At 35.0% G+C, this 450000-nt stretch overlaps 7 protein-coding genes and 1 long non-coding RNA gene across 11 annotated transcripts in view; 5 read left to right on the top strand and 3 right to left on the bottom strand.

Annotated features, from left to right (window-relative positions):
- The window catches only part of LOC136027510 (uncharacterized), a 43864-nt gene extending 26578 nt beyond the window's left edge, over positions 1–17286 (top strand). For both annotated transcript variants that reach the window (XR_010617614.1, XR_010617613.1), the window contains one exon: positions 16817–17286. This is a non-coding gene — a long non-coding RNA (uncharacterized LOC136027510). The remainder of the gene's footprint in view (positions 1–16816) is intronic.
- The window catches only part of LOC136027509 (neural cell adhesion molecule 2-like), a gene marked incomplete at its 3' end in the record, with an annotated part of 154758 nt that extends 65122 nt beyond the window's left edge, over positions 1–89636 (bottom strand). Inside the window, 5 exon segments of the mRNA XM_065704824.1 lie at positions 14453–14596; positions 33615–33749; positions 45707–45846; positions 70234–70402; positions 89492–89636. Of these exon segments, the coding sequence (XP_065560896.1) occupies positions 14453–14596; positions 33615–33749; positions 45707–45846; positions 70234–70402; positions 89492–89516 (613 nt within the window).
- A 36710-nt stretch (positions 89637–126346) lies between these two features.
- On the top strand, positions 126347–219256 carry LOC136027508 (serine/threonine-protein kinase OSR1-like). Of its 2 annotated transcripts, none has more exons than XM_065704823.1 (11): positions 126347–126371; positions 170617–170889; positions 177442–177554; positions 183192–183442; positions 188164–188329; positions 190479–190714; positions 195891–196110; positions 198463–198540; positions 202261–202391; positions 206009–206192; positions 214374–219256. In XM_065704823.1, the coding sequence occupies exons 1-11, from the start codon at positions 126362–126364 to the stop codon at positions 214449–214451; spliced, it is 1740 nt and encodes a 579-aa protein (XP_065560895.1). In that variant the 5' UTR covers positions 126347–126361; the 3' UTR covers positions 214452–219256. The 2 variants fall into 2 exon arrangements, with proteins under 2 accessions (XP_065560895.1, XP_065560894.1); XM_065704822.1 differs by lacking the exon at positions 126347–126371 and adding an exon at positions 168833–168930.
- On the bottom strand, positions 208091–211697 carry LOC136027507 (uncharacterized). The gene is made up of 2 exons (XM_065704821.1): positions 211054–211697; positions 208091–209148 (listed from the first exon to the last, which is right to left on the bottom strand). The coding sequence occupies exons 1-2, from the start codon at positions 211301–211303 to the stop codon at positions 208151–208153; spliced, it is 1248 nt and encodes a 415-aa protein (XP_065560893.1). The 5' UTR covers positions 211304–211697; the 3' UTR covers positions 208091–208150.
- Positions 219257–235674: 16418 nt separating the features above from the next.
- On the top strand, positions 235675–380476 carry LOC136027505 (chloride channel protein 2-like). Of its 2 annotated transcripts, none has more exons than XM_065704819.1 (18): positions 235675–235821; positions 251697–251973; positions 272105–272230; positions 290901–291191; positions 295163–295288; positions 305992–306076; positions 306844–306945; positions 313138–313240; positions 319097–319234; positions 336105–336264; positions 341461–341691; positions 344410–344547; positions 350993–351113; positions 362376–362640; positions 367541–367704; positions 369969–370092; positions 374460–374681; positions 376446–380476. In XM_065704819.1, exons 1-18 carry the CDS (start codon positions 235762–235764, stop codon positions 376695–376697), a joined length of 2985 nt encoding a protein of 994 aa, XP_065560891.1. In that variant the 5' UTR covers positions 235675–235761; the 3' UTR covers positions 376698–380476. The 2 variants fall into 2 exon arrangements, with proteins under 2 accessions (XP_065560891.1, XP_065560890.1); XM_065704818.1 differs by lacking the exon at positions 235675–235821 and adding an exon at positions 240930–241068.
- Positions 380477–384213: 3737 nt separating this feature from the next.
- On the bottom strand, positions 384214–413960 carry LOC136027506 (exosome complex component CSL4-like). The gene is made up of 6 exons (XM_065704820.1): positions 413795–413960; positions 403868–403989; positions 400042–400116; positions 395817–395990; positions 387754–387835; positions 384214–384360 (listed from the first exon to the last, which is right to left on the bottom strand). The coding sequence occupies exons 1-6, from the start codon at positions 413820–413822 to the stop codon at positions 384236–384238; spliced, it is 606 nt and encodes a 201-aa protein (XP_065560892.1). The 5' UTR covers positions 413823–413960; the 3' UTR covers positions 384214–384235.
- An 8365-nt stretch (positions 413961–422325) lies between these two features.
- Positions 422326–422865, top strand: LOC136027750 (uncharacterized). Its single transcript, XM_065705207.1, has one exon. It carries the CDS (start codon positions 422326–422328, stop codon positions 422863–422865), a length of 540 nt encoding a protein of 179 aa, XP_065561279.1.
- A 15406-nt stretch (positions 422866–438271) lies between these two features.
- LOC136027504 (protein BTG2-like) lies at positions 438272–445527 on the top strand. Its single transcript, XM_065704817.1, has 2 exons — positions 438272–438461; positions 443198–445527. Exon 2 carries the CDS (start codon positions 443274–443276, stop codon positions 443817–443819), a length of 546 nt encoding a protein of 181 aa, XP_065560889.1. The 5' UTR covers positions 438272–438461; positions 443198–443273; the 3' UTR covers positions 443820–445527.
- The last annotated feature ends 4473 nt before the right edge of the window (positions 445528–450000 follow it).

Here is a 450000-nt window from a genome sequence, read left to right as displayed (position 1 = left end):
TTGTTCCTGCTAATTATGTTTTCTAGTTCTTTTTTCAGCTAAATTGGTAATTTAGTTTTTTGCACTTTTCATTCTTAACAAAGTGTGAGATAACTTAATAAAGAGAGTAAAGAATGAAGCTTTGAACATATTGGGATGGAGGAGGAGTGCTCACAATTGTTTTGACCTCAGATAGGTTTTTTCCAGGATTAGCTGTCAATAGGAGTATTATTCAAGAATAAATACCAAGTTGAAACAATAGGGAAAAACTTTTCAAGACAGTGGAAATCAATTCTGTGAATATTTTGGCCCTATGCTCAAGGGCCGTCTTCAGAACAATACGAGAAAGAGAGAGAAAAAAAATGTATATATAAATAAACTTACATTAGGATGCGAGAATTAAAATTAATAATGTTTTTTTTTACAATTTTAAAACAACCCTAGCGTCCTTACTTCAACGAAGTTCAACCAGGACTGACAAAAAGAGTGAAGTGAGATGATAAATTCATTCAAACAAAACAGAACAAAGTGATTAAATGCAATTTCTCAGAGCCAACCTTGCCTTTTTAGCAGCCTGTCTCAAAGGCCTTTTCATAACTGGTCAAATACTATTATGAATCGGTTTAGTAAAATATTTTGTTAGATCATTTTTAATTAAATCTGATTATAAAGAATTTAGTGAGTACGACATAAATAGTTGCCGACATAAATAATTGCCAGTAGCCTGGATAAAGGTGCCCCCATGGGTAACCCATTTTTTGCTGATAAAAAGATAAAGTAGCCTGGATAAAGGTGCCCCCATGGGTAACCCATTTTTTGCTGATAAAAAGAATCGCGAAGTTGAAAATACATAAAAAACTTGTTACAAATTTGAACCAGAGTCATTAAAACTTCACAATCAATTCCTATCCCTGATATCTCGATTAAGTGGTGATTTTCTTTTACTTTGTTTTTTAATAATTCTTCAGAAATAGCCAAATCTATATTCAAACAGTTCATGGTAACGAACTATAGTAAGGAGCGACCCGGCTCAATAGTGACCAAAACTCTAAAAGATGGAATTTTAATACCAATAGCTACATCAAAAGAATCGCATTTTAATGCTGATTTCAAATATAAAAGTTTCATCAAGTTTTAGTCTTACCCATCAATTGTTTTGAGCCTGAGAAAATTTGTCTTATTTAGAAAATAGTGGAAAACATCCCCTAAAAGTCATAGAACCTTAACGAAAATCAAACCATCAAATTCAGCGTATCAGAGAACCCCACTGTCGAGGTTTCAAGCTCCTATCTACAAAAATGTGGAATTTCGTATTTTTGCCAGAAGGTAGATCACGGATGCGTGTTTATTTGTTTGTTTGTTTGGTTTTTGTTGGTTTTTTTCCAGGGATGATTATATCGACCCAGTGGTCTTAGAATGTTGCGAGAGGGCTCATTCTTACGGAAATGAAAAGTTCTATTGCCCTTTTTTAGTGACCAAAAAAATTGGAGGCCACCTAGGCCCTCTCCCACGCTAATTATTTTCCCAGTCACCAGATCAAAATTCTGAGATAGCCATTTTATTCAGCATAGTCAAAAAACCTTATAACTATGTCTTTGGGGACGACTTACTCCCCCACATTCCCCATGGGAGGGGCTAGAAGTTACAAACTTTGACCAGTGCTTACATATAGTAATGGTTGTTGGGAAGTGTACAGATGTTTTCAGGGGGATTTTTTGGTTGGGGGGAGGAGTTGAGAAAAGGGGGATGTGGGGAGGGAACTTTTCATGGAGAAATTTGTCATGGGGGAAGAAAATTTCCATAAAGGGAGCGAAGGATTTTCTAGCATTATTAAAAAAAAGCAATGAAAAATTAAATATACAAGTTTTTCCAACTGAAAGTGAGGAGCAGCATTAAAACTCAAAACAAACAGAAATTATTACGGATATGAGGGGTTCGCCTCCTCCTAATACCTCACTCTTTACGCTAAAGTATTTTTAGTAATTTCAAATATTTATTCTACGGCCTTTGTGATTCTTAAGAAATTGCAACAAAATTTAAGCTTTAGTGTAAAGAGCAAGGTACTGACGAGGGGGTGAACCCCCTCATATACGTAATAAAAACATGCGAATACAGAATATCTTACGTAAGCTAATTCGTAAGTTACGTATGTTTTTTACTAGTAAAAACGTTCGTAAGAAATTAAAAGTTCTAGTTGCCTTTTTAAGTAATGAAAGTTTGTTACGTAAGTTAATTCTTAAGTTACGTATATTTTTTACTAATAAAAACGCTCGTTAAAAATTAAAAGATCTAGATGCCTTTTTAAGTAACCGAAAAATTGGAGGGCAACTAGGCCTCCTTCCCCACCCCTTATTTCTCAAAATCGTCTGATCAAAACTAAGAGAAAGCCATTTAGCCAAAAAAAGAATTAATATGCAAACTTCATTTTAATAATTAATGTACGGAGAGCCAAAATCAGACATGCATTAATTCAAAAACTTTCAGAAATTAAATAAAAAAAAACTAGTTTTTTGGAATGAAAGAGAGAAGCGACATTAAAACTTAAAACGAACAGAAATTACTCCGTATATGAAAGGGACTTTTCTTCCTCGACTCCCCGCTCTTTACGCTAAAGTTTTTTATTGTTTTAAAAAGTAGAGTTGCGAGAAAGAATCAAACTTTAGAGCAAGGAGCGGGGTGTCGAGGAGGAAAAACCCCTTTCATATACGGAGTAATTTGTGTTCGTTTTAAGTTTTAATGTCGCTCCTAAATTTGATGAAACTTATATATTTAAAATCAGCATAAAAATCCGATTCTTTTGATATATCTTTTAGCATCGAAATTCCGTTTTTTAGAGTTTCGTTTACTATTGAGCCGGGTCGCTCCTTACTACAGTTCGTTACCACGAACTGTTTGATCAAAAAATTGGAGGGCAACTAGGCCTCCTCTCCCGCTCCTTTTTTCTCAAACTTATTCGATCGAAACTATGAGGAAGCCATTTAGCCAAAAAAATAAATATCCAAATTTCGTTTTAATTATTCATATGCAGAAAGCCAAAATCAAAACATGCAAAAATGTTCAGAAAACATTCAGAAATTAAATTTAAAAAAAAAATAAGTTTTTTAACTGAAAGTAAGGAGCGATATCAAAACTTAAAACGAACATAAATTACTTCGTATATGAAAGGGGCTGCTCCCTCCTTAACGCCCCGCTCTTTACGCTAAAGTTTTTTACTGTTTTAGAAAGTAGAGTCGAGAGAAAGAGTCAAACTTTAGCGTAAAGAGGGGGGCGTTGAGGAGGGAGCAGCCCCTTTCATATACGAAGTTATTTCTATTCGTTTTAAGTTTTGATTAAATAAAAAAAACAAGTTTTTTCAACTGATAGTAAGGAGTGACATCAAAACTTAAAACGCACAGAAATTACTTCGTATATGAAAGAGGCTGCTTCCTCATCAACGCCCCGCTTATTACGCTAAAGTTTGACTCTTTCTCTCAATTCTTCTTTCTAAAACAGTAAAAAACTTTAGCGTAAAGAGCGGGGCGTTGATGAGGAAGCAGCCTCTTTCATATACGAAGTAATTTCTGTGCGTTTTAAGTTTTGATGTCACTCCTTACTATCAGTTGAAAAAACTTGTTTTTTTTATTTAATTTCTGAACGTTTTTGAATCAATGCATGTTTTGATTTTGGCTCTCCGCAGAGGAATAATCAAAACGAAATTTGCATATTTTTTTTTTTTTGGCTCAATGGCCTTCTCATAATTTTGATCGAATGATTTTGAGAAAAAAAGAGCGGGGGACGAAGCCTAGTTGCCCCCCGATTTTTTGGTTAATTAAAAAGGCAACTAGAACTTTTAATTTTTTACGAATCATTTTATTGGTAAAAGATTTACGTAACTTATAAATTAGCTTACGTAAAGAACTTTTGTATTCTCATGTTTTTATTACATATATGAGGGGATTCGCCCCATCGTCAGTACCTCGCTCTTTACACTAAAGCTTAAATTTTATCCCAATTCATTAAGAATGACCCCCTGAATCACAAAAGCCGTAGAATAAGTAGTGGAAATTACCGAAAATACTTTAGCGTAAAGAGCGAGGTATTAGAAGGAGGTGAGCCCCTTATATGGGTAATAATTTCTGTTTGTTTTAAGTTTTATTGCTGTTCCTTACTTCCAGCTGAAAAAGCTTTTTCACTTTTATTTTTTAATTGTTTTTTTTTTTTTGATAATGCTAGTAAATCCTGCTCTCCCTTCATGGAAATTTTCTTCTCCCATTACAAATTCTCGAAGGAAAGTTCCCCCAGCATATCCCCCTCTTCTCAACCCCTCCCCCAAACCAAAAAAATCCTCTTGAAAACGCCTGTATACTTCCCAATAACCATTACTATATGTAAGCACAGGTCAAAGTTTGTAACTTGTTGCCCCTCCCACGGGGACTGTGGGGGAGTAAGTCGTCCCCAAAGACATAGTTATAAGGTTTTTCGACTACGCTGAATAAAATGGCTATCTCAGAATTTTGATCCGTTGACTTTGGGAAAATAATTAGCGTGGGAGGGGGCCTAGGGGCCCTCCAATTTTTTTGGTCACTTAAAAAGGGCACTAGAACTTTTCATTTCCGTTAGAATGAGCCCTCTTGCAACATTCTAGGACAACTGGGTCGATACGATCACCCCTGGGGAAAAAAAAAAAAAAAAAACAAAAAAACAAATAAACACGCATCCGTGATCTGCCTTCTGGCAAAAAATGCAAAATTCCACATTTTTGTAGATAGGAGCTCGAAACTTCTACAGTACGGTTCTCTGATACGCTGAATCTGATGGTGTGATTTTCGTTAAGATTCTATGACTTTTAGGGGGCGTTTCCCCCTATTTTCTAAAATAACGCAAATTTTCTCAGGCTCGTAACTTTCGATGGGTAAGACTAAACTTGACGAAACTTATATATTTAAAACCAGCATTAAAATGCGATTCTTTTGATGTAGCTATTGGTATCAAAATTCCATTTTTTAGAGTTTTGGTTACTATTGAGCCGGGTCGCTCCTTACTACAGTTCGTTACCACGAACTGTTTGATATCGCTCCTTACTTCCAGTTAAAAAAAACGTGTTTTTTATTTATTTAATAATAGTATTGAGCCAGTTACGAAAAGGCCTTTGAGACAGGTTGCTAAAAATGCAAGGTTAGCTCTGAGAAATTGTGTTTAATCGCTTTGTTCTGTTTTGTTTGAATGAACTTCTCATCTCACGTCACTCTTTTTGTCAGTCCTGGTTGAATTAAATTAAAAAAATAATTTTTTTAGCTGAAAGTAAGGAGCGAAATTAAAACTTCAAACGAACAGAAATTACTCCGTATATGAAATGGGTTGTCCCCTCCGCAACCCCTCGCTCTTTACGCTAAAGCTTTTAATTGTTTTAAAAAGTAGAATTGGAGCAAAGAGTCAAACTTTAGCGTAAAGAGCGAGGGATTGCGGAGGGGACAACCCATTTCATATACGGAGTAATTTCTGTTCGTTTTAAGTTTTAATGTTGCTCCTTACTTTCAGCTAAAAAAATTATTTTTTTTATTTAATTTCTGAACGTTTTTGAATTAATGCATGTTTGGTTTTGGCTCTCCGCACATAAATTATTAAAATGAAATTTGTATATTAATTCTTTTTTTGGCTAAATGGCTTTCTCTTAGTTTTGATCAGACGATTTTGAGAAATAAAGGGTGGAGAAAGAGGCCTAGTTGCCCTAAGATTTTTCGATTACTTAAAAAGGCAACTAGAACTTTTAATTTTTAACGAACGTTTTTATTAGTAAAAAATATACGTAACTTAAGAATTAACTTACGTAACAAACTTTCATAATCTTATATTTTTATTATGTATACGAGGGGGTTTGTACCCTCGTTAATACCTCGCTCTTTACACTAAATCGTAAGTTTTGTCCCAATTCTTTAAGAATGACCCATGAATCAGAAAGGCCGAAGAATAAATAGTTGAAATTACTAAAAATACTTTAGCATAAAGAGCAAGGTATTTATCTCCTCCTAAATACCTCGCTCTTTATGCTAAAGTGTTTTTAGAACCCCTCATATGCGTAATAATCTCTGTTCGTTTTAAGTTTCAATGCTACTCCTTCCTTTCATTTGAAAAAACGTTTTCATGTTTATTTTTCATTGTTTTCTTATAGTAATGCTAGAAAATCCTGCGCCCTTTTCATTGACTTTTTTTCCCCCAAGACATTTTCCTCCAAGGAAAGATCCTCCAACATAGCCCCCTCCCCTCAGCTCCACCCCCAAACAAAATAAAATCCCCCTGAAAACGTCTGTACACTTCCCAATAACCATTACTATATGTAAACACTGGTCAAAGTTTGTAACTTTCAGCTCCTCCCCCAGGGATTGTGGGGGAGTAAGTCATCCCCAAAGACATAATTCTTATGGTTTTTGACTATGCTGAACAAAATGGCTATCTCAAAATTTTGATCCGTTGACTTTGGGAAAAAATGAGCGTGGGAGGGGGCCTAGATGCCCTCCAATTTTTTCGGTCACTTAAAAAGGGCACTAGAACTTTTCATTTCCGTTAGAATGAGCCCTCTTACGACATTGTAGGACCACTTGGTCGATACGATGACCCCTGGGAAAAAGAAAAAACAAACAAATAAACACGCACCCGTGATTTGTCTTCTGGTAAAAAATACAAAATTCCACATTTTTGTAGATAGGAGCTTGAAACTTCTACAGTAGGGTTCTCTGATACGCTGAATCTGATGGTGTCATTTTCGTTAAGATTCTACGACTTTTAGGGGTTTCCCCCTATTTTCCTAAATAATGCAAATTTTCTCAGGCTCGTAACTTTTGATGGGTAAGACTAAACTTGATGAAACTTATATATTTAAAATCAGCATCAAAATGCGACTCTTTTGATGTAGCTATTGATATCAACATTCAATGTTTTAGAGTTTTGGTTACTATTGAGCCGGGTCGCTCCTTACTACAGTTCGTTACCACGAACTGTTTGACTTCGTTGAAGTAAGGATGCTCTGGCTGTTTTAAAAAAGTTTAAAAAAACACTATTAGTTTTAATTCTCGTATTTTAATGTAAGTTTATTTATATATATTTTTTTTCTCTCTTTCTTGCATTGTGCTGAAGATAGCCCTTGGACATAGGGCCAAAATATTCACAAAATTGATTTCCACTGTCTTGAAAAGTTTTTCCCTATTGTTTCAACTTCATATTTGTTTGTTATGGAAAGGCAGTTTGGTCTTCGTCGCTATTTTTATTCAAGAATGTATTCATCACACTAACTGGAAAATAACGCAAGGACAAGGTTTATGCAAATTACCAGCAAGCAGAGGACCGATTGGGAGGAGGGAGGCAAACACCCCATGAACTTATAAAAAAACTTTTTTTGATATTTCTTATGATAGCAATGGAAGAATACCCGCGCATATTTAATTTTTTTATATCTTCATTTAAAAAAGATTGAAAAATACTTTCTCTCTCCCTACATTTTCATAGACTGGCATCCTTGCTGGCAAAGAAAGATGATTAAAAATCTATGATATATAAGATTTGTCAATGGTTCTGTATCTTACTGTCGAAGCTAGTATGGATCGAGGTCTGCTTCAGCCAATGAATTTTGTGTTTGAAAGAACCCACCACACTTTAATTTATTTTATAGTTTAGGGTAATTTATGATTGCTTCTCTTTTTATTCGAAATGCATTTCCACAAATCTCTTTCCAAGAAGATTCCTTAAAAAAGACAAGCACAATTTATTGAGTTTTAGTCAAAGCTACCTGTTTCCGGATCAAATTTATGAGATCACTTTTTCACCCTCATCTAGGATAATCCCAAATTGAGGGCTAGACATTTTTCCAAAAAGAATAGACTGACAAAGCTTTTTACTCGCCCTATTTTCTTGTTCATTTTAAATGGGAAAGGGAGAGACCAAACTTACTGTTATGTGCTTCCTATTCAATTTGTTATATTGAAGTGGCTGTTGTGAAGAAAAGCAAATTGCCAATAGAAAAAAAGAGCAGCCATGTATTTGAGTTTCTAGCTTAAAGGAGAAATGAAAGGATTTGCTGGGTAAGCATTCAACAATTCTGGATGAAAGTATTAAGTAACAAATATAAAAAGAATAAAACCAAGCCTATGTGTTTTTATACATGGGTGGAATAGGAAAATACATCGAACCAAATGACAAACGCTTTTTAAAGCCAATTTGGCTAAGCCGACTAACTGAATTATGTGTAAGTAAATTTCAAACTGTTAAGAAACATCCCAAACATGTTGAAAATTTTCATCACAACAGAAACAATAATATTTTAATGACGGGTTTAAAGTTTTAAGATAGTGAAAAAACCTTTTTACTACAAAATTAATAATAAAAGTGGGAATATATCAGCTTCACTTCAAGAGGTCTTTATCACCGTTAAAAAATATAAATTAAATGCAAAAAGAAGCTTAAAAAACACCAAAAAAAAAAACAAAGAAAGCGTACAAAAACTATACATAAAATGAAAACAAAATTGTTCTCAATTTAAACGAAATCCAATCACATAACAATACATATTTTATATGTGAGTATCCTTTCGTCTTTCTTTCTGTTTTAGAGTGGTGTTTGTGGTTCTTTTTTCATAATTTTTTGAAGATAGTTTTTTGTTTCTTTTTTATTTTTTTTATTTTTTTACCTGTTCACAAAGGCTTCCCGATGTGAAGCCGAAAAATTCGAATTTCTATTATTAAATTTAAATTAAAAGGTTTTTTTTTTGTTTTGTTTCTATTGTCTTAAAATATTTTACCTGTTATTAATAAATTTTAGTTTCGATCGTAAATGGAGAGGCAGTGTGGTCTAAAAAATTATTTACCAGATTTTCTTTTCACATTAAAGCAAGCGTCGAGATTTTCTTTATAAGTTTCCCCATTGTTTATTATTGAATTTGGTCAATATAGCAGAATGAAGTTTGAGGCTATCATAATCATAAGGAACACAATCAAGTACATTTGGATAGATAGATAGTATAGATAAATAGATAGATAGATAGATAGATAGATAGTTTATCTTATCTCTGAAACGAAGAAATGAACCTTTTGGTAAAAAAATTGAGTTAGTAATCATAGATAACTTCGAAGACCACACTGCCTTTCCATGACGAAAGTAAAACAGTTGAAAATAGGGATGAAACCTTTTTATTGATAGTGAACAGATATAAAATTATTTAACTGGATATTTCGAACACATATACAGTGTTCATCATCAGCAGTAAAACTGCTGTTTATGTCCAGCTGCATTATCCAGGATATTTAATGCAGTAAATATCCAGTTAAATAATTTTATATCTATTCACTGTCAATAAAAAGGTTTCATCCCTATTTTGAACTGTTTTACTTTCGTTAGTAAATCATCTGTGGGATTACTAACCAACCACTAACAAATCACTAAATCACTTACAAAGATCATTAAGTAAACTTGGAAAAATCCATTGAGAAAAGTATATAGCTTCGTAGCATACCAGAGAGCTAAATCAACATTTTGAGCTTAATTATACTTTAAGATAAACATGCCTACTATTATAACCTTTTTGGTGTAACCTTTTTTGTCTGTGGTCTAAGATTGAGGGCCAGCCATTTTCACGAAAAACAAGAGCTAAAAGCTCATATGGCACGAGCTCTAGCAAAATTCTAAGAATCAATAGATTGATTTAAAAGGAAAATCAGAGGCGTAATTCCGGTGGGATTTAAAATAACAGCTCTGAGACACGCGTTCTAAATATCAAAATTAATTAAGATCCGATCACCCACTCGTAAGCTAAAAATACATCATTTATTATAATTTTTCCTCTCCCTTCAGCCCCCCAGATGGTCAAATAGAGGAAATCAACTTTATCAAGTCAATTTGTGTAGGTCCGTGACACACCTACAAATTTTCATCCTCCTAGCACGTCCAGAAGCACCGAACTCGCCAAAGCACCAGACCCCCCTTGACTCGCCAAAAGAGAACGGATCCAGTCGGGTTACATCAATCACGTATCTACAATATTTGCTTATTCTACCCACCAAGTTTCATCCCGATCTCTCCACTCTAAGCGTTTTCCAAGATTCCCGGTTTCCCCCTTCAACTCCCCCCAATGCCACCAGATCTGGTCGGGATTTAAAATAAGAGCTCTGAGATATGAGTTTCTTCTAAATATCAAATTTCATTAAGATCCGGTCACCCTTTCTTAAGATAAAAATACCTTAATTTTTCTAATTTTTACGAATTAACACACCCCTCCCCAGTAAACTCCCCCTAAGAGATCGGATTCAGTCTGGTTATGTTAATCACGTATCTAGTACTGGTGCTTATTCTTCCCACCAAGTTTCATCCCGATCTCTCCATTCTAAGGGTTTTCTAATATTTCCCGTTTCCCCTTGAACTCTCCCAATATCACCAGATACGGTCGGAATTTGAAGCAAGAGCTCTGAGACACGAGGTCCTTCTAAATATTAAATTTCATTAAGATCCGATCACCCATTCGTAAATTAAAAATACCTCATTTTTCAATATTTCCTCTCCCTTCAGCCCCCCAGATGGTTGAACCGAGGAAATGACTGTTATCAAGTTCAATTTGCTCAGGTCCCTGACACGCCTACAATTTTCACCGTCCTAGCACGTCAAGAAGCACAGAACTCACCAAAGCACTGGAAATCCCCCTCCCCCAACGCCCCCAAAGAGAGCGAATCCGTTCCAATTATGTCAATCACTTATCTAGAACTTGTGCTTATTCTTCCTATCAAGTTTTATTCCTTACTCTCCCCTCTAAGCGTTTTCCAAGATTTCTTCCCCCCCCCTCCAACCCCCTATGTCTCCAGATCGTATTCGAATTGAAAATGGAGCAATTGAAACATACTATCTTTCTATATATCAAGTTATATTAAGATCCGATCTCCTATTCGTAAGATAAAGATACCTCAATTTTCGAGTTTTCCAAGATTTCCGGTTTCCCCCTCCAACTCCCCCAATGTCACCGGACCTGGTCGGGATTTAAAATAAAAGCTTTGAATCACAATGTCCTTCTAAATATCAAATTTCATTAAGATCTGATCACCCGATCGTAAGTTACAAATACCTCATCAACCCTCCCCCTCCAAATCTCCCAAAGAGAGTGGATCCGTTCTGGTTATGTCAATCACGTATCAAGGACTTGTTTTTTCCCACCAAGTTTCATCCCGATCCCCCAGTCTAAGCGTTTTCAAAATTTCAAGTTTCCCCCTCCAAATCCTCCCCCCCCCAATGTCACCGGATCCGCTCGATATTTAAAATAAGAGCTCTGAGACATGATATCCTTCTAAATATCAAATTTCATTTAGATCCGATCACCTTTTCGTAAGTTAAAAATTCCTCATTTTTTCTAATTTTTTGAATTAATCGTTTTCCCACTCTCTCCCCCCCCCCTGATGGTCGAATCAGGGAAACGACTTTTTCTAATTTAATCTGTTTTGGTCTCTGATACGCCTGTCACATTTCATCGTCCTAGCTTATCTTGAAGTGCCTAAACTAGCAAAACCGGAACAGACAGACTGACAGAATTTGCGATCGTTGTATGTCACTTGGTAAATACCAATTGCCATTAAAACAGTCCAACATAGTCTCTTTTTTCTCGCCCCATTTTGTTTGTTTAAAATGGGAAACCAAAATTGTTATCATATGCTGCATTTTCAATTTAGTATATGGAAGTAGTTACTGTGAAGAAACAAAGATTGCCAACAGAAAAGTTCAGCAGCAGTAAATTTGACTTTTTGGCTTAAAGGAGGAATGAAATTGGCTTCATAGACTGGCCATAAAGAATTGTAGGTACTTATGTATTATGCCAAATGCACTCAAAGAGTGAAGTTAGGTTGTTCATAACGAAATATACCACAATATAGTGAAATTATAATAATTTACTTTATATAATAATATATTTTGGGCTGTATATTTGCATATTGGGGTGGTGGTAAAGTGACATAACCTAACCTTATCCCCCACTAAGGTGTAAATATATAGCCCCAATTGTACAAGTTCAATTTATTCTGTCTACCATCATTTGTCTTTGTGGCTATGAAACGGGTTTTCTCAGATCTTACATTTAGCAAACTTCTCGACTGTGTTTGGTATAATACATAAATACCGAATTGTATGGTTTTATGCCAAAGCTATTCACAAAGAAATTAAGGAAAAGAATAGAAAAGGCTCTTTTAGTCTTTAGCATAGGCGGATATAAAATATTCGCTCTTTGCGCTAAAGTTTTTTACTGTTTGATAAAGTAGAATTGAGAGAAAGAGTCGAACTTTAGCGTATAGAGCGGGACGTTGAGAAGGGAACAGCCCCTTTCATACACGGAGCAATTTCTGTTCGTTTTAAGTTTTAATGTCGCTCCTTACTTTCAGTTAAAAAAAAAACTTGTTTTTTATTTATTTAATAATAGTATTGAGCCAGTTACGAAAAGTCCTTTGAGGCAGGCTGCTAAAAACGCAAGGTTGGCTCTGAGAAATTGCATTTAATCGCTTTGTTCTGTTTTGTTTGAATAAACTTATCATCTCACGTCACTCTTTTTGTCAGTCCTGGTTATTAAAATTAAAAAAACAAGTTTCTTTTAACTGAAATTAAGGAGCGACATTAAAACTTAAAACGAACAGAAATTACTTCGTATATGAAAGGGGCTTCTTTCTCACCAACGCCCCGCTCTTTACGCTAAAGTTTGACTCTTTCTCTCAACTCTTCTTTTTAAAACAGTAAAAAACTTTAGCGTAAAGAGCGGGGCGTTGGTGAGAAAGAAGCCCCTTTCATATACGAAGTAATTTCTGTTCGTTTTCGCTCCTTACTTTCAGTTAAAAAAACTTGTTTTTTTTTTTTTTATTTAATTTCTGAACGTTTTTGAATCAATGCATGTTTTGGTTTTGGCTCTCCGCAGAGGAATAATTAAAACGAAATTTGCATATTTATTTTTTTTTTGGCTAAATGGCTTTCTCATAATTTTGATCGAATGATTTTGAGAAAAAATAGCGGGGGAGGAAGCCTAGTTGCCCTCCGATTTTTTGGCTAAATAAAAAGGCAACTAGAACTTTTAATTTTATACGAATCTTTTTATTAGTAAAAGATATACGTAACTTATAAATTAGCTTACGTAAAGTTTTAATGCTGCTCCTTACTTCCAGCTGAAAAAAAACTTTTTCATATTTATTTTTTCATTGTTTTTTTTTATAATGGTAGTAAATCCTGCGCTCCCTTCATGGAAATTTTCTTCCACCATGACAAATTCCGCGATGGAAAGTTCCCCAAGCCTATCCCCCTCTTCTCAACCCCTCCCCCAACCAAAAATACTCCTGAAAACGCCTGCACACTTCCCAATAACCATTACTAGCACTGGTCAAAGTTTGTAACTTGTAGCCCCTCCCACTGGGACTGTGGGGAAGTAAGTCGTCCCCAAAGACATAGTTATAAGGTTTTTCGACTACGCTGAATAAAATGGCTATCTCAGAATTTTGATCCGTTGACTTTGAGAAAATAATTAGCGTGGGAGGGTGCCTACGTGCCCTTCAATTTTTTTGGTCACTTAAAAAGGGCACTAGAACTTTTCATTTCCGTTAGAATGAGCCCTCTCGCAACATTCTAGGACAACTGGGTCGATACGATCAGCCTGGGGAAAAAAACAAAAAAACAAACAAACAAATAAACGCATCCGTGATCTGCCTTCTGGCAAAAAATACAAAATTCCACATTTTTGTAGATAGAAGCTTGAAACTTCTACAGTAGGGTTCTCTGATACGCTGAATCTGATGGTGTGATTTTCGTTAAGACTATGACTTTTAGGGGGTGTTCTAAAACAACGCAAATTTTCTCAGGCTCGTAACTTTTGATGGGTAGAACTAAACTTGATGAAACTTGTATATTTAAAATCAGCATTAAAATGTGATTCTTTTGATATAGCTATTGGTATCAAAATTTCACTTTTTAGAGTTTTGGTTACTATTGAGCCGGGTCGCTCCTTACTACAGTTCCTTACCACGAACTGTTTGATTTATTAAGCAACACAGAATGACATACAGATTGTCTCTGGTACAATTTCAATTTGATAATAAATGTTAAGATTTTCCTATTTAAAGCTTTTTTTCTACTGCTTTTTTTAATATTATACAAGTTTTATATTTGTATTTATATTTGCTAAATTCAGTGAATAGAAAGGCAGTATGGTCTAGGAAGTTATTTGTTAAGTAATTAAATATGAAACAAGAGTCTGACAAAGACAAATTGAAATCTTGCAATTATAGCTAAGAGCTCCTAAAAATAATACTTCGAACAAATAATATCGGTAACTTACGTTGAACTTTGGGGGATATACTCTGTTCTTTGAAACCTTTCAGCTCTGGTGAGAGCATACTTGCTTTACAGAGACATATTTCATCAGCTTTAAGCGCAACATTTCTGATATAAAGGCCATTTTTTTGAATGGCCTTTCAACTTTCAACATATAATATAGGTAACTTACGTTGAACTTTCAGGGATATTTTCTGTTCTTTGAAATCTGTCAGCTGTGGAGAGAACATACTTGCTTTACAAAGGTATATTCCGTCATCTTCAAGTGTAACATTTCTGATATAAAGGCCATTTTTTCGAATTTCGTACTTTGGACCTAAAAGGAATTAAACAAGAAACTAGAATTAGTCAAATATACAATTTTAAATCTACACCAGCAGGCAGAGATACAAAGCTTAAGACCAAAAATTAAAGGAGGGTGGTTTGGAGATCTGCTGGGGTAAAAAAAATACCAACACATTATTTGCAAAGTTAGTGTCCTAGAGCATTAAATAGAAAATTCAGGTTTTTTCAGAAAAACGAAATCAAACTTAATGTGAGCAGAAATTTATTACAACATACGAAGAAGCCCGCCATTCCCTCAACTCGTTTACAATAGAGGCATAGATAATCCATTCTTCCTTCCTCCACTCAGCATACCATTCTGTAAACTAAAGTTTGACTTAAAATTTCCTTGAGAATATTCTAGAATGCAAAAGTGTCATCAGTTGTTAATTTTTAACCGTCTTTTTCTTCGATTGCCTTTCTAAATACTTGAATAAAACGCACTATTGTTTAAAAAAATAGGAATGCAATATTGCAGAAAATGGCAAATGAACCATTTTGTAATATTATATCACTAATTCTATGATACAAGGATCCTCAGGGAAAATGCAAATAGATAACATTTGTCTGTGACCATCCTTATCAGGAAGAAAATAAAACTTAGAATTTTTTGCAGAATGGAGCATGAAAACTTCCCTCGAGGGTTTTCATAAATGTTGAATTGTTATTGTAATTTTCAGTGACATAAATCCTTTTTTAGATATATTTTCCTTTAAAAAAAAAAAAACTATGCTAATCCCCAGTAGCTTTTGATGGGTAATTTAAGACTATTAAATTTGGAAAACAGAGAATCAAATAGTTCGTGGTAACAAACTATAAGTGAGGAACGATGCGGCTCAATAGTTATTCAAACTCTATGAGCCAGAGTCTTGATAATAATAGATATATGAAAAGAATCAAATTCTGATACTTATTCAAAAATTTATTAAATTCATGAAGCTTATTGCTGCCCATCGAAAGTTACGAGCCTGAGGGATTTTTCCTGATTTGCGAGAAGAGGGACCCCCCCCCCCAGAAATCCAGTGATCTTAATGAAAATCACAGCATGAGATTCAGAATGTCAAAAAACCCTACTGTAGAGGTTTCAATCTCCTATATACAAAGCTGTGAAATTTTTAATTTTTTCTTTTTTTTTTGCAGGAAGCAAGATCACGGATACATTTTTTTCTTTATTTTTTTTTTCCGGGGGGTGATTGTATCGAACCAGTGATCCAAGAAGATGAGAAGAGGACTCCTTTGATCGAAAATTAAAAGTACTAGTGCTCTTTATAAACGACAAAAATATTGGAGTGCAGCTATCCTCTCTCCCACCCCCCTTTTTTATCCCAAATTGCTCGATCAAAATTTTGAAACAACCATTTTCTTCAGCATAGTCGAAAGATCTAATAACTATGTCTTTGAGGATGACTTGATCCCCCACAGCCCGGAAGAAGGGCTACTAGTTATGAACTTTTCCCATTGCCGACATATTGCTGACATCTAGTATTGGCTATTGGAAAGTATAAAGATATTTTCGGGGGGATTTTCTGGTGGTGTTGCTTAGGTGGGAGGATCTTTCCATGGAAGAGTTTTTGTCGGGGAAGGGATTTTCCATGGGAGGAAAGTTAGATGTTTCAGCATTAATTAAAAAACTATCAGATATAAAAATAAAAAACAAGCTTTTTCAACTGAAAGTAAAAAGGAAAATTAAAACTTAAAGCGAACAGAAATTATTACGTATATGAGGGGGTTGCTTCCTCCTCAGTAACTCGCTCTTTACGCTAAAAGTTTTTTTTAATTTGTAAAAAGCTTATTATTCTAAAGAATCGGTCTTTGTGTATCAGGAGTCATTCTTCAATAATCGGAACAGAAAGTAAAACTTTAGAGTAAAGAATGAGGTAATGAGGAGGGGGCACCCCCTTATATAGGTAATAATTTCTGTCCATTTTAATTTTCAATTTTGCTCCTTACTTTCAGTTGAAAAACTTGTTATTTTTATTTAATCAACATAAGAAATGGATAGTTTTTTTTGTATTTATATGCTGTTATCAAAATACATTTCTTTTATAGTTTCCTTCCTATTTACAAAGGTTGCTCTTTGCTTACTGCTCATTCCTGTGAGCCGCTTCGGTTCTGAATATGAACAGCATCAGTCTTTAGAATTTTTTAGTGTTCTAATATTTTCCTTTTTGGGAATTAAAAAGGAAATATTTAATTGTTGGCATTTTTCCAGTTTGACTCTACATTGAACTGTATTGGAGCTGTTAACGTGTATTTATAATGTGCTTGGTTATACCCGCCTCTTGAGTGTTGTGAGCATTACTAGTGTTCTCAGGCTAATTTACTCCGTTTCGAGTCATATAGATCAATTTATTTGCCGATTTTACTATATAACCACTTACTGTTTCTGTTCAGAGAAGCTTACAGCACAATGACTAATAAATAAGGAAGCGTTCATCTTGGCACTCGACACCTGTCGAGTTGCTTGTTTTTGCGTGCTACATGACCACTGATGTCTCAGTTTAACAAAGCATAAAGCGAAACTATTGATTGATATGCACATGTTGAACAATGTGATTTATTTTTAAATCACAATATTTGCACCCTAACTTACTTTATTTATAGTTGCATGAATGGGGTGCTTCTATTGTTGCTTACTTGATATGTGTAACGTGCGCAGCAGTTTGAATTAAAAGGTTTTGTGCCCAATCTTGTTCTGTGTTAATTTTAACGAATTGATTACTTGTCTGGTTGGATAACCACATAAGTACTGGTTCAGGTTCATTTTAATAATAAAATAAGTTACAAAATGTCCAGAGCCCGGCTGAGACGACAAATTCGTAATGCACGGGATGGAAAAAAAACTTTCTTTAAATAAATACAACATCCATACTTCACTACATGCAAATCAAACAAGTGTAATTAAACATATTCCCCCGTCAATTGCCTGGTCAACAGCAACATCCGTTGACGCGTCGAGCGAAAGAGACATAAAAATAAATGAAGGATACCAAGAACCCTGGAGAATGCCTAGGTCCAGTATAGATGGACTGGTGCTAATCAGTCCATTTCCCTGATAAAAAAGGAAAGAAGTAAAACTAATAAATTATAGGCAGGTGTTTAGTAGTGTGAATTGATAATCTCTGCATGCCACTGTGTGGAATTTTTTTTGTGTGGGTGGAATTACATGCGTGGTTGGTAATACCGCGATCTAGTTCCCAATAGAAAGAATTGTAAACTAAAACTATTGATTAATTTGTTCTTAAGAAGAAACACTTTTCTTGAAGCTAAACCAACTTACTTTTGTTCTTGATTTTCTCTGTTTTACGCAACAGCAAGGTATAAAAAATTCTTTTCAGAAGGCAAACTGTTCGCAGAAGTTTTCCTTCCATAGTTAAACAGAAAACATCCCTTTTTGTTTTCTTGCAAATTGGGAAAAAGTTTATGAGCTTCTTAGCCTTCCAATTTACTTCGGTGTACAATGGTTTCAAGCTTCCTTATAGAAACCCACAAGAAAGTTTGCTGTTTTGCTAAACTTTTATTTTAAAACTCTTGGATTAAATTTCAAACTTTAAAAGAGATGAGAAAATTCAACATATGCACAGGAAAACATTACGATGCCAGGAATAACTTTGGCAATTTTGTCGAGGATCCTGGATAGTGTGGTTGCTTAATGACACAAAGACTGAATTTACAGATGGCAGATGATGTAAGAAGCATATATACATAAACCATAGAGAATAACCTGACGAAAATTCCGAAAGTCGTTCCTGTGTTAGGAATTCTAGAAGTTAGAAGTATTAGTGTACAACATCGTCAAAACTTCAGTATAGTAAAAAACATGCAAGAATGCAAAAAACAGCAAGCTAGATGTCACAGCAGCATCAGATAATCGTAATATGATGGTAAAGAAAGATGCTTCCTTAGCTGTTTAATTTTGAAAATTGTGTTGTTGAAAATTTTAGTCTAAGCCAATACCGTAGGAAAACAATGGGATTACCAGACCATGACTAACATAGACTATGTGGATTATCCTGAATTACTTGGTAACTGTTTAGAGAATTGTGATGGCATTCCTCATAGCCTGAACAAACAAGGCTAAGGCGGGATCTAATATGAATGTAAAAGAAAGTATTTTAGAACATAGCTAATGAAGAAGAAGAAGGTGGATAGACGTTTATTAAAGCGATTGCTTAAGCATAATTTTAGACATAAAGGTAAGTGATGAAGACCCACTTTAGGCTAGGTCTGGGAACAAGGCGAATGGCAAAAATCTCCCACTTTAAGGGCACTCCGAATTTGAGTTTATCTCGCAAAATGGGACCTTGTGTCGTCAGTTTAGGTCAGAATGTTCTGCGGAATGTCGTCACGGAATTCTGAATTTAATGTCTGTTTAAAGTTTTATAGCCATCAAATTTGTGAAGCTCGAATAAGATTCTGCACCTTTGATATTTATTTTTTCTATTAAAAAGGGGATAACAGATCCCATTCTATGACCAAATGTATTTAGATTGGAATTCCAGGATATTCCACATATAATTGATGCAGCCATTGGATTACTTTAGGACATAGCACCAACCCACAACAAGAGCTAAGAACTCATATGGCACTTGTGACGAGGCGAGAAGAGCTAAGAGCCAAGAGATCATATGGTATGAGCTCTAACAAAATTCTATGGATCAATAGATTGATTTAAAAAGGAAAATAAGAGGCTTAATTCCGGTCAGGAATTAAAATAAGAGCTCTGAGTCACGATGTCCTTCTAAATATCAAATTTTATTGAGATCCGATCACCCGTTCGTAAGTTAAAAATACCTCTTTTTTCTAGTTTTTCAGAATTAACCCCTCCCCCAACTACCCCAAAGAGAGCGGATCCATTCCGGTTATGTCAATCATGTATCTAGGACTTGTGCTTATTTTTCCCACCAAGTTTCATCCCGACCCCTCCACTCTAAGTGTTTTCCAAGTTTAAGGTCTCCCCCTCCCAACTCCCACCCCCCAATGTCACCAGATCTGGTCGGTTTTAAAATAAGAGCTTTGAGACACGATATCCTTCTAAATATCAAATTTCATTGAGATCCGATCACCCGTTCGTAAGTTAAAAATACCTCATTTTTTCTAACTTTTCAGAATAATCCCCCCCCCCGCCCCCAACTATCCCAAAGAGAGCGGATCCGTTCCGGTTATGTCAATCATGTATCTAGGACTTGTGCTTAATATTCCCAAAAAGTTTCATCCCGATCCCTACACTCTAAGTTTTTTCTAAGTTTTAGGTTTCTCCCTCCCAACTCCCCCCCCCCAATGTCACCAGATCTGGTCGGGATTTAACATAAAAGCTCTAAGACACCATATCCTTCTAAATATCAAATTTCATTGAGATCCGATCACCCGTTCGTAAGTTAAAAATACCTCATTTTTTTAATTTTTCAGAATTACCCCCCTCCCCAACCACCCCAAAGAGAGTGGATCCGTTCCGATTATGTCAATCATGTATCTAGGACTTGTGCTTATTTTTCCCACCAAGTTTCATCCCGGTCCCTCCACTCTAAGTGTTTTCCAAGATTTTAGGTTTCCCCCTCCCACATCCCCCCCCAATGTTACCAAATCTGGTCGAGATTTAAAATAACAGCTCTGAGACACGATATCCTTCCAAACATCAAATTTGATTAAGATCTGATCAACAGTTCGTAAGTTAAAAATACTTCAATTTTTCTATTTTTTCCGAATTAACCACCCCCCCCCCTTCCCAGATGGTCAAATTGGGAAAATGACTATTCCTAATTTAAGCTGGTCCCGTCCCTGATACGCCTGCCAAATTTCATCGTCCTAGCTTACCTGGAAGTGCCTAAAGTAGCAAAACCGGGACCGACAGACCGACAGAATTGGCGATTGCTATATGTCACTTGGTTAATACCAAGTGCCATAAAAATGTATGACAAAAACAATTGAGTGAAGAGACAATAGAGTATATATATATATATATATATATATATATATATATATATATATATATATATATATATATATATATATATATATATATATATATATATATATATATATATATATATATATATATATATATATATATATATATATATATATATATATATATATATAATATGAAAAAAACTTCGTTTTCTTAAAGAGTTAAAGAGGCTGCGTCCCAAAGTCGAACCTTAAAACGTACAGGAATTAGAAGAGGCAGTTGGGGGGCTGCCGCCCCCCAAACCCCCAGCTTTTAAAGACTCTTTTGTACAGGATATTTGTTTTTTTGCTAACCCCCAGCTCTTGGCTTCGGAAAGGCCCTCTTTTAATTAACAAAAAATTGAAATGAATGAATAATGGAATAACTTCGAAAAATGTTAAACACAAGAGGACAGGAGAACCATTGCGCCGAAACTAGTAATTAGTAACAATGAAGTCCCCCCCCCAAAAAAAAACCTGTACAAAAGAGTCTTTAAAAGCTGGGGGTTTGGGGCGCGGCAGCCCCCCAACTGCCTCTTCTAATTCCTGTACGTTTTAAGGTTCGACTTTGGGACGCAGCCTCTTTAACTCTTTAAGAAAACGAAGTTTTTTTCATATTATTTCTGTACGTTTTTCTACAATCCATGGTGGATGTAATTTAATAATTCCTGTACTCCTCGTACAGGAATTAGGAGAGGAACTTGGGTGGCTGCCGCCCCCCCCCCCGCTTTTAAATCATTGTATAAAATAGAAAAAAAATAGATAGAATGACCGAAATGTTTCTTTTGCTCATAAGAAGCTAATATTCTGTTATCTCTCAAATGATAAGCTGTCCAGGTGTTATCAAAATTTTTTTGATGTTGTGAAAAAAAACCGCCCGTAAGGGACTTGAACCCTTGACCCGAGGATTAAAAGTTTCACTCTCTACCAACTGAGCTAATAACTTGCATGTGTGTAAATATAACTTCTCAGTAGCTTTTAAAAATTTCAAATTAACATGGGCTCTTATGGAGAGAACGTTAATTAAATAGCTAATGGGTGGTTTCTGGAAAACAGGGAAGGAGTTATCGGATCAAGCTGAAATTTCGCGGATAAGCTCCTGGGCCGTAGGGGACCTTAACTTGTGAATTTCAGCCCGATCGGACAACGTTAAAAGGGGTGGGGGGGTTGGAGGGTCGAAACTTTCGGGGGGTTAAGATTTTCCTACGAAACTTTCATGGGCACTTACTCGGAGAATTCCGCATCGAATGAGTCTTCGTACACCCAGATCCGATGTCGGATGTGACCTGTAGGCGTCTAGGAAAAAAAAGTAAATGAATTTTAAGTGGCTATGCGTGGTTTCTGGAAAACAGGGAAGGAGTTATCGGATCAAGCTGAAATTTCGCGGATAAGCTCCTGGGCCCTAGGGGACCTTAACTTGGGACAACCCGATCGGACAACGTTAAAGGGGGGCTTGGGTTGACAGGTCGAAACTTTCGGCCAGATTTTCCCCATGAAGAAAAAGTTGGAGGAGGATGAAATTTTGCAGGTTTCTTAGTTGGAGCTCGGGCTACGAAATGCATCCCTCCCCATCCGTCTGCGACCACTGGAACCGAAGATCGCTTAACATTGTCGTGTGTCGCCTCTTTATAGAGGCACGAGTGTGCCTCCTTGATATATATTAATTTTACCTAATCTAACTTAACCTAACCTAATCTAACTTACCTAACTTTAAATTTTACAATCATAGGTTACACAAGACTGAAAAAGCTGACTCGCAAAGCTAATTGAATCGAAGCAGAATCGAAAAAGAAATTTTAAACATTCATCGGTAAATGTCAACATTAACAAGATTAAGTAAAATAACAAATTCTTTCTACTGAAAATAAGGAGCAATATTAAACCTTAAAACGAACAGAAATTATTACGTATATGAGGGGGTTCGCCCCCTCGTCAATGCCTCATTATGATTAACGTAACTACACTTCTTGAGTGTGTTAGGTATAATACATAAGTACCAGTAATTTTCTTTCAAAAGGCCACAGACTAATAGAACCAATTTACGTTGTTTTTTAAGTTAATCACCCCCCCCCCCTAAAAAATGAACCAAGAGCCTGTGTATGTACCTGCAGTCCTTTGAGTCTGCAAGGCTATCGAAATATTCAAGACCCGACTTTGGAATATTAACAAAAATGATTACCTTGCCCTTTTGAATTATCGATACCGTTCTTTATAGGTAGGAATTTTTTCATACATTTCAGTTACAATTTTATCCTTATCTTTTGACAGAGATTCTTTGAATGACCTGCTCATCAAATTCATGAAAAACGTTTTAAATACGTATTTAAGTTGCGCATTTGAAAAGGCGGCCTTTGAAACAGGTGAGCAATAACTGGGGTCCGCGTTGTCTGTGCCCAAAGGACATGGGAACTAATTAAAAGTCAATAGTTAAGTTCATGAATGTAAAATCATCATTGATGACTATCACAGTGTAAAAATATTTTCCCTTTACTGTGCTGACTGCATAGATGACTGGAACAGTTACATCCGCAGGACTTTGCTTCTTAGGGAATTCCAATTTCGTCAGCAATAGTTACAGCTTAGGGGTATAAGCCTAGAGAAGGAAACATGTTAAGAAAACATTTCATAATACGCACAATAGCTGTAGCTAACACCTTTTGCATGGATCCCCTCTATACTTTACCGCCACCTTCCTCTAAAAAGCAAATATATAGTCCAAATTATATAAAACCAATGCATTCTGTCACCCATCATTTGCTTTCCGGTTCTTCTTTTAAACAGTTAATTCAATTAATAAGTACAAGGTATGAAACAAGAGGGACGCATTGGGAGAATAGAGGGGAAATATATAATTTCGACTGTATATTTACACATTAAGGGGGGGGGGTAAATATAGGGAGTTCCATGCAAAATCTGTTTGCTACAATTGTTATGCATATTGTATTCTTATCATGCTTCCTTCTCAAACATGTTTCCTTCTTAACTCTTAAGTTAAAAATACCTCACTTTTCTAATCTTTCAGAATTAACCCTCGCCCCCACTCCCCCAAAGAGAGCGGATCCGTCCCGGTTATGTCAATCACGTATCTAGGACTTGTGCTTATTTTTCCCACCAAGTTTCATCCCGATCCCTCCACTCTAAGCGTTTTCAAAATTTTAGGTTCCCCCTCAATTCCCCCCAATGTCACCCGATCCAGTCAGGATTAAAAATAAGAGCTCTAAGACACAATATAATTCCAAAATTCAAATTTCATTAAGATCCGATCACTCCTTCGTAAGTTAAAAATACCTCATTTTTCTAATTTGTGCAGAATTAACCCTCCCCAACTCCCCCAAAGAGAACGGATCCGTTGCGGTTATGTCAATCACGTATCTAGGACTTGTGCTTATTTTTCCCACCAAGTTTCATCCCGATCCCTCCACTCGAAGCGTTTTCCAAGAATTTAGCCCCCCCCCCTCAATTCCCCCCAAGGTCATCAGATCCAGTCGGGATTTGAAATAAGAGCTCTGAGACACAATATTCTTCCAAATTTCATTGAGATCCGATCACTCCTTCGTAAGTTACAAATACCTCATTTTTTCTATTTTTTCAGAATTAACCCTAGCCCCCCCCCCCAACTCCCCAAAACAAAGAAGTCCGTTCCGGTTATGTCAATTATGTATCTAGGATTTGTGCTTATTTTTCCCACCAAGTTTCATCCGATCCCTCCACTCTAAGTGTTTTCCAGGTTTTAGGTTTCCCCCTCCCAACTCCCCGCCCCCGTCACCAGATCCGGTCGGGATTTAAAATAAGAGCTCTAAGACACGATATCCTTCTATACATCAAATTTCATTGAGACCCGATCACCGTTCTTAAGTTGAAAATACCTCTTTTTTTCTAATTTTTAAGAATTACTCCTCCCCCCAACTACCCCAAAGAGAGCGAATCAGTTCCAATTATGTCAATCACGTGCCTGGGACTTGCGCCTATTTTTCCCATCAAGTGTCATCCCGATCCCTCCACTCTAAGTGTTTTCCAAGATTTTAGGTTTCTCCCCCTCCAACTTCCCCCAATGTCATCAGATCCGGTCGGGATTTAAAATAAGAGCTCTGAGACACAATATCATTCCAAACATCAAATTTCATTAAGATCCAATAACCCACTCATAAGTTAAAAATACTTCATTTTTTCTATCTTTTCCAAATTAACCGCCCCCCCCCCCAGATTGTCAAGTTGGGAAAACGACTATTTCTAATTTAATCTGGTCTGGTTGCTTATACCCTTGCCAAATTTCATCGTCCTAGCTTACCTGGAAGTGCCTAAAGTAGCAAAACCGGGACTTTAGGTTTCTCCCCTCCAACTCCCCCCAATGTCACCAGATCCGGTCGGGATTTTAAATAAGTGCTCTGAGATACAATATCATTCCAAACATCAAATTTCATTAAGATCCAATTACCCGCTCATAAGTTAAAAATACTTCATTTTTCTATTTTTTGTGAATTAACCGGCCCCCCACTTCCCCCCCCCAGATGGTCAAATCGGGAAAAAGACTATTTCTAATTTAATCTGGTCTGGTCCCTGATACGCTTGCCAAATTTCATCGTCCTGGCTTACCTGGAAATGCCTAAAGCAGCAAAACCGGGACCGACAGACCGACAGACAGACAGACAGACAGACAGACCGACAGAATTGGCGATTGCTATATGTCACTTGGTTAATACCAAGTGCCATAATAAATTACACAAACAATTATTCTAAAACGGTAGCTTAATGAGGCATGAGCTAATGATATAGAATAATTAGCACAAGATAATGAACAATTAAAGTTACTGTGAGAACACCACTCATATCATGACAGTGTACTACTTCCAGTCACATATATCTAGACAAAGACTATATCCATGGAACTGCCAAAAGGGATTAGAGAGTAGACGGCCAAGACTCGGTTGGGATGAAATTAGAAAAATTTCCACCTGCTTCCCACTTTAGATTGGGTGTGTACCTGGTGCAAAAAGAGACCGTATCTTCAAAATTGATTCTTTAAGTTGCAACAAGGGAGGAAGAGAAAGGCTGGACACCAAAGACTCAGCAGGGATGTAATTAAAAAGTTTGGATGTAATTACAAAAACATTTATATCCTTGAATTCCTTGGAGTGACCAAAGCAAAGGTGTGTAATAGGGTGTAAGGAAGGAGAAGTGTCCACTGATGCGTTGGGGCCAGGTGGCTTAAAGCAACCGAAATTTTGTAAAAGTGAAAAAAAAGACTGGGTAGAATTTTGGAGCAACAACTAGGAATAACAACTTTCTCAAAATAGAAAAAGAAAGAAAATCAAACATAAGTAGAATAAAAACACAAATGGCACTTAACTGGAATGTATGTTTAATGCACTACATTGCTGCTATTGTGTCTCCCAGAAGAAAAAAAGGAAAGAACCAATCTGAATGTACAAAATAAACCGAAAACTGGACAGATGGCAGTCGTACAGATTTGATTAATCGATACGCTATGATCCATAATATTACGTATCGCACTTATTTGTAATCCAAAAAATTTTAGACAATATTTTTTATTTTAGACCGCTTTTTTTCTTCTTTTTATTTGTAAAAAAGTTAAAAAGTGGAATTAGCGCACAGAAACACTACCGTTAAACTGTTAGGAGCCGTAATTAACAAAGGTTTTATATAATTTATGGATGAAAAACTAATTAAATGGGAAGTAGAACATAAAAACAAACATGTTTTCTGGACTAAAATGTAGATAAATTGTACAAGACAAAAACAAACAGGTTTTCTGGATCAAAATGTCGAAAAATTTATTTTGCCCACGATTTTTTAAATATAGTAGCTGTGAAGTTTCAGACGAAATACTGAAGATTTTGAATATGGGTTTCGAAAAAGTGGAAGTATTTAGTGATTTTTGAAAACTGTAATTAAACCCCTTTATAAGAAAGCTTGTAAGAGTGAGTAAAACAATTAAAGAGGCATTGGGATTGATTTCTGTAACCAATCTCCCATTCTAATGGATTTAAAGAAAAATTCCTTGGTCTGGGCAAAGGAGACCAAGTTTTGGAATAGAACTTATATATTTGCTAATGATTCTAGATTGATTTAGTCATTTGGATAAATTTTGATACATGATCAATGAAACAAGTGCTTTTTACGCCAAGAGTAACAGAAGATTTGATATATTAACCAGAGGCCTAGTAGTTTCTCGGTATTTAGTAATTGATACATCAGAGAATGCAGCAGATTAAGTATATTCAGTTATTTCTAAATTTTTAACTTTTTTGGTTTTTTCTCTGAGTTTAAAAAAAATGGATTTTCTAATAATATACCCGAACATAAACGTTAACAAAAAAATTAGCAATTTACATTTTGCATTAATGTTGGTTTATTTACGACCGATTTTATTTTAGACAGCTGAGTTGTTTGAGAGAAAAGTTCAGAATAAGATAAAAATGCAGTATTAAAATACTAAAGGCTGTTCGTTCGTGTGTAAAATGAAAAACTGATTAAATGTAAAACAGAAGACGAAAACAAAGAGGCTTTCTAGGTTACAATATAGAAATATTCCCCTTGTCAAGGTAATCCGCCTCCCTCAATATTGGATTTCCGAAATAGTTCCACCTGCTGCGCAGGGGGGCTTTCCTATTATTTAAAGATTAAAACTAGAATTCATGTATGATTCTAAGTTGATTACTTTTTATAGTATTTTGATCAAAGCTACTCTGAGTGATTGATCAAATCGGGGCTGATTGTGTCAGAACCAAATGGGGAAAAGTTACTGATGCGTATATAGAAAATGAATGCAGTGTTGCCCGATAAAGAATGATGGATTGGAACATTTTCATTGTTTTTTCCTGAATTCCTGGGGAAGAGATACTGATAATTAATGGTGGTTGTTAATGTGACAGAAGAGTAGAAAAGGACTAGTATTGTTCATTTCTGAATAATTTTTGTTTTCTCGTAATTCTTGAGTTTTTAGATGTATTATTTTTAGATGAGTTTTTAGATATGCATCTTAGATATGATATCTGCGTTTTATTTTCACTTTTTTATGCAGGCTTCACGGCTCCTTGACAAGTGATGATATACCCCTAGTCCATGTACTTACCACAATAATTACTTTTAAGGTGTTTATTATACCTTCTCTTGAACGCGTCAAGAGAAGGATTTTCCAGGATTACACCTACAGGGAGGTCATTCAGTATGGCGACGGATCGTCGAACGAAAATTGTCTTCAAGTGTTCTTGGCGGGGTGTGCCCTGCACAAAGTAGTCCTGTCGAGCTGTACTTTGGTATCTGATCGCAAAGCCTCTACCCTATCTTGAAAAGGTCTTTACATTTCTTAGATGGAAGGCAATGCATGTATTTATAGAACACAGACATTAAAGACACGTCAAATCGATTTTGGATTGACTGCAGGGGTTTGGTATCAGAGTTGCTTGAAATGGCTGTACGAACTGCTCAGTTTTGGACACGGTGAAGAAGAGCGACGTGGCTTTTTGGAACGCCAGGAGAGAGAGGACATGCATATTCTTTGCCTGGTCTGATACATGACGTGAATAGTATCGAAATGTACTTGTTTGGGAGGAGGCTTTTGAATATTGGGATTACTCCTATTTTCCGGGAGCAGATCCTTTGAATATGGAGCTTTCTTGCATTGGAATTACACGATCTTAATACTACTTAAAATTTGTTGCTTTTATAAGTATAATAATTGAGGATTTTTCTTTTTTTTGCTTCGATAAGTTACTTTTTTTCTCCTGAAAAGATTGTTATAAAAGTCAGTGAGCAGACCCCTCCCCTCCAAAGTGAAACAGTGCTCAAAATAAGTTTCATCCATTTTAAATTCCTCATTTCTTTACATTTCTTTTTAATTGATAGGGTAGTGTAATTTAAGAAATTATCTAACATTAAACTATTTTTCAGAAATTTTGGGATCTTGCTCTGTGAGATAACAAATAGCATAGTAAACTATTAAAATGTTCTAATAGCAGAAACGAGTAAAATAATGAGATAGTAGTCTTTCAAAAATTCTACCAGAGAGGATCGTCTAATCTAAATGAATTATTCTCAGAGAAATCCAAGGGCACATCTGGTTTTGAATAATTTCAAAAAATACCTTACTATTTAAAGAAAGTATGCTTGAATGTAATTGCAATGGCAATGGTAAGAGTATGCAGAAAAAAAAACAGTGAATGGGGTCAAGTTCTTTGCCCTAATTATACGTTAGATTAGGTCTAGGACAGAAATAATATTTGAATAAAAGAAATATTGCATTTAATACTTTAATAAGCGATCTGTTCCAAATATAATAGATGGTTCTGTCACAATTGTATTCTAGCCCCCACCCTCTTCCCTAAGGGGGCAGATAGCCTAATTTATATCTCTAGGCAACATTCGAATGAAACTTCACAGATTTTGAATAAGACGGCCCAAAACTGCAGCTTTAATGTTTCAACGAAAGCCGACGGTTTTGCCATCATTCAGTAGATGAGATTCTGCTGTATCTATCTAGCAAATTACATTGTTTGAACTTAGTTGTTGATTTTTTGGAAAATAATTTTGAAAAGTTATGAAAAACATAAGAAAGCAGGAATATTATCATATTTCTAAGAAAACTTAGATCATTCTCTAAGAGGAACGTTTAAGTAATGTTATGTATGATTATGGCTCTAACAAAAATCCCGGGAACTTGAGCCTGGAGACTTGTCCCAGTTAAAGATTAAATAAAAAACAAGTTTTTCTAAATGAAAGTAAGAAGCAACATTAAAACTTAAAACGAACAGAAATTACTCCGTATATGAAAGGGACTTTTCCTCCTCAACGCCTCGCTCTTTACGCTAAAGTTTGACTCTTTCTCTTATCTCTACTTCTTAAAACAGTAAAAAACAAAGTTTTACAGATTATGAGAAAGCGTTCGATTCTGTCGATAGAAGAGCTTCAGCGAAGGTCTTATCCTTGTATGGTATACCAGACGTATTGTGATGTTCTATCCCCATTTATGTGGATCATTTCGATGGACTTTAACTTAAGGAGCACAGGAAAGGCAATGGGAGACCACGGAGTCAAATGGGGAGGAAAAACCCTCCTGGACTTAGATTATGCTGATGATTCAGGCATCCTAGATGAAAGTGTGAGCAAAATTAATGAACTTTTAGAGGTTTTGCGAGTTTAGGGTGCTAGAGTAGGCTTAAGAATTAATGTTAAGGAGATTAAGCCACTAAGGGTAGGAATAAGTGAAGATGAAAAGGTGACATTGAAAAGAGAAAAGATTGATCAGGTGGAGAGCTTCACTTACCTTGGCATTATTATTAGTAAAGATGGTGGGAGCAGTGAAGACGTTAAAAGTATAATAGCCAAGGCTCATGGTTTTTTTCCTAGTTAAAAAAAAAGTTCGGAAGAATAGGAAGATAAGTCTGTACATCAGGATTAGAATATTGGAAGCCACAGTGACGACAGTGGTCAAGTATGGCTCTGAAGTTTGGGCACTCCCCTGAAGCATTGAAGCATTTTTCTGGGTACCCGGCTAACTGATCGTATTTCAAACAGTAGGCTGTGCTAAAACTGTGGTTCAATCTCGCTTTCTATGGCTATAAAGGAGAAAGGTTGTGATTCCTAGGGCACGTTCTGTTGATAAAGAATGACATTACCGAAAATTCTCCTTTTCAACCACGGAAAGCAGGTCATCCGTGGTTGGGGTGGGAGGATGTCATAAAGAAAGATTTAAAGGAAATGGAAACTTCCTGGAAGGGTGTAAAGAGGGAAGCTTTGAAAAGATTGGAACAGAGGAGGAGTGTGCGTACCTCTGTTGGCCTCAAGTGCCTTGGTGCCACGGTGAGTTGCTAGAAGAAGTAGAAACAGTAAAGACCCCAGAAAACAAGACAGACCACTTAATGCCCTATATGGCTCTGATAAGCTTGCTGAACCAGAAGTGAGGCTGAAGTTCTTTTTGAGTCTTCATAATAGGTTTGAGGGTCTCAGCCATCTTGGTGAAGGAGAGGAAGACGTGGGCGCTATATGGAGTAGCATCAGCAACGCTTTCAAAATATTGGTAAGGAAGTAATTTGACATAAAAAGAGACATAAAGACCAGTGAATCTCTGATAAAACTTGGAATTTGATCCATGAAAGAAAAACCCTTAAACAACATTTAGTTTCAGCAGGGTTCCAGATTGATGCAGTAATGAAGCTGCTGACGAAGAGGGATAAGGACAAGCTCGTAAGGCAAAGTGTGAGATCTTACAAAAGGACTTTCCTAGAGAGCAAGGCAGTGGAAACAGGAACGGCAGCAAAAGAAATGAGATTCTAAGACGGTCTAAAGGATCACTAACGAGATGATCGGCAAGCGGCAAAAAGCTGATATTCCTGTCAAGGACAAAAACGGAATAATAGTCACAGATGAAAAAGGGATAAAAGAAGTCTGGGCCAACTATTTGGAAACTGCCTTAAGCCCCCCAGAACCAGTCAATTCCCCCAATATATCGGAGACTCCTTTGCTTATTATTGAAATCAGCACCGATCCTCCGACAGAAACTGAAATAGTTTATGCGTCAAAGCAACTGAAGAACAGAAGAGCTCCAGGAAATGATAGAATTTCCGCTGAAATACTAAAAACGTCTTGTAGATCTTGTTTCAATACCTAGATTCTACTGTTTGGCACTAAATGGGTCGCCGAGGTTGACCCGAAAGAGTAAATGCGCAGTACCCTTGTGAAACTGTTCAAAAATGATGATGTCGTGCTGTGCGACAACTGGGAGGAATCAGTTTGCTCTCTATTTCGGGAAACCTTCTTGCCCTCATAATTCCGCACCGTATCCATCCAATGATCGACAAGCATTTAAAAGACGAACAACACGGTTTTCGTCTAAATCACTACAGTACAGATTTCATTTTTGTACTACGAATGATGTTAGAAGAGACAAACGAGTGGAGACAGAAGTTATAACTTATTTTCATAGGCTTCGAGAAAGCATTCGACTCTGTCCACGGGATTCACTCTATGAAATCCTCAAGAACTATGGTGTCTCCCTGACAAACTCGTAAAGCTAATTATGACCCTTTACAAGAGCATGGAGTGTTGCATTCGGATGAGCGGAGACCAATCAAGATGTTTCAGGATCATCTCCAGAGTAAAGCTAAGATGTGTCCTGTCTCCCTTTCTCTTCATACTGGTGATAGAATAAATCCTCCGCGGATGCACAGATTACGGGATCCCAATCAGCAACAAAAAAAGGATTCCAGATATGGACTTCGCAGACAACATAAGTCTTTTAGAATCAGACAAGCAGAAATTCCCACAGTTCTTGGATGTTGTGAGGGAAAATGCACGAAGGTTTGGCCTTAAGGTAAATACATTAAAACCAAACGTATACCTGTCACGATATCCCATCTCAACATAAAGTTTGGTAACGAGGATGTAGAAAAGGTTGTCCAGTTTAAATGTCTGGGAAACACAGTGGATAATACAGGGGTAATATACGAAGAGATCCATACATGTATCGGAATGGCTAGTGGCTCGTTTACCAGGCTTGAACCTATGTGGTGCTTACAGAAGTTTTCAAACAGGCTAAGACTTTGAGTCTTCGACAGTAATGTCCTCCCAGTTATGCTGTATGGAAGCTAATGCTGGAATCTAAATCAGCAGCAATAGACAAGACTTCAAGCCTTTGAAAACCACTGTCTGCAAAGAATCCTCAACATAAACTGGACACAATACGTCTCGAACCAGATAATACGCCAAATTACTGGGTAAATTCTAGTCATCGGTATGACGAGGACCCAAAAATGGAAATACTTGGGACATGTTATACCAATGAACGACGACCGAAGACAAAAGTACATCCTCCAGTGGCAACCAGCGGGAAAGCTATTATAACAAAATTTAGAAGCTGTAGCTAAAAAAAAATAGACAAAACAAAGCCGTAATTGTAGTGGGAATGCAGTCATGAATATGATGGGTATGCATTTACATAATTTGAAAAACATGTTCTATGCTCCCTTTGATTCTATGCTCCCTTTGTTCTATGCTAAGCGCAACTTTAATGGTAACAAGCTGATTCTGTTCGAACTGAAAATCGTTTCAACAAAATTAAATAGATAAAAACAAAATCCAGATGAAACCTTGAGACAATTTTTATCGGAATATGATTTTTCTAGACATAAAGCTACCAGGTAATGATCGTATAATAGGGGTAAGTGCTTTCAACTGATACTTATTAACAAATTAGCCAAATAAGGTAAATAAATATGATTTTTGTATCGAACAGTTTGGGGTAATTAACTATAAGTGTTAAAGGCAACTGAAACCTTAAAAAACGAATTTTTATAACAACATAAGTATCAAAATGATCGGTTTTTTTTGCTAAAAGTAATAACTGTAAATGAAACTAAAACAGCTATAAGAGTAACGAAGTCGCTAAAAGTAAACACTTTGCTAAAAGTAAGTAGCTCGTGCTAAGTGCTAAAAGTAACTGAAATTTAAAAAAACGGAAAATGATAACAACGTATACATAAAAAAAATGCTTCTTTGTAGTGAGCCCAAATACAGAGTCAAATTTTATATTTTTTATTCAGCCCACACCCGACTCTTAACGCTAAAGTTTGACTTTTCGTCCAAATGCATTAATAAGGACTGCTCATCTTGAATTGAATTAAGAAGCATTTTTAAAGCACTATAGAACTTTATAATAAAGATCTGGAGTTTGTAGATGGGTAGCCCCTCCCATAAATTCGGAATAATTTCTTTTGATTTTCAGTTTTCATGTTTTGATGTAAGATGCGTCATCAAGTGCTGAAAACCATACAGTGACTAAGGTGGACCAAGGCTTGTAAGGTTTGTAGAAGAAGCAGAAAACGACTGTTTAAAGAGTTGCTTTAAAACTGTTTTCTGTTTTTAGAAAAAATCACGTGTAATAGAGAATATAACAGAACCACATGGAAAAGTTTTCTGCTCATTTAAATTTTCAATTTTGTTATTTACTTTTCTTTTAATTTTTTTTTATTTGGTACAAAAGAAAAAACCAATAAAAAAGAAACTCAGTTAAGACTGAAAACTATTGAATAACTGAAATACGTTCGTACTTTTGCGGAAAGTTTTTCCCTTGATTCTCCAGGATACAGTGGGTTTTGGATCACTGCCAACTTCACATTTCACCAGGAAATCCCTGCCTTCAGGAGCTAGCTGCACTTCTGGAGCGTCAGTAAATGTAATTGGCTCTGAAATAAAAAAGAGATGAGTCTACCCGTTACGAATGTTTATAGAAGCGAATAATATAGTTTCCCCGATCACCATGAAGTAGTTTCAGATAGGGAGTAAAAAATTACGCCCCTGATGAGAGGAGAACTTAAAAAATAACGCTAAAAATATGTAAAAATAGGTTAAAAATAGCTACAAATAGCGTATGAATTTATGACAAAGTTAAACCAAAATCAACCGTTTGATATCAAAAACTCTATACAGGCTTACAGGCAGGGATGCCTTTAGGGGGAAAAGAGACGCTTGACTCGGGCACTGAGATTTTAGGGGCACAAAATATGAAATAAATAATCTAACGGTTATAGTGATTTTGTAATTTTGAAATTTTATTTTTATCAAAATAAAGTAGAGGGCACAGTTAATAAATGTAAATAATTAAATAATTATAATCAAATAATTTTAAAATGATTAAACAATAAATTATTAATTAATATGTAAATTGAAAATAATTTCGCTAATAAATGAAATTTTGTTAAAATTTGGTCTGAAAATTTTGTGGAAAAGAGGGGGCAGCGGGTTAATCAAGATTTCACCCCGACGTAAGAGAGGCCAGAACTGCCACTGTATACAGTTAATTCTCAATGTTATGTCTTTGCAATGTTACCTTGAATAAAGAAACATTTCATATCTATTTTTATCATCCTCCTCTGTGTTTTTCAAGTATTATTTTTATATTGTGCCTGTTTCAACTTATAAAAAGAAAGAAGAAAATTTACCAAGTGGTACAAAATCAGCCATTGATTTATTTTTAATTAGCACTTACCTTCCTACGATTTTCATATTTCTGTTGCATTCACTTTGGAATACAAATATAATGCTCATTTTGCTCTAAATATGGAAAACAACAAAGCTGGTTCAAATCAAAGGCATGGTTGCGGAAGAAAGAGCAGCCTTGTCATCTTGCTCATATTTGCTTGCTCATAAAAACATATTGTCATATTTTCATATTGTCATAAAAACATATTGTCATATTGCTTGCTCATAAAAACAAAATCTTAAATTAGTTTGTTAACATTATTAGCCTTTAAATTACAACTTTTACTAGTGTCCCACCATTATTGGTTTTATTATGTTTTCTTGGTATCTACAACTTTTCATTTGTCTTTGATCTGTCGATTCATTACGTATATAATTTTACAAAATCTGTAATTAGAAGTCAGAAAAGAAAGACAATGGACAAAATTTCAAACATTGTAATCTGTCGTTGAAAAAAAAATCCCTTGAAGTTTTAAAACTGCTTCACTGTGCCTTGCTGCATTTCAAAACAAACAATATTGCAATACCGCGTTCCAACACGGTGTGATGTTAATACTCTGTACCACTCTGTATGTGTTGTTTCCAAATTATTATCCTTATTTGAAGCTGGTGGCATATACTTTGTGCCACTGTGTATGTGTTGTTTCCAAATTATTATCCTTATTTGAAGCTGGTGGCACATACTTTGTGCCACTGTGTATGTGTTGTTTCCAAATTATTATCCTTATTTGAAGCTGGTGGTACATACTTTGTGCCACTGTGTATGTGTAGTTTCAAAATTATTATACTTATTTGAAGCTGGTGGCACATACTTTGTGCCACTGTGTATGTGTTGTTTCCAAATTATTATCCTTATTTGAAGCTGGTGGCATATACTTTGTGCCACTGTGTATGTGTTGTTTCCAAATTAGTATCCTTATTTGGAGCTGGTGGCACATACTTTGAGCCACTGTGTATGTGTTGTTTCCAAATTATTATCCTTATTTGAAGCTGGTGGCACATACTTTGTGCCACTGTGTATGGGTTGTTTCCAAATTATTATTCTTATTTGAAGCTGGTGGCACATACTTTGTGCCACTGTGTATGTGTTGTTTCCAAATTATTATCCTTATTTGAAGCTGGTGGCACATACTTTGTGCCACTGTGTATGTGTTGTTTCCGAATTAGTATCCTTATTTGAAGCTGGTGGCACATACTTTGTGCCACTGTGTATGTGTTGTTTCCAAATTATTATCCTTATTTGAAGCTGGTGGTAGATACTTTGTGCCACTGTGTATGTGTTGTTTCCAAATTATTATTACTTATTTGAAGCTGGTGGCACATATTTTGTGCCACTGTGTATGTGTTGTTTCCAAATTATTATCCTTATTTGAAGCTGGTGGCATATACTTTGTGCCACTGTGTATGTGTTGTTTCCAAATTAGTATCCTTATTTGGAGCTGGTGGCACATACTTTGTGCCACTGTGTATGTGTTGTTTCCAAATTATTATCCTTATTTGAAGCTGACGAGGAATTCTTAAAGGATATTCAAGATCATAGAAATGTTAGGCCTTAACTTTAATGAGGAAACCAGACCATTCGTCTGAATAGAACGTCTCTGAAACCTCAAAGAGCGTGATTTTAATATACGATTTTTCAAATTTTCATGAAAGCTTAGTCGGGCTAACCTTGCACATTTGGTAAATCCCCTTTTCCTCTCCTTTAAGTTTAATATTCTAACTCAATATTTTTTAGACAAATATTATATCTTAAAGAGGATATTCTTCGTGTAGAAAGCGATGTCCTCAAAAACAGGGAAGGTATAAAGAAAGCACTTTCCACCGCTTTTTATAAGCTCAATTGAAGGATATATTCCCAACTTTCGATTCTAAAGCCCTCATTAGTTTATATCCAAGCGTCAGCGGCACGATATATCGTAGTTAAGGGTCTTGTGGTGCAATTAGAAAGCCTCTATGCTCATTAAACACTCATGCAAGCTGCATGTTTGAAGCAGTGCTTGTTTCCTACAATTTATCGGTTTTTCACCCTTCGTCCCCACAATGAAAAGCGGAAGCAACAGGAAGCAACATGTTTGTTGCTCTGGCGTAACTTTCAAAAAGAATTATTAGTTTCCAATATCAATAAGTAAATGATTACAGTGCCGAAATACAACAGAGGAAAAGGAAAAAAACACAAAACTTTTGTTTTCTTTCATTTAAAACTTATCACAGGACTTTTAGCAATTGGAAAGTAGTTGTTTTTATAGAAGTAGTAATTACTACCAATATTACTAGATATCTTCTACAATATGTTGTAGGCGTAAAATTAAAAAGGCAAAAAAGCCATTTTTTATTGTAAAAATGCACAAAAACGTACAATTCTTTAAAATTATTTTATTCTAAAAGGCACTTATTTGAAAGTTTCAATGAGCAAACATTTAAAAAAAAAAGCACAAAATGGCTTATATCTCCTTATACCTCCCTAGTCTAAAATTACTGGTAAATTACAACAACTTATTGAATTAGCAACTATAGCGCTCTATAGAACTTGGTTAGAACGTCTAAACGAATGCGGGGATGTTGTGAATGAATATTGACGGAAGACTCAAACACCAAACTTGAAATATAAATTTTCAAACTCTCTACTACATGTCCAAATGATAGGTATAACAGGGAGACTTGCACCCTAAGTGACCTTTATTTTGATCAATATATTTGGAGCAAATGGGCATTACGGCTAACAAATTAAGTGGCAACATCACCCTTTTTATTAGAAAGACAGTCCCCGGGTTCAATATAGCTCTTTACAATTACTTATTGAATGGGCACAGCTATTATACTCTATTGAACGCGGTGTTTGGACAAGCAACTTAATTTTATGTGATTAATTACAAAATTGGAAGAAATCGTCAAAGACTAGTGGTCTAACTTTACCTCTCTATACGCATATTTTGTTGCCATTGTACCAAAAATCCTATTCAAAATGAAAAAACCTGATAGATAGAAACAAACTTGCTGGTCCACAGCAACTTTTAAGAAAGTTCCTTACATAAATATTTTTATTTTGTTTGATCAGACAGTTTGTGGTAAATAACTGTTACTAAGAAGCGACATGGCCCAAAAGTAGACGAAACTCTAAAAAAGGAATTTGGATTACCTATAAGAAGCTACGAGCCTAAAAAAATTGTCAGATTTTCAAAAAGGGGGAGAAGCAGATCCTAAGAAGTCAAGTGATCTTCACAGCATCAGATTCAGAATATCAGTCAGATCCAGAATATCAGACTCAGAATATCAGTAATCCCTAATATAGAGTCTTCAAGTTCCTATTTACAAATATGTGAAATTTTCTGTTTTTTGCCCGAGACAAATCACCTATGTGTGTTTAGTTCCTTTGTTTTTTCCCAAGGGTGATCGTATGGAACCAATTATCCTAGAATATTGATAGAGGGCTCAATCGAATGTACATCAAAATTTTGTGTGCCTTTATTAAGTGACCGAAAGGATGGGAAGGCAGCTCCTTCTTTCTTCAAAGGCATCTGATCAGAACTCTGAGAAAACCATTTGATTCAGCATAGTTGAAAGGTTCAATAACTGGGCTTCTGAGTATAACCTAACCCCAATAGCACCTAGAGAAAGGAATGTAAGTTATGTAAGGACTGTAAGTTCCTGCTGCTTACACATATTATCGGTTACTTGGAAATGAACCTAAAATTTTTGGGAGGAATTTTTTATGTGGGAAGGGAGGAGGTAGTGATTCTCCTTTGTGAGAAATTTTCGGAAGAATTTTCCAGGGTGAATTTTATATTAGGGGGGAAGGTTGATATCTTAGGCATGATAAGAAAAAAGTCTTAAATTAAACAAAACAAAATTCTGCTGAAAGTAAGGAACGACAATAAAACTTAAAACAAACGGAAACAAATCCCTATATAAGTGGGACTGTCCGTTCCTCGTCCCTTGCTCTTTACACTGAAATTTGAGTTTTGTCCCAACTGAGCTTTCACCTCAACACCCAGGGGCTACAGGGGGCAATGTCATCCCCAAAGGCATAGCTATTTGACCTTTCAACTACGATGGATTCTGGTTACCTCAAAATTTTGGTTGCTTGTCTTTAGGGAACTAGATGCCCTTCAATCTTTTTGGTCGCTTGAAAGGGTAATAAAAATTTGATTTCCGTTCGAATAATTCCTTTCTTGATCTATTAAGACCATTGATTCCATATGATCACCCACGAGGAAAAAAATGCATCTGTGATCTTCTTTCTGGCAAAAATAAAAAGAATTTCCAAATTTTGTAGATAGGAGCTTGAAACACCTAAGTAGGGTTCTCATGCTGAATCTGATGGTGTAATTTTTATTTACATAGCTTGACCTTTTAGGGGTTATTCCCCTTTTTTCAAGAAAGGTAAATTTTATCAGACCCTTAGCTTTGGATGGGTCACAATGAACCAAAGGAATTTCGTATATTTAGAATCACCGTAAAAATCCTATCTTTTTGAGGTATCTCTTTCTATCAGAATTCTGTTTTTAGAGTTATGGGCACTGTTGGGCCGAGTTTCTCCTTACTTACAGTTCGTTACGACGAACTTTTTGATAAAAATCACAACATTCTCCTTATAGTATAGTCAATCTAAATTAATTTTAGGGGTTGCTTCAAGAAAATTGCAACAGTTTTGATTTTGGAATCATTCGAACCGGCAAAAAAATTTCTACAATACATAAGTAATCAGCTAGAATCAGTCAAGGCAGAATTTACGTTTTTCGTCTTTTCTTCCAAAATAACGACTTTATAAAAATGAACTTGCACTGTTAAAAAGTCGGTGATAGGAAAATAGGTGATCGGTGATACGAAAAGTCTGGAACTCAATTCTGTGTTTTGGCCATCCCTGAGTCATTCCCCCCCCCCACACACACATGCAAAAAATAAGGTGTGCATTAATATATGTTGGATCTTACATAAAGTCAAATCCAAGCAGAGGAAATTTACACTTCCTATGCCGAAATACTAGGGAAAAGTTGTGTCCTAGTATCTTGCACCCCCTCCCCCAGGCATAACCAATCAAATGAAGGATTTTGCATGTATCTAAAAATCGTCCCTCATCTGGAATGACCTTCAACGCTCTCGGTGAGAAATTATTCAATAGATGCGGTAATGCGCAAGAACATGCTGACCCATTTTTAAGCAGTACGCTTACTGATCAATTTTGGCTTATAGGTAACTTTTTAGTTACATTCGAGATTCAAGGTAGGTTTTGCCAAGCTGAAATTGGAGCATAGCTAAATAGTGAAAGTACTTGATGGGAATGTTTTATATGAGCCATGAAAAGTAAGCATACATTTTACTGTCAGTAAATACTGCTTCTCCAATAGAATGTTGAGATGTACGGGGGATAAACTACAACTTTGTAATTAAACGTACGGTATAACAAGAATTTCTCGTAGAACTTTAAAAATTATCTGAAGAGATTGGTATTGTTCATACTCTAAAGCGATCAGCTTCTAATGCACGTGAAAGATGGTTTTACCTAAAGTCACTTTCATATACTCAGACACTATTTGGGGAAAAATTCTACAAAAATTAGCAAGAATGCCACCTAGCCTTCATGTCTCAAGAAAGAATTTCTAGTTTGGTTGATCGATCCTTTCAAAAGTTAAACTTCAAAAAATGTTTTAGGTAGGTCAATTTTATTTGGCATCTTAAACATTGGTCCGGAAACTTCAGTTGCAAACAATTTCAGACATGCTCCCTTACCTCACTGCAGCTGGTCACAACAATTAAGTGAAGCTGCTGACAACAGATTAACATACTTTAGCATCTTTTCTAGTCTTTAAAACAAGACTTGCATGTTGTGAGAAGATCGTAAAGATTTTGGAAAACAGCCACTGGATTGACTATAGATAGAGGAATGACAAAAGCACAGAGACTTCAGAGGGTAATGGGACATCCAGCCTGTGATCACCTTACTATTCTGATGCAAGAAATGACTAATATTTCGTATCACACAAGCTACCAACACAAAGAGTCAAGTATTTCAAGTAAGCAGAGTGAATAAACTTTCTTTACCTTTCTCTGCAAATAGTAATTGACTTTGTCAAGCAGTTGTCTCCTTCCAAGGGTGATCCGCTATTGCTTTGAAGCCTTGCTACTGGCATAAAAGCTACAGAAAATGGGAACGCCGAAGAAGCAGTGGAAGTCGGGAAAACGATTCTTAACGGAATGGTAAGGAAATTTATGAAGGAACATTCGTTCAAACGGAAGGATCAGACAGTCCCTTTGACTGCGAAGCAAAAAAATGGGGGAGGAATCCACCATTTAGACATGTCATCGAAAATTGGGGAGCGAAGACCCTTTCGCTCCCGAAGATTCGAACCAAAACCTGCCAACTGCTTCCTTTTGCTCACGCAGTTCTTGGCCGCGACACCACTTCCCGTCTACACGGACTTGGCAAAGGGATTGTGCTTAAAATCCTGAGAGACGAAGACAGTTAATGAAAAATTTCAACTTCTTCTAGAACTGATGTTTATAAAGAAGAGATTAAAGCAGAAGGAGAGCCTACACTTTCTATAATGTACGGTGGAAAATTTACTGACGATCGTGACATTTACCAACATCAAGTCTTTCAGCAGAAAGTAGCAATGTTTACAGTTTTTGTCCATCCCCAAGATATATCTCCTACTTCAGATGCAGCAAAATTTTATTTTTTTCAAACCTACCTTCAAGTACAAGATTAGATTGGGCTTCAAAGCAGTGCCCTTGATCCTGAGAATTGGGGAAGGAGACTTAAGAACGACATGATGTACCCCATCTTCACGGATCTTCCAGCGGCACCAAAGGATGTAAACATGCAATAGGATATATGGGATATGGAAAAAGAGCACAAGTGTAGACTACATCTTAATAGGGATACAAACATGCAATGGGATATAGGATATAGAAAAAGAGCATAAGTGTAGACTTCATCTTATAAGGGATATAACATGCAATGGGATATATGGGATATGGAAAAGAGCACAAGTGTAGACAACATCTTATAAGGGATATAAACATGCAATGGGATGCGGGATGGCATCGAAGGCGACATTCCTTGCAAATCTTGCAAAGGCCCTAGTTGCTCTAACACTCTGGTCCAAATCAAAGATAAAGAAGACATTTGATTAATTAAATAAATATGATGAAGCTCCAATCCTTTTGTAATTTTAAATTATCTGTAATTTTGTATTCAAATTAAAATCAAGGATTTATGTAGTTGTGAAGTTATCTATTGGATTCTAACAATTCAGGGTTGACGCCTTTCGGGTGGAGGGTAGGGGGAACTAGAAATGAACACGACTACTTTTCTGCTTTTGCAGTCCAATTTTTTCCAGTGTGAATTAAATTTTGCGTGATATTGCTCTCTGTACTATATCGACGCTATATTGACTTGTGAAAAGCAAGGTATATTGCTGTACTATATTATAAGCAAGGTGTACTGGTATATTGCAAGGTATATACAAGTACTGTATTAACTTATGAACAGCAAGGGGGTGGTAAGCTGAAAATGAATGTTCAAATCAAAAACAAAGTGCAAATTCGTGATGTACATACCAGATTACCTTATTACCGACTTTCTATACGTGCAAATTAAGTTATTTTTTTAATTCTTCATTTTAAAAGAACAGACAAAAAAAGGTCAGTTCCTCCTCGTCCGATTTCGGCCGACATTTTATGTGTTGCAGAAACTTTTTATTTGGTTCGAGTGGTACCAAAATCAAAACTATTGCAATTTGTTCAATGTTAAACTTTAGATTGACTGTACTATTACTATCACAAAAATCAAACTAACAAAAATGCAGAAACACCTGTTTAATGACAAATTTCTTCGCCTCTAGGAGCAATTAAATAAAAAAAAACTAATTTTTTTAGCTGGAAATAAGGAGCGACATTAAAAATTAAAACGAACAGAAATTACTCCGTATATGAAATGGGTTGTCCCCTCCGCAATCCCTCGCACTTTACGCTAAAGCTTTTAATTGTTTTAAAAAATAGAATTGTGACAAAGAGTCAAACTTTAGCGTAAAGAGCGAGGGATTGCGGAGGAGACAACCCATTTTATATACGGAGTAATTTCTGTTCATTTTAAGTTTTAATGTCGCTCCTTACTTTCAGCTAAAAAAAATAGTTTTTTTTTTATTTAGTTTCTGAACGTTTTTGAATTAATGCATGTTTGGTTTTGGCTCTCCGCACATAAATTATTAAAATAAAATTTGTATATTAATTCTTTTTTTGGCTAAATGGCTTTCTCTTAGTTTCGATCCGACGATTTTGAGAAATAAGGGGTGGAGAAGGAGGTCTAGTTGCCCTCCAATTTTTCGGTTACTTAAAAATACAACTAGAACTTTTAATTTTTAACGAATGTTTTTATTAGTAAAAAATACACGTAACTTAGAAATTAACTTACGTAACAAACTTTCATAATCTTATATTTTTATTATGTATACGATGGGGTTTGTACCCTCGCTAATACCTCGCTCTTTACACTAAATCGTAAGTTTTGTCCCAATTCTTTAAGAATGACCCCTGAATCAGAAAGGCCGTAGAATACATAGTTGAAATTACTAAAAATACTTTAGCATAAAGAGCGAGGTATCTATCTCCTCCTAAATACCTCACTCTTTATGCTAAAGTATTTTTAGAACCCCTCATATGCGTAATAATCTCTGTTCGTTTTAAGTTTCAATGCTACACCTTCTTTTCATTTGAAAAAACGTTTTCATGTTTATTTTTCATTGTTTTCTCATAGTAATGCTAGAAAATCCTGCGCCCTTTTCATTGAATTTTTCTTCCCCCATGACAGATTCCTCCAAGGAAAGATCCTCCAACATAGCCCCGTCCCCTCCCCCCCCCCACCTCCAAGAAAAATAAAATCCCCCTGAAAACGTCTGTACACTTCCCAATAACGATTACTATATGTAAACACTGGTCAAAGTTTGTAACTTGCAAGCCCCTCCCCCAGGGATTGTGGGGGAGTAAGTCATCCCCAAAGAAATAGTTATTATAATTATCGACTATGCTGAATTAAATGGCTATCTCAAAATTTTGATTGGTTGACTTTGGGAAAAAAATGAGCGTGGGAGGGGGCCTAGATGCCCTCCAATTTTTTGGGTCACTTAAAAAGGGCACTAGAAATTTTCATTTCCGTTAGAATGAGCCCTCTTGCGACATTCTAGGACCACTTGGTCGATACGATGACCCCTGGGAAAAAAACAAAAAACAAATAAACACGCACCCGTGATTTGTCTTCTGGCAAAAAAAATACAAAATTCCACATTGTAGATAGGAGCTGGAAACTTCTACAGTAGGGTTCTCTGATACGCTGAAACTGATGGTGTCTTTTCGTTAAGATTCTACGACTTTTAGGGGGTGTTTCCCCCTATTTTCTTAAATAAGGCAAATTTTCTCAGGCTCGTAACTTTTGATGGGTAACACTAAACTTGATGAAACTTATATATTTAAAATCAGCATTAAAATGCGATTCTTTTGATGTAGCTATTGATATCAAAATTCAATTTTTTAGAGTTTTGGTTATTATTGAGCCGGGTCGCTCCTTACTACAGTTCTTTACCACGAACTGTTTGATATTGTTGAGTTTTAGACTGAAGTAATTTGCTCATTTAAATAAGGTTCAATTAAGTCATAATACAAGTTAAGGTTAAAGATGAAATTCGCAAGGTTCAAGGTAATTATTTCTCCGTGAAATCCCATTTTCTCCGTTTGTTCCCAAGCCAAAAGGCGATGATGGAGGATCGATTTTTCCATGTTTGCTTGAAGGAGAAACACTTTTGCAAAAATTTGAACTGGCTTAATATTCCCAGAAGATGACCGAGAACCACAACAAGTTTTATTGTTATAAAGTTTAACTTCCCTGGATAGAGAAGGAAAAAATAGGACACAAATAGAAAAGAATACATTATAGCTTCCTAGAGATTAGTATATTCATAAGTTTTCCAATAATCATCGTCTTAATTTATTTGAAACCAGAAAAAACAAAAGCGATTGTTCAAAATACAAGAAAATTGTTTGTGGTCAGTTTTGAAGACATATGCTTGGGATTGAACTGCTTATGACAATAGTAATACTTAATAACTATCGTAACAATATAATACCATAACACAATAATGAACTAATAAGATAATAACGATAATAAGAATAATAGTAATAACAATACTAATAAAAGTAATCACAGGAGCCGAGAAAGAGCAGAGGAAATCACGGGTAGAATTTGCGAAAAAGTCTTGTGACCCAAAGACTTTTCGTTCTTTTTACTGGCTAAAATTTTTGCAAAGAAGAGCCAATCAATAGAAACTTAAATATTTGATCTTTTACTGGCATAAAATTTCACCAAGGAGGTGAAATTTTTGTGATCCAGGTCTTAAGAAAATGAAATATGACATAGAAATGATTAGATTGCCTGGAATGAGAGGTAAACAAGGGACGTTTACCTATGGTCTTGGGCAGGTTGAACCAAGAATTTAGAATTGAAATATGAGACCGTTAGTTTCACCTAGAATCAGGCCTTCTTAGTAATATCCAAAATAAATATTGCATCTTTAATGAAAAGCTTCCAAGTTATGGACTGGCAACTGTGTTACAGTTTACAAATGCAATGGAAAATGTTAGACAGCACTGTGAGTATACGGAGGCGTACTTCTTAGAAAATTCATATATTAATTTTGGAAGGAGCAATTACAGTCTATGTAGCACTAACCCAATATATATACAAGCATACCAATAAACTAATATATTAAGCTGACACATCAAACTGTAAACTTCGCTGGCTCGGGTTACAATTTTGTTTTAATATATCCTGTTAATAAATCATATATATTCGTTTTCCAAATGCTACACGGGATAGGTTAAGAGGAAATAAAGGCCAGAGCGAACTTTACATTACTGGCGAAATTCTTTCCCTATTCTTAAACTTTTACATTTTCTTTTCAGTTTTATTTTGATAAGAAAATACTCAGAAAGCATTAAAATTGAAGACCGTGGCTATCATCCCTGAAAAAAAAATATCTGTATTCACCACGCTATCAACCTTCTTTAATGTACTTCATCTTCAATACAATCCCAGTAGTTGCATCCTTACGCAGTAGGCCCAAAATTTGTTAGTTTTAGTCAGCCTAAAATAATAAAAAACGTAACTTACTCAACACTGACAGAGTGAAAGACGCTCTATATTCTTGTCCATCCACCTCACCGGCACATATGTATTCCCCTTTGTCTTTCTTGGCAATATTTTGGAAAATCAATTCCAGTAATGAATCTTGACCTTCTTCTACGTGAACCCTATAATATGAATATGAATAATGAACCCTATATATGAAATTTCAAATATTTCTTGGGTTCTTAAATTTATTGTTAATTTTAAGGATTATTGATTGGAACGTGCTGCAAGCCTACAGGATAAAGCAAGTCCCAACCATTTCCTATCTAAAGATATCATCCTGCTAATTTCCCATTGACAGCGATGCAAATATTTAGCATCTGCCTTTTTGTTCACCAGGTTTGGCTGTCTCTAATTCTTTCCTTCCCCCCCCCTCTCTCTCTCTCTTTCTTTTCTCTTTCTATTGTATTGTATCAGATTAACGACGCTTCTTGACTACTAAGGTCCCTGCGTCACTCTCTCTCTCTCTCTCTCTCTCTCTCTCTCTCTCTCTCTCTCTCTCTCTCTCTCTCTCTCTCTCTCTCTCTCTCTCTCTCTCTCTCTCTCTCTCTTTCTCAGTCTTTTGAACCGATTCAAAGGACCCAAAAAGGCCACTTTGGGGCCCAAAAAGGACCGAAAACTTTCCAAATACAGATTTGTGAAGACACGGATAGGCAATTTGAGACAAAAAAAAAGATAGTTTGTACAAATGCCAGAAACTGATGTCAGAAAATAAACTGATGTAAAACTGAACTCGTTAATAACTAGTTTTACGCTTTAACTGAAAAATAATACAATACAGCAGAAAACAATACAGCAAGTACTTGATATATATGTTTATCTAAAAAGAACAAAAACAATACGTAAAGATACACATGTTAAATAGCTTTGGCTCTATCGATCCGTGACGCCCAAACATGAGCCTTAAACTTGCTTCGTCTCTGATATGTTTGTGACTTAAAATGAACATAGACAGGAAAATGAACATAGACAGGGAACGATTTATTACATTAATACATGACTCTCAAAATAAGCTAAATTAGTTTTATGTCTGATCAGCTTTTACCTCACAGGGCATAAACCTAAAGAAAAATGTTTTGGAGAAAAGCTCGACCGCCTAAAATGCGAAAAATGCTTTCTCTGACAGACATGAATCCTTTCGGCTAAGCAGACTGAACTAATGGGTCCTTACTGGTTGATCAACAAAGCGGACAGTGAATCATTAGACACGAGTCTGCAGCACCAGTGTAAGAGGGTATAGTGGGTATGAGGGAGAGTGCGCTCTCAGGGAGACATGTTATGACTACTCTGCTGTGTACAGTGACCAATTTGTATTAGATCCAATTATTAAACTAAAGAGTGTGGCTAACTTGGTGCAGTTCTGTTTCGTATGGGCTCTGTTAAAGTACCAAGGACATAAAAATAAAAACATTTCTTACCCTCTGGACCTATCTTTGGTGACATCTTAGCTAAAAGCTGCTGTTTTCTACGATTTTTCTTTGTTTTGTCTTAAAATTACGATGCTCTAGTTAATTATCTGATATTCGTCAGCATAACATTGTTGAGCCGCGAAAAACAACTAACAAAACTAATTGATAAGACTTTACGGCGCTTTTTGTCCTTCAATTTGCTAATATAAAATAATTTATCAATTTTCAAAGAATTGATCGTTGGGATCGATCGTATTCATTTCTTATCCGCATATTATAATTTTTGTCGATGTCAGATTCAAATTAGATTAAATTAGAGGAAGATTTCATTTGCCAAGTGGACCTTCTTAGATTATTGGGCCCCTTTGAATTTGTAAAAAAAGAAAAAACTGTTTTACCAAAATTCCTTAATTCTCTATGAAGCTTCAAAGCAATATAGTATCCTATAGTATATAGTATCATAGGCAGCGCAATAGCGCCGCCAGAGCGATGTGGATACAATGTATTATTTACTTATTTAATTTTGTTTGGTTTTAGACCAGGGTACTTTGTATTGAAGGAGTTGACGTTAGAACTTCGAAAAGGGCTCTTTCGATTGAATATTTAAAGGGCTAGTGCCCTTTTCAATAGTCGAAAGTGATTGGAGGGCAACTAGCCCCCCTTCCACGCGCCCAACTTCCCCAGACACATGCAATCAAAATTTCGGGATATCAATTTGGTTCAACGTAGTTAAAAGATCCAGAAATTATGCTTTTGAGGATAGCAACCTCCCCCCCCACAGCCCTCAGGGCAAGGGTCACAAGTTATGACCTGGGGGCATATAAGGTATTTATAAAAAGGGTGATCGTATAAACTTTGGAGGGGGTTCATTGGATTGGTGAATAGAAGTTCTAGTGCCCTTTTTAAGATCCTGAGTGATCAGAGACTGGATCACCCCCCCCCCCCGTACCTCGTATTTTCCCTAAATTTATGCGATAGAAATTTTAAAATGGTCATTTGTTGTCTTAAAGACTTCGAAAAGAGCTCGTTAGATTGGAAATCGAAAGGGCTAGTGCCCTTATTAATAGTCGAATGTATTTGGTGGGGAACTAACCCCTGTCACGCGCCCATTATTTCCCCAAACTCACTGAATGAACATTTTGAAATAGCCATTTTGTTCAACGTAATTGAAAGGTCCAGAAATTATGTCTTTGAGGATGATACTCCTCCCCCAAAGCCCACAGGACAAGGGCTGTAAGATATGCCCTGGAGGCAAATAAGGTATATATAGAAAGGGTGATAGTATAAACTTCGGAGGGAACTCATTGTATTGTTAATCAGAAGTTTTAGTGCCCTTTTTAAGATTCAAAGTAATCGGAGGGCGGATGCCCCTCCCAAACCTTTAATATTTTCCCAAAATGCATCTATGAGGAGTTTTGAGATGGCCATTTGTTGCCGTAGAAATTTTGAATAAGGCTCGTTCGACTGGAAATTTAAAGGGCTAATGCCCTTTTTATTAGTTATAAATGATTGGAGAGCAACAAGCCCCCCTCACGCGTATCAGCTCCCGCAACATATATACTCAAAATTTTGAAATAGCCATTTTGTTCAGCGTAGTTGAAAGGTCTGGAAATCGTGTCTTTGAGGATGACTACCCCCCCTCCCCAGAGCCCTCAGCGCAATGGTTTTAAGTTATGTCCGAGGGCATGTAAGGTTATTACGGAAAGGGTTGTAATAAAAACTCCGAAATGGGCTCGTTTGATTAGAACTCATATGTTCTATTGCCCTTTATATGAGTCAAAGTGATCGGAGGGCAGCCAACCACCCCCACCACACCTTAGCCCACGCTATCTCCCTTTTAAGAGTCAAATATTATGAAGAGCAGCTAGCCTCCCCTTTCCTAACATACTATTTTCCCGAAAAGCATTCAATTGAAATTGTGAAACAGCCATTTTGTTAACAATAGTCCAAAAATCATATAACAACGTCTTTAGGGTGGATACAATCACCCAAAACTCGTGGGCAAGGGTAGGAGGTTATGCCCCAGGGTCTATAATATTTTTATAAAAATAGCAATTACACTTTTAGCCAATTTCTAAAATCTATTTTCTGAGTTTTTCTTCCTTAATTTCAAGCGTGAAATGAAGAATTCTGTCCTGGTTTACTTAAGTTTGCTTGAATCGTAAAAGGAAGGCATAGAATGGCTTTTGAGTCTTCAACGAGAAATTGAACGCAAAACAGATATTTTGTTTAAAAATATTTTAAGTCTCTTTTAAATAAGCTTAATAACTGATAATTAATATTATGTGAATTGGCAGGCAAAGTAATTCAATTCGAAAAACTATAAAGAGGAGGAACTGATTAAATTTACTTTAACCGTAGAAAAAAGGATTAGAATCTCTTTTGAGTCTTCAATGGGAGAGTGAACGTAAAACAGATATTTTTGTTAATAGTAATTTTGCATAGGCTTTAATGATAAAGGCACAAAAACTTTTAAATTTTCTGATAAGAGACCCCATGGGAGAATTATCACCAAAAGAATTCTCCGCACAGACATTTTCTGCTGGTGAGACTTCCCCTATAACCTTAAACAAAATCAGACGTTAAATAAAAACGAATCTTTATTCAATTAAAAGTATGGGAAGGCGTATCTTTCAGGAGGGATTGTAAGCAAGAAATTTTCTGGGGGGAATTTGTAGCATGAATATTATTGTCTAGGGTAATTTCCCTACAGAAGAAATTTATTTTGGGGGATCTCTCTATAAAAGGGTTTCATGGGCGGATTTACCACGGAGTAGGTGTATTTCCTGGGCTCATTTGAAAAAACATCGGAAATTAAAGAAAAAAAGCAAGTTTTTTCTATTGAAAGTAAGGAGCAACAACAAAATTTCAAACGAACAAACATTATTCCGCATATAATATGGGTTTCCACCTCCTCACTAAATTTCAACCTTTTGTCTCAATTCTTTAAGAAAAATTGCTGAGTCACAAGGGCCTTGTAATTAGAATCAGAACCTTTTTCAAAAGTTCTTAAAAACCTTAGCGTGAAAAGGGGACATCGAGGAGGAGGGGTGCCTACTTCATATCAATCAATCAATCATTTATTAATACTAAAACACTATTACAAATGTAAAAACTTTATTCGGCCCAAGAAGCTTTGCTTGTTATATACGGAATAACTTCTGTTCATTTTAAGTTTTAATGTTGCTCCTTACTTTCAGTAGATAAGACTTATTTTATTATAAATAGTGGTGTGTAATTGCTCACTGATAACAGTGGTCTATCATGGCTCTTGCAGTTAAATTGCCTACGGACTGTTCTGGGTACCCGTCTGAATGACTGTATCTCAAACAGTAAGCTGTATCAAACATTTCGTGGTTACGAACTGTAGTAAGGAGTGACCCGGCTCAATAGTAACCAAAACTCTAAAAAATGAAATTTTGCTACCAATAGTTACATCAAAAGAATTGTATTTTAATGCTGATTTTAAATATAAAGTTTCATCAAGTTTATTCTTACCCATCAAAAGTTATGAGCCTGAGAAAATGTGTCTTATTTTAGAAAACAGAAGGAAACACCCCTGCTGTTAAAGTCATACAATCTTAACGAAAATCATAACATCGCATTCAGCGTATCAGAGAACCTTACTGTAGAAGTTTCCAGCTCCTATCGACAAAAATGTGGATATTTGTGTTTTTTTTGCCAGAAGACCGTTCACGGGTGCGGGATTATTTATTTTTTGTTTGTATTATTTCATTCAGGGGTGATTGCATCGACCCAGGGGTCCTAGAATGTTGCAAGAAGGCTCATTCTAAAGGAAATTAAAGGTTATAGTTCCCTTTTTCAGTTACCAAAAAACTGGAGGGCACCTAGGCCCCCCTCACGCTGATTCTTTCCCCAAAGTCACCGGATCAAAATTTTGAGATAGCCATTTTATTTACCATAATCGAAAAACCTAATAACTATGTCTTTGGGGACGACTTATTCCTCCACAGTCCCCGTAGGAGGGGCTGCAAGTTACAAACTTTGACCAGTGTTTACATATAGTAATGGTTATTGGGAATTTTAAAGACGTTTTCGGGGGATTTTTTGGTTGGGGGACGGGGAGAAGTTGAGGAAGATTTACGTGGGAGGATCATTTCATGGAGGAATTTGTCATGGGGGAATAAAATTTCAATGAAGGGGGCGTAGAATTTTCTACCATTATTTGAAAAAACAATAAAAAAATAAATATGAAAAGTTTTTTCAACTGAAAGTAAGGAACAGCATTAAAACTTAAAACGAACAGAAATTATTCCGTATATGAAAGGGGCTTTTCCTCCTCAACGCCCCGCTCTTTACGCTAAAGTGTTTTACTGTTTTAAAAAGTAGAGTTAAGAGAAAGAGTAAAACTTTAGCACAAAGAGCGGGGCGTTGAGGAGGAAAGGCCCCTTTCATATGCGGAGTAATTTCTGTTCGTTTCAAGTTTTAATCTCACTCCTTACTTTCAGTTAAAAAAAACTTGTTTTTTTTATTTCATAAGAAATCTGGTTCAATTCTGCTCTCTTGGGCAATAATGAGAGAAATTGCTAGGGATAGCTCGGCGGATGAAGGATGACAGATTGCCGAAGATTGTCTTTGTTAGCCAACCATCTAGGGCCAAATTAAAAGTAGATCGTCATCGAATGAGGTGGGAGAATCGCGTAAAAAAAGTTTAAGAGAAATAAGAACTTCCTGAGAGGGTGTAAAAAGAGAGGCTTTGAAAATATCGGGATGAAGGAGCGTACGTAAATAAATCAGTCTCAAACTGTTTGGTACTGTAGTGATTTTTTAGTAGTAGCAGTAGTATTATTATGGAGGAAGGCCAGTAGCAATCTGCGTACAAGGGTGGGAGTGTAAGTTAACCCTAAACAGCGAGCTTTCATGCCTAAATGAGTGTGATCACCTGAGTATGATAACAAACCTTTTATTCCAGAGAGTCTTTTGCATGTAACGTAGAAGACTACATTGTCATGCCCTGATCACTCAGAGGGTAAGAGATGGGTGGGAAGACTTCTATTGAGGGGGGATGGCTTAATAGACGGCCTGGAGCTTTGATTTCATTTAGATTTAAATGTTTATATTTCTCTGTTTATATTTTCTTTTCTGTTTTTCCACATTGCGTAATGGCTTTTTGTTTTCCCGGGGGATTGACCTCTACCATGTCTTTGGGAATCATCCCTAAGAACAATTATTTCAAAGAATCCACCATTAAAACCATAGAAATTATTACCTATGATTAATTTTGATTTTTCAGACACCCCTTCTGATTTCATCTCGTATTTCTCCGCTAGAAAATATAGGGGTACCGCAAGGATCTGAATTATGGCTGATACTTTTTTCATGTTTATAGATGACCTTCCAAATTGTATGCTTTCGGATGGTGAATCGCCAATATCGTTTGCGGGTGACACAGCAATTAGTTTGAAGGTGGGTAGCGAGGAGGATCTATGATTGTCCCTTGAGATTGTTGGTTTTGATGTCTTTTTGTTTTCCCGGGGGATTGTCCCCTGCCATGTCTTTGGGAATCATCCCTAAAAACAAATCTTTCAAAGAATCCAACTTTAAAACCATAAAAATAGTTACCTATGATTAGTTTTGATTTTTCAGAGGCCCCTTCTGCAAAGAAATATTTGGGAGTATTTTTCAAGGAGGACTGCCATTCTAGTAGCATCATTTTAAGAACATTAAATTTGGATCTAAATACAGGGGTTAAAGAAAACATTAGTAACCCCCATTTATATTTAAAATATCCTTAGATCAAATAGTGTGTAGTAACAAACTGCACGTAAAAAATGAAGCTTGACAGTTGAAACCGAAACTCTAAGAAATGAAGTTTGATTACAGCGTAAGTAACAAGAAAATGTATTATGTATTAAGAACCCGTGTATGACACGGGTTCGAATCCCAGTGTACCCAATTCTTCGGTTTGCGACGGGAGTCAATGGTGTGACTCTGTAAGCTTAGCCAGAGTCGACCCAGCTCTAAGTGGGTACCTGGAGAAATCTGGGGAAGGTAAACAGGAAGGGTGTGTGAAAGCACAGGATGGCTGGCCCCCAACCCTCAATTGCACTTCCTGGCTGAAGGGCCAATAAACGGAGATCAGCACCGCCGGTAAGGACTGTAAAGTTTAATGCCGTATCCTTTACCTTTACCTTTACTCTACATGTGCAAAATGTATTAATTTTAAGCTTGTTCATTAAACACCATTAATATATAAAAATTTCAATAAGTTTAGAAATAGGAACTCAGCGCTAACACCCCCCTCCCCACCCAAAAGAACTCTTTTTCTTAAAGCATTGTTGTGCGAAAGATAAGTTCAGATTGAGTGTCAAGTTTGAGGTAACTCAACTTTGTAATATGCAAATGTCGCTTTAATTATTCATCTGCGGAGAGTCGAAATTAAAACATGGATTAACTAAAAACGTTCAGAAATTAAATAAAAAAAAACAAGTTTTTTTTACTGAAAGTAAGGAGCGACATTAAAACTTAAAACGAACAGAAATTACCCCGTATATGAAAGGGGCTGTTCCTTCTTCAACGCCCTGCTCTTTGCGCTAAAGTTTTTACTGTTTTCAAAAAGTAGAGTTGAGAGAAAGAGTCAAACTTTAGCGTAAAGAGCAGGGCGTTGAAGAAAGAGCAGCCCCTTTCATATACGGGGTAATTTCTGTTCGTTTTAAGTTTTAATGTCGCTTCTTACTTTCAGTTAAAAAACCTTGTTTTTCCATTTAATTTTCTTAGGAACGTAAAGAGCAGTATTACAATTTAAGATGAACAGAAGTTATTACAGACGTGAATATTCCCCATCCCTAAAATCCCTCTCATTGCGCTAAAGTTTGCGTTCTAACTCATTAAAAACGGCTGTTTAAACACGAGGGCCGTCAAATCGGAACAAAAAGCATTTTTTAAATACCATAAAATTTTAGCATAAATCTTGGGGTTTTAGAAAGGAGCACTCTCTTCATATAGGAAATCATTTTGTTTATTTTAAGTTTCGATATCGCACTTTTATTCCACATTAAAAAAAAGTTTTTCTTATTTAATATTTGACAAATTCAGACTAAATGTAAGAAAAAAAACCTTCTGCGCTTCATACTAAATTACCAGAAAATGCCCTAAAGACCTATTTCTATGTTAGCATCTAGTAAATACGCAATACAAAGAAAGTAGTTGGAATCAGAATTTTTTCAAGCACATTAAAACTTTGACGCAGATCTCAGGAAATAGGGCCCCAAATATGGAATAATATTATTTGTTAGCTCTTTACTTTCAAATGGAAAAAGATGTTTCTCCTATTTAATACCTGAAAAGTTCAGACTAAGGGAAAGTAAAGAGAACTGTTTCACCTTATACTAAATTGCCCGGAAACGTAAACCCTGCTTCTACGTTGGCATGTTGGGTATGCTCAATTAGAAGAAGGATGCAAACTGCTAGGAGTTTAATCTAATAGAATTTAAATGAAAGTGTTGCTCATTATATTCATTTATTATGTTTTTAGATGAGTTTTTTTGATAATTTTATCAAATATTGAATCACATTTAACAACAACTCTCTTAGAATGGGTTTTTAACTAATTGTAGTTTCCATTCTAATTCGTCCCGTGTTAGCTCAATGAATAGTTAATTGCTTCTGTGAAATGTGTCTGTCAGAAGATCTTCTTTATTGTTGTCAGTGACACAGCCAATAATAATGTTAAATAAAAAACAAGTTTTTTCAACTGAAAATAGGGAGCAATACTAAAACTTAAAACGAACAGAAATTATTACGTATGTGAGGGGGTTTGCCCCTTGTCAATGCTTCGCTCTTCTCGCTAAAGTTCAAATTTTGTTCCAATTATTTAAGAGTGACCCTGAATCACAAAAGGCCGTTAATTAAAATAGATAGATCTTCTGATACACTAAAAAAGGAACTTTAGCGTAAAGAGTATTTAATTGATGAAATAGTATTAATTGATGAAACAGTATTGAGAAATAGGTCATATGAGGGATATATAGATGATTGGAGTGATGAAGCTTTTGGCCTATTTAAAACACAGAGGAATTTAGTGAATAAACTTCGAAGAAATTTAATTTTATAATTTTTATAATCATAAATTTGAGGATAGCAAAGGGAACATGAAAGAAACGTGGAGGACAATAAATGACCTTATGGAGATAAGAAGAATGGAGAATTGTGTTTAACCGGTTGCGACCGTGATGATGAAAGTGCGACAGTTAATAAATTCGGTATATTTTTCTCAAATATTGGTCCTGAAGTGTAAGCTAGTGTTTATGACAAGCATAAAGAAATACAGGGTAGTAATTTTAGTGATATAAGAGGTGAATCTTCTGAAAGTGAATTTTAATTTTTGCACTAGTGAGGAAGTGGTTAAAATTTAAAGTTGCTGAAGTCTAATTCAGCTGGAGTGGATGGCTTAACTCTTAAAGGGCTTAAAGGAATTTAGGGTACATACTACCGTGTCTGGTGTTTATTATTAATCTTTCTCTAGAAAAGGGGAAGTTCCCGAAGAGCTTAAAGTTGCGAGGGTCATACCGTCGCGACTTTTTAATACTGCAAAAGTAGCATTGAAAACTGGCAACCGATTTTGATTTTACCTCTTTTCTCAAAATATTAGAAAAAGTAATCCATCAACGCCTATATGATTTTTTAATAACGGAGGTATTATACCTGGCGAGACCAAGACGCTACCTGATAAGTCAATCCAATATTTCTGTATGATATTCAATTACTATGAAGTTATTAAAAACAAATTCAATTTTACGCTTATGTTTTTGAAATAATTTAATTGTATACTGAAAGTTATCATGTCACGACTGATGACAGACTATGAAAAGCTTTATAGATTCGTTTTGTGTTGTCAGGCTACATATTCACTTTTAACTCTCAAATCAATATTTCTGTTTTTCATCATTGACTTTTTGTTGTCGGCAAAGTGCTAGTTTTCTATAATCCTAATTAGGAAAACATAGTTAGTTGGTTTATTTGTACAAGTTTTATTTATATATATATATATTAGACAGGCTGCTAAGTAATAATTTTTGTCCATTTTAAGTTTCAACTTCGCTCTTTAATTCCCTCGGAAATACTTTGTCTTTTAAATTAATACTTAAAAATATATCCTTATTCAAGTATCTAAGAATAACATTCAATGCTATTACTGAGAGTTGGTAGAAAACATGCGGTAATTTTAATATTTTCTTAAAACTCAATCTTACCGAGAGGAAAGAGAAGAAGTAGAGGAAATGACACAGATAAGGAAATCCAAATATACAAAACAGCTTAAATGAATAATTGTTGGGAGTAAAAAAACACAAACTAAATACGAATAACAATACTCTCAGTGTGAGGGCCAATGAAAACAAACTTACATAGAGATAGTGGTAAAAAAAACTTCCTCCTTCAGCTCCAAATGCAATCTTTCAAGCGAAGTCAATATTTCTGGTTCATCATTTTTCCAAATAACTTTATCATTTTTATACCACCGAGACAAATATAATTAACATATAAAATATCCAAAGGAAATTAAATAAAATAGAAATAAGACAACTAAATAAGATCTATTCATATTCATAGTATTAATAATACAGAAAAAATGAAGTACAATGTAAATAAATAAATATGAATACGTATATATGTGCATAAATACAATAATTATTTTTAATTATGAAAGTAGAGATATATTGTAACCTGCATATCACCACAATTCAAAAATGAGCCAAGGCCTTTTGGGATAATCGACTCCCTGCTTTAAACTATTTGGTACAGCCTGTCTTAAGGTTAATTTTAAAATCAAGAAGTACAAAAGAATTGATAGCTAAAACAAACAGCATTATTATTTCCAAACCAACGCAATGAACAAGCAAGCTTAGCTGAAAAAAAATCCCCATCAATATTTCGATACTTCAAGCCTATTCATTCAAAAACTCAGGAATATGCTAAGTCAGCTTTCCTAGGTTAAAATTAGTGTGGATAACAAGAAGAACATCTTCTGCATGCGAGATATAAAATAAATAGGTTAAACCTGTAAAAACCTGAGGAAGTATCAAAGAGTTCGTGGATCGATGTACTGTAGTAAGGAGCGGCTCGGTTCAATAGTAACCGAAACTCTAAAAAAACGGAATTTTAATACCAATAGTTACATCAAAATAATCTAATTTCAAAGCTGATTTAAAAAATATAAGTATTACCAAGTTTGGTCTTACCCATCAAAAGTTACGAGCCTGACAAAATTCGCCCTATTTTAGAAAATAGGGAGAAACACCCACTAAAAGTCATAGAATCTTAACAAAAATCACGCCATCAGATTTAGCGTATCAGAAAGCCCTACTGTAGAAGTTTCAAGCTCTTATCTACAAAAATGTGGAATTTTGTATTTTTTGCCAGAAGACAGATCATGGATGCGTGTTTATTTGTTTGTTTGTTGTTTTTTCTCCCATGGGTGATCGTATCGACCCAGTGGTCCAAAAATGTCGCGAGAGGGCTCATTCTAATGGAAATTAAAAGTTCTAGTGCCTTTTTTAAGTGACCAAAAAAATCAAAGGGTATCTTGGCCCCCTCCCATGCTCATTTATTTCCAGAAGTCACTGAATCAAAATTTTGAGGTAGCCATTCTGTTCAGCGTAGTTGAAAAACCTAATAGCTATTTCTTTGGGGACGACTTAATCCCCCACAGTCCTTGGGAGAGGGGCTGCAAGTTACAAACTTTGACCTTTGTTTGCATATAGTAATGGTTATTATGAAGTAAACAGACGTTTTCAGGGGGACTTTTTCATGTTGGGGTGGGGGGCGGGTCGGAGGGAGGGAGTTACGTGGGAGAATCTTTCCATGGAGGAATTTATCATGAGGGAAGAGAATTTCCACGAAGTTGGCGTAAGATTTTCTAGCATTATTTAAAAAAAATCAATGAGAAAATAAATAATTTGTTTCAGCCGGAAGCAATGAGTAGCATTAAAACTTAAAAGGAACATAAAATATTACGCATATAAGGGGGCTCGTCTTCTCCACAATACCTTGTTCTTCACGCTAAAGCATTTTTAGTAATTTCAACTGTTTATTCAACGGCATTTAAGGATTTGGGACAATCCTAAAATTAATATGGAAATTTCGTTTTAATTACTCATGGGCGGTGAGCCAGAATCAAAACATGCATTAATTCAAAAACGTTCAGAAATTAAATATAGAAAAACTAGTTTTTTTTAACTGCAATTAAGGAGCGACATTAAAACTTAAAACGAACAGAAATTATTTCGTATATGAAAGGGGTTGTCCATTCCTTAGCGCCTCGCTCTTTACGCCAAAGTTTATTGATTGTTTTAAAAAGTAGAGTGGTGAGAAAGAGTCAAACTTTAGCGTAAAGAGCGAAGTGTTGAGGAAGGGACAACCGCTTTCATATACAAAATAATTTCTGTTCGTTTTAAGTTTTAATGTCGCTCCTTACTTGCACTTAAAAAAGTGTTTTTTTTTTTTAATTACGAGAAAGCACCAAATAAAAAACATGTATTGAAGAGGCATAGTGACAGGAAACTACCTTGTCGGGCCCCAAACCGAATGGGTATGTTCTCAACCCAACGTCTTCTAAACAAAGTTATCCATACTTAAACCAAATCAAAAGTCTTAGACGTTTAATGCCCAAGCCCTAGACGTCTGACGTCTTAAAATGAAGTCGGAACCAATTAAAAAATAAAGTTGGAATCATAAGAGTTAGCTTCGGAAAGTACCGTATGACGGTGCTCAGTTTCTGAAGATTGTGGTCACAGGTGATATTATGGTGTGAAAATCGATCAACATTCTACCACTCTACCCCTTAGCTTATTCCTGTCTCCTTTTGGATTAAACACTAAAGTAAAATTTTGCATTCAGTGGATTATTCTGCTCACTCTTGGCTTACTACTCTCTGTTCTTTTGTATTAAATTCATCTGCTGACGTCATATAGATTCCATTTCGGTAGATAGCATTTTTGTCACTGTTAAGAGCCTTGAAATCGATATCTTTTGATCTAGACAGCAATTAAACAAAAAACCAAACATAACTTGTTTGTTAGTAATAAATATACATAACTTACGAATTAACTTACGTTACTAAATTCTAGACCCCTTGAATAAATTGTTGAAATTGCTAAGAAATACTTTTGCTTAAAGATTGAAGTATTTTGGAGGAGACGAACCCCCTTATATACGTAATAATTTCTGTTCGTTTTAGGTTCTAATGCTGATCCTTACTTTCACCTGAAAGAACTCTTTTTTTATTTATTTTCTCATTTTTTTAAACAATAATAGAAAATTCTGCAGCCCTTTCATGGAAATTTTCTTCCCTCATGATAAATTCCTCCATGGAAAGATCCTCCCACGTAACCCCCTTCCCGAACCCCCTTTAACGTTAAAAAGTCCCTCTGAAAACGTCTGTACACGTCCCAATAACCATTACTATATGTAAATGGTGGTCAAAGTTTGTAACTTGCAGCCCCTCCCACGGGGACTGTGGGGGATTAAGTCATCCCGAAAGACATAACTATTAGGTTTTTTGACTATGTTGAACAAAATGGCTATCTCAAAATTTTGATCCAGTGACTTTGGGAAAAAATGAGCGTGGGAGGGGGCCTAGGTGCCCTCCAATTTTTTGGTCGCTTAAAATGAGCACTAAAAATTTCAATTTACCTTAGAATAAGACCTCTCGCGACATTCTAGGACCATTGGATCGATACACTCACCCCTGGGAAAAAACAAAAAAAAAACAAATAAACAACTACACAAGAGAGAATAATTAGGACCTTTTTTCCCAAGACAGTGAACCAACAAAACATATTTGAATGTTTCGGCCCTATATCTAAGGGCCGTCTTCAGCAAAGAAAATAATAAGCAATAAGACACTTACAATAAAAGTTTTCGGTAAAAAATCCATTCTTTCTTTAAAATGCCTTGGCATCATTACTTCTTAACGGAAAGTTCAACCAAGACTGTGTGATAAAAGCTAACATTTTACAAGCTAAAAAGGTTCATTCATTGAACTAACTGTATTTTTTAAAAATTGGAAAAATTTCTTATTGCGATATTTGCCTTCTCTGCAGCTAGTCTTGTAGTTCTTTTGAGATTGGGCTTGTTTTTATTCGTTCCTATTTTTGTTTTATTTTGAATTAGATTATATTTTGTAATTAATTTTGTGTACATAGGATTGAGTTTGTATTCACCCAAGTCTCTATTTAGGGATGTATTATTATTTAAGTTCTTAACGATAAATAAAAAAAACAAGTTTTTTTTAACTGAAAGTAAGGAGCAACATTAAAACTTAAAACGAACAGAAATTACCCCGTAAATGAAAAGGGCTGTTCTCTCTTCAACGCCCTGCTCTTTACGCTAAAGTTTTTACTGTTTTAAAAATTAGAGTTGAGAGAAAGAGTCAAACTCTAGCGCAAAGAGCAGGGCGTTGAAGAGGGAACAGCCCCTTTTTGCCGTAGCAAAAAACGTGTCTTTTGCCGTAGCAAAAACAGCAAATTTGCAGTATCCGGTGTTCGTCGTCATTACCTCTAGGATTCGAATTGGCCAGAGGGGATAGCCCGTAAATTTGGCTAGGAATAAATCACCGATTTTAATGTTCGCAGGATTCATGCCTAGTAAATGAAAGATTATAAAGTGAAGGAAACTTATCTTTCCGTGAGGGCCGAGCCTCACTAATGTGTCCAAGTGAACAATCAGTCCAAACTGTGCGAGGTCGGCCCAACTGCTAATCCTTCTCTACACTAAAATGTGTAATTCACGCCCAGGCAAATTATATCCAATTTTCTCTACACACCACACTTGGCTATCGTATCTAATTTTCTCAATTCAAAACGCCAAAAATCTGATTGTGTGATAAATTCAAGTGTCAGATTGCCCAATTTCTGTAGTCACTGAATTAATTCATGGCTAAGGAATCAAGTTCAAACAATTCAAAAGTTCAACAGGTGTAATCCCTTTGAGAGCTAGTTCAATACTGCAGCAAATCAGTATACTGTAGGCATCTTCTTTGAATTAAATTTATTTTTTCGGTAATCTCGGTTACAAAGTTTTTTATGATATTATGAGAAATAGAAACATTCACATCGAAATAAAGATTTTTAATTTTATGAATGGCTTAAGAATATTAACTGGAAACTTTCATGGCATGATGAGGAGGATGTGCAACTGACAAAAAGGCAATGTGTGCATACTTCTTTATATGAAATTACTGCGTATATGAAAGGAGCTTTTCTTCTTCAACGCCCCGCTCTTTGCGCTAAAGGTTTTTACTCTTTTAAGAGGTAGTGTTAAGAGAAAGAGTCAAACTTTAGCGTAAAGAGCGGGGCGTTGAAGAGGTTTCTGTTCGTTTTAAGTTCTAATGTTGCTCCTTACTTTCAGTTAAAAAAACTTGTTTTTTTATTTAATTTCTGAACGTTTTTTAGTTAATCCATGTTTTGATTTCGGCTCTCCGCAGATGAATAATTAAAGCGAAATTTGCATATTTATTTATTTGGCTAAATGGCTTTCCCATAGTTTTGATAGAATGATTTTGTGAAACAAGGAGGGGGAGGAGGCCCAGCTGCCCTCCAATTTTTTGGGTACTTGAACTTTTAGTTTTTTACGAACGTTTCATTACTAAATGATATATGTAACTTACGAATTAGCTTACGTAACAAACTTCTATATTCGTACGTTTTTATTATGTATATGAGAGGGTTCACCCACTCTTCAATACCTCGCTCTTTACACTAAAGCTTAAATTTTGTCCCCTGAATCACAAAGGCCGTAGAATAAATAGTTGAAATTACTAAAAATGCTTTAGCGTAAAGACTGAGGTATAGGAGGAAGTGAACCCCTTACATGCGTAATATTTTATATTTGTTTTAATTTTTAACGCTACACCCTACTTTCAGTTGGAAAAACTTTTGCAATATTTATTTTTTCATTGTTTTTTTTAAATAATGCTAGAAAATGCTGCGCCCCCTTTATGGAAATCTTCTTCCCCCATGACAAATTCCTCCATGGAAAGGATCCCCACATAACCCCCTCCCTTCTCAATCCCCTCCCAACCAAAAAATCCCCCTGAAACGTCTGTACACTCCCCAAAAACCATTACTATATGCAAAGACTGGTCAAAATTTGTAACTTGCAGCCCCTACCACGGGGACTGTGGGGGATTAAGTCGTCTCCAAAGACATAATTATAAGGTGTTTCGACTATGCTGAATAAAATGGCTATCTTCGGATTTTGATCCGACGACTATGGGAAAATAATGAACGTAAGAGGGGGCCTAGGTGCCCTCCAATTTTTTTGGTTACTTAAAAAGGGCACTAGAACTTTTCATTTCCGTTCAAATGAGCCCATTCGCAAAATCCTAGGACAACTCGGTCGATAAGATCACCCCTGGGAAAAAGAAAAAAAAACAAATAAACACGCATCCGTGATTTGTCTTCTGGCAAAAAATACAAAATTCCACATTTTTATAGATAGGAGCTTAGAACTAATACAGTAGGGTTCTCTGATATGCCGAATCTGATGGTGTGATTTTCGTTAAGATTATATGACTTTTAGGGGGTGTTTCCCCCTGTTTTCTAAAATAGAACAAATTTTCTCAGGCTCGTAACTTCTGATGGGAAGGACTAAACTTGATGGAACTTATATATTTAAAATCAGCATTAAAATGCGATTCTTTTGATGTAACTATTGGTATCAAAATTCTATTTTTTAGAGTTTTGGTTACTATTGAGCCGGGTCGCTCCTTACTACAGTTCGTTACCACGAACGGTTTGAAAAGTTCAGCCAAGACTGTGTGATATAAGCTAACATTTTACAAGCTAAAAAGGTTCATTCATTGAACTAACTGTATTTATTAAAATTGGAATAATTTCTTATTGCGATTAAATAAAAAACAAGTTTTTTTAAATGAAAGTAAGCAGCAACATTAAAACTTAAAACGAACAGAAATTACTCCGTATATGACAGGGGCTTTTCCTCCTCAACGCCTCGCTCTTTACGCTTAAGTTTGACTCTTTCTCTTAACTCTATTTTTAAAACAGTAAAAAACTTTAGCGTAAAGAGCGGGACGTTGAGGAGGAAAAGCCCCTTTCATATACGGAGTAATTTCTGTTCGTTTTAAGTTTTAATGTTGCTCCTTACTTTTGTTTAAAAAAACTTTTTTTTATTTAATTTCTGGACGTTTTTGAATTAATGAATGTTTTGATCTTGGCTCTCCGCACATAAATAATTAAAAAGAAATTTGCATATTAATTAACTGCAATTAATCAGAATATTTTGAGAAAAAAGGAGCGAGGTAGGAGACCTAGTTCCCCTCCAAGTGTTGATTACTTAAAAAAACAGCTAGAACTTTTGATTTTTTACAAACGTTTCCATTGGCAAACAAAATACGTAACTTACGAATTAACTTACGTAACGAACTTCTATATTTGTATGTTTTTATTGCGTATATGAGGGGGTTCAACCCTCGTCGATACCTCGCTTTTTTCACTAAAGCTTAGATTTTGTCCCAATTCCTTAAGAATGACCTTTGAATCACAAAGGCCGTATAAAAAATTGTTAAAATTACTAAAAATACTTTAGCGTAAAGAGTGAGGTATAACGAGGAGGTAAACCCCTCATATGCGGAATAATTTTTGTTCGTTTTAAGTTTTAATGCTGCTCCTTAATTTCAGTAGAAAAAACTTTTCACGTTTATTTTTGCACTGTTTTTTCAAATAATGCTAGAAACAAGTACCAAAGAAAGACGTATTTTCTGGCAACGGGTACCCAATTTCTCTCATAAATACTGTTATTGCTCAAAGATTAAAGATTCATTCTTCTAAAGCCTTAAATCCCACACCAGAAAATGATTCGAATAATCCCACAAGCACGATTTACCTACCTTATATTGCGAAAATTACCTCAAAACAGAAAAAAGTTTGGTTAAAAAACAATTTACGTGTTGTATTCACAAGTAATTTAAGTATAATGAATCTTCTCAATTCTGGTAAGGATAAAACCCTAGTTACTCGTCTAAGAGGGGTCTATCAAATACCATATAGCTATGGAAATTATTACATTGGTTATATGTAATATAACCAATGTAATATATGGAAATTATTACACAAAGAAAGCATTGAAAAAGCATTAAAATCTAGAAATAACTCCATATCTTTCGATTCAGCTTTAAGCAATAATAATTTTGAAAATCCAAACCATTATGTTCTATTTGACCAAACAATTCTAATTAACAATGACCTAGGAATCAAATAAACAGTCCGCGAGGCAATCAAAATCAAACGAAACTTAAATAATAATACATCCCTAAATAGAAACTTGGGTGAATACACACTCAACCCTATGTTCACAAAATTAATTACAGAAAATAATATAATTCAAAACAAAACAAAAATAGGAACGAATAAAAACAAGCCCAATCCCAAAAGAGCTACAATATTAGCTGCAGAGAAGGCAAATATCGCAATAAGAAATTATTTCAATTTTTAATAAATACAGTTAGTTCAATGAATGAACCTTTTTAGCTTGTAAAATGTTAGCTTTTATCACACAGTTTTGGTTGAACTTTTCGTTAAGAAGTAATGATGCCAAGGCTATTTTAAAAAAAGAATGGATTTTTAACCGAAAACTTTTATTGTAAGGGTTTTATTGTTTAATATTTTCTTTGCTGAACTCACTGTCTTAGAAAAAAAAAGTCCTCATTATTCTCTCTTCTGTAGTTGTATTATGGAAAGGCAGTGTGGTCTTCGTCATTATAAACAAATAAACAGGCATCCGTGATCGATCTTCACGGAAAAAAAAATCCACATTTTTTAGATATGAGGTTGATATTTCTGCAGCAGGACTCTCTGGTATGCTGGATCTGACGGTGTGATTTTATTGAGATTTTTTACTTATAGGGGGTGTTTCTCCCTGTTTTCTAAAATAAGGCAAATTTTCTCAGGATCGTAACTTTTGATGATTAAAACTAAATGAAACTTATATATTTAGAATCAGCGTAAAAATGCGATTCTTTTGATGTAACTATAATAATAATAATTTATTTTTGACCCGCTACAAAAATCAAAGCGGAGTATCAATAAAAGAAACAAAACAAACACTACACAAAACAGAAAAAACAAGAAACTAAAGCAAACGAGTAAGGCCTTCGTGGGCGGGCAGATACTTATAAGTAGACTGGGGTATTTTGCCAGCAAGCTCTGTGAGCTTCGACCCAATATCCGGGAAACTATAAATAGATATGAGGCTCCTATTCCTAAACCATGGAGGCAGATACAATAGAAAACGGGAAAACCGGAAATAATAAGAACGAATTGAACTGATATCTTTTTTATGAAAAATAGGGTAAATACCAGAAAGAAACAAAACCGAATGATCTGTAAAAACCGAATATAATTTAGCAAGAGACTTTCTATTGTATCTACCTCGGTTAGCAACAATTTTAGAATAACTTAATTGGATTTTCTTCTTGTAATCAGCAACAGTGTGAGTCCGTAAGGATTTTAGAGTTTTACTAACGTTAATTCCCAGCCACCGAAATGAAGAAACCGACGGGATAGAAAAAGATTCACAGATCAGAGGAGTAGTGATATTGCTATTAAATGAAAGATATTCACACTTTGAAAGATTAAGAGAAAGTCCAATCGCATGAAGTTTAGATGCTACTGTTGAAACAGACAAAGAGAGCCCTTTTTTAGTCCTACTGATCAAAAGAATATCATCTGCATAGGGAAGATAAGAAATATTTACAGAATTAAGAATGCAAGTAGGTGGGATAGAGGAAAGGATAGATGATATACGAAGTTTGAAAATAGAGGGGGAGAGGACAGCACCTTGCCAGACCCCACGTCGTATTGGAATTTTACTATCTGAAACCCTCATATCCATTTTAATCCGCAAAAAGGAATTTGAATACCAATATCTAAGAAGAAAAATTACCGATATGTTGATACCGTGACTAAAAAGGGAAAAGATAACTTGGGAATGCGTAACAGTGTCAAAGGCTTTGGAGAGATCCAAAGCACATAAATGTAACTCGAATCCCTTTTTAGTAGCCTCAGTAAGAACAGTAGCCAAAACTCGATGAGCATGTTGGCAACCTACTCCAGCTGAAAACCCAATCTGATTTTCACCAAAATATGCCGAAGAATTAACTGATGGGAGGAGAAGATACACAAAAATTTTGCTTATATTGCAGGAAACCGTTATTGGCCTGTAAGATGCACACTCGGTCAGAATCTTTCCTCTTTTCAGGATCGGAGTAACTGTTCCACACAAAAAACTTTCAGGCACAACCGAGGTGCATAAGCACATTTGAAACAGAAGTTATAAATGTTGGACTAGAGCTGGACAATCAACATTTAGGTGTTTGACACTTATACCATCACAATCAATAGAGCTAGAATTAAGCTTTTTTATAGCTTGTGCCACCGAAACTAAATTAACTGGGAGGATCTGGTTCTGGCGGAGTGATATGGAAAGCGCAGAAATAAGAAACCTCATAAAAGTAGCATGAACAAAATGGTTTATAGTGTTGAAAATCTGGTCGTAATATTTGCACCAAGCAGCAGGACTAATTGGGCTACTTGTTGATGAAGAGTCATCGATTTTATTTGAATTTACCACATTTTTCCAATCGACATTACTTGACGGGAATTTGCAAATTTTAGATTTTGCAGACCAAAAATACTTTTTATACTCTAATTTAGTTTTCTGTTTAAACTGAAATACTACACCGCTACGTGGTCGTTCGCAAGAAACCCAAATACGTAGCCAAAATTTGGCTTTATTTTTCACTGATTTTAGACCCGGATCCCAAGACCATTCAGGCTTCCGCGTATTAAGTTTAATACGTTTTTCGGGAACAGCCACCCTCTCAGCTTCCTTCATGCATGGTATAATATCAAAATAATATTTATTCAGAAAATTCTTATCATTTACAAATTTAGATCCAACCTGAAGTAGCTGAAAAGGAACTTTTATCCTAAACAAAAAAGCTGTAAGGGTAGAAATATAAAGAGCCCAATTAGCCTTATTCCAATATCGTCTGGTAACCCATCTACGATTCCCACGTCTATTAGAACTATCTTGCGACAGAGAAATACTAAGCATGAAGGAAATTGGTAGGTGGTCTATATCGCTTTCTATTTCATGTGCAGAAACAGTCAAAACAGATAAGTTAGGAGAGCAAAGAACATGATCAATATTAGTAAGGCTCCCAGAATGATGGATGTAAGAAAACAGACGATTCTTATCGTCTGTCACCTATTGGTATCAAAATTCTATTTTTTAGTGTTTTGGTTACTATTGAGCCGGGTCGCTCCTTTTTACAGTTCGTTACCACGAACTGTGTGATATTGTTTTTGTTTTTTCTCTTTAGATTTTCGGTCAAATGAACTAATATGTCATTTGCAGGCGTTTCTTCAAATTTGTTTGGTGCTATTTGCCCCCTCAATACGTGTCTTTACTCCATGCTTTCTCGTATTACTCCCTCATATTCTACGGGTCTAAGAGAACGGGTCTTATGTTTTATTTCGCCTTTATTTACAAGCAGAAGATGTTTTACTTGTTATCCATACTAATTTTAACCTAGCAAAGTTGAGTTTGTACATTTCTGAGCTATGGATTTTGGAATTTTTTTAGATAAGTTTGTTTGTTCATTATATTGGCTTGGAATAATTAATTGTTTTTCTGTTTCGGTTATCGATTCTATTGTACATCTTGATTTTGAATTAATCTTCAGACAGGCTGTACCAAGTGGTCTAAAACAGGGAGTCGATTCTCCCATAAGACCTTGGCAAGACTTTATTCAACTTTATGTGGCAACTGCAATCTTTTGCGGTTGGGTTTGTGCTGATTTGGAATGGTGGTGATATACATGTTATAATATATCTGTACTTCCATAATTGAAATTATTTATTGTATTTATATGTTTATATACGTATTTATATTTTATTTATTTATATTTTACTTCGCTTGTTTCAGTATTAAGCGTTGTGAATATAAATAGATCTTCAGAATATTAATATAAATAGATAAATAGAACTTAGTAGTCTTATTCCGATTTTATTTTATTTCTTTATGATATTCTATGTATTTATGACATAAAAATAATAAAATTATTCAGAAACATTATACGCCAGAAATATTGACTTCGCATAAGAAGTTGCATTTAGAACTGAAGGAGGAGGTTTTCTTGTAATTATTTCTATTCAACTTTAATGTAGGTTTGTTTTAATTGGGCTTTGCACTTAGAGTATTGTTTTGTGTATAGTTTTCTTTTACTCAAGTTGTTTTATAGTTTTTTTAACCTTTACACGTTTAAATTGTTTTGTATTATTGCATTCCCTTATCAGTGTATTTCAAGCAAATTTATTTTTGTAAGGTTGGGTTTTGAGCTGTTACTAAAATAGCCTCATGTTTGCTGTTAACACTCAATACAACGTTGAGGGTTATTTCTAGATGCTTGAACAAGCGTTTTAGAGTATGGCAAGATTTTTTTTTTGGCATAAAAACATTTATTTTCAGCCTATCTGCAAAAGCGAAAGCGTTTGGAAAGCTTTAGACCGATTGATTCATATTCGATTAATTGGACAGGGATTACACCAGTTGATTCAGCTCTCTCAATGTAGGCTAGTGGGGTACGCATAAAATAGTTGAACTAATGCATTATAAAGTTGAACTAATGTAATAATATAAGGAATAGTTTTATTTCTTTTAGAGTGAAGACTGATAAATAATAACGAAGAAAAAATCTGTAAGTGCTAACAAAATATAATAGCAATGATACGGGATTAAGAACGAGGGGAATAAGGGCGACATAGTAAACAAAAATCAAAAGGTATATTCCCCAGATAGGAAAAATAATGCAAGAAGAATCAAATATTTTAGAAAAGAAAAAATCTGTAAGTCTATTGAAACAAACCCAACAACTAAATCTGGGTTAAAAATTTGGTCAAAATTTGGTTAAAAAAAGGTCAAAATTTGTGCAATATTTTAAGTCAACATAGCGAATATTTGATAGATAGATCAAACGTGCGAAATATTATTAGTGGCTCAGTCGCTAAAAACCAAAGGAAAATCTTCTGACAGACAGACAAGCAACAACAAAAATCATTGTATGCTAGCCTTCAGCGTGTCGAGTTCCGGAGCCCAGCATCAAAACTGCTACACAGGTTTTTTTTTCTTCTTAAAACTAGTATATTAAAATTTCTGGCCTCAAAAAATGATCGAAATTGGTCACGACTTTAAGGAAGAATTCGTATTTCTCCCAGGTTTCTCATTATAGGCTAATATATAGACGAACGCATAAAATAGCCAAGGTGGTTGCATAAAAATGGTTGCATCTCAATATAGGTGGTTGCATCTCAATGTAGACGCACGCATAAAATAGCCATGGTGGTTGCATCAAAATGGTTGCATCTCAATATAGGTGGTTGCATCTTAATATAGACGCACGCATAAAATAGCCAGGGTGGTTGCATCAAAACCTATGGTGACACCAGTAGATCATGCGGAAGTTCACATTGTCTGTCATTTGAAAAAATGACAACCATGAGAATCAATCTATCGGCCCGCCACATAGCCGTGCCGGGAGCCGGCATCAAAATTGGCCCCATAGCTGTTTTTGGTTTTGTTTTTTGTTTCTTTTTTGTTAAAACTAGCATATTTACATTTCCAGTCGCAATTTCCCGGGGTCTTCTACTTTAATTAAATTACCATGTTAATTACCTGGTACTTCGGTTAATACTGGTATATTTCAGTTAAATATGCCAGTATCTAACTGAAATAAAAAATACCATGGAACTTAGTTTCACTAAAAAAAAATGTTCAGTTTGCAAAAACTACTCAAAGAATTTTTTAATAGTTAATGAGTTTCCTAGTGTAGTTCTTGCTCTTCCTTCAACAGCTTATGGTAATCAGACGATACAGAACCAGGAAAACAAACAGGAGCATGGGAAATTATTTGGAACTGACTGATATTTTTGGCCAGTCACAATTAAATTACGCTCATAAGTTTTTATATACTTAACCGTGTCACGTACTTAACTTCTTTAAGACCATAGGCGATCCTTAATACAAACAAGATGGTAAAAAAGTGTATTAAAAGAATCCTACCTTCCAGAGTTCTCCTGTATGACACTTCCATCAGGCCTCCTCCAAATCAAATTAGTTGCTCCTTCAGAACGACAAGCAACTATATAGCTGGTATTACCGAATGCACTCACTTCTTTTCTGTTTGGAGTCAGCTGGATGTGCTGGGAGCCAGAATAGGAGACGATAAACACTACAAAATGACAATAATTTTAGTAATTGAATGTTCGGTGTTCGGCCATCAGGAAATGGTAAATCGATAAATATATGTCTTTGTTGATATTTCAGTCATGCAACATTCGATGGAAATATTTAAGGACAAATGATCGACTCAAAATTAAAGGTCTTTTTATTCTAATAAAAAAAAGGTAAAGGATACGGCATTAGACTTTACAGTCCGTACCGGCGGTGCTGATCTCCGTTTCTTGGCCCTTCAGCCAGGAAGTGCAATGGGGGGTTGGGGGCCAGCCATCCTGTGCTTTCGCACACCCTTCCTGTGTGTTCTAATATAAATCTTATGTATGGTAACTAATGCAAATATCTGACAAAATATAAGTAATGTTGGTGCAAATAAGATGATTGGAACAAAACAGCAATTGGCAAGCAGTTTTCCTAACCTAGTGACATGACTAAAATTACTTGATAGACAAAAGGTTTTGTCCCTTGAAGACTCCATTGCTCACAATCGTCGCTATTATAAAACAAATTTATGACTCCAAACACCAAAAACAAGAAGAACAATGGGGAATTTCTCAAGACAGTGAAAAACAAATTAGAATGAATATTTCGGCCCTATATCCAAGGGCTGTCCTCAGCAAATACAAAAATATATAAAATATATACTGTATTGAAAAACTGTTCATATTAGTTTTATTGATTTAATCCTCTTGTAAGTTGTTTTTTCTTATATAGAATTCATTCTAATTTGTTTCCCACTGTCTTGAGAAATTCCCTATTGTTCTTCTTGTTTTTGGTGTTTCTGATGGAAAGGCAGCGTGGTCTTCGTCATTATTTATGACTCCAGGTAAGAATTTTTTTTTTGGTAAGTTTATCCTTAACATTTTACTTTACTTCGACAAGTTTATTCTTAACATTTTACTTTACTTCGACAAGATCATTTTTTTACTTTACTTCGACTAGCTCATTTTTTGTTGTTAAGTTTATCCTTGACATTTTACTTTACTTCGACAAGCTCATTTTTTTGTCAAGTTTATCCTTAACATTTACTTTACTTCGACAAGCTGATTTTTTATTTCAATTTTATCCTTAACTTTTTATTTTACTTCGATAAGCTCATTTTGCAAAAATCAGAATAGCCTACATAAGCCATTCACAGGAATAAACGATATGAAATAGTTATAGACCGTCTAAAAAAGATGCCAAAGGATCATTTTCAATATTGGTAATGTCCCTTACATTTTCCTTCTTCGGAGAGGAAATTTGATCACCCTTAATTAAAAGAAAATAAAAAAAATAATTGCGTTTACTTCTCACTGTTCTCCATAGTCCCACGTAAATTCTTTTTTTTTTTTTCCTATTCAATTTTCCTTCCCTGGAATAGCCACCCTCGGTTTATTTTAAATAAAATCTCCATTTTCAACCCGATAAAAATGACAACTGAAAGATAAAGAAGAACGTTCATTCCTGCATAGTTTTTGTGAGAAATAAGTGAAGCTCTCCCTGCCCCTCCTCCCTATTCTCTTTTCACTGTAGAATTTGAGATTTCTTTTTTGTGTTTTTTTTTTTAGTAAATGTTGTCTTGTATCTCTTACTGTTGCTTTTGTTTATTGACTCTAAAGTGTGAATTCGGTCCATCTGGACCAGTGATAGCCAATTTTCAGAAATAAATCTTATCTAATGTGAGAGCAGATTCAAGTGAATCAGAGTCATTCATTCTAGTTCCTTCCTAAGTAAAGGTCATTTCAGATGTCGAGTAACAAGTCAGAACGATCGCTCTAGATTTACATAGATGCTTTTAAGGGAGTATCTACCTGTCACAGTAATTTAGTTGCCGAATTGAAATATTTTAATGGCTTTGTCAATCAAATAACAAAGTTGTTTAAACTTATATTTTTACTAGGAAAGTAGGTAATTTTCCCTGTAATTTGACTAAGCAACAGCCATGAAGATCAAAGTATTTATTCAATTAAAACCTAATTATGATTTAATATCTTGTGAAAATACAAAAAAATTAAATTGATCATTGGCGCAATTAAAGAGTGTACCAATAGAAAAGTATATAAACTTATTTATATGCACTCACGAGTGTAGACGTTAATAAGTTCCTAAATATTTGTGAATTTGGGTATTTCAGGCATATTTTCTTTTTTAGAAGTTTACTAATATAGTATGTATGCTGAATTAAAAAATGAAACTATCAGATAGTTTACGAAGATGATCAATTTCTGTATAGCCTTAATATTTGAAGTGACGATGAATTATCATAATCTTACACGCTTTAATCCCACTTGAATCCCAGTAATTTTAGTTTTCAGTTTGTATATTTTAATACTTGTGTTTGTCATATTTTTTTAAGGCATTGTGTTGTTTGGTCTTTTTTTTTTTGCATTTTTACTTTCGACACTGAGAACGGACTGTAAAACAGATCCAAATGTCTGGCACAAAGTTAAAGTTGAGGACACTATAAAGAAGACGTTTTAACAAAACTGAGATTATCCATACCATACGTCCGTTGGATATGGTCCAAGGGATATGAGATTATCCATACCAAACCGTCCTTCAGAGTGTTCTTGTTTTTACCTGCTGTCTGTTTCGTTTAGAAATTTGAAACAAATATTTATTGTTAACACTGATCGTAAGTAAGTCTTATGCTAGGATATGAAAAAGGGTTACAACCTTTGACAAGAATGTGCAATCCTGTTAATTTCGATAAATGTAACATTTACTCCAAATATTGAAATAATCATTTGAATAGTGCGTCAAACTGTGGGTGTACCCTCCCCTCAAAGTATCAACTTTTTTACAAACTTTCCCATGACATCTACACGCTAGTCAACTATTTTTGCATTTTTTTTATCTTTTTTTAATTTATTCTCATATCCCAAATAAAGTACTAAATAAATAAGTACAAATAAAGTACTAAACCAAATAAAGTACGTTTCTGGATTAGAGCCACAGCGCTGCTAGATTTTAATAAAAAGTTTCGATGTTTAGTATCTTTAATAAAAAGTTTTATTAAAAAAACTTTAAAAAATTTTAAAAAAGTTTTAAATGTTCGGTTTTTTAAAAAAAAGATTTTAATAAAAAGTTTCGAAAATTAGTATCTTTTAAAGAAATGTCAGAATAAGCCCGTTTCGGTTTGTTACGACAAGATTTCTTTTATTTCTAAATCAAAACAAGACAATTTTTATTGTTGTTTTCTTATGGAGGATGTCAAAAGAGTACCTTTATAACTAAAGAGACCTTATTCCCTGCTATTATTGTCTTGGCATTTCAAATGACCCATTAGTAATACCGCTTTTACGGTTTTTCTGCTCCATCTTATCCATTGATTTATCGTTAAAGTAAAGACCATTCACTCACTGCATCTTGGCTGGACGAGCCTTATAGCCATAGCATTAGAGGCATTTCAAAGAATGGTCTTCGGAAATTTCTCCGACAAGGCGTAAATGAAGGATTGTTCTACCGAAGAATTAGGGGTCAATGCACGAGCCTTGAGACTGATATAGTATAGCGGAGCATTTTTCTTCTGTGCTAGTGCAACGTTAAGTGGAAAGGCACATTGAGGGAAGTTTAACACCTTTTAATTTTCGTTTTAAAGCGAAAAAATATATATATCATAAAGTGAACGTTATAGTAAGACAATATTTTCATCCGGATCATGTTGGGTTTTCTTGAGTTATAATTTAGCAGCATAGTACTAATTAAAAGAATCAGGGAATTCAAAATTTAGAAACTAAGCCCACAGATCTCGTCAGTTGCTGTTGAAAGTCTGACAAATCTGTTTGTATTAAATGAAATTACTTTTCCATAAAAGAAGTTCTTCAAAGATAAGTAAAGAGCTACATTAAACCAAGATTCAGTCAAATTAAATTCAAATAATAATTCAAGCTTAAAACAAGTATAATTCACTATGAATAACTGAATGTGACACAAACAAGGAGAGATTACAATGGATAATCAAGCCAGGCTTTGAAAGAATTAAATACAAAAAAATTTTGTCAACTGAAAATAAAGAGCAACATTAAAACTTAAAAATAACAGAGATTATTACGTATATGAGTAGGGTTACCCCCTCCTCAACACCTAGATCTTCACGCTAAAGTTTTGGCATTTGAAAAAAAGTTACTTATTGTTCTAATTAAACGACCCTTGAGTTTAAAGAGTCGTTTTTAAAGAATTGAGACAGAATTTACACTTTAGCATAAAAAGCGAGGTGTTGAGGAAGGGGCATCCCCCCCCCCTATACGTAACAATTCCTGTTCTTATTAATTTTTAATGTTGCTCCTTACTTTCAGTTGAAAAAACTTATCGTTTTTTTTAAATAACGCCTGAATATCTGGGTCCACCACCACTGAAAAATCCCCCTTCCCATGAAAATAACCTCTGGATAGTTCAATCTGGAGAAAATTTACATCGAACAATTACTCTTAACATCTCCACGCGTAAAATAAATAACATGCCTTAATCTTCAGAGCCGTTTAAATTTTGAAGACATAAACAATGCATTTCTTCGTCCAGCATAATTACATTTAAGTTAAATAAAAGCTTCCTTTTTATGGAACAGGAAAAAATTTACAATTGTTATTCCTTTTCAGACAGGTTTTCAACGAAGTTTTTTTTTTCTTTTCTAGAAATTTTGAAGTAAGATTTAAGGAAAATGATGTTTTTAATCGGAACTTGTCATAGCGATGTCACTTGGTGAAATTTGCTTGAAAAACTCCACTTTGTTCCGTAGGAGTTTGTCTTTATTTAATTATTATTCTTATCCTTTTTTTCATAATAGCCTATATAGGCAAACAAGTCTTTAATAAGCCGAAGCTACTGCATTGAATTGAAGCGGTGTTTAGATTTTGGATTGAGTCTTGGATCAGATTCGAAAATGATTTCAGCTGAGTTCAAGTCAGTCTCAAGAGATGGTACGATAATTGCCAACTGGACTGAAGAAGATTGGGTCTGAAAGTCATCTTGTCATAGGTTAGCGTCTATCTGATTTTGTCGTGAAAATGAGGTCAACATTGTTCGAACTTCGAGTTTTGGACTTGATCCAGAACTACGCCCAGTGTATAAACGTAATTTGATTGTTAACTCTTTTTTAGCATAATCTTACTTAATATAATTGATATTATCGGTAATTCCCAGCCAATCACTTCCTGAAAACATTCACGTGATCTTACATGACTTGTACCTGAGATATCTTCAAAGATAAAATAGCTGAGCTTGAAGCGTCAGTGGATGTCCAGTAATTACCAGAGAATATGTATATTTATATCTTCTTGATGCCTGAGGGCAAGCAATGATTTCTCAGGTTTCAGTCAATGCTGTCGATTTTAAATTTTGACAAGTATACCTTGTTTTTTTTTGCTTTTTTTCTCAAGGAAAGAAGCTGAATTTGTCTTGGGGGATCAAGCTGAACATTCTAGAACAATAAAAAAAATATTGGATATTTTGATCACATATACAGTGAGGTAGACCGTCGTCTAGTATATCTCCTGATGACGGTCACTGCATATGTGATTGATGTATCCTGTATTTTTCCTTATTGTTTTTTCACTGTGTATTAAAAGGATTTACCCTATTTGAACTGCTGTTTTCCTAATCATGTCTTTGGGTTGTGATTTAATGAAGATTTTCCTTTAACCTATTATTTGCAGTTTTTATAAGCAACATCAATCCTAATGTTAATTTTGAAGCAGATTACCAAATAAAAAGAAAATCAATTAGACACTGGTCACTCCATAGTGGATTCAAATCTTAAGCTTTGACGAGCTTAAATCACCCTTATACTAATCTGATAAATCAAAATGGGATAACCAGTCGAATGGAAGAGCATTGTGTCCAAATTAGTAAACAAGTCCTTTCTAAGTAACATCCCCTGCCCTCTCATTGATTAGTTCTCTGACGAATATATTAGCTGCATTGATCTTCCAAATATGACTTGACTAGCCTTCTTGTAATGTATTTAGGTCACAAGCTTATGAAAAGATATACCATTGTTTTCTATTTAGAAGGATACTCTTCTTAGAGTAGGATCTCTCTTATATGTGCTCCAAGATCGATAACTACGTTTTCTGACCTTGAAGCAAGAAACTAATCCTTAATGGAGGAATCTAGGTCATGATGACGCATGTTTCTTCTAATGAATGATTATTGTTAAATCTAAGAGTCATGTTTAAATTTCTAAGAATGATGATTTTCCCATCATTTTTGGGGAATATGTTCGATAAATGCGAGAATGCCGTATTCACTTTTCAGTATGAACATAAGATTGTTGGACCACGTTCACCACCGTGTCATTTAGGTTTACTGTATAACAGTAAAAATCATTTAATGTAAATCTTTTGTGCTTCTGATGAAAATAAATAAATAAATAATAATAATAATAACAATCGTTCTGTACGTATAAATATGTACGTATAAATTTTATACGTACATATATATATATATATATATATATATATATATATATATATATATATATATATATATATATATATATATATATATATATATATATATATATATATGTATAATATATATATATAATATATGTATATATATAATATATGTATATATTATGTATTATATATATGTATTATATGTGTATTATATTGTGTATTATATTATATGTATTATATGTATTATGTATTATATGTATTATATTATGTATGTATTATATATATATATTATATATGTATTATATATATTATATTATGTATTATATATGTATAATATATATATATATATATATATATATATATATATATATATATATGTATAATATGTCATAACCATTACTATGTGTAAACACTGGTCAAAGTTTGTAACTTGCAGTCCCTCCCACGGGGACGGTGGAGGAGTAAGTCATCCCCATAGACATAGTTATTAGGTTTTTCGACTATGCTGGTAAAATGGCTATCTCAGAATTTTGATCCGCTGACTTTGGGAAAAATGAGCGTGGGAGGGGGCCTAGGTGCCCTCCAATTTTATTTGGTCACTTAAAAAGGGCATTAGAACTTTTCATTTCCGTTAGAATGAGCTCTCACACGATATTCTAGGACCAATGGGTCGATACGATCACACCTGGGAAAAAAAACAAACAAATAAACACGCATCCGTGATTTGTCTTATGGCAAAAAAAAATGCAAAATTCCACATTTTTGTAGATAGATGCTTGAAACCTCTACTGTAGGGTTCTCTGATACACTGAATCTGACGGTGTGATTTTCTTAACAAAACTTATGTATTTAAAACCAACATCAAAATGCGATTCTTTTGATGTAACTATTGTTATGAAAATTCCGTTTTTTTAGAGTTTCGGTTACTATTGAGCCGGGTCACTCCTTACTACAGTTTGATTTCAAATGTATAAATTTCATTAATTTTAGTCTTACCCATCAAAGGTTACGAGCCTGAGAAAATTTTACTTGATTTCAGATAACAGGGGTAAACATCCCCTAAAAGTCAAGTGATATTAATAAAAATCTCACCATCAGATTCAGCGTATCAGAAAATCCTACTGTATGGGTTTCAAGCTCTTATTTGCAAAATTTGGAATTTTGTATTTTTTGCCCAAAGAAAATTACGGATGCGTAGTTTATTTGTTGTTTTTTTCAGAGGTGATCGTATCGACCCAGTGGTCCTACAATATCAGAAGAGGGTTCATTCGAACGGAAATTAAAAGTTCTAGGGCGTTTTTAAATAACCAGAAAAATTGGAGGCTAACTAGGTCACCTCCCCCGCCCCTTTTTTCCAAAATCATTTTTATTTTGCCATAATCGTCAAAACATTTTAAATAGCCATTTTGTTCATCATAGTTGAAAGGTCCAATAACATTTGGCCAAACATGACCCTCCCCCTCCTCCACAGCCACAGGGTAAAGGTCTTAAAATTTAAAGGTATAAAATTTGCCCATTGTTTATGCACAGCATTGGTTATTGGGATGCATACATACATTTTCGAGGTGGGCGGGGGACAAATTTTTTGCTGGGGGTTTATCCACGGAGGAATTTTCAATGGGGAGGGAAGCTCTCAGGGTGTATACTTGTGGGTGGAAATTATACACTGCGGGAATTTGCCAGAATTCTTATACAAAATTATTTTTATAAGTCTGGTTTTCTCTTTTCCATCTCAATTTTACGCGCGGACTGGTTCAGAGGAATTGTTCGGAATAAATTTTCACTAGGATTGAACTGTCTAGAGGATATTTCCATTGTGAGGGAATATCTCCGTGGAGGTTGGGTCAGATTTCCTGGCATTATTTAAGAACGATCGGAAAAGAAATTAAAACAAGTTTTTTTTTTTTAACTGAAAGTAAGGAGCAACATTAAAACTTAAAACTAACAGAAATTATTCCGTACATAAAAGGGGTTGCCCCCTACTCAACACCTCGCTCTTTACACTAAATTTTGAATTTTGTCCCAAATCTTTAAGAGTAATTTCTGAAACACAAGGGCCGTGTAATTACAACAATTAATCACAACTTTCTTAAAAGTACTAAAAAAAGGTTAGGCGTAAAGAGCTAGGTTTTGAGGAGGGACCAATCCCTTCATATATGTAATAATTTATGTTCGTTTCAAATTTTCATATTGCTCCCTTCTATCAGTTGGAAAAAACTTAATTTTTTTTTTATTCAATATTAAGAATAGTCCAATGCTTGAATGGAATGAAGAACGTTAACCGAGGCTGTCAGATTAAATAAAAAAAACAAGTTTTTTTATCTGAAAGTAAGGAGCGACATTAAAACTTAAAACGAACAGAAATTGCTTCGTATATGAAAGGGGCTGCTTCGTCCCGCTCTTTACGCTAAAGTTTGACTCTTTCTCTCAACTCTACTTTTTAAAACAGTAAAAAACTTCAGCATAAAGAGCGAGACGTTGATGAGGGAGCAGCCCCTTTCATATACGAAGTAATTTCTGTTCGTTTTAAGTTTTAATGTCGCTCCTTACTTTCAGATAAAAAAAAAACTTTTTTTTAATTTAATTTCTGGACGTTTTTGAATTAGTGCATATTTTGATCTTGACTCTCAGCAGAGGAATAATTAAAATGAAACTTGCATATTTATTTATTTTTGGCTAAATAGCTTTCTCATAGTTTTGATCGAATGATTTTGAGAAAAAAGGATTGGGGGAGGAAGCCTAGCTGCCCTCCTATTTTTTGGTTACTTAAAAAGGCAACTAAAACTTTAAATTTCTTACGAATGTTTTTATTAGTAAAAGATATACGTAACTTATAAATTAGCTTACGTAACGAAATTAAAATCTAGGGGGAGTCACAACTATTGCTTTTCAATTATTTTTTATTAATAAAACTGCAAAAAAAGTTTTTTTTCCAGTGAAAATGTCCCAAGCAATATTTTTTAGTCCTGGGGGAGGGATAAAAATCTAGGAAGGACAAAAGTCTTTTGTTGGTCTTGTTTAGGGTCCATGGTCTATAGTGAAGCTAGACGGTTGCATCCTCACCTCACTGAGTGAAGTTGGCAATGATGGTCTGATCTGGATGCAAGAACAATCGTACATTAAATTGCTAGGATGTAAAACAAACATGTACATAAGTGGGCATAATTGGGGTAATTTTAATTCTTATGCCTGAGCTAAATCTAATAGAATGCTAGGGTAGCCATAGTTCCAAGGCCGTATCCAGGGGCTGGGGGTCTGACCCCCCAACAAAAATTTGTTCGTGTGGCCGGTAAAAACGTAATAAAATGGATATAAACACATTTTTGTGCGTTTTTGAGGTTTTTATGTAACCCCCACCCTCCCCCTTGCCCTTGAAAAAAATTCTTGTGTTAAACATCCCCCGAGAAAAAATCCTGGATGTAGCCCTGCATGGCTCCTTAAGATTCCCAAAATTATAATCATGTAACGATAAGCAACAATTGCCTTTGAGGGCGAAGCAGAACCTTTTTAGCCTTGCACCGTACCAAGGAAACCTCTTAGATCCCCCCCCCTCCTTACTAAAGGAGGTCCTAACTATGGTTCTCATCTTGTCCCTTTGCCTCAGTTTTTGGAGTTATATTTCTTTTTTTTTAGATTGTTTTTTGTTTGAATGAAAAAATTTTTGATTTGCTTATGGAGATTATTTTTCTTTTGTTTGTTTTTAAATAGTAAGCTTGTTTGACAGGAACTGTGTAAGTTTTACCACATTCTCTCTAAACCGTTAGCAATATTCAGCCAAACACACCAAGAGCCTGGGTTTAATTCCCCTCATGAACGTAATAAAACTCTCATAATTACATGCGTGATGGATAGCAATTGTTATTGAATCGTGAAGTGACAGGGATGGAACATATGCTCTGCATTGCCATTCCTTTGGGGTTATTCTTTTTGACACAAAAATAATTCTACAGCAGCTGTGAAGATATTTAATATCCTTTTTTTGGGCCTGTGGCAATTTTTTGTTCTACTTTTTTTCTTTCTGTTAGAAAAATTGTACCAGTCATTTGTGTTGTTTTCAGTTCAACATTCTAACGAATAGTTTGTCTCTCATAATCCAGAAAAATTGTACCAGTCATTTGTGTTGTTTTCAGTTCAACATTCTAACGGATAGTTTGTCTCTCATAATCCAGAAAAATTGTACCAGTCATTTGTGTTGTTTTCAGTTCAACATTCTAACGGATAGTTTGTCTCTCATAATCCATATAAATTGTACCAGTCATTTGTGTTGTTTTCAGTTCAACATTCTAACGGATAGTTTGTCTCTCATAATCTAGAAAAACTGTACGAGTCATTTGTGTTGTTTTCATTTCAACATTCTAACGGACAGTTTGTCCCTCATAATCGATAAAAATTGTACCAGTCATTTGTGTTGTTTTCAGTTAAACATTCTAATGAATAGTTTGTCTCTCATAATCCAGAAAAATTGTACCAGTCATTTGTGTTGTTTTCAGTTCAACATTCTAACGGATAGTTTGTCTCTCATAATCCAGAAAAATTGTACCAGTTATTTGTGTTGTTTTCAGTTCAACATTCTAACGGATAGTTTGTCTCTCATAATCCAGAAAAATTGTACCAGTCATTTGTGTTGTTTTCAGTTCAACATTCTAAAGAATAGTTTGTCTCTCATAATTCGAACCATCAACTGAATAACAAACATTTGCCATGTGCTTTCATCAAACAGTTCGTGGTAACGAACTGTAGTAAGGAGCGATCCGGCTCAATAGTAACCAAAACTCTAAAAAATGGAATTTTAATACCAATAACTACATCAAAAGAATCGCATTTTAATGCTGATTTTTAAATATAAAAGTTTCATAAAGTTTAGTCTTACCTTTAAAAAGTTGCGAGCCTGAGAAAATTTGCCTTATTTTAAAAAATAGGGAAAAACACCTCCTAAAAGTCATAGAATCTTAACGAAAATCACACCATCAGATTCAGCGTATCAGAGAACCCTATTGTAAAAGTTTCAAGCTCCTATCTACAAAAGCGTGGAATTTTGTATTTTTTGCCAAAAGGCAGATCACGGATGCGTGTTTATTTGTTTGTTTGTTTTTTCTTTGTTTTGTTTTTTTAGTTTATTTTTCCCCAGAAATGGTCGTATTGACCCAGTGGTACTAGAATGTTGCGAGAGGCTCATTCTAACGGAAATAAAAAGTTCTAGTGCCCTTTTTAGGTGACCAAAAGAATTGGAGGGCACCTAGGCCCCCTCCCACGCTAATTATTTTCCCAAAGTCAACGGATCAAATTCTGAGATAGCCATTTTATTCAGTGTAGTCGAAAAACCTTATAACTATGTCTTTGGGGACCACTTACTCCCCCACAGTCCCCGTGGGAGCGGCTACAAGTTAAAAACTTTGACCAGTGCTTACATATATTAATGGTTATTGAGAAGTGTACAGACGTTTTCAGGGGGATTTTTTGGTTGGGGGAGGGGTTGAGAAGAGAGGGATATGTTGGGGGAACTTTCCATCGAGGAATTTGTCATGGGGGAAGAAAATTTCCACGAAGGGAGCGCAGGATTTTCGATCATTATTTAAAAAAAAAACGAAAAAATAAATATGAAAAGTTTTTTCGACTGAAAGTGAGAAGCAGCATTAAAACTTAAAACGAACAGAAATTAGTACGCATATGAGGGGTTTACCTTCTCGTAATACCTCGCTCTTTAAGCTAAAGTGTTTTTAGTAATTTCAACTATTTATTCTACGGCCTTTGTGACTCAGGGGTCATTCTTAAGGAATTGGGGCAAAATTTAAGCTTTAGTGTAAAGAGCGAGGTATCGACGAGGGGTGAGCCCCCTCATATACGCAATAAAAACATACGAATATAGATGTTCGCTACGTAAGTTAATTCGTAAGTTACGTGTATTTTTATGGCATTTGGTATTAACCAAGTGACATATAGCAATCGCCAATTCTGTCGGTCTGTCGGTCCCGGTTTTGCTACTTTAGGCACTTCCAGGTAAGCTAGGACGATGAAATTTGGCAGGCGTATCAGGGACGGGACCAGCTTAAATTAGATCATCGTTTTCCCAATTTGACCATCTGGGGGGAGTGGGGGGCCGGTTAATTCGGAAAAAATAGAAAAAATGAAGTATTTTTAACTTATGAATGGGCGATGGGATCTTAATGAAATTTGTTATTTGGAATGATATTGTGTCTCAGAGCTCTTATTTTAAATTCTGACCGGATCTGATGACATTGGGGGGAGTTGGAGGGGGGGGGGTAACCTAAAATCTTGGAAAACACTTCGAGTAAGGGATCGGGATGAAACTTGATGTGAAAAATAAGCACAAGTCCCAGATACATGATTGGCATAATCGGAACAGATCCGCTCTCTTTGGGGTAGTTGGGGGGGGAAGGGGTAATTTTGAAAAATTAAAAAAATGAGGTATTTTTAACTTACGAACGGGTGATCGGATCTCAATGAAATTTGATGTTTAGAAGGACATCGTGTCTTAGAGCTCTTATTTTAAATTCCGACCGGATCTGGTGACATTGGGGGGGGGGGGGGTTGGGAGGGGGAAACCCAAAACTTGGAAAACACTTAGAGTGGAGGGATCGGGATGAAACTTGGTGGGAAAAATAAACACAAGTGCTAGATACATGATTGACATAAACGGAACGGATCCGCTCTCTTTGAGATAGTTAGGGGGGGGGGGGGGGTTATTTCTGAAAAATTAGAAAAAATGAGGTATTTTTAACTTACGAACAGGTTATCGAATCTCAATGAAATTTGATATTTAGAAGGATATCGTGTCTCAAAGCTCTTATTTTAAATCCTGACTGGATCTGGTGACGTTGGGGGAAGTTTGGGGTGGGGGAATCTAAAATCATGGTAAACGCTTAGATTGGAGGGATCGGGATGAGACTTGGTGGGAAAAATAAGCAGAAGTCTTACATACGTGATTTACATAATTGGAACGGATCCGATCTATTGGGGGGGGGGTTAATTCTGAAAAATAAGAAAAAATGACGTATTTTTATCTTCCGAAGGAGTGATCGGATCTTCATGAAACTTCATATTTCGAAGGACCTCGTAACTCGGATCTCTTATTTTAAATCTCAACCGGATCAAGCGTAATTGGGGGGGGGGCAGTTGGGGGGGGGCGGAAATCTTAGAAATTACTTAAAGCGATGAGATCAGGATGAAACTGGATGGGAATAATAAAAACCTGTCTAAGATACGTGACTGACATAACCGGACCGGATCTGCTCTCTTTGGTGGAATTGGAGTGGGGTAATTTTGAAAATTGAGGTATTTGTAACTTACGAAAGGGTGACCAGATCTTAATGAAATTTGATATTTAGAAGGATCTTGTGCTTTAAAGTTCTTATTTAAATTCCGACCAGATCCTGTGACGTTGGGGGGAGTTGGAGGGGGAAACCGGAATTCTTGGAAAACGTGAAAATTGGGGTATTTTTATCTTACGAATATATGATCGGATCTTAATGAAATTTGATTTTTAGAAAAAATTCATGTCTCAGAGCTCTTATTTCAAATCCCGACCAGATCGTTTGACATTGGGGGGAGTTGGAGGGGGAAATCTTGGAAAAACACTTGGAGTGTAGGAATCGGGATGAAGCTTGGTGGATAGAATAAACAATTGTCCTTGATACGTGATTGACAGAATCGTACTGGATTCGCTCTCTTTGGGGGAGTTGGGGGAAGGGGTTCAGTGATTTGGCGAGTTTGGTGCTTCTGGACGTGCTAGGACGATGAAAATTGATAGGCGTGTCAGAGAGCTGCACAATTTGACTTGATAAAGTCGTTTTCCCAGATTCGACCATCTGGGGGGGCTAAAGGGAGAGGAAAAATTGGAAAAAATTAGGTATTTATAACTTACGAGTGGGTGATCGGATCTTAATGAATTTTGATATTTAGAAGAACATCGTGACTCAGAGCTCTTATTTTAAATCCTGACCGGCATTAAGCCTTTTATTTTCCTTTTTAAATCAATCTATTGATTCATAGAATTTTGTTAGAGCTCATACCATGTGATCTCTTGGCTCTTAGCTCTTCTCGCCTCGTCACAAGTGCCATATGAGCTCTTAGCTCTTGTTTACTTATGAAAACGTTCGTAAAAAATTAAAAGTTATAGTTGCCTCTTTAAGTAATCAAAAATTGGAGGGCAGCTAGGCCTCCTCTCTTGCTCCTTTTTTCTCAAAATCTTCCGATTAAAACTATGCAAAAGCCATTTAGCCCAAAAAAATTAATCTGTAAATTTCGTTTTAAGTATTTATGCCTGGAGAGCCAAGATCAAAAATGCATTAATTCAAAAACGTCCAGAAATTAAACAAAAAAACAAATTTTTTAAATGAAAGTAAGGGGTGAAATTAAAACTTAAAGCGAACAGAAATTACTCCGTATATGAAAGGGACTTTTCCTCCTCAACGCCCCGCTCTTTACGCTAAAGTTTTTTACTGTTTTAAAATGTAGAGTTAAAAAAAGAGTCAAACTTTAGTGTAAAGAGCGTTGAGGAGGAAAAGCCCCTTTCACATACGGAGTAATTTCTGTTTGTTTTAAGTTTTAATTTCGCTCCTTACTTTCATTTAAAAAACTTGTTTTTTTTTTGTTTAACATTTAAAAAACTAATAGATATTAACACAGAACCTGACACAAATAGACCTATAAGATCAGCAGCGAAAAAGCTAGGCTGGCATTAAAAACCTGTTTTTAAATCATTTTCTTTCATTTCGTTGAATTGTCTCGTTTCATAACAATTTATTTTTCAGTCCTGGTTGAACTTCGCTGAGGTAAGGATGCTGGGACTGTTTTGAAAAACTGTTCATTTTAGTTTTATTTATTTTATCCTCTCGTAAGTTGTTTTTTTCTTATTTGTATTGCTGAGGATTGCCCTTGGACATAGGGCCGAAATATTCATTCTAATTTGTTTCCCACTGTCTTAAAAAATTCCCTATTGTTCTTCTTGTTTTTGGTGTAAGTTACGTATATTTTTACTAATAAAAAACGTTCGTAAAAAATTGGAAGTTTTAATTGTCTTTTAAATAACCCAAAAATTGGGGGTAACTAGGCCTACTCCCTTGCTCTTTTTTTTCAAAATCGTCCGATCAAAACTATGAGATTGGCATTTTTTTTATGGTATTTAGCCATAAAAATAAATTAATAAGCATATTTCGTTTTAATTATTCATGCGCAGAGAACCAAAATTAAAACATGTATTAATTCAAAAACGTTCAGAAATTAAATAAAAAAATATGTTTATTAACTGAAAGTAAGGAGCGATATTAAAACTTAAAACGAACAGAAATTACTCCATATAAGAAAGGGGCTGTTCCCTCTTCAACGCCCCGCTCTTTACGCTAAAGTTTTTTACTGCTTTAAAAAGTAGAGTTGAGAGAAAGAATCAAACTTTAACGTAAAGAGCAAGGCGTTGAGGAGGGAATATACCCTTTCATATACGGAGTAATGTAGCGTGTAATAAAGTAATTAAATGAGCGTGTAATAAAGTTAGCTTACTACAGGTCGTTATCACGAACTGTTTGAAAAGAAAAAATAAATGCATCCGAGTTGCTCTGACTCATCTTTGGTTGAAAAGTATTTTTAGTAATTTTAACTATTTCTGTTCCCTCCTCATTCTGTTCCCTATTAGCTGTTCCCTCCTCAACGCCCCGCTCTTTACGCTAAAGTTTTTTTTACTGTTTTCTCATTCTGTTTTTTTTTACTGTTCTTTACTGTTTTCTCATTCGTTACTGTTACTCATTCTGTTCCCTATTAGCTGCTCCCTCCTCAACACCCGCTCTTTACGCTAAGGTTTTTTACTGTTTTAAAAAGTAGAGTTAAGAGAAAGAGTCAAACTTTAGCGTAAAGAGCGAAGCGTTGAGGAGGGAACAGCCCCTTTCATATACCGAGTAATATAGCGTGTAATAAAGTAATTAAATAAGCGTGTAATAAGTAAGCTTACTACAGTTCGTTACCACGAACTGTTTGAAAAGGAAAAATAAATGCATCCAAGTTCCTTCGACTCATCTTTGGTTGAAAGGTATTTTTAGTGATTTCAACTATTTTTTTCCTACGGCCTTTGTGATTCAGGGGTTATTCTGAAAGAATTGGGACAGAATTTAAGCTTTGCAGTAAAGAGTAAGGTATTAAAGAGGGGGCAAACCCCCTCATATGCGTAATAAAAATATACGATTATAGAACTTCGGTACGAAAGTTAATTTGGAAGTTACGTATATCTTTAATTAAAAAAATGTTCGTAAGAAATTAAAAGTTCTAGTTCCCTTTTTAAGCAACCAAAAGATTGAAGGGCAACTAAGCCTCCTCCCCCACACCTTTTTTCTCAAAATCGCCTTATCAAAACTAAGAAAAAGCCATTTAGCCAAACAAGAAATATGGAAATTTCGTTCTAAGTATTCATGTGTGAAGAGCCAAAATCAGAACATGCATTAATTCAAAAACGTTCAGAAATTAAATAAAAAAAAACAAGTTTTTTAACTGAAAGTAAGGAGCGACATTAAAACTTAAAACGAACAGAAATTACTCCGTGTATGAAAGGGGCTGTTCCCTCCTCAACGCCCCGCTCTTTACGCTAAAGTTTTCAATGTTTTAAAAAGTAAATTTGAGAGAAAGAGTCAAACTTTAGCGCAAAGAGCGGGGCGTTGAGGAGGGAACGGCCCCTTTCATGCACGGAGTAATTTCTGTTCGTTATAAGTATTAATGTCACTCCTTACTTTCGGTTTAAAAAAACTTGTTTTTTCTTTATTTAATGAGCTCTAAGGAGCCTGGTCCTTTCTTAGGTGGAGCAATTTTTATTTTCCGAATTCTCTAGAAAAATCAAGACGGCTAGGTTACAACTCAACCAGGTCTTTTAAGAATTGATGGGAAACACTAATACAATTTCTTTTTATTCAAAGTTAAAATTCCCCAGAGGCGAAAGTAAATTTGAGAGAAAGAGTCAAACTTTAGCGCAAAGAGCGGGGCGTTGAGGAGGGAACGGCCCCTTTCATGCACGGAGTAATTTCTGTTCGTTATAAGTATTAATGTCACTCCTTACTTTCGGTTTAAAAAAACTTGTTTTTTCTTTATTTAATGAGCTCTAAGGAGCCTGGTCCTTTCTTAGGTGGAGCAATTTTTATTTTCCGAGTTCTCTAGAAAAATCAAGACGGCTAGGTTACAACTCAACCAGATGTCTTTTAAGAATTGATGGGAAACACTAATACAATTTTTTTTTATTCAAAGTTAAAATTCCCCAGAGGTGAAAAAAACTTGAAGTGTCAGTTTCAAGAAACGCCTTAAGAATTTAATAAAAGAACACTTTTCAGTTTCATTGGAAATACTTTTTGTTTCGTTTTGATTGTTCTGCTCAATAGAATGGTATTTTGCTACAAACTCACCTTAAGCCATCCATACTTCAAATGACATTTAGAGATTAATGTTTAACTTTTTTCTGTCTATTTGGACACTTTTTTGAATAAACAGTTTGTGGCTGCTTAATTTCGTTGTTAATATATACAGCAGGATCAGGGTCGTATCCAACATTTTTTATTCGGGGGGTGTTTTAAAAAAAGTTTTTTTTTGGGGGGGGAGGGGGCTACGCCAAAAAATTAAAGAACACATAAAAAACTTGTTTATATCCGTTTTTTACGTTTTTACGAGTCAGAACGTAAAATGGGAAGGGGGGTTCAAACCCCCTTTCCTCCTGGATACGGCCTTGAGCAGCATATATTTATTGCGACTATCAAAACTATCATTTTTTGTGGTGTTAATGTATGTTCATCTATCGAAATCAGTTCCGTGGTACACTGGCTGACATACCATTTGTTTAAAGAGGGGATTTAAGAGCAAAAAATATTCTGCAGGAGTGCAAGACTGAATAAGCACATATTTTGACATTTATTTGACATAATTGAAATTACTATTTCTTTCTCATAAATTTTGCAAATTTCAATCCATAGTGCCACGGTCCTTTAGCTCACCGCTAAATGCTATTCCTGATTTCTGATCTTAATAACGTTATGTCAATAATACTTTGTGTAGGTAAAAACAAATTTGAAGTGACGGTGCTAGTTAATACCACAAATTCAGAGTTCCTGAAAGCTTTTGTAATTCTCGACTGTTCTTAAAAATTGCAAAAGAAGAGGGCCTTAATTCAGCCATCTCCTCCTTCCCCTTCTCAAAGTGTGTACGCATATACTTTAGTGGCTACAATTAAACATTTAAACACCCAAGTGCTAAAAAGTACCTCTATTGCTTTGTTTACCTCTTAACAGTCGCTGGGCTATTGAGATACGAATCGAGCGATTTCAAAGCGAAGTTGATCAAGTCAGTAAACAAAATAGAGAATAAAAAAGAAAAATGTATGTTTCTGTGTTTGATTTTAACGCACCAGAAAGAAAGTCCTAGATTTTCTGACTTTTGCTTATGTCTTTACGTATGGAGAATTTCTTCAAGTATATTTCAGTATGTGCTCAATCAAACTGGCATTGAAAAAAAGTATTTATTACAAATTGGCAAAAACCTTGTTTTGTCCTTTATACTGTGAAACATTATCTTAATATGTGCACACAAAAAAGCTGGGAATAAACATTTAAAAAGTGGACTTCATTACTTTGGCCTCTGAACAGATACTTTATTATAACCTATTTTATGATTTTTTTTTTTTTTTTTTCTAGGTTTAGCGAGAAAGCAAAATACTAAATACTTACCAAGAAAAATGACAAGACAGCGCATATTTATTCAAAAATCCGACACCACGTGAATTGTTTCCGCGTAACAAAATATTATACGACTGACAAAATCTCCACAATAGGAAATTCATAGAAAGCGCTGCGCAGTCCGAAAAGAACTTTCCCTTTTTGTTAAGAATTGAAAGCACACTTCTGCTTTCTAATGCTTGTTCTAGAAAATAGGTTGATAATGGACGAAATTAAGCGTTGGATGACTCTGAATTAGAGGAAGACAGAGGAACGATTCCTCACGACTTTCTTATGTCTTCTTAAAAAAAAGTAACATTGAGTAAAAAACAAATAAAAGGAAAGTGGGAACTAAAAAATCAAAACAGTCAAAATAATATCAATATGATAACAAGAGGAAACTTCCAAGAAAAAACTTTGTCCTAATCCATCTTTTATAGAATACAATTTAAGTTTTTCTAGGGAATTCTCTTCAACAGAGCTCTACCACTCATTTCCAGTACTTATTAAGGGAGAAGGGGCAATCCAAATAGAGTCTTATACTTAAGTATAGAAGATTTTCCTGCCATCAGAGTTCTTGGGAATTCCTAGATTACTCAATCAACATGGACCAGCCTATTTAACGCAACAACCGTTTTCCTTAACAAAAATATCAGAACGTGTGACGCTTTTAAATACGTGCAAAACTTCAAATAACCCCAGCAGGAAACAGGTAGCGGTGTTGTCAGGGGCGTAGCTGCAGGTTTATTTTGGGGGGACGGGTGGTAGGGGATGCAAGTGAGGTCCACACCTAGAAAGTCAAAGAGCACCGGCTATACAGTAATTTTCCCTCCAAATTATGGGGGAAACTCCCCGCCCAAACGTATATATATATTTTATATGAATAAAATACAAGTTACTGTAGAATGCAATCTTTCCAACTAAAACTAAGAAAATTATAACTGTTCCAGAATCATTATTTCAACGAAGCTTAACCGGGACTCGAGGTTGTGAAAATAAGTTCAAAAACCAGAAAATTGAGGGGGGAGAGCTGTTTACAGAAACAGGGTTATTTTTAAACTTTAAAAATACTTTTAACACTTTTGAAATTCAAATTATGGAATCATAGATGAAACGATTTGGTTAGAGATTGCAATTAAAAAACAGTCAAATGAAAGTAGGGAGACACAATCAATTTTACAATGAACAGAAGTTGCTCCGTAAATGTGAGGGCTGCCCCATCCCCAGTCCCTCACACTTACACTGAAATCTTAAAGTTCTTTAAAAGTTCGACTCATTCAAATCAAACGACCCTTATGTTTAAGAAGCCGATATTAGCGAATTTAGGAGAAAAAAAGAGTCGAATTTGAAGAATTAGAACTGAAAATATGGAATAAAAGTTGAGCCCCCGTTATTTAAGGAATTGTTTTTGATTGTTTTAAGTTTTAATGCTACTCCTCGTTTTCATTAAGAAAAACTCATTCTTTATATTCAATTTCTGATATTTGTTTTCAAATTAAGCCCATGCCTAAGCAAAATGAAGGAAGAGGAGAAATCAATTCCCCCCCTCAAAAAACGAAGACACACAATAACCCCTTTTCTTATAGTTATCAGATAACTTGGGTGTTGACAATTTCGATGTTGAAGTGCACTCTTTTAGTCATATGGCACCCCTTCCCCTACCAACACAATAGCCCACAATTTCTGCTTTATAATAGCTGATTATGCATTACTGAGTAAAACTTCAGGCAAAATGAAGTAGATCAACTTAGCTAAATCAAGCCTTCAGATAAACATGTATATTAAATATTTATCTTGTTTTGACTACGTGTTTTCTTAAAAACGATTGCGCCACTAGCGGAATTACTTCCCTGCAACTGGAAATCTCAAATGCAGTTTTTGGTACTTTAAAATTAATTGGTTATTTCAGAATTATCGATGAAAGGAAACTTGGTCCTCTCTGTTGCAAAATTGAAGTTTGGTGCCACAAAACAGTAGAAAACGCCACTTTCCCGAAGCACAGTCTTAGTTGTCACAAGGAAAGGGCACTAGAACTTTTAATTTCTGTTCGAATGAGCCTCATACATAAAGATTTGGAATGTTCTACACCAAGATTAAATCCTGACTCATTCTTTTTTGATTGTTTGGTTTCCGTTGTCTTACAGATTTCAATTGTGCTACAAAGGGCACATAGAAGGATTAAGCATAGGGGTTCCCATAGAATGGGTTCAAACCGGTTAAGAAACATATCCACCTTGAAATTCAACCAGCTTTTACGGTCAAAAAATTCTACAAGTTAATATATAGTGAAAGATATGGTATATACTTATAAAGGAACTAGAGGATGGTTCAAAGAAATTTGTGGAAGATTAAATATCAAACCTTTCATAGTAGCGGACTGCAAGGGAGAAGCTACTCGTGGTAATAGTGACAAAAACTCTCGAAAACGAAACTTTTTTTAAAATAATTAAATAAAAATACTCAGTATTTTACAACAGTTAATTTTGAAAAACCTTTTCCATAAAAGAAGTTTTTCAAAAAAAAGTAAGAGCTATGTTAAAACAAATGAGCAAAAATAAAGTCAAATGATTTTTCAAATGTAAAACTAACATACATTATCATCAGTAAATAAATGAAATCTGAAACGAGGAGAAAATACAATAAATAACCGATCCAATCTCAAAACGAGAAGAAATTAAGAGGAGCAGGGCTGAGGCCCCCCGTGCCTTTTAAATCTCAGAACATAATTTGCACTTTAATGAAAACAATCTTTATCTCAAGCTGAGTGTTTTAATTTCTGATAATGTCGAAAAAATAAAGAAAAAATCGCCAAATTAACCAAGATTACAGAAAAAAACAAAATAGGGGTCAATATAAACACTGAATAAAAAAAAACTAGTTTTTTCAACTGAAAGTAAGGAGCGACATTAAAACTTAAAATGAACAGAAATCACTCCGTATATGAAATGGGTTGTCCCCTCCTCAACACCTCGCTCTTTATGCTAAAGTTTTTAATTGTTTTAAAAAGTAGAATTGTGGCAAACAGTCAAACTTTAGCGTAAAGAGCGAGGGATTGCGGAGGGGACAACCCATTTCATATACGGAGTAATTTCTGTTCGTTTTAAGTTTTAATGTCGCTCCTTACTTTCAGTTGAAAACACTAGTTCTTTTTATTTAATTACTGAACGTTTTTGAATTAATGCATGTTTGATTTTGGCTCAACACATAAACTATTAAAATGAAATTTGCATATTAATTCTTTTTTTGGCTAAATGGCTTTCTCTTAGTTTTCATCAGACGATTTTGAGAAATAAGGAGTGGGGAAGGAGGCCTAGCTGCCCTCCAATTTTTCGGTTACTTAAAAAGGCAACTAGAACTTTTAATTTTTAACGAACGTTTTTATTAGTAAAAAATATACGTAACTTAAGAATTAACTTACGTAACAAACTTTTATATTCTTATATTTTTATTATGTATATGAGGGGGTTTGTTCCCTCGTTAATACCTCGCTCTTTATCCTAAATCTTAAGTTTTGTCCTAATTCTTTAAGAATGACCCCTGATTAGAAAGGCCGTAGAATAAATAGTTGAAATTACTAAAAACACTTTAGCATAAAGAGCGAGGTATTTATCACCTCCTAAATACCTCGCTCTTTATGCTAAAGTATTTTTAGAACCCCTCATATTCGTAATAATCTCTGCTCGTTTAAGTTTTAATGCTACTCCTTACTTTCAATTGAAAAAACTTTTTTATTTTTATTTTTTCATTGTTTTTTTATAGTAATGCTTAAAAATCCTGCGCCCTTTTCGTTGAATTTCTCTTCCCCCATTACGTATTCCTCCAAGGAAAGATCTCCTACATAGTCCCCTCCTCTCAACCCCACCCCCAAACCAAAAAATCCCCCTGAAAACGTCTGTACACTTCCCAATAACCATTACTGTATGTAAACACTGGTCAAAGTTTGTAGCTTGCAGCCCCTCCCCCAGGGACTGTGGGGGAGTAAGTCATCCCCAAAGACATAGTTATTATGGTTTTCGACTATACGGAACAAAATGGCTATCTTAAAATTTTGATCCGTTGACTTTGATAAAAAATGAGCGTGGGAGGGGGCCTACATGCCCTCCAATTTTTAGGTCACTTAAAAAGGACACTAGAACTTTTCATTTCCGTTAGAATGAGTCCTCTTATGACATTCTAGGACCACTTGGTCGATACGATGACCCCTGGGGAAAAAAATAAAATAAACACGCACCCTTGATCTGTCTTCTGGCAAAAAACAAGAAATTCCAGATTTTTGTAGATAGGGTTCTCTGATACGCTGAATGCGATGATGTGATTTTCGTTAAGATTTTATGACTTTAGGGGTGTTTCCCCCTATTTTTCAAAACAAGGCAAATTTTCTCAGGCACGTAACTTTCGATGACAAAGACTAAATTTGATGAAACTTATATATTTAAAATCAGCATGAAAATTCGATTCTTTTGATGTATCTTTTAGCATCAAAATCGGTTTTTTAAAGTTTCGTTTACTATTGAGCCGGGTCGCTCTTTACTACAGTTCGTTACCACGAACTGTTTGATATTCAAATCTTAAGTTCTTACTAACTTATTCAAGTTAAAAAAGACCACTTCTACTACTGCTACTACGACAACTACTAAACTACTAATACTACTACTACTGCTACTACTAATACTACTACGACTGCTACTACTACTACTACTACTACTACTACTACTACTACTACTACTACTACTACTACTACTACTACTACTACTACTACTACTACTACTACTACTACTACTACTACCACTACTACTACTACTACTACCACTACTTCTACTACTAAGACTACTGCTACTACTACTACTGTTACTATCACTACAGCTAATACCACTACTACTACTTCTACTACTGCTACCACCAATACTACTACTACGGCTATTACCACTACTACTAATACTACTACTACTATTACTTCTACTACTACTACAACTGCTACTACTACTACTTCTACTGCTGCTACTACTGCTTCAACTTCAACTTTATTAATATCACATAATCAATACTTGCATCTCTTTTAACATCCCCACAAAAGGCTCAATGGCCTTCGAACATAGAGAAAAACATTACAATGATATCTATTAATATCAAACAGTTCCTGGTAACGAACTGTAGTAAGGAGCGAACCAATTTTCCAAAAAAAATTGGAGGGCACCTAGGCCCCCTCCCACGCTAATTGTTTTCCCAAAGTCACCAGATTAAAATTCTGAATTAGCCATTTTGTTCAGCGTAGTCAAAAAACGTTATAGCTATGTCTTTGGTGACGATTCACTCCCCCACAGTCCCCGTGGGAGGGGCCACAAGTTACAAACTTTGACCAGTGCTTACATATAGTAATGGTTATTTGGAAGTGTACAGACGTTCTCAGGAGGATTTTTAGGCTGTGGGGGGGGGGTTGAGAAGAGGGTAATACGTTGGGGGAACTTTCCTTGGAGGAATTTGTCATTCCTATGCTGGGGCAAGAAAAGTTCCATAAAGGGAGCGCAGAATTCTCTAGTATTATTTAAAACAAAAACAATGAAAAAATAAATATGAAAAAGTTTTTCCAACTGAAAGTAAGGAGAAGCACTAAAACTTAAAATGAACAGTAATTATTTCGCGTATGATGGGCTCGCCTCCTCCTAATACCTCGCTCTTTACGCTAAAGTATTTTTAGCAATTTCAACTATTTATTCTACGGCTTTTGTGATTCAGGGGTCATTCTTAAGAAATTGGGACAACATTTAAGCTTTAGTGTAAAGAGCGAGGTACTGACGAGGGGGTGAACCCCTTCATATACATAATAAAAATATTAGAATACATAAGTTCGTTACGTACGCTAATTTGTGAGTTACGTATATCTTTTACTAATAAAAAGATTCGTAAAAATTAAAAGTTTTGGTTGCCTTTTTACGTAACCAAAAAATCGGAGGGCAACTAGGCCTCCTCCCCCACTCCTTTTTTCTCAAAATCATTCGATCAAAACTATGAAAAAGCCAATTAGCCAAAAAGTAAATATGCAAATTTCGTGTTAATTATTAGTCTGCGGAGAGCCAAAATCAAAACATGCATTGATTCAAAAACCTTCAGAAAATAAATAAAAAAAAAACAAGTTTTTTTAACGGAAAGTAAGGAGCGACATTAAAACTTAAAACGAACAAAAATTACTTTGTATATGAAAGGGGCTGCTTCCTCATCAACTTCCCGCTCTTTGCGCTAAAGTTGTTTACTGTTTTAAAAAGTAGAGATTTTCCGAAACACAGACAACCTTAGTTGCTTTTTTAAGTAACCAAAAATAGGAGGGCAACTAGGCTTCCTCCCCCACTCCTTTATTTTCTCAAAATCATTCGATCAAAACTATGAGAAAGCCATTTAGCCAAAAATAAATAAATATGCAAATTTCGTTCTAATTATTCCTCTGCGGAGAGCCAAAATCAAAACATGCATTGATTCAAAAACGTCCAGAAATTAAATAAAAAAAACAATTTTTTTTATCTGAAAGTAAGGAGCGACATTAAAACTTAAAACGAACAGAAATTACTTCGTATATGAAAGGGGCTGCCTCCTCATCAACGTCCCGCTCTTTACGCTAAAGTTTTTTACTGTTTTAAAAAGTAGAGATTTTCCGAAACACAGACAACAAAGTCACCTTTAGCCTTCCCACTTGGATTCAAGTAATCCAGTGTTATAACCATGGATATGCAAAAGACATTCGGTTTTCGAATAGACGAAGAACGATGACCCTGAATATTCAGCTGAAGCACAGAGAAGCTATGATATGGTTTAGATGCTTGATATATTTATGACACAGAGCTTACTAACAGCTGAAAAATGATAGAGGTTTCTGAAAACGATTTTTTTTATTATTATTTTGTTTTAGTGCTATGTCGGCTTTAAAGTAATTTACAGAACTTTTGCATTCTCTAGTCTCTAGTAAAACAATTTACAGAACCGTTTGACACTCTCTAGTTAACATCAATTTGTTATTATATAATTTGCAAATTTCCAATTTGACTGTTTTTTGTGTTTTTGTTCACATGTTTCATAAACAGTAGTTTTAGATTTGTTTTTTTCTTTATAACCTTAATGAAAGTTTTCAGATTATGGGGCCAAACTATTCTGACTTTTATTAATATTGACATAATAGTTTGTTTTTTTCCAATGCTCAATGCCTCAATTCAATTTTTTATCCATAATTATATTTTATTTCACTTTAATTATAAACGGAAATCTAATGCAGTTTTAGGCATTAACTTAGTGGCTAGGTAAGACCGGGTAGCCATGATGTTATTTCTCAGGAAAACATGAAAAAGAAACAAGAAAAATAAAGGAAAAAAGTACCCGCTATCTAAATGTACTTTTTATAATTTAAATGAAGATATTTGCAAATCATATTTTTATTGTTTGAATTTTTCCCACTCGGTAAGAAAGTCTATAAACATTTTTTCTTCAGGTCGACCTTTTTGATTATAAGTTTTACTCATTTACCCATTATTGTATTATCATTTCGCTTTCATCATGAATGGAAATCTAATATATTCTAAGAAATAATTTAGCACGATTATAAAAATTAGAAAAGAAAACATGAAAATAAATCATGTAAAACAGACAAGGCAAATAAAGGAAAAAAGTACCCGCTATCTAAATACACTTTTTACATTCTAAATGAAAATACATGGAGTTGTTATTTCTCCTTGTATTTCCTAGGAAGAAAAATCTTGCTATTGAAATCCAGGATAAGTTCTTGTATGACCTTTAAACTCGTCATGGACGTTTTCAGACTTTCTTGTGAATAACCCTGCCATCTAGCCGCTTTCAAATTGCTGAAATAAAAAGGAAGGATGTTTGTCGCTTTTTTGAACTATTATAAAGGATTTTGAAATAACTTAATCTTCAAATATACATTCCTAACACAAAATAGAAGAATTTCGTAAAATAAGGCTTTTTAAAATGACTTTTTGTATTATAATTTTTGTTTTTAGTGCAACGTAAGTTCTGCAAAATATTTCATAGACCTTGAAACATGAACTCAATAAATGGTCTCTAGTGGAATTAATTTGGCAGGAAAAGTATACTTGATTCTTGTTCATGTATATCACAAATAGTGGTCCCCCCTCCATCATAAATACTTCTAGATGTGAACCAAAAAGATTTGGTTTTTAATATTGTTTATACTAAAACATTTTTTCAACGCTCACTGTCTTAATGAAAAGTTTTGTCTATTGTTACTGTTATATTTTTATTACATGTTAATTCTAAGGGGAAAAAGGTATTTAGTATTTAGAAATTATAGGAAATTATAAAGAAAAATCGTTTAGTATGTAGTTTCTCATGCAGTGTAAAAGAAAAAAGAAATTACAAAAATAAATCAGGCTAAACGAACAATCTAAAGTAAAAAAAAAGTAAAATTATATTCCCTTGATTTTAAAGTAATTACACAAAAAATGTCATTTTCCGAATGGAGGCTCTTTCAAATTTTACTTTAATTCTTCATTTTTTTGAACACGCGGTAAAGCGTTAATAAAAAATTATTATTCTTCAATATTCACAGTCTTAAATAAAGGTTCGACCCGTTACAACATCCTTACTTCACTTTAACTGTTATAAGAAGGCCAGTTCGTTCTTAGACATTATTTACGACGTGCTTAAAGAATGGGAAAGTGTAATCCCTCCTTCTATCTCTTAAGAATGTACATTTAGAATTGATGTCAAGGATAAGCTCTTGTGCAAACTTTAAATCTATAATTGACTGCATTAGACTTGTTTTGTATCAAGTTACTGTTCTTTTATTTGTTTGAGCTAATTTTAAATTTCTGATATAAAATGAAGGTTCTCTTCTCATTCTTTAGCAATTAAAAATTATTTTTAGAATAATGGAACGCCTGAGCCATACCATTGTAACATCTTTTGATAAAAAAAAATAGCCAAGATTTATAAATAATCGATTTTTATTATTTTAACGTTGTACTCGTATTACAGAAGCGGAAAACTAAAACGACAAGAAATTGGTTTGAAAAACTCTTGCGAAAGCTTCTGCTCACCTTATGGAAATTTTTCGAGGCCACATCTGGTATGAGGAGCGCTTCCTCATTAAAATACATGAGAATAACAGCCAGCTTCTTGATCGGAGGGAGAATGTACAGACTGAGTTTATAGCGTTTAGAACGACTCAGTTTTAGGTGTAACTCTTGAGAAAATGGTAGTTATGAACAGTTAGTGCGAACAGTTCATTGATAGCTCAACAAAGAACACATTTTGTGTTCATGTTTGAGCAAGTAGTTTACTTAAACTTGTGTGCTCTTCCACAGCTATCTTATCTGACATCAGTTTTTAATATTGACGAAAAATATGCAAAGAAGACGAAAAGAAGGCATTTTGTTTTGAGGGGAAAGCTGGAGAAACTTACTATGGACGTGTTGTAAGCATGGTCGGATTTTAAGCTTTTACACTTCTAGGCCCAAATGTTTTCCCCGCTCCGTTTTCGTGAGATTTCGAGGAAATCCCCGAAGACTCAGGGATAGTGGAAGCACTGAACAGAACGCAACTGATGAGCCAAAGGGAAAAAGTTTGGAATGGTATGAAAGGCAACCGTAAGAAAGGTTTCTAGAGGTGCGAGAATACCATTTATTGAGGCAATTTCTAATTTTAATGGAATGCTTTTTTTGTAAAGTACGGTGCTTTCAGATATGTTCGAATCAGCAGCATTTAAATCTAAAAAAGTGCAGTTGGCATCTAAGGTATAAGTTGTCGTCAGTGAGAGGAGTTGAGGTGGGATTTACAAAAAAAATCGTAAAAAGCCTTTGTCAAAACTTTTTTACTCCCAAAAATTCTGCACTAATCCTGCATTTTTATTTCTTTTTCTTATTACTAATAGAAAAACTAATGGTCAGATTTCCAACTTTTCTAGTCTCAAAAAAATCATGTCTTACATCTTGACTCTCATAAGTCAGTCACAAATTTTATGCTTGAAAATTAAGCAATGATTAATTTGAAAATTACAAGCGTTATATGTAATTAACTTTGTCTGTGTGATTAATTTTCATTTTGTGAGAAGTGCAGCTAAAGTTCAACATAAGCACATTCTTCTAACATACTTTACTAACACGAAATTAGGATAGCTTGGTGCTATCTAGATATTGGCAAATTGTTCACATAAAATAAGATGTTTTTCCCTTTCTTGAGAAACCACAAAGGTTTTTTGTGAAATCCATGATTAGTGAAGACAGTAGAATTTATTTTATGCAAATACTGTATCTTATTCCTTATTTTAGATAAAAGATACTATCTAGATGTGACAGAAGTGACAGAAGATGTGACAGTGCCTATATCGGTTTTTTATCGAGCAACGATTTTACATTGGATTTTGTTATTTTGTTTAGGCATTTCAATCAGTTTTAACTTTCTAGGTTTTATTCACTCTTGCTTCTGCTGCCTCTTTTGTTTTCTTGCATTGCCAAGACTCTTTCTATTTTCTTTCTTTCTTTTCTTTTCATTAGCTTCTCATTATCACAAAAAGGCTCATTCGATAGTAATTTCTTGTCCTTAGTGTCCCTTTTTAGAGAGAAAACTACTCAGAAGGTGCCAGGCTTCATTTAATGCCTTGTTGGTCCCCAGTTCCCCTTGCAGCGTCATATTGGTTCGAACCAAAATTTCAGACAGCTTATTATTATATAAAATTAAAAAATTGAATTTATAAGGAACAAAACATTAATAGAAATTTAAGCTATTGACTTATTTCTGTTATCAATGAAAGAAAACATCTTGCAGTTAATTGCAGCTATTAGATTCCATTTTTTCTCTTAATTCAAATAAATAAAAACCTTTAGACTAAATTGGACAACATTGAAAAACAATGTTCAAATTTTTACACTCCTTAGAAGGAATGGCATTGATCTTTGCATTGTATTTTAAAGTAAAATTAAATAAAAAAAAAACGAGTTTTATTCAATAAAAGTGAGGAGCGACATTAAAACTTAAAACGAACAGAAATTACTCCGTATATGAAAGGGACTTTTCCTCCTCAACGCCTCGCTCTTTACGCTAAAGTTTGACTCTTTCTCTTAACTCTATTTCCTAAAACAGTAAAAAACTTTAGCGTAAAGAGCGGGGCGTTGAGGAGAAAAAGCACCTTTCAAATACGGAGTAATTTCTGTTCGTTTTAAGTTTTAATGTCACTCCTTACTTTTATTTTTAAAAAACTTGGTTTTTTTATTTAGTTTCTGGACGTTTTAATTAATGCATGTTTTGATCTTGGCTCTCCGCACATAAATAATTAAAACGAAATTTGCAGGCTTTGGCTAAATGACTTTTTCATAGTTTTAATCGGAAGATTTTGAGAAAAAAGGAGAGAGGGAGGAAGCCTAGTTGTCCTCCAATTTTTTGATTACTTAAAAAGGCAACTAGAACTTTTAATTTTTTTATGAACAGTAAAAAGTATCCGTAATTTACGAATTAACTTACGTAACGAACTTCTATATTCGTATGTTTTTATTGCGTATATGAGGGAGTTCATCCCTCGTCGATGCCTTGCTCTTTACTTTAAAGCATAAATTCTGTCCCAATTCCTTAAGAATGACCCTTGAATCACAAAGACCGTAGAATAAATAGTTGAAATCACTAAAAATACTTTAGCGTAAAGAGCGAGGTACTACGAGGAGGTAAATCCCTCATATGCGCAATAATTTCAGCTCGTTTTAAGTTTTTAAGCTGCTCCTTACTTTCAGTAGAAAAAAATTTCATTTTTATCCTCCCATGTAGCCCCCCCACCTCAACTCTCCCACTCAAAACAAAAAAATCCCGCTGAAAATGTCCGTACACTTCCCAGTAACCATTTTTATATGTAAACACAGGTCAAAGTTTGTAACTTGCAACCCCTCCCACGGGGACGGCGGAGGAGTAAGTCGTCCCCAAAAACATAGTTATTAGGTTTTTCGACTATGGTGAACAAAATGGTTATCTCAGAATTTTGATCCGGTGACTTTGAGGGGAAAATGAGCGTGGGAGGGGGCCTAGGTACCCTCCAATTTTTTGATCACTTAAAAAGGGCACTAAAACTTTTAATTGCCCTTAGAATGAGACCTCTCGCGACATTCTAGGACTACTGGGTCGATACGATCACTCCTGGGAAAAAAAACAAACAAAAAAGAAACAAATACACATCCGTGATTTGTCTTCTGGCAAAAAATGCGAAATTCCACATTTTTGTAGATAGGAGCTTGAAACTCCTACAATACGGTTCTCTTATAAACTGAGTCTGATGGTGTTATTTTTGTTAAGAGTGTATGACTTTTAGGGGGTGTTTTCCCCATTTTCTAAAATGAGGCAAATTTTCTCAGGCTCGTAACTTTTGATAGGTAAGATTAATCTTGATGAAAGTTATATATTTAAAATCAGCATTAAAATGCAATTTTTTATGTAACTATTGGTATCAAAATTTTATTTTTTTGAGTTTCGGTTACTATTGAGCCGGGTTGCTTCTTACTACAGTTCGTTACCACCAACTGTTTGATAAACGTCTGGTTTGGGTTGTTACCATCAGCTTACCACTAAACACATCCTTTGATTTATCAGCCTTTTATTTTGCTCCCGTACCAGTGATTATAGGAAACTAGTAAGAACTGAAAATCAGTGTTGTCTTAGGGAAAAATGGAGGGGGCTTCTGAATTCAGCTGAGCCGGAAGTAACCAGTGTTTCAACTGATCAAAAAGAGGGGAGGGCAAAAATTTTCTTTAAAATCTACAGGAGTCTGCATCTTTATTCCCAAAAAAACTTTGAATTCGGGTTTAGTCACTAGAATAGAAGTATTCAAAGGTTGAAGAAAAGGGGGTCCGGGGAACGAAAACTAATCCTGATATTCAGTTCGGCGAAGGAGGGAGCCCAGAGTCTAACATATTGCCATACCACAGAAAATATATTCCACAAAATACAGCATAAACAAAAATTACCTTCAATGCCAAATCAAGAAATATCAGAAAATATTATCCTTAAATATCTTCCGTAAATTTTTAACGTCAGTGTTCTTTTGCTTTAACTTATTTTTGCACCTTTCAACATATGCAGTGAGAGAATGAATGATTGATTAGAACATTACTAAATTAGTTAATTTTCTGAAAACGGTGCGGTACTTGAAACTTAAATAGATCATATGTAGAATACTTTAAGAAAGGCGATCAAAAAATGCTATGTATCAATGATTGTGTATAATACCCGACCGAATTTTGTGTTATTATTGTTGACATTTGCACAAAAAGTGGCACAGAAAATACTTGAAAAACGTATATCGTGAATAACTATGAATTTTATTGTTCAAGGTTTATAACATGAATAATTCTAAAGTATGTTAAATTATTTCCCAAGAACATGTTGATAAGAAAAATGACGAACTTACTGATATATTAGACCATTTACCACTCTTTATCAATCAAGAGGACGGAAAAAGAGATTAATTACATGTTAAGGATTAATCTAATTAGGCAACCCTTCAAAAATTATTGCTAGGAATCTACAGGAGAAAGTTTTTTCAGCAGATCGTAATTTCGTGGGTGACAAAATTAGATTTTCTGTAAACAAAGTGCCCAAACTAAAGTGTTCACGTAATATCACAGGTACTACCAAACTTTTGCAGCTAATCCTTTGCAGTTCGTAAATATATATTGCGAAATCTTTCTCATAATAATATTTTCTAAAAACAGATTAATCTCAGTAAAAAATAGCTTTGAAAGCGTAAACATTTTTAAAATTTCGCCAAATGTGGTCAAGCTTGCGGCGGTCCTATCTTCTTACGTTAACTTGTTAAAAATCCAACTCTTAAAAGTGTTCAAGTTTCTTTGGGCGGAATATATTTTACTTAAAGATTTAGGGAGACTAATCGACAATGTTACGGATCAAAAAGGGTCCTCATGTTTAAGTCCAAAGAGTAACTCAATAGTAGTTCATTATTTAATTGTTCATCAAACAGTCCGTGGTAACGAACAGTAGTAAGGAGCGACCCGGCTCAATAGTAATCAAAACTCTAAAAAATGGAATTTTGATACCAATAGTTACATCAAAAGAATTAAATTTTAATGCTGATTTTAAATGATAAGTTCCATCAAGATTAGTCTTACCCATCAAAAGTTACAAGCCTGAGAAAATTTGCTTCATTTATAAAATAGGGGGAAAAACCCCCTAAAAGTCATACGATCTTAACAAAAATCACACCATCAGATTCAGCGTATCAGAGAGCCTTATTGTAAAAGTTTCAAACTCCTATCTACAAAAATGTGGAATTTCGCATTTTTTGCCAGAAGACAGATCATGGATGCGTTTTTATCTTGTTTTTTTTTCCCAGGGTAATCATATCGACTGATTGGTCCTAGAATGTCGTGAGAGGGCTCATTGTAACGGAAAGTAAACGTTCTAGTATCCTTTTTAAGTGGCTAAGAAAATTGAAGGGCACCTAGACCTTCTCCCACACTCATTTTTTCCGAAAAGTCACCGGATCAAAATGCAGAGATAGCCATTTTATTCACCATAGTCGAAAAACCTAATAACTATGTGTTTAGGGACGACTTACTCCCCCGCAGTCCCCGTGGGAGGGGTGGCAAGTTACAAATTTTGACCTGTGTTTACATATGGTAATGGTTACTGGGAAGTGTACAGACGTTTTCAGGCTGATTGTTTTGGTTTAGAGGGGAGAATTGAGGGGGGTACGGGGGAGGATATTTCCATGGAGGAGCTTCTCATGGGGGAAGATAATTTCAATGAAGGGGGCGCAGGATTTTCTAGCATTATTTGAAAAAACTATGGAAAAATAAATATGAAAAGTTTTTTCTACTGAAAGTAAGGAGCAGCATTAAAACTTAAAACGAACAAAAATTATTACGCATATGAGAGGTTTGCCTCCTCGTAATACCTCACTCTTTACCCTAAAGTATTTTTAGTAACTTCAGCTATTTATTCTACGGCCGTTGTGATTCAGAGGTCATTCTTGAGGAATTGGGACAAAATTTAAGCTTTAGTGTAAAGAGTGAGGTATCGACGAGGGGTGAGCCCCCTCATATACGCAATAAAAACATACGAATATAGAAGTTCGTTACGTAAGTTAATTCGTAAGTTACGTATATTTTTTACCAATGAAAACGTTTGTAAAAAATTAAAAGTTCTAGTTGCCTTTTTAAGTAATCAAAAAAAGGAGGGCAAGTAGGCCTCCTCCCTCGCTCCTTTTTTCTCAAAATCTTCCGATTAATTGCAATTAATTAATATGCAAATTTCGTTTTTATTATTTATGTGTGGAGAGCCATGATCAAAACATTCACTAATTCAAAAACGTCCAGAAATTAAAAAAAGGGGGCTTTTCCTCCTCAACGCCCCGCTCTTTACGCTAAAGTTTCTTACTGTTTTAAAAAGTAAAGTTAAGAAAAAGAGTCAAACCTTGGCGTAAAGAGCGAGGCGTTGAGGAGGAAAAGCCCCTTTCATATACGGAGTAATTTCTGTTCGTTTTAAGTTTTTAAACTGTTAAAGATTAAACAGTTTATTTCCATTATTTTTTCCGCTTATAATAGTCAGTAGATGGATTTATTTTAATTTTTAGTCGATGATCTCATAAATTAAACAATACTGTTCAAAATACACCTAGTTAAAAAAAAAAACAAACAAGAATGACAGGTTAGTCTTTAGAACGTTTACAGTAGGCTGCCTCTCCTCCTATTTTGACTTAGAAAAGTCAAAATTCAGAGGTTGCACTATTTGAGTCACCTTTAAATTCTCAAAAATAAGATAAACCTCATCTTTGATCGACAATTTAACAATACTTAAAAGACAGCCAATATAAAATAGTAAGCTTAAACAAAGTAAAGGTAATTTTAAAAGCTCCCCCATAAAACTTTATCTGGAACGACAAATTACACTTTGAAGCTTATATATTCTCAGAAACCGGACAATTGAGAGATAAAAGACAAAATAACAAGATAAAAATAAAAAATAACCAGAGACAAAAGGCAAACCTATACTTTTATAATGGGTTCAAAGCAACAACAAAAAAAAAAAACAACCAGGTAATTACTCAAGGAAATGGAAAATCAGCAATATTTGGACAAGAAGGTAAAAAACTGAAAATCTAGAAATCTGTGAAGTATCTGACATAAAAGCAGTCAATTGTGTTTTTATGACGTTTTGTGAGTATTTCCCCCTACCCCTAAAATGCAGAATATATTCGTAGATTCGAAGGGCAATTGTCTTAGAGAGTAATCAATTCGCATCCGGGGCTCATCCTCTGAAAAAAAATATCAAATAGCCACTGAATTATAAAATATGCCCATTTTCAAATAATTTTTCTTGCTTCAGTTCAGGGGGTCTTAAACCCCAAAAAAATTCACTATCAGAAAGATTCCCCAAATTTTGTCTTGTTAAGACGAAAATTATAAGACGGCAAGTCGGTAAGACGGTAAGTCAATGGATATCTGGCTGCATATAGAAATTTCCGGCTTTTTTGTAAGACCACTGTTAGTATTCAACGAGCACATGAGGACCTGCTCAATGGCCAGATCGGACAACAGACCCACCCAAAAATTTTCAGATCTGCAGGTAACATATCTCCCGTTCTAAAAACAGTCAAACATGACGGGATTGTCCGTTTCCAATTGTTTAATATTTTGCAGATACACCCTGGTAGACTTCACATATAGGAAGTGGTTGGACGATGCGACATGCGGCGACATAGCTTCAACTGCCTGAAGGTGAAGATCTCAGTTCCCTGTATGCTCTTCTTTGATAAACTTCTTCAGTATGTCTATCATTTCCATATACTCTATCCAAACTTCTCGAAAGTGACTTTTTAAGAGAAGAAAATATTTTGGCAGCTCCTACCAGGGACAGATTTGTCTTTATACTTTTCATGTCTGTATGATTTTCCAATGTTCCAAAATAAACAGCAAAGAACTCCGTAAACTTGTCGGAGGCGCTGAATATTTTTCCCATGTCTGCTGAATCAGCACCATCTTCAGTGTCGTAAAGCTCAGTGAAAAGAAGTGCGTTCAGTACCCAGTCAATCAGTATGCGTCTTTGTACATCTCTGGAATTAGCTTTCCCAGAAATAATGCATTGAGTAGTATTTGGCACATATATTATTTCCAATGTCCCTTGAAGTCCAGAGCCTTCCATAATCTGTCCACTTTACGAGGTTGCAGAAAGCATCCTGCCACAGGACAATTCTTTTATAGGACTTGCATCCCTTTTGGCAGCAATAATGGTACGATCTTTTTAGTAAAGTGGCTGATTGAAGGTCAGTGCTGGAGTCACACCGTACAACTGTTGGGAACACTGTTGGAGTCACACCGTACAACTGTTGGGAACACTGTTGGAGTCGCACCGTACAACTGTTGGGAACACTGTTGGAGTCACATCGTACAACTGTTGGGAACACTGTTGGAGTCGCACCGTACAACTGTTGGGAACACTGTTGGAGTCACACCGTACAACTGTTGGGAACACTGTTGGAGTCGCACCGTACAACTGTTGGGAACACTGTTGGAGTCGCACCGTACAACAGGAACACTGTTGGGAAACAAAGCTGAGTGTTTTGGATTCAAAAATCCTTTCTTTATTTCTTCACAAGCCACATATAACTTACTGAGTAAGAGAGATTTTCCACTTCGATTCAAGTAATCCAGTGTTATAACCATGGATATGCAAAAGTGATTCAGTTTTCGAATAGACGAAGAACGATGACCCTGAATATTCAGCTGAAGCACGGAGAAGCTATGATATGGTTTAGATGCTTGATATATATATGACACAAAACTTACTGACAGCTGAAAAAATACTTGAGGTTTCTAGAAAATGATTTTAGCACGATTATAAAAAGTAGAAAAGAAAATATGAAAATAAAACATGAAAAAGAGACAAGGCAAATAAAGGAAAAAAGTACCCACTATCTAAATATACTTTTTATATTCTAAACGAAAATACTTATTTTATTTTTATTTTTGAATTTTATCCACTCAGTAAGAAAGTCTATCAATATTTTTTTCTTCAGGTCGACTGTTTCGATTATAAGTTCTACCCATTATCGTATTTCCATTTTACTTTTATCAAAAATGGAAATTCAATATATTCTAAGAAATCATTTAGCAAGATCGTAAAAAGTGGAAAAGTACTTTGGAGTTGTTATTTCTCCTTGTATTTCCTAAGAAGAAAAATCTTGCCATTGAAATCCAGGATAAGTTCATATATGACCTTTAAACTCGTCATGGATATTATCAGACTTTCTTGTGATTAACCCTGCCATCTAGCCGCTTTCAAATTGCTGAAATAAAATGGAAGGATGCTTGTCGCGTTCTTGAACTATTGTAAAGGTTTTTGAAATAACTGAATCTTCAAATATACATTCCTAACACAAAATGGAAAAATTTTGTAAAATGAGGCTTTTTAAAATGACTTTTGTATTATAATTTTTGTTTTTAGTGCAACGTAAGTTCTGCAAAATATTTCATAGACCTTGAAACATGAACTCAATAAATGGTTTCTAGTGAAATTAATTTGGCAGGAAAAGTATACTTGATTCTTGTTCATGTATATCACAAATAGTGGTCCCCCCTCCATCATAAATACTTCCAGATGTGAACCAAAAAGATTTGGTGTTTAATATTGTTTATACTAAAACATTTTTTTCAACGCCCAGTGTCTTAATGAAAAGTTTTGTCTATTGTTATTGTTATATTTTTATTACATGTTAATTCTAAGCGGAAAGAAGCTATTTAGTATTTAGAAATTATAGGAAATTATAAAAAAAAGATCGTTCATTATGTAGTTTCTCATGCAGTGTAAAAGAAAAAAAATGACAAAAATAAATCAGGCTAAAAGGACAATCTAAAGTAAAAAAAAAAAGAAAATTATATTCCCTTGATTTTAAAGTAATTACACAAAAAAATGTCATTTTTCAAATGGAGGTTTTACTTTAATTCTTCAATTTTTTGAACAATTATTATTCTTCAATATTCGCAGTCTTAAAATAAAGGTTTGACCCGTTACTACATCCCTACTTCACTCTAACTGTTATAAGAAGGCCAGTTCGTTCTAAGACATTATTTAGGACGTGCTTAAAGAATGGGAAAGTGTTTCTGAAAATCTAATCCATCCTTTTATCTCTTAAGAATATACATTTTAGAAATGATGTCAAGGATAAGCTCTTGTGCAAACTTTAAATCTATAATTGACTGCATTAGACTTTTTTGTATCAAGTGTCCCGAAGGCCAGTTCGTTCTAAGACATTATTTAGGACATGCTTAAAAAATGGGAAAGTGTTTCTGAAAATCTAATCCGTCCTTTTATCTCTTAAGAATATACATTTTAGAAATGATGTCAAGGATAAGCTCTTGTGCAAACTTTAAATCTATAATTGACTGCATTACACTTTTTTGTATCAAGTGCCTGTTCTTTTTTTGTTTGAGCTAATTTTAAATTTCTGATGTAAAGTGAAGGGTCTTTTCTCATTCTTTAGCAATTCAATTTTTTTTTAGAATTGAATTTTATTTAGAATTAGGATTTTTTTTTAAATGGAACGCCTGAGCCATACCATTGTAACATCTGTTGATAAAAAAAAAATAGCCAAGATTTATAAATAATTTTTATTATTTTAGATTTTATTATTTTTAATCGATTTTTATTATTTTAACTTTGTACTCGTATTACAGAAGCAGAAAACTAAAACGACAAGAAATTGGTTTGAAAAACTCTTGCAAAAGCTTCTTCTGACCTTCTGGAAATTTTTCGAGGCCTCAGCTGGTATGAGGGGCGCTTCCTCATTAAAACACACAGGAATAACAGTTAGTTGCTTGACAGGAGGGAGAATGTACAGACTCGGTAGATAGCGTCTGTGTTGAGAAGAAAAACTCAATGACAGTTTTAGGGATAACTTTTGAGAAACTGGTAGTTTTGAATAGCTAGTGCGAACAGCGTGTACAAAAAGTTGAAGATTTGTTAACAGCTCAATAAAGAACACATTTTGTGTCCATGTTTGAGCAAGTAGTTTATGTAAACTTGTATGTTCTTCCACTGCTATTTTATCTGCCACCGGTGTTTTAATATTGAAGAAAAATATGCAAAGAAGACAAAAAGAAGGTGTTTCGTTTTGAAGGGAAAGGTGGAGGAGCTTAGCATGGACAAGGTGCATGCATGGCCGGATTTTAAGCTTTAACACTTCTTGGCCCAAGTCTTTTTCTGCTCCGTTTTTGTGAGATTACGAGGAAATTTCTGAAAATTTTGGGATAGTGGAAGCACTGAACAAAACGCAACTGATAAGCCAAAAGTAATGAAAGAGAGAGGAGATACCGAACTCTAAGCTGCCATTCTTAAAGGACATATGATTGTTTAAATGTGGCCACAAAATTCTTGAGTTGTTTAAAATCTCTGTTTTGTAAATTGACAGCCCAGTGGCTAAGTGCACCGGCACTTGGAAGATAAATGACATCTGTCCAAATTTATTAAGACAAAAATGACTCAGTGATAATTTATTGCACCCCCTGGTGTTTTGCACCCCTAGCAGAGACATAGTGGTCCTATTGGTAAATCCTGGCCTGGTTGCATATGGTTACAGAAGAAAAAGGCATAGGTGTAGTAGTTTTTCGGAAGGTGCGTAAGTCATTGAATAAATTGGAACGTCTGTTAAATATTCTACAGTGAGTGGATCGACCGCAAAATAACAAAAGGATGAGCACTACCAGTGATAAAAACCAAAGATGGTCAATTTGCAAAACGGATAATGACTTGTAAAGTGGCAGGAGAATATTCAGAAGGTGATAATGTGCATTCAAAAAATGAAGAACTTAGGGGTGCTGAGACATAACGTAAAAAACAGTGAAAGGAGAAAGACAGTGTATGAATGTTTAGAAAAAAAATAGAAACTGGAAGTGGAGTTTCAGGGGAATAGAAAGGAACCCTTTTTGAATTTTATTTTATCGTTTTAGGAAATATATAGTGTACCACTTAAGCGTATCTCTTTAAATGAGTATCATTTATTATTATTCTCCTAGTGGGGAAGAATTGACTGACTATCATTTAGAAAAAGTTTGAAATGGTATGGAAGGGCTTTGCGTAGTGGGAGAATGCCATTTATTGAGACAATTTTAATTTTAATGGGATACTTTCTTTGGAAAATACGGTGGGTTCAGGTGTGTTTAAATCAGCAACTATTTAATCCACAAAATTACAGTTGGCATCTAAGGTTTTAAGTATTTTTTCGAAGTTATCATCACTGAGAGGAGTGGAGGTGGGATGTAAAAAAAAAAAATCTTAAAATGACTTTACCAAAACTATTTTACTCCCAAAAACTATCCACTAATGCTGCATTTTTATACGTTTTTCTATTTCTTATTACTGATAAGAAAAACTACTGGTCAGATTTCCATCTTTTCTAGTTTCAAAAAAAAATTATACCTTGACTCTGATAATTCAACCACAAATGTTATGCTTGAAAATTAAGCAATGATCAATTCAAAAATTACAAGCGGTATATATAATTAACTTTGTCAGCGTGAATAATTTTCATTTTATGAGAAGTGCAAATAAAGTTCAACCTACGTATAACCTTCAAATACACTTCACTAACACGAACTTAGGATAGCTTGGTGCCATCTAGGTATAGACAAATTACTACTATTACTACTACTAATAACTCACTGCAGCACCAAGCCGCCTGAGGCCAGCACAGCTACGCACGCTCTTCCTCCAACCTAATCTATTTAAAGCCTCCCTCTTTACACCCTCCTAGGAAGTTCCCATTTCCCTTAAATCTTTATTTATGACATCCTCCCAACCCAGACAAGGACAACCTGCTTTCCGTGTAGCCCCAGACGCTTGGCTAAAAAGGACAATCTTCGGTAATCTGTCATCCTTCATCCGTAGAACGTGGCCTAGCCATCTCAACCTCTCTTTCATTATAGCCCCAAAAAGCGGGATTGAACCACACTTTTCGTACAACCTACTGTTTGAAATACGGTCAGTCAGCCGGGTATCCAGAACAATCTGTAGGCAATTTCTCTGGAAAACATCTAGTAAATTGTCATCTGCCTTTCGGAGTGCCCATGCTTCAGAGCCATATTTGACCACTGTCATCACTGTTGCTTCCAATATTCTAATCTTGATTTGTAGACTTATCTTTCTATTCTTCCAAACTTTTTTTAACTGTGAAAAAACACCCTGAGCCTTAGCTATTCTACTTTTAACATCTTCACTGCTCCCACCATCTTTACCAATAATACTACCAAGGTAACTGAAACTCCCAACCTGATCAATCTTTTCGTTGCCTAATGTCACCTGTTCATCTTCACTTTTTCCGAGCCTTAGTGACTTAGTCTTCTTAATATTAATTTTCAAGCCTATTTTAGCACCCTGAACTCGCAAAACCTCTAAAAATTCATTCATTTTGCTCACACTTTCATCTAATATGCTTAAATCATCAGCATAATCTAAGTCCAGGAGCGTTCTTCCTCCCCATTTGATTCCATGGTCTCCAATTGCCTTTCCTGTGCTCCTCAGACCAAGTCCATCAAAATGATCCATATAAAGGGGGATAGAACACAACCCTGCTTAACTCCTGATTTAATACAAAACCAGTTGCTAACCTCATTGTGTTGCGGAGCAACACTATTGCTTTCGTAGTTTTTTGTGTTGCGGAGCAACACTACTGCTTTCGTAGTTTTTTTTGTTTTTTTTTTTGTTTTTTTTTTTACCGTGATCAGCGACCTGTAGCTCCGAAGTGGTAAGAGTTAAAAATTTGAGATTTTTCAGAGGGAAGGGAAACGTGAAACAGAGTAAAAAAGTTCCAGAGAAGTTCCTAAAATTTCTAACAGTTTTCCATAAAAAAAAATAAAACCGTTTTTTTTCTTAGAAACTGTGCGTTCGATGTTTGGCGTCAAGTTAAGACGACCCTAGCTTCGGAAATAAACTTGTTAGAAATACAGTTATGCTGAACTCATGTAGAACTTTCATTTGTCTCTTCGAGAACCGGAGCACAAAATTCCGTAGCTCTTACAGATTTCCCGGAAATAATTCCGGAAAAGTCCATCTCGTTCCGATTTTTTTTTGGAATTTTCTCAAATTTTCGATTTTGATGTTTCTTATATTTTTATCGAGTAGTGCTATGAAAAGTATGCAAGAAGAAGTGAAGTGTTCTATATACCAAGTTGCTTCGTTCTCTAAGAAATAATTTCCGAAGTTTCAACGTTCTAGAGGTAACTTCTGTTCTGGACCAGCTAGAATTTTTTTTCCAACGCGGTTCGACAGGTCTCGATCTCCTAACAACTGGAGCTTACAATAGTTTCTCCGAAATAAAATTCCTTCTTTGGGTTTTTCTATTTGGAAGTTTTGTCATGCCCTCGGGGCAATTTAAATTTTTTGGTGAATTTGGTTTGTTTTATATTTTCCTAGTTTAGACCATCAAAAGTTAAGCAGAAAACTATAAGACGTTATTTCCGTATCTCTTTCAGATATCCCGGAAATAATTCCTGAAATGTGCGTCTCGAAACATAATACTTCGAATTGGCGTCAAGTTAAGACGGCCCTAGTTTCGGAAGTAAACGTTTTAGAGATAAAATAATTATGAACTCATATAGAACTTTTATTGATGTTTTTCTCGTTTATTTCTGGACCAGCTAAACATTTTACCAAACTCAGTTTAGTAGGAGCTCGAAATAAAACCATATCAAAGATGCTTCAAGATAACAATCGAAGCCGTATTAGAAAAATGTCCTCTGAAGGACATAATGGAGACTGTTGCTCCGCAACTGTGTCCCGTAGGGCACAGTTGCACGTGTTGCTCCGCAACTGTGCCCTAAGGAACAGGGCACAGTTGCTGCAACACTTCCCGTTGCACAGGCAACGGAGGTCTAGTTTCCTACCTTAATCGCAGCAGTATTATTCTCGTACATAGCACAAATCACTTTAATGTATTTTTCTGGTATACCATATAACGATAAGACCTTTGTTAACGCTCTTCGATCAACAGAATCGAAAGCTTGCTCGTAATTGATAAAACTGAGGACCAAAGGTGTTTGACAACGAAGGGACTTCTCAATTATTAACCTAAGAGTGAAAACATGGTCGATACATCCTCTACCTTTTCTAAAACCGCATTGTTCTTCCCTTATAACTTTGTCTACAGCATCTCTCAGTCTAAAAAGTATCATATTACTCAGTAATTTGCTACCTACAGAGACCAGACATCTATCTTATACAGATACAGTGGTTTAATTAAGGTTTTCCAAAAATCATTGGGTACCTCCCCTTTTTCAAAAATCATGTTCATAATCTTCCGTAGCTTATTCCTAACCTCAGAGCCACCATATTTAGGAAACTCATTAATCATACTATCAGCATCTGGGGCCTTATTATTTTTAATACTTTTAGTACTGTCGCTAATTCTTCCTCACTAAACAAATCTTCCTTCATATCCAAGGTATCACAAACTTTTTCATTTTCATCTATATATTTTCCTGCAACTGTATCTCGGTTTAGCACATTCTCAAAATGTTCCACCCATCTTTTTTTAACTTTTTCCTTATCACTAATTGTGGCCCCATTTCTATCTTTAACTGGGACTAGTCCGGATTGGCTACTCCCTTTCAATTTATTAACATGCCAGTATAATATTTTACTATTATGCTGTCTAGCCGCATCTTCCAGATCCTCAAAAATTGTATCCATGGCCTCCACTTCACATCTCCTTAGTTCATATTTTAATGCTTTCTCCACTTTCTTTACATTCCTTTTGTTTTCATACGACCTATCACTCAGATAATTCTTATACAAACCCCTTCTACTCTCTATTAAACCTAAAGCTTTTTCACTAAAATTCCTAGTTGCAGTCTTAGCACTCTTCCCTAGGACACCATCAACAACTTCACAAATTGTTTTTTTGAAATTATTCCATCTTCAACATTGTCAAATTTTAAACTCTCAAGTTTAGTTTCCACTGTTCCTGGAATTTTTCACATAAAATAAGATGTTTTTCCCTTTCTTGAGCAACTACAAATGTTTTCGCGAAATCCATGATTAGTGAAGACAGTAAAATTCATTTTAAACAAAGACTGTATCTTATTCCTGATACTAGACAAAAGCTACTATCTAGATGTGACAGAAGTGCCTGTCTTGTTTTTTTTCTGGAGCAACGATTTTGCAATAGATTTTGTTATTTTTGTTTTTGTCATTGGATTTTGTGACTTTCTAGTTTATATTTGCTCTTGCTTCTGTTGCCTTTTTCATTTTCTTGGACTTACAAGACTCTTTCTATTATCTTTCTTTCTTCCTGGCTGAAGGGCCAAGAAACGGAGATCAGCACCGCCAGTAGGGACTGTAAAGTCTAATGCCGTGTCCTTTACCTTTACCTTTTTTTTCTTTTCACTAGCTTCTCATTATCACAAAAAGGCTTATTCGATAGTAATTTCTTGTTCTTAGTGCCCCTTTTTAGGGAAAAAATAACTCAGAAGGTGCCAAACTTCTTTTAATGCCTAGTTCGTCCCCAGTTGTCCTTGCAGCGTCATATTGGTTCGAATCAAAATTTCAGACAGCTTGTTATTATATAAAGTTAAAAATTGAATTTATAAGGAATAAAACATTAATAAAAATTAAAGTTATTGGCATATTTCTGGTGTCAATGAGAGAAAATATCTTGCAGGTTAGTGTAGCTATTAGATTCTGTTTTTTCTCTTAATTCAAATAAATAAAAACCTCTAGACTAAATTGGACAATATTGAAAAAAAGTTCAAGTTTTTACACTCCTTAGAAGGAATGGCATTGATCTTTGCGTTTTGTTTTAAAGCAAATAAACGTCTGGTTTGGGCTGTTACCAATACCTTACCACTAAAAATACCTTTTGATTTATATTCCTTCTATTTTGCTCGTGTAACAGTGATTATAGGAAACTAGTAAGAACTGAAAATCAGTGTTGTCTTAGGGAAAAAAACGAAGGTGGTTTTTGAATTCAGCTCAGCTGTAAGTAACCAGTGTTTCAACTGATCAAAAAGATGGGAGCGCAAAAACTTTTTGGAAATCTACAGGAGTCGGCTCCTTTATTCCCAAAAAAAAACTTTGAATTCGGGTTTAGTCACTAGAATAGAAGTATTCGAAAGTTGAAGAAAAAGGGGTCCAGGGGAAGAAAGCTAATCCTGATATGCAGCTCGGCGAAGGGAGCCCAGAGTCTAATATACTACCATGCCACAGAAAACATATTCCAAAAAACATAGCATAAAAAAAATTACCTTCAATGCCAAATCAAGAAACATCTGAAAATATTACCCTTTAATTCTTTCGCGAATTTTTAACGTCAGTTTTCTTTTGCTTCAACTTATTTTTGTACCATTCAACATATGCAACTGAGAGAATGAATGACTGATCAGAACAATACTAAATTCATTAATTTTCTGAAAACGGTAGGGCACTTGAAACTGAAACAGATCATACGTATAATACTTAACGAAAGACGATCAAAAGATGCTATGTATCAATAACTGCGTATATTACCCAATATATACACAGTATATATTACTGTTATTATTGTTGAGAATAATTTTTGTTTTATTATTGTTGACATTTGCATAAAAAGTGGCACGGAAAATACTTGCAAAAACGTATATCGTGATTATGACTTATTGTTCAAGGTTTATAACATAAATCATTCTAAAATATGTTAAATTATTTCCCAAGATGTTGATAAGAAATATAATGACGAACTAACTGATATAGTAGACCATTTACCACTCTTTATCAATCAAGAGGACGGATAAAAGAGATCAATTATATGTTAAAGATTAATCTAATTAGGCAACCCTCGAAAAAATTTTGCTAGGAATCTACAGGGAAAAGTTTTTTCACCAGAACGCAATTTCGTGGGTTAAAAATTAGATTTTCTGTAAACAAAGTACACAAATTAAAATGTTCACTTAATATCACAAATACTACCAACTTTTGCAGCTAATCCTTCACAGTACGTTAATATATATTGCGAAATGTTTCTCATAATAATGTTTTTTTAAAACAGCCTAACCTTAGTAAAAAAAAGCTTTGAAATCGTAAAAATTTTTGAAATTTTGCCATATGTGGTTTAACTTGCGGCAGTCCTATCTTCTTACGTTAAAATGTTAAAAATACAACTCTTATAAGTTTTCAAGTTTCTTTGGGCGGAACATATTTTACTTAAAGATTTAGAGAGACTAATCGACATTGTTACGGATCAGAAAGGGTACCTCATGTTTAAAAGTCCAAAGAGTAACTCAATAGTAGTTCACTATTTAATTCTTCATACCATTAAAGATTAAACAGTTTATTGTCATTATTCTTTCCACTTATGATAGTCAGTATAGGGACTTATTTTTATTTTTAGTCGATGATCTCACAAATTAAACACTACTGTTTAAAATACACCCGGTTAAAAAAAAACAATAATGGCAGGTTAGCCTTAGAACGTTTACGTTAGGCTGCCTCTTCTCCTTCTAAGTCAAAATTCAGAGGTTGCACTATTTGAGTCACCTTTAAGTTCTCAAAAATAAGATAAACCTCCTCTTTGATCGACAATTTGACAATACTTAAAAGGCAGCCAATATAAAATAGTAAGTTTAAAGAAAGTAAGGGTAATTTTAAAAGCTCCCCCATAAAACTTTAATCTGGAACGACAAATTACACTTTGAAGCTCATATGTTCTCAGAAACCGGACAATTAAGAGATAAAATATGAAATAACAAGAGAAAAATATAAAATAAGGTGTATATTTGCTGGTATTGAAAAACGGACTTTTACTCGTGAGCAACACAGCTGTCTTCTGGCAAAAGCAAATATGCCCAAGCAACTAACTTGAGTAGAGGTCGAGCTCCCCCTACAGGGGGAGACAACTAGATACACCCCCTACAGGGGGGTAGACAACAACATAGACACAACTAGTTAAAAGGCAAAACTCTACTTTTTTGATGGGTTCAAAGCAACAAAACAAAACAAACAACGAGATAATTAGACAAGGAAATGGAAAAAAACAGCAATATTTTGACAAGAAGGTAAAAAACTGAAAATATAGAAATTTATGAAGTACCTGACCTGAAAGCTGTCAATTCTGTTTGTATAAATTTTTGTGGGTTTCTTGCCTCCCCACCCCTAAAATTCAGAATATATTCGTAGATGCGAAGGGCAACTGTCTTAGAGATTAATCAACTTGTATCCGGGGCTCATCCTCAGAAAAAAACATCGTAGAGCCACTGAATTATAAATATACCCATTTTCAAATATTTTTTCTTGCTTCAGTTCAGAGGAGGTTTTAAACCCCAAAAAAACTCACTGTCAGAAATTTTTCCCAAATTTCATCCTGTTATAGGTAAGTCAGTGGATGTCTGGCTGCATGTTGAAATTAAATTTAAAAGAAAATAGTTTTGTTTTAACTGAAAGTAAGGAGCAACATTAAAACTTAAAACGAACAAAAATTACTCCATGTATGAAAGGGGCTGTTCCCTTCTCAACGCCCCGCTCTTTACGCTAAAGTTTGACTCTTTCTCTCAATGATCCTTTATTAAACAGTAAAAAACTTTAGTGTACAGAGCGGGGCGTTGAGAAGGGAACATCCTCTTTCATACACGGAGTAATTTCTGTTCGTTTTAAATTTTAATGTCGCTCGTTACTTTCAGTTAAAAAAAAAGTAGTTTTTTTTAATTTAATTTATGAACGTTTTTGAATTAGTGCATGTTTGTTTTTGGCTCTCCGCACATAAATTATTAAAATGAATTTTGAATAGTAATTCTTTTTTTTTGGCTAAATAACTTTCTCTTTGTTTTGATCAGACGATTTTGAGAAAAAAGGAGTGGGGGAGGAGGCCTAGTCATCCTCCAATTTTTCGGTTACTTAAAAGGCAACTAGAACTTTTAGTTTTTAACGAACGTTTTTATTAGTAAAAAATATACGTAACTTAAGAATTAACCTACGTAACGAACTTCTATATTCGTATATTTCTATTATGTATATGAGGGGGTGTGTCCCCTCGTTAATACCTCGCTCTTTACACTAAAGCTTAAATTTTGTTCCAATTCTTTAAGAATGACCCCTGAATCAGAAAGGCCATAGAATAAATAGTTGAAATTACTAAAAATACTTTATCATAAAGATCGAGGTATTTAGGAGGAGAAGAACCCCTCATATGCGTAATAGTCTCTAGTCGTTTTAAGTTTTAATGCTGTTCCTTACTTTCAGTTGAAAAAACTTTTTCATATTTATTTTTACATTGTTGTTTTTTATAATAATGCTAGAAGATCCTTCGCCCTCTTCATTGAATTTCTCTTCCCCCATGACATGTTACTACAAAGAAAGATCCTCCCACATAGCCCCCTCCTCTCAACCCCCCCAAAAAAAACAAAAAAATCCCCCTGAAAGCGTCTGTACACTTCTCAATAACCATTACTGTATGTAAACACTGGTTAAAGTTTGTAACTTGCAGCCCCTCCCCCAAGGACTTTGGGGGATTAATTCATCCCCAAAGACATAGTTATTATTTTTTTTCGATTATGCTGAACAAAATGGCTAGCTCAGAATTTTGATCCGTTGACTTTGGGAAAAAATTAGCGTGGAAGGGGGCCTCTAATTTTTTCGGTCTCTTAAAGAGAGCGATAGAACTTTTCATTTCCGTTAGAATGAGCCGTTTTTTGACATTCTAGGACCGCTTGGTCGACACAATGACCCCTGGAAAAGAAAAACAAAAAAGCAAATAAACATGCACCCGTGATCAGTTTTCTGGCAAAAAATACGAAGTTCCACATTTTTGTAGATAGGAGCTTGAAACTTTTACAATAGGGTTCTCTGATACGCTGAATACGATTGTGTAATTTTCGTTAAGGTTCTATGGCTTTTAGGGGCTGTTTACCCCTATTTTCCAAAATAAGGCAAATTTTCTCAGGCTTTTAACTTTTGATGAGTAAGACTAAATTTGATAAAACTTTTATATTGAAAATCAGCATAAAAATATGCTGATCAAAACTCCATTTTTTAGAGTTTCGTTTACTATTGAGCCGGGTCGCTCCTTACATTTGGTTACCGCGAACTGTTTGATTTCCGGCTATTTGACATACTATTAAATTGTGTAAGAAGTTTATACTGCATTTGCTGACATGCTGACACTTTAAAAACTTATTAATCGTTTGCATTTTTATTTCGAACACAATATGAGTTTTCGATTATTTCAGATTAGAGTTTGTAAAAATATTTTTATAATCGAGAAAAACTTGAGTTTCTGAATTAAACCCTAGTTGTAAGGATATTTTGTTCTTTTTTGCCAAGTGTTTTGTTTTGTGACCAGAACGCAACAGATTTTAATATCTCTTATAGATTTTAGTCGCAGTCTATTCTACTAAGAAAAAGGCTGATTATATCAGCGACGTCTGTGTATTAACAATGTTGATAGTGTTTAGACACAAGAAAGATAAAATTAATGCTCCTTTAAGGTGTAAAATAACCCTTCCACCCCCTCTCACCCAAATGCTTCTCCTGGTTGTGCCAAGGGTTTACCACATGTTAAATTAATTTAAGTTAGGATAAAATTATTTTTCCAAAATTTTCTATTGCAATCCCAAAAGTGCCCAATTTCGATTTCTGGTTCAGCAAAAAAAAAGCTTAAACAACAATGATAAATTTGGAAACTAGCAAAAGAATGCAAAAATCAGATGGTCAGAATGAAAATCAATTCATTAATTAATATCTAAAATGAAAATTCAGCAGAGTAAAATTATTTTGGGAGTAAAATTATATTATTCATTTTTTCTTCATGTAAACCTAAGAAATGTTACCCTAGCAGCATAAATGTCGCCTACAATTGACGAGGGATCGTACAATCTGACAAAGAATAGCTACTTAGTTCTTTTTCACATAAGAATAATATGAACAACAACATGGTGACCTAGTTTGCAAGCTTTAAGAGGCTTCCCCCCCGCCACTCAGCCTGTCCCCGGATGGCGACAGGAACGCCCTACAGATGTGTAGGGTACCTCCATAGGAGGCACGAACCTATAGGGCACCTATGTCCTGGGCTAAAAATACAGATGGAGGAGGAAAAAGGCCTCACAGATTTACACTCAACAGTGCCCCATCGGCGTGTCTAAACGTCCTGTGATTTACAAAACTTCTCTCAGTAATGGATTAAATTGCACGGTGACGCAGAACACCATCGCGGGAGGAGGATCGTCTATGGGAAAACAACTACGGTAGGGCTTAAGACCCAGGTCTATGGACAAGGGTCTCTTAAAAGGGCTGCCTCGAACCTTTCAGGGTACCTGAAAGACTGGGGACTTTGTGGTCAACTCTGTTCCTACTTTAGGAGTGTATCCACTTGAGGATAGTATACCCTTGTACAGGATACAGCATTGGCACGGGATTCTGATTAATGGATAATTCTTCTGGGCCTGACCAGTCTTGACGGGCGTTATCAGGCTGAAAAACCTCTTCCTAGCCGATTTATCTACTATGGGCTGCCTCCCCTTAGTAGCATAATATTTGTAGGCATGAATATATAAAGTCAGAAGTTATAGGCTTGAGGCGGTGACCGCAAGATTTCAACGCTTGATGATAGAAGAGCATCGCCAAATGCTGAGAACCATGTTGTGACCAAGATGGGCCTAAAATTGCACAAAGCCTCTATTTATACTGGAGGTCCCAGGGAATTCTTGCTGTCCGTTTCTAAGCCAGCTTAAGCACTTCAGTATAGACTTGAGAAGATATGAGATCCCCGTCCTGCACTAGTATCCCGGATCATTGCTTTTCCTGAGGCAAAAATAATTTAAATGATTTAATGATTAAATGATTTTAAATCCCTCAGCGTCTCAAGTTGGCACGAGTGATAGCACTATTTAAAGGAGGTGACCGGGAGGACCCGGGGAACTATAGGCCTATATCTCTTCTGTCTGTGTTTTCTAAAATATTTGAAAAGGCTATGCTAAAGCGTTTGCTGAGTTTCCTAGACGCGAAGAAGTTTTTTCATCGGCACCAATTTGGTTTTCGGGAGAAGTGCTCAACAGAACACGCATGTAATATGCTTCTTCATTTTGTACGACAGTCTTTAGACTTCGGCCTTATCCCTGCGGCAATATTCCTTGATGTGAAGAAAGCTTTTGACAGCCTCACACACGAGATACTTATTGGTAAGTTGTCGCATCAAGGCGTTCGTGGAGAAGCTCTTTCCAGGTTTTCTTCATTCCTAACTGGCCGATCCATTGCAGTTGAAGCTTCTGATGAGTATATTTCAGTTGAATATGGAGTGCCACAAGGCTCAGTTCTTGGGACATCCCTTTTCCTCATATATGTCAACGACCTCTATCGACTATTTAGCAGCCCATGATCTGATTTCTGTTGTCATTTGAACCAGAAAGGAGATGCTCTGGTTGGAGCCTTGGATACGCCTGGTCAACATGAAGAACTCTTTGCATTCACCGACGACACCACCCTGGGGGCTCTTATCCTCCAGCTACAATTGACGACAGAAAATATATATCGTTGGTTTGATGCAAATTTCTTAGCTTTGAATGTAAAAAAATCGTTTCTTCTTATATTCTCCCGCATAGGCAAAAGCTGCCCTACAGTGACAGAGTTTAAAACATCTAAGGGATCCATATCCCGCCCAGCTGACCGGTTTATTCGATTCCTTGGGATGCTTCTGGATGAAAATCTATCTTTCAAACGGCATATTGAGTCAATGAGATTAAAGGTTTCTCGAGACCTTGGAATTATTCGGAAGCTGAAGCGATTCTTTCCTTTCTCTATCCTTCGTCTATTATACTTCTCTCTTATTTACACTAATTTATGCTACTGCTCGTCAGTTTGGATGTCAACATTTCCATTTGTACTTAAACCTTTACATAATCTCCAAATGAAAGCAGCAAAAGTTCTTCAGTCTACCACCTATATTTCTGTTGAACTTCTGAAGATTAAAGATATTCATACACCTCTCTTTCATTGTATTTCAGTATTTCCGTGGAGACCTTCCATCAAGTTTTTCCGGTCTTTTTGAAATTGTTCGAAATGTCAGTCCTTATGAAACTAGAAACAAGGATGATGTGCTAGTGCCATCCACCCTTGCAGTGCGCTCGGACTTTGATCTGATAGTTGCTGTCGGACGTGCCTGGAATTCCATTTTTGTTGGGATTCGACGGTCCTGTACCATAGGCTCTTTCAAGAAACGGTTGAAGAATTTTTTAATTTAAAAAAAATAAATTATAATATTGATCAGTTATTTATATTGTTTAGTTATCAAGATTTAATTTATTCAATTAATTATTTATATTGATTTTAATTATTTAGATTTGGGTGGTGTGAGTATCAGATCCTCGATGTATATATATTTTTTTTTGTAAGTAGGTGGTGCGGAGACCGGTTGTACTCGGGTGAGGATTGGTGAGTAGACTCTAAATATATTTTAAGTGTGAATGTATTTAATAATTATTTATGTTTTGTTTTGTTGTTTGTTTTTTTTGTGCCATTGAGCCCTTTGGGATATTTTTGTTTATAAATGGATGGATATTGATCATAAAAGGTACTTGAACTTGAACTTGAATGAACATGAAAATTCGAATTTAGAATGATATGACGTAAACAATTATTATTGTATTAATATTTTGACTTATGAATTCAGAAGATTAGCACTGGACTTATTAGGATTTTCAGAAACTCATATTCCAGGGGTAGGAAGCATGAAAATAGAGGATATAGAATTTGTTTACTCATGCAGGAAAAATGCGGTGCATAGACAGGGTGTAAGGCTCATGATGAATAAGGAAGCTAAGTATTGTTAGGCTGGGAAGTTATTAAGAATAGAATACTAATTGCTCATTTTATGACTAAAAAGTTTAGGGCATCATGTAATTGGGGTTTTCCCCAAATGACCTTCCTTTGTTTGACAAAAACATCCCTGGGTTTTCCTCGTGAAATCACCTTGGGATTGAGGTGCTACTTACTCCTTATCAAATGTACAGAGCTGAAAGCTAAATATAAGGTCATATACTACTGTAGTAGTAGTAAAGGTATTAGTAGTAGTAGCGTGCAATTACTGCCTTTTGGTAAGTCAAATATCCGCTTCATCGTGCCCTGAAAATTCCAAATGAACACCTTAAGCCAGTCCTTAGATATACCCTTTTGACAACCTGTTTGGGCATAATGTGTGTTAGTTTAGCTCAACACTCCCTTCAACAATCTCTGATAGCTTCACCTGAAAATATTTCACCTTTTTTTAATCCAAAGATCAAATCAGCCCCCTTTTCCCAATAAGAAAAACTACAAGTAAAATAGTGGGCAATTGCATAATTTATTACCCATTCCCCAGGTTATTCAGTTTAGGGGGCTGTGTCATCAGCAAAGGCATAGATATTGGACTTTCCAACTATTTCGAACAAAATGGCTGTCTTAAAATTTTTATCAGATATCTTTGGGGAAAAAGTGCGTGGAAGAACGGGAAGGCTGTCCCCTTTTATTTTTAACTCTTATAAAGAGAACTGGGGCTTTTAATTTATAATCGAGGTTTCTACGGCATTTCCTTCCAAACGAAGTGCCTTGGTGAAAATAAAAAAACACATGAAAAAAAATAATACATACAGCCAATTTCGCTCTTTGCTTAGACAGCGCTATTGCGCTGACTATATCAAAATTGACTGGAGGGCAACTGGCCCTCTCTCTCACTCTTCGATTTCATCCGTCCCTCATTACCTTTGAAAAACAATTAATTAACATTTTGGGATAGTCATTTTGGTTCAAAATAGTCAAAAGATGCCTCTAGGACGGTCTAATGATATTAATTTCTGTAATCATAACATTGAAAGGGACAACAAATCTGTTAAATTAAATCTTGCATTTTAAATTACTAACAATTACAGGAAGTAACTACGTTATATATTAAACAGTCAATTTATTTTCATTATTCTTTACATTCGTCCTGATCAATATAGTGATCTTATTTTATATTTGTTTTTAATCGACGATTCAACTAAATTAAACAACAGTGTTCAAAACACACCTCGTTTACGAAAAACAAGTGACAGTAGCCTTTAGAATGCTTACCCAATCCCCCCCCCCAACCTTCTAAGTGAAAGTTTAGAAGACAAAATTTCCATACAAAATTCTCCCCCAAAAAAAGAACCAGGAAGGATAATTATCTTGGAACGACGGGTGTTTTTTTGGAGCTCTTATTCTTAGAAACTATTATATTCTTTGAAACTAAACATTCTTAGGAACAGGACAAAGATTAAGAAAACTTTTCAGTCCTTATGTTTGTTTACCAATTTTAGATAAGATAGATATTTGACAAAAATTAGATGAACATCTACTTGTATTGGAAATAGGAGTTTCACTTGTAAGCAATACAGCTGTATTTTGTCAAAAACGAGTATCTACAAAAAAAAGTAATTAAAGAATGGTAAAAACTCCCCCCACCCCCCTAGTAGAAAGATCACAAATGGCCAAAAGAGCTTTTATTTTAAATCCCGACCAGATCTGGTGACATTGAGGGAGTCGGTGGGGGAACAGAAGAGGGGGAAAGGGAAAGGAAACAAAATAAATTACGTAGGATCTTAGCTCTTGAATTTTTTATACATACATTTTGTTCAGAATAGACGAAATATCATATAACAAAGACTCAAGCAATAAAACAGCCCACAGTCCTCGGAGGAAGGGCTGCAAGTTATGAGCTTTGCTCATTGTTTACATATAGTATTATTTATTGGGAAGTATACAGACGTTTTCACTGATGATTTTTTTCAAGTGGGGGGGGTCTCGGGGAGGGGTTACGTGGGAGAATCTTTCTTTAAAGGAAGTTTTCATGGGAGAAGGTACATTTCTATGAAGGGGGTTCTGGAATTCCCAGCATTATTTAAAAAATGACCAGATATTAAATTAAAAAAAGTTTTTTCAAATGGAAGTAAGGAGCAACATTTAAACTTAAACAAACATAAATTATTACTTATATGAGGGGGTTTAACCCCTAGTCAATACCTCGCCCTTTACGCTAAAGTTTTTTTAAGCACTTTCCAAAGAGTTCTTCATTTTTGTTAAGCGGTCTTTGTGATTCAGGAGTTGCTCTTTAAGAATTAAAGAAAATTCGAACTTTAGCGTAAAGAGAGTGGTATTGACGAAGGGACGAACCCCCTCATATACGTAATAATTTGTGTTCGTTTTAAGTTTTACTGTTACTCCTTCCTTTCAGTTGAAAAAAAAATTGTTTGTTTTTTTTCAATTTAATTTTTATAAAAGACAAGCTTCCCTTAATATCGGCACCACTAGTCACATGGCAGACCAAAAAAAAAAAAATTTAAGGTTGAATCAAAGCAGCAAAACAAAAACACTTAGCAAGGTAAAAGAGGAAGTAAATAAAAAAATTAGAAATATATGGGAAAGGTGGCAAAAACATTGAAATTTGTGGGGGAAGCTCTTAATTGTGTTCACTCACTTTTTTGTGGATACCTCTACACGCCCCCCTCTCCTCTGACTATATTCGTTGATAAGAAAGAATATAGTTTATGGGATTACTCGGCTCGTATCCACGGCTCATCCACTGAAATAATCGTCCAAATAACTAGTGAACAATCAAAAATGCCTATTTTCACCTTTCACTTTTGAGAAAGGTTTTGAAGCCCAAAAATATTCTCTCAGCAATCCCCATGAAGTTATTTTTCGTCTCCTTCTTTGGATATTCCTATGGCCTTCTCAAAATCTGTCACTTAATTAGACTATTGAATTACTCTTGTTATCACACTAAGGCAAACTTGTGCAATCCTCTTTTTATCTAGTTGTCGTGTCACAGTGCTCTTCCAAACTCAATTTGGATTTTGTCCCACCTGATATGCTAACACTTTTTTTAACTGCAAGTTTTTTTAATGGATTAAAAAGTTTGCAATGAACAAAGGTGAGCATTTTTGAAACAAGTTTGTTTTCATTATTGCATAATTGTCTTCCTTCTTATTTTTTATGCACTATAGTCATAAGAACAAACGCTCCTTAATTACTCTTATGATAATTGCAAACGAAACTCTGGTACTTCTAAACGTTCATTGCAATCTTCATGGCATCAACAAGGTGGTAATTTAATGAGACAAGTAAACAACACGCTCAATATTGTTGCAATTGATTGCATTGTTTGCTTACCTTATTGAATAAGAGAATTAAAGTGCTCTCTTGGACGTAATTTCAACATTGAAATGAGTGCATAGTTGTCTATGCATACCCACATACAAAGCCATATCAGGGGGGGGGGGAGTTTGACTCCTCCTCCCGAAATTTTTTCTGACTACTTTTTTATTATACTCCAAGTCGCTTTCGGATTGTATTTATTTTCTTTAAATATTCGCGGATACATGATCACCTTAGCCAATTTACTTGATTACGGATTTGTTAAAATTCAGTTAGATCCTGACTATGGTTACTATTTGAGTATTTCAAATACAATGCATTTCATTTTCTAATTACTTCTAATAGTTCCACAGTTACCAAAGGTTTCCTGGGATCCTTTTTCTTTACCTTCATGCTCTTTACTGGGCGAAATTCTCTCAAATATCGGCTGCAATATGTCCATGAGCTTATCGAATGTCTCAGAAGCATTTTCAGATTCTCATAAACTGGTTTCCATGACACGATACTTCGTTCTTCCGTAAACTTCTGTAGGTTCTCTTTTTTAGTTGCTTTCTTTTAACCTTTGTCCTGTTCTGCTTTTTCACATATCAATATAAAGTCACTGCTACTGTAGAGAAGTGATCGGAATCCTCTCTCACTATAATGTCACCATGAAAGCTATGCAGTACCCGCGATCAAGCAAATATATTTTCAATAAGTGTAGCAGCCTGTCCTGTAACACGAGTCGGAATCTCAACTGATAACTGGTGAAAAGGTTCAAAAACCATAAATTATAGTTATATAAACTCGGAAGATCAAAATGCCTTCCAGCTCACGGGTAAGCGATTCCACCGTCCCTGCTACCCAAACTGATAGGTCCTCCCTTCTTTAGCTACGAAGTGGTCCTTAACCAGAAATCCCAAACATCCATGTTCAATCCTCTCTCTATTCCTTACAATGAGCTGGGTTATTTTTATGGGTTACTTTTTGGCAGATAAATCCGAATTATTGTTTCTGTATTGATGTTATTACCTAGACCAGGGGCGTAATTTACTATGGGGCAGAGGGGTCACTTCCACTCCTAGACCTAATTTTGTTCTCCCGGACCTCAGTTTGTCTACCCAGGTGACAATTAGTTTCTTCAAAAAGCTTGTCAAAACTAAGTTTAGCCTGCATAATTCAAAGATCACAGAAACGGGTCAGTTTTCAGATCAAAATGAGATCAAATTAATTTATTTAACATAAAAAAAGCTCAAACAAAGTTACAGCAACCATCTACAAAAACTCAAAGGTTTGTTTACAATGGCTACAAATGTATTATTATACAGATTTACAACAACTACATAAATAAAAATAAATAAAAAATAGAAATAGAAATAGCAACAGAAACAGTCTTTCTCAATTATCACCCAAAAGGTAACGCCTCAACCTACTCTTGAGCTGGCTTACATTTTCAGCCTGCCTAATACTATCTGGGAGGGAACTCCACACGCCCTATCCCGCAAAACGAGGAAGAAACGCAGCACGTTGAGTACTCCGGAGCTCAGATGCAAGGTCATATGCATTCCTAGTCTCATAACAGTGAAAAGATGAATTAGCTCTAAAAATTTTCCAAAATACCTTCGCTGAACAATTATCCAAACATTGATATACGAAAATTATTAACTGGTAATCACGTAACTAATAAATAATTTGAATTTTCAAACTTGTAAGGCAATTCAACGTGCTATTTTCAGACTGAATATCATTATCTATAAAAACGAACTATTTTATTCTGTAAGATTTGAACCTTTCTAACACTTGAAATAAAACCACTAGTCTATAGCATTCAACCATACAATGAATAAGGGCAAACAATAGAATGATATAATAAATGCCGGTAGTTAATTTTCCTGTTTTCTTATTACACACAAACTTCTCGAAATCTTAACTGTCATAAGATCACAATGCGATTTCCAGCTTAAATTAAAATAAAGACTAAAGCCTAAGCATTTAACACCATTTATCTGCTTTAAAAATTCACCATTAAAACAATTTTATTATCTAAAACACATGGAACTCCTTTTTGACAAAAATGTTATGAAATTTGTTGTTGAAATATTCACTGTCAAATTACTAGAACTTGTAAAACTATTCAATTCAACGAGGGCCTTTTTTGTCTTTTCTAAATATCAAATTTCATTAGGATCCAATCACCCGTTCATAAGTTAAAAATAACTCATTTTTTCTATTTTTTTCCGGATTACCAAACCAGGTCCCCCCAACTCCCCCAAAGAGAGCAGATCCGGTTCAGTTATGTAAATCACGTATCTAGGACTTGAGCTTATTCTTCCCACCAAGTTTCATCCCGATCTCTCCACTCTAAGCGTTTTCTAATATTTTCGGGCTCCCCCAAGTCCCCCCCATGACACTGGATCCGGTCGAGATTTAAAAAGGTGTCAAAGTTAAAGGGTCCTTTTAAATATTAAAATTCATTAAGATCCGACCACTCGTTCGTGAGTTAGAAATACCTCATTTTTTCTATTTTTTCCGAATTAGCCCCCCCCCCTAACTCCCCCAAAGAAATCGGATCCGTTCCAGTTATGTCAATCACGTAACTAGGACTTGTGCTTATTTTTCCACACCAAGTTTCATCCCAATCTCTCCACTCTAAGCGTTTTCCAAGATGTCAGGTTTCCCCGTCCAATTCTCCCCAATGTCACCAGATCCGGTCGGTATTTAAAATAAGAGCTCTGAAATACAATATCCTTCTAATCATCAAATTTCATTAAGATCAAATCACCCGTTCGTAAGTTAAAATACCTCATTTTTTTCTAATTTTATCGAATTAACCGTCCCACCTCCACTCCCGCCCAGATGGTCGAAGCGAGGAAAAGACTATTTTTAATTTGATCTAGTCTGGTCCCTGATACGCCTGCCAAATTTTATCGTTCTAGATAAAATTTTAAAAAATTTTCTAATCTAAAAAATTTTATCGTCTTATCTGGAAGTGCCCAAACTAGCAAAACCGGGACAGACAGACCGACTGAAATTCCGATCGCTATATGTCATCTGGTAAATACCAGGTGCAATAAAAGTGTGAAGCATCGGTTCAAGTAAGAGAGTTCTCCTGTAAAAATCTTGATTTATAAACAACCAATCATGGACATATGATTAGATAGCATGTATCAAAATTTAGTTTAAAACTCCTCAGCGGTATATATAGCAGTTTATACAACTTTATGAACAAATATATGCAACTCCTATACAAAAATGTAACTATATTTTGTGACTGGCTGGTATTGAGAAGGCGAGAAACTCTGAAAAAATATTGTAGTTGAAAAAATATTCCATTTCTGTAATCAGCTCAAGTTGTGTAAATTTTCACTTTTTTTCAACAAATCATCAGTAAACGTTTGAAAGATCGATGTCATTCCACTGATTCAAACTAAGAAGTCAGAGACCCATCTATACCTGTTAGAAAAAAAAAATTATTTGCCGTCTTCTAAAAACAATTTTTCAAAAATCTATTTTTCTTAAATGACTACTCCGACCTTTGAAGGAGTATTTCGACTCATATACTTAGTTTTAATTGGATATTTATACTAGACTTTATTAAAGTTCATGCATTTCAAAAGAGTTTGGCCTTTCTTTTAATGTTTTAGGATGAACAGAGGAGGTAATATGCCATATTATGTAGAGCTTTAACAAGATAAAAATTAGCTGTAAATTGGCCACCATTTGCTCAGCGAAATCCAAAACATAAATTAATAATATGTTTGCACTTCTCATACATTTTCTTTCTATTACACAAATCCCCTTCAAAACAACAATGTTGAAAAAACCACCCCGCTTCACAAAAGAGGTAAACTCAAATTTTATGACAGCCAAAAAAAGCAATGATATCAATTTCTTTGTCTCTGTGCCGACTGCCATAGCAAGACTCGAGAACATGTTTTTGACAGTAAATAAATGTTTAAATATTAAGTTTTTCAGCCCCATTGTAACAGCACAATCCTGAAATATCATTTCGACAGCCTAAAGAAGTTGAAAACTTCGAATACCACACTGCCTTTCCATGACGAAAGTAAAACAGTTCAAAATAGGGATGATACCTTTTTATTGACAGTGAATAGATAAAAAATTATTTAACTGGATATTTGTATATGTGTTCGAAATATCCAGTTAAATAATTGTATATCTATTCACTGTCAATAAAAAGGTATCATTCCTATTTTGAACTGTTTTACTTTCGTCAAAGAAGTTGAGATTTTAAATTTCCCTTCCTTGTTATTACGAAATGAAGATTTTCACCTCCCAGTTGGCTTTTGTCTTAATATAGACATATTCCCTTGAGAAATACTTTTAGGCAGTATGCGTTATCAGTAAAATCTAACAGAGACCACACAAAGTAACTGAAACTTTGCTTCAAACTTGTTTGTTAAAAGAAACAATCTTAACGATTAAAAACTTATGGAAAACTACTAAAAACCAATTACAAAATAACTTTCGTCCCAGCCAGAACCATAGCAAGCGGTCCTAACCCACAATCCACCTCTACATTAGGGAGGGGATGCGCGCCCTCCGTGCCCCCCACCTGGATCCGCCACTGGTTTCTGGGGATCTTTTTTCTTCACCTTCATGCTCTTTACTGGGTAAGTTCTCTCAAACATCGACTGCAATATGTCCATGAACTTATCGAACACCACAGAAGCAGTTTCAAATTCCTCATAAACAGGTTTATGGAAACATGGAAGCATGGAAGCTTGGAAGCATGGGTGTTTCGTCAAGATTAAATATAAAAAAACAAGTTTTTTTTTAACTGAAAGTAAGGAGCGACATTAAAACTTAAAACGAACAGAAATTACTTCGTATATGAAAGAGGCTGCTTCCTCATCAGCGCCCCGCTCTTTACGCTAAAGTTTGACTCTTTCTCTCAATTCTTCTTTTTAAAACAGTAATAAACTTTAGCGTAAAGAGCGGGGCGTTGATGAGGAAGCGGCATCTTTCATATACGAAGTAATTTCTGTTCGTTTTAAGTTTTAATGTCGCTCCTTACTTTCAGTTAAAAAAACTTGTTTTTTTATTTAATTTCTGAACGTTTTTGAATCAATGCATGTTTTGATTTTGGCTCTCCGCAGAGGAATAATTAAAACGAAATTTGAATTTTTTTTGCTAAATGGCTTTCTCATAATTTTGATCGAATAATTTTGAGAAAAAAAGAGCGGGGAGGAAGCCTAGTTACCCTCCGATTTTTTGGTTAATTAAAAAGGCAACTAGAACTTTTAATTTTTTACGAATCTTTTTAATTAGTAAAAGATTTACGTAACTTATAAATTAGCTTACGTAAAGAACTTTTGTATTCTCACATTTTTATTACATATATGAGGGGGTTTGCCCCCTCGTCAGTACCTCGCTCTGTACACTAAAGCTTAAACTTTGTCCCAATTCATTAAGAATGACCCCTGAATCACAAAAGCCGTAGAATAAATATTTGAAATTACTAAAAATACTTTAGCGTAAAGAGCGAGGTATTAGGAGGAGGTGAGCCCCTCATATGGGTAATAATTTCTGTTTGTTTTAAGTTTTAATGCTGTTCCTTACTTCCAGCTGAAGGAACTTTTTCATATTTATTTTTTCATTGTTTTTTTTAATAATGCTAGTAAATCCTGCATTCCCTTCATGGAGATTTTCTTCCCCCATGACAAATTATCGATGGAAAGTTCCCCCAGCATATCCCCCTCTTCTCAACCCCTCCCCCCAACCAAAAAAATCCTCCTGAAAACGCCTGTACACTTCCCAATAACCATTACTATATGTAAGCACTGGTCAAAGTTTGTAACTTGTTGCCCCTCCCACGGGGACTGTGGGGGAGTAAGTCGTCCCCAAAGACATAGTTGTAAGGTTTTTCGACTACGTTGAATAAAATGGCTATCTCAGAATTTTGATCCGTTGACTTTGGTAAAATAATTAGCGTGGGAGGGGGCCTAGGTGCCCTCCAATTTTTTGGTCACTTAAAAAGGGCACTAGAACTTTTCATTTCCGTTAGAATGAGCCCTCTTGCAACATTCTAGGACAACTGGGTCGATACGATCACCCCTGGGAAAAAAATAAAAAAATAAAAATAAACACGCATCCGTGATGTGCCTTCTGGCAAAAAATACAAAATTCCACATTTTTGTAGATAGGAGCTTGAAACTTCTACAGTAGAGTTCTCTGATGCGTTGAATTTAATGGTGTGATTTTCGTTAAGATTCTATGACTTCTAGGGGGCGTTTCCCCCTATTTTCTAAAATAACGCAAATTTTCTCAGGCTCGTAACTTTTAATGAATAAGACTAAACTTGATGAAACTTATATATTTAAAATCAGCATTAAAATGCGATTCTTTTGATGTAGGTATTGGTATCAAAATTCCATTTTTTAGAGTTTTGGTTACTATTGAGCCGGGTCGCTCCTTACTACAGTTCGTTACCACGAACTGTTTGACGGAGAACATCTACTTGAGCTGATTCTAATGCTTCTCTTGAACCAGGTCTTATACTTGAAACGGAATCTGAGGAAAGTGGAACTTTCAAGCCAAAGGTCTTGTGTGTTGTTAGTCCTAGTGACAATAAAGTTGATGCTATTCCCGTATAAGCCATACATTTTACTTTGTGATTCTTTCCGCACAGAATGTGGTGCAAGGCTTTATAAACCATTTTTTTTTCGGTGCCACCTGGTCCATTTATGAAAGAATATCCGACATAATTAGGATCATTGACAGCCTGTAAGCTATTATTAAAAATCTTAAGTTGTTTTCCTTCCAGAAGTCGGTACATACTATCTCAAGTAGCAGCTGACTCAATAGAATTTAGAAATGCCAAGCTTTTATCATTTTCATTGGTCTTGATGTTGTCCATGCCACATTGTTCCACCTAAAAACTAAATCTTCGACCTTCTATTTCCATTGTATTTAACTTCGATGCAACAATGCGACAAGCACGCTTTACTGCAAGATCTTCAGATAAATTATTTTTCACGCATGACAAATAAAACTTCTGTCAACTGATTATTGGATCTTTCCCCAAGAGCTTTTGGATCTGCAGGATTACCAAAAACAAGAATCTGTACGGAGAGTATTCACATTACAGAAGGTATGTTGGACAGTGTCAATTCTTCCAGGGCGTCGAACCACTGTTTATCGTTGAATTCAAGGCCATGAGCGAGGCATGCTTTTTTGTATGTGGAATAAACAATGTTATCAGCTGTTTTAAAATCTTCAAAACTTGTTGCATTCTTCATATGATACAAAAGTACTCGCCAATAGAAGCACTCGGGAAAATCCACAAAATCTACATTGTCAATTCGTCCAATGACACGTAATTGACAGATTTTTTGTTCCCATGTAATGTTATTGCCATTCCAACTATAATGATCAAGCATTTCTCAATAATAGAGAAATTCCTTTTTTTCATTTGTTTTAACGCTTTGTTGGGTCGAAAATACACTTCCAAAATTGAGCCTTGTTGTCCAATATCTACCAAATCTTCTGCGGCCTGGCTGATATTATGCATTTGGTAATGTCCTGGTAAATGAACATTTAGACGTTGAACGAAGTGTCTCTATTTTTGGATATCGTCACTTAATAGTCGCCAGTATGCTTCAGTTGGTATAATCCTACTACTTAAGTTTCTGTTTCAATGTAAAGCATGCACGATTTATTTCCGGCAATCTTTATTAAAACATAATAAAAATAAAAATAAAAACGAACTATTTTATTCTGTAAGATTTGAACCTTTCTAACACTTGAAATAAAACCACTAGTCTATAGCATTCAACCATACAATGAATAAGGGCAAACAATAGAATGATATAATAAATGCCGGTAGTTAATTTTCCTGTTTTCTTATTACACACAAACTTCTCGAAATCTTAACTGTCATAAGATCACAATGCGATTTCCAGCTTAAATTAAAATAAAGACTAAAGCCTAAGCATTTAACACCATTTATCTGCTTTAAAAATTCACCATTAAAACAATTTTATTATCTAAAACACATGGAACTCCTTTTTGACAAAAATGTTATGAAATTTGTTGTTGAAATATTCACTGCCAAATTACTAGAACTTGTAAAACTATTCAATTCAACGAGGGCCTTTTTTTGTCTTTTCTAAATATCAAATTTCATTAGGATCCAATCACCCGTTCATAAGTTAAAAATAACTCATTTTTTCTAATTTTTTCCGAATTACCAAACCAGGTCCCCCCAACTCCCCCAAAGAGAGCAGATCCGGTCCAGTTATGTAAATCACGTATCTAGGACTTGAGCTTATTCTTCCCACCAAGTTTCATCCCGATCTCTCCACTCTAAGCGTTTTCTAATATTTTCGGGCTCCCCCAAGTCCCCCCAATGACACTGGATCCGGTCGAGATTTAAAAAGGTGTCAAAGTTAAAGGGTCCTTTTAAATATTAAAATTCATTAAGATCCGACCACTCGTTCGTGAGTTAGAAATACCTCATTTTTTCTATTTTTTCCGAATTAGCCCCCCCCCCCTAACTCCCCCAAAGAAATCAGATCCGTTCCAGTTATGTCAATCACGTAACTAGGACTTGTGCTTATTTTTCCACACCAAGTTTCATCCCAATCTCTCCACTCTAAGCGTTTTCCAAGATGTCAGGTTTCCCCGTCCAATTCTCCCCAATGTCACCAGATCCGGTCGGTATTTAAAATAAGAGCTCTGAAATACAATATCCTTCTAATCATCAAATTTCATTAAGATCAAATCACCCGTTCGTAAGTTAAAATACCTCATTTTTTTCTAATTTTATCGAATTAACCGTCCCACCTCCACTCCCGCCCAGATGGTCGAAGCGAGGAAAAGACTATTTTTAATTTGATCTAGTCTGGTCCCTGATACGCCTGCCAAATTTTATCGTTTTAGATAAAATTTTAAAAAATTTTCTAATCTAAAAAATTTTATCGTCTTATCTGGAAGTGCCCAAACTAGCAAAACCGGGACAGACAGACCGACTGAAATTCCGATCGCTATATGTCATCTGGTAAATACCAGGTGCAATAAAAGTGTGAAGCATCGGTTCAAGTAAGAGAGTTCTCCTGTAAAAATCTTGATTAGATAGCATGTATCAAAATTTAGTTTAAAACTCCTCAGCGGTATATATAGCAGTTTATACAACTTTATGAACAAATATATGCAACTCCTACACAAAAATGTAACTATATTTTGTGACTGGCTGGTATTGAGAAGGCGAGAAACTCTGAAAAAATATTGTAGTTGAAAAAATATTCCATTTCTGTAATCAACTCAAGTTGTGTAAATTTTTACTTTTTTTCAACAAATCATCAGTAAACGTTTGAAAGATCGATGTCATTCCACTGATTCAAACTAAGAAGTCAGAGACCCATCTATACCGGTTAGAAAAAAAAAATTATTTGCCGTCTTCTAAAAACAATTTTTCAAAAATCTATTTTTCTTAAATGACTACTCCGACCTTTGAAGGAGTATTTCGACTCATATACTTAGTTTTAATTGGATATTTATACTAGACTTTATTAAAGTTCATGCATTTCAAAAGAGTTTGGCCTTTCTTTTAATGTTTTAGGATGAACAGAGGAGGTAATATGCCATATTATGTAGAGCTTTAACAAGATAAAAATTAGCTGTAAATTGGCCACCATTTGCTCAGCGAAATCCAAAACATAAATTAATAATATGTTTGCACTTCTCATACATTTTCTTTCTATTACACAAATCCCCTTCAAAACAACAATGTTGAAAAAACCACCCCGCTTCACAAAAGAGGTAAACTCAAATTTTATGACAGCCAAAAAAAGCAATGATATCAATTTCTTTGTCTCTGTGCCGACTGCCATAGCAAGACTCGAGAACATGTTTTTGACAGTAAATAAATGTTTAAATATTAAGTTTTTCAGCCCCATTGTAACAGCACAATCCTGAAATATCATTTCGACAGCCTAAAGAAGTTGAAAACTTCGAATACCACACTGCCTTTCCATGACGAAAGTAAAACAGTTCAAAATAGGGATGATACCTTTTTATTGACAGTGAATAGATAAAAAATTATTTAACTGGATATTTGTATATGTGTTCGAAATATCCAGTTAAATAATTGTATATCTATTCACTGTCAATAAAAAGGTATCATTCCTATTTTGAACTGTTTTACTTTCGTCAAAGAAGTTGAGATTTTAAATTTCCCTTCCTTGTTATTACGAAATGAAGATTTTCACCTCCCAGTTGGCTTTTGTCTTAATATAGACATATTCCCTTGAGAAATACTTTTAGGCGGTATGCGTTATCAGTAAAATCTAACAGAGACCACACAAAGTAACTGAAACTTTGCTTCAAACTTGTTTGTGAAAAGAAACAATCTTAACGATTAAAAACTTATGGAAAACTACTAAAAACCAATTACAAAATAACTTTCGTCCCAGCCAGAACCATAGCAAGCGGTCCTAACCCACAATCCACCTCTACATTAGGGAGGGGATGCGCGCCCTCCGTGCCCCCCACCTGGATCCGCCACTGGTTTCTGGGGATCTTTTTTCTTCACCTTCATGCTCTTTACTGGGTAAGTTCTCTCAAACATCGACTGCAATATGTCCATGAACTTATCGAACACCGCAGAAGCAGTTTCAAATTCCTCATAAACAGGTTTATGGAAACATGGAAGCATGGAAGCTTGGAAGCATGGGTGTTTCGTCAAGATTAAATATAAAAAAACAAGTTTTTTTTTAACTGAAAGTAAGGAGCGACATTAAAACTTAAAACGAACAGAAATTACTTCGTATATGAAAGAGGCTGCTTCCTCATCAACGCCCCGCTCTTTACGCTAAAGTTTGACTCTTTCTCTCAATTCTTCTTTTTAAAACAGTAATAAACTTTAGCGTAAAGAGCGGGGCGTTGATGAGGAAGCGGCATCTTTCATATAAGAAGTAATTTCTGTTCGTTTAATTTTTAATGTCGCTCCTTACTTTCAGTTAAAAAAAACTTGTTTTTTTATTTAATTTCTGAACGTTTTTGAATCAATGCATGTTTTGATTTTGGCTCTCCGCAGAGGAATAATTAAAACGAAATTTGAATTTTTTTTTGCTAAATGGCTTTCTCATAATTTTGATCGAATAATTTTGAGAAAAAAAGAGCGGGGAGGAAGCCTAGTTACCCTCCGATTTTTTGGTTAATTAAAAAGGCAACTAGAACTTTTAATTTTTTACGAATCTTTTTATTAGTAAAAGATTTACGTAACTTATAAATTAGCTTACGTAAAGAACTTTTGTATTCTCACATTTTTATTACATATATGAGGGGGTTCGCCCCCTCGTCAGTACCTCGCTCTTTGCACTAAAGCTTAAACTTTGTCCCAATTCATTAAGAATGACCCCTGAATCACAAAAGCCGTAGAATAAATATTTGAAATTACTAAAAATACTTTAGCGTAAAGAGCGAGGTATTAGGAGGAGGTGAGCCCCTCATATGGGTAATAATTTCTGTTTGTTTTAAGTTTTAATGCTGTTCCTTACTTCCAGCTGAAGGAACTTTTTCATATTTATTTTTTCATTGTTTTTTTTTTAATAATGCTAGTAAATCCTGCATTCCCTTCATGGAGATTTTCTTCCCCCATGACAAATTATCGATGGAAAGTTCCCCCAGCATATCCCCCTCTTCTCAACCCCTCCCCCCAACCAAAAAAATCCTCCTGAAAACGCCTGTACACTTCCCAATAACCATTACTATATGTAAGCACTGGTCAAAGTTTGTAACTTGTTGCCCCTCCCACGGGGACTGTGGGGGAGTAAGTCGTCCCCAAAGACATAGTTGTAAGGTTTTTCGACTACGTTGAATAAAATGGCTATCTCAGAATTTATATCCGTTGACTTTGGTAAAATAATTAGCGTGGGAGGGGGCCTAGGTGCCCTCCAATTTTTTGGTCACTTAAAAAGGGCACTAGAACTTTTCATTTCCGTTAGAATGAGCCCTCTTGCAACATTCTAGGACAACTGGGTCGATACGATCACCCCTGGGAAAAAAATAAAAAAATAAAAATAAACACGCATCCGTGATGTGCCTTCTGGCAAAAAATACAAAATTCCACATTTTTGTGGATAGGAGCTTGAAACTTCTACAGTAGAGTTCTCTGATGCGTTGAATCTAATGGTGTGATTTTCGTTAAGATTCTATGATTTCTAGGGGGCGTTTCCCCCTATTTTCTAAAATAACGCAAATTTTCTCAGGCTCGTAACTTTTAATGAATAAGACTAAACTTGATGAAACTTATATATTTAAAATCAGCATTAAAATGCGATTCTTTTGATGTAGGTATTGGTATCAAAATTCCATTTTTTAGAGTTTTGGTTACTATTGAGCCGGGTCGCTCCTTACTACAGTTCGTTACCACGAACTGTTTGACGGAGAACATCTACTTGAGCTGATTCTAATGCTTCTCTTGAACCAGGTCTTATACTCGAAACGGAATCTGAGGAAAGTGGAACTTTCAAGCCAAAGGTCTTGTGTGTTGTTAGTCCTAGTGGCAATAAAGTTGATGCTATTCCCCTATAAGCCATACATTTTACTTTGTGATTCTTTCCGCACAGAATGTGGTGCAAGGCTTTATAAACCATTTTTTTTTTTCGGTGCCACCTGGTCCATTTATGAAAGAATATCCGACATAATTAGGATCATTGACAGCCTGTAAGCTATTATTAAAAATCTTAAGTTGTTTTCCTTCCAGAAGTCGGTACATACTATCTCAAGTAGCAGCTGACTCAATAGAATTTAGAAATGCCAAGCTTTTATCATTTTCATTGGTCTTGATGTTGTCCATGCCACATTGTTCCACCTAAAAACTAAATCTTCGACCTTCTATTTCCATTGTATTTAACTTCGATGCAACAATGCGACAAGCACGCTTTACTGCAAGATCTTCAGATAAATTATTTTTCACGCATGACAAATAAAACTTCTGTCAACTGATTATTGGATCTTTCCCCAAGAGCTTTTGGATCTGCAGGATTACCAAAAACAAGAATCTGTACGGAGAGTATTCACATTACAGAAGGTATGTTGGACAGTGTCAATTCTTCCAGGGCGTCGAACCACTGTTTATCGTTGAATTCATGGCCATGAGCGAGGCATGCTTTTTTGTATGTGGAATAAACAATGTTATCAGCTGTTTTAAAATCTTCAAAACTTGTTGCATTCTTCATATGATACAAAAGTACTCGCCAATAGAAGCACTCGGGAAAATCCACAAAATCTACATTGTCAATTCGTCCAATGACACGTAATTGACAGATTTTTTGTTCCCATGTAATGTTATTGCCATTCCAACTATAATGATCAAGCATTTCTCAATAATAGAGAAATTCCTTTTTTTCATTTGTTTTAACGCTTTGTTGGGTCGAAAATACACTTCCAAAATTGAGCCTTGTTGTCTAATATCTACCAAATCTTCTGCGGCCTGGCTGATATTATGCATTTGGTAATGTCCTGGTAAATGAACATTTAGACGTTGAACGAAGTGTCTCTATTTTTGGATATCGTCACTTAATAGTCGCCAGTATGCTTCAGTTGGTATAATCCTACTACTTAAGTTTCTGTTTCAATGTAAAGCATGCACCATTTATTTCCGGCAATCTTTATTAAAACATAATCATGTCCCTTTCAAATGTATTTATATAGATACTTTACCGGATCTATACTTCCTACATATTCGACATTTATGCGACATGGAATTTTTTAAGCATATGAGAATTATATGTTGCGACATGACGATTATCACCCGTAATTCGGCGACTACTAGAATCTTTTCGATCAACAGCACCGTCCGAATCGAATTTAAAAATTCTTTTCTATTTATTTAATCTAATTTGGGATCATAACGACACCGATACTAGATGTGACTAAATTATATGGCTTTGGAGAACCGAAGTGGCGCTGAAATTTTTCATTTTTATTGATCATACAGCTTGCATTTGTTTTTAAAATCCCCCATGGATTATGAATCATCCATTTTAAAACTAATTTTCTTAATAATGGATCGTTGGAATTTCAGCTGGAATAAGATCATCAATTTCAACTGGATTATGGATTCGATCCTGAGGACTCATAATCAATAGCAAATGCATGTATGACAGTTCGCAGTTCTGATCTTCAATCGTATACACATATGCTGCCACCTTTTCAAATAGGATAAAAGGATAAAGATCCTCCAGAGCCATTTCTGGCGCATAGGGCGTCGAATCGACGTTTCAGTTGCTGGGTGTTTTTTTACAGGGACAAGTAGAAAGCTTGTCGCCCAACCTAGCTGCGGTGGGGATCGAACCCTGGGCCCAGTATTGCCATGCAGACCATCAATCCACTGTGCTACAACAACCTTTTCAAATACATGCTCCTTGTTAATATTGTTGATTATACCGTCAAATTTCAGGTTTACAATTCGATTAATGAGATCGGGACTATCTTGAGGGGACTGTTCTATAATAGACTTCTCTCTAAAATTTAATATTTGTTGTTTCTTTAAATTTTACGCCAAGCAGGACTGCAGGTCACAGCTATAAGGGAAATCTAAGGGTCAAAGGCGACGAACAATAGCCAAGGTGTCTTCAAACTGTACAGCAAAGCAGCGTATTGATCCGATGAATGATGACGGTAGTATCACTTTTTGCCAACGAATTCATCCTGTTTCGTAGTTAAGTCTTTAAGAAGTCGTTTAACACCTACGAAGTTTTTTCCCAAAGTAATTTTCTGGTTATATTTTATCCAGTCAATATGATCACGCTAACCGCGAATATCGGTATCAACGAGGTTCTGTAGGAAAAGTCTTCCACCATAATGCCAAGCGTTAAAACCAATCCGACGCAGGCCGGGTATTATAGCTTGCACAGAAGACTTTTCGCATGTCCAGGTCGAAAAGCGACAGGATGCCTCACTAATTCAAGCCGTGTTATATGTGGACAACTTACATAAGGTGGTCAAAGTAGCATATACCTTGACCCTCTAAAGTACCTGATGGACAAAATACTGGGTAAATAAAGGGCTCCACACGATGGTCGGTATTTTTTAAAATGACAAGATTTTTGTCAAGTTGTTTTTCAACCATTTCATTTGGTGTAAAACTAATGTCAGCATTAAGAGTAAGCGCAGCACATACTTCAATACATTCAGGAGGGTTGAACTGTCTATAATCTACACCATTTTATACAGCAAAAGTGAGCTGCACATTTGGAGGCTGTTGTCCCAATGAAACAGCAAGTTGATTTGCATCATACTCCACTTCTCGGATTTTTTCGTAGCCTTTGGCACAGTTATTAGCGTCTCCCAATTTTTCCTTCACGTTCCTTTGAAGGATCCCCAAAACTTAAATGTAACATTTACTGAGTTTATGCCATATTTGTCCCTATGTTCCTGGTTTTGTGCCACACGTTGTTTATGACGAAGATTACAAAGCTGCTGTTCTTCAAACCACGTGTGTCTTTGCTCATCACTATCATTTTCGACTCGCTCACATGCTCGGTTTCACATGTCTTCTAACCGTGTGTGATTTTACTCTTCATTTTCATTTCTGACACGCTCTAATTCTCATTTTCCTTTATCTTCTAACCGCGTGTGTTTTGGCTTTTTCTTGCATCATTTTCATTTTCAATTCATCCTTCAAAATTCATCATTTTCAAGAAGACATGTGAAACCGAACAAGTGAGTGAGTCAAAAATGAAAATGGAGAGGAAAGACTAACGTGATCAGAAGAAAAGTGGCAGCATGTCAAAAATGAAAATGAAGAGCAAAGACACACGCGGTTAGAAGGTATGCAACACCGAAAACACTGACACCCAAACATATCGAAATTGAAAATGATTGTGATGATGATAGGGTTTGAGATTTTGACATGGTTAAGGCCATCAATGCCTACCATACCTTTGTTAAAAAACAATTTAAAAAATAAAGGTTGGGCGACATGTCTTTCATTCTGACAACTGACAAGCCGAGAGAAAAGAAGAAGTTTTGTCCACCACCTGAACATTTAATAGAAACAAAGATTCGGCAATATGTCTTTCAGAATGATAAAAGATAAGCCAAGGCAAAAGTTAAAGGTCAAATAAAAAAAAATACAAAGGCACTACTTCTAAATTCGGGTCAATTTGGACGCCATGACATCAAGAAAAGGTGAAAATTGTCTGCGTTTAGAATACAAGCGATAGTGAAAATCCATATAGAGAAGGCTGCTGCGTGCCGAGAGCTGGGGCCCGACGGTAAACTCGCCAGTCTCCCGATATCAATATATATATACATCATATATATATATATATATATATATATATATATATATATATATATATATATATATATATATATATATATATATATTAATCACTAATTTAGGGAAACAGTTTTCCCTTTCCCCTTCTATCTCCTTTTTTTTTTTTTTTTTTTTTTTTTTTTTTTTTTTTTTTTTTTTTTTTTTTTTTTTTTTTTTTTTTTGTGCTGTTGCATTGATGATTTCTCTTTTCGTTATATATATATGTATATAAAAGCATCTCGCTATCACCAACTGAAATACAAATAGCAAGTAACATATAATTTTAAGTTGTAGAAACTAAGCTTTACTATTACTCGAAATGACGAATAAATAAACGAAAATATGAACTACGGAAATCCGGTTATTTCTCTCTATATTTTGGAAAGTTTTATGTTAAGATACACATTCTAAAGCTAGTCAATAGTCCTAATACATTCAAGATGGCTTCACTTCAGAATTGTCTACAAACTAATCCTGAAATGTCCTTTTCAGAACCAAAACGAGAGACAAAAATTGGACTGTGCTCATTGTGCAGAAGTGACAAAAAAATGCAACAATCCTAAAATGTGTTATGTTTTTTCAAATAGTGCCCTTAATCATTTTTGCTTTGATTGCATCAAAACCCATTTTTATTTTTTTTATTCATTTATTTATTATTTATTTTACTTATTTTATTTTATTTATATTTTTTTTTATATGTTTTTTTTTCAGCAAAGTGTTAGTTTCCTATAATCATACAAACCCAGGAGAAATATTACCAATTGGTTTATTTGCACGAGTTTTATCAATATGTGCTTTTTTTTCTTGAAGTTTTAGTATTTTTCGTTTGAAGTTTCAGCTTCGCTCTCTATTTACCTCAGAGAAACTTTTTTAAATTAATCTATGGCAAAGAAACAGGGCAATTGAGTTCTGTAGTCAAGTTCAGACTTACCTATCAAAAGTTACGAGCCTGAGAAAATTTGCCTTATTTTTGAAAAAAGGGGTAACGCCCCATAAAAGTCATATAATCTTGATGAAAATCACACTATCAGATTCAGCGGATCAGAGAATCCTATTGTAGAAGTTTCAAGCTCCTAGCTGCAAAAACTTGGAATGTTGTATTTTTGCCAGAAGAAAGGTCACTGATGCGTGTTTATTTTATTTTTATATCCCAGGGATGATCGCATTGATCCAATGGTCCTAGAATATCGCGAGAGGACTCATTAGAACGGAAATTGAAAGTTCTAGTGCTCTTTTAAATGATCAAAAATGGAGGGCCTCTAGGCCCCCTTCGACACTTATTTTTACCCAAAGTCATCCGATCAAAATTTTTAGATAGTCATTTTGTTCTGCATAGTCGAAAAATCTTATAAATGTGTCTGTAAAGATGACTTAATCCCCCAGAGCCCCCGGAGGATCGGCTGCAATTTGTGAACTTTGTCCAATGTTTACATATAGTATACGTTATTGCGAAACACACAGACATATTCAGGGTGGATTTTTTCTAGTTGGGGGTGAGGGAGAAGGGGTTACGCTGGGGGAGTTTTCCATGGAGGAGTTTGTCATGGGGGAAGGGAACTTTCCATGAAGGGGACACTGGATTTCCCAGCATTATTTAAAAACGATCAGAAATTAAATAAAACAAACAAGTTTTTTCAACAGAAAGTAAGGAGTAACATTAAAACTTAAAACCAACAGAAATTATTACGTATATGAAGGGGCTCGCCCCCTCATAAATACCTCGCTCTTTGCGCCCAAGTTATTTTTAGTACTTTCAAAGGAGCTATTTATTCTAATCAAACGGCCTTTGGTATTCAGGGGTCATTCTTAAGGAATTGTTACAAAATTTGAACTTTAGCGTAAAGAGCGAGGTACTGACGAGGCAGTGAACCCCCTCATTTGTGTAATAATTTCTATTAGTTTTACGTTTTAATTTTGCTCCTTACTTGCAGTTGAAAAAAGTTGTTTTTTCATTGGATTGTGAGACAAGATTATAATATATTCTCTAAATTAACGTGAATTGTGACTAATTTTGGTTCTTATTTATTTTCTCATTAATTCTTATTAGTAGTAAGCTATTGATATATGTAAATCTCTTTCAGAAAGGATGTCCGGGTTCTCTAGAATATAATTATCAAAATTTTTAATTTTTAGGGCTGCATAATTCTTGGAATTTAAGTTTTATTTAATCTTTGGCAGCAAAGTTTATCATTCATCTCCTGCCCATGGTCGCTTTTGTACAAAGTATTAGATCAGCTGTTATCTTTAAAATCCCAGAAAACAGTTTTTGAAGTTACCAAAAATCAGACAATTGCCAATACTACCAGTTACCAAATTACCAAATTACTTCAGACATTCCACCTTTTGGGAGGCATCAACTATGATAATTATCGATATACCGTGAAAAATATCATATCGTTTTAATGACCAAATCATTTAAACTATACGACATATGCAATCTACCTTAAGATTATCAATAAAAATAATTGATCTTTGGTAGCATGGGAAATTTCAATTTTTGCAAAGAAGAGGGATTGAACCCAATCACAAAGATTTTCAAAATATCAAGGCTTTGAACACCCTTTATCAATCAGGGACTTCTGCCAAGGAGATGGGACCTTCTTATTCAGGATCTTCTTGATCCCCCCCAAGAAAAAAATTCTTGCAATCTTGCCTTGTCTTTTGAAATGGCTGCTTCTATCAAGTAGCAAATTTTCTATTGCGCTTATGAACCGTCTCAAAGTGCTATTTTCTAGAAACGAATTTGACAAAAAAGTGGAGAAGGAAGCCTAAATCGACCTTTTTCAGCCAATCCCCCCCTTCCTGAAGTGTATGTTCGACTAGTAAAGCATAACAAAAATGAATATGCGTTTTTTAAGCATTTTAGGAGAATAATAAGAAACGAAAATAGCCACATTGGAATCTTTATGGTCGAAAACCCTAAGCATTGTAATCACAGTCCCATGAACAATAAGGCAAATCACTTTTTGCATTGAAGCAGTGAAGTGCCTCCTTTTTGTTTTGAAACACTAGGGCGTCGTAATTAGTTTTCTACGGTTCCTAGGATATTCCGACTACTTTTCTTAAATCTTATCAATAGTTTTTCTTTTCATTTAGCTGCTCAATTTAATATGTGCGGATGATTTTCAGGGGGAATCGTCTTAGGAATTTTCCAGTCTAAAATTGTCCTTAAGGGATTTTCCATGGATAATTCCCCTGCGAGAGAATCCCTCCAGGGGGATAGTAGTAGCTGGACACCGATACAAACCCAAGTAAAATCATGACAATTATCATAGATCTTTATGAGGAAAGTGAGTGCTGCATTAAGACACTCGAAGACCAAACCCGATACTTTCGAACTCTATTTGGCGTCAAACAAGGCTGAATGCTGTCGCTTTTATTTTCCGCGACAATCATCGACTTCGTTCTCCCCAACTCCGCGTTAGATGGCACCAAATTTTCTGCTGAATTGACAATTGATGACCTAGAATTTGCAGATGACATTACAAAGCTACAGTCGTGAAAGCAACGTTTGCAAGAGCTTCTAAACCTGGAGTTTGAACCTACAAAAGTCTGCAAACTTGCATACCTGCCTCTGATGACTGACATCATTAAATCTCGGAGGTGGAAATGCTTGTGCCACCATCTCCGAATGTAGGACACTCAGATCTCAAAAGCCACTTCACATTGGCATCCAAACAGACGTCAAAGACAGGAAAGACATCGGAACACTTATTGAAAAACATACCTGTCTGATCTGTGCAGCACCCATACTTCTCTTCAACCCTATTGGGAAGGCATATACACAGCTGCCCAATTCAGAAAAGATTTTTGAAGTCTGGTGGATGCCCTGGGTGCCTCTGGCGGCACAGGTGGATCTAAGGTGTAGGGTAATCATACGAAAACATTTTTCCAAGTGCGCTCGGTTTTACCTGTATCTTTGATTCATTTTTCTTCTTTCTGATCATTTAATTTTTGACAATTCATTTTTTTATCATTTTTGTGAGATCATTCTCAAAAACCTACATCGATAGGTTTTAATATGCTTAAAAACCTATCGATGTATGGGAAAACCTTTAGGGCCCACCAATCAAGCTGCAAAAGCAGGCGTTACATCGGTAGTTAGCACGGTTGCTTACGGTAGGCGTTACCACGGTTGCTTAAGAAACCTAAGGATGTTGGAAAAAATACTATTGGAAATATAATCCCTCAAGACGTTATTACCTGCACCTGGGTCCTACGCAACACTATAGTACACCTCTATGTTATGTAATGGTATAGTACGCCTAATCGTTACATAATAGGGTATTGTTTGTTTAATTATGCATATATTTCTTTGGCTGTTACGAGTTCTTAGATTTCAGGACCTGCCAATGAAGGTGCAAACACAGGCGTTACATCATAGGTTTTTCATTAATTGTTTGAAAACCTATGGATGAAGGAGAAAAATCTTCAGGGAGCAACTTTCGACTAGGTGGAAGGGTATTTGCGGGAAAACTTTTTCAAGGAGGAGGGGTTTCCTGGCACGATTTTAAAAACAATCTTTTCAAATGAAAATGCTCTAAGAAAAATTTTTACCAGGTACTGTCAGCAAGAAATTTTTCAGGGGTAATTTTCAGCAAGAATTTTTTTGCTCAATTTCATTTCAGCAAGAATTGGGGGAATTTTTAGAAGAACGATCAGAAATTAAATGAATAACAAGTTTTTTTCCAAAAGAAAGTAAGGAGCAAAATAAAACCTTAAAATGAGCATAAATTACTATCTATATGAAGGGAGCTACCCGCTCCTCAAATCCTTACTCTTTACGTTAAAGTTGGAATTTTTGTCCCAGTTTTTTACAACGACTCATGAAACACGAGGGTCGTTTAATTAGAATAGTAAGCTTTAGCGTAAAGAGTAGGGTATTGAGGAAGTCGCAGTCCCCCTCATATAGATAGTAATTCTGTTCATTTTAATTTTTATGTTACTATGTTACTCCATACTTTCAGTAGGAAAAAACTTGTTGCTTTATTTTATATAAAACAGGAGTGTGAAAAATCCCGTGCTTAATATTTCCTCTAGCCTTTGATATGTATCTTCTATCATCGTAAATACATAGCTCATTAACCTCTTTCCTTGCTATATACTTCCTCATAATGACAGAATACGGCTAAAAAAAAAATATTTAGACTGTGTTTAGTATATTTGCAACAGTGTTCAAAACAGGAGCGTAAGCATCCCCTCTCTACTAGTACATTCTCTAAGCCTTGATATGTACCACTGTGATATATGCAAGAAAAATTGGTCGAATCACTTTCACCGGATTTTGGCAATTTACAGTGCTCGATACGATGTCTATTTCATTATATGGCTAAGTATGATTCACGCCAACCTTACCAAATTTACTCATTAAGTTTTTCTTTGTATTCGGTCAACTTACCATTTCCAGTACTAAAGCCTTGAAGTGCAAAGGACTGTGAAAATTAAATATTACTGATTAAGTTAGTTATATGGATGCTTACATAACCTTATATCTTTTAAAATATTGAAAAAAAATCTGGAATTTGAGTTTTAATCAAAGAGAACTCAACAAGCAGTTATGCTGTAATTGTTAGTAGCAGGTGCCAAATGTTAAATGTAAAATTGAACTAGTTAATTTTGGGTATTCATTTTCAAGATTCAGTGGGGTAATGCTGACAAAATTGTGGTATATCCTAAAATATCGATAATTTTGAAAGAAACGAAGGAAAGATTAAGAAAATCGAATCATTCAGGTTTGAACAGATCGAAGATTGGTAAAGAAGGTAATTTTTTTTGTTTTGGTACTTAAAATGTATAAACGCCTTACCTTCGTATAAGATTCACCCAAAAGTTCCACTTGCAAAAAGTAAATTGGAAATAACCAGTTCACTTTTTATCCCCCTCACTCATCAAACAGTTCGTGGCAACGAGCTGTAAGGAGTGACTCAGCCCAATAGTAACCAAAACTCTAAGTCATATCAATAGATACATCAAACGAATCGGCTTTTTATACTGTTTCCAAATATAAAAGATTCATTAAGTTCAGTATCACCTATCAAAAGCTACGATTCCGATAAAATTTGCCCGTGTCCCTAAAAAGGGTAGAAACAACCCCTAAAATTCAACGACTTTTAATGAAAATCACACCAACAGATTCAGCGTATCAGTGAGCCCTACTGTAGAGTTTTGAAGCTACCATCTGCAAAGATATGGAATTTGTATTTTTTGCCAGAGAAAAGATCAAGGATATTTGATTTTTTTTCAGGGGTTATCGTATCGAATTAATTGTCATAGAATATTAGAAGCTGGTTCACTCAAACGAAAATTAGAAGTTCTAGTGCCCTTTTTAAGTGACCAAAGAGGCTGGAGGGCAGCCAATCCCCCTCCCATACCCCCTTTCCTTCCAAAGTGGTCTGATCGACATTTGCAGATAACTACTTTGTTAAGCATGGGTAAGAGGTCAAATAAACAGGGCTTTTAGGACAAAATGACCCCCCGCAACTCTTGGGGAATGGGCTTTAAGTTATGGAATTTAACCATTGTTTACGCATGATATTTGTTATTTGGAAGTATAACGATTTTTCCAAGGGTAGAAGGGATTCTCTGTGTTTTGAGTTTCCAGAGATGGATTTTCCGTGGGGAGGGGAGTTTTTGGGGGGTTAACTTTCCATGGGAGACTTTAAACTGAGGAATTAGACAGAATTTCTATACGAAATTATTTTTATTTTTATTAATTTGTTTGCTGACTCAATTTCGCCTGTGGAGATGTGCTACGGGAATCATTCAGGTTTGGGAAATTCCAGCAGCATTGGAATTATCCGAATGATTTTTCCATTGGGAGCGATTTTTAGCAGGAGAAACTCTCCTTGGGGGAGCTTTCCTCAAGCCAAATTCTCCATGAGACAATTTTCTGTTGGAGCAACTTTTCAATGGGGGGGGGGGATTTCCTGTATGATTTGAAAGAAAAGATTAGATTTTTTTCAAATAAAAGTAAGCTATTGTAGCGCTATTGTACTGCTTATGAAAATATAGCTAGGGCGGTTTGTATTCCACACATTAGGAGTTTTGCTGCTAAAAAAGGTTAATGAATTTTAAATGGGGACCATCTCTAAATTTTATGCTTTAAGGGCAGCAGTTTAGTTTATGCCCTGTGCAGAACTGAAACTACCATGCCCAAATTCTTGCTTCTTTACAATGACAAGATGTTAATTTATCATGTATTCAGACACCATTCCAGCTTAACAGATCTTAGCCCCATTAGTGCTCCAAATGCCAGGAAGATGGTGCTGCTTGTTTAATTGTTGCCGCTTATTTGATTGTTGCTGCTTATTTAATTCATATTATGAGCCAACTGCAGATGAGGAGTAAATATGAAAAAGCAATTCAATAAACAAAATCAGCAAAGGAGGAGGAGCCTGTGTAGCTCTGTTTGTATTATTCGGCTTGGTGCTCTAATCTGTGTAGCATTCTGGACTTTAGGGGAGGGAGGATGAAATCGAATTAAAAGTGACTATGGGCATTATTAAATATAAATCTTCTAGAGCATATTGATGTAAGGAGTTTGTGAATATGATGCTATTAATACCATATAGTTTGTTCCGTCTGCGTTTCTTTGTTCAGCACAAATAATGTTATCAAACAGTTCGTGGTAACGAACTGTAGTAAGGAGCGACCCGGCTCAATAGTAACCGAAACTCTAAAAATGGAATTTTAATACCAATAGTTACATCAAAAGAATTGCATTTTAATGCTGATTTTAAATATATAAGTTTCATCAAGAATAGTCTTACCTATCAAAAGTTACGAGCCTGAGAAAATTTGTCTCATTTTAGAAAATAGGTGAAAACACCCCCTAAAAGTCATACAATCTGAACAAAAATCACACCATCAGATTCAGCGTATCAGAAAACCTTCTTGTAGAAGTTTCAAACTCCTATCTACAAAAATATGGAGTTTCGCATTTTTTTCCAGAGGATAATTCACGGATGCGTGTTTATTTATTTTTTTTCCCCAGGTGTGATTGTATCGACTCAGTGGTCCTAAAATTTCGCGAAAAGGCACATTCTAACGAAAATCAAAAGTTCTAGGGCCCCCTCCCATGCTCATTTTTACCCAAAGTCACCAGATCAAAATTCTGAGATAGCCATTTTATTCACCATAGTCAAAAAACCCAATAACTATGTCTTTTGGGACGACTTACGCCCCCGCAGTCCCCGTGGGAGGGGCTGCATGCTACAAACTTTGACCTGTGTTTACATATAGTAATGGTTACTGGGAAGTGTACAGACATTTTTGGGGGGATTTTTTTGGTTTGGGGAGGAGTTGAGGGGGGTTACGTGGGAGGAACTTCTCATGGGGGAAGAGACTTTCAATGAAGGGGGCGCAGGATTTTCCGGCATTATTTAAAAAAAAAGAAAAATAAATATGAAAAGTTTTTTCTACTGAAAGTGAGGAGCAGCATTAAAACTTAAAACGAACAGAAATTATTACGCATATGAGGGGTTTACCTCCTCGTAATACCTCGCTCTTTACGCTAAAGTATTTTTAGTAATTTCAGCTATTTATTCTACGGCCTTTGTGATTCAGGGGTCATTCTTAAGGAATTGGGACAAAATTTAAGCTTTAGTGTAAAGAGCGAGGTATCGACGAGGGGTGACCCCCCTTTTATACGCAATAAAACATACGAATATAGAAGTTCGCTACGTATGTTAATTCATAGGTTGCGTATATTTTTTACTTATGAAAACGATAAAATAAATTTGGAAGGCAACTAGGCCACCTCCCTCACTCCTTTTTTTCTCAAAATCTTCCGATTAAAACTATGAGAAAGCCATTTAGCCAGAAGAAATTAATATGCAAATTTTGTTTTAATTATTTATGTGCGGAGAGCCAAGATCAAAACATGCATTAATTCAAAAACGTCCAGAAATTAAAAAAAAAAACAAGTTTTTTTAAATGAAAGTAAGGAGCGACATTAAAACCTAAAACGAACAGAAATCGAAAAAGCCCCTTTGATGTACGGAGTAATTTCTGTTCATTTTAAGTTTTAATGTCACTCCTTACTTTCATTTAAAAAAAAAACGATTTTTTTGTTGTTTAATTACAGTACAATATGCATTAGCAATGGCGCTTTGATTATTATTGGTACCGGTTTCGCAACCCTTCCATTTTAAATATGCTGAACAAATCAAAACTAATGTTCATATTCTCTACGCGAATTTCACAACGAGCATACCGTTGCAATTCACATCAAAATTATATGATAGCCTAGTTATATTTGCTGTACTTATATGATTTAAATTATATGAAAATTGCACCTTTGAATTTCACAAAAACCACTATCGTATTGACATTTTGAACTGGACTTGTTAGGAGTTTCCGACAGTAAGGAGAATATACAGTAGCGACAAAGGATAAACTCTCCATTTAAAATATACTGACACAGATATAAAACCACGCAAGATTCATACCCCGCCTTTGGGCACGCACAATGACAATTATTTCCGATATACACACCACGATGAGCTTCTGGAAAACTTATGATGTATATCCTCAGAGTTCATACGCGCGGTAAGAAATGTGTGTCATGTTTGGAAAAACAAGTCGCTACTGGTACTTCCTTAAACTGTGGGAGTTTCAGAAATCCATATCCCAGGGGCAGGAAACATGAAACTATGTAATATAGAATTTATTTACTCAGGCGGAAATCGAAAGGTGCATAGGAAGGGAGCCATTGAGTAGGGCTCATGAGGAATAAGGAAGCTGCTATTTTTCCTCAGGTTGGGAAGGTATAATGACAGAATTCTCATTTTACGACTATGAAGCGTAAGGTACCATTCATAGTAGTATATGTTCCTGAAGAGCATGTTGCAAATAATAAAGACTCAGAGGGATTTCACTTAGGCTACAGTTACAGAAATAATTCGATTGGATTCCTGGTCGAGATAAGGCTTTCATATTAGGGGATTTAATGCCAAAGTTGGTAGAAATAGGGATATATGATATCCTAGCCCAGGTAAATATTGTGTAATTAAAGAATATAGTAACAGTTATAGACTGCTGCCATTTTGTAAGCATAGCATTCTAGTTATAATCAATACAGTATTTTGTCATAAATGGCCCATAAGCTGAAATGGTGCTCCCATGATGGCAGTGTGAATTTATTGAAATTTTAATTTGTATCAAACAAAACTTAAAAATTTATTTTCCAAAAAAAAAATACCAGACATCAAAACTTTTAGCGCGATACGCGGTACGTACAGTTTCTCCAAGAAAAGCTTTGGATTGTCTAAGCATTGAAGTGGCAAATGCTTAGGTTGAGCAGGTATTCATCGCCAATGAGAGTTTAATTCTTCCAAAGACTCACGATCTGCTAGATTAGGTAAAATGACTATATCAAGTCTTCTTTGCCAAAGACAGCCACATCCAGGTCAATCACTTTCATCAAACAGTTCGTGGTAACGAACTGTAGTAAGGAGCGATCCGGCTCAATAGTAACCAAAACTCTAAAAAATTGAATTTTGATATAAATGGCTACATCAAAAGAATCGCATTTTAATGCTGATTTTAAATATATAAGTTTCGTCAAGTTTAGTCTTACCCATCAAAAGTTACGAGCCTGAGAAAATTTGCCTTATTTTATACAGAACTTTAATGGTTGAGTTGTCTCAATCCAAAGCTTTGGATTCGGCTAACCTAACATAAAAATTGAGACAAATGGTTTTAAATCCACGCACGGTTTGGTCCCATATTATCTTCTAAGCTTGCTCCAGTATAAATTCTTTCGGGAGGCAAAAAGTGTTCAGGCTTGGACAGGTCATGCGTACCTAATGGTTTGTTTATTACCTCCTGACGTAGGAACTTCCTAAGGACAGGGCCCAAAGAATCATATCCTTTAGGCAAATATATTTTTATCAGATCTACTTAACTGGGATCTGAAAAATCTGAGCTTTATTCATTCTATCCAACTTAATTTTGTTGGTTCATCCGAAATAGTTATCACAAATCTACCTGCATAATTTTTTATTGAACTATTTAAAATTGCATGGATATAGTTGCAATTGGTCCCCATAGGCCTACCTTGCACATTAAGTATTCCTGACCTTATCAAAAACAACGTATAAATAATTAGCTGAGTATACCTCTTCATGTTTATGTACTACCAAAGGATCAAATCTTGAGTATAATTCAAAAAGCCTATCTTAGCGATGGAACTAAATAAGCCTCGTTTTTAATATAAACAAAATACGGAAAGGGTTTATATTAATATAAATTTTTTTGTGTGTTTAATTTATTTTTGGTGTATTTTAATTAAAATTTTATGAAATGAGGATATAAAATTTGTATCCTTAAATGTGATACCAACTTTTTGAAACGAACAGTTGAAAAGGAATGTTTCCACAAAACCCACAGAGTACCTTCAGACCACAAAAGGAGAGAGAATTAGAAGTCGCAAGTTATCAGAATTGTTACAACATTGAACAATAAGTTCTAATAAAGACAATAGAGAAAATTGCTGAATTTCGGAGCAAATGTACTGAATTTGTACCACTTCGATAAAATAGTACCGAATTTTTGACCTAAAGAAAAAGCTGTACAGATATACACGTCGGAGAAAAATGTACTGATTTTGGTATATTATACCACCCATCACAACACTGCATGATGGTAAGGCGACCAACATTACTGATTATGTTATTGTAAGCAGAAGACTGGAAATTTCGATACAAGATACCAAAATATGGGAGCGCTGCTGCTGGTGTTAAACGAAAATGGTTAATCTGAAACTGATATTTAGCAGGGTAAATACATTCCAAGAAGTTTTGGCGTTGGTGAACTCTAGGATGAGAATTTGAGAGGGACTTTCCAGGAACAGCTCAATATTAAACCAAAGATACTAAATTCAGACAATGTTGAAAAAAGATAGAATTATTACAGGAAAATAATTGGTAAAGCAGTAGACATTGTCATGAAGCAAAAAGTAAGAAAAACAGGAATATTAGTGATACAATTTTATTTTGGAAGAAAACAAGGGACTTACACAAAAAAAGTATTTAAGCTATAGATCAGACGAAAATAAGAGGAATGTAAGGAAGTATAAAAATCATTAATTAACAGTTCATTAAAAGGATAAAAACATAACATGACCCCATGTACCGATATAACGGTAAAAAAAAAACAATTTTTGTGGTTGTGGAGTGCGGGATAAATTACTGGAGATTATAAATGACTTCTGAGCAGGGGGGATTTTAGGAAAACTTAAATTAGACCCCTTTAAGAGAAAGGTGATAAGACTGAGTGAGGTAACTACAAAAATATTAGCCTGGTTACAATAGGATGCAAATTACTTAGTATGATGATATTTTTCAAACAGTTCGTGGTAACGCGCTGTAGTAGGGAGCAACCCCGCTCAATAGTAACTGAAACTCTAAAAAATGGAGCTTTGATACCAATAGATACATCAAAAGAATCGTATTTTATGCTAATGTTAAATATATAAATTTCATCAAGTTTAGTATAAACCATAAGAAGTTACGAGCCTGAGAAAATCTGTCTTATTTTAGAAAATAGGGATGAACACGCCCCAAAAGTCACAGAATCTTAACGTAAACCCCACCATCAGATTCAGCGTATCAAAGAACCCTACTGTAAAATTTTCAAGCTCCTATCTACAAAAATGTGGAGTTTTGTATTTTTTGCCAAAGATCACAGATTCGTGTTTAGTTGTTTGTTTATTTTTTTCCAGGGGTGATTGTATCAACCCAGTGGCCCTAGAATCTTACAAGAGGGCTCATTTTAACGGAAATTAAAATTTCTAGTGCCCTTTTTAAGTGACCAAAAAAATTGGAGGGCACCTACGACCCCTCCCACGCTCATTTTTTCCCAAAGTCACCAGACCAAATTTATGAGACAGTCATTTTGTTAGCATAGTCGAAAAACCTAATAACTATGTCTTTGGGTACGACTTAATCCCCCAAAGTCCCCGGGGGAGGGGCTGCAAGTTACAAACTTTGACCATTGTTTACTAATAATAACAGTTTTGGGAAGTCTACAGACGTTTTCAAGGGGACTTTTCGGGTGGGGGGTTTTGGTTACTTGGGAGGATCTTTCTGTGGAGGAATTTATCATGAAGAAAGATAATTTCCTTGAAGGGGGTTCAGGATTTTCTAGCATTATTTAAACGAAAAAATGAGAAAATAAATATATAAAAAAGTTTTTTCAACTGCAAGTAAGGAGCAGCATTAAAACTTAAAACGAACAGAATTTATTACGTATATAAGGGGTTCGTCTCCTCCTTATTACCTCTCTCTTTATGCTAAAGTATTCTTAGTAATTTCTACTATTTATTCTACGGTCTTTGTGATTCTAGGGTCAGTCTTAAAGAATTGCGACGAAATTCAAGCTTTTGCGCGAAGAGCGAGGTATTGATGAGGGGCGAACCCCTTCATAGACGTAGTAAGAATATATAAAATAGAAGTTCCTTACGTAAGTTAATTCTTAAGTTACATATATTTATTACAAATAAAAAAGTTCGTAAAAAAATATAAAGGAGGGCAACTAGGCCTCCTTCCGCACCCCTTTTTTGTCAAAATCGTCTGATCAAAACTATGAAAATTAATCATGTACGGTGAGCCAAAATTCAAAACGTGCACTAATTCAAAAATGTTCAGAAATTAAACAAAAAAATAGGTTTTTTAACTGCAAGTAAGGAGCGACATTAAAACTTAAAACGAACAGAAATTATTCCGTATATGGAAGGGGTTCCCTCCTCCTCAACGCCTCGCTCTTTACGCTAAAGTTTGTTATTGTTTTAAAAAGTAGAATTTTGAGAAAGATTCAAACTTTAGCGTAAAGAGCGAGGCGTTGAGGAGGGAACAACCCTTTCATATACGGAATAATTTCTGTACTTAATGTCACTGCTTTTAATGTCACTGTTTACTTTCAGTTGAAAGAAATTATTTTTTTTTATTTAATTTGACTTAGAGTGTCGTTTTAGGAAGGGGAGAGGATACTTCGATCAGAGAGAGAGAGAGAGAGAGAGAGAGAGAGATGAACTTCAGTATACAGCAGTTTTTTTGCAAAAGAATCATTTTTGCATAGCGAAAAGAAAGCAGTTAACTTTGTATCCGGTGGATTCAAGGCTCTTTGTTGCACGTTGGATTCCGAAAAATAAACACATTGACCATTCTGTAAATGTACCGCTAAGTGAACAACAGCTGGACTACGTTCATGTATCGGAAACGAAAGAATTCGCCAAACAGCTTCATTACTGCTTATATATCTTCCAGCCAGATATTGTACGATTTCGTCGATATCTTTGATTTCGGACTGCAAGCCAAAAATTGCCATGTCACTGCCTTTGTTGACGTATTTACATATGTATTTGATTGCCTTTACGGAGTTACAGTTTTCAACATTTATGTGTGCATTAAATGTTTTTGATAATAATGGGGAATATGGAACAACCCACTGGTTATCTACTTCGATGGTGGTACCGTTACGCTTCTTTATTATTGCCGTTTTACCGCCATCTTCAATAGATCTTCTTCTATATTGTGGGTAACCATCATTGCCAGTAATTGTGTTGGGTACTAAAAGTCGAGGATATTGCTTTGTGCACCTTCCTTTGGCCATGCATGGTGAATTTTCGTTCAGTGCACCGCAAGGTCCATGTATCATATTTTTTACAATAATATCATATAACCCCTTAATCCACATTTTCATCAGGTATTTCAGCGAAAATCACATCATCAATTTCATTAGAAATAATTTTATAATGTAGCCAGATTAGTATATGTGCGTGTGGCAATCCTCGTTTTTGCCATTCCACTGAGTACATCCAGCATTGCACTGACCCAAACACTTCAAGTTTTACTATGTAGTTTATCAGTGATTTCAACTTTTGCCGGAAGACACGGGCCGTAATATCACGTATATGAACCGCCGATTATCCTTGAAGTAAAAGCTGCTGTATCTCGTCCCAAGATTGATTACATGTAAATGTAATAGATAAATCTGGACGACCATAGAGACGAACATACGCAATAGCATCTTGAGCATATTCATGCATATGACGGGGACTGCCAGCATATGACGAAGGTAAAATCGTTAATCTTCCAACGTTTGTGGTATTACCGTCATTTACAACTGCATCTCGCAAATGAATGTATTGTTCAGAGCAGAGCTTGGTCTGATTCAGACGGATAAATAGCAAACGTTCTGATTCAATTTTTGCATACATATCAACGATATATTGGTGAAACAATTGACGGCACTTTAAAATATAATTGTCTTCATCCTGCCGAATCATTAGTCTATAGGAATAATAATGCATTGCACTGCATTTCTTTGTTAGTGGCTGTATTTATCAATTTAATATTAAAGTGATAGCCGTCAGTTCCATCCTAAAAAATTATAGGATATTGTAGGGCATCGTAGCATCGATGAGTTTCAGCAATTCTTACCAACTGAGCGTTTCGCTTATGAAGAATAATATCTCGAGGTAAAAACTGATCGCCGACCATAACGATTGCCACTTCGTCGATAGTTGGAGCATTGTATCTACGCACATGTTGGCCAGGAGGCGTTTTGTCAGCGGAAATAACAATTTTATGCGTATCAGTAGGCATCAAATCGATGGCTGTTTTGAACAGACACACAAAATTATTATTTTCGTGGAAAAGATGTTGCAATTGGGAAACGATTGTCCTTTTAACGTCGGGAGAAATTTCGCAAAGTGCATTCAATTCAGAATTTCTATCACTGATGAAGTACAATTGTAAAAATTTATGATTCTCGCCTGAGAATGGTAGAAGAAACCCTGCTTTATGATAAATTTGCCCTTTTACTTTGAAAGTAGGCATAAATTGATCTGGATTTTCGATTTGGGCACCAAACGACGTCATTTGGAAACATGAGTTATATTTTCTGATTTTTGATAAAAAAAAACGCTTAGATTCTGACGTAGTTCCAGTAAGCAAAGTCTTCAATGGCTCTGGGGGTGCAGCCAGTTGAGGAAGTTTAACTTTTCCTGAGGCGCAACACATTCCCATTGTTTCACCATTAAATTTCAAGGCCTTGCAGTAGGGACAAATTTTAGACATAGTCCCAATTTGAACACATCTACTATAAATTAGAAAATTCTGCGCCCCCTTCATGGAAATTCTCTCCTCCCATGACAAATTCCTCCATGCAAAGATTCTCCCACGTAACCCCCTCCCTATACAAGAAAAAAGAAAACCCTGAAAACGTCTGTACACTTCCCAATAACCATTAGTATATGTAAACACAGGTCAAAGTTTGTAACTTGTAGTCCCTCCCCGGGGACTTTGAGGGAGTAAGTCGTCCCCAAAGACATAGTTATTAGATTTTTCGACTATGCTGAACTAAATGGCAATATCAGAAATTTTACCCGTTGACTTTTGGAAAATGAGCGTGGGAGGGGGTCTAGGTGCCCTCCAATATTTTTGGTCACTTAAAAAGGGCACTACAACTTTTAATTTCCGTTAGAATGAGCCCTCTCACAACATTCTAGGACCACTGGTTCAATGGTCACCCCTGGGGAAAAGAAAAAAAAACAAAAACAAATAAACGCGCACCCGTGATTGGTCTTCTGGCAAAAAAAAGAAAGTCCACATTTTTGTAGATAGGAATTTGAAAATTATACAGTAGGGTTCTCTGATACGCTGAATCCGATGGTGTGATTTTCGTTAAGATTTTATGACTTTTAGGGCTGTTTCCCCTTATTGTCCAAAATAAGGCAAATTTTCTCAGGCTCGTAAATTTTGATGGGTATAACTGATCTTGATGAAAGTTATATATTTAAAATCAAAAAATCATTAAAACGCGATTCTTTTGATGTAACTATTGGTATCAAAATTCCATTTTTTAGAGTTTCAGTTACTATTAAGCCGTGTTGATCCTTACTACAGTTCGTTACCACGAACTGTTTGAAAGAATAGAAAGTTACTAATTGAAATGAGAACTAAAAGTTTATCATGGGGCCTAAGAAGAAAGTTTATTGGGAGGAAACGGTCAGAGGTCGAAGGACTCTTTTCTAAGTTAAGTAAAAAAGATGAAATAAAATCAGCTAAATGAAAACTGCTATCGTCATAATGTTCATAGCGGTTTGACATATGATTTTTTGTGTAATTCCAAATGGCCTTGAACTGAGGTCCGTAATTTTGTCATATTGATGGAGGCTTAAAAGATACTGTTTATCACTTTATGTGTGAATCAAACGATTCGCGGTGACAAACTGTAAGTAGGGAGCGACCCGGCTCAATAGTGACTGAAACTGTAAATCGGCTTATGTATGAGTAACTCACTAATGATTTAGCCAAAAACAAAATAGACATACATTTAGAGCAAGAATTTTATACTCAACTCAGATATAACAATCATATCCATTGGAGATGAATTTTGATCCCCTCTCCATTTTGAAAATATATACCCTGAGCTATATACTTGCACTGAATTTTCTATATTTCTATGTGCGTCTCCCATTAATTCAATAAATGAAGAAAAATACTATCTACACATTAATACGAGGAATCGAAGGATATGAGTGCCACTAAAATTGCATTCTTAGCTGGTAAACATGAAAATTCTACCGACTCATTTTCTAAGTTAAGTAAAAAAGACGAAATAAAATAAACGAAATGATTAATCTAAAAATTTGCAATTTCTCACTGAATATTTACTGCTACTGTCATAATGTTTATAGCGGTTTAGCATGTGAGTTTTTGCGTGATTCCAAATAGCTTTGTACTCTGTTGCTATTAATTCAATATTGTAACAACAAAAATTTCTGACACTGGGTCAAGTCTTGATTTTGGACATTAAATTACTGTCATTGAGAAAAAGGATGTCAATAAAATTTGCAAACAAAACATGGTCTGGCAAAAAAAAGTGTGAGAGGTTTTCCCTCTAATGAATAAACAAGTGGGTCAGTCGCAAAATCTAAGATACTGAAGCTATAATTTTTTATCTGATGAACGTTTATCTAGCGATTTGATTGGTCGAAGCAGAAAGCATTTGGGTTGACCCTGAACTTACTTGAAGATTAAATCTTAACAATATTGGCGTTGCTGAAGATACCTTTCCAGTTCAGCAAATTCACTGCAAGTGTTATTAAGGTCAGAATAGACTACGGATAGCACACTTTTGGTGTCATTTGTGCAAATAGGTAAATCTGCATCACTATATTCTTGGGACCTTGTTTGTTTTATCTTCACATTTTTTTACTATTCCCACCAGCACACACTGGGGGGGGGGGCAAAATTTATTTTTCAAATTCTAGGGGAGTGAAATCTTTTTTATATAAAACGCAGAAAAAGGTAATCAAAGCACTTATTCGACCTAGGTGAATAAGTTCGTCATGAATACATTCATTGGATTAATCTCGCCTGAATATAGCTTCCTATAACTAATATTTCTGGAAATGGGTCCACGCACATTCATGTCTATTTACTAAAATGCAGGCGATGGGACTACATGTATTTTTCAGAAGCTAGGGGAAAAATTTTGTTGTAAATATTTAAAAAGGCATTTTTAAGGAAACTACCCCAAGTAAGGTGAATTCCAAAATCAGAGGAGGGGGTGCAAAAAACCTGAATTGCGCTATTCTACTATTCTCAAAGTTTTCTTAGGGGTACATTTGGACCAGTATCTGAGGCAAGGGGTTTATCCCCTCTCTTACTGCAGGTTTACTTGGATTTACTATTAATGTGTATTTATTTGTTTTGATTTTAATAAAAAAAAGAGTAAACTAAACCCTTGTCACTTTAAAAAACGGATATGCTTTAATGTCTTCATGTTCCTGGTGTTTTCTTTATGTTTGCTAATTTATTTATTGATTATGAGGCGTTTTTTTTTAATTAATGTCCGTTTGATCATAAGTGCACAATGAGTGATTATTTTAAAAAGTAGATTTATTTTCAAAAGTAAATACTTTGCTATATTTAACAGCATGGTTGCCAAGTTTGTTGCATCACTTATCTTACCTCTCAACTAGTTTTAAAGTAACATTTGTATAAAACTTGCTGCTTGGTCCGCTAACCTGGAATTCACTTCCGTTTTTATGTCGTCATCACCATTGTAACGTTTGCCATTGAAACGTTGCTTGAGGTGGAGGAACGGATGGTAATCACTCGGCGCTAGGTCAGGACTGTATTGTGAGTGAACTAAAACTTACCATCCGAAACTGTCTAACTAATTACGGGTCTGACTAATAGTGTTAGGTCTTGAATTGTCATGAAGAAGGATAACTTCCTTTGTCAGCATGCCAAGTTTTTTTTTTTTACGCGCTGGGAGAGAGGATGTTCGGCCTTCAATTTTCAGGGGACTATGTGTATTTCCATTGCTTTATCTATTGCCTCGATTTGGGCGTGATATACCAAACCCATGTTTCGTCTCTTGTTCAACCGGTTGCCACCTCAGTGGCAACCGTTAAAAGATGACGATTGCGTAAAAGCAGCAGTGAACTCTTGGTTATTAGAACCGGTGGTAAGTTATTATAAAGACTTTACTTTAAACATAGATAACTTCGAAGACCATACTGCCTTACCATGACGAAAATATAACAATCAAACAGTTCGTGGTAACGAACTGTAGTAAGGAGCGACCCGGCTCAATAGTAACCAAAACTCTAAAAAATGGAATCTTGATACCAATAGCTACATCAAAAGAATTGCATTTTAGTGCTGATTTTAAATATATATGTTTCATCAAGTTGAATCTTACCCATCAAAAGTTGCGAGCCTGAGAAAATTTGCCTTTAGAATATAGAGGGAAACATCCCCTAAAAGTCATAGAATCTTAACAAAAATTACACCATCAGATTCAGCGTACCAGAGAACCCTGTTGTAGAAGTTTCATGCTCCTATCTACAAAAACATGGAATTTTGTATTTTTTGCCAGAAGGCAGATCACGGATGCGTGTTTATTTGTTTGTTTTTTTGTTGTTTTTTCCCCCAGGGGTGATTGTATCGACCCATTGGTCCTAGAATGTTGCGATAGGGCTCATTCTAACGGAAATGAAAAGTTCTAGTGCCCTTTTTATGTGGCCAAAAATCAGAGGGCCCCTAGGCCCCCTCCCACACCAATTATTTTCCCAAAGTCAACGGATCAAAATTCTGAGATAGCCATTTTTTTCAGTGCAGTCGAAAAACCTTATAATTATGTCTTTGGGGACAACTTACTCCCACACAGTCCCAGTGGGAGGGACTACAAGTTACAAACTTCGACCAGTGCTTACATATAGTAATGGTTATTGGGAAGTGTACAGACGTTTTCAGGGGGATTTTTTGGTTGGGGGAGGGTTGAGAAGAGTGGGATATGTTGGGGGAACTTTCCATCGAGGAATTTGTCATAGGGGAAAGAAAGTTTCTATGAAGGGGGCGCTGGATTTTCTAGCATTATTTATAAAAATGAAAAAAAAATATAAAAAAGTATTTTTCAACTGGAAGTAAAGATGAGCATTAAAACTTAAAACGAACAGAAATTATTACGCATATGAGGGGCTCACCTCCTCCTAATACCTCGCTCTTTACGCTAAAGTAATTTTAGTAATTTCAACTATTTATTCTACGGCTTTTGTGATTTAGGGGTCATTTTTAATGAATTAGGACAAAATTTAAGCTTTAGTGTAAAGAGTGAGGTACTGACAAGGGGGTGAACCCCTTCTTATATGTAATAAAAGCAAGAGAATACAAAAGTTTGTTACGTAAGCTAATTTATAAGTCACGTATATCTTTTACTATTAAAAACATTCGTAAAAAATTAAAAGTTCTAGTTGCCTTTTTAGACTGATTAAATGGATCACATGTCTTCAGCCCTTTACATCTGAGAGCAAGGAAACATCCGAATATTATTGATTTTTGATCTATTAGATGCATCCGCCTATTACATTCCATTAATTTATATCTTGATACTAGCAAAATCTTTGAAAAATGAAAACCACAAACAAAGAAAACAGAGACATTTACTGTATTCGATTATTCATGAGAGGTTATAATGAAAATGCCACGTTTCTTTGAGCCAAGACTATGTATATTTACGCCACCGTGGGAATATGCGGCTACCCGCCCTAAGAAGCAATTCCAGAAGGGGGGGGGGTTGTTATTAGAAGTAAACTTAAGGCATTTTAGATATATTTCTGAGAGGTTCTAAGGCAAATGCCTCGTTTCTACTGCTGTCTTAGATGCACCTTCCTATTACATTCCATTAATTTAAACCTTAATAGTATTAAAATCACATTTTAAAAAATAAAACACATAAACGTTATAAAAAGAGACATATTTTTGCATTCGGTTCTTTTGGAGAAATTTTAATGAAAACATTTCTTTGTGCCAAGACCATGCATATTCACATACCGTGACAATATATGGCTAGCCCACCCTAGAAAGTAATTCTATTGGGAGGGGGAGGGTTGCTATTAGAGATAAATTTAATCCATATCAAGAGATATTTCTGAGAGGTCTTAATGAAAATGCCTTCTTTCTTTGACTGGGTGTCAGTTTTCAGCCCCTCCTTCACCGAAAAACTCTACTAACCCCTCTCATTTTAACTTTGAGCTATAAAACATGTTATTCCGAGTAACTCACGTCACCGTGGCAAGCTACGGGCACGCAAAACACTTCATCATTCTAAAGGGACTTTTCAGATAATTTTCATGAAAAGAATATGCTTTAAATCCATTGATTTGCAATTTAGCAGTCCAACCCCAACGTGATACCCCATTGAAACTCACGCCAGTGTGACAAACTATGGATGGCACACGACACCCTCTGGCAGCCCTCATTATTCCTTTTTTAGCTTAAGTATTCAATCACATGTCCCTCTCCTCTCAAGTTTCAATGACCATAAGACAGAAGGCATATATTAGAGATATTTATTTATAAAGGACTTTTACACCGCATAAATATGTAAAGCAAGGACTTAAGGCCTTGTGTTCTATACTTTCAAGCGTTCTATGCAGAGTGGCCGGGAGGAGGGGAACTAGAAAAGGGGAACGGGAGGTGGGAGCAAAAAAAGGTTCATTTTTCTCAAATGTTTTTCTAACCTTTATATAGTCAACTAATATAATATTTTTACTGTAATAAATACTTTAAAATATAAAAGTTGTTTCTTGTCCCTAGTAGAAGTGTGGTTTATTTGCATTTCTTCTTCTTAATTGTTATTAGGTGGGATTTTTGGAAGAATTTAATTTTCCTGTGTCCCCCGTTGTAATGCCGGGGGTTGCCGTGTTTGAAAGGGTGGAGGGCTGTAATTTGGAACTGAGAGTCTTTTTTTGGACTCTGCCAATTCTACTGCCGAATCAGTTCCTAGTTGTTCAAAAAGAGAGTATCAGTAAGGCAGTGTAATTGAAGGAAAACAAAATGTGAGTAACGTATTGCCCCTTTGACCTTTCTTTTTTTACTACCTATCTATCTTATCTCTTACTTGGCACTCCATAGCTTTTTACCTTTATAATTCCTCACATACGTAATTTTTTCTCTCCTAATATATTTTATCTACCTTTTCCCTTAAGACATTTTTCTTTTTTTGACAATTTCACCATTCATACGATTTCCCATCCGTTAGTTTACGACACAAAAACTTCAAAATTCATTTTCTAGCTACCCATGGCGCCACAGGCTCCTCCCATTCATAAGGCCTATAACACCGAACATTAAAATACAAATTTGAAATACATGTACATTTTTGAACTTTAAAATACTTTCACTTTTCTCAAAGCACCTTAAAGCACTTTTCACTACATTTACATGAACAAATAAAATAAAATGACATAATACCATTTTTTTAATACGACCTATTTCATCACATTCTATTCCCGCTGGACTTTGCGTTATTGGTAGCTACAATAATCCTTAAAAAATACCAAAAATCAAAAATTTCACAATCCAGGTGAATCGTATCCCCCTCAATATATAAAATAAATTCAACTAATTTAAATTAAATTAAAAAAAGACCTCAAATCTAAACTCTATAATCTGAAAATTCATAAAAAATACTATGCTACTTTTATATTCCCTAAAATCATATGCAATCATAAGCCCCATACTTTCAAAATACTTAATTACATTCAAATTTTACCTAATATATAAACTTAAAATACTAAGCAAATCTCGAAGCTAACTATTATAGTCTATAAAACTCTAAAATCAAACATTTCAATAAAAGTTTGAAATATCTGACTTAAACTCTAAATTTATTCCATAAATATACATTCCATCTTTTTATAGTTTACCAAAAGTAAAAATTCTTTTTTCTAAATTGACCTCAAAAAATAGAAAAAATGAAGTATTTTTAACTTTTGAGCGGGTGATTGGATCTTAATGAAATTTGATGTTTGGAATGATATTGTGTCTCAGAGCTCTTATTTTAAATCCCAACCGGATCTGATGACATTGGGGGGAGTTGGAGGGGGGAAACCTAAAAAATTGGAAAACACTTCCAAAACAAGAGTGGAGGGATCGGGATGAAACTTGATGGGAAAAATAAGCGCAAGTCCCGGATACATAATTGACATAATCAGAACTGATTCGCTCTCTTTGGGGTAGTTGGGGGGGGGGAGTAATTCTTAAAAATTAGAAAAAATGAGGTATTTTCAACTTACGAACGGGTGATGGGATCTCAATGAAATTTGATGTTTAGAAGGATATCGTGTCTTAGAGCTATTATTTTAAATCCCGACCGGATCTGGTGACGGGGGCGGGGAGTTGGGAGGGGGAAACCTAAAACTTGGAAAACACTTAGAGTGGAGGGATCGGGATGAAACATGGTGGGAAAAATAAACACAAGTCCTAGATAGATGATTGACATAAACGGAACGGATCCGCTCTCTTTGGGGTAGTTGGGGGGGTATTTCTGAAAAATTAAAAAAATGAGGTATTTTTAACTTACGAACGGGTGATCGGATCTCAATGAAATTTCATATTTAGAAGGATATTGTGGCTCAGAGCTCTTATTTTAAACCCGACTGGATCTGGTGACATTGGGGGGGGAGTTGGGAGGGGGAAACCTAAAACTTGGAAAACACTTAGAGTGGAGGGATCGGGATGAAACTTGGTGGAAAAAAACACAAGTCCTAGATACATGATTGACATAACCAGAACGGATCCGCTCTGTTTGGGGTAGTTGGGGGGGGGGGGGTTAATTCTGAAAAATTAGAAAAAATGAGGTATTTTTAACTTACGAACGGGTGATTGGATCTCCATGAAATTTGATATTTAGAAGGATATCGTGTCTCAAAGCTCTTATTTTAAATCCTGACCGGATCTGGTGACATTGGGGGAAGTTTGGGGTGGGGAAACCTAAAATGATGGAAAACGCTTAGATTGCAGGGATTGGGATGAAACTTGTTTGGAAAAATAAGCAGAAGTCTTGCATACGTGATTTACATAATTGGAACGGATCCGCTCAATTGGGGGGGGGGGGGGTAATTCTGAAAAATAAGAAAAAATGACGTATTTTTAACTTACGAAGGAGTGATCGGATCTTCATGAAACTTCATATTTAGAAGGACCTCGTAACTCAGATATCTTATTTTAAATCTCAACTGGATCAAGCGTAATTGGGGGGGGGCAGTTGGGACCGGAAATCTTAGAAAATACTTAAAGCGGTGAGATCAGGATGAAACTGGATGGGAAGAATAGAAACCTGTCTAAGATACGTGACTGACATAACTGGACCGGATCTGCTCTCTTTGGTGGAATTAGGGGGGGGGGGTAATTTTGAAAATTGAGGTATTTGTAACTTACGAAAGGGTGACCAGATCTTAATGAAATTTGATATTTAGAAGGATCTTGTGCTTTAAAGTTCTAATCTCAAATTCAGACCAGATCCTGTGACATTCGGGGGGTTGGAGGGGGAAACCAGAATTCTTGGAAAACATGAAAATTGGGGCATTTTTATCTTACGAATAGATGATCGGATCGTAATGAAATTTGATTTTTAGAAGGAATTCATGTCTCAGAGCTCTTATTTCAAATCCCGACCAGATCTTTTGACATTAGGGGGAGTTGGAGGGGGAAATCTTGGAAAAACACTTGGAGTGGAGGAATCGGGATGAAGCTTGGTGGATAGAATAAACAAATGTCCTTGATACGTGATTGACAGAATCGTACTGGATTCGCTCTCTTTGGGGGAGTTGGGGGGAGGGGTTCAGTAATTTGGCGAGTTCGGTGCTTCTGGACGTGCTAGGGCGATGAAAATTGGTAGGCGTGTCAGGGAGCTGCACAATTTGACTTGATAAGGTCGTTTTCCCAGATTCGACCATCTGGGGGGCAAAAGGGAGAGGAAAAATTAGAAAAAATTAGGTATTTATAACTTACGAGCGGGTGATCGGATCTTAATGAATTTTGATATTTAGAAGGACTTTGTGACTCAGAGCTCTTATTTTAAATCTTGACCGGCATTAAGCCTCTTATTTTCCTTTTTAAATCAATCTATTGATTCATAGAATTTTGTTAGAGCTCATACCATATGATCTCTTGGCTCTTAGCTCTTCTCGCCTCGTCAGAAGTGCCATATGAGCTCTTAGCTCTTGTTGTTTTGGGAAATCCTGTTTTTGGCTGTTTACTTCCTTTTGTACGTTTTTACTATGAAGGATTACTTCGAACTAGGATATGCGTAACAACGTTGTATTATGCAAATATTTAACTCATTATGTAAAAACAGGGATATAATCTTTCCGTCTTACAGAAACAGGTAAATGATTGCTTATTTGTTGCTAAACAGTGTTTCCTTAGAATTTTAAACTAATACATCGTTTTAATTCTTTCTGAAATAGAAAATAGCTATTGTCTAAGAGTTCCTAGGTCACTTTTTTCTTTTTAATTTCTAAAGCTTTACATTGATGTGGCGAATAGTTTTATGTCATTTATTTTTGATTTTATTCATGTTCACGTTTTGTTCTTCCATACACGCTTTTAAAGGGGAGAAATTAGTTTTGGTTTAGCAGAAGGCTAATCCAAATCAAAATTCAAAATAAGTTTGCATATACTAAAGTCAATTTGTATTGAAACTTTGATTACTATAATGAGATTACCTGAACTCTTGTGTACTGACATTTATTGGCGTGAGTTGAAATTTCTAACGCATTCTAGAACTTTTCCGCGATTTTTACCTTTCATTAACCCAAACTCTTGTTTGCAGTGATTTTTGTTCGTTCCAAGCTTGATTTGCATATTCAATTTAAGTTTCACTCTTTTTAAGATTTATTTTTACATTTATATTAGTGTCAATTGGTACTAATTAATACCTATGTTACTAATTAGTAACATATTTGTTATTATTAATCAGTGGTAAGTATATCAGTACCTACAGAGCCCCACAGGGTCTGGGGGCAGGAGTTGTAAGTTATGCCCTGTAGGTTTGTATGGTTCTTATAGAAGGGATGCTCGTATAAATTTCAGAGATGGATTTTTTGATTCGAAATTGAAAATTCAGGTTTACTTTTTAAGAGTCAAAAGAGATCAGAGGGCAACTGCCCCCCCCCCCATACGCCCTTTCCCCCCAAATTCATCTGATAAAAATTTTGAGATAGCTGTTTTGTTAAAAATAGTTCAAATATCAGATAGTTAAAACTCCGGGTAAAAAAAAACCTCTAAGGCCCAGGGAATGGCGCACTAAGCTATGCCCTGGGGGCATATATGGTTCCTATAGAAAAGATGCTCGTATAGACTTCAGAGAGGGCTCGTTTGATGGTATTTTGAAACTTATAGTTCATTTTTAAGAGTCAAAAGAGATCAGAAGGCAACAAATCCCTCCATGCCTTTTTTCTCCAAACTCATCTGATAAAAGTTTTAAAACTTTCATTCAGGTAAAATAGTTCAAACATCAGATAATAAGATCTCTTGGGTCGACAAAACCCCCCAGGACAGGGGTAGGCATTGAAAGTTATGCTCTGGGGGCATATGTGTTTCTTATAGAAAAGATGCTCGTATAAACTTTAGAGAGGACTCAATTTATTGGAAATTAGAATTTCTAAATCGTCAACTTGCTCTAGTAGGTGTGAGTGAAATTCATTTGAGTCACTAGTATCTTTAGTGTATTTTGAAGTATATTCTAAGCATCTATAATATATTGTATCTCTAGTATTTGCTATCTCTAGTATATTCTCTAGTATATTGTAAAGGACTATATTTTTATTTTTAGATTAGTCAAAATTAAAATTTGAAAATATAACCCTTTTTCTGAGTCAAGGAAATGTCCTACTTTAATCTTCATGCAATAAAATTTTCTTAAGCAACGTTTGAGACCTTTTTAATTTTTATGCTGGTATTATGTTTTTTTTTTATTTCAACTAAGTAGACTATTTAAGAGGCATCCCTAGTCAAAATGATTAGCGGGGGGAGGTAATGGATTTTACCGACTGGCCAGTTTTCATATTAAGAATGCTTAATTTTGGTTTTACCAATTGAGATCGCTTTTTAGTAATTTATTTCCGTTAGCCCCTTTACCTATTAAAAAATTGAGACCATGAAACAGATCCCCTTCCCCCGATAAGTGGGATCCCTGTTCATCTGAAAGACAAATTTCAATATTGAGCCTCAGGTTTATTTTTGGCTAGACTCCAAAAGATAGTAATAAAAAAAAAATAAAGAATGATCTTTATACCTGATAAAATATTTTTATAATTTAGAGATTTTCACTTTATTATCCCATCTCATATGTATGGCGTACTAGAATCTTTTTTCATTTAAGAAGTACAATTTGTACCAAAAAACAATTTTAAAACATACTGAATTCAACACTAATTTAGAAATAAAGACAAACCCAAGCGGCTCAAAATTAGAAAGAAGTACCTCTCATGCGACTTCTACAGACGACGACATCTCTTTAATAAGCATAACTGTTAGAGGGCCTCAAGAATTTATTTACTGGCAACATCAGCAGCAACTGCTCTTCCAGAGATCCATCTCAAAAGAGGAAAGAATTTATGTGAAAAGACCTGCAATGGTTGAAGCCAGCTCATCCAATGCAATAACTGGATGGCCCAATGGTCCAGAGCATTATGAAATCGGTGAACCTATAGGTAAGTCTCTGTTCAAATTTTTTAGGGAAAAATTGAGTGATTCTGAAGTTACCCTTGTGTTCAATAAGTGTCTTACAGTTGAGTCAGAGTCCAATACACTGTAATTTGTCCTTCTAGACGTAGGCCAAAAATAGGTTTTCCATGCACTCTTGTTTCAACCCATATACCCTGTTATAGGATTGACACAGACAGCCTATAGACCTATAGGTACATCTGTTCAAAATTTTCAGGCAAAAATTGAGTGATTTTGAGTTTATTCCTGTCTTCAGTAAGCTTGTTACAATTGAGTCAGAGTCCAATACGCTGTAACTTGTCCTTCTAGATGTAGGCCCAAATAAAATGTTTCCAATGCATCACCACTCTTGTTTCAATCCATATAGACCTACCCTATTATTGAATTGACATGGACAAAATAAGCAATAGAAAAGCAGATAGAAAGTGTATAATTTAGGCTATATATTTGGATATTACAGGGAGAGATAAAGTATAGTGGGTATAACTCTAGTTTAGCTTCTTTTTGTTATCTTGGAAGAGGGTCAGGTCAGGAAAATGAAACTTTCAGGGATGGGTCTCAGACTAAAGTATGTCCTGGCAAGGTATTTTGAAGTACCTACCTCTTCTCTATCTCCCCCTAGAGGGCAGTGACCTTTAAAATCCTTTCTGTTATGAAAAATTAAACCTTGCTAAACAGGTCTGCTCAAATAAATTACAAGAAAGCCAGATTCACAACTTTGCTCAACTGAAAATTAAGGTAAAATGTTATGTTATCACAATTTCAATAGGTAGCTTATAGACTTGTCAAGTAGGCAAATTTTTGGAACTTATAAATCAGAAGAGAGTTAACATGGAAACTTTGCTTTCCAGAATAGCAAAAAGTAGCTAAACTAGAATTTTACTGCATAGTAGAAATGCCTTCAAGATGTGTTAACTATAGTTTCTTTTACATATTCTGAAGTGAGAATTATTTTAATGTATTTCCCAGTCAGTAGTCCCAGTTCTAGGCTTATACCAAAAAACCTATTAACAAAGAAAAGAAAGCACCATCAAACATAGTTCAAAATAGCAGTTATAAAAGATTTAGGCATATTAATTGTCAATTTAATCAAATTTGTTAATTTTTATTCAGTACACTATCTATTGAATATTTGACTTAGGAAAGAATTGATTTATAATTGTTTCATGTTTTAACCACTTTTCTTAACCCATTTCTTTGAATTGAATTTGTAATTAAAATTGTTATTATAATTCTAAAGGGCATATAAAAGGCATATGGTAGTATGCTCACCTTCTCTTTACCTCTGTTGTAGAATCTTGTATATATTTACTAGAAACACTTTAAAATTCTAGGAACTACTGTGAAACATTCTCAAATCCTTACATATAATATTGCTAAGGTTGCTTTGGTTTACTTTACCACCTAATGTTAAAAATATATTAGGTAAGACCCCAGTACTTGGCCAGATATTCTGATTAAAAAGTATCATATGTAGACTGTAGGCTCCTAATCTTGGAAATTATGTGTATAGGGTTAGACAGTTATGATTGATTGATGGTTAGGACTAGGCTAGTTGGGATTGACTGCCACCAATCTTGGATAACATTTGGTTTTTAAACATTTGAATTTACACAAAATTACCTCTATAATATCCTGTATCAAAATTTAGACAGTATCATCCAGGATTAGACTCCACTGTTGTCTATCAGTATATTTGAAATGGAGAGTGTTGTATCAGGGTAAAATATTCAAGCTAATCACATACTTGTTAAGAGGATTTTGATACATGCAATGGTGAAATAATCCACTTTCTAGGTAGTATAATAGAGATTTTACAATGATTCAGGTATTAGAGAGTGGATTAGCTGGCCAACTACTGGGTATCCTACCCTACCCCAAATTGGTAAGTTTTAGTAAGAGAGCTTCTTGCTGTCTTTCAGTTATGCTGTCTATAGTACTGAACTACTCACTGTCATAACTGAACTGTCTAAAGTAGTTCAGTTATGTGTCTGTGCATGTAGTAAAGAGCCACAAGGCTTCAATATTTTCTTATCCTTTTCCTTCCAGTGTCACCTCAAATAGAGGTGGTAGTTGTATAAGCTTTGGAGGGGGATCATTTTCTAGGAAGTTAAAAGTTCTTGCGCCTTATCTAAGAATCAAAACTGATTAGATGGCAACCATCCCCTCTCCTATGCCCCCTTTTCTCCAAAGATATCCAATGAAATTTTAAAATAGCCATTTTGTTCAAAGTAGTCAAACGGTTTAATAGCTATGGGTTACCAGGGTAAGGGCTGTAAGTTAAGCATGGTTCACATTGTTAACATATAAGGCTATTTATTGGAAACAGGGGGCATGTTTGATCCTGGGTTTCCAAATAGGGTTAGGGTTTTGAGTTGAAACTTTAACCACATTTTGAGAGGGATGGCAAACACAATCAACACATATTACATGTATGCTGGTTGTCAAAAGGACATAACAGCAATATCTAAGGGGTGGCTAATGGTATTAACTTGAAACTTTCAGGAGTCTCATTGCTACTTTTACCCTGACTATAACTTTGGCTATTTATGACTATAACTACTTGTAAGTTTGACTAATTGCAACTACAACTACTTGTAACTGCAGATACAAACATGAATTCACTGCTACTGCAGGTGCTTGGAAGTGTGAATGCAACTACTTGCAAATAAGAGTATAACAACTTACAACTAAAAATCCAACAGCTCATGACTGTGCCTGCTACTACTTATGTCTGTGACTACAAATACTACTGTAACTTTCACTAATATAACTAGAACCATTAAACTAAATCAAAAGAGTGCAATGCCCACAGTATTCTTCAGGCATACCTCTGCTACATACACCCCATATTTGAATATGCCTGTCTTGTCTGGGGCCTGTCAGTATTAAGAACTGCCTATCCAGCACAGGAACTGGAGTCAGTCCAAAAGTGGGCAACTAGGATCATCCTGAGTAATAAAGACATTTCCTACCATGATGCCCTAGTAACCCTTGAACTCCAAAGTTTAGCACTCCTTTTGGATGACCTTATCATGTGGTTTGGCAAAATGCTGCTGTGTAATCCTGCTCACCCTGACATTTTACCCTCAGAAGCCCCAACAGTCAGCTGTATGAGACATAAGCTAAAACTTGTGCCTGTGTGTGCTTGGACAAACACTACCACAACTCTTTTGTCCATTTTGTTTACCTCATTATATAATAGTCCATAATACCATGTTTTGTATTTCAACATCAAATTAGCCTTTTGAGCTATGATTGTTGTTTAAATAAACCTTTCTCTCTCTCTTTTGTCAAAATGGCAAAGTGCATTCAGATTTTCAAAAGGGCTTATCTGCCCTATCTCACAAATTGTAAAGGTAATTTAAGTTGAAAATTTCAAGGAATATTGAGGGGGTGCTAATTAATTCTAAGGGCATTAGGTGTATCCAGGTTGCCAAGACAGCATATCTTCAATGTTCCAATAACAGTTAGGGAAGAGTATCAAGATGAAACATTCAGATAATCTTGAGGAAGATGTCGAACTTAGACATTATGTGTAAAAAGCTATTAATGGACATAGTTGGAATATCTCAGGAACAGCTAAGATTAGTAATTTGGAAATTTCAGGAAATGATGATTAGGACATTGAACTGAATCAAAAGACACTATATGCATTTTGGTTGTCAAAATAGCATGTCATCAATGTCTCAGGAATAGGTAAGGGTATTAAGTTCAAGCTTTCTGAGATGGCTAAAAGGGATATTGATCTTAAAATCAAAATTCAGCTATGTGCATTGCAGTTGTCAAGAGGCCATATGTGTAATATCTTGGGATAAGTAAATGGTATTTGGTTGAAACTGTTAGGGGATATTGAACCTAATCAAAAGATACTATATACATCCAGTTTGTTAAAATGGTGTAGGCACTATCTCAGGAACAGTTAATAGCATTAAGCTGAAACTTCCAGAGAATATTGAGGAGGGTGTTGTACTCAATCAAAAGTTTGAGTTGAATTCAAGCTTTGAGGGATACTGGTGATGGGATGTTGAAATATAAGTCAAACAGAAAACAACCAGAAATTACAGTTAAAGAAGAATTGAAACTGAAAACAAATAGAGAGTAAAAGATTAAACATAAATATAATAGTCTCTGATATAGGTGAATAAATAAGTCTTAAAATATGGGAAAATTAAAATGAATATTCAAGTCAAACTTAAAACAAACAAAAAACACTGCAAACATGAGTTTTGCTACTTCCCCTGACCATAAAAGTTAAAGCCTGTTGCATTATTTGCACTTTACTGAAAACAAAATGTTTCAAAGGTATTTTTTCATTTGTTGGGAAAAGAAATCAGAATACAATTAAATAAAGAATTGCCAACATTTCTGGAAATTATTATCATTATACATTAAATATCTAATTTATTTTCATCAGTTCTTTCCAGTTATCTTGATTATTGTAGTGATTTATCTTTTGTTTGTTGTCAATGTTTTGTGAAGCTAAAGCAGGCTCTTCAAAATACATATAGTTCTAAAGAAAATACAAATGACACAATAGGCTTCAGAACTTTACAGTTAGGGGAGGGGGAAAGGGGCAGTTGCCAAACTCCCGTTTGTAATAGTTTTTGTTTGTTTTAAGTTTGACTTGAACATTTGTTTTAATTCTTTATTTGTTTTAAGATTTATTTATTCACCTATATCATTATCTGTTATTTCTATGTTTGATATCTTTAAGGGTATTGATATAGAGGTTTAATGGTAACATTCTTTTGTTATTATAGTTCTTTCTTCTCAGGAAAGAACTATAAAAATAGCATCTTTACAAAATTTTGGTAATCTATTAGTTTGTATTTTGTTTTACTGATTTCTCATCAGAATTTAGTTAATAATACAAAATAATGCCAAATTAAAAGCAGCAAAAAATGGTTAATGTTCTGTGTGTAGGCTAGGGCTCTATTTGACTTCATTAGGAGGGGGACTGGGATATTGTTCATTGTATTCAGAAACAGTGTTGACTATTCCTTTTTTATTATAGTGCTTAGTTCAGAGTGTAATTCTAAACCAAAAATCACGTTTTTCCAATAATCATAATTGCTACTGCTAGCTGTGTAAAAAATAATAAATATTTCAACTAAAGAATTAAAAGCAATATTTGCAAAATTGACGTATGGTATTTGGTAGGTATTTCAAAATTTGAAATAGGCTGCAAAATTGGAAAATTTGCTGGATCTCCCAAGGAAAATGCAATTTTTAGTTGATCAAAGCCTCCCTAACTATGCCTTATTATTCAGTCATAGATAATTATTATCAAACATATGAAAAGTCTATGAAAACGTTTTTCCCTATGTAGCTGACAAGATAGCCTGTTGTTTTTAACCCATGTTTTAATTTGGTATTTTCAGAGACAAACACCAAATACATCAGCCTAATGGAAACCCTGTATTAATATGTTGAATTGAAAAAGTAGTTTTCATGCATTGTCATTGGTTGATTTGCTTTCCAGTTTGTCAGTAAGACGCCAAAGTGAGAATATGGCTTTAGTTAGTTACTGGTTGCATTTTAGGGCGATTAGAACATAATTTTATGATGCACAAATGATACCCCAGTTTCATTAAGCATGTTCAAGTATGAATAGATATCCAGCAACAGTGAGAACAAGCCCTCTTAAAGACTCAAGGGCTATAATTGAAGGGTCATAATGGTCTGACAAATTGCTGTTTTTAGAGGTTGTTGTTCTGTTCTTACAATTTGTGTATAATACTTTTCAAAACCAGATATTTTTTTTGTACTTTAATGGATTTTATATGCAAAAACTTGCAACTTGGGGTAAAATTCTAGTTAATTGACTTCTTGCTATCTCGGAAAGGATTTAGGTTAGGAAAATGAAACTTTCAGGGATGGGTCTACAGGCTAAAGTATGTCCCGGGAAGGTATTTTGAAGTGCCTACCTCCACTCCTTCTCCCTCTAGAGGGCCCTGAAATTTGCCTACATGACAGGTCTATGCCTATTGAAATTTTGACAAAAAACATTTTACCTTAATTTTCAGTTACTAGTTGCCTTTTCTCTGCCTTTAGTTCTGAAAATGCAATTCCTGTTATTTGAGTAGAATTTTGAGCCATATCAATGTTTTTTTTTTCAAAATTTAGGAGACGTATTTGCATATCTTTAAAATCTTATAAAATGGAATTAAGCAAAGTTATGAAGCTGAAAACAATTTTGTTGTACTTTAATTAAGCAGAAGATCTATTTTGCAAGGTTTCACTTTTATAACACACATATTTTAAAGGTCATCAAAGGTTAGGGCCCTCTAGAGGGAGAAGAAGTGGAGTTAGTTGCTTCAAAATACCTTCCTGGGACATACCTTAGTCTGTAGATTCATCCCTGAAAGTTTCATGTTCCTAACCTAAACCCTTTCCGAGATAGCAAGAAGTTAATTAACTAGAATTTTACCCAACTTGGTCCAAAGCAAAAGTAGCCTATTTTTTTCTGGATTTGGCTGTGGATTTTTCAGAATACTTGTGTGATGATTAATTTAGACCAAATATATAATTTGTAGGTGTTGGAGCAACTGCTGTTGTATATTCTGCCATTTGCAAACCTAGAAATGAAAAGTGTGCAATCAAAAGGATAAATTTAGAAAAATGGAATACATCCATGGAGGAGTTATTGGTAAGATTCATTGATGTAATCTTTTTTTGTTGATTGGGTTTGAAACTTGGTCATACCTACCCGCAAGTGGATTCCCTTTCCTAATCATTTTAAAGATTGGTGTGGAAGAAAAAACTAATATCAAATTTTATTCCTCTCTTTAGTGGTCCAATTCTAGCCTTAATTTTTCTCCCTTTTTTTTAGCTCTGACATCCACAAAATACACATTTTTTTCCTTTGTCAACCTTCCCCTTCGCCCACAAGAAAAATCTTTTGGTCCCTCCCTCTAAAGATTGGACCTGTGTATACATATTAGTATGCCTTTATTATGTTGAAGATATCTAAACTCGTCACTTTTATTTATCGCTAGGCCTATTCTATGAAAGACTTAAATAAAAAAGAATCTGCATATTCTTTTGTAAAGATTGAAAGCCTATTGACTAAAATGAGGAATACTTGCTTGATAGAGAGACTTTGGGCAAATACACATGATTGTTTTCACAGCTGAAAGTTACTGACATTCGCCAATTATGTCAGTAGATGTCAGACTCTGTCACTATTGCTATATATATACACATAAATAACTTGGTTAGGTATGCAAATCCCTTCTTTACCTTCCAACCAAAGTATACTTACCTCTGTTTAATTCTTATTGACCTGAAGAAATATTTTTGAACAACTAGACTTTGGCAAGGGCACATGACTTTGTTTCCCAGAGAAAGAAGATTGTATTCACGAAGAGAGTAGCTTAACCGCCCAAACACATTAACTGAGAATTTAAGAAAATTTTGTGTAAACTGTGGATTTTGGGTATTGACTTTACTATTTTTAGATATGTGTACGGTTGTGTAAATTTTTAATGAAACAATTCGATTTCATATACATTATGCTTGATACTTAAAAGATGTTCGATACCAAAACTGTCATTTTGCGAGTCTCAGTGCCAGCTGATAGTCCCAAAGACAAATGGCCCATTAGCAAATTTTCCCCGGACCAAAGGGAGCTTCCGAAGCAGTTCTGGTTCAAACTGATGGTGAATTTCGGATGTGCCAAACCCTGTGTAAACAAGGTTCGAGGAGAGGGGGAGGATGCCCGTATTGGTTGACAAATAAAATTGTGGTAGATGAAGGATAGATCATTTTTATTATAGGGTTTAGGAAAGGTTTTACCCAAGTGCTGTATAGTGCATAGTCATAAGTGCCATGTAGTTGCTAATATTTTTCCTAAAAAAAAATGCTGTTTCATCTCGTGTGACATTTTGATGAATGGATAGAAAAGAAATATGTCTGCTTTCATTTTACGACTAATTTTGGCGTCAATATTTAATCTGATTTGTGAAATTAGTGTTATCTTAAAAGAAAAAACAACGTAGAACATTCTTTTGATTTCTTGCAATGCTGCACAAATATCTAATGGCACTATGACTTATTGCTTTCAGCTGGATATTGCGTAAATATGGACCCATGCTTGCGTCACTGAGATTGCTTAACCAAAATCTTTCTGTAAAGCTAATTATTTCTCTTAAAACCATTGTTTTTTAATTAACTACAAATAATCCTTACACGAAAATGCTGAACCTCGATTGATTTATTTTTCCGTAAGAACTATGTTTTGAAGTTTACTTTTATTGTTAGGCTGAAATTTGGAAGAATTAGATATATCTTTCGTAAGAATCGTTGCCTCAAGAATCTCTTGTTGGTTTCCCATAGACGTTGTATACTAGATTTCAGAAAAATGTTTTCGTTGTGTGCAGTGGCATCAGATAACGAAAATGTAGGGGATAGGGGCAAAATGTGTTTTCAAATCTAGGATATGGCAATTTTGTTGTCTTTTCTATATTTTTTTTTTTATGAAAATACAAAAATTTACCAAGAAAATTCATTTTTTGTCTGAATAAACAAAAAAGTAGGAAGATGCCTTGTCCATTGACGCTATTTGGAAGCACCATGGTATTTTTCTACCATGCAACTAGGGAAGGTTTCCTAAAGTTTTTAAAGCAAAGCAAGCCAGTTCTTTAGTTATCCATCTCTATTATATGATTGATAACAACCATCCAAAAAAATATTTTAAATATAAGAAGAGGCAGGTAACGTTTCGAGGGTAGTTCATCATAATTTCTTGAAAATAAAAAACGTGAATGGTTAAAAAAAATACAGGAAGGAGTATAATAACAACGTTTGATTTTATATTGAGTCTTAGATGTATATTCAGCTCAAATAGGTATTGGAGTCCTGGAAAAATGCTGCCAGATTTCTATAGCAAAGATTAAATGTCTCTAATGAAATGAATAAAATTAAACTCAGTTGCGCTGTTTGTCCTATATCTTGTGCATTCTGAACTATATTGAGTAAGGGGCGTAAATTGAAAAAAAATAGGGGGTTGCAATATATCATCGGAAAATTATGGCGGATTTTAGTTTGTTTTTCTTTCTTTCAGTTTTTCAACAAAAATATATAGAAGTAGTTTTTTAAAATCTTAGAAATTTCTACCCTTGAATCTAAAACAATTTTAAGAAGAGAAGGAGTGGAAATGAGAACAAGAAATGAAGCTAATCTATACAATTACAACTCAATGTAAAAACCAAAGAGGTACAATATAACATATAGTGATATACTCCTCAACAGCTCAGAAGAAGCACACAAATTACGTTGCTTTTGTGCTGTTGAGAGGCTACTTTGATCGTTAAATTTTACTTGGGTAGTTTTTTGATGAAGTTTTTAGTTTGATTTTTCCTTCTCATCCAATTTTGTTTTATACTTTTTACTTTGTTTTGATTATCTAAAGATGAAGTGCCTGCAGGTAAATGTTCTGAAATCAAAAGTGATTACATTTAACAAGAGGAATGATAAATGTGAAAGTAAATTATGGTTTAAGGGGGAGGAGATACAAGTTGTGGATAAAATTAAGTATCTTGGATATATTTTTTAAAGTGAAAATGGAATTCTCATATAAAGGAAACGTTAAACCGGGGAAGAGCAGCAATGTTTACAATTTTCCGGAATAATGTAATGGGAATAAAAAGTTTGTAAAAGGGTCTTTTTTATCGAGAATAATGCCCATTCTACATTACGGAGCATATGATTTGGGGGCATGAGAGAGCGACTCAGATAAAGAGTATCCAGTTAGTGTACTTTAAGAGATTGTTTGGGGCTGCATAGAACAACTCATTCCCAGTTTTTAAATGGTGATCTAGGTATATGGCCACTAATAGATTCCAGACTAGTCTCAATGATTAAATTTTGGTTGAAAGTCGTCCAGTTACCGAGTGACAGGTTGCTTAAGGCAGCTTATGAAGATTTACTCTCGCAGGGAAAAAAAGATCATGACCACTAAAAATAAGACATTTTAGACAAAACAGGGTTTTCCTTTGTTTGGAATGAAGGTAGAGGACCAACGGATATAAATTCAAATTGAAAGAATGAGATTAATACAGTACTAGAAAATCAAATGATTCAAAAATGGAGTGAGGAGATAAAAAAAAACATTAAAGTTTTATAAGGAGGTTAGGGTGGTTTATGGGCAGGAGTTCTACTTTAAGCTGAATTTACCAGCTAGATATTTGACGTTGTGGATGCAGTTCAGGGCTAGCTGCCTGCCAACTAGTGCAAGATTTATAAAATATTCAAAAGAAAGATGTTCCAATGAAGACAGATATACTTGCCCGCTTTTCAGAGTTAAAGAAGATTATTTAGTGCATTGGTTAAGCCGGTGCCCGAGGCTCTCTACGATAATGGAAGGAATATTTGGAAATAATAAGTTGATACTTCTAGGTGTCTTAAATAGTACGTCGCCTCAGTTTATTTGTAGAGTTGCAAGGTATCTGGAAATTTTGTTAAATAAAAAAAAATAATAATAAATAAAGAAAAAAACTATCAGTATAAATCATTTGTAATGTTATATTTATGTCTTTTTCCGAGTGTTAAGCGCTCTTTTCAATGACCTTTTTTTCAAATATTAAGTACTGATATTAGGTTCATGCAGTTAGGTTAATTTAAGCGTTTTATGATGGTTTCTGATCGAAGTTTATGTTATTTGTGTCTTTCGTTTATGTTATTGTACGGTGTTCATGGCTGTATATTTGGCTTTAAGAACGCTTATTTATCTATCTATCTATCTATTCTTTGGTTTCTTCATCTTCTTCTTTTCTTTACCACTTGCCGCACACCGTGGCAGTAGACATGTTGAGACCCATTATTTAAAGATTTATTTCTTTCATATTTTCTTTATATTTATCTTACTTTCATATTTACTTCTTTACCATTTCAAGATTCATCATATAAATTTTATTTGCAAAATTATATTTTTCAAATTATTTTGATTGAACTGTATTCTGTCTTGACTGTCAGTAAATAAAGGAATAAAAGGATTTCTCTAGTTTTCATATGACTTTAAACGTGGTTAATTTCCTAAACATTTTCTAGAAAATCTCCCCGAACGTTAATGCGGTCGAATCGATAACTGGACGCATGATCAAATTCTTTGCTTTCTTCTTAATATTAATAGTTGTTTTGGAGCCTCAGTGGTATACAATTGGCCAATAAAGTTATTCCTTAAGATTTCCCAATTCATGCTCCCCCTCTTGGCTTCATACTCCCAAGAAGAAATCAAACAAGCAAGAGTTGGGGAAACGCAGTGCAACAAAATCCCCACGAATGTTCTTGCAACAATCATATAAAAATTCCTTTGGAAAAAAATGATTTCCTAAATTAAACATCACTCGACGTTTAACTATTAGGCTTTGTAAATTTGCCTAGTTCTGCTGCCGCAAACCTCCAGTTTGAAGCTTATTCGTGTCATTGCTCTGCTTAAAGAAATATCCTGGAGGGATCTAGAAGTAACACCTGACTTCTAAAACTTATCAAGATTTTCAGATTTCCAAAAGTAATATTAAAATTTCCCTCCGAGGATTCTTCCTGGTGGATGGAGGAGATTCTGTTTTCCAGGAATGTTCTTGGAACCTATCTGGGGAACGAAGGAGAGGTCGCCTTACCCTCGTCTGGCATTTTCCCTCCTTTCCTGCTCAATTTTACTGTAAACCTTTAGCTCCTGCAGTTAATCAGAAACAAAGCAAGCTGAGTGAAGTTCTGGTCTTTTTTTGGGTTCATTGTTTGTTTGATGTATGTGCTCTGTCTAGAAAAAAAAAGTGTCATAAAAATGTTATTTTTTCTCCGCTGTCAATCATTTTTCTTTCTTTCTTTATTTCATTTTAGAATATAGAGGGCTACGCTACTTAGTTGCTCGTATTTATTTGAGACTTCATAATTTATTAATAGAATAGCTTCATTTCTTGTTTTATATTGTTCTTTTTAACTTTTTACATTAAAAAGAGAAAAGGGTTGAATCTGGTTGAATTTGGTTGAATTGGAAGAAAAAGATCTGGGTTGAATAAAAAGAAAAAGATTTTATGTATTTGTTGGTCGTTTTGCGTTTTTTTTTTTTTTTTTTGCCTTCATACTCGGATCGAATTGGCAAATCCTTGGGCACGGGAACAAAGGGTCGCTCATCAGGGTTTATCAACGTAATATACGTCACATATGGGATACACCAGTATAAGGTGTTGTTTTTGGACAAATTTGTTCTAATATGAACCATGATAAAGTACCGACGATCTGATTCTTTGATCTTGTCCAGCGGCTAACTTTCCTCTTTGAATTTCAGAAAGAGATACAAGCAATGAGCTCTTGCAATCATGAGAACGTGGTTAACTATTATACAAGTTTCGTTGTCAAGGATGAACTATGGCTTGTGTTAAAGTTGCTTGCTGGCGGCTCCCTTTTGGACTTGATTAAGTATCGAATGAAGACTAGCGACTGTCGGAATGGTGTTTTTGATGAGGCCACCATTGCAGCAATCCTAAAAGAAGTTCTCAAAGGTCTCGAATATTTTCACAATAATGGACAAATCCATAGGTAAAGGATTTAATCATAATATTGATTTAAATGCTGGAATTGTTTTGATAGCGCTGTGGTGTGGTTAGCAGATTACAGTTATAAAGTTGAAAGAGAGGCTCGTGAAATCTCATCCTTCAGGACTTCTCTAGGATCCTCCATGGCCCCTTAGGAATCTCTTGATATATCCATGCAATTTTTCATTCCATTCTCTATTTGGTTTCAAACCTTGTTTCTCCTTATTTTATTTTTCTTTGTTTGTTGAATTTTTTTTTCTTGTACTTTTTTGTTAATTATGGATAGTTTCTTTTCTGTCACTCTTATCAATACTATGTATAGTATACGGAGCTGTTGTGCAATTATGAATGTTCGTTTTCCTTTTAGCAAATATAACTATTTTTTTGCAAAAAAAAACCAGCTTAAAACAATTTATTAATAAATCACATTATGAAAAGATGAATTAAGCTCTACTCCACAGTTCTACTGTGTAATTGTGGATATGAACTCCAGAGATTATAACTGAACTCATAAGCACACTCACGTTCGACTTTATTTATTGTTCTTTCTTATTTTTCTTTCTATTTTTGGAGGAGGGTCAAAGTCTTTATCCTGAGGGAGGGCTAAAATTACAAGAGACACATTTTAGGGTAGCTACTATTCTCAAAGTTTTCTTAGAATTATATTTGAACTATTATCTGAGAGAGGGTTTTTTTTTCTTTCCTCTCTTACTGCTGTTCTAATTGGATTTATTAATGTTTATTTTTTTGTTTTCATTTTAAACGAAAAGTGGAGTAAACTATACTCGTCACTTTAAAAACCCGATACGCTTTAATGTCTTCATGTTCTTTGTATCTTCTTTATGTTTGCTTATTTATTAATTAGCGAATATTTATTTTTATTTGTAAAGCCAAACCAAATAATATAATTTATTTACTTCATCAGAAGAAAAAATGTGCTTTGTGAAGATCCTTGAATAAAAATCCAAAATTTAAGTCAAATTAAAGAGACATTAAATTGAAACAAAAATTTTAATAAAACTTCTTGCCAGAATTTTTTTTAGGTTTCAGCCAGGGTTTAATCAACAGAATTATAATTCGTATACCTCTCTTTTAGATGGCATGTACGAAATCATTCTGGAGGCTAGTAAATGGAAATCACTAGTGTTTGGGTGTAATTTCGGAGGTGAAGGACCAATTACTGAGTTTAATAGATACTCAGTCTCCAAAATCGAAAAAAAAATTAGTTTTAATTTTTTTTTTAATTTTGTTAGATTTTTTTTCTTTTTCAAAAAGTTGAAATTTGAATCGAGTTCAATAGGGATATACATTGCAGAATACTTTGCAGAAACGTTTCATATAGGTTGCAAGCCTGATTTAATCTGAATTCACAGGAAAATAGTTACCTTCTGTCTCTTAATTCTCTAGACACTGGCGATTATCAAAAACTCTTCAAATAGCATTTATTCATTGGCGGAAATATCAGGTTAATCATACCTGCTTGTCAATTTGGTCTCTAAGGGGATCTGAAACGATTCTTTCTGGCAAAAACTTGTAAAAATTTCGGTAGCTGAAAATATTCTATGGAACTGTTCGAAAACTGGAAAATATATCGAAAAATGGTTGCAATCATCTTACAGGTTATTGTCTTCTGCTCATGACAGTACCGATTTTGTTCTAAAAGCAATATCCTTCATAGAGTACACTTGTGAAAAAGAGCTAGACATTTTCTAAGATTTCTAAGCAATTAGAGGAAATAGAGCAAAAACCTAGCAAACATTTTGTAGCATCTTTAGGAAGCTACGGCCTGATCTTAAAAACGGTATCTTCCAACAATGAATACTTGAGTACTTTTTAAATATAATTTTTCAATTTTAACATGGGATTTTCGAGTTCCATCAGTTCACTTTATCACGGCCTTAAAGTATTTATTTGTGATTGTTTTCACTTTAGTGACTGTTTTCTCCCCCAAAAAATCTACTAAAGAAAAGCTAGTGAAAACTAGATGAAATTAATTAAAATCTCTCAGCTTCTTCATAGAACAAAATTTCGCCCCTTGCTTGCGATACCCACATAATGAAAAAAAGTTTTTTTTTTGTTTTTTGTTTTTTTGTTTTTTTTTGTTTTGTTTTTTTATTCAAGGTCAAGATGATAGTTTTATTTTTATTTTGCCAAGAAGACACTGGTATTGATTGTGAAAGGAATTCCACATAGACATCGGATGATTGATTAGATAATAATTAGACGACACAATCTATATGTTTACTCTTGAGTGAACTAATTGGGTTATTAATGTTCGTTTTCTTTTCTGATAGAGAAAGTGAAAACTAATGCACTATTTAATTTTTATTAGTCTATGAAATCTAAGATAACAAAGAAAATGGTGAATTATGAACATAATATGAAGAAAATGCTGCTTTATCTGAAAGCTGCTTAGAATGTTTCTTTTCTTAATGTATGATTCAAGAGGTTTTAGATATAATAAAGTGCAAATTATGTTCTGGTCTTGAGAAGGCATGGGGGTTGTCAGCCCTACTCGTGTTAATTTTGCTCGTTTTGAGTTTGACTCGTTTATTTATTTTAATTTTTGTACCTTTTGGGTTTAATGAATTTTTGATGGTTATTTGTGGTAGTTTTGAACTTAGAAAATTAAGGAGTGTTTTGCGAAGGGGAATTTTCTTCAGGAAGCATTTTTCGGGGAGGGGTGTAAACCGGCTACATATTTAAGATATAAAAATTGCTTTGTAATTTTAAAACGGTTTAGGCCTGTAAAGTTCAAAGGAAGAATTCAGTATGGCGAATATTTCGCCATTATGAGTGGGAAAGTGCCCTGTGTCCGCAAAAGAAAGACTTATATAGAAGACAAAAAAAGCCGACTTTGAGAGAAGAAGATCCAGAGAAGAAAGAAACTGGATTTTTTATAAAAGTAGAATAAAGTAACCAAATATTCAGCTTATAATCCAATTAGGCAGTAATTAACATCCGTTCTTCAATGCGAAAAATGAAGAAAACCACCTCGGTTTGTTTGTTAGAAAATAATATTCGCAATTGTAGCCTTTTGCTCTTTCTTTTCCTTTTTTAGTTGGCATAGTCTTTTTTTTAACTTTTATTCGACAGTCTAAGTTCTTAGTTTAGGTTAATAGTCTTTCAGTTAATAAGTCCTTCCACTTGTTGCCTCGGAGTGTTCGCGACATAGCTTTGCATTGTTAGAGGTCCTGTTTACTAGTTGCTCTCTCATTTCATCCTACTGCGAAATTTATTTCGAAGCGTCAGTCGATACTTAATGAAAATGAAACCATTCACCGAAATTAAAACTCAATGTATGCTCAGCTCAGATCCTTAATAGTAATATTCATTACTCCCTGGGTTTGGGATGGACTTCATGATACATAAAAAATATGTGCAAAAGCGGATGCTATTTTGGATTTTTGGAATATTTTCTCCTAGTTCTTTAGGCCTTGTGCTCGGAACCACCCAATATATTAGCATGGTTAGAGCATTTACTTTAATCTAGGTTTGGTCTTACTATATCCCTTAGATAGTTAGATTAAAAAAAAAAAATTCAGCTGAAAATAAGGAGCAACGTCAAAACTTAAAACGAATAGACATTTTTACAAATTTGAGGAGGGTTGCCCCCTCCTCCTTACCTCGCTCTTTACACTAAAGTTTGACTTTCTGTTCCAATTATTGAGCAATTACTGATGAAACACAAGCACCGTTTAATTAGAATAATAAGTTGTTTTTTTTTAAGTTCTGGAAAACTTCAGCGTAAAGAGCGAGGTGTTGAGGAGGGAGCAATCCCCTTTGTATTCTTAATAATTTCTTTTCGTTTTAAGTTTTAATGTTGTTCCATAATTTCAGTTGAAAAAAAAACCTGTTTTTTAATTTTGAATTTCTGATCGTTTTTTAAATAATGCCCGAAAATCTAGCTCCCCTCCATGAAAACTCCTTCCCCTATGAAACTAAATTATCAAACTAATTGATGAGTTAATTAAACCAGTAGCTAAGCCAGTTAGACGGCAGGCAAAAATGAAATACTTGGTGAGGATCAGAGAAAAATTTTCAGTTGAAAATTCGAAGTAGTCTTCCCCCACTCTTTCGTGTTCTTCCCACAAAACTGTGCCTGGAAGTTATAATTCAGCCCCTCAACCTTGAGGTAAAGCACGGTATATTTATCAAAACTATAACCATAGAAACACTACCCATCTGTATGGGTAAAATAGTAAATATTGAATTTTCTTCTGAAGTACAATTTTTTCCCCTTTTATGCATATATTTCCAATATATCCAAAAATAAAAATTGTGGCTCGAACTTACGACCCGTAGAATAATATCCCTGTTAAAAGTGTAAGGTATTTGGTTCTACACCTTTGCTATATTAGTATTTACAAATAAACGGGTTTTTCTTTAGGGTTACTGATATTACCAATCGTGTAAAATAGATATATACTATATTAGCGAAGCAACTATACAATAAATGACAATATTTGTCCACGATTAAGCATTTATTTTTTGATTTATAAAGAATAACCTTGTAATAAATAACACGTTATGAATCACAAGTTTTATATAACTTATAGTGAATATGAGGATTTTGCATTATTTTCACGTTTGTCCGCGATTAAGCAAATTTATGTTTGATTTATAAAGAATAGCATTGTAATAAATAACACATTATGAATCACAAGCTTTATATAATTCATAATAAATATGAGGTTTTTGCTTTATAATTAATTCTAATTGTAGAGACATTAAAGCTGGCAATATATTGCTTGGTGAGGATGGAACAGTGCAGATAGCTGACTTTGGAGTCTCGTCGTGGTTAGCAACTGGTGGAGATTTATCTAGACAGAAAGCAAGACACACGTTTGTTGGTACTCCTTGTTGGATGGCTCCCGAAGTTATGGAACAGGTGAGAGATGGCTCATTTAATTATAATTAATTAACTATAAATAAATATAATTGTATTTACTAGTTAAATCTCTTGATACTAACTTGAAAAAAAAAACAGTATTTGTGTTTGTTGGGGCGGGGGACAGTCGGATCAGTAGACTCAGTATCACTATTGTGCAAGTGGTCTTGAAATTAAATATGTATAATATAGATTATATATAAAATAAACAGATGAACTATATAAATTCAATATATTATTTCAGTTGGGTCTAATCAAAGTTTTATACAGTCGTTTCAATGTCTGTATATCAAACAACAATCAGTATGAAACACGTGGTTTCACCCCGCTTTCTAGGCTATAATTAAAGGGGTTATAAAGGGCTATCTAAAAGGTTGAGATGGCCAGGTTACTTTTTACGGATGATGGATTGCCAAAAATCATGATTCTGGCAATTCAGCTGAGGCCAAACGAAAACAGGTTGTAGTAGGAAAGGGCATGAGAAAGTTTTCTAAACATAAATAACTATTCTTGATAATGCTGTATTTAAAAAATCTCACTAGTATCAGAATATTAATTGCATGTTAATAATCTTATTTATTATGCACTTACACGAATTCTGTGTGTGTTCCCACCTGCTGTCTTTTGTGGTAAGCCGTATTACGTTTGAGGATTGCGAGCGACTTTTCATTAGTATTTATGCAAAAAACGCAAAATCTGCAAATTTTTCTACGCATGCGAGAATTCATGCTCAAGAATTTATTGAGTAGCTAAAAAAAAAAAAAAAAAAAAAAAAAAAAAAAAAAAAAAAAAAAAAAAAAAAAAAAAAAAAAAAAAAACAGGACGAATTAATTATGCGTTTCTTCGTACCAAATTATTGAATTTTGCTGGCCATTCCGTAGAAATAATAAGAGTCTGAGTTACAGCACATGAATGGAAACTCATTAGTGTAGGAGAAGTGGATCCATAAACAGAATGGGATTATAGTGGAGTTACTGCAGATGCTATCTCAGAGGCTTTTTTTTTCTGATTTGCCACTCTGAATTGACATTTAAAAATAAATCAAACAATTCCAGAGAAAGGATTCAACTCGTAGTTATAACTCATACGAATATACTCCAAATATTTTGATTTCAACCAAAAATCATTTTCAATTAAAAAGAAACGGATAAAGAAATGTTTGCCCTTTCTGTTCTTCTTTACAAGTCTGTTTATACGAGAGTGTTAGGTTTTTTCTTGATTTTTCCCTGGTTTTATTTGCTAAAATAAATTCTACTAAAAATTGTGACTTGGTTAAACTAGTGCTAGCTAATCCTTGGTAGTAAAATATCATTGTGAATGAGTATTTCCGGAACTTTCTCCAGTCCGTTGCTATTAGAATCATATTGTCATGATTTTACGAAAAGAAGATGAAAAGATATAAAAAAAAAGATGTTAGAAACATGTGCAAACATACTCTTGAATTGGGACACACCCTTATATAAATTCTTCAGGAGCAGGACAAAATAACCCCAAAACCATCATAACATTCACAGAATAGCCAAGGGTGGGCAATGTCGCAATCAATAATGGTAAATTTTGAACAAAAGGAATATATAAAATTCATATATAGAAGAACATTCCATTAAAAAAAAGGACAAAATGTTATCAGTCAGGACTCATAAAAGAGAAGTAAATGAATAAAAAAGAGGCGCGTCACCTGTGTTCCAAAATCAAATGCGGCCCCGTTCCTATCTTTAATTTGGGACACGTCTGGATTGACTGTTCCCTCTCTTTTTACTATTATGCCGTCTAGCCACATCTGCCATATCCTCAGTCAATTTTATCTATCATTTTTTTAGAGGTCACTGCCCTCTGAAGTGCAACAAGGAATAGGGATGAGTTATGGAAAGACTTTTCCTATAATTTTATTTGCTGTACTCTGCCACTCCTTCCCCCCTAGAAATGACCTCAAAATGTTTACTTTCGTTTCTCTTATTTGTTATCCGTCATAATTGACGTGTTTTTTTTTAATCATCATACATGCAATAAGTATGGTCTAATGAATTAAAGCACAATTGTTTCATGGACAACTCTTCATACATAAAAACAACAGAAAATTTTGATTATTATAGATTTTATAGCTAGATAGGAAAAGCTATTATACGCTGTACAACTTGATTTGTTTCAGGTAACCGGCTATGATTTCAAAGCGGACATCTGGTCTTTTGGTATAACTGCAATTGAACTTGCTACAGGTACTGCCCCTTACCATCGCTTTCCGCCCATGAAAGTTCTCATGCTGACCCTCCAAAACGAGCCACCTACGATTGATACTGGGGCTACAGAAAGAGACCAGTATAAGAACTATGGTAGTAAATTTAGAAAAATGATATCTGATGCTCTCCAAAAGGATCCGAAGAATAGGTAACAATATATAAAAATTAATTTTTATAATATAATTTATATGAAAATTCAGCCTCAATTGAAAAGTTGTGTAATTGTGCATTTGGTCTTTGTGTTTTAGTTTTCTTTTTGAAGCTTTTCCTTTGCGGTCTTTTTCGCTGTTGATGAAAGATCATGAGGATTGACCCAAAATATCTGCCGTTTCTATTGCTTATTAACCTTGCCCCTTTGTTTTTATGTGAAACTATTTCGTTTTCTTATTTGTTCAGAAAGGGCTCCAAGTCGCAGAAGAAATTCCAAAAAAGCTATAAGCTAAATATAAAAATATCAGAAGTTATTTTTCAAAAAATTGAATTTCTTCCTCAATTAGGTTGCGTGCTCTAATGTCGGTACCCCAGGTTTACCTTTCTCTTATTTGCTTGGGGTTAACACTCAGTTACCTGAAAGACAAGGTTTCTTCAATAATCCTTAAAGTTCATGTTAGAAGTTATAAGGGCACGACGAGGTTGAAAGGTATGTGTAAGAATTAATTAATAAATAAAAATAGAAAAAAAAAAGTATAGGTGAGGTGCTGTAATTTTACGATACCCTGCGAGTTGTCTCTGGGTTGCTGTAAGGTGACGATCTCTCAGGGTACATAAAATATCTGTTTCCTATTTTTTTTTTTTTTATAAGTTGTTCCATTTTCTTAAAATAAAATGAATTTTCCTGAATTTAATTCCATTTTCCTAAAATAAAAAGAATTCCTTTATGTTTCTATGTTTAAGATTTTGAGAAGAGTTTAGTCAAACTGAAATAATTCACGTACGCTAATTATTTAATTATTATTATTTAATTATATTATATTATATATAATTATTATATATTATTATATAATTATATTATATATAAAATATAATTATTGAATTATTATATTACTCTACAATTGTTTAATTATCTAATTAATTATTTAATAAGTACGCTTATTATTTAGCCATTTTGCACATTATCGAGTGTTCAAAATCCAACTTTGATTGGAAAGATTGAAAGTTTTTTTTGCTAATGCTGCAAGGTTTTCTTGCATTATCAAATTAAGAAAACAATATCAAAGGTAAAATAGTAATTGAAGCCAAGACAAAAATTGTATAAACACTTTTACAGGATGGAGAACAAAGGGGGACTTCTTGAAGATTGATTCATAGAATTGAACTGTCAAACTTGCTTTGCCTATTAGGACCAATATACATGGATTGGACACGGCCATACTAGGGTATAACGATTTTGTACCCAAAATTAAAATTCCAAGTTTTGCATCTAAGTAGTTACATAATGGCTGAATATATCAATTGATGCTGATACTGCTAAAAATATATCAAAGCATAAAGCCGCCTAAGATCCACAAAACTACTCATTTCTTTCCTCTGTACTACTAAGTTGTTTAGTTCTAAATTCCATAAGTTTCCGCTTTCATTTAATCATTTCTCATAAACCCTTCCCATCTTGTTCAAGGATACCCTGCTATTCGTTTAGCTGTATTTGGACAATCAAAAAGTCGTGTTTAGTAGTCAATGGCTTTTTGTCTGTAAAATAGTATAATCTGTAAATTGCTGTAGTTGTGTTGGAGAAAATTAGTATATCTGATTGAATTTAAGGCTCATTCAAGTTTATGTTCTCTGTACAAATTTTTGGTATTATATTTTCGTTCTACGGTTCTACGACTTGATGCTTCAGCGATAGGAGACAATGTTGTCATTATGTGATAGATGAAATTTAGCTTGTTCTATCTATCAAATTGGATTCTTATGGTAGATTTAGCTAGATTAGGTTAAATTTGGTTATAAATATCAGAACTGGAATAAAAACCTAACTTAACCTAACCGAAACCTATTCTGACCTGTCATTATGAAACCTTGCATTATACTGAAAAAATTGACTAGCAACGCTGACTAAATCCAAGGAGGAAAAAAAAGTGTTTCGGACATTCATAAATTTTGGACATTCGCAGTAACATATATATGGGAAAATTGTCGTAGAAAAGAATTTCTTTTATTTTTAAGAAAGTTTAGACCTTTCTCATAGGAGAGTCTAGTTAGTATCATAATTTGGGCTCAATTATTTGAAATCAATTAATCCATTGATATAGATATCTTTTCCTTTCGATACAAGTTACAGCGGTTGGCTTGTCACGAAATTGCATGTTTCTCTGAGAACATTGACCTTAAGAGCTGAAAATGCTATTAGTCACCCCGAATAAAATCGGACCCTTGACGATTTAATGCAGGATCATTCATTTTAAGTAACTTGAAACTTCATTAATAAAGTAAAAAAATTAAAGAAAATAGGATATTTGATCAAAACCAGTCTGTAATTAAATAGGATTAAAGCTGAATTACTTTGTAAGTGATAATTAGCGTAAATCCTTTATATAGATTCATCATATTTGATAAAATCAGGACTTCTATGCACAGGAATTCTTGAACAGGACTGGACGAACAAACGCAAAGTCAGAAGGATCTGCAGATACGAGCGTGGTTGTACGAGCAGATATTATACGTAGTTATATGAGGTACGAGTGGCCGAGTCGCAGCGTTGCAAGGCCGAGTGGGTTGGTGCGCTGGATTCGGGATCCCTTGTCTGAGAGGACGCGGGTTCGAATCCCAGTATACCCAATTCTTCAGTTTGGGACGGGGATCAGTGGCGTGACTCTGTAAGCTTAGCCAGAGTCGACCCAGCTCTAAATGGGTACCTGGAGAAATCTGGGGAAGGTAAACAGGAAGGGTGTGTAGAAGCACGGGATGGTTGGCCCCCAACCCCCCATTGCACTCCCTGGCTGAAGGGCCAAGAGACGGAGATCAACACCGCCGGTACGGACTGTAAAGTCTAATGCCGTATCCTTTACCTTTTTTTTATATGAGGTAGATACGTTGATGTTGAGTGGTTGAGAAGGATGTCGACAAGCGTTTGGAGACAGTTTTTATTGACCACGCTACAGCTAATGATCTTGCAGGCAAATTCGTTAAGTGCTTGTCTCAAGGGTTGGTTGACTTATAGGAAATATGTAAACTTGTGGGGGGGATTGGTGAACATAGGGACTTGCAGTTATCCACTCCACATACAATGCGCTCCAGAACGCGATAGAAGAAATGGAAATAATTTCTCTCGGCTAATCATTGTGTTGTTCTACTGCTTACACAGGTGGCCTAAAAAGGCTAGAAGACCTACGGAAGATCAAGGAAAAAAACAAGTTGCTAAAATATACATTGACAAAGCACGAATCAATACACTGATTTACCCTTGGCCTTGCAGCAATCGACTTCTACAGTTACCACTACCTGACCACTGTGGTCAGCCAGTCAGCGAGAAGCATAGATAAAACTCTTTAAGCATAAGTTTTCTAAGAGTAAGGGATAAATTTAGGGACAGAGCCAAATAATTGCTAGAAAAAAAGTTCTGAGCGACAAAAAGCGTTTCAACTAGTCACTGCTCAGCTCCCTGATGTCTGGAAAATGGTGGAGCTACCATAATGGTATAGATAGGTCTGACAAAACGTAAATATGAATAATTAAGTATGAAATATACAATAAACTTAACTGCCAAACTTAAAGAACTTAGGCCTCTCTTCATTGTCAACAACAATTGATAAGTATTGGAATAATCTTGTCAGTATAATAAATAAGTCAGGTATTTATAAGTTTCAAAAAGTTTGTTTTTGCCAAAAAGGTGCTCTATTTTTGTTGAAAATAATTTTTGTATTTTATTGATATTTTTGTCCTTTCAGTGGAGGGAGTTGAACTACTTAACAGCTACTATAATCTTGCGCATTTCGGGGTCTGTGCCCTTATATTTTAAAATATTTGAGTCTGCTTTTGCAGATGTGAGAAAATGACCTTAAGAAGATAAATAAATTAGATAAGGTTGCTAATTAAAATGATATTAATTTAGTAATACAATTACAAAAGACAGGGCACAATCAGTGTGACAGATTTGTGTAAAAATTGTAATTTATACTGCTAAAAATTAATCGCAACATGAGGTCAGTCTGAGATCAGCAAAAATGACGCGTTTTCTCGTCCCTCCTGCAGCTAAGCAGATATCTATTTGTCTTATAAATTTCCACATCGGTTAGATTATTTCTCATAAGCCCTTCCTATACTGTTGAAGGGTACTTGCTATATCTGTCAATATTGGGACAACCTAAGAGCTTTGTATAGGTAGTTGATGGTTTTTCGTCCTTAAAATAATCCTATCTATAAATTCATATAGTTGTGGTGGAGTAAAGCCCATTGAGGGTAAGGTTCATTTACTATGATGTTTTTCAGAGGTTGAGATACAGGCCATTTAAGGTTTAGACTCCCTGTGCAAACCTTTGCTGTCCTTTGTCTTTTTATGTACAAGCAAATAAATTTTTGAAAGAAAAGAAAGGTTAAAAATCTTTGGAAAGGAAAATTCTTTTCATTTTCTAAGGAGTTAGATCTTTCTCTTTGGAAAGCCTAGGTAATACCCTACTTTTGGCTCAGTGGTCTGACATTATTCAATCCAGTGGTATTATCTTGTCCTCGTAATGAAAGTTACAGTTGTATCTGAAACAACTGAGTGAAAGTTACACTATATGAAATACAATATATGAAACAACTATATGAAAGTTACACTAACATTAAAAAATAGTTTAAAAACAACCCTACGCACGCATTTTTTCGCTATGTATTATGTTTCTGTGTACTTTATAAGTTGTTCTGTTGGTGATTTCCTTTTTTTTGCATACGGCCCTTGTGCGTTTGAAATTCAAGATCTATCTATACAACCATATATATATATATATATATATATATATATATATATATATATATATATATATATATATATATATATATATATACATATATATATATATATATATATATATATACATATATATATATATATATACATACATATATATATATATATATATATATATATATATATATATATATATATATATATATATATATATATATATATATATATAAACAAATCCCAAGAAGTAAAATAATCTTAATATTTATTAATTTACTGCCTAATATAAGGGATTTTTTTTTCCTTATCTTAAAGTGAAGCATCAAACGGGGGACCAAATAGAGAAGGCCGAAAATCTTCTTTTAGTGTTTTGATGTGAAAATGAATCATGTTCGGGTGTGGGTGTATTATTGACAGCTTAGATATACCGTTTTATTTATAGGCCAACTGCTACTGAGCTTCTCAAGCATCCTTTCTTCAAAAAGGCCAGGGACAAGAAATTCCTTCAAGAAACTCTTCTGTCAAATAGTCCTGGTTTAGAGTCGAGGTCTCAAAAAGCCAAAGTTAGTGGTCGAAATCCCCACAGTGGTAGGCTTCACCGTACAGAAGCTGGAAATTGGGTCTGGTCGTCAGATGAAGATTCAACTGATGATGAACAAGAGGTACAGCTTTTATAATAAAATAAAATGCTATTAAATCTGATTACAAACGTAATAAAACAAATTATAAAATGTAAAATTTGTAGAAAGTAAAATGTAGCATTGTAAAATTGTAATAATATAAAACATAATAAATTAAGATTTAGACCAATATTTGAAAAAAAGAAATTATCCGCAGTACAAAGGTGAAATGGAATAAAAAAGAACACCTATTTGTTATCTAGCTTTGCTTTTCAGTACTGAACTGATGCAATAAACAAAAAAATTAAATAAGTAAAATAATAAAATAAATTGTAAATTGTAAAATTTTTAGAAAGGAAAATATAGTATTGTAAAATTATAATAATATAAAACATAATAAAATAAAATTTAGACCACTATTTAAAAAGAAAAAATATCCGCAATACAAAGGTGAAATGGAATAAAAAAAAATGCATCTGTTATCTAGCGTTACTTTTCTGTACTGAACTGATGCAATAAACAGAAAAATTAGATGAGTAAAGTGAATACACTAAGTAAATAGGAAGTAAAGAATAAACAATAAGGAGCTAACATTTGCTTTTTCCATTATCAAACATGACCTTTCGCAAACATTTGCAGTGGAATTTTATGGTTCAAACATGTGTTTGTGTTGCAGTTGCCAGACACCAGCTCTGAAAACTCGGGATCAAGTTTGGGCGTCATCATCCCCCATCCCTCCCAAAAAAGGAAAATTACAGACTTACATTAATATTGGGGGGGGGGAATTCGTTAATTAGTATTTAAATCTGATGCTGGCTTTTAATAAGAGTTTAGTTATTATTTGGTTTGAGGACTACAAAGCTTTGTACTGGGGCGGCAAATTACTACCTCTCCTGCTAGGAAGTGTTTTTGCCTTACAGTAAGGAAAGAATTAGTCTTAGAATACTTAGAAGAAGTATAGAGAGAGATTTTTTTTTCGGTTTAACAGGTAAGGGCCAGTTTCAATGGTAGTCATTATTTAAACACTACGCCATCTATTTAGCAGTGGCTTAAGCAACTTCAGCATGGCTTTGTTCTATTTAACCAAATTCATGACTCGTATTGTAGGCACATTTTTTTCTCATAAATCATGTCAAGTCTTTATTGAAAATTTTCTTCGGGGGGGGGGGGGGGGTTGATGATGCAAAGGAACCGAGCAGGAATAATGCAATCTGTGCAAGTATTTGCACGACTCCCGTGTGTTTTAGTTGGTTTCTGTGCTACTGAACCTTTGCTTAAATGAGCCCCGTGCAAATTAACAAATTAAACTGAACCTTCGTGCAAAATTCTGTTTAACTCTACCAAGGTTGCAAAACAACCCTTAGATTAGGTTGAGTTGCCATGGGATTGAGTTAAATAAGGGTTTAATCGGACGGGGTTAAGTTGCATGGGAGCTGAGTTGCGCGAGGGTTCTCTTCAATTGGTTCAGTTATGTGCACACCATTTCAGCATGTTTCTTGAATTTCTGTTTACTCTGGGTAATTCTGATCTATCTTAGCATTGACTTAAAAAAAAAAATGCTACGTCATTATTTTAGACACAAAAATTAAGATATAGGAATGAAGTGGTCAATAAAGAAAGGATAGCACTAATTTTGGATCTTTTTGTTCAGCAATAAGAGCTATTATACTCATATAATAGTTAAAATACTCTATATTTATGTGTTTGGATTGGAGACCCCTGTTCTTTTGTTATTCAGAGTGTAAATCTGCTTTGTCTGATGAAGCACCGGTATGATTATTTAAATCATTGCCATAATTGGGATAATTATGAAAATGATTGCTTCTTAGACTCCCAACTAATTCAACAAATAAGTGCTATTATTTTTTTTTTTTGCGAGTTTTATACACCCTCCTGTTCTATCAAAACAAGTAAACTAGGCTTTCAGAAAAGCTCTGAGAAACAGTAAACGAAAAGGTAATGGAGGTTGTTTAGGTACCTTCATGCAGTGTCATGCAGAATAGTATTTCATTTCAGAATATAGTCTTTTAGATAATAAATAGTATAACAATTGTGTTTATCAGGGAGGGGAGGAATTAAGTTATTTATTTTTTGGAATAAGCTCGGCAGCTATAATTATATTAATTTTTCCGTTGATAAGGATTTAAATTAAACTAAATAAATAGAAAAGTAAATAAATTATATAACCAAAATGAAAACTGTAACCAATATCTCATCAAGCATTCTACCATAATAATAGGAATAATAATGATAAATAAAGAAAAACTACGACCCTTTTTCTAATAAATATTTTTTCAAATTACTTTTAAATAACCCAAGGTTCTCAGCCTCCCGAATGCTCTCTGGAATTGAGTTCCATACATGGTGTCCTGAAAATCAGTATTTAATTTCCAGGTATATGACACACAAAGACGGGCCAACGTTATCAACGACACTATTAAGAAGGGCTCTGAAGAAGCAAAGGCCATGCAGGTAAATTTTATTCTTCTTGTATTTGATATAAAGAAGTGAGCAATTGTAAAGTAGGGGCGGAATTTGCTATGGGGCGGGGGAGGTAACTGCCCCCTTCAGACCCAAGTTTGTCCCCCAGACCTCAGTTTAGCCCCCCCCCCCAGACTTCAGTTTAGAACCCCCCCCCCCCCCCCCAGCCGAAATTTAGTTTCTACAAAATTTTGTCAAAATTAGGATAAGCGTGCATAATTAAATTATCCAGAGAAACAGGTCAGTTTTCTTTAGTATATCTTTGTCTATATGGTAATACATGACTCAGTTTTCAGTGACATCTTCAATTGATGTGGGAAAATTGGCTCAAACTTAAACCGACTGGTTTGCATTTTCAAAAATGCGACTGGGAACCTATCAGTCGAATGTGATTTAAATATTTCTTTGGGTAAATCTGCCATCTATTGACGCCTGAAACAAATATTTTGGCTAAAACATGGCTTTTTTTCTTAAAATTGGATATGTGTCCGGTCCTTGGGGGTGGGAGAAATGGTGAATCAGCGTATGATTTACCACCATTTTTAATTTTTCAGGGTACTATTCCTTTCCCTTTACCTGTGTACAAGTAGACCTTAGGCCATTATAAATTTCCAAATTTAGCTTTATTGCTAGATATTTATAAATTTTAGTGTCTCGAGTTGGATGTTTTCTGTCGGCGCAATTTAGTTGTTAGTTTGTGATATGCAATGTTTTTTGTTAGATATAGTCTTAGAGTTATAATCCTTAGTGTTAGTATGTTAGTGTTACTAGCGCAAATATATTATTTCATTGTTTCTAACTGCCAGTGATTTATATATTACTACCTGAAGCTCGACAACTTTTGATACTGAAATTTGTAGATCGTAGTCGATCGTTTAAGAAAATACGGAAGGCTCTAAGTTGCAACACCGCTCTCTATACAGCGGTATATATATCCAAATAATCTAGATGCAATGTAAATGCTGAATACATCTACAAGTCATTAATTCTGCGATGTGCAGAATTAATGAATTATTTGTCACCAATTGAAGTTTGCAGCTGCTCCTATAGCAATTTATAGATCTTGTTTATCTACTTTTTAGTCGTCGCGAAGAAATTTAGGATGTATTGATTTTGCTAAAATCTGGCGGAGAAATTTCTTAGTCAATCTGTTTGGTAAATCCATTTCTGGCTTCAAGCTGGCTGATTGATTGCGGTATATGGCTGTTCAGATTTCTCTCCAAAATCTTTTCAAGTATTTTGATGGCGTATAAATTCAATTATTAAACCCATCCCCCACCCCCTCTCCCAAACAAAGAAATGACACTATCTGCAATGACACTTTTGGTGATGAGAAGATATTTGACAAGCAAGTTGTTTTGTCAGCTTTTGTTCTTCAACTAAAATCAGGAAAATTATCTGTGGTTAAATTTGATAAGGACTTGGCTGTTCTTGACAAGTGGACGATTACCAGCTGCTTGGGGGTTATCTTTTATCAGATAAGGAACGCACTACAGAAAAAGAGTCAACATAAATTGTATGATGATATTAAATTGACTAGTCCCGTTATTATGGCACTTGGTATCTACCAAGTGACATATAGCGATCGCAAATTCTGTCGGTCTGTCTGTCCCGGTTCTGCTACTTTAGGTACTTCCAGGTAAGCTAGGACGATGAAATTTGTCAGGCATATCAGGAACCAGACCAGATTAAATTAGAAATCGTCGTTTCCCCGATTCGACCATCTGGGGGGGGGGGGAGTGAGGGGACGGTTAAATCGCAGAAATCAGAAAAATAGGTATTTTTTAACTTTCGAACGGGTGATCGGATCTTAATGAAATTTGATGTTTGGAAAGATATCGTGTCTCGGAGTCCTTATTTTAAATCCCGACCAGGTCCGGTGACATTGCGGGGAGTTGGGGAAGGGGGAACCTAAAATCTTAGAAAACGCTTAGAGTGGAGGGATCAGGATGAAACTTGGTGGGAGAAATAATCACAAGTCCCAGATACGTGATTGACATAAACGGAACGGATCCGCTCTCTTTGGAAGAGTTGGGGGGAGGGTTAATTCTGAAAAACTAGAAAAAAATGAGGTATTTTTACCTTACGAAGGAGTGATCGGATCTTAATTAAGTTTAATGTTTGAAAGGATATAGTGTTTCAGAGCTTTTATTTTATATCCTGACTGGATCTAGCGACATCGCGGGGAGTTGGAGCGGGGAGTTTTAGGATTGGGACCTAAAATCTTGGAAAACGCTTAGAGTGGGGGGATCGGGATGAAATTTCGTAGGAAAATTAATCACAAGTCCTAGATACGTGATTGAAGTAACCGGAACGGATCCGCTCTCTTTGGGGGAGTTGGGGGGAAGGGTTAATTCTGAAAAATTAAAAAAATGAGGTATTTTTAACTTACGAAGGAGTGATCGGATCTTAATGAAATTTGATATTTGGAAGGATATCGTGTCTTAGAGCTCTTATTTTAAATACCGATCGGATCTGGTGACATTGGGGGGACCTAAAATCCTGGGAAACGCTTGGAGTGGAGGGATCAGGATGAAACTTGGTGGGAAGAATAAGCACAAGTCCAAGATAGGTGATTGACATAATTTGAACGGATAGCTGGGGGTTGTTAATTTGGAAAAATTAGAAAAAATGAGGCATTTTAACTTAAGAACGGGTGACCGGATCCTAATGAAATTCGATATTTAGAAGGAACTTATGTCTCAGAGTTCTTTTATCAAATCCCGACCAGATCTCTTGATATTGGAGGGAATTGGAGAGGGAAATTTGACCATCTGGGGGGCTGAAGGGAGAGGAAAAATTGAGGTGTTTTAACTTACGAGTGGGTAATTGGATCATAATGAATTTTGATATTCAGAAGGACCTCGTGACTCAGAGCTCTTATTTTAAATCCCGATCGGCATTAAGCTTCTGATTTTCCTTTTAAAGCAATCTATTGATTCTTATAATTTTGCCAGAGCTCATACCATATGAGCTCTTGGCTCTTCCGACCTCATCAAAAGTGCCATATGAGCTCTTAGCTGTTGTTTTTTGTTGCACTAATTTTTTTTTTTTAATGTCGTCTATTTTCTTAAAGCATCAAGGAAAGTAAAAAGGACTCTAGTTTTTTTTTGGTTAAGGGGAAATTTTCACAATATGCATGGATTTAAAATTTTGTAAAAATGGGGAATGTTTATAATGACAATGAACTCCATGTGCCGTTAGGTAGTAGCGGGTGTTAAATGTTGAAAAAGAGAAACGGGAGTAGAAATTAAAAAAAGCCGAAAATGCGCCAAACAGGATAAAGCTTAAGAAGGTGTGGCTTTCCTTTGAAGGTGTAGCCGCCTTTGAAATAAAGTAATTGTTGTCAAATTTAACTATTTAGTTTTTACTCTTTTTTTTCACTATTCGACAGGGCATCACTGACTAAAATTTGGTACTGTTCGTAAAATTTCGTAATCTTGAAATAACCAAAAAAAAATTCAAAATCATAGTTTTCATTTACGAACAGACCTAAGATGGGTCCGGGTGATGTCCTTCGTAAGAGGGTGGGGTACTAAATTAGAATAGGTATCCCCCCCCAAAAAAAAACATAAACTCAAATTTTGTTTACCGATATACAAAATGATTTAATGTGCAGACTGACATAATTACCTATAGGAAAGGAAATTGGTAATTTAAACAGTAAAAGGGATAAGATAGTTTAAATACGAATTTTTTGCTTTTTTTCAGTCGTTGAATGGTGGAATTCCTGATAGCGACGCCACAATTAATCGTGGAGGCGGAGGGGGCATTGGTGCTTACATCCCCTCTGACGATTCTTCTCCAGAGCCGGAATCAATCAGTTTCGTACTTCGAATGAGGTCAGTTTTTAGTATATTTAAGTGATAAGAGTGCAAACCTTAGGTGGGATCCTAAAACAAAACAAAAAAATCAATCTAATATACAGTAAGATAATGTAGTTTTACTTCTTTTTTTTTTCTGTCATTTTACTGTGTATCGATGGCTGTTTGATATAACAGTATTTTTAAGATAAAATAACTACAATTCTCTGTATCATGTGAAAAACTTTTTTTTTACTAATGGAGATCGTTATTACATAACTAATATATACAGAAAAAGAATTAAGCCCAGTATTCTGGGTGCGTATGGCTACTCCTAGAATACTGTACATTACACAAATGCATTGGGTTACCACCCTAACCTAACTTTCTATTTCAAAATAAATGTGATTTTGTCGCTATACTACAAATGAAGCTTTTGTAACCCCTTTTTAGTATTAAGTCCATCACCGGATGATGGGTAGAAAAATAATAACCTAAACCTAACTCAAATTCTTCATCGATTTTATCTGTGTTCTTACATACAAAGTCCAAGAATGTTGATACATCACTTGCCAAGTACAACTTACAATAAGTATTTTTAAGATGAAATAAGTACAGATCCCTATATGATGTTTTTTTTTATTTTTTGATTACAGATCTTTATTACATAACTAATACAAACAGAAAAAGCATGACGCCCAGTATTCTGGGCTTGTATGGTACTCCTACAATACTCTACATTACACATATGGATCGGCTTACCACACCTAACTTAACTTCGTATTTCAAAGTAAATGTGGATTTGTCGCTATACTACAAGTGAATCCCTTTAATGTATCTAACCTCTATGAAGAAGTAACCTCTAAACATGAAAATGTTGTCTTTACGCTTCTCAATTTCTATAGATATTATGTTGATAGTTTTTTTCTAAAGAAGCAACCTCTTTAATGTAACTAACCTCTATGAAGAAGTAACCTCAAAACATGAAAATTTTGTCATTTACGATTCTCAATTTGTATAGATATAATGTTGATACTTTTTTTCTAAAGAACAACTTCTTTAGCGTCCCTAACCTCTTACAACGGGAAACTTCTATAACTACGAAATTTTGTCCTTCAACTTCCCAACATGCATGGTTATGATGGTGATATTATGTTGAAAGTACTTGAGCGTATCTAACCCAATAGCCTCAGGTCCCCTCTAAAAATGCGAAAATGCTGTCATTCAGCCCAGCCGCTAGAATTGCATGGATACCATGTTGAAATGTGGTTGTCTTGTAAAGAAGTAATGCTCCTAGAATTAAAAAAAAAATTCTTCCTTCTGGTACTGCATGCCTTTAAAAAGCAATATGCTGGCACACGCACGAACGCAAGGGATGATCTCTGGGCTTGTGCTTGTCCCAAAGTGTCAAATTTTTGCAGTTTCCTTCATATTTTTACCCATAAACAAGAGCTAAGAGCTCATATGGCACTTGTGACGAGGTCGGAAGAGCCGAGAGCTCATATGGTACGAGGTCGGAAGAGCCAAGAGCTCATTTGGACGAGGTCGGAAGAGCCAAGAGCCAAGAGCTCATTTGGCACTTGTGAGAAGGTCAGAACCTAAAGTTAAACTTTATAGCACAAGATCCTTCTAAATATCAAATTTCATTAAGATCTGGTCACCCTTTCGTAAGTTACAAATACCTCAATTTTCAAAATTACCTCCCCCCTCCCAATTCCACCAAAGAGAGCAGATCCGGTCCAGTTATGTCAGTCACGTATCTTAGACAGGTTTCTATTCTTCCCATCCAGTTTCATCCTGATCTCACCGCTTTAAGTATTTTCTAAGATTTCCGGTCCCCCCAACTGCCCCCCCCCCCCCAATTACGTTTGATCCGGTTGAGATTTAAAAAAAGATATCAGAGTTACGAGGTCCTTCTGAATATGAAGTTTCATGAAGATCCGATCACTCCTTCGTAAGTTAAAAATACGTTATTTTTCTTATTTTTCAGAATTACCCCCCCCCCCCGCAATTGAGCGGATCCGTTCCAATTATGTAAATTACGTATGCAAGACTTTTGCTTATTTTTCCAACCAAGTTTCATCCCAATCCTTCCAATCTAAGGGTTTCCCATCATTTTAGGTCTCCCCACCCCAAACTTCCCCCAATGTCACCAGATCCGGTCAGGATTTAAAATAAGAGCTTTGAGCCACGATATCCTTCTAAAAATCAAATTTCATGGAGATCCAATCACCCATTCGTAAGTTAAAAATACCTCATTTTTTCTAATTTTTCAGAATTAACCCCCCCCCCCCCCCCAACTACCCAAAAGAGAGCGGATCCGTTCCGTTTATGTCAATCATCTATCTAGGACTTGTGTTTATTTTTCCCACCATGTTTCATCCCGATCCCTCCACTCTAAGTGTTTTCCAAGTTTTAGGTTTCCCCCTCCCAACTCCCCGCCCCCATCACCAGATCCGGTCGGGATTTAAAATAAGAGCTCTAAGACACGATATCCTTCTAAACATCAAATTTCATTGAGATCCGATCACCCGTTCGTAAGTTGAAAATACCTCATTTTTCTAATTTTTAAGACTTACTCCCCCCCCCCTCCCAACTACCCCAAAGAGAGCAAATAAGTTCCGATTATGTCAATCATGTATCTGGGACTTGCGCTTATTTTTCCCATCAAGTTTCATCCCGATCCCTCTACTCTAAGTGTTTTCCAAGATTTTAGGTTTCCCCCCTCCAACTCCCCCCAATGTCATCAGACCCAGTCGGGATTTAAAATAAGAGCTCTGAGACACAATATCATTCCAAACATCAAATTTCATTAAGATCCAATCACCCGCTCATAAGTTAAAAATACTTCATTTTTTCTATTTTTCCGAATTAACCGGCCCCTTCTCCCCCCCCCCCCCCAGATGGTCAAATCGGGAAAACGACTATTTCTAATTTAATCTGGTCCGGTCCCTGATACGCTTGCCAAATTTCATCGTCCTAGCTTACCTGGAAGTGCCTAAAGTAGCAAAACCGGGACTTTAGGTTTTCCCCCTCCAACTCCCCCCAATGTCATCAGATCCGGTCGGGATTAAAAATAAGAGCTCTAGAACACAATATCATTTCAAACATCAAATTTCATTAAGATCCAAATACCCGCTGATAAGTTAAAAATACTTCATTTTTTCTATTTTTTGCGAATTAACCGGGCCCCCACTCCCCCCAGATGGTCAAATCGGGAAAACGACTATTTCTAATTTAATCTGGTCCGGTCCCTGATACGCTTGCCAAATTTCATCGTCCTAGCTTACCTGGAAGTGCCTAAAGTAGCAAAACCGGGACCGACAGACCGACAGACAGACCGACAGAATTGGCGACTGCTATATGTCACTTGGTTAATACCAAGTGCCATAAAAAGGGAATTTAACTTCTTATTTCACCCCCTCGCTCAGCTAGGAATGAATTATTGTGCACCGACATGTATTTCCTTGTACAAAAAATAGTAATGTTACTAAAATTTTAATTGTGTATGTTATAGGTTCTTACGTTCTGTGGATTTTTTGTTTCTATGGCTTCCTTAGCCCTGTGTGTAATTTTTGATTATTGTTTTGCTCTAATTTTTTAATAAAAAAAAAAATGGTTTTGATTTTGAAGTTCTGATTTTTTGTTTATTTCAGGAACAAGGTAAAAGAATTAAATGACATCCGATTTGATTTTGCCCCAAACAAGGATACAGCGGATGGTATTGCATCGGAATTAGTTGGCGCTGGGCTTGTAGACGGCAAGGATATGGTTCTAGTTGCGGCTAATTTACAGAAATTAATTGGACAGCCAAATATGAAGACAGTCAAATTCCCCATTGTAAGTATATTCTTGGATATAAATATATATCTACTATGTATATATATATATATATATATATATATATATATATATATATATATATATATATATATATATATATATATATATATATATATATATATATATATATATATATATATATGTATATATATTTTACCATTTATATAGGTGAAGTGAAGTTGATTTAACGATCCCAAACAGCAGCTCATAGATACCATTTTTTTAACAAATCTCTTCTTAAATTCACCAGATCGTTGCATCTAAAAAGAAATGTCCAAATCTTTCCTCAAAATACCTCGTAGTGGGCAAGTTTATTTTCGATCTGAAAAATTAAGACCATTCCAATTTATTACTAGTGGTACTAGTGAATCCGAATTTTTATATGCTTAATTAGTATATTTAACTTAAAATAATGTTTGTCGCCAAAACTTTGTTCCGCACTCCTGTGGAAAAATAAATTAATCTATATAGTACAACATTGAGAATAAATTTGAAAACTCGTTCAACAAAACAAATATATAATGACAGAGTAAAAAAAGAAAAGGGAAGAAGGAGAAAAGGCACAAAAAGGAGCAGAAAACCTATACAAGCAGACAAGGGCGTATCAGGGATTTTTGTTGTACAAAAATCCCTCTTTTGACATAAATCCTTTTGTGTTTCTTTTGCATAATTGCCAAGGCTTTTCTGTCAACATCTAAAAACAAAATTTAGGTTATGTTGGTGTAAACGAGAAAAAAATTTTTGGGGGCGAGAAGAAGGGGGGAATTTCAAATAGGCGCAGAAAAATGGGTGAATTAAAATTAATAACTTCATTTTGTATTGCACAACCTGAACATGTCCTATTTTAGCTGCGAATGTTGCATTTCATTCAAGTTATGGGCGTATCGAAAGACAAATGAAAATTTATTTTAATAAATCGGATTATATAATACGGATTATTTTGAGCACCGTCATCTTGACGTATGTCAAACATTAAGCTGTACGAAAAATATGGTTCTATCCTGCTTTCTAGGGCTCTAATAAAAGATTGTCTAGATTGTCCTTTTTGGCTGACCCTGTTGGTCATTAGGAATTGTTTAAGGGAAAATGGAACTTTCGGTGAGGGTTTAAAGAGGGATTGAGGAGGAAAGTGCTAGCTTTGCTGACTCAAAGGTGGCTTACTGCTGCAATAAGTTGTTAGTATTAATGTAGAACATTTTTAGTGTGGATATAAAATTTTGTATATAATGTGGATACAAAATTTTTAGAAAATTAATAAAGCAGAAAAATATTTAAAAAAAATATGTTGTTGATCAAAATTTACTTTAATAAAGATTCCTTGGCACCCTATAACTTAATTCATTATCCGTGCCTTCATTTCATCAGCTCTTTTTTTTAGTATCTGATTCTCGCCTGCCTTCATTTTTTGTACGCAAGCGCTCATAGAATAAACTTAAATAAACTTGGAATTTATTCAAAGAAGTACCAAGAATTTATAAATTAAACGAAAACTTACCAAGTTTGAAGTTTGATTGTAATTCTACTCCAAAGAAGGAGCGCCAGCGTAGCTGAGAGTTCAACTGAGATAGACGGGTGCAATCGCATCAATTGACCAAACCAAACCAGTGTTTTAAAGTCGTTGTAGTATGCGGTGGTTAAGCTCATGATGAAACGCTGAGAGTTCAACGGGAAGGGAAATTGGGAGGGCAGTTGAACTCTCAGCTACGCTGGCGCTCCTTCTTTGGAGTAGAATTACAATCAAACTTCAAACTTGGTAAGTTTTCGTTTAATTTATAAATTCTACTCCAATAGGAGCGCCTTAGCTTCGCCTCGAGTTAAACTGAGATTTTAAAGTTCAGCATGAGCTAAACCAACACTAATGACCAATAATAGCCCTATTCAATAAAAAGAGGCCGCTGTACAAAATTTCATTTATAGTAAAATAATTCAAATATAACAGAATGCGATGAGTGACTTCAAAAAACAGATAACTGTTTTTCACTTTCAATTGGTTTATTATAAAACCTTGCAAACGTTTTAGCATTTGTCCAGCCTACATATCTTATGATTTGGTCAACATCAACTCCTCTTGCTTTAAGGTGGGACGTTGAGGCAGACCGTGTGCTATGAGCACCGTAAACACTGGTATCTATACCTGCAAGAAATAATACTTCTTTTATCCATCTAGAAATAGATGACTTGGACGCAGCGGTATAAGGCTTACGATATGTAAGAAAAAGTGCGTCGTCTCTATTCAGGTATAACGTCATTCTAATATACCTAGCTAAGTGCGTCACCGGACAAAGGGACGACTCTTGAAAAGGTCGAAATTTAACTACTGATTTGTGGTTTCCCGGTTTCGTTGTTTTTAATAGCACATTAATTTGAAAATCAAAACTTCCATCGTCATTATTTATCATATTATTAAGTGACAAACTGGCCAACAACTGAACTCTTTCACAAGCCGATAGAATCAATAAAACCGCTAATTTTTGTGTTAGTGTCTTTAATTTAAGGTTTTCGATATCCCAAACTGGCAATCTAAATAGATCGAATACACATTTTACATCCCAAATACTAGAAATCTTGGGTAGGCTAGGCCTGCTATTAAAGACACCTCTCATGAATTTCTTAGTGATGTGATTACTGCCTAACTGAAGGCTTGGTAAAATTGCGGATAAAGCACTCTTCGCAGTATTAATAGCACTGTATCCAACACCTGAGTAAAACAGTTCCGTAAGAAAGGTCAAAGTCTCCGGTACAGTTGCCTCCAAGGCCTGGATTGTGTTTCTTCCACAAAAGTCGATCCATTTTTCAATGTAAACCCTGTACTGACGCTTAGTTGAATCCCGCCATCCATCCATGATAATATCGACTGTGGAAGGAGAATATCCTTGGTGGTGAAGCCCTTGCCGGAGACGACACAAGCCGCTAGGCGTAACGTTTTGGACAATGGATGGTGTAAGGTCGGTTTCTGTGGAAGAGACAAAGTAAAAGTATCATTTGGTAAAAGTATAGGACTTCCTATTAAGAGCTTTAATAGTAAGGGATACCAAACTTGTGTGGTCCAGTTTGGGAAAATCAAAATACCAGTTGCCTGATCTGTCTCTACCTTCTGAAGGGTCCTCAGAAGTAAGCTAAATGGGGGAAAAGCATAAAAGAAATGAGTCTCCCAACTCATTGCAAATGCATCTACGAAAAAACATTCTGGATCTGGTTTCCAAGAAACAAATGGTTTAATCTGAAAATTTAATCTGGTTGCAAACAGATCAATATCTATCGACTGACATACCAACGAATTCAAAATAACGAATATTCTAGAATTCAATTTCCATTCTTTTTCATTATCAAATTTTCGAGATGCTTTATCCGCGATATTAGCAACTCCTGGCACATGCTCTGCAGATATCCACCCTTTATCCTGCAATACTAACTGCCAGATCCTATTTGCGAAATAGTTATACAATTGAGATTTTGTTCCTCCCATTTTTATTTATATAAGCTACTGTGGTTATATTATCTGAACGCAGCCTGACATGAATGCCCTTAATATCCTGAGCAAAACACTTTAATCCCAGATAAACGGCCTTCGTTTCTAAAACATTGATGTCAAATCCCTTCTGTTCTGAGGACCATTCGCCTGTGGCTGTTTTCATGGAATATTCATCCACGAGTGCCCAGCCTAATTTGGATGCATCACTACACAAATATTTGTCAATTGACCTAGGTTCAATTGCTTTAGACGCATGGTTGGCAATGTTCAACCACCAATGCAATTCGGAAATTACATCGGATGTTAAAGTTAGCCTAGCCGCAAAATCACCCTTCGCGTGCTTTAGTGCTTGAATTTTCAATGATTCCGCTTTCCGGTAATATAAAGGCCCTAATTCCACTGCTGGGAAGGTTGAAACAAGAACACCTAGAGTTTCGGCCAAATTTTGAATCGTAGTCGATTTTTGACGGAGAACTTTTGAAACTGAATCTAGAACCTTTTCAATTTTTCTTTCCGGCAGGGAAATATACATTAATCGCGAATCTAATAAAAAACCCAGAAATTCTATTCTTTGACTTGGAATGAGAACAGACTTCCCCGGGTGAATTACAAACCCCAGCCCTGACAGTAATTTCACTGTTTCATAGACATTGTTTTGACATTCTAAAACTGACCTTCCCAGAAGAAGGGTATCGTCTAGATAAACAATTGACATATAACCTTTTCGTCGAAGAAGGGAGAAAACGGGTTTCATAAGTTTCGTGAGAACCCTTGGGGCAGATGATAAGCCGTTTGGCATACATGTGAAAGCATAATAACAATCTACTTCAAAACAAAGCCATAATTGATACTCAAAATCAACAGGGCATGAATAATAAAAGTCAACAAGGTCAACAGAGGCCATATAACAATTTTTTGTCATTAAAAGAACCGCAGACTGAACACTTTCCATTTTAAAATGGTAATATTTAATACTTTCGTTTAATTTTTTAAGATTCAAAATAAACAGAGAAGACCCATCTTTCTTTGGGACCGTAAAAACGGGAGAAACACAAAGTATTCCTTTTATTCTGAACTCAGGTACTTTAATAATAACTCCTTTATGCAATAAAATATAAACTTCTTTTCGTATAGCCTGCATTTCTTCAGGCGTAAAACTTTTGTTTTTTGTTACCAAAGCTTTTAATGGTCTTTTCTCGAATTCAATCTTATAGCCTGAAGCCACAATATTCAAAATATTCAAATCACTTGTTATTGATTGCCATTTTGAGATAAACTTACTAATTCTCCCTGCTTTAAAATTATCAACCAAATGTTTGGACTGCCTATTGAAATTTACAACAAAATCATAAAACTCAAGGTCAGGGTATGTTAAATGGTACATACCACCTATTTGCGATCCCTTTTCTGAAAGTTCTGGAATTTCGACCTCTCCTGACGGTCCTGGTTCTGCTTTTTTCGATAGAATGGACGGGGAGCCTCGTTCTGCCATCGGCGATAACGGTAGGCCCCCCCTTGCACGTTTTTTGGTCTTCCAAATGATTTTTTCAAATCCGCCACGGATTTGGCTTTGGACGTTGTTTTTGCAACATCTTTGCCAAAAAGAAACTCCGTGACTTTGACTTCGGGAGCGCATAAAGCGGATGCCACCATGGGATCTGGGCTCAACTCGAATTTCATCGCATGGCGTCTTTTTAGACTTAAATCATAATTGGTGAGGCCAAGCATGTGAACTGCATCTGTTAGGTTTTTAACAACCTTTTCTTTGATATGCTCATTTTCGAGTTCAAGAACATCATTTACTGCCTCTAAAACACAAAAGGTTGAGTGAACAATTGTCCGCTGCACTTGAAGTGCCTTAGCATCCCTCTGTTTAGCACGTGCTGAGAGAGTGGCCCAAATCTCACTATTCACCTTGGGAACAACAATTTTATCTGTATTCGCAGGCCTAGGGTGGCGCTCAAATAAATCTTTTAGCTTCCCTATTTCCAAAGGCTCGGAGAAAGCTCTATTTGCAACTTTGGCAAGTTTTTTATGCATCTTGGGACCCTCTTTGTTACCAGAACGTTCCTCAGAAATCTTTTTGAATAGAGAGTCATTTGACGTGTTTTCTTTTAATCTTTTACCTTTTCGCTTTTCCGGAGAAGCCTTCCGCTTTTTTTCATGGATTTTTACGGGGCTCACAGAGCCAGTTCTTATGGTTCTAGAACCTATTTGTGGGCTCCGAGAGCTAGATTTGTCATTCCTAGAACTAATTTGAGGGCTCCGAGAGCCATATCGAGCATGAGTTTGAAACTCTGGGCTCCGAGAGCCACTATTTGTTCTATGATCACTATCACTCTCACTTGAGAGTATTCTGCGACGCGAATGAGCTTTATTTCGCCTTCCACGTTCATAATCTTCATCAACTAAACTGTCCAATAGTCCAATCACTATTTCACTGTCACTCATTATTTAATTTGGTCTGAATCAAAGCGAATGCGAACGTCAACTGGTTTGGTTTGGTCAATTGAGGCGATTGCACCCGTCTATCTCAGTTTAACTCGAGGCGAAGCTAAGGCGCTCCTATTGGAGTAGAATAAAATGCAACGAATGTTAAATCCGTTTAACATTCGTAACGAATCTTAGGTTTATTACCGGTTAGAAAGTGGTTCTTTCTTAAAATGATTTTCTTTCCGGTTAGTTTTATGTCTCCGTGATGTGGTTCTGGATAAAACCCCACCCCGTATCGGCCCTGATTTGGTCATTGTATTCTGACCTTTTGGTTCCAGTCACCTTTTACTCTTTAAATGGTTAATTAATTTAAAAGTGCAGCTAGTAAAGAAGTGTTGTTTCTGGGTGTGTTTCGATTCTGCTTTCTGCCTAATCAAGAGTTTTCCAACTTAATAACATTGACCTTTTGCTAAGTTGGTTGAAGCCGAATAAAATATTTTTTATTCTTTGTTTTTGGAAAAGAATGAATTTTTTTCTGTCTATGTTGTGTAAGAGTGGCCAATTTAATTACGTGCAATTAATTGCCAAATAATAGCGTAGTTAAAATTGTAAAGTTGTTGTGCTTAAGAACCATTATGGATGTCATAACTTTGATTCTATTATTTTAATTGACAATAACATGTTGTCATTTTATAACATCTATAACTTGAGTGTGGCTGAAACAAAATATATAAAAATATCGTATCCATGTGAATAAATCTCAGGTGGCAACCCTGGCCTTAACTATACTTATCAACGCTAAAATTGTTAATAGGTATGTCTATCTATTATCTGTCCACGCGTCATTCCTAGGGCAATAGAACCAAGGTAGATAGTCATAGATAGTGATAGAACCTGTAGCTTTCCAAGTCTTTGGTTAAATGGCACGAGTAAACGACGAGAGTAAATGTGCCTCTCTTATTGGACTAATATTTGTTTGCTATCTTTTAGCAACACATTTACGACAGTAGCTTGTCCCTACTATAAATAGTCATAAACAGAGACGTAAAGTGTAAAAGGGAGATACTTAAAGTGTATTGAGGAATAAACGTTTATTAATCGGTTAAAAGCTGTTTCTGCTATGAAAGCAAAGTAAAATTGTGGGCTTAACAAAAGATGTGTCTATCCTAATAAATTGATGGTACATTTATACCCGTTATATGTTAATATAGTTTTTGTACTGATTTCTTGTGAAGTAAAAATCATTTTTTGAAATACATTAATATCCTCCTACATAATGCAGTTTCCTACTGTTTTTAGTGCCAAAAATCAAGTATAGAAGAGGTTGCTCTCGTTATTTTTTTTTTTTTGGGGGGGGGGTCATGATACTAGTCCAAAGCAAATAATTTAATGGAAAAGACTGGAATCATCCGTTGTAACAATAAATACAAATTTTTACCGATTTTTGTATTAGTCCACAATAAACTTGCAATTCTAATCCTAAGTAATAATGTTAACTATTCTCAAGTTTTGGCCATTTTCTCCTAAGAACGAATTATTCTGGGAAACATAAGAAACATTAAATAGCGAATTATTTAAGTTTTCATTTATATATAAGCTGATATCTATGAGGTAACGTGTTGGCCTCTAAGTTCAACTAGACTTGAATCGAAAAAGTACATGCTATTCAGCTCTTTTTTTAACATTGAAATTTTATTTTTTTTAGTACTTGGTGGGCTAAGGTTTGTGTCTTATCTGCTATTTTTTGTATGTTATTGTTCTATTCTCCAGCGACTTTATGCTTAAAAACCACAATTTTGCTACTAGTCGATAGGGAGATTAAGTTATGTCATTTTATTTAACTATGTTTTCGAAATATACTTTTAATTTTTTTTTCTTTTTATGGCAAAAACGCATTGGAAAAGTTGCAAAAAACCTACAAAAATAGGAAAAGTTTCTTGTTCCTAAAAGCAAATTTAGACTATTCTTTAAGAAAATGATTAAGTCGCCACACAAATATTCCATGGAATGAAAGGAGGAATTCGTGCTTTTTGTCAAGTTTTATTAAAAAAAAAATCCTTAATTTTTTTTTTTGCAAAAAAACGGATCCTGTACTTGTCAGAAATCAAAGAGGTCCATTCTCTAGTGTTTTCTGGTTATCATCAAATTTCTTTCTATTTTGATCGTATGTAGCTTACATGTAGATTATCTTAATACCCCTTTCAAACTTTTTTTGTAGTGGAAAGTGCTTTTTAGAAAGATTTTATAGTGTTTTCTTTTTTTCTCTTTTTCAGAGCACAACACTTGAGCCTTTAGAAATACCAGACGAACGGACATTGGTTGGATTTGCTCAGCTAAGCTTAGCAGATTAGAAAAAATTAGTGTGCAATTTTAGCTCAGTTTTATAGTTTGTATGTTGTTCAGTGTTTCGTACCTTTTTTTCCCTGTTGAATTAATGTTTCCTTATGCATTGTGACATAAGTGTGTGATACAGCGACGTTCCATTGTTTTTTCGGTTTATGGACGATTTCGTCTCAGCGGTAAAATGAGATTGACGGTAAAATCCGATGGGTGGCATTGTGACATAAGTGTGTGATACAGCGACGTTCCATTGTCTTTTCGGTTTATTTAATTAGTTTGTATTGGTGAAATCGCATGGACGATTTCGTCTCAGCGGTAAAATGAGATTAACGGTAAAATCCGATGGGTGGTATAGTGTGTTTATTTTTTACCTTGGCAAAAAAGAAAAGATATGCAATAATTATTTTGAGAAATTTAGAAAATATATTGATCAGAAATCGAGAGAAACTGTTTTACAGATACTAATATTGTTTGAATGAAAAGTACTACGTAGAGACTAATATATGTCGGGGGGAAGTGGGTTGAAGGTCTTATTTGAATCCTACGGCCTCTAGTACCCTATAATTGGTCCGTTTGTACATATGATTAAAGATCTTCTTACAAAGTACTCTTTTGAAAGATACCTACCTAAGGGAGGAGACGCTTGAAAACTGGTTTTGTTCGGCACCCTTCGTCTATCTGCAACTGATTCTCTGAAGGTATTCCATCAAAGCCATATATTGATTCCTTCGAACGAAAGTCTAATAGAGGCTTACGGCTTAGTGATTAAATTGGGTAAAAAAACGCAACTAAACTTGAGCTCGTAGTTTGTGTATCCATGATGGCGAGTGAAAAGGTATAATGGTTTGACGAAAAATACAAGTTCTGAATTTTGTTCTTACATGCCACTCATATCCTTTCTTTAGTGAGAAGAGGAGGGGTAGGACTTACTGAAGAATCTCCGTAAGTCATCTTTGTCTCTTAGTTTAATGTAATTAGTAAACATTTGAAAATTGCACCATATTTTCGAAAAGTAAAAAATGGATGTTAAACTAATTCGGCTATTTTGAATAAAATCTCTAAAACTAATACCGAATAAAAACAATAAAAATAATAAACAAGTTAGTAGTAAAATAAAAGTTATTTAGGTTTGAAATTTTTTGGGGTTCAAAATCATGAAAACGGAACAACTTAAAACTACAAGAAAAGTTTTTTTTTTAGCTCTCTTCCCTCCATCTACATCTTCCCCTGACATCTACATTTTCAGACCACGTCGGTCTATGCTGTTAGCTTATTCTTTAATTCTGTAGACATTTGTCTGTTTATTGCTGATAGCATTGACTCTATTTTTATCTTTGCTTTTTATTTTACATCACAAACACTTCCAACGCACTAGTCAATAGAACTGTATTTGTATGCTTAACTATTTTTTATATATTATATCTAGGTGAAGGAAATACTAACTGAGGTTATGGTTTAATTTGGCCTCTTTCTAAATAATATTTGTTGTTTATACTAATCAGTTGTAAATGACGAAGGTTCATTACTTAACAGGGGAACAGTGGGGAAATTAGCTACTCTATTATTGTTAAGGCTATTCAAGTTTACATAGCTGTAGACTAAAGCTTGTTTGTGAATTACCTGGTCACTTGATTTTTTCTATAACAAGATGTCCTAGTCATGAGTCCTGTGGAACTCCATGAACCCTTGAATACGTGGTTCGTGGAAATTTGCCCCTTTTTTGGAGAAAAGTCAGCCAAACCTTTGGTCAAGACATTAAAATAGTTAAAAGGCGTTTAACTGTTTAATAAATTGAAATAATTTATTTATATGTAATTTTTCACAATTGTTTGGGGTTAAGAATTGTCCCTCCCCCAGCCTTGTTATGGCTTTTACAATATTAGTATACGGGGTGGGGAAGGAACGGGGAGGGATTAGATCTGGGGTGGGGAAGATCTGAAATCAGTTAGTTTCAGTTTCTTATTCGTAGAAAACACAGATTAAAAAATCTAGAACATCACGTACTATGTCTATTCCATTTTCCCTTTTAATTATATGTCATTCATTGAAAATCTATGCTGTCATTGTTTAGGGGCATTTTGGTTTTAATTGCAAGATATGTTTTAAAATATATCTTTAAAAATTATGCACAATGTTGTAAGAACCTGGAGCACTTCAGTGAACCTGTTTCTGCTCACTATATAAAAATTTCAAAGTTGTAACAGGCACGGTTATATCAAGTTGAATGATCGCCGAGCGTATGAAGTAAGAAAAAAAAAACTTTGGACATTAAAAATATTCATCTAGAAAATCATCTAGATTTCTATTGAAAGCCTTCCTCCGCGAGGACGGGGGTTCGGTTTCTGATGTCGCTGGCTATTTAATTCGGAACAGGTGTCAGCGGTGTGACTCTAAGTTCAGCCAGAGTCGATCCAGCTATGAATGGGTTCCTGGGGGGGGGGGAAAAGCGACGGATGAGTTGCCCCCAACCATATATTGCACTTCAGGCCGAAGGCAGAGAATCAGGAGATTGGTACCTGCGCTACACTGACCATTGGTCATCATTCGAGAAAGCTTTTTATTTCTATTTAGAATTAATGGGAAATTTAAGTTTTGCCTTTTTTTCAATGTTTTCATTTCGCATTTGTTTGAAATGTTGATAAATTCTAAAATAGAAAATTCATGAATATTTTTGTTGCTGAAAATAGAAATCATTTGAGTATTGCTAAGTCGAACAAGGTATTTTTTTTTTCAAAAAGAAAGATTTAATCATCCACACTTTATTTTAACGTAATTATATTAATGTAGTTATGGTAATTATATATGTTGATATTATTAATGTATTAATATGTAAAAAATGGTTGTCTTTTCATATAATTATGCATTACATACAATTTATATAATATTATTATTATATATAGAACAGATTCAATATCATATAGAAATATTTCCTCTATCGGTAGCTTTTTTTTTTAATTCGCGTAAGGATTAAGATTCTTGTTTTCAGCTGTTAGGTTTAACGTTCAATTTTGAGCGCATTCAGACTTAGTAATGTAGTCAATATATGTAGGTAATACTAGATACGTTATATCGATTTTTGAGGACTGTATTGCTAGCCTTTCTTGATTCGCCGAAGAATTGTTCCTGTTTGTGTATTTATTTCTTGTGTAAAAGTAATTTTAACGTCTGTTGCCATCTAGTTAAAATGAATGCTGGCGCTTGTTTCTGGAATACCATTTAAGATGGTAGAGGGATTTAAAAACTTAAATTAAGTAAAACTAAAAAAGGTCAGTGGTTCGTTGATTATGCTTTTAAACGGTTTGTGTAGTTTATCTTCGTGTTTTTCTGCTTTCTGGAAATGGTTTTTTCTTTTTTTGTTTCTTGATTTGTTTGGTAATTCTTTATTTTATCATTAATCTGTTGTTGTTGTTTTTTTTCTTATGACAAAAAATATAATGAAAAAAAAAAAACTGAGAAAACGGGGGTAATATTAGCCAGTGGACAGAAAATACCAGAAAAAGATAAAAGTATATATTTCGGAAAGTACCTTCGCTAAGCCGTGCTCAGTTCTAAAAAAAAAAAAAAAAAAAAAAAAAAAAAAAAAAAAAAAAAAAAAAATAGCTAGAATAAATGAAAGAGCATTGACCAATTAGATTGGGCAGGAATTTTCTGCCTAACGTCTGACTTAGCTTGCTTACTAACCCGATTTTCGTTAGCAGTGCAGGCAGATGATCTTGATTTGAACTGAATAAACATGTTATTTAATCAATTAATTCGAGAGTTTAAAATAGCAAGGTCATCGAAATATAAATATTTTTTACCCTCCAGATTTTTCTTAGATCCATTCATACCTGAAAGATTTACTCATATTTTTCCTTTGTTTTTCAAAGCTATTAAGTCCTCACGGGAATGCCACGTTCTCGTATTCTCGTCTCTGTTGCCACGTCGAACCGTAAAAATTAGTCGGATTTGACAACATGCTTATCAATAAAAATTCAAATAAGAACAATTTGTTGATTCTCAATGATAACTACGTCTTCAAAGGTTCTTTACCTGTTAATGTGCTGCGTAGTTAGCAGTAACCTGCTAAACCTTCTAAAAAAAATTCAGTTTTATCATCCAACGTTTCTTTTAAAAGGTCCAAAAATTTCTTAATGTGTGGCAGGGATGAAAGTGAACAAAATTTTGTCCTACGGTGACGCAGTGGGTTTGACTTTAGCCTGGTAACACGGAACCCAGAAATCGAATCTTGCTGTGAGAGCCGAAACCGAATTTCCAGAGCTGCTTTTAGATTTTTTTTTTTTCTGAAATATTCTGTAATTAACTAGTGCAATCTTCATAACCTTAGAAAAAATGTTTGTAAAATTGAAATCTAAATGAAGCTTAAAATTTTTATTTTTAACATAAATAAATCCTTACGACAGCCCTGCTGATGACGATTGAACTTTTCTATATATGCTGCCTTTCTCATTGTATTATGCCTTTTTATTATTGAGGAAGGAATAGATCGTAATTTACAATCTGTGTTTATTCTTTATTACCTCGTCAAAAATGAGAGTAAAGGAATAAGTTGTACTGAATTTGATTTTCTGTTTTGCGTCCAGAAATGAGTGTCAGAAATCGTATTGACAGAATTGAATCTAGGCGGAAACCCTGTCAATGACGTTGGAATTACTTGTCTTTATATGCTGCCTGTTTTATTTAAGGAAAGGTGTGCTTTTATGAAGAGTAAATAAATTGTGATTTAGTGCCTGTTTTTGATCCTTCGCAGTTTTTTTTTTTTTCTGAATTACCTTGTCAAAAATGAGAGTAAAGGAATAAATCACGCTTCATTCGATTCCTGTTTTGTATTGCTAGAACTATGTGTTCACAGGTTGGCGTCTGTTATTTGTTGTAAGGTTAATGGTGTAATGGTGTAATGGTGTAAAGTTAATAAGGTTAAGAACTATGTGTTCACAGGTTGGCGTCTGTTATTTGTTGTAAGGTTCCAAGACATAAATGGTGAAAAATAGAATATGAAAAAAAGTTGTTTTCTTGCTATTAATAATTTCTCTTTCTTAAACAAATAGGAGATTTTTGATAAATGGGCAAGACAGGTGTAACCAGGATTTTCACAGTTCAAGAAAAATAAAGCTAGATTTTCTTTTAATCTGACTGTTAGATGGCCCTTGATTAAAAAAAAAAATAGCCGTCGACATTTCTATGTTGTGGCTTCCACCGCTAGACAGAAGAATGGCCCTCCCCTTTGCATGATATAAAAAGTTTAATGTTCGACTTTGACCTTGGATTTAATAGAGTATCATAAAAACGAGCTTATAAGAATAAACTAACGCCAAGGCCATATTCAAAAAGGGGTTTCAACCGTTCCCCCACCCCGAAATGTTTTCCGACTCGTAAAAATGTAAAAAAAAAAACAACAACACATAAACAAACTTTTGACGCGTTTTTAAAGTTTTGTACCCCTTCCTCCCAACCACCGAGTAATAATACTGAATACACCCAAAAACCTTTGCCAACACTCCAAAAAATAGAAAGTGATGATGGGTTGTTCCGTTTGCTGGGAGTTTTATCAAGAAAAAAATCTGAAAAGGTAATCAAGAGGTTCGGCAATAATAAAGAAGCTTCTAAAAGCTCAGAGATGGTCAATTGAAGAGACTTTCTCATTGATTAACATCTGGAAGGACAGACAACCCTTGGACAGGTGGTAGTCTACATTAGCTAATGTTTTCTCCTAGTTTTCCAGAAAACGCCGAATTTAAACCTACTCTGACGCTCATCGTTACACTAACTTTGCCGATTACTCGAATTTCCCATAATTAATGACAGATGGCGTTGGGGATTTTTCTGTTTCCGCTCTTTTAGCCCTTTTGTGGGTGAATTTCGAAATCACATTCTGAAGACAGTTTTCTCAGACCAAGAAATAGTAAAGATTTCACATATTTATTCAGAAAAGTCATAAAAATGAAAAACTTGCCCATTAGGGATGCATGTCATAACATTCAAAGCATTCAGGATAAACAGGAGTTTGGTACTTTTTATATTCAAAACCCGTTTTGCCTTTACAGTCTGCTCGTGACACCTCGATACGTTTTCCTTTTAGGAATTCGTCGGTCAATGCCCTGACATTCCATCCAACCTGACTTCTTTTGAGACTGACCGGGTCACAACCCGCTTCGGAAGAGGCAGATGACCAGGACTTGTACGCATCCCAACCATGCCCTTTTTCAGAAGTGGCACTGTGACAGACGTTTTGAATTCCAGACGCTCAGATTTAATTCCAGACACAAGTCTGCCATGAATAATCCAGGAATTGGCAACAGTAACGTGAATAAAATGATGAAATAGTTGCATATACCAACTGATGTTCCTAAAATCATTCTTATATTGTGATGTGAGAGGGTCCAAGAAGTCAACACCTCCCAAATATTTATTGTATTCTTTGACAGAGAATATTCTTTCAACGTCTACTTTCTTCTCCGAGCTACTCAATTTCTCTGCAATACCAACCCAGCTCACGAGGAGCATAAGGCAACAAGGTTATTGTCTTTCCACCGCAACACGGTGATGCCTACTGCTGACATTGCATATAAGGCGGATCCTCGGTCATTCTTTTTCAATTTTTCTCCGACCAGTTTGTTCGTAGCGTTGCTCAGTCTGTTCGCACGCAGCGCACCGATGCTCTAAATATTGTTTTGCTAACGTTTCTATGATAGTGATTGAAGTGAATAAGTCGTCGAAATACACCTTCGAATTCTTCGTTTCAAGACCACGCTAAAAGTGAATAATAACATCACCTCCTAAGCCATGGTCGGAGGTCTGAGTGCGACCGCTGCTTCCCTGGTAAGGCTCGAAGTAGTAAACCTATCCTGACACAACAGAGTGCACCTAAATCTTAAAACCCAATTTTGTCGGTTTTGACGCCATATATTGTTTTAGGCTACTCATGTCTTTGAAAAGTACCATCATTTCATCAACCGAATTATGTTCTTCATAAGACAAGGTGGGTTTGTATGCACTGAGAAGAAGCTCGAGAAAAGGCTTTGTATTTTAATATCTGTCTCCGTTGCTTTGTTCCTGGCTTGTGAAATGCAGGTATTCACGGATCTTTTTGAAACGCTTGCTAGATATGTAGTCGGCTACAAGCGGTAGTCGCAAATACCTGGACCAACAGTTCTAAAGCCTTGGATAACAAATGTAGCTCATTACCAATAAAGAGCCAAGATAAATGCGGAGTTCAGCAACGGTAAGACCAAGCTTATAGCCATTTTTTCTCATTGCGCAGCAATTAGACTCGTGGACTATCGTCCCCAGGATTTCAATAGTCATCAATGGTTCAAAATACTTAACGGTGTCTGCCTCTTCATATAGACTTAAGAGGACACTATGCTCACCGGTAAAAGGGGGTACACTTGCTCCAATAAGGCTGTCCCCGTTTACTTTCCACAGCCTCGGGCTCTTTACTTTTTTTTCTGGCAACACTGCTTACCGATGGCGCAGAATCGTCGTTCATAACCGTGTCACAGCTATCTGTTGATAAATTAGAAGCTGGTTGCTTACTGAAATAACTTTCTATCTTTTTTGAGAAAGGTGGCTCTTCATCATTAGAATTGTTTTCAGATACAACCTCAGCACTCAATTGAGTAACTACGTTGCGACTGAAGAAAGTGACTGCAACTTCAGGTGAGACTCAGGCTGGGTGTCGACCGACCTCTTCATTACTTGTAAGATTTACATCTGACTCTTCGTAATTGATGTGACTCTCCTCGTCAAATATGATTTTGATGGCTGTTTCGTCAGTCAACTTACTTCACATCTGTAAAAGAAAATTCTCTTTAGCAATTTTTTTTTTTTTCGTAGGACAGCAAACGGGCCCAATGCTCAAAACGTGGACTTAATGAGAATGACCACCATCTACCTAAACCAGCGTGATGATGTCAACTTCCACAGCTAGGTACCTCTCCATATGCATTGCTATTAGTAGGGAACTGTCCTCAGACATAGACAGTGGTGATTGGTGATTCTGTATCAGGAACGAATTTGGTCAATGTCCTTATACATGGACAAAAAGAAGTGGCCACAAACCCTAATCTAAATGCTTGTAAAAAATGAAAGAGCAAACAGCATATAGACAACAGGCTAGCTAATTCTGGAGAAAAATTCACGTAAGTCAAAAACTTCTGGGTTAAATACAAAAAATTCAGAATTTGAACTCACCTTTTGTGTGTAAGCACAATAAATATTCCTGATAATGGCCGCCACCTTTTATCCATTTTAAAACTTTTCGGTTAAGTACGATAGAAGCGCCTATTAGAAAAAGATGGCACTGAAGCTTTGGTAAAGAGAAATAACATTGAGTTTTAAGCTGGAGGAGGGTTAAGACAAAGTGTCCTCAAAAAACACCAGCGCCTGTGAGAGGGTTAAGTTACCCATGTTCTTTGGCTGAAATGAAAATAGCTTAAATTTAGGGCAACTGTACCATCCACACCCAAGTTTGCCCCCATCCCCCAGCTGAAATTCAGTTTTTTCAACAATGTGGCCAAACTAAAATAAGCCTGCATACTTCAAGCATTCAAAGAAACACGTCAGTTTTCTTTAGTATATCTTTGCCTTTATGGGGCATATTGCTCATTTTTCATTTTGACAACACTGGAAACTGCCTCTTGGATCCGATAGATGAATATGGTTAACTACGAAGGTGTAGGTAAAATACCCAAAGGTCATCAAATAAAAGTTTTTTGTTGCAGTCTTTGAGAAATCGAGCATCCATCGAAAAAAAAGGTCAGACTCGGATTTGTCACGTGTTTCTCTTTGGTTGCATCGCCCCTAAAACTTAATTGGGATATACATGACTACTGTCTTAATTTAATGAACTAATTTGAACTATTTTATTAACTAACTAATTTCAACTAAATATATTAATTGTGTCTCTTATTAGTCTCATAATAAAATCAATCGAATTTTCATCCTGCAAATGAAACGTTTCCCCCAAACCAATTACATCACCAATATTTGCACTTTTTGAAGGTGGAAAAAAAGCATAAAGCCAATTACCCTGCAACCCTAATATTTCGAATAATACTCTATTAACTGAGCTAACCTAGTTTTTATTCTCTAAGGATAGAATAAAATTATAGAAAGTTGATTTTTTACTTCTATCCAGCGTACTTAACTCGAGAGAAAGGGGAGGGGATTATATTTTAAATTTATCATTCAAAGAATTGCTTCAGTAGTATTGCTGATTGTAACCGATCATAATAAATCATAGCATACAAAACAATGAAGAGAATAGAGCACAAGGGGAATGCGGTTATGTCAAGCAATAAGTGAATCTTTGGGTTGTACATATTATTTTTTCCCAGATGCATGTAAAACTCGCCCCATGCAAAATTTAACTCGAAAAACTCAACTAAGGTTAAAATCAACTAACAAATCTTAACCAAAGCTAAGTTTGGCCCAGCAAAACTCAGTCGAAGGAAAACTGAAGGGAGTTTTTTCAAGCCCTAGTATTCTTCAATAGGGAATTTTGAGATATTGTAAAACTCCCTGTGACAGTCTTGCATAGAATCCAGTGGTGTTTATTGCCAATAACAGCCCGACAGAGTTACTAAATAAAGACTAAACACTTAATTGAAACGGTCGTAAATGAAACTCCCGTCATGTCTATGGGGTATAGCCCCTCTTGGCATGGGGGCAGGAGGTTGAATTTTAAGTGTCAATTTTCTCAAGTGAAATACAGAAGATTTTTCTTACGGTGTGGGGGGGGATGATTTTTGTGACAGGGACACTGCATAGATTATTTGGCTGCATGATTAAAATTGCAATAACGTCCATGTTGCTACATTAACTTACGCGTTAATATTGAAAACTAAATTTAGAGGGTCAAATAAAGTCTCGTTAAAATTTGGCAAGTTCCTGATAATTTTAAAAAGACTTTCTTAGTGGAATTTCTGATAAATTAATCTATTCAGGGACACGGCCAAAATAAATTTCCCGCAAAATGCCACATAAGCGGCATTCAAGACTCAATTGTCATTGTCATACTGATACTAATGATTTCCTATTATCTGTGTTTTATGACAAGAGATAACGTCAAAATATGAGCACTTTGTGTCATAGGCACCACCATAGCCCTGCCTAAGTAAAGAGTAAAGTGGTCTCTATGTATTAATATTTTTTTATCATTGATCTTACCTGGCTACTTCATATGAAAGAAGTCGTCGTAAAAGCTTCGAAAGGGGCTCATTCAATTGAAATGAATGTCCTAAAGCCAAAAATGAATGTCCTAAAGCCAAAAATGAATGTCCTAAAGCCAAAAATGAATGTCCTAAAGCCAAAAATGAATGTCCTAAAGTCAAAAATGATGGAAGTCTTGGGTAATTGAGCTTGAAATATATTCTGAATATTTTAAGCTCAGATTTAAAAATTAAACATTACTGTCTCGTCTCATGAGCTATTCAGATAAACAGATCTTTTGAATAATAAAATAAAACAAGTTTTTTCCAACAAAAAGTAAGGAGCAGGATTAAAAAATAAAATGACAGATATTATTCAGTATATGAGAAAGGCTATCCCGTCCTCAATCCTCACCTTTTATGCCAAAGACTTGGAGTTCTTTAAAAATTTCTTTCATTCAGCAACGGTCGCTGCGGCTGAACAATCTTTCTTAAAGAATTGTGATAAAAGGTTTTTGATTTCTGATCAATTTTCAAACAATGCCGCGAAATCCCGCTTTCCCCCTGTGTTGAATTTCCCCTGGAAAAATCCCCCTTGAAATTTTTATTACCATGGAAAATTCTCCCAGCGGAGAATCCCCTCCCTCAAAGAACCCCTCCCCCTAAAAAAACATAAATCTGTATATTTCTCAACAACAGACACTATGGAATGAACTATGGGTATACTTTGTAGCTCATAGCCCTTTCCCCAGGGACAATAGCGTGCCATATCCCAAATATTGTAAGCCAAAGATTGTATTTCCGAAATGGACTTCAACAAAATATAGTCTAAGTATGAGGAAGGGGGCAATAAATTAGTTCTTTTCAGCAAAGGATTTTTTTGCTAACTGTTAATTTCAAAACAGGTATGTTTTTATTGGACCCGAGATTTTTTGCACTCGTTCTCCATTTTGCATCTTCAAGGGATAGGGGGGGGGAGATTCTAGTCTATCTTCCAGTGGGCAATATGAATGCTTAATTAATAAAGCAAATCTTCTTAATTGTAGTGGTCCGTTCTGCTAAACAAAATGAAAGTCTGTGTGGCTGGAATTTTGTCGGGCTGTGCTTCACCGAGATTTTTTCGCTGTGTGTTGAACCAATTGTGACTCTGGCCTCTGTGTAGGACTATATTTTTCCAGCCAGAGTCTATTGACTTTCCTCCTGATGTTCAATCTTTCTCAGTTTCTGCTTCGGATAAATTTTTGTCTCAGAAATCTAAGAGGTTCTGGAATTGCGAGGCTCGGAAAGAATTTCCGAGCATAAGAGTGGGTGTTAGGCAAGTAAAACAGGACTAACAGTAAGGCGAGTAAAGTGTTGTTGTAAATCTCTAGGATTATGTCTGATAAGCTCCAGTAAACTTCCGTCTGTCTGAGATTTTGGTTATAAACAGCTATTGGGCCAATAGGGCTTTCAACTATGCTAGTTGGTATTGTATCTAGACTCAAGGGTGCCAATTAGGGGAGGGGCGATTGGCACCATAATCGCCCCACCTATATTTTCAGAAATGCCCTTTTTTGGTATTTTCATTCAAAAGAATCTAGAAACTAAAATTAATCCCCCTAAATTCTGAAAATCCCTTTTTTAACTTCACGAGAAAATGGACTAAATATACTTGCTCCCTGCTTTTCCGTAAATTGCCCCTGCATGGATCTCTGGATAGAACTTTAATTTATTAGATGATAGAGTCTCGAGTCGTATTTCCTGTGTTGTCATACTCCCAGCCGTGACTTTCACCGGTGCTCCCAAAACAATATCTCTTTGGGGACTTAATCTAACTGTCACCAAAAACAAGAAGAACAATAGGGAAATTCTATTGTTCTTTTGTAAGAATAATAAATTGTTCTTATACGAGACAGAAAAACTGTCTCGTGGAAGTTTTTCTTTTTGACAAGCAACTAGGAATATCATGAAAATGCTTAATGTTTAGCAGAGAAGAGGATCGTGCTTAAGTTTTAGCAGAGATCACAAGAAAATAAGAGGAATGAAAGAAAAGTAGAGGGAGTATTTCAAAATGAATTAAGGAGGTATGAAGTGGAGACCATGGACAAAACTGTTGAATATCTAAAACGGTATAATAGTAAAATGTTATATTGGCATGTTAAAAAATTGAGTGGAAATAGTCAATCTGAATTTGGACTTGCCTCGGTTAAAGATAGGAACGGACCAACGACTAGTGCTAAGGAAAGATTGAAAGAAAGATAGGCAGAATATTCAAAATATTGAGGCATATATATTGATGTACTTGACATCATTTAATTGCGTTTCATTTATCTATAGCCCGTGCAGACTATCCGTTTTCTGAGATAAAAAATGAAAGCAGGAAAAGGAGTATAGACTTGTCATATTTTTTCATAAAATATCTTAACAAGTTTGTCTTAAAATTTCAGCTGTTCCAGAGCCGTAATCAGTACTGTTTAGAGGGGGAGGGGGACAACAAACGCATCAAAATTTTGTTTCTAAAGTTTGACTCTTTATTTGGGGCTTAGGGGGTGGGGGCAGTTAATAGCCACAATCCTGTCAGAATGTTAGAACAGAATGTCAGAACAGTCAGATCAGAATGTCAGCAAAGTTAGAATGCGACACAAGGGACAATGAAGATCCATATATAGAGGCCTGTCACGTGGGGGCACCTAGCTGACCCTCCACGTGTTGCTACGGTGCTGCGCGCCACAGCAACGCGTGGCAGGTATCAGTTAGTTGTAAATAATTTCTTTTTTTATCTTTAAATATCATTTGAAAATTGTATCTAGTTTTTGTTTTGTATTGTTAAAAATTATTTTCTCACTAACGGTTATCACAATACAATTCAAAAAATACCAATGAAGAGTGAATTTTGTAATTCGTTGCTTTAAACTTTTGACATTGGAAGCGTCCTTTATTTCCGCGTTTTGAAAAACCACAGTGGTGGAATTCTCTCCCGGAGGGTATAAAGATGGCAGATAATATTAGCCAGTTTAAAAGTGGGTTGAAAAGCTACCTTCTGGGAAGTTGTTAATGATTTTATTTTATTTACCTCCTTTTTCTTTTTCCTTATCCTTTTTGTGATTTTTTTATTTATAGGTGAAGTGTGAATATATACTAGTGGATTATAAGAATGAAAACAACGATCATATGCAACTAAATGGGTTTCGCCGATGATTGTTGAAAGATGATGTAAGCGATGATATAAGCGTCATTATATATGTCTAAAAAAGGATAGTTCACAAGGTTGAAATAATTCATTTAGAGCTTTAATTTTGGGAAAAAAAATCATATGAGTAATGTCATATTTATGAAAAAGCTTCAAGAGCATTAATGACATCATTCCCCTCCGTACCAAGATCAGTCCTAACGTTTTTAGTATATATAAAAGAAGTAAAATTATAAAATTTTACAGATGACAAATGGTAAATTTTCATGTTTGAAATACATTCAAAGAACTGTGCAATTTGTAATACTTCTCAAGATTGCAACCGGCTCAATACGACCGATTCTTGAAATTTTGCAAAAGCCCCGATCCATAGCTGCTTAATCGATAGTATTTAATGTAATGAACATGCCGAACAGGCTATTAACGAAAGATGTCTTCTTTCAACGGTTCTATAGTAACATAAGCTTGTCAAAAAGTTTGAGATAGTAGCTAACTCGTTAAAAACTAAAAAGTTATACCTAACTGGTCAACGAGATGCTTTTTGACATTTATTCTTTTTTACCAAAAAATTCATTTCTCCTCCAGCCCGCTATTCTAGTATCTGGCCTCTCCCTGAAAAATTTTCTGCCGACGCCTTTGCTGTTCAAATTGAACAAGAAAAAAGTTCCAAAGAAGTTCTACTTCGTGAACGGCTGTTTTGGCAGTCAGTTTAGGAACCGATTCATGGTTGTTATGTACGCATATTCAATAATGACTCGGTCAAATGTTCAGAAAAGATACCGCATTTTTCTTGAATCAGGTTGCAAGCCGCAAGAGTACAATACGATGAATGCATGCATTGAATGAACTGTAAAGAACAGGCTAGTATTAACGAACGAGGTACTTCGCACCATCCACCTGTTTATTAAACCCAATTCTGTTTATTACAAATGGTATTGACGATTACAAGCATTGGCACGAGTTCCATAGGAGTAGATCTGATACAAAACGTGAAAAAAAAAAAAAAAAAAACCAGTACTGCTCTCTGGAATAAGCTCACGATGCGTGAGCTTCGTGAAACACGAAGAAACCTAAAAGAAACACAATATCCTAAAAGAAACTCTGAATGTATTTTAATTTCTGTAGGGTTTTAAATCTCACTTTAGGTTGTCTGACCGCAATACAGGAAATAGAAATACTTCTGCACATGAAATATACCTGAAGGATACAGCAACAGCAATAGACGTTTTTTCTTGCAAAGCATGTAGAACATTGGGGATAGAAATTTTTTAACATATACTTTTTAAGTTCGATACTACCCGTCAAAAGATACGAGCCTGAGAAAAATTGCCTTATTTTTGAAAAAGAGGGAAAACAACCCCATGAGGTAAAGCGATCTTAATGAAAGTCTTACCATCAGATTCAGCATATCAGAGATCTCTCGTAGAGGCTTCAAGTTTCTATCTAAAAAATGTTGAGTTTTATATTTTTTGCCAGAAGAAAAATTATGGATACGTCTTTTCTTCTCTTTTTTATCCGTGGGTGACCACATTGTGCCAATGGTCCAAGAAGATTAGGAGAGGGCTTGTTCGAATAGAAATGAAAAGTTATAGTGGATTGGAGACTAACCTGCCCCCCTTCCACGTCTTTTTTTCTAAGAGACATCCGATCAAAATTTTGAGATAGACCTTGTATTAAGTATAATTGAAAGGTCCAATAACATCAAACTAAACACTAAGTAAATTAAATTTAAAATGGACATAGATTATCCCGTAGGCCCTTCCTCATACCTCTGTCTTTACGATTACTTTTCGTGGTAATTTCTTAGGAAGGGCCCCTCATTGTTGTTGTATCGGATTAACGACGCTTCTTGACAAATGAAGTCCATGTATTGGCCTTGGAGTGCGTTGCAACAGTTGGGTTCGATTTCTGGGTCCCATATTACCAATCTGAGGTCAATCCTACTGCACCACCACGGAAAGGAAAGACCTCTTAAACACAAGGGCTTTTGAATTTAAATAAGAGGTGTTTCTAAAGAACTTTAAGGCTTTAGCACACAAAGTGAGGATTCAGGAAAGTGTGGCCTCCCTCATATACAGTATAATTTCTGTTCGTTTTAAGTTATAATGTTGCCCCTTACTTTCAGTTTAAATCTTTTTTTTTTATTTAATTAATGTTAAACATAAAGCAGTGTTTATGTAGTATCTAGTAGAAGTTCGAAATTTGGGTCTCACAACAACTAACTTTAACAAGAAAATTAATTATGGTCTTTATGTCAAATTGTAGAATCGCATCAAAATTATAATTTTACGGGAAGGTGAAAATTTACTTTTTGATATTTTCATAAGAAGTTTTTTCAAATTTGAATAAGAAAAAATAGTGAGAAACATTGGAAATATTATGAGAAATATGAGATATATAATAAACAAGTATGTATAGCAGAGTAATGACGGCAATTTTTTTGGTATTTGGTATCTAAACCTATAATTTGGTAGTCTTTGAACAAGAGGTCCTGAAACCATTTTTTGTCGAAGAAGGCCGGTCTCCTCTATCTCCTAAGAATGAACTTGACCTTCTGGGCAAATTTTCTGTGTATTTTTTGTTTGTTTTGTTTGTTTTAACAAAAAAAAAATACAGAAGCAACAGTGTTGCAATAGTACATATCTCAGCAAATGAAAGTAGTCAAAATAAATACCCTAGAAGAATACTTGTATCTTATAGTCAATTTCTAAAATTACGAGACAATCAAACAGTTCGTGGTAACGACCTGTAGTAAGGAGCGACCCGGCTCAATAGTAACCGAAACTCTAAAAATGGAATTTTGACACCAATAGTTACATCAAAAGAATTATGTTTTCATGTTGCTTTTAATTGTATAAGTTTCATCAAGTTTAGTCTTACCGATCAAAAGTTAAGAGCCTAAGAGAATTTGCTTTATTTTAGGAGACAGGGGAAAACACCCCTAAGAGTAATAGAATCTTAACGAAAATCACACCACCAGATTCAGCATATCAGGAAACCCTATTGTACAAGTTTCAAGCTCCTTTACAAAAATGTGGAATTCTGTATTTTTTTTTTGCCCGAAGACTGATCACCTATACCTGTTTATTCGTTTATTGGTTAGGTTGTTGTTTTTTTTTCCCAAAGGTGATCGTATCGACCCATTGGTCCTAGAACGTAACAGGAGGGCCCATTCTAACGGAAATTAAAAGTTATAGTGCCCTTTTTAATTGACCAAAAAATTGGAGGGCACCTAGGCCTCATCCCACGCTCATTTTTTCCCAAAGTTTTGAGATAGCCATTTTGTTCAACATAGTCGAAAAACCTAATAACTATGTCTTTGGAGACGACTTAATGCCCCCAGTTCCCGGGGGAGGGGCTGCATGTTTCAAACTTTGAGCATTGTTTTCGTATAGTAACAGTAGCAAATAGTAACATATAGTAACATCCCAAAGGTGATCGCATCGACACAGTGGTCCTAGAGCGTCACAGGAGGGCTCATTCTAACGGAAACTAAAAGTTATAGTGCCCTTTTTAAGTGACCAAAAAATTAGAGAGCACCTAGGCCCCATCCCACGCTCATTTTTTCCCAAAGTCAGGGGATCAAAATTTTGAGATAGCCAGTTTGTTCAACATAGTCGAAGAACCTAATAATTATGTCTTTGGAGACGACTTAATCCCCCACAGTTCCCGAGGGAGGGGTTGCAAGTTACAAACTTTGACCATTGTTTGCGTATAGTAACAGTAACAAATAGTAGCATATAGTAACATCCCAAAGGTGATCGCATCGACCCAGGGCGCCTAGAGCGTCACAGCAGGGCTCATTCTAACGGAAACTAAAAGTTATAGTGCCCTTTTTAAGTGACCAAAAAATTGGAGGGCACCTAGGCCCCATCCCACGCTCATTTTTTCCCAAAGTCACGGGGTCAAAATTTTCAGATAGCCATTTTGTTCAACATAGTGGAAAAACCTAATAACTATGTCTTTGGAGACGACTTAATCCCCCTCAGCTCCCGGGGGAGGGGCTGCAAGTTATAAACTTTGACCGTTGTTTACATATAGTAATGGTTATTGGGAAGTGTACAGACGTTTTCAGGGAAACTTTTTCACGTTGGGGGGAGTTCGGGGGAAGATATTTCCATGGAGGAATTTATCACGAGGAAAGAGGATTTCCATGCAGGGGCGAAGCATTTTCTAGCATTATTGAAAAAAAGAGAAAACAATTAAAAAACAAGTTTTTTTCAACTGGAAGCAAGGAGCAGCATTAAAACTTAAAACGAACAGAAATTATTATGTATATAAGGGGGTTCATCTCCTCCTCAATACCTCGCTCTTTACACTAAAGTATTCTTAGGAATTTCAACTATTTATTCTATGACCTTTTTGATTCAGGGCTCATTCTTAAAGAATGGGGACAAAATTCAAGCTTTAGTGTAAAGAGCAAGTTACTGACGAGGGGGCGAATCCCTTATATACGTAATAAAAATATACAAATATAGAAGTTTTTTACACAAGCTAATTCGTAAGTTGCGAATATATATTATTAATAAGAACTTTCGTAAAAAATAAAAGTTTTACTTGTCTTTTTAAGTAAAGAAAATTAGATGGCAACCAGGCCTCCTCCACCACCTCTAATTCTTATAAAAATCGTCCGATCAAAACTATGAGAAAGCCATATTGCCAAGAAAAAACTAATATGCAAATTTCGTTTTAATTATATGTACAGTGAGCCAAAATCAAAACATGCATTAATTCAAACACGTTCAGAAATTAATTTTAGAAAACAAGATGTTTCAACTGAAAGTAAGGAGCGACATTAACACTTAAAACGAGCAGAAATTATTCCGTATATGAAAGGGGTTATCCCCTCCTCGACGCCTTGCTCTTTACGCTAAAGTTTTTTATTCTTTTAAAAAGTAAAGATGTAAATTAGAGTGTAACTTTAGCGTAAAGAGCAGGGCGTTAAGGAGGGGAAAACCCCTTTCATATACGGAATAATTTCTGCTCGTTTTAAGTTTTAATGTCGTTCCTTACTTTCAGTTTTCTTTTTAAGTGTTTGATCAATATTTGATAATTTCTACTGTAAGCATTATCATTTGTCTTTTCTTTATATTTATATTGTAGCCTACTCCTCATTTTTTGAGGAAAATAAAGAAAATAAAGAAAATAAATAAATACCAATATATTGGTATCTAAGCTGTGAGTCTTCTTTAATATTCTGTTAAGTGATTTGGTATATCACCGGACAATTATTTTGTAATCATGCTTTAATCCAGCATAACTCTGTTAAAAGTAAAATCTTGCTCAATAAATGTTAAAGTAAACCAATTGCTTTAGAGAACATGCAATATTTGCTTAAGGTGGGGGGCCTCAAAATTTCAGGACGGAAGGGAGGATAAAAAGGAAGCAATTAATAATCAAATTATGTGACAAATATGTAAATCTAATCAGGAAGAAAATCCCCTCTTCATCCCTCTCTGCCAGAAGGGACTAAACTCAATTGTTTGTTTTATTAGAGGAAAGGGTAATTACCGATCTTGTGTAGGGCTTACAAGTTCTTTTGTTAGCCATCCCAAAAAGTGTTTCACATGGGGCTTAGACCACTTTACCCCCTCCCCCCGTTCTTCTAAGTTTTGCATCTGTTATATTAATACCGTTAAAGTGTGTTAATACCAAATGTGGATACGACTTTTGAAAATGTCATAAATGCGGGAGCATTTGGAAGCCATTTGATCAAATTATTGACTAAGTGAGCCTGTTGAAATAAATGCCACAAGTAATATATGGTAATATAATTTTTTTTCAGTTTCGATAGGAATTCGATTTACCTCCGCTTTAAAGTGTCCACATAGAGTAACACTAGAAGCATCTCAATAGGGAGGCCGGACCACCAAAAGCCGAGACCTGGAACAATGAATAACAATTTCCGTGCTCCCCCTTCTCTCAGTGCCACCTATTCACGGGAATGAAGAGGGATTTTATTAGATTTTTTTAATTAAGAAGTATTTTTTTGTAACGAAACTAACAAAAAGTGGTATTTTTCTAAATCTGGGGGATATTTTTTTCTACCCTTTTATTAAAAATCCTAATGCACCGTATTTTTTAGGATCTATAGTGGGGTTAGCATTTTTATTACCGCAGGGGTATTGGCTCACCCCCCATCCAATGGGTACCCCTGTATTCTTTTCTATTGCCTTCATTAATATCAAAGTAAAGGAAAGTGCTTGGTAGTTGGAAGCATAGACATGTTTGCAACAATTCCTTGGGTCTCCCGGAATCATATTTTTAGATTATATACAAAAGAAGATTTTCTCGAACGTTTTACTCTAGACCCTGGTACCTGAGCATGAATTCATTCCTAAGGATTTAAATTTGAAAAAAGAAGAAAAAGAACCGACAACTCATATGAAAAATACATCAACTAAACCTTCAGCAACATGGTCATATCCATGGAGGGACGAAAATACGCTATTAGAGAGAAAAATACAATTTGGATGCTTAACAAAAAAGGAAAAAAAGATATTCTCCATTTCAAATCCTGGTAAAAACCTCCCGAAACCTGGTAAGACCTCCTCTGGAGGAAATTACCAGGCAGTGGTCTTCCAAGCAGAAGCTATCAAAGAGAAAAACAATATTAAACAGAGTATCAAAGGCAGAAAAGGGAAATAACCCCCTTAAACACCAGTAAAAACAGAATTCCCGGGCGTCCATGCCCCTATCTCTCGGAGACCTTCCCTGGAAGTGCTTTGTTAAGTGGGATGTGTAACATTTTTATTGACGGGTTACATACTAGGGACTAACATGTGTCAAATGCTTTTTATTCTTGGCAATAGATTGAATAAAAAGCTAATAACAATTTTATAAAACTTTTAGTTACCAGAAAGCCTGCGTTGTGTCCTTCTGAGGCTTAAGACCAGAGATTTGGACCAGAGATTTGGCCTCCTCTCATTTGGCTGGGGGAAGGGGGCTATTCCACTGCTATTGTAGCCATTATTTTGTTCATAATCGCACATTAATTGGGAACCGCCATGACTGGAAATCGGAAATCACCAAAGGTATGTGCTTGACACCATATTTGGAAAAGAAAAAATACCGTATTTGGAATTGTTGGAAAACTTGTTTACCCAAAGCTGTTAATAATTATCGTGTTTTGCGACTTAGTTTAAAAATTTCCATCATATCGTACAAAACGTGCTTAAATTAATATTTTTCCTCCAGCAGCTCATCACAAGACGAATGAAGTATTACAAAATTTTGAAAAGTAAAACCAAGGGGTAGCGATCTAAAAAGGTTTAGAAGCCCTCCTGTTGTAAAGGATATTAGCTCGTTCCAAGTTGACAAAAGAAAGTGAATCTATTTATTTCAAAGGGTTAATAATACCACGCTGAAGTCAATCCTTCATCGTCGTTCGTTTATTAATCATCATTTTGTTTTATATTTCTTCTTCTTTTTCATCTTGTTGTTTGGTGAATTAAAATTGAATAGTTGTGGGCATCAAGTAATGGCTAATTGTAGAAAAACCCAAGACGGATAGTCCAATTGAGTGAGGGGCGATTCTGGCATTAACCCCCCATATTAGGATTGTTTTCTTCTTTCTTATAGTTCTTCTTTTGACCATTTATTCATCACTATTTTCTTTCTTATTTCTTCTTCTTCATCATCCTGTCATTCGTTATCTTCTTGTGTTATTACAGTTCTACTTTTTATTCATCTTTCGGTTGTTTATTCATCATCTTGTCTTCCTCTCTCACAGTTCTTCCTCTACTTCATCCATTTTGAGAAATAAATTTAGAAACATTTTGAAATCTTAGCGAAACCCTCCTGTAGCTATACGGACCAGGTAGTATATTAATTGCGACCAGAATATTACGTCAGAACACAGATGCCTAAACACGTTTTGTTTCAATGGAACATTTTTGCTAATGTTTCAGTATCTTTTTGATTTTTGAAAAGGACGCTAAAGGAGACAAAAGAACATTTTATTTTAATTTCGGGCCTTTTTCACGGAATACATTTAGAGATATGGCAAATGAAAATAATGGAAATAGCTTATCAAATGAACTTGGATACGAGCACACTCTGGTGAGTTTGGTAGATTGAAATGTACGGTACTTAATCAGACTCTTGCGAAGGTTTCAGATCTGGCACATAGGAAGGGTCTTGATTTAATTTTGCTTATAAAGTTAATATCATGTAGAGAAAAAGGAGAGTAATGAACCATTCGGCTCCCAATCCAATTTTATTTTCAAATATAATAATTGCAGCTGTCGCAATTGCATTCCAGCTCCCTCCTCCTTTTCGAGCTAGATAGTATAGCCTTAACAAAATCAGCAAATTCTCCTGTCTACCCTAGGGCTATAACTTGCCCCGTCAGATATGGAAACCGTTAGCCTGGAAACCAACTGCAAGGTAGGGATATATTGCATTTGGGAAAAGCATGGAGTTCGGAACCATTCAGTACATTTCTTCTTCTTTTTCCTATTTGGATTCTGTCACATAAATAAAATGAGCAAGATCTTCTTTCTGGATGGTTCTAATTAAATGTACTGATGATGATCACAAGTTAATAATTTTACTGGTACTAAGTAGATTGGCTATTAGGCCTACACAGTGGCGGCTCTAGGCCCTGAAATGGTGGGTAGCTGCCCCCAGTTTTTCTGATATCAGACAGTAAATTCCTTTAATTTTATAGAAAAAGTATACCTGGAGTATACCCCCCCCCCATAGATTGAGTGATGCAAAACCGTTACTGCTATCAGAGAATGTTCGTTCGATAGCATTTTGGCGCTATTCGGGACGAATTGCTGTCCTCCGGCTCAATATGGCGAAAATTTACGTAGGGCGATTTCTTTTCCAACTTTCTTTTCTCGATATTTTACGAACACAAACCTAATACGACCACCCCTACGAAAACCATCATTCTCGAGAAAAATGTCATATTTTGTATATAGGAACTTACGACTATTTCTAATAAAGACTTTAGGATTCTCACATATGTTGAATTTTATAGTTTAATTTTCATCAACATCACATCCTAGTTTAGCGTATTTATTGTTTTTATCAAATAACTCAGAATGTTAGTATGGCAATAGCTTTTGATGGGTAACTTTAAACTTGGGAGATGTTACATATTTAAAATAGGCATAAAAACATTTCCATGATGCATATTTTGAGATTAACTCTTTGTCGCCGACTTTCGGTTAGTATTAACAAAAGTTAGGCTACTCTTCACTTACTGTGGATTATCATGAATATTTGGTCCAGATTGCAATTATCTGAAAGAAATTATTGCCGGAGATAAGATAGATTAAGTTTATAAATCCAAAAAAACGAAAAACCGCAAGTATGATTGAACTGAGATTGTAACAAAACCTCACCTAAGAAATTACGCAAAAGGTTATTTCATCTGCAGTATAATACTGTAGCTGTCTCATGGCAGGCATGCATCTAGGAATGCTACTCTGGGTCATCTCCGAAATTTCGCAATTTGTTTCATTGTTTTATGTCTCAAATAATGCACCTTAGAACGAAGATCCCCTCCTGACAAAAATTAATACTTATGCACCGGCACGCAAGAGACAAGATTGGGTGGATTGTTGGCTGATCGCCAAGACTGTTATATACCTCAGACAGAAAGGTGCTAATTCAATGGATTTCTGGAGAAACAAAATTTGCCACTTTTCTCCAACGGAAAGGGGCAGGAGAAATCGTCTAACGGAAAGGTATTAGAGAAATTGTGTAACGGACAACTTGTTTGATTAATGGACCTTTAATTTTTAGGATCTTTTTAATTTTTAATCTTTTTGGATCTTTGAAGGCTTTTGTTGGACTTTGTCTCTTTAGAGAGTCATGACTCTAGAAATGCTTTCGGAATTGTATGCCATTCATCATGTGCAAGTGATGCTATGGAAATCGGTTATTAGAAAGGGAAGCTAGTCTAAGCATAAAGTTTTAAAAGTAAGGTTTTTAGCATAAGGTTGGAATTTGTTGGAAGAAATTTGAAAAGATTTACTTTGCTTTCCTATTAACAAAGACTAAAATACTATTTTTTAAACAGATCTATTCGTCTCAAAATCCGCTAAAACGTAAGAAAAAAAATCCGAAAAAGTGAAAATTTTTGAGATGTAAAAATGAAAGTGTGAGGCGGTCATAAAATATTTTGTAACTGTTCAAACGTAAATTCTTGTGTCATGACTGACCGAAAAATTTATATTTAGTGTTTATATTTAGTGTTTATATATTTTAGTGTATTTGGTGATTAAACATCTAAAAAAAATGTTTTAGCTTTAACTTGAATATACAGTTCCTGGGTAGACAAATATTACTCTTTTATGAGATATATTCGGTTGCTAAGCAACGAAACAATTTTCAAACAGTTCGTGGTAACGAACTGTAGTAAGGAGAGACCCGGCTCAATAGTAACCGAAACTCTAAAAAATGAAATTTTGATGCCAATAGTTACATCAAAAGAATCAGATTTTAATGTTGATTTTAAATATGTAAGTTTCATCAAGTTTAGTCTTACCCATCAAAAGTTACGAGCCTCAGAAAATGGGCCTTATTTTAGAAAAAAGGGGAAACACCCCCCTAAAAGTCATAGAATCTTAACGAAAATCACACCATCAGATCAGCATATCAGAGAACCCAATTGTAAGAGTTTCGAGCTCCTATCTACAAAAATGTGGAATTTTTGTATTTTTTGCCAGAAGACTGATCACGGATGAGTGTTCCCAGGGGTGATCGTATCGACCCAGTGGTCCTAGAATATTGCAAGAGGGCTTATTCTAACGGAAATTAAGAGTTCTAGTGCCCTTTGAGTGACCAAGAAAATGGGAGGGCACCTAGGCCCCTCCCACGCACATTTTTCCCCCAAAGTCACCGGATCAAAATTTTGAGATAGCCATTCTGTTCAACTTAGTCGAAAACCTAGTAACTATGTCTTTGGAACGAATTAATCCCCCAAAGTCCTCGGGGGAGGGGCTGCAAGTTACAAACTTTAACCATTGTTTACATGTAGTAATGGTTATTATGAAGTGTACAAACGTTTTGTACAAACGTTTTCAGGGGGACTTTTTCGCGTTGGGGTTGGACTGGGTCGGGGGAGGGGTTACGTGGGAGTGAAATTTATCGTAAGGGAAGAGAAGTTCCATCAAGGGGGCACAGGATTTTCTAGCATTATTTAAAGAAAAAACAATGAAAAAATAAATAAAAAAAATTTCACCTGGAAATAATGAGTAGCAATAAAACTTAAAACGAACATAACATATTACGTATATAAGGGGATTCATCTCCTCCACAATACCTTGCTCTTTATGCTAAAGTATTTTTTAGTAATTTCAACTATTTATTCTACGGCCTTTGTGATTCAGGGGTCATTCTTAAGGATTTGGGATAAAATTCAAGCTTTAGCGTAAAGAGTGAGGCGTTGCAGAGGAGACAACCCCTTTCATGTACGGAGTAATTTCTGCTCATTTAAAGTTTTTATGTCACTCCTTACTTGCAGTTAAAAAAAACTTGTTTTTTATTTTATTTAATAACAAGTAAACTCTGTGTCTCTATGGCATTATTATCCAAATATTTTATCCAAACTAACATAAATATGTAAGTCGTTATTTGTGTTGTTTTCTACAAAAAAACTTACTGTCTATATTTATTACTGAAAAGGGTCTATACTTATTACTTTTTTGTGAGGTGGTCCCGATATCCCCCTGTGATTCGCTAAATTTCCCACCTAATTCTCCCCTTTCTGTGTACCTTCTGAATTCGGAGGAACCTGCGTAAGGACCCAAAAGTAGTTTTATAAATGAAGGATAAAAGGTTGCTAAAATAAATCTTGCTTGATGGTGATATTGTTGGGACCAAAGGAAAAGGCAGGTGTATTCGGATGGGGCGGCAAGAAATAAAACGAATAGGTTTTAAGGAAATAGAAAATTTTACGAGAAGGAGTAAAAATTAATGCTTTTAACAGAATTGTGCTGAGTATAAGTTTACACATCTGTATATGTCTCAAGTAGGTTAGTAGTTGGATGAGTGGGATCAGTATAGTTCAAGTTGTCAGAGAGGTCATAGACGGCTGGGGTGCAAGGACCAATCTCAATCTTAGGATAATGTCCACTTGGTTTGAGTAAATGCCTTCATGCTGTGTATTTACAGACTAATTCATCCTTATTGGTATTCAGTTCGAGAGCGTACACAGTGTTTCGACGGGGGGTGAGAAGAATTTTAGGGATGTGGTTTAAATCCAGAAAACTAGAACCTTTAGGAACAGAAAAGAAAATCGGGTAAAGCAATAAAAATATCGAGATATCCAAGGGGAGAGGGTAGCACGATCGAGAGTCATCTGCCTGTGCGCTCGTCCAGATCCCTACCCAAGGAAGGCTCTTGAATTTGCATTCCCCAACGAAGGGTGTCGCTTGTAGTTCCATGTCTGACAAGGAACATAATCGTTTCATATTATTCAGAGTTTAGATCTATCCATAAGAATTTATTTCTTCTGGAGGATGGGAAAAGGGGAAGACACGAACAAGGATTTATATTTTAAAAATTATCAAAAGTTTTCTGATATTCTAGGGGGAATGAATTCGCAAGGCCCACCTTGGGTGTTTGGCTGGGCAGAAGTGGCCTTCAGACGCAAATCTAAGAGGAATTTAAAGTTTTTTTTTCTTCGACTTTTCACATAATCCTTGAGTATTACAGACCTTTTATGTCAATCCAGTTCGGACCTCCTCTTGAAATTTAAATGTCCCTGCCTCAAATATATTCTTGTGTATATATTTCCCATAACAACCCAATTTTCCTCGAGTTCGTATAATTTCTTACAAATTTAGAATTTGTGCTTGTTTCTTAAAATTTCCTATTTGTGCTTGTTTCTTAAAATTTCCTATTTGTGCTTGTTTCTTAAAATTTCAGCCCGCCAAAAACATCCTCCCCAACTTGATAAAAAATTATGCACAAGCACAAAATTGAAGTCATTTACAGAAGTACCGTCAAAAAACTTCTAGGTACTCTTTTTAGTCTCACTGAACTCCACAAAGACTCTTCTTCTATTTCCTCGTTAAAAGCTAAAGACCCTAGATATGACTACAACAGCAAAACAAAAGGTTAAGCTCTGAATGAGAAACGACAGACTCGCAAATTAATACGCGCTGAGAATGGCGAAAAATATAATTAGGTCCAAGGGTGTATATTTAGATCAGTTCAGTTTCTGATAAGACTCCAACACGGGAGGGACTGATGATGGTTGTGATACAAAAGAAAAAAGTTGGATTTAAAGAGTGTCCTAAGCATGTGTGCGCGGAAAACATTAGTGTTGCCTGTGCGTACAAAAAGGTATTTATTCATGGCTGTGGCTAATAAAAGCCATGGTTTTAAGTTTTCGGTTGTCCCTAGAGATTGCCATATCGATAGGTGTGCTTTATCAATATTATTAACGAGATTACTCAGATTCCACACCGGTTTCGCTCTCTACCTCCAGTATTCGAGACGGATTCTCGATTGATAGTTCTATTTGTTTATGGTTTAAATATCAATTTAATTTACTTTAGATTACTCTTAAGCTTTTTAAGCTTGAACCATGCTTAAAACAGGCCTCCGAAACATGCTCTTGAAAGCAAGCAAAATTTTCTACAGAAATGCGATTATGTACCCTCTCTCAAGTTCAATCAATCAATCAATCAATCAATCAATCAATTTATTGATACTAAAAGAAAAAACTATTACAAAAGTAAATTGGTTACTAGGCCCAAGAAGCTTTGCTTGTAATGGACCACAGAGAACAAGAATAAAACACTATTATAAAATACATACAAAAAAAAAAAAAAAAAAAAAAAAAAAAAAAAAAAAAAAAAAAAAAAAAAAAAAAAAAAAAAAAAAAAAAAAAAAAAAAAAAAAAACACCGGAACAAGACAAGGACATTGAATAGATAGGATATTTAACAGATAGAAGATTTAGAAGGAGATTTAACATATAGCTGAAAATGATTTTAAAAGAAGAGAAGAGACATACAAATTAGGAAAGGATTAATAAAGAGAGAAAAATTATTGAATTGGAAATACCCGACGAAATAATGCCTTTGCAGAAAGAAAAAGAGGGACATCCGAAGGGATGGAGTTCCATAATAGAATTGATTGATATACTGGAGACCTCTGGCCTGCTGTAGAAGATCGTTTTGGTAAAATAAATCGTCGAGGAGAATTACGTAAAGAAGAAAAGTACCTACCTGAGCCTGTCCGTGAGAAAAACTGCTGTAGGGGCGGTGGGAGAGTACCTAGAAAAGCAGAATGCGCAAAATAAAGAGTACTTTTACCTATAATATGATCCAGCGGAGCTATTCCAGTATCATTATAAAGATCAGAGGAAGGGTAAAGCCGAGGGAGAAGAAAAGTAGCCTTCACTGCCCTATTTTGGGCTCTTTGAAGTGAGCAGAGAAGAGATTTATTAGTATTACCCCAGACAGAGCAGCAATAAGAAAGGTAAGGATAAATAAAAGCATAATAAAGAGAAACCATAATATCAGGAGGAAGAAATGAGTTAATCCGGTGCAACATTGAAGACTGGCGGAGGATTAAGGAACGGGTGTGAGTTATATGCGGTTTGAAAGAAAGAAAACAGTCAAGATACACACCAAGAAATTTCACCACAGTAGCTTGTGGTATAATATCATTCCCAAAAGTCAGGGTGATTGGCTCCTGTACGTCTCGCATACGGTAAGGGGTCCTGAAGTTGACAATGGCACTCTTTCGGCTGTTAAGAGCCATACCATTTGACCAGCACCAATCCTTTACTTTATCAAGAATACCTTGAGCCATAGAAGTGGCAGATGGCAGGTCCACCGCAGCAATGAAAAAGTTACTGTCATCAGCAAAAAGAACAGGGTGAACATGGGGATGAAGACCATCAACAAGATCATTGATGTAAATTAGAAATAAAAGTGGTCCAAGCACAGAGCCTTGAGGGACACCTTTCAATACAGGCAAAGTAGAGGAAGAAGTACAGTTAACCAAAACATACTGAGATCTTTCTGAGAGGTAGGACCTAAACCATTCTAGTGGGACTCCATGCACTCCAAATAAAGATAGTTTAGACAGAAGAACATTGTGGTCAACCATATCAAAGGCCTTAGAAAAGTCGAGAAATAGACCCAAAACACACAAGCCCTTGTCCAGATTAACACGCACAAACTCAGTTGCATCAGAAAGTGCGTGCAAGGTAGAGAATGAGGGACGAAAACCATACTGATGGTTAGTGATGAGAGGATTTCCAGCAGTCGAATTAGTACTAAATACAAATGAAGAGAGTCGACGATACACTACTTTTTCAACAACCTTTGAGATGACGGGAAGAAGAGAAATAGGTCTGTAATTTGAAATTAGAGAAGAATCACCTTTTTTATGCAAGGGTACAATGGTAGCAACTTTAAATAAATGAAGAAAAAAACCAGAAGAAAGAGAGAGGTTAGTTATGTGTGAGATGGGATGAGAAACAAACTGACTGATTTTTTTAAGGACATTATTACTCAAACCAAAACTATCAACTGAACAACTACTTGGAAGTTGAGAAATAATACTAGAAATCTCAGTAGTACTACATGGGGAAAGGAAAAAAGACTTCTCTGTCATAGGAAAACAACTTACTCTACTCGGGGGTGGAATGAGAACTGAGGGAAGTGTGGTGAAATACGAATTGAAGGCACTTGCTAAGGATTTTTTTATCCACAACAGATCCATCAGCTTTCCTATAGAGATGGGGAAGATTGTTTGAGTTTCTTACGGGAGAGAGCTTCATTAATTACAGTCCAAACCTTGCGCAAATTCCCTTTACACTCATTAATTCGACGTGAAAAATACAGCTTTTTTGCTAAACGAACTGAAGAAGTGAGCACATTTTTGTAATGTTTATACTTCAGAAGATCTTCCTGTGTCTTACTTTTACATGCAGTCTTGAACAAAGACGCCTTCATATGAACAAAGAACAAAGACGCCTTTCAATACTGAGAAGTGTCGTTAAATAACCTCTTTTGGCTCTACTATTCTATCTTCATCGGTATACCCATGTGTACTCTTAAAGCTAAATACGAAATGGAAGAAAACAAGTAGAATTCAAGTGGTCTAGCCAGTGCCGTCAGTTACAAAAAAAAATTAAAAGAGGGTGAAATGTATTTCTCAAAAAACCAAAGGGGAGAGAATTTTGGCGTTCTCTCAATTTTTATAAAAAAAACTCATAAAAAGTGATTTTTAAGTAAAAAAAACGCCCTAAAAGGTATTTAAAGGGTATTTTAAAATCTCGAGGGGGTAAAATTCAAGGGTGTGTAAATGCACCCTTTCCTCTCCTAATTGACGCCACTGACCCCAACACTGTCTGTTGTAACTTTACTGTTTTTTGTCTCTTTTGCTTTGGTCACTGTATTAGGTTCTAATTCTGTGCCACCCGTCTGCCCAATTTTTCTTTTTTATAGTAAGTTAACTGTTATTTTTCTCCTTGCTAAAATTCAAAAAAAATTGAGTAGGTGATTAAAGTCAAGAAGATTAATTGGTAATGGTTAGGGGTATACAGGGGAGCTGGGCCCCTACTCGAAATCCCAAAGGGTCTTGAATTTCTGGGTATTTTTATAAAATTAATCGAAAAAATTAATTTTCATATTATTTCACCTCAACCCCCCTTCTTCTCCAATTTCTTATTTCCATTGTCTCTCCCCTCCTTTGAGCTTACTAGTTTGGGCCTTTAATAATAGGCAACTAGCTCATTTTTCGTTTAATCTTAAATAGTCCCATTGTCCAATATCCTCATTTTGAGGAATTGGGCATAAAACCCTCTTACGATGACATCTTAGTCGACTTCTAATTATTATTTCTGATAAGATTCATCGCTGAATAATTCAACTCATCTCCAGCCTAGTTAACTGGTCTTAATATATAGTCACTGCAATTGCTCCACTTTTGGTAAGTTTGGTAGGCAGGTTGAATATTTCGGTCATTAATTAAGTTTGTCTTTTTCTTTGGCAAGCGAAGAAACCGACAGAATATAAGTGTGTGGCTCCCCCTAGAGAATGAAAGAGAAGCATTTCCCCCTCTATTTTGGGAGGCTAATTTATAATAATGAAACGAAAAATTAAGCAAAGAGAAAACGGGTTTTAATTTCGACAAAGCAGTGAACAAAAAATTAAATAGAAAAACAAAACTACACTTTAACTAAACAAATAAAAATAATCCGAATATTTCAGCCCGACGTCTGGGAGCCTTTCTCAACGAAAAAAAATTACAAACGACAAAAAAGAAGAAAAAAAAAATGTTTTTTTAAAACATAACACAAAAAAACACGACAACTAAACGCACGAAAAAAGAACAATAAATGAATTTTCGTGTGTTTTTATTTCGTATTTTTTTTGTGTGTTCAGTTATCATGGTTTTATTTCTTTTATGGTGTTATGTTTTAAAGAAACATTGTGTCTTCTTTTTTGTCGTTTGTGATTCTTTTTCCCGTTGAGAAAGGCTCCCGGACGTGGGGCTGAAATATTCGGATTATTTTTATTTTTTAGTTAAAGTGTAGTTTTGTTTTTATATATTTTTTTTTCACTGCTTTGTCGAAAATGAAACCCGTTTCGTTTTTGCTTAATTTTTCGTAAATGGAAAAGCAGTGTGGTCCAAGAAATTATTGATAATAATGAAGGAAACTGATAAGACACGCGTGTCTACATACGAGGCTTTGAGCCCTCTCCCCAAGCTGAATTCAATAACGCGAGAGGCTAAACACAAAAAAATTGAAGTTAGCAAGTATCGTTTCTAGATCAACTTCATACGATATAAGTTAAAGTTGAAGAAATAAAATCAAAGATCGAAACGACAAATAAAACAGTACATAATGCAATTATGTCAGCTTTCTATTGCTGAAGCGAAATTCACTTTAAGTACTCATGGGCACAGATATTTTAATTTCTCCAGAGAGGGGGAAATCAACCCTAGTACCACAAATAGCAATATTTTACCGAAATTTTTGATAAGAACCTTAAGTTAATTTTAGGAGGGGGCTAATCATATCTTTAGCTTTCCTGAGAGTGACTTCTGCCCCCTTGTCCCTGTACTCTACACTTATGTCCATAATTTTCAAAATTTTGTAGACTATTTCTATATATTTGCCTTTTTGGACTTGTATATTTTCAAAGTTTAATTTTGATTTCGACAATTGATTAAGATTGATTTTAAAAGTCACTAAAAGGTTTTTAGACAAATTAAAAATTGAATCTTGGACACTTTCCACTGTTTAATTATTGTTGAGTTCCGTGATTCACGACGGCCTGCGAGAAGAATATTTCCGTGCTTCAGGCTCATAAAATTAACCAAACTTCATAAACTAACAATATAATTTTGATAACATAAGGAATTGTGTTTGAAAACTGAGCTGCGCAGAAGTATTAAATTTTTTTGAAAAAAGCGATACTTTCAAATTTTGGAACAAAATCTGCTTGACTTAACAAGCCAATAAAATGAAAGAAAAGGGTTAAAACTAATAGCAGGTACTCGTGTTAGATATTTTTTAGATGGGAGAGGATTATATAGGTTAGAAAACGTAAAAGCTAGAAAAGTTATCGGGAAGATTCAGGAAAAATATAGAGAACACCATATATTTTTTTTTTAATTTTGGCGGCAGGTATGTACTCGGACGGGGGGAGAAAATAGGGTTTCGGGCTCAGCTCCCTTCAAAATAATTCATTTTCTTATATTTCGTGACACTTTTTATTTCAATAACCAAATATTTTTCCCCTTTCTGGGCCCTGACGAAAAAATCCTACATATGTGTTTGTGTTTGACTAATAGAACAGAACGGTGTCAAAGGACCCAGTGCTTTTGTTGCTTCGGCTTCAAGACGCTGGATTCCCGGCAACGATTCGGCCCGGCTTCTGTTGCTGGGAGCCCTTTTGTGGGTCTCCTGGGTGAGCGGAGAGTAGGCGGAGAACCATTGGCATAATTTTGTACTGTGGTGTCACAAACTCAGGAAAATAGTTATGGGCAAAGGGTGTGTTTCACAATTTGAGAAAGGGGCAAATTTGTTGTTTTTCTTGATTTTTTCCAATGGCCCAAAAGCATATTTTTCTAAATATGGGAGGAGGGCAAAACATCTAGGGATCAAATACCCTGTCCTACTTTCCCGTACCTCCAAACCCCCCAATTGACGACACTGACTATGGGTCATTAAAGTATTATTTATGATGAATATGAGTGCTAGAGTTGTGACTCTTGACTCCCACTATAATTCTTTAAAGCTTAAAAGACCCGACTCCAAGTTCGATCATTAGGCTTAGAAAATTGGACACATTACCGACTGATAAATTATAGTTTGATAAGCGCATTGCTGCTGTCTGATATTTTAATAGATTATCTGCTTTCTGTCAACGTTTTCATCTGGCGTGATGGGGCCTTAAGTCGCAGTTAAACTGTTTATTTCCATTGGCTCTTACCTACAAAGCTGGCTGTATCGACTCTCAACTTAAGAGTGGGAGGGACGGGGAAGTGATTCTAATTCCTAAGGGTCTTTGTCCAAACCAAGATTAGAGCTGGCTTACTCATTCTGACTTCGTCTTCTAAGCCTTGAGCGTTTGCACACTTGCTGGCGAGGCAGAAGACTCCTAAACAATCTAAATTTGACAACACTTAATGAACCTGAAAAGAAACTCAATATCAAATGAGCTCCACCATGAACGCTTTTCGGATAAGGTACTCGTGCGTAAAAAAAAATCTTGTTCTTAAACGGAGCGTAAAATAAAACAACGGGACTGTCATGAAAAAAAGCGAAAAAAGAAGGATAAGGTCCGGCAATGCAAAGGAAGAATTGCAGCTTTTATTATGTATAATTTTATGAGCACATTAGATGTAGAATATGTAAACATAAAATAAAAGATATAGATTAGGCAAAGATTTAATTTGGGATATTAGTTGTATACCGGCTACGACTAATAACAACTCACTGTAGCACGAAACCACCTGAGGTCAATACAGATGTCCTCACTCCTCCTTCACCCTAAGCTTTTTACAGTTTCACACTTTACCCCCCCCCTCCCATGGAGTTCCAACTTCCTTTAAGTCCTTCCATATGACCTTTTCCCACTCCATTTAGGGACGACCTGCTTTTCGTTTTGCCCGGAATGAGTGGCCAAGCTGCACAATCTTTGACAATCTGTCATTCTTCGTCTGCAAAGCCTGGCCTGGCAATCTTCACCTCTTTTTCATTACAGCCCATGAAAACAAAATTGTGAAAAATTTTTGACTTATCATAAGTTTGTTAATATTTTATTTGGTGTTATTTTTACTCAAGCCATAAAATAAACTGAATTTACTTCCAGATTTTTTTTTTGCTGGAAATTAGTAAAACTGACAAAAAATCCAGCAGTACTCGTATGACATTTAAGCCATTTCAGTCGCGTAATACAAAAGGTGGTATTTTCGACGACAACCTTTTGAAGGAGAGCAAAAAAACTTGAAAATGTGTTTTAGGTTTATTAACCGCCATTACAAGGCACCAGTTCATGAAAACAGAGCGAGTGTCAAGAATTTTGGATTTTTTAATGAAAGAACACAAGAAAAATATTTGTTTTAATCAAAGAAGGGTGCTTTTTTTTATTCTTTTATCAATTTTAAAATGAGAATACAAACAAAAAGATATATTTCAAAATCTAGGAGCCAATGTAGTCTCCTACTAGAACGTGTCATTAACAATCATTTGTTCAGTAAAAAAATAAATAAATAAACTAAAAAAAACTTTATGCATCTAAAAAATAGTAGATAGTTCTATCAACAAGAGCTCCAACTTTTCGTGTGAGTAATTCAAGATATAATGAAAACAGAGACAATGGGTTATACTATTAGTTATAACCTTTTAGATCGAAAATGTTAACTTTAAATCTAAATATACCCAAAAAATCTCACATAGTGTGTTTTGAACTTCAGTAGCTGATTTAGGTAATTCTTTTTAAACAAGAGATTTATATTCGGTTTTTAATTTTCATAATTAGTTTGATGTAATTACAAATAAATAAGTCATTTTCGGAAATTCAATGATTATATGTCGTCTACCCAAACACATATCTTGATGTTATAATCCCCTCATATACCCTCACTTGACTTTGATTAAGGCAATTTTCGATTGCAAAATTCTATCGATCAATAATAACACCTTTAACCTTGATTTACGGATCTTCATTAAGATTTTTTAAAGCAAGGTCACAGAATGGCCTTAGCCTTGGTTAATTTCAACACTAGTATATCTTACGCCTTCGCTTTTGAATTAGCTGTTTCTTCGCCAAACTACCCAGGAGTTCCAAACTTTCTGTCACAGATATGCAAACCATTGTGCCTCATACTTAGTCTTTTTTCCTAGTAACCCAGCCTCCCCCTATGCCCTGAGCTTTCTTTAACTCTACCTCTGTGTCTTTGTTCATGCCTCCACGCATCCTGAGGACACGAAGAAACTTAGTGGCAACTCCTCTGTAGCTTCGAGAAAAAAATGCCTATACATACTTACATATACCACTTTGACGAGACTCATATATTTTTTCTTTTTTTTTATTCTGGCAGTAATGTATGAGATTGCTTAGTCAGCTTGGAATATTCAGGGTTCATTGCTTCTTACTGTTTACTAAGATATGTCAGTGATGGGCTAATGTTCGTTTCTATTTTAAAATTAAATTTACAGAATGGTTAAAGGTGTGCCTCTTTATACTATCTGTAAAAAAGGGGGAGATGGATTTTACCAAGGATTTATTTATTCTAGAAAGGCTAAGCAGTAAAAGTAAAAAAAAAGAAAAGAAGAGCAAATTCTGCCACCAAATTACGTTAAAAAAATTAACCAAATGAAGAAAAAATGAGAAATAAAACATTTCCCTTTTTATTTATAAAATAAAGTAAAAACAAAAGAGGTTTATAAAAGATATTTATAAAATAAATAATCTTTTTATTTATAAAATAAATAATCTTTTTATTTATAAAAAATAAAGAGACAATTCTGTCACCAAATTAAGTTCCCTAAAGGATGGCTTGTAAATTCAGGTATTTTCAGAAAAAAGCTGAAAACTGCAATTTTTCGAAAAAAAAACAACAGATCTTTAAGCACTGTGCGTTCTCTTTGGAGAAACTCTGATCTTTTCTTGAGAATTTAAATGTCACTTTCGCTGTGAACGTTAATGAATTCGTAAAAATATTCATTTAATGAAGGAAAATATTGTTTACGCCATGGTGACCTGATAGAGGTGTCGGTTGGTACAGATCTTTAACCTTATTGATTAATTTTCCGTTGTAATTTAATAAACTTAAACAATATTTTAAATTATATGAACTTAGCCTCTTTCATAAGACTGTTTTTACCCAAACTTATTTATGTGGAGGCTGCATTACCTCGAACTTATCAGACGTCTGGCTCAAGTTGATACAATATCACACAAAAATGCAAGTATTTGTACGGAATACATCGTACCGTACGTGTTAAGGCATATACGGAAGGCTATGGATCCAGGGTTGACCCCCTCTCAATCTCAAATTGCCTCCCCCTTAATATCGTGCTTCTCATATACACTTGGTCCATTTTTTTCATTTTTTTATTTGCCTCCGCTTCAAAAGTAAAATACTGCATATGCAGCGTACATGCTATAAATGACACCCCAAATGACACAAAAAATGACACCCCAGCAATATGGCATTGACAATGGCACCATCAAATTCTTTAGTATCTGTGGATATAGATCACTTTCCTTTTTGATTAGAAAAAAGGGTTCTCTTTGGCACCAACTAATTAAAGATATGGTTGTAAACTTTATGACTAGTTGACATATCTTGGCTAACATGAATTTTCCCATGTGTAATATTCGTAAGGAATCCCTCCCCCTTTCCAACTACTTCCTATTTGTGTATTTAGATATAGCCTAGAAAGGATGGTTTGATAAACCTTCCTTTACGCTTGTAGGCCTCTTCTGTTCAGGTTACAGTAATAGCTGCAACCTAATAACGAACTCAAGCCCATAGCAAGCAAAAATTAGAAAATACGTCTTAAAAAAAACTGTCAAGTGAGGAGCCATTGCCATCTGATGGTGATTCAGAAATAGTAATTATGATTAGAGTAAAAACTCATGTTTAAGCTTTAAGAATTATACATGTGCAGGTTATACATGCAAATTAAAAAAAAATATAAAAAATTATACTGCAAATTGTAAAACTGCAAATTGTAAAACTGCAAATTATACTGCAAATCAAAGCTGAAAGAGCATTTCCTATGATATAGAGTCAAAATTATGTGTAGTTTGAATATATAATCTATGCAAATACCGAGAAAAATTTTCAGTTTTATTTTAAAAAAAAGAGATATTGTTTACTATGATATGCTGTCAAAATCACTAAATAAATACAATTATCACTTATATTATCTACCATCTCCCCCCTCCCTTGCCGTAGGCTTTGCCAATAGGCTAAACTCACCCAACATCAACCTTTTATACTCACACATTCCATTCAACCCTTCAAAATTAGAGATATGAAAAAAAAATTAGAGATAGCTACATATCATCCAAAGCAAAAGCTGCAAAATATGGAATAATATAAAAAATTGTGATAAACTAGTCTAATAAACATGTTCATTAACTCTAAGTAAAAATTGGCTTTAGATCTGGTTGCAAGAACGTGTCACAACAAACAAAAACCGTGTTTGAATAAAAACACAATACAACATCAGAAAATATATACCAATCCCTATGTCTTCTTGTTATAGGTAACTTCTGATTATAAATGAGTACATTTTATTTATCTTATAAATTTGTGTAGGATAAGCAGCATATTCGTCTGATGTGAACCCTAAAAGGTAAAGTTGGTGCAACTTTGATGAAAATTTCTTGTTAAAAATTCTTTAATTATGATGAAAGTTTCGAAAAATTTATATTTTTATACCCCTTTTCCCGTAAAATTAATTCCTCTTTTTTGTTTTAGATATTTGGACGCTTCATCAGAAATTTAAGTGATTTTGCGCGAGAAGAAGCTAAAAAAGTTAAAGAATTTGAAAGTCGTCAAGTATTTGCCAAGCATTGGGATAGAACCAGAAAGGTTCGGCACAAATGGGGAAACAAAGTTCTATACGGTATAGCGTGGTTCTGGGATCACAGTTTTGCCAAAATTGGAGAAGATTGGGTGTTTTTGGCTCTTTTGGGTGTATTAATGGCCTGTCTTAGTTTCTCTATAGACTATGGAGCGAATTTATGCAATAAAGGTAAGGAAACTCTATCTTCTGATGTATTTCACGGTGCAAGTTAATTATGGGTATCCAATACACCACATGTCTTTTACCCAGTTGAATAGCTATATTTTATGAATATATTGATATGCCCCAGAAAGAGCTTTACAAAGACACTGGCTAAAGCGCCGGTGAAACTTCTTTTGAATTACTCTACCCTAGGCGTTCCTTTCTTCAGGGATAAAGAGCGAGTTGTTCGCTCCTCATTTGTATTGAAAAAACTGGAGTACAAGTGAAGAAAGGTTGTCAGAAGAGGTTAAGCGGATGCATTAATAAAAAACAGTCATTAACAGTAAATCTAAACCTGTCTTTTACAATACACAGGGAAAACTTGTACCCCTAGAAAACTGAAATCCGGATATCTAAGACTCTTTTACCAGTTCCTAGGTTTTTGCATAATTTCCAAATTCTGTTCCAAAGCCCTAAATCTTCTTGTGTGTAGTTGAAAGTGATACGAAAGGCTCACTTTCGGAAGGAAAGGAGTGGTTGGTCTTTGTTGACTCTGTAGCTTGTCCTATTGTTTTTAAATTGGGTTCTTCGGCTAACACGTAATACTCAGGAGTCAATGTATGATGGTGAGCAATATTAGGCGACATGACCTCGATTTAAGACTTACTTGGGCTTTAATTGAGCGCTCTATTTAAGACCAGTAAATTCCCCAAAGACTAAGCTCATCAACTCTTTTGGTAACCTTATTTTTAAGATGACGTTTGACTGATATTAAATAAAAAAATAGTTTTTTTTAACTGAAAGTAAGGAGCGATATTAAAACTTAAAACGAACAGAAATTACTCCGTTTAGGAAATGGGTTTTCCCCTCCGGAATCCCTCGCTCTTTACGCTAAAGTTTTTAATTGTTTTAAAAAGTAGAATTGTTGCTAAGAGTTAAACTTTAGCGTAAAGAGCGAGGGATTGCGGACCTTCTTCTAAGAACCTCTGATTGGAAATAAGTACCTACATTATGTTTACTGCACCAAAATCGATCATCCAAATGCCAGACCCTTTCTCCATTCTTAGAAGAAGCATTGGGAAGCATTAATAGGATCTTTATTTAAATTAATCTTTCATTTAAATATGGGGTTTTTCCAGATCCTCTCAAGCGTGCTCGGATTATTGTTCTGTATAAAGGTGGACCAAGAAATGATCCAGCAAATTATCGACCAATTTCAATTTTATCAGTATTTAGTAAAATCTTCGAAAAGGCTATGCTTTCTCGTCTGCTTAAATTTCTAAAATCTAAAGAGTTTCTTCATGATTTTCAATTTGGTTTCCGAATGAAGCACTCCACGGAGCATGCCTGTATGACCCTTTTGAATTTTATACATTCTGAATTGGATTCGGGATTAATTCCGGCTGCTATATTCCTGGATATTCGCAAGGCATTCGATTCCTTAACCCATGAAATTCTTCTATCGAAGATGTCTCATTTTGGCATTAGGGGTAATGTATTTTCTTGGTTTCAATCTTATTTGAATGATAGGTTAATTTCTGTCAATCCACAATTTAATTTCTGTCAATCACAAGTGAATTTTGGCGTCCCTCAGGGATCAGTTTTAGGGCCAGTGCTATTTTTGATTTATATAAATGATCTTTTTTACGCAGTAAAAAAGCAGAAACCTATTCATTGCTGTAGACTCTGTCATCCTAAACCTTCCCCGCCCATAGTGCCAGCTATAGTTCACCATCTTCTGATGTCCTTGTTTGTTTTGCTGATGATAGCACACTCGGCACTTCGGGGAACTGTGAATCCGAGCTTCGATTAAACTTGGAATACTTGTTTGAGAGAGTAATTTCATGGCTTGATGCTAATTTTCTTACCCTAAATTATTCAAAATCCAATTTTTTGATATTTTCGCATGTTTCTCAGATTTATCCCAAGTTATCAGAAATTCATCAGCCAAATGGGATAATTCACAGATCTAAAGATCAATATGTTCGTTTTTTGGGCATTCTTGTTGATGAAAATTTGTCTTTCAAGCGTCACATTGATTTGATTAAAATGAAGATATGCAGGAGTCTCGGTATTTTAAGGAAACTCAAACATATTTTCCCTGGATCAATTTTGGAAATCCTTTTTCACTCCTTGATCCGATCTTACGTTTCCTACTGTCCAATAGTATGGATGTCAACCTTTCCTTCACTGTTAAAACCACTTTCTAATGTTTATAATAAAGCTAGAAACCTCATTAAGGAAACTAACCGTTCAAGAGTTATCCCATTACTTGATCTCGAGTCACTGTATATTCTTTCGTGTGCATGTTTTACTTTTTCTCAGCTTCATGGTGACCTCCCCCGTCCCCTAAGTGTTCAGCCATCTTTCACCTCTGATCAGAATAATTATAATCTTCGCAATACCGAAAATCATATTCAAGTTCCTTTTACTCCTTGTGTAAGGTCAGACTTTAATCCTTTAATTGCGAGTTACATTGTATGGAATAAGTTGCCCGAATCAGCTCGAAGGTGCCACTCATTCGGTTTGTTCAAAAAAATTATTAAAAATTCATTGGCTTCTTAGAAATTATTTTATCTCTTTTTATATGTGTATATGCGTGTATGTATGCATATATATTTCCTGATTAGTTCATTGGAGTCTATTTTATCTACAGATCTACTTAATTAATTTAGTCTGTTCAATCTATTAGTCTATTTAGTTTTGTTTTCTATAGTTTTTCATTTTATTTATACTTCCCTCTCTTCTCCTTTTTGCTCTTCTCTCTGTGAGTAAGTGATTATTTTTTTCCTTCTCTGAGTAAGTGGCTCGTTCATTTTCCCCTTTTTTACAGGCCAAAGAGCCTTTGGGGAAATAGTAAAATGTAATATTGTATGTGTGTTTCGTGATGAATAAATCTTATCTTATCTTATTCATGTACTAATTGGTGTAGGCGATATGTTAGTTTGTACCAAGTGCTATTGACACATGAAGAAAAAAACGTTGGGCCGAGGATACTACCCTGAGAATCCCCAGTAAGTATACGAAGCACAGCTATCATACACCAATTATATAGGGAATGTGAACCACATTGCATAACCAACTGCAGACTCAATAGGATTTAAGCCTCTTTACCTCAAATTTATGCCAAACCCAGTTGGAAGCCTTAGACGTATCTGGTGTTGTCCAGTGTCCAGAGAGTTTGCCACAAATAGCTTTGTCAAAAGGCACTAGTATATTGTGATTCGACAAAGTGCCATTTTTTCATTCTGTCTCTCCAAAAAGTGTAATTGTTCTTCTCTGTGATAGTTCAAAGTGTCATAATTTTTGGCATTATTGCAATGATAGTAATTTTCCTTTTTGAGTCTCCATCCTCAAACTCCCCCTCTCTATATTTAAAAAAAGTTACGTTCCACCAGAATCTACTTTAGGTTGACATTTCTGTAATTCCATTAGAGACCAAGTAATACAGTTTCTACGAAAAGTTGGGCCCTAAAAGGAAATTAGAGCTCTGGGAAAGTGCAGAAATGGAATACACCTGCGAAAGATTAATTTCGGTAAGGGTTGTCACCTTGGATTACTCCACCAAACAAATGTCATGGCTGCAGATATTTGTGTGCATGTCATTTTTTGAAAATCCCGGAGTAAGATCTTTCAGGGGTTTAATTTTGTCCCATATCCAATTTCCGAGATACAATCTTTTAAAAGTAATATTCATTACAGCTTCAATTGTCAAACTGCTCGTTGTAACACACTGTAAGTAAGGAGTGACCCAGCTCAATAGTAACCAAAACTCTAAAAAACGGATTTTTTTGTCAATATATACATCAAAGAAATCAAATTTTTATGCTGATTTCAAATATATAAGTTTCATCAAGTTTAGTCTTACCTATCAAAAGGTACGAGCCTGAGAGTATTTGCCTTATTTTGAAAAAAGGAGGAAACATCCCCTAAAAGTTATGGAATCTTAATGAAAATCACACCATCAGATTCAGCGTATAAGAGAACCTGTCTATAGAAGTTTCAATCTCCTATCTGCAAAAATGTGGAATTTTGTATTTTTTGCCAAAAGAAAGATCACAGATGCGTGTTTTTTTTTTCTTCTTCTTCTTCTTCCCAAGGGTGATTGCATCGACCCAATGGCTCTTGAATACCACAAGAGGGCTCATTCAAACGGAAATTGAAAGCTCTAGTGTCCTTTTTAAGTTATCGAAAAATGGAGGGAAACTAGGCCCCCTCCCACGCTCATTTTTTCCCAAATTCGCCCGATCAAAATTTGAGCTAACGATTTTGTTCAGCATTGTCTAAAAATCTAATAGATATGTCTTTGAGAATGACTTAATCCCCCACCCCCGGGGGAAATGCTGTAAGATGTGAACTTTGCCCATTGTTTACATATATTATTGGTTATTGGGAAAATATACAGACGTTTTAAGGGTTTTTTCTGGTGGTTGGGGGATCAGGGGAAAAATTTACTTGGGAGGATCTTTCCACGGAGGATTTTTTTATGGAGGAGGGGAATTTTCCATGAAGGTTGTGCCAGAAGTTTCAGCATTATTTAAAAAATGATCAGAAATCAAATAATAAAAATAACTATTTTTTTCCACTGAAAGTAAGGAGCACCATTAAAACTCAAAACGAACAGAAATTATTACTTATATAAGGGGGTTTGCCCCCTCGTCAAAGCCTCGCTCTTTACGCAAAAGTTATTTTTAGTACTTTCAGAAGAGCTATTTATTCTAATTAAATCCTTTGTGATTCAGGGTTTATTCCTAAAGAATTGGAACAAAATTCGAATAGGATTGGAACAAAATTCGTAAAGAGCTTGGCATTGACGAGAGGTAACCCCCCTCACGTACATAATAATTTCTCTTCGTTTTAAATTCTAATGTTGCTCCTTACTTTAGTTGAAAAAACTTGTTTTTTTTTATTTAATCACATTACGAAGCAGCCAGAGTCGTGACCGTTTCTTGCCCCGTTTCTTACCCCAAAGTGTTCAATTCTCAAGAGGAAAGGCCTTGTGACTGGCACGCTCGAAACATAGAAAAACTGAAAGGTTACTTATAAAAAATGCAAGGACAAAAGAATTTTCGTTGTTTTTACTGGTAAAGGTAAGTTTGCTCTAGAAAGCTCATTAGAAGAATTAGATTGACAAGGAATCATGAAAGCATGTCCTCTCTTTGATCATCTTGATTCAGAAAAGATGTAGATGGGATCATAGCTTGGTCAGCACAATAAATACCCTCACCGCCAAATATAAGAAAATTAACGTTTTATTCCTCCCCTGATTCTTACAAAAATCATTTACTCCTTTTTTTTTGTAATGCCTGTAAGTAATCATGTTCCATTTCAGCATTGCCATGATTATTGTAACCTCCCTCTCTCTTTCCCTCACTATTTTCAGCGATTATACATTGCTTATTATGATTTGTGATGAAAGACACACTCTAGCCGTTTTCCTGGTGCCTAGCAAAAATCGTTAGGTTTCAGTTTCACTACGATTGCGTTTCGTAAATTAACGCATAACTAATAGCTATTGTTGCAAGAGGATCTATCAAACAAATAAAATTGAGATTCTTTGTAGGATTTCGTTTGCAATGTTTGTAGACTGATAGTGAACGGGGGCAGAATCAGGTGCCAAATGTTTTTTTTTAGGGAGGGGTGCAATAATAAAAACAGACGCATTTTATTTGATAATGTAAACGAGAAGTGCCGAGGTATAAGATGATTCAGGATTTGGGGGTTGGGTTGGGGAAATTAGTACTAATCCTGCAATGAATCAAACAGTTCGTGGTAACGAACTGTAGTAAGGAGTGACCCGGCTCAATAGTAAACGAAACTCTAAAAAACGGAAGTTTGATGGGAAGCTAAGTGGGAGGATCTTTCCTTGGAGGAATATATTGTGGGGGAAGAAAAATTCAATGAAAAGGGCGCAGGATTTTCTAGCATTACTATAAAAAAAAAACAATGAAAAAATAAACATGAAAACGTTTTTCAATTGAAAGTAAGGAGTAGCATTGAAACTTAAAACGAACAGAGATTATTACGTATATGAGGGGTTCTAAAAATACTTTAGCATAAAGAGTGAGGTATTTAGGAGGAGATAAATACCTCGCTCTTTATGCTAAAGTATTTTTAGTAATTTCAACTATTGATTCTACGGCCTTTCTGATTCAGGGGTCATTCTTAAAGAATTGGGACAAAACTTACGATTTAGTGTAAAGAGCGAGGTATTAACGAGGGTACAAACCCCTCGTATACATAATAAAAATATAAGAATATAAAAGTTTGTTACGTAAGTTAATTCTTAAGTTACGCATATGTTTTACTAATAAAAACGTTCGTTAAAAATTAAAAGTTCTAGTTGCCTTTTTAAGTAACCAAAAAATTGAAGGGCAACTAGGCCTCCTTCCCCACCCCCTTATTTCTCATAATCGTCTGATCAAAACTAAGAGAAAGCCATTTAGCCAAAAAAGAATTAATATACAAATTTCAATTTAATAATTTATGTGCGTAGAGACAAAATCAAACATGCATTAATTCAAAAACGTTCAGAAAGTAAATAAAAAAACTATTTTTTTAACTGAAAGTAAGGAGCTACATTAAAACTTAAAACGCACAGAAATTACTCCGTATTTGAAATGGGTTGTCCCCTCCGCAATCCCTCGCTCTTTACGCTAAAGTTTGACTCTTTGCCACAATTCTACTTTTTAAAACAATTAAAAACTTTAGCGTAAAGAGCGGAGGGGTTGTGAAGGGGACAACCCATTTCATATACGGAGTAATTTCTACGTGTTTTAAGTTTTAATATAGCTCCTTACTTTCAGTTAAAAGAACTTTTTTTTTATTTAATTATAACATGTTAGAATCAAGTATGAAAAAAAAAACATATTTTAGGTAATAGAAAAAAAGATTTATTTTATATGACCGTATTTTTCACAGAAAAATACCTTGTGTTGGTGTTGTCATAGAATATATTGAAAAACTGGTCAATCTTCCTCCCCTAGATTTTGGAAAAAACACACATTTTTACCCCTAATATTTGTGTGAACGGACGCTAGCGTCAGAAACTGGTGTTATTCCGATTCCTTCTTGTATACCAAGAAAATGTTGGACTTAACTTTTCTAATCATTTAGCTGGGGACAAAAGTTTTATTCAAGGCTAAATTTTTTATTGTTGCCCATGGGTGTTGGCAACAAGAATAACATAAACTTATAAGTTGCTGTTGTCGTTTATTATTGATAGAGACGTATCATGGCTGAACACTTTAATTTGTCATATAGTACTGAATTGCGTGATAAAAAGTTGTATCCAATTTTTGGCGCCATTTTGACGTACATTCAGTTTAATGAGCTTTTAAATGTCGGATGTATGCTACAGCTGGAAGTAATTTAGCAAATTTTTTTCCTTTTAATTTGATTACTCTAATATATTGCACTTTTTACATAAATCGTCTATAAACTGCATTTGTTTTTGAGTTATAATTGTTATCTATGATATAATTGTTATATATTTTGTTTCCGTGGTCAGACAAAAGATTGTTAGTTATCATTGTTGGGGATATTTCGTTTTTTTCCAACTGAAAGTAAGGAATAACATTAAAACTTAAAATGAAAATAAATTATTACAATTTCTTTTAAAGATATTTTCTTTCATTCATTTCAGACATTTGAGAATTGCTCAACTTGTGAGCAATTCTCATTTTCAAAAAAATAGTTTCGACCTCTTTGGCCGTTTTGTTACTATGCAAAACAAAATTAATTCCGCAAATATCGCTAATATAAGTTGCGTGGGAAAATCTTTTCATGGGGAAATTTCCTTGGGGGAAGAGACAAGAGAATTTTCCACGGAGGGGGAACTGGATTTCCCAACACTGTTTAAAAAACCATACGCAATTAAATAAAAAAAAATCAACTTAATGTAAGAATCAACATTAAAACTTAATACGAACAGAGAATATTACGTATTTAAAGGGGGTTGCCTCTCCTCAATAGCACGCTCTTACGGTAAAGTTTTTTTTCACTTTTAAAAGAGGTTATTATTCCAATTAAACAGACTTTGTGATTCAGGAGTCATTCGTAAATAATTGGAATAAAATCAACCTTGTGTTAGTATAATGTATTATTAGTTAAAACAAAAGTAAAATCAATATGCAAAATTTGTTTTAGTTATTCATGTACGGTTAGTCAAATTCAAAACCTGCATTAATTCAAAAACGCTCTGAAATTAAATAAAAAAAACGATGTTTTTTTAACTGAAAGTAAGGAGCGACATTAAAACTTAAAACGAATAGGAATTATTCTGTATATGAAAGAGGCTGTCCCCTTCTCAACGCCCTGCTCTTTACACTAAAGTTTGACTCTTTGTCACATGCTCTACTTTTAAAACATTAAGTGTCTACCGAAACACGGGGGCCGTTTGATTAGAATAGGAAGCTTTTTAAAAGTGCTAACATCTTTAGCGGAAAGAGTAAGGTATTGAGGAGGGGGTAACCCTTCATATACGGAATAAATACGCCAAAATTATTATGCAAATTTGTTTTAATTTTTCATGTACAGTGAGCCAAATCTGAACCTGGATTAGTTGAAAAACGCCCATAATTTAGATTTAACAAAAAAACTTTTTGACTGAAAGTAAGGAGCAACATTAAAACTTAAAACGAAAAGTAGTTATTCCGCATATGAAAGGGGGAGTTCTCTCCTCAAAGCTTCGCTCTTTACGATAAAGTTTTTGTTGTTTTGAAAATTAGAGTTGTGTGACAAAGAGTCAAACTTTAGCGTAAAGAGTGAGGCGTCGAGGAGAAGACAGCCCCATTTAATCGGAATTAAGACTGTATTTGAGCAAAAAAGTAAAACAAATTTCGGGAAGGATATTAACAACCTTAGCAAACGTTAGGGTTTCGTTTGAGGCCTACAGAATTCCTGGGAACCTACTTTAGTAGGATACTGTAAGAAAATGGGAATTTGGGCCCAAGCATAGCCCGTTTGAACATTTCATCCTGGTTCTTTCATTTTTTTCCTTGAAAATAAACATTTTGGGATAAAATACTACTATCAATCTGTTTAATTTGTCTGGTTTAAATAATCGTTTTTTTATTATTGTAAAAAAGTCCGCTTTAATTTGCTATATAATTATTATTATAAAAATATTATTATTATTATTATTATTGATACTATGAAATATATCTTAACTAGCTGTTGGGGTGGCGCTTCGCGCCACCCCAACACCTAGTTGGTGGGGCGCTTCGCGCCCCCCCAAGCCCCCCCGCGCGCGTAAGTCGTTACGCGCCATATTAGTTACGCGCCATTGTAGTTGTGTCCCTGTGTCCCACCTGTGAATATAGATTTATATATGTGTTTCAAACTACGTAAAAATTGCGAATATACAACATTCTTGGCTTTCCCATTGTCTGTGCATATACAAAGCCGTATGTACTAATAATGACGTCATATGCAAACGCTCTTTTTACAAACAAACAAACATGCATACACACAACTCGTTTTTATATAGATAAATAATATGAAAAAAACTTCGTTTTCTTAAAGAGTTAAAGAGGCTGCGTCCCAAAGTCGAACCTTAAAACGTACAGGAATTAGAAGAGGCAGTTGGGGGGCTGCCGCCCCTCAAACCCCCAGCTTTTAAAGACTCTTTTGTACAGGTTTTTTTTGTGGGGGGACTTCATTGTTACTAATTACTAGTTTCGGCGCAATGGTTCTCCTGTCCTCTTGTGTTTAACATTTTTCGAAGTTATTCCATTATTCATTCATTTCAATGTTTTGTTAATTAAAAGAGGGCCTTTCCCAAGCCAAGAGCGGGGGGTTAGCAAAAAAACAAAAAACCTGTACAAAAGAGTCTTTAAAAGCTGGGGGTTTGGGGGGCGGCAGCCCCCCAACTGCCTCTTCTAATTCCTGTACGTTTTAAGGTTCGACTTTGGGACGCAGCCTCTGTAACTTTTTAAGAAAACGAAGTTTTTTTCATATTATTTCTGTACGTTTTTCTATTATCCATGGTAGATGTAATTTAATAATTCCTGTACTCCTCGTACAGGAATTAGGAGAGGAACCCCCCCCCCCCGCTTTTAAATCATTGTATAAAATAGAAAAAAAAATAGATAGAATGACCGAAATGTTTCTTTTGCTCATAAGAAGCTAATATTCTGTTATCTCTCAAATGATAAGGTGTCCAGGTGTTATCAAAATTTTTTTGATGTTGTGAAAAAAAACCGCCCGTAAGGGACTTGAACCCTTGATCCGAGGATTAAAAGTGTCACGCTCTACCAAGTGAGCTAATAACTTCCATGTGTGTAAATATAACTTCTCAATAAATTTTAAAAATTTCAAATTAACATGGGCTCTTATGGAGAGAAATCCGTTAATTAATAGCTAATGCGTGGTTTCTGGAAAACAGGGAAGGAGTTATCGGATCGAGCTGAAATTTCGCGGATAAGCTCCTGGGCTGTAGGGGACCTTAACTTGTGAATTTCAGCCTGATCGGACAACGTTAAAAGGGGGGGGGGTTGGAGGGTCGAAATTTTCGGGGGGTTAAGATTTTCCTACGAAACTTTCCAGGAAAATTACTCGGAGAATTCCGCATCGAATGAGTCTTCGTACACCCAGATCCGATGTCGGATGCGACCTGTAGGCGTCTAGAAAAAAAAAGTAAATGAATTTTAAGTGGCTATGCGTGGTTTCTGGAAAACAGGGAAAGAGTTATCGGATCGAGCTGAAATTTCACGGATAAGCTCCTGGGCCCTAGGGGACCTTAACTTGTGAATTTCAGCCCGATCGGACAACGTTAAAGGGGGGCTGGGGTTGACAAGTCGAAACTTTCCGCCAGATTTTCCCTATGAAGGAAAAGTTGGAGGGGGATGAAATTTTGCAGGTTTCTTAGTTGGAGCTCGGGCTACGAAATGCATCCCTCCCCATCGAAGATCGCTTAACATTGTCGTGTGTCGCCTCTTTATAGAGGCACGAGTGTGCCTCCTTGATAGATAGATAGATACAATACAAATTAACTGCGTAAAACTTGCGAATGTACAACATTCTTCGCTGTCCAATTGTCGCTGCATATAAATAGATTGTCAGGTTTACCGACCCTCGAACATGCAACGTACAATTGTCCATGGTGGGGCGCTTCGCGCCCCCCAAGCCCCCCCGCGCGCGTAAGTCGTTACGCGCATTATTAGTTACGTGTCATTGTAGTTGTCTCCCTGTGTCCCACCTGTGAATATAGATAGATTTATATATGTGTTTCAAACTACGTAAAACTTGCGAATATACAACATTCTTGGCTTTCCCATTGTCCGTGCATATACAAAGCCTTATGTACTAATAATGACGTCATATGCAAACGCTCTTTTTACAAACAAACAAACATGCATACACACAACTCGTTTTTATATAGATAGATAGATAGATAGATACAATACAAATTAACTGCGTAAAACTTGCGAATATATAACATTCTTCGCTGTCAAATTGTCGCTACATATAAATAGATTGTCAGGTTTACCGACCCTCGAACATGCAACGTACAATTGTCCATGGGAAAAACAATCAGTACTAAGATCTATACCACATTTTTCTAATGATTGACCTTGAGCTTTGTTAATGGTGATTGCAAATGCTAATCGAATTGGGAATTGCAATCTTTTAAATTGAAAAGGCAGATCCGTTGGAATCATGGGAATGCGAGGAATAAGAATAGCCTCGCCCTCAAAAGGCCCTGTGAAGATTGTGGCCTCTATTAGGTTTTCCATTGTTTGTTTTTTTACGGCAAGTCGCGTGCCATTGCAAAGCTTTGGTGGGTTTATATTTCTTAAAAGTATTATTGGTACGCCTATTTTTAGTTGTAGAACGTGTGGTGGAAACCCTGAAAGATCTATGGAATTTAAAAATTCAGATGGATAATTAACCGCTTCATTTGGTTCCAAAACTGTGTCGACTGACTTGTAAAGGACTGCCTGGTCTCGAATCTTGGTCAAAACAATATTCTTGATTTCGTGGACGTCTATATTTTTGGGTGCGAGAATTGCTCTTTCACTTAGCCATTTATTATTTTTATAATTTTTTAGAATATTCGGAAATACTTTTTCAATCAATTCATTTTTGGACGTCACTAAATTACAGAAATCAGCAGGTAGTTGTATACGTCCTGAAATTGAGTTCACTGGGAGCTTTCCGTTTCCAATTGCCAGCAATTGATCTGAAAATGTTTGACCAGAGTCATCGTTTTGCAATCGGACACGCATATTTGTAGTTAATTTTAATATTTTTACGTGTGCCCATTAGTTAGAATTTTTCAGGCAAGCATTCATTTCGTCTGCAGGAGTTGATCTAGGTATTATAGGTAATGTTTGCCTGAAATCTCCCGCAAGCAATATTAATGTGCTGCCAAAGGGTTTCGACTTCCCTCTCAAATCTTTCAAGCATTGATCCAGAGCCTCGAGCGATTTTTTGTGTGCCATTGTGCACTCATCCCAAATAATAAGTTTGCTTTGCTGCAATACTTTACCCATCCCAGATGATTTGGAAATATTGCACGTGGGAGTTTCTGTAGAATGCAAATTCAGAGGCAATTTCAAAGCGGAATGAGCAGTTCTTCCACCAGGCAGCAATGTTGCGGCTATTCCGGACGACGCAATTGCCAACGCTATATCATTTTTTGATCGAATTGATGCCAGAATCAGTTTTATCACAAACATTTTACCAGTACCTCCTGGCGCATCCAAAAAGAAAATTTCTCCAACGTTGTTATCGACACAATGCATTATCGTATCATAAATGTCTTTTTGTTCCGACGTTAACTTGGAAATGTTATTTTGTACATACGACAATAGATCACTCGTACTGTAACTTTGTTCACAATCCAATTCTGCACATGTCGAAACAGCAGCGATACGGTTAGGTGAAGGCATTCCCAAATCCTGAAGAGGTTTGTTTGCCATACGTACGCACAAATCTTCTATAATAGCTAAAGTGTAGTTATAAATTTCTGATGTAAAATCAAAAGTCATATCTGACGTCTCTAACTGTTTTCGATGGAGTATATCTTCGGACATTTTTGACTTATATTTTTCCCATAACTCTGTAGGAGCTGGTGGAGAGCAAGTTGTTAAAATGATGCCAAACAATGCACGAATTTGACTTGGGGTTGACGTTTCGCACGCGTCATTGGTGCAGTTATCCCAGTGTTGGTCATTCTCCAATAAATTCAGAGCTTGGCATGCACTACGGTAAGTGTCATGTATAGTACCGTTTACAGTTCTCAAATACTCAAAGGATGTCGGACCGGGTACACTCATCAAAAGCAGGCGTAGAAAGAAGCATTCATGTTGATTGGGGTGAACGGTGTAGAGTCTTCCTATCGTGGTATTTTTGAAGATGGTAGGTTGGCCGTCGACTGACTTACCCTGTTTTCGACGTTCAAATACTTTATTTTTAGTATTCCACGTGTAATACGAAGGCACTTCAGTATACAGCAGTTTTTTTGCAAAAGAATCATTTTTGCAAAGCGAAAAAAAGCTGTTAATGTTGTATCCGTTGGATTCAGGGCTCTTTGTTGCACGTTGGTTTCCGTGAAATAAACACGTTGACCATTCTGTAAATGTACCGCTAAGTGAACAACAGCTGGACTACGTTCATGTATCGGAAATGAAAGAATTCGCCAAACAGCTTCATTACTGCTTATGTATCTTCCAGCCTGATATTGTACGATTTCGTCGAAACCTTTGATTTCGGGCTACAAGCCAAAAACTGCCATGTCACTGCCTTTGTTGACGTATTTACATATGTATTTGATTGCCTTTACGGAGTTACAGTATTCAACGTTTATGCGTGCATTAAATGTTTTTGATAATAATGGGGAATATGGAACAACCCACTGGTTATCTACTTCGATGGTGGTACCGTTACGCTTCTTTATTATTGCTGTTTTACCGCCATCTTCAGTAGATCTTCTTCTATATTGTGGGTAACCATCATTGCCAGTAATTGTCTTTGATACTAAAAGTCGAGGATATTGCTTTGTGCACCTTCCTTTGGCCATGCATGGTGAATTTTCGTTCAGTGCACCGCAAGGTCCATGTATCATATTTTTTACAATAATATCATGTAACCCCTTATCGACGTGTTTATCAGGTATTTCAGCGGAAATCACATCATCAATTTCGTTCGAAGTAATTTTTTTATGTAGCCAGATTAGTATATGTGCGTGTGGCAAACCTTGTTTTTGCCATTCCACTGAGTACATCCAGCATCGCACTGACCCAAACACTTCAAGTTTTACTATGTAGTTTATCAGTGATTTCAACTTTTGCCGGAAGACACGGGCCGTAATGTCATGCCTATGAACCGCCGATTGGCCTTGAAGTAAAAGCTGCAGTATCTCGTCCCAAGATTGATTACATGTAAATGTAATAAATAAATCTGGACGACCATAGAGACGAACATACGCAATAGCATCTTGAGCATATTCATGCATATGACGGGGACTGCCAGCATATGACGAAGGTAAAATTGTTAATCTTCCAACGTTTGTGGTATTACCGTCATTTATAACTGCATCTCGCAAATGAATGTATTGTTCAGACCGGAGCTTGGTCTGATTCAGGCGGATATATAGCAAACGTTTTGATTCAATTTTAGCATACATATCAACGACAAATTGGTGAAACAATTCACGGCATTTTAAAATATAATTTTCTTCATCCTGCCGAATCATTAGTCTATAGGAATAATAATGCATTGCACTGCATTTCTTATTCATTTCTTTGTTAGTGGCTGGATTCATCAATTTAATATTAAAGTGATATCCGTCGGCTCCATCCCAAAAAATGATAGGATATTGTAGGGCATCGTAGCATCGATGAGTTTCAGCAATTCTTAACAACTGAGCGTTTCGCTTATGAAGAATAATATCTCGAGGTAAAAACTGATCACCGACCATAACGATTGTTACTTCGTCGATAGTTGGAGCATTGTATCTACGCACATGTTGGCCAGGAGGCGTTTTGTCAGCGGAAATAACAATTTTATGCGTATCAGTAGGCATCAAATCGATGGCTGTTTTGAACAGACGCACTAAATTATTATTTTCGTGGAAAAGATGTTGCAATTGGGAAACGATTGTCCTTTCAACCTTGGGAGAAATTTCGCAACGTGCATTCAATTCAGAATTTCTATCACTGATGAAGTACAATTGTAAAAATTTATGATTCTCGCCTGAGAATGGTAGAAGGGACCCTGCTCTATGATAAATTTGCCCTTTTACTTTGAAAGTAGACATAAATTGATCTGGATTTTCGATTTGGGCTCCAAACGACGTCATTTGGAAACATGAGTTGTATTTTCTGATTTGTGACAAAAAACGCTTAGATTCCGACGTAGTTCCAGTAAGGAAAGTCTTCAATGGCTCTGGTGGTGCAGCCAATAGAGGAAGTTTAACTTTTCCTGAGGCGCAACACATTCCCATTGTTTCACCACTGAATTTCAAGGCCTTGCAATAGGGACAAATTTTAGACATTGTCCCGATTTGAACACATCTACTCAAGCTATAATCATCGACTGGGCTGTACCTGAATGCCAAGCGATAACTTTCAGGTTGCTCTGATTCCTCGGCACGCTTTCTTTTCTTACTTTCTCTATCAGCAGCAAGCCTGATTTCTTGCTGTTCTTGTGATTCCTCGGCACGCTTTCTTTTCTTACTTTCTCTATCAGCAGCAAGCCTGATTTCTTGCTGTTCTTGTGATTCCTCGGCACGCCTTCTTTTTTCACTTTCTCTTTTAGCAGCAAGTCTGCTTTCGCGTTGCTCTGGTAGTTCCTCGGCACGCTTTCTTTTCTGACTTTCTCTATCAGCAGCAAGTTTTTTGGCATAGACTCTTTGAGCATCTTCATCGGCTTTTGCCATTGTAAGTTCATCAGTCATTTTAAACTTAAAAATTAATAGATTTCTACGTGAACATATATGTCTTAAATATCTTTAATGACGTCACCGTCATAGCAAAAATGACGACAACTAACTTCATGACGTCAGCCGACACAGAAACATGACGTCACCTGATCCACAGACAGACAACTTATTTTTATATATATAGATATTATAATTATGTTATTGCATTAAAATCATTGCAAATTTTAAATATTTTCATTAAAATAATTTCAATAAAAATTCTAAAGATTATGTTATATTATAAAGAAAGTTGTAAAATATCAAACAGGTCGTGGTGACGAGCTGTAACTAAGGAGCGACGTGGCTCAGTTGTAACCAAAACCTTAAGAAACAGAATTAGCTTAATGTGCTGATTCCAAATATAAGATTCATTAAGCTTAGTGTTACCCATCAAAAGTTGCGAGCCTGAGAAAATGTGCCTATCTGTGAAAATGGGAGAAAATATCCCCTAAAAATAAAGATATATTCAAACTTAATGTCAAAGTTCAATTTAATGAAAACCATATCATCAGATTCTGCGAATCAGAGAACCCTACTGTAGAGGTTTTAAGCTCCAATCTGCAAAACTGTGGAATTTAGCATTTTTTGCCAGAAGAAAAATCGCAAATGCGTTTTTATTTATTTTGTTTGTTGTTAGAAAATCTGGTTAAGAAATCTAAGCTTAGAAAATCTGCCCATCGTCTAAGTCTAATATTTGTTATTGGGAAGTTTGCATACATTTTTTGGGTGGGGGAAGGGGTGGGGGATTTCATGCTGGGGGATTCCCCACGGATAAAGAAGTTTTTGGGGGTGAACTGTTCGAAGGAAATTTTACGCTGAAATTTTATTCTTTTTATTGGCCTTGCTTTTTCTTTGTCGACTCAATTTTGCGACTGAAGATGTTAAGGTTAATTGTCCGAGGTAAATTTTCACTGCGATTGAATTGTCTAGAGAATCTTTCCATGAAGGGAGGAATTTTTGGTAGACCTGGAGCAGGATTTCTCGGTATTATTTAAAACAAACCTCAAAACTTAAATTAAAGAAAAAAAACAAGTTCTTTCACCTGAAAGTAAATAGAAATGTTAAAACTTAAAACAAAACAGAAATGATTACGCATATGAAGGGGGTTACCTTCTCCTCAACCCCTCGCTGTTTACGTTAGCGTTTGATTTTTTTTTTTCAATTCTTTAATAACCACTACTGAAACACAAGAGGCGTTATAATAGAGTAAAAAAACAATTTAAGTTCCAAAAAAAAATTTAGTACGAAGAACGAGGTGTTGAGGAGAGGGTAACCCCCTTCATATACCGGAAAGGGCTGTAAGTTTTGAAACTTGTCCATATTGTTTACACATAGTATTTGCTATTGAAATGTACTCTATATCGAGAGATCAGCGATTCTAACGTTGTTGTCCCCTCATTTTAGTCAGAAAAAACTGAACTGCTTTGACATTGAATTTTAACATAAAATAATTAAAGTTTTTTCTAAAGAATTACAATTTTTATCAATATATGAATTCTTGTATTATTGGAAAAAAAAATCAGAAATTAAATTTTTAAAAAGATTTTTTTAACGGAAAGTAAAGAGCGACATTAAAACTTTAAAAGGAACAAAAATTATTCTGTATGTGAAAGGGAGTCTACTCTACCTTTGAAAGTAATTACAAACTTTAGCATAAAAAGGGGGTTGTTGAGGAGGAAACAGCCCCTTTCATATACTGAATAGTTTCTGTTCGTTCTAAGTTTAAACGTTGCTCCTTGCTTTCAATTAAAATACTTGATTTTTTATTTAATTATTATAAAAAATCCTCACTGTATGTTTATTACAATCTTACTGTTTTTATGAATCTTTTCGTCTATTCTCTCTCCAAAAAATCACCATGCAACTCTAATTTTTGTAAGAAAATTTTTCTAGTCAGGATTCATTAGAAGCTACAATTTTATTTCAAATACCTATCTCAGAAGATTTAATGAAATCTAGGACACCGTAGAAAACAACAGTGGAAGGAATAAATGTGATTGTGTTTGAAGTGGGAATGACTAATTGTAAACGAGGGATAGGGAAAAAGTGATTATGTGGATTTTTCGACTTTTGATATGTAGACTTTCTTTATAGGGAAAAGTAATTATGTAGATATTTCGACTTTCGATATGTAGACTTTCTTTATAGGGAAAAGTAATTAAGTAGATATTTCGACTTTCGTTATGTAGACTTTCTTTACAGGGAAAAAGGTGATTATGTAGATATTTCGACTTCGATATGTAGACTTTTTTTATGGGGAAAAACTGATTTTGTAGATATTTTGACTTTCGATATGTAGACTTTCTTTATAAGGAAAAAATGATTATGTAGATGATTCGACTTTTGATATGTAGACTTTCTTTATAGGAAAAAAGTGATTATGTAGATATTTCGACTTCCGATATGTAGACTTTCTTTATAGGGAAAAGTAATTAAGTAGATATTTCGACTTTCGTTATGTAGACTTTCTTTATAGGGAAAAAGGTGATTATGTAGATATTTCGACTTCGATATGTAGACTTTTTTTATGGGGAAAAACTGATTATGTAGATGATTCGACTTTCGATATGTAGACTTTCTTTATAAGGAAAAAATGATTATGTAGATGATTCGACTTTTGATATGTAGACTTTCTTTATAGGAAAAAAGTGATTATGTAGATATTTCGACTTCCGATATGTAGACTTTCTTTATAGGGAAAAGTAATTAAGTAGATATTTCGACTTTTGTTATGTAGACTTTCTTTATAGGGAAAAAGGTGATTATGTAGATATTTCGACTTCGATATGTAGACTTTTTTTATGGGGAAAAACTGATTATGTAGATGATTCGACTTTCGATATGTAGACTTTCTTTATAAGGAAAAAATGATTATGTAGATGATTCGACTTTTGATATGTAGACTTTCTTTATAGGAAAAAAGTGATTATGTAGATATTTCGACTTCCGATATGTAGACTTTCTTTATAGGGAAAAGTAATTAAGTAGATATTTCGACTTTCGTTATGTAGACTTTCTTTATAGGGAAAAAGGTGATTATGTAGATATTTCGACTTCGATATGTAGACTTTTTTTATGGGGAAAAACTGATTATGTAGATGATTCGACTTTCGATATGTAGACTTTCTTTATAAGGAAAAAATGATTATGTAGATGATTCGACTTTTGATATGTAGACTTTCTTTATAGGAAAAAAGTGATTATGTAGATATTTCGACTTCCGATATGTAGACTTTCTTTATAAGGAAAAAGTGATTATGCAGATGATTCGATTTTTGATATGTAGATTTTCTTAATAGGGAAAAAGTGATCATGTAGATATTTCGACTTTCGATATGTACACTTTCTTTATAGGGAAAAAGTGATTATGCAGACATTTCGACTTTCGATATATACACTTTCTTTATAGGGAAAAAGGTGATTATGTAAATATTTCGCTGTATATTCAAAACCACATGCTTGCACATAACTTTAGAAACTATGGATAATATAAATCAGAATTTTTCCCATTTCCAATTTTACACATGCTAATTATCATTTTCTGGGAGAGAGAATTTAATACCGCGATATTAAACTCGAACAAATCCCAACATATTAATACAGAGAGTTTTAAAGGGCTGTTGTGTCTTTGGGAGGGAGTCAACCACCCAAGGCTGTTTCATGAGGGGGTAGGGGGTAGAAACCCTTGGTCGGATGTTATACTTATCCGACTTATGTGATGTGACCTATTAGATACTTTAAAAAATCTTTAATCCATTTGTGTCATGTATCCGTCCCTTAGTGTCAACTTTAATTTAGTGAGTACGTTTGAGCATCCCTTATCCGATCTAACCGCTTAATATTAACTTTTCCGGATTTAAACTGTACGAGATAGCAACAAGTGCTTATTCGGCAACTTATCCGCGGAAACGAAATAGCCATCTAGGCGAATAACAGCAATAAACACGTGCACTCCACTCTAAACATAACTGATTTAAAAACCCGCGTTATGGGCCACATTTCACAATTACTGTTCCTTTTCGTTTTCTGTATATAATTTCACATATATTTTTTCCATTTTTGAAACGATCGAATTTTTATTTATATATGACGTCACTTACCTCACTTATCCTGCATTTTCCAGGGTTACAGGGTTCAACTTATCCGAGAACAATCCAGACCGTTTCTAGTATTTATCCTATTAATCTGTGACGTCATTTACGCATCGTAATGACTTTTTTTTTATTTCAGCTAGAATTTGGTTCTACGAGTATATGGAAAATATGTTCCTAAAATATTTAGCCTGGATAAGCTTGCCAGTGTTTCTAGTCTTATTTTCTGTTGGTTTTGTACACTTAGTTGCTCCACAAGCTATAGGTAAGTCCTTTATTCTTATTATATTACCATATTTGCTAGTTTAGTCATTCCTGTCATTAGATAAAAATAAAATAAGTTTTTCAAACCAAAGAGAAGCGCAACACTTACACTCAGAGCATGCAAAAATTACCCTCACTTGAAGAGGGGAGCTGTAGCCAAAAGTAAATTCAGGATTTGATTTTGGGGGGAGGGAGGTACAAAAAACTTACTAAAACGCATTCAAAATAAACCTTACAAAGGAACACCCATTTTGTGACGTTTTTACCGGGCAATTTTTTTGGGGAGGGAGGGTAAGCCTCGAATCCCTTCCCTTGAATATAATCTCAGCTGTAGCCCCTTTTAGGCCCTTAATAATGACGTTCAAGTGGATGCTTGTGCTTTACCGAAAACGGTATATTTTTTACATTTTCATTGAGAAAATGGAACTACTTCCATTTCTCTTAATCAATCAAATATTCACCTCATCGCAGTAAGTTTTCAGTAAATTGGAAGTAGCCTTTTGAACCTTTAAGGAAAATTTTTGCCCACATTTCGCCTTTAAAATAAAGTTTTTTGTTGCTTGCCTCTTAAGTGATTTCGCTCAAAAAGTGAAGTTAGGTTAATCACAATGGAATATACCAAAATATGATGAGAATATAATACTTTAGTTGCCAAATTATGGAAACTACAACAGAGTATTATGGAAAACTGGCCGCCCAGAACGCATTATATTAGATACCTAACCAAATCTATATATTGAGCATTTAATTAAAATATACCTGCATAGTAGTTTATTTCACTGAGACTCAGATAATTATCTCCGAATGTAGACAGAGAAACATGTTTTACTCAGATCATGAACTTGAGTGTGGGCATTATAACAGACAAGTACCAAATTTTTTACTACAGTTTTTTTTTACCAGAAAAGCTTCATATTTTTGCTGTTTACTTTTATTTGAAAAAAACTCATCATCTTAAATCTTTCATGTAGATATGGTTTTTGCGTATTCCATAAAAATGGCTACTCCCATTTATAAGAGCTAGTTCTTTCCTTTCAATGCTAAATGGTCATTTCCGTTTTTTAAACTTTCCATTATGGGTTTTTATGCTATTTGCCAATATTCCACCGTGAAACGAGTATTTAATATTGACTATAGTCAAAAGATCATATATTAAACCGCATAGGCTACATTCCTGTTTACTTTATGCTTTACTTTCACTGGTACTCCAATAAGCAATGGCTTGTGTATTCTGAAGTTGTAGACATACATAATGAGCATGCTTAAAATTATATTGGAATTTCCGCAAAAAAAGAAAGGAATGAACTTAAAAAGAAAGTAAAATCAAAAAGTAGGAACAGAAAATGTCTAATCAAGATAGTGAATAAAAAAAAACAAGCCCAGCCAATTCGGTTTCACATAAAAAAAAACTTTACCAACGGAAAAAGTAAAATGAAAACCAGCTCAACAACAAAAAGAAAAGGAGCAAAAACATGTATAATGCTTAAATTGTGTAATAATGAGCATACTTAAAATTATATTCGAATTTATGCAAAAAAAAGAGAAATAAATGGTCATTTAAATAACCATAATATAGGAATGTCTTTCCCTAACAGTAAGTAAGGGGTGATTTTGTCCGATAGTAATAAACACTCTAAAAACAGAATTTCTATAACAATAGTTACATGAAAATAACTGGCTTTTTATGCTGATTCTGATAAGATTCTTTTAGTTTAATGTTACCCAGAGAAGCTACGAGCCTGAGAAAATTTGCCTGATTTTCGAAAAAAATTTTTTTTTCTTTGTTCTTACCAGGGGTGATCGTATCAGATCAATGGTCCTAGACGATTGGAAGAAGGTAGTAAAAAATTAAGTATTTTTCACTGTTATATTAAAAAGATTTTACCTGTTATCGGTATATTTTTGTTTCAATTGTATATTATTTAATTTATAAAACAACAACCGATTATGCAGTTATTGTTTTAACATCGTTGCATTGACTTTAACATCGTTGCAGCCCTAGCTGCAACCTAGTAAAGAAGGAACCACGGCCCAAAGTAGCCGAAAAAGTAAAAAAAAAGCGTTTTAATAAAAACTGGTTAGTGAGAATAAACCATTAAAGAGCTGTTTAAGGGCTCTTTATAAAGGAAAATGCCACGTCTGCCTGCGTTTTTGATTAAAAAACAAACATAATGTTAAAAATAAAATATATTTTTCTTTTACAAATACTCTATTTTCGTGTACTAGATGATATTATATTCGGTATGACGTCATATTTGAGTGACTCTTCGGCCTAATTCCCATGGGTTCGTTCTTCAATGTATCCAGCTAAGAAAAGATTTATTTCTGCATGTGATATAAGAGGTAAATAAACCGAAGTTTTTATCTTTAAACGAGCAACTGATGTGAATATATACATTTTTTCTCAAAATCTGGTGATTCACTATCAAAATCAACCATTTTATTGTAATTATAAGCAGTACAATAGCGCTTCCTAACTAAAGAGCGTTTTCACCGCTAAGAGAACGTGAGGACGGATAAAGTTTACTGCATATCTGACTAATGAACCCAGAGCAGTTGCTTAAAATATAATACTATCAATTTCTGGAAGTCTCGTCTCTTTGATTTTTCAATTTTGTAGTAAAAAAAATTAATATTTTAAAATAAATTTTGTTTCCAATAAAGCTTAGATGATGCTCTGGTCTCAAAACACTTAAATGAACAATACGTTTACCTGATACTAGTACTTAATGAACAATACATTTACCTAATGCTAGTACTTATTACTTGGAATTACGGTCATGTATACCAGAAAAAAAGCACAAATATAACAAACCTACATCAGCCATCATCACAAAGCACTTAAATGAACAATACATTTACCTAATGCTAGTACTTAGTACTAGGAATTACGGTCATGTATACCCGAAAGCACAAAAATAATAAATTTACATCAGCCATCACACAAAACACCTAAATGAATATTGCATTTATCTAATGCTAGTGCTTAGTACTAGGATTTACGGTCATGTATACCAGAAAAAAAGCACAAATATAATAAATTTACATCAGCCATCATCACAAAACACCTAAATGAACAATACATTTACCTAATGCTAGTGCTTAGTACTAAGAATTACGGTCATGTATACCAGAAAAAAAAGCACAAATATAATAAATTTACATCAGCCATCATCACAAAACACCTAAATGAACAATACATTTATCTAATACTAGTTCTTAATATTAGGAATTACGGTCATGTATACTAGAAAAAATAAGCACAAAACACTTAAATGAAAAAACGCTTAGATGAAAATTAAAACACTTAAGAAAAAAAACTGAAATGAAACACTACATCTACTTAGTACTAGGATTTTCTTTTAGTAAACTCAATCTCCTGATACCTCGCTATTCTAGAAATAAACTGAGGCAACGTACTGTTTAAGACACCTGAAAGTATCAACTTGTTTTTTCCAAACATCCCTTCCCTTATCACGGAGAGCACAAATTCTCCATAAATAGCCCGAATGTAACGCTTAAAATTCTTTAATATTGATTTGGTTTGTTAGATAAATTTACTAATCTTATATTCACCCAAAACATGGATCTGCGGATTGCGTTTTGCAGAGGGACGCATACGTCTCTTGCCGCTCATCCTTGCTATTTTCCGCAAGACGCATGCGTGCAGAGGGACGCATACGCCTCTTGCCGCTCATCCTTGCTATTTTCTGCAAGACGCATGTGTGCAGAGGGACGCATACGCTTCTTGCCGCTCATCCTTGCTATTTTCCGCAAGACGCGTGCGTTGAAAAAATCCAACGCACGCGGTTAAAATACGTGCGGATTGTGGCAGAAAAGACCATAGATTCAGTTTCAAGGCTGATTTTAGCTTTCAAGTTTCATCAAATAATATATGACAAAAGTCATCCTAAGCATAAAAGATCCTATTTAATTCAGAAGGCTTGGGAGAATATGTCGATATAGACGAATATGTCTGATAGGATGTGGTGAACAGTACACTGGACTGTTTATTAGCAAGCTATCCACCGAAGTATGACCAAAGCTCACAATCCACTGAAAGGAATGAGGCAGATATCTGCTACCATTTCGTGCTCCCACCTCTTTTTAACAAATACAACTGTTGATTTAATAATTTTGCTCTATTAGGCCAGCCTAGGCTATGTAGGTCCGGACTGTGAATTTGAGCTGGGCTACAGTCAGGAAGAAGATGCAAAATCCTATGTCAGGGACCATGCAGGGTAAAATTGTTAAAAAAAGTGAATTTAGTGACTCAGATGCAGAAAAAATTATCAACTGCAAAGATCCTGGTAAATTTGGAAAATGGGACCATTATCAGATGCTAGGAAATGCAACTTTTGATGTGAACAGTCTGCAGTTTCACCGCGGCGGCGATGCGGTGCGGAATATACACCACATTGTGTTTCCCAGACCCGTCTGTGTGAACAGTAGGTAACAATTTTAGTTTACAGTTTTTGTTTGGACGGTGGAAAAACGCCTTTAACAAAAGATGGGAAGCAGCACAAAGCATAAACTGGAGAGGTGAAAACGGTTGAGATGAAGTTTTTCTAAAGCAGTTGAACATTAGGAGGAAGCTATTTTACAAAAGTTGTGAGCGATAAAAAGTCTGTTAGTTTGGCGGATTAGGACGGTCAGGTATGAGGGAGGGTTAACAATGCCTAAGCTAATAATTTCTTAGTGGATGGCGGTGCCTCTGTATCAAATCATAATCAAAATAAAAAAATATATATAAACAAACTGTGAATTGGCCTTTCATCTATATGCATCTTCATTCATAATTATTGAAAACCGCATTTTGACTATCTAAGTTAGAATCGTAACGGTTAAAGAGCCCTTGGGTTTACTCTTCATAAGGTTTTGATTCTGTTCCATCAAATTTGTTCCTTTACAATCCTTAATTTTTGTGCCAAGTTAGGTATGTACAATAATCGCGAAATGATTCGTGTCCTATTTAAGGCATATCCCTATTTGCTGACATAATTTTATTTATTAACTTTTGACATAAACCTTCATTCATTCCTTCTACTGGCTCCACTTCACTTTTGACAAAAATTAATTTTTAAAAATGTTTTTAAAAAGTGTTTTTAGAAGAGAAGTTAGGAACTATTTTAAAAGCTAAGACGTACAAATATAAAATAACGTAATAATTTAAATTAACGACGGACATGAATGTCTATTAGTAAATAAATGAAACCAAACTCAAAGAGAACTTAAAATGAATAATCATCAAGCAGTTCATTGTAACGAACTGGAGCAAGGAGCGACCCGGCTCAATAGTAACCGAAACTCTAAAAACGGAATTTTGATACCATTAGTTACATCAAAAGAATCGAATTTAAATGCTGATTTTTAATGCTGAGGGGGGTTACTTGGGAAGATCTTTCCATGGAGGAATTTATCATGAGGGAACAAAATTTCCATATTGGGGCGTAGGATTTTCTAGTATTATTAAAAAAAAATAATGAGAAAATAAATAAAAAAGTTTTTTTTCAAATGAAAGTTAGGAGTAGCTTTAAAACTTAAAACAAACAGAAAATATTATGTATATAAGGGGTTTCGTCTCCTCCACAATACCTTGCTCTTTACGCTAAAGTATTTTAGTAGTTTCAACTATTTATTCTACGGCCTTTGTGATTCAGGGGTCATTCTTAAGGAATTGGGACGAAATTCAAGCTTTAGGGTAAAGAGCGAGGTGAACCCCCACATATACGTAATAACAATATAAAAATATAGAAGTTCGTTACGTTAGTTATTTCGTATGTTGCGCATATTTATTGCTAATAAAAACGTTCGTGAAAAAAATTAAAAGTTCTAGTTGCATTTTTAAGTAACCAAATATCAGAGTCCATCGGTTTCCATGGGGACTTTTTCAAGTTGGAGCGGGAGTGGGGCGGAGGAGGGGATTACGTGGGAGGATCTTTCCATGGAGGAATTTATCACGAGGGAAGAAAATTTCCATGAAGGGGGCGCAGGATTTTCTAGCATTATTAAAAAAAATGAGAAAATAAATAAAAAAAAATTTCAACTGGAATTAAGGAGAAGCAATAAGATTTAAAACGAACAGAAAATATTATATATATAAGGGGGTTCGTCTCCTCCAGCTTTAGTGTAAAGAACGAGGTATTGACGAGGGGGCGAACCCTCATGTACTTGATAAAAGTACACAAATATAGAAGTTCATGTCGTTAGTTAATTCGTAAGTTACGTATATTTATTACTAACAAAATGTTCGTAAAAAAATAAAAAGCTCTAGTTGTATTTTAAGTAACCAAAAATTGGAGGGCAACTAGGCCTCCTCCCCTACCCCTTTTTTCAAAATTTTCTGATCAAAACTATGAGAAAGCCATTTAGCCAAAAAAGATATTAATATGCAAATTTCGTTTAAATACTCATGTGCGGTGAGCCAAAATTAAAACATGTATTAATTCAAAAACGTTCAGAAATTAAATTAAAAAAACAAATTTGTTTAACTGTAAGTAAAGAGCGACATTAAAACTTAAAACGAACAGAAATTATTCTGTATATGAAAGGGGTTATCCCCTCTTCAACGCCTTGTTCTTGACGCTAAAGCTTCTTGTTGTTTTAAAAAGTAGAGTTGTGACAAAGAGTCAAACTTTAGCGTACAGGGCGAGATGTTGAGGAGGGGACGACCCCTTTCATATACTTTCTCATAGTTATGATCAAATAATTTTGAAAAAAGGAGCGGGGAAGGAGGCCTAGTTGCCCTCCGATTTTTTTGGTTACTTAAAAAGGCAACTAGAACTTTTAATTTTTTACGAATGTTTTTATTAGTAAAAGATATACGTAACTTACAAATTAGCTTACGTAACGAACTTCTGTATTCTCATGTTTTTATTACGTATATGAGGGGGTTCACCCCATCGTCAGTACCTTGCTCTTTACACTAAAGCTTAAATTTTGTCCCAATTTCTTAAGAATGACCCCTCAATCACAAAAGCCGTAGAATAAATAGTTGAAATTACTAAAAATACTCTAGCGTAAAGAGCGGGGTATTAAGAGGAGGTGAGCCCACCATCTGCGTAATAATTTCTGTTCGTTTTAAGTTTTAATGCTTCAACTTACTTTCAGTTGAAAATCTTTGTCATATTTATTTTTTCATTGTTTTTTTTTTAAACAATGCTAGAAAATCCTACGCTCCCTTCATGAAAATTTTCTCCCCCCATGACAAATTCTTCCAAGGAAAGTTCCCCAAACATATCCCCCTCTTCTCAAAACACCCGCCCAACCTAAAAATCCCCCTGAAAACGTCTGTTCACTTCAAAATAACCATTACTATTTGTAAGCACTGGTCAAAGTTTGTAACGTGTAGCCCCTCCCACGGGGACTGTGGGGGATTAAGTCGTCCCCAAAGACATAGTAATGAGGTTTTGTGACTACGTTGAATAAAATGGCTATCTCAGAATTTTGATCCGGTGACTTTGGGAAAATAATTAGCGTGGGAGGGGGGCTAGGTGCCCTCCAATTTTTTGGTCATTTAAAAAGGGCACTAGAACTTTTCATCTCTTTTAGAATGAGCCCCCTCGCAAGATTCTAGGACCACTGGGTTGATACGATCACCCCTGGAAAAAAAAAAAAAAAACAAAAAAAACAAACAAACAAATAAACACACCTCCGTGATCAGCCTTCTGGCTCAAAGATAGAAAATTCCACATTTTTGTAGATAGGAGCTTAAAACTTTTACAACAGAGTTCTCTGATACGCTGAATCTGATGGTGTGATTTTCGTTAAGATTCTGTGACTTTTAGGGATTGTTTCGCCCTATTTTCTAAAATAAAGCAAATTTTCTCAGGCTCGTAACTTTTGATGGGTAAGACTAAACTTGATGAAACTTACATATTTAAAATCAGCATTAAAATTCAATTCTTTTGATGTAGCTATTGGTATAAAGATTCCATTTTGTTTTTGCTACTATTGAGCCGTGTCGCTCCTTACTATTGTTCGTTACCACGAACTCTTTGATGAGTAAAGGAACCTTACAACGAATAGAGAGTAAAATCAATGAACAAGTTAAACTTGTCAAGCAGTTCGTGGTAACACTGTAAGTAAAGAGCGAACCGGCTCAATAGTAACCGAAACTCTAAAAAACGGAATTTTGATAACAATAGAAACATCAAAGAATCGGATTTTTATATTGATTTCAAATATATAAATTTCATCAAGTTTGGTTATACCAATCAAAAGTTATGAGCCTGAGGAAAATTTCCTTATTTTTGAAAAAAGGGGAGAAACAACCCCTAAAAGTCGTTGATAATCACATGAAATTAATAAAAATCACAGTAATAATCACACCATCAGATTCAGCATATCAGAGAACCCTACTGTAGAGGTTTCAAGCTCCTATCTGCAAAAATGTGGAATTTTGTATTTTTTGCCAGAAGAAAGATCACGGATGCGTGTTTGTTTGTTTGTTTGTCCCCCTTCCTCCTCCTAGGGGTGATCATATCGACCCAGTGTGCCTAGAACATCGGAAGAGGGTTCATCCTAATGGAAATTAAAATTATGGTGCCATTTTTAAGTTACCAAAAAAATTTGGAGGGCAGCTAGGCCTCCTCTCAAGCCACTTCTTTCACAAAATTATCCGATCAAAATTTTGTTTACCGTAGTTAAAAGGCCAATAACTATGTCGTTGAAAAATAACATGACCCCCCACAACCTATGGGGAAATGTCTTTAAGTTATAAAATTTACCTATTGTTTACGTATAGTATTTGTTATTGGGAAGTATGCATACATTTTTCAGGTGAGGAGGAGAGGACGTTTCAAGGGGATTTTCAGGTTGGGATTTTGCACGAGGAGAGCTTACCAGGGAGATGGAAGTTTCCAGAGGATGAACTTTCAGGGGAATTTTATGCTAGGGAATTTGCCCGAATTCTTATACAAGATTTTTCTTCATACATCTTGCTTTCTCTTTACCGACTCAATTTTGCGCGTGGATATGATACGGGTAATTGTCTGGGTAAATTTTCACCAGGATTGAATTATCCGGAGGATATTTCCATGGGGAGGGGATTTTTCTGCTCGATTTCCTGGCGCTATTTAAAAAACGATCAGAAATTAGATAAAAAAAAAACAAATTTTTTCAGCTCAAAGAAAGGAGCAACATTAAAACTTAAAACGAAAAAAAAAATACTTATATGAGAGGGTTTCCCCCTCCTCAAGGTCGTTCTTTACGCAAAAGTTTAAATTTTGTCCCATTTCTTTAAAAACGACTCCTGAAAGATAAGGGTCGTTTGATTAGAACAGTAAGTAACTTTTTAAAAGTGCCAAAAAGTATAGCGAATATGCATGCAAAATGTGGTAGGTACAATTATTCTGCATATTATAAAGTAAGAATTGTTTTCTAACTTCACACTGTCCAAATACTTTACCCTCACTCCACTCCTTAATTTGCAAATATATAGCCCAAATTATATATTTCTCATCTATTCTGTCCATTGTTTTTATATTTGTCTTATGCTAAGCTGAGAGGAACTAACGAAGAAACCGGTTTTACAGTGCGCCAATGAATGAAGAGCTCAACATGGGCGCTATAACATACAAGCACCCAGAATAGATTAGTATCTTAAGGCTAGTTGAAATCACAAAGAAAACTGATGCCACCCCTTCCCTCCTTGCCAAAACCACCTCTAAACATTGTCTGTTTTTATTTGCATTTTATTGTATATGTATCTTGAACAGTATGGTTTTATTTGTCAAAACATCAACATAAAATAAGCTTTTATTATATTAAATAAAAATAAAGTTCTTTTAACTGAAAGTAAGAAGCGACATTAAAAATTAAAACGAACAGAAATTATTCCTTATATGAAAGGGGCTGTCTCCTCCTCAAAGCTCTTTCCGCTCAAGTTTTTCACTGTTTTAAAAAGTAGAGTTGTGAGAAAGAGTCAAACTTTAGCCTAAACAGCGGGGCGATGAGGAGGGGACAGCCCCTTTGTATACAGAATAATTTCTGTTCATTTCAAGTTTTAATGTCGCTTCTTACTCTCACTTAAAAAAAAAGCTAGTTTTCTTTCTTAATTTCCGAATATTTTTGAATTAGTACAGGTTTTGATTTTGGCTCACCGTACATGAATAATTAAAACGAAATTTGCTTATTAATTTTACTTTTTTTTGGCTAAATTACTTTCTCAAAATTTTGATTGCACGATTTTGAGGAAAAAGGACAGGGGAGGGGGCCTAGTTGCCTTCCAAATTTTTGGCTTACTTAAAAAGACCACTAGAACTTTTAATTTTATTTAAGAACGTTTTTATCAGGAATAAATATACATAACTTACGGACTAGCTTGTCTAACGAACTTCTATCTTAGTATATTTGAATTTTGTATATGAGGGAGTTCGCCCCCTCGTCAACACCTGGCTCTTTACACTAAAGTTTGAATTTTGTTCCAATTCTTTAAGAATGACCCCTGAATCACAAAGGCCGTTTAATTAGAATGGATAGCTCTTTTGAAATTACTCAAAATACTTTAGTGCAAAGAGCGAGAAACTGAGGAGGAGACGAAACCTCATATATACGTAATAATTTCTGTTCGTTTTAAGTATTAATATTGCTCCTTACTTTCAGTTGAAAAAACTTGTTTTTTATTGTATTTCTCATTGCTTTTTAAATAATACTGGAAAATACTGCACCCCTTCATGGAAATTCTATCCCCCATGGAAAATTCCTCCATGGAAAGATACTCCTATGTAACCCCCTCCCCCACCAGAAAAAATACCCCTTAAAACCTCTATATACTTCCCAATAACCAATACTACGTACCCAGAGATCGAATCATGCTGCAGCAATGCACTGCAGGGCCGACGCAGGGACCTTAGTAGTCAAGAAGCGTCGTTAATCTGATACAATACAACAATACAACCAATATACGTGTAAACAATGGGCAAAGTTCATAACTTGCAGCCCTTCCACTGGGGACTTTGGGGAACTAAGTCGTCCTCAAATGCATAGTTATTAGATTTTTCGACTATACTGAACAAAATGTCTATCTCAAAGTTTTGATCCGGTGACTTTGTGGAAAAATGAGCGTGGGAGGAGGCCTAGTTTCCCTCCAATTTTTATGGTCACTTAAAAAGGGAACTAGAACTTTTGATTTCCTTTCGAATGAGCCCTCTTGCGACATTCTAGGACCACTGGGTCGATACGATCACCCCTGGGAAAAAGAAAAAACAAACAAAAAACAAACAGAAAAACGCATCCATGATCTTTCTTGTGGCAAAAATACAAAATTACACATTTTTGCAGATAGGAGCTTGAAACTTCTACAGTTGGGTTCTCTGATACGCTGAATCTGATGGTGCGATTTGCATTATGATTCTATTTTTCTTTAGGGGATGTTTTCCCCTTTTTCGAGAATAAGGCAAATTTTCTCAGACTCACAACTTTTGATGAGTAAACTTGATGAAACTTATATATTTAAAATCAGCATAAAAATCTCATTCTTATTATGTATCTATTGGTATCAAAATTCCGTTTTTTAGAGTTTCGGTTACTATTAAGCCGGGTCTCTTCTTACTTACGGTTTCTTTACCACGAACTGTTTGAAAATAGAAAACGTATAAAATATAGGTTGCTTTCAGTAAAGGTCAAATGCCTCTATAGCCTTTGAAGACTTAGGGGAAGGTAGCCCTACTCTTGTTTGTGGCAACTTCTATTTGCTATAAGTTTGACTTGTAGTTTTTGTTCACAATATTTGCTTTTCTCGGTTATCTTTATATTTGATGTTGTCATTTATTTTTATTTATTTTCGTTTGTGGTGTTATTTATTCACTGATATTACTTATGTCTGTTTTAAGTTCGAATTAAATAAAAGACACTTTTTTTCAACTGAAAATAAGAAGCAACGGTAAAACTTAAAACGAACAGAAACTATTCCGTATATGAAAGAGGTTGCCCCGTCCTCACGCCTCCTCACTTCGCAACAAAGTTTTATAGTACTAAAAAAAATATCTTTTGAATCTAATGAAACGACCCTTACGTTTCGGGAGTCGATCTTAAAGAACTGGGACAAAAGGTCAAACTTTAGAGTAACGAGTGGGGCATTGAGGAGGGGGAAGACTCTTACATATACGAAATAGTTTCCTTTCGTTTTAAAATTTATCGTTACTCCCTAATTTCAGCTGAAAAATGTGTTTTTTATTTAGTTTCTGATCGTTTTCAAATAATGCCAGGATAAAAAACTAATTAACTAGGTATATATATATATATATATATATATATATATATATATATATATATATATATATATATATATATATATATATATATATATATATATATATATATATATATATATATATATATGTGTGTGTGTGTGTGTGTGTGTATAAGAAACCCCTGCTGTAGAGTTTCCATGCTCCCAACTTCAAAAATTTGAATTTCGTATTCTTTGCTAGAACAATGATCACAGATGCATGTTTTTTTCGTTTTTTTATTATTCTTCTATGGGTGATTGTACCGAAATAATCATCCTGGAAGATCTTTAGAGGACTCACTTGAGTGGAAATAAAAAATTCTAGTGCCCTTTTTAAGTGACCATAAAGATTGGAGGGTAGCTAGCCATCCTGCCTCTTATTCCCCAAAGTCGTGTGATAAAAAATTTGAGATAGCTATTTTGTAGCTTCTTACGTCTTAGTTTGTATTTTAATGGTTTTGAATTAAGTGGCTTTTACGCTACGTACGTAATTTTCTACCTTAAGGAAAGTAGGTAGATAGGCAGATTTTTATTTAAAACCTTTATATCGCATAAATACCAATTAGTCGCAAAAAGGCTGTTCTGGCCTGTAATAGCGACTAAATTCATGTTACTTTAATCTATATACATAAAAATAATCATCAATAATACTAACTCATTTTAAAAAAAGGCCTGAAAAATTCTGGATAATTTACGTCGTGTAAATTATCATGTAATGGCGTTAAGTTACGTCATGTTAAGTGTAAACTTTAACACTTAAACAAGTCCTTTCACACTAAAGCAACGTATAGGTCCATTTAACTATCATAATCATTGTGATACTAAAATCGTCATAATCATTATAAGCAAACTATTCAAAAATACCAACGAGAGGTGAAGATTCAAGCTCTGACCAAACATGAAAGGCTTTATATGAACAATTTATTGCATTTATTTTCAAAAATGATTAATTGATCAGCCAATAATTCTCTTTTGTTGTTACTATGTTGACTTTACCGTACATAACGTAAACTTTCGTAACGTAAAATGTTACTTTGCTCTTGAGTCTACTTAAATTTGCCAAAGTTACGGACGAAACTTGCTCATGAAGATTGCACCACATAACGTAAAGATTTAAATTACGTTAATGTGAAAGCTTTTACGGCAGAGAGTGAAAGCAAAATTGGATTTAAATTGCACGCAATGGTTACCAACTTAGTTATGTCAATTAATGAATTCCTAGTTACTGCTACATGTTTTCTTTTTAAGTGTTCAATATTCTATATGCAATAGGTACCATTATTTTCCCTCTGGTCAATTAACCCCAAACAGTAATTCTAAACTTGAATTTTGCTCTTAATCTCTTTGTTCTGGTTTTAGATGTCTGAATTAACATCTACAAATCTATGTCAAGGCTACTCGGTATACCTTTAAGAAATGGTATAATAAGGATTAAAGGGTATACTAATGTACTTTTGGATACCTTTGTTTTAAGAGATTTTAAGTTTCCATGACCACCCCTTCTACACGAAGTGGTCGGAAGAGAAAAAATTATGCATAGATAATATCTCGCTCTTTATTAAACCACCATTGGGGGCGCCTCGAAATGAATCGAACTATTGACCAAAATAAACCGAAGTAATCTATTTTTTAAAGGATCTTTGAAGGATTCTTTTTGGTCTCATTATGTTCAAAGGCTATTCGATGTGGCATTAATTGTATTTATCTATTTAGACTTTTGAAAGCAAATAATAGTAGAAGCTATTAATTTTTTGGGTGACAGTTTTCTGTCCATAGGCATAATCATTTTAAGTTTGACCACATTCTCCAATAAAAGAACGTAGTAATTAATATTTTCAGTTGCAAACATGGGTTTTACAACAAAGGGAGCAAACGGACAGTTGCATGTTCAAACTTAGATGATGTTAGCATTATTTGTTCCAAGTCTTGAATGCCTATAAAAACCTCATTTGTAAAATAATTGATCCTCAGCAGAACGCAAGAAAACATCTAAATATATAGAAAATGTAAATATTCGTCAAAAACTGGTCTACATTGACGAAAAAATTCCTCTCTGTCACAATTGGTATGTCTTTATATTCTATTTAAGTTCACTTCACAAATACCCCCTTTGTAAAATCCACTGGTTCTTAACTGCCCTGTTGCCGTATCCCTAGGACACGCAACTGCCAAACTTTGGCCCCTGTGTACCTGGAACTAATGCTAAAAGCTAAAGGACCAGGTTGTGTTTTCCCACCATTAAAAGAAATTTCCAGCTATTCAACCTATTTTTCGATTGTTCAGACTTCTACTATTTTTATTATTTCTTAACAAAAGGGCACCAGTGGCAAAAGGGCACCATTTCTTAACAAAAGGTTAACAAAAGGACACCAGTCTCAAGAATGTATCTTCTTCTTTTTCAATTAAAAACCAGCAGCTGATATAATCAGCAACAAACATGGATTCAGCCTGAAGGGGAAGGGGGTGGCATTGGTCCGTCTAAGTGTCAACATATTCTAGGTGGCGTTAACACTATTTGAGCTGCATCTTAAAGGTCTAGAAAAATTGTCTTTGTAAAAATCTCTAGTCCATATCCACCCTATCGCCAGTCTCCCAAGGGAAAGCAACCGCTGTACCTTGGCTCCGAAATACCAGCACCCATACTACTACTACTAACAACTCACCGCAGTACCAAGCCGCCTGAGGCCAACACAGCTACCCACCCTCCTCCTCCATCCCAATCTATTCCAAACTTCCCTCTTTACACCGTCCCAGGAAGTTCCCATTTCTTTTAAATTGTTCTTTATGACATCCTCCCACCCCAGACGAGGACGACCTGCTTTCCATGTAGCCCTAGACGGTTGGGTGAAAAGGACAATCTTCGGCAATCTGTCATCCTTCATCTGCAGAGCGTGCCCTAACCACCTGAACCTTTCTTTCCTTACAGCCCTTGAAAACGAGACCGGTCTCACATTTTTCGTACAGCCTACTATTTGAAATACGTTCAGTCTCCCGGGTACCCATAACAATCCGTAGGCAATTTCTCTGGAAAACATCTAGTAAATCTTCATCCACTTTTCTGGGCACCCCTACTTTGGAGCCATATTTGACCACTGTCGTCACTGTACCTTCCAACATTCTAATCTTGGTTTGCAGACTTATCTTCCTATTCTTCCAAACTTTTTTTTAACTATGAAAAAACACCCTCAGACATGGCTATTCTACTTTTAACATCTTCAGTGCTCCCATCGTCTTTACTAATAATACTACCAAGGTAAGTGAAACTGCCCACATGATCAATCTTTTCATTACCCAACGTCACCTTTACATCTTCACTTATTCCTACCCTTAGTGACTTAGTCTTCTTAACATTAATTTTCAAACCTATTCTAGCACCCTGAACTCATAAAACCTCTAAAAGTTCATCCATTTTGCTCACACTTTCATCGAATATGCCTAAATCATTAGTATAATCTAAGTCCAGGAGAGTTTTTCCTTCCCATTTGATTCCATGGTCTCCCAATGCCTTTCCTGTGCTCCTTAAGACAAAGTCCATCTAAATTATCCATACAAAGGGGATAGAACACAACCCTGCTTAATTCCTGATTTAATACAAAACCAGCTGCTAATTTCATTCCCTACCTTAATCACAGCAGTGTTATTCTCGTACATAGCACTAATGACTTTAATGTATTTTTCTTGTATAACATACAAGGATAAGATCTTTGCTAAAGCTCTTCAATCAACCGAATTGAACGCTTGCTCATAATCTATAAAACTGAGGACCAAAGGAGTTTGACAACTAAGGTGCTTCTCAATTGTTAACCTAAGAGTGAAAATTTGGTCAACAGATCCTCTACCTTTTCTAAGACCACACTGTTCTTCTCTTAGAATTTTGTCTACAGCATCTCTCAGTCTAAAAAGTATCATATTACTAAGTAATTTGCTGCCTACAAAGACCAGACTAATGCCTCGATAATTACGACACTCACTCTTGTCATATTTCTTATGCAGTGGTTTAATCAAAGTTTTCCTAAAATCATTAGCAACTTCCACTTTTTCAAAAATCATGTTCATAATCTTCAGTAACTAATTTCTAACCTCAGAGCCACCGCATTTGAGAAACTCATTTGCCACTCTATCAGCACCTGGAGCCTTATTATTTTTAATCCTTACAGTACAAAGGCTAGTTCTTCCTCACAAAACAAATATTCCTTCACATCCAAAGTATCACAAACTTCTTCGTTTTCCTCTATATCTTTTCCTGCAACTGTATCTTGGTTTAACGCATTCTCAAAATGTTCCACCCATCTCTCTTTAACTTCTTTCTTATCACTAGTTGTGGCCCCACTCCTATCTTCAACTGGTAACAGTCCGGATTGACTACTCCCTCTCAATTTATTAACATGCCAATACAATATTTTACTATTATGCTGCCCAACTGCATCTTCCAGATCCTCGACAATTTTCTCCATTGCCTCAATTTCCTACCTCCTGAGTTCTTATTTTAATACTTTCTCTGCTCTTTTTACATTCCTTTTGTTTTCATATGATCTGTCATTCAGATGATTCTTGTACAAACCCCTTTTCCTCTCTATTAAACATAAGGCTTTTTCGCTTATGTTCCTAGCTGCAGTCTTAACTTTGTTCCCTAAGACACTATCAGCAACTTCACAAATTATTTTTCTAAAATTATTCCAAACATCTTCCACATTGTCAAATTTTAAACTCTTAATAAAATCTTTTGGACCAGGTTATGTTTAGCCACCACTAAAGTCAATTTTTGGTTATATTAAAGATTTTGTAGAGCTCAAACTTCTACTATTTTTTATTTTATTCTGAGCATTAGTCTTACAAATTTACCTTTTCAATCTTAAAACTTATCTTCCTCTTAAACAAAAAAAACAGTTGATATTGTCAGTAACAAACGCGAAGGTACTAAAATACCTTAAACTACTAAAATACTCTTTGTAAAAATCACTGGTCCTTAGCAGCATCTAAAAAATACTCTAAATTGTAATAATTGTAAGATGTGCCAAAGGTGTTATCAACCAGGAAACCAAAATGATTAAGAATAAAATTAAACTGATTTGCAGTCGCAAAATGATGCCTCCCTGAGATCATACGTTTATGTTTATATAGTTTAAAGTTTAAGGTTATCAAACAGTTCGTGATAACGAACTGTGGTAAGGAGCGACCCGGCTTAGTAGTAACCAAAAGTCTAAAAAATGGAATTTTGATACCAATATCTACATCAAAAGAATCGCATTTTAATGCTGATTTTAAATATATAAGTTTCATCAAGTTTAGTCTTACACATCAAAAATTACGAGCCTGAAAATATTTGCCTTATTTTAGACAATAGGGGGAAACAACCCTTAAAAGTCATAGAATCTTAACGAAAATCACAACATCAGATCAGGGCTGCTTCCTCATCAACATCAGGGCTGCTTCCTCATCAACACCCTGCTCTTTTTACTGTTTTAAAAAGTAGAGTTAAGAGAAAGAGTCGAACTTTATCGTCAAGAGCGGGGCGTTGATGAGGAAGAAGCCCCTCTCATATACGAAGTAGTTTCTGTTCGTTTTAAGTTTTAATGTCGCTCCTTACTTTCCGTTAAAAAACCTTGTTTTTTTTTAATTTAATGATATATAAACTCAACTTTATATAGTTTATATAGTTATGTTTTGTATAGTTCATATAGTTTAAGGTTATGATCATACGTTTAAAGTGCCGAAACCCTATAAGCAAGTGTGTATTCTCCTGATGAGCCCTTGTGTTGGGTTGTCGCCTCTGAAATATTTGCCTTTTTAATTGTTTTTTTTTAATGTTTGGTAAATGATGACTTATACTTACTTACGACACGACTGCCTGTCCATGGATTATTCTTTATGGTTGATTGTGTATGGCTATGCTGTTTGACCTATGTATTTGGATGGATGAATAGGGTTAAGGCCTCATTCAAGTACTGATATTAAATTAATAAAGTAGCAAAACATTTTTCCTTTTCTCCTTCTGTCTCTTTTTTTTATGGTGTATGTTTATTTATTTGTTTGTGCTGTTGCATTTGGCGATTTCTTTTTTCATTATATGACATTTTCATTTCCCCTTTTGTCCAATGTTCTTGTCCATAGTAACAATAACATTCATAATACCTCCACAAAATCATTTGTGTTTCTTTATTTCCTTTATTCTCCATCAAAGTCGTAGTTGGAAGATGGAACTTTCATAATAAAGTTTTGTTAGCTATATCTTGAGTACCTACTAATACATTTCTTGTGAAAAGAGATCCCCGAAAGCTCTAAAATGAAACAAATGCAAATATTCGTTCAAAGTAACAGAGTTGTGATTAGAGTTATTATAGGTGACCGTGTTTTGGTCTCCAGCGACAAAACGATGCATCCCTGAAATCACAGACGTGCTTTCAGAGTATTTATACGATAATTTTGCTTGTCCTTTCAGGTTCTGGTATTCCTGAAATGAAGACAATCATGAGGGGTTTCGTTTTAAAGGAATATTTAACCTTCAAAACAATGGTTGCCAAGGTGGTTGGTCTTACTGCTGCATTAGGAAGTAATATGCCAGTTGGTAAAGAAGGCCCTTTGGTTCATATTGCCAGTATTATGGCCACGTTAATGTCTAAGCTAATTACATCATTTAGAGGCATCTCTGAAAATGAGACGAGGACTATAGAAATGTTAGCTGCCGCAAGTGCTGTTGGCGTTGCTTGTTGTTACGCTGCACCGATTGGAGGTAAGTGACTTTCTGAAAAAGTGAAAGGGTCTTCCTAATGGAAGGGCTTTTGATTCTTTTTTTTGTGTTACTGATCCAGATCATGTTTGTGAGTGAAGTAAATAGTACCTATCTCTATGATGAGCAGCAATATATTGCTGCTCATCTCCGACGGTCAGGGTTATTCAAATTACTGCACAGACTGAATCCAGGGATTTGGATATGAGATTCTTCCAGTTTTGACACTGAGCTCTTAGGACAAATTTCACAAACATAAAAACGTCTTTATAGACGTCTATTTAAACGTCTAAAACGTCATAAAAACGTCTTTATCAAGATCAAAACACACAGCTTTAAGTTCATTAAGTTTCGGAGCAGGAGTATCAGAACTTGCGTAAAAACTACAGTGTATCTATATTTTAACTAAATATTTAATATGTAGAGGGGTTTAAGGGTTAGGTTAAGTTGCGCTAGGTTAGATTTCAATAATTTCGTCTCTCAAGTTTCATTTTATCATCTTGTTTCGTTATATTTCATTAGGATTAACCTGACTTCACTTTTTGGGTGTGCTTCGTTTAACTGACAAGTAAGGGGCGCAGTCGGCAGCAAGTACAGGCAAATTCAATCCAAAATTATCATCCTTCCCGTATCCTCATCCCATTTCTTGAAAATAAAAGCTAGTAGACTGAAATTCAATAATTGTAATGTTTTTGCGATATTTTGTCTTAAAATTTGGATAACAATCAAAAATTTTGTCAAAATCAAGCCTGAAAATTTTTGGAATTCCTTAGGGAGGGGGGCTAAAAATGTGCTTGCGCTTTTCTGGATCACTATACTCTTATTGATTAAGGATCTTAAGTGTCAACCGTATCCAAAATTCAAGGAACTCGTTACTGGACAAAAAAAAAAAATTATCCGTAAATAAGCATAAAAAACTAGAGGTTTTGAATTTGAGTTCAAGCCAAGCCGCGAGTTTTCTGTAAGGACACAAAAAGAATCTTTTTTTGCTCTTTTTGATACTTCGGCCTCAATAATTTTTGACGGTTTTTCCTCATAGCTACAACAATCATATACAAAAATTAAAACATAAGCACTCACAATCGTATTTTCACTCTGAACCAATAGAAGTTCAGACTTTCACGTGATTTAGAAATGATCAAGTAGAACCAGTACTGTTTTGCTTCTCATTTGAATTTCGTAATTATTACAACCTGAAAATTTACAGAAGGCTTTTTTAAAGGCATCCATGAAAGGACACGGATTTCCTCTGTTTCAAAACTACTATTCATGTAAGTTAGACGTCTCAAACACTTCGTGGTAAAGAAATTTGAGTGAAGAACGACTCATGCTAATAGTAACCTAAGCCCAAAAAGAGAATTTTGATGACAAAAAATGTATTGAATTTTATGGTGATTCCAAATATATAAAACACATTATTAAAAAAAATGTCAAAAGCAATGAATATGAGAAAGTTTACTTTATTTATAAAAAACTCTATAAAACTCTAAACATTCCAAGACAATATCTTATTACTCTGATGTTTGATTACATCTTCCAGATCCCCGACAATTTTATCAATGCCTCGACAGGCATCAGGGGACTTAGGGGATCGGCATTGAGAGTCTCCAGGGTAGACTCATTGCTGATGTTTCAATTGTGGTAAAAGTTTTTTCGCGAATGGTTTGCAAGTCCACTGCCCACCCCTTTTTCTTTTTAAGAGATAGATGACAGCAATACCACCTAAAATCGCCACCAACTTTTTTGTTTCTATCTAGCTTAAAGGGCCTATAAAATAGCTGTTAAGAAGCCAAATTCCTTACGTACAGAACAAAATGATGGGTAAATTTTAAAAAGACTTTTGGTTAATGGTTTTATTTTTAATTCATTATTTAGCTTAGAAAAACTGTTAGATTGTGATTTTATTTGCATAGAGTGTTTCGTTACGAAGTATGCCGAGTTAACTTCAGTATGGACTTGATCTAACCGGTTTTTAAAAACGCTATCAAATATTAAAGGGCTGAAATGTTTGACCGATTAATAATCCGAATTGATTTTGTATATGTATTTCATGCAGAAGCATTTATTTTTATTAGCCTATCTCTTTTTTTTCTTAGAAAATATCTTAATAAATGCACGAACAGGCACAAACGCGAGAATTCATTTCGTAGGGGTCCATGTTTGCTTAGTGGGGAATTTGTAAAAAAAAGAACTTCTGAGATAAGTTCTAAGAATCCGTAGAGATTAGGGGCTAAAAAGAAAAGAAAAAAAAACCTATGCCTAGGTGTCTAAAACTGTGATCTATTGAGCCTTAATTTGGCGGACCTGAACCCAGCTTCGTCATTGTTTCCGTTTAAGATCGCATACAACCTGGCTGTTTTTGAAGATAAGTAACGAAATTCCAAATAAAAATTTTAACAGCCTCAATTTACACCGAAAGCTCTTTTACACACAATATTGCCTTTAATACAATTAAAAAAACATGATTAGATAAACAGAAATTTAAAATATCGTTCTTTAAATTTAGTTTCTTTATTTATCTGTGCTTATTAGGTATGCATGTTTTCTCCGTAGTTATATTTTTCAATTGTGATTTTTTTATTATTTGGCACCTCTCTGTCATATTTGGCACTAAACTTGATTTCAGGTAATAATATGATTTCATTTTCAGTCATATTTGCATGAGAGCTCAAATTCAAAAGAAAATGGAAACAACTTGTTCTAGGCTTTTTTTTATTAAATAAAAGCAACAAGTTTTTTTCAACTGGAAGTAAAGAACAACATTAAAACTTAAAACAGACATACATTATTACGCATATGAGGGGTTTCGCCCCCTCGTCAATTCCTCGCTCGTTACGCTAAAGTTCGAATTTTGTACCAATTCTTTAAGAATGACCCCTGAATCACAAAGGACGTTTAATTAGAATAAATAGCTCTTTTGAAAAAACTAAAAATACTTTAGCGTAAAGAACGAGGTATTGATGAGGGGTCAAACCCCCTCATATACGTAATAATTTCTCTTCGTTTTAAGTTTTAATATTGCTCCTTACTTTCAATTGAAAAAACTTGTTTTTTTTATTTAATTTCTGATCGTCTTTTTTAATGCTGGGAAACCGACACCCCCTTCCTGGAAATTCTCTTCCCCCATGAAAAACTCCCCCGCGGAAAGATCTCTCCACATAACCCCCTCCCTTGAGCCCCCTCCCCAGCCCCCCACTCATCCCTCACCAGAAAAAATTCCTCCTGAAAACGTCTTTAAACTTCCCAATAACCAATACTATATGTAAACAATAGGCAAAGTTCATAACTTGCAGCCCTTCCCCCAGGGACTGTTGGGGATTAAGTCGTCCTCAGAGACATAGTTATTAGATTTTTTGACTATGCATAACAAAATGGCTATCTTAAATTTTGATCCGATGACTTTGGGGAAAAATGAGCGTGGGATGGGGTCTTGTTGCCCTCCAATTTTTTGTTCACTAAAAAAATGCACAGGAACTTTTAATTTCCGTTCAAATGAGCCCTCTCACAACATTCTAGGACCACTGGGTCGATACGATCACCCTTGGGGAAAAAAGTAAAAAAAACAAAACAAAAACAAAACATCTGCAAAATCATTTGCAGATAGGAGCTTGAAACCTCTACAGTAGGGTTCTCTCATACGCTGAATCTGATGGTGTGATTTCATTGAGATTCTATGGCTCTTAGGGGGTGTTTCCCCTTTTTTTCGAAAATAAAGCAAATTTTCTCAAGCTCATAACTTTTGATGGATAAGACTAAACTTGATGAAACTTATATATTTAAAATCAGCATTAAAATCAGATTCTTTTGATGCATCTATTGATATAGAGTTTCGGTTACTATTGAGACGGGTCGCTTCTTACTTACAGTTCGTTACCATGAACTATTTGATTTGATTGAATTCTCTGCGTTTCGGTATTTGGATTTATTTTGTTTCTTTTCGCTGAGAAGTCAGTATTTACAGAACTCTTTTACAGGTGTACTATTTAGCATAGAGGTGACATCCGTATACTTTGCAATTCGAAATTATTGGAGAGGTTTTTTTGCTGGCGTTTTTGGGGCCGTCATGTACAGACTGCTCGCGTTCTGGTACAACCATGAAGGTGAGATTCGTCTTTTATTTTAAATGGACGTTGTGAAATATATCATCTATAATTAAATATTATATTTTATTGTTGGTTTACAATAATTTCACTGAAAAGGACTCATAAAATACTACGAAAAAATAGGCGTATAGAAATATTTCTTTGAGAGTTAAAGAACAGTCTGGAAAGTATAGGGCCAGGTTTACCAATTTGCAGACCCTAGACAAACCCATCACTTTTTTTGTAGATAAATATAAATATTGCCAAATGGCAAATTATGTATATTAAATAAAAAATTATTTGATTCTGACAAATAATCTCCAATCGATGTTTTTAATCATTTAGTTCTTCTGGAAATCAGTGGTATAATTCGAAATGGAATAATTGATAGAAAAAGCAGCCAAAGAACTTGCTGTTTGTGCGAGATTGCTGAAAATAGGACTGTGTGGACTAACAGGTTACAGAATGTGTTAAAAATTTGTAGAAAGCATATCATTGAGACTGGCTCTCTAAAACATTATTTTAGTGCAGTTTCCTAGTCACCCTCTTCCATCATAAATCGCTCCTTGAAATTGTTATTATTAAATTTTCTTAGGAGAATTTTACATCTAACTAAAAAATAATTTCATAAAACTATTGGTGTAATCGAAGGAAACCAGTGGCGTCAATTCACGAAAATCCATGGAGATGGGGAAATGTATTTTTCGAAATTTAAGGGGAATTCATGGGAGTTACATGCCCCGCTTGTCCTCTCTCAATTGATGCCACTTTGGGAATCCCCTTATGTAACTTCCAACCCGATTCCCCTTGCCTCATCTGTTCTGAAATTGAGAAATGCTTTATGAGAGTTGGATGTACAAGCCAGAACTTCTGCTCAAGCCAGAAAGTTCTGTTACAAGTCAGAAACAGAACTTTAATTTTAACAGTATATATTTAGGTCAGTGGCTCACTGTTTTATTAGCGACAACACATAAAAAGCGAGCATGCTAAATTTGTATTTTCATGAAGTATTTAATTAACCATCAAAGAACAAGTCCACATGTTTAATTGTAATCATGCAACATGTAATGTGCATCTGGCTATTTGGCTATTAACGCTTTGGCTGTTTTGGCTATTTAGCTATAAAAAATTATATGCTTTAGGACAATGTTCTTTAATCTTTTCAAGCCTGAGATCAGTAAATATAGTCCGTTGAAAAAAAAAGAAGAATAGTTCAGTAAAAAATAAATAAAGTAATTGCAAACGATAAGTCGGCATGACCAGTCAATTCATATTTACAAACCACAAATTATAAATCACGCTCAGTAAAAGGGCTATATTTTTGAATGGACTAATGACTTTGTATTCTCAATTTGCCTCCTCCCATCCATACCGAAGACAATCCTTGGCTTTTGGCTCAAATTAATCCACTTTATCTTATTAAATTCTATTAAACCCCATATAAAGCCCCGAAAGATACCTTTCAATTCAGTTTTCTAATTTGTTTAGTCTCAGCTCTAAAGCCATCGACCACCTTATTTAGGGGCCCAGGAACAGTAAGGCGGGACTTGATTACTGGGATAATCTCCACCAAAAGCAGGCATTTGGGTATAAAACAAGTTTTACAGCAGGAATAAAAAACAATTTGATTTTCAGGGCGCTGGAAAACATACTATAAAATATATTTCACCTAAAAATATTCACCTATAAAATATATTTCACCTAAAAATATAGCGATTTGAACCTTCAGGACACGGAGAACTGTTTAAACAAGGTTAAACCAGTGTACAAGAAACGGTTTTAAAAACAAAGAGCAGATGCAACCTTTAGCATTTTTTTTTTTTTTTTTGTGTAACAAAATGCATCGGTACAAAGGTTATTACAATTCTCCATAAGTAGTCAGCATAAGAAAGAGGCTAAACTGGTGTGTTAGAAGCAAACTATTGAATCCTCTATATTTGGAGCGATATTTCTTACATGATAGCGTAAGCTAAACAGGTGTGTCAGCCACAGAATGGTGTAAATGTAATTTTGAAGGCAGATATCCCCTTTTGACACTCGTGATTTTCCAGAAACGAAGTAAATATCTGTATTATGTCTTAGTTATCTGTGAGGCTACAGTGTTTCTGAAAAACTACAACGTTTTTTTTCTAAATACAGTTTTATCTAGAACCCCGTTGTCCTAGTCGAATTGGATGCCAAGCCTGAAAAATAAAAGCTATGAGCTTGCAGCCCACCCCACACTGCCCCAGCTGTGTTTGAAACCTACAGTGTTTCTGAAAAACTACAACGTTTTTTTTCTAAATACAGTTTTATCCAGAACTCCGTTGTCCTAGTCGAATTGGATGCCAAGCCTGGAAAATTAAAGCTATGAGCTTGCAGCCCACCCCACACTGCCCCAGCCGTGTTTGAAGCCTACAGTATTTCTGAAAAACTACAACGTTTTTTTCCAAATACAGTTTTATCTAGAACCCCGTTGCCCTAGTCGAATTGGATGCTAAGCCTGAAAAATAAAAGCTATGAGCTTGCAGCCCACCCCACACTGCCCCAGCCGTGTTTGAAGCCTACAATGTTTCTGAAAAACTACAACGTTTTTTTTTCTAAATACAGTTTTATCTAGAACCCCGTTGTCCTAGTCGAATTGGATGCCAAGCCTGAAAAATAAAAGCTATGAGCTTGCAGCCCACCCCACACTGCCCCAGCTGTGTTTGAAACCTACAGTGTTTCTGAAAAACTACAACGTTATTTTTCTAAATACAGTTTTATCTAGAACCCCGTTGTCCTAGTCGAATTGGATGCCAAGCCTGAAAAATAAAAGCTATGAGCTTGCAGCCCACCCCACACTGCCCCAGCCGTGTTTGAAGCCTACAGTGTTTCTGAAAAAACTACAACGTTTTTTTCTAAATACAGTTTTATCTAGAACCCCGTTGTCCTAGTCGAATTGGATGCCACGCCTGAAAAATAAAAGCTATGAGCTTGCAGCCCACCCCACACTGCCCCAGCCGTGTTTGAAGCCTACAGTATTTCTGAAAAACTACAACATTTTTTTCTAAATACAGTTTTATCTAGAACCCCGTTGTCCTAGTCGAATTGGATGCCAAGCCTGAAAAATAAAAGCTATGAGCTTGCAGCCCACCCCACACTGCCCCAGCTGTGTTTGAAGCCTACAGTGTTTCTGAAAAACTACAACGTTTTTTTTTCTAAATACAGTTTTATCTAGAACCCCGTTGTCCTAGTCGAATTGGATGCCAAGCCTGGAAAATTAAAGCTATGAGCTTGCAGCCCACCCCACACTGCCCCAGCCGTGTTTGAAGCCTACAGTGTTTCTGAAAAACTACAACGTTTTTTTCTAAATACAGTTTTATCTAGAACCCCGTTGTCCTAGTCGAATTGGATGCCAAGCCTGGAAAATTAAAGCTATGAGCTTGCAGCCCACCCCACACTGCCCCAGCCGTGTTTGAAGCCTACAGTGTTTCTGAAAAACTACAACGTTTTTTTTTCTAAATACAGTTTTATCTAGAACCCCGTTGTCCTAGTCGAATTGGATGCCAAGCCTGAAAAATAAAAGCTATGAGCTTGCAGCCCACCCCACACTGCCCCAGCCGTGTTTGAAGCCTACAGTGTTTCTGAAAAACTACAACGTTTTTTTTCTAAATACAGTTTTATCTAGAACCCCGTTGTCCTAGTCGAATTGGATGCCAAGCCTGAAAAATAAAAGCTATGAGCTTGCAGCCTACCCCACACTGCCCCAGCCGCGTTTGAAGCCTACAGTGTTTCTGAAAAACTACAACGTTTTTTCTAAATACAGTTTTATCTAGAACCCCGTTGTCCTAGTCAAATTGGATGCCAAGCCTGAAAAATAAAAGCTATGAGCTTGCAGCCCACCCCACACTGCCCCAGCCGTGTTTGAAGCCTAAAGTATTTCTGAAAAACTACAAAATTTTTTTCTAAATACAGTTTTATCTAGAACCCCGTTGTCCTAGTCGAATTGGATGCCAAGCCTGAAAAATAAAAGCTATGAGCTTGCAGCCCACCCCACACTGCCCCATCCGTGTTTGAGGCCTGCAGTGTTTCTGAAAAACTACAACGTTTTTTTCTAAATACAGTTTTATCTAGAACCCCGTTGTCCTAGTCGAATTGGATGCCAAGCCTGAAAAATAAAAGCTATGAGTTTGCAGCCCACCCCACACTGCCCCAGCCGTGTTTGAAGCCTACAGTGTTTCTGAAAAACTACAACGTTTTTTTTCTAAATACAGTTTTATCTAGAACCCCGTTGTCCTAGTCGAATTGGATGCCAAGCCTGAAAAATAAAAGCTATGAGCTTTCAGCCCACCCCACACTGCCCCATCTGTGTTTGAAGCCTACAATGTTTCTGAAAAACTATAACGTTTTTTTTCTAAATACAGTTTTATCTAGAACCCCGTTGTCCTAGTCGAATTGGATGCCAAGCCTGAAAAATAAAAGCTATGAGCTTGCAGCCCACCCCACACTGCCCCATCCGTGTTAGAAGCCTACAGTGTTTCTGAAAAACTACAACGTTTTTTTTCTAAATACAGTTTTATCTAGAACCCTGTTGTCCTAGTCGAATTTGATGCCAAACCTGAAAAATAAAAGCTATGAGCCTGCAGCCCACCCCACACTGCCCCATCCGTGTTAGAAGCCTACAGTGTTTCTGAAAAACTACAACGTTTTTTTCTAAATACAGTTTTATCTAGAACCCCGTTGTCCTAGTCGAATTGGATGCCAAGCCTGAAAAAAAAAGCTATGAGCTTGCAGCCCACCCCACACTGCCCCAGCCGTGTTTAAAGCCTACAGTGTTTCTGAAAAACTACAACGTTTTTTTTCTAAATACAGTTTTATCTAGAACCCCGTTGTCCTAGTCGAATTGGATGCCAAGCTTGAAAAATAAAAGCTATGAGCTTGCAGCCCACCCCACACTGCCCCAGCCGTGTTTGAAGCCTGCCTGACATGAAAAGAAATTCACCGCTGCTAATCTAAAGTGTCTACATTGTTTTTCCTAGGGACGCTCTATTTTGTCAAAAATATCTCAAAATGACGGAAAGTTTTCTGTTATTCAAATGAAATGAAAATATACGGGTAAAAATAACGGGTAAAATTTAATTTAGGTGGTGAAAAAATATTAAAAAAAAGAAACATATGAGCTAATATACGTTTTTTATTCTATTAAAATCTCGAGTATTTCGTTTTCACGTTTAGAAGCCTATATCAAAGGAAATAAAAAAAAAGAAAAAGAAAAAACTTATAATAAGAATACTTTATCAGACGTAAGTTGTTCTTGTTTTTCTTTTTTCCCTTTCAGATATGAGCTGTTTTCTTTTCTTTTTTTTCTCTGTGGTATAGCGTTATTTTCATCTCTTTATTCTAGTATGTCTTAATTGCTTAGTCTAGTTTTTCTTTTTTTTTCTTTTTTTTTGTATGAACATCTTGTCACTGTCTGAGTTGATTTTGACCATAATTATTGATTTTGGTTTCCTTTCAGTTATGGGCAATTTTTGAGCAAATGGTTGGCGTATTACATGAAAATCTTTTTAATGGACTTAATCAGAATGGTCTTGGAAAGATTTACATTAGTAGACATTAGGATTCCTTGTACTACATAGACAATAGACAATTCAAGGCCCTCCTTTCAGCGTTCTTCCCAGATCCCCGTATGTTACTAAATTAAACAATTAAAGATAAGACAAATTAATAACTTAGCTAGTGAAGCGTGGTTTTTACCTATATTAAGCATTGCCAGTAAACCACATTGTCATCACAGTTGTTAGGGCATGAAATGACGGGTTTCCCGTTGTTAAAACCTGTGTAAACCGGCTTGATTTATAATTCATTCTTTTGTACTAAAAGTTTAACTAAATAAACATATTTTGCTTTTTTAAACCATAGCTGAACCATGCTATTGGTGACTAAGCAGTTTCTAATTAACATAAGTCGTTGATAGGCAATTACCAGCTTTTAGGGTCACATGCGTTTTTTATGTAATGTGAAGAAGATGTTACATGCGTATGAAAGGAGATTTTCTATGCAGAGCCGTAGCCAGGATTTCTTTTCGGAGGGGGGGGGGGGATTTCACATTTTTGGGTAGAGTGGTTCTAAAGAAATTTCAAAAAACGCATCAAAAATTTGTTTGTATTCATTTTTGCTACGTTTTTACGAGTCGAACAAACATTTCGGTGTGTGTATCAAACTCACTGTCCCCCGGGATACGGACTTGGTTCTATGGAAGAAAAATTGAGTTCTATGAAAGAGTGTGCACATGGGTACCAATTCACGAAAATGCTGGGGGGGGGGGGGGTAAATTGTATTCTCGATATTGGGATGAGGGTAATCTTAATGTTTTCTTCGAATGTTTCAATGAAAAATTGAAAGGTATTTTCCGAAACGTAAGTGGGGAAATTGACGCTATGGATCAAAGTAGAGTAAGACTCATTCTTCTTGGAATGCGTTTTTATGTAATGTGAAGAAAATGGTAAATGCGTATGAAAGGAGATGTTCTATGCCGAGCCGTATCCAGAATTTTTTTTCGAGGGGGGAAGGGTTTACAGATCTTTATTTTTTTGGGGGAGTGTATTAAAACCCTCAAAAGACGTATCAAAAAATTTTCATATTCATTTTTGCTACGTTATTACGAGTCTTTTCGGGGGGAGGTTCAAATCACCTAGCCCCCCTGGATACGGACTTGGTTCTATGGAGGAAAAAAAGGATTCTATGAAAGAGTATGCACAGGGGTACCAATTCACGAAAATGTTAAGGGGGGCAAATTGTATTCTCAAAATTGGGATGGGGGTAATCTTAATGTTTTATTCGATTTTTTCAATGAAACTTAAAAATGTTTTTTTTTTTTTTCGAAATGTAAGTGGGGAAATTGACGCTCCTGACTAAACGTTTACGAGCTGAAAGAGAATTTCATAGATGTCCAGATTTCATTTTCACTGTCCTTGGTACTTCAAAGGTTTGGACTGTGTGGGAAAGTTCATCGTCAATATTTGTTAAGTACATACGTTTCTTGGCGATGTGTTGTGTAAGTCCTCCTACACCGTCTGCAGTTAATCAGTAATAATAGTTTGAAAATCTCTCGAGTAAGCACAAAATTGTTAAAATAAACAAATGCTGAGTTTCTTAAAAAGTAACGTATCATGCATTTCTGAAGTTCATTCTCTCTTTGCGGTAGGTGACGTCAGAGTCGTCTTATTTTTTTGCCGTTAAATTGTAAAAAAAAAGGAAGATTATGTGCATTATGCCATTACAACCACAATAAATTTTTATTGTACCTGATCAGTGATGTCGATTCAGGGAGCTGAAGGGGGGGGGCACAAAATAAGTTTTTGAGAAAATAGGGGGTTAATTTTGTTTTTTTTTCAATTTGTTCAATGAGAGTACCAAAAACAGCCATTTTTCTATGAAAAAGGTTTTTTATATATTTACGAAAAATCTCAAGGGGGAGACTAAAAATATCAAGGGGCAAATGACCCACTCCTTTTCAAATTAAAGTCACTGCACTTGATAATGTTAAAATAAACATTACATCTGAGCTGGCCATAAAGTTTCCTCTATTTATCGTCAGTATTTGCAAAATCCATTCTTTTCCTCATGATCATCTTACACCGTCTGCAGCTAATCCATAAAATGCTTTAAAAACTATTGAGTAAACATAAAATATTTAATTTGTATCATAATGCAAGAATGCACAAGTTCATTATTGAATACGTAACGATACGTTACGTTACGTAACGTATACGTTACGATACGTAACGATACGTAAATTACGTATCGTCGTTGCAGTTGCGCAACAGCAAAATCACAGACAGCGCCCCAGTACTGCCTCGTTAAAGAACAACAAATTGTTCAACATTCTTTTTTATTATTATTGCAATGGTGGAATCTATTGTTAAAATCTATTAAAAATGAGGAGTTTTCCAAAAAACTTCTTGGAATCATTTTTCCTTAAAATGCCTTATTTTTCTTGGAATATCTCGTCTGACCACTATTTTAGAGAGAGGAAATTGAATCAGTTTTTAACGATACTCATCTCTTATACCCATCACACTCAAGTTCTTGGTCTGACAGAACCGGTTTCTCTGCAGTTTCTTCCAGTTTAGCGTTAGAGAGTGTATATACACTGCATTATATATATATTTTAATCAAACAATTTAGTTGGTATTTTGTCAGGTTAGGTTAGAAACCGCTTAATATAATGCATTCTGGGAGCCTGATTTCCATAATTCTCTGTTGTAGTTTCCATAATTTTGTTACTGAAGCGTTTTATTTTCATCATACTTAGCTATATGTCATTAGGATTAACCTAACTTAACCTCTTGAGTGTGGTATAAGGGATAAGTACCCGGATGATTAACAACCAAATTTTATCTTAACATCTATTTTTAATAATATAAAAAAAAATACTATTACTGACAATAATTTATCTTTTAATTTAATTCGCGCACAACATCATTAAGGTAAAAAAAATAGTGTAATTCTGGTAAATCCTTCGTGTTACTGAACTTTTTTGTCTATATTTTGTTTTTGTATATGATTATATTTTATTTTTGTGTAATAAGTTCCAGTAAACTCTCTATGCCCCTCATTCTTTTTTCGTTATAGAGTAATTTATCAGTAACAGTCGGAGGAATGTAATGTTAGTGCATATCCATTTCTAGTAATATATATATATATATATATTATTTTGAAAAACAATGGATCTTCGGTCAACATAACTTACTTTGCGAACAACACCCTAGAATTCTGAAAAATAATAGATCTTTAGTCAACATAACTTACTTTGCGAACAACACCTTAGAGACAAACTATTTCTTAATTTTGGCAAATTTCTGTGCTTTGAAGACCGGCTGCCTGTTGTATATTTAAAATAATGGGTTTTTGTAGCTCCTTCTTCCCCCTGAGTATAAAGTGGTTTATTAGTAATAGTAGGGAAAAGATAAAGATAGCGCAAGTGACGTTATACGGGAAAGTCTAGGAAAATATTAACTTCGCCAAGTGGAGGTGTGATGCCTGCTCTTTGCAGCTGCTTCTGGAACAGTATTTATGACCATAAAACTGTCGCGCGAGATTTAAAGAAAAATACTTGAAAAATATTGTACTTAAAATATATAAATGTTATGCTTTGAACCTATTGAATATATCCTTCGGTTAACTTAGTTTGTGACCAAGAGCCTTAAGGCAAAATTGTTCCTTTTAATTTCGACAATTCTTTCGCGCTCTGAAAGACTTTCCCTGTGTGTAAACATTTGTGTATATATTGAAGTTTTATTTTGTAGTGGAATCGCTTCATACCATCCTGCCCATTAATATCATAAATTAGTTTATTATTAATGGTAGAGGAAGATGGGCATGCGACGTGAAATAAGAAGACTAGAACAATATCAACGTTGCCATTTTGAGATGTCGTAAGCCCTCTTTGCAGGTACTTCTACAAAGGTACATGAAAAAAAAATCTGGGTGGGATTAATACAAATGACTTAAAAATATAAAACTATTAAAATGTCTCTTTGGCTAATTTGCGAATAGTGTCCTTAAGGCAATTTTTCGCTGGCTGTTGATGAAGTAACTGTTTGTCTAACCTCATTAAGAAACTACGTTGAGTTAATTTCTCTAAGCAGCTTTCTATTATCCAACAGCATAGTAATTATTTTATTATTTCTGACTAGTCTAATTAAAAAATTATCGAGGCCTTGGTGTTACATCTTTTTCATCATACAAAAACCTAACGAAAGAGAAAGGGGAAAAATTGTGAAATTGTAGGCTGCGTATTTGAGAACTAAACAGGGTTTCATATAACATTATAAAAAAAGATTTTACTACAAAGAAGTTTTTGACAAATTTTGAGCAAATTGGGACGCTACAAGTGGAAGCGCCGAGAAATTCGTGCTTTCTGAGGCTCATAAACTAGTAAAACGTGCATAAAAACAAAAAGCGTCCAAGTAGGATGGGATTCTTAAGCATAGCACTCGTCTCCCTAGAAGAATTTTTGCCCACTGGGGGGGGGGCTGGAATTCCTACAAAAAGGGTCTGAGTTAGTCTCTTTAAAAAAAAAAAAAATCACTTGAAGTTGGTTTTTTTTTTCATTTAACGTTGCATTAGTTTAATTAATTTCGTACTTTTAACACGTGTCATGAAAAATTTTACTTCAATTCGACTCTTGAAATTTTATTTCAAAACGCTTTAAAATATGTACTTGTTTTTTTCTCTGGGCCTATCAAGCCCGAAAACTTAGGATATATTTCCTAGCAGTAACCCCGTCCGGGTAGTCCTATCATGAATGTCCTTTTGGAGGATTGGAAAAATTTCCAATAACTGATAGAATAACTTAACAGTTAGAATAAATTACCGTCTTTGCGGGTTTTCATGAAGCGGCGATCAAACTGCCGAAATGCCCTAATTTATTGGTTATTTTAACATTATATGCACCAGTTTTGGTTTTGAGCCGGAGATATAACATATAGTAGCCATTTGCACGAATACCGAACCTTATCCATTGATTGTTTCTTCCATAACATTTCCAAACCGTGGTTTAGAGTAAGGCAGAAGTCTTTTTTTGGTTACACATTTTTTGTCATATTCCATGGATAATTTGACTCAAAATCCTCCATTAGGAATATTTTGTAATAAAGATACACCCATTCATCTAAATAGGTATGATTCTCCTGTGTGTCCAAATGCAAGTGAAAAATCTGTATTGTATAAATGTATATTTCCCTTTTTTTCAGTTACAATTACCACCATCTACAAGACAAACTTTCAAATTGATTACGCATATGATCCTGCCGAACTACTCATCTATGCTTTCATTGGGTAAGACACTTTTTCAACTTCTTTTATTAGCTGCTCATAGATATAATTAAACTAGGAACAAGAAGGACTACGAGTTCTTTTAATTAAAGAAATACTAATGGGCTATTTTCAAAGTATCTGAAATTGACAGACAGATGCGAACTTTCATTCGAACCATATATTTGAAGAGTTGCACGTAAACTTTGACCGAATTATTCAGATCAAATAAAAAAAAGAGGCTTACTTTCTTTGACCCACACAGATCATGCCCTAGGTCTGTCGTTTTTTATCGAAAATGCGCCAGTTTTGGTTTATCGAAAATTTGGTTGTTTTTACGGCAGATTTTTCACCCGCTGTTCTGATAATATAAATTATCGTCTTCCGTTACGATTTTAGTCGGAAAACTGGTGCAATTTATCTCAAAGCGTTGACAATGCTGCCCTGTAAACTTTCCTGTTGTTTCTTGTTAAAGGAAGTTCAAAAAGCACAAATCCAGGGGAAACCTAGGGAAATCGCTGGCTTGCGGTGCATCTTGCCGTAAATTTTCATTGGCCTGGCGTCAATAAAATCGTAATAAAAAAGAAAATCGACTGTGAGCTTCGAGAAGAAGCTAGCAATGGTAAGCAAACTGGACCCACGCCTATGGACCCACGATAGGCGAGGTTAGGTACCTGAATAAGATTTGCCCTCTTTCCCTTAGACTTTGATTAAAACTCTTGCATGACACTTGCTTTGTTACATCTGTCTAGCCGTTTAGATTATTCGTTAATATTTCTTCTTTTTTTCAGTGCTTTTGGTGGATTTACAGGTGCGCTTTTTGTATGTCTTCAGCGCCAGTATGTTACTTTCATAAGGAATAACAAAATAATCAAAAAGATACTAGCCAAAAAGTAAGTCAAACTTATGAATGGATTTGCTTAAGTACATTTAAATATAAGTATATTTAACTGTAATTTTGTTATTTAAGTATGTTAAGAATATTAATTTATTATTATATTAAGTTATGTTAGGTTATTTTAAGCTATATTACGTGCAATTTATATAAAGAAACTAGCCAAGAAGTAAGTCAAACCCTTAAATAGCTTCGTTTTGATCTTTATACTATTTTAAACAAAATGACTATCTAAAAGGAGTTTTCGGATGTCTTTGGGCAGAGAGAAGCCTAAAAGGGAAGTGGAGGGGGGAGGGGCTGATTCTCCTTAGATCACCTTTGTTTCTCAATAGGGGTAGTAGAACTTAAATTTTCAATCGAATCCCCTCCAAAGTTTCTACGACCACCTCTTTCATATGAAGGGACTCTAGGAAAAAAAGATAAACGATATATTAAAGTCTTATGGCTCTTTACTACAAGCAACGCAAGAGCGTTGGCTCTGATTATTTTACTGCAAAAGCTAATTAATTGCCGAGTAGTAATTATGGCAGTAACTATGAGGTAATAGTTATTCTTTTTTGGTAATGACTTTAAGTTCCAAAACACGGTAAAGCCAGCCTGCCAGGGTTTAAAAACGACTGGGTAGTGTATCAATTATCCCAGCGTATTAAAGAAAACATAATAGAAATGATCTGTCCGTTTTTCAAACCAGTCACTTACCATTTGAAATATATTTGATATGCTGAAAAAAGTAAAATAAGTGAAAATAAGATATTGACTGCATTAAACCGTCAAAAATAAGAATCAAAAATAGGATAGTGAATGAAAATATTGGCCTTAGTTCTCATTTCCTGCGTTTTTCGGAAAAGTACAATTTGAGCTACCCATTTAATTTGTGAAAAAAATGTACAGGAATCCTTTGTTTATTGCAGGTATGATGCGAAAAACCGGAACAACCCCTATCTTATTTTAAGACGAATTTTAATGCATTTGTCGCTGTTCAACTTCAATTATTGCACCGAAATAATCAGCAACCTGCCAAAAATTGCATCAAATTTTCAGAGAAATAATCAGTTTTTCAATGAGAAATAATCAGTTTTCCAATTTATTCCATTTTTAACAATTAGTTAATCATTTGATTCTTAACCGCGATTCCTCGTATGCGTAGGGAATTTCAACCTACGCGGATTTTCATTTTTCTGCAAAAACACTGGTAAAAATTTGCAAGTAATCCGCAAAATGGCTGCCTGCCTTTTCCTTATTTTGCAGTACTGCCTTTTCTACTAAAGGCAGTATGTGGGCGCTAAGGGTTATTGGTTCTATATTTTATGTCTGTCAAACTATTTTTTTTTTTTTAATTAAGCAGTCAAGAGTTCAGCGAAACTGCCAGAAGAGACTCCCCCTTTCCTTTTTCCTTGTTTTCGAAGAATTGAGTATCCTAATTATTTTTCAAATTCGTTGGCTTCTAGTATTAAAAATCATTTTCGGCATATCTTTCTGTCCGTGCCCGATAACTCAGAAATAGGAGTATTAACAAACATCAAAACAAGAAGAACAATAGGGAATTCTTTTCGTAAGACAGTGGAAATCTAATTTGAATGAATATTTCGGCCCTATGTCCAAGGGACATCCTCAGCAAAACATAAATATATAAAAGAAGAAAACTTACAAGGACATACGACCAATAAAACTGAAATGATTTTTTTTTTAAACAGTCCCAATATCCTTACTTCAGAGAATTTCAACCAGGACTGATAAATAAAGTGAGATGAAACAAGGCAATTCATTGAAATGAAAGAAGAATAATTAAAAGCATGTTTTTGGTGCTAATATTGCTTTTTTGGCATCTGACATCCAAGGTCTATTTGTGACTGGTTCTGTGTTAATATCTACTGTTTTTTAAAATATACTGTAAGATAGTTTTAAATTAAATGTGTGTGTGGAACATTTAGTGAATATTCCCCCAAGTCCCTATTTAAGGAAATATTATTATTAATGTTTTCTCTGATTTCAATTGCTTCTCAAACTACCTGGTTTTATGCCTAGGCCATTGCTAATTAGAGCAGACTCTTCAAAAAGTATTTTGGGGCTAGGATTTTCAAATACATGGCTGCTTAAAGCGGAATCAAAAGAAATACTAGCAATGTTAGAATCTAGAGCATTGGGGATATCATCTTTTTTGGGGATACCAAAATTTAGGACATTTATAATTTCGAAATTATTGGTAAATACTCCATACAGATTATTTTGAGTGCAGACTTTTTAAGATTCGAAATCGTTTTTGGGATGTATGGGTGGTAAATTATGTTTGAGGGCTTATCCTGATTCTCACAGGGTAAACTACCATTGATTTTATGGGAGTGTCTTTTCGGTCTACTGTTAATGTTGCTATTAATAAATAAAATAGGATACCCATTTCCAAAAAATATGTCCCTGATAGAGTTTAGTTCTGCTGTGATGCAGGAATCAGAACAAGTGCTTAGGGCACGATCAGCGAGAGAGATTACAACAGCTTTTTTAACTTGTGGAGGGTGGTTAGATTTAAAATGTAAATATCTTTTGTTTTGTGTTGTTTTTTTGTAAATAATAAAATTGAGATTATCTAAGCTACGAATAATTAACACAACTGGGAATTAGATTTTATTTGTAATTTCAATTTCTAGGGTAAACTGTAAATTTCTATCATATGTATTAATGTTATCTAAAAAAACTCCTAAATTCAATTTCCCCTATAATTCCAAAGTGAAATTACGTCATCCATGTAACCTCCCCAAAAGATATGTATCAAGAAATATGAATTTAACGCCCAATTTTCAATATGCCCAACATAAATATTCACCAGTAACCCGGAGAGGGGCGTGCCCATCGGTAGCCCATTAATTTGCTGGTAAAATGAATTACGGAATTGGAAATCCATTGATTGTTACAGAGTTTAACCAAGGTCATTTAGACCTCGCAATCTATTCCTGGTGCTGAAACTTCTAATAAATGATAATTTTCGTCTATTTTATTTTATTTATTCGTAGCTTAGATAAACTCAATTTTACTATTTACAGAAAACCAACACAGAACAATAGATATTTACATTTTGGATCAAACCACCCCCCAAAAGTTAAAAGAGCTGTCGTAATCTCTCTCGTTGATCGTGCTCTAAACATTGGTTCTGATTCCTGCATCACAGCAGAACTAAACTTTATCACGGGCATACTTTTTGGAAATGGGTATCCTACTTTATCTATTAATAATACAATTAACCGTAGACTGAAAAGAAACTCCCGAAAACCAATGGTAGTTTACTATGTGAGAATCCCAATAAGCCTTCAAATATAATTTGCCTCCCATATATCCGAAAAATCACTACGAGTCTTAAAAAAGTCTGAACACAAAATAATCTGTATTTAGTATTTACCATTAATTTCAAATCACATATTTCCTATATTTTGGTAAAGGTAAAACCACAGTTACTCGCCAAACAGGGGTCTATCAAATAGAAATTAGAGACACGTCACAACAACATAAAGATGATATCACCAAAGCTCTAAATTTTAATATTGCTAGTATTTCTTTTGATTCTGCTTTAAGCAGCTATGCATTTGAAAATCCTAGCCAAAAAATACTTTTTGAAGAATCTGCCCTCATTAGCAATGCCCTACACATAAAGCAGGTAGTTCGAGAAGCAATTGAAACCAGACGTAAGAACCGTAAGAACACAGAACCAGTCACAAACAGACTTTTGAGGTTAGCTTCCAAAAAAGCAACATTAGCTCTAAAAAAGTGTTATTAATTATTCTTCTTTCATTTCAATGAATTGTTTCATCTCACTTTATTTATCAGTCCTGGTTGAAATTCTCTGAAGTAAGGATGCTGGGATTGTTTAAAAAAAAAAAATCATTTTAGTTTTATTTGTCGTATGTTCTTGTAAGTTTTCTTCTTTTATATATTTATGTTTTGTTGAGGATGTCCCTCGGACATAGGGCAGATATATTCATTCAAATTAGATTCCCACTGTCTCAGGAAAAGAATTCCCTACTGTTCTTCTTGTTTTGAATAACAATTATTAGAAAATAAAATAAACGAAAATTATCATTTAAATGGAGTTTCAGCAGCAGGAATATATTGTGAGGTCTTAATGACCTTGATTAAACTCTGTAACAAGTTTTCAACGTATTTCCAATTCTGTGATTTTTTTACAAGCAAATTAATGGGCTACCGATGGTTGCGCCCCTCTCTGGATTACTGGCGAATATTTATGTTTGACATATTGAAAATTGGGCGTTAAATTCATATTTCTTTAAACATATCTTTTAGGGACGTTACATGGATGATTTAACTTTGGAACTATGAGGAAAATGAACCTTAATGTCACCTTAGATCATGTGACTTAATGCAATGTAATTAATTACATTATTAATGTAATTTACTAATTAGATCACATTAGATCACCTTAATACATGTGATAAAAATTTACAGTTTACCTTGGAAATTGAAATTTCAAATAAAATTCCATTTCTAGATGTGTTAATTATTCGTAGCTTAGGTCAAATCAATTTTACTATTTACAGAAAATCAACAGAAAAGAATAGATATTTGTATTTTAAATGAAACCACCCCTCCCCCACAAGTTAAAAGATCTGTCGTAATCTCTTTCGTCGATCGTGCCCTAAACATTTGTTCTGATTCCTACGTCACAGCAGAACTAAACATTATCAGGGACATACTTCCTGGAAATGGGTGTACTATTTTATTTATCAATAATACAATTAACAGTAGACCGAAAAGACACTCCCATAAAATCAATGGTAGTTTGCCCTGTAATAATCACCGATAAGCCCTCAAACATAATTTACCTCCCACACGTCCCGAAAGTCACCACGAATCTTAAAAAATCTGCACGCAAAATAATCTGTATGTAGTATTTACCAATAATTTCCAAATAATAAATTTCCTAAATTCTGGTAAAGATAAAATTTACTCGCCAGAGAAGGGTCTATCAAATACCATGTGACTGTGACAATTACTATGTAGGTAAAACTCACCAGAATTTAGAGAAACCCCTACAATAGTATAAAGATAATATCATCAAAGCTCTAAAATCTAATATTGCTACTATTTCTTTTGATTCTGCTTTAAGTAGCCATATATTTGAAAATCCTATCCGCAAAATACTTTTTGAAAAATCTGCCCTTGTTAGCAATGACCTTAGGTGTAAAGCAGGTTGTTCGAGAAGCAATTAAAGTCAGACGTAAGATTAATAATAATATTTCCTTAAATAGGGACTTGGGGGAATATTCACTAAATGCTCTATATACACAAATTTAATTAAAAATGATCTTACAAAATATTTTAAAAAACCATTAGAAATTAACACAGAACCAGTCACAAATAGACCTTTGAGGTTAGCTGTCAAAAAAGCAAGATTAGCTCTAAAAACGTGTTTTTAATTATTCTTCTTTCATTTCAATGAATTGCCTTGTTTCATCTCACTTTATTTATCGGTCCTGGTAGAAAGTCGCTGAAGTTAGGATGGTGGGACTGTTTTAAAAAAATTTCATTTTTGTTTTGTTGGCCGCATGTTGTTGCAAGTTTTTCTTCTTTTATATATTTATGTTTTGCTGAGGATGACCCTTGGACATAGGGCCAATTCATTCAAATTTGATTTTCCATTGTCTTAAGAAAAGAATTCCCTATTGTTGCTCTTGTTTTGATGTTTGTGATGAAAAGGCAGTGGGGTCTTCCTCCTTATTTAATGGGACTATTAGGTAGAAAATGAGGGTGGTATCGATGAAAAAAGGCCTTAAAAGTATAAGGAGCCAAAAGACTGAATTGCAGTTACCATGTTTTCATTTATTATCGATTTAATGTTTTCAATAAATTTTTGCCATGGTTTAGTATCTGACTTTAAAAATTTATGCGTATAGTGTCAGGCCGCATTAAAGTGCAAGCCAATGAAATGAAAAAAGGAGAGGGAAGGTACGAATGGAAAAAATGCTTTATTTGAGTGACAAAAACGAATATGATATACGCTCTACTGACCACATTCAAAATGAGTCACAATAATGTATTTTTGAATCCAAACACAAGTACCAATAACCATTAGAAACAATAGTAATATTATTTACGCTTTTTTCTAATTTACTCAGCTCCAATGACTGCTGTTTGGTTAAAATTATCTTTTGTTCCAAGTTTTATTTTGAAACCATTTTATTTGCAGTCGCTTCATTTACCCTTTTGTAATGACGTTATTCATCGCATCGATAGATTTCCCGGATGGGCTGGGACAATTTTTGGGCGCTCGAATGACCCCGAAAGAACAGGTATGTATGAAGTTTTGATTTGATGATTTTAAAGAATATTTAATTTAGCTAAGTCGATTGAATTTAACTTATATTTTCTTTCGAAAAATTACAAAGCGTAAAAAAGATGGAATGGGGGCACACAAAAATATCAGACTATTGTTGTTTTTCGTCCAATACTGCTAACCCTTTTTTATAGTTTTCATAGGCACATAATTGTCAGAGTAGCAACCAAAATAAGTGTTAAAAGGAAAATCAAATAGTAATACTTTTTTTTATTATTGAGTTTAGTTTTAACAAGGCTATACACAATGCTGCTATCCAATCTTATTCGTATTAAGTCAAAAATTAATGCTTTGTCACAGTGAACAATATTTTTTAAAATAAAAGACGATTGTCTTGAAATGAATCTCAAAAGCTCTTTATATTTTTTCAAGGTCAAACAAAGCACCATTGGGCATTTTTCAGTTGTTTTATTATGTTCATTAATGTAACGTCACAAGACGTTTGTCCTGTTACTTATCTAACTTCAACCCCCCTTCCGCATTTTGTATAACAACTTCATTTTTGAAAATTATTTTGTTTGATTCGTTTTTTTGTTGAGGGGGGGGGGGCTGAATGTTTTGAGAAAGAGCAGAGGAAACGGATTTCCAAACCATAACTCCAGTCTTTCATCAAAAATTCATTAGAAATTTTCACTAGTGAAAATTTTCACATATTTTCTTTGTGTTGACTAGTGACTCACATACGTAAATTATGGTATTAGGTGCTATGTTCTGCAGTACTGGGAGCCTGTTCTTTGCCCGGGCCCCCTGCACTCGGCACACGGCAGGCTTTTAGACGTTTAATTCTCGCTGTCGTTTGCCTCGTAAACCCAGATAATAGGAACTTGTTCTTGATGTCATGGTCAGTATTCTATATAAAAGTTTTAATAAATAATCTCTGCTTCTAGTAATTATTTTAATAAATGCTCTTGTTATTTTAGAACTTACTGGTAGACCTCCCTAGTTTTTATGGATTTTTGATAAATTTTTCTTTGCACATTTGAGATGGAGTGAAGATTCTGCATGTCTTTTTTTGCCCTTTGCCTAGTTTCTTCAAGTTGTTGTAATCGATTTTCACGAATTTTTCATGTTGATCACTTCCTTTAGAATGTGCCTGCACACAAAACAGTAAAGCTTGTCTACCTCCGTGTTGTATTTCAACCAGTAAAATAATTGATAGTATTTAGACAAAAACGTTTCAAATTGCTGCAAAATTTTGTTTTTGGAAAATTTGTATAGGGCTAAAAGGTTCTAGATTGCAGTGTTCCCAAGTTGCCCCTTTTTTCGTTATAAGCTGCTTTTGACTAATTAAACGTAAATACTTCCGAAACTGCACCTAAATCAGCTGTTTGCTCTAGATCAGCTGTGGTAGCTCTCTGGAGACCTTGTCTGGAAGATACGGAGTTTTGAGATTTTGGATAACCCTTCTCTCCCAGTGGCGTCAATTCCTCTAGTCATAGCTACCCAGGATTTTGTCCCTCCAATATTTGAAAAGTATCTTTGTTTGCTATTTTCATTGACTTGTCAAAAACAGGATTTCCAGACCTTTCAACTAAGCTGAACAAAATGGTTATTTCAAAGTTTTTATTAGATTTGTTTTTCGAACTGATGGGCGTGGGGGTCCTTTTTAACCTCCAATTACTTTTGACTAACACTAGCCAGTTCGATTTCCAATCAAATGAGCCTTTTTCAAAGTTTCTACGACAACAAATGGCCATCTCAAAATTTCTATCAGATGCATTTTGGGAAAATACAAGGTTTGGGGGGATATTCACCATTCGATATTAAAAAGCACACTGGAACTTGTGATTGCCAATCCAATGAGACCCTTCCAAAGTTTATACGATCACCCTTTATATATAAACTTTGTATGTCCCCAGGACATAATTTAAAACCCTTGCTCTGGGGGTTGTGGGGGAGATTGTCATCCTAATAGACATAATGTTTGTACTTTTCAATAATGTTGAGCAAAATGGATGTCTCAAAATTTTAATTGGATGTATTTGGGGAAATGCTGGGCGTGTGAAGGGGGGCTAGTTGCGTTCCAATCACTTTCTACTATTAAAAATGGCGTCAACCATTTCAAGTTCCAATCGAATGAGGCTTTATCGAAGTTTCTATGACAAGAAATTGCCAGCTCAAAATTTCTATGAGATGCATTTCGGGAAAATACGATGTGGGGGGGGAATATCCACCCTCCCGTCGCTCTGAATCTCAAATAGGGCACTAAAACTTCTGATTAGCAATACAATAAGCCCCTCCGAAGTTTATACGATGATCCATTCAATATAAACCTTATATGGCTCCAGCACATAACTTACATCCCTTGCCCTGAAGACTGTAGAGGGGCATTATGAAATACATAATTTTAGGACCTTTCAACTATGTTGAACAAAATGGCTATCTCAAAATTTTGATTGAATATTTCTTGGGAAATGATGGCCGTGGGAGGGGGTGACTTGCCCCCCCCCCAATCTCTTTTGACTATTAAAAAGGGACTGCCCCTTTCGATTTCCGATCGAATGAGCCCTTTTCGAAATTTCTAAGACAACTCCTTCGATACGAAGTAACCAAAAAAATAAAACAACCTAAAAAAAAACCAAAACCAGAAAAAAATAAAATAAAAATAAACAATACATTTTGCTCACAGCGCTCTTTACTTAGGCAGTGCTATTACGCTGCCCATGATTTTCTTTGAAAGAAATTTAGAAAATGCCCCGCCCCCCTGCAATTTTGAAAAATATTCTCCTCTATTTTCTGTGAATTGAAGCCACCCTTCCATTTTCTCATCAGTAAGTTGGAATTATAGAATTGTTCGTTTCTGCTTCTTGCATGCAAGTTTATTAAACTCAGCAATCACCAAGTATATCTGGAAAGAAAAGAAGAAGTGCTACCCCCCATAATAATCCCAAAATAATTGAAGTAAGGACTGAACTTACGTAATTCCTGACTAATAAAACTTATGTCAATGGCCAAATGAAATAAAAGTTTCTTTCCATGACAAAGGTATTTACTCTCCATACTTTATTAAATGATCAGTTGCATAACTAGTTGTAATTGCGGAAGTGAAACAATTCTTCTTTCATTTATTAGGTTTGCCATCAAATTTTAAATAACTTCCGACTTGGTATGCAATGCAACCGAGGGATCACCGACTTTCAGAAAGCACGCACACCAAGTGACACATACCAAGCGAGGTAAAAGTTGCCAGGTGTCGTGGAACTGCGCTATCCATAAATGAACTATGTAGCACACGAGGCTTTCGGAGATGTTCACCAGGGGGAGAAGTGGGAGACCCCTCAAATGCAACATTTGACCATTAACTTTACATCATTTTAGTAATTGTATAATAGGATGACGCTAACTATATTTTGCGTGCTATAGCATTCATTTTTTTCTTCTTTCTGGATAAACAAACCGTTCAAACACTCAACACAGTTCAAAGACCTTTAAGGTGACTAAGGTTCGTATATTCTTTAACAGAAAATCTTCTAATCCTGACAGAAAAAGAAATTGGTATCACACTAATCTTGCACAACAAATAAACAGAGTCGTTCCTAGGGTAGAAACCTGGGCAGTAGCTCCAGGCACCGTGGCTTTGGGGGTGCCACAGCTGCGGAATTGCCCATTTTGATATATTTTTCCAATTTGATCTGGCTTTTCTTGCTTACATCTGATTCGGGAGGGGGGCTGTAATTACTCAGGGGCTACCAACCCTAGGGACGGCTCTGAACATAAATAGTAAGAAACCACCCATGTCAAGTCCCGAAAAATATCAGTAAAGTTCAAATAAATAGTCATAATTAATTTAAATAGCCCGGCCAAAAAGAAAATTCTCCCCAACTCTCTCCCATATGTGTATATAAACAAATGAATATAGGATTTCATATTGCACCCGATGCATATATTATGCAAATTTGCTCCTGATACATCATCATAATTTAAGAATATTAGGCGGTAAATTATCCTCCTCTTAGCAATCATTTTCTTACCTTACTTCGTTTTTGTTAGAAATAGTGTCAATTTTAATCTAACAGTGCTGTAATACCTTCGTTCAACAATAGTGTTAATTGGGAAGGGCAGGGCGATGCCTGCCCTCCTAATGCTTTTGCCCCTCTCAAATTTTGAAAATTACCTGTTTCGGGATATTTTCGTAGAGAAATGTCCTTTCTGGTATTTTCGTTCGAAAAATTGAAAGAACGAAAAATTCGCCCCTATAGATTTTATAGAATTCATTTCCCCTCTGAAAATGTTCATGAATTGACACTACTGCAATAAAACCTGTCGGGTGCCACCATAGATGCTTTAGGTTGTGACCATGTCATACCTGTCCATTAAGCTGCAAATAACAGCGTGGTTGTTTTTCAACTGCTAGTTTCAAGTGGTGCCACCATAGGTGCCTTAGGTTTTAACCACGCCATACCTGTACATTAAGCTGCAAATAACAGCCTAGATATTTTTCAGCTGCTAATTTCAAGTGGTGCCATCGTAGATACCTTACGTTGCGATACTGAAACGTTTTTACATTGTGCCGCTGATTGTGACAGACTACATAATTTGTCGGCTGTTAGTTTCAAATAGTTCTTTTATTCTTAGACTGTGAAAATGTCACCCTTCTGCATTATGCTGCTGAAAATGACAGACTAAAAGTTTCTCATGTACTGGTTTCAAATGGTGCACGATTCCTTAGATTTTGAGGGTACAACTCCTCTGCGTTATGCTTCTGCAAATAGCAGATTAGATATTTATCAGCTGCTAGGTTCAAATGGTGCAGAAGTAACGGGATTTAACTCAAATAAAAAGACACACTTGGTGCTATTTTTTCGTTGCCTTGTATTGTGAGAATACCCCGCCTCTACATTATGCTGCTGTAATGGCAAACTAGATTTTATCCAGCTACTGGTTTTAAATGGTGCAGAAATAAACTGTTTAAACTCATTTTTCCAGAGCTCAATGTCTTTTAGAAAATAAAGAATTTTATTATCCCAATAGAACCAAAGATATGAAGTACAAATATCTACTAGTGCTCATGCAATTTTATGGCTTAAGCCAGACTAATGTGTCCCATTTATGTCCAAAGCCGAAGGTTAGGCAACCTAACGTCCCTTCATCATTTTATACCACCCAGAGGCTCCCCAAAACCAAACATGACCCCGGATTGAAATTTGAAGACAGTCATTTTAGTAAGTACGGTCAAAACTGAGATTGGTTTGCCCTTGGATTGTCTCAGAGGCAAGGGCCTGAAATTATGCATATAGCCATTATTGTTGTCAATTCATGAAAATTAAGATAGGGGGTAGACAAAATTGTATTTTTTTAAAAATAGAGAAGGGACTTCTTTATATTTTTCAAAATCTTGAGTAGGGACTTGTTTGTCTTTTTTAATATTTTCAGTGAAAATGCCAAAGGCAAAGCGATTTTTCAATGAGAACAGCCAATAAAAGTATTTTTCAAAGGCTTGGAGGAGTGCAAATGGCCCTTCCCAAATTAACGCTACTGATAGAAATTTAAAAAGAGACTTCATAAATACATAACCTAAAAAACAGACGATAGTTAATGTCGTTTACCTGCTGAGACGAACGGATATAGGGTGAACGGGCTAAAAGCAAGCAACAGATGACTAAGAGTAACAGGCAGAAGTGGTAGACACGGGATCTCAAACCTTTGCTCACGAACACCATGCAGTGCTCAACGCCAAGAACCATTGTTGAATTCTAAACTCGACTTGATCAACTGTTCCCTCTAAAAAGATAAATAAGAAAAAACATTAAGGTAAAGTAAAACACAAACTTTATTATTTTAATCCCAGCTAAAACTTAATTTTCTTTTCTAGATTACGACTCTGTTTTCAAATTTCACATGGACTTCAGATGATATGTCTCTAAAAGACAGCGAAGTTGTACATAAATGGATACAAAAGGACAGCGATTCAAATTTGTTTCAAAATCTTGCCCTCTTCAGCTTTGTTAATGTAAGTTTTTAGTTTTAGATTTTAGAAAGCAAATTTTCAAAAGATATATGTGTTATATGATCTCTTGTCAAAAAATACTTGTGTCATATCATCTTATATACGAAGATGCGGTTTTTGTCGGAAATTGTATAATTATTTTAATAATTGTACTTTTGTTACTTCTAAAAAGCACTAGATATAGAAATTAGCTTTAGAATCTTCTCGACGATTTATTTTACTAAAATGATCATCTACAGCAGCCCAGAGGTCTCCTGTATACCAATCAATTTCATTATGGAACTCCAATCCTCCAGATGTCTCTCGTCGGGTCTTTCCTGTTCAGTAATTTCTCTCTCTCTCTCTCTCTCCTTTGTTTTTTTTTCATATTTTCTCTTTTCCTATTGTTTCTCCTTTTTTGCATTCTTCCTTAACTGATATATCTCTCTCTTGTTCTTTTTAAAATTGTTTTCAGGAATCTCCTTAATTTTTAAAGTCCTTGTGTGTTTGTCTTTTTTTTTTTCTTCTCTTTTTTCTGATGTTCTAATGTCATACTTTTTCTTTCGTGTTTCTCTAATTTCTTTTTCTACTTATTTATATTATTATAATTACTACCATTTTTTTACTGTATGCTAGTGTTTATTCTTCCTCGTCTTCATTTCATATATATTGTTTAATTTAGGGTATTAAATATGGTTATTTTAGTGCTCTATTATTGTGTTGCATGGCCCATAACAAGCAAAGCTTCTTGGGTCGAATAACTTTTTTACGTTTGTAATGGTGTTTAGGTATCAAACAGTTCGTGGTAGCGAACTGTAGTAAGGAGCGACCTGGCTCAATAGTAACCAAAACTCTAAAAAATGGAATTTCGATATCAATAGCTACATCAAAAGAATTGCATTTTAATCTTATTTTAAATATATAAGTTTCATCAAGTTTAGTCTTACCCATCAAAAGTTACGAGCCTGAGAAGTTTTGCCTTATTTTAGAAAATAGGGGGAAACAACCCCTAAAAGTCATAGGATCTTAACGAAAATCACACCATCAGATTCAGCTTATCAGAGAACCCTGTTGTAGAAGTTTCAAGCTCCTATCTACAAAAGTATGGAATTTTGTATTTTTTTGCCAGAAGGCATATTACGGATGCTTGTTTATTTGTTTTTTTTTTTTTGTTTTTTTTTTTTTTTTCCAGGGGTGATCGTAACGACCCAGTGGTCCTAGAATCTTGCGAGAGGAGTCATTCTAACGGAAATGAAAAGTTCTTGTGCCCTTTTTAAGTGACCAAAAACATTGGAGGGCACCTAGGCCCCCTCCCACGCTAATTATTTCCCCAAAGTCACCAGATCAAAATTCTGAGATAGCCATTTTATTCAGCGTAGTCAAAAAACCTTATAACTACATCTTTGGGGACAACTTACTCCCCACAGTCCCCGTGGGAGGAGCCACAAGTTACAAACTTTGACCAGTGCTTACATATAGTAATGGTTATTTGGAAGTGTACAAACGTTTTCAGGGGTATTTTTAGGTTTGGGGGGGAGGCTGAGAAGAGGTGAATATGTTGGTGAAACTTTCTTTGGAGGAATTTGTCATGGGGGAAGAAAATTTTCATAGAGGGAGCGCAGGATTTTCTAGCATAATTTAAAAAAATACAATGAAAAAATAAATATGAAAAAGTTTTTTTCAACTGAAAATAAGGAGAAGCATTAAAAATTAAAACGAACAGAAATTATTACGCGTATGTTGGCTCACCTCCTCCTAATACCTTGCTCTTTACACTGAAGTATTTTTAGTAATTTCAATTATTTATTCTACGGCTTTTGTGATTCAGGGGTCATTCTTAAGAAATTGGGACAAAATTTAAGCTTTAGTGTAAAGAGCAAGGTACTGACGAGGGGGTGAGCCCCTTCGTATACGTAATAAAAACATGAGAATACAGAAGTTCATTACGTATGCTAATTTGTAAGTTACGTATATCTTTTACTAATAAAAACATTCGTAAAAAAATTAAAATTTCTAGTTGCCTTTTTAAGTAACCAAAAAATTGGAGGGCAACTAGGCCTCCTCTTCCTCTCCTTTCTTTCTCAAAATCATTCGATCAAAACTATGAGCGAGTCATTTAGCAAGAAAAATAAATATAAAAATTTCATTTCAATTATTCATCTGCGGAGAGCCAAAATCAAAACATGCATTGATTCAAAAACGTTCAGAAATTAAATAGAAAAACAAGTTTTTTTAACGGAAAGTAAGGAGCGACATTAAAACTTAAAACGAACAGAAATTACTTCGTATATGAAAGGGGCTGCTTCCTCATCAACGCCCCGCTCTTTACGCTGAAGGTTTTTTTTTACTGTTTTAAAAAGTAGAGTTAAGAGAAAGAGTCAAACTTAAGCGTAAACAGCGGAACGTTGATGAGGAAGCAGCCCCTTTTATATACGAAGTAATTTCTGTTCGTTTTAAGTTTTAATGTCGCTCCTTACTTTCAGTTGAAAAAACTTGTTTTTTATTTAATTTCTGAACGTTTTTGAATCAATGCATGTTTTGATTTTGGCTCTCCGCAGAGGAATAATTAAAACGAAATTTGCATATTTTTTTTTTTTTTTTTGGGCTAAATGGCTTTCTCATAATTTTGATCGAAGTATTTTGAGAAAAAAGAGCGGGGGAGGAAGCCTGGTTGCCCTCCAATTTTTTGGTTAATTAAAAAGGCAACTAGAACTATTAATTTTTTACGAATCTTTTTATTAGTAAAAGATATACGTAGCTTATAAATTAGCTTACGTAAAGAATTTTTTATTCTCATGTTTTTATTACATATATGAGAGGGTTCGCCCCCTCGTCAGTACCTCTCTCTTTACACTAAATCTTAAATTGTGTCCCAATTCATTAAGAATGACCCCTGAATCACAAAAGCCGTAGAATAAATAGTTGACATTCCTAAAAATAATTTAGCGTAAAGAGCGAGGTATTAAGATTAGGTGAGCCCCTCACATGGGTAATAATTTCTGTTCGTTTTAAGTTTGACAATGCTCCTTGCTTCCAGCTGAAAAAAACTTTTTCATATTTATTTTTTTAATTGTTTTTTTTTTTTTCAATAATGCTAGTTATATTATATAGTATTATACTAGTTATATTATAATGCTAGTATTATACTAGTATTATTATATAGTACTCCCTTCATGGAAATTTTTTTCCCTCATGACAAATTCCTCGATGGAAAGTTCCCCCAGCATATCCCCCCCTTCTCAACCCCTCCCCCGAACCAAAAAATCTTCCTGAAAACGCTGTACACTTCCCAATAGCCATTACTATATGTAAGCACTGGTCAAAGTTTGTAACTTGTAGCCCCTCCCACGGGGACTGTGAGGGAGTAAGTCGTCCCCAAAGACATAGTTTTAAGGTTTTTCGTCTACGCTGAACTTTTCATTTCCATTAGAATGAGCCCTCTCGCAACATTCTAGGACAACTGGGTCGATACGATCACCTCTGGGAAAAAAAAAACAAAAAAAAACACACAAACAAATAAACACGCATCCGTGATCTGCCTTCTGGCAAAAAATACAAAATTCCACATTTTTGTAGATAGGAGCTTGAAACTTCTACAGTGGGATTTTCTGATACGCTGAATCCGATGGTGTGATTTTCGTTAAGATCGTATGACTTTTAGGGGTAGTTGCCCCCTATTTTCTAAAATAACGCAAATTTTCTCAGGCTCGTAACTTTTGATGGGTAAGACTAAACTTGATTAAATTATATATTCAAAATTAGCATTAAAATGCGATTTTATTTGATGTAGCTATTGGTAACAAATAGCTACATCAAACCACGAACTTTTCGATTTCTGTTCGTCTTCAGCATGAATTTCTATAGAATTTTTATTTCTGTTTGCCTTAAGTTTTAATAGAGACCTTTAATTTTATTTTGAATATTTCTTTACCGTTTTTTTTTTAATTGATCCATAATCAAACAGTTCGTGGTAACGAACTGTAAGTAAGGATTGATCTGGCGCAATAATAACCGAAACTCTAAAAAACAAATTTTGATACCAATAGGTATATCAAAAGAATTGGCTTAATGTGCTGATTCCAAATATATAACTTTCATTAGGTTTAATGTTACCTATCAAAGGCTATGAGCCTGACAAAATTTTCTTGATTTTTGAAAAAGAGGGGAAACACCCCCCCCCCCTAAAACTCAAAGAATATTAAAAAATCACACCACCAGATTCAGCGTATCAGAGTACCCTACCTTAGAGGTTTCATGCTCCCATCAGCAAAAACGTAGAATTTTCCCATTTTTTGCCAGAAGAAAGATACGGATACATGTTTACTTTTTTTTTCAGGGTGATCATATAGACCCAGTGGTCCTAGAACATCGTGAGAGGGCTCATCCGAAGGGAGGGCAGATTGGAGGGCAACTAGGCCCCTTCCCATGCCCCTTTTTTTCCCAAAACCGTCTGACCAATATTTCGAGATGGCTATTTTGTTCAGCTTAGTTGAGAGGCCAAATGACTATTCCTTTTTGTGATAACATATCCCCCCATTGCCCCTATGAAAGGACTTAAAGTTATAAAACCTGTCCATGGTTTACGTATAGTATTTGTTATTGGGAAGTATTAATACATTTTCAGGTGGGGGGGGGGGAATGAATTTTCGGTAGGGGGAATTATCCATGGGGAGGGAAATTTCCAGGGGATTAATTTTTCAGGAGGAATTTTTCACTGGAGGAATTTGCCATAATTCCTATACGAAATCCTTTGTATACGTATTGCTTTCTCTTTGCCGACTCAATTTTACGCGAGGAGATTTTAGGATAATCGTCTGGAGTAAATTTGGACCGGGACTGAATTGCCTAGACCATATTTCCATTGGGGGGGGGGGGTTCCGTGGAGATGGAGCCAGTTTTCTTGGCTTTATTTAAAGAACGATGTATATGAGGGGGGTGGCCCCTCACTCACTCGTCGCTCTTTACACTGCAGTTAGAATTTTGTCCCGAATCTTTAAGAATGATTCCTGAAACACAAGAGTCGCTTGATTAGAAAAATAAGAAGCTTTTTTAAAAGCACTAAAAACTTTACCGTGAAGAGCGAGATGTTGAGGAGGGGCAGTCCGCCCTTATATACATAATAATTTCAGTTCGTTTTAAATTATAATGTTGCTCCTTACTTTCAGTTGAAAAAGCCTGTTTTTTATTTAATAAATACATAGCGCTGGTGCAGAAATCAGCTAAGGTTATAAATTATCTTAAATCGCATTTCAGCATTTTAAGGTTATGAACACCCTTTACTTGTTTTTAGATTTCCATATACTTTGCAGCCTTTTTTTCTGGTGGCAATCGAAAGTGGTACCATGCTTTGACTATTGAAATATAAGTCTGTGTTTAGAATTATAAACAACATAAGAAAAAGCCTTTGACTTTCTTAGCTGAAACCTAGTAAAAAGACAACGAGATGCCTAATGTTTTTTTGAAGCTAGTGTCTAAAGAAGTCCCACTAAAACTGTTTATTCCATATATAGAGATATTTTAGCATGATGCAAATGGCCTCAAGGTTTCAAGGTTCAAGGTTCAATCGGGTTTAATTAAAAAAAGGAAATAACTAAACTTAAAGTACACTGCTCTGTGACAAAACTCGCGTTGATATTTCATAACATCATATATACGTTAAGTAGCATAACTTCATTTGACATAAAACGGAAATGACACCAAAAATTTAGTGCTATTTAAGCAACTTTAAAAAAAATCGTTGTAGATATTTTATTTGTATTTATTTATTTATTTCCCTCGAAATTGAGGAGTATATAGCATCCATAAATGAAATTATAGAAGAAAAAGAAATTCTTTAATAAACGCAACGAAGCATTGATGTAAAATATGTCTAATAACATAACTGAATAAAATACTTAAGAAAAACACAACAACAAAAAATCAAACAACACTTGAATTCTGGAAAAAAGGGCGAAAATTGTGCACTAAGAGAAGATTTACTTATCATAAAAATTATCCCTCTTAATCCAAGCTGCTTCCAACGGTTCTTTAATTTTAAATCTCGAAACTAATCAGTGTTACTAAAACAAGTTGGAAAACCAAGTAAAAATTTACCGCATTTAAAATAGCAAACGCGACTCGAAAACAACTCACAGACTTTAGAATCTCGAAGAAGAAGGGCGGGATGGAAACATGGGGGGAGGGCAACTGCATTAAAAAGAGAACCTAAAATATCTCAACGATAGATGCCACGAAGCCGTATTATTAAGCCATCCTGGTACACAGGGTAAAATATGATTCTCTTTGGTTTTCAAGAGGGCGGAGTCAATGCAGCACAAAGAGTTCAAATTGCAGTGGTATGCTTTTCATTTTTATAAAATAAAAAAAAAACAAGTTTTTTAAATGAAAGTAAGGAGCGACATTAAAACTTAAAACGAACAGAAATTACTCCGTATATGAAAGGGGCTTTTCCTTCTCAACGCCCCGCTCTTTACGCTAAAGTTTGACTCTTTCTCTTAAGTCTACATTTTAAAACAGTAAAAAAAACTTTAGCGTAAAGAGCGGGGCGTTGAGAAGGAAAAGCCCCTTTCATATACGGAGTAATTTCTGTTCGTTTTAAGTTTTAACGTCGCTCCTTACTTTCATTTTAAAAACTTGTTTTTTTTATTTAATTTCTGAACGTTTTGTAATCAATGCATGTTTTGATTTTGGCTCTCTGCAGAGGAATAATTAAAACAAAATTTGTATATTTTTTTTTTTTGGCTAAATGGTTTTCTCATAATTTTGATTGAATGATTTTGAGAAAAAAGAGCGGGGGAGGAAGCCTAGTTGCCCTCTGATTTTCAGTTAATTAAAAAGGCAACTAGAAATTTTAATTTTTTACGAATCTTTTTATAAGTAAAAGATATACGTAACTTATAAATTAGCTTACGCAAAGAACTTTTGTATGCTTATTTTTTTTATTACATGTATGAGGGGGTTCGCCCCCTCGTCAGTACCTCGCTCTTTACACTAAAGCTTAAACTTTGTCCCAATTCATTAAGAATGACCCCTGAATCACAAAAGCCGCAGAATAAATAGTTGATATTACTAAAAATACTTTAGCGTAAAGAGCGAAGTATTAGGAGGAGGTGAGCCCCTCATATGGGTAATAATTTCTGTTCGTTTTAAGTTTTAATGCTGCTGCTTACTTCCAGATGAAAAAAAAACTTTTTCATTGTTTTTTTTAAGTAATGCTAGTAAATCCTGCGCTCCCTTCATGGAAAATTTCTTCCCCCATGACAAATTCCTCGATGGAAAGTTCCCCCAGTATATCCCCCTCTTCTCAACCCCTACCTCCATTCAAAAAATCATCCCGAAAACGCCTGTACACTTCCCAATAACCATTACTATATGTAAGTACTGGTCAAAGTTTTGAACTTGTAACCCCTCCCACAGGGACTGTGGGGGAGTAAGTCGTCCCCAAAGACATAGTTATAAGGTTTTTCGACTACGTTGAATAAAATGGCTATCTCAGAATTTTGATCCGTTGACTTTGGGAAAATAATTAGCGTGGGAGGGGGCCTAGGTGCCCTCCATTTTTTGGTCACTTAAAAAGGGCACTAGAACTTTTCATTTCCGTTAGAATGAGCCCTCTCGCAACATTCTAGGACAACTGGGTCGATACTATCACCCCTGGGAAAAAACAAACAAAAAAACAAACAAACAAATAAACACGCATCCGTGATCTGCCTTCTGGCAAAAAATATAAATTCCACATTTTTGTAAATAGGAGCTTGAAAATTCTACAGCAGGGTTCTCTGATACGCTGAATCTGATAGTGTGATTTTCGTTAAGATTCTATGACTTTTAGAGGGCGTTCCCCTATTTTCTGAAATAACGAAAATTTTCTCAGGCTCGTAACTTTTGATGGGTAAGACTAAACTGGATGAAACTTATATATTTAAAATCAGCATTAAAATGCCATTCTTTTGATGTAGCTATTGGTACCAAAATTCCATTTTTTAGACTTTTGGTTACTATTGAGCCGGGTCGCTCCTTACGACAGTTCGTTACCACGAACTGTTTGATTTACTTCTGTTTCCGAATGTTGCACATTTTCTACCTTAACTAGTCTAGAATAGCCAATCAGTAGTCCTAATGTGACTAGGTTTGTGGCTGGCTAAATCTCAGCGTCAGTAAATCTTGGCAATAGCTAAATTCTGATGTGAATGAGCCTGAAAATAATCAATTACATCCTGTCCATACTATTTACGTCTTCTTCAAGCGGAAGTATCAATGACCAGAAGAAAAAGAAACATTTTATGTTCTCTTGCATTTAGCTCTTGGGTTTTCCACATAATGAAGTTCAAAATAAATCCTTCAATAAGGTTATAAATTAACTAACAAGAGGTAATCAATCTATTAAGTGAAGCTGATACTAATTACAGTAATAGATAACCGTGCAACGAATGGTCACGAAAAGTAAACTGTTTTCTAGTCTTTGGTGGAGGATGTTTCAGATTAACCTTTTTAATCTAATATACATGTATAAAGGTCTTATATTAAATTCTGTACATATTGAACCATAGGAAATTGAGCTAAGCGAGAATATAAAAGATCTACCTTTACTTCAGTTCCACCTCTTCCACGTTATGGGCTTTTGACCTTTGGAAGTTTGCCAGGAACAATTTAAATGATCTGACTCAACAGTAAAAATTCAAAATTTTACATTCAAGCCTTTTTCCCGTTTCCAGCCTTTTCCTTCCTTCCAAAATCTCAAAAATTTTGTCTATTTGTGCCTATATGATTCTCTTACAGATATATTAATCAATTCCCTCCAATAAAAACCATTTTCTCCTATTTCCACTCTCTGCACTCCAAGATTACCAGTTGGGGGGTTAATTGCGTCCTTAGGTTTGAAAAATATCTTTTTTTGGTATTTTTATTGAAAATACCTTTCTTAGTGTTCTCACCTAAAAAAAAGATATTTTGCCCCTCTCCCCCCCATATTTTTGCAAATTGGCAGCCCTGCTGTTCTCGATCATTAGCTCACAGATAAAGGGGGGGGGGCAAAGGCTAGCTTTAATGTCAGTTTTAATGGGTCTAAAAGAAACACCAGAGAAAATTCATTTTTGTTTATTTAACGTAAATTATAGCGGTACTTGCGTGTTATAGTAACCACACTCAAGTTCTTGATCTGAATAAAACTGGTTTCTGTGTCTGCATTTGGAGATAACTTGTTTAGTCATAGTGAGATAAGCTACTATACAGGTATATTTTTAATTAAATATTTAATGTATGAGTTAGTTATTTTAGATATTTAATATAATGCGTTCTGGGCAGCCTACTTGCCATAATTCTCTGTTGTAGTTTCCATAATTTTGTAACTAAAGTAATATATTTTCATCATATTTTGGTATATTTCAAGAAGATTAACCTAACTTCATTTATTTGGTGTGGTCGCTATAACATTAAGTACCATTTTAGCCAAATCAAAAATATTCAAATACAACCAACAGAGAGCTAAGCTTGAATCGAAGGCTAATCTATTATTAAAGTAAATTTTGTGATTCATAAAAATACACATATAAAACAAGACAAGAAAAATTAGATGTTCAAACTTTATTCCTATTTCTGGATTTTCTCTTTATCCCAATCTCAGTACACCAATGAAATGCTGTGCATAACCCCTTGCTCGAACTCACCGCAGTCATCCTAATTGTGTTTTAACAAAACCCTTTTAATTAACTCTTTAAGCGTAAATACTTCCTTCGAGAAAAAATAATGTGGGCTACTTTGAAAAGCCAGACGGTCAGTAAAGGGTGTAAAAATACTAATAAAATAATTATATTTCCCACAGTTGCGGTAATAACTATGATAAACGAAGAATGTCTCCTATGGTGCCTCTACATTTGGATCTGTGCCGATCCAACTGTTCGGCATTTTGAAATTTCGTAATTCATTGGTCAGTTCTTCCTAACGGGCAAAAATAAAATGAAAAAATATCTCCGTTTTTGCTAATTTTATAGCATTATTATTAAGTATTGCAGGAGACAATTTTTTGGGACCAAAACATGATTTGAAATGTTTATTCTTCAAACATATAATTTTTCTTTTTTTTCTTCTCTGAATTGTTTACAAAATTATCCGATTTTCAATGGCAGTGTGGGAAAAATGAACCAACAAAAATATATCAATATGGCGGCAGTGAAATTAAAATAAGGTTAATTAGGAAGTTCTGAATTTGACAACAAAATGTTCCCTTTGAGTGAGAAACATTCATATTCTCTAAAACCCTTCATCTGAAGCCACAAGTTTAGGTATATCGCCGTCAATTTAGGAGAATGGAAGACATTGACCCTCATGATTTCGTGCAGTTAAATTTGACATCGCTTTTCATCTGGAATTTAAACATAACAAGCAGCTGATTCATAAAGCTACACCGTCAAAGGCAAGCTACATATTCCAAACTACACTTAGGTGCTGTGTGTTTTTAGCTTTTTTACCCCCACGTTTATTTATTTTTGAGCTAGTATTCGCGAATAAAAACAAACTGCACACGGAGTTTTTTTTTCAATAAAATGTAATTCCCCAATTTTTAGATATTAGTTATTATATAATTTTTCCACTTAATCAATTCCAGCAATCACATTCCATGTTCACTGTCCTTTGTTCCTTAAAAGTAAAGGTAAAAGGTACGGCATTAGACTTTACATTCCCTACCTGTGGTGCTGTTCTCCGTTTCTTGGCCCTTCAGCCAGGAAGTGCAATAGGGGGTTATTTACCTTCCCCAAATTTCTCCAGGTACCCATTTAGAGCTGGGTAGACTCTGGCTGAGCTTATAGAGTCACACCACTAACCCTGTTCCAAATTAAATTATCAGTTATGCTAGGGTTCGAACCCTTGCTTTCTCAGACAAAGGATCCTGAATCCAGCACACCAACCCACTCGGCCAAGACGGCCTTTCCTCCTTTGTATTTTACAAAGTGAATACAGTCTTCTCCAATTACTTAGCTATAGTTATGCTAAAAGCATACAAATACTCATTATGAGCAGTCTTCAGCATTATAAGCAGAATTTACCCATAACGATTATTGCAGCCATCCATCTTCAGAGCTTTGTTTCTTCTTGGACAGCTAATTGTTAACTGTTTAAATATTCAACTTTTTAATAAAGTTCAATACAGCTAAGTTACGTCCATAGATCCAAACCCTCAAAGTCAAAAACCTGCTTTAAAAACGCAAAACATTTTCCTCAAAATAATAATAGAACCTTCTAGCAATTTCTATTACGTAAGGTATCGGATTCCACCTATTCTACGCAATTCGGCTTCATTTCCATAAATGTTTCAACAAGTGCCAATAAAGCCATAAGAGGAGTGACATCAATTTTAAGGCTATCCTATTCGCTAGTATCGACTGAAATTGCCTGAAATCTCAAAAGCCTAGACTTCATAGAAGATATGAAAACGCTTCCAGGATGTAAAGCAAAATGTAAACGCATCTTTTCTTTTTTTTTTTTTTTTTTTTTTTTTTTTTTTTTTTTTTTTTTTTAATGGCTGGGTCACACTATAGTTATACTGGTGGCTGAAATCCAAATTAGGCACAACTAAAGCGTGTGTATGATACTGTTCTTAATTTGTCGAGTTTTCTCGAAAGTTTTCTAGACTCTGCTTGAAAATTTCCAAGTATAGAATTTATTGTTGACATACAGAAATCAGTGTAAAAGTTTAAGGCATAAGCCACTGAAATTAGAAAAGATGGAAGCGTTGAACTGCAATTTGTCTATTCATGAAAAGAATTTGTCAGAGGATGCATCGACACAGCATTAGTAGGCAACTTAGTAGGGGTACTAATTCACGAAGATATAGGAGGGGGGCTAAATATATTTCACAAAACATTGGGAGAATTTTTTTTTTATTGAATTTGTTTCGTTGAAAACAGCAAACATTAAGTATTTTTCAATGCAGATACCTATAATGGGTATTTTTGAAATCTAGACGAGGGCAAAATATGTAGGTGGGCAAAAAACATCTGCCCTCTCGTTCCGTGAACCGGCGTCCTTATAAGTTAGTGGTGACATGTTTTGCAAACTCATTTCTCGGCACTTCAATTTTCAGCTTCTGTAGCACTAGTGGAAAGTTGGAATGTATGGAAAGTAACTCATAAATCTTGTTGTTTTTTTTTTGTTTTTTTTTTATCGACAATTATGACTATGAAGTGGCTATGAGGTGGAGCAAAAGGTAAGTTAATAATGACCAAAACCGAACAACCCGACAATCCGTTATGGGCATTGTCAGCTCTCGTGAAGGTCACTATTTATAGCACAAGATACTTATGGATCAAGACGGAAATTTGAGAGTTTTTCTCTTTTTTCCATTACTATTCCTTCATTTCACTCACCTTTTTATATTTTTCTTTTTCATGGTTTTGACTTTATCTGCTTCTATTTTTTATTTTTTTTTTTTTTTTTTTTTTATTTTTTTTTTTTTTTTTTTTTTTTTTACTTCTGTCTAGGCAGGAACGCGTAATTTTTATGGGAGGCGGGACCAATAATGTGAAAGCGAATTTTATTTTATAATTTGATTAGGGAATGCCCAGAATTTCAGAACAAAATTAAGTTTACAGGAAGTGAAGGGGCTTAACTCCAAGGCATACCCCCCTGCTTACGTGCCTATATGATTATCACTTGAGATCTTGATGGCTTACTTGAGGTTTTTGTCTAAATACTTGCGTTTTTCTTTAAATTCTCCATAACTCTGAACTTCCCTTGTTTTTTTCCCTTTAATATGTTTTGATTATTATTTAATTTAATGCTGCGTTCAAAATACAAACAAACCACTCGCGTGCCATGCCGGGTTCGCATGTAAAGGGTTACCTAAACTTGAGCCTAAGGGTGATTACCTATTTTTAACCTATTCCTGTCCACTTATTAAGGTTAACAATCTCATGTAAGATGTTCGTGAATTAATGGTTAGTTATGATTTTCCAACAGAACTAAAAACACATAGGTTTAACGAACTAGTCCAATAAAAGTTAATTGCAATAACTAGTCTTATGAACATTACCTGTTGCTTCCTGATTGCTTGCTATCGGCAAGGCTTCTCATTTATCAATCTGCTCCAACTAAATCTGACAAGATTAGGCTTTTCCAACCCGCAAATTGTTGAACAATTTAAATTGCCAACTTTGCCATTTTCAAAGAATGCACCTTTTTACTGGAGATTATAGGACATCGACTTTAATGGGAGGGGCAAAACGAAAAAGAGTGTGTTTAATCAGCAAAAATATAAACTTTAAATTATCTTGAGGATCGAAACATCGATTGAACATATCGATGGAGCATTTTTTTTAATACAGTAAATAAATGAATCTTTTTAATAATTAATTTTAAAAATATCAATAATTAATAATCGTAAGCAATTATAATTAATGCAAAGAATCAATTAGAAATTATGAGAAATAAAACAAAATATAGATAGTTAATAATTAATTTTAAAAATGAATTACGAATTGATTACCTTTTTTGTCATTTTTAAAATATGAATATATTATTGATTGTTTTTAATACTTAGATGTTAAGTTTAATATAAATATTAGCTTTATAAAAAGTGTCACAAAACACCCGTTGAATTATTACAACAAATTTGCCCTCTTAGTATATAGTTCTTAAATAAGCTCTAGACAGTAAAGACATGTACAAGCCAAGGTCCATAAATCTTACATTTGGCTACAATTTAGTCGTAGTTACTCTTAATGTGGTGATTTACTGTAGTTTAAGGTTTGCTCTATCAAATCATGGATACAAAGGGGGTGATGGGGACGATCGCCCCTCCCAAAAGTATTTTTTAAGAATCCTCTCTAAATTATAGCATTGAGTACTATATACAAGAAACAAGGACTGAAAAATCGATCGTTTGCTAAAATAAAAACAATGAAACATATCAATACAATAAAATTGTTCAAAGACGATGTGTGCTATAAACGCAAGACTAAAACGTTTCTGTGCTGCTAGGGAGTGCAGAACCAAGACAGGTAGATTGGATGGTGACAGTGCCGTGGCCTGTATAAGCATGCAAGGGTTGGTATCACTTACCACTGCTCCCTGGAGACAGAGATACAGATAAAGTGTACGGATTGCATACGTCCGAATGAAATAACTTTATCTCCATCATTGAACTTGAAGAAAATCCAAGACTCCTTCACGAACGCTATCACCTATTATAAGGGTCAAGGTTGTACCTTTCCTTGTACCGAAAGGTTTTGCATTCTATTATAAAGAGATTTAAGAAGTATGTGTCGTCTCATACCAATTGGGAGTCGGAAATTTTGCTTTTGAATTTCTTCAGCCATATCAATAGTTAAGGCAGTATATTTCACACCTCCCTTTACATGAGACCTGGTTATACTTATTTTTTCAAACATAAAACCCATTGAAGGGCACCATAAGACCAACAATCTTTTCTGACGTATCTCAACGAGGTCCTTTGCGCAGCAATATTCTTTAGAAGATGCATTTCCTGCTACTAGGGCCAGGTATAAGAGCACCATTTATCACCCCCTTTTCCGATTTGTCCTTCTTTTCTTGGCACCATTCTCTAACCCTAATTGAGCTCTCTTCTAGTTTCGTAGAGAAAAATTTTGGACAAAAAATGAACTGGCTCAAGAGTTTGTTGTCCTTTGCGTCAAAATGCACTGTTTATCTTCTGCCGATCTTTTGAGGCGTCTGCTTTTCACCTTGAAAGGGATAAGTTTTGCAGCCTCAGCTAAGCTTGTCTTTTTTCCGACCAACTGACTAGGCTTTCCTTATTCCTAGCCCTTTTTCTTCGCTTTTGAGTACCTTTGCCAACAATACCGGTAAAAACACTAGAAATAATCCCCTCATCCTCAAACATTGTCATTTAAACAAGGGGTGTGTTCTCGAACTTAGTATTTTGAGAATTATTGTACTTTGTAATTCTCTACCTTTTTATCTCATTTTTATAAGAGCCTTTCAGGTTGGTGTCTAGACATTTAGATTATCCATTCATCTTACATTGCAAGCTTACCTCACCGTGATGCTAACAAAGAGCAATCGAAAATATTGTAACTCACCTAATTCAAAAGACAACGAGTGTCTCACCTTCCCTTTGACTGAGGTCGCCTCTGATTGGCCAACGGATGTCATCGTTAGTAGCAATCTCGACCTCGGAGAAGTTTCCCAATGCCTTGCTCAAGCGGCAACATGATCCAGTTGATCTACCGTTGCGTTACGTTATGTCGATAGTAAACCAGCCTTTAATTCATTTATTTTAAACGAAATTGAAGATGGGGATGATGTTTCACTTTCTCCTTTTGGCACTGATGCCCCTCCCGAATTAAGGCTCTGGATAAATCTGTGCTTGGCACTATCTCATATAATAAATGTCTAACAAAGTAGGTTGATATCAGATTGCAAATCATAAAAAAGGCAAAATACTCCAATAAATTATAATTTGAGTTGTATTGTGGTAGAAGCTGCTTGTTAATGCAATTAAACTCAAACTATTAAGTGCATAAATATTTAAGTTAGCATAATTGTTCTTTTATAACTAAGTATTTGAATCGATTCCAACGTTTAAAATAGGTCCCATTAATTGTATTAAATCATAGCGGATTACTACCAGATAGAAGCAGAGAGTTTACTTAAAAAAATGTCGTAACTCAAAAATGCTTTATTCTTTTTACTAAAATTTTCGCTTAAGACCCATGCTTAAAATTTTATGGAAAAGAATCAATCAGGTTTCGCGTTCCTTTTACGAACTCAAAAATCAACATTTAAAGAATGTGTATATTAACTTCTTGTTTTTCTCCTGTCCTTCGTTGTCATAATATATATATATATATATATATATATATATATATATATATATATATATATATATATATATATATATATATATATATGCATCCGTACTTCAACGAATTTCAACCAGGACTCTTCGGGGAGAGACTTCGTTGAAGGATTTTTGTAAATTTATTGTAGAATGAACTCGGAAACATTGAAATGACAATGCACCAGAAAACAAAAGTCATGGAAACTAAGCACACATTTTAAAGTGGGAACAGAGGGCATTAATTTGTCCTTGTTAGTACCCTGTCAGTACCTTTGTTAGTACCCTGTTAGCATCCTGTTAGGTTTTTTTTGTTATTACCCTGAGCTACTGAGAATTTGAAATATAATAAAATGATAAAAGCCAAGCTTTCGAAAAAATATATTCTTCTTCTGTTAGAACTTAGGGCTTTTATGGAAACTGTTTAGCCCTTATACTTTTTCCCATCTTAATGTAGATTGTTAGGCTGTTACTGGCTACTGTAACCTATTTACCTTGTCACAAAATCTCAACTTTTATTTAATCAAATGAAAGAAAAAAGTTTTTTTTTTCAACTGAAAGTAAGGAGCAATATTAAAACTGAACACGAACAGAAATTACTCCATATACGAAGCGGTTGCCCCCTCCTCAATTCCTTGTTCTTTACGCTAAAGTTTTTAGCGCGTTTAAAAAAAGCTTCCTACTCGAATTAAATGTCCCTTGTGTTTCAGGAGTCATTCTTAAAAATTGGGACGAATAGCCAAACTATAGCGTAAAGAGCAAGGTATTAAGGAGGGGGAAAATCCTCTATATGCAGAGTGAATTTTATCAGTTATGGGTTTTAATATTGCTCCTTAATTTCAGTTGAAAAAGTTGTTCTATTTTTAATTACTGATCGTTTTTCAAATAATTCTGATAAGTCTGGCTCATTATCCGAAAAAGCCCCCCCCCCCCCTTTACGGAAAACTCCTTCGTGGAAAGTTCTTCCTATGGCCCCATCCCCTGTAAAACTGATTTTTCTGACTAGCATTTTCATTTATTTCAGGGAAGCGAAATGCAGCCTTTGTTTGCAGTTCTATCTAAAATGATTTTTTTTTTTTACAGTTTTTTCTGACAATGACAGCAACTACGTTGGGTATGCCAGCTGGCAGCTTGATACCTGTTTTCAGGGTTGGCGCAGCATTCGGCAGAGCCATTGGAGAAGCTATGGCTACTTGGTTTCCCTATGGTCTACCAAATTCTGCCGTTCCACATATAATACCAGGTGATTTTTTTTTTCTTGTAAGGACTACCTTAGAATAACATAGATATGAAAAATATGTGGCTTTATCTTTAACTTTTTCCAGTTTTCTTACGTTTCAAAAAATTTAAAACGGACTTTTGAATTGATTTTAAATAATGTCATCTATTCCATATCTGAAATTATCTTATCTACCGAGGATCAAATCAAAAGCGACTGAACATGTCCACGGGCACAACGCCTTATGCATGTTTTGTTCAAATTCGAAACAAAAATGGTGCTGCATAACAGCATAAAAAATCGAAAGAAAAAATGACGTTGAAGGAACATTCAGAAAAACAATTTTATTTCAAACAAATTTAATCTTTGAATTGAGACCTTTATGAACGAGGCCCTAAACACAATACCTAGTGTACATCTGTATTCATTTTTCACGGTACAAGCTTTTGCATAGAAATTTATTTGGAGAGGGAGGAGGGATACAAATTCAAAACTACAGGAAAAGAGTGGAATATGAGCAAATAGAAAAAAATGGGATTACTGGGAGAGGTCGTCCTCACAGGCTCATTGTGAACTTTAAAGAATTTATTGGTATAGTTCCCACCTCCCCAGCTTTTAAAAAAATTTCTAAAAGCTCCCAGCTTTTTGAAAATAAGACTGTGGCCTTAGTGAAGTGTCAAAGCCACGCAGATTTTTTCACAGTTTAGACAATAAAGTGATAGAAAATTAGTTCAAATTATTAATTATATGAAAATACATCATAGTAACCTATCAGCAAGTTTACAAAGTCAAAAAACTGTAAAATTAAGTGGCGTGATAATCAAACAGTTCGTGGTAACGAACTGTAAGTAAAGAGCGACCCGGCTCAATAGTAATTGAAACTAAAAAATAGAATATTGATACAAATAGATACATCAAAAGAGACGGATTTTTATGCTGACTTCAAATGTACAAGTTTCATCAAGTTTAGTCTTATCCATCAAAAATTAATATTTGAGAATATTTTCCTTGTTTTCCCAAAAAGCGGGACAGCCCCTTCTAAAAGTCATATAATCTTTATGAAAATCACACCATCAGATTCAGCGTATCAGAGAACCCTTCTGTAGAGGTTTCAAGCTCCTATCTGTAAAAATGTTGAATGTTGTATTTTTTACCAGAAAAAAGATCACGGATGTGTGTTTATTTGTTGTTGTATCTTTTTTCTTCCCAATGGTAATCGTATCGACCCAGTTGTACTAGAATACCGCAAGACGTCTCATTTGAAAGTAAATTAAAAATTTTAGTTGCCTTTTTAAGTGACCAAAAGAAGAAGAGGGCAACTAGGCCCCCTCCCACGCTCAGTTTTTCCCGAAGTCACCTGACAAAAATTTTGAGATAGTCATTTTGTTCAACATAAGCAAAAACTCTAATAAATATGTGTTTGAGGATGACTTAAATACCCCACAGCCCCCGGGGGAAGGGTTGCAAATTGTGAACTTTGCCCACTGTTTACATACAGTATTGGCTATTGGAAGTATATCGACGTTTTCAGGGAGGATTTTTTTTTGTGGGGGGACAAGGGGATAAGGTTACGTGTGAGGATCTTTCCATTGATGAATTTTTCATGGAAAAAGGGAATTTTCTATCTAGGGTTGTCGGATTTTCCAGCATTATTTAAACAAAGATCAGAAATTAAATTTAAAAAAAACAGGTTTTTTTCAACTGAAATTTTTCCACTCCTATTAAGATACTTAATTGGCTAAAAAAATTGTCACAATTGTATTTTTTTATAGCTTGCCTCCCCCACCCCCCAGTTTATGAGGTATAAAACTGCTAGTGGCGCTAAATACAGCATAGAGTCTGGTGACTTGAATTAAAAAGTCAAAAATTTGAAGAAAACTGTGTAATCAGTATAAATGATACTGTCTTTATACTTCCGGGTAAACCCGTCCCCAGCTTCCCAGTGGTAGCTCGTACCTATGATCCGATTTGATACATCGATGCGACTGATAACGATGTCAGATATCGCATAACCCGACCATTTATCACATTCATCATTTATCACATTCATTCATTTGAGTCTCGTTACTTTATTTTTGCATAAGTTGAGTTAGTGACTGAATTGTTGTTATTCTTATTATTATTACAGTTAATCTGCCATATTAGTATTAAAGCTGACACTTCTGCGTAAATGATAATTAATAATTTTTATTTTAAGAATTATTTTCAATGAAAATCCAATCTGCTTAAAGAGGACCTAGGTAGGCTTGGAAACATCTTGGCTAGTTAAATAGGCTATTAAACGTAAATCCAGAGGAGCTAAAAGTGGCACCAAAAGCTTGAAAATCTTGTGAGGGGCAAAACATATTTTGAAATTTAGGATGGTAATTTTTCATTTTTTACGAATAAAAATCATATTACCTAAAATCATATTTTCCAAAATCTGAGGGTTTAAAATTCCTGTACTGCCCCTATATCCCTCCACCAATCGGTACCACTTGTAGCCAATCATTATAAGAGCCAAAATATTCAACTCTATGGGTAGCAGACTATCAACCTGCCATTAGTTTATCAACACTTTTAACCGAGCACACCCCATCATTTGGTTTAGCCCATTTTCTAGTATGCCATTTTGGTTTTTCAAAATATTTACAAGTTATTATTTAGAAGTCTCTTGCAAAAAAAAAATGTAAATATAGGTCACGTCACAAAAACTGTCTTTTCTGTCCTTTGGAGGATTCAAAGTACCAAAGACAGTGAATATGAAATATGGTCGTTGGAATTGTTTTGCGGAAACTTGCACAGCCATATACTACCATATAGTGCTTGTATGCATACAGAGTCCAAATATATTCTTAATATTATTATTAGAGAGATTGAGGATAATGAAAAAGACCCCCCCTGCATTTGTAAAGTTTTTGGTAGGAGAGGGCGTCAAATTTCAAAAGACAGACGTGGGTGAAAAATCAACCAAACATTAGCTGAAAACAAATGACAACGACAACAAATTAACATGGTGTGCCGTTTTGTTAAAGATGTAGTTGTTTTTGGGAATCAATAGGTTGCTAATGTTTGAATTTTTATTGGGAAGAAATGTTGTAATATTTAACTAATTTGACATTTTTTTTTCCACATTTCAACGTGGCAACACTGACAAAATGGTAATATTATTATTACTACTACTAACAACTTACTGCAACACCAGGCCTACTAAGGTCGAATCAGCTTCACACGCTCCTTTTATATTCCAATCTATTCGAAGCCTCCCTCTTTACACACTTCCAAGAAGTTCCTAGTTCTCTTGTTTTTTTCCTTGTGACATCTGCCCGACTCGCTCGGGGACAGCCTACTTTTCATTTGAGCCTTGACGGTTGGCCGACAAGGAAAATTTTTGGTAATCTGCTATACTTCATACGCCTAGCATGTTCTAGCCAACTCATCCTTTCTCTCATTACAACCCTAGAAAGCGGAATTGACCCACATTATTCTTACAACTTACTATTTGAGATACGGTCAGTCAGTCGGGTACCCAAAACAATCTGTAGACAATATCTCTGGAAAATATCGAGCAAAATCTCCTTTGCTTTTCGGAGCGCCCGCGTTTTGGAACCATACTTGACCAGTGTCATTACTGTAGCTTCCAATACACTTATCTTTTTATTCTTCCAAAATTTTTTACGCTTTTAAAAAACACCGTGGGCCTTGGATATTTTACTTCTAACATCTTTACTGGACTATCTAAGTACCTAACTAACTACCTAAGTACCTAACTAAGTAGATACGTGAAGCTGTTCACTTGATCGATCTTTTCGTTACCCATCATCACCTCTTCATCTTCACTTATTCCTATACTGCCATCTACTTATTCCTATACTACCAAGAAAATTAATTTTGAAGCAATCAAAGGAATTTTTAGAAAATCGGGTTTTTCAGGAAGGAATAGAACTGATACGGAAACAGATCCAGGAGGTAAATTTTTATTTTACGTCCTTTGGTTCTTCAAAAAATTGTCTGCAAAAACCTTTCAGAAAAAGCGTATGCATTAAGCAAACGGAATTAGTGTGCCTTTAAAATGACCTGTTGAAAATAATCTGAAATTGTTCAAAGTCAAACTGTCTTTTGTCCCTGAAAAAAAAAAAAAAAAAAAAAAAAATAGCTTAAAAAACGAAGTTGTAGTAGAACACTTTTTAGTTTTTGAAAACAACTGTATTTTTTTTTGAAAAGTGCAAAATGCAAATAGTAGATCTAATCGTATTTTATTATATTCTTCCTAAATGTTACTTTAAAATAACAGCATCTGGTAATACAATCAACTTTATTTGGAAACCCCTCTTGTTCTTCAAAGTTATTTCTCAAAATTTATTGCTTTTTAAAAAAAATGTCGTGCTAGATGGAAATTTTTAATTATTTAACTATAGCAATTTAACTATAGCAATTTAACTGTGGCAAATTTTTAACTATAAGCAATTTGTGACGTTTATCAGGATTGTCTGCGTAGTTTTTTATAAAGAGTTGGCAAAAAATTAAATTTACAAGTTTTTATTTCCTTAGAATAAAAAATGCTTTGTTTATCAGATCTTCACAGTCACAACCCGTCAACTGCATTCCCACCCTCCCCCTACCCCATGCCTGGATATACTCAACAGCTATTTGTAAAAGTTCGCTGTCATGATTTTTTTTTTCAAATTGGTCTTATTTGACACTATAAACCAACTGGCGAAGAGAAATAAGTTACGAAGACTGTTCAGTTTCACTAAACTGTTCACTTCACTAAAAGAGAATTATTAGGCCAAATGCTAAAAATTGAAAATAAATAAGTGGAATAAGTAGCAACGTTTTGGTCTTATATACAGGTGGCTGAACCAGTTTTCAGGCTATGCAACCATGCCCACTGATCTTTAGCATTTCGTTTGACAACACCGAAGAATAAGAGAGCCAATAGGAGGAGGTGAGGTGGGTGGGTACTCGGTTAATTTAACTTTCTCCCTTCGTCCCGCCGCCCTTTCAAGAATCATTATTTTTCTTTTAATTGAAATATACCTTTCTCTTACATTTTCATTGAAAAACAATAAATGAAAAATTACAAAACTGTCCCCCTAGATTTTGAACAAATAAACCCTCCCCCTCTATTTTTTTTGATTTGTTATCACTGCAAATGAAAAGAGCTAAAACATTCTAAATTAGAAAACAATTAGGTCAAATATAAAAACTGATCGACGTTTTTCATCTTTTCTTTTTCAGGTGGTTATGCTCTTGCTGGCGCTGCTGCCACGTCAGCAGGTGTGACACACTCTCTATTTATTTCTGTTGTTGTTTGTGAAATGACTGGACAGTTTAAGCATATAATTCCAGTAATGTTATCAGTTCTTATATCAAATGCTATAGCGAGCCTGTTGCAGCCTAGTTTTTACGATTCAATAATAGTGATGAAGAAATTACCTTACCTTCCTGATATTATTCCTTCGAAGTCACGTAAGTTTTTCTATAATTGAATTTTTTTTTTGTGTGTGTGTTTTATTATAAAATGTTTGTCGGTTTTTTTTTTTGGTTTTTTTTTGTTCACGGCCATCCTTTGTCAGTCTTCTTATCAAACAGTTCATGGTAACGAACTGTAAGTAAGGAGCGACCAGGTTCAATAGTAACCGAAAAATCTAAAAAACGAATTTTTGATACCAATAGATATCAAAAGAAATTTGATTTTTATGCTGATTTTAAATATACAAGTTTCATTAAGTTTAGTCTTGCCCATCAAAAGTTACGAGCCTAAGAAATTCGCATTATTTTCGAAAAATGGGGGAACACCCCCTAAAAGTCAAAGAATCTAAATGAAAATCACACCATCAGATTCAGTGTATCAGAGAACCCTTCTCTAGAGGTTTCAAGCTCCTATCTACAAAAATGTGGACTTTTGTATTTTCTGCCAGAAGAAAGATCACGGACGCGTGTTTATTTTTTATTTTATTTTTTTCCCAGGGGTGATTGTATCGACCCGGTGGTACTAGAATATCACGAGAGGGCTCATTCGAACGAAAATTAAAAGTCCCAGTGCCCTTTTTAAGTGACCCAAAAAATTGGATGGCAACTAGGCCCCCTCCCACGCTCATTTTTTCCCGAGGTCACCGGATCGAAATTTTGAGATGGCCATTTTGAGCATAATTGAAAAATCTAATCCAATCAAATCTAATAAAAATCTAAATCTAATCAAATCTACGTCTCTTAATCCCCAGCAGTCCCCAGAGGAAGGGCTGCAAGCTATGAACTTTGCCCATTCTTTACATACAGTGTTGGCTATTAGGAAGTTTACAGACGTTTTCAAGTGGGATGTTTTCTGGCGGGGATGGGTGTTATGTTGGAGAATCTTACCATGGAGAATTTTTTATGAGGGAAGAGAATTTTTGATAAAAGGGGAGCCGGTTTTCCCAGCATTATTAAAAAAAAACGATCAGAAAAAACAATGATAAATTAAATCAAAAACAAGTTTTTTCAACTGAAAGATAGGAGCAACATTAAAACTTAAAACAAAAAGATATTATTACGTATATGAGGAGATTTGCCCCCTTGTCAATACCTCGCTCTTTTTAGTACTTTCATAAAAGCGTTTTAATCTAATTATATGGTCTTGTGTGATTCAGGGGTCATTCTTAATGTATTAGAACAAAATTCGAACTTTAATGTAAAGAGCGAGGTATTGACGTGGGACGAATCCCCTCATATAAGTAATAATTTCTGTTCATTAATTTTTAAGTGTTGCTTCTTACTTTAAGCTGAAAAACTTTTTTTTTTATTTAATTTGATTATGAACGTTGTTGAGACAGTTAGATCGGAAATCAGAACAAATTATACTATCCTAGGCCTACCTCATTTAATTCCTTTGAAATCACATAAGTATACTTCTACCTTCACAAGGTCGCCATAGGGGAAGATTCTTAAATTGTTTAAATGTATGCAAAAATATATTCTAAAAATCTAGGGGGGGACGATTTTGTTATTTTTTCATTTTTTAAAATTAAAATACCAAAAGCGTAAATTTTCAAAATTTAGGGGGGAATTAAGTTCATTGTTAGTTAATGTTGTCTAAGCTATTTTCAAAATGTCCGAAAGCAGTAATTATTCAATCTTCATTTCAAAACTGGTACGATATTGATCCAGTTAGATTGGAACCACAGAAACTGTTAATAGATTGTAGAGAATACAATATTACACCTCTGCACTATGCAATCCATGACTGGCTTTTCTATGTTTTTTGATCTCATGGATAATTTACTTAGCTTTGTATGCCCGGTTAGCTCAGTCGGTAGAGCGTGGGACTTTTAATCCTAAGGTCAAGGGTTCAAGTCCCTTATCGGGCGGATTTTTTATTCTGGCAGAATCAAAAGCTCGTGGTAACGGAAGGAGCGATCCGGCTCAATACTAACCAAAACTCTAAAACATGGAATTTTGATACCATTAGATACATCAAAAGAATTGAATTTTTATGCTGACTTAAAATATATGTTTCATCAAGTTTAGTCTCACCCATCAGAAGTTACGAGCCTGAGAATATTTGCCTTATTTTCGAAAAAGGGGAAAACACCCCTAAAAGTCATAGAAAGCTAATGGAAATCACAGATTCATCGTATCAGAGAACCCTGGTTTAGGGGTTTCAATCTCTTATCTGCAAAAATGTGGAACTTTTTAATTTTTTTTGCCTAGTATAGTCGATAGTATCGACCCACTGGTCCTAGAATATCGCGAGAGGGCACATTTGAAAGAAATTAAAAGTTCTAGAAATTAAAAGTTCTACGTGAACAGAAAATTGGTGGGAAATTAAGCCCCCTCCCACGCTCATTTTTCCCGAAGTCCCCTCATCACAATTTTGAGATAGCCATTTAGTTCAGCATAGTCAAAAAATCTAATTAATATGTCTTTGAGGGTAACTTGATCCCCCACATCCCCCGGGGAAGAGCTACAAGTTGTGAATTTCACCCATTGCTTACATATAGCATTGGTTATTGGGAAGAATGCAGACGTTATGAGGGGGTATTTTTTATGGGCGGTATTTTATCAAGGTTTAAGTTTAGACCCAGGTCAGAATATTTTAATTAAGCTTAAATGTGACTAATCATGCAAAAGTAGTAACAGTCACCCCTCCAGAATAGGGAAATTTGGTTTAATAATTTTATGTTTTTTTATTTTTGTTTCTTCTTTTAGAGGCTTACAAAATTTATGTGCAAGATTTTATGGTTCGGGATGTGAAGTATCTATGGAGGACTATGACATATAAGCAGCTCCAGCAGCTATTAAAAGAAGCCAAAAAGATACGCATCTTCCCATTGGTCGATTCTCCAGGTAGTTTAAATTTCATAAAGGTTACTTATTGAATTCAATACATAGTAAAGTAAGCCAAAAAGCCAGGGTTGCCAACTGGCAATCATAACCAGAAAAAAGCAGGCGATTGGTTCAAAACCACATTCCTCATTTTGGTAGGAAGTGGGAATGGGTAAAATCTTACAAATGCGTTGCGTTACATCCTTTCTGTTTTTTGTCCAACCCACATCGTAGTCAAAGCTATTAATCAAAATGCCAATATTTATGAATGATTGGTGATTTTCCATGATTTTATTGTCAGCCTTGTATCTAGCTCTAGAAAATTGAATTGGCGAGTATTTGGCTTGAAAAGCCTATATCAACACTAATTCTAATCCCAGGAACTTTGGGCTAATACTGTGCGCATGTTTTATCACAATCATCATACAAAAAAAGAAAATTGTTGTTTAAAGTTTCCATCTTGTGTAATTTTCAAACGATTATATTTTTTTAATCTTCAGTTTGATTGGTCATTCATAAAAATTCCACTTAGAAATTGGGTACAAGCCAACTCATCGAATTATGCACTATTTCCATTACTGGCGCTGTAGTCGGCTGTAATTTCTTATCCACAATTGTGACTGTATGTATTTGTATTAGGGTTGCCACTTGTAGCACGAAAGGGCTATTTTAAGTCGATTATAGGCTAGACAATTTTTTACTATAGCACCGAAGTACGTAGCACGCAGATTTGGGCAACTTTGACATTTTAAGAACTGATAGTGGTGGCAACCCTGATTGGCATTAGCCTTTATACTAGAAGATGGGCTTAAAACTCAGAGATACCCAGATAGTTTTTAATCTTGAGGTTAAAAAATAGATATTTGACTCGGACCAAGGGCACCCGCGGAAAATTTTACAGGGGGCGGCCAAACGTCAAAATATCGGTGGTGGTTGGGTGACAGGGAATATATTTCAGGAAATTTTTTCGTAGGAATAAGTTTATTTTTAAATACTTTTAGGAAGCAACTCAAATAAAAATAGCAATTAATCTACATGCAAAATGAAACAAAATACAGTAAATTTTAAACGTTACGGATTCCTGGCAAAGGGATGAATTTCTTTCATCAATATTCTATTTAATTATTATGCATTTAATCATAAAAGAAATTCAAACTCAAACCAAAATTACAGAAAGATTTATTGCTTCTGTAGATTATAACAGATGTAGACTTATCTTCATGCAATTTTCTATGCCTTAGAATAGTTTACAGAAGGAGTAAAGATACTCAAAAACCGTCCTGCCTGCATAGGTACCACGTTTTGATTTTATAACGGCCATGTAAAATGTACCTCTTTCAAAACAGGACAATTCTCCCCCTCGAACTTAAATCCCTTATATATACAGACATTGATAAAATAGAATAGCGAAAGAAAAATAGAATTTAAACTTACTACCCAGATCTCAAATTATCTCCCTTTGTTTTCATTGTTCTATTCAATTAAACAAAATGAACAAGTTCAAAAGAAAAATTCGTTGTGAAAGAATATTATCAAATAGTGTGTGATAAAAAAACTGGAAGCAAAAAGTGACTTGGACCAATCTTCACCAAAACTAAAAATAGTATTCTCATGAGAATTGCTACACCGATAGTATTGACTTTTTATGCTGATTCTAAATATATAAAATTCTTTCAGTTTATTGTTACCCACCCAAAACCAAAAATCTTAGAAAATTTGCCTGATTTTTGAAAAAAGCAAGCAATTTTATTGAAAATCCCTTTATTAGATACATCATATCAGAGCAACCTACCTATAGAAGTTTCAAGCTCCAATCTTCAAAATGTGGAATTTTGCATTTTTTCATAAGAAACGTCCTCGATACGTCGATACCTTTTTTTCTGGGGTGACTATATCAAACCGAATATCCAAGGAAATTGGGAAGGAGCTCATTCAAACGTAAATTTAAAGCTTTTTTTTAAGTGACCGTACAGATTGGGTCAGGGGAAAGTTTTGTTTTCAGCTATTTTAGGGCACCAAACTACGACTTTATCCCAAAGAGGACAAATTTGCCATCAACTTAAAATTTTGAGAAGCTAATATTGGTAGTACTGGATTCAGTACTTTGTTTTCAGTACTGGATTCAGTACCAAGTTGATTCTCTTTATTTGTAATGACATTAGGCTACTTTTCATGATTTGTAATTGCGTATTAGCTATAATAAGGAGAGGGGGTGAATAATTGTTTAGGTTTTGGGAGGGTATTCCTAAAAGGAACAGTTTAATGGACAAACTGCTTACTCTTCATGAGACCTAAGATTAATGTTGACAGAGATAGGGCAGGAGGAAGAATTAATTAAATTGTTTCTCTATGCAGCTAAAATGTTACATTCCCATATTTACCAGCAGATGGCAAATACTGCTGGTAACTTGGTTTTCGGTAATTTTAAATGGTGTTGTTTTCTTTTTCTATTTGTATGAAGCACTTCAAAGTATTTAAAGAAATTATTTATCGATAAGAAAATCCTATTGTAGAGGTTGTGGTGGCTTCAGTTAAGTAGAAGATCAAAAGCCTCACAGAATTTCCATCCTTACTAACAATAATACTCCTTTTCATCCAACCAAAATTCTTTAGTAGTAATATTAAAAAGGAATTTTTACCAAAATTACCTCCTATTTTTTAAGTATATTCAAATTTTACCCAAAATTGATGTTGCAAATTACTGATTTACGCATTTTAAAAGCAAATAATCAGGGATTTAAGGGACCGGTGCCTCAAATTATATCTTGTTTAGGTCTGGGTATGATTTGGAAAACAATCGGGAATTAAATAAAAAAAAAGACTTCAAATGAAAGCAAGGACAGATTTAAAACCTATTTGAACAGATTATTCTTTATATTAAGGGGACTGTCACCTCCTTTGCTCCTAACTCTTTACTGTCAAGTTTGACCTTTTTCAAATTTTTAAAGAAAATTTGCAATTGGAAAGATAAGATTCTTCAAAGCACTAAAATAACTTTGTTTAATGAGCGAGGTGTTGAGAAGGGGGCAATCCCCCTTCTATACAGAGTAATTTATATTTGTTGTAAGTTTTAAATTTGCTCCTTACTTTATTTAAAAAACCTTTCCTATTTGTTTAATAACATTTCATGCAACTGTAAAGTTTTATGAATACAATGCTTTTATTAACACAAAGAACGATCAATATTTCATTGATCTCTGTTTGGATTTTGATGGGTGATCAAAGTTTTTTCTAATAAAAGTAAGGTGCAACATTAAAACTTAAAAAGAACAGAAATTATTACGTATACGAGGGAGATTTCCCCCTTCTCAACGCCCCACTCTTTACGCTAAAGTTTAAATTTTGTCACAATTCCTTAAAAACAACTTTTGAAAAACAAGGGTTGTTTAATTAGAGCAGTTAGTAACTTTTTTTTAACGTTCTGAAAAACTGTAGAGTGAAGAGCGAGGTGTTGAGGAGGAGGCAACCCCTTTCATATACATAATAATTTCTGTTCGTCCTAAGTTTTAATGTTGCTTCTTACTTTCAGTTGAAAAAACATTTTTTCGTTTAATGTAGCTTAGACACTAACATTTTTCTAAAGGCTCATAACTGTAAAAAATTAACTCATTCCAAAGATACAACTAAATAAATACAACTACTCCTGGAAAAACATAAATGATAATAAAAAAAAAAACGTACCCGCTCAGAGGGAATATACAAAAATTCCCAGTATTCCGTTCAGGAGAAACATTTCTGATTGTAGTGACTTCATAGATCAGCTCTTGGGCACTCTTACAATGCAAGCAAAAGTTGACGGCGTATTTTTATCAAAGTTGCCCCTTATCAAGTTGTTTTCCTTGTGTTTTCCATAATTATACGAACTTTCTTGTGTACTAATAACTGTCCTAACTGCTAATAAGCAAATACATATTTAGGATCCATAAAAAGCAGATACTTTGATTGAATGTTATCACCAGTTAGGCTCTTATACTTTCGTTGTTAACAAGGATCGTTATTTACTTACCATTCATTACCAAGAACATTTTTAATTTTTTTTTTCTGTTGCTCCAACCAAATGATATAGAAAAAATGTTGGTGGAAAACCGGAAAGGGATCATTCAGTCACAAATTAGAACTTATATTTTCCTTAATAGGAGTCAAAATCTATTGGCAGGCAGCCAAGAATGGGGCAGCACACAGTTTTTCCATGGTTTTTCCCTATTCTGCTCTTTTTACTTTGGTTTCCTTATAATTACTTTATAATCCCAAATTTCTAGGGGGCCAGGGCCCCTTCTGCCGGCACCCATGATTCCGACCAACTTTATTCTTATTTGATCTTTATCCCAAAATGACTTTATCCCAAAATGACACTCCTGTAACTTGTCATGGATTCCAACATTCATTACTGCAGTTATATTTATATCAGATCTAGATTACAGAGAAAACAAAGCTCTGTTTTCAAGACCTGTATAATTAATAAAAATTCTCTTCGAGTGTGTCTTGGGGTATTCTGCCTCATAAATATTTATCAGGAAATCCGCAAAAGGCTTTGGACAAAAGCCTAAACGGTATGAAAAAAGGTCACGAAGAACTTAGTCCTTTGTGTTTGGCACAAAAATGGGAGGGGGGGTCATGCTTATAAACACTCCCAAAAAATCATGATTTATTGTGCAATTTCGTATCTTTTCCTTTTAATTCTCCTATTTTTGACACCTTTCCCGAAGTTATATCCTCCCTCGAAACAAAACCCCTTTCGAAGTACATGATTAAAATCTCATCATTAGCAGATTTTTCTATGTTTTTTGTCTGTTTTTAGTGTGATATGGTCTCAGTGCTAATAAATGAAATGAATAGATTAAAATGAATAAATTAAAAAAGGGTAGAATTGAAAGAGAATCTGAGTAAATTGAAAAAGGACAGAAAAAGGGTCAGGATGACGAACATAATTTATTGTTATGTTTTGCTTTGTGCAAATAAATTAAAATAATAAGATTTTATTCATCAATATTCCACTATTTGTGAATTTATGTGTATACGAGAGTCATATCCATGATTTTTTTTCGGGGGGATGGCTCTTTACGAAAAAAAAACTTAAAAGCATCAAAAATTTGTCTGTATTTATTTTTGTTACGTTTTTACGAGTCGGACAGACTTTCTGGTGGGGGGAGGGGGGTCGTGGTCGAATTTTTCTTTAATGTGATTATGTATATTAAAAATATATATTTTTTAATATAATTAATTTAAATTTTTGATGGGGAAGGGAACGGGTGTGGTGTTGTATCTAAATCCTTCAGAAAGTTATTTTGAGGATTGATTTTGGTGATGGCCTTTTTTTCCGTAACAGCGAGAAACTGGGGAATATTTTGACGATTTGTAGAAAATGGTTGAGCTAAAGATAATATTGGCCACTCTGGCCAGCTTGTCTGAAAACGCAAATACATGTCTTTGTGTCTTGATAACTTTTGGAGAAACCAAAAATTATCGAAAATTCAGATAATGCTTCGTAGTTCTTAAATTTAGATTCTAAATGAATCTTTATTGCGTCATTTTGGTACAGCGTTGCGAAATTTTGACACATTCTGATATTTTACTGTACATTATTAAAATAAGGAAATAAAACAAATCGTTAATGAGATGTCAAATACAACATACGGTCCCATAAAATTTTTCCAAATTTGTAATTTTTAGTAAGACCATTGAACCTCATTTTACACTTCATCAATATAACGACTAACAGATATGTATTTTCTCGTCTTTATTAACTTTTAGAATCTCTTACTTTTTCTGGTGCCGAGCTATACTCTAGGTCAAGTTACCTTAATTGCAGTAACAGACTTATGGGAAAATGATGCCTTAATTCCACTCCCCAATTCCTTCATACGTATACTGGCAACCCGTAAGCCTCCGCTTTGGGTCTAGCCTTGGTAACACCAGTCAATATTTACCACTAGGGTAGTAATAATTGGAATTTTTATTATTATTTATTGGTCAAAGCTCATATAGCTTACAAAACTCATAAGGTACATAACATTCGTTATCTCATTAGCTCATGGGACAGGCATAACATATTTGCTAAAATTACTCCCATTTTGAATTTTGATTTATTTATCACTTCAGGTAATTTTATTTCATTAGCTACCAGTCGGAAGAAATTTTGAAAGCAGGGGCTTAATGGTTTGTTGTGTAGGTTCCCCTTCCCCTCCCTGTCAGGTTTTTCTTCTTTTGAATTCGTAAATCAGATTTATTGATACAATTTCTGTAGTTTATTATTATATAAAAATGGGTCTCAACACAGGGGGAGATCGTAAAAGGGTACTTCCCCTCCAAAGAAGGGTCTAATGTCTAATTATGATTAGAGAATTACTCTAATGTCTATACATTGACTGCCTGTCTATACACTAGGTGTATTCTCTGTGATTGTTTGTCCTTACTTCCCCTCCAATCGTAGAAAAAGTGTGCATAAGTATATATTTGTTTATTTTAGAGAGTATGATTCTTATTGGCTCGATCCAGCGACACGAGCTAGTAACGCTTGTGCAGTCACAGATTTGCGATCGCAAGCGGATTGATGAAGCTTTGAGAAGGTACAAAGAAGCGCGTGAAAGGTAATTTGACTTAATATTTAAGGACACATGAATTATGTCATTTATTGAAGAAAACAAATCTTTATTCTTTCAATTATTAAACAAATGTTAAACCCTTCTTAAATATCCATTCACTTTATGTCCTTGTATGTGCTTTATTTACTTTTGTACGGCTACATGGAACACTTTCAATTGCATTTCAGCCTCCTATTTTTGTATCTGAAAGCTCTTCATATTACCTGCGTTGTTTTGATGATGTGCCAGTCCCTGCCACAACCTGTGCTCGATCTGATTCTAGCCCTCGGTTTGCATCTTCCGGAGTATGGAATACACTTCCAGCTATTGCACAGGGCTCCCCTGAGCAATTTTAATTTTTTTTTAAAGCTAGTTTTAATTTATTAATTGTCAGAGATAATTTTATTTATTTATCATATGGTTTTTTAATCTCTGTGTTTTGGATGGCATTTTTATGAATTGTCTTTTTTTCTTTTTATAAGTGTATCTATTGATTTTTTTTCTAATTTGTTATATATAAAAAAATACGGTTTACAAAGGTCTAGTGGCCGATTTCGTATAGATTAATTTCAATCTGTGATCTATTAATTTTGTTTTTTTTATGTATTTTTTTTTGCCAGATCTATGAAGTCCCGCACCGCCTTATTTCAGTTGTAGGTTTTATCATATTTAACTGGACTCTCTTTCTCTCTTTCTTTTTATCTCTTCTTCTTTTGTTTCATGACCCCCCTTCTTGACAGGCCATGGAGCATTTGTGGAGACTTGTGATTGTATTATCAAATCATTTTTTTATTATTTTCGTGCTGAAATAGATGTTATCTATCACATCCTTGTTTCTAAAAGTTATCATTATTGGGAATTATATTGAGATTATGCAAGAAGTCGAAATTATGGGATAATTTAAATTTTATAGAATTTATTATAGATGATTTTTATCGTCATCGCTTTATTTCTTTTATTGAATTCATCAAGAAACTAAGAACTTGCTAAAAGGAACGCTATTTTGCGAAAACTACATAGATAATTAATGTGAGATAAGGTAGCTTTAACTTCTCCCCCACCTTACATTGTTTTAGGTTAGAATGAAATATATGTGTTTTAAGAATAATCGAAAACATTACAATTTTTCCTTTTTTAAAGTGCTTTTGACAGTCAAAATAAAACGCTGCAAATATCTTCTTTTAAATTGTGATATTTATTGCAATCTAAAAAGTACACCCTAAATCATGGCCGTACACCAAGACCCCAACCAAACCCCTATCCAAACGCTTCAACTTCTACTTTTTTGGAATTAAAAATGTTTGGATTCAGAAAAAAATAGCTTCAAAATAAGAAAAAAAAAACACCGTGCACTAAAAACCAGGCTGGACTAAAAACTCTCGGACTTGTAAGATATACTTTACACATAATAACAAAAATCCAAACAATATAAAAGGGCTAAAAACACCACTGACCTCCCCCCCCCCGAAGTATATATATATATATATATATATATATATATATATATATATATATATATATATATATATATATGATTTGTGAATTAAAATCAACTTGGTCAAACCGGGGGGAAAAACTTGAGAGCCCTGGCTAATTAGAGGAAAGTCGAGACAGATAGTCTCTGTGAGAGGCAGAGCTGGCATACCTTTCTGAGAATTGAATAAAAATTATACATTTCAGTTGTTGATAGATAGTCTATCATCCATCCTTGGGCAGAACTAGGGGCTAGATATATAGCCCATCCTTGGGCTAGATAGGCATATAGTAAGGGCAATTCAAATCACCTATCAGTTCTGTCTACATAAAGCTGAATATATACAACCTCCAGCGTATATTTAAAGCTGGAGAACCAACCAAAATAGTGCCTGTGCTAAAAAAAACTTATTATGGCTTAGAGAATTGCTTGTCACCAACCGCGGCAAAAAGATCGGCTCCCTCAGTTTTCTCAGTCAGTTTACTTTAAATATGTTTTATTTTATTTACAACGTGTTCTTTTTATCATTTTAAAATGATTTAAATACTCAAAATATTTTTCACCCTGTTATAGCAAATTTGAAGTAAATTTTGATACGCTAGAAGAGTTGTGCGTGAAGGAGTCGTTTATTTGAGGTTATTTGTTAAAAAAAACTGACATGCTTACTGATCCTTTAATCAATTGTTTCAAATTCCCTTGATTAACGATTACCAACTGCAGCGTTTTTTTAACTATTAGTCATTTTGTTCAAAAACTGAAATTTTCTCCAAGGATTAATCAATTTTTTGAATTCCCTTGATTAACTATTAACAATTGCAGCGTTTTTGAACTATTAGTCATTTTTTTTCATAAACGGAAATTTTCTCCAAGGATTAATCTATTGTTTGAATTCCCTTGATTAACGATTACCAACTGCAGCGTTTTTGAACTATTAGTCATTGTTTTCAAAAACGGAAATTTTCTCCAAGGATTAATCAGTTGTTTAAATTCCCTTGATTAACAATTACAAACTGCAGCGTTTTTGAACTATTAGAAATTTTTACCGAAAACGGAAATTTTTTGTCAGTTGTTTGAATTCCCTTGATTAACGATTACCGACTGCAGCGTTTTTTAAACTATTAGTCTTTTTTTTGGGAAACGGAAATTTTCTCCAAGGATTAATCAATTGTTTGAATTCCCTTGATTAAGTATTACCAACTGCAGCGTTTTCTGAACTATTAGTCAATTTTCGAAAACAAAAATTTTCTCCAAAGATTAATCTATTGTTTGAATTCCCTTGATTAACGATTACCAACTGCAGCGTTTTTTGAACTATTAGTCATTTTTTTCAAAAACGGAAATATTTTCTCCAAAGATTAATCAATTGATAGAGGTCCCTTGATTAATAATTACAAACTGCAGCGTTTTTGAACTATTAGTAGTTTTTGCCGAAAACGGAAATTTTTAGTCAATTGTTTGAATTCATTGATTAACGATTACCAACTGCAGCCTTTTCGAACTATTAGTCATTTTTTTTCAAAAACAGAACTTCTTTCAAATGATTAATGAAGTGTTTAAAATTCCCTTGATTAACGATTACCAACTGCAGCGTTTTTCACACTATTAGTCTTTTTTTGGGAAATGGAAATTTCCTCCAAGGATTAGTCAATTGTTTGAATTCCCTTGATTAACGATTACCAACTGCAGCGTTTTTTGAACTATTAGTCATTTTTTCGAAAACAGAAATTTTCTCCAAGGATTAATCTATTGTTTGAATTCTCTTGATTAACGATTACCAAGTGCAGCGTTTTTGAACTATTAGTCATTTTTTTCAAAAACGGAAATTTTCTCCAAGGATTAATCAATTGTTTGAATTCCCTTGATTAACAATTACAAACTGCAGCATTTTTGAACTATTAGAAATTTTTACTGAAAACGGAAATTTGTAGGCAATTGTTTGAATTCCCTTGATTAACGATTACCAACTGCAGCGTTTTTTAAACTATTAGTCTTTTTTTGGGAAACGGAAATTTTCTCCAAGGATTAATCAGTTGTTTGAATTCCCTTGATTAACTATTACCAACTGCAGCGTTTTTTGAACTATTAATCATTTTTTCGAAAACGGAAACTTTCTCCAAGGATTAATCTATTCTTTTAATTCCCTTGATTAACGATTACCAACTGCAGCGTTTTTGAACTATTAGTAATTTTTTCAAAAACGGAAATTTTCTCCAAGGATTAATCAATTGTTTGAATTCCATTGATTAACAATTACAAACTGCAGCGTTTTTGAACTATTAGTAATTTATACCGAAAACGGAAATTTTTAGTCAATTGTTTGAATTCCCTTGATAAACGATTACCAACTGCAGCCTTTTTTGAACTATTAGTCATTTTTTTCGAAAACGGAAATTTTCTCCAAGAATTAATTTATTGTTTGAATTCCCTTGATTAACGATTACCAACTGCAGCGTTTTTTGAACTATTAGTAATTTTGTTTCAAAAACGGAAATTTTCTCCAAGGATTGATCATTGTTTGAATTCCCTTGATTAACAATTACAAACTGCAGCGTTTTTGAACTATTAGTAATTTTTACTGAAAACGGAAATTTTTAGTCAATTGTTTGAATTCCCTTGATTAACGGTTACCAACTGCAGCCTTTTTTGAACTATTAGTCATTTTTTTTTTTGAAAACAGAAATTTTTTCCAATGATTAATGAAGTGTTTCAAATTCCCTTGATTAACGGTTACCAACTGCAGCGTTTTTTAAACTTTTAGTCATTTTTTGGGAAATGGAAATTTTCTCCAAGGATTAATCAATTGTTTGAATTCCCTTGATTAATGATTACCAACTGCAGCGTTTTTTGAACAATTAGTCATTTTTTTCGAAAGAAGAAATTTTTTCCAATAATTCATCAATTGTTTCAAATTCCCTTGATTAACAATTACCAGCTGCAACGTTTCTTGAACTATCAGTAATTTTGTTCAAAAACGGAAATTTTCTCCAAGGATTAATCAGTTGTTTGAATTCCCTTGATTAACGATTACCAACTGCAGCGTTTTTTGAACTATTAGTCATTTTGTTCAAAAACAGAAATTTTTTCCAATGATTAATCAAGTGTTTCAAATTCCCTTGATTAACGATTACCAACTGCAGCGTTTATTGAACTATTAGTAATTTTTTTCGAAAACGGAAATTTTCTCCAAGGATTAATCAGTTGTTTAAATTCCCTTGATTAACGATTACCAACTGCAGCGTTTTTTGAACTATTAGTCATTTTGTTCAAAAACAGAAATTTTTTCCAATGATTAATCAAGTGTTTCAAATTCCCTTGATTAACGATTACCAACTGCAGCGTTTATTGAACTATTAGTAATTTTTTTCGAAAACGGAAATTTTATCCAAGGATTAATCTATTGTTTGAATTTCCTTGATTAACGATTGCCAACTGCAGCGTTTTTTGAACTATTAGTCATTTTGTTCAAAATCGGGAAATTTTTCCAATGATTAATCAAGTGTTCTAAATTTCCTTGATTAACGATTACCAACTGCAGCGTTTTTTGAAATATTAGTCGTTTTTCCGAAAACAGAAAAAAATTTCCAATGATTAATGAAGTGTTTTAAATTCCCTTGATTAACGATTGCCAACTGCAGCGTTTTTTGAACTATTAGTCATTTTTTTTTAAAAACAGAAATTTTCTCCAAGGATTGATCAGTTGTCTGAATTCCCTTGATTAACAATTACAAACTGTAGCGTTTTTGAACTATTAGTAATTTATACCGAAAACGGAAATTTTTAGTCTATTGTTTGAATTCCCTTGATTAACGATTACCAACTGCAGCCTTTTTTGAACTATTAGTCATTTTTTTCGAAAACATAAATTTTTTCCAATGATTAATGAAGTGCTTCAAATTCCCTTGATTAACGATTACCAACTGCAGCGTTTTTTAAACTATTAGTCTTTTTTTGGGAAATGGAAATTTCCTCCAAGGATTAATCTATTCTTTGAATTCCCTTGATTAACGATTACAAACTGCAGCGTTTTTGAACTATTAGTAATATTTACCGAAAACGGAAATTTTTAGTCAATTGTTTGAATTCCCTTGATTAACGATTACCAACTGCAGCGTTTTTTAAACTATTAGTCTTTTTTTGGGAAACGGAAATTTTCTCCAAGGATTAATCAATTGTTTGAATTCCCTTGATTAACTATTAACAACTGCAGTGTTTTTTGAACTATTAGTCATTTTTTCGAAAACGGAAATTTTCTCCAAGGATTAATCTATTGTTTGAATTCCCTTGATTAACGATTACCAACTGCAGCGTTTTTTGAACTATTAGTCATTTTTTTTCAAAAACGGAAATTTTCTCTAAGGATTGATCATTTTCTTAATTCCCTTGATTAACAATTACAAACTGCAGCGTTTTTGAACTATTAGTAATTTTTACCGAAAACGGAAATTTTTAGTTAATTGTTTGAATTCCCTTGATTAACGATTACCAACTGCAGCCTTTTTTAAACTATTAGTCATTTTTTTTGAAAACAGAAATTTTTTCCAATGATTAATGAAGTGTTTCAAATTCCCTTGATTAACGATTACCAACTGCAGCGTTTTTTAAACTTTTAGTCTTTTTTGGGAAATGGAAATTTTCTCCAAGGATTAATCAATTGTTTGAATTCCCTTGATTAACGATTACCAACTGCAGCGTTTTTTGAAAAATTAGTCATTTTTTTCGAAAGAGAAAATTTTTTCCAATAATTCATCAATTGTTTCAAATTCCCTTGATTAACAATTACCAGCTGCAACGTTTCTTGAACTATTAGTCATTTTGTTCAAAAACAGAAATTTTTTCCAATGATTAATCATGTGTTTCAAATTCCCTTGATTAACGATTACCAACTGCAGCGTTTATTGAACTATTAGTAATTTTTTTCGAAAACGGAAATTTTCTCTAAGGATTAATCTATTGTTTGAATTCCCTTGATTAACGATTACCAACTGCAGCGTTTTTTGAACAATTAGTCATTTTGTTCAAAAACAGGAAATTTTTTCCAATGATTAATCAAGTGTTCTAAATTCCCTTGATTAACGATTACCAACTGCAGCGTTTTTTGGAATATTAGTCATTTTTTTCGAAAACAGAAAAAAATTTCCAATGATTAATGAAGTGTTTCAAATTCCCTTGATTAACGATTGCCGACTGCAGCGTTTTTTGAACTATTAGTCATTTTTTTTTCAAAAACGGCAATTTTCTCCAAGGATTGATCAGTTGTTTGAGTTCCCTTTATTAACAATTACAAACTGCAGCGTTTTTGAACTATTAGTAATTTATACCGAAAACGGAAATTTTTAGTCAATTGTTTGAATTCCCTTGATTAACGATTACCAAATGCAGCCTTTTTTGAACTATTAGTCTCTTTTTCGAAAACATAAATTTTTTCCAATGATTAATGAAGTGTTTCAAATTCCCTTGATTAACGATTACCAACTGCAGCGTTTTTTAAACTATTAGTCTTTTTTTGGGAAATGAAAATTTCCTCCAAGGATTAATCAATTGTTTGAATTCCCTTGATTAACGATTACCAACTGCAGTTTTTTTTTGAACTATTAGTCATTTTTTTCGAGAACAGAAATTTTCTCCAAGGATTGATCTATTGTTTGAATTTTCTTGATTAACGATTACCAACTGCAGAGTTTTTTGAACTATTAGTAATTTTTTTCCAAAAACGGAAATTTTTTCCAAGGATTAATCATTAGTTTGAATTCCCTTGATTAACTATTACCAACTGCATGGTTTTTTAACTATTAGTCATTTTTTCAAAAACGGAAATTTTCTCCAAAAATTAATCAATTGTTTGAATTCCATTGATTAACAATTACAAACTGCAGCGTTTTGAACTATTAGTAATTTTTACCGAAAACGAAAAATTTAGGCAATTGTTTGAATTACCTTGATAACGATTACCAACTGCAGCGTTTTTTAAACTATTAGTCTTTTTTAGGGAAACGGAAATTTTCTCCAAGGATTAATCAGTAGTTTGAATTCCCTTGATTAACTATTACCAACTGCAGCGTTTTTTGAACTATTAGTCATTTTTTTCGAAAACGGAAATTTTCTCCAAGGATTAATCTATTGTTTGAATTCCCTTGATTAACGATTACCAACTGCAGCGTTTTTTGAACAATTAGTCATTTTGTTCAAAAACAGGAAATTTTTTCCAATGATTAATCAAGTGTTCTAAATTCCCTTGATTAACGATTACCAACTGCAGCGTTTTTTGAACTATTAGTCATTTTTTTCGAAAACAGAAAAACATTTTCTAGTGATTAATGAAGTGTTTCAAATTCCCTTGATTAACGATTACCAACTGCCGCGTTTTTTGAACTATTAGTCATTTTTTTCGAAAACGGAAATTTTCTCCAAGGATTAATCTATTGTTTGAATTCCCTTGATTAACGATTACCAACTGCAGCGTTTTTGAACTATTAGTCATTTTTTCAAAAACGGAAATTTTCTCCAAGGATTAATCAATTGTTTGAATTCCATTGATTAACAATTACAGACTGCTGCGTTTTTGAACTATTAGTAATTTATACCGAAAACGAAAATTTTTAGTCAATTGTTTGAATTCCCTTGATAAACGATTACCAACTGCAGCCTTTTTTGAACTATTAGTCATTTTTTTCGAAAACAGAAATTTTTTCCAATGATTAATGAAGTGTTTCAAATTCCCTTAATTAACGATTACCAACTGCAGTGTTTTTTAAACCATTAGTCTTTTTTTGGGAAATGGAAATTTTCTACAAGGATTAATCAATTGTTTGAATTCCCTTGATTAACAATTACCAACTGCAGCGTTTTTTGAACTATTAGTCATTTTTTTCGAAAACGGAAATTTTCTCCAAGGATTAATCTATTGTTTGAATTTCCTTGATTAACGATTACCAACTGCAGCGTTTTTGAACTATTAGTCATTTTTTTCAAAAACGGAAATTTTCTCCAAGGATTAATCAATTGTTTGAATTCCATTGATTAACAATTACAAACTGCTGCGTTTTTGAACTATTAGTAATTTATACCGAAAACGGAAATTTTTAGTCAATTGTTTGAATTCCCTTGATAAACGATTACCAAGTGCAGCCTTTTTTGAACTATTAGTCATTTTTTTCGAAAACAGAAATTTTTTCCAATGATTAATGAAGTGTTTCAAATTCCCTTAATTAACGATTACCAACTGCAGTGCTTTTAAACTATTAGTCTTTTTTTTGGGAACTGGAAATTTTCTCTTAGGATTAATCAATTGTTTGAATTCCCTTGATTAACAATTACCAACTGCAGCGTTTTTTGAACTATTAGTCATTTTTTTCGAAAACGGAAATTTTCTCCAAGGATTAATCTATTGTTTGAATTCCCTTGATTAACGACTACCAACTGCAGCCTTTTTGAACTATTAGTCATTTTTTTTGAAAACAGAAATTTTTTCCAATGATTAATGAAGTGTTTCAAATTCCCTTGATTAACGATTACCAACTGCAGCGTTTTTTAAACTTTTAGTCTTTTTTTTGGGAAATTTTCTCCAAGGATTAATCAATTGTTGAATTCCCTTGATTAACGATTACCAACTGCAGCGTTTTTTGAACAATTAGTCATTTTTTTCGAAAGAAGAAATTTTTTCCAATAATTCATCAATTGTTTCAAATTCCCTTGATTAACAATTACCAGCTGCAAAGTTTCTTGAACTATCAGTCATTTTGTTCAAAAACGGAAATTTTCTCCAAGGATTAATCAGTTGTTTAAATTCCCTTGATTAACGATTACCAACTGCAGCGTTTTTTGAACTATTAGTCATTTTGTTCAAAAACAGAAATTTTTTTCAATGATTAATCAAGTGTTTCAAATTCCCTTGATTAACGATTACCAACTGCAGCGTTTTTTGAACTATTAGTCATTTTGTTCAAAAACAGAAATTTTTTCCAATGATTAATCAAGTGTTTCAAATTCCCTTGATTAACGATTACCAACTGCAGCGTTTATTGAACTATTAGTAATTTTTTTCGAAAACGGAAATTTTATCCAAGGATTAACCTATTGTTTGAATTCCCTTGATTAACGATTGCCAACTGCAGCGTTTTTTGAACTATTAGTCATTTTGTTCAAAATCGGGAAATTTTTTCCAATGATTAATCAACTGTTCTAAATTCCCTTGATTAACGATTACCAACAGCAGCGTTTTTTGAAATATTAGTGATTTTTTTCGAAAACAGAAAAAAAATTTCCAATGATTAATGAAGTGTTTCAAATTCCCTTGATTAACGATTGCCAACTGCAGCGTTTTTTGAACTATTAGTCATTTTTTTTCAAAAACAGAAATTTTCTCCAAGGATTGATCAGTTGTTTGAATTCCCTTGATTAACAATTACAAACTGCAGCGTTTTTGAACTATTAGTAATTTATACCGAAAACGGAAATTTTTAGTCAATTGTTTGAATTCCCTTGATTAACGATTACCAACTGCAGCCTTTTTTGAACTATTAGTCATTTTTTTCGAAAACATAAATTTTTTCCAATGATTAATGAAGTGTTTCAAATTCCCTTGATTAACGATTACCAACTGCAGCGTTTTTTAAACTATTAGTCTTTTTTTGGGAAACGAAAATTTCCTCCAAGGATTGATCAATTGTTTGAATTCCCTTGATTAACGATTACCAACTGCAGCGTTTTTTGAACTATTAGTCATTTTTTTCGAAAACGGAAATTTTCTCCAATGATTAATCTATTGTTTGAATTCCCTTGATTAACGATTACCAACTGCAGCGTTTTTGAACTATTAGTCATTTTTTCAAAAACGGAAATTTTCTCCAAGGATTAATCAATTGTTTGAATTCCATTGATTAACAATTACAAACTGCAGCGTTTTTGAACTATTAGTAATTTATACCGAAAACGGAAATTTTTAGTCAATTGTTTGAATTCCCTTGATAAACGATTACCAACTGCAGCCTTTTTTGAACTATTAGTCTTTTTTTCGAAAACAGAAATTTTTTCCAATGATTAATGAAGTGTTTCAAATTCCCTTGATTAACGATTACCAACTGCAGTGTTTTTTAAACTATTAGTCTTTTTTTGGGAAATGGAAATTTTCTCCAAGGATTAATCAATTGTTTGAATTCCCTTGATTAACAATTACCAACTGCAGCGTTTTTTGAACTATTAGTCATTTTTTTCGAAAACGGAAATTTTCTCCAAGGATTAATCTATTGTTTGAATTCCCTTGATTAACGATTACCAACTGCAGCGTTTTTGAACTATTAGTCATTTTTTTCAAAAACGGAAATTTTCTCCAAGGATTAATCAATTGTTGATTGTTGTCAATTGATTGATCCAAGTATCAATCAATTGTTTGAATTCCCTTGATTAACGATTACCAACTGCAGCGTTTTTTGAACTATATGTCATTTTGTTCAAAAACGGAAAATGTTTCCAATGATTAATCAAGTGTTCTAAATTCCCTTGATTAACGATTACCAACTGTAGCGTTTTTTGGACTATTAGTCACTTTTTTTCGAAAACGGAAATTTTCTCCAAGGATTAATCAATTGTTTAAATTCCCTTGATTAACGATTACTTACTGCAGCGTTTTTGACCTATTAGTAATTTTTTTCGAAAACGGAATTTTTTTCCAATAATTAATCAATTGTTTCAAATTCCCTTGATTAAAAATTATCAGCTGCACCATTTCTTGACCTATTAGTCATTTTGTTCAAAAACGGAAATTTTCTCCAAAGATTCATCATTTGTTTTCCTTATAGGGCCTTGTCAGCAGAAAGATGTGCAATTAAAAGTAACACTAATTCGATATCATCTGACCTTGTTTATTCGAAGTCCAGTCCGTGTTTCTTCCTCGACTCTGGTTTGCACGGGGCAACACCACCCGTAGAAAAGAAGAAGAAGAAAAATAGGTTTGAAATCACAAAGGTGGTCGATGAATATAAAAAACGATATGATGAAGGCTGCACTTCTCTAGAGAAAGCTGTAATGCCACAAGAGCATCACAGAAAATCCAGCATATTTAGTGTGAGTCATCGGCTACTCCACAAGTCCTAACTAGTCTTCACCGTTCTAATTACTTTCAAATTCCCCCAATGATTTTACTACAAGTTAAACATATGGAAAACTGGCAAGAAACTAAGTTCCATAGAAGTGTGTCTAATGGGTTTTCTTAGCAGTACTTTAAACCTCTTGCAGCGTTAACCCGTTTAAGGCAAAGGGCACAGAAACTTGCAAAGGACATAGATTCGTTTATCTAAAACAAAAATGCTATCAAACATACCCGTCAAATCTTGATTTTAAACCCCTTCCCCAAAAATAAGTTTTAATCTCTGTTTTTACTTTTGCTTGGATTATTATGTAATAAGATCCACTTTGTCAAAAGGGCATACACATGTTTAGTTGTTCATACATCTTTTTTTAATAGCGTGTGTTCTGAGCCTTAGCATTAGTTATACAGTATGCGGCACTGAGTGCTCTTATTGTAATTACCCAAATCAGTCTTAACTGTTTTATGATCAGTAAAAGCAATGTGAAAAAAAGAGGATACTGCTCATTTACATTTTTTTGGTTGGATCGAAATAAATTAAAATCTTTAAATTGAACCCAAATTTATTTAAACTAAAATGAGCCTCATTCCAGTTTTTTTTTTCTGTTTCTGCTGAGTAACGCTGCATGTCAATGGTGTTAATAGTAACACACCAAAGTTACCGCTTATCAGTTTCCCATCAGTAGGGTTATTGTGAGGGGCAGGATGGGGTAGAATAACTGTATGTGTATATATCTGTATATGGCATAAGTCCTATGTTACCTTGTATTTCCAAAAATTCGAGTATCCCAAGAATTCTGAATCACAACCATATTGCCGACTAGGCCCTGCCCAATCAAACATTCCGTGGTATCAAACTGTAAGCAAGAAGTGACCCTGCTCAATAGTAACAAAAACTCCAAAAAAGTCGGAATTTTGATACCAATAGATATATAAAAAGAATTGAATTTTTTTGCTAATTTCAAATATATAAATTTTATCAAGGTTAGTGTTAACCATCAAAGGTTACGAGCATGAGAAAATTTGTCTAATATTCGAAGAAAGGGAAAAACTCCTAAAAGCCATATAATCTTAATGAATATCTTAGCATCAGATTCAGCATATCAGAGAACTCTACTATAGAGGTTTCAAGCTTCTATCTACAAAAATGTGGAATTTCGTATTTTTTTTTACCAGAAGGAAGAACACGAATGCGTGTTTTTTGGGGTTTTTTTCCTGGGGTGATCGTATCGACTCGTTGATACTATAATTTTGGGAAACAGTTCATTTGAACAATAATTAAAAGTTCTAATGAGCTTTTAAGTGACCAAAAAACTGTAGGGCAACTAGGCCCCTTCCTACGCCCCTTTTTTCTCCAAATCGTCCAATCAAAATTTTGAGATAGCCATTTTGTTCGGCATAGTTAAAAGGCTGAATAACTATATCTTGGGAGATAGTTGCCCCTGGGAAAAGCCCCTGGGAAAAGGTCTTTAAGTTACAAAATTTGCCTATTGTTTACGCATGTATTTGTTATTGGGAAGTATGCATACATTTTTCGGACAGGGTGGGGAGGAGGGATTTTTCCCTGTTGGTGTAGACAGACTAATATTTAAAAAACAATCAGAAATTAAATAAAAAAAGTTTTTTCAACTGAAAGTAAGGAGCAACATTAAAACTTAAAAAGAACTGAAATTATTGCATATTATTGCATATGAGGCTCAACACCTTGCTCTTCACGCTAAAGTTTGAATTCTGTTACAATTCCTTAAGAAAGACTCCCGAACTACTAAAAATTTCAGCGTAAAGAGCGAGGTGCTGAGTAAGAGCAACCCCTTTCACATACGTAATAATTTCCGTTCGTTTTAAGTATTGTTGCTCCTTAATTTCAGTATAAAAAACTTTTTTTATTTATTTAATGCTATGATAAATCGAATAATAAGCAATGTGAAAAAATAAGAAAATTCACAGCCAGTGAAAGCAGTAACCGTGGTGCAGTTTGGTTGGGAAGGTGCCTCCTCGTTTGTTTTTTTTTTTTTTTTTAGAAAATTGTTGTTTTGGTTCATTTCAGGGAGTCCACTTTTTTTATTCTTTTGGCATTGTCTACAGGTGAATGGAGGTCTTGGTCGAAAAATTTCAATTTTTTCCTGTTTTTCACAAGCTTTGAATTCTCCTCATTTTTTCTTTGTCTTTTTTCCTTTTATTACCTATAATAGCCAGTGCGATCTCACTACTTATTCAAAGAAAAATTTGCCAATATTTTTGTGTATTCATTACAGTATTATCCTTCCCTAATATAGGGCGTCTTGTTGATCATTTTTTACTTGTGGATTAGTTAGTAAAAAATTGGCTGCGATAGCTCCAGAGACCTGTAAAATCGGTCAGTCAAAATTCTAAATAAAGTTCAATAGTAGTACCATAAGAGGTTCAGCAGTACTTAGTTGAATTTAAAAAAATCGAAAAATATTTTAGTTTTGGTTTGGTATTTTCGTGATTAGATTTTTGCAAACACTTAAGGGCTTTTCTGGTGATTTGTTTGACACTGTATCTTCTATCCCCAAACTTTTCGAGATAAAGAAGGATTGTTTTGAAATCTCCATGAAAATTAACGTTGAAAAATTCATTGTTTATATTTCGTGTTAACGTTGGTTTATTTACGAATGTTAATTTTGGGAAAAAGTTGGATAATCCAGTTTTCATTTGGGGAAATTTGGGAAGCCTGGAAAACTTGGGCAGGGTGAAGCACTGGTTCTTGATAAATGTATATGCTCTAAAGAATCTTTTCTTGTCGAAAAATTGATTTGTGGCTCTCTCATTAGAAATTATCCAGAGATAGACACATTTTATATATATATATATTTATTTTATATATATATATATATATATATATATATATATATATATATATATATATATATATATATATATATATACTATCTGTTTTAACTACGTTAAAACTTGCGAATATACAACATTCTTCGCTGTCCCATTGTCTGTGCATACAAATAGATTGTCAGGTTTACCGACTCTTGAACATGCAACATATAATTGTCCATGGGGAAAACAATCCGTATTCAGATCTATACCTCATTATTCTAATGATTGCCCTTGAGCTTTGTTGATGGTGATTGCTAATCGAACAACATATAATTGTCCATGGGAAAAACAACTTGTATTCAGATCTATACCTAGTTATTCTAATGATTGCCCTTGAGCTTTGTTGATGGTGATTGCTAATCGAACATTCCCTGTGCCCCGATCGTGATTTATATATCCCCCTTGTGCCCCCCGGCGTCCCCGTTGTAGTTGTGTCCCTGTGTCCCGGTCGTCATTTATGTTCCCTGTGTCCCGGTCGTTATTTGTGTCCCGTTGTCCCAGTCTGTAATTTCTCTTTGAGTGTCCTGGTCGTCATTTATATTCCCTGTGTCCCGGTCTGTAATTTCGTCAGTCGACAAACATGACGTCAGTCGACAAACAACTTCATGACGGCATAATGCTCAATCCTTATAATGACGTCAGTCAACAAACATGACGTCAGTCGACACACAAACATGACGTCAGTCGACAGACACACAGACAAACAACTTATTTTTATATATATAGATATATATATATATATATATATATATATATATATATATATATATATATATATATATATATATATATATAATTCATTAAGTTTATTTTTACCCATCAAAAGCTGCGAGCTTGAGAAAATTTAACTGATTTTTGGAAAAGGAGAGAAACACCCCCAAATTGATGAGTGATCTTAATGAACATCACACCAGATTCAGATTATAAGAACCCTAATATAGACGTGTCAACTACTGTCTACAAATCTACAAAATCTACATAGAGGCGTGTTGATTTTTTTTTTCTATTGGTGATCGTATCGAAAGAATGGTCCTAGAGAATCAGGAGAGGGATAAGTTGAATGGGAGTTGAAAGTTCTAGTTCCCTTTTTAAGTGACTGAAAAGATTGGAGGGACAACTAGCCTCCTTCTCACGCCCCTTTTTTCCTCTAAGACATCTAATAAAAATTTCAGGATTGCCGTTTGATTCGACATAGTTGAACGGTCAAATAGTTATACCTCTGGGGATGGCGTGAACCCACACCCTGAGAGAAAAAGACTGTAAGAGGAAATTTTTGGGGAAGTTTTAAGCAGGGGGAAGGGAATACCCTGGCATGATTTGAAAAGACGATCTGAGATTAAATTAAAAAAAAATAAGTTATTTTTTCAACTGAAAATACGGAGTAACATTAAAACTTAAAACGAAAAAATTTATTCCGTATATGAGGGGGGCATCCCTCTCCTCAACCTTCGCCCTTTACGCTTATGTTTTATTTTTGTCACAACTTCTTAAGAAGGACTTTTCAAACACAAGGGCTGTTGATTTCAAATCAGGAATATTTTAAAAGAAGATTGGGATTTTAGCATAAAGAGCAAGAGTTGAGCAATGGCAGCCCCACTCAAGCACGGGATCATTTCTGTTCGTTTGAAGTTTCAGTTTCGTTTGAACTTTCAGTTGAAAGAATTTTTTTTTAATTAATACTTTCATCAATGCTTCGGCCCAGTGTAACAAAAAGGTTAATAAAATACAAGATTTGTCTCCAGTTATAATTAAATTTAATGAAACTAATATTTTCAACCTAAACTAAGAAACAACATTGAAACTTCAAACGAACAGTAATTATTACGTATGTGAAGGGGGTTTCTCCCTCCTCAACATCTCTCTCTTTACGCTAAAGTTTTTTTGTACTTTTAAAAGAACTTTTAAACAAACAGATAAATACGCATCCGTGACTTTTCTCGTGGCCATTATATAGATAGATAGATAGTATAGATATATAGTATAGGATATATAATATAGATAGTAATAATAAAATTTTTATTTCAGCTATTTCAAATACATGATTCATCAAAGCACAAAACATCTGCTGTGCACGTTAAATCAGCAATAAAAAGGTCAAATTCATTTTGCCAGGACAAGGAAAAGAAAGAAGACAGTCAAGTCCTTTGTGACCTGACACCCAATCAAAGTCTCTCGGCTTGTGATAGCAGGTATAACGCAACCCCATCTATTATGCATTAATTCCGTTGCAGGACTATTAAAGAACGAACAATCTTGTCATCGTTAGCCAGGGCACCCTTTAAGCTATTTTACCATAACGTTATTTATGGTTTTAGGTTACAATAATGACGTCCTTCTACATTTTCTATGCAAGATGCAGTTTTAGTTAAAAATAATTGATTTTATTTTAAGTATTGTGTTTTTTTCATTACAAAAGACTGAATATAGCAATTACTTTTAAAATGAGCCCTAAAAATCACTATGATGTTTCAGTGCCTCACTAGCAGTAAATAAGTAAAAAATGGAAAAAATGAGGACAAAAATTTGCCTCCAATGCAAAAAAGACGACTTTCCTTGTTGTTCAAGCCATGAAATTATTCGATCATGGCGACTCCAATGATGTACTCTTTATTTTGAGATTCAAAATAATTATTTTTGGGTTGCTATTGGTCGAGACCCTGTTGTAGCACAGTGGATTTATGCTCTATATAGCAACACGGAGTCCTATGTTTGATACCCACCGCCGCAAGGTTGAGCGACAAGTTTGATCATTGTTGTTGTAAATAAGACCCAGCAACTGAAATGTCTATTTGACGCTTTTTACACTAGCAATAGCTCTGGGGGATCTTTATACTTATCCTTCTTTATCGGCCGAGGTTCTTCCTTCATTAGGTCGCAGGTACAACTCCAACTACAATACGTTCCGAATGTAAATGGAATTACCCTCCAATAAGCTTAACATCCCGTAACATTTGAAATCACACAAAAAGACTCTGTTTTTGGCCATTTAGAAAAAAAAGATATTCTTCATAGACAAATCCCCTTCGCCCCCAAATTAGAATCTTGAGTATGACCCTGACAATAAAAAAAATATATTTCATGCCAAGGTCCCTGGATATTTCCGTTTTCCTGATTTGAAATCGTTGAAAAAGAAAAAAAAACACTTCTCCTTCACCAGCTAGAAATAAAGAAAAGGAAAATCGAATTGTGTCTCAGGCTGTTTTTATGCTATTAAGGACTAGGTATTTTTACCAAGAAGTATTCTTTATGCATATCTATCTCCTAAATATTTCTTTGAGGAAAAAAACAGTACATAATAACATTCAGTAAAAAGTGATATTTCAACTTATCGAGAACTCCTTCCTCAAGAAATGAAAAAATGAATTGTACTAATCGATAGAATTTGTGTAGTTGAAGGAGGTTGACTGTAATTTTATGTTTTATAAAAACCTAACAAATATGGTAACGGTGCTTATCGAGACTACGAGAAAAGCGCATTAAAAGAATGAGGTTAAAAATTTGTGATCATTGATCATGTCTTTCTTCATTTTTTTTTGTTTTTGTTTTATGCTAGCAATTGAATTGTAGATGCGAAATTTATTTTTATAAATATACGTTTATGATGAAAGGCATTCAAAATTCATATGTAGCTCTATGTAATAAATTCGAATGTCGATAAGCTTTGAAAATTATGACGTGATACTATAAAATGGGTAGTTGTCTCTGAGGTGGTCAATGGAACAAGTCAATTGATTTTCGGATGCTCGTAAGAGGGTATTCGTTTTTGTCGAATGGAAAGTGACTAAATCTCATTATAGAGATTGTATGCAGTAAAGAGCTTACATACAGAGGTGAAGATTTTTTTGCGTAGTTTCATAAATATATCGTTTTTTCTAACTTTTCGAGGATCAAGATAGACTTTCAGGAGATTTTTCTTTTCTGTGGGGGGGGGGAGAGGCTTGGAAGATTGATGTGTGGGGTGAACTATTTTCTATCGGGTCCTCAGAGAATGGTATATTCTACGGTTGTTGTCTTTTTTTGTGCCTCTTTTTCGATTGACTCTTTGGCTATTTAGGCAGAAAGGTATTCTGGCTCTGAATTTCAATATGAAAAATAAGTGACAACATCAAGGAGATTTCGTCACTTTTTATAAAGATAAAAATGCCTAGTGTATCCGAAGTCCTTGATGACGCCACTACAAATCTGTTCGTAAACGAACTGGAAAATTGTTCATTGCCCGTATGAAGTGGCTCAAATTAATCAGTGTTGGTTCTATTCAAAATTTTAGTGATGAGGCTTAATGGTGCTTGCATGCAGTTCTTGGCGAAGGAGGACATTTTGTAAAGATAAGAAAACACAGTATTGTTTGTAAGAGCTTAAGTGGTTGTGTTGTGAATTGTTGGAAAAAATACCTTAGTTACCTTCACTTACATTTACCCTTTACCTCACTTTTTCTAGCTTACCTTTCTTTCAGTCGTCTAAGACAAGCGTTCGAATCAATATTCCGAGCTCGTAAGAATTCGGCCTCTGGATCAATCTTGATAACTGATCCGATTACAGAAGGGCTCGCTGGAAGCCTTGGTAAAAAGGTGCCACAGGTAGGAGGCTTTCTCAACTTTATGATTTTTTTTGTGTAGCAACAAGAACTAAAATTTAAAGAGAGTGCCAAAGTGAAATAATTTATTAAATTTTCTAATCTATTTGGATCTTGAGACACTAGACACAGATCTGACCTATCCACTTGTGTCAGTTAGATCTGCCAAAAATAATGTTGGACTAAACAGATAAAAAATCAATGTTTTGTCACATACTGGAAACTCTAGGAACTACAAGGTGTTGACACCAGTTTTGTGCAGATAGCTTAGATGGGCTAGAACTTTCTTATATTAGATAATAATGAGTGAAAAAAATCGTTTGTGAAAACAGGGCAGCTTAATTAGAGACATTTATTCTATTTACTGTATAACGGATGGAATAATTTCAGGAAAACAATTTGTGAAGTTGCTGATGGTGTCCTAGGGAAGAGTGCTAAGACTGCAACTAGGAATATTAGTGAAAAAGCTTTAGGTTTAATAGAGAGTAGAAGGGGTTTGTATAAGAATTATCTGAGTGATAGGTCGTATGAAAACAAAAGGAATGTAAAGAAAGTGGAGAAAGCATTAAAATATGAACTAAGGAGATGTGAAGTGGAGGCCATGTCTAAGATTGCTGAGGATCTGAAAGATGCGGCTAGACGGTATAATAGTAAAATATTATACTGGCATGTTAATAAATTGAAAGGGAGTAGACAATCCGGACTAGTCCCAGTTAAAGATAGAAATGGGGTCACAATTAGTGATAAGGAAAAAGTTAAAGAAAGATGAGTGGAACATTTTGAGAATGTGCTAAACCGAGATACAGTTGCAGGAAAAGATATAGGTGAAAATGAAAAAGTTTGTGATACCTTGGATGTGAAGGAAGATTTGTTTAGTGAGGAAGAATTAGCGACAGTACTAAAACGATTAAAAAATAATAAGGACCCAGGTGCTGATAGTATGATTAATGAGTTTCTTAAATATGGTGGCTCTGAGGTTAGGAAAAAGCTACTGAAGATTATGAACATGATTTTTGAAAAAGGGGAAGTACCCAATGATTTTAGGAAAACCTTAATTAAACCACTGTATAAGAAAGGTGACAAGAGTGAGTGTCGTAATTATAGAGGCATTAGTCTGGTCTCTGTAGGTAGCAAATTACTGAGTAATATGATACTTTTTAGACTGAGAGATGCTGTAGACAAAGTTTTAAGGGAAGAACAATGCGGTTTTAGGAAAGGTAGAGGATGTGTCGACCAAGTTTTCACTCTTAGGTTAATAATTGAGAAGTCCCTTCGTTGTCAAACACCTTTGGTCCTCAGTTTTATCGATTTTGGGCAAGCTTTCGATTCTGTTGATAGAAGAGCGTTAACAAAGGTCTTATCGTTATATGATGAAATGAAGGTTAGCAACTGGTTTTGTATTAAATCAGGAGTTAAGCAGGGTTGTGTTCTATCCCCCTTTATATGGATCATTTTGATGGACTTGGTCTTAAGGAGCACAGGAAAGGCAATTGGAGACCATGGAATCAAATGGGGAGGAAGAACGCTCCTGGACTTAGATTATGCTGATAATTTAAGCATATTAGATGAAAGTGTGAGCAAAATGAATAATTTTTTAGAGGTTTTACGTGTTCAGGGTGCTAAAATAGGCTTGAAAGTTAATGTTAAGAAGGCTAAGTCACTAAGGCCAGGAATAAGTGAAGATGAACAGGTGACATTAGGTGACGAAAAGATTGATCAGGTTGGGAGCTTCAGTTACCTTGGTAGTATTATTAGTAAAGATGGTGGGAGCAGTGAAGATGGTAAAAGTAGAATAGCTAAGGCTCAGGGTGTTTTTTCACAGTTAAAAAAAAGTTTGGAAGAATAGAAAGATAAGTCTGCAAACCAAGATTAGAATATTGGAAGCTACAGTGATGACAGTGGTCAAATATGGCTCTGAAGCATGGGTACTCCGAAAAGCAGATGAAAATTTACTAGATGTTTTCCAGAGAAATTGCCTACGGATTGTTCTGGGTACCCGGCTGACTGACCGTATTTCAAACAGTAGGTTGTACGAAAAGTTAGGTTCAATCCCGCTTTCTGAGGCTATACTGAAAGAAAGGTTGAGATGGCTAGGCCACGTTCTACGGATGAAGGATGACAGATTACCGAAGATTGTCCTTTTTGGCCAACCGTCTGGGGCTACACGGAAAGCAGGTCGTCCTTGTCTGGGTTGGGAGGATGTCATAAATAAAGATTTAAAGGAAATGGGAACTTCTTGGGAGGGTGTAAAGAGGGAGGCTTTAAATAGATTAGGTTGAAGGAGGAGCGTGCGTAGCTGTGTTGGCCTCAGGTGGCTTGGTGCTGCAGTGAGTTATTAGTAGTAGTAGTTTCATACAAAACCAATAAAGATAATTTTTATCTTTTCACCAGACTGAATCCTGAGATAGTTAAATTGGGATCAAAGGGGGGTTTCAAACAGCTCGTTTTTCTCTTGCTTGTGAAGTACTTACAGTTTTGGGTCAAATTCCTCCGTCCCTAACCATCGATGAGAAGCCCGAGTTGTGCACCTCCAGTAGACCTTTCGATGAGTCACACACCTGACACTTCGACGCAGTCGAAGCCAACGTACACAGGATATCATGAGTCTTGGGAGCTGACGGTTAAATAAATTCCCACGAAACTGTGCGATGGAAAGTGCTCTTTAGTGAACTTCTAAACCCCAACATAAATATGAATGTAGAAGTGGAAAACACTCCAACTCGGTCTCGATGGGGCCGTACTAAATAAACACGTTTCTGCAAGATCTTGTCGAAATCCGCCGACCAAAATCTCCTGGTGAGGACGGTATTTTGCCTGAGATTTACGAATCTTCCCCTAGCCTTATTGCAAACCATCTAAAGGCCGTTATATATAGAAATATGGAAAACCACAAATTTCCCAAAAGAGGGGAAAATTTCAGGTATCCTCTCCGTTCACGAAAAAGGCCAAAAGACAGAGGTTGCTAATTATAGAGGGATATTTGATCACCCCCGCTACCTACGTTCATTTTATGCATCCTGATATAGAATCAGACTTCGAATGGTGATACCCATAGACATTGTTTCAACATCGAAAGAATCTAAAGTATCATAAAGCTTTCCGGCTCCACTGGCTTGGATATGTTTTGCGTCACCCCAACGACCGCCCCATTGAACGGATACTTCTTGCTGAGCCCTTATCAACATGGTATAAAAGAGAAGGAGTAAAATTTTAAAAATGAGCTGGAGCCTGCTGGAAGTTTCTGTAAATTTGGCCAGAAATGGGACAAGCGATGGCTGAAGTTCACCGAAGAATTGCCACAAGACCGGCCATCATGGTAGATTCTAATTCAGAAGCTTTGTTCAGTTGCTGAGTGAGGCTGAAACTCTTGGTTTTGCCACAAGTACAAGCAATTTAAGAGACTTGTCACTTTTGCTGAAACAGTTCGGGGAACTAGGAAGATATGCTTTCACTATAAAAGGAAACATCCTGTCAATGGGCTCAAGCAACACGTAAACAAAAAAAAATAGATCGTTTTTTCAGTGAAGCTATGTAAATTTTTCTGTGATTTAATGCGGTTTTTCACTGCAGTTACACGCATTTTAATCTTAGTTTTACCAGTTTTTTCTAAAAGGTTAATCCCAGTTGGTAGATCAATTAAATACAAAACACATATGTCTGCGAGCACAACCTGTCTCATGAGAACAACAAGGACTTAGTAAGAATAATTATAAATTAAACTCAGCGAACCTCCTGAAAAGAACTAGTCATTAATATTAAAGAACTATAAGTAAGGATTTTGTTCCAAAGGACTTTAATATATTAAACATCTTCGATAGACTCATCATCATATTAAAAACAAGAATGAATTAAATTTAAAACAAATGCTTCTTCAAATTGAAGTAAAGTGACAATTAAGCACTAGTTAAACTATAACGTAAAGAATGGAGAGTTACAGTAGGTTTGACAGCTCGTGCCTCCTGATATACAGGATAATTCTAGTTCGTTTCAGCTTTAACATTGCTCTTTACTTTTATTTGAAGAAAGCTCTCATTTTTTATTTGGCAGCAATAGGAACCCCTAACCGACCGAATTCATGATATTTCTTTTTTTGATGAGAAAAAAACTGTTCAATTCTTTGATATGAATGTTCAAAGTTTGAATCGACTGCTTGAGCATCGTCTTTATTATCTATTTGTTCTAACAATACATTTTTGGGTTCAAATCCTCCAAATATTCCGCTCTTCAAAAATTTCATATTTGTATTTTCGACAATCTTGGACCTTAATCTTCCCTTTCAGAAACGATGTTCCCCTTAATGGTAAGGAATTAAATTCTTTAACTTTTCTTGAAAATTACCAACAGATTAATAACAGTTTCCCTACTTTATAGATGCGAGGTATCGACTTAAATCCAGAAGAGAGAGAAGAGTGGGAGGATAAGGAACTATCTCAAACCATATGCCTCCTTGATGTTACAATAGATCCCTCCCCATTTCAATTGGTCGAAAGAACTCCACTGATCAAGGCTCATAGCATGTTTAGTATGTTGAATGTCACCCATGCTTACGTCACTGCTATTGGCAAACTAGTGGGAGTCGTGGCCCTAAAAGAGGTATGTAAGAGGCATCCTCATTTCTTTGTTTCTTCCTTAAGAATAAAATTGTCTGTATTTTGTTAAATAGTTTATTTTGTTAAAATAAAAATAGTTTGTTAATGAGGCACCCTGTGCTTGAACTTTTTCTTGAAAGAAAAAAATATTTTCTTTTTACCAGCTTTTTTCTGTACCGAAGATTTAAATTTGACTACTTTGTTTCCTGATGTAAACATATACTTCATTCTAGTGGATTCAAGTTTTCCCTTCGTTTAATAAAAATAGTAATTTAGCTGCTGATACTCTTCAGATAAAATGATTATCAAACAGAGAAAGTTCGCAACAGATTAGGCCTAATGTGGCAGGTAATGTTTTATCTAGTAGATTTTTTTTATTTTTTTACATTACTTAAAGCAGATGCTGAAGACAAGTAGTTAATATTGATCTGAAATGCATGCCCTGGTTTAATTTTATATCTACTTGTTACATTTTGTATTTTTACATCATATTTTATATTTTTATAAATATAAAAATATCTTTTTATATTTTTCCATATAGACCTATACATATATTCGTATATATATTGCACATATATACATATATACATATCTATTTGTATATACATATATACATATATTTTACGTTTAAAACATATTTTATATGATTTTTACACCAGGTGCAGGACAAATTATCTTTGTTGATGGAATCCTCAATAACAACATATACAGTCTGTTATTAACGTTAAAAACGGGGTTGCAAATTTGAGGTGAGAAACAAACTTATAAAAGGGAATAGATTTGTAAATCTTTCTTTGTTTCTAATTTTGTTTACCAGCAACACCTTAACCGAGTCAAAGACACTGCCAAACTTTTTAACCTTAAGATAAATGCCAAAAAACAAAAAGTATGTAGACCACTATATCTCCACTTGTCCTACGATACAATAACCAGGTGATAGATCAAGTCGTGGAGTTCAAGTATTGAAGTTCTACAGTTCAGGATCATGTCAGCAAGAAGGCAAGCTTAGAATCGGCCACACTAACGCTTCCTTCATGAAACTCTCTCAAATTTGGAGCAGTCAGAAGTACTCTCTCCAACTCAAGTTGAGGCTGTTCAATAGCAACGTCCTCTCAACGCTTTATGTTCTGAAACTTTTTACCTGGATCAACAACTAGAAAATAAGCTCCTCGTGTTTGAAAACATTTGTTTAAGGCGCAATCAAAATATCCACTTATCCCAAAAAGTAACGAAAGCTACTGTACGACAGAAGACGTCTCAGCCTCTGATAACCGAAGTGATCAAACATAAGAAGTGGAGGTACTTTGGTAATGTGATTCGTGTTCGCAAAACTCGACCACCGAAGGTCGTCCCTCAGTGATAGCCACGTGGTACCAGAAGAAGAGGACACTCTAAAAAAACTAAGGCAGATAGACGCCTTTTAATAATTTTGTACTAGAATTTACTTTTTAAGTGAATTATTATAATATATTGACTGAAGAATATATATTGTATATAAGATAATTGACTGATAATATGACAATACGCCTAGACACTAGTAACTATATTTAGTATATAGAAAATGATCTTCGAATAGCAGTAAACATGGTTGGAAATATATCTTCAGGGTGCATTAAGTATGACCTCACGACAACTCAGCCGCGAATAAATTCAAGGTCGCACAGCTCAAACTCGACCCCACATAGCTGATTTTGGAGGAAAACTGTGAATGAAGTTTGCCCTCAACTAGTTTCAAATTTTTAACTGATTTTTTCTTTCTGTTTTATAGCTCCGAAAGGCCACAGAAGATATCAACGCTGGCCTACTCAGACCTCGTCTAGACACATTTCGACTTGACAATGAGTGTGACTCAAACAAAGATACTTTCGAGACAATGCCAACCACCACAACCATTGCCAGTGACCCCTGTCCATCTGTATCCATTATCATTGAGGACGAGGAAAAAGAAGAGCCAAAAAGATCAAGTATTCGCTCATACAAATATAGAGCTTGTGATGACTCATTCGCTAAAACCGATTGATATTGGGGCTTCTCAAGGGTATCTGCTTAAATAGTAATCACATTTAAAATCTGAAGTGCCAAGATGTAAATATGAATATCAGTAAGCAACACCAACGCTACTATCAGCTGCTGTCACTCCTATTAATGAAAAAGAAGGACCAAAAAGATGTGCTCTTTCAAAATATAGCGCTATAGGGCTAATATAGGGATATATAAAGCTAGGCTTTCACCACAGCTGAATGATATCGGTGCTCCCCAAGGCTGTTTATCTGAATGCTAAATTACATTTTATATTTCAAGTGCCAAGATATATACCCATCAAATAGCAGATAGAAAATACTACTAATCCGTATTAAATTATATCTATTTCTGTGATTAAAAAAGAAGAACCAACACAATTAAGTGTGTCCTCACATGAACACAGGAATAACAATGAGTCATTTGCCTAAAGGAAATAACAGAGTCTCTACTCGGCTACTGAGCTATTTGTCAAACTTTAGTTTCTTAACCAAGTGCAAATACATGAACGACAACAATGGCTACCATATTATAGGCCTGTTCTGGCGAGAAGTTGTTGATCAAAAATCGTGTTCCTGCGACCAACAAAGGTTTTGTCAATCAACAATATGGATGAAAACGACCCAAAACTAAAATTGTTGTTTGTCGATTTTGTTAGTCAAATATAAGCAGTAAATTTCAAGGAGGGACAACATGGAGGATTTTTGTTGTTGCTACAGTTTAGAAGAGAAAAACAATTAACGTTTTGTACAATTGTTAATTTGATCTCTTTTCCTAATTTAAGACATGATAAGGTACGTCCTTTTGAATAGCCTGTCCCTTTTCTCTCCAAAGGGCAGTGACGAAATCTTGTTGTGTTTTATAAAAAAAAAATCTGTTCAATTGATTTTGAAAATATTGCCTTTTATTTCCAATAAATAACAACTTGTGTTATCGTGAAAATTATTATTGATAAACAACTCTGTTCTCACGATTGTTGATCAACAGTTTGTACGCCAGAAAAGGCCATATGTGTCAGATTCCTTACCTACTGCATACATCACTGTCGATGAAAGTGGAAGTTCGAATAAGGTTGATCATAATCGAGTATAAACATAATATTAAAAATGAATTATTTACACGAAATTATAACCATTGATGACCTACAAAATATTTACCTTAATATAGGGTTTCAAGCGTCAAGATGTGAACATAAACAATGAAATTCGCCTCCAACACTACAAAAACAATAAAAATCAACCAATGTTAAATTGAACTAACGTCAACGTAAAAAATCAACCAACGTCAATTGAAGTTAAAAAATATGTGCGATTATTGTCTTTACCCAAAGCATATCAATCCTAATAATTACCTCGTTTCTTTTGATAGGAGCCGCATTTTTTCCAACTAGAAAATAGTAATCCCGCAAATTAGACGATTCATAATCATTGATTCATGAGACAATTCATTGATTCATGATTTGCGTTTTGTCAAATTAAAGGAATGCTCACTACATAGCTTTATACTTTTATGATCCTTGATCTTATTTTAGGTTATTTGATTACACATCAAATGATATATGAGGTGTTTTTCTGTAATCCTCCCGACACCACATCATTAACCTTTAAAAGGTTAAAACAAATTTCCACAATATAAAAAAAAAAGTTTCGCAGTCAAAACAGTAGGTTAACGTAGTTTTCGTCATGGGTATTCTTCCTAGTTTGTTCTTAGCGATAATTTGTAGACTCTGTTTCTGAATGAATTAAGAAAAATATCCATGAAGCAGAAAATTATTCTGAAATAAAATTTCTACAGTAAGGAACTGTTTTTGTTTCTTGCGAGACTTCAGGGATTTAGAAGACATTAGATTTCAAACTTAACTGTAAACACCCAGCAGTAAGTAAAAAAAAAACCAGTAAGTTACAGAAAATAAACAACAAAGGCCTGCTTTTTATTAAATTCAAAATCTATTTTACTAAGCTGCTCTCAAAGGTAGAATCAGCTGGGAAAGACTCTGCAACCACGCTTTGATCCTCCTCATCCAGATTACCATCGTCCTCTTCCCTTTTGGAGAAGCCTAGCAAACAGTTTTTTGGCAATTTTTCAGAAATTTTAAAACATATGATACCTTTGGTTGTAAGGACGACAATATATGCAATTTACCGGTCCCTGCCTTTTTCAAGCACCCCTTTACAGTGAAACGAATTCCTGCCAAAAATATTATAAATAATTATTCAACCTTACGATAACTATTGATTAAAATGTATAGAGTGAAAATTGGACACAAGCTCTTGTAAATGTGCCATTCTTTTACCAAATTTCATTAAGCTCTTACGACAAAGACATAATAACAGAAAGATTCGCTGTGCGTTTTGATATTAAGGTACCAATAATGCAGATGGGATCTAGCCATATGAATTCTAAAAACCATTTAGTATTCAGTAACCAATTTTTTTTCTAATCCTAGGATTTAGGGACGATCTTTATGAATTTTTATCATGGATGAAGTTCATCCATTTGCCACATTAAATTCTACAATACTGGACTAGTGTTCACTCACTCACACAAAGCAACTGACATCAGTGAATCTCAAGATTAAATTCATGAATCTCAAATTTTAGTTTTATTTCAAGCAGGGACGTAATTTGCTATGGTGCAGGGAGGGGGGCAGCTTTCCTCCCTACAAGATTCTAGTTTGTTCCCCCCCCCCCCTCTTAAAATTTAGTTTCTTGAAAATATTGTCAAAACTAAAATAAGCCTGTGTAATTCCAGAATCCACTGAAACGGGTCGGTTTGCAAAGCAAACTTTGCATTTGTTCTGCTATATGGCTGATTTTTCAGTTATCACTGTCATTTTCACTTTATCACTTTATTTGCGAAAATTGGCTCCAACTTTGCCCCCCCCCCATGATTTTGACGGAATTACAAGTACCAATTTTAATGAAGAGAAATTGAAGTTCTTGATTCTTGCAAATTCTTTTGACTTTTATCTGTTCTAATGGATAACTTCAATCAGTAAGAATTTTGATTAAAAATTATCAAAATGTATTCATTTATGTATGGACATAGCTACGATTTTATTGTAGGAGAAAAGAACATAGACAAACAGCCTCGTTTAACCATCACTTAGAAAATATTTTTTCGTTAAAAACTTCAGTTTGCATATTTTTAAGCTTTAAAGAATGGACAAGCTACCAAACTCCCTTCCTTCTTATTTTTATTAAAAAACCAGAAGTAAAAACCCGAAAAAAAATCGAAGAAAAACCCGAAGTAAAAACTCAAGTGTTTGTTCACCTGTCTAACATTTATTTCGTTCAGTGCTTTTTATTTCGTTCATATCCTTCAACTATAAGACAGCCGGTTTATTTATACTATAAAGCTGCTTGATTTCTTTCCCTTTTATGGTATTATGTGTAATATCTGTCATATTAGAATGTTAACTGCTATATTTAATGACTTTTCTAGTATTAGCTACAATATTATATTCTGACTCACTGTAGTATTTGTGTACTTCTGCCCTTCAATTCTTTATTACCACTTTTATTTATGAATGTGTTTACACCCTTACATTATTTGAATTTTAAAGTTAGATGAAGTCAGCGCAACTCTGAAGTTTTTAGACAATAGTCCAATTTTGTGCTTTTTATTGATCAATTAGTTGAGTATTTATTAATTTTATTGACGGTGCATTCTATTTGCTCTGTGATATTTTTTTGTTTGTTTTTTTTTTAATAGTAAGATAACGCACTTGTGACTACGTTTTGTGTATAATAATGTTTGAATAAATTCGCTTATGGTTTTTTTGGTCGCAGATCAAATTTAGAACCCGAAATACAAGGAATGATATTAAAATTAGGATATTTGAGTAGATTGCATTAGTGTTGCTAGGTAAAACGCAGAAATAGGGCTGCTGAAGGAAGAGCATAATGCTTTAACCATTTGCGGATGGATGATCCAGCCACATTTAAAAAAAAAGAAGGTTACGGATTCACGCATCATTCCCCAAAATCTAATGTTTTCTTTAAAGATTTTCTCACAGTGTCTTATATTTTAAATATAATTTGCGAAATATCAGCGAATACACGCAAATCCTCGGGTGTGTTCTGATTGAGGTCCAGTAAAATATAACCATAGGGGTTATTTGCAGCCTGATTGTATGCCGAGAATAGAAATTTCGGTTCACCCGGATATATTTGACTGTTTAAAGTTATGAGGGAAATTGAATCATGAACAACCCTGTAGATGATATAGTAGGTACAACTCAAAGCAGGTGTCCTCATACTTCTGCTCTTTTGAAAGAGATTGTGTAGAACTAGGGTTACGGAAATCTATTCATGATTAGACTGGCCCGTGAAAAATTGTAATAAGAGCATGGGAAGGGGCTGGCAGCCCTCCAGCCTGAGACCATTCTTCAATGGATTTAACTAAATCATCAATAATCAACCAAGAATTTGGTTGAATTATATTAAAAATGTCAGGTCCGTATTTATTTCGTGTCTTGCGCAATAGTCTTTAATTTATCGTAGGATTCTTGAAAGACACTGTAGCAATAGTAATTTTTTTGCATTTTCTAAAAATGTTTTATTACGATTTTCAAATATTTTCGTTGAAAATGTCGTTTTGCCAGACATTGATGGTCCACAAAGAAATGATCCGAGTGGAGTTTTCAATTAGTACATAGTCCCTTAAATGTCAAAATACGACTAACTGTAGATGTATCCGTCCATTGAATAAATAACAATAATTCCCTATGTTCAAGAACAATAAATTTAAAGAGTAATACATATTTTTCATTTAAAAATGAAAGGCACTACAAAAATAAAATAAAGAATAATACATTTTTTAATTTTACAGTAAAAGGCACTACAAAAAACGTTTTTAAAAAACACTTATGACATTGATAATAATGCTTAAAAATGGGTTCCCATGACCTTCGCTCTTAGAATGAGATTACTTTCCGTACAGTTTCTATAAGCACTCATATCAAAATTATATTTCCCATTGTGTCTACGCACCCCCGTGCAGACTTTTTTGATTTGCTCATTGTGTGTTTGTTTCGGTTTACCTTCGGACCTGCAAGCACAATTGGAAATCAAGTCGCTCCCCGTCTCGGATTTAATAATAATAATTTATTTTGGACCTGTCGCTACACTAGCTCCGGGTAAATGGGCCCGTCCCAATTGGCAAAGTTCTTTCGAGAGCTATTGTGCATACCTTTTTCTAAATCTTCAACTAAATTTTCGGTTTTAACTTTTAGCCAAAGTGAATCAGTATCCCCATAATATACTTGAACTTGTCCCTCGCTTGGCCATTGGCACCTACACACGTAAAAGAATGAAAACATGTGTTTATCGAGATTTCTGTAATTGCGCTGCCATCAGCGATATTTTCATTTAAAATAACATTTCTTTTTTCCTATGTAAGACGACCATATTGGAATCTATGATGGGGAATGATTCGAAGTTTGGATCGGCAGCGATTCGAGCACATTCCTTTGGGTCGGTCACAACCGTACAATGACTTCTATTGCGCACACTCTCGCACATTTTATCGAAGGTAAAAAAAAAAGGTAAAGGATATGGTAAAGATTTCTTTTTTAAACTTCGTTTTCACTTCTGAACGGTTACTGACAAAAGTGCCAATAAACGTTTTCAAATATGGTTTTTGGCCGAATTATATCTTTGTGACCTTGAAACTGTAGTCTAGCGTCCATCTCAAAAGAACGTGATGTACAACAATATTCTTTCAAAACGAAGATCGGCAATAAGTTTTTGTTTCGAAGGTGCCCAGTGCACACCCCCACCCTCTACAGAAGAAATATTATATGGACTCAAAGAGTCCTTAGTCACCGGTCTGTTTATGTACGGCAAGACAAAACCGGTTACCCAGTCACGAAATTTCATTTGTATTTCACCATCAATTTTAATACCATCCTAGCGGTCCATTCTCCTCAACAGTGGCAACGTCGGGGAAATTTAGAGCCCAATGGCCCAAATTTGCCATACAGCAAAGAGCAGTGAGACACTGCCGATGGATAAAGGGAGTTCATATTCAGAAAAAATGCATCCGACTTTACACCAGTGCCTTGCCTAGTCGGATCAGTTTCAGAGATACAATTTCCGTGGAAAATATACCCTCCCCCGTGAAGCAGCAGGTTGAGTTGCGTCATCCTCGACTTCTGGTATTTTCATATAATCTTTAGCATTATTGTTTGGGTCTCAGAATGTTTCTTCCAAAAGATCCATTAGGTTACAAGAGATCCCAAAATTTAAAGGATACGCAAGGCATCCTTCAACAGCTTCTTCTGGGTCTAAAAAATGCCTTTAGCCCACTGGCCATAACTTACAACACCTGGCCCTGGGTGTATGTGCGTGTCAACATTGGATTTTTTGTTATCTTACTTTTGAACAATTGTTTGGCAAAATGGCTATCTCAAAATTTCTATCTGATCCATTTGAAGGAATAACGGCATGGGAGAGAAGGCTAACTGCCCCCAATCACTTTTTACTCTTAAACAGTGACCTAGAACTTTTAATTTCCAATCAAATAAGCACTCACTGAAGTTTATAAGAACATCCCTTCCATAAGAAGCATATTTGCCTACAGGGAAAAACTTACAACGCTTCCCCTGGGCCGGGGGGGGGGGGTGTGTGTGTCGACACCGTATTTTTTTAATCTAATGCTTGGAATTTTTTTTAATGGCTATGTCAAAATTTTTATTGGATGAATTTGGGGAAAAAAGGCATGGGGGATCTGCCGTCTGCTTTGTTTATTATTTTATTGTTATCATGAGAAAATCTGTAAAAGCCGGAAACTAGCAAACATACAAGCCTTTCAGCAATTTCTGCACAAGAATTCAAGGCTTACTTTATCAATGAATTATTATAGTATATGCCCTAATAATAAACATTATTTTTGAAATATCATATTTACAAATATATATATATATATATATATATATATATATATATATATATATATATATATATATATATACATATATATATATATATATATATATATATATATATATATATATATATATATATATATATATATATAAATTTTAAATCGAATTACTGATGAATAAGATTTTTGCAATAGCTTCGTTTATAAGATAAATTTATGTATTTAAATAGCAAAATAGAGATTTCCAAAATTGTACACTTTTGAGCAGTCATTTTTGTTTTATGATGGCTTTTCAAATACAGAAAATGCATCGCCAGGAAAAGTTTGATAAATGCTAGATTTTGTTTTCGACTAAGAAACCCCGTATCTAAAAAAGAAACTGTAATTTGAACACTTGATAATCAGAAATCATGCGCGAAGGAGATAGTCTATTGTATTTCAAGTTCAATTTACAAAGTTAAATAAAATGGTGGATAAAATTCCTAAGGAATAGGCAGTTTTGCACGTGCCATTTGTAACACATATTAAAATCGAATAAAAAATGCAAAACTTCATCTTTTCCAAGGCAAAGTATTATTTTTAGTTTATTTATGATTTCTAACCATATTTCAAAAATAGTAAAAAATACATAAATCGATAATACTTTAATAATCATTTATCGACAGATTCTTCAAATTCAAAGAGTTCACTAACAACTTTGGCTACTTTGCGATTTTCTTTCTGGAAGGTTTTCGGGCACTGCATTTCTTGCCAACCAATAGCAACCATAGGAACACCTAAAAGAGTTAAATGAGGCTTTAGGCCAAAATAAAGCTCTATATCCCAAAAGCTCCAGTCTGTACTTAATATTAACGGTAATCTTCAAGAAGTAGAATTACAAAAAAGAGCGCAAAATCATGGCAGCTAGTTTTTTTCTTTATTGTTATTTCTTTTTTTTTTTTTAGTTATGTGGCTGCACAGTGAATTTATCTTTCCCTTAAAATACACAGTCCACAGTTCTACTCTTGCTGCCACACTGTAAACACAAGGACTTTTGCAGCCAAGAAGCATTGTTAATCAATAGATAGCAGTTACCGTAATACTTTAAAATTTATTATAAAATATGGAAATTCATGCAAAAAAGAATCTTTATGCATAGAAAAAAGGAGTGTATTTATTAAAATTACGACCAAAAATTTATACTTTTCATGGGCTTAAAATTCTATAAAAAAAAAACTATCATGTTTTTAGTTCTCTTTACTGAATAAAAATTAAACTTAGCAATGACTGGCAGGAAACACGGGGTTATTTGAATTCATTTGTTGACATAAGCTAAAGAAATAGGTTCTTTCGTGGCAAAGTAGGTTTGACCTCAGCTTTGTATTCGAGACCCAGAGAGCGAACCCGGCTTTAGCAAAACACTGCAGGGCCGACACAAGGGCCTCAGTAGTTAAGAAGCGCCGTTAATCCGATACATAAAGCACACAGGGTGCCTGCCACAGGGGTCTGTATTGGGTCCCCTATTGTTTCTTGTATACATTAATGATCAAATGCAGGTGTCAACACCAAGGTACAATGATAGCTCGGTGGGAGCAATACCTCCAAGTTTTGCTGATAATACTCAGTTTACAATGGCTGCGAAAACAGAAGCAGGTTTGAATAAGGAATGGCGAGGATCAAGAGGTGGATGCGAGCGAACAAATTGCTTGTTAATCCGAAAAAAATAATGTTCATGTTATATGGCAGAAGCACAAATTACTATCCATGGATCAAAGAAATTGAGTTACAAAATGGACGTATACAGCGGACAAGTATTATAAAGCATCTTAGTGTCATGGAAGATAAATATCTAAGCTTTAAAGATCATATTGCATTTATAAGTATTAAATTAGCCAAAAATACTGGAACTCTGCTGAAGCTGAAAATTTTTTTCCCCAATAAGGTTATTAGAAGGCTATATTTTTCTCTTATTCATTCATATCTTCTGTAATGGGTTACAGTTTGGTCGTCAACGTTCACTAGCCATTTATATCAGCTATGGGTGTTACAAAATAAAGCTGTTAGAGTTTTGACCAATGACCTGTCCCAGAGTTCAGTAAGATCGAGGTACCAGCAATTATAAATTTTACCATTTTTGGTTTGGTTAAATTTTATGTAAATTTGTTTATGCATAATTTTTTTTCTAATCTAAAATTAAAATTTAAGATAAGATTTAATCATCATAAAATACTAGAAATGTTGAATTAGTTAGAACGCCGGTTCCAATAACCACCAGATCTAAATTTGCTATTAGGTATATTAGTCCTGAAGTCTGAAAAAGGCTTCCGGCTGAAGCGAAAGGTTAGAAGGCCCTTGAGGGATTCCGTGTTTCTTTCAGATGCATTTGTTTTAACCAATATTGTAGACAAGGATTGACTGATTGATTTGGGAGTGAGTACATGCTTGTGAGTTTTAAAAGAGAAATTGATTCGTGTGTTGATTGAAGTGAGTATCGGTATGTGAAAGAAAGTATGATGAATCATAGAGTATGAGGGTGGGATTCCTTTTAAGTTCCCTGTAAAAATAAATTATCTTTAGAATGTTGATTAACTGTTTAGTAGGGATGGGGGAAAGAAGGAGCAGTCAGATGATTTTATTACGAGGAAGTGTAATTAGTGTATTAGTAGTTAAAGTGTCCCTTTTTTGGGTGGTCCCAAACATGCTTTAATGCGTCGGGACCTAATTTGATATTGTTAGTATTATATTAAGCATTATTTCATTAGTATCATATGGAGTTTTCTATGTTGAGTTTTCTTACCCATTTGTTAATAAAAAAAAGAAATGAGGCAAGCCACAACAAAAACTAAGGAGGGGGGGGGGGGCTTTATGTCTACTTTATGACTGCTATTCAAAAATATCGCTGGTAAGAATTATCAGCTGCTTGGTAAACCCACCCTAATCAGACCATCTTGCAACTGCCTCTTTATCATTGTATTTCTTTTTTTTTGGGGGGGGGGATTGCAAAGGTGTTCAATTTTTCGAGGCTTATTATATTGTAAGGCTAAGGGCTTCTTTAAATTCTATTCAGGAAAATTTCAACCATTCATGAGATTAAATCATAACTTCAACACAAATGTCACATCGTCATTATTATCGACAAGAGCGAATATTGTGATATATAAGAATATTAAAAACGAATGAATCAATCGAGGAATCCATCTGGTCTAATTATTCCAAATAGATTTTTACTAGATTATACAGCTGCTTTTCTTTACTAAACAAATGAAATTTAAACTAAAAGACGCAACATGAAAACATGATTAAACTGTATTCGAAAGGCTCATAAGCCCCACTGAACCCATTGTCATTGTTCTACTAATTAAAATAGGTTGCGTTGGACATAAGCATTGATTTTCTTGTCAAAAAAATGGCAGCTTTCTAGTGAAACTTGAAGACACAATTTCTTTTATTAAACAAACGTAACAACATTCAAACATAAACATTCATAAAGATTCAAACATAAGCCCCACTGAACCCATTATCATTGTTCCAGTAATTAAAACAGATGGCGCTGGACATAAGCATTGATTTTCTTGTCAAAAAATGCAGCTTTCTAGTGAAACTTGAAGACACAATTTTAAAGTGAACAGTGAAAAACATTCTGACAGATAAAAATAAATAGAAAAAAACTACATATTTCTTTAGAAACCGGTTACAAAAAATAAAAACTACTAAAAAACTAAAACACAATATTATGACAGATCATGTAAACTTATTCATCAAAAAGATCTTTAGATTTTTCCGGATTTCGTTTTACGAGCATATTGCTATGCCTAGATTCATATGGAAAGAACCTGAGTTCCACGCGGAGGGCTAAGATACAGGCATACGCTAAACACAAAGGCATGGTTTTATTTCAGGGGGGGTGTTGTAAGTTCGTCAAAATCAGCTAAAGAATAAATTATATAAGAAATAATAAAAGAACGTAATTTTTTGGTTGGGGGAGGAGACTGACCGTCGAGAAGAATGCACCAGGCTGCAGAGACTATAATAATGATTTTTCAGGTGGTAAATAATGAGCATTCCCGGAAATAGTTTTTGAAGAACAAATTATCAGGAGGCTTGCCTAGTTATGACATAAATAATTTGTATAAAATTAAAGAAAAGGGGTCAAAAGTTACTTAAAAAGGGGAAAGAATCCGTATATTTACCTCCTTCTCCATATGCGATGACAACACCCAATTCATCTTCCGCTGTCGTTAGTAAATAAGATTGTGAATCTCCAATTGAAACCTATATACTAAGGAAAAATATTCGAAACAAAGTTTATATTATTAACGTCAAACTAATATAGAATAATCCCTGAAAAATTGAAAGTTCAATAAATTATGAAAATACGTTCAGGTTAACCCAAATAAAGTGTTACAAGTCAACATCTCGAAAACCAAGCACACGAACAAAAAATTTCATTTTTAATTGTGAACCGCACTAAATGGGAAGACATTGACGCTTTGAAGTGCACACATCCCTTGAAAGAAAATACCCCCCGTTCCACTGTAAAATTTTACCTAAAAGAATTTGGTAAAAGCCGCGAATGTTCAAAAGTCGAGTAGTTTTCTAACAAAGACAAAAAGGTAATCATAATAGTTGACGTTCATGCAAATTTGATGGATTCAAAGACTTTGGCTTCAGTTGATTTTCTTTCAACCATGCTTGCCGCAGGAATTCTACCAACTACATCCATCTCCACACGAGTAACTAATTTTACAACTTCTTTGGTCAACAATATTTTTTCTACACTTAGCTTGAAGGAAAATTTAATTTGAGTTAGTGATATATCTGATCGTTTTCCAATATGTTCCCGGTTCAGCTTTAAACAGTGAATGAGTAATCCGGTCCAAGTGTTTGATTCCTATTCTATTAGGTTCGGGAAGAAAGATTTATCTCTTTTTGGGTTTAAGTTGGAGGGAAAATTGAGGAGTTTTCTTTGACAATGATATTTTTCTTGTTTATTCGAGTCCTTTTATGGGACCGTAAGAGGTTATTCTTAATATTTGTAAGGTCCCAGCTTCTAATCACAGGTCTAAAAGGATTGTTCCTCGAAACCCACGGATGACATCCTGACTTCTCAAAAGCCGGAGAAGGAATAATAACGTTTGGAGGGCTTGTAAATCTGGTACACATTCAGTGAGTGCTATTCATCTTTGTCAATTCAAGATCTATCGAAATATTTATAATTCCTTGTGTAGAAAAGCCAAATCTCTCTATCTAAATAGTTTTACAGCATATGGCAATGATATTCGTAAAATTTACAACTTGACAAATTCTGTATTTAAACCTGGTTTTCAACCAACCCTCTACCTATGAGTTTGGTCATTTGTGATAAAGCTGTAGAGGGTGAACTTAATCTCCAAGAGGCATTCACTCCATTCTCCGTTAGTATTGGTAGGAATATTGCTTCTATAGTTACTTTGTCTCGGCCCAAGCCTGACTTTAGATCTTAACTCGGGCCATCTTGTCAGAAGTCTATGTTTCTCGACTTAGTAACAGTAAGTAAAATTACTAAAATTGTTAATGGGTCGAAAAACACGTCATATCCTATTCCTTCTAAGGTAGTTAAATCTATTCTTCCTTCAATAGTTTTGCCTCTTACAAAACTTGTAAATCTTTCACTTGAATGTGGATTTTTCCCGGATGCTCTTAAGCGAACTCAGATTATTGTTTTGTATAACAATAATCATTATTTTATTTTATTATTTTATTAACAATAATCATATAAACAATAACTTTTGTATAACAAAAATAACCAAGAAATGATCCAACCAATTATCGACCACAATTTTATCAGTATTTAGGAAAATCTTTGAAAAGCCTATGCCTTCTCGTCTTCTTGCTTATCTAAAATCTAAAAACTTTCTCCATGATTTTCAATTTGATTTTCGAATGAAACACTCAACTGAACAAGGTTGTATATGCATGTTCATTATGTACATTGTACATATATTTTGAATTTTGTACATTTAGCATTAGATTCGGGATTGATTCTGGTTGGTATATTTCTGGATTTTCGTAAGTCATTCGGTCCTTTAACCCCTTTAATCCATGAAATTATTCTATCGAAGATGTCTCATTTTTGTATAACGGGAAAAGTGTTTTTTTGGTTTTAGTCTTATTTTAATCATTTTAATTTCTGTTGATCCACTTTTCTGCTAACCTCAAAAGTGAATTTTGGCTCCCACAGGGATCAATTTTAGGGTCTATACTATTTTTGATTTATATAGATGATATTTTTTATGTAGTAAAAAGCAGAAACTTATTAATTGCTGTAGACTTTGTCATCCTAAGCCTTCCCTTACCCATAGTGGCAACTATAGTTCGCCTTCTTTTGATGTCCTTGTTTGTTTTACTGATGACAGCACACTTGGCATTTCGGGAAATTGCGAATCGGAGCTTCGACTAAATCTTAAAAATTTATTTGAGAGAGTAATTTTATGGCTTGATGCAAATTATCTTACCCTAAAATTTTCTAAGTCTACTTTTTCTTATTTTTTCAAATGTTTCTCAGGCTTATCCCCATTCATCTGATATTCATCAGCCAAATGGGATAATCCAAAGGTCTAAAGATCTATATATTCGTTTTGGGGGCATTTTTGTTGATAAAAATCTATCTTTCAAGTGTCAATTAAGCATCGGCACTGTTTCTGTTTTTTCTTGCCTATTTCTGTTTTTACAAAAAAACAGAACAGAAAACAGAAACAGGCTACCTGTTTTTGTTTGACCTGTTTCTGTTTCTGTTCTGTTTTTTTTTCGAATGCCGCGCTATCTAGCGGGCATGATACCGAAATCGTCCTTTGTCAACAAGAAGAAGAGTAATTTCTTTGATATTCAGGTGAAATCATAGCGAAATCTAAACTAGAAGCTCGATTTCTTTGCTAACCTTCGTCTAATTTTGTGTGCTGGAGCAAGCATCCTAAAGGTAAAAATTATGAATAGTTAAATTAGACCAGCTATGCAAGTCTATTTGAACTTTTGTAGGCATGAGGGTTCTAGGCCTATTGTTATCAGTCAGCTCATTCCAGATACAGCACAAGTCCATTTAACTTCTTCCTTTTTTTTTGTACTATGCTGTAACTCAGACTTATTTTATCCCTAGTACCACACAATTGGACATGCAGAATTCAAATATCACATTGATTTTTTTTTTCATTTTTTTTTTAAATCATCACAACATTGTCGATAACTACATTGTATGCAAAAATTAGTCACCCTGACTGGGTGTATCAGGATTTTTGTAGGAAAAATGCCTGTCTGTAATTTAAAAAAAAAAACTGATTCATATGACTTTCAGGTACTACTGCAAAACTGTCATGGATGTTTCCTCTGATGAAGAGGTAGAAGTTTTACGTAAAATCATAAAGAAAAAGCCAGTTTGGGCTAATTATGGTGTGAAGGACAAATGCAGCGTCACCTGCAAGGTTTGCAAAAAGACTATCAAGGCTAGTGGAGGTTCTTCAACTACCTTTGTCAATCACCTGGAAAATGTTCATAAGATTAAGGTGAAAGTACAGTCATCTGCCTCTACTGCACGAGCACGGCAGGTCATGGATAATGTTGCCAGTGGCCCAGAAGCTGTTGTTTGTCGTACAGTACAGGGTTCATTGCCAGGATGTGGGATAGCTGAAGAACAGCCAAAGAACCAAAAGAGCAATTTTTCTTTCTCTAGAAAAGGAACTAAAGATATTCGTTCTCTGATGCTGTGCAACCGATCAAGTCAACTTAAATTGACGAAACAGTGTGTAAGAACAGTACTTGCAGACAAGTTACCACTTCCCATTTTTGACAAGCAAGCCATGCGTGGACTGATACACTCCTTGACAGGCGGTATTTTGCCTCCATCGGGTCGTACTGTAAAAAGGCATGTGTTTCAAGCAAAGAAAAAGAAACTGTTGAAACTGAAATTGGATATGAATCAGGCACGAAAGGTATCTCTAATATTTGACTGCTGGTCATATACAGGGGGAGGATACTTGGCAGTGACAGTACATTACCCCAAGCTAGTCAGTGGAAAATGGGTAGGTCACAGTTGCAGCTTGCACTTTAAGCGTCTCAAGGTTCGGCATACAGCAGCAAATATACTTGCAGCAATCAGATTAGCCCTGAAGAAATTTGAAATTGAAGACAAATTGTTCTGTGTTGTAACTGATTCTGGCTCGAACGTCATAAAAGCTTGTCAAATTGGTGGAATTGAAAGTTCATCTTGCTTTGGACACTGCCTCCACCTCAGTGTCACAAATGGCCTCCAATTTTGGGGAGAAATGAATTTTGACGTAGAGCAAACACCGGAATCTGATTCAGATGATGAAGATGAAGCCGAACAAGGCACTAGTAGAGAACAATGTTCCTCAGAGATTGGTCTGACAGAAGATGACCTTCCTGATATCATAGTTTCAGACATTGTTGACACTGCTTCAGATGTATATGACTTGGAAGAGTACGACTCCGACACAGAAACTGAATGGGATGAATGGGCCAGTGGTGCAAATGATTTTACCGAAATTGAAGACTCAGTCTCACTCAATGGTGCACTCAAAAAGTTGCGTCGGACACTCGAGCTGCTAAAAAAGTCAAATATTCAACACGACTTCTTTGAAGGGCTTTACAAAGAAATAGGACTTAGTGGTCACATCCCTCATGATGTGAAAGTGTGTTGGAATAGCACTTACGTGGTGATTAGTTCCTCGTTACGCAGAAAATCTGCTCTACAGAAATTTTATGATGTAAATGTTCGCAATGCGAAAATTAGAGAACTTGAACTTACTGAACAAGACTGGTCACTTTTAGAATGTGCAACAAGTTGTTTGAGCCCTTTTGAAGAGGCCACCGAACTGGCTAGTGGGTCCACTTACACCACTTCAAGCAAAGCATACATGCTGATCAAGGGACTGGTGAGCTTCTGTGAAGCGACGAGGCCGCTTGAGAATCGCCTGAAGGATCAGCTGCTTATGCAGCTAAAAAGTATTTTGTGCAAAATCCTAAATTCAAGTTGGAGCTCTACCACCGTGCAGCTTATCTTGATCCTTGTACATATGAGCGAATGACTTTAGAAGAAAAAGTGGCAGCAAGACAGCCCCTCATATGTTTACTCAGCAGCTTACAAGATTCCTTTGTGCCCAGTGCAGTTGAGATATGTGTACAGGAACCTTAGAGCCTTAATGATGGCAATGATAAATTTTCCCGATTTTTGAATAAAGCAGGACTGATGCCCTCTGTGCAAAGAGCAAATTCCACCTCTGCACTGAACATCGAAAATGTGGTCAAAGCTTACGAGGAGAGAGTTCCCGTTTATCTTGTAGAGCGGAGGCGAAATGTGCTCTCGGTAAGTCAAATGCAGTTCCAAATCTGTCTAGATATTGGGTTAGAATCTGCTCGATTGTTACTTTGTAGTAAGGGATGTTACGTATCCCTTCAGCGAGATACGAAAAGGCTCCAAAGCTTTCTTTGTAGGATATGAAAAATCCAGACCGTGTTCAGACGCTTGAAAGTCGGAATAATACCCTTCAACTTATTTTATTCTATGATTATTTGGCTTATTTTAAACTAGAGTAAAGTAACCAAACATTCATCCCCATAACATACCATTCCTCCCAACTGAAATCACAACTCCCAAGGGGGCGAGTTAATTCTTGGCCTCCACTGATGAGTAGAAGGTGGAAAAGATTATCATCGGTCCAAAAAATGCCTATGAGTTATGTTTACTTTCGAGAAAACGAAAGAAATGTACAAATTTTCGTCCCCGGTTTAGGCAGGATTTAGGGGACAAATTTTTTGTTTCTTTGCCTTACTGTTGGCTCTTACGGAAAAGCTTTCTGAATTCTATGTTTGGAGAAGTTAAGGGAAACTTGAATATAAAACTATATGTCATTAATGTAAGAGGTTTTGCTATTTTTCCCTCTCCCCTCTCCATTCCGTTGTCCTTCTGCCTCTTGTTTTTAACCTAATTAAGGTGATGCTTTTCTTCTAGTTAACGGATCCGTTCGACTTCTGGAGTCAGAATCACATTCCGGAGCTGACAGGTTGGGCTCTGGACCACCTCATAGTACCCGCCACAAGCGTGCCTAGTGAGCAGGCTTTCAGCGTGGCTGGGTACTTTGTTAGAAAGCAGTGTTCCAGAACTAGCGACAGAACTCTGGAAACCAGAATGTTTCTTAGTGATAAATTTTAAAATGTTGAATCAGTAGGGTATATTTCATTTTGTTTGTTTTTTATTTTTATATCGATAACTGAATAAAATATGACATCTGATTGGGGGTCTTAAGTGGCTATAGGCATATATTCTTGTCCCGCCTAAAGGTCGTAAGTACCAGTAGCCTATAAAGAGTGGGGGCTAGAGATTTTTTGACAACCGTGGTGTAAAAGTCTGCTATTCTTATTGAATGTAGAAAAATGTTAGTAATGTCAAGCAAGCTCGAGAAAACGAAAGAAATGTACAAATTTTCGTCCCCGGTTTCGGCAGGGTTTAGGGGACGAATTTTTTGTTTCTTTGCCTTACTGTTGGCTCTTACAGAAAAGCTTTCTGAATTCTATGTTTGGAGAAGTTAAGGGAAACTTGAAAATAAAACTATATGTCATTAATGTAAGAGGTCTTGCTATTTTTCCCTCTCCCCTCTCCATTCCGTTGTCCTTCTGCCTCTTGTTTTTAACCTAATTAAGGTGATGCTTTTCTGTAAGGTAATGGATCCGTTCGACTTCTGGAGTCAGTTTTTTTCGACAATCTTTTATAATAAATGAGTGACAAAGAATTTGAGAATAAATGCAATTCGGCCGTCGGGCCTAAGAATTTTTGGTGAAATTGCACCCGATTGGACGCATTTTATGAAAAAGTTTGCCAAATTTCTGCCCCCCCCCCCCTAAAAATACGCTAGTGTGTTGAATTACACGAAGTTGCTCATCTTCTGTATGTAACTAAAAGGATTTAACAAGAAGATGTTTTCTTTCCTATTAGAAATAGATGAAGTAAGAAAAAACAGGAAAAACAGCTGTTAAAACAGCTGTTTTTTGAAAAACAGCTGTTTTCTGTTTTTTCGAAAAACAGCTGTTTTCTGTTTTTTCGAAAAACAGAACAGAATACAGAAACAGGCCACCTGTTTTTGTTTGACCTGTTTCTGTTTCTGTTCTGTTTTTTTTTCTAACTGTTTATTTTCTGTTTCTGTTTTTCTCAAAAACAGAAACAGTGCCGATGCTTAGTGTCGATGTGATTTGGCAAAAATAAAGATATGCAGGAGTCTTGGTATTACAAGGAAGCTCAAACACACTTTTCCTGTATGAATTTTGAAAATCCTTTTTCACCGCTTGATCCAGTCTTATGGTTCTCACTGCCAAATAGTATGTATGTGAACATTTCCTTTTCTGTTAAAACCACTTTCTAAGATTTACAATAAAGCTAAAAACCTCATTCAGGAAACTAATCGTTCAGGATTTATCCCTTTACTCGATCTCGAATAACTGCATTTTCTTTCGTGTGCCTGTTTTACTTTTTCTCAACTTCGTAGTGACCACCCCCAGCCCCTAAGCGTTCCGTTATCTTTTACCTCTGATCAGATTAATTATAATCTTTGCAATACAAACAAGCATGTTCAAACTCCTTTCACTCCATGTGTAATGTCAGGCTTTAATCCTTTAATCGCGAGCCATTTTGATTGCCAGAATGGCCTGAACTCGACTCGCCAACTTTAACTCAATTAGCTACCGGAGACACGATTGCTCTAAATACTTCTGATTACATTTGAATCTAGTAATACTTCTTTTAGTGACTACAATTTTGTAATTAATTACTATAATACCTAAATACTTTCATAATTGAGAACTTGAATAACATTAGCATATGGCACACAAAGCACAAAAATTGTCTTCCTTTACTCTTTGCGCATAAATTCTTTTTTTTTTGCAAACTTGTTCCCCGTTGCAGGTCACGACTTTTTGCCATCCATCAGAGGGCAAACGTAAAGGAATTCGTCCCTGAATGGGGTAGAAAAGGATCATAGAGAAGGATTTAAGATAAATTGAATTTTCAAGGGATGAGATAAAGAATGAATGCTTTGAGTAGATCAGAGTGGAGGAAGACCAGGCGCAACTATGGTATCCTCAGGCGACTTGGAGCTACAGTGAGTTGTTGGTGATAGTAATAGTATAAGTACTGCATTTTAAGTGAAACAAATTTTGTTTCTAATTCTTTCCTGTGCAACTTTCCTCTACAATAGAAGAAAAAAAAGGATACCACTTTGGAAAGAACAATATCTCCGGGTCTAAAACTCTTGTACATTTCCACCTTATCTTTTTGCTCAGCCTGAACATCTTCTTTTCTTAAAAGACCACTGAATGATTCGGACAGCTCCACATCTCGGATGCAGAGAATTTGACATTTTGCATATCTTTGAGTCACTTGTGATATCTATAAAAAAAAAGTTGATTTTATTACTTAGGAGAATGAGTTCTAACTGAACAGTGAATATAATCAACAGTAAAATCAAAATACTCTTAAGAGTCCATAGTCGGAAATATTAAAAAAAAGGAAGACAATGCTTTATGCCAGTGAGAAAATATTTTTAAGAAAAAACCTTCAGAAAAAAAAAAAACGCCAAAAAATTGTCATTTGTCGTTCAACTACCAAAGATTAAACAAGGATAGAGTGCATCACAGGATAGAACACTGTTGTCAGATGTCTGGTTTAAATTAAGCCGCCATAAAAGTGAAAACTCTGGACAGAATTACTCAACAAACACTATAATTCGCCCAAATACCTCTACTTAATAAAAGAAGTTTGATAATAAAGCAATAGATTAACAGTTTAAAATAAATTAATAATAGCAAAATCTAAATATATAAATTTTGTATATATATATATATATATATATATATATATATATATATATATATATATATATATATAATACCTCTGGTGCCATGTTCATTGTTCTATCACTCACTTGTTCTATCACTCAGTATGTTCAATTCTATCACTCAAACATTAACAGCCAGTTTATTCCCAAAAACAACTACATCTTCAGAGGAAAGCTACATTTTCTTAACACATCTGGTGCCATGTTCACTTGTTCTATCATTAACTATGTTCAATTCTATCGCTCAAATATTAACAGCCAGTTTATTCCCCAAAACAACTGCATCTTTAGAGGAAAGCTACATCTTCTTAACACCTCTGTTGCCATGTTCACTTGTTCTATCACTCACTTGTTCTATCACTCACTATGTTCAATTCTATCACTCAAACATTAACAGCCAGTTTATTCCCAAAAACAACTGCATCTTCAGAGGAAAACCACATCTTCTTAACACCTCTGGCGCCATGTTCACTTGTTCTATCACTCACTATGTTCCATTCTATCACTCAAACATTAACAGCCAGTTTTTTCCAAAAAACAAATGCATCTTCACAGGAAAGCCACATCTTCTTAACACCTTTGGTGTTAAGGTTTTTGTGGTTATGTTCACTTGTTCTATCACTCAAACATTAACAGCCAGTTTATTCCCAAAAACAACTGCATCTTCAGAGGAAAGCTACATCTTCTTAATACTTCTGGTGCCATGTTCACTTTTTCTATCACTCACTTGTTCTAGCACTCACTATGTTAATTCCATCACTCAAACATTAACAACCTGTTAATTCCCAAAAATAAAGACGTCTTCAGAGGAAAGCCACATGTACTTAACACCTCTGGTACCATGTTCACTTGTTCTATCACTCACTATGTTCAATTCAATCACTCAAACATTAACAGCCAGTTTATTCCCAAAAACAACTGCATCTTCAGAGGAAAGCTACATCTTCTGAACACCTCTGGTGCCATGTTCACTTGTTCTATCACTCACTATGTTCAATTCTATCACTCAAACATTAACAGCCAGTTTATTCCCAAAAACAACTGCATCTTCAGAGGAAAGCCACATCTTCTTAACACCTCTGGTGTCATGTTCACTTGTTCCTATCACTCACTTGTTCTATCACTCACTATGTTCAATTCTATCACTCAAACATTAACAGCCAGTTTATTCCCAAAAACAACTGCGTCTTCAGAGGAAAGCAACATCTACTTAACACCTCTGGTGCCATCTTCACTTGTTCTATCACTCACTATGTTCAATCCTATCACTCAAACACTAACAGCCAGTTTATTCCCAAAAACAACTGCATCTTCAGAGGAAAGCCCCATCTTCTTAACACCTCTGGGGCCATGTTCACTTGTTCTATCACTCACTTGTTCTATAACTCACTATTTTCATTTCTATCACTCAAACATTAACAGCCAGTTTATTCCCAAAAACAACTGCATCTTCAGAGGAAAGCCACATCTTCTTAACACCTCTGGTGTCATGTTCACTTGTTCCTATCACTCACTTGTTCTATCACTCAAATGTTCAATTCTATCACTCAAACATTAACAGCCAGTTTACTCCCAAAAACAACTGCATCTTCAGAAGAAAGCCACATTTTCTTAACACCTCTGATGCCAAGTTCACTTGTTCTATCACTCACTATGTTCAATTCTCATCACTCAAAGATTAACAGCCAGTTTATTCCCAAAAACAACTGCATCTTCAGAGGAAAGCCACATCTACTTAACACCTCTGGAGCCATCTTCACTTGTTCTATCACTCACTATGTTCAATCCTATCACTCAAACACTAACAGCCAGTTTATTCCCAAAAACAACTGCATCTTCAGAGGAAAGCCCATCTTCTTAACACCTCTGGATGCCAGTTCACTTGTTCTATCACTCACTATGTTCAATTCTCATCACTCAAACATTAACAGCCAGTTTATTCCCAAAAACAACTGCATCTTCAAGGAAAGCCACATCTTCTTAACACCTCTGGTGCAGGTTTTTGTTTATCATTCACTTGTTCTATCACTCACTATGTTCAATTCTACCACTCAAACATTAACAGCCAGTTTATTCCAAAAACAACTACATCTTCAGTGGAAAGCCACATCTTCGTAACACCTCTGGTGCCATGTTCACTTGTTCTATCACTCACTTGTTCTATCACTCAGTATGTTCAATTCTATCACTCAAACATTAACAGCCAGTTTATTCCCAAAAACAACTACATCTTCAGAGGAAAGCTACATTTTCTTAACACATCTGGTGCCATGTTCACTTGTTCTATCATTCACTATGTTCAATTCTATCGCTCAAATATTAACAGCCAGTTTATTCCCCAAAACAACTGCATCTTCACAGGAAAGCTACATCTTCTTAACACCTCTGTTGCCATGTTCACTTGTTCTATCACTCACTTGTTCTATCACTCACTATGTTCAATTCTATCACTCAAACATTAACAGCCAGTTTATTCCCAAAAACAACTGCATCTTCAGAGGAAAGTACATCTTCTTAACACCTCTGGTGCCATGTTCACTTGTTCTATCATCACTTGTTCTATCACTCACTATGTTCAATTCTATCACTCAAACATTAACAGCCAGTTTATTCCCAAAAACAACGGCATCTTAAAGCAAAGCTACATCTTCTTAACATCTCTGGTGTCAGGTTTTTACCTCATTTTTTGCTGATTGTCCGCACAAGTTTTTTTTCTTAAATTTGGCACTTGCAATTACCAAAAATTGCATAGCAACATATAGATTTTATATATATATATATATATATATATATATATATATATATATATATATATATATATATATATATATATATATATATATATATATATATATATATATATATATATATATATATATATATATATATATATATATATATATATATATATATATATATATGTATATGTATATATATGTATATATAATGTTTCGTGACTTTCTACTTAACCAATTTAAACAATTAGATTCTATTTTCACTATGCTTGCTACTCTAAATAGCTAATTTTCTATTTGAAATGAACGTTGTCCATAAATAACAAACATAATAAAAATCGTACCTTTAGGACTGAATCATTTTTGGCAATAGGTTTGGTAACTGAATTATGGTCGGTAAAAGATATCTCGTTTTGTACTTAAAAAAAAATTCTATCTATGTTATTTCTCTGAAAGTTTTTACACATAATTTTGCCATTATACTATCTTTGTTTTTTAAATTAAAAAAAATGAGCCGTCAAGGGGGAGGTGGTGAGGTATGAAGGGCCAAGGGCTAATTTTTTCATTTTTAATATAGAAATTTACATTGTAAGTTAAATTTTTTTAGGAAAAGAAGAGAGGAGGTCCATGATGAAATCCCTCTCCTGTGCCAGATCTTTGCTCTCAATAGCCCAACCCATAATAAAATTTAACATTTAAATAAACTCCAGTATGACGCTTATTAAGTTGTTTCACCAAGCTGTTTCAACTGTTACAAACATAAACGGTAAAATACTAAAATTTGCTTCTTTTTAAAACTATCAACTTCAAAGGACATATTGATTCAAATCAAATTCAAACACCGAAAATAAAAAACAAAAAGACTTACTCTAACTGTAACAACATCCCCAGGACTTGGAACCACAGTCAATTCCTTACCACTAAATACTTCCACAACATGGGTCTAAAAAAATACAATATGAATGTCCTGATAACAGAAAGGGGGTAAAATAGGAATAACAGATAATAGAAAGAGAAACATGTCTAGAGATTAAAACCAGAAGAACAAATACTTTCTTTATCTTCGAGATGATTCAAAATTGAAAATACAGTCCATTAGCATATCTAAAACTCATTAAATTTTGTGCATGTTAAAGCAAAGTGATTCACTTTATAGCTAGAGATTTTAGTCGTTATCAGAGAATGCTAAAAATTTTCGTGAGACCAATTTTAATCCCGATTCCACCTCAATATCTCAATTTCAGTTCGACTATGATTCAAAAATTTGTGTCTTCTCTTTTTGTTCCACTACCACGAACAATTAAAAGACTTTATGTAGCCTCCTCACCAAATCAAGTTGGTATTACAGACGTTTCCACTGCAAGAATTAACTATCAACCCTTTACTATTTTTCAGTTCCAAACTCTAAAACTAGCTACCAAATACATACTCAAAAGTTAATCTTATGATAAGGAGTTAAAGCATATACTATTTTATGTTATAGCTACTAAGATAACATAGCTAAAAGGCTATGTTTATGATATTTAATTTTTCTTAGTACTACCAGCTACTTGTTGATACTAATGGTCTAATTGCATTATTTGGGGGAGGGGGTTGGACAGGCCTAATATCCGTAAAGACATAGTTGCTTGACCTTCTACTATGCTAAATAAAATTGTTGTTTCAAAATTTTGACTGGATGTGCTTGGAAAATAAATGGGCTTGAAAGAAGGGCTGCTTGCCCTCAAATATCTGTTTATTCTTAAAAAGGGCACCAGAAATTTTAATTTTGAACCAAATTAGATCCTTTAAAAGTTTCAATGATATTTCTAGCTATTTATAGAGTGGTTTTCTCTATGATATTGCTTATATGTCCTTTTGAAAACCTGCAGGCATACAGTTTTTTTGTTCGATTGGAACTCCTAAACGTTCCCTAAAAGTTTCATCTTAATACCCTTAGTGTTATTAGTTACAGCAACTGTGGTGGTAGCATTAGAAGTATTCATTTATTGCCTTCTGGCTAGTTCAAAATCCCCACAACTTAGCCTTAAAGGTCTAAATTAAGAATATAATTTGTTCTCCAGATATTACTTTGTCACCTTTTTGAAAGTTCATAGGTCATAAAAAAAAAACAATTCCTTGATTGTTTAAAATGTGTTCCTTTTTACAATTCTAGAATATTTTTAGGGGCTTGCATAAGAGGGATACGGTATTTTGAATGCTGTTTTGCCCCACAGCGACCCAAAGTATGCATTTGTTTTTAAGTCCTCAGGAGGTTTGATGCGCCATCCCCATGAACAATGTTGCCAACCGCAGTCTCTCTCCCTTCCTCTCCTTAAATACGCTACTATTAGGTCATTACTTGAATTCACCCTTGACCATTTCTTAGGTATACAACTATTGTAAAAACCCAAAGAGTGTTGGTAGCAGTTGGCCCTCTGGGAAAACTTTCTGGTTATTTCTTTGATACTAGCAAGTTGTTCTCTCATAAACTGAATTTTCAAGATCAGGCGTTATTAGACACCAAATGTCAGCAAAATTACATTGAAAAGACCGAGATAATCGAGATTTCCGGTGGGCAGAATATAATGAATACACAGAATATACATTCAAGGTGGACGTATCTTAGTATAGAACTTGGGCACAATTTACTATGGAGCAGGAGGAGCAACTGCCCCTCCTACCCTCGGTTTGTCCCCCCAGTCCCCCCCGCCCAGCTGAAATTTGGTTTCTCTAAAAATCTTGTCAAAACTAAGAAAAGCCTGCATAATCCAAGCATCCACAGAAACAGGTCAGTCTCTTTAGTATATCTTTGCGTTTATGGTACTATAAGGCCCACTTTTCAGTTTTCACTATGGTTTTTACTTGATTTGGGAAACTTGGCTCCACCTTTGCCCTCACCCCCTCCAGTATTTTGACGATACTACACCACTCGTATACAATACAAAGAAAAAGATCCTTTAGAAACATGCCCATCAAACTTGGCACATACAAAACTTAACTTGCAAAATCTCAACGCGTTTCATTGAGAATTAGATATCGTAAAATTATATTAGATATCATAACGTTAAAAAACTTCAAAAAATTATTTTCTTCGTTTTTTCACTATTTTCTCCAAATTCCTTTTTTTTCCTATCAGTACAATTGCAATTATCAGTACTATTCTTGTTATTGTAATATGGAATTCTGCTAAAGATTTTTTTTTCCTTTTCAATCCCTTCTTTTCAAGTATATGAAAAATCCGTTGGCGAAATCGAACCTTCATTTTTACCTATTTATTTAGTATTAAATAAAGCACAAGCAACCTGGACTTCTTTGGAGGATTTGAGGGGCAGTATCAACACATTTGTGGTAAAAATCCATTTCTGATAAATGGAAAGAAAATCATATATCTAAACAGACTTTCAACTTCGGCAATCTATTTAGTTTTCAGTAAAGTAAAAAGACACTCTAGCGTATTCAGGGCTTTAGAGGCAGTGTTGTCGTATTTAATGGTGGTCTTTTTAGGTTTAATTTCGTTATAAAAGGAGATGACTGCCCATATTTTATGTTCTAATTTCTACCTGGTTGGAGTTTAAATATCACGACTTACTTACCATGATGTCTGAATTCAACAGCTAATATTTCTCCCGAAAGAGCAGATAATCTTAAATAACAAGCATTATTTGTAATTGATAGACATTTTTTGTACATTTTCATATTTTGGTGCATATTTTTACGCATTTTTAGCCAAAGTATGATCTTCCGACCATATCTCAATTATCACAAGTAGGCTATTTACTATGTTTTTCCTGCTATTGAAAAAGCTGTTAGTTTTCGAAGAACTGAATTCATTAAGGTTCCGTATTTTTAACCACTTTTTTCGTTTTTTTTTCTAATACATTAGTTTCTCTTTCACTATATTTTATTAAGTTCAGCAGAGCAATAAATCTTCGTTTTATTTTCGAAGTAGGCCTATTACCTATTGACACATACAATATTGAAGACCTTCTAATTTTACCTCCAAATAAAATCTAACTAAACCAATCTAATAGATACTGCTAGAGAATGGAATCTCTACAAAAAAGAAGAACCGCCATAACTAAGAATAATATAGCTAACTTAAGGCGTGTAACTATAGTATTGACATTTCCCACCTTCTGGGTGAAAAAGAAGCCTTATGAAATGACCGAAAGCGGATCTAGAGCAAAATCTTGGGTGGGGGCCAAATGAGACAAGGGCGCCAACAATTGACAAGTTTATTTAAGAAAAGGAGCAAAAAAGAGATAAAAAAAAATGAGGGCACCAGAAAAATCTACGGTTGGGGGGGGGGTAGACTCCTGGACCCACCCCTGGGGATGACTGAAGTCTTAGTGGAAATTTCTTAGGAATAGAAAAACGAACCAAAGAAGAGTTCGAAAAACTATAATCTTTGAAAAAAAAATCCCCTCTTTTGCTGGATCATCAAAAGTATCACTGAAGGAAGCAAAATTTACCTAAATAGGTCATAAATCACAGGGAGTAATGATCCTGGTCATAGGTCGACTAAACTAGCATAACTAGCATCAGCTTTTAAAATAGAAGATATGTTATGTCTGAACTGTGTCTTTTTTCTACAAGCATCAAGTTCTGCTTTTATTAATCTGTTATCTGCTTCGACTTGATTGAGTAACAGTACCATATCAATAACAATTCAGTAACAGGGTCTCCTCCAGTAACAAAGACTTTTAACTTACATCAGTTACAGGACCTTTCGTTAGATGGACTTTTCCAACCAGACTTGAGTAAATGTATCCATGTCTTAGGTATGTACCACTCCCAGCTTGTATCTTATCACTGCTTTTAGCTAAAGCTTGGCCTGAAACAGGATAAATCAAATCAGTTATGGTGAGAACCTATTTTACCAACAGGCTAATGACCCGGATTAGAGCCTGATTTCATCGATTACGTTCAGCTTGTTGTCTGTCAGACCCGCCTACACGCGCAGTGGTGTAGTGGGCTAAAATTTCTGTACCAATAGGCATCTAAATGATACATTTTCATAGTACAAGGAGAAACATTTAATTGCCTCAAGGGATTGAACACATTTAGCATTTAATATACTATAAGGCGGCTAAAGGTTTAACTCTAATTGAATAAATAAAATTGAAAAAGTAAAATTCTTTTTATAATAAATAAAATTGAATAAGTACAATTTGAATAGCGTAATATGTATTTTCATTTCAATGCTGTAATAACTGGAAAATAGGATATTTGTAATATAATTCGCTTTTAGTGAAGCGCCAATGACGCAGTAGGCTAAGGATTTTTAAAGTTAGGAAAGAACGCAGTAGCTAAATTCTTGTTTGTAGTGAAACTAAATTTGTAGTGAACAGCCTTGGGAAGAAGTAAAGTTAAATGAAAAATTTGATATATAATCATATCAACTGTTGAAAAGCCCATCAGTTCAAAATTTGATTTTACTGTAATTTCATTTTTTACTTTCAATGTTGTAATAAGTACATAAGAAAATGTAGAGCATCAATGCAGAGCACACAGTAGAGCACCAATGACGCAGTAGGTTTTAGACTTTTACAGTGAGGGAAGGAGGCAGTACCCAAACTCTTCTTTGAATTGATTTTTGTTCGTTTCAATCTTGATTCGCATATTTAATTAAAGCTTAATTCGTTTCAAGGCTTATTTATCCGTTTATATTAGTAGATGCTGTATGTTTGTTTATTATGATTGTTATTTAGCGTCTATTCGTTTTGGGTTTCATTTGTGCTATAATAGTAAAATATTTGCGTTCGTTTTAAGCTTGATTTGTATATTCAATTTAATCTATGCTTTTCTAAAGATTTATTTATTCATTTATATTAATGCAACAAAAGAATAAAAATGAAAGCAATTCAAAACCAGAAGAATAGAACAAAAAGAATAATGCAAGAAGAGATACAAAAAAATTAGAAACAACATTTTTTTAAGGAAAACCAAAAACAATTGACCCTCCTCTCCCGCACAAAAAAAAAAAACAACCAAATGTATTTAGGCTAATCCAACCAAATCTAGGTAAAAAGAGTCCAGCCTAATACAGGTTGGATTTAAATTAATTTTAGTTTTAAACACGAAAAATTCTGATTTTCACCTTCTCTTCTTCATGGGATTAGTCGCAATCCCTTTTTTCTTACTGTTAGACGTTTCTGTTCTTTTCTGGTTTTAATCGGCATTGAACGTAACTCGTTTGATGCATATTTTTTTATTAAGAAAATTAGCGTTCTCTTTTTTATCTTTGCTTGTCCTTTTTCAGCGGCCGACGTGAGCCCCCCTGGAAAAAACCCACCCCCTGCATGTAATACCCCCAGAAAATAGCCCCCGATGGATCTCCCCCCCCCCCGAAGAATTCCACCCCACGCAAAGGTCTAGAAGTCTCAATTTCTGATCCAATGAGTACAGTCCAAAGTTTCGGCGACCTTGAGGTGGAGGTGTGTATGAAGAAGGGACAGTCCTCCTTCTCTAGGGAATAAGTTCTGCTCATTTTGGGGTTTAAAGTTATTCTTTGCTTTCATAATAACACTGTAGAACAGAAATATTCCCAGAAATCATAAGGGAGTAGATAAGAATTTCACATTTTTAATGCGTTTTTTAAACTTCAGTTTGTGCCCCCCCCCCTTAAAAAACCTCTGTTGGGAAACACCCTTTTGCTGCCTTTTTGCTGGGAAACTTTTCCAGCGAGAAGGGGATTATCGGCGCGATTTTAAATAAAATCACAGATTGAAGTGTTTTTCAAATGAAAGCGCGCTAAGAAACAATTTTCACCCCAGATCATCTGCAAGAAATTTTCTGGGTGGAATTTTCAGCTAGAATGGAATTGTCTTGGGGGAGTTTCCTTGGAAAAGGGGGAGGGCATTTTTGCATGAAAACAACTTTCCACTGTGGATTTTTTTTTTCCGTGGGTGAAGGAATTTTTCATGCCGGATTTTTCGGTGTTATTGAAAGCGATCAAAAATTAAAATACAAAAAAGTTTCTTCAACTGGAAGTAAGGAGCAACATCAAAACTTAAACGGACAGAAATTATTACATATATGAAAGGGGTTTCCCCCTCCTCAAGACCTTGCTCTTTACACTAAAGTTTTGCCTTTTTGTCCCAATTCCTTAAGAACGACTCTTAAAACACAATGGCCGTTTAAATAATAAGCTTTTTTTAATTTGCAATCACCTTTTATGAAAGAGTGTCAGTGGATGCAGAGTGGGGAGAGGGGATGGTGCCTGAAACCACCTTGAGGGAGACGGGTTTTCCGGCTTGATTGATTAACAAACAGAAATTAAAATTTTTAAATAAGTTTTTAATTTTTTTTTTAGCTTATAAGTTTTTTAACTTAAACTACCGAACAACATTGAAGAAGATAAAAATTAGTCCATATATGAGTGGGGTTGCACCAACCTAAATCCCTTGCTCATAAAACTAACGTCTCTATTGCTTTGACAAAGCTTTTTATTCTAATTAAACGGCCCTAATGCTTATGAAGTCTTTCTTAAGGAATTGGGAAAAAAGTCAAACTTTAGTGCAAAGAGAGAGGTTTAAGAGGGGAAAGCCCCCTCATATATTGAAAAATTTTGTTTGTTTTTTAATTTTTAATGTAGGTATAATACAAGAATATTAGCATTGTTAATACGGCTTATAAGACTAGATGTAGGACTCTGATAAAAACAGCAATACATATATAACTACTTCGAGAAGGTAGCTTGATATCAATCCAAACACATTCTGACACTGAATCTACTAATGGATCAATTACCACAGAAAACTTTATAGATTCTTGAATGTAAACACAGATCCCCCTTTTGGCTGATTTTTTAAACACCTATAATGGGGTAACTGCTGAGCAAAAACACATGGATCACTGAAATGTTTTGATAAAACTTCCGTAACAGTGACTACCTGTGGTTTCCATTCATTAACTAACTCACTAAACTCTACCCATTTGGAGGAAAGACAATCTGTGTTAGTGTAAAGCACCAAAAGTGGATCATATTTCAAATTGGGCTTGAGGACAAAAAGACCACAGTTCTTGAACTAATTCAGGCCCACTCTTGCAAGTCTTAATCCTCCAACCAACCTCACCAGCATCAATCTTTTCCTTCAGTTGTTGTTTCAAAGCATCATACTTTTTTTCATTGCCAGCTCTGCACCACTCCTGTCATGCGCAATCCGAAAATATGGAACCTTTGCCTTAAGCTCAGCTTCTATGTTGGTAAAAAAGAAGGCGGCTGAATCATGGTCTATTGCTGACTTATAACTTAACTGGTCTATTTCAGTTAGCCTGCTTACAACCCATCTGCACCAATAAAGAACATTTAACTGAACAGTATTGCGTCATTTCATTATTAAAAAAATTGCAGATCAACTTAATTCTGGAGTTTCTGACTTGCCATCCCATTTTCTTCTAATTAGAACAATATATGGCTTTTCTGTTTTTGTATTATATCACAGAGCTCACATTGTGCTACTTGAGTGGAATATCTAGAGGCCTTTACTTGGGTGCTCAAGGGATCTTCATGTAAACTTTCGTTCACTTTTGAAATTTCTTGCATAACTTTTACTTTTCCTTTTGAGTATTCATCAGCTATTTCCACGTCTAATTTTGATTTTTTTTTTTTTTTTTTTTTTTTTTTTCATCAACTGGTTTCAGTATAGCTCAAAATTTGAGTTCCAGCTTTTTTTACAAGTCTGTTTTGAATTTAGTAAGATATTCAGTTACAATCTTCCTAATAACATCGGGAGTAGTTTCCTGGTCTTTTTGTTTGCAAACAGGACAGTACCATGTTGACCCCAGACAACAGCTCATTTTTATGAAAAGTTTGTATTCTGATTTTGACATGTCCAGGCAACCTGCACACAACCACTTTCACAGCCATTGCAGAGCAGTGCATAGCTATGACCAGCTAAATTGGCATCACATGCTGCGCATTTATTGATGTCTTTTTTAATGACTGACGAGCTTGTTTAGATGCTCTGCCCATTTGGCTACTATTTATCTAGACACTACTATGATGACAATCTTGGATGACAACTGTTGCAGAACTAGCATTGCACATTGGCAACACTGTTTGCTGCCTTATTGATTTCAAGCATTTATTTCAGATAATAAGAGTCTGTGAGTCCAATAAACATGAAACTATAGAGAAGGTATAACTGTCAATTTAACTCACTGATTTACCTTTAGATGGAATTTCACTGAAATTTTCCAAATCTGTTTAGTAATCTTTATAAAAATCAGTATTTCCCACAATCAAAAAGAACACATGTTCATGCCAGTATTGCCACTTTATATATCAATAAAGCATTACCACTTTATAGAAAACAAAGGGGAGACCTTTTCCTGACTAAGCAGTTATTAATCAGAAACAACCCTCAATCTTATCTCCAACTAGACACTCAGCAGAAGACAAGAGATTGTTCATTCAAGCTGTTTCAGAAAAGAGCCCAGGTATGTACAGCCTAACACTTCTTCTCCAAGAGAACTGAGTCCTGTTGGAATTCACTGACTGATGAAATTGTAACAGTCCCTACCACTGGTGCCTTCACATGTGGAGTCAATCATGACTGGCAGATACAACCGAGGAAAATATAGTGGGATTTAGCGAATTTGGGTCATTGCCAATATTCACCCTCACAGGATCAGTAAATTTGCAGCAGAAAACATAATTTAGCTAGGATGAAAGTGAATGCATCACTTGATGCCTTCTCTCATGCTCTTTCATAATTCAATAATTGCTTCTAGGATAAATTACATTTAAAGCCCTTAAAGGGCTCAAAACAGCCCATAGCAACCAAAAGTGTAAAAACGTGTTTCTAAAAAACAGGTTAAGGAGAAAAGTGTCATTAATAGCTGATACAGGAATAGTAATTATTGGTTTCACTGGTTTTAATAGTAAAATATTCTTACGAAAACAAATTCCCAGTGGTTTTTAAAAACCCAGAAACCCCTCAAAATTGACATCAGTTTGCTGTGATGGCATTTTGAGGAATTTCAGGTTCTTCTTCAAAAATCCTACAAATCTGTTGTCAAAATAAATTTTGGTATTAAGACTACCGTAATAAAAATAATAATAACTATTGTTCAATCAGCTACAAATGCCAAGTTTTTCTCACTAGTTACACAGTTTTTTAGAAATGTATTTTTTTTAAGACTTTTGGTTACTTAGGACTGTTTTACCTTTGGAGTCCCATTAAGGGCTCAAAATGTAATTTCACCTAGAAGCAATTACTGAATTTTGAAATAGGATAAAAAAGGCACTAGGTGATAAATTCACTTTTATCCTAGCTGAACCATGGGGTAAGGTTTATATTAACAGACTATTCAAGTTTTCCTCCCAACTGTATACTGGCATGATCAGATCCTACTTTTGCTACTTTTGACTATCTTGGAAAGGGGTTAGGTTAGGATAAAGAAAATTTTAGAAATGAATCCATGGCAAGACAAAAGAATCCAAAGAAAATTTTAGAAATGAATCCAAGGCCAAAAACATACTTCAGGAAGGTATTACCAAGCTTCTATGTTAACCCTCTTCTGATTTCTAAGTCTTAGAAATTTGCCTACTTGACAACATATCTATTGAAATTTTATGTTATATTTTCAGTTATCAGTATCTTTTTCTCTGGCTTTAGTTGTGAAAATGTATTTCCTGTTATTTGAATACAATTTTAAGCCATATCAATGGGTTTTTATGGCACTTGGTATTTACCAAGTGACATATAGCAATTGCAAGTTGTGTCAGTCTGCCTGTCCTGGTTTTGCTAGTTTGTGCAATTCTAGACAAGCTAGGACGATGAAATTTGGCAGGCGTATTAGGGAACAGACTAAATTAGAAATAGCCGTTTCCACGAGTCGACCATCTGGCAGGAGGAAGTGGGGGGTGGTTAATTTGGAAAAATGAAGTATTTTTAACTTATGAATGGGTGATTGGATCTTAATGAAATTTGATATTTAGAAGGATATTGTATATCAAAACTGGTGGGAGTTGGAGGGGGAAACCTGAAATCTTGGAAAACGCTTAGGGGGGGGGTTAATTCTGAAATATTAGAAAAAAAACAAGGTATTTTTAACTTACAAAGCAGTGATCGGATCTTAATTAAATTTGACATTTAGAAGGATCTCGTGACTCAGATCTCTTATTTTAAATCTAAACCAAAGAAAGTATCATTGGAGGGAGTTGGGGGGGGGGGGGGGGCACAAATCACAGAAAATGCTTAGAGTGGAGAGATCAGGATTAAACTTGGTGGGAAGAATAAGCACAAGTCCTAGATACATGATTGACACAACCGGAACGGATCCACTCTCTTTGGGGGAGTTGGGGGGACCTAATTTGGTAATCCAGAAAAATTAGAAAAAATTGAGGTATTTTTAACTTACCAACGGGTGATTGAATCCTGATGAAATTTGATAATTAGAAGGACCTCGTGTCTCAGAGCTTTTATTTTCAACCCTGACAGGATATGGCGACATTGGGGGGGAGTTGGAGGAGGAAACCAGAAATCTTGGAAAATGTTTAGAGGGGAGAGATTGTGATGATACTTGGTGGAAAGAATAAACCAAAGTCCTAGGTATGTGATTGCCACAACCAGATTACCTTTCTTTAGAGGAGTTGGGGGGGGGGGGGTAATTCAGAAAAAATTAGGTATTTGAAACTTGCAAACAGGTGATCAGATCTTATATGACATTTGAAATTTAGAAGGATCTTGTGCTTTAGAGCTCGTATTTTAAATCCTGACCAGATCCAGTGACATTGGGGGGAGTTGGAGGGGGAATCTGGAAATCTTGGAAAATTGTGAAAATTGAGGTATCTTTATCTTACAAGTGGGTGATCTGATCTTAATGAAACTTGATAGACAGAAAAATCAAATGTCTCAGATGCTCCATTTTCAATTCAAATCAGGTCTGGGGACATAGGGGGTTGGAGGGGGAAACAGAAATCTTGGAAACCAGAAATCTTGGAAAATGCTTAGAGTGGAGAGATTGGGATGAAACTTGAAGGTAAGAATAAGCCCAAGTTCTAGATATGTGATTCACATAACTGGATTGGATCTGCTCTCTTTGGGGGAATTGAAGGGATTTCCATTGCTTTGGCAAGTATGGTACTTCTGGACATGCTAGGACAATGAAAATTAGTAGGCATGTCAGGGACCTGCACAAATTGACTTGATAACAGTTGTTTCCCTGATTTGACCATCTGGGGGAATGAAGGGAGAGGAAAAATTGAAAAAATTATGTATTTTCAACTTAAGAATGGGTGATTGGATTTTAATGAAATTTGATATTTAGAAGGATCTCATGTCTCAGAGCTCTTATTTTAAATCCCAACTATATGTGGTGATATGAGGGAGTTGGAGGGGAAACAGGAAAACTTGGAAAACACTTAGAGTGAAGAGATCAGGATGAAACTTGGTGGGAAGAATAAGCACAAGTCCTACATACGTAATTGACATAACCAGACTGAATCCACTCTCTTCTGACAGGAGCCCTTGAAAGTGTCCAAAGGAGAGCAACCAAACTGGTTCGTGGCTTAAAAAATGCTCCTTACCAGGATCGCTGAAGGTCTCTGAAACTTCCAACCCTCATGTATTGAAGATATAGAGGAGATGTGATCATCGCATGCAAAATTTTCAAATCCAGTCACCTGAACTAGATCTTCACCCCCTCCCTGGCTAACAATTCAAGAGGTCACAGTCTGAAGCTTCACCTGCCTGGATGTTGGAGAAGGGAACAATGTAGCTTCTTTTCCATTAGGGTGGCCCCCCTCTGGAACAGCCTATCCAAGTCTACCATCCAAGCTGAGACTCCCCACTCCTTCAAGGCTGGAGTCAACAGGGACTGGGAGAGGGCTGAGTGGAGGCTGGACTGGGAAGCTAAACCAACATAATTACATCAGTCACCACCAGTGAGAACCTACAGGAGGATCTACCACCTTATCTTGCTGGCAAATGTAATTTAAGGTAATATCTTCATCAAGTTCTGCTGGTAAAGATAGGAAATCAGTGTTGTTGTCAAGCACTTTAAATCTATAATTGACAGCTACATTATATTGGTAAAATTCTAGTTTAGTGACTTTTGGCTATCTCAGAAAGGGGTTAAGTTAGGAAAATGAAAATTTCAGGGATGGGTCTAAAGGCTAAAGTATGTCCTGGGAAGGTATTTTGAAGTACCTACCTCCATTCACTCTCCCTCTGGAGGGCCCTGACCTTTGCTCAATCCCAATTTATAAGGTTTTAAAGATATCTTAAATCTTAAATTACCTTAAATCACAGCTTGGAGCAATGTAAGGATCCAAATACATTTCCAAAATTTTGAAGAAAAAAAAACTGATATGGCTCAAAACTCTACTCAAATAACAGGAATTGCATTTTCAGAACTAAAGGCAGAGAAAAGGCAACTAGTAACTAAAAATTAAGGAAAATGTTGTTTTGTCAAAATTTCAATAGGTCAATAGACCTGTCATGTAGGCAAATTTCAGGGCCCTCTAGAGGGAGAAGGAGTTGAGGTGGGTAGGCTACTTTAATATACCTTCCTGGGATATACTTCAGCCTTTAGACCTATCCCTGAAAGTTTTATTTTCCTAACCTAACCCCTTTCCAAGACAGCCAAAAGTCACTAAAATGGAATTTTACCTATTATATCACTAATGTTGAATGCACTAAGGTAAAATTCTAGTTAATTGATTTCTTGCTATTTCAGAAAGGGTTTAGGTTAGGAAAACAAAACTTTCAGGGATGAATCTATAGACTTAAGTGTGTCACAGGAAGGTATTTTGAAGCAACTACCTCCACTCCTTCTCCCTCTAGAGGGCTCTGACCTTTGATGACCTTTAAAAATATGTGTGTTATAAAAGTGAAACCTTGCAAAATAGATCTTCTGCTTAATTGAAGTACAACAAAATTGTTTTCAGCTTCATAACTTTGCTCAATTCCATTTTAAGGTTTTAAAGATATGCAAATACATTTCCTAAATTTTGAAAAAAACATTGATATGGCTCAAAATTCTACTCAAATAACAGGAATTGCATTTTCAGAACTAAAGGCAGAGAAAAAGCAACTAGTAACTGAAAATTATGGTAAAATGTTGTTTATCAAAATTTCAATAGGTATAGACCTCTCATGTAGGCAAATTTCAGGGCCCTCTAGAGGGAGAAGGAGTTGAGGTGGGTACTTTAAAATACCTTCCCAGGACATATTTTAGCCTTTAGAGTCATCCCTGAAAGTTTCATTTTCCTAACCTAAACCCTTTCCGAGATAGCAAGAAGTCAATTAACTAGAATTTTACCTGCACTAGCATTAAGTTGCCCATTAGGGTTATTAATTGGCATTTGCATAACTTGCTGCTGGGGCTGCCACTACCCCAACTGGGGAGTCTGGAACTGTCTGTATGATATTGGGGCTGAGACATACTGTACATTGCTTCCATATTGACCACAGACACTGGTTCTAGGTTGAATAAACATATAGGGTGGTGGCTGATAAGCACCTGATATTGGTGGACCCTTATTTTGGGGGTCTGTGTTACTCATACTGAAACTTCAAGTCTAGCCCAAACAACTTTATTGAGGCACAATAAATGATTAAACAGGATAAAAACAATAAAAATATATACTTAAGACAGAAGATACTAATCCAACCTTTATTGCTCACCTGGAACACAAATTAAATCCTTCTCCATTTTGAATAAAGCAATAATGCCAAAAATAAAATTACGAAATTTTCTGCTTGCTATCAAAAGGCCTGTTTCCTGCAATTCAATCTGCTAAAAGCAACCTTTGGCAGAAAATAGCTTTTTAGAACACCTGCAAACTCAGACTTAAGCAAGATTACATCCCCAGAGATTATGAGTAGTCCAGAGTGAAACCCTTACTTAGTCAATGTGAAACCGCTACTACAACTGTCTATCCTATGAGAGACAATTAATCAGAGCTTTTCTAGTTCGGAATAACTATGTTTAGAAGACTATCTTAGGACCTGATTTTTGCTGTAAATTCCTTTTTGAAGGGCTCTTAACCTGGCTCAACGCTTAATTACTATTATTTAACTGCTCCAGGCCAATCTAGAAACATTAGTGCTAGGCTAGTGAGGAGCTCGTGCAGCTGCGACGGCCTAAGGAGGCTTGGTGCTTCAGTGATATTTTAGTTGCAACAATGGTAGCTAATGATTATTAGGTTAAGTCATACTAGCTTACCTATGCAGGGCTCATGCTATATTACCGCAATATAGAAATGAAAAACCGTAGCCTGCTTTTGGAAATTAGCAATTGAAACTAAATTTCTATGAGGGGGTTAATATGAATCCAATTTAGACTAATTTGATCTTCCACAACTTTTTTTCAGATCTTATCTAAAAACTTTTAACAGTAAATTAGGCTATTTTTAAGGCCAAAATCTATATTAGTTTTATTCTTTTTAATTCCGTCTATTTTTAATACAGTTCTAATTCGTTAGAGACGTTGAATTTTGACACAATCTGAAAAACTGCATTTTCTTCAGACAAAAATTGAATGCAGGTGCATAATAATGGTCAAATGTAGGTAGACAAATCTGACCAAATGATCTCTATTCAATAGGAAAACTTAGATCTATGCAAATCAAAAACTAGAGAATCATTGTTTTAATACATTGACAAACTTGAAATGTTTTTCAATCAAAACTGCTAACATGATTCTTACCTTAAGCCCCCCTGTGCCTCTAAAGGCGCAAAAGAATCGACAAATGGTCTCCAATCTTTGCGTTATCCTATTGCTACCACCACATCTTCCCAATCGAGTTACAGGAATGTGTTAAGAGATCAAAGATATGATTGGTAAGTTAGGCATAGCGTGCTTATGGTACAACCCTTTCTTTTCAATCATCGAGATTCCCACTGGAAGATTACCTTGGGAGTTGAGGGCCGTAATGACAAATTACCCAAACTATTAGAGTGGGTCTTCCAAAAACATGAGTTAACATTATATGCAATAATGGTATTATGATCCTCACGGCCTTTGTTGTATACAAAAAGATTTTTAAAAGCAGAGACTATCGGCTAATTCAAATATTTTTCCGTGAATATTGCCACTTACTATTTGCGAATTTGAAACGCATCCATGAAATTATTCTTTTGAAATACTCAAACGGTTCTTGGTACCGAACCTTAACTAAGGTGTGACTCGGCTCAATAGTAACCAAAACTCTAAAAACAAGAATATTGACATCAACAGATATATCAAAAGAATTGGCTTATTATGCCAATTTCAAATATGTGAGATTCATCAAGTTTAGTATTACCCATCAAAAGCTAAGAGCCTGAAAAATTTTGCTTGATTTTCAAAAAAGGGAGAACACCCATTGAAAGTCAAAAAAGCTTAACGGAAATCACACCATTAGATTCGGTTTATCAGAGAACCCTATTGTAGAAGTTTCAAGCTCATCTACACAAAAATTTAGAATTTTGTATTTTTTGCCAGAAGAAAGATCACAGATGTGTATTGTTTTTTTGTTTTTTTCTTGTGTGATCGTATCGAACTAATGGTCATAAAAGATCGGGAGAAGTTGCATTTGAACGGATATTAAAAGTTCTAGTGCCCTTTTAAGTAACCAAAAATATTAAAGGGTAACTAGCCCACCTCAAACGCCTTTTCTCCTCAACGTCATCAGATCTAAATTTCAAGACAGCTATTTTGCTCAGTATATTTGAGAGATACAATAACTATGGGGAGAATTTTCCGTGCTTTGGGAGATTTATGGGGATGAAATTTCGAAAGGAAATGTTGGGGGAAAATTTGAACTTGTTTGAATATCCAGGAAAAAAATTCCGTAGAAAGGGGAATTTTCCGAGGGACTGAAAAAATGATTAGAATTAACAGTTTTTTCAAATGAAAGTATGCTAAGGAGAATTTTTCAGGCTGAATCAAGTAATTTTACGGGAGACGGGGGGAAGAGGGGTAATTTCCAGCGAGGATGGATTTATTTTGAGGGAGGTTTACGGGGGAGTGTATTTTACGAAAGATGAGCTTTTCACAGAAGAGTTTCCTGTGAGGGGAAAAATTTTTCATGGAGGGTGAGCCAGATTTACCGGCATAGAACAAGATTTTTCAATTGAAAGTAAGGAACAATATTAAAACTCAAAACGACCAGAAATTACTCGTGCATGAAGGGGTTGTCCCCCTCCTGAATAAATAATTCTTTGTGCTAAAGTTTGACGGGTTGTTTCATTTTTTAAAAATCAGCATGAATAGCAAAGTATTGAGGAGGGGGTAAAATCCTTTATATGCGAAATAAATTCTGTTTGTTACTCCTTACTAAATTTGTTTTGTTTTTATTTAATCGCCAGTGGGGACCTCACCAGAATCATCAGTCCCAGATCATAGTTTATAGGCTTAAGGTATTATACTTCATTAAAATATATTACAAAACGACGTCCTCAAATTGATCGTCTGTAATTAGTAATGGATAAAATTATGAAAAAATTAATTATTTAAAGACTTCTTAGGGACTGTGTTTCTTTTCCTTTGCATTACCCAAAAGCCTTAAATTTTTCAGCTATTGTACATGCACATTTTCATGCATAAGAAGCCGTAAGGTATTTCATTGCTACTACCCATTGACTATTATATATTTTTTTTAACTGTGATTTACTCATTTTCACTAGTTGACGGAAGACTAGAAAGCATTAGGAAAATAGTTTAGTAAAGCTTATAGTTAACAGGTCTTAGAATAACTGCTTTTGTGACCTTCAATTTAATTTCACTAATTCAAAGAACACTTTTCAACAATTTTTGGGTTTGCTCTTTTTGGTATTAATTTTTTAGAAATTGGTGCCCAAACAAAATTTTAAATTATCATTAAGATTTTTTTCAAAAACGGCTTGTCATTACATAATTTAAGTGTCAATGCTGCAGTGTCGGTAAAAATTTTGAAATCCAAAAGTAGTCTAAAATAGTTGTTAATTTTCAAGATTATTTCACAATTGTCATACAAGGATACAAATTTATGCTTAAATAGTACGTCTCTTTGGTAAGTTATCTATATTTAACCATTATTTACACTTCTATCAGACTTGACTACTTCTGACTAGTGCTCTTGGCCTAGGCTAATTTGAATAGGCTAGGCCTTGTTTATGGCTTTTTCCACCATCCAGTTTGCTACTAGGCTAATAACTTTCGGTGAATTTTCAATTTTCAATTTAATTTAGCTAGGATAAAAATGAACACATCACTTCATGTCTTTTTGTAGACTCTTTCATAATTCAGTGATGGCTTCTGGGGAAATAAGTCAACATTTTGAGCCCTTGATTGGGTCCCAAAAGGTAAAATAGTCCATAGTAAACCAAAGCTTAGCTAAAATTCTAGACAAGCTACTTTTTGCTACTGTATAAAGTGGTTAGGTTGGGATACCACCAGGTAGCTAATTTAACAGTTTATATAAACCTATTTGCAGATCTTTAAATTAGCCAACTGTATTATAAATCATAGGAGCCTAGCTGGACATTAGGAAACATGTTAAGAAAGCTATTTTTACTCTATAATGTACAGAATAATCACAGTTAACACACTTTGAAAAGGAAGAACCTTTATCTTCACTTCTTTCCTTGTTTTTGCAGTTTTTCTAAGAAACTCATAAATTTCTTAGAACCCACAGCCTATATTTGCAAAATATCCATCCCTACCCCTTTAATGTGCAAATATATAGCCTACCCAGAATTGCATCCTGAATCTAAATAGCCTAGGCCTATAACATTCATTTGCATCACAAATGAACTTTACCCTCATATTATCCATATGGTGGATGCCTATTGAATTATAAATAACATAAAGAAAAGCATCGACTGATGTATAGACTTTTATCCTAACTAAACTATATGGAAAATTGCATATTTACCTAATTTTCTATTAATTTATACAAGCAAAATTGTCTGCTAACAATTTTTAGAAATGTATGTATTAATTGGGTGTGGACCAAAAGATAGGTATTGGCCAGCCCATGGATACCATTTTCTGGTTGTTAAATGTTGACACCAAACAGTAACTTTAGGTAGATTATACAAGATATTTCAGTATAACAAGAGTAAAATTCTAGTTTAACTACTTTTTGCTATCTTGGAAAGGGGCTAGGGTAGGGAAATGAAACTTTCAGGGATGAGTCTACAGACATGTTCTGGGAAGGTATTTTGAAGTACCTATCTCTACTCCTCTCTCTAGAAGGCCCTGACCTTTGATGACCTTTAAATACCTTTGTGTTATGAAAGTGAAGCCTAGCAAAATAAATCTTCTGCTTAAGTGAAGTACAACAAAACTGTTTTCAGCTTCACAACTTTGCTCAATCCCAATTTATGAGGTTTTAAGGATATACATATCCTAAATTTAGAAAAAAAAACATTAATATAGCTTAAAATTCTACTCAAACAGCAGGAATTGCATTTTCAGAACTAAAACCAGAGAAACAGAAACTGATAACTAAAAGTTAAGGTAAAATGTTGTTTTGTCAAAGTTTCAATAGGTATAGACCTGTTGAGTAGCAAATTTCTAAGACTTAGAAATCAGAAGAGGGTTAATATGGGAGCAATACCTTCCCAGAGTATATTTTTGGTCTTGTATTTATTGCTGAAAGTTCCATTTTCCTAACTTAACCCCTTTCCAAGATCATGAAAAGTAGCTAACTAGAATTTTACCATAACAAGCAACAACATACTCCTAACCAGACCCTCTTGTGATAAAATTGGTACAAGGGCCTACTACTTATTTGAAGTTGTGTGTAGGATCAAAGTTGTTGGTATAAAACTCTTTCAACTACTCAAAGAAGTAATGTTGCTACATTTGTATATTACCTGGACATTACCTACTTAAATTACCCTTGCCAGCAATAGGATGATCCTGTAGTTTCTGATCAGTAAAGATAGTGTGCTGACTGATCAGTGTGTCCCAAACTAGTCACCAGGGCTTGTTGCACTATACCTTGTTGGTTGATGATTTGAATGAGTCAGATATTGGCAGAAGAGGCTGTATTCTAGTCTAATAAGTTGCATAGAGTCATCACCTGACTAGAAAATAATTTCCTATGCAACCTTGATTTGGCATGCTTCTTGAATTTTCCTCTTTAGTGAGTTTTTGTAAACAGTCTTTAATATGAAGTTCCCAGCAAAAACAAAACAAAAAAACAACATATGAAAGGTACTTAATTCTTTACTTAGACCCATCCTAAATTTGAATTTCACCTTCAATCTTCACTGTGTCAAACAGAGATAAAAAATCCAGCTTACCCACAGGATAGATTATTGGAACCATACTCATGCATAATCATGTCTGTGATCAAGTTAGAAGTTCAGTATAGTAGTCAAATTCCTATTATAAGTAATGTTGCTGGACTGTCAAAAGATCCAACTCAATACTGCCACACATTAATATTTTCCCATAAATCTCTAAAATTCAATCCTGATAAAGAATATGGTTCTAGACATTTACCCCCCCCCCCAGAACATACCCTGCAGTATTATGTTGCTGGACTGTCAAAAGATCCAACTCAATACTGCCACACCTTAATATTTTCCCATAAATCTCTAAAATTCAATCCTGATAAAGAATATGGTTCTAGGCATTTACCCCCCCCCCCCAGAACATACCCTGCAGTATTTTCTGCAGGGATATTTTCCAAGTTTATAGGGTACCAAAATTTCTTCCCCCTATGGAAAAAACAAAAAACTCAAATAAAGTTTTCAAATTTGGAAATTTTTTGTGTGTTTATTTTGTGCTTGAAAATCTTTAAAATAGACTTTATCTGTGTGGCTGACTTTGTGATCTGACTTCTGGCAAAGAATATAAATTTCTACATTTTTGTGGATGGGAGCTTGGGGCTTCTACGGTATGGTTCTCTGATACACTGAGTCTGATGGTGTGATTTTCGTTGGGGTTTTATGACTTTTAGGGGGTGTTTCCCCCTATTTTCTAGGGTAACGCAAATTTTCTTGGGCTCTTAACTTTTGGTGGGTGAGACTAGACTTGATGAAACTTGTGTATTTGGGATCAGCATTAAAATGCGATTCTTTTGATGTAGCTGTTGGTACCAAGTTCTGTTTTTTGGACTTTTGGTTACTATTGGGCTGGGTCGCTCCTTACTATGGTTTGTTACCACGAACTGTTTGACAATCAGATAACTAACCGTCTCACGGGTGATATGCTATTGAATATTATAAACCCAACAAGGAACCAAATATTGACACATGAAAAGACAACAGTAGGTTGTTGTCGTTTCCTTTAGGTTACTGTAATTCATTTGTTTAGCTGGCTAGCAACTGAAAACAATCTTTTTTTAATGTTAGAGTTGACTGAGTAACTAATTTAATTTTAGTGTGTATAGTGGTTGGATCCAGTGCTGGTGGAGAAAATTTTTTTAGTTTTCTCCCCAACAGACCTTTACCCTGGTCCAGGTTTTTAACCTGATATTGTTAATTCCTTCTGTCTCTCTTTTTTTTTTTTTTTTTTTTTTTGTGTTTGTGCTGTTGCATTGGTGATTTCTCTTTTCATATATATATATATATATATATATATATATATATATATATATATATATATATATATATATATATATATATATATATATATATATATATATATATATATATATATATATATATATAAATGAATCTGGAAACAGCAAATAGGTCTATGGCCAGTAGAAGAAACAAAAAGAACAAGAATCAAACAATCATTTTGCCTGAACCAAACAAGGTGCCTTCAGCCTAGAAAAACAACAACAAAATTAGAATCCATAACTAAAATGATATACATAAAAAAATTTATATATAAATAAAAGATCCTAACTAACATATATATGAAATTAAATATATTCATTTGATTCTTTTTCTCTTTGTTTCCTTCTGCTGGCTATAGACTTGTTTGTTGCTTCCAGATTTGTTTCCTTGTTTTGTCATGGCTGCCCAGCTTGGCTTTAGCTCTTTTAAAGTTGATTCTATACATAATGTGACTTCAGTGAACTTCAATAAGGAAAATAAAGTGAAAAAATCCTTCAAAAATTATGAATTGATACAACAAGACATGTCAAAGATAAAATTGGAGAGCATGGTTAACAGTGCCTTCATTCTGACTTTACAAATAAAATTTATTTTATTGTTAACATAACCAGATTATAAATAAAAGATCCTAACTAACATATATGAAATTAAATATATTCATTTGATTTTTTTTCTCTTTGTTTCCTTCTGCTGGCTATAGACTTGTTTGTTGCTTCCAGATTTGTTTCCTTGTTTTGTCATGGCTGCCCAGCTTGGCTTTAGCTCTTTTAAAGTTGATACTATACATAATGTGACTTCAGTGAACTTCAATAAGGAAAATAAAGTGAAAAAATCCTTCAAAGATTATGAATTGATACAGCAAGACATGTCAAAGATAAAATTGGAGAGCATGGTTAACAGTAGTAACATAGAAAAAGCTGGGAGGCATTAAAAAAATGTAGTCCTAGCTGCAGAAAATAAACATATCTGGGTATACTGGTCACCCTCACCAAAAACACTCCCCTTCCTACCCAAAGAAGTTATAAGGGCAGATGTGATAACCGCTATAACACATTCAAGAAATACAGAAACAAGCTAAGAAATTTGACTTGGAAGGTCATAGAAAACCATGAGGAGGCAATTGCAGCTGAAGCAAAGCAGAATCCAAAGGTGTTCTGGCGCCATGTCTCAGCAGCTAATCCCTCTAGACATGATATCCAAGACCTCAGAGTTCAAAGAAAAAGTAGATTTGATCAACTCCAGCTTTGATACGAATTTCTCCACTCACCCAATAGCAAACTCTTAACCCACTTTACATGAGCAACCAATCAGAGAACAAATGTACATGACAATTATAAGTATAGAAAATGTTCTGAAAAGGCTTAAAAGACTGGATGCAAATAAAGCTACTGGGCCAGATAACCTACAACCCAGACTAATAAAAGAGGCAGTTGAACAAGTTGCTTAGCCAATAGCTGTGATGTTTGGAATGTCACTCACTTCCAAAGTTCTCCCAAGTGACTGAAAGCAGGCCAACATCAAGCCCACCTTCAAGAAAGGGAGAAACCACCAATCCATTAATTATCACCACATAAGTCTAACTTCTGTTGTATGCAAGGTCCTTGAGAGCATCATAAATGATGCACTGGTCTCTCACCATGAAAAAAACTACTCACTTTCAAAAAGTCAGCATGGTTTCTATAAAGGTCGCTCAATTAATACAAACAATTGAATCAAATGACTTTGTGACCAGACTCTTGGATGATGGCCTTCTGGTGGATGTCATATTCTTTGATCAAGCAAAATTATTTGATAAAGTACAACATCAACTTCTCCTGCTGAAAATGGAAGCATGCAGGGTGTATGAGGATATAGTTGCCTGGATTGAAGCCTTTCTTACTGGAAGAACTCAGAGGGTAGTCATTCATGATGCCACAGGTAAAACTCTTTATGATGATGAAATTCCTGTCATTAGTGGAGCCTTACAGGGCACAATCCTGGGGTTCACGTTGTTCGGCATATATACTATTGACTGTACTACTCACCCGAAAAACCCATGGGCACTATATACTGGCAATTGCAAGCTCTTAGGATTGGTCCAAATTAGCCCCAATCACTCAACAATGCAAGAAGATTTAGATCAGTTATCTAGATGGTCATCTGAGTGGAGTTTGCAGTTTAACATGTCAAAATGCAAAGTCCTGCATCTTGGATATGACAATTCTAGATGACTGTACCATATTGGGGATGAGTTATGTGAGGCTTAAAGTGAGGAGGAAGACCCGGGGGTTATTCTCGATGACGAACTTAAGTTCCTCAACCATACACAAGCTCAAGTTGCTAAAGCAACCCGAGCCCTAGGGCTCATAAAAGGGACATTTACCACCAGGAAGTTGTGTGTGGTCAGGAAGCTGTACAAAGCTATTGTACATCCACAACTGGAATTTAGAATGACCCTAGCGTCTCCCCATTATAAAATGGACGTTAAAGCACTCGAGAGTGTCCAATGGTGAGCAAAAAAGCTCGTACCAGCTTTGCAAGACAAGCCGTATGAGGAACGCCTTGTATCCCTCGAACTCCCCGCCCTAGTATATCAAAGGAAAAAAGGAGACGCAATTGCTACTCACAAACTGCTAGAAAATTACCTCTCGAGTCAAGTGTTCTCCTTATCCCTTGTAAGTACGACTATAGGTCACACAAAGAAGCTGCAAGTCTCCCGTTGCCATCAACATGAGTGCCAAAAATTTATTCTCTGTATGCACTGTCCCTTTCTGGAACCTCTCTGAAGCCACCATCCAGTCCCAAACCATAAATGCATTCAAGAAAGGAGTTGATTAGGACTGGGCCAATGCAGATTGTAGGCTAGCCTGGGATGCCATACCATAGTCATGTCACACCACCAGCAAGATGTTCCACAGGAGGGTCATCACCAGCTTATGTCACTAGACATAAGATCTAAGATAATCCAGATACTGCAAAGATATCTGCATATTTTAGAAGTGGCTTTTTTTTAACATAAATGAAATAGATAGAAGTAAAAAAATTTGAGTTATCTTAATAATCTATCTTTGCTGAATTGTAAAATCTCCAAAGCAATTATCTTTTCTTGTTTCATTGTTCCTCATTTTTTTTTGTGGTATATCACCTTAAATTACAACATCTGCCAATCAAGGTAAACTTGTAGATACTGGATCAGTGTTCAGGTGAGCAAGAGCATCCCATGCAGTTCACCTTGCTTTTTTAAGCTAGTCTTGATGAGCTGAATTATTGAAAGCATCAGCATGGATATTAGTTTTGTTTTTCATACATGCTCAAAGCCACAATTTTAGAGGAGGTGGGGCATTGGACGATGTTTCCAAGAGCAGGGGGATTAAAAAATCTATTAAAATGTGCTTTATTGCCCAGATTTTAAACTATTCTAGTTGGATAGAACCTAAAAGAATAGGGAATTTTTGCCACAAATTTATTGGAATTTTCACAATGTTCTTATTTTATTATATGTATAAACTATTAGCCAAACAGGATTAGGAAACCAGCTTATATTTTTGACAGAAGAAAATAGTGGTTGTGTTCCACAGACATGTTGAGTAGCTATAAATTGCATGATAATATGCCCTTTTATTGTTATGATAGAAATTCTAAGGCTTGATGATGGGGTATTTAACACTCTGTTGATCATTTACATGTATAGCATAAAAGTAGGTTTAAATAGACAAAATGCATTGAAGAAGAAAATTGCCCAACGATCAAAAGGTTTGCAGTCTTTGGGGCCTTGTGGAGTCTTTCTGTTTTGTCCCTGTGGAGTCTTGCTTTTAAAAAAAATTTGAAAAATTTTTGTGAAACAGTGCATATGCTACAGAAAACAATTTTTTTTTCAGTTTCAAAATAAAAACAGCATCACTAAATTTTCCTAACTTTTTTTTTTTAATTTATCATGCAAATGAGCCGAAGGCTACAGAGTACAAGCATCAATCCTAGTTACACTGGGAAACAAAAATAAACCTGTTTTGCAAAAGAGTGGATTTTACAAAAGAATATAATTGAAGCAAAGAACTGGCTCACATTGTGGACTGGGATGCTTTGCTTCACAAGCATAGCAATTATATAGGTCATGAAGTTGTCACCATCACTAATTTAAGGTCAAATCCCTCAATTTGACCTCCACGTGTTAAAATGAAGTACCGTAGTGAAAAAGTTAAAATAGCAATATCATTTCAAACGTAACAAGAGCCAAGAGCTCATATGGCACCTGTGACGAGGTCGGAAGAGCCAAGAGCCTCTTCCCACTAAGTTCGATTACAATCTTTCCACTCTAAGCGTTTTCCAAGATTTCTGGTTTCCCCCTTAAACTACCCCAACGTCACCGGATCCAGTCGGGATTTAAAATAAGAGCTCTGAGACACGAGGTGCTTCTAAATATCAAATTTCATTAAGATCCGATAACCCTTTTGTAAGTTAAAAATACCTGATTTTTTCTATTGTATCCGAATTAATCGTCCTTCCACTCCCCCCAGATGGTCAAGGCGGGGAAGCGACTATTTCTAATTTAATCTGGTCGGGTCCCTAATATGCCTGCCAACTTTTAGCGATTGTTATATTGATTACGTATCTAGTTTCGGATCTTCTTCATGTAAAAATTGGGGTGGTCCAAGATTCGAACCTGAGACCTCTTGTACCCTAATCAAGAATCATACCCCAAGACCACGAGCCATACTTAAGAAGAACAATCATTTTTTTTTATCGACAAATAAAATTTTTCTCAACTATCTTGTTCGCTCCCCCCCCCCCCAGATGTTCGAATCGAAGAAGAGACTATTTCTAATTTAATCTAGTCTGGTCGCTGATACGCCTGCCAACTTTCATCGTCCTAGCTTATCTGGAAGTGCCCAAACTAGTAAATCCCCTCCAACTCCCCCAAAGAGAGTGGATCCGGTCCAATTATGTCAATAACGTATCTAGGACATGTGCTTATTCTTCCCACCAAGTTTCATCCCGATCTCTTCACTCTAAACGTTTTCCAAGATTTCCGGTTTCCCCCTCCAACTCCCCCCAACGTCACCGGACACGGTCGGTATTTAAAATAAGGGCTCCTTCTAAATATCAAATTTCAGTAAGATCTGGTCACCTGTTCGTAAGTTAAAAATACTTAATTTTTCTAATTTTTCCGAATTAGCCCCCCCCCCCTCTTACTCCCGCAAAGAGAGCCATTCTGGTCTGGTCGTGTTAATCACGTATCTAGGACCTGTGCTTATTCTTTCTACCAAGTATCATCACGATCTCTCCACTTTAAGCGTTTTCCAAGATCTCCAGTTTCCTCCTCCAATTCCCCCCAGTGTCACCGGATCTGGTCAGGATTTAAAATAAGAGCTCTGAGACACGAGGTCCGTCTAAATTTTAAATTTGATTAAGATAAAATCACCCGTTCGTAAGATAAAAAAATACCTCTTTTCTAATTTTTCTAAATTAACCCCTCCCCCCACCTCCCCCAAAGAGTTCGGATCATTTCAGTTTATGTCAATCACTTATCTAGGACTTGCGCTTGTTTTTGCCACCAAGTTTCATCCCGATCCCTCCACTCTCAGCGTTTTCCAAGATTTCAGGTTTCCCCCTTCAACCCCCCCCAATGTCATCGGATCCGGTTGGGATTTAAAATAGAAGTTCTGAGACAGGATATCCTTCTGAATACCAAATTTCATTAAGATCTGATTACCCGTTCGTAAGTTAAAAATATTTCATTTTTTCTAATTTTTCCGAATTAACCGTCCCCCCCACTCCCCTCCTAGGTGGTCGAATCGGGGAAAAGACTATTTTTAATTTGATCTGGTTTGGTCCCTGATACGCCTGCCAAATTTCATCGTCCTAGCTTATCTGGAAGTTCCCAAACTAGCAAAACCGGGACAGACCGACAGAATTTGCGATTGCTATATGTCACTTGATAAATACCAAGTGCCATAAAAACTGAATTGGAAAAATAATTAAAGTAATTTAAAAAAAAAACATGCAGCTTTCAGTGCAAATAAACTTTTAAGTTTATTGCACCAAAGCTGTGGGCAATTGAAAAATAATTATTCCATAATTGGATTGATCATTAAAAGTTGCATTAAGAGTGCAAAAAATCTTTCTTGGGATGTAATTGTGCTTCTATGTGTAAATGGAGGATAAACTTTAATGCAGGAGAAATGAAGTATTTTCTTTTCTTCCGCATTGCCTAAATGGCCTTTGCCTTCATTCTGACTTTCCTTTTGGAATAAAGCCACTAATAAAATAAGGTATACTCTTTGGGTAGTAGGGGCCAACCTGATTGGGTCTCATCCTGTTTTACTAGCAAACTTAAGAAAATTGTTTGCTCCAAAATCCTGCTTCCATCCACTTTTATCTCTTTGTAAACCTGTCTAAAATCTCATCTTGTGGTTTGTCTAATTTAACCTGGTTTTCGGTGAAGCTGTGCGTGATAGGTCTTTCTTGTTTGTTTTGTTCATTATTTTCACAGCTAAGATACAGTGAAGAATTTGGAACCCTTGATTTTCGATTAAGTTATTTGAGCAAGACTTTGGACTTGTGTTAGGTTTAGGCTGAAAGAACAAAATTATTTATGAAACAAAATTCTATATGATAGGCTTTATTATGTTTAGCTAAACAGAATACTGAACCTCATCAACTTGAAAAGTGATTGAAGCTCCATCTTGAAATAACTACCATAATTATTTGAAATATGTTCCATTGCACACTTAAATGATGAACATGCAGTCCAAAATTTGCAAGTCTTACAAATCCATTAAATAACTTTATTTAATCGACTTAATAGCTTTATTTGGAAATAAAAATTATCTTTAGAATCCTAAAGTGCTTACAGTTTCATAAATTACGTAAGAACGCTGATCTTCATGGATATTTAAGTTGCAATTGAGCAATATAGCGTGAGCACACAGAAAAGGGTAAAACATCACAGACCAAAAAGCTAAACGAAAGATTTTACCTCATTTTACATCACTATCATCATTTAAGCTTACCGTAAAAGAATAAGGTCAGTACAATAGTGTAGAATAGTATTTCAGAAACCTCCCTGTTAATGTAATGGTGACACTGTAGTCGTGTGTGACTGTTTTATAAAGTGCGTCAGGAGTGATACCTACGCTAAAAGCAAAAGATTGAAGAATCTAGATGGCTTACCAATAAGTAGATTGAAAGGAAGAAGTTGAAACAGAAACTAATGTTTCTGTGTTTTGTTTTATTGCTTTAAAAAAGCTATTTGTTGTAGAGATATATTGCATAAAATATGATTACTTTAAACAAAGCGATTTCTTGGACTAATGAGGTTGAATACCAAGAAAGCATCTGAGCCTTTACTCGCTCTGGTAAATAAACTTGATCAAATTACAGAACAGTATAACTTGATCAACTTGATAAACTTGATCAGAAATATGATAAACTTGATAACTTGATCAGAAATATGATAAACTTGATCAGAAATATGATAAACTTGATCAACTTGATCAGAAATATGATCAACTTGATAAACTTGATCAGAAATATGATAAACTTGATCAGAAATATGATCAACTTGATAAACTTGATCAGAACAGTATCCAAGCTCGGTGCATGTAAATTATGGAATCGATTTCAGAGGGTTTGGCTCATTTGGGGATATATTATCAGAGAAAAGGAAAGTAAACCCAGTTTTTGCCTACAATTCATTTTACATATTTCTTCCTCTTTTTCCACCTTTTATGTACATTAAATTAAAAAAAAATCCAAGCAAGAAGTTTGTCAAAGTAGAGTGCTAAATTAAAATAAAGATGAGTATAAGTGAAGTAAAGTATCATATCAGTTGGAAATTTGGTATTTGAATATTCTCAAAGCGAAGCTGTTGTAATTTACAAAATATATGTATGCAAAATCATTAGCATAATAGTTCTGGCAATTGGCGTTGTATCGCTAGTGGTTTTACTTAGCAATGAATCATAGGCACGTACATGTCTTTTTGCAAACAATTTCCGGTCGCAATAATAGAAATTTTTTGGGGGCATGTTGTCTAGGAACAAGCCATCTTTACTGAGATAATGACAATAAGGTCCATTAGAAACGTATTTTCCTGTTTCTATGGTACTAGTTCTAATAAACCATGATTTATCCTCCAATTTCTTCTTGTCAGGTCTAACGACTTTGCTTGAATAATTACATATATGAGAAGTTAGGCAAAATGTTTTCCTAGTTAACTCTAAGAGAGCTCTACTAATTTATAGAATGATTGCTATTACAAATGGACCTTTAATGCACAAGGTAGGGGTCAAATCCGCAGGGCGGGGTAGTAACTATTAAAAGAGTTAAGTGCCTTAAATCACTCAATGTATAAGAAATGGCAAGCTATTTCACCACTGTGCACCCATGAATTGATGGAGAGGAGTTGGAGCTGGGTACCTAATGTTCAGACTCGCCCTTAATTTTATAAGCTTTGTCTGAATTTTGGCTGTTTGTGCAACAAAACATATTTTATGCTGTAATTAATTTTTTCCGAAATGAATGGCATCAACACAGACCTTTCTTCTATCTTCATAATTAAATTTCTTAGAGATAATATAGCTTTATCGTAATTTTACCTTGACTTACTTGACTTAAGTCTCCTGCCGGGCACTGCTTGGCGTAGAGAGTGACGTCTGCCTCCTCCACCCACTTTGGTCCATGGCGAGTATTTGCTCTTCGCCCTGTCTGATGTTTGCCATCGCCAAGAACTCGGACAGGCTGTCGGACCAACGTTTCTTCGGTCGGCCTCGAGGTCGCTTCCAACCAACTTTGATAGGGTCGAAGTCATAGATCATCTTTGCGGGTAGATGTGGTGGCATTCGAAGCAGATGCCCGAACCATCGTAAGGTTCGCTCGGCTGCTTGAGTTGAAAGCCAAGACTGCTTTGTGAGCTGTAGAAGCTTTTCATTGCTGACGAAGTCAGACCATCGTAGGCCCTCAATCCTCCTCAGGCTCTTTGCATGAAATACGTCTATTTTCTTGAGGGTTGCAGCTGATGCTTGCCATGTCTTTGCTCCGTAAAGCATCACAGAACCGACTAGAGCGTTGAAGATCCGCAGTTTCGTCGTGCGACTGATATTTCGTTTTTGCCAGAGGTGACGATTCAGTCTACCCATGACAGAAGACGCTTTAGATAATCTTGCCTGCAGCTTGGGGAGAAGTGAGCCATTTGAAGAAATTACGGAGCCCAGGTAGGTGAAGTCTTTAACAACCTCGATGCTAGTGGTGCTGTCCAGGCTAACTTGAGAGTTAACAGCTGGAAAAGACGGGTCTATGGGCATAATTTTAGTTTTGTTCCAGCTGCTCCATGGAGTCCGCCAGAATGGCCAAGTCATCGGCAAAATCTGTGATGGTATGATCTCCGAATTTGAGCCCAAAGCTGAGACGTGAAGTGGTTTTTGTCATAACGTAATCTATGATGACATTGAAGAGCTCTGGGGCCACTGCACATCCTTGGCGCACCCCTGTCGTGATTTGAAAGAACGGGCTGCGCCGACCATTTACTTGTACACAGCTTTCCGTCCCATGGTGCAGCGCCTTGAGAAGTGTGCAATATTTCTTGGGTAGGCCAGTCAACTCTAGGATCCGCCAAAGAGCTTTTCGATCGACTGAGTCAAATGCAGCACGGAAGTCAACGAAGGCAATAAATGCTTTTCATCGGAACTCTATGGTCTTCTCTACTATTTGTCGAATCGTGAAAATCTGCTCGGGTTGAACGATCCGACATAAAACCAGCTTGCTCCGGTCGCCGGATTTTTCAAATGATGCTCCAACATCCATCCAGCAGGACCATTAAAAACAGTTTGCCAGGGACTGACAGTAGGGTTATTCCCCGGTAGTTGGAGCAGTCGCTTCTTGAGCCTTTTCTCTTCCATAAGGGGATGATGACACCCTGATTATCTCTGTTTGCCAGATTGCAGAGAACAGGGTGTGTAGAAACAGGAGCATTGCAGGACCTCCATAGTTTAGCAGCTCTGAGTTTAAGCCACAGATACCCGCAGCTTTATTGTTCTTGAGTCTTTTTACTGCATGTCCAATTTCTGAGGGGCTGAAAGGCTCATCTGGAGGAACACCTGTTCCAGGTCTTTGACTGCAAGGTTGACTGGGACTATCATTAGGAGGCGCAGACGGACTAGTATTGTTGAGGAGCGAACAGAAGTGGTCCTTCCACCGCTCAAGATAAGAACCTTCGTCAGAGAGAAGTGCACCATCCCTGGACAGGACGGGACCCATGGTGGGAGTTTTATTTTCAGTGAGGTCGAGGAACATCTGTTCCAGGTCTTTGACTGCAAGGTTGACTGGGACTATCATTAGGAGGCGCAGACGGACTAGTATTGTTGAGGAGCGAACAGAAGTGGTCCTTCCACCGCTCAAGATAAGAACCTTCGTCAGAGAGAAGTGCACCATCCCTGGACAGGACGGGACCCATGGTGGGAGTTTTATTTTCAGTGAGGTCTCGGAGATGCTTGAATAGAATGCCCCTGTCTTTCTTTTTTGCAGCTAGCTCAATTTCATCGGCTTTCCTTACAACAAACTGGGTTCTATCCCGGTGAATGAGTCTGTTCCGCACTCCATTGAGCCTCCGATATGTGGTCATGTCCCCAAGAAGTCTTGCCTTCCATCTTTGCTCTATGACTTGCAGTGTTTCCTTAGTTAGCCACGATTTCTTTGGATAATTCCTCTTGCCAAGCACTAGTTGTGCTGCTTCACTCGTCTGCAATTTAAAATGCTTCCAGAGATCTTCGCTGCTATTAAGTGAGCCAAGGGCCTCGAAGCGATTCAATATCTCGATACTGTACTTCTGGCGAGTATCTGGTTCCTTTAGTTTCCCAATATCTGCAGCGACGGGTTTTCTTTTCGATCATTGTGCATGGAGGCGAAGCCGAAGATCGGCGCACACAAGCTTACGGTCTGCGTTTCCAAGCTCTGCTGATCTGTAAGTTCTGCAGTTCTTCACCAATGATCTCCAGTGTTTTGAAATAATGACGTAGTCAATCATCTAATTTTACCGTAAGAGGATAATTTGTAGGCTACTATCTGAACAGCATATTAAAAGTTTCCCGTAGCACGAAGAAAATGTTCAATAAACTAAGACTTGAACAGATATCTGACTAAGAAAGGAGTAAGTAAAACCAAAATGTACAGGGAAATGTTTATTGTGCCAAAAATTTTCCAAATGTACCACATAGTACGAGGGCCTCCTAATTTTACCAAAAATGGTACAATTGTACTGTGTTGGCAACATAGACGGGAACTAAAAGTTAGTGTACTGACAATGCCTTTTGATTATACAAACCTGACCCGATCTCTATGGCGATTGGAGGGGTCCTTGAATCCCTCTCGTCAGGATATATACCTGAAGAGGTTGCTTAATCCTAATCAGGATTGATGGAAAGTGAGAATAAACGTCCTGGTTCTACTTTTTTGGGATATATATTGGATCTTAGGGGGTTTGGTCCCTAAATTTTGCTACCACACTGCCTTTCCGTGACGAAAGTACAACAGTTCAAAATAGGGATGAAACCTTTTAATCGAGAGTGAACAGATATAAATTTGATGAACACTGTATATGTGTTCGAAATATGCAGTTACAAAATTTTATATTTGTTCACTGTCAATTAAAAGGTTTCATCCCTATTTTGAATTATTTGAACTGTCTTACTTAAAAATAAGCAGAAGTCTTAGATACGTGATTGACATAATTGGAACGGATCCAGTCTATTTTTAATTCTGAAAAATCAGAAAAAATGACGTATTTTTAACTTACGAAGGAGTGATCGGATCTTCATGAAACTTCATATTTAGAAGGACCTCGTAACTCAGATCCTTTTTTATTAAATCTCAACCGGATCCAGCGTCATTGGGGGCGGAACCGGAAATGTTAGAAAATACTTAAAGCGGAGAGATCAGGATGAAACTGGATGGGAAGAATAAAAATAAGTCTAAGATATGATTAACATAACCAGACCGGATTCGCTCTCTTTGGTGGAGTTGTGGGGGGGGGGGGGTTATTCGGAAAAATGAGGCATTTGTAGCTTATGAACGGGTGACCAGATCTTAATGGAATTTGATATTTAGAAGGATCTTGTGAACTAAAACTCTTATTTTAAATTCCGACCAGATTGTGTGACATTGGGTGGAGTTGGAGGGGGAAACCGGAATTCTTAGAAAATGTGAAAATTGGGTATTTTTATCTTACGAATAGGTGATCGGATCTTAATGAAACCTGATATATAGAAGGATCTTGTGTCTCAGATGCTCCATTTTCGGCTCGAATTGGATCCGGGGACATAGGGGGTTGGAGGAGGGAAACAGAAATCTTGGAAAACGCTTATAGTGGAGAGATCGGGATGAAACTTGATGGGAAGAATAAGCACAAATTCTAGATACTTGATTGACATAATTGGAACGGATCCGTTCTCTTTGGAGGAGCTGGGGGGTGTTAATTTGGAAGAATTAGAAAAATTGAGGTATTTTTGAATGGATGATCGGATCTTAATGAAATCTGATATTTAGAAGGAATTCATGTCTCAGAGCTCTTATTTCAAATCCCGACCAGATCTGTTGACATTGGGGGGAGTTGGAGGGGGAAATCGGAAATCTTGGAAAACGCTTATAGTGGAGGAATCGGGATGAAGTTTGGTGGATAGAATAAGCAAAGATACGTGATTGCCGTAATCGTACTGGATTCGCTCTCTTCGGAGGAGTTGGGGGGAGGGGTTCAGTGCTTTGGCGAGTTTGGTGCTTCTGGACGTGCTAAGACGATGAAACTTGGTAGGCGTGTCAGGGAGCTGCACAAATTGACTTGATAAAGTCGTTTTCCCAGACTCGACCATCTGGGGGGCTAAAGGGAGAGGAAAAGCTAGAAAAAAATGAGGTATTTATAACTTACGACTGGGTGATCGGATCTTAATGAATTATGATATTTATAAGGACATCGTGACTCAGAGCTCTTATTTTAAATCCCGATCTGCATTAAGCCTCTGATTTTCCTTCTAAATCAATCTATTCATTCTTAGAATTTTGTTAAAGTTCTTGGCTCTTAGCTCTTCTTGCCTCGTCACAAGTGCCATATGAACTCTTAGCTCTTGTTTTTTATACCAGAACATCTAGCTAACAGGGTAATCGGATATCAGTAAAACTTTATCATAAATAAGAGTAATTGGTATAGTTTGCCTTTTGGGATCCTGTGCCCATTTTGATCTTTGTGAGGAGAGGAATATATTCTTACTGTCAGAGTCTTGGCCAGAACGAGTTGTGGGTCTTAATCAAACTTGGCTGGGAAGTAAGAGTAACTGTGATAGTTACTTCTGTAGAGATTCTGTAAACGGTGTAACCGATTTGGGGAAGTGAGTCCAAAATTCTTTTCATCATGATATTTACCAGAAAAAGTTGTTAGATCTTGACGAAATTGCATGGGAAGTACAAACTGATTTTTAATTTACGCCTATTTAAATATGAACTCCATCTGTTTTTTTTTGGGAAGGGGAGGGTTCTTAAAATTTATATCATTTGAAAACAGCCAAAAATGCTTTTCCAATTTAGGCTACCCTCGTCATGAGTGACAGTTAGTGTTCTAGTTATGTCTTTCAAAACTGGAGGTTGATTCAACCACTGGGATGGAGGAAGAAGGAGGTTCTATAAGCTCTTGTTCTAGGCTCTTCAACCAGAAGGAATGTTCTTTCCAAACTAAGTTGATGAGAAGTTAAAGTTCGGCTCATAGTTTTGTCGTTTTATGGCCTTGGTGTTATGCACTCTTGTGGTCCCTTCTCAACACCCCGCTCTACGTTAAAGTTTTTTTGCTGTTTAATAAAGTAGAATTGAGAGAAAGAGTCAAACTGAAGCGTAAAGAGCGAGGCTTTGAGAAGGGAACAGCCCCTTTCATACACGGAGTAATTTCTGTTCGTTTTAAGTTTTAATGTTGCTCCTTATTTTCAGTTAAAAACTAGTTTTTTTATTATTTAATCCTGTCTTAAGCCTAATTGCTAGGAGGTCTTGTGGAATTTCTTGAGCAAAACCTGTTCAAAAGCTACAGTAGTATTGGGGTAACCGTGGTCGATTGGATCTTTTTTGGGGGAAGGGGTAGATCCTTGTCATTCGTATCCATATGAAAAGCGTATTGGATCTCAAATGAATACGGTAGGGGTTAGCGTAATGGACTTCTGTTGTACCTTTAGAGAATTAAAGGCCAAACTGATATACATTATCGCTTGTTTTGTTCCGCAGTTGCGACCCATGAGTCCCAAAATTCACGGTTCTTGGCTAAGAAAATTTAGTTTAAATTTCAGATCCAGTTATATTCTTGACTATACATAGTTCATCTCTTCTTCATTCAATATATGAACCAATAATTTTGATTGTTAACATCATTATATGATGCTTCGGTAAAAACAGGAAAATTGAGGTGCAGGAATTACTCCATGAAAGTTGCTTACATGGAGCTCAGTTTTCACATAGAAAATTGAAAGGATTCCACTGGCTCCATAAAAGTACTCTGTCAATATACTAGAGTAAAAATAAAGAACTAGCAGAGACCAAATCCTCCCAAAAATCATAAATAGTCACCCTTGATGATGGTGCAGTTTTAAGGAGCATCTATGAAAACAAAAGTATATCATTTCAGCTCATTGATTATATAGCTAATATTATTGATAAAGTAAAAACAGCTATATAATTACTTAAGACGACACAAGGGATTATTCAGCACAACTCTGCATCGAGAAGTGGCTGAAACGAGTGATTTTATCGGGTTCTGTCTTCAGTCTGTGATTGAATAAAGTTCAGCCATACTTCATATCATCTGTGAATATGCACCTGGAATTCCAAAGTGCTTTCACATCTTTTCTAACGTCATTATGGTAAGATTTTCCCTGGTCACCTGATTTCTTCTTCAACAAAAAAGGGAGCCTGGCGCTAATACCTGGCGTTTACTGTGATAATAGTACAATACGGTGGCGATCCACTTCAGACACGTTTTCTAGATTATGATGGTAATGACTACTTCTTGTCTATATGTTTTCATGGTCTTTTGGTTGCCAATTCTTTGTGACAGCCTTATGTTACCAATGGCCTGTAAACTTATATGGTCAAAAGTATCAAGCTGGTGCTCTTCTTCTGTCTTGAGGGGGCAAATCTCAAATATATCCAAAAAAAATCACGCATGTTGAGTGGACTGTAATATTAGTCACGATGTTGATTATTCTTCAAGTCTATAAAGGTTTGCATAGCTGGACGAAGACGGACCAAGCTTTACTGGAAATCTCATTAGAAGCCCTATTTTTTATTAGATCACAGACATTTGAACTCTTCCACGCTCTCTATAGGTTCTCTATTATAATAAATAGAAAAGTTGTCTTTGGTTGAAAGACACTTTATTGTCGACATATTAATCGTAAGACCTGTCTCATTAGCAACTCTCACTACGCATCCCAGGTATGGACACAGAATTAATGTGTGTGGATGGGGGCAGTGATAAAAATTTAGCTCCCCCATCGGTATTTTTTGTGCATCTTTCAACCTTTTGGGGGACCCATGCCACTACAAATATCCCCTTCATCCACCCTTAGCTCCTTTCATTTGTTTTATGCTTTCTGGCCAGAGTGAGTCAGAACAACAAGACTACCATTCTAGGCATGTTCAGTATCAGCAATGGTTTCTTATGCTGAGAAAACGATACTGTCATCTTTCCATGCCTCTTTATCCTAATCCAACCAATAATTTGGAAAAAAAAAATATATAGTTGTAAACTAATAGCTAGTTTGAAATCTTCCCTGGGGAACATTTCAGCTGACGGTACTTATGTATTATAGCGACCTCACTCAAGTTTTTGATCTGTAAGATCTGAGAAAACCAATTTGTCTTTCTGCAATAGGTTATAAGTAGCTTAGTCTCACAGAGAAAAACTATGATGTAGGTGTATTTTTATGAAATATTTAATATATTGAGGTGATTAGGTATTTAACATAATGAGTTCTTCTGTTTCTATAATTTTGTTAATAAAGTATTATATTTTCATCGTATTTTGGTGTATTTCATTAGAGTTATCCTAACTTGACTTCTTGGGTGTGGTCGCTATAATACATAAGTACCCAAATTTTAATGGCTATAGCAATCCTTAGCATTTAGGAAAGGTCGACGCTCGTCCCACGCGAAGCTAAGATTGATAGTTGGGTGATGTTTAGGGGGATTATCCTTCGTTTTACGTTGATTCTAAATTTCTCTTATCTTAAGAATTAACCAGACGACAATCTGCTTCTCAAAATAATGTGAAAATTCATTTTTTTTTTCTCCTACGTTTTGGTCTTCATTCTTTTGCTGGTATTGAGTTGATTGTCGTAGCTACGTTGGCCCTGAACACCTGTAACATTGCCTAGATGTAATTGCATTGACTTGAAACACTAACAAGTACAGTATTCGAGCTATAAATTAAAACCAATACTTATATTGGAAGCAATATTTTGCTTCCAGTAAGGTTCAAATTAAATGTAGAGAGAGTAGCAAGGAATGAGGGACATATCTACTCCCCTCTGATTATATGTTTTGCTCGGACTAGGTTTATTTGCTTCTTAGATTTTGTTTCAGTTTTTTTTTTTTTTGTATAATCGAAGCTAATTGTGGGCTCCAGATGTCTGACACTATGACGACCAAACGGTATTGATATAATTTTGATCCCTGTGGGGAAGGGGGGTTGACATTCTTGTTCTTCCCCCCAGAAGACCAATTACATAAAAAAAAGTACAGCAAACTTTAATATGTTGGAACAAATTAGGTTTTAAGTGTTAGTCTGATCAGTATATCAATCGAAATTCTACATAAAGTCGAAAGTTTTTGAGGGGGGTGGCTGGTAAGATTCTAGTTGGTTAGCTCCACAGAAGGAAACATGTTGATAAAATTAATTAGCATCATTAGGTTCTTTACTTTGCGCTATTTTTCAGTATAATAGTCGTTAACGTTGCGCTATTTTTCAGTATAATAATCGTTAACGTTACAATTCACACCACCCTACCCCCCTCTTGACGGTCCCAGATATAGCCGTAGGTTATATACAAACTAAAAAAAACGCTAAATTGATAAAAGTTCTACGATACTTGTGTCTTATAGCCACCACACTCTGATAATCGCGAACATGAGACAATAACCGGTTTTCATGGAATTAATACCAGACAATTTCGGTAGTTGGGATTTTGGTTAGGTTATGATACGTATTTCATATAATGCAGTCTTTCTGAGTATGGTTGCTATAAGGCACAAGTATTGTACATTTTTTCAATTAGGGATGGGGTCATGAGACTAGTAACTTCCCAGAGTGATACTTATCCCTTGAGATTGGATCACAGACCATATTAGGGAATTCCCCCCCCCCCCCCATTTTACAGAACGAATATTTCCCTGTTGAATAGGCCTACTAAATATAGTTTGTGGTTTTTTTTTCTAAATTGTTCAATTAAAGTAAAAAAAAAAATATTCCACAGAGAGGTTTCTGGTTATGGTATAGTCAGAACTTATATATTTGCTGTAACTTGCTTTGTTTACAAGGGTCGCCTTATGGTATATAAAAGCTGACGCCAGCATAATATGAAAATCCAAATGTCCTCGAGACCGGTTTTTCACCAATAAGAATAAAGTTGCTTTTTGCTCATTGGCTGATCCAACAAAGAAACGGCCATGTTTCTATACGTTCGATAGCACACGTTTCAGTCGAGATGAGAAAGTTATTGAGATAACATCGGTGTATGTTGAAGGAGTGATTTACCATCAGAATTAACGGGCTGAGAAAAGTTTTCAGGAAATTGGAAGTTAACATCAGGTAACTTTTCGTTTATTATGTAACATTATATTTAAACCATCTTCCTTGTTTATTGGTAACTAAAAACTTGATCAAAGATAGAAAAAGTAGGTAAAACTCTAAATATGAGGCTAATTCTTGATAAGGGGTTAAGTATCGGAAATAAAAATTAGGTAAAATGTTAGTTTAGCTTCTTTATGCTAACTTGGGAAACTGGTTAGATTAGGAAAATGAAACCTCCAGGGATGGGCTCACAGACCAAAGTATGTCCTGAGAAGGTATTTTGGAACACCTTCCTCCATTCCTTCTTCCTCTAGATCACCCTGATGTTTTAGTATCTTTGTATTTTAAAAATTAGACAGTTGAAAATTAGATCTTCTGCTTAAATCAAGTACAGGTAGGCCTAGGTGTTTCGTTGTGCATCTTATTAAGTTAGAATAAAGTAAACATTCCACTCGATGCCTTTTATGTTCTTCATGAATATATAAACCGCTTGTATCGTAAATTCAAATTTTAGCAGAGCTCTTTGTGACCAAAATAATTCTAGTGTTTGTGTATGAGAAAAGCACAAAACATTTGTCTCAAACTTACTGTTACATTATCAATCCATTTTTGAATGCTATATAATCCACAAGCACTGATTTTCAACGATTAAGATTGATAAATAAATATACATTATTATACCGTTTTCTTCTTCCTTGACGCCGAATGCTCAATTAAAGTGTACGTTTTAAAGAGAATGTGAAAGATGACGGAAGAAGATAAATATCCCAGGTCAATTCAAAGCTGTATGTAAATTTATAGATAGGCCTATTCAAAATTTCAGCAATTTCAGGTAAGGTTATAAGCTTCAAGAGCTCTTCAAGGACTTAATTTGAATTTGCGATAGAAGCGATTATTATAGGTCCTATTCGTAAATAGCTTAAAAAAGGCATCGAGTGGTATGTTCACCCTATCAATTAGTCAATAATATGAACAATGAAAAGTTTACCAAACACTTTAGCTTTAGTTTCAGTTTCTTGTTCTCTGGTTTTAGTTTTGAAAATGCAATTTTGTTGTTTTTTTAGTTATTTATTATTTATATATTCCAAAAATGTGGTAAGCTTTGTCAATCTTGTTGCACTATACATTATATTAATTTTAGACAAGAATTAGGCTATATTGAAATTTTGACAAATCAACGTAAGTCCAGTAAAATTCTAGTATAGTGACTTCTTGCTGTCTCAGAAAGGGGCTAGGAAATTACCATTAAGGGTAAAATTCTGGTTTAGTGACTTCTTACTATATTGGAAAGGGGTTAGGTTAGGAAAATGAAACTTTTGGGGATGGGTCTACAGGCTAAAATATATCCCGGGAAGGTATTTTAAAGTACCCACCTCCACTCCTCCCTCTAGAGGGAACTGAAATTTGTCTACATGACAGGTCTATACCTATTTGCATTATAAAAATGAAGGTAAAATTCTAGTTAATTGACTTCATGCTATCTCAGAAAGGGTTTAGGTTAGGAAAATGAAACTTAGGGATGACTATACAGACTAAAGTAAGTCCAGGGAAGGTATTTTGGAGCAATTACCCTTACTCCTTCTCCCTATAAAGGGCCCTGACCTTTGATAACCTTTAAAAATATGTGTGCTAAAAAAGTGAAACCTTGCAAAATAGATCTTCTGCTTAAATGAAGTACAACAAAATTGTTTTCAGCTTCATAACTTTGCTCAATCCCATTTTGTAAGACTTTAAAGATATACAAACACATTTCCTAAATTTTGAAAAAAAAAACATTGATATAACTCAAAATTCTACTCAATTAACAGAAATTGCATTTTCAGAACTAAAGGCAGAGAAAAAGCAACTAGTAACAGAAAATTAAGGTAAAATGTTGTTTTTTCATCATTTCAATAGTTATTGACCTGTCATGTAGGCATAATTTCAGGGCCCTCTAGAGGGAGAAGGAGTGGAGATGGGTACTTAAGACTACCTTCCCGGGACATACTTCAGTCTGTAGATTCATCCCTGAAAGTTTCATTTTCCAAACCTAAACCCTTCCCAAGATAGCAAGAAGTCAATTAACTAGAATTTTACCAAAATGAAATGTTCAGAAATAGATGCAGCTAGCCTACTGCATAATTAAGCACAAAGGAAGGGTTTTGGGTTACATGTCTGCTCAATCAATTTATAAGGTCTCAAAGACTACAGACTTTCATTTTGACGAGTTTTTTTTCCAAATCCTTTAAAATCATATAATTCTGGATTTAGAAAAGATGATTATAACTGTTTTTGTTCTCATCAGTACAGTATTCTGACTGGTAAGATTGTTGAAGTTGTAAAGTTTACCCAAGCTTGCAATAGACCGGTTTTGAGAGAGAAATGATGGAGGTAGATATCTCAGAACTCTTCAGCCACTTTCTTAGATTATCAAAAGTTATCATCTAGAATTTTGCCAGATTTTCATTTACTTAAACTCAGCTAATTTCCTGAATTTGCAAAAGCCCTTAAAAAAAATTCTAAATGGATAGTTGTCTCCATTTACAAAGGAGAATTCTCGACTAAAATACTTACAAAGACCAATAAAAAAGTTTGCTTAAAGACGCATGTATTTCATGTTTTGCTCCACTTTGTCGTACATAATCCAGATGATTTTATTACAGGTTGTATTTTCACGTAACACAATTATCAAGCGCCCCCCTTCCTTGTCATAAATTATCTCATTGACAATTCTATGTAAGACTAGCCTAGGCCGTAAATTCAACTGAAGTTCTATTTGTCATAGTTGACTGAGTTTTAATGTTTTTTTATTTTGCTAGTTGCATTACTATTATTGTCAGCTTTCAAAAATATCCAAATGACTTATTACCAGCAATTTTAGGAAAAAATCGATTAAATGTGCGCTTTGTAAATGTCCTTTTTGTTTAATCCAAGTGATTGCAAACTTGGTTAATTGCGAACACCAGAGGCACAAATGAATGAAAACCTGAGAATTTTTGAAAACTACTTTAAATCAATCATGGATGCTTACTTATCTCGTTCCTAATTCGCTCTGCTTCAATCTACTCCCCCCCCCCATACCTCTCCTCCGATGGATGAAAACACCTGTTGTATTCGTACTGCAAATTGGTTGTAACGCCCTGATGTTAAGATAAAGATCAATCGGGTGTTACAACTGTTCATGTACATCAAAATATGATGGACATAGTGGGCTATGTATTTATTCATCAAGGAAGGGGAGGGGAGTGAAGCTCTGCACTTTTAGGAATAAGGTTTGCTTATTTTACAGCAGTTTTCAGAATTTTGGGGTCTAAATTAACAGTTGTCTAAATTAACATTAGAATTTTGGAAGTCATTGTAATTCGTCAAGTATGGTTTTGCAATATCGGTCCTTCGAAAGATCGAGAAAAAGATTTGTTAAATGTCGGCAAGAAAAGGGTGCCGTACATTCGGAAAATTTTTAAGATTTCAGTTGGGGTTTCTGTTCCATTGCGCACGTCCTTGGCCTAAGATGTTCATTTCACCTCGTGTCAAACAAAAGTTTCTACGTAAAATATTGCTTGATTCCACTCGAGAGGTCTATAACGAAAGAAAGGTCCCCTGCCTAAACAATCGGCCCCCAATGGGGTGGGATGTCGTACGAAAGGATTTATTTATTTACACCACAAATTTTTGGTTCGATTTTTGAAAGGCAAGAGGGAAATAACGCTTCCACGTGCCAACTGGTATTATTTTGACGTAGTTAAACTTCAGCAGAAAAGGCAGGGGAGGGCTCCTATAGGACACGTTTTGTTCTTGTTTAGTTTTTTTCTTTCTATTTTTATTTAAAAGTGTTTTTAATAGTTTCTGCTTTTTTGTTTTTCATTTCAAATCGTTATCCTCGAGACACGAAGGGTGTCTGTTTCCTCAAAATTTTGCTTTTGATTTGAAGGGTCTTAAGAGGGCTGAGCACCTAAGCCTTAAAACATAATGGTTGACCCCTTATAAGATCAGCGGATATGATACCTATTATTTGATGCACTATTTCTTAATATTGTGCTTAAATCGCTGAAGCATCGAAACTCTCGGTCCTCCTAATTTAGTAATACTACTTTATTGTGGTTGGGCTAAATGTGGTTAGGGATTAATGTGTCAATACGTTGTCTGACACTGAAAATACTTATAAATTGCTTTTTAGCTATTAAATTACTTCTAAATGGATTACAATTACTTATATTGACTTAATTACTTGTAAATATCTTTTAATTGCTTATAAACACTTACAAAGGAAACATGCTTTTAAAAGTAAAAATTGCACAATTAGATTCCTTGTTTTATGGAAAAGCTGAGGAAGAATTATGAAATGTTTACAAGAAAAAAAATGCCGTAATTCGGGAAAACTTAGGATTTGAAAGGGATGTACTTCCCCTGTGTACGTCCCTGGTCTAAGGTGCTCATTTGACTTACCTTGTGTTAAACAATAACCTCTCGAAAAATATGGCTTGATTCCATTGTGTGGCTAGAACAAAAGAAGGGTCCCCCTAACGAAAAGCAAGTTGTCCTCCTGTGGGGTGGCAGGTCAGGAGATTAGATCTATCCTTTAAACAAAAATTTGTTGTTCAATTGTTTAAAAGGAAACGGCAAGTGAGTTATACCGTTTATTTTACTAGTATATTGTATAGACTCCCTTAGCTTTTTATGTTCTTTTTTGCACCGCCTTTCCATTTTCCTACCTAGTTGTGCCAAATTGAATGAATAATGGAAAGAATTTTAAAAATATTTTATTTTCCTTCCAGGTATTTTCTGTCGCTATCCCAGATCGATTTTTGCAGAAAGATTGAGCTGTGATTTGTTTCAAAGCGAAAAATAAAAATGAGATTAGAAGTGACATCTGCTGCCAATTTTCTTGTCAGCCTGGTCAGGTTGAAGAAAACCGCGGCCGCCATTCCGCAACATCAGTTAGACATGTTACGAGAAAATATTATTGAAACCCTAAGATTGAGATACAGGGACCATTGGTTTCCTGAAAGGCCCTGTAAGGGATCAGGATACAGATGTATAAGGATTAACGGGAAAATTGACCCTTTACTTGCTCAGGCAGGTGAAGACTCGGGTATTCCAGCGACGTTTCTGTATACCCTGTTTCCAAGTGAATTAACAATGTGGGTGGATCCATCCGAAGTGTCTTATAGAATTGGTGAAAATGGTTCTATTTGCGTCCTTTATGATGAGCGTCAGATTGCTGAGTCAATACGATTGGCACAACTATCTCCAACACCATCTTCGTCATCATATGTTTCAACACCTTCATCCTCTCCTGGTCTTGATTATAGCGACTCTTCTTGCAAGCTAGACTTCGCAATGGACGCGCGCAATATCCTTGCATATGAGCATATGGCTGCTTTCGTCGCTAGTTAGGCTGGCGTCGAGTGGCTCACCTGTTGGTGATAGATGGGGGAGAAGCCCCCTTGTTAGAAACCAGGGGAAGGATTCAAAGCAACCTGACTGCCTTAATTCCTTGACATAAGATGTGTTGGATCTTCCCATAGTTTCCTCCAAGAGACTCCTCCCCTTGAAAGTGGGGAAAGCCTGAGGATATCGATCCTCGATTTTTGTGCTGTGATCTCATTCATAAAAAGACTTCAAACCTAAACACGGTCTAAATTATAACCGCATGATTTTCTGAAGCCGCAGTTGACGCTTATCTCTCATCTTATGGTGTCCCTATTCCGGCAAATGTGGATGAAGCTTGCTTGATTGTGCAACACAAATTATTTACCTGTGAGTACAAGATAATAAAGTGTTCCAGTTGTGTGTTTTTAACTAAAATCGACGTGTTTTTCTCCCTTTTTTATTATGGAGTTGTTTGGGACCAAGTTCAAGAGCGAATCTCAAACAAGCAGTCGAGCAAAGAAGTTTTCAGTGCTGTGATTTCAGTGTTTGCTAACCTGGCTGGCTCTCTGTCTGTTTGTCTACTAACACTAGTCTGTTGGAAAAGGCTTGGCCAATTGCGGTTTTGTACCGTTTTTTTCAAACCAGTGATAGGTTCTTTTTCTTCTTTTTTTTTGTTACTCCCATTTCTACCATCTCTATGCTTCTACAACTGTTTATTTCAGAATTTGGAAGTTCTATATTCGTAGCATCTCTTTAAAATTTGAAGTAAACTATTTGAGTATCTATAAAAATATTGGTAGGTTAGTTTTATTGTTTTTTGTTGTTTTTTTTTTCTAGCATTGACGTGGAAATGGGAACCATCATTGTCTTATATAGGTTGTACTTTCACCAAACTCCTCTTTATTCTTTACCTCAAAATGGAAGTACACGACTGCAACTTTTGTTTTCTTGTACACCGTAATATTTGTGATCCTTTTTAAAGATTATTTATTTTACTCTGGTCAGTGTTGCCGGATTTGACAAGTTTTTGAAATGGCTGTGCGTCAGAAACATTTGGGCGTTTGTTCGATGTCCAAAAGCTAAAATCAGGCGGAGCAGAAAACAGTAACTGATGAAAGCTTAATAATTTACTTTTAAATATGATTATGTTTCTGAAGTTCAGATACTCGAATTTTTCTATTAAACTAATAAAAAAAAAAAAAAACTTGCTTTAAGCTCTTACTGTTTTCAGTCTCGTTTGATGAAGAATAAAGCCTTCAGCTCTTTGAGCTGAAAGTCTTACTCGTGATTGTCAATGGTGACTTCAATTTTATGTCTGTTTTTGCAGTACTCGTCACCGTTCAACGATACGACTGATTATCCCCCTTTTTTGGAAAGGTACAAAGAATTCTTTATAGAAAGCCTGTGATTTTGTTCATTTAATTCTGTAGATAGTCGAATTGTAAATTTTGAACGTCCGACGAAATTCGATATCTAAATGTATCTCAAAAGAGTGCTTTTTATATATATATAATTTTAAAGTTTATTTGTAGATTTTTCTTTTGTTTTCGTATCGTGCGGTCGAGCGTTCGTGAATTGGTGGACTAGGCGTTCCCCCCTTTCCCATCTGTTATTGACAGGTGCATTTCCTTTTATGTGTATAAATGCGCGAATGTACAGATATTTTTGTTCTCCACGGATTTATTGAATAGGAGATGCTTGTTTTGTACAGTAAATAAATTGTGAGCATTAACTGGCCTTTTTGACTTCTTTGGACAGCAACGTTAGAAGACTGGTAGGCAATACGAACTTGTAAGTTCGAAAGTAATTGCCTTGGAAGAAAAAAAAAACACTTTGATATCGGAAACTCCAAGCAATCATTCAGCCTATTCAAACTAAATTTTAGGGATTGACATTTTTTTGCTCTATTTTAGCTGAGCAGGTTGCATTGATTCATCCGCTCCGTTTTAATGTGGTTTGGAAGTTGTTTTGGTTTCTAAAGAATATAATAGGTTCCTTTTTTTCTGCTTGTGAAAATACTTGGTAAATGTATTTTATGCTTAAATCAGCTAAATAAATAACCTTCCACTCTAAATAAGTCCTACCACAGAATATCTTACTGGGGAGCAGGCTGTGGACAATTAGTTAGGGGGGGAATAATTTTTTTAATTGTTTTTCTTTAGACGAGCGTCACACTAAATAGTAAAATTTAAGTTTTATTTTTGGCTGTTTGGGCAGGGTGGTGCTTGATTCCTCCCTGAACATCCTTGCCTGTAAGAATTACTTATTTTTTTAGTGTTACCATATTTAAGACCATCAACCGGTCAATTTTTCAGTTTTTTTCTAATATTTAGGTGACAGAAAGACTAGCCTGGAAATGAAATTGCTATAAACGTTGTCAAAAAGCATCGGCTGACCATCTCAAAGAAACGGCCTATTAAAGAATTCTGTCACAGGGAACTTTAAGAGCAATTTGGTAAATGTTGATAGGTGATCTTAAGTGTCTACATTTTGAAAAGCCAACGAGAGGTTAGATAAAAAAAAAGAAGACGTAGTCTCCCTAATTGTTAGCAAAGCGCTGTTTGTTCAGTGTACATTCAGCATGAATAATATTTTTGTGTCTACACAGTTTTGAATCAACTTCGGTGGTACAAAAGGGAACTCCAAAAGCTCTCTGAAACGGTACGGTGATCTTTAATGTTTTCCAAGCAGGTATGCTAGAGTATTTTCAGGGACGGTTCTATCATGAACTTTCAAGAGAATCATACTCTGTTCAGTCGAAAAAAACACTAATGATGTATCTAAATATCCCTCCGTCACAAAACGGGAGAAGCTAAATAGTTTTTCTAGGATTTCCACGAAAATGGATTTTTATAATAACTAACTTGAGCACTTTTTTCAAAAACATTTCAAAATTCGTCTATTTTTGGCCGAACAGGTAAACAAGTTTGGTTCAGCCAGTGTCCTATGATGGCAAGACCCAGGTCAATCGTTGAGCTTGTTTTGACCGTTAATCAGACATCCACCTTATTTTGATGTTATTAGTGTTGGCATTAGAGTATATCAGCTGTTGAGGCTACAGAACATAATGACGAACTGATCTCCTTTGGTTCATTTTTGTCATGGGTTTCCCGAGAAATGATCAAATAGAAGAGGTTGTGGTGAGATTAACAGTGGGGTTTTCGTTACTTGCGTACGTTTCTGAAATGTGCCTATCTGCAACGATGTGCTTTCAAGAGTGCCAATATTGAAGAAAAAATGCTCGTTCCAGTGTCTGAAAGTATGGGTATTTTCCACTGTTCATGTGTGTAGTTTTTTTTTTTTGAAGTCTTTGAGACACAATCAGCTAGTCAAAGCCGATATAACTTGGCCACATTTATATTCATTTGAGCTTTAGTATCTAGGTAAATGATTTGCTCTTAGCAGTGTGTTAGTAAAGGATAAGTTCAAAAATCTTATATTTCGATCAATCAATGAGAAAACGCATTGTAACTGCCAAATTTTTGCTGATTCCAAAAAGATCAGTTCCACTGTCCCATAACAGGTTCAAGCTAAGAAACAGCTCATCTAGATGGTTGTAAACTAAAACTACAAGCGGTCTCTATCCTCTTTTCAAATCTCGTCCATTTGAATAGAATTTCACTGGTTCTATAAGCCCCCAGTGGTCCTTATTTTAGAGTGCCTTTTTTGTTTCTTCTCTTAAGAGTTCAAGGTCTGCTTTTTTATTAATTATACACTCATATTTATAATAGGGCTTCAGCCTACTTATTCATTCAAGTGTATTGTTTGTCGTGAGAAGATCATATTGGGCTAAACACGAAAATCTTATCTTGAATTAGATATAATAGTAATGTTCGGATACATATAATGCAATCGTTGAAAGTAATTTTCTTTATATATGGCATGTCATTTTCTTTGGGAATTGATGACCTACCATGGATTAGCTGGTGATAAACGGCAGTAAGGTGCGCATGAAGTTCGTTTGGGATGGTGGGTAAAGGGAGTAAAACGTCAAAAATGTGACATTTTTCTTTTAAGAACCCAATATTTTGGTTCTGGAAGTTCAGTTGTTTCTGTGTGACTAAACTTATTCAAATCCTTTTCTCAATTTTTGAAATATTTGACATAATGTGTATCATCTATAAAAACCTATTAGCCTGAATAGGTGTGTATCTTTTAAAACACCATACAATCTACAGCAATACTTATGCTAAATGCAATGGAGCTTAAGTAGTAATTATTTTTTCTATCTAGCACAAACCTTGCAGAGGTCTAGGCATTCGACGGTAATTAATTACCCGTTAGTCCTACTCTTAAAGCCGTGAAAAAATATGGGAAAACCTGAATAAAATCCTTGAACAATACATTGAACGATCAGTCATATGAAAGCTGTTGCTTTGATAATTTAGATAATTCTTTTATTGACATACTTCAGGGACACTAGTAATAGCATAGGAACCCCCTCGGTTGTTATAGATGCCATCCACGATACCTTATTAGGAACACATGTTATGTTATTTCTTTGACTAATTGGTCCTTGCAATTGTTTATGAGTTCAGGGGATATAAGGAATGTTTTTTTTTTATGTTCGTCAAAATTCAGAAACAGCATACCATGTAGAACTTACCGAAAATTATGGGAACAAATTAATGTTTTATATGAACAAATTAATGAATGGGGGTAATGTCTACGCGTCACAGGGTAGAGAAATTGCAAAATACGGGCAAAATATGCTATGGGTGGGTCCTTTGCCCCGGCAAAATTCTGCATAATTTCTAATATTTTACATATGATGTGTGTATTTTTGTACTTTTTTTCGAACTTCCGTCGCTTCCCTGTCTCAGCTAAATTCTTCAAAACATGGCAGATAAGATAAGATTAATAACCTTTTGTTTCAAACATAATTTTATTTTAATTTTGGATCTGGTCAGGACATAAGTCCTATTCTGACCCGATAGGTAGATACAAGTTCTGCTTTAAAGGGGACCATTCGAGTTTCTTTAAACATTGGGCTGTTGAATAGTATTTTCCATTTTATTTATTCTTGCTCATAATTTTTTTGTAATAACGATAAGAGTAGTTCGTTAAAAATTCTTGACTAATGGTATGACGTTTTTACTTAAGTTCTTATCAAGGTAAAACAGTAATTTAGTGGTTTATGGTAACAAGGGACTACCAGTTATTCCTTTTATTCTGTTGAAGTAGTAAACAATGCAAATTGGCTGTGTTTTAACTCAATATTTTTTAAACCGAGATTTATACTCCAGGTGGTTGATCGTAATCGTCATTCAGAGTATCATTTAGTTCTTGGTATAAAACATCCTTGCTTGGATAACTTTTAATTAATAGAAGAAAAGCCTGCTATACATTTCACTATTTTTTGTCTTTTCTTTGGTTAGCAAAACAAGAAGTAAGTTAGAGCACTTTCCTAAAATTACCAAGGTGTTGAATGTTACCCCAAGCCCAGATTTACCAACAGGCCTGGGTCGGGGGTGCAATAAATTATCGCTGGTGATTTATCATGAAAGAGCCGGGTGTACTCCGCCACCGCGCTGGTTATTCACAAGAAAGTGATTTTAAAGCAATACAGGAATTCTGTATCAGTTGCGTTCTCTTCAATGCTTCTACTATTCCCTAATTTTTGGAGATTTTCCTGAAAATTTTGCAAAAACGGTGTTGCTAAACCGCTTGGCCTAGAAGCGTCACAGCTTCAATTCTGGACCTGAATAGCTCACCCTTAAGACCAGATTTCTGTGTGTGACCAGGAATTGTAATCTATTCGACTTTTAGATTCCAGATCGTGGCATTCCAGGGACTTTGGACCAATGTCTCCTAAGGGTAACTTCGTTGTAAAATTAGCGAAATCATGGCCCTTTCCACTGCATTTTCACAGATAAATTTTTTTTGCTGATAAATGCATGTAAGCTGTTTTTCTGATCGAACATCAAAGTTTCGGTTGTTAGCCCCCCTTCCCCTTTACAGGGTCAAATTTTAGGTTAGAAATATTTATTTTAATATTAAGTGATCTAAATCATGGTGACGTGACGTCAAGTTCTCATCAAACACTGTTTTTTTTTTTTTTTTTTTTTTTTTTTTTTTTTTTTTTTTTTTTAATGGATATCTTTCTAATGCCGGTTCTTTGTATTGTGTAGGTACCATAGCCCTGACCCTTAAGGGTGCATTAGGAGATTCTATACGTGGGGTAGGCTTATGCAGGGATTCAATT

This window comes from Artemia franciscana, chromosome 5 (assembly GCF_032884065.1).
Source record: "Artemia franciscana chromosome 5, ASM3288406v1, whole genome shotgun sequence".
NCBI classification, from domain to species: domain Eukaryota; kingdom Metazoa; phylum Arthropoda; class Branchiopoda; order Anostraca; family Artemiidae; genus Artemia; species Artemia franciscana.
This window is presented reverse-complemented; position numbering and strand designations above follow the sequence as displayed.

What these genes read in the sequence shown, in the direction of transcription:
- LOC136027504 (XM_065704817.1), top strand. Translation starts at nt 443,274, where the DNA reads ATGAGATTAGAAGTGACATCTGCTGCCAATTTTCTTGTCAGCCTGGTC.
- LOC136027505 (XM_065704818.1), top strand. Translation starts at nt 240,973, where the DNA reads ATGATGGTTGTGATACAAAAGAAAAAAGTTGGATTTAAAGAGTGTCCT. An exon ending in TATTATTCCTTCGAAGTCAC is followed by an intron (nt 341,692 to 344,409) that starts GTAAGTTTTTCT and finishes TTCTTCTTTTAG; the next exon opens with AGGCTTACAAAATTTATGTG. An exon ending in TTGGTAAAAAGGTGCCACAG is followed by an intron (nt 370,093 to 374,459) that starts GTAGGAGGCTTT and finishes CCTACTTTATAG; the next exon opens with ATGCGAGGTATCGACTTAAA.
- LOC136027508 (XM_065704822.1), top strand. Translation starts at nt 168,891, where the DNA reads ATGAGATTACCTGAACTCTTGTGTACTGACATTTATTGGC. An exon ending in CTCCCGAAGTTATGGAACAG is followed by an intron (nt 188,330 to 190,478) that starts GTGAGAGATGGC and finishes GATTTGTTTCAG; the next exon opens with GTAACCGGCTATGATTTCAA. An exon ending in CAAAAGGATCCGAAGAATAG is followed by an intron (nt 190,715 to 195,890) that starts GTAACAATATAT and finishes TTTTATTTATAG; the next exon opens with GCCAACTGCTACTGAGCTTC.
- LOC136027750 (XM_065705207.1), top strand. Translation starts at nt 422,326, where the DNA reads ATGGTTTCTATAAAGGTCGCTCAATTAATACAAACAATTGAATCAAAT.
- LOC136027507 (XM_065704821.1), bottom strand. Translation starts at nt 211,303, where the DNA reads ATGCGCTCCCGAAGTCAAAGTCACGGAGTTTCTTTTTGGCAAAGATGT. An exon ending in AAAGGGATCGCAAATAGGTG is followed by an intron (nt 209,149 to 211,053) that starts GTATGTACCATT and finishes TCTCTTCCACAG; the next exon opens with AAACCGACCTTACACCATCC.
- LOC136027506 (XM_065704820.1), bottom strand. Translation starts at nt 413,822, where the DNA reads ATGGAGAAGGATTTAATTTGTGTTCCAG. An exon ending in GGGATGTTGTTACAGTTAGA is followed by an intron (nt 395,991 to 400,041) that starts GTAAGTCTTTTT and finishes TTTTTTTTATAG; the next exon opens with ATATCACAAGTGACTCAAAG. An exon ending in CATCGCATATGGAGAAGGAG is followed by an intron (nt 384,361 to 387,753) that starts GTAAATATACGG and finishes TAACTCTTTTAG; the next exon opens with GTGTTCCTATGGTTGCTATT.